This window comes from Ranitomeya imitator, chromosome 4, assembly GCF_032444005.1.
Source record: "Ranitomeya imitator isolate aRanImi1 chromosome 4, aRanImi1.pri, whole genome shotgun sequence".
Classification (NCBI taxonomy): Eukaryota; Metazoa; Chordata; class Amphibia; order Anura; family Dendrobatidae; genus Ranitomeya; species Ranitomeya imitator.
Window position 1 is genome coordinate 199657838 of NC_091285.1, and position 576716 is coordinate 200234553.

At 45.6% G+C, this 576716-nt stretch overlaps 1 protein-coding gene across 1 annotated transcript; it reads left to right on the forward strand.

Annotated features, from left to right (window-relative positions):
- The first annotated feature begins 16810 nt into the window (after positions 1 to 16810).
- Positions 16811 to 280281, forward strand: LOC138674028 (tyrosine 3-monooxygenase-like). Its single transcript, XM_069762003.1, has 13 exons — positions 16811 to 16850; positions 16989 to 17206; positions 73564 to 73735; positions 85670 to 85758; positions 163041 to 163108; positions 182373 to 182423; positions 182643 to 182788; positions 224166 to 224301; positions 239579 to 239648; positions 239780 to 239836; positions 249941 to 250036; positions 254966 to 255099; positions 279935 to 280281. Exons 2-13 carry the CDS (start codon positions 16997 to 16999, stop codon positions 280092 to 280094), a joined length of 1389 nt encoding a protein of 462 aa, XP_069618104.1. The 5' UTR covers positions 16811 to 16850; positions 16989 to 16996; the 3' UTR covers positions 280095 to 280281.
- Positions 280282 to 576716: the final 296435 nt, after the last annotated feature.

Genomic DNA, 576716 nt, shown 5'->3' on the forward strand with positions numbered 1-576716 from the left:
GCATTACCATCAACAACCACCGGAGGGAGCCCAAGAGCCCAGAATTCACAACAGTACCCCCCTTGAGGAGGGTTCACCGAACCCTCACCAGAGCCCCCAGGCCAGTCAGGATGAGCAAGATGAAAGGCACGAACCAAATCAGCGGCATGGACGTCAGAGGCCGAAACCCAAGAATTATCCTTCTGGCCATAACCCTTCCATTTGACAAAGTACTGAAGCTTCCACCTCGAAAAACGAGAATCCAAAATCTTCTCAACCACATACTCCAACTCCCCATCGACCAACACAGGGGCTGGAGGATCAACAGAGGGAACAACGGGCTCCACATATTTTCGTAACAAAGATCTATGGAAGACATTATGGATAGCAAAAGAGGCCAGAAGCGCCAGACGAAAAGACACTGGATTAATAATCTCAGAAATCCTATAAGGACCAATAAACGGAGGCTTAAACTTAGGAGAAGAAACCTTCATAGGAACATGATGGGAAGATAACCAAACCAGATCCCCAACACGAAGCCGGGAACCAACACAGCGACGTAGGTTAGCAAAACTTTGAGCCTCCACCTGAGACAACACCAAATTGTCCACCACCTGAGCCCAAATCTGCTGCAATCTGTCAACCACAGAATCCACACCAGGAAAGTCAGAAGACTCAACCTGCCCAGAAGAAAAACGAGGATGAAAACCAAAATTACAAAAAAAAGGCGAAACCAAAGTAGCCGAACTAGCCCGATTATTAATGGCCAACTCGGCCAATGGCAAAAAAGCCACCCAATCATCCTGATCAGCAGACACAAAGCATCTCAAATAAGTCTCCAAAGTCTGATTAGTACACTCGGTCTGGCCATTTGTCTGAGGATGAAATGCAGAAGAAAAAGACAAATCAATGCCCAGCCTAACACAAAAGGCCCGCCATAACCTAGAAACAAACTGGGAACCTCTGTCGGACACAATATTCTCAGGAATACCATGCAAACGGACCACATGCTGAAAAAACAACGGAACCAAATCAGAAGAAGAAGGCAATTTAGGCAAAGGCACCAAATGAGCCATCTTAGAGAATCGGTCACAAACAACCCAGATAACCGACATCCTCTGGGAAACAGGAAGATCGGAAATAAAATCCATAGAAATATGCGTCCAGGGCCTCTCAGGGACCGGCAATGGCAAAAGCAACCCACTAACACGGGAGCAACAAGGCTTGGCCCGCGCACAAGTCCCACATTACTGCACAAAAGACCGCACGTCACGCGATAAAGAAGGCCACCAAAATGACCTACCAACCAAGTCTCTGGTACCAAAAATGCCAGGATGACCAGCCAACACAGAACAGTGAACCTCAGAAATCACTCTACTAGTCCATTTGTCAGGAACAAACAGCTTCCCCACAGGACAAAGATCAGGTTTGTCAGCCTGAAATTTCTGAAGAACCCGTCGTAAATCAGGAGAAACGGCAGAAAGGACCACCCCTTCCTTCAAAATTCCGACTGGTTCCAAGACCTCAGGAGAATCAGGCAAAAAACTCCTAGAGAGGGCATCAGCCTTAATATTCTTAGAAACCGGAAGGTACGAGACCACGAAATCAAAACGAGAAAAAAACAAGGACCATCGAGCCTGTCTAGGATTCAACCGTTTGGCAGACTCAAGGTAAATCAGATTCTTATGATCGGTCAAGATCACAATACGGTGCTTAGCTCCCTCAAGCCAATGTCGCCACTCCTCAAACGCCCACTTAATAGCCAATAACTCCCGATTGCCGATATCATAATTGCGTTCAGCAGGCGAAAACTTACGGGAAAAGAAGGCACACGGTTTCATTAAGGAACCAACAGGATCCCTCTGAGACAAAACAGCCCCTGCCCCAATCTCAGAAGCGTCAACCTCAACCTGAAACAGAAGAGAAACATCCGGTTGATGCAACACAGGAGCAGAAGTAAACCGATGTTTAAGTTCCTGAAAGGTAGAGACAGCCGCAGGGGACCAATTCGCCACATCAGCGCCCTTCTTCGTCAAATCAGTCAAGGGTTTAACCACGCTGGAAAAATTAGCAATGAAACAGCGATAAAAATTAGCAAAACCCCAAAATTTCTGAAGGCTCTTCATGGATGTGGGCTGAATCCAATCATGAATGGCCTGAACCTTAACCTGATCCATCTCTATAGACGAGGGAGAAAAAATAAAGCCCAAAAAGGAAACCTTCTGCACCCCAAAAAGACACTTAGACCCTTTCACAAACAAGGCATTGTCACGAAGGATCTGAAATACCATCCTGACCTGCACATGAGACTCCCAATTATCGGAAAAAATCAAAATATCGTCCAAATATACAATCAGGACTTTATCAAGATAATCCCGGAATATATCATGCATGAAGAACTGTAAAACAGATGGAGCATTAGAGAGTACGAATGGCATCACAAGGTATTCAAAATGGCCCTCGGGCGTGTTAAACGCAGTTTTCCATTCATCACCCTGCTTAATACGAACAAGATTATAAGCCCCCCGAAGGTCAATCTTAGTAAACCAACTAGTTCCCTTAATCCTAGCAAACAAATCGGAAAGAAAAGGTAAAGGATATTGAAACTTGACCGTGATCTTATTCAAGAGGCGATAATCAATACAGGGTCTTAACCCCTTAGCGACCGCTGATACGCCTTTTAACGGCTAAAGGGTTAATTAACGGCGCTGTGTAAAAAGTGAATAGCGCCCCCCAGAGTCGGATTTTCTCTGGGGTCTCGGCTGCCGGGGGTAGCCGAGACCCCAGAGAACATGATTCGGGGTTTTTTTTAACCCACCCCGCATTTGTGATCGCCGGTAATTAAACGTTTACCGGCGATCGCAAAAAAAAAAAAAAAAAAGCGATCTCTTTTTAATTTCTCTGTCCTCCGATGTGATCGCACATTGGAGGACAGAGAAAAGGGGTCCCAGGTAGCCCCCCAATACTCACCTATCTCCCCCGATGCTCCTCGTGTCTCCCGGTGGGCGCCGCCATCTTCAAAATGGCGGGCGCATGCGCAGTGCGCCCGCCGGCCGGCCCCGTGAGAATCTTTGGGGTCTCGGCCCCAAAGAGCATGATCGGGGTCGGTTTTACCGCCCCCTGTTTTGCGATCGCCGGTAATTAACTGTTTACCGGCGATCGCAAAAAAACAAACAAAAAAAAAAAGTAAAGTGTAATTCTCTGTCCTCTGATGTGATCGCACATCAGAGGACAGAGAAATAGGGGGATTCGGGGACCCTGCAATACTCACCTGTGTCCCTGGATCCTCTTGCTGCTCCTCCTGGCCGCTGGCAGAAGAAAATGGCGGGCGCATGCGCAGTGCGCCCGCCATCTGTCTCCATCTGCCGGCCGGCAGGAGAAGAGCAGTTGGGGCTAAAATTAGGGTTAGGGGTAGGGTTAGGGGTAGGGTTAGGGTTAGGGGTAGGGTTAGGGCTAGGGTTAGGGGTAGGGTTAGGGGTGGGGGTAGGGTTAGGGGTAGGGGTAGGGTTAGGGTTAGGGGTAGGGTTAGGGGTAGGGTTAGGGGTAGGGTTAGGGGTAGGGCTAGGGGTAGGGTTAGGGGTAGGGTTAGGGGTAGGGTTAGGGTTAGGGCTAGGGTTAGGGCTAGGGTTAGGGTTAGGGCTAGGGTTGGGGCTAAATTTAGGGTTAGGGTTGGGGCTAAATTTAAGGTTAGGGTTGGGGCTAAATTTAGGGTTAGGCTTCCTTCACACTTACGTCGGTACGGGGCCGTCGCAATGCGTCCGCCCGACATACTGACGCACGTTGTGAAAATTGTGCACAATGTGGGCAGCAGCTGTAGTTTTCAACGCATCCGCTGCCCAATCTATGTCCTGGGGAGGAGGGGGCGGAGTTACGGCCACGCATGCGCGGTCAGAAATGGCGGATGCGACGTACAAAAAAACGTTTCATTGAACGTTTTTTTGTGCCGACGGTCCGCCAAAACACAACTGATCCAGTGCACGACGGACGCGATGTGTGGCCATCCGTCACGATCCGTCGGCAATACAAGTCTATGGGCAAAAAACGCATCCTGCGGGCACATTTGCAGGATCCGTTTCTTGTCCAAAACGACGGATTGCGACGGATGCCAAACGACGCAAGTGTGAAAGTAGCCTTAGGGCTAGGGTTAGGGTTGGGGCTAAAGTTAGGGCTAGGGTTGGGGCTAAAGTTAGGGTTAGAGCTGGGATTAGGGTTAGGGTTTGGATTAGGGTTGGTATTAGGGTTAGGGTTGGCATTAGGGTTACGCTTGGGATTAGGGTTAAGGTTAGGGTTGTGATTAGGGGTGTATTGGGATTAGGGTTAGGTTTGAGGTTAGGGTTGAGATTAGGATTAGGGGTGTGTTGGATTTAGGGTTTTGATTAGGGTTATGGTTAGAGTTGACATTAGGGTTGTTTTGAGGTAAGGGTTGTGATTATGGTTAGGGTTAGTGATTAGGATTATGGATCAGGTTGGGATTAGGGTTAGGGGTGTGTTGGGGTTAGGGTTGGAGCTAGAATTGGGGGGTTTCCACTGTTTAGGTACATCAGGGGGTCTCCAAACACGACAGCCAATTTTGCGCTCAAAAAGTCAAATGGTGCTCCCTCCCTTCTGAGCTCTGCCGTGCGCTCAAACAGTGGGTTACCCCCACATATGGGGCATCAGCGTACTCGGGATAAATTGGACAACAACTTCTGGGGTCCAATTTCTCTTGTTACCCTTGTGAAAATAAAAACTTGGGGGCTACAATATCTTTTTTGTGAAAAAAAAAATATTTTTTATTTTCACGACTCTGCATTCTAAACTTCTGTGAAGCACTTGGGCATTCAAAGTTCTCACCACACATCTAGATAAGTTCCATGGGGGGTCTAGTTTCCAAAATGGGGTCACTTGTGGGGGTTACTACAGTTTAGGTACATCAGGGGCTCTGCAATCGCAACATAATGCCCACAGACCATTCTATCAAAGTCTGCATTCCAAAAAGGCGCTCCTTCCCTTCCGAGCTCTGCCGTGTGCCCAAACAGTGGTTTACCCCCACATATGGCGCATCAGCGTACTCGGGATAAATTGGACAACAACTATTGCAGTCCAATTTCTCCTGTTACCCTTGTGAAAATAAAAACTTGGGGGCTACAATATCTTTTTTGTGGAAAAAAAAATATTTTTTATTTTCACGACTCTGCATTCTAAACTTCTGTGAAGCACTTGGGCATTCAAAGTTCTCACCACACATCTAGATAAGTTCCTTGGGGGGTCTAGTTTCCAAAATGGGGTCACTTGTGGGGGTTTACTACAGTTTAGGTACATCAGGGGCTCTGCAATCGCAACATAATGCCCACAGACCATTCTATCAAAGTCTGCATTCCAAAAAGGCGCTCCTTCCCTTCCGAGCTCTGCCGTGCGCCCAAACAGTGGTTTACCCCCACATATGGCGCATCAGCGTACTTGAGATAAATTGCACAACAACTATTGCAGTCCAATTTCTCCTGTTACCCTTGTGAAAATAAAAACTTGGGGGCTACAATATCTTTATTGTGGAAAAAAAAATATTTTTTATTTTCACGACTCTGCATTCTAAACTTCTGTGAAGCACTTGGGCATTCAAAGTTCTCACCACACATCTAGATAAGTTCCTTGGGGGGTCTAGTTTCCAAAATGGGGTCACTTGTGGAGGGGTTCTACTGGTTAGGTACATCAGGGGCTCTGCAAACGCAACATAATACCCGCAGACCATTCTATCAAAGTCTGCATTCCAAAACGGCGCTCCTTCCTTCCGAGCTCTGCCGTGCGCCCAAACAGTGGTTTACCCCCACATATGGGGTACCAGCATACTCAGGACAAATTGGACAACAACTTTTGGGGTCCAATTTCTCTTGTTACCTTTGTGAAAATAAAAACTTGGGGGCTAAAAAATCTTTTTTGTGGAAAAAAATATATTTTTTATTTTCACGGCTCTGCATTATAAACTTCTGTGAAGCACTTGGGCATTCAAGGTTCTCACCACACATCTAGATAAGTTCCATGGGGGGGTCTAGTTTCCAAAATGGGGTCACTTGTGGGGGATTTCTACTGTTTAGGCACATCAGGGGCTCTCCAAACGCGACATGGCGTCCGATCTCAATTCCAGCCAATTCTACATTGAAAAAGTAAAACGGCACTCTTTCTCTTCCAAGCTCTGCGGTGCGCCCAAACAGTGGTTTACCCCCACATATTGGGTATCGACGTACTCAGGAGAAATTGCACAACAACTTTTATTGTCTAATTTCTCCTGTTACCCTTGTGAAAATAAAAATTTGTGGGCAAAAAATCATTTTTGTAGAAAAAATGCAATTTTTTTTTTCACGGCTCTACGTTATAAACTTCTGTGAAGCACATGGGGGTTCAAAGTGTTCACCACACATCTAGATAAGTTCCTTAAGGGGTCTAGTTTCCAAAATGGTGTCACTTGTGGGGGGTTTCCACTGTTTAGGCACATCAGGGGCTCTCCAAACATGACATGGCGTCCAAACTCAATTCCAGCCAATTCTACATTGAAAAAGTAAAACGGCACTCCTTCTCTTCCAAGCTCTGCGGTGCGCCCTAACAGTGGTTTACCCCCACATATTGGGTATCAGCATACTCAGGAGAAATTGCACAACAACTTTTGTGGTCTAATTTCTCCTGTTACCTTTGTGAAAATAAGAATTTGTGGGCGAAAAGATCATTTTTGTGTAAACAAAAGCGATTTTTTATTTTCACGGCTCTACGTTATAAACTTCTGTGAAGCACTTGGGGGTTCAAAGTGCTCACCACACATCTAGATAAGTTCCTTAAGGGGTCTAGTTTCCAAAATGGTGTCACTTGTGGGGAGTTTCCACTGTTTAGGCACATCAGGGGCTCTCTAAACGTGACATGGCGTCCGATCTCAATTCCAGCCAATTCTGCATTGAAAAAGTCAAACGGCGCTCCTTCACTTCTAAGTTCTGCGGTGCGCCCAAAAAGTGGTTTACCCCCACATATGGGGTATTGTCGTATTCAGGAGAAATTGCAAAACAAAATTTATGGTTACATTTCTGTTTTTACACTTGTGAAACTAAAAAAAATGGTTCTGAATTAAGATGTTTGCAAAAAAAAGTTAAATGTTCATTTTTTCCTTCCACATTGTTTCAGTTCCTGTGAAGCATGTAAAGGGTTAATAAACTTCTTGAATGTGGTTTTGAGAACCTTGAGGGGTTTAGTTTTTAGAATGGTGTCACACTTCATTATTTTCTATCATATAGACCCCTCAAAATGACTTCAAATGTGATGTGGTCCCTAAAAAAAAATGGTGTTGTAAAAATGAGAAATTGCTGGTCAACTTTTAACCCTTATAACTCCCTAACAAAAAAAAATTTTGTTTCCAAAATTGTGCTGATGTAAAGTAGACATGTGGGAAATGTTATTTATTAACTATTTTTCGTGACATATCTCTCTGATTTAAGGGCATAAAAATACAAATTTTGAAAATTGCAAAATTTTAAACATTTTCGCCATATTTCCGTTTTTTTCATAAATAATCGCAAGTAATATCAAAGAAATGTTACCACTAACATGAAGTACAATATGCCATGAAAAAACGTTCTCAGAATCAGCGGGATCCGTTGAAGCGTTCCAGAGTTATAACCTCATAAAGTGACAGTGGTCAGAATTGCAAAAATTGGCCTGGTCATTAAGTACCAAATTGGCTCTGTCACTAAGGGGTTAAGGAACCATCTTTTTTAGCAACAAAAAAGAACCCCGCTCCCAACGGTGAAGAAGATGGCCAAATATGCCCTTTCTCCAAAGACTCCTTAATATAGCTCCGCATGTCGGTATGTTCAGGTATAGACAGGTTGAAATGTCGGCCCTTAGGAAACTTACAGCCTCGAATCAAGTCAATAGCACAATCGCAGTCCCTGTGTGGTGGAAGGAAACTGGACTTGGGCACATCCTGAAAATCAGACAAAAACTCCGGAATTTCAGAAGAGGGAGAAGGGGCGATAGACATCAGAGGAACATCATTATGAACCCCTTGACAACCCCAACTAGTCACAGACATGGACTTCCAATCCAAAACAGGATTATGTACCTGCAACCATGGAAAACCCAGCACGATAGCATCATGCAAATTATGCAACACCAGAAATCGACAATCTTCCTGATGGGCTGGCGCCATGCGCATGGTCACCTGTGTCCAAAACTGGGGCTTATTTTTAGCCAAGGGTGTAGCATCAATGCCCCTTAAAGGAATAGGGTTCTGGAAAGGCTGCAAGGGAAAATTAAGTTCAAGGCAGTGCCTGAATCCACAAACGCCATGACAGAAAATGATGACAATGAACAGATCAAGGACACAGATAACAGAAATTTAGGTTGTACAGTACTGATGGTAAATGAACTGCCGATCCTCTTTGTCCGCTTAGGGCAGACAGAAATGACATGGGAAGCGTCGCCACAATAATAACACAACCTATTGAGACGTCTGAAACCTTGTCGTTCTGTTTTAGACAGAATCCTATCACACTGCATAGGCTCAGGAATTTGCTCTGAGGATAACGCCATAGCGCGCACAGTTCTGCGCTCCCGCAAGCGCCGGTCAATCTGAATGGCCAGAGACATAGAATCACTCAGATTGGAGGGTGTTGGAAACCCCACCATAACATCTTTAACGGATTCAGAAAGACCCTTTCTGAAAATTGCCGCCAAAGCATCATTATTCCATTTAGTCAATACAGACCATTTTCTGTATTTCTGACAATACAATTCTGCCGCCTCTTGACCCTGAGACAGGGCCAACAAGGTCTTCTCAGCTTGATCCACCGAATTAGGTTCATCATACAGCAATCCTAACGCCTGAAAGAAGGAGTCTACATTAAGCAAAGCAGGATCCCCAGATTCCAGGGAAAATGCCCAATCCTGTGGATCACCACGCAGCAGGGAAATGATGATTTTAACTTGTTGAATGGAATCACCGGAGGATCGAGGTTTCAATGCAAAAAACAGTTTACAGTTGTTTTTAAAACTCAAAAATTTGGACCTGTCACCAAAAAACAAATCAGGAGTAGGTATCTTCAGTTCTAAAGCAGGAGTCTGAACAATGTAATCAGAAATATCCTGTACTCTAGCAGCCAGCTGGTCTATACGAGAAGCTAATTCCTGAACATTCATGCTTAGCACAAGGCTCTTCAGCCACCCAGAGATAAAGAGGGAGGAGAAGACAAAACAGACTGGAGAAAAAAAAATGGCTCAAGATCTTTCCTCCCTTCTTCTGAGATGCAATTAACTCATTGTTGGCCAGTAGCACTGTTATGATCAGGTGGCCTTGGAGCAGCATGAAAAGACCTTCGCTGGAGCAGTGGTAAGGTAACTTTACTGACCGCAAACCCTGATCCTATCACTGCAACTAGAAGTAGCCGTGGGGTGTGCCTAACCAGACCTAGACACCAGACCTAGACCTAGACACCTCGACACAGCCGAAGAACTAAACATCCCTAAAGATGGAAAAAGGAAAACTCTCTTGCCTCAGAGTAGACCCCCAAAGGATAGGTAGCCCCCCACAAATAATGACTGTGAGTAGGAGAGGAAAAGACACACGCAGACAGAAGACAGGGATAAGCAAAGGAGGCCACTTCTACCTAGATAGGAAAGGATAGTACAGGATACTATGCGGTCAGCATAAAACACTACAAAATATCCACAGCAGAAAAATCCAAAAACTTCACCACCTAACTAAAGATGTGGAGAGTATATCTGCGACTCCAGCGAATCCAACTAGACTGAGAAAAACATCAGGCACAGTCTAGCAGGAACAAAATAGAAACAAGATCAGCACAGAAAATAAACACACAGCAGTGTGTCTAAAAAAAAGAGGCAAGCACTTATCTTTGCTGAATTGGCAGCAAGCAGGAGAGGCCAGGCAGGGGACCAACACTACCAAAGGAACAATGACTACTGGCAAGGACTAATGAGTCCTGCAAAGCTAAATACCCCAGTTCGAATTGCAATTAGCAGAAACACCTGTCCAAGACTGCTGCTCAGGAATAACTGCATTACCATCAACAACCACCGGAGGGAGCCCAAGAGCAGAATTCACAACACCCCCGTAGTGTTAGTGCCCAAGAATGATGAGAGTACACGGTTTTGTGTAGACTATCGTAAGCTCAATGAGAAAACAGTGACGGATGCTTATCCCATGCCGCGTGTGGATGACTTGTTAGACCGGCTGGCAGGGGCAAAGTATTTGACCACCATCGATCTATGCAAAGGCTACTGGCAGATTCCCCTTAGTCCTGATGCTATTCCCAAGTCGGCATTTGTCACCCCGTTTGGCTTATTCCAGTTTTGAGTTATTCCATTCGGGATGAAGACTGCCCCGGCGACCTTCCAGAGGCTGCCTGACCGGCTTCTGGATGGTTTCCAGGACTATGCGTGTGCCTACCTGGATGACATCGCCATCTACAGCGCGACATGGGAAGAGCATCTAAGTCACCTAGAGACAGTATTAGACAGGATCCACAAGGCCGGAATCACCCTGAACCCAAACAAGTGTCACTTGGGCAAAGCAGAGGTTCAGTATTTAGGGCATTGGGTGGGAAGTGGGAAACAGAAACCAGAACCAGCCAAGATTGAGGCCATAGCCAAATGGCCCACCCCACGTACTAAAACCCAGGTCATGGCGTTTCTAGGGACAGCGGGGTATTACAGGAAATTCGTTCCCAATTACAGCAGCGTGGCCAAGCCCCTCACTGATCTGACCCGTAAGAACCAACCCCGCCAGGTAACCTGGACCCCAGAGTGTGAGGAAGCCTTCCACCAACTAAAGGACGCCCTCACCAATACCCCTGTATTGGCCGCACCCGATCCAACTAAACGTTTCCTTGTTCACACAGACGCTTCTATGTTTGGATTGGGGGCAGTACTAAGCCAAGTCGGGCCGGATGGCCAAGAGCACCCGGTAGCTTACCTGAGTCGGAAACTACTCCCCCGTGAAGTGAGCTATGCGGCCATCAAGAAGGAGTGCCTGGCAATAGTATGGGCACTCAAAAAGTTACAACCATATTTGTATGGACGACAGTTTTCCCTCCTAACAGACCATAATCCCCTAGTCTGGCTTAATCGGGTCTCCGGAGACAACGCCAGATTACTGCGGTGGAGTTTAGCGCTACAACCTCTGGACTTCACCATCCACTACAGACCCGGCAAACAAAACGGTAATGCCGATGAACTAAGTCGGCAAATGGAACTTGTACCAACCCCATAAACTTCGGTCATCCCCAAACCGATCCGTTAAGGATCAGACTGTGTATGCCGATCGCGTCGCTGAAAAGGGGAGCCGTGTTACAGAACCCCCAGCACCAAGAATATGTTATGCAGTATATATTATGTATAATAGGTTCCATGTGAAATGCATCAGTCCACAGGCTGCGCCCCTGGGCAGAGAGGACAAGATATCCCCCTTCTGTCCTCCCCCACCTTTGTAATTCCCCCAGTAAATATCAGCAGGCTCTGGCCCCCTGCGGCTATTGTAATGTATGTCTGGCCTGCGTTTTCTATTGGCCTGCCCTGTGTATCTGTGTTATATATTCTGTGTGCTGTAAATAAAGTGAGTTCTTTTAGACTGGAAATACGTGGGGTAGCAGTCAGCTTTTTTATGCTCTCACGTAACCAAGGAATTCCAGCCAGCGCCCTTCATTCAGAATCCAGCAAAAGCAGAGTGGACCTCCTGAAACACGAGGTGGTACTGAAAGAGGTACCCCAGCTTGTTAGACCCCGTTACACCACCTGCAAAGGGAACTCTGGATGTGCCTTCGGACCGGCCGGTCTCAGACAGCCCTGTTAACTGTGCTTTGGATTGCGGATCCCGAAGTCTTCAGTAAAGAGGTAAAGAGACTGCAACCCTGTGTCCTCCTTATCGTCTGCACCTCACATCATCACCACCTACACTACTGGGAAGCCCTGGGGACATACTTCACCTGTGGGAAGGTATACCATCTAGCTGCCATCACATCACCCCAGTGGACACCAAGCAGCGTCGGTCACCCTGACCGAACACCACAGGTAGCGTCACAAATAGTGTTGAGCGATACCATCCGATACTTGAAAGTATCGGTATCGGATAGTATCGGCCGATACCCGAAAAGTATCGGATATCGCCGATACCGATACCCGATACCAATACAAATCAATGGGACACCAAGTATCGGAAGGTATCCTGATGGTTCCCACGGTCTGAAGGAGAGGAAACTCTCCTTCAGGCCCTGGGATCCATATTAATGTGTAAAATAAAGAATTAAAATAAAAAATATTGATATAATCACCTCTCCGGAGGCCCCTGGACATCACTGCTGGTAACCGGCAGGCTCCTTTGTTTAAAATGAGCGCGTTTAGGACCTGAGAATGACGTCGCGGCTTCTGATTGGTCGCGCGCCGCTCATGTGACCGCGACGTGACCAATCAGAAGCCGCGACGTCATTCGCAGGTCCTAAATTCCTAGAATGAGGAGTTTAGGGCCTGAGAATGACATCGCGGCTTCTGATTGGTCGCGTGGCGGTCACATGAGCGGCACGCGACCAATCAGAAGCCGTGACGTCATGGAAGTCCCTAAACGCGCTCATTTTAAACAAAGAAGGCTGCCGGTTACCAGCGGTGATGTCCAGGGGCCTCCGGAGTGGTGAGTATATCAATATTTTTTATTTTAATTCTTTATTTTACACATTAATATGGATCCGATACCGATTCCCGATATCGCAAAAATATCGGAACTCGGTATCGGAATTCCGATACCGCAAATATCGGCCGATACCCGATACTTGCGGTATCGGAATGCTCAACACTAGTCACAAACCTTTGACAGACTCGTATCACTTTTCATTGGGCGCCCCTTAGCAGGGTCACGGATTGGGTCCAGCCACCGTGACATCCCCAGAACTGAGCCAGCAGAGGACCAGTACCGAGTAACCCGCGGCCCTGCGTCTGGGGGCGCCCCATATAGAGCATGTTTCATCACATTACTCATATTATTTTTCTGTGTAAGGCTGAAACCTGAAGAAGTGTGTGGAGCATATTAATGCATTAATGTTCCACAATGTCCAAGTGAAAATCCAAAAATCAACATCGGGCTCCCAGATTTATGCTTAGAGAGACCGTTAAAAGGGCAACATAATAAAAAAAGTATAATAATAGAATATATAGCAATATGGAGAACAAGTTTCACCATTGCACAATGTTCAAAGTTTTCCAAAAATTATCCAGAGGGTCTGTATTAAAGAGACCATGATGGGGACCTCACAATACATTTCGCAGTCATTACAAGTGGTAGAGATGGGGATTACAAGTTTCACCATTGCACAATGTGAAAAGTTTTCCAAAAACTACCCAAGGGGTCTGTATCATACCCGCTGAAAGCGACCATGATGGGCCCTCACAATACATTTTGCAGTTATTACAATATGTAAAGATAGTGAGTGCAAGTTTCACCATTGAACAATGTGAAAAGTTTTCCAAAAATTACCCAAAGGGTCTGTATCATTCACTCTGAAGGAGACAGTGATGGGGACATCACAATACATTTTGAAGTTATTACAATAGGTAGAGATCAGGAGTACAAGTTTCACCATTGCACAATGTGCAAATTTTTCCAAAAATATACCCAAGGGGTCTGTATCATACACGCTGAAAGCGACCATGATGGGGACCCCACAATACATTTTGCAGTTATTACAAGAGGTAGAGATGGGGAGTACAAGTTTCACCAATGCACAGTGTGCAAAATTTTCAAAAAATTATAATATAAAAAATAGGTAAAGATAGGGATACAAGTTTCATTATTGCACAATGTGCAAAGTTTTCCAAACATTATCCAAGGGGTCTATATGATACACGCTGAAAGAGACCATGATGGTTATTAGAATAGGTAGAGATAGAGAGTACAAGTTTCACCATTGCATAATGTACAAAGGTTTACAGAAATTACACAAGGAGTCTGTATTATACATGCTGAAAGACACCATGATGGGGACCTCACAATACATTTTGCAGTTATTATAATTGCTAGAGATAGGCAGTACAAGTTTCACCATTGCACAATGTACAAAGGTTTCACAAAATGTAAAACATTACTCACGTGGGGTATATACTGTATATGACCAGTAATTACTTGTTGCAGAAGCAGGTGGAGTAGAACGTGATTTCCAGAACAAAATTGGTTTGGATGGTAAGGCATGGAAGTTAACAAGTCTTCAAGTCTTCCACAACGGCCCTCTGGCATGCATGCACTGAAAATGGCATGTCTGCCTCTGACATAAGAGAAGGAAATTTCTCATTTTACCGTGAGTCAAGAAAACTGCACGGCTAGTATATCATGGTGGAAAAAATGTCTTTTACGCAAGGGTCTTGGGAAAGGCATCTGGACATGAACTCTGTCATGTGTGGCAGACTACAAAGACCCAAACGTAATTTTTTTTATCTCGCCTTTATGACACATGCCAACAGCAGACTCAGGGAAAGTATTGGGCTGTTAAACATGTTAAAGGCTGCTTTCAATCTCTAACAGCAGCATTTAACTTGTAGTTACCAGAAAAGCTTCACAAACCCCTCCCAGTGGTGCCCCGTCACATAATCGCGGGATGCCCATGGGTTAGCATGACAGTCAGGGGTCTGCAGAAGACCCCCATGCTTGTTATTGAAGATCTCCTATGAACCCCGGCCAGTGGATGAGGATGATAGCAGCATCAAGCCTCATAAGGGTACTATTGAAGCAAGTAAAAAGTAGAAAGATGTTTTATCAAATCACCCCCTTTGCCCCATTCAAAATAAATAATAATAAAACAATATAAACAATAATAAAAAAATACGCATATTTGGTATCTCTGTATTCAGAAACGCCCGATTTATCAAAATATAAACTAAATTAATCCGATTTGCAAATGGCGTAACAATAAAACAAATCAAAAAGCCAGAATTACATTTGTTTGGTTACCACAATATTACAATAATATGCACTAACAGGCGATCAAAACATTTTATCTACCCCAAAATGGTGTTAATAAAAACGTCAGCTTGGTGCACAAAAAATATGCCCTCACCCAGCCCCAGCTCCTCAGAAAATGGTGCCGTGTTTTTTTTTTACCCAAACTTTGGATTTTTTTTACCACTTAAATAAAAAGGAACTTATACATGCTTATTATCTCTGTACTCATACTGACCTTGAGTATCATATTGAAAGGTCAGTTTGGGATTTTTGTGAACATGGCTTTAAAAAACTATTGTAGAATTGCACTTTTTTGCAATTTTACCAAACTGGGATTTTTCTTCCTATTTTTCAGTACACTATATGGTAAAATCAATTATGTAATTAAAAAGTACAACTCGTCCCGCAAAAAACAAGCCCTCACATGGCCATATTGATGGGATTTTGTTATGGCTCTAGGAAGAAGGGGAGCAAAAAATGAAACCACAAAAATGGAAAATCCCAAGGTTGTGAATGGTTAACATAAAAACAAGTTGAGCAAATACCCTGTAGTAAGTAAACAAGCAGTAATAGTATAAGTAAATAAAATACAGTACTTAGTTAACAATGCTTTGATTAAAAAAAGTGCAAAGGCCATCTCACCGCTACAAGGTGTACCCTAACTCTTAAGGCTGTGTGCACAGGTAAGGATTTTCTGCAGAATTTTCCTGAACAAAGCCGCACTTTTTCTGCAGGAAATCCGCAATGCGTTTTTTCCACGTTTTGATGCGTTTTTTGCGTGCTTTTGACGCGTTTTTGTGTATTTTTTCTGGCACTTCCCAATGCATTAAATAGCAGGAAAAACGTGAAAAATCCGCAAAATTAATTAACATGCTGCATTTTTTACTGTTTTTACTCTGCACAAGAATTGCAGAATGCATTAAAAATGATGGGATGCTTATGTATGCGTTTTTTAAGTGGTTTTCCCACGGAAAACGGCCGAAAAAAACGCGAAAAAAACGTGAAAAATCCTGAACGTGTGCACATAGCCTAAATGGATCATCTCACTTTGTGTCAGCAGACGTAAAAATAGATAAGGGCAGAGACCGGGGTTCTGACTGTTAAGACGCCTACCTATGGAAAGCTACTGTATATAGACAAAATGAAGAGCCCAAAAAAAGGGGAGCCACTCCCCTATATGTCCAGAGTACAAAAAACTTAACCAAATCAAAAAACTCAGCCAGAACACATGTTGCTATAACTGCACTACATGTATTTGCATTCACACTGTGGCCATCTAACAAACAGAACCTAAGAAAAAAACAAAATGAGCAAATACCCAGTAGTAAGTAAATAAATTGTATTAGTACATGCAAATAACATAGAGGACTTAGCTAACACTGTTTTGATCAAAAAAAGTTGAAGCCATCCCGCCACGTCAAGGTCCACCCCAATCGGGACTGTACCTAGTTCTTGAAGAGCATTTTTCTGTTTTGGTCACATAGAATAAGAGACTTTTCTTCCTGGACCAGATATTCCCTGAAGTCAGGCACAATGTATGGACCAGGACCATGGAGAGCTCTGTAAGTTAACTCATACGTTATATATTATCACTAGATACGACACATAATATATTTTGATATCTGCAGTAGTATTTCTAATAATGCCAAAGAAACAACAACTGAAGATATACCCAACCAGATACATCATTGTGTTGATGAAAAGAAGGACATTCAGTTCATTATTCCTATTATTTCCTACGCGTACAATGCTTCAGAGCATCTGATCACAATGAGACCACATTCAGGATGAATATGAAGTAAGTGAAGGTATATCAATGAATATTCATAAATGCTCCTCTGCTGCTATATAAGTCAGAAGATCATTCTGTAAGGCACCACAGAAGAGTTTGTATGCTGAACCATTGACAATTCAGGTATGTTCAAATTCGACTTACAAGAATGGTTAAGACATGGGAAGTGATTTATCTGCATCCTTGTACACAATGAGAGATAACGCATACTGATAAGGGAATATTTGTATATTGAGCACAATCATTTTGCTTTGACTATAGACTACACTATGAAGTCTGAAGCAGGAACTTCTCTGTCCAGAAAGCAAAGTCTTGTAGAAGATGCTCAGAAGGAGAAAGAAGTACCAGAAGTTAGTACAACTGTTCCTATGACTGTAACATCTGATCATCTTGATGAAGGCAGAAGCATCTTGAATATAATTTTTACGATCAGGAACGCCACAGCTTCTCATTTGTCTAGCCACCTCAAGATTTTAGAGGTAATTTTCATTTTATGTACTATCACAAGTTGTATGATTATATAAGTAAATAAAAAAAGAAGTCAATGTTATGTACTACAACATGAGCCTGTATATATTGATTGATGGATAATTTAACAGTAAAATAATATTAATTATTATTATTTATTTATATAGCACCATTAATTCCATGGTGCTGTACATGAGAAGTGAAATTACTATCTGTAAAAACTGCACCAAGCAGCTAATCTGATATGAAGACATTAACTTCATTCAGTGTAAATTTTAAAATGATAATCACGGTCAAAATAATTTTTGTAAGGTTCTTAAGCTTAATAAAAAATCATGAATGCCCTAACTTTTTTTTTATCGACAGGGCAAAAAGGTCCCCTATTTTTACGGACTGTCCTATAATTTCTGGACAGTTGGCATCCCTGCATAAGAAAGGTTATGAACGCAGTGCTCTAGATTGTAGTTGGATGTGACTGTGATGTTACTTACAGGTGCATCTCACAAAATTAGAATATCATCAAAAAGTTAATTTATTTCAGTTCTTCAATGCAAAAAGTGTAACTCATATATTATATAGAGTCATTACAAACAGAGTGATCTATTTCAAGTGTTTATTTCTGTTAATGTTGATGATTATGGTTTACAGCCAATGAAAACCCAAAAGTCATTATCTCAGTAAATTAGAATACTTTATAACACCAGCTTGAAAAAATGATTTTAAAATCCAAAATGTTGGCCTACGGAAATGTATGTTCAGTAAATGCACTCAATACTTGGTCGGGGCTCCTTTTGCATCAATTACTGCATCAATGCAGCGTGACATTGATCTCTCATCTTCCTCTTGACAATACCCCATGGGGTTAAGGTCAGGTGAGTTTGCTAGCCAAACAAGCACAGTGATACTGTTGCTTTTAAATCAGGTATTGGAACTTTTGGCAGTGTGGAAAGGTGCCAAGTCCTGCTGAAGAATTAAATTTCCATCTCCAAAAAGCTTGTCGGCAGAGGGAAGCATGAAGTGCTCTAAAATTTCCGGGTAGACGGATGCACTAATTTTGCCAAATTTACTTAAATCTGAAAACAACAGCTTGGACCACTGAGCAACAGTCCAAATCTTTTTCTCCTTGGCCCAGGTAAGACGCTTCTGGGGTTATCTGTTGGTCATGAGAAGTTTGACACATGGAATGCGACACTTGTAGCCCATGTCCTGGGTACATCTTTGTGTGGTGGCTCTTGAAGTAATGACTCCAGCAGCAGTTCACTCCCTGTGAATCTTCCCCAACTTTTTGAATTGACTTTTCCTAACAATCCCTTCAAGGCTGCGGTTATCTTGGTTGCTTGTTCATCTTTTTCTACCACACTTTTTCCTTCCACTCAATTCTCCATTAATATGCTTGGATACAGCACTCTGAACAGCCAGCTGCTTTAGTAATGACCTTTTGTTGCTTACCCTCCTTGTGGAGTGTGTCAATTACTGCCTTCTGGACATCTGTCAAATCAGCAGTCTTCCCCATGATTGTGGAACATACTGAAACAAACTAAGGAATGCTTAGGAAGCATTTGCAGGTGTTTTTTGTTAATTATTCTAATTTACTGAGAAACTGACTTTTGGGTTTTTATTGGTTGTGAGCAATCGCGGGCAGGGTCCTCTCTCCTCCTGTACCAGTCGTGACTTGTATTGATTACGGTTATTGTACCTGTTTTTTATTATGTATACCACTCCTCACATGTAAAGCGCCATGGAATAAATGGCACTATAATAATAAATAATAATAATCAACATTAACAGAAATAAACACTTGAAATAGATCACACTGTTTGTAATGACTCTATATAATTTATGAGTTTCACATTTTATATTGAAGAACTGAAATAAATTAAATGTTGATGATCATTCTTAGCATATAGGACAGGAGAAGTGGTACTGTGCATTGTATATATATGCAGAATAATGCAGGCACTGAGAATTATACCCAGTATACAGGACAGGAGAAGTGGTACTGTTCAGGGCATATACAGAATAATACAGATACTGAGAATTGCACTCGGCATACAGGACAGAAGAAGTGGTACTGTGCAGCAGTGGCGTATCTGGGGGGGGGGGGGGCAGCCGGGGCATGTGCCCCGGGTGCTGCCGGCAGTGGGGCACAGTCGGGCCGCCTAATGTGGCGGTCCGCAGCGTCTCCCCCGGCGGATGCATTTTGCCGCCCCCGGTCTGGGAGTCAGCTGTTCTCTGTGCTGACTGTCAAGCTGAGAAGCTGCAGAGCGCCGACTCCCAACAGGTGCGGAGGTGGAGGTGAGCCCCTGCAGGGTGGCTGTGGCAGGCAGGGAGAAATCCCTGCAGCTCCGCTGCCTACAAGAGAAAATAGCAGCGGAGCTGCAGCAATCTGTCTTCCTGCTTCCTGCCCGTGCTTCCTCTCACACAGACATGCCGCTTGATGACGTCATCATTCAGCAGCCGGCTGTGTCAGAGGAAGGCGATGGAGATGCTGCGGCAGAGCGCGAGGAGAGGTGAGAGGGGTGTGTGTGCGTGTGTATGCGTGTGTGTGTTGCGTGCTGCAGGGGAATGTGCAGAGAAGTAAATGGTGTGTGTGTGTGTGTGTGTGTAGGGGAGGAGAGGGCAATGATGGGGATGGTGGTGGAGGAGGAAATGATGGAAGTGGTGGAATGGGCAAGGATGGGGATGGTGGTGGAATGGGCAAGGATGGGGATGGTGGTGGAGGAGGAAAAGAAGGAAGTGGTGGAATGGGCAAGGATGGGGATGGTGGTGCAGGAGGAAATAATGGAAGTGGTGGAATGGGCAAAGATGGGGATGGTGGTGGAATGGGCAAGGATGAGGATGGTGGTGGTGGAGGAAATGATGGAAGTGGTGGAATGGGCAAGGATGGGGATAGTGGTGGAGGAGGAAATGATGGAAGTGGTGGAATGGGCAAGGATGGGGATGGTGGTGGAGGAGGAAATGATGGAAGTGGTGGAATGGGCAAGGATGGGGATGGTGGTGGAATGGGCAAGGATGAGGATGGTGGTGGAGGAGGAAATGATGGAAGTGGTGGAATGGGCAAGGATGGGGATAGTGGTGGAGGAGGAAATGATGGAAGTGGTGGAATGGGCAAGGATGGGGATGATGGTGGAGGAGGAAATGATGGAAGTGGTGGAATGGGCAAGGATGGGGATGGTGGTGGAATGGGCAAGGGTGAGGATGGTGGTGGAGGAGGAAATGAAGGAAGTGGTGGAATGGGCAAGGATGGGGATGGTGGTGGAGGAGGAAATGATGGAAGTGGTGGAATGGGCAAGGATGGGGATGGTGGTGGAGGAGGAAATGATGGAAGTGGTGGAATGGGCAAGGATGGGGATGGTGGGGGAGGAGGAAATGATGGAAGTGGTGGAATGGGCAAGGATGGGGATGGTGGGGGAGGAGAAAATGATGGAAGTGGTGGAATAGGCAAGGATGGGAATGGTGGAGGAGGAGGAAATGATGGATGTGGTGGAAAGGGCAATGATGGGATTGCTGGGGAGGAAATGCTGGAGGTGGTGAAATGGGCAATGATGGGCATGACGGAGAAGGCAATGATGGAGGTGGTGAAGAGAGCAATGATGGGGTGGGGTAGAGGACAATAATATGTGTGTGGACAATTTGAGTGGGGATAGGGGGATTTATTATGTGTGGGCAGAATTTGGGGATGGGGGAATTTATTATGTGTGGGGTGAGATTTGTAGTGGGGATGGGGGATTTAATGTGTGGGAGACTTGAGGACACAAAATGAAGAGCAATGGGGGGCATATATGAGGAAACAGTACAGGGGAATTGGGGGCATGTATGAGGAAACAGTATGGGGGAATGAGGGCATGTATGAGGAAACAGTATGGGGGAATGGGGGGCATGTATGAGGAAAAAGTACGGGGGAATTGGGGGCATGTTTGAGGAAACAGTATGGGGGAATTGGGGGCATGTATGAGGAAACAGTATGAGGGAATGGGGGGCATGTATTAGGAAACAATATGGGAGAATGAGGGCACAGAATGAAGAGCGATGTGAAAAATATATGTGGACAGAGTACGGGAAATGAGGGTGATGGGATGTGTGCAGACACAGTATGGGGAGTTAGGTGAGCAGGCAGTATAGAAAGTGAGGGGGTAAATATATGAGGAGACAGTATGGTGAACAGGAGGGATGAGTATGAGAGGACAATGTGAAGAGGGGACCGGTATAGAAAGGAGAGGTCAGTGTGAAGAGCATGAACCATAAGAGGGACAGTGTGGGGGTCATATTTTGTGCAGACAATATAGTAAGGGGCAATTTTTTATTCAGGAGCATTTAATGACACTTGTATCTTTAAGGACGTCATGTGGAGATTTTCTGCAATAGAACGGAGAAGATGGAAATCTGCAGAGACGGCTGTGGATGAGAAAACTCATCATGGGGTCTGGACAAGATGAAGAAAAGAAGGAGATCGGCTCCAGAGACGACGTCATCTATAGGGTACCTGGATGTAAATGTTATGTGTGATGTTAACTAATTCTCATGTTTTTATTTATGTTAGGAGCTTTAAACGGAATGTCCAGGTTTGTGATGAGTCTGCAGTTATTCTTTGTGGCTGCAGATTTCTGAATTCTCACACTGTCAGGATTCTCTCATGCTGGCGATTTAGATACATGCGGTCACATGCTGACTAGACATGTGTGGCTTCACTCAATGAACTGAGCAAGGCCGGGCACGTCTAGTCGTAATGTGTTCAGAAGTATACAAATCGCATGCTTGTGCTGACATGACTGTCCACCGGCAAGGGAGAATCCTAAAAGTGTGCAGTGCATTTGTTGTGAGAATTCAGAAGCTGCGATGTCAGGATTCAGCTCTGCAGGTTCCAGTAGGCATCACATGGACACGTCACTCATATGCGACTTTCATACTTGTGGTCCTGTGACAGCGAGCTTCTCTTCTGCTTCTCTCAGTTCTTCACTGACCATTGAGAGCATTGGGGAGAGGAGCTTGTCGGTACATGACTAATAGTGAAAATCGCATATGTCCTGGGGGGGGGCGGGGGCGCCAAAATGAATTCTTGCCCCGGGTGCCAGAAACCCTAGATACGCCTCTGCTGTGCAGTGTATATATACAGAATAATACAGATACTGAACATTAGGCCGGGGTCACACTTGTGATTGTGATGCGAGAAACTCGCACGAGTCTCTCGCATCAATACCCGGGACTGCCGCCGACACTCGAACCGGAGTGTGCGGCTGCATGTATTTCTATGCAGCTAAACGCTGCGTTCACGAGAGCTGGTGGCAGTGCCAGGTATTGATACGAGAGACTCGTGCTAGTTTCTTGCATTGCACTTGCAAGTGTGACCCCGGCTCACTGTATACTCTGTTGTGAATTCTGTGGCAGAGCTCCCTCCTGTGGTCACAAGTGGTACTTCGGCTGATTCTCTCTGTGAGCTTCCGTTGGTGGAGGAAAGTGGTACTGCGGCTTCTGAGTTTCCTTCCTCAGGTGATGTGGTGAAGTCGTTAGGTGCTGCTCTATTTAACTCCACCTAGTGCTTTGATCCTGGCCTCCAGTCAAAGTTCTAGTATTGGACCTGTTTCCTCCTGGATCGTTCCTGTGGCCTGCTGCTCTGCATAGCTAAGTTCCGCTTTGCTATTTTGTTTGCTGTTTTTTTCTGTCCAGCTTGTCTATTTGTTTTTTCCTGCTTGCTGGAAGCTCTGGGACGCAGAGGGTGTACCTCCGTGCCGTTAGTTCGGTACGGAGGGTCTTTTTGCCCCCTTTGCGTGGTTTTTGTAGGGTTTTGTGTTGACCACAAAGTTTCCTTTCCTATCCTCGCTCTGTTCAGAAAGTCGGGCCTCACTTTGCTAAATCTATTTCATCTCTACGTTTGTCTTTTCATCTTAACTCACAGTCATTATATGTGGAGGCTGCCTTTTCCTTTGGGGTATTTCTCTGAGGCAAGGTAGGCTTATTTTCTATCTTCAGGCTAGCTAGTTTCTCAGGCTGTGCAGAGTTGCATAGGGAGCGTTAGGCGCAATCCACGGCTGCCTCTAGTGTGGTTGGAGAGGATTAGGGATTGCGGTCAGCAGAGTTCCCACGTCTCAGAGCTCGTTCTATGTTTTTGGGTTATTGTCAGGTCACTGTATGTGCTCTGACCTCTATGTCCATTGTGGTACTGAATTACCTTATCATAACAGTACTGGAGGCCCAAAGTACTAATGATTCTCAATAGAGGGAAAAAAAGTTCTGAGACCATTTTTTTTTCTCTGCACTGTGTTTTGCCTCTTTTTTCCCCTAGACATTTGGGTGGTTCAGGACACAGGTGTAGCGATGGACATTAAAGGTCTGTCTTCATGTGTGGATCAGCTCACGGCAAGAGTACAAAATATTCAAGACTTTGTGGTTCAGAATTCTATGTTAGAACCGAGAATTCCTATTCCTGATTTGTTTTTTGGAGATAGAACTAAATTTCTGAGTTTCAAAAATAATTGTAAACTATTTCTGGCTTTGAAACCTCGCTCCTCTGGTGACCCAGTTCAACAAGTTAGGATCATTATTTCTTTTTTACATGGCGACCCTCAGGACTGGGCATTTTCTCTTGCGTCAGGAGATCCTGCATTAAGTAATATCGATGCATTTTTCCTGGCGCTCGGATTGCTGTACGATGAACCTAATTCAGTGGATCAGGCAGAGAAAAATTTGCTGGCTCTGTGTCAGGGTCAGGATGAGATAGAGGTATATTGTCAGAAATTTAGAAAGTGGTCCGTACTCACTCAATGGAATGAAGGTGCACTCGCAGCTATTTTCAGAAAAGGTCTCTCTGAAGCCCTTAAGGATGTCATGGTGGGATTTCCTATGCCTGCTAGTCTGAATGAGTCTATGTCTTTGGCCATTTAGATCGGTCGACGCTTGCGCGAGCGTAAATCTGTGCACCATTTGGCGGTATTACCTGAGTTTAAACCTGAGCCTATGCAGTGCGATAGGACTTTGACCAGAGTTGAACGGCAAGAACACAGACGTCTGAATGGGCTGTGTTTCTACTGTGGTGATTCCACTCATGCTATCTCTGATTGTCCTAAGCGCACTAAGCGGTTCGCTAGGTCTGCCACCATTGGTACAGTACAGTCAAAATTTCTTCTGTCCGTTACCTTGATCTGCTCTTTGTCATCGTATTCTGTCATGGCATTTGTGGATTCAGGCGCTGCCCTGAATTTGATGGACTTGGAGTATGCTAGGCGTTGTGGGTTTTTCTTGGAGCCCTTGCAGTGTCCTATTCCATTGAGAGGAATTGATGCTACGCCTTTGGCCAAGAATAAGCCTCAGTACTGGACCCAGCTGACCATGTGCATGGCTCCTGCACATCAGGAGGTTATTCGCTTTCTGGTGTTGCATAATCTGCATGATGTGGTCGTGTTGGGGTTGCCATGACTACAAGTCCATAATCCAGTATTAGATTGGAAATCCATGTCTGTGTCCAGCTGGGGTTGTCAGGGGGTACATGGTGATGTTCCATTTCTGTCAGTTTCGTCATCCACCCCTTCTGAGGTTCCAGAGTTCTTGTCTGATTACCGGGATGTATTTGATGAGCCCAAGTCCGATACCCTACCTCCGCATAGGGATTGTGATTGTGCTATCGATTTGATTCCTGGTAGTAAATTCCCAAAAGGTCGACTGTTTAATTTATCTGTGCCTGAGCACGCCGCTATGCGGAGTTATGTGAAGGAGTCCTTGGAGAAGGGGCATATTCGCCCGTCATCGTCGCCATTAGGAGCAGGGTTCTTTTTTGTAGCCAAGAAGGATGGTTCACTGAGACCTTGTATAGATTACCGCCTTCTAAATAAGATCACGGTTAAATTTCAGTACCCCTTGCCGTTGTTATCTGATTTGTTTGCTCGGATTAAGGGGGCTAGTTGGTTCACCAAGATAGATCTTCGTGGTGCGTATAATCTTGTGCGTATTAAGCGAGGCGATGAATGGAAAACTGCATTTAATACGCCCGAGGGCCATTTTGAGTATCTAGTAATGCCATTCGGACTTGCCAATGCTCCATCAGTGTTTCAGTCCTTTATGCATGACATCTTCCGAGAGTACCTGGATAAATTCCTGATTGTGTACTTGGATGACATTTTGATCTTCTCGGATGATTGGGAGTCTCATGTGAAGCAGGTCAGAACGGTGTTTCAGGTCCTGCGTGCTAATTCTTTGTTTGTGAAGGGATCAAAGTGTCTCTTTGGTGTTCAGAAGGTTTCATTTTTGGGGTTCATCTTTTCCCCTTCTACTATCGAGATGGACCCTGATAAGGTCCAAGCCATCCATGATTGGACTCAGCCAACATCTCTGAAAAGTCTGCAAAAGTTCCTGGGCTTTGCTAATTTTTATCGTCGCTTCATCTGCAATTTTTCTAGTATTACTAAACCATTGACCGATTTGACCAAGAAGGGTGCTGATGTGGTCAATTGGTCTTCTGCTGCGGTGGAAGCGTTTCAAGAGTTGAAGCGTCGTTTTTCTTCTGCCCCTGTGTTGTGTCAACCAGATGTTTCGCTTCCGTTCCAGGTCGAGGTTGATGCTTCTGAGATTGGAGCAGGGGCTGTTTTGTCGCAGAGAAGTTCTGATTGCTCGGTGATGAAACCATGCGCCTTCTTTTCCAGGAAGTTTTCGCCTGCTGAGCGAAATTATGATGTGGGCAATCGAGAGTTGCTGGCCATGAAGTGGGCATTCGAGGAGTGGCGTCATTGGCTTGAAGGAGCTAAGCATCGCGTGGTGGTCTTGACTGATCATAAGAACTTGACTTATCTCGAGTCTGCCAAGCGGTTGAATCCTAGACAGGCTCGTTGGTCGCTGTTTTTTGCCCGTTTTGACTTTGTGATTTCGTACCTTCCGGGCTCTAAAAATGTGAAGGCGGATGCTCTGTCTAGGAGTTTTGTGCCCGATTCTCCGGGTTTATCTGAGCCGGCGGGTATCCTCAAAGAGGGAGTAATTGTGTCTGCCATCTCCCCTGATTTGCAGCAGGTGCTGCAAAAATTTCAGGCTAATAAACCTGATCGTTGCCCAGCGGAGAAACTGTTTGTCCCTGATAGGTGGACGAATAAAGTTATCTCTGAGGTTCATTGTTCGGTGTTGGCTGGTCATCCTGGAATCTTTGGTACCAGAGAGTTAGTGGCTAGATCCTTTTGGTGGCCATCTCTGTCGCGGGATGTGCGTATTTTTGTGCAGTCCTGTGGGATTTGTGCTCGGGCTAAGCCCTGCTGTTCTCGTGCCAGTGGGTTGCTTTTGCCCTTGCCGGTCCCGAAGAGGCCTTGGACACATATCTCTATGGATTTTATTTCAGATCTTCCCGTCTCTCAAAAGATGTCCATCATTTGGGTGGTCTGTGATCGCTTCTCTAAGATGGTCCGTTTGGTACCCTTGTCTAAATTACCTTCCTCCTCTGATTTGGTGCCATTGTTCTTCCAGCATGTGGTTCATTTACATGGCATTCCAGAGAATATCGTTTCTGACAGAGGTTCCCAGTTTGTTTCGAGGTTTTGGCGAGCCTTTTGTGGTAGGATGGGCATTGACCATGTGACCGGCACGCGACCAATCAGAAGCCGCGACGTCATTCTCATTCACAAAACTCCTAATTCTAGGAATTAAGGACCTGCGAATGACGTCGCGGCTTCTGATTGGTCGCGTGCCGGTCACATGGGCGGCACGCGACCAATCAGAAGCCGCGACGTCATTCGCAAGTCCTGAAGGCGCTCATTTTAAACAAAGAAGCCGGCCGGTTACCAGCGTGATGTCCAGGGGCCGCCGGAGAGGTGAGCATATCAATATTTTTTATTTTAATTCTTTATTTTACACATCCCTATGGATCCCAGGGCCTGAAGGAGAGTTTCCTCTCCTTCAGACCCTGGGAACCATGAGAATACCTTCCGATACTTGATGTCCCATTGACTTGTATTGGTATCGGATATCGGTATCGGCGATATCCGATATTTTTCGGGTATCGGCCGATACTATCCGATACCGATACTTTCAAGTATCGGACGGTATCGCTCAACACTACTAATAACTAAATACTAGGAGAATACTGTAGATGTAACTGTAAGTGATTAATATACATGTATACAAATAAACGGAAGCTCAGTCTCCCCAGCCTAACAATAAAGGGACCAGAATCCAGTAACCATACATATATATATATATGTATGTGCAGTGTGACCCTGGCAGGCCATAATGGTACAATACAGATAGATGTACAAAAGCTGCAGCCTAAGGTGCTAGGAGTGAAAGTCTAGTATAACAGGCAATTAGCCAAAAAATAACAACAATTAGTGCCAATGGTGTGGCCAAATGTATAAAAGAGTGTACCACAAAAGAATATTGCACCATGAAAATCAATGTGCAAATGCTGCGACCTTAAATGCAAGAAATGACAATATAATAAGGCAAATGCAGTAGTAATAGGCCAATAGGTAACAGGAGTGGTGCCAGTTAGTAGGTAAAAGTATGGGAGAGCTTACCGCAAGAGTATACTGCGTCCGGTGTCCTTCCCTCCCACCCGACGGGCGCCGTTTCACTGCTCGCTTCTTCCGGGGGCGTGTATACAGTTCCTTGCAAAAGTATTCGGCCCCCTGGAACTTTTCAACCCTTTCCCACATATCATGCTTCAAACATAAAGATACCAAATGTTAATTTTTTGTGAAGAATCAACAACAAGTGGAACACAATTGTGAAGTTGAACGGAATGTATTGGTTATTTTAATTTTTTGTGGAAATTCAAAAACTGAAAGGTGGGGTGTGCAATATCATTCGGCCCCTTTACTTTCAGTGCAGCAAACTCACTCCAGAAGTTCATGGTGGATCTCTGAATGACCCAATGTTGTCTTAAATGCCTAACGATGATAAATATAATCCACCTGCATGTAATCAAGTCTCCGTATAAATGCACCTGCTATGTGATAGTTTCAGAGTTCTGTTTGAAGCACAGAGAGCATCATGAAGACCAAGGAACATAACAGGCAGGTCCGTGATACTGTTGTGGAGAAGTTTAAAGCCGGATTTGGATACAAAATGATTTAAACATCACAAGGAGCACTGTGCAAGCGATCATATTGAAATGGAAGGAGTATCATACCACTGCAAATCTACCAACACCCGGCCGTCCCTCTAAACTTTCATCTCAAACAAGGAGAAGACTGAGGTTGGACAGTCTGTCCATAGGACAACAATCAGTCGTACACTGCACAAATCTGGTTTTTATGGAAGAGTGGCAAAAAGAAAGCCATTTCTCAAAGATATACATAAAAAGTGTTGTTTAAAGTTTGCAACAAGCCACCTGGGACACACACCAAACATGTGGAAGAAGGTGCTCTGGTCAGATGAAACAACAAAATCCAACTCTTTGGCAACAATGCCAAATGATATGTTTGGCGTAAAGGCAACACAGCTCATCACCCTGAACACACCATCCCCACTTTCAAACATGGTGGTGGCTGCATCATGGTTTGGGCCTGCTTTTCTACAGCAGTAACAGGGAAGATGGTTAAAATTGATGGGAAGATGGATGAAGCCAAATACAGGACCATTCTTGAAGAAAACCTGTTGCAGTCTGCAAAAGACCTGAGACTGGGACGGAGATTTGTCTTCTAACAAGACAATGATCCCAAACATAAAGCAAAATCTACAGTGGAATGGTTCACAAATAAATGTATCTAGGTGTTAGAATAGCCAAGTCAAAGTCCAGACCTCAATCCAATCGAGAATCTGTGGAAAGAGCTGAAAACTGCTGTTCACAAACGATCTCCATGAAACCTCACTGAGCTCGAGCGGTTTGCCAAGGAAGAATGGGAAAGAATTTCAGTCTCTTGATGTACAAAACTGATAGAGACATACCCCAAGCGACTTGCAGCTGTAATCACAGCAAAAGGTGGCGCAACAAAGTATTAAGTTAAAGAGGCTGAATAATATTGTAAAATAACCAATAAATTTCGTTCAACAATTGTGTTCCACTTGTTGTTGAATCTTCACCAAAAATTTACATTTGGTATCTTTATGTTTGAAGCATGATATGTGGGAAAAGGTTGAAAAGTTCCAGGGGGCCGAAAACTTTCGCATGGCACTGTACAATAATACAGATACTGAGAAATACAGTTAAAAGAAAAAGTCCAGCATACCCAAATTCAACATCATTGTGACTTGGAGCAGATGAAAGCTCTCTTTCTTGACGTAAAGCAGTCCAAAAGAAGTAGAGGGAGTCCAGCTTCATGATTATGGTAAATAATTTATTCTCAGTGTGAAAAAGTATACAGAAATCAGTGCAGCTAAAATATCATGACAGAAAAATTAAAATTCCACCTACGAAGTTTAGGTAAAAATACCCTTAGTCATGATTAGAGATGAGCGAACCTTCCAAGGTTCGGTTCACCGAACGTCCTGATGTTCGCCGAACAGTTTGCCGTAGGTACCCAAACCCCATTAAAGTCAGTGGAAGGCAAAGCCAAACCTTAGCACAGTATCATAAGGGGTGACAAAACGCTTCTTAAACAGCTAAAATTAAAGACAAACAACATGAAAAGTGGCATCTATTGACCCACAGTAGAAATATGATAATGGCACAGCAGCAGTCAGCCATGGGCCATGCATGAGGTATCAGGGTCTGGTCTAGCATTTACAGCTTGGAATTGAAGCTTCAATTAAGACCTGGTGGTTAATGGAGCAGTAAAGCCTTCATTGCTGGTGGAAAGCCCGCCAGGTCCTTGGGTTACTCGGTACTGGGTCTGGTAGTTAAAGGGATGTCACAGCGGCGGTGACCAGGTCCATGGCCCTGGACGCCCATGTAAAAGGGAATGTCATTAAAGGGATTATATGAATAAAGTTTGTGTTTGTGACGTCACCTGTGCCATTCGGTCAGGAGCGACCGACGCTGCTTAAAGGGGTTCTCTGGGGTGGTGTTATGGCAGCTGAGATGGTATGGCTTCCCACAGGTGAAGCTGGGTCCCCAGCACTCCCGGTGTAGTAGGGACAGGTTGTAGGTGGTGTAGCAAGAAACGGAGAACACAGGTTTACAGTTTCTTTACCTGGTTTACTGAAGGTCTCAGGCAGCCACAGTCCAGGGTACCGGATCACCGTTGCAGGTATGGTCCAGCCAGCTTTGAAGCAAATTAGGAGTCCCCCTTACCAGCTGGGGTTGGAAGCCTTCCCTCTAGCCCTGTGGTGTTGTAGTCCATTGCTGCCTTAGGCCTCTCACAAGGTCCTCACATGTTTTCTCTGTCCCTCAGGTTGGTGGGACACTACCTGTACGACAGGTAGCTCGAGCCTTTTTACAGGGTCTCTATCATGACCCAGGCTCTATGCGCTACTGTGTCCTCAGGTGTAAAGGCGGACAGGTGACTTGTAATCCAGCTGTCCTGCCAGTTTCTGCTGTGAGACGTAGAGTCTTCACAACCCCAGTCTTCCGGCTACCGGTATCTGCGCTTCAGCGTGGAGGTAGCCCAGTTGCAGCTAACCCCCAGCTCCTCACTCTCCTGTGTTTCACTTTCCCTTCACGCTCTTTGCAATCTGTTCTGCTTTCCTTGACCTCTTTCAAGGAGCTTCAGCACCTCTCTTGGCTTGCATGGCCCCTTTCACTTCCTCTCTCTTTTGTCCCTCTGACAGACTGACTGCTCTCAGTTCCTGTCTCTGGTAGACTGACGCACTTTTCCAGAATGCTATATATATATATATATATATATATATATATATATATATATAGAAGTTCCCCTTAAACTGGGTTTAGAGCTCCCCTTTCTGGCCTGGAGTGTGAACATGTTGCATGTTTGTGATTACCTGATGGAATAGATATTTCTTTGCTTCCAAGCGTGACATCACTCTCCCAGTGAGGGAAGCAATGCCACTGTAACAACAAGGAGCCTGGGGTGTTACACTTGGAGCCCTGATACATATCAGCTCAAATTTTTTTTTTTACCAGCCACACTCATTTTTGGGGGTAGACAAATGTAAGGAAAGTATCAAAGGTAGTTGACTGCTCAATTTACCCTCAGTAGAGCATTTTATAATGGCACAGCACCAGTCAGCCATGGCCATGAGGTATTAGAGTCTGGGCCAGCATTTAGAGCTTGCGTGCCCATCAATTTTTTTCTCGTCCTCCTCAATTTGTTCCTTGGCTTCTGCATCTTCACTAAAAGTTTGTCTTGTACTATGAGCCCCCCTTGTTCACTATAATCCTCCCTCCCATGGCACCCGCAGTTCAGATCTTAGAAATATTGTTATCCCTTCCGCATTGTCCTCTGCTTCCACCTCTTTCTCTGGCAACACCAACTCCTCCTGTAGACTATTCAAAGTATGCTCCAGCATGTAGATGACGGAATAGTGATGCTGATGATGATATCATCAGCGCTAACCATCTTAATAGCCATTTTGTAACTGTGCAGAAGGGTGCAGAGGTCTTTCATCTGGGTCCACAGATTTGTGATTTATTCCACGTTATTACTGTGTTGGCCCAGGCTTTACAAAAGGACATACTGCACCACAGCTCGTTGCTGCTTCCACAGTCGCTGCAACATGTGCAGAGTGGAATTCCACCGTGTTAGACCATTGCAAATCTCAAACGGTTAATCATAATAACGATTCTACTGTGGGTCAATTTATCAGCCAACTACATAAGTTACTTTCCTTACCTTTTTCTCCCAAAAGTACTGTATGAAACTGATGTTTGTGCCATCTGAATGTGGCTGGAAAAAAACTATTGAAGGTGTTGCATGAGGTATCAGGGCTCCCAGCTAAAAAAGTTTAAACTGCTCCCTTAACTACCAGGTCCTCATTGAAACTTCAATTCAAAGCTGTAAATGCTAGCCCAGACCCTGATACCTGATGCATAGCCCATGGCTGACTGCGCCATTAGCAAATTTCTACTGTGGGTCAATTGATGCCACTTTTCATGGTTTCTGCCCCTAATTTTAGCTCTTTTAGAAGCTTTTTGTCACCCCTTAAGGTGTTTTGTATACATTCGGTTTGACCTCCCATTGATTCTAAAGGGGTTTGGGTACATTCGTCAAACCGTTCGGCAAACATGTTTGGCAAAGGTCTAAACATTCAGCGAAGCAAACTAAACTAAACCTTGAAACATTTGCTCATCTCTACTCCTAAGTCCCTAGAGAATATGAAAGTAGTAGAATGTTTAAATGCTTCTGAATATAACCTGGTAGTTGTGATGGAGGTTACCCCTCATCAACGTCAGATGTAGAGACAGCTTTGTGTGTGCCACCACAGCATATTGTGTACACGTGTGGAGTGCCCCCAGATGCAGGGCTGCGGGTTACTCGGTACCAGTCCTCTCTGTCTCAGTTCTAGGGTTGTCACGGTGGCTGGACCCGGTCCGTGACCCTGCTAAGGGGCGTCCAATAAAAGGGGTGATGAAAGTCGGCTAAAGTTTCGTGACACCACCTGTGGTATTCGGTCAGGTCAACCGACACTGCTTGGGGTCCACTGGGGTGATGTGATGGCAGCTAGATGGTATACCTTCCCACAGGTGAAGTATATCCCCAGGGCTTCCCAGTAATGTAGGTGGCGATGGTGTGAGGCGCAGTCAACAACGAGGACACAGGGTTGCAGTCTCTTTACCTTTTACTGAAGACTTCAGGATCCCCAATCCAGAGCACTGCTAACTGGGCTGTCTGAGACCGGCCGGTCCGAAGGCACATCCAGAGTTCCCTTGGCAGGTGGAAATCAATGCCTACCACTAGTGCCTGTTTGTTGTAGTCCTTCCCTGCGGAGCATTCGGGATAGTCCTCACAACTTCTGTTCTCGTTCTTTCTCTTTCTCTCTCTCTCTCTGTCCCCCAAGTTTATCTGGATAGGACGCACCCATTTGACGGTAAGGCTCGGAGCTATTCTGGGACCCTAGAGACGCTCCTCTCCACGCTTGCCCCCTATTTCTGCTTAGGTGATGTATGGTAGACAGCCAACCTATAATTAACTGTCCTGCGGTATTTGAGCTAAGGCATAAAGTCAGTTACTTCCTCGGTGTTCCGGTCACCGGCTACGCACCTCAGTAGGAAGTTGCCGTTCTCGGGGCACGACTCCTACTGGCTCTCCTTTGTGCTTGATCTCGTTTCTCACTTTCCACAATATCCTTCTCTTCGTGTCCTTCCTTAGGATACCGCCGCAAGGTAGTGCAGGAGCGGTTCCGTTGCTTTCTATTCGTTCTGCCAGGCCCCTGTCAGGAACCCACCCCTGACAGGTCCTCCCTGGACTCTCCCAGGCTGCGTTCTGTCCTAACTTCCTATCCGACCCCTAGTTTTACCAGTGTGAGGAGTGGCCTAATACATAGTGCCTTTTGCTCCCCCTAGTGGCCAGAGTGTGAAGTGTAATGTGTGCTTGTGATACCTGGTCAGGTGGACTCCTTTAGTGCAATCAGACATAACATCACCCTCCTTAGTGGCAGAGCGACATTACTGCAATGACCAGGTCTCTGGGGCGCTGCACTCCCCCTCGGTTAAATCCAGTACTCCCGGACTGGGAAAAGAAGAACAACAATAGTTATTAGAAAAGGACATACAAAATTTTTGGAATGCTTTAAACAATGTAAACATTGAAATGCTTCCCTTTATGGGAGGTGAGGTCACTTGAACATTACAAACAGAAACATGTTTAAAAATTTTAAATAACATTCTATTCTACAGACTATAAACAATTCCTATTACCCAGCCTGTATTCTACTAAGTGCAAATCTTTGAACAATAATTTAACTTCTCCTTTAAGGGTGTATAAGCTGAACCCACTAAAGGCTTACTACAAAACATTACAGTACAAATCTAACTTTTTCTTTACTTCCTCTAACTTCACACAGATGCAGGACCGCCTGGCTATTCATCTGGGCCTACTGCCTCTCTCTTTCTTGGTCCACAGCAACCATCTCTCTATGGTTCTCAGACTCACTAACCCCTACGGGTTCACTTTCTAGCTCTTCTAGCTACATGGCATCTACTATGCAAACATTATCACTATCTTACTACTTAAGGCATCATTATAAAAAAAGGCAAAAAATAACATTCCCTTTAAGAGGGGAAATCAGTCTTCTCTGAGGTAGTTCAAACAATTATCAAGTCACTAAGGAACTGCAAGGCTCAAGAAACTTCCACGTCGTCATCTGGAATCGTGTCTTCGCAAAGTCTTCTTTCCTTGTAAAACCAGTAGAGAGCGCCCTTAAGAGGGTGCGAATTATATACAACACAGTTTGTGAATCATTCACCGTCCATGATTCGGCAGTCTTTTAAACAGTGATTAACTTGTGCAAAATAAAACAATAGGGATCCCGGGTAAACAAAGGGATCTCTTTAAGGATTAACCCTAGACGGGTTCAAGTAGCAAAAGAGCAGGAAACAGTTAGTTAACTATATACATTTGTCGGTGTTTCGAGGTTTATTTCTATAGCAGGTGACAAGACATCAGCCGGTAGTGACCACTTCCCGACCGGGGAAGGTCTGCCTCCGTGCTCTCATCCAATACTGCCTTGATGTCCTTGGATTGTCTCTCAGGCATAGTGGTTCGGGTACAAACGGCAGTGCTAGTGGCAGACCCCACAAGCAGGACGCCACATGCAGGGGTGGTAGTACTAGGTCCCACAAGTTCGGGGGTCGGCGGAGTACCATCACTAGTTTCGGTCGTAACCGTAGATGGCGCAACCACAAGTGTGCACCGTTTGACTCTCTTGGCATACCATCCCCGCTCACTTCAGTAGCGGGTATAAGTCACATGGTCCCCTCTGTACAAGTTTCGGGTAGGAGGTACGCTGTGGGACTGGGGTTCCACATTACAGCTAGTCACAAAGACTTCAGTCGGCAGCCCTGGCTCCAGTATAAAGCCACAACCCCTTCTCAGGTGGAAGGCCAGCACTATCCCCTGTTTCACCAAACTCTCAGGGCAGCAGTTGATGAGGGGCGTCCGTATCTCTGGTCGGGCAGTCCGTTCTGTTCGTTCTCGGTCTTTCCACTGCGAAATTAAGCTTCGTCGATACTGCTCCCAGGTGAGCCCGATGACATAAGAGCCCTCCTGTCTGGACCCGTCTAGTTGGATCCTTAGCGCATCCCATTCAAAGATCACCCCCTCGTGACTCACGTCTAATGGTTCGCCCATAGACGTCGGTAGCGGGGGCAGTATCCCCTTCATGGCGTAAAGGGCCGCCACCACAATCTCAGCAGCGGGAGACCAGTCATAGATGGGACGGGGAGCGGTTACTGGAGCTGGATCGGTTGGTGGGGCAGGGTCGCTTTTGGTACCTGCATCTGATGTGGTTCCCCCGATGTCGATCGGATCCGCTGACGAGGACACTGGAGTCTGCTGCGGCTCTGACCATGGCTCTCCCTGTGCAATCTTCTTGCACAGCTCCGACTTCCATTTCTTCGCCGTCGCCGACCCTACGTCTGGAGTCAGGCAGTCTGATGCCTCCAGTAGCAATAGGCTCTGGTTCGCCTCCGGTGGGCTGAGGGGGTCCTGGGCTACTACGTCGCATTTCAGGTACCCGCTGGTCGCCGTCTCTACTCCTTGATCTGCGGCGGCACATACACGAGGCTCCTCCATGTTCTGGGGTTTGAGCTCTTGCATTCCTGAGCTCGTCATCCTGCAGCCGTAGTCAGAGGGGGCGGTCGCTACTTTTGGAGCCGCTTTCACGATCTCCTCCCATGACACACCCTCCTTTTTCTCCTGCGCTCCTTGTGGTGTGGCAATGGCGGTGGTTTTGGCGGGAATCTTTGCGGCAATTAGCAAGGCACACTCTTTGCAATAAATCACAGTTCAAGCACAATTCCAACACAGTTCCAACGCACACATGACCCAATTCTTCAGGCTTAAGTACGATCCTGTTCGTGACGCCAAGTTGGAGCGCCCCCAGACGCAGGGCCGCGGATTACTCGGTACCGGTCCTCTCTGTCTCAGTTCTAGAGACGCCCCTCTCCACGCTTGCCCCCTATGTCTGCTTAGGTGATGTATGGTAGACAGCCAACCTATAATTAACTGTCCTGCGGTATTTGAAGTAAGGCATAAAGTCAGTTACTTCCTCGGTGTTCCGGTCACCGGCTACGCGCCTCAGTAGGAAGTTGCCGTTCTCGGGGCACGACTCCTACTGGCTCTCCTTTGTGCTTGATCTCGTTTCTCACTTTCCACAATATCCTTCTCTTCGTGTCCTTCCTTAGGATACCGCCGCAAGGTAGTGCAGGCGCAGTTCCGTTGCTTTCTATTCGTTCTGCTAGGCCCCTGTCAGGAACCCACCCCTGACAGGTCCTCCCTGGACTCTCCCAGGCTGCGTTCTGTTCTAACTTCCTATCCGACCCCTAGTTTTACCAGTGTGAGGAGTGGCCTAATACATAGTGCCTTTTGTTCCCCCTAGTGGCCAGAGTGTGAAGTGTAATGTGTGCTTGTGATACCTGGTCAGGTCACCCTTTCTTAGTGGCAGAGCGACATTACTGCAACGACCTGGTCTCTGGGGTGCACACAGTGCCAGCAAGTAGAAATTTTAAATGACCGGTGGCTAGTGTTGAGCGATACCTTCCGATATCGGAAAGTATCGGTATCGGATAGGATCGGCCGATATTCAAAAAATATCGGATATCGCCGATACCGATACCCGATCCCAATGCAAGTCAATGGGACCAAAATATCGGAATTAAAATAAACCCTTTCTTTCCTTGTATGTTCATTCTACATGAAGGAAAACAACAAAGAATAATGCAGGATGTATTTGGGGAGGTGGCGGAGACATTAAAGTCATAGAGGTTTAGCCCAATCAAATAGAATAGCATGTTTTTTTGTTTTTTTTAAGACGTTCGGAGTGACAAAGATATTGACTATGTAAATTTTTTTTTTATTTTGTCAGATATTGATGTTTCACTATTCCACGCCCTTCCCCTTCTTTTTTTTCTTCTTTTTTTTTTTACTTTTCCCACACTTTCATCTTCATCATCATCAGCATCTTTGACATCAACTTCTTCTTCACCTTATTCATCTTCTTCTTCATCCTTTACCTTTTTTTTTTTTTTTTGATTACATTCTTCATATTCATTTTATTCAACTATTATTATTCTTCCTATTCTACATATTCATTTTATTCAACTGTTATTATTCTTCCTATTCTACTTCTTCATCATATTCTCATTTGTGACAGGCATTCCCGTAGTTGTTATCTATAAAAGTTGGAAGATTACACCTTCCGTTCTGCCAGTCACAAAAGTTACATTTGTCCGCGTTCAGTTTGGCCTGCAGCATCAGGCTTTATCCAGGGGCACCACGAGGAGGAACGGACTCACCCCAATACACTGCTTAGTCTTCTTCTGCATATAATTTAGATAATATATTTTGCTCTGATATTAAGTGTTATGCTTAATGTTCTTCTGCTCTTTGTTCTGCAGCCTCTTGTTCTTCTGCTTCTCGGTCTTCCATGTCGTCGTCTCCAGGGTCGTCGTCTCCAGTGTCGTCATCTCCGCCGTCGTCGTCTCCGCCGTCGTCATCGGGGTGGTCTTCCGTGTCGTCGTCTTCGTCATCGGGGTGGTCTTCCGGGTCGTCGACTTTAGGGTCTTCAACTTGGAAATGTAGCAGAAGGTACAAGAAGGCTGAGAAAATGCCAAGAACCAGATGATGGAACTGGAACTCTGATGGCTACCCGAAGGTTCAAGAGCCTATGGAACTACCGAGGACCAGCTGATGTTACTGGAACCCGGTTACTAAGCAGGAGGTACCCGTGCTAAAAAGCACTACCAAGGACCGCCTGACGTTGGCGGAACTCGGATACCCAGAAGGAGGCACCTAAGCCAAAGGCTCTGCCCGGAACCAGCTGACGGTACTGGAAACAGGATGGGGAGCAGAAGGTACAAGAGCAAAAGACACTGCCGAGAACCAGCTGACGGTACTGGAACCCGGATGGGTAGCCGAAGGTCCAAGAGCCAATGGAACTACCGAGGACCAGCTGACGTTACTGGAACCCGGTTACTAAGCAGGAGGTACCCGTGCCTGAAAGCACTACCATGGACCACCTGACGTTGGTGGAACTGGCTAACCCGACCGCACCACGACGGGGCAAGCATAGGCGTCTCAGTGAGCTTGACACAACCCGGAAACAGCTGACGGTGCTGAAACCAGGCTTGGCACGAGGGAGTACCTGTGACAAAAACACTGCCGAGAACCAGCTGGCGGTGCTGGAACCCAGATGCGTTGCCCCAGTGTGCAAGAGCCAATGGCACGACCGAGGACCAGCTGACGGTGCTGGAACACGGTTACTAAGCTGTAGGTGCCCGCGCTTAAAAGTACTACCAAGGACCGCCTGACATTGGCGGAACTCGGATACCCAGGAGGAGGCACCTAAGCCAAAGGCTCGGCCCGGAACCAGCTGACGGTGCTGGAACCAGGTGGTGGACCCGAAGGCCCACAGGAGAGAACAGCTAGGCCGCGAGGCAGCCGCAGTTACCGAACCCCAACAGTCCTACAGGGGGAGCTGGGCCTACTGGCACTACAGAACCAGCCTTGACTACCAGTTCACGCAGCCCACATAGGAAGCTCCTAAACTGGAGGCACCCTGGAGTTGGCTAACTCGACTGCAACACGACGGGGCAACGCATAGGTGTCTCAGTGAGTTTGACAGTACCCGGAAACAGCTGACGGTGCTGAAACCAGGCTGGGCACGAGGGAGTACCCGTGACAAAAACACTGCCGAGAACCAGCTGGCGGTGCTGGAACCCAGATGCGTTGCCCCAGTGTGCAAGAGCCAATGGCACGACCGAGGACCAGCTGACGGTGCTGGAACCCGGTTACTAAGCTGTAGGTGCCCGCGCTTAAAAGTACTACCAAGGACCGCCTGACATTGGCGGAACTCGGATACCCAGGAGGAGGCACCTAAGCCAAAGGCTCGGCCCGGAACCAGCTGACGGTGCTGGAACCAGGTGGTGGACCCGAAGGCCCACAGGAGAGAACAGCTAGGCCGCGAGGCAGCCGCAGTTACCGAACCCCAACAGTCCTACAGGGGGAGCTGGGCCTACTGGCACTACAGAACCAGCCTTGACTACCAGTTCACGCAGCCCACATAGGAAGCTCCTAAACTGGAGGCACCCTGGAGTTGGCTAATTCGACTGCAACACGACGGGGCAACGCATAGGTGTCTCAGTGAGTTTGACAGTACCCGGAAACAGCTGACGGTGCTGAAACCAGGCTGGGCACGAGGGAGTACCCGTGACAAAAACACTGCCGAGAACCAGCTGGCGGTGCTGGAACCCAGATGCGTTGCCCCAGTGTGCAAGAGCCAATGGCACGACCGAGGACCAGCTGGCGGTGCTGGAACCCGGATGCGTTGCCTATCAAAGATTGTCTTCCTACAGCCCCAACTAGCGGTGTTGGAGCAAAGGGTAAGCAGGGGGAGCAGAGTGTAGGCCGAAGCCTGCACTGGAGGCAGCTTTGTGTCTGCGTTGCGTTTGCAGGACACTTTGCCGGCTACCCAGTGGGGGAACAGCAGGCGGTGCTGAACCCCACTAACACATTGGCTGGTGTTTTTCTCTGTGCAGCTAGCACTTCCGGGCAACAACTAGCGTTGTTAGAGCCCAGGGTCAGCAGGAGGAGGAGAGGAGCAGAGTGTAGGCCGAAGCCTAGTTAAACCAATTTCAAAGGTAACCTTTAACCCCCCCTCAGGTGTTACAAAGTTCAAGAGCCACACCTTGTGCAGCATTAATGCTGCACAAGTTAAAGGTTGCTCTATTAATTTGTCTACTTGCACACGCTGAATGCAACACGTACACAATTTAGCCCATTCTACAGTCAAACTGTAGTTGAGGCGTGACTTGTATTTTTAAGGAGACGCAGCACAGGTGTCCCAAATAACGCCTTGGTGCTTGGCGCAGCTTCCTGAGCATTGTTTTTGGCTGTACAGGAGTCTGCGCTCTTGTGTTATCCCTTGGCAATGCCCTGTTAGCGCTGCCCATCTTATGACCTCATTTCATGTTGGCCGCTGCGGTTAACGATGGCCATAAATCCCAGACCCACAGTGCCTTTTCATAAAGTCACACTGCGGTGCTGGGATTCATGGCCTTGAGAAGGAAATATTTTCGACGCTCACACACGTCCTTACACCTGCTTCAGACTGGGCGGCCTCTGCTGATCCCTTTTCGCATGCCGCGGCCATGAGGCCGCACAGTCTGAAGAAGGCGGAAGGAGATGAGTGACGACAGGAGAACATATGCACTGCTCGTGCCCATAAACCACACCCTCGCTGACAAAATAAATAAGACAACGAGGGGCGTTGTTTCACGCAGGGCGGATGCACAGGCGCAGCCAGCTAACCATGATGTCAAAAGACGTGAAGCGCTACCAAGGGGGGTGCTGCGTATCATTAGAAAGGAAAGTCACACCTCAGGGACAGTGGAATGGTCTCAATGAGACACATTTTGTACGTGTTGAGTTCCACGTGGGCAAGGAGAAAAAGTCAGCCACCTTGTACAAATGCAGCAGTACTGCTGAACAAGGAGGCTGTTATACATAGAAACACCTGTGGGTGGGGGGCAGGCTCCCTTCAATTTCAGTTCATGTGCCTGCATGGCGTTTGCAGGGCACATTGCCGGCTACACAGCTGGGGAACAGCTGGCGGTGCTGAACCCCACTGACACATTGGCTGGTGTTTTTCTCTGTGCAGCTAGCACTTCCAGGCTACAACTGGCGGTGTTATGAGCCCAGGGTCAGCAGGAGGAGGAGAGGAGCAGAGTGTAGGCCGAAGCCTGCACTGGTGGCAGCTTTTGTTCGGTTGTGCCTGCGTGGCGTTTGCAGGTGACGTTGCCGGCTACACAGCAGGGGAACAGCTGGCGGTGCTGAACCCCACTAACACATTGGCTGGTGTTTTTCTCTGTGCAGCTAGCACGTCCGGGCAAAAACTGGCGGTGTTAGAGCCCTGGGTCAGCAGGAGGAGGAGAGTAGCAGAGTGTAGGCCGAAGCCTAGTTGAACCAATTTCAAAGGTAACCTTTAACCCCCCCTCAGGTGTTGCAAGGTACAAGAGCCACACCTTGTGCAGCATTAATGCTGCACAAGTAAAAGGTTGCTCTATAAATTTTGCGCCTTGCACACGCTGAATAAAACACGTACACTATTTAGCCCATTATACTGTCAAACAGTAGTGGAGGCGTGACTTGTCTTTTTAAGGAGATGCAGCACAGGTGTCAAAATTTACACCTAGGTGCTGGGCGCAGATTCCTGAGCGTTGTTATTTGCTGTACAGGAGTCTGCGCTCTTGTTATCCCTTGGCCATGCGCTGTGAGCGATGCCTGTCTTCTGACCTCATTTCATGTTGGCCGGTGCGGTTAGCGATGGCCATGAAACCCAGACCCGCAGTGTCTTAATAAAGTCACACTGCAGAGCTGGGATTCGTGACCTTGCGCAGTTAATTTTGTCGCCTGTCCCTCATGTCCTTACACCTGCATCAGACTGGGCGGCCTCATCTGATCCCTTCTCGCATGCCGCGGCCATGAGGCCGCACATTCTGAAGAAGGCGGAAGGAGATGAGTAAAGACAGGCGAAGATATCCACTGCTCGTGCCCATCAATCACACCCTCGCAGTCAAAATACGTAAGACAACGAGGAGCGTGGTTTCAGGCAGGGCGGACGCACAGCCGCAGCCAGCCAACCAAAGATGTCAGAAGACGGGCAGCGCTAACAAGGGGGGTGCTGCGTGTCAGTAAAAAGGAAAGTCACACCTCAGGGACATTGTAATGGTCTGTAATGAGACACATTTTGTACGTGTTTAATTAAACGTGGGCAAGTAGACAAAGTCAGCCACCTTGTACAAATGCAGCAGTACTGCTGTACAAGGTGGCTGTTATACATAGAAACACCTTGGGGTGGGTGGCAGGGTCCCTTTAATTTCAGTTCATGTGCCTGCGTGGCGTTTGCAGGTCACGTTGCCGGCTACACAGCAGGGGAACAGCTGGCGTTGCTGAAACCCACTAACACATTGGCTGGTGTTTTTCTCTGTGCAGCTAGCACTTCCGGGCAAAAACTAGCGGTGTTAGAGCCCAGGGTCAGCAGGAGGAGGAGATGAGCAGAGTGTAGGCCGAGGCCTGCACTGGTGGCAGCTTTTGGTCAGTTGTGCCAGCGTGGCTTGTGCTGGACACGATGCCGGCTACACAGCAGGGGAACAGCTGGCGGTGCTGAACCCCACTAACACATTGGCTGGTGTTTTTCTCTGTGCAGCTTGCATTTCCGGGCAAAAACTAGTGGTGTTAGAGCCCAGGGTCAGCAGGAGGAGGAGAGGAGCAGAGTGTAGGCCGAAGCCTAGTTGAACCAATTTCAAAGGTAACCTTTAACCCCCCTCAGGTGTTGCAAGGTACAAGAGCCACACCTCGTGCAGCTTTAATGCTGCACAAGTAAAAGGCCGAAGCCTCTCTTAATTTTGCTCCTTGCACACGCTGAACAAAACACGTACACTATTTAGCCCATTGTACTGTAAAACAGTAGTGGAGGCGTGACTTTTCTTTTTAAAGAAAAGCAGCACAGGTGTCGAAAATAACACCTTGGTGCATGGGCGCAGATTCCTGAGCCTTGTTATTTGCTGTACAGGAGTCTGCGCTCCCTTGGCCATGCGCTGTGAGCGCTTCCTGTCTTCTGACCTCATTTCATGTTGGCCGTTGCGGTTAGCGGTGGACATGAATCCCAGACCCACAGTGTGTTTTGAAAAAATCACACTGCGTGGCTGGGATTCGTGCCCTTGTGCAGTTAATATGTTTGCCGCTCACACATGTCCTTACACCTGCTTCAGACTGGGCGGCCTCATCTGATCCCTTATCGCATGCCGCGGCCATGAGGCCGCACAGTCTGAAGAAGGCGGAAGGAGATGCGTTAAGACAGGCGAACATATGCACTGCACATGCCCATCAATAACACCCTCGCAGCCAAAATATATGAGACAATGAGGGGCGTTGTGTTGGGCAGGGCGGACGCACAGGCACAGGCAGCCAACCAATGATGTCAGAAGACGGGCAGCGCTACCAAGGGTGGTGCTGCGTATCATTAGAAAGGAAAGTCACACCTCAGGGACAGTGGAATGGTCTCAATGAGACACATTTTGTACGTGTTGAGTTCCACGTGGGCAAGGAGAAAAAGTCAGCCACCTTGTACAAATGCAGCAGTACTGCTGTACAAGGTGGCTATTATACATAGAAACACCTGGGGGTGGGGGGCAGGCTCCCTTCAATTTCAGTTCATGTGCCTGCATGGCGTTTGCAGGTCACGTTGCAAGCTACACAGCAGGGGAACAGCTGGCGGTGCTGAACCCCACTAACACATTGGCTGGTGTTTTTCTCTGTGCAGCTTGCATTTCCGGGCAAAAACTAGCAGTGTTAGAGCCCAGGGTCAGCAGGAGGAGGAGATAAGCAGAGTGTAGGCCGAAGCCTCCACTGGTGGCAGTTTTTGGTCGGTTGTGCCAGCGTGTCTTGTGCTGGACACGATGCCGGCTACACAGCAGGGGAACAGCTGGCGGTGCTGAACCCCACTAACACATTGGCTGGTGTTTTTCTCTGTGCAGCTAGCACTTCAGGTCAAAAACTAGCGGTGTTAGAGCCCAGGGTCAGCAGGAGGAGGAGACGAGCAAAGTGTAGGCCGAAGCCTAGTGGAACCAATTTCAAAGATAACCTTTAACCCCCCCTCAGGTGTTGCAAGGTACAAGAGCCACACCTTGACCAGCATTAATGCTGCACAAGTCAAAGGTTGCTCTCTTCATTTTGCTCCTTGCACACGCTGAATAAAACACGTACACTATTTAGCCCATTATACTGTCAAACAGCAGTGGAGGCGTGACTTTTCTTTTGAAGAAGACGCAGAACAGGTGTCAAAATTTACACCTAGGTGCTGGGCGCAGATTCCTTACCGTTGTTATTTGCAGTACAGGAGACTGCGCTCTTGTGTTATCCCTTGGCAATACCCTGTTAGTGCAGGCCGTCTTATGACCTCATGTCATGTTGGCAGGTGCGGTTAACGATGGCCATAAATCCCAGACCCACAGTGCCTTTTCATAAAGTCACACTGCGGTGCTGGGATTCGTGGCCTTGTGCAGTAAATATGTTCGCCGCTCACACATGTCCTTACACCTACTTCAGACAGGGCGGCCTCAGCTGATCCCTTATCGCCTGCCACGGCCATGAGGCCGCACAGTCTGAAGAAGGCGGAAGGAGGGGAGTGATGACAGGCGAACATATGCACTGCTCGTGCCCATCAATCACACCCTCGCAGTCAAAATATATGAGACAACGAGGGGCGTTGTGTCGGGCAGGGCGGACGCACAGGCACAGCCAGCCAACCAATGATGTCTGAAGACGGGCAGCGATAACAATGGGGGTGCTGCGTGTCATTAAAAAGGAAAGTCACACCTCAGGGACATTGTAATGGTCTCTAATGAGACATATTTTGTACGTGTTGAGTTCCATGTGGGCAAGGAGAAAAGGTCAGCCACCTTGTACAAATGCAGCAGTACTGCTGTACAAGGTGGCTGTTATACAATAAAACACCTGGGGGTGGGGGGCAGGCTCACTTCAATTTCAGTTCATGTGCCTGCGTGGCGTTTGCAGGTCACGCTGCCGGCTACACAGCAGGGGAACAGCTGGCGGTGCTGAACCCCACTAACACATTGGCTGTTCTTTTTCTCTGTGCAGCTAGCAATTCCGGGCAAAAACTAGCGTTGTTAGAGCCCAGGGTCAGCAGGAGGAGGAGATGAGCAGAGTGTAGGCCGAAGCCTGCACTGGTGGCAGCTTTTGGTCAGTTGTGCCAGCGTGGCTTGTGCTGGACACGATGCCGGCTACACAGCAGGGGAACAGCTGGCGGTGCTGAACCCCGCTAACACATTGGCGGGTGTTTTTCTCTGTGCACCTAGCACTTCCAGGCTACAACTGGCGGTGTTATAGCCCAGGGTCAGCAGGAGGAGGAGAGGAGCAGAGTGTAGGTCAAAGCCTAGTTGAACCAATTTAAAAGGTAACCTTTAACCCCCCCTCAGGTGTTGCAAGGTACAAGAGCCACACCTTGTGCAGCATTAATGCTGCACAAGTAAAAGGTTGCTCTATTCAGTTTGCTCCTTGCACACGCTGAACAAAACACGTACACTATTTAGCCCATTATACTGTCAAACAGTAGTGGAGGCGTGACTTGTCTTTTTAAGGAGATGCAGCACAGGTGTCAAAATTTACACCTAGGTGCTGGGCACAGATTCCTGAGCGTTGTTATTTGCTGTACAGGAGTCTGCGCTCTTGTTATCCCTTGGCCATGCGCTGTGAGCGCTTCCTGTCTTCTGACCTCATTTCATGTTGGCCGTTGCGGTTAGCGATGGACATGAATCCCAGACCCACAGTGTGTTTTCAAAAAATCACACTGCGTGGCTGGGATTCGTGGCCTTGTGCAGTAAATATGTTTGCCGCTCACACATGTCCTTACACCTGCTTCAGACTGGGCGGCCTCATCTGATCCCTTATCGCATGCCGCGGCCATGAGGCCACCCAGTCTGAAGAAGGCGGAAGGAGATGAGTGAACACAGGCAAACATATGCACTGCACATGCCCATCAATCACACCCTCGCTGTCCAAAAAAATAAGACACCGAGGGGCGTTGTTTCGAGCAGGGCAGACGCACAGGCGCAGCCAGCTAACCAATGATGTCAAAAGACGGGCAGCGATAACAAGGGTGGTGCTGCGTATCATTAGAAAGGAAAGTCACACCTCAGGGACAGTGGAATGGTCTCAATGAGACACATTTAGTACGTGTTTAATTAAACGTGGGCAAGGAGAAAAAGTCAGCCACCTTGTACAAATGCAGCAGTACTGCTGTACGAGGTGGCTATTATACATAGAAACACCTGGGGGTGGGGGGCAGGCTCCCTTCAATTTCAGTTCATGTGCCTGCATGGCGTTTGCAGGTCACGTTGCAAGCTACACAGCAGGGGAACAGCTGGCGGTGCTGAACCCCACTAACACATTGGCTGGTGTTTTTCTCTGTGCAGCTTGCATTTCCGGGCAAAAACTAGCGGTGTTAGAGCCCAGGGTCAGCAGGAGGAGGAGATGAGCAGAGTGTAGGCCGAAGCCTGCACTGGTGGCAGCTTTTGGTCGGTTGTGCCAGCGTGTCTTGTGCTGGACACGATGCAGGCTACACAGCAGGGGAGCAGCTGGCGGTGCTGAACCCCACTAACACATTGGTTGTTGTTTTTCTCTGTGCAGCTCGCATTTCCGGGCAAAAACTAGCGGTGTTAGAGCCCAGGGTCAGCAGGAGAAGGAGATGAGCAGAGTGTAGGCCGAAGCCTGCTCTGGTGGCAGCTTTTGGTCGGTTGTGCCAGCGTGGCTTGCGCTGGACACGATGCAGGCTACACAGCAGGGGAACAGCTGGCGGTGCTGAACCCCGCTAACACATTGGCTGGTGTTTTAATCTGTGCAGCTCGCATTTCCGGGCAAAAACTAGCGGGGTTAGAGCCCAGGGTCAGCAGGAGGAGGAGAGGAGCAGAGTGTAGGCCGAAGCCTAGTTGAACCAATTTCAAAGGTAACCTTTAACCCCCCCTCAGGTGTTGCAAGGTACAAGAGCCACACCTTGTGCAGCATTAATGCTGCACAAGTAAAAGGTTGCTCTATTTAGTTTGCTCCTTGCACACGCTGAATAAAACACGTACACTATTTAGCCCATTATACTGTCAAACAGTAGTGGAGGCGTGACTTGTCTTTTTAAGGAGACGCAGCACAGGTGTCAAAATTTACACCTAGGTGCTGGGCGCAGATTCCTGAGCGTTGTTATTAGCTGTACAGGAGTCTGCGCTATTGTGATCCCTTGGCCAAGCGCTGTGAGCGCTGCCTGTCTTCTCACCTCATTTCATGTTGGCCGTTGCGGTTAGCAATGGATATGAATCCCAGGCCCGCAGTGTGTTTTCAAAAAATCACACTGCGTGGCTGGGATTCGTGGCCTTGTGCAGTAAATATGTTTGCCGCTCACACATGTCCTTACACCTGCTTCAGACTGGGCGGCCTCAGCTGATCCCTTATCGCATACCACGGCCAGGAGGTCGCACAGTCTGAAGAAGGCGGAAGGAGATGAGTTAAGACAGGCGAACATATGCACTGCACATGCCCATCAATCACACCCTCGCAGCCAAAATATATGAAACGAGGGGGGTTGTGTTGGGCAGGGCGGATGCACAGGCACAGGCAGCCAACCAATGATGTCAGAAGATGGGCAGCGCTACCAAGGGGGGTGGTGCGTGTCATTAAAAAGGAAAGTCACACCTCAGGGACATTGTAATGGTCTGTAATGAGACACATATTTTACGTGTTTAATTCTACGTGGGCAAGGATAAAAAATCAGCCACCTTGTACAAATGCAGCAGTACTGCTGTACTAGGTGGCTGTTATACATAGAAACACCTGGGGGGGTGGGGCCAGGTTCCCTTTAATTTCAGTTCATGTGCCTGCGTGGCGTTTGCAGGTCACGTTGCCGGCTACACAGCAGGGGAACAGCTGGCGTTGCTGAACCCCACTAACACATTGGCTGGTGTTATTCTCTGTGCAGCTAGCACTTCCGGGCAAAAACAAGCGGTGTTTGAGCCCAGGGGCAGCAGGAGGAGGAGAGGAGCAGAGTGTAGGCCGAAGCCTGCACTGGTGGCAGCTTTTGTTCTGTTGTGCCAGCGTGGCTTGTGCTGGACACGTTGCCGACTACACAGCAGGGGAACAGCTGGCGGTGCTGAACCCCACTGACACATCACCTAGCGTTTTTTCTGTGTAGACAACACTTCCAGGTGGCAACTGACAGTGTTGAAACCCAGGGAATCAAAGAGGAGCAGAGTGTAGGCCGAAGCCTGCAGTGGAGCAAGTTGAAAGGGAACCTTTAACCCTCCCCCCCCAGGCATTTGTTGCTGAAAGAGCCATCTTGTACAGCAGTAATACTGCACATGGAAAATGGTGGCTCCGAAAATTATGCTCCTTGCAAACGCTGAAGTACACACTCATATAATGTGTCCCCTCACACCGTCAAACCATCCCGGAAGTGGGACTTTCCTTTGTAATGTGACACAGCACAGCCGTCATTCCAACCCCCTTGGTGCCGTGCGCCACCTCCTCAACGTTGTTTGGTTCTGTCACGGAGCCCGCGCTGTAATGTTATCCCTTGGGCATGCCCTATTTGCGCTGCCTGTCTTCTGACATAATTTGGTGTCAGGCTGTCAGTGCCTGTGCGTCCACGCTGCTCCAGATCCCACCTCGCAGTCTCGTCTAACGTAATCCCACTGCGGGCCTTGGATCCATGGGCATGCACAGTGCATAACCTCGACTCTCACTCCCCTCCTTCCCTCTTCTTCAGACTGTGCGGTGTCACGGCCGTGGCATGCTATTAGGGATCAGCTGACGGCGCACAGTCTAAAGAAGGCGGAGGGAAATGAGCGAGAGCCCGAGGGGAAGATATGCACTGCGCATGCCCATGGATCCCAGGCCCGCAGTGTGACTCAATCAGAAGACACTGCGAGGCGGGATCTCGGGCAGCGCGGCCGCACAGGCGCAGCCAGCCTGACACCAAATTATGTCAGAAGACAGGCAGCGCAAATAGGGCATGCCCAAGGGATAACAGAACAGCGCAGGCTCTGTGACAGCTTAAAACAACACTGAGGAGGCAGCACATGGCACCAAGGGGGTAGGAATGACGGCTGTGCTGCGTCACATTACGAAGGAAAGTCCCAGCTCCGGGACGGTATAACGGTATCAGTGAACACATTTTATAAGTGTTAAGTTCTGCGTGTGCAAGGAGCTAAACTAAAAGAGCTACCTTTTCCTTGTGCAGCATTACTGCTGCACAAGATGGCTCTTTCAGTAACAAACGACGGGGGGGGGGGACAGGTTCCCTTACATTTAGGTTGTTGTGCCAGCGTGGCGGTCGCAGGACACATTGCCGGCTACACAGCTGGGGATCAGCTGACGTTACTGAAACCCAATAACACTGGGTCGTATGTTTTTACTGTGCAGCCTGCACTTCTGAGCCGCAACTGGCGGTGCTGGAGCCCAGGAATAGCAGTTCAGGTGGTAGAAAGATGAACACAGCAGGAGACCTGGATGACACCCAATTACTTAATCAGGCAGAGGAGTGGCAAATTCCTGCGAGATCCAGGCCTGGTTCATTTTCAGGAAAGTAAGCCGGTCAACGTTATCGGAGGATAGTCGCATGCGACGGTCTGTTAGTACACCACCTGCGGCACTAAAGACACGTTCCGATAAGACACTAGCCGCAGGGCAAGCCAGCACCTCCAATGCATACTGGCTTAGCTCTGGCCATGTATCCAGCTTAGAGACCCAAAACTTGAACGGGGAAGAGCCGTCTGGGAGTACAGTAAGAGGGCAAGCCATGTAGTCTGTCACCATCTGATGGAACCGTTGCCTCCTGCTGACTGGAGCCGCGGGTGATGGTGTAGACATTTGGGGCGGGCACACAAAAGTGTGCCAGAGTTGTGCCATACTGGGCTTGCCTTGGGCAGAGGCACTGCTTCTGCTCCCTCTTTGGGCAGAGCTTCCCCCACTGCCTCGACGCACTGAGCTGCTTTGTAAAGCACTAGCAGCACTCCTCTCAGTTGGACAGGAGAAGATGATGGAATTCACCAGTGTGTCGTGGTACTCCCGCAATTTACGCTCCCGGGTCAACGCTGGGATGAGGTTTTGGACGTTGTCCCGGTAGCGAGGATCGAGGAGGGTGAACACCCAATAATCAGGCATGTTGAGAATGTGGTCGATGCGGCGGTCGTTTCTCAGGCACTGCAGCATGAAATCCACCATGTGCTGCAGAGTGCCAACTGGCCCAGAAACGCTGTCCCCTGCTTGAGACATGACCTCTGCCCGCTCGTCATCACCCCACCCTCGCTGTACACACTGACCACAGGACAATTGTGTCGCTCCCTCCTCTGGACGGAGCTCTTCCTCCTCCATTGACTCCTCCTCATCCTCCTCACAAATTGGCCCCTGCGTACCCCTTTGTGAGGAACCACGTGGCGCTGACTCTCCAGAAGCTGATGGAAAAGGTGACTCCTCATCCTCCACCTCTTCCACAACATCATCCCTTAACCCTTGCAAAGTTTGCTGAAGCAGGCAGATAAGGGGGACAGTCATGCTGACTAGTGCATCATCTGCACTTGCCATCCGCTTGGAATAATCAAAAGGACGCAAACCTGGCAGACGTCCTTCATAGTGGCCCACTCTGTGGTTGTGAAGTCTGATCGGCGCTGACTGCGACTTCTTTGCGCCTGATGCAGCTGGTACTCCATAACTGCTTGCTGCTGCTCACACAACCGCTCCAACATATATAACGTGGAATTCCACCGGGTAGGTAGGTCACATATGATGCGGTGTTCCGGAAGGCGGAATCGGCGCTGCAGAGCAGCAATGCGGGATCTGGCCAAGCTGGAACGCCGCAAGTGAGCACACTCTAGGAGGACCTTGTGCAGCAGGGCATCAAGATCCGGATAGTCCCTCAGAAAACTCTGCACAACCAAATTGAGCACATGTGCCAGACATGGGATGTGAGTGAGGTTGCCAAGGGCCAAAGCTGCCACCAGATTTCGGTCATTGTCACACACTACCATGCCTGGCTGGAGATTCGCTGGCAGTAACCACACATCGCTCTCCTGCTTGATGGCATTCCAGAGCTCCTGCGCTGTGTGGCTTCGATTCCCCAATGAAACTAGTTTCAAGACGGCCTGCTGATGTTTGGCCACGGCTGTGCTCATGTCGGTCATAGGTAAACGTTCACGGGTCCATGTGGAGGTGGACTGTGACGGCTCCTGCAGAGTTGATTCTGAGGAACTTGTGTAAGAGGAGGAGTCAATGCGTACAGACTGGATTCCTGCAATCCTTGGAGTGGGCAGGACACGTCCTGCGCCACTCGCACGATCTGTACCTGCCTCAACAACATTAACCCAATGGGCAGTGAGGGAAATGTATCGCCCCTGTCCATGCTGACTGGTCCACGCATCGGTGGTGAGGTGGACCTTGCTACTGACGGCGTTCAGTAGCGCATGTTTTATGTTTCCCTCAACATGCCTGTGCAGGGCAGGGACAGCTTGCCTGCTGAAGTAAAAGCGGCTGGGCACCTTGTACTGTGGGACTGCCAATGCCATCAAGTCACGGAAGCTGTCAGTCTCCACCAGCCTGAACGAGAGCATTTCCAGGGACAACAGTTTGGCAATGCCTGCATTCAGAGCCTGTGCTCGGGGGTGGTTGGCCGAGAATGCCCGCCTTTTCTCCCATGCCTTTACTACCGATGGCTGTAGAGTAGACTGGGAGTGTGAGGATGACTGGGAAGGTGGTGCTGTGGGTGGAATTACACAAGGTCTCTGGACAACAGTGCCAGAGGTTCTTCCATGGCGATCCTGGGAGGAAGCCAAACCAGCTGTGCGTGAGCTGGAGGAAGAGGCAACACGAGCTGAAGAGGTGGTAGCTGCCGCTGTTGGTTGGCCTACATCTTCAGTGTGTTTCTGTAACTCCACCGCGTGCCTGGTCCGCACATGTTTCCACATATTTGTGGTATTGAGGTTGCTGACATTTTTCCCTCTTTTTACTTTCTGATGACACAGCTTGCATTTGACAAAACAAATGTCATCTGCAACTGTGTCAAAAAAGGACCAGGCACTGCAAGTCTTGGGAGCGCCCTTTTTGGCTTTGGAAAGAGACAGGCTCCTAACGGGTGCCAAAGTGGAGGCTACAGGCTCCGCAGTCTTCCCCCTCCCTCTCCCTCTTTGGCCCGTAAGGAGAAGCTCTTCCTCAGAGCTGCTCCCACCACCTTCCTGTTCCTCACGCCACGATGGGTCAACGACCTCATCATCTTCACTACCCTCTGCCACCAACTGCTCCTCCTGGGTAGTCTCGGCAGCACAGTACGCACCAGAAAGCGGCACCTGAGTTTCATCATCAGATGCGTACTGCGCTATGGTCACCGGAGGCACTGGCCCACCCGCCTCTTCAGAGTCAGAGAGACAAAGCTGTTGGGCATCACTGCACACTTCCTCTTCTTCCATTTCTCCAATGCTGCTTGGCTGGCCCCCTGTTTCCAAGCCAAGAGATTCAGAGAACAGAAGTAGAGACGGCTCCTGTCCTGGGCTCTCTGACTGCCTGGCCAATTTGGCAGGTGGTGAAGAGACAGATGGCTGCTCTCCAGTGCTCTGTGCCTGAGAGGATGTGGCACTAACTGAAGTCGATGCCGAGGCGTTAGCTGCCATCCACCCGACAACGGCTTCAATTTGGTCTTCACGCAGCAGCGGTGCACGGCGCTCTCCGACAAAGCTGCGCATGAAGGACTGTTCCCTGCTGAAACTGAGTGACGACGAGTCACCGGCGCCCACAGCAGGCACAGAATCACCACGTCCTCTCCCTGCTCCTCTCCCTGCTCCGCGCCCACGCCCACGTGCCTTACTCCCTGCCCTCTTCATCTTGGTTGACAGATAAAGATAAGCAGAAAAGTACTAAGGCCTTAGTGTGCTTATTCCTGAAATGCTCCTCCTAACAGGTGTAAGAAACACTAATTTTGTAAAGTGTGGACTAAACTTTATTATTTTTCAAATGTGGCCTACACAAGTGTTAAGTTGTGTTTGGTTAACTTTACTTTTTTTTTTTGTGCAGATCGGGCTACAGAGCTAGTTTAAATCACACAGAGACCGTGCAGACAGCCGTAAACGGCGCTGCAAGGCCCAAAAAACCTCCTCTAGGTTATCCTATGTAGTGTTTTTCCACAATTTAGCTGGAGACGGGTGGAAAAACACTAATAGGAAATTTGAGAAAAAATGTGCAGCAGGCTGCACTATGAGCAAAAAAGGACAACTGTGTGAGGCAGTGTGAACCCCCCCTGAGCTGAATACAACCGGTATATGGCTGCACACAGACTACAGAGTGAGCTGCACACACACACACAGACCTTGCAGAACGCTGTTAAAACAGCGCTGCAAGGCAAGAGCAAGGTGAACAGTGAAGAACACACAGTGTTTTGCTAAATTAGCCTTTGGAAAGGAAAATAAAGCAATTAGCCATCTCAACTGGCCCTCAGTTAGAACACAGCGTCCTGTCCCTAACTGAAATCACAGCAGAGTGAGCGCAAAATGGCGGCAGCGTTTTTTATAGTGCAGAGTGACATCATTTCAGCAGCCAATCCCAGCCTTGCCAGTACTTACATGCCCACCATGCTAAACAGGATGTGCCCACACTTCCAATCATTCCTCATTGGCTGCTGCGTTCAGTTTGAATTCTGGGAACTTCCGATTCCGGTATCCGATACGCGGGAAGTATCAGAATTCGGTATCGGAATTCCGATAATGCAAATATCGGCCGATACCCGATACTTGCGGTATCGGAATGCTCAACACTACCGGTGGTCCACTTTGTAGTGTAGTGCTCATGCCCAACAGGCATATCCCGAGCTATAACATATTGCCTTTCTTGGCCTGAGCATGACACATAAAAAAGAAGTGAACGCCCATCCAATTCAACTGTTTTACAGGCAGGTCAGACTGTCTCTTTAAAACACTTTGAACTAAGTTTTTTAAGAGTTTACACAATTTAGAAAGCAGGAAGATTTGTTGTCTTCTTGTGTGCTCCTGTTTAACCCTTTTACCCCCAAGGGTGGTTTGCATGATAATGACCGGGACAATTTTTACAATTCTGACCACTGTCCCTTTATTAGGTTATAACTCTGGAACGCTTCAACGGATCCCGGTGATTCTGACAATGTTATCTCGTGATATATTGTACCTCATGATAGTGGTAAAATTTCCTTGACATTACTTGAGTTTATTTGTGAAAAAATGGGAAATTGGCGAAAATTTTGAAAATTTTGCAAATTTCCAACTTTGAATTTTCAAGACCTTAAATCACAGAAATATGTCACACAAAATACTAAATAAGTAGCGTTTTCCACATGTCTACTTTACATCAGCACAATTTTGGAACTAACATTTTTTTTCTTAGGGATTTATAAGGGTTAAAAGTTGAACAGCAATTTCTCATTTTTACAACACCATTTTTTTTTAGGGACCACATCACATTTGAAGTCACTTTGAGAAGTCTATATGATATAAAATACCCAGGTGTGAAACAATTCTAAAAACTGCACCCCTCAAGGTGCTCAAAACCACATTCAAGAAGTTTATTAACCCTTCAGGTGTTTCACAGGAATTTTTGGAATGTTTAAAAACAAATGAATATTTAACTTTTTTTCACAAAAAATTTACTTCTGATCCAATTTGTTTTATTTTACCAAGAATAACAGAAGAAATTGGACCCCAAAAGCTGTTGTAAGATTTGTCCTTAGTACGCCGATACCCCATATGTGGGGGGTAAACCACTGTTTGGGCGCATGGCAGCGATCGGAAGTGAAGGAGTGCCATTTGACTTTTCAATGCAAAATTGGCTGGAATTGAGATAGGTCGCCATGTCTCGTTTGGAGAGCTCCTGATGTGCCTAAACATTGAAATCCCACACAAGTGACACCATTTTGGAAAGTAGACCCCCTAAGGAACCTATCTAGATGTGTGGTCAACACTTTGAACCCCCAAGTGCTTCACATAAGTTTATAATGTAGAGCTGTAAAAATAAAAAATCTTATTTTTTTCACAAAAATTATGTTTTTGCCCCCAATTTTTTATTTCCCAAGGGTAGCAGGAGAAATTGGACCCCAAAAGTTGTTGTACAATTTGTCCTGAGTACGCTGATGCCCCATACGTGGGGGTAAACCACTGTTTGGGCTCATGACAGAGCTCAGAAGGGAAGGAGTGCCATTTGACTTTTCAATGCAAAATTGGCTGGAATTGAGATGGGACGCCATGTTGCGTTTGGAGAGCCCCTGATGTGCCTGAACCGTGGAAACCCCCCAAAAAGACCCCATTTTGGAAAGTAGACCCCCTAAGGAACTTATCTAGATGTGTGGTGAGCACTTTGAACCCCCAAGTGCTTCACAGATGCTTATAATGTAGAGCTGTGAAAATTAAAAAATCTTTTTTTTCCACAAAAATGAATTTTAGTCCCCAGTTTTGTATTTTCCCAAGGGTAACAGGAGAAATTGGACACCAAAAGTTGTTGTCCAATTTTTCCTGAGTACGCTGATACCCCATTGTTGTGAATTCTGTGGCTGAATTCACTCCTGTAGTCACAAGTGGTACTGCAGCTTCTGAGCTTCCTCCCTCAGGTGTTCTGGTGAGCTCGTTAACTGCTTCATTACTTAACTCCGCCTGATGCTGCTATCCTTGCTCCTTGTCAATGTTTCAGTGTTGGATCTGAGCTTCTCCTGATTGTTCCTGTGACCTGCTGCTCTGTATAGCTAAGTGCCTTTTGCTTTTTTATTGCTTTTTCTTCTGTCCAGCTTGTCTTTTGTTTTGCTGGAAGCTCTGAGACGCAAAGGGTGTACCGCCGTGCCGTTAGTTCGGCACGGTGGTTTTTTTTGCCCCCTTTGCGTGGTTTTGCTTTAGGGTTTTTTGTAGACTGCAAAGTTCGCTTTACTGTCCTCGCTCTGTCCTAGAATAGCGGGCCCCACTTTGCTGAATCTATTTCATCCCTACGTTTTGTCTTTTCATCTTACTCACAGTCATTATATGTGGGGGGCTGCCTTTTCCTTTGGGGAATTTCTCTGGGGCAAGTCAGGCCTATTTTTCTATCTTCAGGCTAGCTAGTTTCTTAGGCTGTGCCGAGTTGCCTAGGTAGTTGTTAGGCGCAATCCACAGCCGCTTTTAGTTGTGTTTAGGATAGGATCAGGTGTGCAGTCTACAGAGTTTCCACGTCTCAGAGCTCGTTCTTGTATTTTTAGGTATTTGTCAGATCACTGTGTGCGCTCTGATCGCTAAGCACACTGTGTTTCTGGATTGCCTTCATAACACCTGTCATTAGCAAACATAACACCCCATATGTGGGAGAAAACTACCGTTTGGGTGCATGGCAGAGCTCGGAAGGGAAGAAGTGGCGTTTTGGAATGCAGACTTTGATGGTATGATCTGCAGGCATCACGTTGCGTTTGCAGAGCCCCTGATGTACCTAAACAGTAAAAAAAATCCACAAGTGACCGCATTTTGGAAACTAGACTCCCTAAGGAACTTATCTCGATGTGTGGTGAGCACTTTGAACCCCTAAGTGTTTCACTAAAGTTTATAAAAGCAGAGCCGTGAAAATAAAAATTCTTTTTTTTCCACAAAAAATATTTTTTAGCCCCCAGTTTTGTATTTTCCCATGGGTAACAGGAGAAATTGGACCCCAAAAGTTATTTTACAATTTGTCCTGAGTACACTGTAACCCATATGTGGGTGTAAACCACTGTTTGGGTGCACGACAGAGCTCGGAAGGGAAAGAGCACCGTTTTACTTTTTCAGTGCAGAATTGTATGTATTGAGATCAGATGTCATGTTGCATTTGCAGAGACCCTTGTGTGCATAAACAATGGAAACCTCCCAATTCTAACTCCAACCCTAACCCCAACACACCCCAAAACCTAATCCCAACCCTAACCACACCCTTAACCCCAACACACCCCTAATCCTAATCCCAACCCTAACCACACCTCTAACCCGAACACACCTCTAACTGTTATGAACTGGTGGTTTAGGAGCAACATGGGACGAGCTCTGAAGGAAGTGGTACCTGTACTGACCACAGTCCCTAATCTTAACACAACACTAGAAGTAGCCGTGGGATGCTCCTGACACTCCCTAGGCACCTCGTCACAGCCTGAGAACTAACTACACCTAAAGATAGAAACAGGAAAACTATCTTGCCTCAGAGAAAATCCCCAAAGGATAGATAGCCCCCCACAAGTAATGACTGTGAGTGGAGAGGGAAAAGACATACACAGAATGAAACCAGGATGTAGCACAGGAGGCCAGTCTAGCTAGATAGATAGGACAGGATGGAATACTGTGCCGTCAGTATAAAACACTACAAAAAATCCACACAGAGTTTCCAAAAATCTCCACAGCTGACTAAAGGTGTGCAGGGTAAATCTGCTTCCCAGAGCTTCCAGCTTCACTGAATTAATTCATACTGACAAGCTGGACAAAACATAGAAAGCACAGAACGGATAAGTCCACAACCTGTGGACAGAAAAGAGCAGGCAAGGACTTAACTTTGCTGAACTGGTCAGGATAACAGGGAAATCCAAAAGAGATGTGAATCCAACCAGGAACCATTGACAAGTGGCACTGGCTGAAGGGAAGAGCCAGGCAAAAATAGCCGAGCAGAAAGACAATCAGTGGAAGCAGCTGCAGACTGCTAAATCCAAGGAGCAGCCATACCACTTAAAACCACCGGAGGGAGCCCAAGAGCGGAATTCACAACAGTACCCCCCCCTTGAGGAGGGGTCACCGAACCCTCACCAGAGCCCCCAGGCCAATCAGGACGAGCCAAGTGAAAAGCACGAACAAAATCGGCGGCATGGACATCGGAGGCAACAACCCAAGAATTATCCTCCTGGCCATAACCCTTCCACTTGACAAGATACTGAAGCCTCCGCCTCGAAAAACGAGAATCCAAAATTTTCTCAACCTCATATTCCAACTCTCCCTCAACCAACACCGGGGCAGGAGGATCAACCGAGGGAACATCGGGCACCACATATCTCCGCAACAGAGATTTATGGAAAACATTATGAATGGCAAAAGAGGCTGGAAGAGCCAAACGAAAAGACACCGGATTGATAATTTCAGAAATCTTATAAGGACCAATAAACCGAGGCTTAAACTTAGGGGAAGAAACCTTCATAGGAACATGACGAGAAGACAACCAAACCAAATCCCCCACACGAAGCCGGGGACCAACACACCGACGGCGGTTAGCAAAACGTTGAGCCCTTTTCTGAGACAACGTCAAATTGTCCACCACATGAGTCCAAATCTGCTGCAGCCTGTCCACCGCAGAATCCACACCAGGACAATCAGAAGGCTCAACCTGCCCAGAAGAAAACAAGGATGAAAACCAAAATTACAAAAGAAAGGTGATACCAAAGTAGCCGAACAAGCCCGATTATTAAGGGAAAACTCGGCCAACGGCAAGAAAGCCACCCAATCATCCTGATCAGCAGACACAAAGCATCTCAAATAGGTCTCCAAGGTCTGATTAGTTCGCTCAGTTTGGCCATTAGTCTGAGGATGAAACACTGAAGAAAAAGACAAATCAATGCCCATCCTAGCACAAAAGGCCCGCCAAAACCTAGAGACAAACTGAGAACCTCTGTCAGACACAATATTCTCCGGAATGCCATGCAAACGAACCACATGCTGAAAAAACAATGGAACCAAATCTGAGGAGGAAGGCAACTTAGGCAAAGGTACCAGATGGACCATTTTAGAGAACCGGTCACAAAAAACCCAGATAACAGACATCTTCTGGGAAACAGGAAGATCCGAAATAAAATCCATGGAAATATGCGTCCAGGGCCTCTCAGGGACCGGCAAAGGCAAAAGCAACCCACTAGCGCGGGAACAGCAAGGCTTGGCCCAGGCGCAAGTCCCACAGGACTGCACAAAAGCACGCGCATCGCGCGACAAGGAAGGCCACCAAAAGGACCTAGCAACCAAATCTCTGGTACCAAAAATCCCAGGATGAACAGCCAACACTGAACAATGAACCTCAAAAATCACCTTACTTGTCCATCCATCAGGAACAAACAGCTTCCCCACTGGACAGCGGTCAGGCCTATCAGCCTGAAATTCAAGAAGCACCCTCCGCAAATCAGGGGAGATGGCAGAAAGAATCACCCCTTCCTTAAGAATGTCCAAACCAAGAAAAGAAAAAAGTAAGCGGCACAGCTCGACTTTCCAGAGATTAATAACTCGATGTGGAGAGTTTCCCAACAATAGGTAGTCCGGTCAGCTGAAAGGCGGTGCTTGCGTGAAACAAAGTATCCATATAGATAAAAAAGTAGAAAAAACGCAATAGCACTCACCAATCAGTGGCAATTCAAATGTCCTTTATTGGAGCATATAGCAAAACATCTTCGCGGTTCATGGGAGGGAGTGAGAGAGGGAGTGCAACAGGCAAGACGACGACGGCCGTTTCACGCTAATACCGAGTGCTTCCATGTGGAAGCGCTCATTATTAGCGTGAAACGGCCGTCGTCGTCTTGCCTGTCGCACTCCCTCTCTCACTCCCTCCCTTGAACTGCGAAGATGTTTTGCTATATGCTCCAATAAAGGACGTTTGAATTGCCACTGATTGGTGAGTGCTATTGCGTTTTTTCTACTTTTTTACCTTCCTTAAGAATGCCAACCGACTCAAGGACTCCAGGAGAATCAGGCGAAAAACTCCTAGAGAGGGCATCAGCCTTAACATTCTTAGATCCCGGAAGATACGAGACCACAAAATCAAAACGGGAGAAAAACAGGGACCATCGAGCCTGTCTAGGATTCAGCCGCTTGGCCGAGTCGAGGTAAATCAGATTCTTATGATCAGTCAAGACCACAACGCGGTGCTTAGCTCCCTCAAGCCAATGTCGCCACTCCTCAAACGCCCACTTCATAGCCAACAACTCCCGATTGCCGACATCATAATTGCGTTCCGCAGGTGAAAACTTTCTGGAAAAAAAAGCACACGGTTTCATCAAAGAACCATCAGAATCCCTCTGAGACAAAACAGCCCCTGCTCCAATCTCAGAAGCGTCAACCTCAACCTGAAAAGGAAGAGAAACATCCGGCTGACGCAACACAGGGGCAGAAGTAAATCGGCGTTTAAGCTCCCGAAAGGCCTCAACAGCCGCAGAGGACCAATTCGTCACATCAGCACCTTTCTTCGTCAAATCAGTAAGGGGCTTAACCACACTGGAAAAGTTGGCAATGAAACGGCGATAGAAATTAGCAAAGCCCAAAAATTTTTATGGCTCTTCACAGATGTGGGTTGAATCCAGTCATGAATAGCTTGGACCTTAACAGGATCCATTTCCATAGACGAGGGAGAAAAAATAAAACCCAAAAAAGAGACCTTCTGAACTCCGAATAGGCACTTAGACCCCTTCACAAATAAAGCATTATCACGAAGGATCTGGAATACCATCCTGACCTGCTTCACATGAGACTCCCAATCATCGGAAAAAATCAAAATATCATCAAATATACAACCATGAATTTATCAAGATAATTGCAGAAAATATCATGCATGAAGGATTGGAACACAGATGGAGCATTAGAGAGCCCGAATGGCATCACAAGGTATTCAAAATGGCCTTCGGGCGTATTAAATGCAGTTTTCCATTCGTCACCTTGTTTAATACGAACAAGATTATATGCCCCTCGGAGGTCAATCTTAGTAAACCAACTAGCCCCCTTAATCTGAGCAAACAAATCAGAAAGCAAAGGCAAGGGGTATTGGAATTTGACCGTGATCTTATTAAGAAGACGATAATCTATACAGGGTCTCAAGGAGCCAGCCTTCTTAGCAACAAAAAAGAAACCCGCTCCCAATGGTGACGAAGACGGCCGAATATGCCCCTTCTCCAAAGATTCCTTAAAATAGCTCCGCATGGCGGCATGCTCTGGCACAGACAGATTGAAAAGTCGGCCCTTAGGGAACTTACAACCTGGAATCAAGTTAATAGTACAATCACAGTCCCTATGTGGAGGAAGGGAACTGGACTTGGGCTCATCAAATACATCCTGGAAATCCGACAAAAACTCAGGGACCTCAGAAGAGGGGGAAGAGGAAATTGACATCAAAGGAACGTCACTATGTACCCCTTGACAACCCCAACTAGTCACAGACATAGTTTTCCAATCCAGCACCGGATTATGTTCCTGTAACCATGGAAAACCCAGTACAACAACATCATGCAGGTTATGCAACACCAGAAAACGGCAATTTTCCTGATGTGCTGGAGCCATGTACATGGTCATCTGCGTCCAGTACTGAGGTTTATCCTTGGCCAATGGTGTAGCATCAATGCCCCTCAAAGGAATAGGGCTCTGCAAAGGCTGCAAGGAAAAACCACAGCGCCTGGCGAATTCTAAGTCCATTAAGTTCAGGGCAGCGCCTAAATCCACAAATGCCATGACAGAAAAGGACGACAATGAGCAAATAAGAGTCACAGATAAAAGAAATTTAGGCTGTACAGTACTGATGGTAACAGACCTAGCGACCCTCCTAGTACGTTTAGGGCAATCAGAAATAACATGAGCAGAATCACCACAGTAAAAACACAGCCTATTCTGTCGTCTGAATTCCTGCCGTTCTGTTCTAGTCAAAATCCTATCACATTGCATAGGCTCAGGACTCTGCTCAGAGGACACTGCCATATGGTGCATAGCTTTGCGCTCGCGCAGACGCCGATCAATCTGAATGGCTAGAGACATAGATTCGCTCAAACCAGTAGGCGTAGGGAAGCCCACCATAACATCTTTAAGGGCTTCAGAAAGACCTTTTCTGAAAATAGCAGCCAGAGCATCCTCATTCCATTTAGTGAGCACAGACCATTTCCTAAATTTCTGGCAGTATAATTCTGTCGCTTCCTGACCTTGACACAGGGCCAACAGGGTTTTTTCTGCAAGATCCACAGAATTAGGTTCGTCATACAATAATCCGAGCGCTTGAAAAAATGCGTCTACATTCAGCAATGCCGGATCCCCTGATTCAAGGGAGAATGCCCAGTCCTGAGGGTCACCACGCAGCAAGAATATGATGATTTTAACTTGCTGAATGGGATCACCAGAAGAACGGGGTTTCAAAGCAAAAAACAATTTGCAGTTATTTTTAAAGTTCAAAAACTTGGATCTGTCCCCAAAAAACAAATCAGGAATAGGAATTCTAGGCTCCAAAGCCGGAGTCTGGACAACATAATCTTGGATACTCTGTACTCTTGCAGCAAGTTGATCCACACGAGAAAACAAACCCTGAAAATCCATGCCAGAGCATAAATCCTGAACCACCCAGAGATCAAGAGGAAAAAAAAGACAAAACAGAGCACAGAAAAAAAAATGGCTCAGAATTTTTTTTTCCTTCTTTTGAGATGCATTTAATTCATTTTTGGCCACTTGTACTGTTATGAACTGGTGGTTTAGGAGCAACATGGGATGAGCTCTGAAGGAAGTGGTACCTGTACTGACCGCAGTCCCTAAGCTCAACACAACACTAGAAGTAGCCGTGGGATGCTCCTGACACTCCCTAGGCACCTCGTCACAGCCTGAGAACTAACTACCCCTAAAGATAGAAACAGGAAAACTATCTTGCCTCAGAGAAAATCCCCAAAGGATAGATAGCCCCCCACAAGTAATGACTGTGAGTGGAGAGGGAAAAGACATACACAGAATGAAACCAGGATGTAGCACAGGAGGCCAGTCTAGCTAGATAGATAGGACTGGATGGAATACTGTGCGGTAAGTATAAAACACTACAAAAAATCCACACAGAGTTTACAAAAATCTCCACACCTGACTAAAGGTGTGGAGGATAAATCTGCTTCCCAGAGCTTCCAGCTTCACTGAATTAATTCATGCTGACAAGCTGGACAAAACATAGAAAGCACAGAACGGATAAGTCCACAACCTGTGGACAGAAAAGAGCAGGCAAGGACTTAACTTTGCTGAACTGGTCAGGATAACAGGGAAATCCAAAAGAGATGTGAATCCAACCAGGAACCATTGACAAGTGGCACTGGCTGAAGGGAAGAGCCAGGCAAAAATAGCCGAGCAGAAAGACAATCAGTGGAAGCAGCTGCAGACTGCTAAATCCAAGGAGCAGCCATACCACTTAAAACCACCGGAGGGAGACCAAGAGCAGAACTCACAAAAGTGCCACTTACAACCACTGGAGGGAGCCCAAGAGCGGAATTCACAACATCTAACCCTAATCCCAACCGCAACACACCCCTAACCCTAACACACCCCAAACCCTAATCCCAACACTAGCCGTACTCCGTCCTAACCCTTATACACCCCTAACCCAACCGTAAACGTAATCTAAACCTTAACCCCAGCTCTAGCCCCAACCCTAACTTTTAGCCCCAAGCCTAAGTTTAGCCCCAACCCTAACTCTAACTCTAGCCCCAACCCGAACCCTAACTTTAGCCCCAACCCTAACTTTAGCAACATTCCTAACCCTAACTTTAGCCCCAACCCTAACTTTAGCCACATTCCTAACCCTAACTTTAGCCCCAACCCTAACTTCAGCCCCAACCCTAATTTTAGCCCCAACCCTAACCCTAATGGGAAAATGGAAATAAAACCTTTTTTATTTTATTATTTTGCCCTAACTAAGGCGGTGATAATGGGGGGTTTGATTTACTATTTATAGCGGGTTTTTATGTTTGGCAGCTGTCACACCCTAAAAGACGCTTTTTATTGCAAAAATATTTTTTGCATTACCACATTCTGAGAGCTACAATTTTTCCATATTTAGGTCCACAGAGTCATGTGAGGTCTTGTTTTTAGCGGGATGAGTTGACGTTTTTAATGGTTTCATTTTTGGGCACATGACATTTTTTGATCGCTTTTTATTCCGATTTTTGTTAGGCAGAATGAACAAAAACCAGCAATTCGTAAATTTCTTTTGGGGGGCGTTTATACCATTCCGCGTTTGGTAAAATTGATAAAGCAGTTTTATTCTTCGGGTCAGTACGATTACAGCGATACCTCATTTATATCTTTTTTATGTTTTGGCACTTTTATACAATAAAAGCTATTTTATAGAAAAAATTATTATTTTTGCATCGCTTTATTCTGAGGCCTATAACTTTTTTATTTTTTTGCTGATGACGCTGTATGGTGGCTTATTTTTTGCAGGACAAGAGAACGTTTTTGGTGGTACAATGTTTATTTATATCCATCTTTTTGATCGCATGTTATTCCACTTTTTGTTTGGCGGTATGATGATAAAGCATTATTTTTTGCCTAGTTTTTTTTTTTAATGGTGTTCACTAAAGGGCTTAACTAGTGTGACAGTTTTATAGGTCGGGTCATTACGGACGCGGCAATACTAAATATGTGTACTTTTATTGTTTTTTTTATTTACATAAACAAATGCATTTATTGGAACAATATTTTTTTATATTTCTTATTTAGGTTTTTTTTTTTTACACGTGTAAATAAAATTTTTTTTACTTTTTTACTTTGTCCCAGTGTGGGACTTCATGGTAAAGTGTCAGATTGCTGATCTGACACTTTGCAATGCACTGTCAGATCAGCGATCTGACAGGCACTGCAGGAAGCTTGCCGGCGCCTGCTCTGAGCAGGCACTTGCAAACCACCTCCCTGCAGGACCCAGAAGGAGCCCTGTGGCCATCTTGGATCCGGGAGGAGGATGGAAGAGATGCTAGGAGCAACGTGATCACATCGCGTTGCTCCGAGGGTCTTAGGGAAGCACACAGGGAGCCCCCTCCCTGCGTGATGCTTCCCTATGCCGCCAGAATGCTGCGATCATGTTTGATCGCAGTGTTCCGGGGGTTAATGTGCCAGGAGCGGTCCGTGATGGCTCCTGGCACATAGTACCGGATGTCAGCTGTTATAGTCAGCTGACACCCGGCTGATCACCCTGTGAGACGTACTATCCCGTCGGTGGTCATATGGGATAATACATCTAATGTCAGAATGGGGTTAATGACCATGTCCACATGAAATGTAATTGGCAAAATTAGGGATTGGGAAATTTTGACTCATCCAACCTACAGTTGCCATTTGAATTTCATCTATTTTTAAGCTTAAGAGATGACTTTGTGACTTCAACTTCCAGCCAGATACTGTAAGAAAAAAGTAGTCTGAAGTGTCTTCTTTGAGCAGGATAAATCTTTTTACCATACGAGACTTGATTTGCTGTGCAGACAAGTACCTCAGCCCCAAATGGGAAAATATATTTTATGAAGTGTGTATTAACAAACCTTGTTCTCTTGTTTCTCCTTTTAAATTCAATAATAAAATAGCATCATCTTAATATATACTTACCTTGTAATGTCTTTACATCCTGTTCGGTCTAGATGTGTCTGGATCCCAGAATTCCCAGCAGCGGAAGTTCACTGACCGCCATATTGAGACACCCAAGTGATGGGTGTCTCAATATGGAAACTGCTGGTAGTACCAGACTCTTGCGTGGTACCACCAGCGGAACACTGTCGCACCACACACACACACAAACACACACAGTATACATCGTACACACCACACACACACACAAACACACAGTGTATACGCTGTACGCACCACACACACACACTGCATATGTCACACCCCAGGTAACCAGTTGTTACAGTGGCATTGCTTTCCTCACGGGGAGAGTGATGTCATGATGTCATGCTTGGAAGCGAGGAAGAATCCCTTTAACAGGTATTTAGCACATACAGCACCGTTCTAACTCCAGGCCAGAAGGGGGAGCTCTACACCCGACTTCAGGGGAGCTGCTCTCTCTGGTCAGGAGGAGGAGTCAGTTGCTAGGCAGTTGGAGAGAGGCAGTTGGTGAGAGGAGAGCGAGGAGTGAGGAAGGAAAGCTGGGGCCATGCAGCCACATGAGGTGCTGCAGCTCCTGGGAAGAGCAAAGAGAGCAGAGCAACTTGTAAAGAGCATGAAGAAGGAGAAGAAATAAAGGAGAGTTAAGAGCTGCAGAGAAAAGCTGCGAGTGGGCTTCCACCACCCTGAGTGCAGATACCGGTAATCAGAAGACCAAGGTTGTGGGGGTAACTTCATGCCCCACAGCAGAAATTGGTGGACAGCGGATTGCAAGTTGCCTGTCCACCATTAACACCCAAAGACACAGTAGCAGATAGAGCCCGGGCCATGATAGAGATCCTGTAAAAAGGCTCGAGTTACCTGTCGTACGGGTAGTGTCCTAAAAACAAGGGGGACAGAGAGAACGTGAGGACCTTGTGTGAGGCCTAAGGCAGCAGGAGACTACACCATAGCACTAGAGGGAAGGCTTCCAACCCCACCTGGTGAGGGGGACTCCAGATTCGCTTCTAAGCCGACCTGACTATACCAGCACCTGTGATCCATTACCCTGAACTGTGGCTGCCTGAACCCTTCAGTAAAGAGGTAAAGAGCCTGCAACCCTGTGTCCTCCGTTTCTTTCTGCACCACCTACCACCTGTCCCCACTACATTGGGAGCCCTAGGAAGTCAGCTTCACCTGTGGGAAGCCATGCCATCCCTGCTGCCATAACATCACCCCAGTGGACCCCTTTAAGCTGCGTCAGTCCTCCCTGACTGAATACCACAGGTGGCGTCACAAACTTTAATTATTTCACACACCCCTTTAAAGACCTTCCCTTCAATATGGGCGCCCAGGGCCAGGGTACCGGAACCAGTACTGAGTACCCCACTAGCCTGGTGAGCGTTCCATATACGCCGTATGCAGCCTCTTGCGTGGTACCACCAACGGAACACTGTCGCAAACACGCCCCTGGCAGGATCAACTGAATGATTCACTGACTGCCGCCATCTTTGTACAGGAGGAGCGCATGCTCAGTTTTAATGTGTTCGCCGCTATCTGTCTGCACAAAGATGGCAGCGGTCTGATTTACTGTACCTGCGTGAATTCCTCGCACTCGCAGTGTATCATTCGGCTGATGGCTGATGTGCGACATGTCTACAGGCAGAGGAAGCCGGTCACATTAAAGGGGTTTTCCCACGAACGAAAGTTCATTTTAAAAATTCTGTTTTACCATGTACGGAGGATATCACATCTCCTTGGCAGGGGAGGAAGCAAAAGACAATGCTGACATTACAGCAGGGGGTCCCAGAGGATTTATTTTGTCAGATAAAATATTTCACTGACTGTTTTTAAACAATATTTTACCTTACAAAATGTATCTTATGCGATCTCCCACTGTAATGTATTGTCTTTTGCTTACATGAGGGAAGAAGACAGCACAGTGGTGGAGAAAAAGAGAGCACACAAGGAAGAGAGCACATGGGGTCCACAGGTCAAAGAAGAGACGACTTGAAAGAAGACAGCAGATGGGGAAAGAGAAAGCGCACAGGGGTGAGAGAGACAGAGCACAGGGGGAGACAGCTCAAATGGGACAGCACTTGAGGGGAGAACACAACACAGGAAGGAGAAAGACAGCAGACAAGGGGGATAGCACATGGGTTAGACAGGTCAAAGAAGAGAGCACAGACAGGAGAAGTCAGCACATGGGGAAAGACAGAGCGGATAGGTGGGTGAGCATATGGGGGGGAAGATTCTCAACGCTGCAAAACCTGCCCCCATCGTGACATTACTGTCCTCCCAATGTGTTAGCATCGGGCCTCCATCTAGTTATTTTATAAGAAGCTTCTCCAATTTTTTTTTAATAGTTGTAACAATGACCTTTTTTAAAGGGGTTTTCAACTACTCAAACAACCCCTTCTCAATCTCTATGTTAACCTCTTGTATAATATTATTATTAATAATAATAATCTTTATTTATATAGCGCCAACATACTCCGCAGCGCTTTACAACTTAACAGTTTCAAACACAACAGACATAAGTAACAACATTATCAATACAATAATTAAAGCAAAATAAGAAATATTAACACTTATACTCAGCTCCGCTGCCAGCGCCATTATAGCAGTGTCAGCACTGGCTCTCCCAAGCAATGTCATGCAATCCATGGGGCCATGATGCAGTAGTTGATGCAAAAGGACTCCTGACCAAGTATTTGAGTGCATTTACTGAACATACATTTCAGTAGGCAAACATTTCAGATTTTAAAATAATTTTTTCTAGTTGTTGTTATAAAGTATTCTAATTTACTGAGATAATGATTTTGGGGTTTTAATTGGCTGTATGTAATAATCATTAACATTAACAAAAATAAACACGTGAAATAGATCACTGTTTGTAATGACTATATAATATATGAGTTTCACTTTTTGTACTGAAGAACTGAAATAAATTAACTTTTTAATGATATTTTCATTTTGTGAGCTGCATCTGTAGATGAGCAGACAGGACTGCAAGCAGCTGAAGAGCTAAGTTTCATCTGAGAAGACAGAAGCGTTATCACCACTATCTGTCTTTTCTGCAGGCACATAGAGTTCATTGCACTCTATATACTGAACAGAGGCATTGCTTTTACCAGTCATGTGGCAGCTTGGTCTGGTAGAAGCGATGCTTCTGATCAATGTTGTAGATAATTTTTTTAACATATCACCTACTTATCAACCTACCTACCTATTTGACTTCGTGGTTAGCGCTGCTGTCTTATATTCAAATCCCACCAAGGACAACATCTGAAAAGAGTTTTGTATGTTCTCTCAGTGTTTGCGTGGGTTTCCGTCTAGTTCTTTGGTTTCCTCCCACACTCCAAAGACATATTGATAGGGAAATTAGATTGAGAACACCAATAGGGACAATGACGATGGTGTATGTAAAGCGCTCTGGAATTAATGGCACTATGTAGGTGAGTAAAATAAATAAATTTCTATTTAATAAAATAAAAAAATAAAGAACCCCCCAAATTAATAATACAATAACATTTTATTACATGCCGTATTTACTCGAGTATAAGCCGACCCGAGTATAAGCCGAGACCCCTAATTTTTCCACAAAAAACTGGGAAGACTTATTGACTCGAGTATAAGCCTAGGGTGGGAAATGCAGCAGCTACTGGTAAATTTCAAAAATAAAAATAGATACCAATAAAAGTAAAATTGATTGAGACATCAGTAAGTTAACCCCTTAGTGACAGAGCCAATTTGGTACTTAATGACCAGGCCAATTTTTGCAATTCTGACCACTGTCACTTTATGAGGTTATAACTCTGGAACGCTTCAACGGATCCCGCTGATTCTGAGATTGTTTTTTCGTGACATATTGTACTTCATGTTAGTGGTAACATTTCTTCGATATTACTTGCGATTATTTATGAAAAAAACGGAAATATGGCGAAAATTTTTAAAATTTTGCAATTTTCAAACTTTGTATTTTTATGCCCTTAAATCAGAGAGATATGTCACGAAAAATAGTTAATAAATAACATTTCCCACATGTCTACTTTACATCAGCACAATTTTGGAAACAAAATTTTTTTTTGTTAGGGAGTTATAAGGGTTAAAAGTTGACCAGCAATTTCTCATTTTTACAACACCATTTTTTTTTAGGGACCACATCACACTTGAAGTCATTTCGAGGGGTCTATATGATAGAAAATAATGAAGTGTGACACCATTCTAAAAACTACACCCCTCAAGGTTCTCAAAACCACATTCAAGAAGTTTATTAACCCTTTACGTGCTTCACAGGAACTGAAACAATGTGGAAGGAAAAAATGAACATTTAACTTTTTTTTGCAAACATCTTAATTCAGAACCATTTTTTTTATTTTCACAAGTGTAAAAACAGAAATGTAACCATAAATTTTGTTATGCAATTTCTCCTGAATACGCCAATACCCCATATGTGGGGGTAAACCACTTTTTGGGTGCACCGCAGAACTTAGAAGTGAAGGCGCGCCGTTTGACTTTTTCAATGCAGAATTGGCTGGAATTGAGATTGGACGCCATGTCACGTTTAGAGAGCCCCTGATGTGCCTAAACAGTGGAAACTCCCCACAAGTGACACAATTTTGGAAACTAGACCCCTTAAGGAACTTATCTAGATGTGTGGTGAGCACTTTGAACCCCCATGTGCTTCACAGAAGTTTATAATGTAGAGCCGTGAAAAAAAAAAAATTGCATTTTTTCTACAAAAATGATATTTTTGCCCACAAATTTTTATTTTCACAAGGGAAACAGGAGAAATTAGACCACTAAAGTTGTTGTGCAATTTCTCCTGAGTACGCTGATACCCAATATGTGGGGGTAAACCACTGTTAGGGCGCAAAGCCGAGCTTGTAAGAGAAGGAGTGCCGTTTTACTTTTTCAATGTAGAATTGGCTGGAATTGAGATTGGACGCCATGTTGCATTTGCAGAGCCCCTGATGTGCCTAAACAGTGGAAACCCCCCACAAGTGACCCCATTTTGGAAACTAGACCCCCCATGGCACTTATCTAGATGTGTGGTGAGAACCTTGAATGCCCAAGTGCTTCACAGAAGTTTATAATGCAGAGCCGTGAAAATAAAAAATATTTTTTTTCCACAAAAAAGCCCCCAAGTTTTTATTTTCACAAGGGTAACAAGAGAAATTGGACCCCAAAAGTTGTTGTCCAATTTGTCCTGAGTATGCTGGTACCCCATATGTGGGGGTAAACTACTGTTTGGGCGCACGGCAGAGCTCGGAAGGAAGGAGCGCCGTTTTGGAATGCAGACTTTGATAGAATGGTCTGCGGGTATTATGTTGCGTTTGCAGAGCCCCTGATGTACCTAACCAGTAGAAACCCTCCACAAGTGACCCCATTTTGGAAACTAGACCTCCCAAGGAACTTATCTAGATGTGTGGTGAGAACTTTGAATGCCCAAGTGCTTCACAGAAGTTTAGAATGCAGAGTCGTGAAAATAAAAAATATTTTGTTTTTCCACAAAAAAGATATTGTAGGCCCCAAGTTTTTATTTTCACCAGGGTAACAAGAGAAATTGGACCCCAGAAGTTGTTGTCCAATTTATCCCGAGTACGCTGATGCCCCATATGTGGGGGTAACCCACTGTTTGGGCGCACGGCAGAGCTCAGAAGGGAGGGAGCACCATTTGACTTTTTGAGCGCAAAATTGGCTGTCGTGTTTGGAGACCCCCTGATGTACCTAAACAGTGGAAACCCTCCAATTTTAGCTCCAACCCTAACCCCAACACACCCCTAACCCTAATCCCAACCTGATCCATAATCCTAATCACTAACCCTAACCATAATCACAACCCCTACCCCAAAACAACCCTAATGTCAACCCTAACCATAACCCTAATCAAAACCCTAAATCCAACACACCCCTAATCCTAATCTCAACCCTAACCTCAAACCTAACCCTAATCCCAATACACCCCTAATCACAACCCTAACCTTAACCCTAATCCCAAACCTAACCCTAATCCCAAGCGTAACCCTAATGCCAACCCTAACCCTAATACCAACCCTAATCCAAACCCTAACCCTAATCCCAGCTCTAACCCTAACTTTAGCCCCAACCCTAGCCCTAACTTTAGCCCCAACCCTAACCCTAGCCCTAAGGCTACTTTCACACTTGCGTCGTTTGGCATTCCGTCGCAATCCGTCGTTTTGGACAAGAAACGATTAATGCAAATGTGCCCGCAGGATGCGTTTTTTGCCCATAGACTTGTATTGCCGACGGATCGTGACGGATGGCCACACGTCGCGTCCGTCGTGCACTGGATCAGTTGTGTTTTGGCGGACCGTCGGCACAAAAAAACGTTCAATGAAACGTTTTTTTGTACGTTGCATCCGCCATTTCTGACCGCGCATGCGTGGCCGTAACTCCGCCCCCTCCTCCCCAGGACATAGATTGGGCAGCGGATGCGTTGAAAAACTACAGCTGCTGCCCACGTTGTGCACAATTTTCACAACGTGCGTCGGTATGTCGGGCCGACACATTGCGACGGCCCCGTACCGACGTAAGTGTGAAAGAAGCCTAACCCTAAATTTAGCCCCAACCCTAACCCTAAATTTAGCCCTAGCCCTAACCCTAACCCTAACCCTAGCCCTAGCCCTAACCCTAGCCCTAACCCTAACCCTACCCCTAACCCTAACCCTACCCCTAACCCTAACCCTAATTTTAGCCCCAACTTCTGCTCTCCTGCCGGCCGGCAGATGGAGACAGATGGCGGGCGCACTGCGCATGCGCCCGCCATTTTCTTCTGCCGGCGGCCAGGAGGAGCAGCAAGAGGATCCAGGGACACAGGTGAGTATTGTAGGGTCCCCGAATCCCCCTACTTCTCTGTCCTCTGATGTGCGATCACATCAGAGGACAGAGAATTACACTTTACTTTTTTTTTTTTTTTTTTGCGGTCGCCGGTAAACAGTTAATTACCGGCGATCGCAAAACAGGGGTCGGTAAAACCGACCCCGATCATGTTCTTTGGGGTCTCGGCTACCCCCGGCGGTCGCTAAGGGGTTAAGTGTTTTTGAATATCCATATTGAATCAGGAGCCCCATGTAATGCTCCATACAGTTCATGATGGGCCCCATATTAAAATATGCCCCATATAATGCTGCATAAAAGGTTAATGATGGCCCCATAAGATGCTCTATAGAATATTATGCCCCATATAATGCTGCACAAAGGTTGATGGCCCCATAAGATGCTCCATAGATTATGCCCCATATAATACTGCACAAAGGTTGATGACCACATAAGATGCTCCATAAATTATACCCCATATAATGCTGCACAAAGGTTGATGGAACCATAAGATGCTCCATAGATTATGCCCCCATATAATTCTGCACACAGGTTGATGGCCCCATAAGATGCTCCATAGCATATTATGCCCCATATGCTGCTGCTATTAAAAAAAAGGCATACCTCTTGTCGCTCAGGCCCCCGACACTTGTGATATTCACATGTCCCCGTTCCACCGCTGCACGTCATCGCGCCCTCTGACCTGAACGTCACAGCCAGAGGACGCGGAAGATGGAGCCCAGCGGTAAACAAGGACAGGTGAATATTGCATGGCTCACCCTCCCCCATCATACTCACCCTCCCAGCGCGGTCCCTGGCAGCTTCTCCGAAGTGATGTTCTCTGGCGCCGACAGCTTGTTCTTCTGTTCAGCAGTCACATGGTACTGCTCATTAAAGTAATGAATATGCGCTCCACCCCTATGGGAGTGGATTCGTGTCCATATTCATTACTTTAAAGAGCGGTACCACGTGACCGCTGAACACAGGAACAAGCTACCAGCATCAGAGACCATCTGAGAAGCAGGGACCACGCTGGGAGCAGGTGAGTATGATGTGACAGCCGCCACTCCCCCGCCGACACCCTGGGACAATGACTCAAGTATAATTCGAGAGGGGCACTTTTAGCCTAAAAAAATGGGCTGAAAATCTCGGCTTATATTCGAGTATATACAGTATGTTAAATGGAATATGTCAGGTAGGATAACGCTATTAACCTCCACATATGGGGTTAATCTGCAGATCAATAACATTAGGAACGTACCCAGCCATTGTACTGAAAGTGCACCAATTGGGATAAAATTAACTTTAGTTCTCCCAAGAGCTGCCAGCTTTCAGTCATAGAGGCATGCGAGTGAATCCCTCTTTCAGTTTTCAAAAGTTTGCTGGGATGGAAAATCTTGCAGTTCCATAAATGCTGAGCTCTGTATAACCCTTCCACACCACTAATTGCCAAGCTGTGATTCAGTGGTTGGGGTGTGGATATGCAGAGCAAGAGGACTACCTGGCACCCAACAACTAGTCTTCTAGTGGTAATCTCCTGCTGATAAAATACTGTTTGCTTGTTTTTAAAAACAGAACATATAGCCCAGTAAATGAATCTTCACTATAATCTATGTCTCAGAGTATTTTGGCGCGATCCTTCTAAATTGATTGAGCATATTTTGTACATAACAAAATGGCATTTATACTATTTGTCTGCAGAACTATGGCACTCTAATTCATCATATGGAAACAAGACCTGCTGGTTGGTGCAAAGAGAAAGAGGAACTGGAGTGCTTTGTGAAATGCCTCATTCCAAACCCTTCCATCTGTTCCTTACTATCGTCCTTGAAGAATATAGCAAGTGATGTGAAAGTAGTCAAGGATCTAACATGTAAGTAAGTTAATCACTCTTTTTAAATTTAGGATATCAAATTAAATAAAGGTGTCAATCTGCGGGAAGTTTTGCAGTGTTATAATGTTCAGTTAATAATCGATATATAGATGGCTCATGACCGTGTCTTAATTATTTTTGAGAGGATTACACATTACCAACACTCAGCTAACAATAATCTTCAAACAACATCAAAACTGTGAAATCATCATTGATTAAGCAGATCTGATCAAGTGAAATGGTGAACCAATGGAGAATTGACTTAATTTCCTGAAATATGCAAGTCCCCACAAATTTGAACACTCTGCAATTCCATTCGATCAGCCAAAAAAAAAAAAAATTAAGTAATCTCTCACACTGCTGTGCACTAATGGCATGCCCAGGCAGGCTTCTATATAATGCAATGCAGATATTACATCACATGGTCTAACACAACTAATCACATAGGCTATCTCAGCCAGTGTAAAAGACAGAGAACAGCAAAGAGAGTGAGTCATTTTACACTTGTATAGAATAGGGATTGGAAGTCTGAGCGCACAGCTCATAGTGAATAAGGATAGTTAAAGGCCAAATTCAATTGTGGTGCATTTTAAGAAGATTGAAAGTTGGAGTTGCAGTCTCATTCTGTGAATACATTCCAGTGATAGGGAAGTGCTGTACCTGTATAGTCACTGAGTGTGACTGAATTGATCTGAGATATACTTTAGGTTCAGCACCTTAAATATACAGTGGGGAAAACTGCTACCAATTGTGCAAGTTCTCCCACTTAAAAAAGATGAGAGAGGCCTGTAATTGGCATCATAGGTAGACCACAACTATGAGAGTCAAAATGAGAAAACAAATCCAGAAAATCACCTTGTCTGATTTGGCAAGATTTATTTTGTAAATTATTTTGGAAAGTTAGTATTTGGTCACTTAAAACATGCAAGATTCCTGGCTCTCGCAGACCTGTAACTTCTTCTTTAAGAGGCTCCTCTGTCCTCCACTCATTACCTGTAGTAATGGCACCTGTTTGAACTTGTTATTAGTATAAATGACACTTGTCCACAATCTCAGTCACACTCCAAACTCCACTATGGTAAAGACCAAAGAGCTGTCGATGAACACCAGAAACAAAATTGTAGCCCTGCACCAGGCTGGGAAGATCGAATCTGTAATAGGCAAGCAGCTTGGTGTTATGAAATCAACTGTGGGAGCAATAAAAAGAAAATGGAAGACATACAAGACCACTTAGTATCTTCATCGATCTGGGGCTCCACACAAGATCTCACCCCGTGGGGTCAAAATGATCACAAGAATGGTGAGAAAAAATCCCAGAACCACACGAGGGGACCTAGTGAATGACCTGCTGGGACCACCATAACAAAGGCTATAATCAGTAACACGCTATGCCGCCAGGGACTCAGATCCTGCAGTGCCAGACATGTCCCTCTGCTTAAGCCAGTACATGTCCGGGCCCATCTGAAGTTTTCTAGAGAGCATTTGGATTATCGAGAAGAATATTATGAGAATGTCATATGGTCTGATGAAACCAAGGTAGAACTGTTTGTTAGAAACAAAACTTATCGTGTTTGGAGGAGACAGAATGCTGAGTTGCATCCAAAGAACATCATTCTTACTGTGAAGCTTAGAGGTGGCAGCATCATGCTTTGGGGCTGATTCTCCACAATGGGACCAGAACATCTGATCCGTGTACACGAAAGAATGAATGGGGCCATGTATCGTGAGATTTTGAGTGCAAACCTCCTTCCACATAATGATCCCAAGCACACTGCCAGGACAATGAAGGAGTGGCTTCTTAAGAAGGAAATGAAGGTCCTTGAGTGGCCTAGTCAGTCTCCAGATCTCATCCCCAGGGCCGGACTGGCCATCGGGCACTTCTGGCAAATGCCAGAAGAGCCGGTGCTAGGATTGGGCCGCTGCTGCTATCAGCGGTGCCAGGGCCGACTCCTCCCGCCAGCGCCCAATCGCCCCAACCCGCATTCAACTATACCGATGTCCGCTGTCGCTCCCATCATTCCCTGCTCTGCCACTGCTGGTGCGTGATGACGTCATATCATCGTGCACCTGCTGTGTGGCCGGGCAGACTGCAGTTGATGAGACCGGAGCCGGGAGCAGCGCGGGGCACGAGGAGAGGTGAGGAGAGTGGTTTTTTTAATATATCAATGAGTGATAACTGGATTGTGGGGCAATTGGGGGGCTGTATTACATTCTATGGGGGCTGTGCTGTATTACATTCTATGGGGGGGCTGCATTACATTATATGGGGGCTGGCTGCATTACATTCTATGGGGGCTGTGCTCTATTACATTCTATGGGGCTGTATTACATTCTATGGGGAGCTGTATTACATTCTATGGGGGGCTGTATTACATTCTATGGGGGGCTGTATTACATTCTATGGGGGCTACATTATATTTTATGGGGGGCTGTATTATATTCTATGAGGGGTGAATGCATAATACTCTATGAGGGGGCTACATGCACTAGCATAGGTGAATTTAGAGAAAGGGGGCAAAAATTAAAATCTCATTAATGCCATGAGGGTGTACAGTGCGGAGCTTCCAAATCCAATAAGACTCCCTTTGTGCCAATAGATGGCCTAAGTTGCCGCCACGAAGATTGGGAACAATACGGTGAATCCCTCTTACTTTAAGCCCTGACGAATCAAAGGAGTGGAAAGTTTTAAAGTGGTGTGGAATAGATTTTAAAACCTCCACATTGTCTTCCTTGGCCACAGCAATTATATCCCAGACATGGTCACGTATTCAAACCTTGAGGGCCCATGTAGTGAGGCCCACATATGCTTTATTGCATGGACATAACGCATAATAAATTACTATTGTGGTAGAGAATGTAATGGTCTGAGTAATGGTAAAGCTGCGACCATCTGAAGAGGAAAAGTCATTAGCATGGACAATGTTGGGGCATGCCACACGGTTACCACAGGGTTTACATACCCAGGCTACAATGCGAGGTGTCAGCCCAGAGGTGAACATAGAGGGAGCACAAGGTACAAAATAACTTTTAACCAAATGATCACCCAAATTGCGTGATCTACTAGCCGTAATAGAGGGTCGCAGAGGTAACTACTGCTTTAAGATAGGATCAGCAAGAAGTATCGGCCAATATTTTGCCAACATATCTTGCATGCTACTCCACTGAGAATAGTATTGGGTCACAAATCTTACCTGTGAGTTTTCCTTAGTCCTTGCCGAAGAATAAAGGAGTTGATATCTCTAGGTATTTCTGGCCTACTTAAGCAGAGCACGAAATAAAGACCCCCCCTCCAGGCCCGCTCCTGGGCACAAGCATATTATTATATAAAAATTCCGGCGAGTTTTGAAAAAACGGATCCTGCGAAAAAACTGAACTGGCGGAAAAAACGGATCCGGCGGAAAAAAACGGATCCTGCGGAAAAAACAGATCCGGAAGAATGAAGTGAATCCGGTGGCAAAAACGGATCCATCGGAAAAAACGGATCCGTTATTTTCAAAACTCGCCGGATTGTGCCTGACAGCAAAAACCTGATGTGTGAAAGCAGCCAGATATATGGATAGATACATCTATGTATCTATAGATATATCTATCTATAAATATATCTATAGATAGATATATAATAGAAAGGCCGATGTTTCTAAGGCTACTTTCACACTTGCGTTTTTAGCAATCCGTCGCAATCCGTCATTTTGGGAAAAAACGGATCCTGCAAATGTGCTCACAGGATGCGCTTTTTACCCATAGACTTGTATTAGCGACGGATCGCGACGGATGGCCACACGTCGCGTCCGCCATTTTCTACCATGCATGCGTGGCCAAAACTCCGCCCCCTCCTCCCCGGACTTCAGCATGGGCAGCGGATGCGTTGAAAAACTGCATCCGCTGCCCACATCGTGCACAAATTTCACAACTTCCGATGGTACGTCGGCCCAACGCATAGCGACGGACCCGTATCAACACAAGTGTGAAAGAGGCCTTAATGAGCGTTGAATTTTTAAAAAAAAAATGGAAAAAATGGCGTGGGCTCCCGCGCAATTTTCCACGCCAGGGGGGGAAAGCCGACGGCCGGGGGACCAATAGCTGTAGCCTGCAATGAATATCAGCCCGCAGCTGTCTGCGTAGCCTTTACTGGCTATTAAAATAGGGGGACCCCTATTGTAATGCCGTTAATGGCGATAAAGGGGCAGGACGGCATACTGGGACTCGCACCTGTCCCTGCCACTATAATGGGGTCCTGGCTTTCTCTTATCTCAGGGGTACCTATGATGGTTAGGAGACCTGAGCCACCAGCGTATCCCTGTCTCCTGTGCAGACCCTATCAGTGGCCCCCTCTCCCCCCAAGGGAGGTGGACTGCACCAGTGTAACAATACAACAAATAACAGGGTGTACAGACAAGGTAACTAAAAGTCTCTAACTCACCAAATGCTCACACAACCACAGAGATAACACAGAGAAGGGAAGAGAAGGAAAAAACTAGGAAGGAAAACAGGTTTAACATGCAACCAAAACAGCAGACACCAATCTCTGTAAATAAACCTTCAACTCCAACACTACCCTCCTTCAACCTCCCAAGCCAGGCAGTAGAACTGTTCACTGACAATAGCTGAACTCAGGACTGGGTCTATATAGAGGACAGATTACAAAATCCACTTCAGCTGAGAGATCCAGCTCTCAGCAACTCAGCAATAAGGTTAACTCCTGCACTGCTGGCAAAAAGCAGCCAGGTCAGAATACAGGAGAAGAGCTTCTGTTCACTGTGTGTGAATGAGGCCCAGAGTGCTGCGGTTCTCTGGAATCTCTCTGTCACGGTAGCCTTGTGACAGTACCCCCCCTTCTACGAGGGACCTCCGGAACCTCAGGACCAGGTTTCTCAGGATGAGCTGTATGAAATGCCCGAACCAACTTAACCACATGGACATCGGCAGCAGGTACCCTTTCCAGTGTACCACATATTGTAGGGTTCGACGAACTAAACGAAAATCCATAACCCTGGAAATCTGGAACTCGAGATTTCCATCAACAAGGACCGGAGATGGAGGTGAAGAGGACTGATTAGATGACGCCACAACCTTTTTGAGTAAGGAGCGATGAAAAACATTATGGATCTTAAGTGACTGAGGCAAGGCCAGCTGAAAAGCAACGGAATTCACGACGGCCACAATCCTATAACGGCCAATAAACCTAGGGCCCAATTTCCACGAGGGAACTCTCAGCTTAATATTTTTCGAGGACAACCAAACCCAATCACCCACAGACAGACCCGGACCTTCCACACGTCTCCGATCAGCCACATTCTTATACCTGGAACCCATCCTCTTTAATTTATCAAGAACCCCTTGCCATACGGACTTGATGGATGAAGAAAACCTCTCCTCTTCAGGAACACCTGAGGAATCCCTCCTATTGAATTAACTAGATTGAGGATGAAAACCATATGCCTTGAAAAATAGGGACTTACCAGTAGACTCATGAGTACGATTGTTTATAGCAAATTCTGCTAACGGTAAGTACTTAACCCAGTCCTCCTGATTCTCTGAGATGAAACACCTGAGATAAGTTTCAAGATTTTGATTTACGCGTTCAGTCTCACCATTGGATTGAGGATGAAAAGCTGAAGAAAATGACAAATGAGTCCCCAGCTGGCTGCAGAAAGCCCTCCAAAACTTGGAAATAAACTGCACCCCCTGGTCTGAGACAATATCTGAAGGAATACCATGCAGTCTCACAACCTCCTTGATAAAGATCTGTGCCAGAGTCTTAGCATTTGGTAATGCGGGGAGCGCAATGAAATGAGACATCTTTCTAAATCTATCAACTATGACTAAAATAACGGTAGTACCCTCCGAAACCGGTAAGTCTGTGATGAAATCTATTGACGAATGAGTCCAAGGTCTATTGGGAATCTCCAAAGGTTGGAGAGACCCAGACAGGTGAGAACGAGAGGACTTGGAACGCGCAAACACACTGCAGGCGGCGACATATTCCTGTACATCATGTCTTACCCCAGACCACCAGAAACGCCGAGTGAGTAGGTCCGCGGTAACCTTACTTCCAGGGTGTCCGGCCAAAACCGAGTCATGATGCTCATTTATGACCCTGAGACGGAGATTAGCTGGAACAAAAAGTTTACCTAATGGATTGGCTGCTGGGGCGTCCCCCTGTGCCTCTACCACCTCTCAAGATCAGAATTAATTGCGGCGACTACTACACCCTTCTGCAGTATAGGACCTGGTTCACAATTATCTCCACCCCCCGGGAAACAACGGGATAACGCATCAGCCTTGACATTCTTACTTCCTGGCCTGTACGTAATGTAGAAATTGAACCTGGCGAAGAACAGAGACCACCTTGCCTGCCTAGGTGTAAGACGCTTTGCAGATTCTAAATACAACAGATTTTTGTGATCTGTGATAACCATGACAGGGTGAAGTGCTCCCTCCAAAAAATGACGCCATTCCTCAAATGCCCATTTAATTGCCAACAGCTCCCTGTTACCAATATCATAATTCTTCTCACTAGGAGATAATTGTTTCGAGAAAAATGCACACAGACGCCACTTACTCGGAGAAATCCCCTGAGACAATACAGCTCCCACCCCTACCTCAGAGGCATCCACCTCTACCACAAATGGCTGAGTGATGTCAGGCTGTATTAATATGGGTGCAGTGGAAAAGCACTTTTTCAAAGTTTCAAAAGCTTTACAGACCGCACTGGATCATACAGAGAAATCCGTGCCTCTCTTGGTCATGTCTGTCAATGGTTTGGCCACCACTGAAAAGTCTTTAATAAATTTGCGATAGAAATTTGCAAAACCTAAAAATCTCTGTAAAGCCTTAAGGTCCTCAGGACGATCCCACTCCAAGACCGCCCTGACCTTAGCCGGATCCATACGAAAACCTATGGAGGATAAGAAATAACCCAAAAACGGAATCTCTTTGACCGCGAACATGCATTTCTCAAGTCTGGCAAACAGTTTATTGTCCCTGAGTACCTGAAGGACCTGCCGTACATGATCCTGATGAGACTCGAGGTCAGAGAAATAAATTAAGATGTCATCGAGATATACCACCACAAACCTACCTATTAAGTGACTAAGTATATCATTGACAAAGTGTCGAAACACAGCAGGAGCATTACTTAACCCAAAAGGCATAACCAAGTTCTCGTAATGTCCCTCTGGAGTATTAAACGCCGTCTTCCATTCATCCCCCTCCTTCATCCGAATGAGATTATATGCCCCCTGAGATCTAATTTGGAGAACCATTTAGCCCCCACAATTTGATTAAAGAGGTCCGGAATAAGAGGGAGCATTAAACCCCCATCCTTCTTAACAAAGAAGAACCCGGCAGCAATAGGTGGTGACGAGGGTCTGATATGACCCTTGGCCAGACTCTCCGTGATATAGTCCTTCTTGGCCTGTCTCTCTGGGGAAGAGATGTTATATAGCCTACTCTTAGGCAGTTTAGCACCAGGAATGAGACGTATGGCGCAATCATAAGGACGGTGTGGAGGTAGCTCTCGACTCCCCTCCTCAGAGAATACATCTTCAAAATCTGAGATGAACTCTGGCAAAGCCTGAGAACTCAATCCGGCCAGCCGAGAACCCAGGCAATGTTCTTGACAAAACTCACTCCATCTAGTAATCTCCCGAGTCTGCCAGTCTAAGGCCAGTTTCACATTTGCATTTAAAAACGCAGCGTTTAAAACGCAAATGCAGGTGGTGAAAAAAACGCATGTAAATGCATGCAAACGCTGCGTTTTTTAGATGCATGCGTTTTCGTATGCGGTAAAAAAACGCCGCGTTTTTACACGTTTACATGCGTTTTTTACCGCGTTTGCATTTTTTAAAAGCATGATGAGAAATTTCACAAGAGAAAAAACAAGATCCAGACACCGCCAATGGGACTACAGAGGGCGTGTGACATGATTCTGTGGACCAAAATATGGAAAAATTGTAGCACTCAAAATGTGGAAACGCAAAAAATATTTTTTGGAATAAAAAGCGTCTTTAGTGTGTGACAGCTGCCAATCATAAAAATCAACTAGAAAACCCACTATAAATAGAAATGGCTAGGGTTAGGGTTAGGGTTTGGATCCCTAGGGTTACGCCTCTAGAAATTACTACATGTTGCATTTCCGCAACAAAATGCAAGCATAGAAACGACGCATGCGTCATCAAACGCGGCAAAATGCATACAGAAAAACGCATGTGTTTTTAAAGTTAAATATAGGAAAAAAAACGCATGCTTTTTTGTGTTAAAACGCAGCGACAAAAAACGCAAATGTGAAACCAGCCTCACACCGGGTTGTGTAACGTGAGCCATGGTAAAACGAGAACTATAGGCGACGGCAAACCCCCAACACATAGCAATCTAATGACTCAGAGTGCAACGCCTTTATTTATAGGCTCACCCCACGGACGATCTGAGTGAAAGTCCCTTGGCTCAAAGGTGCAGAATCAATGGTAATTATTGTAGTTTGACAATAAATGGCTTCACCCAACCACTAACCATGAGTGGAAAAAAAGTACCTGCATTCTGTATAATGAATGACATTGGAAAGGCGCCAAACATTTAACCATGCGGCCCCACCTCTATCCTGAGGTTATAACTAGAAGCGAATGTGATAGATTTTTCCTGGACCAATCGCACTACAAAATTGGTTCCCTGCCAGAGTGAGGTCACAGAGGGCTCATCAGCAACATCCAATAGCAGCATCCTCTTCATACTGGGCTGAACACTGCAGTCTCTAACCAGATGTACATCATGTAATAGATGAGCATCTTCATATAGATCCCGCTATACTGAGTTGTCACCAGCAGCATAAAAGAAGGCGGTAATGTATATAAATACGTGGCAGGAGATGGTAAAGTACTAAAAACCATCTCTATCAACATGATTTGATTATTATAATGCACAGTGACAGTGATAGGGTCATTGAGACCCAGTGCCTTACGCTATTAAAATGGAAATCCACTGGGCTTCCTTACTCAGGACCCTGTTATCAAAGGACAGGCAGAAATCCTCTGCTCCTTGGAACCTAAGACAGTGGGCATCTCCACCATGATGTGACCAGAAGTGTTTGGCCATTGGTTTCTCTTTCTTCCTATTAATGTCCCCTATATGTTCTAATCTATATTCTCAGAAGGGGATCTACCATTGCAGGCACAGTCTTTGTCTATTATTGGGGCCTTGAGGTGGAAGGATTTTGAGAACAGGGTTTTGCGTAAGGCTTGGTTCATATTGCGTTAATGTGACCGCGCTAACGGACAGCGTTGCACGGCGAAATTAACGCCGTGCAACGCGTCCGTTAGCGCGCCCATTAACAGCAATGGGGACGCGCATCACTAGCACGTGCCATTTTCGGCACGCGCTGGCGATGTGCCGGTGTTTTGTGGCGCGCCGCGGACGCTGCTTGCAGCGTCCGCGGCACGCCCGGGGTCCGTTCCCCGCTCTCGCAGATCGGAGATCTGCGAGAGCGGGGACGTTTAACGCGACCCCATAAAACAACATTGCGTTAGCGCAATCTGCTAGCGCTAGGCGCTAAACGGATTGCACAAACGCAATATGAACCTAGCCTAAGGAGGCCCTGTGGATTTTCCGTTTTAATAGGGATAAGTTGCTGGGTCTCAATGATGCCATCTTATATGTCCTATTTATTTGAATTTGGAATGATCCTCTTTACGTACCATTTCAGTGGCTTTATCCTATATAATAATCATCAATTGGGACTTCTGGCCGCTGTCTCCGAATCCCATAAGGCACCGCGGTAGTGTCACTTGTGCAGACGCAGTTTGTGGCCGCAAAGCGAGCAAGCCTTATCAATATCGTGGGTGTAGGCCGCAGGCTGGAATGAGGGGGTGTCCGGGTGTCTCCGGGTACCCGGCAGTTGCTGGCCAGTGCTGCCTGGATGTCCAGAGCTGCCCAGGGCTTTGCTGACATTTTGTGGCAGGCCAGAGCCCTGGCACTTCCACGGTTCCCTGTTCAGTGGTCTCTGGGAATATAGCCACCTCTGGGGGCAGCGCATGCGCAGATGGTGCTGAGACCTCCTCTCTCGAGATCTTGGTCCCGAGATCACCATCTGTGCATGCACTGCCCCCGGTAGCAGCCATATTCCTGGAGACCACCGCACATGGCACTGTGGTAGTGCCGGACCCCCACCCAGCACCACTGGGCATCGGACACCCACGCAGCACCGCTGGGCACCGGAGACACCCGCAGCATTGCTGGGCACCGGAGACACCCACAGCACCGGCAAGCAACTGACGGTCACCCGGAGACACCTTGCAGCAGCACAAGACCCCCTCAGCAGCACACTGCACATCAGAGCCCCCCCTCATCCCTGCCTGCGGCCTGCAGCATCTCCCCACTCCTGCCTCCTCCAGCAGCGACCCTGGGACCCCACTTCACCGCAGCCACCACCCCCGTAAGCAATAAGATGCAAAGATTATAAGAAGCACCACCATTTCATTAAAAAATATTTTTTTCTTATTTTTCTCCTCAAAATTAGGGGTGCGTCTAATAATCCAGAGCATCTTATAATCCGAAAAATACGGTATATTGGAAAGCACAAACGGTGTGAGACATGTCCGCTCTCCTGTCAGCACCACTAATCATACACTCTATATATCAGGGGTGTCAAACTGCATTCCTCGAGGGCTGCAAACAGGTCATGTTTTCAGGATTTCCTTGTACTGCACAGGTGATAATTTAATCACCTACACAAATAATGATTAAATTATCACCTGTGCAGTACAAGGAAATCCTGAAAACATGACCTGTTTGCAGCCCTCGAGGAATGCAGTTTGACACCCCTGCTATATATATATATATAATCACCAGTTGGGGCTTCCGACCGCTATCCCATAAGGCACCGCGGCAGTGTCACTTGTGCCTGCGCAAGTGACATACAAGTCTCCGCTATTCCCACGTAGGCGCAGTAACAGCCGCGTCGTTACTACTCATGCGCGGGAATAGCGGTGACATCTATGTCACTTGCGCAGGCGCAGTCTGTTAAAATTTCACCGCACTCCCAATGCGATAGCATCGGGCCTATTTCTAGTAATCTATAATTGGCAGTGGCTGCTATCCTGCTATTTGATATTGCTCAGTATTGCGAAGCATAATTTTGGTCTGTTGTTACAACATCTAGTCTGTAATCATTCCTGCTAAATTCACTTCATAGTTATTTTATACTGTCATTGTACATTATAATGATCAAACTATGTTGATGGAGATGGTTTTTCGTACTTTACCATCTCCTGTCACGTATGTATAAACATTACCACCCTAGTTTATGCTGCTGGTGACGACATTAACCCTGGGTGTTTGTACATCACCTAGTATAGATGGATCTGTGCAAAGTTGCTCATCTATTAGATGAGTTACGTCTGGTTAGAGACTGCAGCGTTTAGCCCAGTGTAAGGAGGATGATGTTATTGGATGTTGTGAACGAACCCTCCGTGAAGTCATTCAGGCGGGGACCCGATTCAATGGCATGATTGAAACGCAGATTTCAGCATAAGGGGAGTGTTGAGGGGTCACCATCTTCCCCCTTTCCTTATCATCAGGGCTTTCCTTTACCAGCTCCCTCACCGTCTCCCGTTGCGTCGCACAACGAAGATCACATCTAATTTGAATGCGAAGGGAAACCAAGAGCCTGTAAATGCTCAATGCTGCAACATTTTTAATAAAACCTAATTGGCAAAATGGTCTCTTTCTCCAAATAAATGCATTTCAATACCCAAAAATTGTCCCCAAACATGATCAACCCCTTTAACTTAATGCTTAATATATGACCTTCAACTTTATACATGTTCTAGTCTTACAACATCATGTATCATTTGAGAAAAGCGTGTTGAAAGTTGATGAAAATTGTATATTTGAGCTTCTTCTTGTGACTCTAGTGTATGTTTTATTATGTCATTCAAACAGCTCTTTCTTTTCCAAGAAAAGTTCAAGACCTGGATAAGTGCCAGCACCTTTGTATGAAATTTGAGCCAAATTTTAACAAAGATCATCCTGTAAGTATTACTAAATAAAATGTAACTTAAAATGTCTATTGATTGTTATGCAGCCATCCGCTACATATAAGTATACATACAATCCCAATTCCAAAATAAGTCGGGATGCTGTGTAAATTGTTACGATAACAAGAATGCAATGATATGGAAATCTCTTATAGCCATATTTTATTCACAGCAGAACATAGAACACATACCAGAAGTTGAAATACATTATTCTATTTCATTTCAAAAAATTAACTCATTTAGAAACTGATGGCAACAACACATTTCTAAAAAGTTGAGTCATGGTTAACAAAAGGCTGGAAGTGAGCTTTGTGAACCCTTTTGCTCAACTGAAATATTATGTATATTATATATAAATTTGATTCTCCGTGAATCGAAATGATCATCTCTATGACCCTCGATGATCTCAATGTGGAATGTATAGGGAAACCTTTTGCACATATAGCATTGTGAAAAAGTATTCATAACTCATGAGGGGTGAAACCCTGGATGATCGGGTCTGGCGGGTTCGGATGAACAATTAAAAAACAAGTGTTGGTTTGGGTGCCAGAACAGTACCTGAACATGAAGTCGGGCCCATCTCAATGGGGGGCTGGAACATCCATTGTATGCCATGCTGTGATCTACATGGCAGCATGATAAACACTGCCTCTGATTGGCAGTAAGATCATTACCAGTGGTTAGAATGCTGCAGTTCCCATGCTGTAAAATGACGTTGTGAGCCATCAGCTGTGACCAGTGGAAAATGTTTTACCTCTCGTCACAGGTGTTAGCTGATAAGAGAATACTACCCACATCAGCGTATGCCTGTTGTCGCTGATGGGAATATCCATTATCCGGCACCTATGCTATAAATAAATACATTTTTTTTAAAAAGTGACATTGGGTCTGTTCTATTTTTAATAACCAGCATTGCCAAACTGACAGGCTGCAATTCTCAGCTGTCAGCTATATGATTGATGGTTATCAATAGGGTTGAGCGAAACGGGTCGTTCATTTTCAAAAGTCGCCGACTTTTGGCAAAGTCGGGTTTCATGAAACCCGATCCGACTCCTGTGCGGGGTCGGCCATGCGGTACGCGACTTTCGCGCCAAAGTCGCGTTTCAATGACGCGAAAAGCGCCATTTCTCAGCCAATGAAGGTAAACGCAGAGTGTGGGCAGCGTGATGACATAGGTCCTGGTCCCCACCATCTTAGAGAAGGGCATTGCAGTGATTGGCTTGCTGTCTGCGGCGTCACAGGGGCTATAAAGGGGAGTTCCCGCCGACCGCCATGTTACTGCTGCTGATCTGAGCTTAGGGAGAGGTTGCTGCCGCTTCGTCAGAAGCAGGGATACCGTTAGGCAGGGTCCATTAACCACCAAACCGCTTGTGCTGTAGCGATTTCCACTGCCCAACACCACCTTCGGTGTGCAGGGACAGTGGAAGCTACATTTTTTTTTTCCCCCTCAGCGCTGTAGCTCATTGGGCTGCCCTAGAAGGCTCCCTGATAGCTGCATTGCTGTGTGTACGCCGCTGTGCAAACCAACTGCTTTTTTCAAAGCACAAATCCTCTTGTTCCTTCCTTTCTGCACAGCTATCTTTTTGGTTTGTACACACTTTTTATTTAATTTGTGCATCAGTCCACTCCTTATTGCTGCCTGCCATACCTGGCTGAGATTACTGCAGGGAGATAGTAATTGAAGGACACTCCCTGTTTTTTTTTTTTTTTTTGTGGGAGATTAAGATTGACATTTCTGCTAGAGTGCCATCCCTGTCTGTGTCATCTCGCACTCAGTGGGCCATAGAAAGCCTATTTATTTTTTTGCTTGATTTGGGTTATAAAATCTACCTGAAAAAATCACTACATCAATCAGTGGGAGAAAAATATTGGCCTCAGGGCTTGTGTGCCACTCTTGACTCCTTTGTGCATCATCACTCACTCAGTGGGCCATAGAAAGCCCATTTTTTTTTTTTTTTGCTTTATTTGGGTTCTAAATTCTACCTGAAAAAATCAATAAATCAATCAGTGGGAGATTAATATTGGCCTTTGGGCTTGTGTGCCAGTCCTAAGCGTGCCATCTCTCTCTCTCAGATAGTGGGCCATAGAAAGCCTATTTATTTTTTTTTTTTTTATTGGGTTTATAAATTTTCCCTGGAAAAAAAAAAAAAAAGTGGGAGATTAATATTGGCCTCTGGGCTTGTGTGCCAGTCCTGAGCGTGCCATCTCTCTCACAAATAGTGGGCCATAGAAAGCCTATTTTTTTTTTTTTTTTGGTTTTATAAATTCTCCCTTAAAAAAAAAAGGGAGATTAATATTGGCCTTTGGGCTTGTGTGCCAGTCCTAAGCGTGCCATCTCTCTCTGTCTCTCAGATAGTGGGCCATAGAAAGCCTATTTATTATTTTTTTTATTGGGTTTATAAATTTTCCCTGGAACAAAAAAAGAAAGTGGGAGATAAATATTGGCCTCTGGGCTTGTGTGCCACTCCTGACTCCTGTGTGCGTCATCTCTCACTCAGTGGGCCATAGAAAGCCTTTTTTTGTTTTATTTGTTTTCTAAATTCTCCCTGAAAAAATCATTTTATTTTCTTTGGTTTCTAAATTCTTCCTGAAAAAATCATTTTATTCTATTTTTTTTTTTTTCCTAAAGTCTCCCTGAAAAAAACAAAAAAAAAAAAACAAATCAGTGGGAGATTAATATTGCCCTTTCTGCTTGTGTGCCTGTCTTGACTCCTGGGTGTGCCATCTCTCTCTCTCTCTCCAATTGTGGGCCATAGAAAGCCTATTATTTTTTTAGCTTGATTTGGGTTCCAAAATCTACCTGAAAAAATCACTACATCAATCAGTGGGAGATAAATATTGGCCTCTGGGCTTGTGTGCCACTCCTGACTCCTGTGTGCGTCATCTCTCACTCAGTGGGCCATAGAAAGCCTTTTTTTGTTTTATTTGTTTTCTAAATTCTCCCTGAAAAAATCATTTTATTTTATTTGGTTTCTAAATTCTTCCTGAAAAAATCATTTTATTCTATTTTTTTTTTCCTAAAATCTCCCTGAAAAACAAAAAAACAAAAACAAATCAGTGGGAGATTAATATTGCCCTTTCTGCTTGTGTGCCAGTCTTGACTCCTGGGTGTGCCATCTCTCTCTCTCTCCAATTGTGGGCCATAGAAAGCCTATTATTTTTTTTAGCTTGATTTGGGTTCCAAAATCTACCTGAAAAAATCACTACATCAATCAGTGGGAGATAAATATTGGCCTCTGGGCTTGTGTGCCACTCCTGACTCCTGTGTGCGTCATCTCTCACTCAGTGGGCCATAGAAAGCCTTTTTTTGTTTTATTTGTTTTCTAAATTCTCCCTGAAAAAATCATTTTATTTTCTTTGGTTTCTAAATTCTTCCGGAAAAAATCATTTTATTCTATTTTTTTTTTTCCTAAAGTCTCCCTGAAAAAAAAAACAAAAAAAAACAAATCAGTGGGAGATTAATATTGCCCTTTCTGCTTGTGTGCCAGTCTTGACTCCTGGGTGTGCCATCTCTCTCTCTCTCTCCAATTGTGGGCCATAGAAAGCCTATTATTTTTTTAGCTTGATTTGGGTTCCAAAATCTACCTGAAAAAATCACTACATCAATCAGTGGGAGATAAATATTGGCCTCTGGGCTTGTGTGCCACTCCTGACTCCTGTGTGCGTCATCTCTCACTCAGTGGGCCATAGAAAGCCTTTTTTTGTTTTATTTGTTTTCTAAATTCTCCCTGAAAAAATCATTTTATTTTATTTGGTTTCTAAATTCTTCCTGAAAAAATCATTTTATTCTATTATTTTTTTTCCTAAAGTCTCCCTTAAAAAAAAAAAAAAATCAAATCAGTGGGAGATTAATATTTACATTTGTGCTTCAGTGACAGTCCTGCGTGTGTGGCATCTCTCTCATTTGTTGCCACCAACAACAGAGTGTGTAACATTGTGCCTGATTTTCGTTGTGGTCTCACTCACCTGTAAAGGGGTAGCTAAATCATACTGAAGTTATAGCTCACCGTGTAATTTGTGTGACAGCAACAAATACCGTTAGTTTGTTTACGTTTTTAAAACAATGAGGAAGTATGGTGGAAGAGGTCGTGGCCGGGGGCGTTCATTGTCAGCTGGTAATGAGGGTAGTGGTAGTGGTGGAGCATCAGCTGGTCGTGGGAAAAAAAATATTGCACCTAAGTCTGGAGCTGTGGAGCCAGGTTCGTCGTCTGGCTACACAAGGCCTCGAACGCTCCCTTTTCTGGGAGTAGGAAAACCGCTTTTAAAGCCGGAGCAGCAAGAGCAAGTTTTGGCTTATCTTGCTGACTCAGCCTCTAGCTCTTTTGCCTCCTCTCATGAAACTGGTAAATGTCAAAGCAGCGCGTCGTTAGTGGATGTTCACGGTCAGGGACAAGTCGCTTCCTTGTCCTCTTCAGCAAAAACAACAACAGAGAAGAATGCAGCAGGCGACACAACGGGTTACTCCATGGAGCTCTTTACACATACCGTCCCTGGCTTAGAAAGTGAAGCAGTTAACAGTCCATGCCCATTACAAGTTGAATCTGACATGGAGTGCACTGATGCACAGCCACAGCCAGACTACTATGCTGGTCCTTTGACTCAGACCACAACATTGCCCTCGCAGGGTGCTGATCAAGAATCAGACCCTGATGAGACTATGTTGCCCCATCACGAACGCTATACCACCGACCGACATGGTGACACAGACGAAGTTGCACACGAGCTACAAGAAGAGGTAATAGATGACCCAGTTCTTGACCCCGATTGGCAGCCATTGGGGGAACAGGGTGCAGGCGGCAGCAGTTCTGAAGCGGAGGAGGAGGGGCCGCAGCAGGCATCAACATCGCAACAGGTTCCATCTGCCGGGCCCGTATCTTGCCCAAAACGTGTGGCAAAGCCAAAACCTGTTGGAGGACAGCGTGGCCATCCGGTTAAAGCTCAGTCTGCAATGCCTGAAAAGGTATCCGATGCTAGAAAGAGTGCAGTCTGGCATTTTTTTAAACAACATCCAATTGATCAGCGCAAAGTCATCTGTCAAAAATGTTCAACTACCTTAAGCAGAGGACAGAATCTGAAAAGTCTCAATACAAGTTGCATGCATAGACATTTAACCACCATGCATTTGCAAGCCTGGACTAACTACCAAACGTCCCTTAAGGTTGTAGCACCCTCGGCCAATGAAGCTAGTCAGCAACGCAACATCCCTTCCGGCAGTGTAGGGCCACCATTTTCTGCACCACCTGCAGTATCTGTGCAGGTTTCTTTGCCAGGCCAAAGCAGTCAGGGTCAGGGAATCACCAGTTTCGTAGTAGGAAACACTGCATCTAGGGCACCGGTGGCAACAATACCATCTCCCACCGTCTCTCAGTCTGCCATGTCCACCGGCACCCCCGCTAGTTCCACGATCTCCAGCTCTCCAGTCCAGCTCACCCTACATGAGACTATGGTTAGAAAAAGGAAGTACTTAGCCTCGCATCCGCGTACACAGGGTTTGAACGCACACATAGCTAGACTAATCTCGTTAGAGATGATGCCCTACCGGTTAGTTGAAAGCGAAGCTTTCAAAGCCCTGATGGACTACGCTGTACCACGCTACGAGCTACCCAGTCGACACTTTTTTTCCAGAAAAGCCATCCCAGCCCTCCACCAGCATGTTAAAGAGCGCATCGTCCATGCACTCAGGCAATCTGTGAGCACAAAGGTGCACCTGACAACAGATGCATGGACCAGTAGGCATGGCCAGGGACGTTACGTGTCCATCACGGCACACTGGGTAAATGTGGTGGATGCAGGGTCCACAGGGGACAGCAAGTTTGGGACAGTTCTGCCTAGCCCACGGTCTAGGAAACAATTGGCTGTAGCCGTTCGCACCCCCTCCTCCTCCTCTTTGTCCTCCTGCAGAAGCGAGAGCTCGTCCACAGACCGCAGTCGCACAACCACTCCATCCGCAGCTGCCACTGTTGCACACCAGGTCTCCCATTATGGGGCAGCTACTGGCAAACGTCAGCAGGCTGTTTTGGCTATGAAGTGTTTGGGCGACAACAGACACACCGCGGAAGTTCTGTCCGAGTTCTTGCAAAAAGAAACGCTGTCGTGGCTGGGCACTGTAGATCTTGAGGCAGGCAAGGTAGTGAGTGATAACGGAAGGAATTTCATGGCTGCCATCTCCCTTTCCCAACTGAAACACATTCCTTGCCTGGCTCACACCTTAAACCTGGTGGTGCAGTGCTTCCTGAAAAGTTATCCGGGGTTATCCGACCTGCTCCTCAAAGTGCGTGGACTTTGCTCACATATCCGCCGTTCGCCCGTACACTCCAGCCGTATGCAGACCTATCAGCGTTCTTTGAACCTTCCCCAGCATCGCCTAATCATAGACGTTGCAACAAGGTGGAACTCAACACTGCACATGCTTCAGAGACTGTGTGAACAGAGGCGGGCTGTTATGTTTTTGTGGGAGGATACACATACACGGGCAGGCAGTAGGATGGCAGACATGGAGTTGTCAGGTGTGCAGTGGTCGAAGATTCAAGACATGTGTCAAGTCCTTCAGTGTTTTGAGGAATGCACACGGCTGGTTAGTGCAGACAACGCCATAATAAGCATGAGCATCCCCCTAATGCGTCTGCTGATGCAAAGTTTGACGCACATAAAGGATCAGGCGTCTGCAGCTGAGGAAGAGGAAAGCCTTGATGACAGTCAGCCATTGTCTGGCCAGGGCAGTGTACAGGACGAGGTAGCGGGCGAAGAGGAGGAGGAGGACGAGGAGGATGATGGGGATGATTATATTTTTAATGAGGAAGCTTTTCCGGGGCCACTGGAAATTGGTGGCGCGGCAAGGCCGGGTTCTGGTTTTTTGAGGGACACAAGTGACGTGGATTTGCCTGAAACTGCCCCTCAACCAAGCACAACCGCAGATTTGAGAACTGGAACTTTGGCCCACATGGCGGATTATGCCTTACGTATCCTCAAAAGGGACACACGCTTAACTAAAATGATGAATGATGACGATTACTGGTTGGCCTGCCTCCTTGATCCTCGCTATAAAGGCAAATTGCAAAATATAATGCCACATGAGAACTTGGAACTAATATTAGCAACCAAACAATCAACTCTTGTTGACCGTTTGCTTCTGGCATTCCCTGCACACAGCGCCCGTGATCGTTCTCACACGAGCTGCAGGGGCCAGCAGACCAGAGGAGTTAGAGGGGCAGAAATCAGAAGTGGCGTTGGCCAGAGGGGTTTTCTGACCAGGTTGTGGAGTGATTTTGCTATGACCGCAGACAGGACAGGTACTGCAGCATCAATTCAAAGTGACAGGAGACAACATTTGTCCAGTATGGTTACAAACTATTTTTCATCCCTTATCGATGTTCTCCCTCAACCGTCATTCCCATTTGATTACTGGGCATCAAAATTAGACACCTGGCCAGAATTGGCAGAATATGCATTGCAGGAGCTTGCTTGCCCGGCAGCTAGTGTCCTATCAGAAAGAGTATTCAGTGCTGCAGGTTCAATACTAACAGAAAAAAGGACTCGTCTGGCTACCCAAAATGTAGATGATCTAACCTTCATTAAAATGAACCACAACTGGATTTCGAAATCTTTTGCCCCACCTTGCCCGGCTGACACCTAGCTTTCCTATGAAAAGGTCTTGCCTGTGGACTATTCTGAATGCCTTTTCCAATCTCGTAATTTTCTGCACCTGATTGTCCAGCATACGACATGTTTACACCTCACTAAATGGCCAAACTCCCCACACGGGGCCGTGGTATCGACACTTGGCGACAGCACCCGTGAGAGTGCAGTTTGTCTGAAGAGGTGGGTGAGCCCGCTTTTGGTCGACGGCACTGCCACTGGGTCCCTCCTAGTACAATAAAGTGTCTCTGGCGGTGGTGGTGCGCACCCAACGTCAGACACACCGTTGTAATATGAGGGGCCCTGGGCCTGTACCGCCGGCCACAAGACAGTTTCCCCCCACCCCAGCTCAAACAGTGCTCTACCACTTGCAAAATTATCTCACAGCTCCACCAATGTTTAGTCTATGCGCTGACATCCTTCAATGCCTGCCACTGACAATACCATTGTATTGACATTTTTGTTTTGTTAGGCCTTCGATGCCTGTCTGTGGTCACTCCTTCCACTAGGCCTCCACTGACCACACCACTGCTGCCCGTGTACCCCTGAAACCAATTTAAAATTGCCTACAGCCATGTGTTATTATTTTAGGCCTTCGATGCCTGTCTGCGGTCACTCCTTCCACTAGGCCTCCACTGACCACACCACTGCTGCCCGTGTACCCCTGTAACCAATTTAAAATTGCCTACAGCCATGTGTTATTATTTTAGGCCTTCGATGCCTGTCTGCGGTCACTCCTTCCACTAGGCCTCCACTGACCACACCACTGCTGCCCGTGTACCCCTGGAACCAATTTAAAATTGCCTACAGCCATGTGTTATTATTTTAGGCCTTCGATGCCTGTCTGCGGTGACTCCTTCCAGTAGGCCTCCACTGACCACACCACTGCTGCCCGTGTACCCCTGGAACCAATTTAAAATTGCCTACAGCCATGTGTTATTATTTTAGGCCTTCGATGCCTGTCTGCGGTCACTCCTTCCACTAGGCCTCCACTGACCACACCACTGCTGCCCGTGTACCCCTGGAACCAATTTAAAATTGCCTACAGCCATGTGTTATTATTTTAGGCCTTCGATGCCTGTCTGCGGTCACTCCTTCCACTAGGCCTCCACTGACCACACCACTGCTGCCCGTGTACCCCTGGAACCAATTTAAAATTGCCTACAGCCATGTGTTATTATTTTAGGCCTTCGATGCCTGTCTGCGGTCACTCCTTCCAGTAGGCCTCCACTGACCACACCACTGCTGCCCGTGTACCCCTGGAACCAATTTAAAATTGCCTACAGCCATGTGTTATTATTTTAGGCCTTCGATGCCTGTCTGCGGTCACTCCTTCCACTAGGCCTCCACTGACCACACCACTGCTGCCCGTGTACCCCTGAAACCAATTTAAAATTGCCTACAGCCATGTGTTATTATTTTAGGCCTTCGATGCCTGTCTGCGGTCACTCCTTCCACTAGGCCTCCACTGACCACACCACTGCTGCCCGTGTACCCCTGGAACCAATTTAAAATTGCCTACAGCCATGTGTTATTATTTTAGGCCTTCGATGCCTGTCTGCGGTCACTCCTTCCACTAGGCCTCCACTGACCACACCACTGCTGCCCGTGTACCCCTGGAACCAATTTAAAATTGCCTACAGCCATGTGTTATTATTTTAGGCCTTCGATGCCTGTCTGCGGTCACTCCTTCCAGTAGGCCTCCACTGACCACACCACTGCTGCCCGTGTACCCCTGGAACCAATTTAAAATTGCCTACAGCCATGTGTTATTATTTTAGGCCTTCGATGCCTGTCTGCGGTCACTCCTTCCACTAGGCCTCCACTGACCACACCACTGCTGCCCGTGTACCCCTGAAACCAATTTAAAATTGCCTACAGCCATGTGTTATTATTTTAGGCCTTCGATGCCTGTCTGCGGTCACTCCTTCCAATAGGCCTCCACTGACCACACCACTGCTGCCCGTGTACCCCTGTAACCAATTTAAAATTGCCTACAGCCATGTGTTATTATTTTAGGCCTTCGATGCCTGTCTGCGGTCACTCCTTCCACTAGGCCTCCACTGACCACACCACTGCTGCCCGTGTACCCCTGGAACCAATTTAAAATTGCCTACAGCCATGTGTTATTATTTTAGGCCTTCGATGCCTGTCTGCGGTGACTCCTTCCAGTAGGCCTCCACTGACCACACCACTGCTGCCCGTGTACCCCTGGAACCAATTTAAAATTGCCTACAGCCATGTGTTATTATTTTAGGCCTTCAATGCCTGTCTGCGGTCACTCCTTCCACTAGGCCTCCACTGACCACACCACTGCTGCCTGTGTACCCCTGGAACCAATTTAAAATTGCCTACAGCCATGTGTTATTATCTTAGGCCTTCGATGCCTGTCTGCGGTGACTCCTTCCACTAGGCCTCCACTGACCACACCTCTGCTGCCCGTGTACCCCTGGAACCAATTTAAAATTGCCTACAGCCATGTGTTATTATTTTAGGCCTTCGATGCCTGTCTGCGGTCACTCCTTCCACTAGGCCTCCACTGACCACACCACTGCTGCCCGTGTACCCCTGGAACCAATTTAATATTGCCTATAGCCATGTGTTATTATTTTAGGCCTTCGATGCCTGTCTGCGGTCACTCCTTCCACTAGGCCTCCACTGACCACACCACTGCTGCCCGTGTACCCCTGGAACCAATTTAAAATTGCCTACAGCCATGTGTTATTATTTTAGGCCTTCGATGCCTGTCTGCGGTCACTCCTTCCACTAGGCCTCCACTGACCACACCACTGCTGCCCGTGTACCCCTGGAACCAATTTAAAATTGCCTACAGCCATGTGTTATTATTTTAGGCCTTCGATGCCTGTCTGCGGTCACTCCTTCCAGTAGGCCTCCACTGACCACACCACTGCTGCCCGTGTACCCCTGGAACCAATTTAAAATTGCCTACAGCCATGTGTTATTATTTTAGGCCTTCGATGCCTGTCTACGGTCACTCCTTCCACTAGGCCTCCACTGACCACACCACTGCTGCCCGTGTACCCCTGGAACCAATTTAAAATTGCCTACAGCCATGTGTTATTATTTTAGGCCTTCGATGCCTGTCTGCGGTCACTCCTTCCACTAGGCCTCCACTGACCACACCACTGCTGCCCGTGTACCCCTGTAACCAATTTAAAATTGCCTACAGCCATGTGTTATTATTTTAGGCCTTCGATGCCTGTCTGCGGTCACTCCTTCCACTAGGCCTCCACTGACCACACCACTGCTGCTCGTGTACCCCTGTAACCAATTTAAAATTGCCTACAGCCATGTGTTATTATTTTAGGCCTTCGATGCCTGTCTGCGGTGACTCCTTCCACTAGGCCTCCACTGACCACACCACTGCTGCCCGTGTACCCCTGGAACCAATTTAAAATTGCCTACAGCCATGTGTTATTATTTTAGGCCTTCGATGCCTGTCTGCGGTCACTCCTTCCACTAGGCCTCCACTGACCACACCACTGCTGCCCGTGTACCCCTGGAACCAATTTAAAATTGCCTACAGCCATGTGTTATTATTTTAGGCCTTCGATGCCTGTCTGCGGTGACTCCTTCCAGTAGGCCTCCACTGACCACACCACTGCTGCCCGTGTACCCCTGGAACCAATTTAAAATTGCCTACAGCCATGTGTTATTATTTTAGGCCTTCGATGCCTGTCTGTGGTCACTCCTTCCACTAGGCCTCCACTGACCACACCACTGCTGCCTGTGTACCCCTGGAACCAATTTAAAATTGCCTACAGCCATGTGTTATTATCTTAGGCCTTCGATGCCTGTCTGCGGTCACTCCTTCCACTAGGCCTCCACTGACCACACCACTGCTGCCCGTGTACCCCTGGAACCAATTTAAAATTGCCTACAGCCATGTGTTATTATTTTAGGCCTTCGATGCCTGTCTGCGGTCACTCCTTCCACTAGGCCTCCACTGACCACACCACTGCTGCCCGTGTACCCCTGGAACCAATTTAAAATTGCCTACAGCCATGTGTTATTATTTTAGGCCTTCGATGCCTGTCTGCGGTCACTCCTTCCACTAGGCCTCCACTGACCACACCACTGCTGCCCGTGTACCCCTGGAACCAATTTAAAATTGCCTACAGCCATGTGTTATTATTTTAGGCCTTCGATGCCTGTCTGCGGTGACTCCTTCCACTAGGCCTCCACTGACCACACCACTGCTGCCCGTGTACCCCTGGAACCAATTTAAAATTGCCTACAGCCATGTGTTATTATTTTAGGCCTTCGATGCCTGTCTGCGGTCACTCCTTCCACTAGGCCTCCACTGACCACACCACTGCTGCCCGTGTACCCCTGGAACCAATTTAAAATTGCCTACAGCCATGTGTTATTATTTTAGGCCTTCGATGCCTGTCTGCGGTCACTCCTTCCACTAGGCCTCCACTGACCACACCACTGCTGCCCGTGTACCCCTGGAACCAATTTAAAATTGCCTACAGCCATGTGTTATTATTTTAGGCCTTCGATGCCTGTCTGCGGTGACTCCTTCCACTAGGCCTCCACTGACCACACCACTGCTGCCCGTGTACCCCTGGAACCAATTTAAAATTGCCTACAGCCATGTGTTATTATTTTAGGCCTTCGATGCCTGTCTGCGGTCACTCCTTCCACTAGGCCTCCACTGACCACACCACTGCTGCCTGTGTACCCCTGGAACCAATTTAAAATTGCCTACAGCCATGTGTTATTATCTTAGGCCTTCGATGCCTGTCTGCGGTCACTCCTTCCACTAGGCCTCCACTGACCACACCACTGCTGCCCGTGTACCCCTGGAACCAATTTAAAATTGCCTACAGCCATGTGTTATTATTTTAGGCCTTCGATGCCTGTCTGCGGTCACTCCTTCCACTAGGCCTCCACTGACCACACCACTGCTGCCCGTGTACCGCTGGAACCAACATCAGAAAATATAAAAATAAGTATGTTGCTTATAAAAAAGAAAATACTGGAGAGATATCAAATGCAGACATTTTAACATTAAAAACAAACACATACAACAAAAATCTGGTACAGTACTAAAAATGGCCACCAGCTAAAATAACTTTCTCCTGCAAGTAGTTAACTGAAAGGTTTTTTCAATTTTAAACACAGATATGGCATCCACCCAGTGTTGTCCTGTCGCGTCTTCTTTATATTATTGTCAAGAAGATGCAAAACAATGAAAATAATAAAATCATTATTTACCAAAAAAATAGAGTAAGTCAAAACCACATTGCAAATAAACATTCATTACAAATAAAGAAGCAGGGCGCGTCCGAGGGTGAGTATAAACCTAATAAGAATATAATCACCCTCGGACGCGCCCTGCTTCTTTCCGACAGCCTTCCTTCCTAAGAATCAGCCCTTCCGTGGTGTAGAGAGAGGGTTTGTTACACTCCAAGGTGTTCCCCAGGTTGCCTTTCCTGAGCTTCGATCTTCCGGCTCTCGTTTAGTAGTTGTTGGAAACTACGCTGCATTGGGCCTACAAATTGGGTATGGGGTGTAGAGAGATGGTGTGTTCCACTCCAAGGTGTTCTCCAGGTTGCCTTTCCTGAGCTTCGATCTTCCGGCTCTCGTTTAGTAGTTGTTGGAAACTACGCTGCATTAGGCCTACAAATTGGGTATGGGGTGTAGAGAGATGGTGTGTTCCACTGTAGAGAGATGGTGTGTTCCACTCCAAGGTGTTCCCCAGGTTTCCTCGCCAATGCTTCGATCATCATGCTCTCGTTTAGTAGTTGTTGGAAACTACGCTGCATTAGGCCTACAAATTGGGTATGGGGTGTAGAGAGATGGTGTGTTCCACTCCAAGGTGTTCCCCAGGTATCCTCTCCATTGCTTCGATCTTCATGCTCTCGTTTAGTAGTTGTTGGAAACTACGCTGCATTAGGCCTACAAATTGGGTATGGGGTGTAGAGAGATGGTGTGTTACACTCCAAGGTGTTCCCCAGGTTTCCTCTCCATTGCTTCGATCTTCATGCTCTCGTTTAGTAGTTGTTGGAAACTACGCTGCATTAGGCCTACAAATTGGGTATGGGGTGTAGAGAGATGGTGTGTTACACTCCAAGGTGTTCCCCAGGTTTCCTCTCCATTGCTTCGATCTTCCGGCTCTCGTTTAGTAGTTGTTGGAAACTACGCTGCATTAGGCCTACAAATTGGGTATGGGGTGTAGAGAGATGGTGTGTTCCACTGTAGAGAGATGGTGTGCTCCACTCCAAGGTGTTCCCCAGGTTTCCTCGCCAATGCTTCGATCATCATGCTCTCGTTTAGTAGTTGTTGGAAGCTACGCTGCATTAGGCCTACAAATTGGGTATGGGGTGTAGAGAGATGGTGTGTTCCACTCCAAGGTGTTCCCCAGGTTTCCTCGCCAATGCTTCGATCATCATGCTCTCGTTTAGTAGTTGTTGGAAACTACGCTGCATTAGACCTACAAATTGGGTATGGGGTGTAGAGAGATGGTGTGTTCCACTCCAAGGTGTTCTCCAGGTTGCCTTTCCTGAACTTCTATCTTCAGGCTCTCATTAAATTGTGGTTAAACGGAACAACTGCATTTGGCGTACTAGTTGGTTTGGGGCCTACTATCGGTGTCTGCCGCTCCTTGCTGTTCTCCTGGTTTCCTGTCCTGAAATTCCGTTTTCAGGCGCTCGTTAAGTAGTTGTTAATGTTAGACTGCATTTGGCCTACTAGTTGGGTTGGGGCCTACTATCGGTGTCTGCCACTCCTTGCTGTTCTCCTCCACTTAACAAAGCTGTGCCGCCTGTTTACTACTGTTGCCAATTTTGAACTGCATTTCGCCTACTTACTGATTTGGGCCTACTCTCTGTGTCAGCCTCTCATTCCAGTTGTCCTCCACTGCAATGCCCCCTGATTAGTCCTGTGTTACCAATTTTGAACTGCATTTAGCCCACTTTATTCTTTGGGCCTATATCTGTGTTTCCTCCTCATCCTGCCCATTGCCCAGCCAGTGATAGATGAGTCTGCTGGTACATTGACCCATAACGCAACATTTCCCGTGCACGCTACACTGCAAGATTGTGACCCTGCTGAAAGTCAGGTCCCCCTTCCCGCATACCATACCACCTTACACGGGGACAAACAGGAAGGTGCAGATGAAAGTGCAGGTTCCTTCATCAGGTGGGGGGAAGAATACTAGTTGGCGACGTCACTGGCACAGGGCCTCTCATGGTACGCAAAAGTGTTGCTGCCGGAGGGAGGCGCCCCCGCCGTGCAAACACACCGCTGTACTTTGAGGGGCCCTGTGCCAGTGCCAATGCCAACGAGTGGGCCCCCCCGCTTGCTCAGGTTCACAGCACTTGCAAAGTTGAAATACTTACCTCTCCCTGCTCCACTGCCGTGACGTGGTCCAGATTTCCTGGGCCCACTAATTACTTGAACCAGCCCTACCCACCACAACTTTAGCCAAATGACCCCCAATTTCAAATGCCTTCCAATTATTATAAGGTAAATTACGCTTGACAAGCTTCATTAAGAAGAATGGATGGTTTTGACATTAAAATGGGCACTCTAGGTGTTTTCCTGGCCCCCACTCACTGCCGACTATGCTGCCCCATTGACTTGCATTGGGTTTCGTGTTTCGGTCGATCCCGACTTTACGTCATAATCGGCCGATTTCACTCGACCCGACTTTTGAGATAGTCGGGTTTCGCGAAACCCGGCTCGACTCTAAAAAGGTCAAGGTCGCTCAACTCTAGTTATCAAGAATAGAGAGGTCCCAACGCCTTTTTTTAACCCCTATCTGACCTTGGACGGGATAGTACGTCCAAGGTCAGATCCCCTGCTTTGATGCAGGGCTCCGCGGTGAGCCCGCATCAAAGCCGGGACATGTCAGCTGTTTTGAACAGCTGACATGTGCCCGCAATAGGTGCGGGCAGAATCGCGATCTGCCCGCACCTATTAACTAGTTAAATGCCGCTGTCAATCGCAGACAGCGGCATTTAACTACCGCATCCGGCCGGGCGGCCGGAAATGACGTCATCGCCGACCCCCGTCACATGATCGGGGGTCGGCGATGCATCTCCATTGTAACCATAGAGGTCCTTGAGACCTCTATGGTTACTGATGACTGGTGGCTGTAAGCGCCACCCTGTGGTCGGCGCTCACAGCACACCTCCATTTCTGCTACATAGCAGCGATCAGCAGATCGCTGCTATGTAGCAGAGCCGATCGCGTTGTGCCTGCTTCTAGCCTCCCATGGAGGCTATTGAAGCATGGCAACAGTAAAAAAAAAAAGTAAAAAAAAATGTGAAAAAAATGAAAAGAATATAAAAGTTTAAATCACCCCCCTTTCGCCCCAATCAAAATAAATCAATAATAAAAAAATCAAATCTACACATATTTGGTATCGCCGCGCTCAGAATCGCCCGATCTATCAATTAAAAAAAAGCATTAACCTGATCGCTAAACGGCGTAGCGAGAAAAAAAATTCGAAACGCCAGAATTACGTTTTTTAGGTCGCCGCGACATTGCATTAAAATGCAATAACGGGCGATCAAAAGAACGTGTCTGCACCAAAATGCTATCATTAAAAACGTCATCTCGGCACGCAAAAAATAAGCCCTCAACCGACCCCAGATCACGAAAAATGGAGACGCTACGAGTAATGGCGCATTTTTATTTTTTTTTTTTTAGCAAAGTTTGGAATGTTTTTTTCACCACTTAGATAAAAAAAAAAACCTAGTCATGTTAGGTGTCTATGAACTCGTACTGACCTGGAGAATCATAATTTCAAGTCAGTTTTAGCCTTTAGTGAACCTAGCAAAAAAGCCAAACAAAAAACAAGTGTGGGATTGCACTTTTTTTGCAATTTCACCGCACTTGGAATTTTTTTCCCATTTTCTAGTACACGACATGCTAAAACCAATGATGTCGTTCAAAAGTACATCTCGTCCCGCAAAAAATAAGCCCTCACATGGCCAAATTCACGGAAAAATAAAAAAGTTATGGCTCTAGGAAGGAGGGGAGTGAAAAACGAACACGGAAAAATGAAAAATCCCAAGGTCATGAAGGGGTTAATATATTTATGTGATATACCAACACAAAGCAGAAAGTATAAAGTGTAAAGGAAATGATACATTTTTTAATAAGTATAAAAGTATAAAGCTAAAAAATGTGATTTGTATTTGTATTCAGCCCCATGCAGTCTGATACCCTAGATAAAATCCTAAGTGACTGATTGCTCCCAGATGTCATATAATTTGTAAGTTGAGTCCACCTGTGTGTAACGTATTCTCAGTATGTCTACAGCTGTTCTGTGAAGGCCTCAGAGGTTTGTTTGAGAACATTAGGGATAACACAGCATAATGAAAACCATTGAACACACCAGACAGGTCAGGGATAAAGCTGTGGAGCAGTGTAAAGCAGAGATAAGTTATAGAAAATAGTCCAAACTCTCAAATCTCACAGAACACTGTTCAACCTATCTTCCAAAAATGAAAGGAGTATTCCACAACTGCAGACCTACCAAGACATGGTGGTCCACCTAAACTGACATGCCAAGCAAGGGGAGTACTAATTATAGAAGCCAACAAGCGGATCTTAATCCACAGCTCAGGTAGGAGAATGTATCCACAGGACACCTATTAGTTATATTCTTCATAAACCTGGCCTTTATGGAAAAGTGGCGAAGAGAAAAACATTTTTTAAAGAAAACCATTAGAAGTCCCATTTGCAGTTTGCAAAAAAGCCATGTAGGGGACACAGCTGGCATGTGGAAGAAGGTTCTCTTGTCAGATAAGATCAAAGTAGAATTTTTAGACAATGGCGTAGCCAGACTTTGATGGACCCAATGCAAGATTTGGTACTCACCAGGGGCACATATACAAGTCATGGGGCTCCAAAGCAGAAGCATAACGCACTCCCCATAGTCCTCCATATAGTATAATGCATCCCATAGTCCTCCATATAGTATAATGCATCCCATAGTCCTCCATATAGTATAATGTAAAGTCCATAGTTCTCCAGATAATATACTGCACAGCCCATTGTCATCCATGTAGTATAATGCACAACACATAGTCATCCATAAACTATAATGCACAGCTCAGTCATAGATGTAGTATAATGCACCCCATAGTTATCCATAAAGTCTAATGCACAGCACATAGTCATCCAAAAAGTGTAATGCACGCCTATAGTTATACATAGTAGCATAATACACCCCTATTGTCTCACATAGTAGTATGATGAACTCCATAGTCCTTCAAAAAGTACAATGCACCCTCATATTCACACATAGCAGTATAATGCACTCATTAGTCATACATAGGAGTGTAATGCACTCTATAGTCATCCATAAAGTGCAATGCACCCCACTGTCATATAGAGTAGCATAATGCCCTAATGCACCCTATAGTCATATATAGTAGTGTAATGCATCTCCATAGTCACATATATTATTATAATGCACCCTATAGTCATATATAGTAGTATAATGCATCCCCATAGTCACATATAGTAGTATAATACACTAATGTGCCCCATAGTCCCAGTAGAATAGTCCCCACTAATGCGCCCCCATGGAATGTAAGTCCGTAAGGACAGAGTCCTCTCCCTTCTGTACCAGTCTATCACTGTAAATTTGTTTACTGTAAACGATATCTATAAATCTGTATGTAAGCGCTTTGTCATGTACAGCACCATGGAATTAATGGTACTATATAGATAAATAATAATAGCCACATATATTAGTAGTATAATGCACCCCATAGTCTCAATATAGTAGTATAATGCACCCCCATAGTCATATATAGTAGTATTGCCACTTATTTTAAAAAAAAATATAAATACTCTACTCACCTTCCCTTTGCTCTCATCCTGCATATCCTGTTGTGAAGCCGGCAGCTGACTTTGATGAGGGACAGGAACGTATCACATCACGCTGACTTCGGCTACTGGCTTCTGATTGGCAAGCAGCGTGCATTGTCATGGACAGATACAATGGGAGACCACGGACCGTTACGCCCCTGCTTTTTGAGCTATTGCAAAACGCTATGTGTGTCAGAAAACAAACACTGCACACCACCCTGCAAACAGCATTCCCACTGTCAAATATGATAGTGACAGCATCATGCTGTGGAGATAATCTTCTTCAGCAGGGACATGAAAGCTGGTCAAAATTGATGGGAAGATGGATGGAGCTAAATACAGGGCAATCCTGGAAGAAAACTTGTTAGAGGAAGCAAAAGACCTGAAATTGGGGCGCAGGTTCACCTTCCAGCAGGACAACCACCCTAAACATACTGCCAGTGCTACAATGGAATAGCTTAGATCAAAACTAGTGATGAGCGAACCCGAATGGTAAAGATTGGAGTCCATACCAGACTCCTAGCATCTGGTGATGGAGTCTAAACACAGATTTTTTTCCTGGAAGTCCATCATAATGTTAACGTTCACAGTCAGAAAAAGCTTGATGAAAGGCTTCTGCACGGCCAATGAATAAGCTTTTAGGCTGTAGGCATTTTCGGAGCCATCACATCCATGCCAAGTACTGGCATGGCTGTGGTTGGCCAGCTCACCATGTCGAGGGTTGCGCCACCATTCTGTTTGTCAGTGTGGTTCTCACTTCTCTATGCCATATCGGCCTGTTTCCCTGTGCCATAAAAGCCTGTTCCTCTGTGCCAATACAGCATTGTGTAGACTGCCCTAACAGCCTGTTGCTTTGTGCCATAAAAGCCTTGTGGTCTTTGCCATAAAAACCTGTTGCTCTGTGGCAAAAATTCCTATTGCTCTGTGCCATATAAACCTTGTACTCTTTGGAAAAAAAAAACTTGTACTTTGTGCCATAAAAAGCTGTTGCTCTGTGGCATAATAGCCTTGACTTGACTGCCTAAATCCATCCAGCCTCTTGCCTACAAGGTTTTTTAACGGATACAAAAATAAGGAGAGCAGGATGTGGCCGTGGTGCTGCTGGTTGTGATAGTGTAGTTGATACAGGGAGAGGGTTTGGTCAATCTGCGCTTGTTATGTGTGCAAATGCAACTCCTTCTACAGGATGTCTGGCATTATTTAGTAGGCCCCACTACCGCAGAACGATTGATGAGGTCAGAACATGTGGAGGCCATGTTAGATTGGATGGCTAAAAGTGCCTAAAATTCCTTCACAAATATTATCTTGCCTCATCAGGACTCAGGAGCAGATTGTACAGATGGATGTGGGTAGTCACTAAAGACTCATTGGGATAGAGGTAATTATTAAGCCCAAGAAGACAACAGGAACCCAAAAAGGCCTGACAAACCCACATACTATGGCAACAGTGGTGGATAGACAAGTGGCCACCCAGTTTGCCAATGTACATGATTTTCCTGTTGTGCATGTTGAAGAACAGGATCAGTTCACTGTGTCTGTGTCCAAAGCTCTGAGGACAGAGCAGACTCTACAGTGGAATGTCTGGAAGATCCTCCAAATAATACAACTGGACCCCAGTAAGTTCTCCTCCAAACAAATTCAGCAGATAGAAGACCTGTTATGGGAGTTTCAAGCTGCTTTCTTCATAAATTAATGATTTTGGAAGCACAACCCACATTGAACACGAGATTCCAATGGATGACACACCTCCGATCCGTGAGTGAAATCAACAATGTCCTCCTAATTTACCAGGAAGCCAAGCCATGCTATCACAGATGTTGAATAGTGGAGTAGTGCAGGAGAGTCAGAGTCTATGGACAACACCGATAGTGCTCGTCTGAAAGAAGGATGGATGCTTGAGATTCTGTGTCGACTACTGCAAGTTAAATAGTGTCACCATATGAGATGCTTATGTCTAGAGTGGAATAGTCCTTGCGGGGGTTCGACAGGCCCAGTATTTCTCCACGTTAAATCTGGCAAGTGGCTACTGGCAGGATCTGGTTGCTGGAAGAGACAAGCCGAAGACAGCTTTCATTTTTTTCATGGGCTTGTACTAGTTCAATAGAATGCCTTACAAACTCACCAATGCACATGGGACATTTCAGCAGTTAATGGGGCTGTTTGGGTGACCTGAATTTTGAATCCATCTTTATCTATCTGGACAACATCATCATTCATGCACCCATCTTGGAGCAACATCTACAAAGACAAGGACAAGCGCTGACCTGCCTACAGGCCCATAGTCTGAAGTTGAAGCCCTGAAAGTGTCATTTGTTTCAAACAGAAATCGAATATCTAGGGCATGTAATGTCTTTGAGTGGGATACACCCTATGGGAAGCAAAGTGGAAGCTGTAAGGAACTGGCCTTCACCACTGACCTTTCGAGAGCCGTGAGTCTTCCTGGGACTAACAGGATATTGTCGATGTTTCATCTCGAACTTTGCTAAAATATCCGAGCCTCTTCACAGTTTACTAAAGGGGGTCGTAAAAGGCTCAAAGAATTGACCCATTGCCTGAGGACCATAGCAACAATGAGCCCTGGATCAGCTGAAAGAAGCCTTGACCAATGTTGGCACATGCACAATATGATTGACAATTCGCTCTTTGTACGGATGGAAGTCTTCACGGATTGGGAGCATCGCTAACCCAGGACCAGGAGGTCCAGGAATGAGTCATATCATATGGCAGTAGGGCCTTGAGACACTTGGATCGATACCAAGATAACTACAGTTCCTTTAAGATGGAGTTGTTGGCGCTTGTATGGGCCCTGACCAAGAAATTCCCTGAATACCTCACTGGAGTGCAGGTCTTGGGTCGGACTGACAGTATTCCATTGGCTCCTCTGCAAAGTGCTAAGCTGGGGTCTCTGGAACAGAGGTGGGTCACCCAAATGGCAAAGTTTAATTACTCCATCAAGTATTGTTACGGCAAAGAGAATGCTAATGCTGACACTTTGTCTCGATTCATTTATTCCATTTCCTCTGGAGGGGTTGATAAAGAAGAAGAAGAGATGGAGATACCGGACTTGGGTTGAGTGAAACCCATGGTATCTGTAGCCAAGACTAATGGAGTAACAGTAGGCCAGATGGGGTTGCTTAGCAGGACTCCAGCTGAATGGGCCAAGACCCAAGGTGAACAAGGGTGCAGCCTAATGCATGAAAGAAGCAATGAATAATAGTACATGCATAATGCTTGATGGGAAGTCACTTGCGATACCAAAGAAGCATAGACAATAATATAGCATACAGGAGACAATAAGGGTTATCAGAAGCATAAATCAAAGCCCGATATCTCAGGTATGGAGATACATGATATGACACAATAACAAAAAGCATGTAGCAATATAAGATCAAATGAGGGCATCCTCACAGATGATATTGTAACCCAAGCCAGGTAAGCACTTTATAACCCAATGCACCCCAAGAATAAAGTGCATACTGCTAAGCACAAAAATAGTTACCCAGACCACCACAAAGGAACAGTAGGTGGTAATGTAGGGGGCAAGAGTATTCAGGCACCCTGCATGAAAGTCGGATTGAAAGGACCTGTGATAATCCAGACCTTAGTAGCCATGCAGGCAAAGAGGTATTGGGAACCAGGGGTGTTGGAGAGGCCCAAAGATTGAACAGCAACTCTGCCATTTTTTTTATGTCTTTCACTGTGTAGAATAAATGATGTAATATTTAAAAAATATCTGACGTTTACAAATTCTGTGAAACAAATATGTTTATTTCATATTTATATGTTTTCTTTGTGGATTTTTTCTTTTATGTAAAATAAAAAGGGTAAGCAATTAAATACATTTTAATTTAGCAATTAAACTAATTTTTATTTAACAATTAGTTCATTTTTTAGTAGTAGTGTGCCTGTGTTGAATTATAAAGGCACTGTACAAAACCTTAGATGCAACTATCAACTGCACAATCTAAAGGGCTAAACTGCTCTAGTTTCACATAGGCGTCCGCTCTTTACGGCTGGGGTCACACTTGCGAGTTCAATGCGAGAAACTCACACGAGTCTCTAGCATCAAGTCCAGGCACTGCCGCCGGCACTCGGGACCGGAGCGTGCGGCTGCATAGAAATACATGCAGCTGCAAACTCCGGTCCCGAGTGCCAGCAGCAGTGCCGGGTATTGATGTGAGTTTCTCGCATTGAACTCGCAAGTGTGACCCCAGCCTAACACTATTGGCACTAGGTGTGATTAGAGGTCACTCACTTGCTGAACCTGCAGGCACATCCGTCATCCAGTTGATATTAAGATGACTAAAGGCCAAGTTTCAAGCTCATAAAACTACTACTAATATATTTCACAAATACATGTGATAGTATGTATATAACGTCCCTTAGAATTGCAGACATATAAGATAAAGTAGTCATTATAACGGCACACATTTATTGGGCATTCTACTGGCAATCCCTGGAAGGCAGATGTTGTGAGAAAACAGAATTTTGAATGTATATTTCAACATCTTTAAAGGGGTTCTCCAAGAAATATGCTGAAATAAATAAATAACATAAATAATACACATTTAAATATTAAACATTTTTCTAAATCGTAAAAATCGGAGAGGAGGAGGGGTTTGTCTCTATGTAAAGTCTTGTCTAAAGTCCACTTTAAGGGAGGATATTAGCGAAGGAAATGAGGATGTCGAGTCCATATGGGTCGAAATTCATGGAGGGAAAAATGGTAACAAAATTCTCATTGGGGTCTGTTACAAACCCCCAAATATAACAGAAACCATGGAAAGTCTACTTCTAAAGCAGATAGATGAAGCTGCAACCCATAATGAGGTCCTGGTTATGGGGGACTTTAACTACCCGGATATTAACTGGGAAACAGAAACCTGTGAAACCCATAAAGGCAACAGGTTTCTGCTAATAACCAAGAAAAATTATCTTTCACAATTGGTGCAGAATCCAACCAGAGGAGCAGCACTTTTAGACCTAATACTATCTAATAGACCTGACAGAATAACAAATCTGCAGGTGGTCGGGCATCTAGGAAATAGCGACCACAATATTGTACAGTTTCACCTGTCTTTCACTAGGGGGACTTGTCAGGGAGTCACAAAAACACTGAACTTTAGGAAGGCAAAGTTTGACCAGCTTAGAGATGCCCTTAATCTGGTAGACTGGGACAATATCCTCAGAAATAAGAATACAGATAATAAATGGGAAATGTTTAAGAACATCCTAAATAGGCAGTGTAAGCGGTTTATACCTTGTGGGAATAAAAGGACTAGAAATAGGAAAAACCCAATGTGGCTAAACAAAGAAGTAAGACAGGCAATTAACAGTAAAAAGAAAGCATTTGCACTACTAAAGCAGGATGGCACCATTGAAGCTCTAAAAAACTATAGGGAGAAAAATACTTTATCTAAAAAACTAATTAAAGCTGCCAAAAAGGAAACAGAGAAGCACATTGCTAAGGAGAGTAAAACTAATCCCAAACTGTTCAACTATATCAATAGTAAAAGAATAAAAACTGAAAATGTAGGCCCCTTAAAAAATAGTGAGGAAAGAATGATTGTAGATGACGAGGAAAAAGCTAACATATTAAACACCTTCTTCTCCACGGTATTCACGGTGGAAAATGAAATGCTAGGTGAAATCCCAAGAAACAATGAAAACCCTATATTAAGGGTCACCAATCTAACCCAAGAAGAGGTGCGAAACCGGCTAAATAAGATTAAAATAGATAAATCTCCGGGTCCGGATGGCATACACCCACGAGTACTAAGAGAACTAAGTAATGTAATAGATAAACCATTATTTCTTATTTTTAGGGACTCTATAGCGACGGGGTTTGTTCCGCAGGACTGGCGCATAGCAAATGTGGTACCGATATTCAAAAAGGGCTCTAAAAGTGAACCTGGAAATTATAGGCCAGTAAGTCTAACCTCTATTGTTGGTAAAATATTTGAAGGGTTTCTGAGGGATGTTATTCTGGATTATCTCATTATCTTAATGAGAATAACTGTTTAACTCCATATCAGCATGGGTTTATGAGAAATCGCTCCTGTCAAACCAATCTAATCAGTTTTTATGAAGAGGTAAGCTATAGGCTGGACCACGGTGAGTCATTGGACGTGGTATATCTCGATTTTTCCAAAGCGTTTGATACCGAGCCGCACAAGAGGTTGGTACACAAAATGAGAATGCTTGGTCTGGGGGAAAATGTGTGTAAATGGGTTAGTAACTGGCTTAGTGATAGAAAGCAGAGGGTGGTTATAAATGGTATAGTCTCTAACTGGGTCGCTGTGACCAGTGGGGTACCGCAGGGGTCAGTATTGGGACCTGTTCTTTTCAACATATTCATTAATGATCTGGTAGAAGGTTTACACAGTAAAATATCGATATTTGCAGATGATACAAAACTATGTAAAGCAGTTAATACAAGAGAAGATAGTATTCTGCTACAGATGGATCTGGATAGGTTGGAAACTTGGGCTGAAAGGTGGCAGATGAGGTTTAACAATGATAAATGTAAGGTTATACACATGGGAAGAAGGAATCAATATCACCATTACACACTGAATGGGAAACCACTGGGTAAATCTGACAGGGAGAAGGACTTGGGGATCCTAGTTAATGATAAACTTACCTGGAGCAGCCAGTGCCAGGCAGCAGCTGCCAAGGCAAACAGGATCAAGGGGTGCATTAAAAGAGGTCTGGATACACATGATGAGAGCATTATACTGCCTCTGTACAAATCCCTAGTTAGACCGCACATGGAGTACTGTGTCCAGTTTTGGGCACCGGTGCTCAGGAAGGATATAATGGAACTAGAGTACAAAGGAGGGCAACAAAATTAATAAAGGGGATGGGAGAACTACAATACCCAGATAGATTAGCGAAATTAGGATTATTTAGTCTAGAAAAAAGACGACTGAGGGGCGATCTAATAACCATGTATAAGTATATAAGGGGACAATACAAATATCTCGCTGAGGATCTGTTTATACCAAGGAAGGTGACGGGCACAAGGGGGCATTCTTTGCGTCTGGAGGAGAGAAGGTTTTTCCACCAACATAGAAGAGGATTCTTTACTGTTAGGGCAGTGAGAATCTGGAATCATACAATTATTAGGTTCTCTAGAAGGACGTAGATCTGGGGATTTATTATGATGGAATATAGGCTGAACTGGATGGACAAATGTCTTTTTTCGGCCTTACTAACTATGTTACTATGTAAATACGTTTATTTAGCAAAAAGTTTTTCTTTATCTACTGCAGTCTGTCAGGACTCCAAGTTGGAAATGTCCATCAATTATAAGGGGGTTACCTTCTCTGCTCCGTGCATGGAACCACTTAGCTGTGCAGCAGGTTTCCCTGGGGGCAGACTTAGAGATCAGGACAGGAAGGAAGCTGGGCTGAGGGAGAGAAAGGGCGCGTTTTCCAGGGCTAGAGGAGCGTGTACTGGACACAGAGCAGCGCACGCAGCATAGAGAGCAGTGCGTGCAGCAGACAGAGCAGCGAATACAGAACAGCATGCAGCTGCGCTCCTGGGAAGAGAGAGCTCCCGGTCGGAGGACTGATAAAGGGAGATTGTCCAGAAAGACTGCATCCTGTGAGTACGTGAAGGCGGACTCTGCTGTGACTGGAGAGGTGTGCCCTGACGCCCATGCAGAGACAGTAACCCGTGCAGAGACAGTGGGCCGTACAGAGACAGTGGCCCCTAGTACCACGGTATTAGTGCAGAGCCCCTGATTGGTGTTGGGAGACCCCAAAATAGACTGAGCATCGTTCTCCCAGGATAGGCTGCACAGTTGAAGGAAAAGACTCAGAGCACAGGGAACCCCGTTTGCCTAGCATCCCCTCTGCTTACCACAGTAACCCCTTAAACGCCAGGTTGCGGGTTCCTAGGGACTACACAGCCCACGGATAACAGAGGGATGACAAGTGCCGCTGTTTCTCAGCACCTACGTTGGAGAAGACGACCCTACAAGCAAGTCCTCATCAGACTGATAAGTGTTTTCCCCAGAAATTCCGTTTATTACTGTTATACTGTTTGACTGTCTGGGAACTTATACTGCTTCCCATATTTTTGCACAGTTGTTTTATCAGTTTATATTCTACTGTTTTCTCCCTGCAAGGAGAATATTGCTCCTGTTAATAAACCCCCCTCAACAGTTGGTCTGTCTGTTCCGTGGTGACATACTTTACCCTGCACTCTATTACACAATCACACCTCATCCTAGATTTCAGTATGGTCTGCGTGAAGCACTAGACAGGTCACCTCAGATCAGCGTCCTGTCAGGTACAGTGAATGTGCACTCTTCTGTTCAGTAAATGTGACAGGACACGCTGTTCTGATGTGTCCTCTGTCTCATGCTTTATGCAGTCAGTCCTGAAATCTAGGACGAGGCGTCATTGACGGAAGCTGCCATTTTGTAATCCTGACTGCGTGCACTACATAAAGAATATCTTTTTTGCTAAATGAAAGTATTTAGAAAAATGTTTAGTATTTAAATATATATTATTTATTTTAGGACATTTCTTGTAGACTCCTTAAAAATCACAGTTCAAGTGGAGATAAGTAGCTGCCAGGGCTGATTGGCAGTGGTTTATTTTTTAAAGTAAATATGCAGGCTCAACATAGCGTACATGTTTATGGTAACTTCAGGACATAATATGAACCCTTTAATTTTTTTGTTTGTTGGAAAATAGAGAAAAAGTCTTTATAGGGTGGATTGAAAAAAGTGATATCAAATTTAGATACTTTTTTTTTTTTTTTTACATATTTTACTAATTTTGAGAAACATGAAAACTTATTACAGGGGGGGGGGGGGGTAATAGAGTGGTTGTCCACTATCTAACTATTTATGTGATGTTATTGTCAGTGGCATCAAATGGAGGTATACAGTAGTGCTGGATTGCCAGCCAGCAGGACAAGCAGGTGAAGGGAGGCCATTAAAGCCGGGTCAAACAGGAAATCCATAAACGTAGGCCGAATCGTCAGACAAGAGGTTAGTAAGAGATCAAGCTGAGGTTAAGATACAACACAATGAGTAGCAAAGCTATAGCTAGCAGCCATGGACTGATTGCTGAGGGTTTAAATGGCAAGAAAACCTTCATGGCTCCAACAGAGAATTAAGCAAAGTTAGCCACTCAAGTGACAACAAAACAGAAAAAGAACACAATGAGGCAGGCCTGGGTTTTATCTGATCAACGTTTGCACTGCCCAGCTGCCTTATAGCAGCTCCTCCTAGTGGACATGAACGGCATGGCAGGAGCGTGTTCACATATGGATGTTACACAATTCGAGTTGTGATTAGGGTTGAGCGAAACGGGTCGAACATTTTCAAAAGTCGCCGACTTTTGGCTAAGTCGGGGTTTCATGAAACCCGATCCGACCCCTGTGCGGGGTCGGCCATGCGGTACGCGACTTTCGCGCCAAAGTCGCGTTTCAATGACGCGAAAAGCGCCATTTCTCAGCCAATGAAGGTAAACGCAGAGTGTGGGCAGCGTGATGACATAGGTCCTGGTCCCCACCATCTTAGAGAAGGGCATTGCAGTGATTGGCTTGCTGTCTGCGACGTCACAGGGGCTATAAAGAGGCGTTCCCGCCGACCGCCATCTTACTGCTGCTGATCTGAGCTTAGGGAGAGGTTGCTGCCGCTTTGTCAGAAGCAGGGATAGCGTTAGGCAGGGTCCATTAACCACAAAACCGCTTGTGCTGCAGCGATTTGCACTGTCCAACACCACCCTCGGTGTGCAGGGACAGTGGAAGTTTTTTTTTTTTTTTTTTTCCCCTCAGCGCTGTAGCTCATTGGGCTGCCCTAGAAGGCTCCCTGATAGCTGCATTGCTGTGTGTACGCCGCTGTGCAAACCAACTGCTTTTTTCAAAGCACAAATCCTCTTGTTCCTTCCTTTCTGCACAGCTATCTTTTTTGTTTGTCCACACTTTTTATTTCATTTGTGCATCAGTCCACTCCTTATTGCTGCCTGCCATACCTGGCTGAGATTACTGCAGGCAGGGAGATAGTAGCTGCCTGCCATACCTGGCTGAGATTACTGCAGGCAGGGAGATAGTAATTGTAGGACATTCCCTGTTTTTTTTTTTTTTTTGGTGGGAGATTAAGATTGGCAATTTGGCATTTCTGCTAGAGTGCCATCCCTGTGTGTGCCATCTCTCTCACATAGTGGGCCATAGAAAGCCTTTTCATTTTTCTGTATTTTTTTTTGTGGGGTGTATAAATTCTCCCTGATAAAAATACAGTGGGAGATTAATATTGGCCTTTGGGCTTGTGTGCCAGTCCTGAGTGTGCCATCTCTCTCACAAATAGTGGGCCATAGAAAGCCTATTTATTTTTTTTTTTGGTTTTATAAATTCTCCCTGAAAAAAAGGGAGATTAATATTGGCCTCTGGGCTTGTGTGCCAGTCCTGAGCGTGCCATCTGTGCCAGCCCTGAGCGTGCCATCTCTCTCACAAATAGTGGGCCATAGAAAGCCTATTTAATTTTTTTTTTTGTTTTATAAATTTTCCCTGAAAAAAGGGAGATTAATATTGGCCTCTGGGCTTGTGTGCCAGTTGTGAGCGTGCCATCTGTGCCAGTCCTGAGCGTGCCATCTCTCTCACAAATAGTGGGCCATAGAAAGCCTATTTAAATATTTTTTTGGTTTTATAAATTCTCCCAGAAAAAAAGGGAGATTAATATTGGCCTCTGGGCTTGTGTGCCAGTCCTGAGCGTGCCATCTGTGCCAGCCAGCCCTGAGCGTGCCATCTCTCTCACAAATAGTGAGCCATAGAAAGCCTATTTAATTTTTTTTTTTGTTTTATCAATTTTCCCTGAAAAAAGGGAGATTAATATTGGCCTCTGGGCTTGTGTGCCAGTTGTGAGCGTGCCATCTGTGCCAGTCCTGAGCGTGCCATCTCTCTCACAAATAGTGGGCCATAGAAAGCCTATTTAAATATTTTTTTGGTTTTATAAATTCTCCCAGAAAAAAAGGGAGATTAATATTGGCCTCTGGGCTTGTGTGCCAGTCCTGAGCGTGCCATCTGTGCCAGCCAGCCCTGAGCGTGCCATCTCTCTCACAAATAGTGGGCCATAGAAAGCCTATTTAATTTTTTTTTTTGTTTTATCAATTTTCCCTGAAAAAAGGGAGATTAATATTGGCCTCTGGGCTTGTGTGCCAGTTGTGAGCGTGCCATCTGTGCCAGTCCTGAGCGTGCCATCTCTCTCACAAATAGTGGGCCATAGAAAGCCTATTTAAATATTTTTTTGGTTTTATAAATTCTCCCAGAAAAAAAGGGAGATTAATATTGGCCTCTGGGCTTCTGTGCCAGTCCTGAGCGTGCCATCTGTGCCAGTCCTGAGCGTCCCATCTCTCTCACAAATAGTGGGCCATAGAAAGCCTATTTTATTTTTTTTTTGGGTTTTAGAAATTCTCCCTGAAAAAAGGGAGATTAATATTGGCCTCTGGGCTTGTGTGCCAGTTGTGAGCGTGCCATCTGTGCCAGTCCTGAGCGTGCCATCTCTCTCACAAATAGTGGGCCATAGAAAGCCTATTTAAATATTTTTTTGGTTTTATAAATTCTCCCAGAAAAAAAGGGAGATTAATATTGGCCTCTGGGCTTCTGTGCCAGTCCTGAGCGTGCCATCTGTGCCAGTCCTGAGCGTCCCATCTCTCTCACAAATAGTGGGCCATAGAAAGCCTATTTTATTTTTTTTTTGGGTTTCAGAAATTCTCCCTGGAAAAAAAAAGGGAGATTAATATTGCCCTTTGGGCTTGTGTGCCAGTACTAAGCGTTCCATCTCTCTCTCTCTCTCAGTCAGTGGGCCATAGAACGCATATTTTTGGTTTTATTTGTTTTCTAAATTCTCCCTGAAAAAATCATTTTATTTTATTTGGTTTCTAAATTCTTCCTGATAAAATCATATTTTTTTTATTATTTTTATTTCTAAAGTCTCCCTGAAAAAAAAAAAAAAAAAACAACCAAAAAAACAGTGGGAGATTAATATTGGCCTTTCTGCTTGTGTGCCAGTCTTGACTCCTGGGTGTGCCATCTCTCTCTCTCTCTCTCTCTCTCTCTCTCTCTCTCCAATTGTGGTCCATAGAAAGCCTATATTTTTTTTCCTTGATTTGGGTTCTAAAATCTACCAGAGAAAATAACTACATCAATCATTGGTAGAAAAATATTGGCCTCTGGGTTTGTGTGCCACTCCTGACTCCTGTGTGCGTCATCTCTCAGTCAGTGGGCCATAGAACGCCTATTTTTGGTTTTATTTGTTTTCTAAATTCTCCCTGAAAAAATCATTTTATTTTATTTGGTTTCTAAATTCTTCCTGATAAAATCATATTTTTTTTATTATTTTTTTTTCTAAAGTCTCCCTGAAAAAAAAAAAAAAAAACAGTGGGAGATTAATATTGGCCTTTCTGCTTGTGTGCCAGTCTTGACTCCTGGGTGCGTCATCTCTCAGTCAGTGGGCCATAGAACGCCTATTTTTGGTTTTATTTGTTTTATAAATTCTCCCTGAAAAAATCATTTTATTTTATTTGGTTTCTAAATTCTTCCTGATAAAATCATATTTTTTTTATTATTTTTTTTTCTAAAGTCTCCCTGAAAAAAAAAAAAAAAAAACAACCAAAAAAAACAGTGGGAGATTAATATTGGCCTTTCTGCTTGTGTGCCAGTCTTGACTCCTGGGTGCGTCATCTCTCAGTCAGTGGGCCATAGAACGCCTATTTTTGGTTTTATTTGTTTTATAAATTCTCCCTGAAAAAATCATTTTATTTTATTTGGTTTCTAAATTCTTCCTGATAAAATCATATTTTTTTTATTATTTTTTTTTCTAAAGTCTCCCTGAAAAAAAAAAAAAAAAAAACAACCAAAAAAAACAGTGGGAGATTAATATTGGCCTTTCTGCTTGTGTGCCAGTCTTGACTCCTGGGTGTGCCATCTCTCTCTCTCTCTCTCTCTCTCTCTCTCTCTCTCTCTCTCCAATTGTGGTCCATAGAAAGCCTATATTTTTTTTCCTTGATTTGGGTTCTAAAATCTACCAGAGAAAATAACTACATCAATCATTGGTAGAAAAATATTGGCCTCTGGGTTTGTGTGCCACTCCTGACTCCTGTGTGCGTCATCTCTCAGTCAGTGGGCCATAGAACGCCTATTTTTGTTTTTATTTGTTTTATAAATTCTCCCTGAAAAAATCATTTTATTTTATTTGGTTTCTAAATTCTTCCTGATAAAATCATATTTTTTTTATTATTTTTTTTTCTAAAGTCTCCCTGAAAAAAAAAAAAAAAAAAAAAACAGTGGGAGATTAATATTGGCCTTTCTGCTTGTGTGCCAGTCTTGACTCCTGGGTGTGCCATCTCTCTCTCTCTCTCTCTCCAATTGTGGTCCATAGAAAGCCTACATTTTTTTTCCTTGATTTGGGTTCCAAAATCTACCAGAGAAAATAACTCCATCAATCATTGGTAGAAAAATATTGGCCTCTGGGCTTGTGTGCCACTCCTGATTCCTGTGTGCGTCATCTCTCACTCAGTGGCCCATAGAAAGCATATAGTTTGTTACATTTGTTTTCTAAATTCTCCCTGCAAAAATCTATTTTTTTTTTTTTGGGGGGTTTCTAAAGTGTTCCTGAAAAAAATAAAAATAAAAAAAAAATAATAGTGTGACATTAATATTAACATTTGTGCTTCAGTGACAGTCCTGCGTGTGGGGCATCTCTCTAATTTGCAGCCACCAAAAAAAGAGTGTGTAACATTGGGCCTGATTTTCGCTGTGGTCTCACCAACCTGTAAAGGGGTAGCTAAATCATACTGAAGTTATAGCTCACCGTGTAAGTTGTGTGACTGCAACAAATAATGTTAGTTTGGTTACGTTTTTAAAACAATGAGGAAGTCTAGTGGAAGAGGTCGTGGCCGGGGGCGTTCATTGTCAGCTGGTAATGAGGGTAGTGGTAGTGGTGGAGCATCAGGTGGTCGTGGGGGAAAAAATATTGCACCTAAGTCTGGAGCTGTGGAGCCAGGTTCGTCGTCCGGCTACACAAGGCCTCGAACGCTCCCTTTTCTAGGATTAGGAAAACCGCTTTTAAAGCCGGAGCAGCAAGAGCAAGTTTTGGCTTATCTTGCTGACTCAGCCTCTAGCTCTTTTGCCTCATCTCGTGAAACTGGTAAAAGTAAAAGCAGCGCGTCGTTAGTGGATGTTCACGGTCAGGGACAAGTCACTTCCTTGTCCTCTTCAGCAAAAACAACAACAGAGAAGAATGCAGCAGGCGACACAACGGGTTACTCCATGGAGCTCTTTACACATACCGTCCCTGGCTTAGAAAGTGAAGCAGTTAACAGTCCATGCCCATTACAAATTGAATCTGACATGGAGTGCACTGACGCACAGCCACAGCCAGACTACTATGCTGGTCCTTTGACTCAGACCACAACATTGCCCTCGCAGGGTGCTGATCAAGAATCAGACCCTGATGAGACTATGTTGCCCCATCACGAACGCTATACCACCGAACGACACGGTGACACAGACGAAGTTGCGCAGGAGGTACAAGAAGAGTTATTAGATGACCCAGTTCTTGACCCCGATTGGCAGCCATTGGGGGAACAGGGTGCAGGCGGCAGCAGTTCTGAAGCAGAGGAGGAGGAGGGGCCGCAGCAGGCATCAACATCGCCACAGGTTCCATCTGCCGGGCCCGTATCTTGCCCAAAACGCGTGGCAAAGCCAAAACCTGGTGGAGGACAGCGTGGCCATCCGGTTAAAGCTCAGTCTGCAATGCCTGAAAAGGTATCCGATGCTAGAAAGAGTGCAGTCTGGCATTTTTTTAAACAACATCCAATTGATCAGCGCAAAGTCATCTGTCAAAAATGTTCTACTTCCTTAAGCAGAGGTCAGAATCTGAAAAGTCTCAATACTAGTTGCATGCATAGACATTTAACCACCATGCATTTGAAAGCTTGGACTAACTACCAATCGTCCCTTAAGGTTGTTGCACCCTCGGCCAATGAAGCTAGTCATCAACGCAACATCCCTTCCGGCAGTGTAGGACCACCATTTAGCGCACCACCTGCTGTATCTGTGCAGGTATCTTTGCCAGGCCAAAGCAGTCAGGGTCAGGGAATCACCAGTTTCGTAGTAGGAAACACTGCATCTAGGGCACCGGCGGCAACAATACCATCTCCCACCGTCTCTCAGTCTGCCATGTCCACCGGCACCCCCGCTAGTTCCACGATCTCCAGCTCTCCAGTCCAGCTCACCCTACATGAGACTATGGTTAGAAAAAGGAAATACTTAGCCTCGCATCCGCGTACACAGGGTTTGAACGCCCACATAGCTAGACTAATCTCGTTAGAGATGATGCCCTACCGGTTAGTTGAAAGCGAAGCTTTCAAAGACCTGATGGACTACGCTGTACCACGCTACGAGCTACCCAGTCGACACTTTTTTTCCAGAAAAGCCATCCCAGCCCTCCACCAGCATGTTAAAGAGCGCATCGTCCATGCACTCAGGCAATCTGTGAGCACAAAGGTGCACCTGACAACAGATGCATGGACCAGTAGGCATGGCCAGGGACGTTACGTGTCCATCACGGCACACTGGGTAAATGTGGTGGATTCAGGGTCCACAGGGGACAGCAAGTTTGGGACAGTTCTGCCTAGCCCACGGTCTAGTAAACAGTTGTCTGTAGCCGTTCGCACCCCCTCCTCCTCCTCCTCCTCGTCCTCCTGCAGAAGCAAGAGCTCGTCCACAGACCGCAGTCGCACAAACACTCCATCCGCACCTGCCACTGTTGCACACCAGGTCTCCCATTATGGGGCAGCTACTGGCATACGTCAGCAGGCTGTATTGGCTATGAAGTGTTTGGGCGACAATAGACACACCGCGGAAGTTCTGTCCGAGTTCTTGCAGCAAGAAACGCAGTCGTGGCTGGGCACTGTAGATCTTGAGGCAGGCAAGGTAGTGAGTGATAACGGAAGGAATTTCATGGCTGCCATCTCCCTTTCCCAACTGAAACACATTCCTTGCCTGGCTCACACCTTAAACCTGGTGGTGCAGTGCTTCCTGAAAAGTTATCCGGGGTTATCCGACCTGCTCCTCAAAGTGCGTGGACTTTGCGCACATATCCGCCGTTCGCCTGTACACTCCAGCCGTATGCAGACCTATCAGCGTTCTTTGAACCTTCCCCAGCATCGCCTAATCATAGACGTTGCAACAAGGTGGAACTCAACACTGCACATGCTTCAGAGACTGTGCGAACAGAGGCGGGCTGTTATGTTTTTGTGGGAGGATACACATACACGGGCAGGCAGTAGGATGGCAGACATGGAGTTGTCAGGTGTGCAGTGGTCGAAGATTCAAGACATGTGTCAAGTCCTTCAGTGTTTTGAGGAATGCACACGGCTGGTTAGTGCAGACAACGCCATAATAAGCATGAGCATCCCCCTAATGCGTCTGCTGATGCAAAGTTTGACGCACATAAAGGATCAGGCGTCTGCACCAGAGGAAGAGGAAAGCCTTGATGACAGTCAGCGATTGTCTGGTCAGGGCAGTGTACATGACGAGGTACCGGGCGAAGAGGAGGTGGAGGATGAGGAGGATGATGGGGATGAGTATATTTTTAATGAGGAAGCTTTCCCGGGGGCACGGGAAATTGGTGGCGTGGCAAGGCCGGGTTCTGGTTTTTTGAGGGACACAAGTGACGTAGATTTGCCTGCAACTGCCCCTCAACCAAGCACAACCGCAGATTTGACAACGGGAACTTTGGCCCACATGGCGGATTATGCCTTGCGTATCCTCAAAAGGGACACACGCATTACAAAAATGATGAACGATGACGATTACTGGTTGGCCTGCCTCCTTGATCCTCGCTATAAAGGCAAATTGCAAAATATTATGCCACATGAGAACTTGGAACTAATATTAGCAACAAAACAATCAACTCTTGTTGACCGTTTGCTTCTGGCATTCCCTGCACACAGCGCCCGTGATCGTTCTCACACGAGCTCCAGGGGCCAGCAGACCAGAGGTGTTAGAGGGGCAGAAATCAGAAGTGGCGTTGGACAGAGGGGTTTTCTGACCAGGTTGTGGAGTGATTTTTCTATGACCGCAGACAGGACAGGTACTGCAGCATCAATTCAAAGTGACAGGAGACAACATTTGTCCAGTATGGTTACAAACTATTTTTCATCCCTTATCGACGTTCTCCCTCAACCGTCATTCCCATTTGATTACTGGGCATCCAAATTAGACACCTGGCCAGAATTGGCAGAATATGCATTGCAGGAGCTTGCTTGCCCGGCAGCTAGTGTCCTATCAGAAAGAGTATTCAGTGCTGCAGGTTCAATACTAACAGAAAAAAGGACTCGTCTGGCTACCCAAAATGTAGATGATCTAACCTTCATTAAAATGAACCACAACTGGATTTCAAAATCTTTTGCCCCACCCTGCCCGGCTGACACCTAGCTTTCCTATGAAAAGGTCTTGCCTGTGGACTATTCTGAATGACTTTTCCAATCTCGTAATTTTCTTCACCTGATTGTCCAGCATACGACATGTTTCCACCTCACGAAATGGCCAAACTCCCCACACGGGGCCGTGCTATCGCCACTTTGCGCTTGGACCCTTGAGAGTGCTGTTTGTCTGAAGAGGTGGGTGTGGCCGCTTTTGGTCGACGGCACTGCCACTGGGTCCCTCATAGTACAATAAAGTGTCTCTGGCGGTGGTGGTGCGCACCCAACGTCAGACACACCGTTGTAATATGAGGGGCCCTGTGCCTGTACCGCCGGCCACAAGACAGTTCCCCCCCCCAGCTCAAACAGTGCTCTACCACTAGCAAAATTATCTCTCACAGCTTCACCAATGTGTAGTCTAGCCGCTGACATCCTTCAATGCCTGGCACTGACAATACCATTGTTTTGACATTTTTGTTATGTTAGGCCTTCGAAGCCTGTCTGCGGTCCCTTCTTTCTACAACTACTACACTGACCAGGCCACTGCTGGCCGTGTTACCCTGGAACCAATTTAAAAGTGCCTACAGTCAGCCCAATTTTGTTATGTTAGGCCTTCGAAGACTGTCTGCCGTCACTCCTTCCACTAGACTTCCACTGACCATACACTGCTGCCCATGTACCCCTGGAACCAATTTAAAGTGCCTACAGCCAGCCCAATTTTGTTATGTTAGGCCTTCGAAGCCTGTCTGCGGTCACTCCTTCCACTAGACTTCCACTGACCAGACCACTGCTGCCCGTGTACCCCTGGAACCAATTTAAAAGTGCCTACAGCCAGCCCAAGTTTGTTATGTTAGGCCTTGGAAGCCTGTCTGCGGTCACTCCTTCCACTAGACTTCCACTGACCAGACCACTGCTGCCCGTGTACCCCTGGAACCAATTTAAAAGTGCCTACAGCCAGCCCAAGTTTGTTATGTTAGGCCTTGGAAGCCTGTCTGCGGTCACTCCTTCCACTAGACTTCCACTGACCAGACCACTGCTGCCCGTGTACCCCTGGAACCAATTTAAAAGTGCCTACAGCCAGCCCAAGTTTGTTATGTTAGGCCTTGGAAGCCTGTCTGCGGTCACTCCTTCCACTAGACTTCCACTGACCAGACCACTGCTGCCCGTGTACCCCTGGAACCAATTTAAAAGTGCCTACAGCCAGCCCAAGTTTGTTATGTTAGGCCTTGGAAGCCTGTCTGCGGTCACTCCTTCCACTAGACTTCCACTGACCAGACCACTGCTGCCCGTGTACCCCTGGAACCAATTTAAAAGTGCCTACAGCCAGCCCAAGTTTGTTATGTTAGGCCTTCTAAGCCTGTCTGCGGTCCATTCTTTCAACTACTACTACACTGACCAGGTCACTGCTGCCCGTGTACCCCTGGAACCAATTTAAAATTGCCTACAGCCATGTGTTATTATTTTAGGCATTCGATGCCTGTCTGCGGTCCATTTTTTCAACTACTACTACACTGACCAGGTCACTGCTGCCCGTGTACCCCTGGAACCAATTTAAAATTGCCTACAGCCATGTGTTATTATTTTAGGCCTTCGATGCCTGTCTGCGGTCACTCCTTCCACTAGGCCTCCACTGACCACACCACTGCTGTCCGTGTACCCCTGGAACCAATTTAAAATTGCCTACAGCCATGTGTTATTATTTTAGGCCTTCGATGCCTGTCTGCGGTCACTCCTTCCACTAGGCCTCCACTGACCACACCACTGCTGTCCGTGTACCCCTGGAACCAATTTAAAATTGCCTACAGCCAGCCCAATTTTTTTATTTTAGGCCTTCGATGCCTGTCTGCGGTCCATTCTTTCAACTACTACTACACTGACCAGGTCACTGCTGTCCGTGTACCCCTGGAACCAATTTAAAATTGCCTACAGCCATGTGTTATTATTTTAGGCCTTCGATGCCTGTCTGCGGTCACTCCTTCCACTAGGCCTCCACTGACCACACCACTGCTGTCCGTGTACCCCTGGAACCAATTTAAAATTGCCTACAGCCATGTGTTATTATTTTAGGCCTTCGATGCCTGTCTGCGGTCACTCCTTCCACTAGGCCTCCACTGACCACACCACTGCTGCCCGTGTACCCCTGGAACCAATTTAAAATTGCCTACAGCCAGCCCAATTTTTTTATTTTAGGCCTTCGATGCCTGTCTGCGGTCCATTCTTTCAACTACTACTACACTGACCAGGTCACTGCTGTCCGTGTACCCCTGGAACCAATTTAAAATTGCCTACAGCCATGTGTTATTATTTTAGGCCTTCGATGCCTGTCTGCGGTCACTCCTTCCACTAGGCCTCCACTGACCACACCACTGCTGTCCGTGTACCCCTGGAACCAATTTAAAATTGCCTACAGCCATGTGTTATTATTTTAGGCCTTCGATGCCTGTCTGCGGTCACTCCTTCCACTAGGCCTCCACTGACCACACCACTGCTGTCCGTGTACCCCTGGAACCAATTTAAAATTGCCTACAGCCAGCCCAATTTTTTTATTTTAGGCCTTCGATGCCTGTCTGCGGTCCATTCTTTCAACTACTACTACACTGACCAGGTCACTGCTGTCCGTGTACCCCTGTAACCAATTTAAAATTGCCTACAGCCATGTGTTATTATTTTAGGCATTCGATGCCTGTCTGCGGTCCATTTTTTCAACTACTACTACACTGACCAGGTCACTGCTGCCCATGTACCCCTGGAACCAATTTAAAATTGCCTACAGCCATGTGTTATTATTTTAGGCCTTCGATGCCTGTCTGCGGTCACTCCTTCCACTAGGCCTCCACTGACCACACCACTGCTGCCCGTGTACCCCTGGAACCAATTTAAAATTGCCTACAGCCAGCCCAATTTTTTTATTTTAGGCCTTCGATGCCTGTCTGCGGTCCATTCTTTCAACTACTACTACACTGACCAGGTCACTGCTGCCCGTGTACCCCTGGAACCAATTTAAAATTGCCTACAGCCATGTGTTATTATTTTAGGCCTTCGATGCCTGTCTGCGGTCACTCCTTCCACTAGGCCTCCACTGACCACACCACTGCTGTCCGTGTACCCCTGGAACCAATTTAAAATTGCCTACAGCCATGTGTTATTATTTTAGGCCTTCGATGCCTGTCTGCGGTCCATTCTTTCAACTACTACTACACTGACCAGGGCACTGCTGGCCGTGTACCCCTGGAACCAACATCAGAAAATATAAAAATAAGTATTTTGCTTATAAAAAAGAAAATACTGGTGAGATATCAAATGCAGACATTTTAACATTAAAAACAAACACACAACTCTAATCTGGTACAGTACTAAAAATGGCCACCAGCTACAATTACTTTCTCCTGCAAGTAGTTAACTGAAAGTTTTTTTAAATTGAAAACACACATATGGCATCCACCGAGTGTTGTCCTGTCGCGTCTTCTTTATATTATTGCCGAGAAGATGCAAAATAATGAAAATAATAAAATCATTAATTACCAAAATAATAGAGAAAGTCAACACCACATTGCAAATAAACATTCATTCCAAATAAAGAAGCAGGGCGCGTCCGAGGGTGAGTATATACCTAATAAGAATATAATCACCCTCGGACGCGCAATGCTTATTTCCAACAGCCTTCCTTCCTAAGAATCAGCCCTTCCGTCGTGTAGAGAGACGTTGTGTTACACTCCAAGGTGTTCCCCAGGTTGCCTTTCCTGAGCTTCGATCTTCCGGCTCTCGTTTAGTAGTTCTTGGAAACTACTCTGCATTAGGCCTTCAAATTGGGTATGGGGTGTAGAGAGATGGTGTGTTCCACTCCAAGGTGTTCCCCAGGTTGCCTTTCCTGAGCTTCGATCTTCCGGCTCTCGTTTAGTAGTTGTTGGAAACTACGCTGCATTAGGCCTTCAAATTGGGTATGGGGTGTAGCGAGAGGGTGTGTTACACTCCAAGGTGTTCCCCAGGTTGCCTTTCCTGAGCTTCGATCTTCCGGCTCTCGTTTAGTAGTTCTTGGAAACTACACTGCATTAGGCCTTCAAATTGGGTATGGGGTGTAGAGAGAGGGTGTGTTACACTCTAAGGTGTTCCCCAGGTTTCCTTGCCATTGCTTCGGTCTTCCGACTCTCGTTTAGTAGTTGTAGAAAAGTACACTGCATTAGGCCATACAAAATGGGTATGGGGTGGAGAGAGATGGTGTGTTACACTCCAAGGTGTTCCCCAGGTTGCCTTTCCTGAGCTTCTATCTTCAGGCTCTCATTAAATTGTGGTTAAATGGAACAACTGCATTTGGCGTACTAGTTGGTTTGGGGCCTACTATCGGTGTCTGCCACTCCTTGCTGTTCTCCTCCACTGAACAAAGCTGTGCCGCCTGTTTACTACGGTTGCCAATTTTGAACTGCATTTCGACTACTTACTGATTTGGCCCTACTCTCTGTGTCAGCCTCTCATTCCAGTTGTCCTCCACTGCAATGCCCCCTGGTTATTCCTGTGTTACCAATTTTGAACTGCATTTAGCCCACTTTCTTCTTTGGGCCTATATCTGTGTTTCCACTTCATCGTGCCCATTGCCCAGCCAGTGATAGATGAGTCTGCTGGTACATTGACCCATAACGCAACATTCCCCGTGCACGCTACACAACAACATTGTGACCCTGCTGAAAGTCAGGTTGCTCTTCCCGCATACCATACCACCTTACACGGGGACAAAGAGGAAGGTGCAGATGAAAGTGCAGGTTCCTTCATCAGGTGGGGGGAGGAATACTAGTTGGCGACGTCACTGGCACAGGGCCTCTCATAGTACGCAAAAGTGTTGCTGCCGGTGGGAGGCGCCCCCGCCGTGCAAACACACCGCTGTACTTTGAGGGGCCCTGTGCCAGTGCCAATGCCAACGAGTGGGCCCCCCCTGCTTGCTCAGGTTCACAGCACTTGCAAAGTTGAAATACTTACCTCTCCCTGCTCCACTGCCGTGACGTGGTCCAGATTTCCTGGGCCCACTAATTACTTGAACCAGCCCTACCCCCCACAACTTTAGCCAAATGACCCCCAATTTCAAATGCCTTCCAATTATTATAAGGTAAATTACGCTTGACAAGCTTCATTAAGAAGAATGGATGGTTTTGACATTAAAATGGCCACTCTAGGTGTTTTCCTGGCCCCCACTCACTGCCGACTATGCTGCCCCATTGACTTGCATTGGGTTTCGTGTTTCGGTCGATCCCGACTTTACGTCATAATCGGCCGATTTCACTCGACCCGACTTTGGACATAGTCGGGTTTCGCAAAACCCGGCTCGACTCTAAAAAGGTCAAGGTCGCTCAACTCTAGTTGTGATCACAGCAGTTATGATATGGTGTCAGCCTTGAAATACTGCAATCACCTGCTGTTTTCAGCTCCTGAGACTCCTTCTCACCTGAAACTGCTGCTTACAAGGAATATATTGCACTACATACATTTTAGTTTCACCGTCTTACCATACCTATTGTCAACTGCAACATGAAATTGAGCATGTAACTAAGAAACTACAATATATTCAATGTACAACATATTTTATATGCATGCAGGCAAATGATGTTCTGCTTATAAACCATAACATAAAGTATGCCACAATTATCATCAGCCTAGCCACAGGACTATTAACAACTATAGTTTTACATAAACATAAAACTAAGAAGACCTTTTGCTCATCATAACTAGAGATGTTAAGGAGCCACAATGCAAAGACCCTTGGTTCATATATAATTACTATGTGAATCAAGCATTAAATAATTTTCCCAGACAGATCATTTACATAGAAACTAAGATGTTTTACATCCACTGCTGTCAGATCTAAAACCAAGAAAATGTCATCTAGTGAAGCTAGTAGAGGCTATTTCCCTGGGTGGGTATGTGCTGAGTAACTATTACCATATGGCAGGAAACACAGCAAGTTCCCATGTATGCATGGACAGGGCTATGCAGCTGGGAGCTGAGAGGTTTTTTCATTGTAGCAAAGGTTGAGCATGTTTTCACTGCTGTAATGTCAACACTCATGATCGTGTTTCATGCCCTGCATAGTTTATACCTTAAGCAATTATTGCGCAGATTTCTCTATTATTATCTTCAATATATATATATATATATATATATATATATATATATATATATATATATATATATATATATATATATATATATATATATATATATACACAGTTAGGGCCAGAAATATTTGGACAGTGACACAATTTTCGCGAGTTGGGCTCTGCATGCCACCACATTGGATTTGAAATGAAACCTCTACAACAGAATTCAAGTGCAGATTGTAACGTTTAATTTGAAGGGTTGAACAAAAATATCTGATAGAAAATGTAGGAATTGTACACATTTCTTTACAAACACTCCACATTTTAGGAGGTCAAAAGTAATTGGACAAATAAACATAACCCAAACAAAATATTTTTATTTTCAATATTTTGTTGCAAATCCTTTGGAGGCAATCACTGCCTTAAGTCTGGAACCCATGGACATCACCAAACGCTGGGTTTCCTCCTTCTTAATGCTTTGCCAGGCCTTTACAGCCGCAGCCTTCAGGTCTTGCTTGTTTGTGGGTCTTTCCGTCTTAAGTCTGGATTTGAGCAAGTGAAATGCATGCTCAATTGGGTTTAGATCTGGAGATTGACTTGGCCATTGCAGAATGTTCCACTTTTTGGCACTCATGAACTCCTGGGTAGCTTTGGCTGTATGCTTGGGGTCATTGTCCATCTGTACTATGAAGCGCCGTCCAATCAACTTTGCAGCATTTGGCTGAATCTGGGCTGAAAGTATATCCCGGTACACTTCAGAATTCATCCGGCTACTCTTGTCTGCTCTTATGTCATCAATAAACACAAGTGACCCAGTGCCATTGAAAGCCATGCATGCCCATGCCATCACGTTGCCTCCACCATGTTTTACAGAGAATGTGGTGTGCCTTGGATCATGTGCCGTTCCCTTTCTTCTCCAAACTTTTTTCTTCCCATCATTCTGGTACAGGTTGATCTTTGTCTCATCTGTCCATAGAATACTTTTCCAGAACTGAGCTGGCTTCTTGAGGTGTTTTTCTGCAAATTTAACTCTGGCCTGTCTATTTTTGGTATTGATGAATGGTTTGCATCTAGATGTGAACCCTTTGTATTTACTGTCATGGAGTCTTCTCTTTACTGTTGACTTAGAGACAGATACACCTACTTCACTGAGAGTGTTCTGGACTTCAGCTGATGTTGTGAACGGGTTCTTCTTCACCAAATTAAGTATGCGGCGATCATCCACCACTGTTGTCATCCGTGGACGCCAAGGCCTTTTTGAGTTCCCAAGCTCACCAGTAAATTCCTTTTTTCTCAGAATGTACCCAACTGTTGATTTTGCTACTCCAAGCATGTCTACTATCTCTCTGATGGATTTTTTCTTTTTTTTCAGCCTCAGGATGTTCTGCTTCACCTCAATTGAGAGTTCCTTTGACCGCATGTTGTCTGCTCACAGCAACAGCTTCCAAATGCAAAACCACACACCTGGAATCCACCCCTGACCTTTTAACTACTTCATTGATTACAGGTTAACGAGGGAGACGCCTTCAGAGTTAATTGCAGCCCTTAGAGTCCATTGTCCAATTACTTTTGGTCCCTTGAAAAAGAGGACGCTATGCATTACAGAGCTATGATTCCTAAACCCTTTCTCCGATTTGGATGTGGAAACTATCATATTGCAGCTGGGAGTGTGCACTTTCAGCCCATATTATATATATAACTGTATTTCTGAACATGTTTTTGTAAACAGCTAAAATAACAAAACTTGTGTCACTGTCCAAATATTTCTGGCCCTAACTGTATATATATATATATATATATATATATATATAAGGTATATATATTAGAAGGTATTATTATCCTCAATATATATATATATATATATATATATATATATGTACATTTTTATTTGTATAGTTCCAACATATTCCGCAGCACTTTACAATTAAACAGGGACATGTACAAACAATAAATTCGGTACGAGTTAAGACAATTTAAACAGTGACATTAGGAGTGAGGTCCCTGCTCGCAAGCTTACAATCTACAAGGAAATGGGAGGACACAATAGGTGAAAAGTGGCAATTATAATAAATAGGGATTTTCATACAAAGCTGCATGATCCGGTCATCAGCCCGTGTGTTTAAGTGCAATAGTGAAGTATCAAGTGCAGTTATCATGTGTATGGAGGGTGTGGAGACAGATGAATAGTAGCAGATTCAGAGTAATATTTGGAAGGAGGGAACAGGGCAAGGTTAGTTTACTGAGTAGCTGATGTGGTAGGCTTTTTTGAAGAGATGGGTTTTCAAAGCGCGCTTGAATAGGTCGGGGCTAGGTATCAGTCTGATCATCTGGGGAAGTGCATTCCAGAGAGCTGGCGCAGCCCGAGAGAAGTCTTGGAGACGGAGGTGTGAGGTTCGGATTACAGGGGATGTTAGTCTTAGGTCCTTTGTGGAATGGAGGGAACGTGTAGGGCGATAGACAGAGATGAGAGAGGAGATATAAGGTGGTGCAGAACTATGGAGAGCTTTTTGGGTGAGAGAGATGAGTTTATACTGGACCCTGTAGAGAATGGGTAGCCAGTGTAATGACTGGCACAAGATGGAGGCATCGGTGAAGCGGCTGGATAGAAATATGATTCTGGCTACAGCATTCAAGATGGATTGGAAAGGAGAAAGTTTGGTAAGAGGGAGACCGATCAGAAGAGAGTTGCAGTAGTCCAGACGGGAATGAATGAGAGCGACAGTAAGAGTCTTAGCAGTTTCAACGGTGAGAAAAGGTCGGATTCTGGAGATGTTTTTAAGATGCAGGTGACAAGAGCGAGTGAGTGATTGGATATAGGGAGTAAAGGAAAGTTCGGTGTCGAATATGACCCCAAGACAGTGGGCATGCTGCTTGGGAGTTATAATAATAATAATAATCTTTATTTATATAGCGCCAACATATTCCGCAGCGCTTTACAGTTTAACAGTTTCAAACACAAAAGTCATAAGTAACAACGTTAACAATACAATAATTAAAGCAAAATAAGACGACCCTGCTCGTGAGAGCTTACAATCTACAATGAGATGGGGGAGATACAAAGTACAGGTGTGTATTTACAGTGATGTATTTACAATCATGGTCCAGCCATCTTTAGGGGTTGGGGAATAGATGGGTATAGTGAATGGGCTACACACACACACAAACATAAAATGACTTTGATTAGTGAACGTGATAGGCCGCTCTGAACAAATGTGTTTTGAGCGAGCGCCTAAAACTATGCAAATTATGGATGGTCCTAATATCTTGGTGTAGAGCATTCCAGAGGATTGGCGCAGCACGGGAGAAGTCTTGGAGTCGGGAGTGGGAGGTACGGATTAGTGCAGAGGTTAATCGAAAGTCATTTGCAGAGCGCAGTGGTCTGTTAGGCTGATAGACAGAAATGAGGGAGGAGATGTAAGGGGGTGCCGCACTGTGGAGAGCTTTGTGGGTGAGAACAAGTACTTTGAATTGTATCCTGTAATGAATGGGTAGCCAGTGTAACGACTGGCGAAGAGCGGACGCGTCCGAGTAACGATTAGCTAGATGGACGACCCTGGCTGCTGCATTAAGGATGGACTGGAAAGGGGAAAGTCGAGTGAGGGGGAGGCCAATTAATAGAGCGTTACAGTAGTCCAGGCGGGAGTGGATCAGGGCGACAGTGAGGGTTTTAGCTGTCTCCATGGTGAGAAAAGGGCAGATTCTAGAGATGTTCTTTAGGTGTAAGCGGCACGAGCGGGCAAGAGATTGTATATGGGAGGTGAAGGAGAGATCGGAGTCAAACATAACACCCAGACAGCGCGCCTGCTGCCGGGGTGTTATTATGGTGCCACCCACGGAGAGGGAAATGTCAGATTTAGGGAGGTTAGTAGATGGTGGGAGCAGAAGAAGTTCAGTTTTGGAGAGGTTGAGTTTCAGATAGAGAGCGGACGTGATGTTGGAGACTGCGGACAGACAGTCAGTGGCGTTCTGTAGTACAGCGGGGGTAAGGTCAGGGGATGACGTATATAGTTGTGTATCGTCGGCATAAAGATGGTACTGAAAGCCAAATCTGCTGATGGTCTGTCCAATTGGGGCCGTGTAGAGAGAGAACAGAAGGGGGCCAAGGACTGAGCCCTGAGGTACCTAGACAGCGAGAGGAAGAGGAGATGAAGTGGAGCCAGAGAACAGAACACTGAAGGAGCGGTCAGAAAGGTAGGAGGAGAACCAGGAGAGAGCAATGTCCTTAATGCCTAGTGACTGGAGCCTAGAGAGAAGGAGAGGGTGGTCAACAGTGTCAAAAGCTGCAGAAAGGTCGAGAAGAATGAGCAGAGAGTGGTCACCGTTACGTTTTGCTGTCAGAAGGTCATTGGTCACTTTGATGAGTGCAGTTTCTGTTGAATGTAGGGGGCGGAAACCGGACTGTGAAGGGTCTAGGAGGGAGTGAGTGGAGAGGTAACTGGTAAGGCGGGAGTATATCAGGCACTCCAAGAGTTTAGAGATGAAGGGGAGATTGGAGACCGGTCTGTAGTTGTTTGTGCAGGATGGGTCGAGGGTGGGTTTCTTTAGTAATGTAGTAATGATAGAGTGTTTGAAGGAGGAGGGGAAAATGCCAGAAGAGAGGGAGAGATTAAAGATTGTAGTTAGGTGACTTGTGACAACTGGAGAGAGAGACTGGAGGAGATGTGAGGGAATGGGGTCGGTAGTGCATGTAGTCGGACGAGAAGAGGAGAGGAGCTTGGAGACTTCTTCTTCTGTGATGGGATCGAATGTGGAGAGTGAGCCAGGGGCAATGAGGGGAGGGATGGGAGTCACTGAACTTAGTTGTTGGGAGCGGATTTCCTGACGGATATTGTCTATTTTCTCTATAAAGTGGGAGGCCAGGTCACCAGCACAAATATCTGTGATAGGGGCTTGTGCTTTTGGCCTGAGGAGGGAGTGAAAGGTGTCAAAAAGTTTCTTGGGGTTGTTGGATAGTGAGGAGATCAGAGTGGTAAAGTAGGTCTGTTTAGCGAAGTGAAGGGCAAAGTTATAGGTCCTTAACATAAATTTGAAGTGTATGACGTCTTCTGGTGTGCGTGTTTTCCTCCATAAGCGTTCAGCACACCTAGAGCATCGCTGGAGAAATCAAGTTTGCGATGCGAGCCAGGGCTGTTTTATTCTGTGTTTGGAGGTTCTGAGGGTGAGGGGAGCTACTTGGTCAAGGGTGCTTCTAAGAGTGTCATTGAAGTGATGTACAGCCAGATCAGGACAGGAAAAGGAAGAGATTGGGGACAATGATGAGCGTAGGGAGTCTGAAAGTGTAAGAGGGTTAATGGCTTGTAGATTTCTGACTGAATGGTATGTAGGAGGGTGCTGGGGTGAGCGAGGATATGTGAGTGTGAAGGAGAGAATGTTGTGGTCAGAGAGGGGAAGCGGTGAGTTATCTAGGTAGGAGATTGAGCAGAGCCGGGCAAAAACCAGGTCCAGGGTGTTACCGTCTTTGTGTGTTTCAGAGGTTGAGAGCTGTGAGAGGCCGAGAGAAGTGGTTAGTGACAGAAGCTGGGATGCAGATGTGGAAGTGGGGCTGTTAATGGGGATGTTGAAGTCTCCCAGGATAAGGGTTGGTAGTTCTGAGGACATGAAGTGCGGCAGCCAGGCAGAGAAATGGTCCAGGAAGTGGGTGGGTGAGCCTGGGGGCCGGTATATGACCGCTACTCTGAGGGAGAGGGGACGAAAGAGCCCGATTGTGTGGACCTCAAAAGAAGGGAACGAGAGTGATGGAACTGAGGGGATGACCTGGAAAGTGCATTGTGGGGACAGGAGTATGCCAACTCCACCACCAGGTCTGTTTGTTGGTCTCGGGGAATGGGAGAATTGTAAGCCACCATGGGTAATGGCAGCAGGAGAGACAGTGTCAGAATCCTGAATCCAGGTTTCTGTGAGGGCCAGCAGATTCAGAGAGTTTTTCAGAAAGTAATTGTGTAGGAAAGGAAGCTTGTTACATACACACCGTGGATTCCAAAGGGCACAATTAAAAGAAGGAGGAGATGAAGGAGTGCAATTAATATAATGTTATGGTTGAACCCTCCAGGGTAATTTCAATGTTGGGTAGAGTGAGGTTAGTAGAAGGGAGAAACACAAGAAGTTCTGTTTTGGAGATATTTAGTTTTAGGTAGAGGGAGGACATGATGTTAGAGACAGCAGACAGACAATCCTTGGTATTTTGAATTAGGGTAGGGGTGATGTCTGGGGAAGAAATGTATAATTGAGTGTCATCAGCATAGAGATAATACTGGAACCCAAATCTGCTGATTGTTTGTCCATTAGGGGCCGTGTAATGAAAGAGGAGGGGGCCTAGGACTGAGCCTTGTGGAACCCCGATAGTAAGGGGACGAGGAGAGGAAGAGGAGCCGGCAAAAGATACAGTGAATGAGCGGTCAGAGAGGTAGGAGGATAACCAGGAGTGGGCTGTGTCCTTGAGGCTTACAGAGCGGAGCATAGTGAGGAGGAGCTGGTGATCCACAGTGTCAAATGCGGCAGAGAGATCCAGGAGAATCAGCAGAAAGCAATGACCTTTGGATTTAGCTGTTATTAGGTCATTAGAGACTTTAGTGAGGGCAGTTTCAGTGGAGTGTAAAGAGCGGAAACCAGATTGTAAGGAGTCAAGAAGAGAGTTATCCGAGAGATAGCGGATTAGACGGGAGTGGACCAAGCATTCCAGGAGTTTAGAGATGAAGGAAAGGTTAGAGACAGGTCCAGGGCCGGACTGGCCATCTGGCAATTCTGGCAAATGCCAGAAGAGCCTGCCTGGTTGTGGGCTGCCTTGTCTGCTACGTTGTTAATAGAATCGGTGTTCTCAAGACACCCATACTGTTAAGAGTTATAACAGAGCACAAATTCGCAGATTCCGTCACTTACCGCAGCAGGCCACAGTGTTATGATCCGGTGACCTTGGAGCCGCATGAAACTTTCTCTGGAGTAGGTGGAACCTGTACTGACCCCAAATCCTGAACTGACACCGGAACTAGAAGTAGCCGTGGGGTGTGCCTAACAAACCCTAGACACCTCGACACAGCCGGAGGACTAAATACCCCTATAGATGGAAATAGGAATTCTACCTTGCCTCAGAGCAGAACCCCAAAGGATAGGCAGCCCCCCACAAATATTGACTGTGAGAAGGAGAGGAAAGACACACGCAGGCAGAAAACAGGATTTAGCAAAAGAGGCCACTCTAGCTAAATAGGAAAGGATAGGACGGAATACTAAGCGGTCAGTATTAAAACCCTTCCAAAAATATCCACAGCAGATAATACAAAAAATTCCACCATCTAACTAAAGACGTGGAACGTATATCTGCAACTCCTGAGAATCCAACAAGACTGAGAAAATACTGACAATCTAAGCTGGACAAGAAAAAACAAATGAATAGCACTGAATTATCAAGCACACAGGCTGTGTGCCACAGAAACAAAACCAGACACTTATCATTGCTGATTTGGCAGCAAGGCAGGAGGAACCAGACAGAGGTCTAAAACCTCCCAACAACCATGGACAACTGGCAAGGACTAATGAATCCTGCAAACCTAAATACCCCAGTCAGAACTGCAATCAGCAGATACACCTGAACAGGACTGCAATCCAGGGACAACTGCATTACCACCTACAACCTCCGGAGGGAGCCCAAAAGCAGAATTCACAACAGTACCCCCCCCTTGAGGAGGGGTCACCGAACCCTCACCAGAGCCCCCAGGCCGATCAGGACGAGCCAGATTAAAGGCACGAACCAAATCAGCAGCATGGACATCAGAGGCAAAAACCCAAGAATTATCCTCCTGGCTATAACCCTTCCATTTGACAAGGTACTGAAGCCTCCGCCTCGAAAAATGAGAATCCAAAATCTTCTCAACCGCATACTCCAACTCCCCATCAACCAACACAGGGGCCGAAGGATCAACAGAGGGAACAACGGGCACCACATATTTCCGCAACAAAGATCTATGGAAGACATTATGGATAGCAAAAGAGGCCGGAAGCGCCAATCGAAAAGACACCGGATTAATAATCCCAGAAATCCTATAAGGACCAATAAACCGAGGCTTAAACTTAGGGGAAGAAACCTTCATAGGAACATGATGGGAAGACAACCAGACCAGATCCCCAACCCGAAGCCGGGAACCAACACACCAACGACGATAAGCAAAACGTTGAGCCTCCTCCTGAGACAACACCAAATTGTCCACCACATGAGCCCAAATCTGCTGCAACCTGTCAACCACAGAATCCACACCACAACAGTCAGAAGGCTCAACCTGCCCAGAAGAAAAACGAGGATGAAAACCAGAATTACAAAAGAAAGGTGAAACCAAAGTAGCCGAACTAGCCCGATTATTAAGGGCAAACTCAGCCAATGGCAAGAAGGCCACCCAATCATCCTGATCAGCAGTCACAAAGCATCTCAAATAAGTCTCCAAAGTCTGATTAGTTTGCTCGGTCTGGCCATTTGTCTGAGGATGAAATGCAGAAGAAAAAGAAAAATCAATGCCCAGCCTAGCACAAAAGGCCCGCCAAAACCTAGAAACAAACTGGGAACCTCTGTCGGACACAATATTCTCCGGAATACCATGCAAATGAACCACATGCTGAAAAAACAATGGAACCAAATCTGAAGAGGAAGGCAATTTAGGCAAATGCACCAAATGAACCATCTTAGAGAACCGGTCACAAACAACCCAGATAACCGAGATCCTCTGGGAAACCGGAAGATCAGAAATAAAATCCATAGAAATATGCGTCCAGGGCCTCTCAGGGACCGGCAATGGCAAAAGCAACCCACTAGCATGAGAACAACAAGACTTGGCCTGCGCACAAGTCCCACATGACTGCACAAAAGAACGCATATCACGTGACAAAGAAGGCCACCAAAAGGACCTACCCACCAAGTCTCTGGTACCAAAAATACCAGGATGACCAGCCAACACAGAACAGTGAACCTCAGAAATCACTCTACTAGTCCATCTGTCAGGAACAAACAGTTTCCCCACAGGACAGCGGTCAGGTCTGTCAGCCTGAAATTCCTGAAGAACCCGTCGTAAATCAGGGGAAATGGCAGAAAGGACCACCCCTTCTTTCAGAATGCCGACCGGTTCAAGGACCTCAGGAGAATTAGGCAAAAAACTCCTAGAGAGGGCATCAGCCTTAATATTCTTAGAACCCAGAAGATACGAGACCACGAAATCAAAACGGGAAAAAAACAAGGACCATCGAGCCTGTCTAGGATTCAGCCGTTTGGGCGACTCGAGGTAAATCAGATTCTTATGATCGGTCAAGACCACAATACGGTGCTTAGCTCCCTCAAGCCAATGTCCCCACTCCTCAAACGCCCACTTCATAGCCAACAACTCCCGATTGCCAACATCATAATTGCGTTCAGCAGGCGTAAACTTACGGGAAAAGAAGGCACACGGTTTCATCAAGGAACCAACAGGATCCCTCTGAGACAAAACGGCCCCTGCCCCAATCTCAGAAGCGTCAATTTTAACCTGAAACGGAAGAGAAACATCCTGTTGGCGCAACACCGGAGCAGAAGTAAATCGGCGTTTAAGCTCCTGAAAGGCAGAGACAGCCACAGAGGACCAATTCGCCACATCAGTGCCTTTCTTCGTCAAATCGGTCAAGGGTTTAACCACGCTGGAGAAGTTAGCAATGAAACAGCGATAAAAATTTGCAAAACCCAAAAATGTCTGAAGGCTCTTCATGGATGTGGGTTGAATCCAATCATGAATGGCCTGAACCTTAACCGGATCCATCTCCATAGATGAGGGAGAAAAAATGAAGCCCAAAAAAGAAACCTTCTGCACCCCAAAGAGACACTTAGACCCCTTCACAAACAAAGCATTGTCACGAAGGATCTGAAATACCATCTTGACCTGTTCCACATGAGACTCCCAATCATCGGAAAAAATCAAAATATCGTCCAGATATACAACTAAGAATTTATCAATATAAGTCCGGAAGATATCATGCATGAAGGACTGAAAAACAGATGGAGCATTAGTGAGCCCGAATGGCATCACAAGGTATTCAAAATGGCCTTTGGGTGTATTAAACATAGTTTTCCATTTATCACCCTGCTTAATACGAATAAGATTATATGCCCCCCGAAGGTCAATCTTTGTAAACCAACTAGCCCCCTTAATCCTAGCAAACAAATCGGAAAGCAAAGGTAAAGGGTATTGAAACTTGACAGTGATCTTATTCAAGAGGCGATAATCAATAAAGGGTCTCAAGGAGCCATCCTTCTTAGCAACAAAAAAAATCCCGCTCCCAACGGTGAAGAAGATGGCCGAATATGCCCTGTCTCCAAAGACTCTGTAACATAACTCCGCATGGCGGTATGTTCAGGCACAGACAGGTTGAAAAGTCGGCCCTTAGGAAACTTACAGCCTGGAATCAAGTCAATCGCACAATCACAGTCCCTGTGCGGTGGAAGGGAACTGGACTTGGGCTCATCGAATACATCCTGAAAATCAGACAAAAACTCTGGAATTTCAGAAGAGGAAGAAGAGGAGATTGACATCAAAGAAACATCATTATGAACCCCCTGACAACCCCAACTAGTCACAGACATAGACTTCCAATCCAACACAGGATTATGTACCTGTAACCACGGAAAACCCAGCACGATAGCATCATGCAAATTATGCAACACCAGAAATCGACAATCTTCCTGATGGGCTGGCGCCATGCGCATGGTCACCTGTGTCCAAAACTGGGGCTTATTTTTAGCCAAAGTTGTAGCATCAATGTTCCTTAAAGGAATAGGGTTCTGCAAAGGCTGCAAGGGAAAACCACAACCCCTGGCAAACTCAAAGTCCATTAAGTTCAAGGCGGCGCCTGAATCCACAAACGCCATGACAGAAAATGATGACAATGAGCAGATCAAGGACACAGATAACAGAAATTTAGTTTGTACAGTACTGATGGTAAATGAACTAGCAATCCTCTTTGTCCACTTAGGGCAGACTGAAATGACATGGGAAGCGTCGCCACAATAATAACACAACCTATTCTGACATCTGAATCCTTGTCGTTCCGTTCTAGACAGAATCCTATCACACTGCATTGGCTCAGGAATCTGCTCGGAGGACAACGCCACAGCGCGCACAGTTCTGCGCTCCCGTAAGCGCCGGTCAATCTGAATGGCCAGAGACATAGAATCACTCAGACCGAAAGGCGTGGGAAACCCCAAGATAACATCTTTAACGGATTCAGAAAGACCCTTTCTGAAAATTGCCGCCAAAGCATCATCATTCCATTTAGTCAACACAGACCATTTTCTGACTTTGACAATACAATTCTGCCGCCTCTTGACCCTGAGACAGGGCGAACAAGGTCTTCTCCGCTTGATCCACAGAATTCAGTTCATCATATAATAATCCTAAAGCCTGAAAAAAGGAGTCTACATTAAGCAAAGCCGGATTCCCAGATTCCAGGGAAAATGCCCAATCTTGTGGATCGCCACGCAGCAGGAAGATGACGATTTTAACCTGCTGAATGGAATCACCGGAGGATCGAGGTCTCAGAGCAAAAAACAGTTTACAGTTGTTTTTAAAACTCAAAAATTTTGACCTGTCACCAAAAAACAAATCAGGAGTAGGAATCTTCGGCTCCAAAACAGGAGTCTGAACAATATAATCAGAAATACCCTGTACCCTAGCAGCAAGCTGGTCTACACGAGAAGCTGATTCCTGAACATCCATGCTAGCACAAGACTCCTCAGCCACCCAGAGAAAAAGAGGGAAGAGAAGACAAAGCAGACTGCAGAAAAAAAATGGCTCAACACCCTTCTTCCCTTCTTCTGAGATGCATTTAACTCATTATTGGCCAGTTGTACTGTTATGATCCGGTGACCTTGGAGCCGCATGAAACTTTCTCTGAAGTAGGTGGAACCTGTACTGACCGCAAATCCTGAACTGACACAGCAACTAGAAGTAGCCGTGGGGTGTGCCTAACAAACCCTAGACATCTCAACACAGCCGGAGGACTAAATACCCCTATAGATGGAAATAGGAATTCTACCTTGCCTCAGAGCAGAACCCCAAAGGATAGGCAGCCCCCCACAAATATTGACTGTGAGAAGGAGAGGAAAGACACACGCAGGCAGAAAACAGGATTTAGCAAAAGAGGCCACTCTAGCTAAATAGGAAAGGATAGGACGGAATACTAAGCGGTCAGTATTAAAACCCTTCCAAAAATATCCACAGCAGATAATACAAAAAATTCCACCATCAAACTAAAGACGTGGAACGTATATCTGCAACTCCTGAGAATCCAACAAGACTGAGAAAATACTGACACAATCTAAGCTGGACAAGAAAAAACAAATGAATAGCACTTAATTATCAAGCACACAGCCTGTGTGCCACAGAAACAAAACCAAACACTTATCTTTGCTGATTTGGCAGCAAGGGAGGAGGAACCAGACAGAGGTCTAAAACCTCCCAACAACCATGGACAACTGGCAAGGACTAATGAATCCTGCAAACCTAAATACCCCAGTCAGAACTGCAATCAGCAGATACACCTGACCAGGACTGCAATCCAGGGACAACTGCATTACCACCTACAACCACCGGAGGGAGCCCAAAAGCAGAATTCACAACACCACAGGTATTGTTAGAAATATTGTTCTGGTGCTTGGGGACAGAGACAAGATGGGCCTCTGTGATTTCAAATGCCAGGGCTGAATTTCAGCCCCAGTCCGTACCTGGACAGGTCTGTAGTTAGCAGTTCAGTTCTGGTCGTGGGATGGCTTTTTAAGTAAAGGGGTTATGATGGCATGTTTAAAGGAGGAGGGAAAGATACCTGAAGAAAGGAGAGAGGTTAAATATTTTTGTCAGGTGAGTGGTGACCACTGGTGAGAGATACTGCAGGATATCTGAAGGAATAAGGTCACTGTTGCAGGTTGTAGGCTGAGCAGAAGCGAGGAGCTTGGAAACTTCATCTGAAACAGGCTCAAAGATGTCTAGTGAGCTTGAGTTGCGGCAGGGAAGGGGATCCAGGCACTGAGGAGATTGCGCTGAGATATTCTGATGGATGTGGTTAATTTTTTCTGAGAAATAAGTGGCTAGATCCTCACCACTGAGGTTGGTGATGGGGGCCTGTACTTTAGGTTTCAGGAGGGAGTTTAAGGTTTCAAAAAGTCATTTTGGGTTGTTGGATAGTGAGGTGATGAGGGTGGTGAAGTAGGATTGTTTGGCCAGACAAAGGGCAGAGTTATAGGTTTTGAGCATGAACTTATAGTGGATGAAGTCTTCTGCTAAGAGAGATTTTCTCCACTGCCGCTCGGCACACCTTGAGCAACGCTGAAGAAAGCGTGTGTCAGGGCTGCCGTTGTCTGTGTCGGGTCTTTCTGCATGTAGAAGGTGCTGCTTCATCTAGGGCATTCTTCAGTGTATTGAAGTGTGACAATGCTAAGCCTGGACAGGAGAGGGAGGAGATGGGGGCTAGAGATGTGTGGAGATTGTCCGCAAGCTGCTGGGTATTAATGGTACGTGTGGATCGCCCCCACGTAAGGGCAATAGGGTACTTGGTACCGGGGGCTCCTTCAGTTCCCTCAGCGAGGATGTCACGGTGGCCCGACCCGGACCGTGGCCCTATGAGGGGTGCCCAACTTTAAGGCAGAGTTCGTTGATAATGGTAGTGTTCGTGATGCCACCTGTTGCATTCGGTCAGAGTGACTGACGGTGCTCAGGGGTCCGCTGGGGTGATGTTATGGCAGCTAGATGGTATACCTTCCCACAGGTGAAGTATTTCCCCAGGGCTTCCCAAAAGTGTAGATGGTGATGGTGGGTGATGTAAGGCGTGGCAAATAACGAGGACACAATGCGTGCAGTCTCTTTACCTTTACTGGAGGCTTCAGCATCCACAGTCCAGAGTGCCGGATGACAGGGTAGGCAGGATCCGGACGGTCTGATGGCAATTCCAGAGTCCCCTTATCCAGGTGGAAATCAGTGGCCTTCCCCTTGCACACAGTGACGTAGTAGGTCCCTACTTGCATTAGCTACCATAAGGTACTCACTGTTGTTACTTCTCTCTCTGTCCCCCAGATGGATAGGACAAACCCGTATGATGGTGGTGGCCTGAGGCTATTTTATAGGGACCCTAGTGATGCCCCTCCTCCACAATTGCCACCGTGTCTGCTTAGGTGTTTAGGTCAGACAGCCAACTTGAAATTCACTGCCCTGCTGGTCTCTGAAGTAAAGCGTAGAGTCTATTACTCCCTCGGTGTTCCGGCCACCGGGTCTGCGCTTCGGAAGGAGGCAGCCTGCTTCTAGCTGGTCTCCCACCGATGTTTCACTCCTGTTGCTATGACTTCTTTGCTCACTCACTACAGCACAATTCCTTTCTTGTCCTTTCTTAGGATGCTGCCGCATGGGTTGCAGGCGCAGCTCCGTGTCCTTTTTTCCTTCCTCCTCAGACTTCAGTCTGGATCTGACCAGGGATCACCCCAGCCAGCTCGACCTGGAGACCTTTCCTCATCGGTCCCCAGCCAGGAACTCTCTTCTTCTCCAACTGACTAACTTCCTATCCAACCCACCAGTTTTACCCTATGTGAGGAGTGGCCTAGTGGATAGAACCCTTAGCTCCCCCTGGTGGACCGGAGTGTGAAGTGTGTGTGTGACTGTTATACCTGGTAAGGTGAACTCCTTTGGTGCCATCAGATGTAACATCACTCCCCCTGGTGGAAGAATGACGTTATTGCAATGACCAGGACTCTGGGGTGCTGCACGTGTATTCCGATAAGTGTGGTAAGTGGGGGTGTCCCGGGTGAGGAGACAATTCTTGACAGAGAAGGAAAGAAGGTTGTGGTCCATGAGCGGGAGAGTGGAGTTAGTAAAGATATGCAGCGAGTCGGGACGGGAGAAAACCAGGTCCAGAGTATTCCCGTCCTCGTGCGTAGGAGAATTAGTAAACTGTGAGAGGCCGAATGAAGAAGTTAGAGAAAAGAGATGAGAGGCAGATTGGGAGAGGGGATCATTGATGGGGACTGTTAAAGTCTCCCATGATGAGGGCGGGGATGTCACAGGATAGAAAGTGAGTAAGCCATGTGGCAAAGTGGTCTAGAAACTGGCAGGAGGAGCCCAGAGGGCGATAAACAACCACCACTCGCAAGGAGAAGGGCTTATAGCAGGGGTGTCAAACTGCAATCCTCAAGGGCTGCAAACAGGTCATGTTTTAGGGATTTCCTTGTACTGCACAGGTGCACGCACAATTTATTTCCCCTTGACAAAGCTAGAACGCGAAACGCGCGTCGGGCTCTTCTTGAGACTGAGGACAGGCGGACTATATGGGTATGTGTCGGTAACTATTAGTCTTTTATGCACTTGCACTTTGGACCTTGACTCACAATGGTTAATTATTATTATTATTATTATTATACATTTTTATAGCGCCATTGATTCCATGGCGCTTTACATGTGAATACGGGGCAAATATAGACAATTACATTAAACATGAGCAGATAACAAGGCACACGAGTACATAAGGAGGGAGGACCCTGCCCGCGAGGGCTCACAGTCTGCAGGGGGTGGGTGAGGATACACTAGGAGAGGGAAGAGCTGGCTGTGCGGCTGTTCAGTAGGTTGAGGATCACTGCAGGCTGTAGGCTTGTCGGAAGAGATGAGTCTTCAGGTTCTTTTTGAAGGTTTCTATGGTAGGCGCAAGTCTGATGTGTTGGGGTAGAGAGTTCCAGAGTATGGGGGAAGCACGGGAGAAGTCTTGGATGCGGTTATGGGAAGAAGAGATGAGAGGGGAGTAGAGAAGGAGGTCTTGGGAGGATCGGAGGTCGCGTGTAGGTAGGTACCGGGAGACCATGTCACAGATGTATGGAGGAGACAGGTTGTGGATGGCTTTGTATGTCAGTGTGAGGGTTTTGAACTGGAGTCTCTGGGCGATAGGAAGCCAGTGAAGGGCTTGACACAGGGGAGAGGCTGGGGAATAGCGGGGGGACAGGTGGATTAGTCGGGCAGCAGAGTGTAGGATGGATTGGAGCGGTGCCAGAGTGCTAGAGGGGAGTCCAGAGAGTAGGAGGTTGCAGTAGTCGAGGCGGGAGATGATAAGGGCATGCACTAGCGTTTTTGCAGTGTTGCGGTCAAGGAAAGCACGGATCCGGGAAATATTTTTGAGTTTGAGACGACAGGAGGAGGCAAGGGCTTGGATATGTGGCTTGAAAGAGAGGGCAGAGTCGAGGATCACCCCGAGGCACCGGGCGTGTGGGACTGGGGATAGTGAGCAGCCATTGACATTGATGGATAGATGTGGTGGAGGGGTAGAGTGAGATGGGGGAAAGATGATGAATTCTGTTTTGTCCATGTTCAGTTGTAGAAAGCGAGCAGAAAAGAAGGCTGAAATGGCAGACAGACAGTGCGGGATTTTGGTAAGCAAGGAGGAGAGGTCAGGTCCGGAGAGGTAGATCTGCGTGTCGTCGGCGTAGAGATGGTACTGCATACCGTGGGATTCTATGAGCTGTCCCAGGCCGAAAGTGTAGATGGAGAAGAGTAGGGGTCCTAGAACAGAGCCTTGAGGAACACCGACTGACAAGGGGCGAAGTGAGGAGGTGGTGTGGGGGAGGGAGACACTGAATGTTCGGTCTGTCAGATATGACGAGATCCAGGAAAGGGCCAAGTCTGTGATGCCAAGGGATGAGAGGATTTGTAGCAAAAGGGAGTGGTCAACAGTGTCAAAGGCAGAAGACAAGTCCAGGAGAAGGAGGACAGAGTAGTGTCGCTTGCTCCTGGCAGTTAGTAGGTCATTGGTGACTTTAGTTAGGGCAGTTTCAGTTGAGTGATGGGAACGGAAGCCTGATTGTAACCGATCAAAGAGGGAGCAGGAGGAGAAGTGGAAGGACAGTTCAAGATGGACGTGTTGCTCCAGCAATTTGGAGGCATAAGGGAGAAGAGATATAAGGCGATAGCTAGACACAGAGGATGGGTCGAGGGAGGGCATGCTTTATGAAACTAGTAGACTATGGATATCTACTCTTAACCCATAGCCTGTGCTACCCTTTACCTCGATCTCTGATTGTTGTGCACTTTACTCGGGTTATTGTTGTTATTATATGTGCATCTTTAATAAAATTTGTTACTCTTTTATATTGCCTCTTGAGCGGTGTGTTCTGATACTTTGTATCTTTTGGGTTAGATCAATGCATAATGTAGTATGACTGACCAAAAAGCATGAATGTTTGAAAAACTTATGCACCTTACCTGTCTCCTGCCCTGTCCAACTGCCATTTTATAACTGCCAAGCACTTTAACCCCTTTACCCCCAAGGGTGGTTTGCACGTCAATGACCAGGCCAATTTTTACAATTCTGACCACTGTCCCTTTATGAGGTTATAACTCCGAAACGCTTCAACGGATCCTGGTGATTCTGACATTGTTTTCTCGTGACATATTGTACTTCATGATAGTGGTAAAATTTCTTTGATAGTACCTGCATTTATTTGTGAAAAAAACGGAAATCTGGCGAAAATTTTGAAAATTTCGCAATTTTCAAACTTTGAATTTTTATGCAATTAAATCACAGAGATATGTCACACAAAATACTTAATAAGTAACATTTCCCACATGTCTCCTTTACATCAGCATAATTTTGGAACCAATTTTTTTTTTGTTAGGGAGTTATAAGGGTTAAAAGTTGACCAGCAATTTCTCATTTTTACAACACCATTTTTTTTTAGGGACCACGTCTCATTTGAAGTCATTTTGGGGGGTCTATATGATAGAAAATGCCCAAGTGTGACACCATTCTAAAAACTGCACCCCTCAAGGTGCTCAAAACCACATTCAAGAAGTTTATTAACCCTTCAGGTGTTTAATAGGAATTTTTGGAATGTTTAAATAAAAATGAACATTTAACTTTTTTACACAAAAAATTTACTTCAGCTCCAATTTGTTTTATTTTACCAAGGGTAACAGGAGAAATTGGACCCAAAAAGTTGTTGTCCAATTTGTCCTGAGTACGCTGATACCCCATATGTGGCAGTAAACCACTGTTTGGGCGCATGGGAGAGCTCGGAAGGGAAGGAGCGCTATTTGACTTTTCAATGCAAAATTGACAGGAATTGAGATGGGACGCCATGTTGCGTTTGGAGAGCCACTGATGTGCCTAAACATTGAAACCCCCCACAAGTGACACCATTTTGGAAAGTAGACCCCCTAAGGAACTTATCTGGATGTGTGGTGAGCACTTTGACCCACCAAGTGCTTCACAGAAGTTTATAATGCAGAACCGTAAAAATAAAAAATCATATTTTTTCACAAAAATTATATTTTTGCCCCCAATTTTTTATTTTTCCAAGGGTAAGAGAAGAAATTGGACCTCAAAAGTTGTTGTCCAATTTGTCCTGAGTACGCTGATACCCCATATGTGGCAGTAAACCACTGTTTGGGCGCATGGGAGAGCTCGGAAGGGAAGGAGCGCAGTTAGACTTTTCAATGCAAAATTGACAGAAATTGAGATGGAACGCCATGTTGCGTTTGGAGAGCCACTGATGTGCCTAAACATTGAAACCCCCCACAAGTGACACCATTTTGGAAAGTAGACCCCCTAAGGAACTTATCTAGAGGTGTGGTGAGCACTTTGACCCACCAAGTGCTTCACAGAAGTTTATAATGCAGAACCGTAAAAATAAAAAATCATATTTTTTCACAAAAATTATATTTTTGCCCCCAATTTTTTATTTTTCCAAGGGTAAGAGAAGAAATTAGACCTCAAAAGTTGTTGTCCAATTTGTCCCGAGTACGCTGATACCCCATATGTGGCAGTAAACCACTGTTTGGGCGCATGGGAGAGCTCGGAAGGGAAGGAGCGCCGTTTGACTTTTCAATGCAAAATTGACAGGAATTGAGATGGGACGCCATGTTGCGTTTGGAGAGCCACTGATGTGCCTAAACATTGAAACCCCCCACAAGTGACACCATTTTGGAAAGTAGACCCCCTAAGGAACTTATCTGGATGTGTGGTGAGCACTTTGACCCACCAAGGGCTTCACAGAAGTTTATAATGCAGAGCCATAAAAATAAAACAAAATTTTTTTCCCACAAAAATTATTTTTTAGCCCCCAGTTTTGTATTTTCCCTAGGGTAACAGGAGAAATTGGACCCCAAAAGTTGTTGTCCAATTTGTCCTGAGTACGCTGATACCCCATATGTGGGGGGGAACCACCGTTTGGGCGCATGGGAGGGTTCGGAAGGGAAGGAGCGCCATTTGGAATGCAGACTTAGATGGAATGGTCTGCAGGCGTCACATTGCGTTTGCAGAGCCCCTAATGTACCTAAACAGTAGAAACCCCCCACAAGTGACACCATTTTGGAAAGTAGACCCCCTAAGGAACTCATCTTGATGTGTTGAGAGCTTTGAACCCCCAAGTATTTCACTACAGTTTATAACACAGAGCCATGCAAATAAAAAATATTTTTTTTTCCACAAAAATTATATTTTAGCCCCCAGTTTTGTATTTTTCCAAGGTTAGCAGGAGAAATTGGACCCTAAATGTTGTTGTCCAATTTGTCCTGAGTACGCTGATACCCGATATGTGGGGGGGAACCACCGTTTGGGCGCATGGGAGGGCTCGGAAGGGAAGGAGCATCATTTGGAATGCAGACTTAGATGGATTGGTCTGCAGGCGTCACATTGCGTTTGCAGAGCCCCTAATGTACCTAAACAGTAGAAACCCCCCACAAGTGACCCCATATTGGAAAGTAGACCCCTCAATGAACTTATCTAGATGTGTTGTGAGAACTTTGAACCCCCAAGTGTTTCACTACAGTTTATAACGCAGAGCCGTGAAAATAAAAAATCTTTTTGTTTTCCCACAAAAATTATTTTTTAGCCCCCAGTTTTGTATTTTCCCAAGGGTAACAGGAGAAATTGGTCCACAAAAGTTGTTGTCCAATTTGTCCTGAGTACGCTGATACCCCATATGTTGGGGTAAACCCCTGTTTGGGCACACAGGAGAGCTCGGAAGGGAAGGAGCACTGTTTTACTTTTTCAACGCAGAATTGGCTGGAATTGAGATCGGACGCCATGTCGTGTTTGGAGAGCCCCTGATGTGCCGAAACAGTGGAAACCCCCCAATTATAACTGAAACCCTAATCTAAACACACCCCTAACCCTAATTCCAACGGTAACCCTAACCACACCTCTAACCCTGACACACCCCTAACCCTAATCCCAACCCTATTCCCAACTGTAAATGTAATCTAAACCCTAACCCTAACTTTAGCCCCAACCCTAACTGTAGCCCCAACCCTAACCCTAGCCCTAACCCTAGCCCTAACCCTAGCCCTAACCCTAACCCTAGCCCTAACCCTAGCCCTAACCCTAGCCCTAACCCTAGCCCTAACCCTAACCCTAGCCCTAACCCTAGCCCTAACCCTAGCCCTAGCCCTAACCCTAGCCCTAACCCTAGCCCTAACCCTAACCCTAGCCCTAGCCCTAACCCTAACCCTAGCCCTATCCCTAACCCTAGCCCTAACCCTAGCCCTAACCCTAGCCCTAGCCCTAACCCTAGCCCTAACCCTAATGGGAAAATGGAAATAAATACATTTTTTTTTATTTTTCCCTAACTAAGGGGGTGATGAAGGGGGGTTTGATTTACTTTTATAGCGAGTTTTTTAGCGGATTTTTATGATTGGCAGCCGTCACACACTGAAAGACCCTTTTTATTGCAAAAAATATTTTTTGCAATACCACATTTTGAGAGCTATAATTTTTCCATATTTTGGTCCACAGAGTCATGTGAGGTCTTGTTTTTTGCGGGACGAGTTGACGTTTTTATTGAAAACATGTTTGGGCACGTGACATTTTTTGATCGCTTTTTATTCCGATTTTTGTGAGGAAGAATGACCAAAAGCCAGCTATTCATGAATTTCTATTGGGGGAGGCATTTATACCGTTCCGCGTTTGGTAAAATTGATAAATCAGTTTTATTCTTCGGGTCAGTACGATTACAGCAATACCTCATTTATATCATTTTTTTATGGTTTGGCGCTTTTATACGATAAAAACTATTTTACAGAAAAAATTATTGTTTTTGCATCGCTTTATTCTCAGGACTATAACTTTTTTATTTTTTTGCTGATGATGCTGTATGGCGGCTCTTTTTTTGCGGGACAATATGACGCTTTCAGCGGTACCATGGTTATTTATATCTGTCTTTTTGATCGCGGGTTATTCCACTTTTTGTTCGGCGGTATGATAATAAAGCGTTGTTTTTTGCCTCGTTTTTTTTTTTTTTTTCTTACGGTGTTTACTGAAGGGGTTAACTAGTGGGACAGTTTTATAGGTCGGGTCGTTACGGACGCGGCGATACTAAATATGTGTACTTTTATTGTTTTTTTTTTTTATTTAGATGAAATGTATTTATGGGAATAATATTTTTTTTTTTTTTCATTATTTTGGAATATTTTTTTTTATTTTTTTTTACACATTTGGAAAATTTTTTTTTTACTTTTTTACTTTGTCCCAGGGGGGGACATCACAGATCAGTGATCTGACAGTTTGCACAGCACTCTGTCAGATCACTGATCTGACATGCAGCGCTGCAGGCTTCACAGTGCCTGCTCTGAGCAGGCTCTGTGAAGCCACCTCCCTCCCTGCAGGACCCGGATCCGCGGCCATCTTGGATCCGGGGCTGGAGGGAGCAGGGAGGGAGGTGAGACCCTCGCAGCAACGCGATCACATCGCGTTGCTCCGGGGGTCTCAGGGAAGCCCGCAGGGAGCCCCCTCCCTGCGCGGTGCTTCCCTGCACCGCCGGCACATCGCGATCATCTTTGATCGCGGTGTGCCAGGGGTTAATGTGCCGGGGGCGGTCCGTGACCGCTCCTGGCACATAGTGCCGGATGTCAGCTGCGATAAGCAGCTGACACCCGGCCGCGATCGGCCGCGCTCCCCCCGTGAGCGCGGCCGATCGGCTATGACGTACTATCCCGTCCAGGGTCAGATAAGCCCAGGGCACCTCGACGGGATAGTACGTCTAAGGTCACAGAGGGGTTAAACTGTTGCACATGCGAACCCGCATGCATTCTATCCCAGCCAGACTAAAGATATATGAAATGAAGTGACTGCTAGCATCAGGAACCAAATGGTCCCAATCAGCAATCAACCAATTAGCATAAGGCCAGAGCAGGCATTACAAGGAGGGTAAACAAACAATGCTGAACAAGGCCATAAAACAGTGGGACAAAAGGAAAAAAAAAATATAGCTTTGGAAACTTTAAATCAGAAACCAAAAACAGGGGAAAAAAAAGAAAAACACAGGAGTGATGGATAAATTACCATGTGCTAAGCTTGCGAAATATGGTTCAGTTCACACTTGCAGTCAGCACACAAATGGATGGATGGATAAATTACCTGTGTGAAGAAGAGAAGAGAGGAACATCAGCTTCATTGCCATTTTCTAACTGCCAAGCACTTTAAACTGTTGCACTTAAAATCTGCTGCGCATGCGAACCCGCACGCGTCCTATTCCAGCCAGACTCATATATATATGTATATATATATATATATATATATATATATATATATATATATATATATATATATACATACATACATACATACATATACAGTGGGGCAAAAAAGTATTTAGTCAGTCAGCAATAGTGCAAGCTCCACCACTTAAAAAGATGAGAGGCGTCTGTAATTTACATCATAGGTAGACCTCAACTATGGGAGACAAACTGAGAAAAAAAAATCCAGAAAATCACATTGTCTGTTTTTTTTATCATTTTTTTGCTTATTATGGTGGAAAATAAGTATTTGGTCAGAAACAAACAATCAAGATTTCTGGCTCTCACAGACCTGTAACTTCTTTAAGAGTCTCCTCTTTCCTCCACTCATTACCTGTAGTAATGGCACCTGTTTAAACTTGTTATCAGTATAAAAAGACACCTGTGCACACCCTCAAACAGTCTGACTCCAAACTCCACTATGGTGAAGACCAAAGAGCTGTCAAAGGACACCAGAAACAAAATTGTAGCCCTGCACCAGGCTGGGAAGACTGAATCTGCAATAGCCAACCAGCTTGGAGTGAAGAAATCAACAGTGGGAGCAATAATTAGAAAATGGAAGACATACAAGACCACTGATAATCTCCCTCGATCTGGGGCTCCACGCAAAATCCCACCCCGTGGGGTCAGAATGATCACAAGAACGGTGAGCAAAAATCCCAGAACCACGCGGGGGGACCTAGTGAATGAACTGCAGAGAGCTGGGACCAATGTAACAAGGCCTACCATAAGTAACACGCTACGCCACCATGGACTCAGATCTTGCAGTGCCAGACGTGTCCCACTGCTTAAGCCAGTACATGTCCGGGCCCGTCTGAAGTTTGCTAGAGAGCATTTGGATGATCCAGAGGAGTTTTGGGAGAATGTCCTATGGTCTGATGAAACTGGAACTGTTTGGTAGAAACACAACTTGTCGTGTTTGGAGGAAAAAGAATACTGAGTTGCATCCATCAAACACCATACCTACTGTAAAGCATGGTGGTGGAAACATCATGCTTTGGGGCTGTTTCTCTGCAAAGGGGCCAGGACGACTGATCCGGGTACATGAAAGAATGAATGGGGCCATGTATCGTGAGATTTTGAGTGCAAACCTCCTTCCATCAGCAAGGGCATTGAAGATGAGACGTGGCTGGGTCTTTCAACATGACAATGATCCAAAGCACACTGCCAGGGCAACGAAGGAGTGGCTTCGTAAGAAGCATTTCAAGGTCCTGGAGTGGCCTAGCCAGTCTCCAGATCTCAACCCTATAGAAAACCTTTGGAGGGAGTTGAAAGTCCGTGTTGCCAAGCGAAAAGCCAAAAACATCACTGCTCTATAGGAGATCTGCATGGTGGAATGGGCCAACATACCAACAACAGTGTGTGGCAACCTTGTGAAGACTTACAGAAAACGTTTGACCTCTGTCATTGCCAACAAAGGATATATTACAAAGTATTGAGATGAAATTTTGTTTCTGACCAAATACTTATTTTCCACCATAATATGCAAATAAAATGTTAAAAAAACAGACAATGTGATTTTCTGGATTTTTTTTTCTCAGTTTGTCTCCCATAGTTGAGGTCTACCTATGATGTAAATTACAGACGCCTCTCATCTTTTTAAGTGGTGGAACTTGCACTATTGCTGACTGACTAAATACTTTTTTGCCCCACTGTATATATATATATATATACTAGCTATTGAACCCGTTCTACGCCCGGGTGGCGAGCATTTATATTGGTATATTGTCTCCATCATGGTATGTGCTGCTCCATCCTGCGTCCACATCCTGTCATGCGCTGCTCCCATCCTGCGTCCCCATCCTGTCATGCGCTGCTCCATCCTGCGTCCCCATCCTGTCATGCGCTGCTCCATCATGCGTCCCCATCCTGTCATGCGCTGCTCCATCCTGCGTCCCCATCCTTATGTGCTGCTGCATCCTGCGTCCCCATCCTTATGTGCTGCATCCTGCGTCCCCATCCTTATGTGCTGCTGCATCCTGCGTCCCCATCCTTATGTGCTGCTCCATCCTGCGTCCCCATCCTTATGTGCTGCTCCCATCCTGCGTCCCCATCCTTATGTGCTGCTCCATCCTGCGTCCCCATCCTTATGTGCTGCTGCATCCTGCGTCCCCATCCTTATGTGCTGCTGCATCCTGCGTCCCCATCCTTACGTGCTGCTGCATCCTGCGTCCCCATCCTTATGTGCTGCTGCATCCGGCATCCCCATCCTTATGTGCTGCTGCATCCTGCGTCCCCATCCTTATGTGCTGCTCCATCCTGCGTCCCCATCCTTATGTACTGCTGCATCCTGCGTCCCCATCCTTATGTGCTGCTGCATCCTGCGTCCCCATCCTTATGTTCATGCTGCATCCTGCGTCCCCATCCTTATGTGCTGCTGCATCCTGCGTCCCCATCCTTATGTGCTGCTGCATCCTGCGTCCCCATCCTTATGTGCTGCTCCCATCCTGCGTCCCCATCCTTATGTTCATGCTGCATCCTGCGTCCCCATCCTTATGTGCTGCTGCATCCTGCGTCCCCATCCTTATGTGCTGCTCCCATCCTGCGTCCCCATCCTTATGTTCATGCTGCATCCTGCGTCCCCATCCTTATGTGCTGCTGCATCCTGCGTCCCCATCCTTATGTTCATGCTGCATCCTGCGTCCCCATCCTTATGTTCATGCTGCATCCTGCGTCCCCATCCTTATGTTCATGCTGCATCCTGCGTCCCCATCCTTATGTTCATGCTGCATCCTGCGTCCCCATCCTTATGTGCTGCTCCATCCTGCGTCCCCATCCTTATGTGCTGCTCCATCCTGCGTCCCCATCCTTATGTGCTGCTCCCATCCTGCGTCCCCATCCTTATGTGCTGCTCCATCCTGCGTCCCCATCCTGTTATGTGCTGCTCCATCCTGCGTCCCCATCCTTATGTGCTGCTCCCATCCTGCGTCTCCATCCTTATGTGCTGCTCCATCCTGCGTCCCCATCCTGTTATGTGCTGCTCCCCATCCTTATGTGCTGCTCCATCCTGCGTCCCCATCCTTATGTGCTGCTCCATCCTGCGTCCCCATCCTTATGTGCTGCTCCCATCCTGCGTCCCCATCATTATGTGCTGCTCCATCCTGCGTCCCCATCCTGTTATGTGCTGCTCCATCCTGCGTCCCCATCCTTATGTGCTGCTCCCATCCTGCGTCCCCATCCTTATGTTCATGCTGCATCCTGCGTCCCCATCCTGTTATGTGCTGCTCCATCCTGCGTCACCATCCTTATGTGCTGCTCCATCCTGCGTCCCCATCCTTATGTGCTGCTCCATCCTGCGTCCCCATCCTTATGTGCTGCTGCATCCTGCGTCCCCATCCTTATGTGCTGCTCCATCCTGCGTCCCCATCCTTATGTGCTGTGTCATGATTCCAATGGCAGGGAATCACAAAAGGACAAGCACCAACGAGCTCTAGGGTGATGGAACCCGAGCTGACCGCGACACTAAACCTGAACACACAAATAACAATAGCCGGGGAACGTGCCTACGTTGATCCCAGACGTCTCGCACCAGCCGAAGATCCAACCTCCCCCACTAGAAGAAACACAGACCTCCCTTGCCTCCAGAGAAATACCCCACAGAAATAGCAGCCCCCCACATATAATGACGGTGAAATGAGAGGAAGGCACATACACAGTATGAAAACAGACTCAGCAAAACGAGGCCCGCCAAAACCAGACAGCAGAGGATACAACAGTAAACTGCGCGGTCAGCAAAAAACCCTTCAAAAAACCATCCTGTAATTACTTGAACTCATGTTCCAACTCATGGAACATGAGGAGCAATTACAGCCCACTAAAGCAACCAGCAGCAAAGAGACAATTATATGCAAGCTGGACAAGACAAAAATAAAGCAAAACGTGGAACAAGAAAATCAAAACTTAGCTTGTCCTGAAGATTACTGAAGCCAGAAGCTGAGGTAACAAAACAGTCTGATAACCTTGATAGCCGGCGGGGAAATGACAAGAAAGCCCGGTTAAATAGGAAACTCCCAAATCCTAATAGAACAGGTGGACACCAGAGACAGCAGAACACAAATCACCCAGTACCATCAGTAACCACCAGAGGGAGCCCAAAAACAGAACTCACAACAGTACCCCCCCCCCTTGAGGAGGGGTCACCGAACCCTCACGAGAACCACCAGAGCGACCAGGATGAGCCCTATGAAAAGCGCGGACCAAATCATCAGCATGAACATCAGAGGCAACCACCCAAGAATTATCCTCCTGACCATAACCCTTCCACTTGACCAAATATTGGAGTTTCCGTCTGGAAACACGAGAATCCAAGATCTTCTCCACAACATACTCCAATTCTCCCTCCACCAGCACCGGAGCAGGAGGCTCAAGCGAAGGAACAACAGGTACCTCATACCTCCGCAATAACGTCCGATGGAACACATTATGAATAGCAAACGATGCCGGGAGATCCAAACGAAACGACACAGGGTTAAGAATTTCCAAGATCCTATAAGGACCGATGAACCGAGGCTTGAACTTAGGAGAAGAGACCTTCATAGGAACAAAACGAGAAGACAACCACACCAAGTCCCCAACACGAAGTCGAGGACCCACGCGGCGACGGCGATTAGCAAACTGCTGAGCCTTCTCCTGGGACAACTTCAAATTGTCCACCACTTGACTCCAAATCCGATGCAACCCATCCACCACCATGTCCACTCCAGGGTAATCAGAAGGCTCCACCTGACCAGAGGAAAAACGAGGATGAAACCCCGAATTACAAAAGAAAGAAGAAACCAAGGTAGCAGAACTAGCCCGATTATTAAGGGCAAACTCGGCCAGCGGCAAAAAGGTAACCCAGTCATCCTGATCAGCAGAAACAAAACACCTCAAATAACTTTCCAAGGTCTGATTAGTTCGCTCCGTCTGGCCATTCGTCTGAGGATGGAATGCAGAGGAAAAGGACAAATCAATGCCCATCTTAGCACAGAACGTCCGCCAAAATCTAGACACAAACTGGGATCCCCTGTCAGAAACGATGTTCTCCGGAATCCCATGCAAACGAACCACGTTCTGGAAAAACAGAGGGACCAACTCAGAGGAGGAAGGCAACTTAGGCAAGGGTACAAGATGAGCCATTTTAGAAAAGCGGTCACACACAACCCTGATGACAGACATTTTTTGAGAGACAGGGAGATCCGAAATAAAGTCCATGGAAATGTGCGTCCAAGGCCTCTTCGGGATAGGCAAAGGTGACAACAATCCACTGGCTCGAGAACAGCAAGGCTTAGCCCGAGCACAAACCTCACAAGACTGCACAAAAGAACGCACATCCCTCGACAAGGAAGGCCACCAAAAAGACCTGGCCACCAAGTCTCTAGTACCAAATATTCCAGGATGACCTGCCAACGCAGAAGAATGGACCTCGGAGATGACTCTACTGGTCCAACTATCCGGAACAAACAGTCTCTCAGGCGGACAACGATCAGGTTTACCCGCCTGAAACTCCTGCAAAGCACGTCGCAAGTCTGGGAAGACGGCCGACAAAATCACCCCATCCCTAAGGATACCAGTGGGCTCAGAATTTCCAGGGGAGTCAGGCACAAAACTCCTAGAAAGAGCATCCGCCTTCACATTCTTTGAACCTGGCAGGTATGAAACCACAAAATTGAAACGAGAGAAAAACAGTGACCAACGAGCCTGTCTAGGATTCAGACGCCTGGCAGACTCAAGGTAAATCAGATTTTTGTGATCAGTCAAGACCACCACACGATGTCTAGCACCCTCCAGCCAATGACGCCACTCCTCAAATGCCCACTTCATGGCCAAAAGTTCCCGATTACCCACATCATAATTCCGCTCAGAGGGCGAAAATTTTCTAGAAAAGAACGCACATGGCTTCATCACCGAGCAATCGGAGCTTCTCTGTGACAAAACCGCCCCCGCTCCAATCTCGGAAGCATCACCCTCAACTTGGAAAGGAAGCGAAACATCAGGCTGACGCAACACAGGAGCAGAAGAAAACCGGCGTTTAAGTTCCCGAAAGGCCTCCACAGCCGCAGGAGACCAATCAGCAACATCAGCACCCTTTTTAGTCAAATCCGTCAAAGGCTTAACAACACTAGAAAAATTAGTTATAAAACGACGATAGAAATTAGCAAAGCCTAAAAACTTCTGCAGACTGTTAAGAGATGCAGGCTGCGTCCAGTCACAAATAGCCCGAACCTTGACGGGATCCATCTCAATAGTAGAAGGGGAAAAAATATACCCCAAGAAAGAAATCTTCTGGACTCCAAAGAGACACTTTGAGCCCTTTACAAACAAGGAATTAGCCCGCAGGACCTGAAACACCTTCCTGACCTGCTGAACATGAGACTCCCAGTCATCAGAAAAAACCAAAATATCATCCAAATACACAATCATAAATTTATCCAGATATTCACGGAAAATATCGTGCATAAAGGACTGGAAGACTGAAGGAGCATTAGAAAGTCCGAAAGGCATTACCAAATACTCAAAATGGCCCTCAGGCGTATTAAATGCGGTTTTCCACTCATCACCTTGCTTTATTCGTATAAGATTATACGCACCCCAAAGATCAATCTTAGTGAACCATTTAGCCCCCTTAATGCGAGCAAACAAATCAGTCAACAAAGGCAAAGGATACTGATATTTTACGGTAATCTTATTCAAAAGACGATAATCTATACAAGGCCTCAAGGACCCATCTTTTTTGGCCACGAAAAAAAAACCTGCTCCCTAAGGGGACGAAGATGGACGGATATGTCCCTTTTCCAAGGACTCCTTAACATAATCCCGCATAGCAGTATGTTCTGGCACTGACAGATTGAACAAACGACCTTTAGGAAATTTACTACCAGGAATTAAATCTATAGCACAATCGCAATCCCTGTGAGGAGGAAGCGAACTGAGCTTAGGCTCCTCAAAAACATCCCGATAATCAGACAAAAATACAGGAACCTCAGAAGGAGTAGATGAAGCGATAGAAATCGGAGGTGCATCATCATGAACCCCCTGACATCCCCAGCTTAACACAGACATTGTTTTCCAGTCAAGGACTGGATTATGAGTTTGTAACCATGGCAGACCAAGTACTAGAACATCATGTAAATTATACAATACCAGGAAGCGAATCACCTCCTGATGAACGGGAGTCATACGCATGGTCACTTGTGTCCAGTACTGAGGTTTATTCATAGCTAAAGGTGTAGAGTCAATTCCCTTCAAAGGAATAGGGACTTCCAGAGGCTCAAGACTAAACCCACATCGCTTGGCAAATGACCAATCCATAAGACTCAGGGCAGCGCCTGAATCTACATAGGCATCGACGGAAATGGATGATAATGAGCAAATCAGAGTCACAGACAGAATGAACTTAGACTGTAACGTACTAATGGCAACAGACTTATCAACCTTTTTTGTGCGTTTAGAGCATGCTGATATAACATGAGCTGAATCACCACAATAAAAGCACAACCCATTTTTCCGCCTATAGTTTTGCCGTTCACTTCTAGACTGAACTCTATCACATTGCATTGTCTCAAGTGCCTGTTCAGAAGACACCGCCAAATGGTGCACAGGTTTGCGCTCCCGTAAACGCCGATCAATCTGAATAGCCATAGTCATAGACTCATTCAGACCCGTAGGCGCAGGGAACCCCACCATAACATCTTTAATGGCCTCAGAAAGGCCATCTCTGAACTTTGCAGCCAGGGCGCACTCATTCCACTGAGTAAGCACTGACCATTTCCGAAATTTTTGACAATATATTTCTGCTTCATCTTGCCCCTGAGAGAGAGCTAATAAAGCTTTTTCAGCCTGAATCTCCTGGTTAGGTTCCTCATAGAGCAAACCCAATGCCAGAAAAAACGCATCCACATTAAGCAACACAGGATCCCCTGGTGCCAATGCAAATGCCCAATTTTGAGGGTCACCCCGCAGGAAAGATATAATAATCTTAACCTGCTGAGCAGGGTCTCCAGAAGAGCGAGATTTCAAAGAAAGGAACAGCTTGCAATTGTTCCTAAAATTCAGAAAACTAGATCTATCTCCAGCAAAGAACTCTGGAATAGGAATTCTAGGTTCAGACATAGGAGCATGTACAACAAAATCTTGTATATTTTGAACCTTAGCAGCAAGATTATTCAAGCTGGAAGCTAAACTCTGGATGTCCATGATAAACAGCTAAGGTCAGAGCCATTCAAGGATTAAGAGGAGGAAAAAAAAAAAAATCAGCCTGGCTGCAATTAAGGCTAGGCAGCAACCTCAGAGGAGAGAAAAAAAAAAAAACTTCCTCAGACTACTTTTCCTCCTACTTTATACTGTCATGATTCCAATGGCAGGGAATCACAAAAGGACAAGCACCAACGAGCTCTAGGGTGATGGAACCCGAGCTGACCGCGACCCTAAACCTGAACACACAAATAACAATAGCCGGGGAACGTGCCTACGTTGATCCCAGATGTCTCGCACCAGCCGAAGATCCAACCTCCCCCACTAGAAGAAACACAGACCTCCCTTGCCTCCAGAGAAATACCCCACAGAAATAGCAGCCCCCCACATATAATGACGGTGAAATGAGAGGAAGGCACATACACAGTATGAAAACAGACTCAGCAAAACGAGGCCCGCCAAAACCAGACAGCAGAGGATACAAAAGTAAACTGCGCGGTCAGCAAAAAACCCTTCAAAAAACCATCCTGTAATTACTTGAACTCATGTTCCAACTCATGGAACATGAGGAGCAATTACAGCCCACTAAAGCAACCAGCAGCAAAGAGACAATTATATGCAAGCTGGACAAGACAAAAATAAAGCAAAACGTGGAACAAGAAAATCAAAAGTTAGCTTGTCCTGAAGATTACTGAAGCCAGAAGCTGAGGTAACAAAACACTCTGATAACCTTGATAGCCGGCGGGGAAATGACAAGAAAGCCCGGTTAAATAGGAAACTCCCAAATCCTAATAGAACAGGTGGACACCAGAGACAGCAGAACACAAATCACCCAGTACCATCAGTAACCACCAGAGGGAGCCCAAAAACAGAACTCACAACAGTCCTGCTCCATCCTGCGTCCCCATCCTTATGTGCTGCTCCATCCTGCGTCCCCATCCTTATGTGCTGCTCCATCCTGCGTCCCCATCCTTATGTGCTCCTCCATCCTGCGTCCCCATTCTTATGTGCTGCTGCATCCTGCGTCCCCATCCTTATGTGCTGCTCCATCCTGCGTCCCCATCCTTATGTGCTGCTCCATCCTGCGTCCCCATACTGCCTCTGACCCGCTCGGCGCCGAGTGCTGGGGGGCCTGAGCAGGCGGGGACACCGGCGCGCTGTGGGGGTCAGGTGCCGGTATCGCCGCCAGCTCAGGCCCCCCCAGCACTCACTATACTCACCTGTCTGTCCCCGTTCCATCGCTGAGCGCCGCCATCTTCCCGGTCTCCTGGCCGTGACTATTCAGTCAGAGGGTGGCGCCGGCGCGCATTAAGCGCGTCATCGCGCCCTCTGAACTGAAGGCCACAGACCGAAGACCGGGAAGATGGCGCCGCTCAGCGATGGAACGGGGACAGGTGAATATAGGCCGATACTCACCCTGCTGGCGGTCCCTGCTTCTGCGGTGGAGATCGCGGTGTGTGTTCAGTGTGAACGCACACCGCGATCTCCCGGGAGCGTCGCTCTGTGAGGCCCAGACTGCGCCGGCGCTTGCGCTTGCGCAGTCTATAGAGGCTTCGGACAGAGTGACGCTCCCAGCGTTGTATTATAGAGATCATATATATATATATATTATATATATATATATATATATATATATATATATATATATATATATATATATATATATATATAGCAGCACTCCAATACATACTTATCAAAGTACAAAAATGATTTTAATTGCCCTTGTGGCGTGGCCCTGCACCCGAAGTGGTTACATTTTTTGTGTTGTGCCACTATTTTTTATATATACAGTTCTGTGAAAAAATGGTTTGTGCCATTCCTGATTTCTTAATCTTTTGCATGTTTGTCACACTTAAATGTTTCAGATCACCAAACAAATTTAAATATTAGACAAAGATAACACAAGTAAACGCAAAATGCAGTTTTTGTATTAAGATCTGTATTATTAAGGGAAAAAGAAATCCAAACCTAAAGGGCCCTGTGTGAAAAAGTGATTGTCCCCTAAATCTAATAACTGGTTGGGCTACCCTTAGCAGCAACAACTGTAAACAAGCATTTGCGATAACTGGCAATGAGTCTTTTACAATGCTCTGGAGGAATTTTGGCCCACTCATCTTTGCAGAATTGTTGAGTTTCTGAGCATGAACAAAGTTTTTAAGATCATGCCACATCTTTTCAATCGGATTATGGTCAGGACTTCGACTAGGCCACTCTAAAGTATTTTTTTTTATTTTTTTATTTTTTAAGCCATTCAGAGGTGGACTTGCTAGTGTGTTTTGAATTACTATCCTGCTGCATAACCCAAGTGCACTTCAACTTGAGGTCATGAACAGATGGCCAGAAATTCTCCTTCAGAATACTTTAGTAGACAACAGAATTCAAGGTTCCATTTACTACAGCAAGTCTACCAGGATCTGAAGCAGCAAATTAGCCCCACACATCACACTACCACCACCATATTTTACTGTTGGCATGATGTTCCTTTTCTGAAATGCTGTGCTATTTCTACACTACATGTAATAGGACATACACTTTCCAAAAAGTTCAACTTTAGTCTTGTCATTCCACAGAGTATTCTCCCAAATGCCTTATGGATCATCAAGATGTTTTCTGGCAAAACTGAGACAATCCTTTATATTCATATTGCTTAGGAGTGGTTTTCGGCTTGGAACTCTGCCATGCAGGCCATTTTTTGCTAAGTCTCTTTTTTATGGTGAAGTTATGAACACTGATCTCAACTGAGGCAAATGAGGCCTGCAGTTCTTTTGAGGTTGTTGTGGGGTCTTTTGTTACCTCCTGGATGAGTCATCACTTTGAACTTGGGCTAATATTGGTCGGCTGGCCACTCCTGGGAAGGTTCACCACTGTTCCATAGGTTTACTATTTGTGAATAATGGCTTTCACTGTGGTTCGGTGGAGTCCCAAAGCTTTATAAATACTTGATAGATCTCAATTACTTTGTTTCTCATTTTTTTCCAGAATTTCTTTGGATTGCATCATTATGTCTAGCTTTTGAGGATTTGTTGGGATGCTTAACTTTGTCAGGCAGGTCCTATTTAAGTGATTTCTTGATTGAGAACATGTGTGGCAGTAATTTGAACTCAGGTTCCCCAAAATGTGTTAAAGCACGGCTAACTTATGTTTTAGAGGGGGGGGGGAGCAATTACTTTTTCAAACAGGTCCCTGTAGGTTTGGGTTTCTTTTTCCCTTAATGATAAACTGTCATGATTCCAATGGCAGGGAATCACAAAAGGACAAGCACCAACGAGCTCTAGGGTGATGGAACCTGAGCTGACCGCGACCCTAAACCTGAACACACAAATAACAATAGCCGGGGAACGTGCCTACGTTGATCCTAGACGTCTCGCACCAGCCGAAGATCTAACTTCCCCTATTAGAAGAAACACAGACCTCTCTTGCCTCCAGAGAAATACCCCACAGAAATAGCAGCCCCCCACATATAATGACGGTGAAATGAGAGGAAGGCACATACACAGTATGAAAACAGATTCAGCAAAATGAGGCCCGCTAAAACTAGATAGCAGAGGATACAAAAGTAAACTGCGCGGTCAGCAAAAAACCCTTCAAAAAACCATCCTGTAATTACTTGAACTCATGTTCCAACTCATGGAACATGAGGAGTAATTACAGCCCGCTAGAGCAACCAGCAGCAAAGAAACAATTATATGCAAGCTGGACAAGACAAAAATAAAGCAAAACGTGGAACAAGAAAATCAAAAACTTAGCTTGTCCTGAAGATTACTGAAGCCAGAAGCTGAGGAAACAAAACACTCTGATAACCTTGATAGCCGGCGGGGAAATGACAAGAAAGCCCGGTTAAATAGGAAACTCCCAAATCCTAATAGAACAGGTGGACACCAGAGACAGCAGAACACAAATCACCCAGTACCATCAGTAACCACCAGAGGGAGCCCAAAAACAGAACTCACAACAATAAACACCTTCATTTAAAAACTGCATTTTGTGGTTACTTGTGTTATCTTAGTCTAATATTTCAATTTGTTTGGTGATCTTAAATATCTAAGTGTGACAAATATGCAAAAGAGTAGGAAATCAGGAAGGGGGTACACACTGTTTCACACAACTATATACGGTATATGTATATTATACAGCTGAAATTTTTCTAATTTATCAAATGTTATAGAAATTGACTATTATACAATGTTATAACATTGGTATGAGATTACAATTACATATGCATATACAAGTGCTTCTCACTAAGTTAGAATATCATCAAAAAGTTAATTTATTTCAGTTCTTCAATACAAAAAGTGAAACTCATATATTGTATAGAGTCATTACAGAGTGATCTATTTCAAGTGTTTATTTCTGATAATGTTGATGATTACAGCTCTAATTTAGTCAGCAGCACTTGTATATATTTAAGAATATTATATGTGTTTTTATGTGTATTATATATATTATAGTGTTCAGTTCATCATAAATATATAGCATTCCAAACACCTAGCTAAATAAATTGGTACAGTAGTGTAAATGTCTAATCTCTTGTCTCATTGTAATAGGGATTTGGTGACCAGGAATACAAGAAGAGAAGAGGATATTTTGCAGAACTGGCTTTGAAATATAAAGAGTAAGTTATCTTAAAAAAGAAGCATAGAAAATTTAGGAAAGCTGTTAAACGTGTTGTCTGGGACTAGAGTTGAGCGACTTTTAGTTTTTTAGGGTCGAGTCGGGTTTCGCGAAACCCGACTATCTCAACATTCGAGTCGAGTGGAATCGGCCGATTATCGCAAAAAGTCGGGGATCGACCGAAACACGAAACCCAATGCAAGTCAATGGGGGAGCAGAGTCGGCAGTGAGTGGAGGCCAGGAAAACATGTACAGTGCCCATTTTAATGGCAAAAACATCCATTCTTGTTACTGAAGCTTGTCAATCTTAATTTACCTTATAATAATAGTAAGGCATTGGAAATTGGGGGTCATTTGGCTAAAGTTGTGGGGGGGTAGGGCTGGTTCAAGTATTTAGTGGGCCCAGGAAATCTGGACCACGTCACGGCAGTGGAGCAGGGAGAGGTAATTATTTCAACTTTGGAAGTGCTGTGATCCGGAGCAAGCAGGGGGGGCCCACTCGTTGGCATTGGCACTGGCACAGGGCCCCTCAAAGTACGGCGGTGTGTTTGCACGGCGGGGGCGCCTCCCACCGGCAGCGACACTTTTGCGTACTATGAGGGGCCCTGTGCCAGTGACGTCGCCAACGAGTATTCCTCCCCCACCTGATGAAGGAACCTGCACTTTCATCTGCACCTTCCTCTTTGTCCCCGTGTAAGGTGGTATGGTATGCGGGAAGAGGAACCTGACTTTCAGCAGGGTCACAATCTTGCTGTGTAGTGTGCACAGGGAATGTTGCGTTATGGGTCAGTGTACCAGCAGACTCATCTATCACTGGCTGGGCAATGGCCAGGATGAGGAGGAAACACAGATATAGGCCCAAAGAATAAAGTGGGCTAAATGCAGTTCAAAATTGGTAACAGGACTAACCAGGGGGCATTGCTTTGTTCAGTGGAGGACAACTGTAATGAGAGGCTGACACAGAGAGTAGGCCCAAATCAGTAAGTAGTCTAAATGCAGTTCAAAATTGGCAATAGTAGTAAACAGGCGGCACAGCTTTGTTCAGTGGAGGAGAACAGCAAGGAGCGGCAGACACCGATAGTAGGCCCCAACCCAACTAGTAGGCCAAATGCAGTCTAACATTAACAACTACTTAACGAGAGCCTGAAAATGGAATTTCAGGACAGGAAACCAGGAGAACAGCAAGGAGCGGCAGACACTATTAGTAGGCCCCAACACAACTAGTAAGAAACCAAGCACACAAAAAAGATATGCATAGCAATAAATGAAATTTATCAATCGAATAATCCAAATAAAAATGCCATGCCAGAAGGACTAATGCATAGATAAGGGTAAGTCGCTATCAAAAATAGAACAAGAGAAATATGGGTCAATACAGACCCAGAAAAACGACCAAGAGACCCAAATAAAGACATATAAAAATCAACTTTATTATTGCACAAAAATGTATATATATATATAAAACATACCATTCAAGGGAACAGGTGAGGCTCAATACCGCAGGGTGTGCAAGGACACCACTGAAAGAGCATATAAGGGACGCACGGAGCCGGGATCATAGTTTAACCCATAAATGTGCATAGTGGGCTGTAAAGCCCATACTGCTATGCTGAAAAATACTAGTACCATCATACATCCACATAGCCAGACCAAAGGCCCAAGTAAATCAGTATCGTGAATACATACACATTACCTCAAATAGGGCAAGCAGGTAAACCAGATTCAGGGTCCGTGCGCCCTCCCCAACGCACGTTTCGGTTATAAACCTTCCTCAGGGGGAATATACAGAAAGGTCGGATGTGCATCTTTATAACTGCTAAAACCGGAAGTAGAAAGCCCCTGCAACCGGAAGTAAAATGTGGTTACTAAGAAACCAATAACCTAAATCACTAAGTGATAACAAAATCAAGCGGTAATGTCACCGCCGTACCAGATACCGGCGGGTGCGCCGCACGATGCCGTACACCGGGTCGGCACAGGGCCCTGTGTCTCCCAGCGACGAGCGCGTAGCGGCGCAACCACAGTGCCAAGGCACAACAGGAGAAAAACCGCGCATGCGCAAAGGCATGCTGCAAATGAAAACTCCATATTGAAATAGGGAAAAAACCAAGATCCCGGCTAAAGCGACAGTGATGTAAGAAATATAACACAAATAGACATAGACAGATAAGGACATGTGGCAAATAAGGCTAAATATCTAAATATCAAGTGACAAGAAATTTCTCACTAGGAAAAACCGCAAATCAAATTACACACAAACAAATAAATACATAAAGAAATAATAAATACATAAATACTAAGTGACAGGAAATTTCTCACTAAGAAAAACCTCAGAAAGAGTTACACACATAAGGTCATATACAATCGACACTATATTGATCCATATGTAGCGCAAAGAACAGCTGCAATAATATCCACAACCAGATAATGGTTCATATATATAGGCAAAAAGCAACTTGTAGTCATATCATGTATTGTGGCATTCAGTCCATGATGTCCTTCACGCTAAACCGGGGCTATTCATGATAAAGTCCATGCATCTTCAGTAGAGACGACCAACGGTGTAGTAAACAAAATCCAAGGACTAAACTCATCCACATGTCTATATCGGCATATCACACCACCAGTAGGAAAGAAAAGCACAACAAGACCTAAATATAAATATGCAAATGTTAATAAAATAAAACAAAAGAACAATTACTAAAAACAACAAAAACTAAATACAAGCAATGTCCCACACAAATGTGCAGCAGGAGGAAATCACAGGAAGGATGAGAAATTGAAGTGCTCATTAAGACCACGGGGATGGACTGTACCAAGTGTCCAGATCCATCGGGATTCTAATTGGGAGAGGCGCTGAGAGATATTGCCCCCCCGAATACCCAGGTCAATAGAGTCAACCCAACCCAACTAGTAGGCCAAATGCAGTTGTTCCATTTAACAACTATTTAACAAGAGCCTGAAGATAGAAGCTCAGGAAAGGCAACCTGGAGAACACCTTGGAGCGGAAGACACCGTCTCTACAACCCAGACCCAACTTGTAGGCCTAATGCAGTGTTGTTTCAACAACTACTTAACACGAGCATGAAGATTGAAGCTATGGAGAGGCAACCTGGAGAGCACCTTGGAGCGGCAGACACCGTCTCTACAACCCAGACACAACTTGTAGGCCTAATGCAGTGTTGTTTCAACAACTACTTAACACGAGCATGAAGATTGAAGCTATGGAGAGGCAACCTGGAGAACACGTTGGAGCGGCAGACACCGTCTCTACAACCCAGATCCAACTTGTAGGCCTAATGCAGTATTGTTTCAACAACTACTGAACGAGAGCTAGAAGATCGAAGCTATGGAGAGGCAACCTGGAGAACACCTTGGAGCGGCAGACACCGTTAGTAGGCCCTACCGAAGTAGTAGCCCCAATGCAGTTTTCAAATTCCTATAGGCTGAAAACCAGACTATTGACGCTCAGCTTTTTTCAGAGGAGGACAGCTGTATTGAGTGGCGCAGACAGACACAGGTAGTAGGCCTTAAACAAAAAATTTGGCTCAATGCAGTTTAAAAAAGTTTACAGGGGTACACAGGCAGCATTGCTCTGGTCAGTGGAGGACAATTTCAATTATGGACCGCAGACAGACTTAGTACGCATACAAATAAAGAATGGATGCTCTATGCAATTTAAAATAGGTTCCAGGGGTACACGGGCAGCAGTGGTGTGGTCAGTGGAGGACTATTGGAAGGAGGGACCGCAGACAGGCTTAGTAGGCCTAACATAACAAAAGTAGGCTGTAGACACTTTAAAATAGCTTCCAGGGGTACACGGGCAGCAGTGGTGTGGTCAGTGGAGGACTATTGGAAGGAGGAACCGCAGACAGGCTTAGTAGGCCTAACATAACAAAAGTAGACTGTAGGCACTTTAAAATAGCTTCCAGGGGTACACAGGCAGCATTGGTCTGGTCAGTGGAGGACTATTGGAAGGAGGGACCGCAGACAGGCTTAGTAGGCCTAACATAACAAAAGTAGGCTCTATGCACTTGGAATTATCTTGCAGGGGTACACAGGCAACATTGGTGTTGTCAGCAGAGGCCGATTGTAATGAGTGTCTGACAGTTAGTACTCCCAAAAAATAAATAGATGTTAATGTCTCGCAATACAACAAAACCAAAAAACAAAAGGGTGGCATACTTAGGTACAGGGGTGGGCTCCTCTGCTGTGTTTCTGACCTAGTAATTTGGCGCAAAGTATTTACTGGTGTAAATATAGAACACTGCCCCAGACTATTTTAAGTAGCATCATACATGTCAACACATTGGTATTCTCAGTGCCAGGCATTGAAGGATGTCAGCGCATAGACTAAACATTGCTGGAGCTGTGAGAGATAATTTTGCAAATCGTAGAGCACTGTTTGAGCTGGTGGGGGGGAAACTGTCTTGTGGCCGGCGGTACAGGCCCAGGGCCCCTCATGTTACAACGGTGTGTCTGATGTTGGTTGCGTGCCACCACCGCCAGAGACACTTTATTGTACTATGAGGGACCCAGTGGCAGTGCCGTCGACCAAAAGCGTGCACACCCACCTCTTCAAACAAACGGCACTCTCACGGGTGCTTGCGCCAAGTGGCGAGACCACGGCCCCGTGGGGGGAGTTTGGCCATTTAGGGTGGTGTAAACATGTCGTATGCTGGACAAACAGCTGCTGCAAATTACGAGATTGGAAAACTCAGTCAGAGCAGTCCAGAAGCAAGACCTTTTCATTGGAAATCTAGGTGTCAGCCGTGAAAGGTGGGGCAAAATAATTTGAAATCCAGTTGTGGTTCATTTTAATGAAGGTTAGATCATCAACATTTTGGGTAGCCAGACGAGTCCTTTTTTTCGGTTAATATTGAACCAGCAGCACTGAATACTCTTTCTGATAGCACACTAGCTGCTGGGCAAGCAAGCTCCTGCAATGCATATTCTGCCAATTCTGGCCAGGTGTCTAATTTGGATGCCCAGTAATCAAATGGGTATGACGGTTGAGGGAGAACATCGATAAGGGATGAAAAATAGTTAGTAACCATACTGGACAAATGTTGTCTTCTGTCACTTTCAATTGATGCTACAGTACCTGTCCTGTCTGCGGTCATAGCAAAATCACTACACAACCTGGTCAGAAAACCCCTCTGTCCAACGCCACTTCTGATTTGTGCACCTCTAACACCTCTGGTCTGCTGCCCCCTGCAGCTCGTGTGAGAACGATCACCGGCGCTGTGTGCTGGGAATGCCTGAATCAAACGGACAACAAGAGTTGATTGTTTGGTTGCTAATATTTGTTCCAAGTTCTCATGTGGCATAATATTTTGCAATTTGCCTTTATAGCGAGGATCAAGGAGGCAGGCCAACCAGTAATCGTCATCGGTCATCATTTTAATAATGCGTGTGTCCCTTTTGAGGATACGTAAGGCATAATCCGCCATGTGGGCCAAAGTTCCAGTTGTCAAATCTGCGGTTGTGCTGGGTTGAGGGGCAGTTTCAGGCAAATCTACGTCACTTATGTCCCTCAAAAAAACAGAACCCGGCCTTGCCACGCCACCAATTTCCAGTGGCCCCGGAGAAGCTTCCTCATTAAAAAAATACTCATCCCCATCATTCTCCTCGTCCTTCTCCTCCTGTTCGCCCGCTACCTCGTCCTGTACACTGCCCTGACCAGACAATGGCTGACTGCCATCAAGGCTTTCATCTTCCTCTGCTGCAGACGCCTGCTCCTTTATGTGCATCAAACTTTGCATCAGCAGATGCATTAGGGGGATGCTCATGCTTATTATGGCGTTGTCTGCACTTACCAGCCGTATGCATTCCTCAAAACACTGAAGGACTTGACACATGTCTTGTACCTTCTACCACTGCACACCTGACAACTCCATGTCTGTCATCCTACTGCCTGCCCGTGTATGTGTATCCTCCCACAAATACATAACAGCCTGCCTCTGTTCGCACAGTCTCTGAAGCATGTGCAGTGTTGAGTTCCACCTTGTTGCAATGTCTATGATTAGGCGATGCTGGGGAAGGTTCAAAGACCGCTGATAGGTCTGCTTACGGCTGGAGTGTACGGGCGAACGGCGGATATGCGAGCAAAGTCCGCGCACTTTGAGGAGCAGGTCGGATAACCCCGGATAACTTTACAGGAAGCACTGCACCACCAGGTTTAAGGTGTGAGCCAGGCAAGGAATGTGTTTCAGTTGGAAAAGGGAGATGGCAGCCATGAAATTCCTTCCGTTATCACTCATTACCTTGCCTGCCTCAAGATCTACAGTGCCCAGCCACGACTGCGTTTCTTTCTGCAAGAACTCGGACAGAACTTCCGTGGTGTGTCTGTTGTCGCCCAAACACTTCATGGCCAATACAGCCTGCTGACGCTTGCCAGTAGCTGCCCCATAATGGGACACCTGGTGTGCAACAGTGGCAGCTGCGGATGGAGTGGTTGTGCGACTGCGGTCTGTGGACGAGCTCTCGCTTCTGCAGGAGGACGAGGAGGAGGGGGGTGAACGGCTACAGCCAACTGTTTCCTAGACTGTGGGCTAGGCAGAACTGTCCCAATATTGCTGTCCCCTGTAGACCCTGCATCCACCACATTCACCCAGTGTGCCGTGATGGACACGTAACGTCCCTGGCCATGCCTACTGATCCATGCATCTGTTGTCAGGTGCACCTTTGTACTCACAGATTGCCTGAATGCATGGACGATGCGCTCTTTAACATGCTGGTGGAGGGCTGGGATGGCTTTTCTCGAAAAAAAGTGTCGACTGGGTAGCTCGTAGCGTGGTTCAGTGTAGTCCATCAGGGCTTTGAAAGCTTCGCTTTCAACTAACCGGTAGGGCATCATCTCTAACGAGATTAGTCTAGCTATGTGGGCGTTAAAACCCTGTGTACGCGGATGCGAGGAAGAGTACTTCCTTTTTCTAACAAGAGTCTCTTGTAGGATGAGCTGGACTGGAGAGCTGGAGATCGTGGAACTAGCGGGGGTGCCGGTGGACATGGCAGACTGAGAGACGGTTGGAGACGGTATTCTTGCCGGTGCCCTAGATGCAGTGTTTCCTTCTACGAAACTGGTGATTCCCTGACCCTGACTGCTTTGGCCTGGCAACGAAACCTGCACAGATACTGCAGGTGGTGCGGAAAATGGTGGCCTTACAGTGACGGAAGGGATGTAGCGTTGCTGACTAGCTTCATTGGCCGAGGGTGCTACAACCTTAAGGGACGTTTGGTAGTTAGTCCAGGCTTGCAAATGTATGGTGGTTAAATGTCTATGCAAGCAACTTGTATTTAGACTTTTCAGATTTTGACCTCTGCTTAAGGTAGTTGAACATTTTTGACAGATGACTTTGCGCTGATAAATTGGATGTTGTTTAAAAAAATGCCAGACTGCACTCTTTCTAGCATCGGATACCTTTTCAGGCATTGCAGACTGAGCTTCTTTAACCGGATGGCCACGCTGTCCTCCAACTGGTTTTGGCTTTGCCACGCGTTTTGGGCCAGATACGGGCCCGGCAGATGGAACCTGTTGCGATGTTGATGCCTGCTGCGGCCCCTCCTCCTCCGCTTCAGAACTACTGCCGCCTGCACCCTGTTCCCCCAATGGCTGCCAATCGGGGTCAACAACTGGGTCATCTATGACCTCCTCTTCTATCTCATGTGCAACTTCGTCTGTGTTACCGTGTAAGGCAGTGGTATAGCGTTTGTGACGGGGCACCATCGTCTCATCAGGGTCTGATTCTGGATCAGTACACTGCGAGGGCAATGTGGTGGTCTGAGTCAAAGGAGCAGCATAGTAATCTGGCTGTGGCTGTGCATCTGTGCACTCCATGTCGGATTCAACTTGTAATGGGCATGGCCTGTTAACTGTTTCACTTTCTAACCCAGGAATGGTATGTGTAAAGAGCTCCATGGAGTAACCCGTTGTGTCGCCTGACGCTTCCTTCTCTGTTGTTGTTTTTGCTGAACAGGACAATGGAGCGACTTGTCCCTGAGCATGAACATCCACTAACGACACACTGCTTTTACATTTACCAGTTTCAGAAAAGGAGGCAAAAGAGCTAGAGGCTGAGTCAGCAAGGAAAGCCAAAACTTGCTCTTGCTGCTCCGGCTTTAAAAGCGGTTTTCCTACTCCCAGAAAAGGGAGCGTTCGAGGCCTTGTGTAGCCAGACGACGAACCTGGCTCCACAGCTCGAGACTTAGGTGCTATATTGTTTTTCCCTCGACCACCTGATGCTCCACCACCACTACCATCATTACCAGCTGGCAATGAACGCCCACGGCCACGACCTCTTCCACCAGACTTCTTCATTGTTTTAAAAACGTAACCAAAGTAACGGTATTTGTTACTGTAAAACAACTTACAAGGTGAACTCAAACTTCTGTAGGATTTAGATATCCCTTTATAGGTGGGTGAGACTGCAAGGAAAATCAGGCACAATGTTACACACTCGGTTTTCTGTGGCACAAAATGAGACAGATGCCACACACGCAGGACTGGCACTGAAGCACAAATGCCAATATTAATCTCCCACTATTTTCAGGGAGAATTTAAAAAAAAAAAAAAAAAACAGACACTAGGCTTTCTGTGGCCAACAATTTGAGAGAGATGGCACACACGACTTGCACTGAAGCACAAATGCCAATATTAATCTCCCACTATATTTTTTGCTTTCAGGGAGAACTTAAAAACCAAAATAAAAAAAAACAGACACTAGGCTTTTTGTGGCCCACAATTTGAGAGAGATGCCACACACGCAGGACTGTCACTCAAGCACAAATGCCAATCTTAATCTCCCCCTTTTTTTTGTTTCTGGGAGAATTGTCAAGAAATCAGGCCCAGTATTACACACTAGGCTTTCTGTGCCCCAAAATTGGAGAGAGATGGCACACACAGGACTGGCACTCTAGCAGAAATGCCAATCTTAATCTCCCACTACTTTTTTTTGTTAGGGAGAATTGCCAAGAAATCAGGCCTAGTATTACACACTAGGCCTTCTGTGTCCCAAAATTGGAGAGAGATGGCACACACAGGACTGGCACTCTAGCAGAAATGCCAATCTTAATCTCCCACTACTTTTTTTTGTTAGGGAGAATTGCCAAGAAATCAGGCCCAGTATTACACACTAGGCCTTCTGTGCCCCAAAATTGGAGAGAGATGGCACACACAGGACTGGCACTCTAGCAGAAATGCCAATCTTAATCTCCCACTACTTTTTTTTGTTAGGGAGAATTGCCAAGAAATCAGGGCCAGTATTACACACTAGGCTTTCTGTGCCCCAAAATTGGAGAGAGATGGCACACACAGGACTGGCACTCTAGCAGAAATGCCAATCTTATTCTCCCACTACTTTTTTTTTAGGGAGAATTAAAAAAAAAATAAAAGGATTATAGACACTAGGCTTTCTGTGCCCCACAATTGGAGAGAGATGGCACACACGACTGGCACTCAAGCACAAATGCCAAGATTAATCTCCCACTGTTTATTTTTTTTCAGGGAGAATTTAAAAACCAAAATAAAAAAAAAATAAAAAAAAACAGGGACTGTCCTACAATTACTATCTCCCTGCAGTAATCTCAGCAAGCTATGGCAGGCAGCAATAACAAGGAGTGGACTGCTGCACAAATTAAATCAAAAGTGTGGACAAACAAACAAGATAGCTGTGCAGAAAGGAAGGAACAACAGGATTTGTGCTTTGAAAAAAGCAGTTGGTTTGCACAGTGGCGTACACACAGCAATGCAGCTATCAGGGAGCCTTCTAGGGCAGCCCAATGAGCTACAGCGTTGAGGAAAAAAATGTAGCTTCCACTGTCCCTGCAAACAAAAGGTGGTGCTGGACAGTGGAAATCGCTACAGCACAAGCGGTTTGGGGGTTAATGGACCCTGCCTAACGCTATCCCTGCTTCTGACGAAGCGGCAGCAACCTCTCCCTATGCTCAGATCAGCAGCAGTAACATGGCGGTCGGTGGGAACGCCCTTTTATAGCCCCTGTGACGCCGCAGACAGCAAGCCAATCACTGCAATGCCCTTCTGTAAGGTGGTGGGGATCAGGACCTATGTCATCACGCTGCCCACACTCTGCGTCCACCTTCATTGGCTGAGAAATGGCGCTTTTCGCGTCATTGAAATGCGACTTTGGCGCGAAAGTCGCGTACCGCATGGCCGACCCCACACATGGAACCCGACTGTGCCAAAAGTCAGCGACTTTTGAAAATGAACGATCCGTTTCACTCAACCCTATCTGGGACTAAAAATGACCTCTCTGTGAAAGATGGCACCAGAGAGATCACACAGAATCCCACCACTGCCACCGCTTGTGGCAGATGGCACCATAGCGATAACATAGAATCACACTGCTGCGACCACATGTGATGAACCCGCACCTTGCCACCCCGCCTAATGTCACTATTACATCAGAAGGAGAGCATAATATGGTTTCCCTACTTTCACTAACGTGATGAGGATACATCAGATCAGCTTGGTATAGTTTTACACAGACACCTCCTGTCCATACGGGTCGAGGGAGGCAGGGGAGTGAAAGTATGTGGCTCATGCAGTCACTGATGTGGCACCACACTCGCTCACAATCCTTACAGGCTGAGAGGCCCCTTTCACTAGCACCAGTGAAACAGAGCTCTGCCAGCCCAGTAGGACGCCCGTTGACAGGATTTTATCGGGCCAGAAATCAGCCCTGGTAGTATGGAAAGTTAAGCCGAGAAACAGAAGTGTAGATTCCTGGATCGAGATGAAATAGCAGCGCAAGTTTAAATTTTAGATTGTATCGTCTTAAGGGCAAACTAGACAATACACAATATACATAATGGTTTTGCATATACAGTGGTGAGATATGAAAATACAGATAATGTAGCACAAAAGATATAAGCAGACGGTTCATGTCAACTACTGGGTTGATATTCGACCATGTGTGCACTGGGTTGCAGGAGGCATGGGCTGCCAGCTGGTTCCTAGGTTTTTCACAGAATATTGCTCGACATTACCCCCCTTTCGAAGTGGACCACATGCATAATAGAGAGAGAGAGCACATGGCCTTACACTAGCTTTTATCTTCTTTGGGTCACTCCCCTGAACCTAAATCCCCTTCCCTTGCCTCTAGCAACTAAAAACTCCAAAACCAAAGATGGTTCATAACTACTTAATGGACAGTCCTTGCGTGGCAGTTTTGACACCGTCAGATCCGTCCGGGTCCATACTGCACTTTGAGACTAAAGACATCTTTGCTATCTGGTTCCTAATAGCCATTTCTCCACCCTGTGGTTCTAGAATGGATTGAGACCCTGGAAGACATTTGGCCAGTTCAAGAGATCTCGAAAATGTAACGTGTGTGGCCAAAACATATGAGAAGTCCATATTCTCCTTATGAAAACATAGCTGTTGAACAAAGAAGTTAAACCACATGAAACCCACATGGCAAGCAAGACTTTTGTTCTCAGCTTAGCTGGCTCATGGTGTGAGATCTGTCACTCATAGCATTTTGAAGCTTGACCCCTCTGCTGAGCAAGGTGTTCTTATACGGTTGAATGCTAGAGGGGGGGTTATAATCCCATCCTAGATAGGATACAAATGATTGACATGAAATTATATCTCCCATATTCTTCTCACCATCTTTAGCAGCTATTCTCAGGTGCTGCAACTCAGTTACTACTGAAATGGGTGACAGTAAAAGGGAAGCTGTCACCCCCAAAATCGAAGATGAGCTAAGCCCACCAGCATCAGGGGCTTATCTACAGCATTCTGGAATGCTGTAGATAAGCCCCCGACAGGCGCGGACTGGCCCAGGTGGCAGGAATGCATATGCCCCCCGGGCCGGTGCCTAAGCAGCTGCACAGGGCCGCCGGAGGACTAGCAGTAGCAGTGATTGCAAGACATAGCGCCACCTGTAGTGCGCGGTGGCGTCATCCCGCCAGCAGCCGACATGTAGGCTGCAGGGGTATGTGAGGAGCAGGCTCCTGTGCGGCGCTGCCACTCTGAAGGAGAGAGCCAGCAGCAATCAAGATGAAAGGTCAGACTCCGCATACCGGCCTGTGTGTGCACGGAGCTCCAGCTTCTCCTGCTCTTATCTGTTATCCCGGCAGAGAAGGAGAGACGGGGGAGGTGCCGGACAGTGCAGAGCTGTGAGCAGGAGAAACTGAAGAGCTGCACATGGACATCAGCCGCCCCTGCACCACAGAGGAGAGTGTGTGATGTGTGTATGAGCCTGGTATCTGGTGTGTTGTGTATGTGATGGCTGCATGCATGTGTGTGATGGCTGCATGCATGTGTGTGATGGTTGCATGCATGTGTGTGATGGCTGCATGTGTGTGATGGCTGCATGTGTGTGATGGCTGCATGCATGTGTGTCTGATGGTTGCATGCATGCATGTGTGTGTGATGGTTGCATGCATGCATGTGTGTGTGATGGCTGCATGCATGTGTGTGATGGCTGCATGCATGTGTGTGATGGCTGCATGCATGCGTGTGATGTCTGCGTGAACAGGGGCGGATTATAAGAGGGTCAATATAGGCGGTAGCCCAGGGCCAAGTGGTGTGGGGGGGGGGCCTGGACTACCACACAGATTGCCCGCCACCATCAGGGCATTACTGCCTGTGCCCTGACTGGCGTATCATATATGGGCCCGGTTGGCAGAGAGAGGGGGCCCGCATCGGGCCCCGTCTCATCTGCTCACCGGGCCCCTACCGGCGCTGTGGCGGTTTCCTATTGACGTGCGGGCGCGTGCCCGCACGTCAATAGTTAACAACAACAGCCGCCAGCCAATTGGAGGCTGGCAGCTGAAGTCGGCCGCAGGCGCACGCGCAGCGCACACGTCGCTGGCGTCTGACGTCATTGTGAGTCGCCGGCGAATGCGCGCTGCTGGAGGGAGCTCGCCGCCTGGAGCGCTGGTAAGGTGAGAACTCAGTTTGTTGATTGCTGGACACACTGGGGCAATGCTGGACACACTGGAGCAGATTGCTGGACACACTGGGGGTAATATGCTGGACACACTGGGGCAGATTGCTAGACATACTGGGGCAGATTGCTGGACACACTGGGGGCAATGCTGGACACTGGGGCAGATTGCTGGACACTGGGGCAGATTGCTGGACACTGGGGCAATATGATGGACATACTGGGGCAGATTGCTGGACACACTGGGGGTAATATGCTGGACACACTGGAGCAGATTGCTGGACACACTGGGGCAGATTGCTGGACACACTGGGGCAATATGCTGGACACACTGGAGCAGATTGCTGGACACACTGGGGGTAATATGCTGGACACACTGGGGCAGATTGCTGGACACACTGGGGGCAATGCTGGACACTGGGGCAGATTGCTGGACACTGGGGCAGATTGCTGGACACTGGGGCAGATTGCTGGACATACTGGGGCAGATTGCTGGACACACTGGGGGTAATATGCTGGACACACTGGGGCAGATTGCTGGACATACTGGGGCAGATTGCTGGACACACTGGGGCAGATTGCTGGACACTGGGGCAGATTGCTGGACACTGGGGCAGATTGCTGGACACTGGGGCAATATGATGGACATACTGGGGCAGATTGCTGGACACACTGGGGGTAATATGCTGGACACGCTGGGGCAGATTGCTGGACACACTGGGGGTAATATGCTGGACACACTGGGGCAGATTGCTGGACACACTGGGGCAGATTGCTGGACACTGGGGCAGATTGCTGGACACTGGGGCAGATTGCTGGACACTGGGGCAATATGATGGACATACTGGGGCAGATTGCTGGACACACTGGGGGTAATATGCTGGACACGCTGGGGCAGATTGCTGGACACACTGGGGGTAATATGCTGGACACGCTGGGGCAGATTGCTGGACACACTGGGGCAGATTGCTGGACACACTGGGGCAGATTGCTGGACACACTGGGGCAGATTGCTGGACACACTGGGGCAGATTGCTGGACACTGGGGCAGATTGCTGGACACTGGGGCAATATGATGGACATACTGGGGCAGATTGCTGGACACACTGGGGGTAATATGCTGGACACGCTGGGGCAGATTGCTGGACACACTGGGGGTAATATGCTGGACACGCTGGGGCAGATTGCTGGACACACTGGGGGTAATATGCTGGACACGCTGGGGCAGATTGCTGGACACACTGGGGCAGATTGCTGGACACACTGGGGCAGATTGCTGGACACACTGGGGCAGATTGCTGGACACACTGGGGCAGATTGCTGGACACACTGGGGCAGATTGCTGGACACACTGGGACTGATTGCTGGACACACTGGGGGTAATATGCTGGACACACTGGGGCTGATTGCTGGACACACTGGGGCAGATTGCTGGACACACTGGGGCAATATGCTGGACATACTGGGGCAGATTGCTGGACACAGTGGGGGCAATGCTGGACACACTGGGGGTAATATGCTGGACACACTGGGGGTAATATGCTGGACACACTGGGGGTAATATGCTGGACACACTGGGGGTAATATGCTGGACACACTGGGGGTAATATGCTGGACACACTGGGGCAGATTGCTGGACACACTGGGGCATATTGCTGGACACTGGGGCAATATGCTGGACACACTGGGGTTAATATGCTGGACACACTGGGGGTAATATGCTGGACACACTGGGGGTAATATGCTGGACACACTGGGGCAGATTGCTGGACACACTGGGGGCAGGACTGGAGGCATGGGCAGAATGTAGATACGGGGCATGATTGGAGACACGGGGCAGAATGAAAGACATGGGGCAGGATTGGATTATGGGGCAGGATGGGGAGATCATATGGAGTAGAATGGATACTCATGAGGGCAGGATGCGAGAACATATGGCTGGAGCCAGGAATTAGATATACGGGGCCAGGATGGGGATTATTACCATAGGGGCTAATTAAGGGATATTATTACTGCAGTGATGTATTTATTTTATTTTTTTTAGTATACTGTTTTAAATGGGGGGGGAGGCAGGCCTGTTACTGTGCAGAGTGACACTATGTCGCCTTTTTTTCTTCATGTGGTGTTGTGTAGAAGTTGTGAAAAATTAAGTAATGTGTTCTGCAAGCGGAGCTCGAGATAACTGTGTTATTTCTTGCAGAAACGAGTCCTGGCTGGAAGAAATGATGGCAGTCTGTGCTGGATGAAAGATGAAGGAGTTCACCTAGAGACATCACTGGTGAGTCAGTGTTACCTATACACTGACACTATACACTGTATACTATATACAGAGGTCCTGTGTACAATGTCACCAGTGATCACTGTATAACCTACACATTATATACAGAGCTCCTGTGTATAATGTCACCAGTGATCACTGTATTACCTATACATTATATACAGAGCTCCTGTGTATAATGTCACCAGTGATCACTGTATTACCTATACATTATATACAGAGCTCCTGTGTATAATACCACCAGTGATCACTGTATTACCTATAAATTATATACAGAGGTCCTGTGTACAATGTCACCAATGATCTCTGTATTACCTCTACACAGACACTGCATACTAAGTACAGATCTCCTGTGAATACTGGCACTTATGGTGATAGTATTATGTTTTTTTGTTTTTTTTATTACTGATCAGTATTGTACTATTCAGTCACTATGTGGTGGTAATATGTGGTCTGGAAATGGTGTTGTGGTATTTGTCCCTTGTGTGTGCTATTTGGTCACCAAGTGGTGGTAATATGTGGTCTTGACATGGTGCGGTGGTATTTGTTCCTTGTATGTGATATTATTCGATCACTGTGGTTGTAATTTGTGGTCTGGTCATGGTGCAGTGGTATTTGTTCCTTGTATGTGATATTGGTCAAAATATTCCTAAATTGTATTGCATATTTTAACAAAAATTTAATAGGTTACAGTAGAGTAGGGCCCGGCCCTTTTTCTGGAATAATCTGGTTCAGGTATATCGTGACCCCCGTCACATGACCCCCGTCACATGACCGAGGGGGCCCACAGTGTCTGAACAGCCCGGGGCCCTGGCTACCCTTAATCCACCCCTGGCTGCCTGTGTGTGTGATGGCTGCATGTGTGTGATGCATTTGTGTCAGAGTTGCGTGTGTGTGTGATGGCTGCATGTGTGTGATGCATTTGTGTCAGAGCTGCGTGTGTGTGAGCTGCATGCGTGTGTGTGAGCTGCGTGCGTGTATGTCATTATATAGTGGGGCTGTGTGTGTGTGTGTGTGTGTGTGTGTCATTTTACAGTGGTGCCGTGCGTGTCATACATTATGGCTGTGCGTATGTGTCATTATACAGTGGGGCTGTGTGTGTATGTGTCATTGGTGCATTCACTCTGTGTCATTCTATGTGACTGTAGACTTGTGCATCTCACATTGCTCGCAGAGCTGTGGTTATTTGGCATGTGTCTGGCTGCAAGTTTGTGATTGGCATACATGCGGTCACATGCCGACAAGACTTGCATGGCGAATGCAACTGTATTGAACAAGGCCCAAAACCGTCTAGTCGAAATGTGGCTGGGAATATATATATTGCATGATTGTGGTCACAAGACCACCTGTTGCCGGCACCAGAGAATCCTCATAACGCACAGTGTGCACGATATGAGGATTCACACATAGTGACTGTAGACATGTAGCATTATATCCGACAACCCCTTTAAGGATGAGCCGCTCCTCATGGGCCACTGCTGTGTGCTTGCCCCCCAGGCCAAAATTTGCCAGTCAGCCCCTGGCCCCCGATGTATCCTGAAAGATGAGAAAAAGAGGTTAGATTATAATCACCCAGGGGCGGTCCCACTGCGCTCCGGTCCAATGGGCGTCGCAGTCCGGTCCGGGGCCTCCCATCTTCTTACGATGACGTCCTCTTCTTGTATTCACACTGCGGCTCCAGCACAGGCATACTGCAGTGCAGGCACCGGGAAAGGTCAGAGAGGCCCGCCACCTGCGCACTGCAGTAATTTGCTCTGCCCTCAACAGGGCAGACAAAGTACGCCTGCGCCGGAGCCGCAGCGTGAAGACAAGAAGAGGACGTAATCGTAAGAAGATGGGAGGCCCGGACCAGACCACGACGCCCATCGGATCGGACTGCCTCCCATGTGAGTATAATCTAATCTCTTTTTCTCATCTTTCAGGATACAACGGGGGCTTATCTACAGCATCCCAGAATGCTGTAGATAAGCCCCTGATGCTGGTGGGCTTAGCTCATCTTCGATTTTGGGGGTACCACTCATTAAAGCAATGAATATGCGCTCCACTCCTATGGGAGTGGAGTCGCGTCCATATTCATTACTTTAATGAGCGGTACCACGTGACCTCTGAACACAGGAACAAGCTGCCGGCACCAGAGACCATCGCATCAGAGAAGCAGGGACCATGCCGGGAGCAGGTGAGTATGATGCACAAGTTTGATTAGCTCATTTCTAACAGCTTGTATTGAGTTGAATAAGTCATTTCAGCGTATTGCATACAATGCAAGAGCATCGGATGTGATATGCTAATGACCTTTGGCTCCTGCTCTGCTGCGAGCGGGATCCGAGTGTCATGCTACTGCGCTCCAATGCTCTTGCATGACAGGATCGGAACACAGCCACGGACAAGACTGTGAAAGTAATTTCTCCATCTTCCCCATTGCCTGTCTCGGTGTATATCGCACCGCACTTGGGTGCAGTGCGATGTTTTACTCGCACCCATAAACTTGTATGAGTGCAAGTGAGCTGAGTCTACCTGCCAATCGCAGCATGCTTCCATTATCCTCTCATGCATGAGAAAATAATTGCAGATCTGAGCTGCCCCAAAAAGTAACACTGGGCAGAGTGCTATACAATGTTTTATCGCATAGTACTCAGCCGTGTTATATAGTAGTGTGACTCCGGCTAAACAGAATTAATTTGGATGTGGTGCAATTTTTTTAGTGAAGGCTACCTCATAAAAGTGCATTCAATATTGAGAAAAGGAAACAGCACTCACCATTGCTTCTTAAAAAGTTTAACGTCCCTTTTTTAAGAAGCAATGTTGAGTGGTGTTTCCTTTTCTCAATATTGAAAGCACCTGGTCTTCAACGCATTCTTCATGCACCACCTAGCTCATTATCAGGTGGTACGCATTAGGCCGGCGTCACACTGGCGTATCGCATCCGATGCGAGATCATCGGATGCGATATGCTAATGACACTCGGCTCCTGCTCGTAGCAGAGCAGGAGCCGAGTGTCATGCGTCTGTGCTCCGATTCTCTCGCACAGGGAGGATCAGAGCACAGCTGCGGATGAAGCAGAGAAATTAATTTCTCCATCTCCTCCATTGCTGGGGTCCGCTTATAGCGCACATCACTCGGATGATATCCGAGTGGTGTGCGCTGTCTCACTCGCACCCATAGGCTTATATAGGTGCGAGTGAGCCGAGAGTTTTCCTCGGTCCGAGACAATCGCAGCATGCTGCGATTGTCTCGGACCGAGGAAAACGGCCGACAAAAAGTCGGCTGCTGGGAGCTGCCCCATATGTTAACATTGGTCCGAGTGCAATGCGATTTTTTATCGCATTGCACTCAGCCGTTTATAACGCCAGTGTGACGCCGGCCTTATACTAGGAACTGATTCAGACTGCAGTCAACAGTTTAGTGCATTTTTTTTTCTTTTTTTTTTTCACTTTTTACTTCATAAAAGTGGTTTACTCTGCTATTGTGGTACCCTCTCTTAAATAAATTAATGGTTCCTCTACCATAGATTAAGCATAAATATTATTCTGTTTTCTTAGTCTGTAATTAAAGACTCTTTTCTGCTCAGTTTTTGTTCCCTTCAAAGCAACCAACATCAAGTATCCATGTTTTCTGAGCACTGTGTTGTCAATGATGCAAAAATTAAGACTGCAGTAGCAAAATTTAAAATAGACCTTTTTTTGGTGGTAGTTCAAGCTTCTACAACGTTAGTCTTGTTCTCATTTGAATCCTTATACATTCAATGATTTTTGAGCCTCCTCATCAATACCTTGCATTCTACAGTAGTCGAGCCACTAATAATATAGAATTCTAGAGTTGTTCACATAATACACTGGAAATTGGGACTGCAGAGCAGCCACATAAATTTAACATATGATATTTAAACCCTCGCATATTGTTATACGTCCAGAGCACATGGGAAGTTTTAAGCGATTCCTCAATTTCAGTTTTCCCATACTTGCTTATCATTGTCATCCACATGATTGTACTTTACAAATCTTAAGAATAATATGATTTTATAATGGAACAATTGAATTCAGTACCTCTTGTGAATGTCATTTGTTGTATTGTAGTGGAAGTATTATCCCAAGAGTTGAATATTCAGCTGAAGAAATTGCTACTTGGTAAGTACAGTGATTGCATAACTGCTTACAAATATGCCATATTGCCAGGATTTTATTAGTGAATGTTCGCTTGCAGTAGATTCAAGTACAGCAGGCGGTGAGAGTAGAATAAGTGACTCATAAGTGGAGGAAGAAGCATGACTGACCATGTGTATGCGTAAACTATAGTATGTTCAGCTCTTTTTGCCCATATTTAATGCAATGTCAATACAATTTTAGGAGACAAGTGTACAAATCCCTTAGCAGACTATATCCAAACTATGCCTGCAAGCAATATTTAGATTCGTTTCACCAGTTGGAAAAAAATTGCGGATATTCAGAAAATTCCATACCTCAACTCCAGGATGTATCTAATTTCTTAAAAGGTAACATTCTATAAATTTAATTTAAATAGTACATTTTATTTAATTGGTCAATAAAGTTTAGATGAAAAGATGTACTCATCATTTAGGTTAGGTTCACATTGCGTTAGTGCAGTCCGTTTAGCGCATACGCTAATGGACTGCGTTAACGCAATGTCCAAAAAGGAATCGTGTTTAGCGATCGCGCTAGCGCAGATGACCGATCTGCGCTAGCAAGAACGGACCCAAAAATGCTGCAGACAGCGTTCGAGGTCCGTCCCAAAATAACGGAACATCGCTAAAGCATGCCAAAAATGGCATGCTTTAGGGATGCGTAACATACATTGCGGTCAATGGGTGCGCTAACTGATCCGTTACATTGCGTTAGTGGCACTATGTAACGGATTCCGTTAGCGGATACCCACTAACGCAATGTGAACCTAGCCTTAATCTCTCTAGTTTTCTGGAGTATTTGAGCCTTGTGTTCTGTACATTTTGTGACACATTTTAAGTTATCTTTCTTATGAAGTGTTTTCTTTTATCTTTGCTAGTGATGGGTGAACCCAAACAGTAACGTTCGGAGTCCATACCAAGTGCCTACTGTTCAGGCGCGGACCCCGAACTCAGACTTCTCCAGGAAGTCTGTGTTCCTGTTCGGGTTCAGCACTCCAGATATCGGTTGTTTCTCACACTGTGATCTATATGACGGCACGAGAAACACCGGTAGCTTTGATCGGCGGTAAGATCATTATCACTGGTCAGAGAGCTGCCGCTAAAAATGAGCGAATATTTCAGTGTTCGGTTCGGATTACGATCACTGAATTTGCAAAATTCACAGATTTATTCATTGAATATTCGCCAAACATAGCTGAATGCCATTCAAGTCAATAGGAGACAAAAACAAACGTATGGAAAACACCTTCAAACGGCCTCAAAAGCTGACAAAACACAGCAAATTAGGGGGAGACATCAGGAAAATGGCCTCAATTCACCCACAGTACAAATTGTAGAATGGCACGGCAGTAATAACCCATGCATGAGGTTTGGGGTCTTGACCAGCATTTACAGCTTTCAATTGAATGTGAAAGTAAAACAAGGTGGTTGAGGGATCGGTGTAGGCCTACTGTGCTGGGAGCCCTGATACCACATGCAACAGCTCATCCTGCTTTCATGCCCAGCTACACTCAGGTGGCACAAATATCAGTTTTGTAGACTACTATTGTCAGAAAACTCGGGTAGTTGACTAAAAGGAAATAGAGTCCTGTTGGTCTCGGAGGCCTACTGCTACAGGCAACATGCATGAAGGACACACAATCAGAAGTAGTCACATTTCTAAAAATTAGCGGCACACACAAACAAAGTATCATCAATTTCACAAGAGTAGAAATAGTATAATAGGGATTGATATCTCTTCCACTACAGCCATCACATGGACACCCAAAAATTATAACCTGACACCACTGAAGTGGCATCAATTACATAGAGTACAAATAGTATAATGGAGAAGGATATCTCTTTCACTACAATCAACCAAGCAGATGGAAAGACAAAATCAGGGCTCTTCACATTTTCAAAAATTATTGGCAGATACCACCAAAGTGGCATCAATTTCACCACAGTATAAAAGGGACCGTGAGGTCTTCCACTACATCCAACACAGCAGATGAATATCCAACCAGGAGTGTTCACATTTCCAAATATTAGTGGCACACACCACCAAAGTGGCATCAATTTCACCACAGTAGAAATAATATAATAGGGACCGACCTGTCTTCCACTACACCAAACCCATCACATGGACACCCAACCAGGAGTGTTCAAATTTCAAAAAATGAGGGCCTGACACCAATGAAGTGGCATTAATTTCACCAGAGTAGAAACAGTGTTATAGGGACCGACACATCTTCCATTACAGCCAACCCAGCAACAGTAGATTAATAATGACTGTTCACATTTCCACAAATTTGTGTTAACATCAGCAGAAGCAGCAGCAGCAATAGGCACAGAAGCCACACTAAAGATATCATAGAGTGCAGGTATGTGAGATTAATGCAGCACACCAAAAACTGCAACATCACCTAGTCTGTACAGTCTGCAATTGAGGTGTAAGAATCTTTGGAGATCCATGACTTGTTCATCTTGATGAAAGTTAGGCGGTCTACGCTTTCAGGGGACAGTCGGCTTTGCTTATCCATCACGATACCATCAGCAGTGCTGAAGACACATTCTAAGTGAACGCTGGCTGCCAGGCATGATAAAACCTCCAAGGCACGTGAGGCGAGCTCAGGCCACTCATCCTTTTTTGAAGACCAAAATGCGAAAGTGTCCAAACCCTCCTTGATGGTATTTATATTGAGTTCTAGATACTCCTGTACCATCCTCTCCATTCGTTCAAGACTTGGACTCTGTTCTGCTGATGCATGAGTTGGTCTAAAAAAAAATGTCAAAGGACTCACAGAAATTGCTTCTTACACTTACACTACTACAGCTTCTGCTTCTGCTAATGTTTTGACGTTGATGAATTGACCTGCCGGAGGTTGGAAGTCTAGAGCTGCGAAGTGTACTGTGTGCCTCATTGCTGTATTGGGGAAAACCTCTTTTAAAGTTGTGTAAAAGCGTGTTTCTATCCTACAGCATTTGCAGGTCCCTTTCCAGGGTGGGAAGTATCTGGCAATATTTTGTCTTATAACGTGCATCTAACAGAGTGGCAACCCAGTAGTATTTTAAATCATAACTATACAGGGATCATGCTGCAGATAGTGCAGCATGAACGCACTAATATGTCGAGCTCTTCCATGAGGTCCAAGCCTATGCTGTGTTGGTGGCTGGGTAACACTGATGCTTGTTTCCGCAGTCCCCTCCCACCAACCACAAGCAACAGAGATGGGATAATTATATTCTTTATCTCCTGACAGTTGCTCTTTCATCACCTCTTCCTTCTTCATTTGTTCCTCTGCTCTTGCACCTTCACTAACAGTTTGTTTGTTATCACCAGCCCCCCTCAATCGCAGTAATCCACCCTCCCTTGGCACCTGCCTGTGTGACGACAGTCTGGAACTTTGAGACAATCCGCATCCTCCTCTGCTTCCTCCTCTTCCTCTGGGACCACCACATCGGCCCACAAACTATTCAAAATCCACCTCCAGCATATAGATGACCGGAATAGTAATGCTGATGATGGTGTCGTTAACTCTAAACATCTTAGCAGCCATTTTTAAACTGTGCAGAAGTTTGCAAAGGTCCTTAATCTGTGCCCATGCCGTAAACGTGATATGCGCCAGGTCCGTACTATATTGGCCCAGGCTATACGACATGACATACTGCGTCAGGGCTCATTGCTGCTGCCACAGTCACTGCAACATGTGCAGAGTGGAATTCCACCTTGTCGGCACATCACATTTCAACCGGTTAACTGGCATAGTCAAAGATCAATGCAAGTTGATGACCTGAGGGGTGCGAATGGCGGAAGTGAGCACACAGCTTTCGTGCTTTTTGTAGCAGCTCACCCAGGCCAGGATAGTGGTGGAGAAAATGCTGTACCACCAGGTTTAGGACATGAGTCATGCAAGGCACCTGTGTGAACTTGCCTCGGTGTAGGTCTGCCACCAAGTTTGCACTGTTATCGGACACGGCATTACCTAGATGCATGTTCAGCTGAGACAGCCATTGATCAAACTCAGCATGGAGAGCTGTCCACAATTCTTCAGCTGTATAACTGGATCTCCAAGGCATATCAATTTAAAACTGCCTGTTTGCGATGAGCCCTGACTGTGCAGAACAGAGGTGGTGGAGATGCGCTCTGCACTGTTGGAATACGTGTCTCATTAAAGCAGATGTTGAGAGCACAGGTAGAGGCAGTAGAGGAGGTAGAGTAGGAGGCAGAAGCAGTGGAGGAATTGTGAAATATAGAAGCTTGTCCTGCAAACCTTTGGGATTCCAAGACTTTTGAAGAGACACCTGCCTCTACAGCCACCAGAGTCACCCAGTGGGCAGTCAGTGAGATATGTCGCCCTTGGCCATGCATACTCAAGAAGTGTCTGTGGTAAAATGCACCCTGGCAGACATAGATTTAGTCAAGAAATGGGTGATTTAGTCTGCGACATGCTGGTGTAGCGCAGGCAAAGCTTTCTTAGAAAAGCAATGGCGACTCGGCAACTAGTAATGTGCCACTGCGATGCCATCAGATTTAGAAAACCATCTGTCTCTACCAAGCAGAAAGGCAGTATTTCCGGGGTCAACGGGTTGGAGATGGTGGAGTTCAACCTCTTTGTTTCCTCCTACGCATGACAAAGCTATCTTTTACGTTACCATAACTGCGGAACCGTGGGCTGGCTGCAGTGTTGAGAGAGGGTAGAGTATGGTGAACTGGACAATCTACTGGAACGTGAGAGAGGTGCAGGCAGAGATGTTACAGTTGAGTGAGAAAAATGTTGTGTGCTTGTTCTCCGAGATCGGTCAAAAACAGAAGGCATATCTTCTTCTGTTATAATGTAGCTGATTGCGGGCTCTCAGTCAGCGTGACTGGAGCGGGTAAAGAACCCGAGGTTCTGCTGTCGGAGACCTGCATCACAATATTTGGCATGGTAACAGAGGAGGAGGAAGAAGCAGCAGATGCGATTGATGGGGCGGCTGATGGTTGCAGAGGTCCGCTGGTCTGCATTTTTGCACAGTAGGATTCCCAGAGTAACACATGTTGATTGCGCAGATGAAGGTTCATGTATGAAGTAGTCAAATTATTTAACTTTCAAGGAGAGGAAGAAATGTCAGCACTCACCCAGTCTGCAGGTGAATCAGTCCATTTTTATTTTCTTAACATCCTGTACAATATCATAAAGTGCGGTAGTGCTACTGTTGTGAATTCTGTGGCAGAGCTCCCTCCTGTGGTCACAAGTGGTACTTCGGCTGATTCTCTCTGGGAGCTTCCGTTTGTGGAGGAAAGTTGTACTGCGGCTTCTGAGTTTCCTCCCTCAGGTGATCTGGTGAGGTCGTTAGGTGCTTCTCTACTTAACTCCACCTAATGCTTTGATCCATGCTTCCTGTCAATGTTCCAGTGTTGGACTTGTTTTTCCCTGGATCATTCCTGTGGCCTGCTGCTCTGCATAGCTAAGTTCTTCTTTGCTATTTGTTTGCTACTTTTTCTGTCCAGCTTGTCTAATTGTTTTGCTGGAAGCTCTGGGACGCAAAGGGTGTACCTCCGTGCCGTTAGTTCGGTACGGAGGGTCTTTTTGCCCCCTTTGCGTGGTTTTCTTTAGGGTTTTGTGTAGACCGCAAAGTTATCTTTCCTATCCTCGCTCTGTTAAGAAAGTCGGGCCTCACTTTGCTGAATCTGTTTCATCCCTACGTTTGTCTTTTCATCTTAACTCACAGTCATTATATGTGGGGGGCTGCCTTTTCCTTTGGGGTATTTCTCTGAGGCAAGGTAGGCTTATTTTCTATCTTCAGGCTAGTTGGTTTCTCAGGCTGTGCCGAGTTGCATAGGTAGAGTTAGGCGCAATCCACGGCTGCCTCTAGTGTTGTTTGGAGAGGATTAGGGATTGCGGTCTGCAGAGTTCCCACGTCTCAGAGCTCGTTCTATTATTTTGGGTTATTGTCAGATCACTGTATGTGCTCTGACCGCTATGTCCATTGTGATACTGAATTGCCTATCACAACATGCTACTATTGCATGAGACATGGGGGACAATGACCATTTTGCTCTTCACTAGCGCTTCTTCAGGTCTATAATTATGATAATGGACTAGAAGAATTATAATTAACCTGCAGAATGGGTGAGGGCTGACATTTCTTCTTCTCCTTGAAAGCTTAATATATGTTTTGGATATTGCACAACCCAGAAAAGTTCTGTTCATGAGGTTGTAAAATAGCTATATGGGTCATTCAAACACTTAAAAAAAGCTTCAGAAATTGGTGCCTCGACATTCTTCTCTACATGTTCTGAAATTATTGCACCTTTTCCCTTTATTCAGTTATTTTTTGCAAAGTTGGCAGATTGTGTGAGTTGGCTCACCCTCTGCAATGTCAAAAAAGGTGCATGCTACCTCTGCGAACTGCAGATCCCCAAATGCTGCTGGTCACAGCCACAGTTCTGACTGAAGATGCATTGCTCATTGTTGATGCATCACTACATGTCTGCGACGCGAGGCACAACGTAACCTCCTCGTTTTCCTCCTTAGATGACCTACTCAGCTTTTTGCCTCTGTGTTCACGACAACTGGGATCTAACACATCATCATCATCATACTCTGTGTTATCACATTCCTTGTCCTCAGAGTCGCCCTCCTCCTCTTCCTGGCCTGACAACACAGTACAGTCTGCATGAGCCTCAGATATCTGAGTCTCATTAGGATCACCTCCTTCAGGGGTTAATGTCTGGTCACGAGGATCAGGATGCTGCTCGGACCCTAATTTGTACTGACTCGGATCCGACTTAAAAAATTTTGGGCATCGGTGCAGATTTCCTCTTCTTGACTTAAGATTTTGAGTACACTTCTGATGTCCATTGCATAGAATGTTTGAACAGCTCTTCAGACTCAACCATATGTGCTTCCCTACAGTCAGTTGTACGTTTGAAGAGTTGTGACATGGGGAAAGCAATGGTAATTTAGGTGCCACCTCTGTGGACTGTACTGGGTGTGATGATGAAGTAGAGAAAGAGGAAGAGAGGCCACTTGAAGCTATGCTTGCCATCCACTCGAGCACATGCTCTCTCTGTGTGACTGTACTGCTGTGCGACTGCCAAAAAAAGGTAGTGGAGCAGCCAGTCCAGTAACATAAGTTGTCAGTTGTCTTTATATAGAACGTGATGCTGTTGGTTCGATAGGGCTTTCAGAAACATTACCACCTACCCCACGTACACCTTGAATACCAAGCCTAATCCCCCTTCCACACCGGCCTCACTTTTTCCCAGTCATGTTGCTCAGATAGTGTGGTAAGAGCACAGTATTAGCAACAAAATAAATTACATTTATAACTCTGAACCAGGTGTGCAAACAGCTGAATTTCAGCTGCAGTAAATTACAAGGTGAAATATGGCGTGCTGAATCACGTTACTCACCGAAGAAATCATTTTTTGAGTGAGGATGAGGCCTGTATTAGAAGCAAAATAATAATAATAAAAAAAATGATACCTCTCCTTTAGCATATGTTCACATGGAGTGTTTTGGTTTTAGTTTTTCCTTTAACATTTATGAGGGCTCTTACTCCTACATTTGGGAGGTCCCTCCCTCATTCTAAATTGTTAGCTAGATAGTAGAATACATATTCCCCATCCCATAACAATTCCAGTTAAAATATGCCCATTTGAATTTTGGGCTTCACCCGCCACTACCACCATGTCTACCGCCATGTCATTATGCGGCCCTCGCTTCACATTTTCAGAGGGCTGGCAGGTGCCGTGATACATGAGTTTGGGAAGGGCTCTCAGGTGGCCCTGTATCATACATTTGGGAGAGCCTTCACGCCTACATTTGTGAGGTCCCTCATTCAAAATAGTTAGCAAGATAGTGGAATACATATTCCGTGAAACCTGAACTTTCCGAGCTCCACAGTTCATTTTGGCCACCGGATCCCAATGGAGCCACTGTATTGTGGTCAGTCTGTCAGGCCTGAAACCCATGTCAAACCCATGTCAAAAACATGTACAAGCCTCATTTTACTTGAAAGCAATCTTCTCAAAGAAAAGAGACATGAGTTGCATTGACCAATCTGCACAAGCCTACACAGTTCCTTTGGAAACTATCCAACCAGGCAGGTATCTTTTGCATGGTTTGGAGCAACAATGGAGTAATTACAGGATATGTCCCAGAAAGTGTCAAGGTCTGTGGCGTGTATTATTCAGGTGACAGGCAGTGCTACGGGGCTCAGGTAAAGGCCTTAGCATGGCAATAACCATGTTCCAATATGTGTAAGGCTGCGTCCTGACTAGGTCTATGGAAAGTATTAACCAAGTCTCTTAGACCTGCTTAAAATGTACAGAAACTGGCCAACACATCACCACCATTTTTTGTATGGACTCAAATATAGAAAATGTAAGGGAAACAACAGTTTAATAAAAAGACACAAGTCTCATTTAGGAGCCTGGAAAAGCTAGCAATGGTCTATGTCCAGCACCGGACAATGTAAAGTGCTAACGAATATGTATGCCGTATCTAACTAACAATTTGTGCACACACATATATGCTAACAATGGACAACTGAACGCTGCACTGGGACAATGAACTGGGTGTGGTTGCTGACTGCTGTGTCTCTGCAACTTTAGGTTGTGGATAGGCGGCATTAGCGCCTCCTTCCTGAACAGCAGATTGGGAAGGACTCCACACAGGGGAAGGGCAACTGGTTTCACCATCAGACAAAGATTTTGTACCCAGGCGTTACGCCCACCTACTGGGGTGTTGCATATGTTAGCAGTATATGGCTTATGCTAACTGAGGTATTAAGTTGAATTTCCCTTTATAAAGGCATGTGTGGGTAAGATTTTCAAACTAGCAGCATATATAGAGCATGTTTCATTACTCATATTATTATTCTGTGTAAGGCTGAAATCTGTATAAGTGTGTGAAGCATATTAATGCATTAATGCATTGATGTTCCAAAATGTTCAAGTGTAGACCCAAAAATCAACATCAGGCTATCAGATACACGTTTAATGGAACCGTGTGAATGGCAGCAGAATAAAAAAAGTATAATAGAATATATAGAGATTGAGAGTAGAAATTTGACCATTGCACAATGTACAAAGGTTTCAAAAAATTACCATAAGGTAAGGTATCTCATACACGCCGAAAGAGGCCGTGATGGGGATCTCACAAACCGTTTTGCAGTTATTAGAATAAGTTAGAGACAGGGAGTACAAGTTTCACCATTGCACAATGTGCAAAAATTTCAAAAATTACCCAAGGCGTCTGTATCATACAAGCTGAAAGACACTGTGATGGGGACCTCACAATATATTTTGAAGTTATTATAAGAGGTAAAGATAGGTAGTACAAGTTTCACCATTGCACAATGTGCAGAGTTTAACAAAAGTTACATAAGAGGTCTGTATCAGATAAGCTGAAAAAGGCCATGATAGGGACCTCACAATACATTTTGCAGTTATTACAAAAGGTAGAGATGGGGAGTACAAGTTTCACCAATGCACAGTGTGCAAAATTTTCAAAAAATTACCCCAAGGGGTCAGTATCATGCGAGCTGAAAGAGACCATGAAGGGGACCTCACAATACATTTTGTATTTTTTCGAATAGGTAGAGATAGGAAGTACAAGTTTCACCATTGCACAATGTGCAAAGTTTTCCAATAATTACCCAAGTGGTCTGTATCAGACCAGCTGAAAAAATGCAGTGATGGGGACATCACAATACATTTTGTGATTATTACAAGAGATAGAGATAGGAAGTACAAGTTTAACAAAAAATACCCAAGGGGTCTGAATCAGACAAGCAGAAAGAGCCCATGATGGAGACATCACAAAACATTTTGCAGTAATTACAATAGGTAGAGATATAGAGTACAAGTTTCACCATTGCACAATGTGCAAAGTTTTCAAAAAGTAAAAAACATTACCCACGTGGGGTATACAGTACATAGATGACAAGTACTTGCTGCAGAAGGAGGAGGAGAAGGTGATTTCTTGAACAAAATGAGTTTGGATGGTAAGGGATGGACATTAAGACAACATCCCAAAAAAAACATTTGGGCTGCATTTACATTACGTTGCTGTCATCCATAAGACTTACAAAGTCGGAGGAAATCCAGCCTTTGTTCAATTTTAGAAGAGTTAGCCTAATTGCAGTTTCTGTTGACAACCGTGTATGTCTATCCGTTAGGACTGCACCAGCCGAACTAAAAATCCACTCAGATGACACACTTGCGGTAGGGCATAACAGCACCTCCAAGGCATTCAAGGAGAGGTCATATGCCTTGCCAATTACGATCATGTCACCCACATGTTCACCCACCCTTCTCCTGAACTCCCTTTTGGTCTTTCCTATGTAGTCCAGGGAGCAGGAGTATGGGGCCATATAGACAGGCCCTTAGTCTTACAATTAGAAAAGTCCGTTTGATAGAACCTTTTGCCTGTGGATGAACTCGAAAATGGTTTGCATGGTCTCAACCATTTCCTTGTGCAGCAATCACCACACTTAAAGAGACCACAGCTTTTTCTGTCCAACCAAGTTCCCCCAGATGTTGGTCTTTTTGTGTTCCCCAAAACTCCCTCCAGGTCAGGGACAGCCTTGAGGATGTCCCAGTGTTTTCTTAACACATCAAAAACAGTGTCATGTTGATTATCATATGTTCCAATGATCCGTGTAATCCCCTCTGGTTCTGTTTTTTTAAGCTTGGTTGGTTCAGGATCAACTATTGTAATTTGATTTGTTTTGCACAACTATGGGCCGAGTCCAGGATGTATTGAGGTTATCCCTTCTACCTGAATCTGCTGTTCATATCTCTCACCTGTATCTGAAATTCAACACTGCTAGAGCAATCACTTCTCAATCTATGGAATTGGCCTTTTGGTATTCCTCTTTTTAATGTAGTAGGATGGTGGCTATCCCATCTAAGGAGGCTGTTGGTATTGTATAGGCTATGTGGAAATTTCCGCAGCAATTCTGCAACTCCCTGCCGTGGGTATAACGCATGCAGAATTGGCATGCATATGTGACGCCCAGGAGACCGGGATACCCAGCACCGGACCAATGGAGTCTGTCTCTTGAGGGGGATGTCACGGGTGGCTTGACCCGGTGCTGTGGCCTCAGGCAATGCACAGTGTAAGGGGTATCATGAGGGGACAGGCACTTACTTGATCAGCAGCAGGTTCTCCCAGCGGTGACGATCTCGATCCTGGATAGATGGCTATTGTCCAAATGAAAGACTGAGGCACTGAAACGTTTAACCAGTTTACTTTAACATAAAAGGATTTACAACCAGTCCTGTCACCGGAGTCTGTATGGGAACTCTGAGTTACTTTGACCCTGCCGGGGTCTTCGCCTCTTATTGTGCGCAATTTCTGTGTGGCCCTGCTGCTGTATGTGAACTGGCTGCCGGCCCAATCTGTCCCCTCCGGGTCCTGGTTCGACGGGCAACCCGAGTCCTTTTATCGGTTTACCCCCTCTGGGAGTACCGCTGAACTCTGTGTCTGTTGCTGCATCCGACCCTAGTGAAGCTGATATCACCTCACGTTTTTCCGGTTGCTGTATTATATATAATGAATACAGCCACGGATCCGGTATCCGTCTTTGCGCCTGTTCTGGGTAGTGATTAATGCTACCCGGTTCTCACAATGTCCTTTTTCTCTATCCCTCTTCTCCTCAGGCCGGTGATTTAGGCCTGGTAACAGTCACAGGGCTGTTAGAGATTCAACTGTATGACCTCTCACTATCAGCTCCTTGGCCCAACTGCCATTTCTTCTCTCAGACCAGAATGGATCAAGGGGAGTCTCTGGAGCTCCCCCTTCTGGCCGGAGGTGGTAGTGCAGTCTTGCTATTTTAGTATTTGTACTTACTGTCAGTAACTATTTTTGTGGCAAATACCCCTATGGGTGCCACATTCCCCCTTAGTTAAGAACAGTACTCCGGGACTGTGGGACAATAACATTTTGAAATAACAATTAATATGTACAGAGTCTTAAAAATGAAAAGTTACAAAAACCACTCAAGGAAACAAAAATAGAGTTCTGTAAAAAGTCACTTCAAATAGCGTCCATTAATACAGTTCTATCCTTGAAGGTATTAGGAACGGCACTGTACTTAGTGTCCAGGAATTTAGTTCCATTTTTCCAACGGAGTTATCAATATAAAGTCTAAAGAAAGTTCAAAAAGAGCAAAAAGCAAAGTTCAAAAAGCAGTCTTTCCGGAGCTTTGATTTAGTGCCTCCGGGCTGATAAAAAGTTCAAGAATATGCAATAAGTTCATACAGACAAGTCTCTGTAGGCACTGGGCTTAAACGTTGCAGACTGATAGCAATGACTATACTACATTTTCTGTTTAACTATATACGGCATAACATATACAGTGGGGCAAAAAAGTATTTAGTCAGTCAGCAATAGTGCAAGTTCCACCACTTAAAAAGATGAGAGGCGTCTGTAATTTACATCATAGGTAGACCTCAACTATGGGAGACAAACTGAGAAAAAAAAATCCAGAAAAATCACATTGTCTGTTTTTTTGTCATTTTTTTGCATATTTTGGTGGAAAATAAGTATTTGGTCAGAAACAAACAATCAAGATTTCTGGCTCTCACAGACCTGTAACTTCTTCTTTAAGAGTTTCCTCTTTCCTCCACTCATTACCTGTAGTAATGGCACCTGTTTAAACTTGTTATCAGTATAAAAAGACACCTGTGCACACCCTCAAACAGTCTGACTCCAAACTCCACTATGGTGAAGACCAAAGAGCTGTCAAAGGACACCAGAAACAAAATTGTAGCCCTGCACCAGGCTGGGAAGACTGAATCTGCAATAGCCAACCAGCTTGGAGTGAAGAAATCAACAGTGGGAGCATTAATTAGAAAATGGAAGACATACAAGACCACTGATAATCTCCCTCGATCTGGGGCTCCACGCAAAATCCCACCCCGTGGGGTCAGAATGATCACAAGAACGGTGAGCAAAAATCCCAGAACCACGCGGGGGGACAGTGCATGAACTGCAGAGAGCTGGGACCAATGTAACAAGGCCTACCATAAGTAACACACTACGCCACCATGGACTCAGATCCTGCAGTGCCAGACGTGTCCCACTGCTTAAGCCAGTACATGTCCGGGCCCGTCTGAAGTTTGCTAGAGAGCATTTGGATGATCCAGAGGAGTTTTGGGAGAATGTCCTATGGTCTGATGAAACCAAACTGGAACTGTTTGGTAGAAACACAACTTGTCGTGTTTGGAGGAAAAAGAATACTGAGTTGCATCCATCAAACACCATACCTACTGTAATGCATGGTGGTGGAAACATCATGCTTTTGGGCTGTTTCTCTGCAAAGGGGCCAGGACGACTGATCCGGGTACATGAAAGAATGAATGGGGCCATGTATCGTGAGATTTTGAGTGCAAACCTCCTTCCATCAGCAAGGGCATTGAAGATGAAACGTGGCTGGGTCTTTCAACATGACAATGATCCAAAGCACACCGCCAGGGCAACGAAGGAATGGCTTCGTAAGAAGCATTTCAAGGTCCTGGAGTGGCCTAGCCAGTCTCCAGATCTCAACCCTATAGAAAACCTTTGGAGGGAGTTGAAAGTCTGTGTTGCCAAGCGAAAAGCCAAAAGTATCACTGCTCTAGAGGAGATCTGCATGGAGGAATGGGCCAACATACCAACAACAGTGTATGGCAACCTTGTGAAGACTTACAGAAAACGTTTGAACTCTGTCATTGCCAACAAAGGATATATTACAAAGTGTTGAGATGAAATTTTGTTTCTGATCAAATACTTATTTTCCACCATAATATGCAAATAAAATGTTAAAAAAACAGACAATGTGATTTTCTGGATTTTTTTTTCTCAGTTTGTCTCCCATAGTTGAGGTCTACCTATGATGTAAATTACAGACGCCTCTCATCTTTTTAAGTGGTGGAACTTGCACTATTGCTGACTGACTAAATACTTTTTTGCCCCACTGTATACAATTCACATTATGAGCTTTATAGTTGGTAATCTGCATACCTGGCCGGTAATTGACCCTGGGTACTACGCTGTGATCTACGTAATGGCGGTGTCTCTTCATGTGGTGTACTACTGTCTACTGCGGATGTAGTATCTGCCCGCTCTGCTAAAGATAATTCCACGACTATGGAGTTGGCAAGTCCACCGTGAATGGGATTACTCTGACCAGGAATCTGTTCTTCCTGGCCTGGAACCTCCTGTAGTACGGGGTCAGCCTCTTCCTGTCTTGTGACTTCTGGTATTGGGTTCGGTGTTGGGTAAAAGGCCACCATGGGAACCACTACTGCACCATGGTATGTTAGTAGGGTTTTGGGAAAGTCTCCTATACAGGTGTGATACACTTCCTCTTCTTTTTCCTTTACTGGTTGAACCTGTATGGGTTGAATAACTTCTGGTTCTGGCTGGACAACGTCTGGCTCTTTCAATGCTTCCGGACATAATTTAAGATTGTCTCTTGACACTAGTACAGATGTTAAGCCTCCGTTTTTGCTAATGAGACACATTTTAGGATTATCCACTCTTGTTGGTAAAACTGTGTAGGGTACGGCTTCCCACTGATTGTCCAGTTTATTGGTTCGACGATTTCTCTTGAGCACTTGGTCACCCGGTCTTAATGGGGTCGCTAGAGCATTCTGGTTGAAAGTTCGCTCTTGTCTTTCTCTAGTTTGCTGAAGACTTCTTTCCACACTCTCTTGCACTTGGCGATACTGCTTTTGCCGTATGATATCCCAATTGGAGTCTTGAACTTCTGCGTCTGGTTTCAGAATTCCCATTTCTAGATCGATTGGTAATTGGCCGGGTCTTGCACGCATAAGGTAAGCTGGGGTGCAGTTGATGGAGCTCACCGGGACATGATTATACAGATCCACCAAGTCAGGCAATTTCTCTGGCCATTGATTCCTTTCTGTCTCAGGTAAAGTCTTTAGTAGGTCTATTACAATATGGTTCATCTTCTCGCATAAGCCGTTTGTTTGTGGATGATAGGCCGTCGTCCGGATCTTTTTGCAACCATACATATTACAGAATTCTCTGAAGATCTCTGATTCAAAGGCTGTACCTTGGTCGGTGAGAACCTGTTCCGGATATCCATGGGGTCTACAAAAGTACGTTTGGAACGCTTTGGCTGCTGTTTTTGCTGTCAGATCTTTTACGGGTACTACTACCAAGAAACGTGAATAATGGTCCACGATGGTCAAGGCATAGACATAGCCGGACCGGCTTGGTGTCAACTTCACGTGGTCCATGGCTACAAGTTCAAGTGGTTGTTTGGTGATTATGGGCTGCAGTGGTGCTCTTTGGTTCTTTTGATCGTTTCTTCTGAGGTTACACGGGCCACAATTTCTGCACCACTGTTCGATTGATTTTCTCATCCCGACCCAATAAAATCTTTCTCTTAGAAGTACTTCTAACTTTTTCCAACCGAAGTGACCAGCACCATTATGGTAAGCTTCGAGGACCATCTTCACATCTTGTTTAGGCACAATAATCTGCCAAACCAATTCATGTGTTTTCGGATTGGTGTATCTTCTACAGAGCTTCCCTTAATACAGGAACATTTTGCCTCTCTCTTTCCAGAGTTGATGCGTCTCTTCTGGGGCATCCTCATAGGGATATGCACTTTGCTCAGTCAACAGTTCCTTCACCAACTTCACAGCCGGATTGCTGTCTTGGGTGTCAGCCCATCTATGGTGTGCTAACGGATTAAAATTCACCTCTTGTTGTTTCTGATAGGTACTTGACTGATGATGTTTTGCCTTGGGACGATGGAAGGCTGGTAGTTCAATTTCTTCAAGCTCCCCCGTTTCCTCTTCTACATCTCTCAAGTGTGGCATCCGGGATAGGGCATCGGCATTTCCATTCTTGCGACCTGCTCGATACTTGATTATGAAGTTGTAATTAGATAACCGGGCTATCCATCGCTGTTCTAACGCACCTAATTTGGCTGTGTCCAGGTGGGTCAACGGATTGTTGTCAGTATAGACAATAAATTCTGCAGCGGCCAGATAGTGTTTGAAACGCTCCGTCACAGCCCAAACTACTGCCAGTAGTTCCAATTTGAAGGAGCTGTAATTTTCTGAATTTCTTTCAGTAGGCCGGAGCTTTCTACTTGCAAAGGCGATGACTTTCTCCCGACCTTCTTGCTTTTGTGACAGCACCGCTCCTAGTCCCACATTACTGGCATCGGTGTAGAGGATGAAAGGTTTATGGTAATCTGGGTATGCCAGAACCTCTTCTCCGGTTAGTGCCTTCTTTAGTTGTTCAAAGGAGTCTTCCCTTTCGTCGTTCCACTGAAAAGGAGGGTTTCGGTTTGAAGGTTTCTTCGTCTGCCCTACCAAGGTGTCTTGCAAGGGTGCTGCCAACTTGGTAAATCCTTTTATAAATCTGCGATAGTAACCCACCAATCCCAGGAATTGTCTCACTTCTTTTGCGCTGGTAGGTCTTGGCCAATCCCTTATGGCGCTTATTTTCTCGGGATCTGGTGCTACTCCCTCCGAACTCACGATGTGTCCCAGGTACTGTACCTTTGGCTTGAGAAGGTGACATTTGGATGGCTTGACTTTCATGCCATACCTGGATAAGGCTTCGAACACTTCTGCCAGGTCTATTAAGTGTTGTTCGTAAGTCTTTGAGTAGACGATCACATCATCTAGGTACAGGAGGACGGTCTCGAAGTTCTTGTGTCCGAGGCAGCATTCCATCAGCCGCTGGAAGGTACCGGATGCGTTGCAGAGTCCGAACGGCATGCGATTAAATTCACATAGACCCATTGGTGTGGTGAATGCCGTCTTTTCCTTATCTCTCTCAGCCACAGGGACTTGCCAATACCCGCTTGTTAAGTCTAAGGTGGAAAAATAATTAGCAGATTTCAAAGCAGTTAAGGACTCTTCTATCCTAGGCAAGGGGTAGGCGTCTTTATGGGTGATGTTATTAATCTTCCGGTAGTCTACGCACATTCTCATGGTTCCGTCCTTTTTTTTGACAATCACTAGAGGGGCCGCCCAGGGGCTACAGCTGTCTCTTATTACCCCGGCCTGTTTCATTTCCCTCAGCATATCTTTTGCACATTGATAGTGATCGGGCGGTATGGGTCTATATCTTTCTTTTATTGGGGGATGGTCACCTGTGGGGATTGTGTGTTCTACCCCTTCTATCCGTCCGAAGTCCAATGGGTGTTTACTGAAGACTTGTTCATATTCCGTCACTAGCCTATACACCCCTTGTTTTTGATGGGTAGGTGTTGAATTTATGCCCACGTGTAGCTGTTGGCACCAATCCTCCATTTCTCCATCTGAGCCATTGCCTTCCACCTGACAGGTTGGTTCTAAGGGCTCAATGGTTGTGATGGCATTGTTGTCAACAGTATATAGCTTTGCCATTGTAGCATACCTTGGCAAAGTGACCTCTTCCTCTCCACAGTTCAAAAGTCGTACCGGCACTCGTCCCCGGTGTACCTCGACTATCCCTCGTGCTGTGAGTATAGTGGGCCTGCTGTCGGTGTACACTGGTTCTATTAAGGCTTGATAATCTCGTCCCTTAGTACCAATGGCTGCTCTACACCATACCAGCATTTCTGTTTTTGGTGGGATTACAATAGACGTTGGATCACTTACCCTCACACTGCCGATTTCTCCACCTGCAACTTCTACCTGTTGCCTTAACATCAATACTTTTATTTCCCTCCGGAGAACTCTCTGCTGGCAGGATTGGGCAGTTTCAGCAATTTGCTGTAAGACAGAAATGACTTCGGAAAAGCAGTTCTCTAACACATTCATTCCTATCAATACAGTTGGTTCACAGTTCCGCCGGTCAACATCAACAACAATTATACCCTGTTTCTTCAGTTCTACTTTACCAATCTTTATGGTCATCTCCCTGAATCCTAGTTTCGGTACCAACTTACCATTACTGGCCCATATATCTAGTTCAACATCAGAGGGCCCTTTATCAATATCTGCATCAGCCCAGTACCTCTTATAAAGGATATACGGTATAGATGAAATCTGGGAACCTGTGTCCAGCAAAGCGTTGAGGGGAATTCCGTCCAGCACGATAGGGATAATGGGTCGTCCTCCGATGTACCTGTCGTGCCAGGGTGTTGGGCCTTGAAAGTTCATTCCTGCGAAGCGGCCCGCATTCCCAGGGGATTCCCGTTTAAATCACAATCTCGTGCAAAGTGGCCCGGCTGCTGGCAACGGCGGCAAATGGGCTGTCCATCCGGTTGGTAGCGGTCGCGGGGTCGTCCTCTCCATGTCGGGTATCTCCGGGGTCTCATCCATGGAACATCCTCTCTACAGTTTGCCAACTCCATCTTGTGTCCTCTCATCTCCTGCATGGTTTTAGCCATTGAAGCAACAACATCAGCTAAAGAGTCAAGCTTTTGTTGAAGAGCCTCATTAGTACTGGGCCCCAGGGGCTTAGCAATGGCCCCAGACATAGCTGATGTCACTGGCACTCCCTGTTGTTGAGGTGCCTCTGCCATGGGTTGCGCAGGATCCTGATCCCGAGGTGCCTCTGCCAGCTGGAGACGTATAGCGCTCTCCTTTAATTGGGCAAATGTCAATTCAGGGTTCTTAAAAACAAGCATGCTCACATGCCCCCGGTGAGAAGGGGTGTAGAGTCCCTCAATAAATTGATCTCTTAGCAGTTTATCCGCTCCGGTGTTAAAAATGGGTTCAGCCAGTGTAAGTGATTTAAGGGCTTCCTGCAGGTTTAAGGCAAAGTCTCTCACGCCCTCATTAGCTTTTTGTTTGCAACTAAAGAATCGTATTTTAGCTTTGCTGCTGGCCGTGGTTTCAAATGTAGCTTTTAATCCAGCAAATATGCGTTCAACAGTGCCTTTTAGATCAGCTGCCCATGCTGTGACTTCTCGCTTAGCATGGCCACTTAACTGCATCATCAGGAGACTAACACGCTGAACTTCACCCACAGGGAACATGTCAAAATGGGCCAGCATCTTTTCTCTGAAATCGTCAAGGGTATTAGGCTCACCTTCATACATTGGAAGCCATGGGCCACCCGGGGTATATGGCATCAGCACCGGCATGATGGGCGCCACTCCTTGCACGGCTGCGCTGCCGGACTCTCTATTGACACTCTGTCTTTCAGCTGCATTAGCGTTGCCGAGTGCTGCGGTGTCTCCGTGCTGCGACATACTGTGCCCCCTTAGTTAATCCGGACCCTTCCGGTCCTCCGCTTCCGTCGGGATAGTGTAGATTCGTTCCGCTGTGCAGCAGGATCGATTTTCCCCTTGCTCTGATGTCAGAGCGCTCAGCTTGGTGCCGCCCACAATGACACGCCCCCTGCTGCTCCCACCCACCGCGCTCTGTAATGGCGGATTCTGAAGTTTTTCAGTTAGACTGGGGCTCAGGTGATGGCGTAGCTCAATTAACAGTCTCGTGCCTAACGGTTATGAAGTGATTACCTCATGGGATGGCGGCCATCTTTACTCCATTATAACCAATGGGGAAAAGTCACTTTCAATAGTTTTCAATGGGGAATGGATTTTTCTTTAATAAAGTCAATTTTCAAGATTTTTCATCCCAGTTTTCACAGTTTTGGGCTCCAATCACGGCACACAATACCCGGTATACGGGCTGGCTAGATCCTGTTCGTGACGCCAATCGTGACGCCCAGGAGACCGGGATACCCAGCACCGGACCAATGGAGTCTGTCTCTTGAGGGGGATGTCACGGGTGGCTTGACCCGGTGCTGTGGCCTCAGGCAATGCACAGTGTAAGGGGTATCATGAGGGGACAGGCACTTACTTGATCAGCAGCAGGTTCTCCCAGCGGTGACGATCTCGATCCTGGATAGATGGCTATTGTCCAAATGAAAGACTGAGGCACTGAAACGTTTAACCAGTTTACTTTAACATAAAAGGATTTACAACCAGTCCTGTCACCGGAGTCTGTATGGGAACTCTGAGTTACTTTGACCCTGCCGGGGTCTTCGCCTCTTATTGTGCGCAATTTCTGTGTGGCCCTGCTGCTGTATGTGAACTGGCTGCCGGCCCAATCTGTCCCCTCCGGGTCCTGGTTCGACGGGCAACCCGAGTCCTTTTATCGGTTTACCCCCTCTGGGAGTACCGCTGAACTCTGTGTCTGTTGCTGCATCCGACCCTAGTGAAGCTGATATCACCTCACGTTTTTCCGGTTGCTGTATTATATATAATGAATACAGCCACGGATCCGGTATCCGTCTTTGCGCCTGTTCTGGGTAGTGATTAATGCTACCCGGTTCTCACAATGTCCTTTTTCTCTGTCCCTCTTCTCCTCAGGCCGGTGATTTAGGCCTGGTAACAGTCACAGGGCTGTTAGAGATTCAACTGTATGACCTCTCACTATCAGCTCCTTGGCCCAACTGCCATTTCTTCTCTCAGACCAGAATGGATCAAGGGGAGTCTCTGGAGCTCCCCCTTCTGGCCGGAGGTGGTAGTGCAGTCTTGCTATTTTAGTTTTTGTACTTACTGTCAGTAACTATTTTTGTGGCAAATACCCCTATGGGTGCCACACATATTCCCGCTAAACACTAGTATTTTGCAAGCATAATTAGCTTGCAGAATGCTAGTGTTTTCCAAGCGATCTGTAGCATCGCTTGGAAAACTGATTGACAGGTTGATCACACTTGTCAAACAGTGTTTGACAAGTGTGACAAACTTTTTACTATTGATGCTGCCTATGCAGCATCAATAGTAAAAAGATATAATGATAAAAATAATAATTAAAAAAAATCGTGATATTCTCACCTTCCGGCGGCCCCCATAGCCTTCCCACTCCTCGCGATGCTCCCGTTCCCACTGATGCCTCACGACAATGACCCCAGATGACGTAGTATCACTCGAGACCGCTACGTCATCACAGGTCATTGTCACAAAGCATTACTGGGAATGGGAGCATCGCGAGGAAGGTGAGAATATCACAATTTTGTATTTTAATTCTTTTTTTTTACAGGTATATGGTTCTCAGGGCGTGGAGGAGATAGCTCCATGCAGGAAGTAAGCGAATCAATGCATTCCTACGTGTGCAGAATCCCCGTGATTTCATGGCGAAAGAACGCGGCAAAAACGCATGCAATCCGCAATGTGTGAACAAAGCCTTAGAAAGTATTTTAACATTTCAGTTTCTTCAAAGAAGTTCTTGTAAACTTGAAGAAAAAAAAAATGTTTCCAAGGTTACTTAACATTTTACAGAATCTTTATGCTTATAACAACTATGAAGATATCTTTTAGAATGTTGAAAATTACATTGGACTATCTGTTCTGAACTTGTCTGTTAGCATCCTCAAAAGATCTTTGCCATAAAGAACACAAGAGATTTACCTATGTGGTGGGAAATTATCTTTTCTTTTGGCAGGCATTCGAAAGTGATATGCACAAAATATTATTTACTGCACATGCACATTTTCTGAATTCTTGGGGTTTATTTTACCTAAGCAGCTCCTGCGTCAGTGGACATATTTACATTCTATCAACGTGTTCTGACGACATTGGCAGCAATACTTTATAATTACAAAATATATGTTTATTTCTCTTATTTATATAACTAAAATGATAAGAAAATTTCATTTCAGCTGTTTGACCATTGAAATATCCAGAAATTCCCTGGCTGGATTCATATGCAGCATAAGGCTTCTCTTTCATGGGAACTTTTTTCAACTTGAAGCATTTTAACAAGAAATATATAGATAAATTTAGACATTTCTGCCTGAATAGCACATTGGTTTTTCTGCGTTCATAACATTTTGGTTCGTGTCATTTTTTATATGGTTTTAAACACACAATAAAAACCTGTGCGAACTGTGACACAATAAGGCCACCCTTGTGTAGAGTTTTTTCTGCATTTTATATACAATTAACAGTCATCTTGATAACAACCTTATTATTATGGTTTTATTTAATGTAAATACTACTTTTAATTCTATAAGATGCTGCTTTGGTGTGAAAAAGGACAAAAGTCATGATCATGTCTCAAAAATCTGAGAATCCTCTTCTCATAGGTCAATAAAACACACATAATCTATTATGAAACTCACCCTATTAATGTCTGTGGAGACACTGGTGTCGGCGGGCTCCCAGGTCGGCTAGCCGAAACTGCATGGACCAGGGATCATCCCACAGAGCACCTGCACTCCTTTTAATGTGAGCATTAAAGACAACATAGGGTGAGGGTAAAAGTGTGGCAATGGAACCACAAAACAGGCAGATAACACGTAATACAGTCCCAGCAAAATAACCCAAGATGGTGCACATTACAGAGTCTTACCCTTCCACTGACACGCTGGGATAATAGCAGCTGTTACTTCAGCACTTCCAGGGTCGACTACCCCACCTGTGGTACACACACACAGACAGGAGGTATCAACAAGGGTAGGAAGATGACAGTCCATTCAGATACAAGGCTAGTTGATCGGAAGGTTACATCCGGGCTTCATCTTCTAGGCTTGACTACCCCACTTGTGGTACACACATATAGAGGAAGTAACAACAAGCTTAGGAAAAAGACAGACCATTAAGGTACAAGGCCAGTTGACTGGAGGGTTACAACCTGGCTTTATCTTCCAGAGATGACTACCCCAACTGTGCCACACATACAGAGAGGAAGTAATGAGGAGCTTAGGAAGATGACAGTCCATTGAGGTACCAGGCCAGTTGACCAGAGGGTCACAACCTGCTGACTTCTCCAAACATCTCCATGGAGCCAGGTGAATGGAGAGTTGCAATCATGGCTTTCTCCAAACCTATCCAAGGTTGAGTGATGGTCAATGGAGCAGATCTGTGTTCTTCAAACCAGGGCCAAGGTCCCCTAGGTTGTTTACTGTAGAATGATAAATCTGTGTCCCTCATGATGGAGCCATGATATATTGGTTTCTGTCCTTTCTCTGGTCCTTTGGATGTTTTGATGCTTTGGCTGAATCTCTGTCTGTCTCACAGTCTCTCTGTCCATCTCTCTATAGAGGCATGTAACCTCTTTTTATACTTAACAAGTGTCCTTCATTCAGTATTGACATAAATTGTAAGAATAGAGATAAGATCAAGTAGCACTACTTGATTATTTAATCTATTTGCATAGTTTTTCCTCCTCTGTTTTTGAAGTCCCTAAACTATCTGGCCTATACAATGCATAAATAGTATATCAGTAAACATCACTAGTCACCAAGGATAAAAGCACAATATTTTATATGAAATGTCAATATTACAGGCTTATACAAGCAAAAGTCTGTTGTATTGACGAACACATAAATTCAAAAGTCAACATACAGATAACAGTCTATTCTTCTTGGTTGGTGAAAAATAGTCGTCTGGTTAATTTAGATACAATGCTGTGTCTCCACAATGCCCTTCCCTGCTCCCTTTACTCATGCTAACCTTCCTTACTTAGCCTCTAAGCAATACAAAGATCCCTTGGGAATATGGCACTCAAGTAAAGTCCCAATAATAATAATAATAATCTTTATTTGTATATAGTGCTAACATATTCCGCAGCGCTTTACAGGTTGCACACATTATCATTGTTGTCCCTGTTGGGGCTCACAATCTAAATTCTGCTTCAAGATCACTCTAAACCCCTTATTAGAGACTCTGCCAGAGCCGGACATATCTTTGCTGTAACCTGTGCAGTTGCACAGGGGCTAAAAAGATAAAGGGGGCCAGTTTCACCTGCAAAGCAGTTCGAATTGTGCATTATGATATGCTGTTGGACTGCAAAAGGTCTTCGTATTGTTCTTGTACAGAGGCACATATATTTAACATTCATACTTGGTACTCTCTACAACACAGCCATTTTCATAAAATGTGTGATTACTGTCTTAAAAATCATAAATCACAATGTGACTTTGCATGGAATGCAACTATCTTCTGCCTTCCTTCTACCCAAACTTCTGTAAAACAGATCACCAACTAAATCTTAGTATATCTCCTCCTCGGAAAAGGACTAAGATCTCAAACTCTCTCCTGATGAAGTTATTATAACCATAAACGAGAACTTATGGTTTATATAAGGGGATGGGAACCTTTTTCTCTGACAAGAGCCATTTCTAACATTATTTGTGGGCCATTGAAAATGAGCAGCTTAAACATTATCATGCTTTATTTTGTCAAACATTTCAATCTCTAATTTCTAATGTGGCTGGAACTGCTTCTTTTTTGTGAAGTGTGTGATGGTAGGTGGTATTGATGATGTTGCTACTCATGGATATTTCCATTGGACTCATTGAGACTATGACCTGATGCATAGATCACATAGCATACATTGAGATTGCTAAATACATCACATACAGTTGTGTGAAAAAGTGTTTGCCCCTTCCTGATTTCCTGTTCTTTTCCATGTTTGTCACACTGAAATGTTTCAGATCACCAAACAAATTTAAATATTAGATAAAGATAACACAAGTAAACACAAAATGCAGTTTTTAAATGAAGGTGTTTATTATTAAGTGGAAAGTAAATCCAAACCTATAGGGCCCTGTGTGAAAAAATTATTGCTCCCCCAAAAAACCTAAATTAAGAGTGGTTTATCACAGCTTTGGGAAGCTGTGTTCAAATGCCCTAGCCACACCCAAGACTGATACTCAATTAAGACATCACTTAAAAAGGACTTGCGTTGCAAAGTGAAGTAGATCAAAAGGTCCTCAAAAGCTAGACCTCATGCCAAAATCCAAAGAAATTCTGGAACAAATGAAAAATAAAGTATTTGAGACTTATCAGTCTGGAAAAAGGTTATAAGGCCATTTCTAAAGCTTTGGACTCCAGCAAACCAGCAGTGAGAGCCATTATCCACAAATGGTGAAAACAGTGGTGAACCTTCCCTGTGGTGGCTGGCCGACCAAAATTACCCCAACAGAGCAGCAATGACTCATCTAAAAGGTCACAAAAGACTCCACAGCAACATCCAAAGAACTGCAGGCCTCACTTGTCTCAGTAAAAGTCAGTGTTCATGACTCTACCATAAGAAAGAAACTGGGCAAAAATGGCATGCATGGCAGAATTCCAAGATGAAAAACCACTGCTCAACAATAAGAGCATAAAGCCTCGTCTTTGTTTTGCCAGAAACATCTTGATGATCCCCAAGACTTTGGGGAGAATAGACTGTGGCCTGATGAGACACAATTTTAAGTTTTTGAAAGGTATGTGACCCACTACATCTGGCATAGAAGTAACACAGCATTTCAGAAAAGGAATTATACCAACAGTAAAATATGGTGGTGGAATTGTGATGGTCTGGGTCTGTTTTTCTGCTTCAGGACCTGGAAAACTTGCTGTGGTAAATGAAACCATGAATTCTGCTCTCTACCAAAAAGTCCTGAAAGAGAATGTCTGCCCATCTGTTCGTGACATTTCAGCTGAAGCACACTTGGGTTATGCAGCAGGACAATGATCCAAAACACAACAGCACCTGTGAATTGCTTAAGAAAGACAAAATTAAGACTTTGGAGTGGCTTAGTCAAAGTCCTGACATACAGTTGATTTATGTAGCAATATGTTATATGTTCATGTGGCCTCTAGGGGTCTCACTACTTTTATGTGTATTCTATATTCTTTGTTTGGAACTTGTTGGATGTTGTTGTACTCGGAATTCATGTAATGGAGGTTGAGACATGATGTGAATAAAGAGCCTGGAGATACTCACAGAGTGTGATATATGACAGGATTCATCAAACAGAACATGGTGGCAGCCGGGCACAGAACCTGCAAATTCTTAGAGCTTATATGAGGCTGGAACTGCACAGATCACTGCAACTGTAAGTACAGATTCCATGACAGTACAGAAAAATGGAGACTGGTCTGAAGCCCCCTCAGAGACTGGATGTCACTTCATGTAATCTGTCCCAGACTTGGAGACATTGGAAGGAAGAGTTTACACTGTATGTGGATCTGACTGTGGGCCCCACTGATGACAAACGGAAAGTAAAGCTGTTTTATTACCTAATTGGGGAAAATGGCAGAGAATTAGCCCACACCTTGCTCCCAGACACAGACAACCTCCTCCTAGCAGACATTGTGCAGGCATTTGATAAACACTGTGACCCAAAGAAGAATGAGACAGTGGAAAGATATAAGTTTTTCACAAGACATCAGGAGGGTGGTGAAAATGTGGACAGATATCTGACAGAGCTGAGGAGACTTGCAGAAACATGTGGCTTTGGAGAGATCAGGGACAGTCTAATCAAGGACAGAATGGTGTGTGGCATAAAGGACAGTCATCTCAAAGAAAGATTACTGAGAGAGGAAGGCATGACTTTAGAGAAATGTATGCAAATCTGCAGGGCTGCTGAGCTCACAAAGCACAGCCTGAAGATGATGGCAGGCACCAGTGAGAATGATGATGACAAGGTACATGCAGTATCTATGAAAGGAAAGACAGGACCAGACTACCCTATAAACACTGTCCACTGCAAGTATTGTGGGAAAAGACATGAGAGAGACAAAACCAAGTGTCCAGCATATGGGGAAACCTGCAGGTCATGTGGCAAGAAGAATCATTCCTCTGCTGTCTGCAGGCAAGGAAGAGGCAAACAGTACAGACAGCTCCACACTGTGACACCAGACACTGACAGTGCAGAGGACATTACATGGCTACAAATGCAGTCTACAACAGAGAAAGTCAATGTAGTCGGGCAATCAGTAGTGAAGGATGCCAAGCAGCTTTATGCAACATTCTTGTTGGATGAGAAGCCCATTAGATTTCAGCTGGATTGTGGAGCAAGCTGCAATGTAATTTCATTTGATCTGCTAAACAAACAGGTTTCTATTGACCCAACTGACAAGGTACTGGTGATGTACAACAAAAGTGTTCTGAAACCAATGGGGACACGTAAGCTAAAAATATGACACCCATGTAACAGAAAGAGTTATAGAGTTGAATTTACCGTGTTACGGGGTGGTAACCATGTACCATTACTGGGAGTAAAAGCAGTTCAGGCAATGGACTTAATAAAAGTACAGTCTCAGAACATTATGTCTGTTGAAGTTGCCCAGGATATACAAAATCCAAAACTAAATGCAGAGCACAACTTGGACATGCAGAAAATAAAAGCAGAGTATGCTGATGTATTTGAAGGTGATGGATGCTTTGAAGGTAAATATAGGCTAGAAATTGACAACACAGTGCAGCCCACCAGATTACCTACAAGAAGAGTGCCTGTAGCTTTAATGCAACCGCTGAAAGTAGAACTGCAAGATCTACAGAGAAGAGGCATGATAGCACCAGTCCATAAGAGCACAGATTGGATCAGCAGTTTGGTCATAGTGCAGAAACCATCGGGCAAGTTAAGAATATGTATTGATCCTAAGCCACTCAACAAGGCGCTGAAACGAAATCATTACCCAATGCCAACATTAGATGATGTTCTACCAGATTTATCAAAGGCTAAAATATTTTCTGTATGTGATGTAAAAAATGGATTCTGGCATGTGGCCCTGACTGAAGATTCAAGTTTATTGACAACATTTTCTTCACCATTTGGACGCTTTAAATGGCTGAAAATGCCCATGGGACTAAAACCTGCTCCAGAGATATTCCAGCAAAAAATTGATTCAGGCTTTGGAAGGACTTACTGGAGTGAAGACAATAGCGGATGATATCCTAGTAGTGGGAGAAGGTGAAAATATGGAATCTGCAATCAAGGATCACGATCAGAAGATGATACAATTTTTGGACAGATGCAGAGAAAAAAACATAAAGCTGAATTTGGACAAATTCAAATTGAAAATGACAGAAGTGGCCTATATTGGTCATCGACTGACTTCAACTGGGGTCAAAGTGGATCCTGAAAAGGTGAGAGCAATACAAGATTTGCCTACCCCTACTGATGTTTCTGGAGTACAACGATTTTTGGGCATGGTGAATTATCTCTCAAAATTTTGCAGACATCTGTCAGACATGTGTGAGCCACTGAGACAGCTAACCCACAAAGATGTGCGTTGGGAATGGACAGAAAGCCAGGAGACTGCTTTCCGAGCAGTAAAGAATGCCATTGCAGATACAGCAACCCTAAAGTATTTCGATCCAGATCGAGAAGTGGTAGTACAATGTGATGCTTCGGAAAAAGGCCTTGGAGCCACATTAATGCAGAACAAACAGCCAATTACATTTGCAAGCAGAGCCCTTACAACAACAGAGCAGGGATATGCGCAGATTGAGAAGGAACTACTGGCTGTGGTATTTGGGATGGAGAAGTTTCACCAGTACACCTATGGTCGACGGGTAACAGTGCAGTTGGATCACAAACCATTGGAGAGCATTACAAAGAAACCATTACTAAATGCCCCAAAGAGACTACAGCGCATGCTGTTGCGACTTCAGAAATATGATGTTGACATCGGGTACTGTCCAGGAAGAGACTTACTGATTGCAGATACGCTAAGCAGAGCTTACCTTCCTATCACAAATGATGAGGAGGAAGACTGTTGTGAATTCTGTGGTCAAGCTCCCTCCTGTGGTCATGAGTGGTACTTCGGCTGGTTCTGTCTATGAGCTTCCTCTGGTGGATGTGAGTGGGGCTGCGGCTTCTGAGTTTCCTTCCTCAGGTGACGAGGTTAAGTCATTAGGTGCTGCTCTATTTAACTCCACCTAGTTCTTTGTTCCTGGCCTCCAGTCAATGTTCCAGTATTGGTCTTGCTCTCTCCTGGATCGTCCTTGTGGCCTGCCTTCACTGCATAAGCTAAGTTCTGCTTGTGTTTTTTGGTTTGCTATTTTTTCTGTCCAGCTTGCTATTTTGGTTTGTCTTGCTTGCTGGAAGCTCTGGGATGCAGAGGAAGCACCTCCGTACTGTTAGTCGGTGCGGAGGGTCTTTTTGCGCCCTCTGCGTGGTTGTTTGTAGGTTTTTGTGCTGACCGCAAAGCTATCTTTCCTATCCTCGATCTATTCAGTAAGTCGGGCCTCACTTTGCTAAAATCTATTTCATCTCTGTGTTTGTATTTTCATCTTTACTCACAGTCATATGTGGGGGGCTGCCTTTTCCTTTGGGGAATTTCTCTGAGGCAAGGTAGGCTTATTTTTCTATCTTCAGGGCTAGCTAGTTTCTCAGGCTGTGCCCGAGGCGCCTAGGTCTGGTCAGGAGCGCTCCACGGCTACTTCTAGTCTGGTGTGATAGGATTAGGGATTGCGGTCAGCAGAGTTCCCACGTCTCAGAGCTCGTCCTATGTTATTAGTAACTATCAGGTCACTTTGTGTGCTCTTAACCACCAGGTCCATTGTGTTTCTGAACCACCAGTTCATAACAGAAGACATTGAAACCATCAATATGTGTAACTACCTTGCAGTGTCAAAAGAAAAGGTCAAGCAAATCCAGACTTTTACAGAGAAGGATAAAAGTCTCCAGAGTTTAAAGACTGTCATCTTGCAGGGCTGGCCAAAATACAAGCAGCATGCTCCGAAGGAAGTCTCACCATTCTTCCACATAAGAGATGAATTGTCAGTGCAGCAAGGAATCATCTTTAAAAGGAGACAGGGCTGTTATACCTGAAGTTCTCAGAAGAGGCATATTGAAGACATTGCACTCTTCTCACTTAGGCATGGAAGGATGCCTACGTCGTGCACGAGAATCAGTTTATTGGCCAGGAATGAATGACTACATAAAAAAATTACATAGCACAATGTGAAATATGTGCATCCTGCAATGATAAGCAACCAAAGGAGACATTGCAACCTCATGAAATTCCACATAGGCCTTGGTCAAAAATAGGAACAGACTTGTTCACATGGAATGACAAAGAATAATTGATTACAGTGGACTATTTCTCTAACTTCTGGGAGGTTGATTTGGTGCAGGACACAAGGGCGAGAACAGTGATTAAAAAACTCAAGGCCCATTTTGCCAGGTATGGCATTCCAGATATAGTTTTTTCTGACAATGCGGCACAGTTTACGTCGGAAGAATTCAAAACTTTCAGTAAGAAATGGGAATTTGAACACCAGACGTCTTCTCCAAGATATCCCCAGAGTAATGGGAAAGCAGAGTCAGCAGTAAAAACGGCCAAAAGACTCATGCAGAAAGCAAACCAGGCGGGTGCTGATGTATATCTGTCTATACTGGATCATAGAAACACACCCACCCAAGGCCTAGACAGCAGTCCGGCACAGAGGCTCATGAGTAGGCGTACAAAGACACTAGTACCAACTGCGTGTCATCTGTTAGAGCCAAAGCTGCTGGGAAACATCGAAGCTAAATTACAGAAGAATCAAGCTAGACAAGCTTTCTATTACAATAAATCTGCAAAGGATCTGCCTGAGCTCCAGAGAAATGACAACATTCGGCTGCAGCCAAGCACCACATTTGACAAACACTGGCAAAAGGCAAAGGTTGTCCAGAAACTGGGACCTCGGTCTTATGAAATTCTAACAGACGACGGAAGAAGACTAAGGAGGAATCGAATATATTTGAGGAAAACGCAAGAAAGAGATGATTCATGGCCTTTTGAACAGTATCCAGACACCCAAGACAACGAGGCAGCAAGTACAAGTCAGGCACCAACAGTGACAGCTGACCATCAGGGTGAGGACTCTGGCCAGAGACAGACAATATCAGAAGAACTACCAGATGTACCAGATGTAGAAAGTGACACATCTTATATTACCAGAGCTGGCAGAATTAGCAAAAAGCCGGTGCACCTCAAAGATTATATCTAACTGGACGTACTAGGTTAATTTCTAACTTTGTCATAGTATAGATTAGTTTGGTATCTTTTATTGTTACTCTAGTTAAAAGAGAAAGGATGTAGCAATATGTTATATGTTCATGTGGCCTCTAGGGGTCTCACTATTTTTATGTGTGTTCTATATTCTTTGTTTGGAACTTGTTGGATGTTGTTGTACTCGAAATTCATGTAATGGAGGTTGAGACATGATGTGAATAAAGAGCCTGGAGATACTCACAGAGTGTGATTTATGACAGGATTCAGCAAACAGAACAATTTAGATGCTGTGGCATGTCCTTAAAAAGGTGGTTCATGCCCTCCAATGTGGCTGAATTACAACAATTCTGCAAAGATTGGGCCAAAATTACTCCAGAGCATTGTTAAAAGATTTATTGCCAGTTATTGCAAAAGCTTGATTGAAGGTGTTGCTGCTAAGGGTGGCCCAATCAGTTATTCGGTTTAGGGGGTAATCACTTTTTATACTCAATTGTAGGACACACTGTGACTCTGCTGTATTTATTACATTAACATGCACTGAGACTGCTGTATATATATCACATATGATTCACTGAGACTCCTTGCATATTCACCACATAGGATACAATGGGACTGCTGAGTATACATCACATAAGATACACTGAGACACTACAGCATGTTTCAAATAGGATACACAGAGATTGCGATACAGTGCCTTGCAAAAGTATTCGGCCCCCTGGAACTTTTCAATCTTTTCCCACACATCATGCTTCAAACATAAAGATACCAAATGTAAATTTTTGGTGAGGAATCAACAAGTGGAACACAATTGTGAAGTTGAATGAAATTTATTGGTTATTTAACATTTTTGTAGAAATTCAAAAACTGAAAAGTGGGGCGTGAAATATTATTTGGCCCCTTTAACTTAATACTTTGTTGCGCCACCTTTTGTTGTGATTACAGATGCAAGTGGCTTGGGGTATGTCTCTATCAGTTTTGTACATCGAGAGACTGAAATTCTTGCCCATTCTTCATTAGCAAACAGCCCGAGCTCAGTGAGGTTTGATAGAGATCGTTTGTGAACAGCAGTTTTCAGCTCTTTCCACAGATTCTCGATTGGATTGAGGTCTGGACTTTCACTTGGCCATTCTAACACCTGGATATGTTTATTTGTGAACCATTCCGTTAGAGATTTTGCTTTATGCTTGGGATCATTGTCTTGTTAGAAGACAAATCTCCGTCCCAGTCTCAGGTCTTTTGCAGACTCCAACAGGTTTTCTTCAAGAATGGTCCTGTATTTGGCTCCATCCATCTTCCCATCAATTTTAACCATCTTCTTTGTCCCTGTGGAAGAAAGGCAGGCCCAATCCATGATGCTGCCACAGCCATGTTTGACAGTGGGAATGGTGTGTTCAGGGTGATGAGCTGTGTTGCCTTTACGCCAAACATATCATTTGGCATTGTTGACAAAAAGTTCAATTTTGGTTTCATTTGACCAGAGCACCTTCTTCCACATGTTTGGTGTATCTCCCAGGTTGGCTGCTGCAAACTTTAAACACTTTTTATGTATATCCTTGAGAAATGGCGTTCTTCTTGCCACTCTTCCATAAAGTCCAAATTTGTGCAGTGTACGACTGAATGTTGTCCTATGGACAGACTGTCCCACCTCAGCTGTAGATCTCTGCAGTTCATCCAGAGTAATCATGGGCCTCTTGGCTGCATCTCTGATCAGTCTTCCCCTTGTTTGAGATGAAAGTTTAGAGGGACAGCCGGGTCTTGGTAGATATGCAGTGGTATGATTCTCCTTCCATTTCAATATGATCACTTGCACAGTGCTCCTTGGGATGTTTAAAGTTTTGGAAATCATTTTGTATCCAAATCTGGCTTTAAACTTCTCCACAACAGTATCACGGACCTGCCTGTTGTGTTCCTTGGTCTTCATGCTACTTTCTGTGCTTCAAATAGAACCCTGAGTCTATCACAGAGCAGGTGCATTTATACGGACACTTGATTACACACCGGTGGATTATATTATCATCATTAGGAATTTAGGACAACATTAGATCATTCAGAGATCCACAATGAACTTCTGGAGTGAGTTTGCTGCACTGAAAGTAAAGGGGCCGAATAATATTTCACGCCCCACCTTTCAGTTTTTGAATTTCCACAAAAATTTAAAATAAGGAATACATTTCCTTCAACTTCACAATTGTGTTCCACTTCTTGTTGAATCTTCACCAAAAATTTACATTTGGTATCTTTATGCTTGAAGCATGATACGTGGGAAAAAGTTGAAAAGTTCCAGGGGGCCGAATACTTTTGCAAGGCACTGTATATACATCAGGGGTGTCAAACTGCATTCCTCGAGGGCCTCAAACCATGCGTGTTTTCAAGATTTCCTTAGCATTGCACAAGGTGCTGGAATCATTCTCTGTAGGTGATTAAATTATCACCTGTGCAATGCAAGGAAATCCTGAATACATGACCTGTTTGCAGCCCTCGAGGAATGCAGTTTGACACCCCTGATATACATCACATAGTATACATGCTGTATATCACACATAGGATACACTGAGACTGTTGTAAATACATCACATATCATACAATGAGACTGCTGGATTCATCAGATGCAATGTACTGAGACTGCAGTACACATCGCATACTATACATTTAGACCAGGGGTGGGCAATTAATTATTCCGAGGGGCCACATGAGAGACCGTGACATTTGTGGAGGGCCGAACCAATAGACTGAAATTAATGAAGCTCAATATTAATATCAACGTATAATTATTAATATAATAATTATAATTAATATTAATTATCACTCAATATTCAGCAGACTTAAGTATGCCGGCATTACCCTATATACTGTTTGAACCCAAATACAGCCTCTTCTATATATCGTATGAGGCCCACCCAGCCTCCCCATGTCCAACATATGAGGTCCACACAGCCTCAGCAAGTCCAGCATATGAGGCCCACACAGCCTCCTCATGTCTAGCATATGAGGCCCACACAGCCTCCCCATGTCCTGCATATGAGGCTCACACAGTCTCCCCATGTTCATAGTAAGACCCCCATAGCTTCCCCATGTCCACAGTAAGATCCCCATAGCCTCTTTATGTCCATAGTAAGACACCCATCGCCTCTCCATGTCCACAGTAAGACACCCATAGCCTCATGTCCACAATAAGACACCCATAGCCTCCTCATGTCCACAGTAAGACCCCCATAGCTTCCCCATGTCCGCAGTAAGACCCCCATAGCTTCCCGATGTCTACTGTAAGACCCCCATAGCTTCCCGATGTGCAGCCAAACATCCCATATACATAAATACTTTAAAAAAAAACACACACTCACCTCAGTCCCATTCCCCGGCACTCTCCTTCATCTCCTGCCTCAATGTGAACTAACTCATCACATCAGTTGTTTCACACACTGATTGGTGGAGGAAGTGGCCTGAGACCCCTCCTCTACCAATGCAGTCAGAGTGGATATACTGTATTTTTCGGACTACAAGACGCACCTAGGTTTTAGAGGAGGAAATTTTGAAAAAAAAGTGAAGTAAAAAGTGTGGTCAATTCTTTACTTAATATCCCCTATCCTGGTATATATGGTCCCCTCATCATCATCCTGATACACATGCCCCCCTCATCCCTACCCTGTATGCATGGCTCCCTATCCCTATCTTGGTATGCATGGATCTCTCATCCCTATTTTGGTATGCATGGCCCCCTCATCCCTATCCTGGCAGGAATGATCACCTTTATACCTATCCTAGTATGCATGGCCCCATCCCTATGCTGGTATGAAGGGCCCCCAACTCGTCCTAGTATGCATGGCCCCCAGCTTTATCCTGGTATGCAGGGCCCCCATCTTGTCCTAGTATGCATGGCCCCATCTCTACTCTGGTATGATTGGTCCTCAATCAGGTCCTGGTATGCATGCCTCCATCCTTATAATTGGCCCCTACTCCCATCCTCATATGCATGGATCCATCAGAAAACATTGAAAAAAAAATTACACTTACTTTTCCGGCTTTCCCTCGCAACATCTTGTTCTGATGACAGCAGCTGCTTTAGGCTTGTAAGCAGAGCATGACAGGGACATCATGCGCTGTTCACAAGCAGAGCACAGCTGCCAGAATACTCACTGCTCTGCATGCCGGGACAGTGCGCGCAGAGAGCAGTGAGTATTCAATGCTCTTCAGAAATGTGCACAGTGTCAGCCGGAGCCTTCCTGCTGCTGCCGGCATTCACTTATGCCGCTACTTAAGAGAAATGAATATTCACCTCTCTCTGGGCATGTCAAAAATTGTTTCTTGCCCAGTCATGGATTACGGCATGGGGCAGAACAATGGATAAGTGAGGCATATTGTTGTTTTTTTATTTTTGGTTTATTACAGGAGAACAAGATCTTCAGTGGAATTAGGCATTAGGTGAGTATAGCTGTGTTTGCTATTTTTAACCCCTTAGTGACAGAGCCAATTTGGTACTTAATGACCAGGCCAATTTTTGCAATTCTGACCACTGTCACTTTATGAGGTTATAACTCTGGAACGCTTCAACGGATCCCGCTGATTCGGAGATTGTTTTTTCGTGACATATTGTACTTCATGTTAGTGGTAACATTTCTTCGATATTACTTGCGATTATTTATGAAAAAAACGGAAATATGGCGAAAATTTTTAAAATTTTGCAATTTTCAAACTTTGTATTTTTATGCCCTTAAATCAGAGAGATATGTCATAAAAAATAGTTAATAAATAACATTTCCCACATGTCTACTTTACATCAGCACAATTTTGGAAACAAAATTTTTTTTTGTTAGGGAGTTATAAGGGTTAAAAGTTGACCAGCAATTTCTCATTTTTACAACACCATTTTTTTTTAGGGACCACATCACATTTGAAGTCATTTTGAGGGGTCTATATGATAGAAAATAATGAAGTGTGACACCATTCTAAAAACTACACCCCTCAAGGTTCTCAAAACCACATTCAAGAAGTTTATTAACCCTTTACGTGCTTCACAGGAACTGAAACTATGTGGAAGGAAAAAATGAACATTTAACTTTTTTTTGCAAACATCTTAATTCAGAACCATTTTTTTTATTTTCACAAGTGTAAAAACAGAAATGTAACCATAAATTTTGTTATGCAATTTCTCCTGAATACGCCAATACCCCATATGTGGGGGTAAACCACTGTTAGGGCGCACCGCAGAACTTAGAAGTGAAGGAGCGCCGTTTGACTTTTTCAATGCAGAATTGGCTGGAATTGAGATCGGACACCATGTCACATTTAGAAAGCCCCTGATGTACCTAAACAGTGGAAACTCCCCACAAGTGACACCATTTTGGAAACTAGACCCCTTAAGGAACTTATCTAGATGTGTGGTGAGCACTTTGAACCCCCAAGTGCTTCACAGAAGTTTATAATGTAGAGCCGTGAAAATAAAAAAATCGCTTTTGTTTACACAAAAATGATCTTTTTGCCCACAAATTCTTATTTTCACAAGGGTAACAGGAGAAATTAGACCACAAAAGTTGTTGAGCAATTTCTCCTGAGTACGTCGATACCCAACATGTGGGGGTAAACCACTGTTTGGGCGCACCGCAGAGCTTGGAAGAGAAAGAGTGCCGTTTTACTTTTTCAATGTAGAATTGGCTGGAATTGAGATTGGACGCCATGTCGCGTTTGGAGAGCCCCTGATGTGCCTAAACAGTGGAAACCCCCCACAAGTGACACCATTTTGGAAACTAGACCCCTTAAGGAACTTATCTAGATGTGTGGCAAGCACTTTGAACCCCCATGTGCTTCACAGAAGTTTATAACGTAGAGCCGTGAAAAAAAAAAATTGCATTTTTTCTACAAAAATGATTTTTTTGCCCACAAATTTTTATTTTCACAAGGGTAACAGGAGAAATTAGACCACAAAAGTTGTTGTGCAATTTCTCCTGAGTACGTCGATACCCAATATGTGGGGGTAAACCACTGTTTGGGCGCACCGCAGAGCTTGGAAGAGAAAGAGTGCCGTTTTACTTTTTCAATGTAGAATTGGCTGGAATTGAGATCGGACGCCATGTCGCGTTTGGAGAGCCCCTGATGTGCCTAAACAGTAGAAATCCCCCACAAGTGACCCCATTTTGGAAACTAGACCCCCCATGGAACTTATCTAGATGTGTGGTGAGAACCTTGAATGCCCAAGTGCTTCACAGAAGTTTATAATGCAGAGCCGTGAAAATAAAATTTTTTTTTTTTTTCCACAAAAAAGATTTTTTAGCCACCAAATTTTTATTTTCACAAGGGTAACAAGAGAAACTGGACCCCAAAAGTTGTTGTCCAATTTGTCCTGAGTATGCTGGTACCCCATATGTGGGGGTAAACCACTGTTTGGGCGCACGGCAGAGCTCGGAAGGAAGGAGCGCTGTTTTGGAATGCAGACTTTGATAGAATGGTCTGCGGGTATTATGTTGCGTTTGCAGAGCCCCTGATGTACCTAACCAGTAGAAACCCTCCACAAGTGACCCCATTTTGGAAACTAGACCCCCCAAGGAACTTATCTAGATGTGTGGTGAGAACTTTGAATGCCCAAGTGCTTCACAGAAGTTTAGAATGCAGAGTCGTGAAAATAAAAAATATTTTTTTTTCCACAAAAAAGATATTGTAGCCCCCAAGTTTTTATTTTCACAAGGGTAGCAAGAGAAATTGGACCCCAGAAGTTGTTGTCCAATTTATCCCGAGTACGCTGATGCCCCATATGTGGGGGTAACTCACTGTTTGGGCGCACGGCAGAGCTCAGAAGGGAGGGAGCACCATTTGACTTTTTGAGCGCAAAATTGGCTGTCGTGTTTGGAGACCCCCTGATGTACCTAAACAGTGGAAACCCCCCAATTCTAGCTCCAACCCTAACCCCAACACACCCCTAACCCTAATCCCAACCTCATCCATAATCCTAATCACTAACCCTAACCATAATCACAACCCTTACCCCAAAACAACCCTAATGTCAACCCTAACCATAACCCTAATCAAAACCCTAAATCCAACACACCCCTAATCCTAATCTCAACCCTAACCTCAAACCTAACCCTAATCCCAATACACCCCTAATCACAACCCTAACCTTAACCCTAATCCCAAACCTAACCCTAATCCCAAGCGTAACCCTAATGCCAACCCTAACCCTAATACGAACCCTAATCCAAACCCTAACCCTAATCCCAGCTCTAACCCTAACTTTAGCCCCAACCCTAGCCCTAACTTTAGCCCCAACCCTAACCCTAGGGCTACTTTCACACTTGCGTCGTTTGGCATTCCGTCGCAATCCGTCGTTTTGGACAAGAAACGGATCCTGCAAATGTGCCCGCAGGATGCGTTTTTTGCCCATAGACTTGTATTGCCGACGGATCGTGACGGATGGCCACACGTCGCGTCCGTCGTGCACTGGATCAGTTGTGTTTTGGCGGAGCGTCGGCACAAAAAAAACGTTCAATGAAACGTTTTTTTGTACGTCGCATCCGCCATTTCTGACCGCGCATGCGTGGCCGTAACTCCGCCCCCTCCTCCCCAGGACATAGATTGGGCAGCGGATGTGTTGAAAAACTACAGCTGCTGCCCACGTTGTGCACAATTTTCACAACGTGCGTCGGTATGTCGGGCCGACGCATTGCGACGGCCCCGTACCGACGCAAGTGTGAAAGAAGCCTAACCCTAAGTTTAGCCCCAACCCTAACCCTAAATTTAGCCCCAACCCTAACCCTAAATTTAGCCCCAACCCTAGCCCTACCCCTAACCTAACCCTACCCCTAACCTAACCCTAACCAAACCCTAACCCTACCCCTAACCCTACCCCTAACCCTACCCCTAACCCTACCCCTAACCCTACCCCTAACCCTAACCTAACCCTACCCCTAACCCTAACCCTACCCCTAACCCTACCCCTAACCCTACCCCTAACCCTACCCCTAACCCTACCCCTAACCCTACCCCTAACCTAACCCTAACCCTACCCCTAACCCTAACCCTAATTTTAGCCCCAACTGCTGTTCTCCTGCCGGCCGGCAGATGGAGACAGATGGCGGGCGCACTGGGCATGCGTCCGCCATGTTCTGCTGCCGGCGGCCAGGAGGAGCAGCAAGAGGATCCAGGGACCTAGGTGAGTATGCTAGGGTCCCCGAATCCCCCTATTTCTCTGTCCTCTGATGTGCGATCACGTCAGAGGACAGAGAATTACACTTTACTTTTTTTTTTTTTTTTTTTGCGGTCGCCGGTAAACAGTTAATTACCGGCGATCGCAAAACAGGGGTCGGTAATACCGACCCTGATCGTGCTCTTTGGGGTCTCAGCTACCCCCGGCAGCCGAGACCCCAAAGATTCTCCCGGTGCCGGCCGGCGGGCGCACTGCGCATGCGCCCGCCATTTTGAAGATGGCGGCGCCCACCGGGAGACACGAAGAGCATCGGGGGAGCTAGGTGAGTATTGGGGGGCCACGTGGGACCCCTTTTCTCTGTCCTCCGATGTGCGATCACATCGGAGGACAGAGAAATTAAAAAGAGATCGCTTTTTTTTTTTTTTTTTTTGCGATCGCCGGTAAACGGTTAATTACCGGCGATCGCAAATGCGGGGTGGGTTAAAAACCCCCCGAATCATGTTCTCTGGGGTCTCGGCTACCCTCGGCAGCCGAGACCCCGGAGAAAAATCGGCCTCTTGGGGGCGCTATGGACTTTTTCCACAACGCCGTTAATTAACGGCGCTGTGGTTTAAGTACCCTTAGCGGCCGCCGTTAAAAGGCGTATCGGCGGTCGCTAAGGGGTTAAATAAAAAAGTAAAAGTGTGTTTTGTTTTATTTCTAGTAAAGGACTTTATTCTGGCTGTGTCTTTATTTACCATATAACTATAGGATTAGTAATGGAGAGGTGTCTTATATATATTGATCCTTAATGTTCTCAAAGAAATCACTGAGGCCCTCACAGAACATCTGTAGTTATACTGAGATTAAATTACACACACGTGGACTCATTTTACTGATACTGCTGCATACATCACATAGAATAGCATCGGCATCCCTGTTCGGAGGTGCCTGAGCAACATATGTAATCAGTTGTTTGATTGCTTGCTTGTTCTCGGGTTCCCAGTGCACGGATCTCAATATACCTGTATTTCAGGTGTATCTTCTAGTATACCCGTCCTGTCTTCCTGTACCTGCCTGCATCTGCCGCACCAGTCTGTATAACAGCTGTAACTGCCTGCACCTGCCATGGCAGTCTGTATACCAGCTGTATCTGCCTGCACCTGCTTTGTCTTCCTGCCGTGCCTGCCTGTACTAGCCAAGTCAATCCTTTCCTGGCCATTCCATATCCCTGCCCCTTTGGGGGCCAGCTGCTTTGTGACCAAGGTGTGTCCTGAAGTAGCACCTTGCATCCATTTGGAGCCAAGTCTAACCACACCTTCAGAGGCTTTAGCGAAGGGTCAGGTGTTCACCTAGTTACGCCCTCTAGGCTGTCCTCAGTCCGCGACACAGTGATTCTACCACTATACTCATTACACAAATGATAGACTGAGACTTCTATATATACTGTGCATCACAGAAACATTATATATATATATATATATATATATAGTGATGCAGTGACCCCTGTAACAGGTAGGGGGCGCTGCATGGTCTCCCCAGTATACGCACAGAGGTGTATTGAGGCAATCGCAGGCATGACTGTGATAATGTGACAAAGTCCGGCATTGTGGTGAATGGCCGATATATGTGTCACAGAGGAGAAGACTCTGCGCTGCCAGCCTGAAGCGATGTGATGCTCTGGGACTTGTAGTCCTATAAGTATAGTGTTGTATGTTTATCATGGGAGGCTGGCAGGGCTAGTTATGTGAGATGGGCGGGACAAACTAGCCACACACCCACTGCCACCCAGGGGAGTGGTTAAAAGGTATATAATGTGACCAGGGTGTGGGTCACATGTTCCTGTGAGGTTCGCTGTGAGTTTCCTGTTTGAAGCCTGTGTTGGAAGACCTGGGAGGAGGCTTCCTGAAGAGCACATGGTGGGGCTTCAGACCTGGAGGCCTGGGGTGTTGGACTGATGTCCTGAATAGCACCTGGACAGGCCACATGCTGGTGTGTTGGGAGGTCCTGGGAGTAGGACCGGATCCCTAAAAAGTGCACAGTGAAAACTGTTGGGGAAGCTACTGTCCTTCGGTGGGTCTGGACTGACTAAGATATGCTGCACAGGCAAGTTGGTGATTCCCGTGAGGCAGCTTTCCTGGAAGACCGGACTGACAAGGAGTCAGCGGGTGGAGCAGGAGCTCCCGTCAGGTAGCTATACAGACTGTGGTACTTGTGATATGAACTGTGTGGTAACCCACGGCAACTGGTCAAAGGTGGACCAGCATGTTTAGTTGCTGCAGACTAAGGATCTGAGACTTGATGTGATGTCCTGGTCTAGTGTGTAAATGGACTGCTCATGATGTGGTTTATGATACCTTAATAAACCGAATAGACTGTATTGTTTGAAAAAACCGTGCCCTTGTACGTTAATCCTGTGCCAAGCGAGTGTCCCCAATACACTCAGTAAGAGCAATATATATATATATATATATATATATGCGCTGCCTATGTACTTTGTGGGAAATTTGACTCAAACTCGATCCTTTGCAGATTGATCGACCTCTCTCTACCAGGTATGGTACTGGTATGATACGTTTAAAAGCCAGAGAGACCATTAATGTAAGAAGAGCAAGGAGGGGAGGAGGTGACAGGGATCAGCTTCTTGGATCCAAAAAACATGGTCCCCAGCTTTTAAATTAATATTTTCTCTTAAATGCAGCAGCTTTTCAGGGTAAAACATATCTGACTGATATGATAGAGCCACTGTCTGATTCATGGTGTTCCATTTAATATCACCTTTTTTTTGGCTAACACAATGCCAGATTACGTTTTACTTTATATAACAATAAAAGCTTAAAATGAAAAATACTGTACTTAAACAAAGCTACATTTTGATAAAATGGGAACTGACCCGAAAAATAATTGTGCTATCCTCTGATAGCAGTGGAAATCACATGTAAATGTTAAAAATCATGTTTTACCTTTAAAATTAAAATCTTGTGCGTGTTGTGTTCTGTTTAGAAAGAACAGGGTTTAAATTGAGACCAGCTGCTGGTTTACTTTCTGCCCGAGATTTCCTGGCGTGTCTAGCTTTCCGTGTGTTTCCATGTACACAGTACCTAAGACATCCTTCATCTGCAATGCATTCACCTGAACCGTAAGTAAAATTTAATAAATGAAAAAGAAAGCTTTTTTGCGTGTTATATTTGCTCAATTTCACAACTGTATATGCCATAACAATGCACCTGGCTGTTGCCACATATTTAAGTGCTTGTTTGTACCCACCAAACAAGGTAGCATTCTTGGTTATGCTTTTTGCTAGGTAAGGAAGAATAGTGTTTAATTTGCGCCAAAGCCTGTTTTTGCCTTCGTGACCGGGCCAATTTTTTCAATCCTGACCAGTGTCAATTTATGAGGTCATAACTCTAGAAAGCTTCAAGGGATGCCGGTGATTCTGAGACTGTTTTCTTGAAACATATCGCACTTTATGATAGTGGTAAAATTTCTTTGATATGACTTGCGTTTAGTTAGCAAAATTTTTAACAGTTTTGAAATTTTCAGAGAGTCATATCACACAAAATAGTTAATAAATAACATTTCACATATGTCTACTTTACATTAGCACAATTTTTGAAACATAATTTGTTTGCTAGGAAGTTATAAGGGTTTAAAGTTGACCAACGATTTCTCATTTTTCCAACAAAATTTACAAAACCATTTTTTTAAGAACCACCTCACATTTGAAGTAAGTTTGCGGGGTCAATATGACAGAAAATACCCAAAAGTGACACCAGTCACGGTGCTCAAAACCATGTTCAAGAAGTTAATTAACCCTTTATGTGCTTCATAGGATTTCAGGCACATGGAAGGAAAAAACTTTTTTTCACAAACATTTTCATTCAGAACCAAATTTTTTTAATTTCCCAAGTGTAAAAGGAGAAAATGAACCACAAAAATTGTTGTGCAATTTCACCTGAATATATGGGGGTAAACCACTGTTTGGGCACACGGCAGAGCTCGGAAGGGAAGGAGCGCTGTTTGACTATTTCAATGCAGAATTGGCTGGAATTGAGATCGTACACCATGTCGCGTTTGGAGAGCCCCTGAAGTGCCAAAACAGTGGAAACTAGACCCCCCGAAGAACTTATCTAGATGTGTTGTGAGCACTTTGAGCCCCTAAGTGCTTCACTAAAGTTTTTAATGTAGAGCTGTGAAAATAAAAAATATTTTTTTCCAAAAATTATCTTTTAGCCCCCAATTTTTTATTTCTCAAGAAGAACAGGAGAAATTGGACCGCAAAAGTTGTTGTCCAATTTGTCCTGAGTACACTGGAACCCCATATGAGGGAGAAAACTACTGTTTGGGCACACGTCGGGGCTCGGAAAGGAAGTAGTGATGTTTTGGAATTTGTTGGGATAGTCTGCGGGTGTCATGATGCATTTGCAGAGCCCCTGATGTGCGTAAAGAGTAGAAACCCCCCACAAGTCACACCATTTTGGAAATTAGACCCCCCCCCCAAGGAACCTGTCTAGATCTGTGGTGAGCACTTTGAACCCCCAAGTAACATAGTAACATAGTTAGTAAGGCCGAAAAAAGACATTTGTCCATCCAGTTCAGCCTATAGTCCATCATAATAAATCCCCAGATCTACGTCCTTCTACAGAACCTAATAATTGTATGATACAATATTGTTCTGCTCCAGGAAGACATCCAGGCCTCTCTTGAACCCCTCGACTGAGTTCACCATCACCACCTCCTCAGGCAAGCAATTCCAGATTCTCACTGCCCTAACAGTAAAGAATCCTCTTCTATGTTGGTGGAAAAACCTTCTCTCCTCCAGACGCAAAGAATGCCCCCTTGTGCCCGTCACCTTCCTTGGTATAAACAGATCCTCAGCAAGATATTTGTATTGTCCCCTTATATACTTATACATGGTTATTAGATCGCCCCTCAGTCGTCTTTTTTCTAGACTAAATAATCCTAATTTCGCTAATCTATCTGGGTATTGTAGTTCTCCCATCCCCTTTATTAATTTTGTTGCCCTCCTTTGTACTCTCTCTAGTTCCATTATATCCTTCCTGAGCACCGGTGCCCAAAACTGGACACAGTACTCCATGTGCGGTCTAACTAGGGATTTGTACAGAGGCAGTATAATGCTCTCATCATGTGTATCCAGACCTCTTTTAATGCACCCCATGATCCTGTTTGCCTTGGCAGCTGCTGCCTGGCACTGGCTGCTCCAGGTAAGTTTATCATTAACTAGGATCCCCAAGTCCTTCTCCCTGTCAGATTTACCCAGTGGTTTCCCATTCAGTGTGTAATGGTGATATTGATTCCTTCTTCCCATGTGTATAACCTTACATTTATCATTGTTAAACCTCATCTGCCACCTTTCAGCCCAAGTTTCCAACCTATCCAGATCCATCTGTAGCAGAATACTATCTTCTCTTGTATTAACTGCTTTACATAGCTTTGTATCATCTGCAAATATCGATATTTTACCGTGTAAACCTTCTACCAGATCATTAATGAATATGTTGAAGAGAACAGGTCCCAATACTGACCCCTGCGGTACCCCACTGGTCACAGCGACCCAGTTAGAGACTATACCATTTATAACCACCCTCTGCTTTCTATCACTAAGCCAGTTACTAACCCATTTACACACATTTTCCCCCAGACCAAGCATTCTCATTTTGTGTACCAACCTCTTGTGCGGCACGGTATCAAACGCTTTGGAAAAATCGAGATATACCACGTCCAATGACTCACCGTGGTCCAGCCTATAGCTTACCTCTTCATAAAAACTGATTAGATTGGTTTGACAGGAGCGATTTCTCATAAACCCATGCTGATATGGAGTTAAACAGTTATTCTCATTGAGATAATCCAGAATAACATCCCTCAGAAACCCTTCAAATATTTTACCAACAATAGAGGTTAGACTTACTGGCCTATAATTTCCAGGTTCACTTTTAGAGCCCTTTTTGAATATTGGCACCACATTTGCTATGCGCCAGTCCTGTGGAACAGACCCTGTCGCTATAGAGTCTCTAAAAATAAGAAATAATGGTTTATCTATTACATTACTTAGTTCTCTTAGCACTCGTGGGTGTATGCCATCCGGACCCGGAGATTTATCTATTTTAATCTTATTTAGCCGGTTTCGCACCTCTTCTTGGGTTAGATTGGTGACCCTTAATATAGGGTTTTCATTGTTTCTTGGGATTTCACCTAGCATTTCATTTTCCACCATGAATACCGTGGAGAAGAAGGTGTTTAATATGTTAGCCTTTTCCTCGTCATCTACAACCATTCTTTCCTCACTATTTTTTAAGGGGCCTACATTTTCAGTTTTTATTCTTTTACTATTGATATAGTTGAAGAACAGTTTGGGATTAGTTTTACTCTCCTTAGCAATGTGCTTCTCTGTTTCCTTTTTGGCAGCTTTAATTAGTTTTTTAGATAAAGTATTTTTCTCCCTATAGTTTTTTAGAGCTTCAATGGTGCCATCCTGCTTTAGTAGTGCAAATGCTTTCTTTTTACTGTTAATTGCCTGTCTTACTTCTTTGTTTAGCCACATTGGGTTTTTCCTATTTCTAGTCCTTTTATTCCCACAAGGTATAAACCGCTTACACTGCCTATTTAGGATGTTCTTAAACATTTCCCATTTATTATCTGTATTCTTATTTCTGAGGATATTGTCCCAGTCTACCAGATTAAGGGCATCTCTAAGCTGGTCAAACTTTGCCTTCCTAAAGTTCAGTGTTTTTGTGACTCCCTGACAAGTCCCCCTAGTGAAAGAAAGGTGAAACTGCACAATATTGTGGTCGCTATTTCCTAGATGCCCAACCACCTGCAGATTTGTTATTCTGTCAGGTCTATTAGATAGTATTAGGTCTAAAAGTGCTGCTCCTCTGGTTGGATTCTGCACCAATTGTGAAAGATAATTTTTCTTGGTTATTAGCAGAAACCTGTTGCCTTTATGGGTTTCACAGGTTTCTGTTTCCCAGTTAATATCCGGGTAGTTAAAGTCCCCCATAACCAGGACCTCATTATGGGTTGCAGCTTCATCTATCTGCTTTAGAAGTAGACTTTCCATGGTTTCTGTTATATTTGGGGGTTTGTAACAGACCCCAATGAGAATTTTGTTACCATTTTTCCCTCCATGAATTTCGACCCATATGGACTCGACATCCTCATTTCCTTCGCTAATATCCTCCCTTAAAGTGGACTTTAGACAAGACTTTACATAGAGACAAACCCCTCCTCCTCTCCGATTTTTACGATCCTTTCTAAACAGACTGTAACCCTGTAAGTTAACTGCCCAGTCATAGCTTTCATCTAACCATATCTCGGTTATTCCCACTATGTCAAGGTTACCTCTAGATATTTCTGCTTCTAGTTCTTCCATCTTGTTTGTCAGGCTTCTGGCGTTTGCGAGCATGCAGTTTAGAGGATTTTGTTCCAATCTCCTCGCTGTGGATTGTTATAGAAATGTTCTTACCTCCCATCTGAGTATGTTTTCCTGGGTCTTCTTTGTTCAAGTCTAATGTTTTTCTTCCCGTCCCCTCTTCTTCTAGTTTAACGCCCTCCTGATGAGTGTAGCGAGTCTTCTGGCGAATGTGTGTTTCCCAGGTTTGTTGAGGTGTAGTCCGTCTCTGGCGAGGAGTCCATCGTACCAGTAATTCCCACCGTGGTCCAGGAATCCGAATCCTTGTTGTCTGCACCATCGTCTTAGCCAGTTGTTTGCATCAAGGATCCTGTTCCATCTCCTGGCGCCATGCCCATCTACTGGAAGGATAGAAGAAAAAACTACCTGTGCATCCAGTTCCTTTACTTTCTTCCCCAACTCTTCAAAGTCTTTGCAGATTGTCGGTAGATCCTTCCTTGCCGTGTCATTGGTGCCAACATGTATCAGAAGAAATGGGTGGACGTCCTTGGAGCTGAAGAGCTTTGGTATCCTATCGGTCACATCCTTGATCATCGCACCTGGAAGGCAGCATACTTCTCTTGCAGTTATGTCCGGTCTGCAGATGGCTGCTTCTGTGCCTCTCAGTAGTGAGTCTTCCACCACCACCACTCTTCATTGCTTCTTGGCTGTACTTTTTGCTGTCACTTGTTGCTGTGTGCCCTTTTCTTTTTTGCTTGCTGGTATTGCTTCATCCTTAGGTGTGCCATCTACATCCTCTACAAAGATTTGATATCGTTCTTCAGTTGTGTGGTTGGTGATTTCTCCATGGTCTTCTTGCTTCTTTTGGCCACATGCTTCCACTCATCTGCTTTTGGAGGTTCTCTGACATTTTTTTCACCTTCTGTGGCCAGTAGAGATGCTTCTGTTCTGTCTAGAAAGTCTTCATTCTCTTTGATGAGTTTCAAAGTTGCTATTCTTTCTTCCAGACCCCGCACCTTTTCTTCTAAAAGGGCCACTAGTCTACACTTCTGACAGGTGAAATTGGATTCTTCTTCTGGTCGATCTGTGAACATGTAGCACATGCTGCAGCTCACCATGTAGGTTGTCACATCTGCCATGTTGCTCCTAGATCCTGATGACTTGCTGTGTGTTTTCCTTCTTGTGTAATCTACTCAGCCAAGCTCTCTTGCAATAATATCCTACAGGCAAAACGATCTTCTAGCTTAGGGAGACTTCGCTTTTCCCAGAAGGCACCTGGAATATGCAAATTAGTCTCCTCAAGCTTGAATCCCTGGTTTGGTGATGCTTTCCAAGCAGCTGGTCCCGGCTGTACCCAACGATCTTCTAGCTTAGGGAGACTTCGCTTTTCCCAGAAGGCACCTGGAATATGCAAATTAGCCTCCTCAAGCTTGAATCCCTGGTTTGGTGATGCTTTCCTAGCAGCTGGTCCCGGCTGTACCCAACGATCTTCTAGCTTAGGGAGACTTTGCTTTTCCCAGAAGGCACCTGGAATATGCAAATTAGCCTCCTCAAGCTTGAATCCCTGGTGTTTTACTAAAGATTATAATGTAGAGCTGTGAAAATAAAATTCATTTTTCTTTCCAGAAAAATGATCTTTTAGCCCCTATTTTTTTATTTTCCCAAGGGTAACAGGAGAAATTGGAGCCCAAAAGATGTTGTCCAATTTGTCCGGAGTATGCTGGTACCCTATATGTGGGAGAAAGCTACTGTTTGGGCACACGTCGGGGCTTGGAAGGGAAATAGTGATGTTTTGGAAAGCAGACTTTGTTGGGATAGTCTGCGGGCACCATGTTGCATTTGCAGAGCCCCTGATGTGCCAAAAGAGTAGGACCCCCCCACAAGTCACACCATTTTGGAAACTAGACCACCCAAGGAACTTATCTAGATGTGGGGTGAGCACTTTGAACCCTCAAGTGTTTAAATAAAGTTTATAATGCAGAGCCGTGAAAAAAAAAATCTTTTTTTTTCACAAAAATGATCTTTTAGTCTCCAAATTTTTTTATTTTCACCAGGGTAACAGAAGAAATTGGACCCCAAAAGTTGTGCAATTTGTCCTGGGTACGCCGATACCCCGTGTTTGAGGAAAAAACACTGTTTTGGACACAGCAGAGCTCGAAAGAGAAGGAGCGCCATTTGACTTTTTCAACGTAAAATTGGCTGTCGCGTTTGGAGAGCTCCTGATGTGCCTTAACAGTGCAAGTTCTTCAAAAGTTCATAATTTAGAGCTATGAAAATAAAAATTATATTTTTTCCACAAAAATAATCTTTTTACCCCAACATATTTATTTTCCCAAGGGTAACAGGAGAAATTATACTCCCAAAGTTGTTGTGCAATTTGTCCTGAGTATGCTTATACCCCATATGTGGGGGGAACCACCTCTTGGGCGCATGGCAGAGCTTGGAAGGGAAGGAGCAACGTTTGGCATGCAGACTTAGATGGAATGGTCTGCAGGCGTCATATTGCATTTGCAGAGCCCCTAATGTACTTAAACAGTAGAAACCCCCCACAAGTGACCCCATATTGGAAACTAAACCCCCCAAGGAACTTATCTAGATGTGTTGTGAGAACTTTGAACCCCCAAGTGTTTCACTACAGTTTATAACGCAGAGCCATGAAAATAAAAAATCATTTTTTCCACAAAAATTATTTTTTAGCCCTCAGTTTTGTATTTTCCCAAGGGTAACAGGAGAAATTGGACTCAAAAATTGTTGTCCAATTTGTCCTGAGTACGCTGATACCCCATATGTGGGGGTAAACCACTGTTTGGGCGCACGGCAGAGCTCGGAAGGGAAGGAGCACTGTTTCACTTTTTCAATGCAGAATTGGCTGGAATTGAGATCAGATGCCATGTTGCATTTGGAGAGCCCCTGATGTGCCTAAACAGTGGAAACTCCCAATTCTAATTCCAAGCTTAACCCCACAACACCTATAACCCTAATACGAACCCTAACTGTAACCCTAACCACAACCCTAACACCAACATACCCCTAACCCTAATCCCAACCATAACCCCAACCACAACCCTAACCTCAACACACCCCTAACCCTAATCCCAACCCTAGCCCCAACTCTAACCCTAACTTTAGTCCCAACCCTAACTTTAGCCTAAAACTAACCCTAACTTTAGCCCAACTCTAATCTTAACTTTAGCCTAACACTAACCCCAACATTAGCCTAACCCTAACCCTATATTTAGCCTAACACTAACCCTAACTATAGCACGAACCCTAACCTGACTTATCTATTTTTTTCCTTTATAACAAGATCGCTGACTGGCACAGCTGTTGCCAGCAGCACTTGTTGTTAGGGGTAGCGTAACGCACTGAGTATAGGAAGGAAATAACAAGATGCATTCGCAGCCAGAGGGGTCCACCGTGCAGAGATATCTGCTGCAAAGTAATTGGCGGCACTATATGGCTTTATAAGCTAACTCTGTTAACTTCACAGAATCGCAAAGATATGAAAATGCTGTGCCCTGTTAACCTCACAGAGCATCACAGCTACCTAACTGAGCAAAGAGTGGTCATGCAGACAGCATAGCACACAAACAATTCCTCACCCGAGGTGTCATATTCTAGGGGCTTATTTCAGCCAGGCCCTGAATCCAAGCATACAATACTCTTCACTGGAGGTGACAGTATTCTATGGGCTTATTTCAGCCAACCCTGACCACATGCAGACATGACCAGCAAGTAGCAAAGCTCATAACATAGGTTGATACTAGCGCATGGCCATGCAAACCTTATATAGTTGCTGCAAACAAGGACCTTCCTAGTGTCCAGTTGGAGCTGCTACAGGACCTGAGCGTGTGACCCCCGACCTCCAATGAGAGGTTCTCCCGTGGGCATGCTCATTGTGTACAAAGCAGGACTTAGTCCCAGAAAAGCCTGCTCGCCGCTGACCAGTGCTGGCTACAAAAGCAGAGACTGGAAAGGCAGCAGTAACCCTTTGCACAGTATCAAGCTGAGCGAGACGCTGGGACCGACGTCTCAGGCTCCACTGCGGCTGATGCAGAATGGGAGACAGCAGCAGACATGGCTCGAGATTCCCCCTGTGCAGCGGCGGGAACTCGACCCCTAACACTTGTCACATTGTTTCTCCTCTAATCTCTCACTGACAGGAGATCAGAGGAGAAACAGCGTTATTATGAGGCAGATTGCCCAGGAAAGTTTGTTGCTACAACAAACTTTCCCAGTGATTTGTCTCATTGGCTGAGGTGAAGCTGACGTCATCGGGACCTGAACCAATCAGGTCTCGATGAGGACGGGGGTCGCAGGAAGCATTGTGCACCAGAATCCCCTCGTTATAAGGTATGTGGATTCCCATTGAGCACAAAACCGCCGACCGTAGACAAATGAAAGCCCTGCTAGTGCCAACGTTTATCTACGGTCGGTGGTTACAAAGAGGTTAAAAAAAAAAGAAAGACAATAAAATTGTTACCCATTTTTTACTTTATGAATATCTATCTACTTTGGCAACCATACACCCCAAAACTATGATTTGGGCTTGTGACAAATTTTGAAGCAGTGTCCCAACCACCTGGTATTTGATGCTATCATGTACTTTTTGGGCAAAAATTGTTTTACTAAATAGAGACGTTTTACACATTTGTTTCAGTTTTCAAACTGGTAACACGTAGTCATCACCCCAAAACTAATGGCAGGCTGTTGTTGCAATAGCCTTTTTATCATCAATTTTACCCTACCTAGCATTTATGAATTATTCTATATTTTTCTATGGTTGGATGTGGGGTAAAACATTTTTTGAAAATGTTATGCTTGTGTTCAAAATGCAAGTGGCACTAGGAACGGACATGGTAGTGTCATACAAGAAAACCCCAATACCGCAGCTAAAAATGTAGGAGCGGATGGCCACCACAGCAATACCACCAGTTCTACTGGCACCATTCATCCGACTGAAATAGTATCAAATGCAGGTCACACTTGCCCACTTTGGCCTCTGGCAAGCATACTATTGGGAAGGAAGCAGATGGCATAATGGAATATACTTTTTTTCACATTATGTCTCAACTGAGTTCTGCTCAGTCCACCTCCCCCGCTGCCAAAGCACATAATGTTGTATATAGTGGAATTTTAACTCTTTCAATTGCAACTGTTTCTATGTTGCCCTTTTGTCTCCTAATCCTCAGCACTCTGGGGCTAAGGAAGATACTTTACCAAAACAACTTCTTTTTGATTTATTTAAAATAGTGGAAAGTCAACTCCTTCACTCAGAAGACATGGGTAAGATATGTAGGACACTATTTGAATGTCTAGCATTATTGCTGGCATAGTAAGAGGAGATCAGTCAAGGGGGGTAGAGGGAAGGACAAGCAGCTCAGGCCAATTTCTACACAGAGGCAACTTTCAGTGGAGTCATGGATGACGAAGCTGAAAAATCTATTGGCAGGCTCTGGCAACCAGAAAGGTATGCCCAGAGGTAATATAATCGGAGGAGGTGGGTGGTGGGTGCTGGCTTCGATGATAAACAATGTAGGCAATGTGGAGCTAAAAGATCCTCTGGGCCGAAACCAGTTTCTTCTGAGGTCAGCTCTGAAGCAGGTGATCAGGTAATGAACCACATGCCGTTGGTAAAGGAGGATCAAAAGCAACTGAAAGCTTTGGTCATGTTGGAGCTGAATAATATATGTAAGCTAGGCATCTCGTGTGTTGGACATATTTTGCTTATTGCCATGAGATGACAATTTGGCATTCTGTGTGCTCTGAAAGGATTATTGCTTTATAAATTATAATCCTTGATGCTGCTTTTTTCCATACACTCATTGACAGATTCATGCTTTTTACGGTGATCTGTACTAGAGATGAGCTAACCTTTAAGGCTTGGTGTGATTCGCAGAATGTTTAGACGTTAGACGAACATGTTCCCCGAACTGCTAGACGAATGTACCCAAATCGCATTAGATTCAATAGGAGTCCAAAAAACGCACACACAACACCTTAGGGGGTGACAAAAAGCTTCCCAAACAGCTAAAATTAGGGGCAGACACCATAAAAAGTTGCAACAATTGACCCACAGTAGAAATTTGCAAATGGCACAGCAGAAGTCAGCCATGGGCCATGCATGAAGTTTCAGGCCAGCATTTACAGCTTGGAATTGAAGTTTCAATAAGGACCTGTTGGTTAAGGGAGCAGTGTAAGCCTCATTAGCTGGGAGACCTCACGCCTCATGCAAAGCTGCCATTTTTTGTTATTCGAGTCACACTCAGATGGCACAAACATCAGTTTCATACAGTACTATTGGTAGAAAAATGTAAGGAAAGTAGCACAGGTACTGTAGTTGACTGAAAGTAAGTGCAGGTCTGCTTGTCTGGGAGCCCTACTTAAACAGGCAACCCTCCAGATGGAGACCGAACTTGAAGTTTCCACATTTCAAAAAATTATTGTCACACACCACTAAAGTGGCATCGATTTCCACAGAGTAGAAACAGTATAATAGGCCTCTGACACACCTATTGCTTCAGGCAACCCATCAAATGGAGACCCAATTTGGAGTCTTCACATATCAAAAAATAATTGTCACACACCACTACAGTGGCATAGATTTCCACAGAGTAGAAACAGTATACCAGTAATAGGCCTCTGACACACCTGCTGCTACATGCAACCCACCAGATGGAGGCCCAATTTCGATTCTCCACATTTAAAAAAATTGTTTGCAACATCAGAAGCAGTAGCAACAGCAGCCACAAAAGACACAACAAAGGTGGCACAGACTGCAATAATGCTAGATCAAGGGATGTCAGTAAAAATGACACCTTCTCCTAGCCTGCCCAGTCTGCGACTAGGGCGCAAAAGTCATTAGAGATCTATGACTTGTTCATTTTGATGAACATTAGGTGGTCTATACTTTCAGGCGACATCCAGATGTACTTTTCTGTCAGGACACCACCAGCAGTGCTGAAGACACTTCCTGAGGGAACGCTGGCTGCCGACAAAACCTCCAAGGCGAGACTGGCAACCTAAGGTCACTCTTCCATTTTTGTAGACCAAAATGAAAAATGGTCAAACCCTCCCTGATGACATTGAGCTCCAGATACTCCTGCACCATCCTCTCCAGTCGTTCACAACGTGTCAGACTTGCACTCTGTTCTGCTGGTGCATGGGCAGTTCTAAAAAAATGAGTGAAATGACTCACTTGCACTGCTGCTATTGATTTTGCGATGACGCCTTGACGTTCTCAGGGTTGTATGTCTAGAACTTCAATGCACACTGTGTGCTTCACTGCTGTCTTGGAGAAAACCACTCTTAAGATTGTCTACAAGCAAGTTTCGATACTTAAGCATGCGTGCGTCCGTTTCTGGGAGGGAAGCATCTGACTAAATTTACTCTTGTATCGTGGTTCTAACAAAATGCCAACTCAGTAGTCAGCACTATTTCTAACCCTAAGAATATGAGCATTATGTTGAAGGTAATGTAGCAAGAAGGCGCTCATGTGTTGGGCTCTTAGATGAGGTCCAAGTCCATGGTGTGTTGGTGGTGAGGTAACATTCAAGATTGCTTCCTCTGTCCCCTCCCGTCAACAATGAACAGCAGAAAGGGGATCATTATCCTATTTAACTCCTGTTGCTCATCCATCACCTCGATCTCCTCCATTTGTTCCTAGGCTCCTGCACCTTTATTAACAGTTTATCTGGTACCATGAGCCCCCCTAGATTGCTCGAACCCAACGATCCCAAACATCTACCCATTCACTACTGCTTTATTCTCATGTTTATAGACCATGTAATGTGATGCCTGCAAGGCATCATGGGGAACTTGCACGATCGGTCCTGACATCATATGCATCCACTCTGACAGATGCAATCTTCAGCAATGGTGAAATAGTGCCATGCTTCCATATATTGGAAGCGATTCACATGAATCGAATAGCAAATTGTTCACTGGGACCTGCAAATTTCATACATTTTGAATCAAAGTCAATTTGCAGCAAATTGATTCTATCATCTCTAGTAAGAAAACATGTGAACACAGTTTATTTTTTACAGTTTCTACACAAAATACATTGAAACATTTGAATATTTCGACACACTTCATTTTGATCTTTCTGCACACATAGTCTTTTGGTTTTTCTGCATATGTAGACTCTTGGTCTTTTCTGCATGCAAAGCCTTTTGTTCTTTCTGCACAAATAGCATTTTTGTTTGTGTAATTTTTATGATTAAAAACTTAGGTGAACTCTGACAGGCCACCTTAATGTACATACATAAAAAAAAGTCATGTATTTTGAGCATTTTATCGTGTTTTTATTTTGTGTCATTTTGAACACACATTTTCCTAGTGTTTTTTCCTGACCAAACACATATGGTATTTGTTTTTTTCGTACAATCGCCTTTAATTATTCTAAAAAAAATTCTCATGTACCGTAAGTAATTTTTGTCTCTTTTTTGTGATACAGCTTAATTTGTATGTCATTTTTATACTCTTTTTTTGTTTGTTTCAGCGGATAGCGGGAGAAAATATAAGCAATTGAAACTAAATATGTGTTTGTTTTCAGTGTATATATATATTTTTTTATATATAACCACAAAGAACAGTTAACAATATTTTAAAATGTGTTCCCCTTTCTATAGAAATTCTTTTGATATATTGGACATATTTTTTCAATGTGGCAAGCTAGAAACAGCAATTAACGATTTCACAATTTTTTTTTCATTTATTTTGCACACTTTGACCTTCATAAGGTGTTATAAGACTTTTGGGGGGCATTTGAACATAGTCATACCTTTGTTTACTTCCTGTTTTTTTTCTCTGTAATTGGTACTGGTATATTAGCTCATTACAAGAGAATATCAGTCTACTATGCACAGCAAAACTGACTTTACCAAGAATTATTTAGCATAAAAGCTCAATTTTTATGGTATATGCTATATGTCACATGTAGGTAAAAGAGATTGAAAATGTATCTTTCCTACATCTCTAATATTGGAAACCTAAACAAAATTCAAGTCTACGGCCGGGATCACACATGCCAGAAATACGGCCGAGTCTCGCATGTTAATACCCAGCATTACCGCCATCACTCAGGAGCGGAGCAATACATGCAGCCGTACGCTCTGCTCCCGAGTCCCGGGTGCAGTGCTGGGTATTAACATGCGAGACTCGGCCGTGTTTCTCGCATATGTGATCCCGGCCTAAGGCCAGTCTCACACGTCCAGATAATTCCGGTACCGGAGAAATCGGTACCGGAGTTATCCATGTCCGTGTGTCCATGTGCTCACGTGGCACATCAGTGTGGCACACGTGCGGCAGTCGTGTGCTGCCTGAGGACGACAAGGACCGTGCAGGAGAGACAGCGCTGTCCCCTGCGTGTGGTGCTGAAGCTCGGCTGAAAGCAGCGCTTACAGGAGAGAAGGCATGAAAAATCAAGTTTTTTTGTGTTAAAAATAAAGTTTGGGGTCATCTCCCGCCTCCAACCCCTCCCCACCCCCCATGCGCCCACCCCCTAGCAGAGAAATACTCACCCAGCTCCCGCGATGCCTCCTCTCAGCACCAGCAGCTTGTCCTGTGTGAGCGGTCACGTGGTACCGCTCATTACAGTGATGAATATGCGGCTCCACCTCCCATAGGGGTGGAGCCGCATACTCATCTGTTATGAATAGGTAATTCAGAACCACAATGGACCTTGAAGTTCAGAGCACACAAGTGACCTGACAAAAACCACAAAACATAGGACGAGCTCTGAGACGTGGAAACTCTGCTGACCGCAATCCCTAAACCTATCAAACCACACTAGAGGTAGCCGTGGATTGCGCCTAACGCTCCCTATGCAACTCGGCACAGCCTGAGAAACTAGCTAGACCTGAAGATAGAAAAATAAGCCTACCTTGCCTCAGAGAAATTCCCCAAAGGAAAAGGCAGCCCCCCACATATAATAACTGTGAGTTAAGATGAAAATACAAACACAGAGATGAAATAGATGTAGCCAAGTGAGGCCCGACTTACTGAATAGACCGAGGATAGGAAAGATAGCTTTGCGGTCAACACAAAAACCTACAAACAACCACGCAGAGGGGCAAAAAGACCCTCCGCACCGACTAACGGTACGGAGGTGCTCCCTCTGCGTCTCAGAGCTTCCAGCAAGCAAGCAAAACCAAAAAAGCAAGCTGGACAGAAAATATAGCAACAAAAGTAACACAAGCAGAACTTAGCTTATGCTGAGCAGACAGGCCACAGGAACGATCCAGGAGGAAGCAAGACCAATACTAGAACATTGACTGGAGGCCAGGATCAAAGCACTAGGTGGAGTTAAATAGAGCAGCACCTAACGACTTAACCTCATCACCTGAGGAAGGAAACTCAGAAGCCGCAGTACCACTCGTGACCACAGGAGGGAGCTTGATCACAGAATTCACAACACTCATCACTGTAATGAGCGGTACCACTAGACCGCTCACACAGGACAGGCTGCCGGTGCTGAGAGGAGGCATCGCGGGAGCTGGGTGAGTATTTCTCTGCAAGCGGGCGGGCGCACGGGGGGTGGGAGGTGACCCCAAACTTTATTTTTAACAAAAAAAACCTTGATTTTTCGTTCCTTCTCTCCAGCGAACGCTGCTGGGGAGAAGGAATGAATGCTGGCTTCAGCACCAAAAGCAGGGGACAGCGCTTAACTGTAGCGCTGTTTCTCCTGCGGCGGTATGTGCACACAGAGGAGAGTGCACGCTGTTCTCTGTGTGCATGTGTGTGGGACGCTTTGCGGACCGTGCTGCCGGAGAAACGAGGACATGTCTCCGTGTTTTGCACACGGACACACGGTCTGTGAAAACACGCTGACATGTGCAGAGACACATTTATTTTGATGCGTCTACGTGAGTCAGTGTCTCCGGTACATGAGGAAACTGTCACCACATGTACCGGAGCCACTGATGTGTGAAACAGGCCTTATAATGCTTTGAAAACCATTAGATCTCCTGAATCAATATGTCCTGTGAATGCAGTTTACTAAGGAGCACTTGATCTACTAAATGACCTTTTTTTTAAGCGACTGCTGCCATGAATTGCTGGGCCACATTCCTATGCTAGCGGAAAATGAGTTTGCACAGTTTTCACAGGTAAGATTTGAGCTTACAGTAAATCTTTGGCTTTTCACTACTCACTTGTGTAACCAAAAGAATTAAAAACATAGATTAAAAGAAATATTAATATAACATGCCTAAAACTTCATTTTATTTTCTATCCATAGGAAATTGGGCTTGCATCACTTGCTGCATCTGATGAAGACATTGAAAAACTGTCTACTGTAAGTATGAATGGAATTGGTCATATAACAGTTCTCCTAATACAGTTTTGAATAATTTAGTTGATAAATGGCAAAAAAAATTGTTAAAAAGAATCTGTCAGGAGATTTTTGTTTTGTAGTCTGAAGACAACATGGTGTAGGGGTTAAAACACAGATTTCAGCAATGCCTCTCTTATCAAGCTCTTTTGTTTTGTTGGCTTGCAGGGATTGTTTTAGCACCATGAGCTTATTATTGCTGGGATCCAGTAGAGCATGCACACTAGTATGATAGGACCCCTCCTGTAATAGGTACCTCACTGTCCATGGACTTTGTACACAGAGAACCTGTGTTAGGTCAGAGACAGACTGCAGTATTTATCCTGCAAGAATCTCATTGCACTGCACAGACCGGCCTGGCACCTCTCCTGACCTAAGCAAGACTGTATAATGTATTTCTATACAGCTGTCAAGCTCAGGTCAGGAGATCCGACAGCCAGTACGAGGTTTACGATGCGATTCTTGCACGAGAAATACGGCAGTCTGTTTCTGCCCTTAGGATGAGTTAGGTTGGCACATCAGAACTTGACCCAAAAACTTGACCCCGAAGCAAACCCCCTAGAAGACAATTGGGACCCGAACTTTGGTGCTGTAAAATGGCTGTCAAATGGTGGCAGCAAGGGTCAGGGGGCTTCAAAAGGATGCAAAATTGGGGTAAGAGCAGGACAATTGCCCCGCAAACAAATGTGGATAGGAAAATGACATAAGAATAGCACATAATAAATATAACAATAATAATATTTTTGAACCAGGAGGCAGAGGTCCAAGTGGAGGAGGAGGTAAAGGTGGATGAGGCAGTGTAGGTGGAAGAGGCGAAGGAGGGGGTAGTAAACACTATTTTTAATTTTTTTTTTTAAATTTTTGGGGGGTTACTCTGAAAACAGGCTTTGTGGCGGCACTCTGCAAACAGGCAATGTAATAATCTGCTGGCCACTCTCTCTCTCTCTGTAGGCAGGCCATGTAATACTCAGCGCTTTTCTTGAATATAGAAAAAATTAGAGTCCAGCTCAACAGGACTGTGTTTTCCTTTTCTTTTTATTTTTCAAAAGAAAATATAGTGTATACAAAAGAAAAATTTACATGATCGACATTACCCAGTCATCGCATTTCGACTGCACTAGGCATGGCTTTTATTGAATGCATAGATTGATGAGAGCATCAAATAGGGGACATGGATGTGTTGCTGATGGTGGTGTACCTGCTGCAGGGAGAGAGAGGACATGGTCGATCTGTGCCTGCTACATGCCCAAATGAAACACCTTCCTCTTGGGTGCACAGATGACATCCCTTTCTGCATAATTTCTTAGGCTCAAGTACCGCTGGACAAACGGTGAGGCCAGAACAGGTAAAGTTTTAGATTGGACATTTGAGAGTGCTTCTAGTTCCGTTGCTTTCTCTTTCACCAGGTCCCTGTTCAGAGTGCAATTTTTGCATCTGCAGCCTATGGGTATCCGTCTTCCACTGCATCACCTTGCAAATCAGCAAGCAGTCTGATCCCCAAGTCATGCAGAAGTCACTTCTGCTTTTCGATAACTCCGCTGGCTATGGTTCCATGGGCCATCTACCTGGCCTTGCCCTGCAAATGGAAGAGGCTGAGAGCACTGATGCCCAACCGCTTGTTCTGTTGGCGGAAGAATTTTGATTTCATTGTGCTGTACATGAGGCGGGGTTATATACAAAACACAAATAGAAATTACAATGAACAAACTAATTGTGACAGACAGGTACAGAGGGAAGAAGACCCAACCCTTGCAGCCTTACATTCTACATGATAATGGGGAAGCACACAGTATATTGAAGCAACTCCATGCATCTCTGTTAATGGTAAGGTGGCAGCAGGGTCATTGGAGGGTGTAAGCTGTTCTGAAAAGATGGGTTTCCAAGTTCTGCTTGAACGTTTTGAATGTAGGGGATAATCGGACATGTTGAGGCAGAGAATTTCACAGGCTGGGGGATACTCGGGAGAAATCTTGCATGCAATTGGATGACCAATGTACTGTTGTGGAGGAGAAAAGAAGTCTTGGGAGGTCTGGAGATTATGTGGTGTTAGATATCAGGAGATTAGTTCAGCGATACATGGGGGAGACAGATTGTGGATGACTTTGTAGGTCAGTGTTAGTAGCTTGAAGTGGATATGTTGCGGAATTGGGAATTAATGAAGGCATTTGCAAAGGAGTAGAGAGAAGAGAGGTGGATTAGTTGTGCAGTAGAGTTAAGGACAGACTGGAGAGACGTGATGATGCGATGGTGCGATGATGAGGTCCTAGACCACACATGGAGCCAAGTCCATCCAAGTGATGTGGGAAGTGACGGTGGTCATGCTGCCCAAGCTGCACAGCAAAAGGTGGAGAATGGTGCAAAAGCATAACAGCCGGCCCCTAGCCTGTACGTTGGCTTCCATTGCCCACTGCACCGATGAACTGAGCACATCAAAGCCAGATAAGACGAATTCCCGACAAGACAAGGATGGTTTGCACACTGTGCCATGAGAGATGGAAATGATTCATAAATGTTCTTAGCCTGAGCACCACCTGCATGACGAGGTATCTGAATGCAAAGCACGGGTTGTAGTGGAGTACACACCAGAAAAAACAGTGAGGATCTGAGCCTTCTCCTGTTCCCTCTTCTGCTGCAGTTTCAGCCTCTTCCTCCCACTTAAAAGTGACTTATAAAGGGGTAACAATATATTGAGATCACGGGAACCACAGTACGTTGTTCCCAGTGGCCACTACTATTCCATGCGGGGCATCCCTGCTCTTCAGGAATATGCTGCGGACAAAGTCAGGTGCGCACTGCACACTGCCAGCAGTGTCAAAGTCCACATAACCACAGATATGTGGACCAGTAAGCATGACCAGAGACATTATACAGTATCTCCATAGCTGCACACTGGGTAAATGTAGTGGCAGCTGGGCCAGAGAAATTTGAAGCCTGTCCTACCACCACCACCAAGGATTACTGGACTTTTTTGGATGTTTCTCTGTCTATGTTGCCTCTTCCTCCTACTCCGCTTCCTCACTTGTGTGCCTTTCAGTGTCACGTTCTGCCTTTCCACTCACTGCCTCATATGCTACATACCAACAAGGTGGAACTACGTCTTGATGATTCCACTAAGTGAAAACATTGCGCTTAGTGTAAACATGACTCTCAAGGCATGTATTGCAAAATGTTGCATGCCTTCAATTTGGAATGAATCACCAACAGCAACACCAGCAACACACTCCTACACAATCACACCACACCCTTCATGTTTTACACATGTAAAAAATATCCGCTCACCAAACCATCTGCTCACATATTCTCCCAAAAAATGGCATTTTATACTAAAAATCTCTAACTTTAACTCATCAAACATAAGTGTAGATTTCCAGTGATCTTGTGAGGGAGGGACAGGGCTGTAGTTGTGGATGAGATTAGCAGATCTTGCACGCCCTGTTCACATGCAGATAACGTCCCATGGTCAATGTACTTGCCTTTTTATCCTTTACACCGCCAGGGCCTTCTCTCCATTGCCCAGGGTCCCCTTCGGTCGTTTGCATACAGAGACACAGTCTTTTGGATACCTAGAGGAGGCAGACCTGTTAAGACTCAGACGTCAAGGTTAGATTTCAGAAAGGCAGATTTTAAGGGACTCAGAAAGAGAATTGGAGGGATCCAATGGCTGGATATCCTTAAGGACAAAAATGTCCAGGAAGGATTGGAAATCTTGAAAAATGAGATTCTCAAAGCACAATCGTTAACAATTCCAAAAAGAGGGAAGGATATGAAGCATTTAAGGAAGCCAGGATGGATGAACACAGAATGTAAACACATGCTAAAAAGGAAGAAAGAAATGTTTATCAAATGGAAAGAGGGAGGCATATCTAAAGAAGAATATAATGCTGTCTGTAGAACCTGCAGGACACAAATCAGATTAGCTAAGGCTGACAATGAATTAAGGCTTGCAAGAGATGCCAAAAGCAATAAAAAAGGATTTTGGGGATATGTAAAAACTAAAAGAAAAGTCAAAGATGCTATAGGATCTTTACAGGATGATAATGATGAAATGGTCAGAAAGGATGCTGAAGAAGCCGAACTTTTACATTTCTATTTTGCATCTGTTTTCTCTCAGAAAGGAAATGTAACATCAACTGATTTTCACTGTCCTATTAAGGGGATAGAAGAATCCAGGATATCTATAAACAGAAAGATAGTGAGGAAACACTTAGATAACATAAATTAATTCAAGTCTCCATGTACAGATGAATCACACCCCACAGTACTGAAAGAGATAGCAGAAGAAATTTTTGAATCACTCTCCATAATCTTTGAAAATTCTTGGAGAACAGAAGTCCCAGAATACTGGATAAGAGCAAATGTTGTTCCTATCTTCAAAAAGGGGAAGAAGGTTGACCCAGGGAACTATAGACTGGTGAGTCTGACATCTGTACCAGGAAAGATCTTTGAACAAATTATTAAACAACATGTATCTAAGTACCTGGATAAGAATGAAGTGATTAAACAGTCAGCATGGATTTGTAACTAATAAGTCATGTCAGACTAACTTAATTTCCTTCTATGACAGAATCACTGACTGGGTGGATCAGGGAAATGCTGTAGATATAGTATATCTTGACTTCAGCAAAGCATTTGACAAAGTATCTCACACAATCCTTATTGAAAAGATGACTAAGTATGGAATAGACAAGGCAACTGTTAGGTGGATTCATAACTGGCTTAGTGACAGGACCCAAAGAGTGATCGTAAATGGCTGCACTTCTAGTTGGAAGAATGTCTCAAGTGGGGTACCACAGGGCTCTGTCCTGGGCCCTGTATTATTCAACATCTTTATCAATGATTTAGATGAACGAATTGAGAGTCAACTGATTTAATTTGCTGATGACAGAAAGCTAGGAGGGATAGCTAATATTAGAGAAGAGAGAGAGAGATGATTCAAAAAGATATAAATAAACTGGAACAATGGGCAGAAACAAACAGGATGATTTTTAACAGGGAAAATGCAAAGTACTACATCTGGGCAATAAAAATGAAAAAAACATATACAGAATGGGAGGAATAGGGCTAAGCAATAGCACATGTGAAAAAGACTTGGGAATACTAATAGATCACAGACTGAACATTAGTCAGCAGTGTGATGTAGCAGCAAAAAGGGCAAATACAATTCTGGGATGTAATAATAGACGCATACAGTCTAGATCACATGAAGTCATTACTGCCCTCTACTCCTCTATGGTCAGACCTCATCTGGAATACTGTGTCTAGTTTTGGGCACCACATTTTTAAAAAGACATCAACAAACTGAAGCAAGTTCAGAAAAGAGCGACCAGAATGGTGACTGGTCTGCAAACCATGTCCTATGAGGAACGTTTACAGAATTTGGGAATGTTTAGCTTGCAAAAAAGAAGACTGAGAGGGGACTTAATAGCTGTCTACAAATATCTCAAGGGCTGTCACATTGTAGAAGGATCATCTTTATTCTCATTTGCATAAGGAAAAACTAGAAGCAATGGGATGAAACTGAATGGGAGGAGACACAGATTAGATATTAGAAAAAACTTTTCGACAATTAGAGGGATCTATAAGTGGAACAGGCTGCCATGAGAGATGGTGGGTTCTCCTTCAATGGAAGTCTTCAAACAGAGGCTGGCCAGACAAGTGTCTGGGATGATTTAGTGAATCCTGCTTTGAGCAGGGGGTTGGACCAGATGACCAAGGAGGTCCCTTCCAACTCTAACATTCTATGATTCTATGAGTCCAGTTGCAACTTGAAATGTAAAACTTTACTTCCTTCTTTGCACAGCACATCCTTAACAGACAGCATTTGCATAGTGTTCTTTATGGCTTACACTTTCCACTTTCCCTGCACTCTTCCCTTGGTCCTTCAGTTCATGCCCGGGTTGTACTGCCTCTTGCCGTAATGCAGCGTCCTCCCTGTCCAGACTCACTGCACTTGAGCATTCCCTCATCTGTTTCACCCCGGATCTAATGGCGTCAGCCCATGCGATGATCTGCCATATGTTGAGTGACCTTCGTCTCCGTACTGCTGTGTATCCACTGTTACTTCTGATTCACCACTGCTGTACCCTGTGCTGGTTCAGCTGCACTTCTATCCACTGAGCCGTGGACGGCTGGGTCCTATGCTTACATGTTACGGGGCTGCTGGATAGCTTGGGCTCAAAGCCGACCCGAGCTCTACGGGCTCCCTAGCTCCTCTGCTCTAACTAGGGAACTTTTCCTGCCCTATCCCCAGTAAATCTCTCCTACAGTTTACTTTCTACACTATTTATTATAATAAGGCTTAATAGGCCCCATCTAGTGGGCCAAACAGGGTACAACACTTTCCCTATGTTTATCATTATTTGTTAGCAGAATTGAGATTCATAAACAATTACTTAAAGGTAACATTTACATAGAGGGAGAGGGTACAGTATCACACGGTCCCGGTATACCCCTTACATTCAAATGTCCAACCCCATGTTGCTTGGCCCAAACAAGCCTCTTCTTGTTGATAGTCCTACATTCGTGGCTTCTTTGAAGCAATTCACTATAACTAAAGATCTGCTTCCCACAATATCTTTTGGACAATTGATGTTGCGGTGTGTCTGCTACTTGATGTCGGTGTATCATTTAGGCCAGGGTTGTCAACTGCATTCCTCGAGGGCCGCAAGCAATGCGTGGTTTCAAGATTTCCTTAGCATTGCACAAGGTGTTGTAATCATTATGTGTGTAGGTGATTAAATTTTCACCTGTGCAGTACAAGGAAATCCTGAAAACATGACCTGTTTGCAGCCCTTGAGGAATGCAGTTTGAGACCTCTGATTTAGGCTACTACCACACTATCAGTATTTGGTCAATATTTTATCTCAGTATTTGTTCAGCTCCTGGTTTTGACTTTCAATCAGAGGAAAAATATAGTGCACCACTTCTGCATTTTTGACCCACTCCTGGTTGTGGCTTACAAATACTGACCAAATACTGAAAGTGTGATCATAGCCATAAAAGTGCTGTTATCTGAGTTGCTGTCTATTTGCGGTTTATGAGGCTGGTAATTTTAAAGAACTAATCCTCTGCATTAGAGATCATTTTTGTTATTTTGGGGTTTTCCTTACCTGTCGTGGTCCTCATGAGAATCAGTTTCATCATAGAAATTGATTGTTTTCATGACTACTGTTGAGAATACCTTTAAGATTATAGCAAGTTTACAGATTGACTGACCATCATATCTTAAATTAATAATAGACCATCATTTCTCTTTAAATAGTTGAGTGCTTCTTATTATATCCTTGTTTACAACAGTTGTCAAATAGGGCTCAACACTGTGTTCAACTGTGTAAAAACAATACCTCTGCAAAACACAACCGATAGTCACAGACGCTTTCTGAAGTCAGGTAATTCCACAGCTTATTTCTTTCTGATGCATACCGGTTCATTGGAAGTCATTCCAGGATGTACAGTGGAGTGGCAAAGTATTGAACCCTCTTGGCATTTTTCGTGTTCTGTTACCTCACAACCTGGAATTTCACTTTTTATTTTTATTTTGAGGATTTGCATCAGTTCACATAAATAACATGCCTACAACTGTGAACAGTTGGTTTTCTTTTACTGTGAAGTAAAGAACAAATAGGACAAAATAACTGTAAATTTCAGTGTGCATAACTATTCACTCCCTAAAGTCAGTGCTTTGTAGAGCCTTCTTTTGTGACAATTACAGCTGCAAGTCGCTTTGGATAAGTCTCTATGAGCTTTCCACATCTTGCCACTGGGATTTCTGGCCAATCCTCAAGGCAAAACTGCTCCAGCTCCTTCAAGTAAAGGCCCCTTCACATTAAGCGACGCTGCAGCGATACCGACAACGATCCGGATCGCTGCAGTGTCGCTGTTTGGTCGCTGGAGAGCTGTCACACAGTCAGCTCTCCAGCGACCAACGATGCCGGTAACCAGGGTAAACATCGGGTAACTAAGCGCAGGGCCGCGCTTAGCAACCCGATGTTTACCCTGGTTACCATCCTAAAAGTAAAAAAAAACAAACGCTACATACTTACCTACAGCCGTCTGTCCTCCAGCACTGTGCTCTGCTCTCCTCCTGTACTGTCTGTGTGAGCACAGCGGCCGGAAAGCAGAGCGGTGACGTCACCGCTCTGCTTTCCGGCTGACCGACGCTCACAGCCAGTACAGAGAAGCAGAGCGCCGGGGACAGATAGCGGTAGGTAAGTATGTAGTGTTTGTTTTTTTTTTACTTTTAGGATGGTAACCAGGGTAAACATCGGGTTACTAAGCGCGGCCCTGCGCTTAGTTACCCGATGTTTACCCTGGTTACCAGTGAAGACATCGCTGGATCGGTGTCACACACGCCGATCCAGCGATGTCAGGAGGAGATCCAGCGACGAAATAAAGTTCTGGACTTTATTCAGCGACCAACGATCTCCCAGCAGGGGCCTGATCGTTGGTCGCTGTCACACAACGATTTCATTAACGATATCGTTGCTACGTCACAAAAAGCAACGATATCGTTAACAATATCGTTATGTGTGAAGGTACCTTTAGATGGTTTCCTCTGGTGAACAGCAATCTTCAAGTCTGACCACAGATTCTTAATTGGATTAAGGTCTGGTCTTTGACTAGGACACTCCAAAACATTTACACGTTTCCCCTTAAACCACTTGTGTGCTGCTTGTTGTTATTGTCTTCTTGGAAGGTGAACCTCCTTCCCAGTCTCAAATCACTGACAGACTGAAACAGGTTTAGCTCAAGAATATCCCTGTATTTTTTGCTATCCATCTTCCCCTCATTCAGACCATATTTCCTGTCCCTGCAAAATGTTACAGCAGTCTACAATATACTTGTGGCATGTTTGTCAAATTGAACTGATAAAACAGGTGTGCAAAAACAGACATGCACATTTGAATGCTTAATTTTTTTTCAATTTTATTTTAACAAAACTCTCTTCTCAAAAAGTAGTAGGAGAAAATGTTGGGTAAATATATGACCAATGAGTGCAACAGGGCACTGAATTAGTGTGATGTGTACAAATATAACATTTGACTAATTAAACAGACTTGCAAAAGCAAAAAATGTTTGCTACTCGCACACTTCGACAGTTGCAGTTAATTGTTTGGACTTCAGGAAATTTGCTTTGTATTTTTATATAGCAAACAGTCTATCCTTCAGAAAAATAATGAAGGGGAGAAATCTATCTGACACTGATTTCTGATTTGTTTTCTGTAAAAGCTATTGTGCTGTCTTGCTTCTACTTTCTAGTGCTTTAAGAATGAAGATTATTATGTGCAACTGTGCATGAAATGCAGCAGGACATATCTTAGCTTTTCACATTGGGTTTGGCACTGCTGCTCCTAGCACCTCTTTTATCTCTCTCCCCCTAAAATTGAATCTAATTATTTACATACTTTTACATTCATCTTTCTCAGTGCAACAATTAGACAAAACATTACTGTCTAGAGTATGATGTTTTTGAGCTTTCTCTTCCTATCTCCAGTGCTGAGCTTTGGATTCTGATATTCCCTAACATTCCTGAAGTTAGCTTTAAAAGGTTGTTCCCTACCATGCCTTAGCTAAGTTTTTTTTATACATGCTGTGATAGTCCCTCCTTATTGACTGCAATATACCCTTATGTGATAGCTGCAGGGCATTATGGGTAAGCCTGCGTGCTCACTCCTCATGTCATGTCAGCTTTCTGTGACTGATGCAATTTTCTGCAATGTGTAAAAAAGGAGACGGGCATATATTTATTATTGTGATTTGCTTGAATCAAATAGCAAATTGTACAAATTCTTCAGGAATTTTGAAATTCATAAAGTTCATATCAATTTGATCATCTCAATTAGCTGCCAATAACATTGGAGCTATGTGAATTGCTCATAGTAAGATTCAATAAAGTAAGACCACCCATTTACACAAAATAAGCGTGCTGGCACACAGCCTATGTAGCAATCATGTATTCAAAATGTTGCATCCGTCATAGGCTGTTATAGGCAATGATATAGTATTTCAAGTGAGAAAATGATATGGCTTAAATAGACATTTAAAATTGATAAAAATATTATTTTCCAGCTGTATTGGTTCACCATTGAGTTTGGTCTCTGCAAGCAGAATGGATCTATTAAAGCCTATGGAGCTGGTCTACTATCATCTTACGGGGAACTCTTGGTAAGCATGTTTGAAGCATATTTTCAAAAAATAGATGCAAGTACTTTTGGAATATTGTTATTTCTAGCCCAGAGATAAAAAGAGATTATATATATATATATATATATATATATATATATATATATATATATTATTTTTTTCAATGTTACAAACCTTTCATGGATCTGACTACACAAATGCTTGACCAAAACATTTTTATTGCTTGTATAGTTTGTCAGAAAAGAGGAAGGAGGGAATGAACAAATGTTGGTTGGATGAATGAGGCAATGAAGGTTACAAAATGATGAATCCTGAGAACACAACCGTAAGGCTAGGGTCACATTGCGTTAGTGCAATCCGTTTAGCGCTAGCGGATTGCGCTAACGCAATGTTTTCTATGGGGCTGCGGTCGGGGTCGCGGTAACGTCCCCGCTCTCGCAGATCCCCGATCTGCGAGAGTGGGGAACGGACCGCGGGCGCGCCTCGGACGCTGCAAGCAGCGTCCGCGGCGCGCCAGGAATCACCGGCGCGTCGCTAGCGCGTGCCGAACATGGCACGCGCTAGTGAAGCGCGTTCCCATTGCCTTCAATGGGCGCATTAACGGCCGCGTTGCACGGCGTTAATTTCGCCGTGCAACGCTGTCCGTTTAACGCGGTCCCATAACGCAATGGGAACCCAGCCTTACATCCTGCATACGAGAAGCTGCAAGCTGCACAGTAATGTTAACATTAGTCAGTTAATTTACTGAATGTAGTAATAATGATAATCTATTTATATCAAAAAGCACAAAATATGAACGGCACTAGGTGTTATCGCAGCAGGCGGTGTAGCCACAGCCTGAGGATTCCACTGCAAGACTCCTATAGCACGTATATAGTCTGCAATGTTCGGGTGGTGCTCATCATAAAAAGCAGTGAACAAATATCCAAGGAGAAAAAGGAAAATGCGGCACTCACCCAGGTAGATTGCGAATCAAAGTCCTTTATTCATCGTAACGTAACAACGGACATAGTAAGGAGAGGCGGCTGGGAGAGATCAGCGGTGCGGGGAGAAAAAACAGGACTACGATCGTTTCGCGCTTGTGCGCTTCCACGGGTCCAGGTGCACAATTAAAATCGTCATTTCCTTTATAGGGAACTAGACAGCTTAATGTGAACAGGTGTGAGATTAAAAAAAAAAAAAAAAAAAACACATTGGTTTGTGTGCAAGAAACAAGATTAACAAGCACAAATACAAATCAGCATTATGAGCCACATCACATGAGGGAGCCAGCACAATGATAATTACAACAATATTGCTACAAAAATATATAACAAAAATGTTACAAAAATATTACAAAAATATTGTCATGTCCAGTTTATCATTGAGACCAATGGGCCCTTGCGCATTGGTCTCCATGATCCAACGTGCCTCGCGCTGTAATAGAATTTTCTTGCGGTCACCACCTTTTACTGGATTTTTAACCACCTCAAGACCTGCGAATTGTAACACATTTGGATTCGCATTGTTGTGATTCCGCATATGTTTAATAAAGCGCGGGCGACCCTTCCCGGACGTTATAGAATTGCAGTGCTCACTAAATCTCGTGACCATGGGGCATATTGTTTTACCAATATAATAAAACTGGCATGGGCAGAGGATTAAATAAACCACATATGGAGTTTTGCACGTAATTAAGTCTCTAACTGTATGACAAACTGAGCCTATGCGAATCGGATTTTTCAGAAGTCTTAAATGGCAGAATTTACAGTTGCCACATTTGTGATTACCCGTAGGTTGATGTTTCGTGAGCCAATTATTTTCTATTGTGGGGAGATGATTTTTAATCAGTAAATCCCCTAAATTTCTCGTACGCCTATACCCAAACCTTGGGCGATTCATGGTCAGAGAAGATAATTCTCTATCAGATTGCAAAATGTGCCAATTTCTATTGATGGCTGCGTAGATCTCTTTGTCAATCGGACTGTGGGTAAACGTAAATGTGAACCTGTGCTGCTCATTAGGGGAGACGTTTGGTGTTGTTTTGCATCTTTTTAATAAATCGTTTTGAGTTAATTGCACCACCCTACGTTCCGCTTTTGCTAAAATATCTGGTGGGTAGTTTCTGTTTAGGAGATTAGTCTTTAACTCTGCAATTTGAGAGTAAAAGGTGGTGACCGCAAGAAAATTCTATTACAGCGCGAGGCACGTTGGATCATGGAGACCAATGCGCAAGGGCCCATTGGTCTCAATGATAAACTGGACATGACAATATTTTTGTAATATTTTTGTAACATTTTTGTTATATATTTTTGTAGCAATATTGTTGTAATTATCATTGTGCTGGCTCCCTCATGTTATGTGGCTCATAATGCTGATTTGTATTTGTGCTTGTTAATCTTGTTTCTTGCACACAAACCAATGTGTTTTTTTTTTTTTTTTTAATCTCACACCTGTTCACATTAAGCTGTCTAGTTCCCTATAAAGGAAATTACGATTTTAATTGTGCACCTGGACCCGTGGAAGCGCACAAGCGCGAAACGATCGTAGTCCTGTTTTTTCTCCCCGCTGATCTCTCCCAGCCGCCTCTCCTTACTATGTCCGTTGTTATGTTACGATGAATAAAGAACTTTGATTCGCAATCCACCTGGGTGAGTGCCGCATTTTCCTTTTTCTCCTTGGATATTTAATCTATTTATATAGCGCTAACGTACTCCGCAGCACTTTACAGTTAAGCGGTACATTTATAGACAATATGGACATAACAGAGTAGCAATAGTTGCAGGATTGAGGACCCTGCTCGCAAGCTTACAATCTGACAATCTGACATTAGCTATAATTATGAGAAAATCTTGCAGCAAGGGTTCACTTTACCTGTAGCGCTATAAGGAAAATGGCACATTACAGAGTTCCTATTGAAATGGATAGGCTCTCTGTGTACTGTATGGACAAGATGGGTCTTTAAGAGTAAGCTGCTTAACCATAATGCGGGCCATGAACAGCAGCTTTCTGACTTCTATATGTCAAACACTTATTCAATTTTTTTTAACTAAAAGGTAAATTATTTTCACTATTTTACTTATGAATTAAAAACAAGTTAGAAAAGAAATTGAGGCACAGAAATAACAGCGTTTCGAACCATAAAATCATGTGGACGCAATTTGTGGATTTGAAGCACATTTATGAATTTAAAAACAGACTTAGTTGGTCTAGTTATAGGGCAAATCTACAGGGGGTACAAAAGTATTCAAACCCCTTTCAATTTTACACTTTTTGTTTCAATGCAGCCATTTGGTAAATTCAAAAAAGTTCATTTTTGTTCTTATTAATGCACACTCTGCACCCCATCTTGACTGAAAAAAACAGAAATGTAGTAATTTTTGCAAATTTATTAAAAAAGAGAAACTGAAATATCACATGGTGAAAAGTATTCAGACCCTTTGCTCTGTATTGAGTAGAAGCACCCTTTTGAGCTAGTACAGCCATGAGTTTTCTTGGAAATGATGCAACAATTTTTCACACCTGGATTTGGGGATCCTCTGCCATTCTTCTTTGCAGATCCTCTCCAGTTCCGTCATTTTGGATGGTGAATGTTGGTGGACAGCCATTTTCAGGTCTCTCCAGAAATTCTCAATTGGGTTTAGGTCAGGGCTCTGGCTGGGCCAGTCAAGAATGATCATAGAGTTGTTCTGAAGCCACTCCTTTGTTATTTTAGCTCTGTGCTTAGGGTCATTGTCTTGTTGGAAGGCGAACCTTCAGTGAAGTCTGAGCTCCAGAGCCTTCTGGAAGAGGTTTTCATCCAGGATATATCTGTACTTGGCCACATTCATGTTTCCTTCAATGACAACCAGTCCTGACCCTGCAGCTGAAAAACACCCCCTTAGCATGATGCTGCCACCACCATGTTTCACTGTTGGGATTGTATTGGGCAGGTGATGAGCAGTGCCTGGTTTTCTCCACACATACCACTTAGAAGTAGCACCAAAAAGGCCTATATTCGTCTCATCAGACCAGAGAATCTTATTTCTCATAGTCTAGGAGTCCATCATGTGTTTTTTAGCAAACCCTATGCAGGCTTTCATATGTCTTGCACTGAGGAGAGGCTTCCATCCGGCCACTCTGCTATAAAGGCCTGACTGGTGGAGGGCTGTAGTGGTAGTTGACTTTGTGGAACTTTCTCCTATCTCCCTACTGCATCTCTGGAGCTCAGCCACAGTAATCTTGGGGTTCTTTTTTTTATCTCTCTCAAGAAAGGCTCTTCTCCCACGATTGCTCAGTTTAGCTGGATGGCCAGGTCTAGGAAGACTTCTGGTGGTCCCAAACTTCTTCCATTTAAGGATTATGGGGGCTACTGTGCTCTTAGGAACCTTGAGTACTGCAGAAATTCTTTTGTAACCTTGGCCAGATCTGTGCCTTGCCACAATTCTGTCTCTGAGCTCCTTGGCCAGTTCCTTTGACCTCATGATTCTTATTTGGTCTGACATGCACTGTGAGCTGTGAGGTCTTATATAGACAGGTGTGTGCCTTTCCAAATAGAGTCCTATTAGCTTAATTAAACACAACTGGACTCCAATGAAGGAGTAGAACCATCTCAAGGAGAATCACAAGGAAATGGACAGCATGAGACCTAAATATGTGTGTCTGAGCAAAGATTCTGAATACTTATGACCATGTGATATTTCAGTTTTTCTTTTTTAATAAATATGCAAAAATTTCTACATTTCTGTTTTTTTCACGTCAAGATGGGGTGCAGAGTGTACATTAATGAGAAAACAATTAACTTTTTTGAATTTGCCATATGGTTGAATGAAACAAAGAGTGAAAAATTTAAAGGGGTCTGAATACTTTCCGCACCCTCTGTATTTTAGTTATTTTCTCTCAGCAATAAATTTACTAGCCTGCTAATGTATTTATTATTTTTTAGGATATAATCTGATAATGCAATGGCTGTTTATTGTTATATATTTTCAGTATGCTTTATCCAATAAACCGGAACTTAAACCTTTTGATCCAGAAGTCACCGCAATCCAGTCCTATCAAGACAATTCTTTTCAGCCTGTGTACTTTGTATCAGAGAGCTTTCAAGACTCCAAAGTCAAACTCAGGTAAGGATAAGTCTCCAATTGCGTGAATTTGACTGGTGCTACACGGCAGGGTATGTTGCTTAAATATATAAAGTACCTACCCTCTGGGAGCTTGTGACATTTATGCCATTTGAGTAATTTTGTAATTTTTCATTAATAAAAATATTTTTTATGGAAACCTTTGAGCTGGATACTTCCTCATGATTGAATGGTAAATGTATAGCACAAGTTTAAATCTTCTGTTCATGCAATCTAGGTCTTTTCATAAAATGGAAGCAGTATTTTAACACTTCTGTCTGCACTTTTACAGCATATACATCACTTTATTATCACTGTGTACTTAAAAGAGGCCTTAGACTTGGCTATTCAAAAATGTTAACTTTAATCTTCTTTAAACATTTTTTTGTAGAACGACTTATGTGCTTGGGGCATTGTCTTGCTGCATAACCACATTCTTTTGAGAATCAGCTAATGGACAGGTGTCCTGGCTAGTGTTGAGCATTCCGATACCGCAAGTATCAGGTATCGGCCGATATTTGCGGTATCGGAATTCCGATCCCGAGTTCCGATATTGTTGCGATATCAGGAATCGGGATCGGGATGAATATTTATGTGTAAAATAAAGAATAAAAATAAAAAATATGAATATACTCACCCTCGGACGTGCCCTGGTCGTAAGCGCTGCAACCAGCAGTCTCCGTTCCTAAGAATGAGCGAGTGAAGGACCTGCGATGACGTCGCGGCTTGTGATTGGTCGCGTGAGCGGTCACATGAGCGGTCACGCTACCAATCACAAGCCGCGACGTCATCGAAGGTCCTTCACTCGCTCATTCTTAGGAACGGAGGCTGCCGGTTACACCGCTAAGGTCCAGGGTCCGCCGGAGGGGTGAGTATATCCATATTTTTTATTTTTATTCTTTATTTTTTACATGAATATGGATCCCAGGGCCTGAAGGAGAGTTTCCTCTCCTTCAGACCCTGGGAACCATTCCAGGATACATTCCGATATTTGTGTCCCATTGACTTGTAATGGTATCGGGTATCGGTATCGGCGATATCCGATATTTTTCGTATATCGGCCGATACAATCCAATACCGATACTTTCAAATATCGGAAGGTATCGCTCAACACTAGTCCTGGCATTTCCCATTAGAATCTGCTGATAAAACTCGCAAATTACCTCTTCTGAGAAAAAAAGGACTTAAACTCTATAGCGCCACCTATTGGAAGTAGTGATCCTACAAGTCACAATCAACCCTTTAAATTCAGAATTTATTGTTACATCAATGATGGGAAGCCATTCTGGTCCAGATATAGCAAAACAGGCCCAAACTGTGATACATCACCACTGTGTCTCACAGATAGTATGTGATTTTTTATGCTGTAATGCAGTGTTTTATCTCCAAACATTATGCTTCTTGTTTAAATCAAAAAGCTCTGTTTTAATATCATGCATGTTAGGTGTCGAGTTCCCGCCGCTGCATCTCGAACCATGTCTACTGCTGTCTCCCATTCTCCTCCAGCCGCAGTGGAACCTGCTCAGCAGAGACATAGATCCCAGCGTCTGGCTCAAGCTGATACTGTGCGCTTGGTTACTGCTGCCTTTCCAGGCTCTGCCTTTGTATCCAGCACTGATCAGCAGCGAGCAGGCATTTCTGGGACTAAGTCCATCTTTTCCCATACTGAGCATGCCCATGGGATGACCTCTCATTGGAATTCAGGGGTCACATGCTCAGGTCCTGTTGTGGCTCCTATTGGACCATCTGGAAGGTCCTGGAGCGCTACTTCTATAAAAGGTTTCCATGGCCGTTCGGCCATGCGCTAGTATAAACTTAATAACGTGTGTGTAGATGGATGTATGTCGATGGATGAAAGCTCCTTAATCATTCCCATTCCTTGTGTTGATGACTGCTTGCAAATGGAGGAAGCTACCTAGCGCCCGACAGTGCAACCTGCACCCTTAGCACACATTGCAGCGTCTAATCACAGTGCCCGCTTATACAGCACAATGCGCAATCAGTGCGCTTTCCTGACAGCTGGTCAGTGTAGGGTGGGAACTCCCGCTTGGAGTCAGCATCTGACTCAGGGCGTCCTCATGCGCGGGCTCAAAAGCCACAGAGGGTCAGAGTGAGTACAATCACCAGTTTAGTGGAGGTGATTCATAGGGATCCCACTAGTGTCCTTCAGCTGCACCCTGTGACTGCTAACAGGGCACATCATATTTATGGTGGTTCTGTGAAGCAACAGAGTTCACTTCTATTCACACTGGGTGAGGTCTAACCCACATTTTAGCAAGCGTCCATCCGCCATTACTCAGCAGCAGGTGTCATCTCTGCACGGTGGACCCCGGACTGCGAACGCACCTCATATTCTATAATATTATTATTTGGTGCATTCTGCCAGTCCTAACATTATACTAGCGCCAGGGTCTGGCCAGTAATGGTGGATGAACAGCGACTGCAGCTGTACATCCAGCAGCTGGAGGGCAGGTTGGCAGCTCTTGAGCATACAACCTCAGCTGTGGATGTTACCACAGTAGCTGTTCAGGCTGATAGCGTGTCTGCAGCCAGCTTGTCCACTGCCACCCCTGCTCTGACATTTTCCCGTTTCCTGTTGTCGGATAAGTTTGCTGGCGACAGTAAGCTGTGTGGGGGATTTGTGAGCCAGTGTGCCATACACCTTGAGCTCCTGGCTGCACGTTTTCCGATGGAACAGGCTAGATTGGGATTTATTATATCTGTCGGGCAGGGCATTGGAGTGGGCGATGCCGCTGTGGGAGCGTGACGATCATGTGGTGCAGAGTGCTCCAAGGTTCCTGGACACTCTGAAACAGGTCTTTATGGGATCTCATTTCACCCATGATTCGGCTCTCCAACTGCTGGCATTGATACAGTGTTCGTCCATAGTCAGCTATTTTGCTATCCACTTCCGGACATTGGCATCTGAGCAGGACTGGTCAGATAAAGTCCTTATCCCAGTGTTCTGGAGGGGGCTGGCTGACCATGTGAAGGACGCCTTGGCCACTAGGGAGATTCCCGCCACACTTGAAGAGCTAATAGCTATATCTACCCACATCAACCTTCGTTTTAATGAGCAAAGATTGGAGCGAGCCCAGGGTAGGCAGAGGTTTCGCCTGGCTCCCACCTTCACCAAACCTCTGGAATCTCTGGTCCTGGCATCCGAGCCACCTGAGGCAATGGAGATGTCACGGGTGGGGCCTAAGTCCTGGACCGCTCGTGCACCCAAGGTTTGTCCTGTATGCCATCAGTCTGGACATTATGCTAGGAAATGTCCCCAGCGGTCGGGAAAATGTCAGCATCTAGTTGTAGGAGGAGGTACACTAGACACGGTGACATTTTTCTCCAAATTGTACTTCAAGGGGACAATTATTATAGGCCCATCCACTCATACGGTAGAGCTTTGCATGGATTCTGGGGCAGAGGGCAACTTCATGTCTTCTGCCTTCGCCCAACGACACTTATTACCCTTGGTGATGTTTGCCAAACCAGTGACCGTAATAGTGGTGAATGGGTTGACACTGCCCTCACAGATAACACACCAGACCATCCCATTTACTCTTTGTTGCCATACCATCAGGAGATTATTTCTTTACTGGTCATACCCGAGGGGATAGATGAGATCCTGCTTGGGATACCCTGGTTACGTTACCACTCCCCACACATAGAGTGGTCCACAGTGAGAATTTTGGGATGGAGTGAATCTTGTGAGGGTAGATGTCTGAGGGAGTGCGTTCAGGTTGCTACAACTGAAGTACCCGAAGATCTTTCCTCTCTCTCCAAGCACTATTGGCCCTATGCGGATGTATTCTCCAAGAGGGCTGTGGAGACCCTTCCGCCCAACCTCCCCTATGACTGTCCTATTGACCTCTTGCCTGGTGCAAAGCTTCCCCGGGGTCGAGTCTATCCCCTGTCTCTCCCGCAAACGGAGGCGATGTCCCAGTACATCCAGGAGAATCTGGCAAGAGGATTTATTAGGAAGTTAGTGTCACCTGCAGGGGCTGGTTTCTTCTTCGTGCAGAAGAAGAATGGAGAACTATGTCCGTGCATTGATTACAGGGGTCCTAACGCCATCACCGTTAAGAACAAATACTTTCTGCCTCTGATATCACAGCTATTTGATAATTTGCGGGGAGCCAGGATATTTACTAAACTTGATCTGTGGGGTGCTTACAACCTGATTCGCATCCGTGAGGGGGACGAATGGAAGACGGCATTTAACACCAGGGATGGGCACTATGAATACCTGGTGACGCCCTTCGGGCTCTGTAATGCCCCTACCATTTTCCAAGACTTTGCGAATGATATCTTCCGGGATATGCTCTCCACCTCGGTCATAGTCTATCTGGATGATATTCTCATCGACTCTCCAGATAAAGACTCCCACCGGAGAGATGTATGCAAAGTCTTCGACTTCGACTTCCTACGGGCAAACTCCCTTTATGCCATGTTGGAGAAGTGTGTGTTTGAGCAGGAATCCTTGCCTTTCCTGGGCTATATCATCTCTTCGCGGGGATTGACCATGGATCCTGCCAAGCTACAGGCTGTGATGCACTGGCAGGAACCCCATTCACTTAAAGCAATGCAGCGCTTTATGGGGTTCATTAATTATTATCACCAGTTCATTCCCCACTTCTCAACTTTGGTAGCTCCATTGGTTGCCCTCACCAAGAAGGGAGCAAATCCCAAATTGTGGTCGGAGGAGGTTTCCAAGGCCTTTCTCTCTATTAAGTCACACTTTGCTAGCGCTCCCATTTTACATCGCCCCGATGTGGATAAACCATTTATCATGGAGGTGGATGACTCTTCCGTCGGTGCTGGAGCAGTCCTCTTCCAGAAGGATGCTCAAGGTCGGAAGCATCCTTGCTTTTTCTTCTCCAAGACCTTCACACCAGTGGAGAGGAATTATTCCATCGGGGACAGGGAGTTGCTAGCCATGAAGTTGGCTTTCTCGGAGTGGAGACACCTCCTGGAGGGGGCTCGCTTTTCCTTCCAAGTTTACACCGACCATAAAAATTTGGTGTATATACAGACTGCCCAGCGGCTAAATTCTCGCCAGGCTAGATGATCCCTGTTTTTCTCCTGGTTCCATTTCACCCTCCATATTCCCTCCGGGGAGAAGAACATTCGTGTCGACACTCTCTCCCGCTCCATAGAGTCATCAGCGGAGGAGGAGGAACCTTGGCTTATTGTCCCTTCTGAGAGCCTGAGGACCGGGGCCCCGGTTTCACTAGAGTCTGTGCCTCTGGGCAAGACTATTGTACCTATTAATTTGCAACTGGAGGTTCTCTCTTGGGCTCACTCGCCCAGGGTGGGTGGACACTTTGGGACCAAAAGGACACCTGAGCTTCTGGCGAGGATGTACTGGTGGCCGCATATGGCCTGGGACATCGGAGACTATATTGCGGCGTGTGTCTCCTGCGCCAAGAATAAGTCTCCTTGACAATGGCCTGCTGGGCTACTTTATACCCTGCCAGTGGCGGAGAGACCCTGGAAAATTGGTCGGGATTGACTTTGTGGTGGGCTTACCCAAGTCTCCTAGCTGCACCATTATTTGGGTAGTTTGTTGCACAAGAAAAAAGGAAAGGAAGGCACTCACCGAACTGGAACTTGACTTGTCTTTATTAAATATCCATTAAAACATCATGGCCCGGAGAATGAACAAGAAGCTCTTGTGAGCAGTGTACGGACGACGGCCGTTTTGCGCTCTCTCTGCGCTTCCACGGGTCTGTACGGAAACTGCTTTGCTTGGATCCAGGGGACAACGGAGGGTGAGTATATAACTATTTTTTATTTTAATTCTTTTTTTTTAACAGGGATATGATGCCTACATTGCTATATACTACGTGGACTGTGCAATATATTACATGGGCTGTGCAATATACTACATGCGTTGGGCAATATACTACGTAGGCTGGGCAATATACTACGTGGGCTGTGCAATGTACTACGCGGCTGTGCAATGTACTACGCGGGCTGTGCAATGTACTACGCGGGCTGTGCAATGTACTGCACGAGCTGAGCAATATACTACGCGGGCTGGGCAATATACTACGCGGGCTGGGCAACATACTACGCGGGTTGTGCAATATACTACGCGGGCTGTGCAATATACTACACGAGCCGTGCAATATACTACGCGGGCTGGGCAATATACTACGCGGGCTATGCAAGGTCCTACGCGGGCTGTGCAATATACTGCATGGGCTGTGCAATATACTGCGCGGGCTGTGCAATGTACTACGTGGACTGCAATGTACTACGTGGGCTGTGCAATGTACTACATGGGCTGTGCAATGTCCTACGCGGGCTGTGCAATGTCCTACGCGGGCTGTGCAATGTCCTACGCGGGCTGTGCAATATACTGCGTGGGCTGTGCAATATACTGCGTGGGCTGGGCTATGTACTATGTGGGCTGTGCAATATACTGCGCCAGCTGTGCAATGTACTATGTGGACTGTGCAATGTACTACGTGGGCTGTGCAATGTACTACATGGGCTGTGCAATGTACTACGCGGGCTGTGCAATGTACTACGCGGGCTGTGCAATGTACTACGCGGGCTGTGCAATGTCCTACGCGGGCTGTGCAATATACTGCGTGGGCTGTGCTATGTACTATGTGGGCTGTGCAATATACTACGTGGCTGTGCAATATACTACGTGGGCTGTGCTATATACTACGTGGCCTGTGCTATACACTACGTGGCCTGTGTTATACACTACGAGGCCTGTGTTATACACTACGTGGCCTGTGTTATACACTACGTGGCCTGTGTCATACACTACGTGGCCTGTGTTATACACTACATCACCTGTGTTATATACTGTGTGCGTGGTACTGCGCGGGCTGTGCAATATAATATGCGGGCTGTGCAATATACTATGTGGCCTGTGCAATATACTACGTGATCTGTGCAATATACTCCATGGGCTGTGCTATATTCTCCGTGGGCTGAGCTATATTCTCCATGGGCTGTGCTATATACTCCGTGGGATGTGCTATATACTACGTGGATGTGCTATATACTACGTGGCTGTGCAATATACTACGTGGCTGTGCTATTTACTACATGGGCTGTTATATACTACGTGGCTGTGCTATATACTATGTGGCTTCGCCGCGAACAATCAGCGACAGGCGCAGTCGTGGGATTTGAACCATGCTTCGCTAATTGTTCGCGGCCGGCCGAATCCTGCGGATTGAATGTATTATTCTAAAATCTTCATAAATAAACTACATACATATACTAGAATACCCGATGCGTTAGAATCGGGCTACCATCTAGTATATATATATCTATATAAATCTATATCTATATCGAGGGCCATATAAGATTATGAACTTGGGTTTCAAGAAGGAAAAAAGCGCAATAGGGTCTTATGCCACAGATTTAGGGTAATATATTTAGAAAAACTTCTCACCTGCTGATGAGAAACATACGCTCAAATTGTCGGCTGCTGCAGATCCATGGAACGCTAAGCGGCCATATAATGGAATGTTTAAGAGGTGTGTGGATATTTTCTAGCGAAGGACGACATTTGCGTGACATTTTCTGAAGGAGTCACTGAGACCCTGAAACGCGTTGAATAGACCACCATTACTACCTCATCAAGTCTTAAAATTATACTGTTGTGGCAGCGCAGAAAATATCCACACACCTCTTACACATTTCAAGATTATGAACTTGAAATTTGTACTGCTATGTTTGGTCAAGCATTTTATTAATTCACCCCTAATGTGATGGCTGGAGCTGCTTCTCTTTGGTGCGACTATGTTGAGTTGTAATGATGACGTTGCTACTTGCAGCACAGTTAACGCTTCATGTTTAATTTTGAAAAGAACTCACAGCAGTAAATTCTGAACACATATGCATGTTACACTGCAGGTCTCCTCACAGGATGAATCAATCACTGCTCACGTTACATTTATAGAACTCAAGCAGTGGAAGGGCTGCAGTATAAATTACATAGGAGGCACCGAGACTGTTCTATACACATCACATAGGAGACACTGGAGCTGCAGCATATACAACACATAGGAAATATGGGGGCATATACATAACAGGAGACGCTGTGGCATTTATATCACTGGAGACACTGGGGCTAGGGTAAATACATTATTGGAGATGCTGGGGTGTATACAACACAGGAGCTGCTATCATAAAGGCATATATATCACAGGAGACACCAGGTTATATACATCACAAGAGATGCTTGGTCATATAAATCACAAAAGAGACTGGGGCATATGCATCATAGTAGATTCTATGGATGGGGCTGGGGAACACGTACATCATAGGAAGCACTAGGGACACATACACCAGAGATTAGGCTGGGGCACATACATCACATGAGACTCTGGGAAGATACATCACATGAGACACTGGGGCAAAAAAGCAGAGGAAGGGCTGGGGTAATGTACATCACAAAAAACACCGCAGAACATACATTACGGGAGATGCTGGGGGTACATACAGTGAAGAGGAAAAGGGTAGCAATGTTTTGAACCTTTGACTTTCAGGCTCAATATCTCACCATCCACTACTGTTTGGATCATGAGACTACCATCATTTTATAGACAATCATCTTGGCTATCTCATACATAAATGTGACTTGCAACTATTTAGCATGCGATTAGTTATGCAGATGCTTGTCATTTCACTGCATTGTTACTGTTTTGATCCTGGTGGTGGAAAAATATTTTTCCTCCTGACCACTACTAAATACAACCTGTTCTCACATTCCCCAAGACCTCAGTGTATTAGGTTGATTCCCAAGTGAAAGGTCATTGGTTCGAATTGAGGAGCAGCCATGAAGACGATTCCCAAGAACAGAGAAACAGCATCATCCAGCTCATCGATAGCGGCCTCTTCGCCAAGAAATTGCCAAACTGCATCATACGAGTTCCATGGCAGTTGAAGGAATACAAAATGAAGTCCGTCCATCCATTCAGATGCCAAAAGGTGGACATCTAGGCAAAATATCAGAGTCAACAAGTCGGCTGATCCCAAAGTCTATCAGTTCTGGCACGACAAAGACGGCAGTGGAGGTGACTCGTATGCTTCATAATATTGAGATCATAGACAGTGATGCAAGCACCATGAGACGCACATTACACACATCTAGAATGGTGGCCTGAAAAAAGGTGAAGAAGCCTCAACTTCAATATTGCCATAATAAGTGTCAGTTCGAGTTTGCAAATAAGAATAAAAAGTGTACATTTAAAGATTTGAAACGGGTATTTTGATGTGATGACATGAAAATCAATAGGCTAGGCTCTGAAAGGTAGACATGGGTGTGAAAAAAACAAGGGAAAAAGGGGATAATGGATTGAGAAATTTAAGGAAATGTCAAGTTCGGTGGAGGAAGCCTGATGAAATGGGGTTGTTTCACAGCCAAAGGCATTAGATACCTGACCAGGATCGATGGTGGTCTCAATGCTGAACTATATGTGAATATCCTACAAGATGAGTCACTTAGTACACTCAAGAACTATGGGTATGAAAAGGACAACATAGTGTTCCAACAGGACAACAACAGGAAGCATACGTCAAGATTGGCAAAGAAATGGTTCAATGACAATTAAATAGAGGTGCTGCAATGGTCCCCACAGTCCCTAGACATTAAGCCAATCAAACACTTGTGGGTAGAATTTAAGAAAAAACTGTGTACATACCCAAGTGAGTTGACCAGTATGCACCAACTTTGGGAATGTGAACAAGGGACCTGAGTTCAAATTTCAACCCAAACATGTTAGAATCTGACCGAGAGCATGTCTAGAAGGATTCAGGCAGTAATGAAAGCCAGACGTGGATTTTCAAAATACTATCAAAATAATAAAAATTTAAATTTAGATCTTTAGCAGCAAAGCAGTAACATTGCAGTGACATGACAAGAATCTGCATAACTAATCGTATGCTAAATAGTTGCAAGTCAAATTTAAGTATGAGATATCCAAGATGATTATCTGTAAAATGATGGTAGACTCAAGTTCAGAGCCTGAAAGTCAAAAGTTAAAAACATTTTTACCCCTTTGCTCTTCATTGCACATCACTAGAGACATTGGGGCATATACATCACAGGATATGCTGGGGCACATAGAGTGGCATGTAAAAATTTGGACACCACTAGTCAAAATTACTTTTATTGTGAACAGTTAAGCAAGTTGAAGATATAATGATTGGTAAAAGGGCAAAAATTTAAAGATGACACATTTCAGTTATATTTTATGCAAAACAAAATATATATTGTCATTTTTTACATTTTAACATTTTTGGGACCCTAGGAGATTTGTGTGCTCAGATAAGTTTGACCAAGATTTCAGAACTTAACCCCTTCACCCCTAAGTCTGTTTTTACCTTCCTGACAAGGCTAATTTTTATAATTCTGAACAGTGTCAAGTTATGAGGTAATAACTTTGAAATGCTTCAATGAATACCAGCGATTCTGAGATAGTTTTCTCATGACCTACTGTACTTCATGATAGTGGTAAAATTTGCTCGATATGACTTGCGATTATTTGTGAAAATATTGTAAATTTGGCAAAAATTTTGAAAATGTTGCAATTTTCAAACTTTTCATTTTTTTGCTCTTAAACTGGAGAGTTGTGTAAAAAAATTGTTTATTAATAACATTTCCCACACGTCCACAGAAATTTATAGTGTTAAACAGTGAAAATAAAAAAGCACATTATTTGTACAAAAATATTTTTGTAGCGGAAAACTACTTTTTGGGCTCATGGTTATGCTCGGAAAGGAAGTAGTGATGATTTGGAGCTCTAATTTTGATGGAATGATCTGTTTGTGCCCTGTTGTGTTTCGTGAGCCCCTGATATGCCTAAACAGTGGAAATTCACCACAAGTGACACAAATTTGGGAAACTATACCACTCAAGGAATTATCTAGAGGCATAGTTATATTGATGATTAGTGATGGGCTTACCCGTGGATGATTGGGTGTGGTGGGTTCGGCCGAATATTTTAAAAAAGTTCAGTTTGGGTACCAAAACATTACCAGAACTTGTACCGGGACCCAATTCAAATAAATGGGAGCCCAAACATACGGTGTTTCGTATGTTGTCATTTATGTGACAGCCCGAGAAACACCTGATCTGATTTTAAGCAAATTAGAGCACTACTCTCATCAGCGTATGCCTGGTCTCACTGATAAATAATTTAAAAAATGGTGTAGGGTCCCCCCATTTTTGACAACCAGCCAAGCTAAAATAGACAGCTTGAGGCTGGTATTCTCAGACTAGGAAGGAGCCATGGATATTGACCCTCTCCAACAAAAAAAAATTGCAGCCCACAGCCGCCCAGAAAAGACGCATCTACTAGTGAGGCCACTGGAGTTTCAATTTGGCTTTAAAAAGCATCTGCATGCTGTTATAGTTGCAAAAGTGAGGGCTACGACGTACTAATCATGCAGGGTGCTCAAATTTTTGCATTGTCCCATTTTCCTTTTTGTAATTTTTAAGATGTAAAAAATTACCATTTTTTTGCCTAAAATACAAAGGAAATGTGTCATCTTTAACTTCAGCCCTTTTACAGATCATTTCATCTTCAACTTGCTTAACTTTTCACAATAACAGTAATTTTGACCAGGGGTGCCCAAACATTTACTGCTGTCCCTTGGAATCTGTCTGAAGGCCATAAAAAACAATGTCATGGGCCGAAGGTTCCCCTCCCCAGGCTTAGAAGATGCTCTGTGTTCATTTGTGCCCTTGCTGACTGGTGTTCGCCTTGTTATAAGAGAAAAATTTGTTGGTTGACCACTCCTTGGGTCTCAAATTCACCCAATTTGTATACAGTCTATCTGTGATTGGTCATGTAGAAATTCTTTTAAGATAGTTTTGTAACATTTTCACACCGGAGGAGCACAAACAGCTCTTTTTCTGAGGTCCTCAGAAATCTCCTTTGTTCATGCCCTGATACTCCTTCACAAACATTTATTCATGTTGTTTAAATAAAAGAGGTCACCCACTCACACCTCATCCAACTGATTGAGAACACCAGACTCTAATTTCACCTGCAAATGATCTGCTAATCCTAAAGGTTTGCCTGCTTTTGCCTCTTACATACATGTGATATTAGATCATTTAACTCAATGAAAAATTGCAAAGTTTAATATTTTTCACTCATTTGTTTGATTTGCTTCTCTTTTTCTACTTTTAGGCCTTGTGTGAAAATCTGATGTAGTTTTAGGTCAAATTTATGTAGAAATATGGAAATTCTGAAGGGTTTACAAACTTTCAACCACCACATACTATATGGATAAAAGTATTTCTGCACCTAATCATAACAATCACTGGACTATTTTTAAAATTTCATTCAAAATCCTTGGTATTATTTTATGGGCTCACCTGGTGAGGTGGATGTTCTAAACCATAGTACAGGTTGAGCTACACAGACTGAAAGAGATGGCACTGCAGTCACAGACATGCACAGTAGTTCAGTGAGGACCAAGACAGCAGGATATGCAGTGTTACAGGCAGACAAGCGTAAAAGGAAATACCAATAGACGCAGAGTCAGGAGTGTGGTTATGCAAACTAGATGTATAGTCAGTAGTGTTGAGCGATACCTTCCGATATCCATAAGTATCGGTATAGGATTGTATTGTCCGATATTCGAAAAATATCGGATATCGCCGATACCGATACCCGATACCAATGCAAGTCAATGGGACCAAAATATCGGAATTAAAATAAACCCTTTCTTTCCTTGTAGGTTAATTCTACATGAAGGACAACAACTAAGAATAATGTAGGATGTAGTGGTGGAGGTGGAGGAGACATTAAAGGCATAGAAGTTTAGCCCAAGCTCCTCTATGCAATCCTATAGTGTTTTCCCACAATCTGGCTGTATACGGATGGGAAGCCACTAATAGGATAAATTTGAACAAATGTGCAGCTGGCTGCACTAATTGAAAAATGGATAATGGAACGGTATGAGGCAGTGATGCACCCTAAGCTGACTACAACCAGCGGTGGCTGCAGACCAGACTACAGAGTGAGCTGCACTCACACAGAGACCTTTCAGACACTTGTGAACAGCGCTGCAAGGCAAAAACAAGGTTCTCACACAGCGGTTGCTAAATTAGCCTGGGTAAAGCACAATGAAGCAAATCGCTATCTCTAAACTGGCCCTCAGTCAGAACACAGTGTCCTGTCCCTAACTGAATTCACAGCAGAGTGAACCCAAAATGGCGGCAGCGACTTTTATAGTGCATCATGACATCATTTCAGCAGCCAATCACAGTAGTTACATGGCCACCATGCAGAACAGGATGTGCCCACACTTCTAATCATTCCTCATTGGCTGAATTCTGGCTGTTTGAATTATAGGAACTTCCGATTCCAGTATCCGATATACTGAAAGTATCGGAACGCGGTATCGGAATTCCAATACCGCAAATATCGGCCGATACCCGATACTTGTGGTATCGGAATGCTCAACACTAATAGTCAGTCTAGGATTTGCAGCAAGCAAATGGTTAATAACAGAGTTTTATTCTATCAGAAGATAGATGGTCAATGGCAGAGACACAGTGAAACGGCAAACAAATGGTTAACCACTTTTGCAGCAGTTTGTAGTATGAGCACCTGTATTAGCAGGGAAGAGTGTTTGCAGAAGACAAATGGTTAACTGCAAGTTTGACCCAGGAAGTAAATGCATATAAAGTTTTGGGGTCTGTACTGTACACCTGATGTATAGAAAAATATGTCATCACATGTGAAATGCATTAATAAAACAAAAAATAAAGAACTGAAAATATGGTTCTACATCACACAAATGAAAATCATATAGAACAAGGTGTGAATTACCAAAATTACAAGTAATTAGATAATAAAAAGTAATCTTTTATTGGTAACTAGATGGCAGCCCGATTCTAAAGAATCGGGAGTCTAGAATCCATATATACTTTATTTATTCAAATGTAAGAATAATACAATTAATAAATAATAGTAAGAAAGAACAAAAATAATAGGCAGTATATGGAGAAAACACCAAACAAAAGTTCAAAATTGGTGTGAAAATGTCACTGAACCACTTCACAACTAAATATATAAAGTTTTGGTAAATGGTATTATCATTTTTTTGACGACATTCGGCAGGAGCTTGAAGAGCAACGTCACTGGGCCCGCCTCCACGCAGTAGAAACTTGCTGTGAGGTAAAAATTCAAAAATCACACCAAAATGGCGGGCGGAGTGTGTCACAGTACGGCACGTTTCTGATTGGTCGCTCGCAGCAGGCGGCAACCAATCAGACACTGGACACTGTTGACGTCACTTATCTCCGGACATTAGCTCCGGACATTAGCTCCGGACATTAGCTCCGGACATTAGCTCCGGACATTATCTCCGCACATTAGCTCCGGACATTAGCTCCGGACATTAGCTCCGGACAGGAAGTTGGCACAAATTGCAGGAAGTAGTATTCTAGGCAATTATATATTAGATGATTAAAAACAGTAGAACTACCAGTTAGCCTTAAGATGGCGCCACGCGGTAATTGACAAATGAATACAAGTGTAAACAGGGTTAAAACAAAAGGTCAAAGGAAGTAAATCTGTAACTAATGACTACAGGTAAAATTTGACAAAGGGATGGCAAGTGATTTAAACAATAGTATAAAGTATAAATAGGGTATGGTATAAGCCATACATAATGTCACAAATTAGAAGTAGACATAGGAGAACAAGTATATCAAGTATTTATGAGGAGTGCAGTGTGGCGTCAGAAGTCCCTACATATATTTCGGTGTACAAGCCTTCTTCCAAGGGTTCCGAGCCTTCTTCCGTGTGGTGCCATCTTATGGCTAACTTTGGTATTTCTACTCTTTTTAATCATTACCAATAAAAGATTATTTTTTGTTATCTAATTACTTGTAATTTTGGTCATTCACACCTTTTTCTACATGATTTTCAAACACCAAGTGTTCAGGCGTGGACTCCAAACACGGACTTCTGCAGGTAGTCCGTGTTACTGTTTTTTCTGCTTTTCACACGTGACAAGGGCTTCAATGGATTAGGTGTAAGGTGATTATAACTGCTTTTTTTTTTTTTTATTTGAAATAAAGGAGTCTGTGTCTTTCTTTCAAATAAAGGATTGTATTCTGGCTGTGTCTTTTTTGCAACCTAACTATGGGGTTAGTAATGGGGTGTCTAATAGAAGCTTCTCCATTACCAACCTGTGGGCTTGATGACAGTGGCCATAAAACAGCTGATGTCAACTCCAACACCATTGGCCCACTTGCAACTGCATCAGGGCAAATTGAAAGAGCCTGGCAAACCACTAGAATTGGTGCATTTAATATATGCACCTTTTCTGAGGTGACTTTGGGCTGCCTCAGTTTAAGACCTTTTTTCCTTTCTGGTCATCGGGGGTTAATGCAGTTTTTTCCCCCGGTGGCCGCTGATGTTGTTGCATTGCTGCTGGGTCGTCTGATGTTTGTGGTGACAACTCCCTCCATCCTTTAAGAGGTCACCTGGTTCATCAGCTGACTGTCGGTGTTAGTTCATTCTTCAGCGACCAAGCTGGGAATAGGAGCTAGCTGGGAATTGTTGTTCTACAGCTGTGTCCGTTGTATCTGGTGCTTCTTCCTGCTGTGCTGTGCCATGCAGCATTAAGCTAAGTGTGGTTTTCCTTTACCTTGTCTGTATACCCTGTTTATTGTGATATTTATTTACTGGTGCAGCAGCTGCAGCAGTTGGTGGGGTTTTGGGCTTCGGCCCAGGTACATGCTCAACCAGAGCCCAAGATATCTCTTCCTGACAGGCTCTCTGGTGGGAGAGATACATTTTTGTTTTTTAAGGAGGCCTGTAAGTTATACTTTAGGCTCCGCCCTCGTTCATCAGGGAGTGGGGAACAACGGGTGGGAATCATCATTTCCTTTCTTAAAGGTGATCCCCAAACCTGGGCCTTCTCCCTGCCGACCGGTTCTCCAACTCTACTGTCAGTGGATGAGTTTTTTGCAGCTCTGGCGCTGGTGTATGGTGACCCAGACGGCGTCTCCTTGGCGGAATCCCGACTCCGTAAGATCAAGCAAGGGGGCCGGCCGGCGGAGGACTACTGTTCAGAGTTCAGGAGGTGGGCCACTGACACACAGTGGAATGACCCGGCCCTTAGGAGCCATTTTGTGCAGGGTCTGTCCCCTAGATTACAAGATACTCTGGTGCAGTACGCCGCTCCCAAGTCGTTGGAGGCCGCCATGTCCCTTGCCATCTGGGTGGATAGACGCTTGAGGTAGAGGCACACACCAAATGTGCCCCCTATAATCCTTGCTAGGGAGGAGGACACACCTAGGCAGGCAGACGAACCCATGCAGCTGGGAGGAGTTGGTTCCCAAACGGGGTTGTCAGGGGTTCGCCGTGGTGTGGGGGCATGTTTCTACTGTGGGCAGACTGGTCATTTTATCAATGTCTGCCCAGCTCGCACCAAAATACCTGTTCCATCTAAAAAGCCGCGTCCCCCTGGTTGTGTGGAAGGAAGCGACCAGGGAGTGTATATTTCCTCCGTTTTCTCGTCTCAGTGTACTTTACCTGCTGAGGTGGTTGTTGGTGGTGTAACTGAGAATATTCCGGTGCTGGTGGACAGTGGAGCAGGAGTCAATTTGATGAATGCTCATTTTGTCCAGACCCAAGGCCTGATGAGTAGGTCGCTAGCTAGACCCCTAAGCGTCGAGGCCATTGACTCTGTACCGCTCAGCCAGGGGACCATTACCCAAGTCGTTGACAATATACTTCTGCGTATAGGGGTTTGTCGTGAAGAGTACCTGTCATGTTATGTCTTGGAGGGCATACCAACTCCCATTGTCTTAGGTTTCCCATGGTTGAAAAGACACAACCCTGTCATAGACTGGCGGTCCAGAGAAGTAGTCTGCTGGGGTCAGTCGTGTGAGGACTGCTGCCCTGGAGCTACGATAACTGCTGTCCTTCTCTACAACCTACCGCTTCTTCTCCAGTGGGGGCAGTAGAGGTGCTTAAATGAAGTAGGGGCAAGACTCTTCCCTCTCTACATTCTAACCCGGTATGTCAGAGACCTCTAAGGAGGAGGGGTCAGAGGAGGGTGGTGGTTCCCTCGGTGCATAGTGGGGGTGTGAGTTTGGTGACACAGGGGGACGCCTCTGTTGTTGGTTCTGTAAAGAGTTCACCATCTTGTGGCAGATGCATGCGTGAAAATAAACATTCAGGTCCAGACCTGTGTGTGAATGACTACGTATGGGTGTCCACCAAAAATATCAGGTGGAAGGGTGGAACTGGAATCTGGAGTTCGAGGGTAATCGGGCCATATCGGGTGTCAGCCATTGTCAGTCCGAAGACTTACCAGTTGGTGTTACCCTCAGTAATGCCCATACACAACTCATTCCACAGGTCGGCGCTCTGGAGATTTGTGCCGCCTATGTTGTCTTCTCCACCGTACTGTGTCCACCGTAAACCTGAGGGTCAGGTGTCTGGGGAGGTGAACTCTGGTGAATCGAGTCGTTCTCACTGTAGGTTGTTTACTGGTGAGGTCCAGTGTTGAGGGTCCAGAGACCCCTCATTGAAAGGGGGGTACTGTCACGATCCAATTTTGGATTCCTTTCTGGTCATCGGGGGGTTAATGCAGTTTTTTCCCCTGGTGGCCGCTGATGTTATTGCATTGCTGCTGGGTCGGCTGATGTTTGTTGTGACCACTCCCTCCATCCTTTAAGAAGTCACCTAGTTCATCAGCTGACTGTCGGTGTTAGTTCATTCTTCAGCGACCAAGCCGGGAGTAGGAGCTAGCTGGGAACTGTTGTTCTACAGCTGTGTCCGTTGTATTTGGTGTTTCTTCCTGCTGTGCTGTGCCTTGCAGAATTAAGCTAAGTGTGGTTTTCCTTTACCTTGCCTGTATACCCTGTTTATTGTGATATTTATTTACTGGTGCAGTCCACCTCCCTTGGGGGGAGAGGGGGTCACTGATAGGGCCTGCACAGGAGACAGGGATACGCTGGTGGCTCAGGCCTCCTAACCTTCATAGGTACCCCTGAGATAAGGGAAAGCCAGGGCCCCTTATAGTGGCAGAGACAGATGCGGGTCCCAGTATGCCGTCCTGCCCCTTTATCACCTTAAAACGGCGTGACACCAGCCATGGTAAAGTTGACAGCTGATGGTTGCAGCCCACATCTATCAGTTTTGCATGGCTGATCATGTAAAATAGAAGAGACACCACTTCATTTTTTTTTATTTATCTATTTATTTATAGCACAGGTGCCAACTGATGAATACTCTTATCAGTAGTGCCTGCTCACTCTGTGTTAATTTTCCTACTGCTTTTCATTTAAGACTGCGCCTGCATATTGCTCCATATCAGAGTCGAATCAAATTCATCATCACTCTGTAGAAATTGCTGTTCCTATATCCAGGGTACTGCACATGCGTCCGGCTAGATATGGGCAAAGACGCCTTCCCATACTAGCACAGCGCATCATTAGGCTTCCACTTCCGCCCATGTGTAGCAGTGCCACGATCTCCACCGATACTTAATTTTGGTCTAATTTTTTATGTAGATAAGATCAGATTGGCAGTATTGACCACACTTCCCCTGATGGAGCTGTGCTTGACATGCCAATACGTGTGGGGTTCTCTCTCCCTGTCCTGATTGCACATTATTGGTTCATGTGCTTATTTACTATCTGAGGGATCCCTACATTCCAGGTACCAGTAGGTATATCCACCCGTTTGCCCAGCTTGCCTATATCATGTTTCTTATACCCCACTGAGAGCTGAGAGTTCCCAGCTTGACTTCTATGATCTTCTATCTACTTTACCTATGGTCTGTGTACATCTCACGATTGCACATTTGATACTCAACATACCTGCCTTGGATACATTTTTGCAGTAGTTTCATTCTTCCTGTAGGATATACGGCAATGGGCTCTACTAGATGAATCTGTTTAAATCTTATATGCATCTATTATACACACTTTCTGCACATTGTATAGCATTGTATTGCTTATTCATAAAGGGTAATATTTGAAAGAGAGGGAGACACAAAGCGCAAAATAGGGTCTTATCCCACAAATGAGCCAGAGAGCTTTCAATCAAAAACTGCTCACCTGATATTACAGAGTCAGAGTGTGTGTCGATTTAGGCTGCTGCAGATCCACGAGTCAATCACTCCTCCGGAATTGCATTACTTTGGCAGCGTGGATGTAGTCCACATTTCCTATGCGGTATACTGTATTATTCATAAAATCCCACATCCTAGATATCACTGAATGAAATATTCCAGTTATAAATCTTTCTTCATTACATAGTGGAATGTGGTGAGAACAATAAAACCTAAAAATGATCAAGGTAAATCACAACTAATATCCTACGGATGTCTGGAGTTAGAATGATGCACAAAATCAAAGTGGAAAATGAAGTTACAGGCTGATCCAACTTCAGTGGAAATGCCTTAACACAAGGAAATGATGCTCAGTAGAGTGTGTGTGACCTCCACGTTACTGTATGATCTCCCTACAATTCCTGGGCATGCTCCTGATAAGGCGGTGAATGGTCTCCTAAGGGATCTCCTCCCAGACCTGGACTACAGCATCTGCCAACTATTGGGACAGTCTATGGTGCAACGTGATGTTGGTGGATGGTGCGAGACATGATGTCCCAGATGTATTCAATCGGATTCAAGTCTGGGGAATGGGCGGGTCAGTCCATAGCTTCAATGCCTTCATCTTGCAGGAACTGCTGACACACTCCAGCCACATGAGGTCTGGCATTGTCCTGCATTAGGAGGATCCCAGGGCCAACATCACCAGTAGGGTTGAGCGACCTTCACTTTTATAGGATCGGGTCGGGTTTCACGAAACCCGACTTTTGGAAAAGTCGGGTCGAGTGAAATCGGCCGATCCTATAAAAAAGTCGGGGTCGGGGTCGGCCGAAACTCGAAACCCAATGCAGTGCATTGGGTTTCCATGGTTCCCAGGGTCTGAAGGAGCGGAAACTCTCCTTCAGGCCCTGGGATCCATATTTAAGTGTAAAATATAGAATTAAAATAAAAAATATCCTTATACTTACCCTCTGACGCGCCCTGGTACTAACCGGGAACCTTCCTTCCTTAGAATCAGCCTTCCAGGACCTTCGGTGACGTCGCGGGTGACGTCGCGGCTTGTGATTGGCCGCGCGGCCGCCCATGTGACCGCTCGCGCGGCCAATCACAAGCCGCGACGTCACCCGCGACGTCACCGAAGGTCCTGGAAGGGCTGATTCTTAGGAAGGAAGGCTGTCGGAAGGAAGCAGGGCGCTTCCGAGGGTGAGTATATTCCTATTAGGTATATACTCACCCTCGGAAGCGCCCTGCTTCCTTCCGACAGCCTTCCTTCCTAAGAATCAGCCCTTCCAGGACCTTCGGTGACGTCGCGGCTTGTGATTGGCCGCGCGAGCGGTCACATGGGCGGCCGCGCGGCCAATCACAAGCCGCGACGTCACGGCAAGGTCCTAGAAGCGCGGATTCGAAGGAGGAAGGCTGCCGGTTAGTACCAGGGCGCGTCAGAGGGTAAGTATTGCAATATTTTTTATTTTAATTCTATATTTTACACTTTAATCTGAATTCCGATACCAATTCCCGATATCTTAAACATATCGGGAATCGGGATCGGAATTCCGATTCCAGATTCAAAAGATGGCCGACTTCATGGCCGACCCCCCACTGGGGTCGGGTCGGGTTTCATGAAACCCGACCTTGCCAAAAGTCGGCGACTTTTGAACAATTTCAACCCGTTTCGCTCAACCCTAATCACCAGCATATGGTCTCACAAGGGATCTGAGGATTTCATCTCAGTACCTAATGACAGTCAGGCTACCTCTGACGAGCACAAGGAGGGCTGTGCGGCCCTCCAGAGAAATGCCGCCCCACACCATTACTGACCCACTGCCAAACCGGTCATGCTGGAGGATTTTGAATTTATCAAAAGTCCTAAAGTATTTGGCACATCTCAAAATCATATTAATCCACCAATATTCCCCAAACTGTCAACGGGGAACAAAAAGAGGGCATATGCTATATATTAAAAACAAATTTTAATCAGTAAATCACAATTAAAACATACAGCAATAGAAAGAAGCAGAGTAAGGCTCACAATACATATATTTGGGAACAATAAATACCAGATAAATACCAGATAATATAGTAGCAGTAACCATGTGCAACCACTGAGGAATATTCTGTCAATATTGGTGCACTTTGGCACTTTATTGTTAGTAAAGCCATTTGAGGATTATAGGAGTAATGTTATATTATGAACTACTAATTGAGAAATATAGTGACCAATATTGACAGAATATTCCTCAGTGGTTGCACATGGTTACTGCTACGATATTATCTGGTATTTATTGTTCTCAAATATATGTATTGTGAGCCTTACTGTGCTTTTTTTCTATTGTTGCATGTTTTAATTGTGATTTACTGATTAAAATTTGTTTTTTATGCCCTCTTTTTGTTCCCCGTTGACAGTTTGGGGAATATTGGTGGATTAATGCTGGAGGATTTTGCAGGCAGCATATCGCTCTCCACAGCATCTCCAGACTCTGTCACGTCTGTCACATGTGCTCAGTGTGAACCTGATTTCATCTGTGAAGAGCACAGGGCGCGAGTGGTAAATTTGCCAATCCTGGTGTTCTGTGGCAAAGGCCCCCTCCATGACTCCTGGAATACTGGCCTGTCTCCTGGTAGTGCCTCAAGCATCTGGACACTACGCTGACAGACACAGCAAACCTTCCTGCCACAGCTCCCATTGATGTGCCATCCTAGATGAGCTGCACTGTTACGATCTGGTGGTTTAGGAACAACATGAGACAAGCTCTGAAGGAGGTGGTATCTGTACTGACCGCAGACCCTGAACCTAGCAGCGCAACTAGAAATAGCCGTGGGGGGTACCTGACGCTCCCTAGACCCCTCGGCACAGCCTAAGATCTAACTTCCCCTAAAGATGGATACAGGAAACCTATCTTGCCTCAGAGAAAATCCCCAAAGGAAAAATAGCCCCCTACAAATATTGACGGTGAGAGGAGGGGAAAATAACATACGCAGAGATGAAATCAGATTTTAGCATAGGAGGCCAGTCTAGCTTGATAGATAGGACAGGAAAGGATACTGTGCGGTCAGTATAAAAACTACAAAACAATCCACACAGAGTTTGCAAAATCTCCACACCTGACTAAAGGTGTGGAGGGTAAATCTGCTTCCCAGAGCTTCCAGCTAACAGAAAAAATCCATAATGACAAGCTGGACAAAAATAGAATGCACAGAACAATAAGTCCACAACAGGTGGACTGAAATGAGCAAAGCCAGAACTTATCTTTGCAGAACTGGTCAGGAAACCAGGAGTATCCAAGCAGAGATGTGAATCCAGCCAGAGAACATTGACAAGTGGCATAGGCTGAAGACTAGAGCCAGGTTAAATAGCAGAGCCAGGAAAGACGATTAGTGAAAGCAGCTGCTAAAGCTAAACCCAAGGAGCGGCAGTTCCACTCAAAACCACCAGAGGGAGCCCAAGGGCAGAATTCACAAAAGTGCCATTTACAACCACCGGAGGGAGCCCAAGAACGGAATTCACAACACTGCACTACCTGAGCCACTTGTGTGGGATGAAGAATCAGTCTCATGCTACCACGAGTGTGAAAGCACAACCAACATTCAAAAGTGACCAAAACATTCAATACGTTAAGTGTGACGCTGGCCTTACCTGCCAGACCTGAACATCCATGAGTTCACCCACACCCATCGCTAATGAGAAACAAGAAGGAATTTGATCTGATGATTAGTCATTGCTGTGGTCATTTCGGGGGCATTTTTCCCTGTAAGTGCAGACAAATTGTTCATTTTGACACTCTTACCGGCTGGCCTATAGGAACCACAGCTCTTGTTATAGGTAATGGGCCTCAAATATTCTAAATATTAGCATATAGTTTGCTTTTGGCGTACCATTCTCCATTTTTATCTCTGCATATTAGTGCATATCTGTTTTGTATTATCCTGGTTCCAGGATTTCTTCTTATCATCAGGGGTATTTAGGGATCATCACAATCTAGGTGTTTGGTTACTGTTATTTCGTTGATATGCATTGCCAGAATTGTTTGGTATATTTATATGTAACACATCTCCATATACCTGTGTATTTGCGGGGCATATGTATGTGGGAGGGGTTTGATTGTTATTGTTTTTAATTGTTTTTAGGCGGTTTGTCAATAAAAGTTTACCTTTTTATATATCATTCAGCAGTGGTGTGCATTCCCCATGGTGGTTTTCTTGTTCTTTTTGTTCTTATTTGAACTTATGACCCCTAGTTTGCACCCCTGAAATATTATATACTGGTAGTGCGACAGTTTTTCTTCTTATATCCATCCAATCAAGTAAAGTCACACTAAAGTCACCTGCCTTTGCCTTTAGGGATCTTGCTCTGTACACTTGGGTACAGTCATGGGTCTCACCAAACTGTTCCCACATGCTGGAAGCTTATAATTGTTTAACATGTCTTGATATATTGATGGATTAAATTTCCCTTAATGGGAATGAAGTGGCCAAGGCCAATGCAGCTGCTTGGCAATGGAAACCGATTCCAAGAAGCTCACATGCATAGCTGTTGTGCTGATGCTAATGCAAGAGGAAGTTTGCAACTTTGCAGTTTTTAAGTCAACAGAGCAAGGGCGACTACTGTAACTCTTTGTGGTCTACAACATCAAGGCTGAGGTGCTAGGGTTCCTAAACACCTACACTATTCAGTAATGACTCACAGTTTCGCAAACTGACTTTTTGCAAGAGCTAAATAAGGTACAATGGTGTGCACTCAGTCGATTAAAGTCGAGGTGCAGGTGTCATGGACTAGACAAGTCCCAAGTGCTACACATCACGCCAACATCAGCAGGGCGCGGGAGCGCCGCTAAACAAGACGTTCACTCCAGGTCCAACACACAGGGCAGCAAACCATGGTTGGCCATATATCGTCTTACCATCTACTAGCACCACATATACTGTAAAGCGAAGGATTCGCTATGCTTATTTATCATTGCTATACCAAGCGATGTTATGATTAAGACTCGGGAGAGCCGAAACGTCATGTTACTACAGTGGTCGCTTATCCTGAAATTGTAGATTGCTCCCATGTGTTTCTAATGTTTAGCTGTGTTCAATAAATTTGCACTTTTTTGCAAGAGCTGTCAGCAGGTTTTTGCTATGTAATATGAAAACACCAAATTCAGCAGCTATCTCTATCACTTATCAGGCTGTGTGCTATTGTTTACTTACAATAAAAGTTTTTTTACTAGGACATTATCACTTCCCAGACTAGCTGACTTATGCCAAGTTGTCAGACCACACCCCCTCCTCTGATAAGTAGCTCACTGTCAATAGGCAATGTATATAGAGAGCCTGGTGTGGGCAGTTATTTTCTCAGTTTTGCTACATGCTACATCCAAGAACTCTCATTGTGTCATAACTGTTGCACCCAGCATACTAAGTTACACATTGTTGGAATCAGGGTCTCTTTTCCTCCATCATGCTGCTCTCAGAGGAGGTAGCCAAAACCTGGTGAAAGATTCTCTTTAAAGTACTACACTCAAATCAGTGAGCTCTTCATTTATTCCTATTATAAATGTTTATAAAGGCATACCAAATGAATAGGTGTTTGATTTTATACTCCTCTGATGAGACTGAATGAAAAAGAACAGAATAAAATGATTAAGAGATGAACAAAAGGATTTGGATTCACATTGTCTAAACCTTGAATATTCAAATAATTATTGATTGTATTAGTGCCAGGATCACTAAACTTAAAATTGGAAGTTTTTAGGCTGATAAATATTCTTAACTTGTTTTGCAGACAATATGCTGTGAAGATGGTCAAGCCATTCTATCTGCGGTATGATCCTTTTACTTGCAGCGTGGAAATCTTAGACTCCTTTCAGAAGGTTAGGCTTGCCCTATGTCAAATAAAGGATGATCTTAAGAGTCTATGCTCTGCACTTGACAAGATATGCTAGAATCAAATAATGAAGCCCACATATATTGTTCTTTTGACTGTACTGTAGAAAAAAGATCCTAAAGTGTGGTATAATTAATGTGTAGAACTATATTGTGAAACTATTTACATTTTGTTCAATATGTTATGCTTGTGTTATTCTTCATATATTGGCAAAATAATATTAAAAATACATTAACAACATCAAACTCATTATTTCTCGACTTTTTTGTCATAAATTAAAATGCAATTGTTCTCTGGTTATACTGATTAAATAATTACTAGATCAACTTAGAAAAATATTTAGAATTGAGCGTCCTCAGTGGCTGATAGCTTTTAATGTCTAACTGAAAAGATGGTAACAAATTGCAAGCTTTCGAGACTACACAGGTCTCTTCATCAGGCAAAGACTAAAAGAAATTCTGAAGAATCACATATTTATGCACAACATAACACAGAAAAAAAAACATGGATAAGACATGTGACATGAAGCAAAATTACCATGAGTGATAAAGAGTGATGCCCATAAATATTGGACCAGTTCTTAGATAAGGATTGTTTTATTGTCCTCTGATTGGGGTCTGGTTCTGTTGTGATGACCCCTCATAGTCTGAAGGGCAAGTTCCTTAGTTGATGTAAAAAGACATAAATCCGTGTGACACATTCATTCCTGCAGTGAGACTGTCAAAGGTCATCATCATTTTATATTCCCATACTCTTCTGTCTCTCTTAGATTTGAAGCTACCTTTTAACACAAGTAATTTCATCAAAAAACAAACAGATAGATGCCGCGCTAGCAAATGTGGAAAACAATATCACTTAAGGGTTATAGCACACGATAACCGACTAAAAGCAATAAACAAAGACAGAAAGCAAACAGACAAAACTCCCCGTGGATTCACGTCAGTGGAACCCCCTGACCCAGAAACAGATACTCCCCCCACCACTATAGTACCGCACAGGCAGCACAGTCTATCCTGCAATGAGTTAAGTGCCAATATCTCTAACTTACCAATGGTATGACTGACACAGCTAAGTGCGGGTCCGCGTTGCGTGAGGGTAGATGTGCCTCTGTCCAATGTAAACCACCGGATACCGCACACAAAAACAACAATGGTTTGTGTGCGGTATCCGGGGAATGCTACCGGCCGGGGCATCCCTGAGGTACGCTGCATAGCGTCATCTGACGCGCACCACGCCGGAACCCTTGGTGGTTTACATTGGACAGAGGCACATCTACCCTCACGCAACGCGGACCCGCACTTAGCTGTGTCAGTCATACCATTGGTAAGTTAGAGATATTGGCACTTAACTCATTGCAGGATAGACTGTGCTGCCTGTGCGGTACTATAGTGGTGGGGGGAGTATCTGTTTCTGGGTCAGGGGGTTCCACTGACGTGAATCCACGGGGAGTATTGTCTGTTTGCTTTCTGTCTTTGTTTATTGCTTTTAGTCGGTTATCGTGTGCTATAACCCATAAGTGATATTGTTTTCCACATTTGCTAGCGCGGCATCTATCTGTTTGTTTTTTGGTTTATATTGTTACACAGGGGGGCACTACCCTGACTGATGCCAGCAGCTGCAATATCACTAGGCAGTATCTCTGGGTGAGCGCCAGTGTTTATAATATAGTAACAAGTAATTTCATGTTAATAATGTTATGATTTGGGAGACAAAAATGTATTGCCACAGGTAGATCCATTCTTTTTTCTCTTATTGTGTGGTGGTGAGAATTCATTCTTGTTCTAAGCTTTTGCCCTGTCTCCCCCACATACAGACCCCCAGTTGGACATTTAGTACAAATAATTAGGTATACCACATTAGAAGTGACGCAGCTGAAAATACCTGGGATCTTGTAGTCCTGATGTGAGTTGGGAATCGTTATCTTGTCCATGGTCGTTATAAATGGACAGGTTTTACATTTTTTCTGGTTGCAAGGAAAGGTACCTGCAGCTGTTGGAGAGGACAGGGAGCTCTTGACAATGATGCTTCTTAGATTTGGGGGCTGCCTAAAACACAGTAGTGGGGGGTCTGGAAAAATGGATTGTAATTGGGCATCTTTTTGTTGTAAAGGTTGTAATTTCCGTGCAGCTGCCCTTAGCACCTCCAAATTTGGATTGTAGGTAACTACTAGAGGTACCCGGTTATTTTCTTCTTTAGCTTTGTAATGTAGCAGGTGATTCCTTGATATTCTGGTGGCTCTTGTATTCTGGTTTTCAATTATTCTTGGATGGTAGCCCTGATTCAAAAAGGTCTTTCTGAGGCGACCAAGGTGTTCATCCCTATCCATGGGGTTGGAATATATACGACTGTATCTGATGGCTTGGCTGTAGACAATGGAGCTTTTTATGTGTTTTGGATGGAAACTGTCCCATTTAAGGTATGTTTGACGGTCGATTGGCTTCTGATACAGTGATGTCTCTATTTTTTTGTTCTGCAGCTTAATGATGGTGTCCAAAAAGTTAATTTCACTACAGGAGTAGTGGAGTGTTAAGTTGATGGTAGGATGAAATTGATTAAACTGTTCATGAAATGTCTTTAGCTGTGGCTCAAACTCCTTCCAGATGATTAAAATGTCATCAATGTAGTGGTAGTACGCCAGAGGCCTGATGGGACATGAGGACAAAAAGTCGCTTTCAAGCTTGTCCATGAAAAGATTTGCATACTGTGGAGACATTTTACTTCCCATTGCTGTGCCAGTCTCCTGTAGATAGATTTTCTTGTCAAATTCAAAGTAATTATGGGTGAGGATGAATTTTATAAGTTTCATCACAGAATTTGCATCAGTCCCTGTGTTTTCCAAGAAGAATTTGCAGGCATTTAATCCATCCTGGTATGAGATATTGGAGTACAAAGATTCCACAACCATGGTGGCCAGGATGGTTCCTGTTATGACCTGGTGGTTAGGAGCACCCGACCTGATAGTTAAACTCATACAGGACGAGCTCTGGGATGTGGGAGCTCTGCTGACCGCAAGCCCTAAACCTATCGCACACACTAGAAATAGCCGTGGAGCACTCCTGACGCTCCCTAGGTGCCTCGTCACAGCCTAAGAGCTAGCTAGCCCTAGAGAAGAAAATAAAGCCTACCTTGCCTCAGAGAAATTCCCCAAAGGAATAGGCAGCCCCCCACATGTAATGACTGTGAGTAAAGATGAAAGTCACAAACGCAGAAATGAGATAGGTTTCAGCAAAGGGAGGCACGACTTACTAAATAGACAGAGGATAGGAAAGGAATCTTTGCGGTCAGCACAAAAACCTACAAAAGACCGCACAGAGTGTGCAAAAGGGTCCTCCGCACCAACTCACGGTGCGGGGGTGCCACCCTGCATCCCAGAGCTTCCAGCTAGCAAGACAAAATCAAGATAACCAGCTGGACAAAGAAACAAGAACAATAATAACAATCAGGAACTTAGCTTCTGCAGGAGAAGACAAGACACCAGACAGATCCAGGAGCGAACTGAACCAATGCTAAAACATTGACAGCTGGCATGGAGAAACGATCTGAGTGAAGTTAAATAGAGAAGCTAACCAAAGGATAAACCACGTCAACTGTGTAAGGAACCTCAGAAGCAGCAGCTCCACTCACAGCCACCAGAGGGAGCCCACGGACCGAACTCACCGAAGTACCATTCATGACCACAGGAGGGAGCTCGACAACAGAATTCACAACAGTACCCCCCTCTTGAGGAGGGGTCACCGAACCCTCACCGGAACCCCCAGGCCGATCAGGATGAGCCAAATGAAAGGCACGAACTAGATCGTCAGCATGAACATCAGAGGCAAAAACCCAGGAATTATCCTCCTGACCATAACCCTTCCACTTGATCAGGTACTGGAGTTTCCGTCTCGAAACACGAGAATCCAAGATCTTTTCCACCACATACTCCAACTCCCCCTCGACCAACACCAGGGCAGGAGGATCAATGGAGGGAACCATAGGCGCCACGTATTTCCGCAACAACGACCTATGGAACACATTATGGATGGCAAAAGAAGCTGGAAGGTCCAAACGAAATGACACAGGATTAAGAATTTCAGAAATCTTATATGGCCCAATGAAACGAGGCTTAAACTTAGGAGAGGAAACCTTCATAGGAACATGACGACATGACAACCAAACCAAATCCCCAACCCGAAGTCGGGGACCAACACAGCATCTGCGATTAGCGAAACGTTGAGCCTTCTCCTGGGACAATGTCAAATTGTCCACCAAATGAGTCCAAATCTGCTGCAACCTGTCCACCACAGTATCCACACCAGGACAGTCCGAAGGCTCAACCTGCCCTGAAGAGAAACGAGGATGGAAACCAGAATTGCAGAAAAAAGGAGAAACCAAAGTAGCCGAGCTGGCCCGATTATTAAGGGCGAACTCAGCCAAAGGCAAAAATGACACCCAATCATCCTGATCAGCAGAAACAAAGCATCTCAGATATGTCTCCAAAGTCTGATTAGTTCGTTCGGTTTGGCCATTAGTCTGAGGATGGAAAGCCGAAGAAAAAGACAAATCAATGCCCATGTTAGCACAAAAGGACTGCCAAAACCTTGAAACAAACTGGGAACCCCTGTCCAAGACGATGTTCTCAGGAATGCCATGCAAACGAACCACATGCTGGAAAAACAATGGCACCAAATCAGAGGAGGAAGGCAATTTAGACAAGGGTACCAAATGGACCATCTTAGAGAAGCGATCACAAACCACCCAAATGACTGACATCCTTTGAGAAACAGGGAGATCAGAAATAAAATCCATGGAAATATGCGTCCAGGGCCTCTTCGGGACCGGCAAGGGCAAAAGCAACCCACTGGCACGAGAACAGCAGGGCTTAGCCCGAGCACAAGTCCCACAGGACTGCACAAAAGAACGCACATCCCGTGACAAAGAAGGCCACCAAAAGGATCTAGCCACCAAATCTCTGGTACCAAAGATTCCAGGATGACCAGCCAACACCGAACAATGAACCTCAGAGATAACTCTACTAGTCCATCTATCAGGGACAAACAGTTTCTACGTAGGACAACGGTCAGGTCTATCAGCCTGAAACTTCTGCAGCACGCGCCGCAAATCAGGGGAGATGGCAAACAAAATTACCCCCTCTTTAAGAATACCCGCCGGCTCCGGAACACCCGGAGAGTCAGGCACAAAACTCCTTGACAGGGCATCAGCCTTCACATTCTTAGATCCCGGAAGGTATGAAACCACAAAATCAAAACGGGAGAAAAAGAGCGACCATCGAGCCTGTCTAGGATTCAACCGTTTGGCAGACTCGAGATAAGTCAAATTCTTGTGATCCGTCAGGACCACCACGCGATGTTTAGCTCCTTCAAGCCAATGTTGCCACTCCTCGAATGCCCATTTCATGGCCAACAACTCTCGATTGCCAACATCATAATTGCGCTCAGCAGGCGAGAATTTTCTAGAAAAGAAGGCACATGGTTTCATCACCGAGCCATCAGAACTTCTTTGCGACAAAACAGCCCCTGCTCCAATCTCAGAAGCATCAACCTCGACCTGAAATGGAAGCGAAACATCTGGCTGGCACAGCACAGGGGCAGAAGAAAAATGACGCTTCAACTCCTGAAAAGCCTCTACAGCCGCAGAGGACCAATTGACCACATCAGCACCTTTCTTGGTCAAATCAGTCAACGGTTTAGCAACACTAGAAAAATTAGCGATGAAGCAACGGTAAAAATTAGCAAAGCCCAGGAACTTCTGTAGGCTCTTCACAGATGTCGGCTGAGTCCAATCATAAATGGCCTGGACCTTAACAGGGTCCATCTCGATAGTAGAAGGGGAAAAAATGAAACCCAAAAATGAAACCTTCTGAACTCCAAAGAGACACTTAGACCCCTTCACAAACAAGGAATTAGCACGAAGAACCTGGAACACCATTCTGACCTGCTTCACATGAGACTCCCAATCATCCGAAAAGACCAAAATGTCATCCAAATATACAATCATGAATCTATCCAGGTACTCTCGGAAGATGTCATGCATAAAGGACTGAAACACAGATGGAGCATTAGAAAGCCCGAATGGCATAACCAGGTACTCAAAATGGCCCTCGGGCGTATTAAATGCTGTTTTCCATTCATCGCCCTGTTTAATTCGCACCAGATTATACGCCCCTCGAAGATCTATCTTGGTGAACCAACTAGCCCCCTTAATTCGAGCAAACAGATCAGACATCAGCGGCAAAGGATACTGAAATTTGACTGTGATCTTATTAAGAAGGCGGTAATCAATACAAGGTCTTAAAGAGCCATCCTTCTTGGCCACAAAAAAGAACCCTGCTCCCAATGGTGACGACGACGGGCGAATATGACCCTTCTCCAAGGATTCCTTTATATAACTCCGCATAGCAGCGTGCTCTGGCACAGATAGATTAAACAGTCGGCCCTTAGGAAACTTACTACCGGGAATCAAATTAATAGCACAATCGCAGTCAATATGAGGAGGTAGGGCACCGGATTTGGGCTCCTCAAATGCAACCCGGTAATCTGATAAAAACTCAGGGACTTCAGAAGGAGTGGAAGGCGAAATTGACAACAATGGAACATCACCATGTACCCCTTGACAACCCCAGCTGGACACAGACATAGATTTCCAATCCAACACTGGATTATGGACCTGTAGCCATGGCAACCCCAAAACGACCACATCATGCAGATTATGCAACACCAAAAAGCAAATATCCTCCTGATGTGCAGGAGTCATGCACATGGTCAATTGCGTCCAATATTGAGGTTTATTCTTGGCCAACCGTGTAGCATCAATTCCTCTCAATGGAATAGGATGCTGCAAGGGCTCCAAGGAAAAACCACAGCGCCTGGCAAACTCCAAGTCCATCAAATTCAGGGCAGCGCCTGAATCCACAAATGCCATAACAGAATATGACGACAGAGAGCAAATCAGAGTAACGGACAAAATAAATTTTGACTGTACCGTACCAATGGTGGCAGACCTAGCGAACCGCTTAGTGCGCTTAGGACAATCGGAGTTAGCATGAGTGGAGTCACCAAAGTAAAAACACAGTCCATTCCAACGTCTGTTTTCTTGCCGTTCAGCTCTGGTCAAAGTTCTATCACACTGCATAGGCTCAGGCCTATTCTCAGAGAACACCGCCAAATGGTGCACAGCTTTGCGCTCACGCAAGCGCCGATCGATCTGAATGGCCAATGACATAGACTCATTCAGACCAGCAGGCGTGGGAAATCCCACCATGACATCCTTAAGGGCTTCAGAAAGACCCTTTCTGAAAATTGCCGCCAGGGCACATTCATTCCACTGACTAAGCACAGACCACTTTCTAAACTTCTGACAGTACACCTCCGACTCATCCTGACCCTGACACAAAGCCAGTAAGATTTTCTCTGCCTGATCCACGGAATTTGGTTCATCATAAAGCAATCCTAGCGCCAGAAAAAATGCATCAACATCACGCAATGCAGGATCTCCTGGCGCAAGGGAAAATGCCCAGTCTTGAGGGTCACCACGCAATAAAGAAATAATGATTTTTACTTGTTGAGCGGGGTCACCAGGGGAGCGTGGTTTCAAAGCTAGAAACAGTTTACAATTATTTTTGAAATTCAGAAACTTAGATCTATTTCCAGAGAATATATCAGGAATTGGAATTCTAGGCTCTAACATCGGATTCTGAACCACAAAATCTTGAATGTTTTGTACCCTTGCAGTGAGATGATCCACACAAGAGGACAGACCTTGAATGTCCATCTCTACACCTGTGTCCTGAACCACCCAAAGGTCTAGGGGAAAAGAAAGACAAAACACAGTGCAAAGAAAAAAAAATGGTCTCCGAACTTCTCTTATCCCTCTATTGAGATGCATTAATACTTTGGGCCAGCTGTACTGTTATGACCTGGTGGTTAGGAGCACCCGACCTGATAGTTAAACTCATACAGGATGAGCTCTGGGATGTGGGAGCTCTGCTGACCGCAAGCCCTAAACCTATCGCACACACTAGAAATAGCCGTGGAGCGCTCCTGACGCTCCCTAGGCGCCTCGTCACAGCCTAAGAGTTAGCTAGCCCTAGAGAAGAAAATAAAGCCTACCTTGCCTCAGAGAAATTCCCCAAAGGAATAGGCAGCCCCCCACATGTAATGACTGTGAGTAAAGATGAAAGTCATAAACGCAGAAATGAGATAGGTTTCAGCAAAGGGAGGCACGACTTACTAAATAGACAGAGGATAGGAAAGGAATCTTTGCGGTCAGCACAAAAACCTACAAAAGACCACGCAGAGTGTGAAAAAGGGTCCTCCGCACCGACTCAAGGTGCAGGGGTGCCACCCTGCATCCCAGAGCTTCCAGCTAGCAAGACAAAATCAAGATAACCAGCTGGACAAAGAAACAAGAACAATAATAACAATCAGGAACTTAGCTTCTGCAGGAGAAGACAGGACACCAGACAGATCCAGGAGCGAACTGAACCAATGCTAAAACATTGACAGCTGGCATGGAGAAACGATCTGAGTGGAGTTAAATAGAGAAGCCAACCAAACGATAAACCACGTCACCTGTGTAAGGAACCTCAGAAGCAGCAGCTCCACTCACAGCCACCAGAGGGAGCCCACGGACCGAACTCACCGAAGTACCATTCATGACCACAGGAGGGAGCTCGACAACAGAATTCACAACAGGTTCCTTCTGGTAGAGGAACTATTGCTGATAGTTTATTAAATAGGTCAGTTGTGTCCTGAATGAAGCTTGGTGTATCCTTTACCAGGGGTTTAAGAATACCCTCTACCCATCCAGGTACCTGCTCAGTAAGGGTGCCCACACATAAAATAATTGGTCTTCCTGGATTTCCAGATTTGTGGGTTTTGGGAAGCATGTAGAATATCCCAGTTCTTGGACTTTCTGGTATCAGGTCATTGGCTCTTATGGATTCGTCGGGCAGACAAGATACTAATTTGTTTAGTTCCTTGTAATAGTTTTTGTAGTAGCGTATGTCCATAAGTTGTCTGTTTGCTTCCTTCATATAGTCTGATGTGTTTATCATGACTATTGCACCTCCCTTGTTAGCAGGTTTGATGATGATTTCTTTGTTGGTTTTCAGAGACTGTATGGCCTTTTTCTCCTGGGCACTGATGTTGGATGCTTGTCTCCTGTTAGTATCTATGATGGTGGATTTTATCAAATGTCTGAAGGAGTGTATATAGTTATCCAAATGAGGGTTGCGTCCAGGTGTTTTTTATTCCAGCCACACTCAGATGGCACAAACCTCAGTTTCATACAGTAATATTGATAGAAAAATGTAAGGAATGTAACACAGGTAGTTGACTGAAAGTAAGTGCAGGCCTGCCTGTCTGGGAGACCTACTTACATGAGCAACCCACCAGATGGAGAGCGAACTTGGAGTCTCCACATTTAAAAAAATAATTGTCACACACCCCTAAAGTGGCATCAATTTCCACAGAGTAGAAATATTATAAAAGACCTCTGACACACCTTCCATCAGAGGCAACCCATCAGATGGAGACCCAACTTGCAGTCTCCAGGTTTCAAAAAATAATTGTCACACACCACTACTAAAGTGGCATCAATTTCCAAAGAGTAGAAATATTATAATAGGCCTCTGACCTGACACACTTTCCACCACAGGCAACCAAACAGATAGATGACCCTACTTGGAGTCTCCGTATTTCGAAAAATTGTTTGTAACATCAGCAGTGTAATGCACGTGCCCACAATGGATGGCACAAGTGAGGATTCTGGCCCTACTGTGCCACAAAACAGGCTACCCTGGAGAGGCATGACTAAGCAGCAACCTTGGTGTTCACTGGAGCTTCTAGTGGTAAGGTCAGACTTGTGCGGCAGGTAGCTGCCAGGTACCACTCCAGGGCTGTGTCTGGCAGTAGCAGCTGATCCCACAGGGGAACAGAAAGCTAATAACAACAAGTGCTGATGGCCACAACTGGTACTCTGGTGGGCACGGCTAGCACTTTGGCAGGCAGGCTGGCACTCTGGCAGGCAGGCACAGCTGGCACTCTGGCAGGCAGGCGGGCATGGCTCGTACTCTGGTAGGCAGGTGAGCACGGCTGGCACTCTGGCAAGCAGGCGGGCACTCTGGCAGGCACGGCTCAGACTGGAGGAACAAGAACTGTTTCGGGTTGGACAGGAACAAAGGCAGGCACAAATAGGTTATGGGAATAGGTAGGAACCAGTTCAGAGTAGAGGGATAAGTGAACAGGTAGAAACCAGTTCAGACAAGAGGGACTAAGAAACACAGGGTCTGGAGTGGAAGCAGGGCAGAGAAGCAGGATACAGAATGTCAGCAGAGAAGAGCTGCAGGGTGCAGAATGGGAGCAGAGCAGAGCCGCAGGGTGTGGGATGGCAGCAGAGCAGAAGGAGTGGACAGAAGGATACACACAGCTGAGTAGGGAAGGTAACAGATAAATTTACAAACAGGGACAGGTATAGGGTGAAGTTCAGACAAGAACAGAAACAGGAACAAGTTCAGGACTAAGGATTCAGTCTTGGATATGCAGCTCCGCAGATACGAGCCTGGGCATACAGCCCCTGGGTGGCAGAAACAGGACAGGACCTGGCAACTCAGTAGCAGAAAGCAGACTGAGAGAGTTTGCTACTCAGGCACCTCCCTAGTGGTGGAGATGCCTTAAGTACATGTTACCTCTTGGCAATAGGCTGGGGCCAAATTAGGAATGTGCACACTGTCTCTATAAGACTCAGGAAGAGCAGGCGTCGCTGCCCTAAGCACACAGCCAGGAAGTACGCACATAGCAGTTAGAGGACATGAGGTTTACAGCATGGAGCAGGCAGAGAGCAGAACTCACAGCATGGCCCGGAGTTGAGAGTAAGTCGATGTATTAGATAGATGGGAAATGGGAAGCCATGCAGTGATGATGGCAGGGACGATAAAAGCAGCAGTAGCAAAAACAGGCACAGACTGCAATAAAGCAAGATCAATACATGACACTAAAAATGACACCCTCGCCTAGTCTGTCCAATCTGCACCTGGGTTGCAAAAGTCATCAGAGATTCATGGTTTGTTTACTTTAATGAAAGTTTAATAAAAGTTAGGCTGTCTACACTTTGAAAGGACAGACAGATGCGCTTATCCACCAGGACACCAGCAGCAGCGTTGAAGACACGTTCTGAGAAAATTTTTGTTGCTGGGCTTGACAAAACCTCAAAGGCATGACAGGCGAGCTTAGGCCACTTTTCCATTTTTGAAGAACATTTTTTAGAAGCGTCCAACCCCCCCCTGGTGGCATTGATATTGAGCTCAAGATACTCCTGCATCATCCTCTCCAGTTGTTCACAACGTGACAGACTTGCGCTCTGTTCTGCTGGTGCATGGGCTGGTCTAAAAGCTGTGTTAAATGACTCAGAAATTGCTAATGTCACTTACACTGCTGCAGCTGCTAATGTTTTGGCGATGATGCCTTGACATTCCCGGGGTTGGACATCTACAACTGGGATTCACACTGTGTGCCTCACTGCTGTCTTGGGGAAAACCTCTCTTAGTATTGTCTACAAGCATATTTCAACTTTACAGGGGGAAAGCAACTGGCTAACTTTTCTCTTGCACCGTTGATTTTACAAAGTGGCAACCTAGTAGTCAGCACTATTTGTAAAACTAAAAATATGGGCACCATATTGAAGCTAGTGCAACAAGAAAGTGCTAACGTGTCACGTGCTTCCATGAGGTCCAAGTCCATGCTGGGTTGGTGGCAGGGTAACACTCAAGGTTGCTTCCTTCATCCCTTCCCGCCAAACATGGACAATAGACTGTTGCTTGTTCATCACTTTACCCTACTTAATTTGTTCCTCAGCTTCTACAACTTCACTAAGAGTTTATCTGGTACCTTGATCGCTGTAAGCCACCCTCCCATGACACCTGCTTCTGCGAAAACAGTTCAAAAATTTTAGATATTGTTATTTCTTCCACATCCTCCTCTGCTTCTAACTCTTGCTCTGGGCCATTCACTTCCTCATGCAGACAATTTACAGTGTGCTCCAGCATGTAGATGACCGGAAAAGTGGTGCTGATGATGGCATCATCAGTGATAGCTATCCTAGTAGTCATTTCAAAACTGTGCAGAAGGGTACAGAGGTCCTTCACCTGTGCCCACTCCACAAGCGTGATTTGCACTATGTCCGGACTGCGTTGGCCTAGGTTATGCAAAAGGACATACTGCACCAGGGCTTGTTCCTGCTGCCACAGCCACTGCAATGTGTGCAGTGAGGAATTCCACCATGTCGAAACATTACTAAGCAAACGGTTAACCGGTAGGCCGAAAGACCTCTGTAGCAATGCAAGTCAATGACCTGAGGGGTGCAATAGTCAAATGTGAGCACACATCGATTGTCCTTTCTTCAGCAGCGTGATCCAGACAGGGATAGCGGCGAAGAAATTGCTGTACCCTAGTTTGAGGATGTGAGCCAAGCAAGGCATGTGTGTCAGGTTGCCATGGCATAGGGTCACCACCAGGTTTGCACAGTTATCGCACACGGTCTTCCCTGGCTTCAGGTTTAGTGGAGACAGCCATTGCGCTAACTCGGCCTGGATTCCTGTCCACAACTCTTGAGCTGTGTGACTACGATCTCCAAAGCATGTTAATTTAAACACTGTCTAATTGCAGTGAGCCATGGCTGCACAGTAAGGTGGTGGGGGAAGATTCTATCTTTTGGAATGCGTGTCTGATTAAGGGAGAGGTTGAGGGCACGGGTGGAGATCCTAGAGGAGGTGGAGGAGGCAGAAGCAATGGAGGAACTGTTAGATACAGAGGTTTGTCACGCAATCATTTGGGATTCAAAGTCTCATGTAGAATCCACTTAACTGCCTTCCCCTACAACCACCAGAGTCACCCAATGCCCAGTCGGTGAGATGTAACTCCCCTACCCATGATTGCTAGTTTAGGTGTCCGTGGTGAAATGCACCCTGACAGATTTTTTTCAGTGAATGGGTAATGTTGTCTGTGACATGATGGTGTAGCGCAGTTACAGTTTTCTTAGAGAAGTAATGGTGACTGGGCAACTGGTACTGGGTGACTGCGAAGGCCATCAACTTTTGGAAACCGTCTGTATCCACCAGGTGTAAAGGCAGCATTTCTATGGCAAACAGATTGGAGATGTTGGAGTTCAAGCTCTTAGCTTTGCCATGTGTTGGAGGAAACATTCTTTTACATGACCACAACTGCGGGACCAAGAGCTGGCTGCTGTGCTGAGAGAGGGTGGAGTACGTATAACAGGACAAAATGCTGAACTGTGAGTGAGGTGCAGGTGGAGATGTTATGATGGATTGAGAAAGATGTGTTGTGCTAGGTGACACAAAAGCAGTAGTCATGTCTACTTCTGTAACAGCTGACAGGCTCTCACTCATCCCGACTGTGTTGGGTAAATAACTAGTTTTTGTGGCCGGCAACCTGTATGTGAACACTTGGAATGGTGACGAAGGATGAAGAAGCAGAAGATGTGGTTGATGGGATGGCCGGTGGTTGTCGAGGCCTGCTAGTTTGCATTTTAGCGCTGTGAGATTACCAAACTATAGCATGTTGATCACACATTTGCCAGTTCATGCATGTAGTTGTCATATTACTGCAGTTTTTGTCTCTGCTTAGTTTTTTTGTAAATTTGACAGATAACATGTGTTGGCTCATCCTTTGCACTCTCAAAAAACACCCAAGCTAGGCAACCCTTGCTGCCCCTGTGAACTGCACAAACGCTACCGATGCAGGCCACGGCCAGAGTTGGAGTGGAGGATGAAGTGCTTGTCATGGTTGCATCACTTTGTGTCTGTGTTTAAAGCAACGTAACCTGCTCATCTTCTGCCTCCTCCATCTCCTCTGTTGAGCTACTCAGCTTCATACTTTTGGGTTCACAAGTGAAATCTACAATCTCATAGTCATCCTCTCTTTCTCACACTCCTCCCACTGAGAGTCACCCTCCTCCTCTTCCTGCCCTGATGCCACAGTACAGACACTGCGTACACCTCTGGAATCTGATTCTCTGGCCACTCATTTTATCATTGGAGACCAAAATATGAAAGGGTCCAAACCCTCCCTGATGGTAGTGCTACTGAGTTCAAGATAGTCCTGCACCATCCTCTCCAGTCGTTCACTACATGGCAGACTTGGACTCTGTTGTGCTGGTGAACAAGCTGGTCTAAAAAATGTGTCAAAGGACTCAAAGAAATTGCTTCTTCCACTTACATTGCTGCTGCTAATGTTTTGACATTGACGAATTGACGTGCCAGAGGTTGGAAGTCTAGAGCTGCGCTGTGCCTCACTGCTGTCTTAGGGAAAACCTCCCCTAAGGTTGTGTAAAAGCGTGTTTCGATACTCCAGCATTCGCTGGTCCCTTTCCAGGAAGGGAAGCATCGTACAAAATTTGGTCTTATAACGTGGACCTAACAGAGTGGTAACCAAGTAGTCAGCACTATTTCGAATCATAACTATAGGGGGATCATGTTGAAGATAGTTCAGCAAGAAGGCACTCATATGTCGAGCTCTACCATCAGGTCGAAGCCCATGCTGTTTTATTGGCTGGGCATCACTGATACTTGTTTCCTCTGTCCCCTGCCACCTAACACTGCCAGCATCAGGAGCAGCCTCTCTACATTGTTTCAGTGTCAAAATGGCACTAAAACATGATGTCTGCCCATCATGTGGAGAGGAACATGTGATTTCAGCAGCCAATGACTCAAGGCGTTGTATCAGGACATTGTGGATGTTTCCTGTACCCCGACTGGCTAGCCACAATGTGCACACGAAGTTAGGAAAAAAAAAAGAATGCCATGCCTCTGAGCTCTGCAAACCCACTCCCCTCATCAAACACGTGCCAAACGCAAATGATACACCACCAATATTGTTGCAAAAATGCCTGAAAATACTTTTGTGGCTACGCAAATATTTTCCTGCACTTTTTACCGAATGTTTTTCCCAATTTTATAAAATATTGCTTTTATTTCCTACGCTTCTCCTGCACTTGCAATGCCCAGTGGTGTTGTGAATTCTGTTTTCGAACTCCCTCCTGTGGTCATGAATGGTACTTCGGCGAGTTCTGTCCATGGACTCCCTCTGGTGGCTGTGAGTGGAGCTGCTGCTTCTGAGGTTCCTTCCACAGGTGACGTAGTTTATTCTTTGGCTGGCTGTTCTATTTAACTCCACTCAGATCGTTACTCCATGCCAGCTGTCAATGTTCTTGTACTGGTTCAGTTCGCTCTTGGATCTTTCTGGTGACCTGTCTACTCCAGCAGAAGCTAAGTCCCTGCTAGTTATTATTTGTTCATTGTTTCCTTGTCCAGTTGGCTATCATGATTTTACTTTGCTAGCTGGAAGCTCTGGGATGCAGAGTGGCACCTCCGCACCATGAGTCGGTGCGGAGGTCTTTTTGCACACTCTGCGTGGTCTTTTGTAGTTTTTTTGTGCTGACCGCAAAGTTACCTTTTCTATCCTCAGTCTGTTTAGTAAGTCTGGCCTCCCTTTGCTGAAACCTGTTTCATTTCTGTGTTTGTGACATCATCTTAACTCACAGTCAATATATGTGGGGGGCTGCCTTTTTCTTTGGGGAATTTCTCTGAGGCAAGGTAGGCTTTATTTTCTATCTTTACGGCTAGTTAGCTCTTAGGCTGTGAAGAGGCATCTAGGTCTTGCTAGGTACGCTCCACGGCTATTTCTAGTTGTGTGATAGGATTAGGGGTTGCGGTCAGCAGAGCTCCCACTTCCCAGAGCTTGTCCTGTGTGAGTTTAACCATCAGGTCGTTCCGGGTGCTCCTAACCACCAGGTCCATAACATTACAGCTGGCCCAAAGTATTAATGCATCTCAATAGAGGGATAAGAGAAGTTCTGAGACCATTTTTTTTTCTCTGCAGTGTTTTTTGTCTTTCTTTTCCCCTTAACCTCTGGGTGGTTCAGGACACAGGTGTAGATATGGACATTCAAGGTCTGTCCTCTTGTGTGGATCATCTCACTGCAAGGGTACAAAACATTCAAGATTTTGTGGTTCAGAATCCGATGTTAGAGCCTAGAATTCCAATTCCTGATTTGTTTTCTGGGGATAGATCTAAATTCCTGAATTTCAAAAATAATTGTAAACTGTTTCTAGCTTTGAAACCCCGCTCCTCTGGTGACCCCGTTCAACAAGTTAAAATCATTATTTCTTTGTTACGTGGTGACCCTCAAGACTGGGCATTTTCCCTTGCGCCAGGAGATCCTGCATTGCGTGATGTAGATGCGTTTTTTCTGGCGCTTGGATTGCTTTATAAATTCAGTGGATCAGGCAGAGAAAATCTTGCTGGCTTTGTGTCAGGGTCAGGATGAAGCGGAGGTGTACTGTCAGAAGTTTAGAAAGTGGTCTGTGCTTACTCAGTGGAATGAGTGTGCCCTGGTGGCAATTTTCAGAAAGGGTCTTTCTGAAGCCCTTAAGGATGTCATGGTGGGATTTCCCACGCCTGCTGGTCTGAATGAGTCTATGTCCTTGGCCATTCAGATCGATCGGCGCTTGCGTGAGCGCAAAGCTGTGCACCATTTGGCGGTATTCTCTGAGCGTAGGCCTGAGCCTATGCAATGTGATAGGACTTTGACCAGAGCTGAATGGCAAGAACACGGACGTCGGAATGGGCTGTGTTTTTACTGTGGTGATTCCACTCATGCTATCTCCGATTGTCCTAAGCGCACTAAGCGGTTCGCTAGGTCTGCCACCATTGGTACGGTACAGTCTAAATTTCTTTTATCCGTTACTCTGATTTGCTCTCTGTCGTCCTATTCTGTTATGGCATTTGTGGATTCAGGCGCTGCCCTGAATTTGATGGACTTGGAGTTTGCCAGGCGCTGTGGTTTTTTCTTGGTGCCCTTGCAGTATCCTATTCCATTGAGAGGAATTGATGCTACGCCTTTGGCCAAGAATAAGCCTCAGTACTGGACTCAATTGACCATGTGCATGGCTCCTGCACATCAGGAGGATACTCGCTTTTTGGTGTTGCATAATCTGCATGATGTGGGCGTTTTGGGGTTGCCATGGCTACAGGTCCATAATCCAGTATTGGATTGGAAATCTATGTCTGTGTCTGGCTGGGGTTGTCAGGGGGTACATGGTGATGTTCCATTGCTGTCAATTTCGCCTTCCACTCCTTCTGAAGTCCCTGAGTTTTTGTCAGATTACCGGGATGTATTTGAAGAGCCCAAATCCGGTGCCTTACCTCCTCATAGGGATTGCAATTGTGCTATTAATTTGATTCCTGGTAGTAAGTTTCCTAAGGGCCGACTGTTTAATTTATCTGTGCCAGAGCACGCCGCTATGCGGAGTTATATAAAGGAATCCTTGGAGAAAGGTCATATTCGCCCATCGTCATCACCGTTGGGAGCAGGGTTCTTTTTTGTGGCCAAGAAGGATGGTTCTTTGAGACCTTGTATTGATTACCGCCTTCTTAATAAGATCACAGGCAAATTTCAGTACCCTTTGCCGCTGCTGTCTGATTTGTTTGCTCGGATTAAGGGGGCTAGTTGGTTCACCAAGATAGATCTTCGAGGGGCGTATAATCTTGTGCGAATTAAACAGGGCGATGAATGGAAAACAGCATTTAATACGCCCGAGGGCCATTTTGAGTACCTGGTTATGCCATTCGAGCTTTCTAATGCTCCATCTGTGTTTCAGTCCTTTATGCATGACATCTTCTGAGAGTACCTGGATAGATTCATGATTGTATATTTGGATGATATTTTGATCTTTTCGGATGATTGGGAGTCTCATGTGAAGCAGGTCAGAATGGTGTCCCAGGTCCTTCGTGCGAATTCCTCGTTTGTGAAGGGGTCGAAATGTCTCTTTGGGTTTCAGAAGGTTTCATTTTTAGGTTTCATTTTTTCCCCTTCTACTATCGAGATGGACCCTGTTAAAGTTCAGGCCATTTATGATTGGACTCAGCCGACATCTGTGAAGAGCCTGCAGAAGTTCCTGGGCTTTGCTAATTTTTACCGTCGCTTCATTGCTAATTTTTCTAGTGTTGCTAAACAGTTGACTGATTTGACTAAGAAAGGTGCTGATGTGGTCAATTGGTCCTCGGCGGCTGTAGAGGCTTTTCAGGAGTTGAAGCGTCGTTTTTCTTCTGCCCCTGTGTTGTGCCAGCCTGATGTTTCGCTCCCGTTTCAGGTTGAGGTTGATGCTTCTGAGATTGGAGCAGGGGCTGTTTTGTCGCAAAGAAGTTCTGATGGCTCGGTGATGAAACCATGTGCCTTCTTTTCTAGAAAATTCTCGCCAGCTGAGCGCAATTATGATGTTGGCAATCGAGAGTTGTTGGCCATGAAGTGGGCATTCGAGGAGTGGCGACGTTGGCTTGAAGGAGCCAAGCATCGCGTGGTGGTCTTGACGGATCACAAGAATTTGACTTATCTCGAGTCTGCCAAATGGTTGAATCCTAGACATGCTCGATGGTCGTTGTTTTTCTCCCGTTTTGATTTTGTGGTTTCGTACCTTCCGGGCTCTAAGAATGTGAAGGCTGATGCCCTGTCAAGGAGTTTTGTGCCTGACTCTCCGGGTGTTCCTGAGCCGGCGGGTACTCTCAAAGAGGGGGTAATTTTGTCTGCCATCTCCCCTGATTTGCGGCGCTTGCTGCAGAAGTTTCAGGCTGATAGACCTTACCGTTGTCCAGCGGAGAAACTGTTTGTCCCTGATAGATGGACTAGTAGAGTTATCTCTGAGGTTCATTGTTCGGTGTTGGCTGGTCATCCTGGAATCTTTGGTACCAGAGATTTGGTGGCTAGATCTTTTTGGTGGCCTTCTTTGTCACGGGATGTGCGTTCTTTTGTGCAGTCCTGTGGGACTTGTGCTCGGGCTAAGCCCTGCTGTTCTCATGCCAGTGGGTTGCTTTTGCCCTTGCCGGTCCCGAAGAGGCCCTGGACGCATATTTCCATGTTTATTTCTGATCTCCCTGTCTCTCAAAGGATGTTGGTCATTTGGGTGGTTTGTGATCGCTTCTCTAAGATGGTCCATTTGGTACCCTTGTCTAAATTGCCTTCCTCCTCTGATTTGGTGCCATTGTTTTTCCAGCATGTGGTTCGTTTGCATGGCATCCCGGAGAACATCGTCTCGGACAGAGGTTCCCAGTTTGTTTTGAGGTTTTGGCGGTCCTTTTGTGCTAAGATGGGCATTGATTTGTCTTTTTCTTCGGCTTTCCATCCTCAGACAAATGGCCAAACCGAACGAACTAATCAGACTTTGGAGACATATCTGAGATGCTTTGTTTCTGCTGATCAGGATGATTGGGTGTCATTTTTGCCTTTGGCTGAGTTTGCCCTTAATAATCGGGCCAGCTCGGCTACTTTGGTTTCGCCTTTTTTCTGTAATTCTGGTCTCCATCCTCGTTTCCCTTCAGGGCAGGTTGAGCCTTCGGACTGTCCTGGTTTGGATACGGTGATGGACAGGTTGCAACAGATTTGGACTCATGTGGTGGACAATTTGACATTGTCCCAGGAGAAGGCTCAACGTTTCGCTAACCGCCGGCCCTGTGTTGGTCCCCGACTTCGTGTTGGGGATTTGGTTTGGTTGTCATCTTGTCATGTTCCTATGAAGGTTTCCTCTCCTAAGTTTAAGCCTCGTTTCATTGGTCCATATAAGATTTCTGAGGTTCTCAATCCTGTGTCATTTCGTTTGGCCCTTCCAGCTTCTTTTGCCATCCATAATGTGTTCCATAGGTCGTTATTGCGGAGATACGTGGCGCCTATGGTTCCCTCCGTTGATCCTCCTGCCCCGGTGTTGGTCGAGGGGGAGTTGGAGTATGTGGTGGAAAAGATTTTGGATTCTCGTATTTGAAGACGGAAACTCCAGTACCTGGTCAAGTGGAAGGGTTATGGTCAGGAAGATAATTCCTGGGTTTTTGCCTGTGATGTTCATGCTGCCGATCTGGTTCGTGCCTTTCATTTGGCTCATCCTGATCGGCCTGGGGGCTCTGTTGAGGGTTCGGTGACCCCTCCTCAAGGGGGGGTACTGTTGTGAATTCTGTTTTCGAACTCCCTCCTGTGGTCATGAATGGTACTTCGGCGAGTTCTGTCCATGGACTCCCTCTGGTGGCTGTGAGTGGAGCTGCTGCTTCTGAGGTTCCTTCCACAGGTGACGTAGTTTATTCTTTGGCTGGCTGTTCTATTTAACTCCACTCAGATCGTTACTCCATGCCAGCTGTCAATGTTCTTGTACTGGTTCAGTTCGCTCTTGGATCTTTCTGGTGACCTGTCTACTCCAGCAGAAGCTAAGTCCCTGCTAGTTATTATTTGTTCATTGTTTCCTTGTCCAGTTGGCTATCATGATTTTACTTTGCTAGCTGGAAGCTCTGGGATGCAGAGTGGCACCTCCGCACTGTGAGTCGGTGCGGAGGTCGTTTTGCACACTCTGCGTGGTCTTTTGTAGTTTTTTTGTGCTGACCGCAAAGTTACCTTTTCTATCCTCAGTCTGTTTAGTAAGTCTACATTTCAAAAACCTGACCTGCACATCCAAACATAGACTGAGTGTGAACAGGTGCTGAACCCAGAGTCGCCAACTCGTATATAGTTAAGTAAAAAGGGCAGCACACTGCAGCGCCAAAACATGCAAACTTGAAAACACGAAATTTGAACTGCATTACTGCACTAGAAATATGAAAAATGAGAGCTTTTAGCGCATAAAAATGGCCATATTTATGTGTACCTCGTAGCCACTTTACGGCATCTCTCTTATACGAGGTCCTACGCTAGACCTACCTCACCGAGAATAAACGTCTCCATCTGAATGGGTACATGTGAAACCTCTTCTTGGACTCAAATTCTCTCTTTCTGTGGAGGGGTATTGGACCTACTATAATTAAAACACCTGCGGCTAGGAGGCGGGGAGTGCACGATCAAAAGGCTAAAGAATACATTTCAAAAACCTGACCTGCACATCCAAACATAGACTGAGTGTGAACAGGTGCTGAACCCAGAGTCGCCAACTCGTATATAGTTAAGTAAAAAGGGCAGCACACTGCAGCGCCAAAACATGCAAACTTGAAAACACGAAATTTCAACTGCATTACTGCACTAGAAATATGAAAAATGAGAGCTTTTAGCGCATAAAAATGGCCATATTTATGTGTACCTCGTAGCCACTTTACGGCATCTCTCTTATACGAGGTCCTACGCTAGACCTACCTCACCGAGAATAAACGTCTCCATCTGAATGGGTACATGTGAAACCTCATCTGGGACACAAATTCTCTCTTTCTGTGGAGGGGTATTGGACTTACTATAATTAAAACACCTGTGGCTAGGAGGCGGGGAGTGCACGATCAGAAGGCTAAAGAATACATTTCAAAAACCTGACCTGCACATCCAAACATAGACTGAGTGTGAACAGGTGCTGAACCCAGAGTCGCCAACTCGTATATAGTTAAGTAAAAAGGGCAGCACACTGCAGCGCCAAAACATGCAAACTTGAAAACACGAAATTTGAACTGCATTACTGCACTAGAAATATGAAAAATGAGAGCTTTTAGCGCATAAAAATGGCCATATTTATGTGTACCTCGTAGCCACTTTACGGCATCTCTCTTATACGAGGTCCTACGCTAGACCTACCTCACCGAGAATAAACGTCTCCATCTGAATGGGTACATGTGAAACCTCTTCTTGGACTCAAATTCTCTCTTTCTGTGGAGGGGTATTGGACCTACTATAATTAAAACACCTGTGGCTAGGAGGCGGGGAGTGCACGATCAGAAGGCTAAAGAATACATTTCAAAAACCTGACCTGCACATCCAAACATAGACTGAGTGTGAACAGGTGCTGAACCCAGAGTCGCAACTCGTATATAGTTAAGTAAAAAGGGCAGCACACTGCAGCGCCAAAACATGCAAACTTGAAAACACGAAATTTGAACTGCATTACTGCACTAGAAATATGAAAAATGAGAGCTTTTAGCGCATAAAAATGGCCATATTTATGTGTACCTCGTAGCCACTTTACGGCATCTCTCTTATACGAGGTCCTTCGCTAGACCTACCTCACCGAGAATAAACGTCTCCATCTGAATGGGTACATGTGAAACCTCTTCTTGGACTCAAATTCTCTCTTTCTGTGGAGGGGTATTGGACCTACTATAATTAAAACACCTGTGGCTAGGAGGCGGGGAGTGCACGATCAGAAGGCTAAAGAATACATTTCAAAAACCTGACCTGCACATCCAAACATAGACTGAGTGTGAACAGGTGCTGAACCCAGAGTCGCCAACTCGTATATAGTTAAGTAAAAAGGGCAGCACACTGCAGCGCCAAAACATGCAAACTTGAAAACACGAAATTTGAACTGCATTACTGCACTAGAAATATGAAAAATGAGAGCTTTTAGCGCATAAAAATGGCCATATTTATGTGTACCTCGTAGCCACTTTACGGCATCTCTCTTATACGAGGTCCTACGCTAGACCTACCTCACCGAGAATAAACGTCTCCATCTGAATGGGTACATGTGAAACCTCTTCTTGGACTCAAATTCTCTCTTTCTGTGGAGGGGTATTGGACCTACTATAATTAAAACACCTGTGGCTAGGAGGCGGGGAGTGCACGATCAGAAGGCTAAAGAATACATTTCAAAAACCTGACCTGCACATCCAAACATAGACTGAGTGTGAACAGGTGCTGAACCCAGAGTCGCCAACTCGTATATAGTTAAGTAAAAAGGGCAGCACACTGCAGCGCCAAAACATGCAAACTTGAAAACACGAAATTTGAACTGCATTACTGCACTAGAAATATGAAAAATGAGAGCTTTTAGCGCATAAAAATGGCCATATTTATGTGTACCTCGTAGCCACTTTACGGCATCTCTCTTATACGAGGTCCTACGCTAGACCTACCTCACCGAGAATAAACGTCTCCATCTGAATGGGTACATGTGAAACCTCTTCTTGGACTCAAATTCTCTCTTTCTGTGGAGGGGTATTGGACCTACTGTAATTAAAACACCTGTGGCTAGGAGGCGGGGAGTGCACGATCAGAAGGCTAAAGAATACATTTCAAAAACCTGACCTGCACATCCAAACATAGACTGAGTGTGAACAGGTGCTGAACCCAGAGTCGCCAACTCGTATATAGTTAAGTAAAAAGGGCAGCACACTGCAGCGCCAAAACATGCAAACTTGAAAACACGAAATTTGAACTGCATTACTGCACTAGAAATATGAAAAATGAGAGCTTTTAGCGCATAAAAATGGCCATATTTATGTGTACCTCGTAGCCACTTTACGGCATCTCTCTTATACGAGGTCCTACGCTAGACCTACCTCACCGAGAATAAACGTCTCCATCTGAATGGGTACATGTGAAACCTCTTCTTGGACTCAAATTCTCTCTTTCTGTGGAGGGGTATTGGACCTACTATAATTAAAACACCTGCGGCTAGGAGGCGGGGAGTGCACGATCAAAAGGCTAAAGAATACATTTCAAAAACCTGACCTGCACATCCAAACATAGACTGAGTGTGAACAGGTGCTGAACCCAGAGTCGCCAACTCGTATATAGTTAAGTAAAAAGGGCAGCACACTGCAGCGCCAAAACATGCAAACTTGAAAACACGAAATTTGAACTGCATTACTGCACTAGAAATATGAAAAATGAGAGCTTTTAGCGCATAAAAATGGCCATATTTATGTGTACCTCGTAGCCACTTTACGGCATCTCTCTTATACGAGGTCCTACGCTAGACCTACCTCACCGAGAATAAACGTCTCCATCTGAATGGGTACATGTGAAACCTCTTCTTGGACTCAAATTCTCTCTTTCTGTGGAGGGGTATTGGACCTACTATAATTAAAACACCTGTGGCTAGGAGGCGGGGAGTGCACGATCAGAAGGCTAAAGAATACATTTCAAAAACCTGACCTGCACATCCAAACATAGACTGAGTGTGAACAGGTGCTGAACCCAGAGTCGCCAACTCGTATATAGTTAAGTAAAAAGGGCAGCACACTGCAGCGCCAAAACATGCAAACTTGAAAACACGAAATTTGAACTGCATTACTGCACTAGAAATATGAAAAATGAGAGCTTTTAGCGCATAAAAATGGCCATATTTATGTGTACCTCGTAGCCACTTTACGGCATCTCTCTTATACGAGGTCCTACGCTAGACCTACCTCACCGAGAATAAACGTCTCCATCTGAATGGGTACATGTGAAACCTCTTCTTGGACTCAAATTCTCTCTTTCTGTGGAGGGGTATTGGACCTACTATAATTAAAACACCTGTGGCTAGGAGGCGGGGAGTGCACGATCAGAAGGCTAAAGAATACATTTCAAAAACCTGACCTGCACATCCAAACATAGACTGAGTGTGAACAGGTGCTGAACCCAGAGTCGCCAACTCGTATATAGTTAAGTGAAAAGGGCAGCACACTGCAGCGCCAAAACATGCAAACTTGAAAACACGAAATTTGAACTGCATTACTGCACTAGAAATATGAAAAATGAGAGCTTTTAGCGCATAAAAATGGCCATATTTATGTGTACCTCGTAGCCACTTTACGGCATCTCTCTTATACGAGGTCCTACGCTAGACCTACCTCACCGAGAATAAACGTCTCCATCTGAATGGGTACATGTGAAACCTCTTCTTGGACTCAAATTCTCTCTTTCTGTGGAGGGGAAAGAGAGAATTTGAGTCCAAGAAGAGGTTTCACATGTACCCATTCAGATGGAGACGTTATGCGCTAAAAGCTCTCATTTTTCATATTTCTAGTGCAGTAATGCAGTTCAAATTTCGTGTTTTCAAGTTTGCATGTTTTGGCGCTGCAGTGTGCTGCCCTTTTTACTTAACTATATACGAGTTGGCGACTCTGGGTTCAGCACCTGTTCACACTCAGTCTATGTTTGGATGTGCAGGTCAGGTTTTTGAAATGTATTCTTTAGCCTTCTGATCGTGCACTCCCCGCCTCCTAGCCACAGGTGTTTTAATTATAGTAGGTCCAATACCCCTCCACAGAAAGAGAGAATTTGAGTCCAAGAAGAGGTTTCACATGTACCCATTCAGATGGAGACGTTTATTTTCGGTGAGGTAGGTCTAGCGTAGGACCTCTTAGAACAAATCCACAGGGCACAATGGTATTATGTATATATACACATGCCACGTAGGCAATAATAGAAATAGATAATATTAGGAAAATAACCAGTGCGCTGTGGAACACTTTGTGGAGAGCCCACTCACCAAGGGATAGGTATAACCATAGCCAGTATATGGATAGAAGCAAGATCTGACACCACACAGGATATATATTAAAGAAACGCCTTTATTGAATATAATTGGCACAATATATGTATATTTTTAAAATAAAAAAATTCGCATAAGGACAAAAATTAATATTCACCAAACATCTAATACAAAAATATAGATAAAAGAATTTTTTTAAAAATACTTGTTTGAAATAGAAACACTAGCTGACCCCAACAGTATCCACATATAGGACCGAGGGTTTGGCTCCCCTGTAATGTATACAGCAAAAAAAGACAAAGAAAAAGGGAAATATATGATAAAAAAATGAATACTAATGCAAGTGCTGAGTAAAATGAAAGGCACAAAAAAACTCCTGTATGGATGTGCCAGACTGCACAGACCAAGGTGTAAAGTGCCAAAAGATATATAACACACAACAAGGGTAATTAATAATATATTAGTAGTGAATATTACTAAGGTGCAATATTGTGCAGAAACTGTAAAAAAGACAGGTAATAATAATCATATAACAAATGGTCTATCCAGTCTGACTTTCTACCATAATATCATTACATAGAGAAGAAAAGTGCCAAAGTGCAATGCAGCCAATAGAGCAGAGAAGGTGCCCAAAAAAATATAAGTTTTCTACCAACAGAAATGCTGCTGGCACCCTCATGCGAATGAGGGCAATAGAAGCATACGGCCCACAGATCGCTAAATGTACCGCCTCAGCCAGAGGAAACTAGCATAAGAAGTGGCAAACAGGGGAGCTCACTATACCTCGATAAATAGACTGGGTCAGCGGGGTCAGCCGGGTCCTCATACAAACGCGCCCCGACGCGCGTTTCGGATGGTACTCCTTCGTCAGGGGGGTGGCTATTAAGGCGCAAAAGCGCTGATTAAATACTGTCCCTCTAACTAGCGCCACGGCCCGGGTGTAGGCGGCGCATGCGCAGTCTGACCGCTCCAGGCACTTCCGCCGACCGCGTCATGCCGCTGGACGTACGGGAGCGGAGTACCCGACGTCTCCATAGCAGCAAGGACGCGGAACGGCTGAGTCCCTTCACGCCGACTGGGCATGCGCACCACCAGAGGCCGGGTCTAGATAGATTTGGAGAAGTATAGAAATAATAATTAGGGAGAAAAATACGCAACAATATGCCATCGCTCTAATATAAGAGGGAAATGTGGGGCAGTATACGGAAGAGGGACATATAAAAAAATATATATCATCCATTTAGTAAAATATATACAACAAAATATGAATTAGCCCCAGGTGTAATAGAGGAAAAAAGATACACAAGAAACCTAATTGATCCCAGATGTGCCACGCCGGCAAATCCAGGGGATATATCAAAGAAAAAACTATACAATGATCCCAAACTCTACATAACAATGCCTGGTAATATGCAACAAATAGGGCATAACAGTCAAACTGGCCATATGTCAAAAGAAAGATTTTTTTCATATATATATGTGCAGCTGAGTAGGATATGATAACATCAATATAGCTCTGTAATCAATATGGGTCACAGCTTTGTATCATCATATATGATATATCTGTATATCATTTATAGCAGAGTCATATTGCAAAACCAGAGACGAACAAGCTTCTCCAGAGCAACAGGCATCGCAACGGACGACAGGCAACACATCCTACATCAGCGGAGATCAAAATGAATCAAATCGTCAGGTAAGTAGATCACTGGAGGAGAGAAAAAGAGAATGAATAAAACAAGGAAAAACTATGTGAAAAAACATATAATAAACACACACCAAAAACGGGGGACATAAATAAATAAAAAAGATGATAATATATAAAATAGTAAAAACACAATAGCCAATAAATAAGATAAAATAGAATATACATAAAACTGATGGTATTACTTAAAGGAACGGGACGAAGCTCAAATTTTCATTTAACCCCTTGGGCGCCACCGTATTCAGCTGCCAAATCCACTTGGTCTCAAGTTTAGCAAGTGGTACACCAATTTCCCCACCACGTTCATTTACTGTGATGGTGTCAATTCCTAGAAATTTGAGGCCAGAGGGGTCACTGTTATGGTGGATTTTAAAGTGCTTCGGTAGAGTCTTCAATTCCGATATATCCTCAATCGTTTTGGCAGCCACTATCCCACGTACGTGTTCACGAACGCGTATTTTAAATTGCCTTGTAGTCATTCCCACATAAATCAATGAACATGGGCACACCGCATAGTAAATTACCGCCTTCGAGGCACATGTAATGGCATGTTTAATTTTAAAAGTCCGGGTCCCACTAGAGTCCGTGAATGTTTCAGCCCGTACCACATTTGGACAGGCCACACATTTACCGCATTCTTTGCATCCATTTTTTGATGTGCCATGGTCCAGAAAAGTGGGAATTGTTAGTTTAAAATCATAATGGCTTTTCACCAAATAATCACCCAAGTTCTTGGATCTACGGTACGTGATATTAGGACCCTCACCTACGTATTTTGACAGAATGGGATCAGATTGTAATATACCCCAGGACTTACAGAGTAACGATCTCAACATATCTGTTTGGCCATTATACTGGGTGATAAATCTCACCTTCTGATTAGATTTTTGGGGGCGACTCCCGTAAAGGGCCTGATGACGTGTTGTATGCTTGGCTCTATTGTAGCCTCTTTTGATGGAACGCCGACTATAGCCCCGCTCGATGAATCTCTCTTTCAATAGCACCGATTGTTCCTCAAAATCGACATCATTTGAGCATATTCTCCGTAGTCGTAGGAATTGACCAATTGGAATGGCATTGACCATTGGAGGGGGGTGGGATGAGGTTGCATGTAGCAGAGAATTAACCGCTGTGCTTTTGCGGAAAATATTTGTGGAGAGACAGTTGTCAGCGTCCCTATTCACACGCACGTCTAAAAATTCCATCTCATCAGTGTGGACCTTGTATGTCAAATGTAGATTACGTGAGTTGTGGTTCAACTGCCCCATGAATTCTCGTAGTGTGTCTTCAGGACCCTGCCAAATAAAAAATATGTCATCGATGAACCGCACCCACAACGGGATGCGGTCCACCGAGGGCACAAGTCCAGACATAAAAATGTCCCTCTCCCACAGCCCCAGGAACAAATTTGCATAAGAGGGTGCAAATGAAGCACCCATAGCAGTGCCCTGGAGCTGTAGGTAGAGGGACCCCTTAAATAAAAAGAAATTATGAGATAACGAGAACTCAAGCAGCCGAACCACAAATTCCCTCAAGGCTTCAGGTAAGACCGAAGACTCCAAATAATACCTGACCGCCTGAACCCCATCAATATGTCTGATATTAGTATAGAGGCTCTCCACGTCACAAGATACCAGGAGAGTCCCTACACCAATATGTAGCCCATCAATCTTTTTGAGAAAATCCTTTGTATCTTTTATATGTGAAGGGAGCTCAGTGACCATTGGCTGCAGCTTGGAGTCTATGAATCTATTGATCTTCTCCAAATAATTTCCACACCCAGAAATTATAGGCCTGCCCGGGGGTTTAGACTGATTCTTGTGAACCTTTGGTAGTAAATATAGGGTGGGTATGGTTGGTTCAGGTACACACAATGCTCCAAATAGCTCCTTAGTAATAGTGTTAAATTCAAGAGCTGTTTTAAGGATTGTTCCAAGTTCACCCTGAAATTTGGTCAGTGGGTTGAAAGTCATTTTTTTGTAACACACACTGTCTCCCAATTGACGGAACGCCTCACCTTCATATAGAGCTTTAGGCCAAATCACGATATTCCCCCCCTTGTCGGCGGGTTTAAACACTACGCCCTTCCAATTCTGTAAACCACGGAGTGCCTGGATCTCCTTACTACTTAAATTTGCACCATTCGGAAAATGTGGTATATGATCAAATTCTTTGCTCACAGTTTTCACAAATACATCAATAGTTGGACATGCCGACAAGGGGGGGAATTTACGCGACTTAGGTCGAATTGAGAGCGGAACCTTACCTCCAATAGGTTCGTTGTGCTCAATGGCCAATTCCTCAAGTATGGTCAGTGCCTCCTGCTCCGCCTCTGTGGGAAACAATCGTGATGCACCCTCATTATGAAATAATTTTTTGAATAAGAGTTTTCTAGCAAATAAATGCAGATCTTTTATTGCAGTAAACTTATTGAATTGAGCTACAGGACAGAACATAAGGCCTTTCTGAAGGATACCAATCTCTATATCAGTTAAAACATGATTACTCAGATTAATCACCTTGAGATTTGAGTTGCCTGGAGAATATACAAAATTGCGCTTGGCGGGTGCATATCGCGGTTCGCGTTTCCTTTTTGGTGTTGATGCCACTGATGTCACCACAGAGGCGGAACACGAGGCACCAGAGACATCACTGGGAGCTAGATTGGAGGAAACTGAGGCACTCCGCTCATGGCCCCCACCATTAGCGTTGGGTCTACGCCATTTATAAACCTTTCCGATGGCAAAATCCTTTTGATCCCTCAATAGTTTACTGGTCTGATTTATACGGATATCCTTAATCCATTGGTCCATGAGCTTCTCCAACTGACCATCCAGTGTGCCAATCTGTTCAGTAGACAGGCATGTTTTGGCCTTAATATATATATCATCCAATTGTTTGTCAGTCTCCGTCAAATTTTTAGAATTATATTGAACCAGGAGCTCCATCAATTGTCTGGAAGTCTGATTGCACACTGCTTCCCAATTCCTGATAAACTCTTCGTCACTTACAGGGAAGGAGGGAGTAAGATGTATCCGTAGACCCCTCGGAATCAAATTATGCTGGATATAGTTTTCTAGGAATGCTCTACTCCACCAGCAACGCGTTCTTTTGTGGGTGAGATTTTTAATATTTTTAAAAATTTCATCATAATTCAAACCATCAGTATTATTAGGTGCCACATCTTTGTTAGAAAATACCGCGTTTTTTTGTCCCTGCCAAGATGCCTCTCTTGACTTAAAATGCATATCCAGCTACGGAAAAAAGGCCTGTGCGAAACACAGTAATACAAGTTAGAACAAATCCACAGGGCACAATGGAATTATGTATATATACACATGCCACGTAGGCAATAATAGAAATAGATAATATTATGAAAATAACCAGTGCGCTGTGGAACACTTTGTGGAGAGCCCACTCACCAAGGGATAGGTATAACCATAGCCAGTATATGGATAGAAGCAAGATCTGACACCACACAGGATATATATTAAAGAAACGCCTTTATTGAATATAATTGGCACAATATATGTATATTTTTAAAATAAAAAAATTCGCATAAGGACAAAAATTAATATTCACCAAACATCTAATACAAAAATATAGATAAAAGAATTTTTTTAAAAATACTTGTTTGAAATAGAAACACTAGCTGACCCCAACAGTATCCACATATAGGACCGAGGGTTTGGCTCCCCTGTAATGTATACAGCAAAAAAAGACAAAGAAAAAGGGAAATATATGATAAAAAAATGAATACTAATGCAAGTGCTGAGTAAAATGAAAGGCACAAAAAAACTCCTGTATGGATGTGCCAGACTGCACAGACCAAGGTGTAAAGTGCCAAAAGATATATAACACACAACAAGGGTAATTAATAATATATTAGTAGTGAATATTACTAAGGTGCAATATTGTGCAGAAACTGTAAAAAAGACAGGTAATAATAATCATATAACAAATGGTCTATCCAGTCTGACTTTCTACCATAATATCATTACATAGAGAAGAAAAGTGCCAAAGTGCAATGCAGCCAATAGAGCAGAGAAGGTGCCCAAAAAAATATAAGTTTTCTACCAACAGAAATGCTGCTGGCACCCTCATGCGAATGAGGGCAATAGAAGCATACAGCCCACAGATCGCTAAATGTACCGCCTCAGCCAGAGGAAACTAGCATAAGAAGTGGCAAACAGGGGAGCTCACTATACCCCGATAAATAGACTGGGTCAGCGGGGTCAGCCGGGTCCTCATACAAACGCGCCCCGACGCGCGTTTTGGATGGTACTCCTTCGTCAGGGGGGTGGCTATTAAGGCGCAAAAGCGCTGATTAAATACTGTCCCTCTAACTAGCGCCACGGCCCGGGTGTAGGCGGCGCATGCGCAGTCTGACCGCTCCAGGCACTTCCGCCGACCGCGTCATGCCGCTGGACGTACGGGAGCGGAGTACCCGACGTCTCCATAGCAGCAAGGACGCGGAACGGCTGAGTCCCTTCACGCCGACTGGGCATGCGCACCACCAGAGGCCGGGTCGAGATAGATTTGGAGAAGTATAGAAATAATAATTAGGGAGAAAAATACGCAACAATATGCCATCGCTCTAATATAAGAGGGAAATGTGGGGCAGTATACGGAAGAGGGACATATAAAAAAATATATATCATCCATTTAGTAAAATATATACAACAAAATATGGATTAGCCCCAGGTGTAATAGAGGAAAAAAGATACACAAGAAACCTAATTGATCCCAGATGTGCCACGCCGGCAAATCCAGGGGATATATCAAAGAAAAAACTATACAATGATCCCAAACTCTACATAACAATGCCTGGTAATATGCAACAAATAGGGCATAACAGTCAAACTGGCCATATGTCAAAAGAAAGATTTTTTTCATATATATATGTGCAGCTGAGTAGGATATGATAACATCAATATAGCTCTGTAATCAATATGGGTCACAGCTTTGTATCATCATATATGATATATCTGTATATCTTTAATAGCAGAGTCATATTGCAAAACCAGAGACGAACAAGCTTCTCCAGAGCAACAGGCATCGCAACGGACGACAGGCAACACATCCTACAGCAGCGGAGATCAAAATGAATCAAATCGTCAGGTAAGTAGATCACTGGAGGAGAGAAAAAGAGAATGAATAAAACAAGGAAAAACTATGTGAAAAAACATATAATAAACACACACCAAAAACGGGGGACATAAATAAATAAAAAAGATGATAATATATAAAATAGTAAAAACACAATAGCCAATAAATAAGATAAAATAGAATATACATAAAACTGATGGTATTACTTAAAGGAACGGGACGAAGCTCAAATTTTCATTTAACCCCTTGGGCGTCACCGTATTCAGCTGCCAAATCCACTTGGTCTCAAGTTTAGCAAGTGGTACACCAATTTCCCCACCACGTTCATTTACTGTGATGGTGTCAATTCCTAGAAATTTGAGGCCAGAGGGGTCACTGTTATGGTGGATTTTAAAGTGCTTCGGTAGAGTCTTCAATTCCGATATATCCTCAATCGTTTTGGCAGCCACTATCCCACGTACGTGTTCACGAACGCGTATTTTAAATTGCCTTGTAGTCATTCCCACATAAATCAATGAACATGGGCACACCGCATAGTAAATTACCGCCTTCGAGGCACATGTAATGGCATGTTTAATTTTAAAAGTCCGGGTCCCACTAGAGTCCGTGAATGTTTCAGCCCGTACCACATTTGGACAGGCCACACATTTACCGCATTCTTTGCATCCATTTTTTGATGTGCCATGGTCCAGAAAAGTGGGAATTGTTGGTTTAAAATCATAATGGCTTTTCACCAAATAATCACCCAAGTTCTTGGATCTACGGTACGTGATATTAGGACCCTCACCTACGTATTTTGACAGAATGGGATCAGATTGTAATATACCCCAGGACTTACAGAGTAACGATCTCAACATATCTGTTTGGCCATTATACTGGGTGATAAATCTCACCTTCTGATTAGATTTTTGGAGGCGACTCCCGTAAAGGGCCTGATGACGTGTTGTATGCTTGGCTCTATTGTAGCCTCTTTTGATGGAACGCCGACTATAGCCCCGCTCAATGAATCTCTCTTTCAATAGCACCGATTGTTCCTCAAAATCGACATCATTTGAGCATATTCTCCGTAGTCGTAGGAATTGACCAATTGGAATGGCATTGACCATTGGAGGGGGGTGGGATGAGGTTGCATGTAGCAGAGAATTAACCGCTGTGCTTTTGCGGAAAATATTTGTGGAGAGACAGTTGTCAGCGTCCCTATTCACACGCACGTCTAAAAATTCCATCTCATCAGTGTGGACCTTGTATGTCAAATGTAGATTACGTGAGTTGTGGTTCAACTGCCCCATGAATTCTCGTAGTGTGTCTTCAGGACCCTGCCAAATAAAAAATATGTCATCGATGAACCGCACCCACAACGGGATGCGGTCCACCGAGGGCACAAGTCCAGACATAAAAATGTCCCTCTCCCACAGCCCCAGGAACAAATTTGCATAAGAGGGTGCAAATGAAGCACCCATAGCAGTGCCCTGGAGCTGTAGGTAGAGGGACCCCTTAAATAAAAAGAAATTATGAGATAACGAGAACTCAAGCAGCCGAACCACAAATTCCCTCAAGGCTTCAGGTAAGACCGAAGACTCCAAATAATACCTGACCGCCTGAACCCCATCAATATGTCTGATATTAGTATAGAGGCTCTCCACGTCACAAGATACCAGGAGAGTCCCTACACCAATATGTAGCCCATCAATCTTTTTGAGAAAATCGTTTGTATCTTTTATATGTGAAGGGAGCTCAGTGACCATTGGCTGCAGCTTGGAGTCTATGAATCTATTGATCTTCTCCAAATAATTTCCACACCCAGAAATTATAGGCCTGCCCGGGGGTTTAGACTGATTCTTGTGAACCTTTGGTAGTAAATATAGGGTGGGTATGGTTGGTTCAGGTACACACAATGCTCCAAATAGCTCCTTAGTAATAGTGTTAAATTCAAGAGCTGTTTTAAGGATTGTTCCAAGTTCACCCTGAAATTTGGTCAGTGGGTTGAAAGTCATTTTTTTGTAACACACACTGTCTCCCAATTGACGGAACACCTCACCTTCATATAGAGCTTTAGGCCAAATCACGATATTCCCCCCCTTGTCGGCGGGTTTAAACACTACGTCCTTCCAATTCTGTAAACCACGGAGTGCCTGGATCTCCTTACTACTTAAATTTGCACCATTCGGAAAACGTGGTATATGATCAAATTCTTTGCTCACAGTTTTCACAAATACATCAATAGTTGGACATGCCGACAAGGGGGGGAATTTACGCGACTTAGGTCGAATTGAGAGCGGAACCTTACCTCCAATAGGTTCGTTGTGCTCAATGGCCAATTCCTCAAGTATGGTCAGTGCCTCCTGCTCCGCCTCTGTGGGAAACAATCGTGATGCACCCTCATTATGAAATAATTTTTTGAATAAGAGTTTTCTAGCAAATAAATGCAGATCTTTTATTGCAGTAAACTTATTGAATTGAGCTACAGGACAGAACATAAGGCCTTTCTGAAGGATATCAATCTCTATATCAGTTAAAACATGATTACTCAGATTAATCACCTTGAGATTTGAGTTGCCTGGAGAATATCCAAAATTGCGCTTGGCGGGTGCATATCGCGGTTCGCGTTTCCTTTTTGGTGTTGATGCCACTGATGTCACCACAGAGGCGGAACACGAGGCACCAGAGACATCACTGGGAGCTAGATTGGAGGAAACTGAGGCACTCCGCTCATGGCCCCCACCATTAGCGTTGGGTCTACGCCATTTATAAACCTTTCCGATGGCAAAATCCTTTTGATCCCTCAATAGTTTACTGGTCTGATTTATACGGATATCCTTAATCCATTGGTCCATGAGCTTCTCCAACTGACCATCCAGTGTGCCAATCTGTTCAGTAGACAGGCATGTTTTGGCCTTAATATATATATCATCCAATTGTTTGTCAGTCTCCGTCAAATTTTTAGAATTATATTGAACCAGGAGCTCCATCAATTGTCTGGAAGTCTGATTGCACACTGCTTCCCAATTCCTGATAAACTCTTCGTCACTTACAGGGAAGGAGGGAGTAAGATGTATCCGTAGACCACTCGGAATCAAATTATGCTGGATATAGTTTTCTAGGAATGCTCTACTCCACCAGCAACGCTTTCTTTTGTGGGTGAGATTTTTAATATTTTTAAAAATTTCATCATAATTCAAACCATCAGTATTATTAGGTGCCACATCTTTGTTAGAAAATACCGCGTTTATTTGTCCCTGCCAAGATGCCTCTCTTGACTTAAAATCCATATCCAGCTACGGAAAAAAGGCCTGTTCATATTTCTAGTGCAGTAATGCAGTTCAAATTTCGTGTTTTCAAGTTTGCATGTTTTGGCGCTGCAGTGTGCTGCCCTTTTTACTTAACTATATACGAGTTGGCGACTCTGGGTTCAGCACCTGTTCACACTCAGTCTATGTTTGGATGTGCAGGTCAGGTTTTTGAAATGTATTCTTTAGCCTTCTGATCGTGCACTCCCCGCCTCCTAGCCACAGGTGTTTTAATTATAGTAGGTCCAATACCCCTCCACAGAAAGAGAGAATTTGAGTCCAAGAAGAGGTTTCACATGTACCCATTCAGATGGAGACGTTTATTCTTGGTGAGGTAGGTCTAGCGTAGGACCTCGTATAAGAGAGATGCCGTAAAGTGGCTACGAGGTACACATAAATATGGCCATTTTTATGCGCTAAAAGCTCTCATTTTTCATATTTCTAGTGCAGTAATGCAGTTCAAATTTCGTGTTTTCAAGTTTGCATGTTTTGGCGCTGCAGTGTGCTGCCCTTTTTACTTAACTATATACGAGTTGGCGACTCTGGGTTCAGCACCTGTTCACACTCAGTCTATGTTTGGATGTGCATGTCAGGTTTTTGAAATGTATTCTTTAGCCTTCTGATCGTGCACTCCCCGCCTCCTAGCCACAGGTGTTTTAATTATAGTAGGTCCAATACCCCTCCACAGAAAGAGAGAATTTGAGTCCAAGAAGAGGTTTCACATGTACCCATTCAGATGGAGACGTTTATTCTCGGTGAGGTAGGTCTAGCGTTGGACCTCGTATAAGAGAGATGCCGTAAAGTGGCTACGAGGTACACATAAATATGGCCATTTTTATGCGCTAAAAGCTCTCATTTTTCATATTTCTAGTGCAGTAATGCAGTTCAAATTTCGTGTTTTCAAGTTTGCATGTTTTGGCGCTGCAGTGTGCTGCCCTTTTTACTTAACTATATACGAGTTGGCGACTCTGGGTTCAGCACCTGTTCACACTCAGTCTATGTTTGGATGTGCAGGTCAGGTTTTTGAAATGTATTCTTTAGCCTTCTGATCGTGCACTCCCCGCCTCCTAGCCACAGGTGTTTTAATTATAGTAGGTCCAATACCCCTCCACAGAAAGAGAGAATTTGAGTCCAAGAAGAGGTTTCACATGTACCCATTCAGATGGAGACGTTTATTCTCGGTGAGGTAGGTCTAGCGTAGGACCTCGTATAAGAGAGATGCCGTAAAGTGGCTACGAGGTACACATAAATATGGCCATTTTTATGCGCTAAAAGCTCTCATTTTTCATATTTCTAGTGCAGTAATGCAGTTCAAATTTCGTGTTTTCAAGTTTGCATGTTTTGGCGCTGCAGTGTGCTGCCCTTTTTACTTAACTATATACGAGTTGGCGACTCTGGGTTCAGCACCTGTTCACACTCAGTCTATGTTTGGATGTGCAGGTCAGGTTTTTGAAATGTATTCTTTAGCCTTCTGATCATGCACTCCCCGCCTCCTAGCCACAGGTGTTTTAATTATAGTAGGTCCAATACCCCTCCACAGAAAGAGAGAATTTGAGTCCAAGAAGAGGTTTCACATGTACCCATTCAGATGGAGACGTTTATTCTCGGTGAGGTAGGTCTAGCGTAGGACCTCGTATAAGAGAGATGCCGTAAAGTGGCTACGAGGTACACATAAATATGGCCATTTTTATGCGCTAAAAGCTCTCATTTTTCATATTTCTAGTGCAGTAATGCAGTTCAAATTTCGTGTTTTCAAGTTTGCATGTTTTGGCGCTGCAGTGTGCTGCCCTTTTTACTTAACTATATACGAGTTGGCGACTCTGGGTTCAGCACCTGTTCACACTCAGTCTATGTTTGGATGTGCAGGTCAGGTTTTTGAAATGTATTCTTTAGCCTTCTGATCGTGCACTCCCCACCTCCTAGCCACAGGTGTTTTAATTATAGTAGGTCCAATACCCCTCCACAGAAAGAGAGAATTTGAGTCCAAGAAGAGGTTTCACATGTACCCATTCAGATGGAGACGTTTATTCTCGGTGAGGTAGGTCTAGCGTAGGACCTCGTATAAGAGAGATGCCGTAAAGTGGCTACGAGGTACACATAAATATGGCCATTTTTATGCGCTAAAAGCTCTCATTTTTCATATTTCTAGTGCAGTAATGCAGTTCAAATTTCGTGTTTTCAAGTTTGCATGTTTTGGCGCTGCAGTGTGCTGCCCTTTTTACTTAACTATATACGAGTTGGCGACTCTGGGTTCAGCACCTGTTCACACTCAGTCTATGTTTGGATGTGCAGGTCAGGTTTTTGAAATGTATTCTTTAGCCTTCTGATCGTGCACTCCCCGCCTCCTAGCCACAGGTGTTTTAATTATAGTAGGTCCAATACCCCTCCACAGAAAGAGAGAATTTGAGTCCAAGAAGAGGTTTCACATGTACCCATTCAGATGGAGACGTTTATTCTCGGTGAGGTAGGTCTAGCGTAGGACCTCGTATAAGAGAGATGCCGTAAAGTGGCTACGAGGTACACATAAATATGGCCATTTTTATGCGCTAAAAGCTCTCATTTTTCATATTTCTAGTGCAGTAATGCAGTTCAAATTTCGTGTTTTCAAGTTTGCATGTTTTGGCGCTGCAGAGTGCTGCCCTTTTTACTTAACTATATACGAGTTGGCGACTCTGGGTTCAGCACCTGTTCACACTCAGTCTATGTTTGGATGTGCAGGTCAGGTTTTTGAAATGTATTCTTTAGCCTTCTGATCGTGCACTCCCCGCCTCCTAGCCACAGGTGTTTTAATTATAGTAGGTCCAATACCCCTCCACAGAAAGAGAGAATTTGAGTCCAAGAAGAGGTTTCACATGTACCCATTCAGATGGAGACGTTTATTCTCAGTGAGGTAGGTCTAGCGTAGGACCTCGTATAAGAGAGATGCCGTAAAGTGGCTACGAGGTACACATAAATATGGCCATTTTTATGCGCTAAAAGCTCTCATTTTTCATATTTCTAGTGCAGTAATGCAGTTCAAATTTCGTGTTTTCAAGTTTGCATGTTTTGGCGCTGCAGTGTGCTGCCCTTTTTACTTAACTGTTTAGTAAGTCTGGCCTCCCTTTGCTGAAACCTGTTTCATTTCTGTGTTTGTGACTTCATCTTAACTCACAGTCAATATATGTGGGGGGCTGCCTTTTTCTTTGGGGAATTTCTCTGAGGCAAGGTAGGCTTTATTTTCTATCTTTAGGGCTAGTTAGCTCTTAGGCTGTGAAGAGGCGTCTAGGTCGTGTTAGGTACGCTCCACGGCTATTTCTAGTTGTGTGATAGGATTAGGGGTTGCGGTCAGCAGAGTTCCCACTTCCCAGAGCTTGTCCTGTGTGAGTTTAACCATCAGGTCGTTTCGGGTGCTCCTAACCACCAGGTCCATAACACAGTGGCAAGACCACTATAGTAAAGAAGTATGGAAAAAAATGAAATGTTTTAACAACACACAATTTGTTTCTGTTGAGTTTACAATCTTCTGGATTGTGAAGATTTGTGATTTGTATTTTAAAAATATACATATACCTTCTCCACCTCTGACACACAAGCCTAGCTATTGAACTCCTGGTTTGCAATTACAGTATGTGAAGAAAAAAATGCTGTTATTACAGTGTTATTACTGCAATATTTGGACGGAGGGGTATTAAATTGTCATTGTATGTAAGGTAATGGGGAACTGCGAATGTCAGGAAATTTTTCTCAAAGTCTTTTTTTCGTGCATTGATTTGATTATCTCTAGCTAAAAAGTGCCTTAGCAACCACCTCAGCTTTTTATGGAAAATCTGTCTAATATTGAATAACAGCTTATTTGTAAAACTTTTATTAGACCTAATTTCTTATACAAGGTGTATATAATAATCCTATGAATACTGACTGCTGAGCGTTATGGGAGATGTAGATTAGAGACTTCTGTAATGTAGACAGCTGCCCTTTCATGTTATCATTCTAGACCTTCCCAATGATTTGTATACAAAGCAGCATATATGTTTTCACATTTAGTAATCTTTATATATGCAGTGTTATGATTTTATCACTCATTTTTTGCTTGCATATGACGGCTTATTTTATATATTCACTGAAGTAGGGAGGGTGGATGTGATTATACAATCTTGGCTCTAGCACTTGGCAGTCAAACATCTCAGTGACTTTATCCCACAGCCAGATGTTCATGTTGTTAATATTTCATGTTTACTTTACCGAATAAAATGAGAATTATTATGACATTAAAAAAAAAAAGCCTTCATGTCTAGAGGGTTTAAACATGCTGGTTGAAGTATATTAGGGAAACAATATATGATTTTTCCACATGGTGGCACTAAAAATACAAGGTTGACATCAAGGCTGCTAATGAGGCTGCCTGAATCCATCCACCCATCCACAGAGTAGCTACTTTGGATTTTTAACTAATGGGTCATTTAATCAATAATTTTAGGCAGAACCATATTAGGCTACGTTCACATTTGCGTTGTGCGATGTTGCGTCGGAGACGCAACGCACAATGCAAACAAAAACGCAACAAAACGCACGCCGCTAAAACGCAGCGTTTTGCGACGCATGCGTCCTTTTTTGCTGAATTTTGGACGCAAAAAAAATGCAACTTGCTGCATTTTCTGCGCCCAACGCTTGCGGCAAAATAAAACGTATGCTTCGCAAAACGCAGCACAACACATGTCCATGCGCCCCCATGTTAAATATAGGGGCGCATGACGCATGCGTCGCCGCGGCTGCGCCCGACGCAGCCCGGCAGAACGCAAATGTGAACGTAGCCTTATAGAGGTAGCAAAACTGCACCACCTCAGCAGCCGCAGTTTCCAGTTTCACTATAGTTTTCCAAGCATTACTTGTTTCAAAGGTTTTTATAATCTTAAGGACTAGGCGATTTTTCACTCTTTTGCTTCTGTTTTTTTTCCTTGCCCTTCTTCCAAGAACTATGTTTTTCTTTTTCATTTTTCCATCAAATACCTGTGGGCTTCTTTCCATTCTGGATGAGATGTATTTTTGAATATTATTATTAATTTTACCTTTTAATGTGTAAAAATAGGAAATATTTTTCAAGTGCAATGAAATGGTAAAAAAAAAGAAATTCTACCATTCTTTTTTAAGGTTTTGCTTTTACAGCATTCATTGTGCAACAAAAACGTACCAGTGACATGATTCTGTAGGTCAGTATGATTATAAAGATGCCAAACTTATAAAGTTCTTTTTTTACCTTTTCATGTTAAAAAGAGTTTCAGAACTTTTTTTTTTTTTAAAGTGGGTTTATGTTGCCATTTTCTGAAACCTGTAACTTTTTTATTTTACTATTGACCTGTGTGAGGGCTGATATTTTCATCGATACCATTTTGGACTATTTACAACATTTTGCTTGGTTTTTCATTACATTTTTAAGGGGAATTGAGGCGACCAATAGCATTTCTATTTTTTTCTGTTTTGTCATTTACTGAATAGACTAAATATCTTTATATTTTGCTAGGTCAGGTTAGGGATGAGCGGACCAGTGGAAGTTCGGGTTCTGGTACCAGACCTAAACTTTATTCCAATTTTCGGTTCAGGTACCAGAACTGTACCCAAACTTGAACCAGAACCCAAACCCCGTTATAAACAATGGGGAGCTGAACTCTCTCTCCTCCCGGACTTTCCCGGAACTCTGAACTTTGTAATGGTCTTCCGGGAGAAGTCCGTGTTCGGCATTTAGCACTGGACACTTATGAACCCGGTGCTGTCCGTGTAACTGAGCCGACACCTACGCTGTATGGATCAGGCACAGCGTCTATGCCTGCTCAATAAAGTGATAGCAATAGTGCACGGTGAGGTATATGTATGGCGGTAGTCACGAAAGGGTTAAACATATCTCAAAGTTGTAGAATGTTACAATAGAAGTGATTATACAAATTAACTGTTACAATACATTATCTCCCTGGAAAAACCTGGTTGCAGAGCAAGTAATAGCCTCCCTTCACAAAAGAAGCCATTGATAATTTGCTATGTTTAGCTGTTGCTGATAAGATGTGGAAACTTATTGGTTTAATTTAAACTTTTTTGGCTGGTGAATGGAAAAAAATACTTGTAATTCCTCTGGCAAAGTATAATAGACATACTGCCATCGCAAGCATGGGTGGCTTTGTTAGGTGGCAAGGGTGTTGCTGGGGTCATAAAAAATCAGGGGCCCAAGCCCCAAAGTACATGTAATTTACAGTGGTGAGAAAAAGTGTTTGCCCCCTTTCTGATTTCCTATTGTTTTGCATGTTGGTTACACTTAAATGTTTCAGATCACCAAGCAAATTTAAAGAGGATATGAAGGACTTTAGGATAAAAGGCATGTAGCTGCTAACAGAGGAGACTACCTGTCTGCTGTGGCTGGCACCGTTCATTGAAAGCTCCTGCCAGAGATTGAGCTACTCCCTGTCAACAGAACAGCAGTTTCTCTTCTTGTTGACAGGGCGGGACTACTGGTGTCATGCTGATTGACAGCCGGCTTCTGCTGCCTAAATGGGGGAAACTGGCTGTCAATCAGTATGACACTAGTAGTCACGCACTGACTCCCACTGAGATTTACTGGAGTCCCAAATCTTTAGAAATGGCTTGCTTTATAACCTTTTCCAGACTGATAGATCTGAATGACTTTGTTTCCTATTTGTTCCATGATTTCTTTGGATTGAGTCATTATGTCTAGCATTTAACCCCTTTCTGCCACTGGACGTGCTATTCCATCCATGTGGGGTGGGCCCTACTTCCCAAGGACGGAATAGTACATCCAGAGCGATCGGCCGCGCTCACGGGGGGAGCGCGGCCGATTGCGGCCGGGTATCAGCTGCCTATCGCAGCTGACATCCGGCGCTATGTGCCAGGAGCGGTCACGGACCGCCCCCGGCACATTAACCCCCAGCACACCGTGATCAAACGTGATCGCGGTGTGCCAGCGGTATAGGGAAGCATCGCACAGGGAGGGGGCTCCCTGCGGGCTTCCCTGAGACTCCCGCAGCAACGCGATCGTGTTGCTCCGAGGGTCTCCTTACCTCCCTCCCTGCTCCAGGCCCAGGTCCAAGATGGCCGCAGCATCCGGGTCCTGCAGGGAGGGAGGTGGCTTACCAAGTGCCTGCTCAGAGCAGACGCTTGGTAAGCCTGCAGCACCTTAAAGGTACCTTCACACATAATGATATTGTTAACGATATTGTTGCAACGTCACGCTTTTTGTGATGTAGCAACGATCCCGCTAACGATATCTTTGTGTGTGACAGCGACCAACGATCAGACCCCTGCTGGGAGATCGTTGGTCGTGGGGAATGATCAGGACCTTTTTTTGGTCGTTGATCACCCCGCTGTCATCACTAGATCGTGTGTGAAGCTGATCTAGCGATGTGCTCTGCTTTACGGCCGGCACTGACAGTCAGTGCAGGGAAGCTGACGGCGGGGGATGTGACAGACATCGGAATGTAAGTATGTAGTGTTTTTTTTTTTACTTTTACAATGGTAACCAGGGTAAATATCGGGTTACTAAGCGCGACCCTGCGCTTAGTAACCCGATGTTTACCCTGGTTACCCGGAGACTTCGGCATCGTTGAAGGCAGTTTCAACGATGCCAAAGTCGTTCCCCTGATCGTTGGTCGCTGGAGAGAGCTGTCTGTGTGACAGCTCCCCAGCAACCACACAACGACTTACCAACGATCACAGCCAGGTCATATCGCTGGTCGTGATCGTTGGTAAGTCGTTTAGTGTAACGGTACCTTAACCAATGTTGCAGCATTATCTAACCTACATGTAAGGAAAAGCGAAATACAAAAATGTATGAGATAGGGAAGTTCCTAGCACATAGGCATTGAGAGGAAAGTTCAAAGAACACCTCACTGCGACTGTGTTTCAAGTCAACAGAGACAATAATTCAATGACATGTTTGTGTAAGATAAGAACGCTGGATGCCACAGGTCATCAATGGTTGTCGCCTATGATTGCCACCTGTAGTACATTGCAGGGACAAGTAAATCATTATATTCATATATTCCAGACAGCTGCCTATCTGCTAAATAGAAATAGATACATGTTTCAAATCAGTCTGTTAGAATCACACGTCGAGGTGTTGACTGTAAAGTACAGAATCATGTTTAGCTCTAGAAGGGCTATTGATCCCTAGAGACCTGCAACCTGTAACCATTCCCTTGGCCTATGCAAAGTTCACTGCCCCTGTAATGATTCTATTCAGCAAATATTTGAAGTCTGTAATGATTATACTTTGTAAATATGTAACATTCAACCCTTTGTTTCATCTCACTTTTTTCAATTTAAAACAGTGCCTTGGTTCTCTGTTAAATGAATAAATGCATGTTACATATTCATTGAGTCTGAAAACATATAAAGTCCACTAAGTTCAACTGTTGATCTGCTGTTAATCCTCCATCCTGTTAAGCTAAAATTAGACAAAAGGTAGTTTACAGTGCGTTTATTAATCTCATGGCTCCTGAAGGGCAAGTAAAATATCAATGGTAAAAGAAAACATGTATTTTGAATTACTAACATGTCTACAGCCTACAGAAAAGATAATAAGAATAAATGTGAGTGTACATTTATATAGTAAAAAGCTACATTTTAAGATGTCTCTTCTTGGCATTATTTTCTCTTTGTTTGGAGCTGTTGACTCAACAAGAAGCACCAGGATGCCACTTTTCATCATATACCCTACAGCTGGTGAAATTTAGCAGGTGGTTATTTGCCCTTTTCAATAGGATGTTCTAACTCATTCCAGAGATGCTCAACTAAGAGCTGATGACGATGAAGGCCACTGCTCCAAGATATATTTACAGTCATATTCCTGGAACCATTTCAACACTTTCTAGGAATCGTGGAATAAAGGATTTCCTGCTTTAAAAAAAGTCCTTCACATGTAGCAGATCAAAAATAAGCATTACAATTCCAAAGGTTTTACAAGTTGTGTAGGAAAAGTCACCTACTGGCAGCACAATTGCATAGACTCCTTTACTATTGCTTTCTTCACAGTATACTTTTAAAGCAAGAAATGAAAGGCATTGGTATTTAAAAGGTAGTTTGCTAATTTACACATCAATCGTATCAAAGGCCAATGCCAGAGTATGATCCGATGACCTTTTACTATCCAGATTCATTACAAAATGGCTGCTTAATGTCCTGCTTCTGATTTTTTACAGGCTATAGTAGTTTCTCCTAGTTGGTAGTGCCATACAATGTGTTATGATGCAGGGCATTATCTGGAAAGCCTACCATGTCATACTTGTGGTCATATGAGCCTTCTTTGGCTGATGCAATTTACTGCATTGTGTAAAATGGTAGTGACTGCTTTAGTCTATTCACATGGACAAATTGTTTGAATTAGCAAGGTTCAGCAAATTCCTAAAAGTACAAAGCGATGCACTCATCTCTAACCTGTAGTGTTATCTGCTTGTTTATGCTTTACTGCTTGACTTATATTTCCATGATTTATTGAGGTCATTAAATAAATTTGTTGGGGCTATAATTGGTTTAGGAACATACATAGAAATAATGAGGCCACAAAGTCTTAATTAGGATCTCATTTCTCCTCCCCCCAAAAAATATTTGATGGAGCAGGCAAAGCCATGGCAAAAAGGTGCAGCTAAAGAAGATCATACCTAGCAAATAAAGACAGGTACAGGAACACGTATTGCAGCACTTACACAATAATTTCTAAAAGTTAAGCAGGCACAGAAAATTTGGCTCAGTTCATGTCATTCACAGCCACATATACAACTATACAGTGGAGAAAATAAGTACTGTATATACTCATATATAAGTCGACCTGAGTATAAGCCAATGCATCTAATTTTGCCACAAAAAACTGGGAAAACTTATTGACTGGAGTATAAGCTGGGTATGCATTGTCCCCTCATCCCTGTCCTGGTATGCAAGGCTCCCCATCATTGTCCTTGTATGCAGGTCTCTCCATGCCTGTCCGTGTATGCATGGCTCCCCATCCCTATCCTTGTATGCATGGCTTCCCGTCCCTGTCCTTGTATGCATGGCTCCTCATCCCTGTCCTTGTATACATGGCTCCCCGTACCTTTCCTTGTATGCATGGCTCCCTGTCCCTGTCCTTATATGCATGGCTCCTCTTCCCTATATGCATAGCTCCCCATCTTGTATGCATGGTTCCTATAAAAACAACACATCCTACTTACCTTCCCTGCGCGCCCTCACTGCATCTCTTTCCGGCCAGCAGCTCTTCCGGCTGAGCGATCACGTGTCCTCGCTCATTAAGGTAATGAATATTCACTCCACACCTATGGGAGTGTAGAGAGGTGAATATGCAAAACCTTAAAGAGCGGGCAATCGTTAGAGCCCGGCCACTGCTGGAAGCCTGCGGCTGTATCTGTGCGCGCTATAAGAGAAATGAATATTCACTGCCAGTGCAGTGAATACTAATTTCTCCTTCACAGTGGGTACAGGCTTTAGCCACAGCCTCCGGCTCCTGCCTCTGTGACCTGCTGCTATGCTGCTCCCCCTCACCCACTGGCTTTCTGGGACAATGACTTGTGTATAGGCTGAGGAGGGCTTTTCAGCACAAAAAAAGTGCTGAAAAACTCAGCTTATACACGAGTATATACGGTATTTGATATACTGATGATTTTGTGGTTTTTCCACCTACAAAGAATGTGACCAAAAGAAGCAAGAAGACCATGGAGAAATCACCAACCACACAACTGAAGAACCGATATCAAATCTTTGTAGAGGATGAAGATGGCACACCTAAGGATGAAGCAATACCAGCAAGCAAAAAAGAAAAGGGCACACAGCAACAAGTGACAGCAAAAAGTACAGCCAAGAAGCAACGAAGAGTGGTGGTGGTGGGAGACTCACTACTGAGAGGCACAGAAGCAGCCATCTGCAGACCGGACATAACTGCAAGAGAAGTATGCTGCCTTCCAGGTGCGATGATCAAGGATGTGACCGATAGGATACCAAAGCTCTTCAACTCCAAGGACGTCCACCCATTTCTTCTGATACATGTTGGCACCAATGACACGGCAAGGAAGGACCTACCGACAATCTGCAAAGACTTTGACGAGTTGGGGAAGAAAGTAAAGGAACTGGATGCACAGGTAGTTTTTTCTTCTATCCTTCCAGTAGACGGGCATGGCACCAGGAGATGGAACAGGATCCTTGATGCAAACAACTGGCTAAGACGATGGTGCAGACAACAAGGATTCGGATTCCTGGACCACAGTGTGAATTACTTGTACGATGGACTCCTCGCCAGAGACGGACTACACCTCAACAAACCTGGGAAACACACATTCGCCAGAAGACTCGCTACACTCATCAGGAGGGCGTTAAACTAGAAGAAGAGGGGACGGGAAGAAAAACATTAGACTTGAACAAAGAAGATCCAGGAAAACATACTCAGAAGGGAGGTAAGAACATTCCTAAAACAATCCACAGCGAGGAGATTGGAACAAAACAAAATCCTCTAAACTGCATGCTCGCAAACGCCAGAAGCCTGACAAACAAGATGGAAGAACTAGAAGCAGAAATATCTACAGGTAACTTTGACATAGTGGGAATAACCGAGACATGGTTAGATGAAAGCTATGACTGGGCAGTTAACTTACAGGGTTACAGTCTGTTTAGAAAGGATCGTAAAAATCGGAGAGGAGGAGGGGTTTGTCTCTATGTAAAGTCTTGTCTGAAGTCCACTTTAAGGGAGGATATTAGCGAAGGAAATGAGGATGTCGAGTCCATATGGGTCGAAATTCATGGAGGGAAAAATGGTAACAAAATTCTCATTGGGGTCTGTTACAAACCCCCAAATATAACAGAAACCATGGAAAGTCTACTTCTAAAGCAGATAGATGAAGCTGCAACCCATAATGAGGTCCTGGTTATGGGGGACTTTAACTACCCGGATATTAACTGGGAAACAGAAACCTGTGAAACCCATAAAGGCAACAGGTTTCTGCTAATAACCAAGAAAAATTATCTTTCACAATTGGTGCAGAATCCAACCAGAGGAGCAGCACTTTTAGACCTAATACTATCTAATAGACCTGACAGAATAACAAATCTGCAGGTGGTCGGGCATCTAGGAAATAGCGACCACAATATTGTACAGTTTCACCTGTCTTTCACTAGGGGGACTTGTCAGGGAGTCACAAAAACACTGAACTTTAGGAAGGCAAAGTTTGACCAGCTTAGAGATGCCCTTAATCTGGTAGACTGGGACAATATCCTCAGAAATAAGAATACAGATAATAAATGGGAAATGTTTAAGAACATCCTAAATAGGCAGTGTAAGCGGTTTATACCTTGTGGGAATAAAAGGACAAGAAATAGGAAAAACCCAATGTGGCTAAACAAAGAAGTAAGACAGGCAATTAACAGTAAAAAGAAAGCATTTGCACTACTAAAGCAGGATGGCACCATTGAAGCTCTAAAAAACTATAGGGAGAAAAATACTTTATCGAAAAAACTAATTAAAGCTGCCAAAAAGGAAACAGAGAAGCACATTGCTGAGGAGAGTAAAACTAATCCCAAACTGTTCTTCAACTATATCAATAGTAAAAGAATAAAAACTGAAAATGTAGGCCCCTTAAAAAATAGTGAGGAAAGAATGGTTGTAGATGACGAGGAAAAAGCTAACATATTAAACACCTTCTTCTCCACGGTATTCACGGTGGAAAATGAAATGCTAGGTGAAATCCCAAGAAACAATGAAAACCCTATATTAAGGGTCACAAATCTAACCCAAGAAGAGGTGCGAAACCGGCTAAATAAGATTAAAATAGATAAATCTCCGGGTCCGGATGGCATACACCCACGAGTACTAAGAGAACTAAGTAATCTAATAGATAAACCATTATTTCTTATTTTTAGGGACTCTATAGCGACGGGGTCTGTTCCGCAGGATTGGCGCATAGCAAATGTGGTGCCAATATTCAAAAAGGGCTCTAAAAGTGAACCTGGAAATTATAGGCCAGTAAGTCTAACCTCTATTGTTGGTAAAATATTTGAAGGGTTTCTGAGGGATGTTATTCTGGATTATCTCAATGAGAATAACGGTTTAACTCCATATCAGCATGGGTTTATGAGAAATCGCTCCTGTCAAACCAATCTAATCAGTTTTTATGAAGAGGTAAGCTATAGGCTGGACCACGGTGAGTCATTGGACGTGGTATATCTCGATTTTTCCAAAGCGTTTGATACCGTGCCGCACAAGAGGTTGGTACACAAAATGAGAATGCTTGGTCTGGGGGAAATTGTGTGTAAATGGGTTAGTAACTGGCTTAGTGATAGAAAGCAGAGGGTGGTTATAAATGGTATAGTCTCTAACTGGGTCGCTGTGACCAGTGGGGTACCGCAGGGGTCAGTATTGGGACCTGTTCTCTTCAACATATTCATTAATGATCTGGTAGAAGGTTTACATAGTAAAATATCGATATTTGCAGATGATACAAAACTATGTAAAGCAGTTAATACAAGAGAAGATAGTATTCTGCTACAGATGGATCTGGATAAGTTGGAAACTTGGGCTGAAAGGTGGCAGATGAGGTTTAACAATGATAAATGTAAGGTTATACACATGGGAAGAAGGAATCAATGTCACCATTACACACTGAATGGGAAACCACTGGGTAAATCTGACAGGGAGAAGGACTTGGGGATCCTAGTTAATGATAAACTTACCTGGAGCAGCCAGTGCCAGGCAGCAGCTGCCAAGGCAAACAGGATCATGGGGTGCATTAAAAGAGGTCTGGATACACATGATGAGAGCATTATACTGCCTCTGTACAAATCCCTAGTTAGACCGCACATGGAGTACTGTGTCCAGTTTTGGGCACCGGTGCTCAGGAAGGATATAATGGAACTAGAGAGAGTACAAAGGAGGGCAACAAAATTAATAAAGGGGATGGGAGAACTACAATACCCAGATAGATTAGCGAAATTAGGATTATTTAGTCTAGAAAAAAGACGACTGAGGGGCGATCTAATAACCATGTATAAGTATATAAGGGGACAATACAAATATCTCGCTGAGGATCTGTTTATACCAAGGAAGGTGACGGGCACAAGGGGGCATTCTTTGCGTCTGGAGGAGAGAAGGTTTTTCCACCAACATAGAAGAGGATTCTTTACTGTTAGGGCAGTGAGAATCTGGAATTGCTTGCCTGAGGAGGTGGTGATGGCGAACTCAGTCGAGGGGTTCAAGAGAGGCCTGGATGTCTTCCTGGAGCAGAACAATATTGTATCATACAATTAGGTTCTGTAGAAGGACGTAGATCTGGGGATTTATTATGATGGAATATAGGCTGAACTGGATGGACAAATGTCTTTTTTCGGCCTTACTAACTATGTTACTATGTTACTATGTTACTAATGGAGAGGTCTGTAATTTTTATCGTAGGTTCACTTCAACTGTGAGAACAGAACAGAATTTTAAAAAAAATCCCGAAAATCCATTGTATGATTTTTACATTATTAATTTGCATTTTATTGCATGAAATAAGTATTTGATAAAAGAGGAAAATAGAAACTTAATATTTGGTATAGAAACCTTTGTTTGCAATTTTAGATGTCAGACGTTTCCTGTAGTTCTTGACCAAGTTTGCACACACTAGAGCAGGGATTTTGGCCCACTCCTCCCTGCAGATCTTCTCCAGATCTTTCAGGTTTTGGGCCTGTCGCTGGGCAACAGTGAAATTCAGCTCCCTCCAAAGATTTTCTAATGGGTTCAGGTCTGGAGACTGGCTAGGTCACTCCAGGACATTAGAATGCTTGTTACGGAGCCTGTGTGTTACAGGTCATTGTCATGTTGGAAGACCCAGCCACCACTTCAATGCTCTTACTGCGGGAAAGAGGTTGATGGCCCAAATCACGCAATACATGACCCCAGCATTCCATTGCACCAACATGCTTCACAATTGGGATGGTGTTCTTGGGATTGTACTCATCCTTCTTCTTCCTCCAAACATGTCGAGTAGAGTTGATATCAAAAAGTTCTATTTTGGTATCATATGACAACATCACCTTCTCCCATGCCTCCTCTGGATCATCCAGATGGTAATTGGTGAATGTAAAAGAGGCCTGCACATGTTCTAGCCTGAGCTGGGGTCTTTGTGTGCCCAGAAGGATTTTATTCCATGACAGCATAGTGTGTAACTAACGGTAATGTTTGAGACTTTGTTCCCAGCATTCTTCCGGTCACTGACAATGTCCTCCTGTGTAGTTCTGGGCTGAATCCTGACCTTTCTTAGAATCTTCCTTACCCCACAAGGCCAGATCTTGCATGAAGCCTCAGGTCGAGGAAGATAGACTGTCATCTTGTGTTTCTTCCATTTTCTAATAATTGTGCCAACCAGGGGTGGACACACTGCATGTGCAACCACTGCGGCTGCGCCATGGCCAGGAGGTGGAGGGGGGCCATGCAAGGCAGCAAACACTGAGGGCAATCTAGCCCAAGGCACCCCTGGCCAGACTGCCCTCATGTGCAATGGGCATGGAGCGATCCCTGCAGCTCCTTTGCCTACAGGAGAAAATTACAGCAGAGGGGTGCTGCTTCCTGCCCGCACTTCCTGTCAGGCACAGCAGCGTGGCTGGATGACATTGGCATTCAGAGCATGGCAGTGCCAGAGAGAAAGCTGCCCTTGATGAAGATGTTGCGGCTGCGAGGAACATGCGAAGAGGTGCTGTGTGTGTGGAGAGGGCAGGGAACATGGGGAGGGTGAGTGGTGGTGTATGTCTGTGTGTATGTGTGTGTGTGGAGAGGGCAATGATGGGGTGATGGAGAGGGCAATGAAGTGTATTTGCAGAGCCCCAGGGTCCTGGTCATTGTAGTAATATCATTCTCCTGTAGGGGGAGTGATGTTTGAAGGCAATAAAGGAGATCTCTTTACCAGGTATCACAAACCATGCAACACACTTCATACTCCAGTCCACCAGGGGGAGCTATGCTCCTATTTATTAGAGCACTTTTCACAATTAGGTAAAACTGGTGGGCTGGACAGGAAGTTAGGCAGAAGCTGGCTGGGCTTCACCCAGTTAGCTGCTATCTGAGCTCCGCTCAGGTAGTGGGTCCCTGACAGGGGTGGGATCCTGTCAGAGGCCTAGACAGAAGGCCACGGAGCTGCGCCTGCCCGACGTGCGGCAGCATCCTAAGAAGAAGTCACGAACAGAAAATTGTATTGTAGAGGGTGAGAAACGAAGTCATAGCAAAAGGAGAGGAAACCAGAAGGAATTCTGCCCTGCAAAGGCTGCCTCCTTCTGAGGCGCAGGATCCGGTAGCCAGAACACCGAGGGAGCAACAGTCTCTATGCCTTGCTCCAAAGACCGGCAGGACAGCTAATTCCAAGTTACTGATCCGCCCTATATCCAGGAGGCATGGTGGCGACTTGTGGGGGCTGGGGTGTGCTACAGTCCCTGTAAAAAGCTTCAGGCCATCAGTCATACCGGTTTGTTCCTATCCATCTGGGGGACAGAGAGAAAGATGTAACATCTAGAACACCAACAACAGTTGTGAGGACCTTATGAGAAGCTCAGCAGTAAGGTACTACAACATCCAAGCGCTAAAGGAAGGCTACTGATTTCCACCTGGATAAGGGGACTCTGGATTTGCCTTCAGACCGGCCGGACTCTGCCTGCCCCGTGACCTGGTGCTCTGGACTGTGGATGCTGAAACTTCAGTAAAAAGGTAAAGAGACTGCAACCTTGTGTCCTTGTTCTTCACTGCGCCTCTCACCATCCACCACCTACTCACTGGGAAGCCCTGGGGACATACTTCACCTGTGGGAAGGTACACCATCTAGCTGCCATAACTTCACCCCAGCGGACCCCTTAAAGCAGCGTCATTCACCCTGACCGAATACCACAGGTGGCATCACGAACATTTCCCCTTTAAAGACCTTTCCCCCATTTTCAATGGACGTCCCTGGAGCCACGGACTGGGTCAGCCACCTTGACATCCCCTTGAGAACCGAAGGACCCGGTACCGAGTTCCCCACTGCCCACGGGGAGCTCCATATTAAGGCAATGAAAATGCAATAAATGAGGTCTGGATACATATGTTGAGAACATTATACTGCCACTGTACAAATTGCTGGTTAGACCGTACATGGAGTAATGTGTATAGTTTTGGGCACCAGTGCTCAGGAAGGATATAATGGAATTAGAGCGAGTACAAAGGAGGGCAGCAAAATTAATAAAGGGGATGGGGAACTACAATACCCAGAGAGATTAGCAAAATTAGGATTATTTAGTCTAGAAAAAAGACAATTAAGGGGCGATCTAATAATCATGTATAAGTATATGAGGGGACAATACAAATATCTCTCCAAGGATCTGTTTATACCTAGGAATGTGACGGTCGCAAGGGGACATTCTCTGCATCTGGAGGAGAGAAGGTTTTTCCACCAACATAGAAGGGGATTCTTTACTGTTAGGTTAGTAAGAATCTGGAATTCCTTGCCTGAGGAGGTGGTGATGGCGAACTCAGTCGAGGGGTTCAAGAGAGGCCTGGATGCAGCGTCGGACTCGAGTACCTTGGGCCCACCAGAGAAAAATCATTCTCGGGGCCCACTATGCCGTTTAAAAATACCACACAGGATAGATCCTATATACCACCCAACACACGAGAGCTGACAGATCCTCTATATACTACACCACACAGGACAGATCCTCTATATACTACACCACACAGGAGAGCTGACAGATCCACTATATACTACACCACACGGGAGAGCTGACAGATCCTCTATATACCACACCACACAGGAGAGCTGTCAGATCCTCTATATACTACACCACACAGGAGAGCTGACAGATCCTCTATATACAACACCACACAGGACAGATCCTCTATATACTACACCACACAGGAGAGCTGACAGATCCTCTATATACTACACCACACACGAGAGCTGACAGATCCTCTATATACCATACCACACAGGAGACACAGGAGAGCTGACAGATCCTCTATATACTACACCACACACGAGAGCTGACAGATCCTCTATATACCACCCCACACACGAGAGCTGACAGATCCTCTATATACTACACCACACAGGAGAGCTGACAGATCCTCTATATACTACACCACACAGGAGAGCTGACAGATCCTCTATATACTACACCACACGGGAGAGCTGACAGATCCTCTATATACTACACCACACGGGAGAGCTGACAGATCCTCTATATTCTACACCACACAGGAGAGCTGACAGATCCTCTATATACTACACCACACAGGAGAGCTGACAGATCCTCTATATACTACACCACACAGGAGAGCTGACAGATCCTCTATATACTACACCACACAGGAGAGCTGACAGATCCTCTATATTCTACACCACACAGGAGAGCTGACAGATCCTCTATATACTACACCACACAGGAGAGCTGACTGATCCTCTATATAATTCACCACACAGGAGAGCTGACAGATCCTCTATAAACTACACCACACAGGAGAGCTGACAGATCCTCTATATACTACACCACACAGGAGAGCTGACAGATCCTCTATATACTACACCACACAGGATAGATCCTCTATATACTACACCACACAGGAGAGCTGACAGATCCTCTATATACTACACCACACATGAGAGCTCACAGATCCTCTATATACTACACCACACAGGAGAGCTGACAGATCCTCTATATACTACACCACATAGGAGAGCTGACAGATCCTCTGTATACTACACCACACAGGAGAGCTGACAGATCCTTTATATACTACACCACACAGGAGAGCTGACAGATCCTCTATATACTACACCACATAGGAGTGCTGACAGATCCTCTATATACTACACCACACGGGAGAGCTGACAGATCCTCTATATTCTACACCACACAGGAGAGCTGACAGATCCTCTATATACTACACCACACAGGAGAGCTGACAGATCCTCTATATACTACACCACACAGGAGAGCTGACAGATCCTCTATATACTACACCACACAGGAGAGCTGACAGATCCTCTATATACTACACCACAGAGGAGTGCTGACAGATCCTCTATATACTACACCACACGGGAGAGCTGACAGATCCTCTATATTCTACACCACACAGGAGAGCTGACAGATCCTCTATATACTACACCACACAGGAGAGCTGACAGATCCTCTATATACTACACCACACAGGAGAGCTGACAGATCCTCTATATACTACACCACACAGGAGAGCTGACAGATCCTCTATATACTACACCACATAGGAGTGCTGACAGATCCTCTATATACTACACCACACGGGAGAGCTGACAGATATATATACATACATCTCTATATACCACACCACACAGGAAAGCTGACAGATCCTCTATATACTACACCACATGGGAGAGCTGACAGATCCTCTATATACCACACCACACAGGAGAGCTGACAGATCCTCTATATACCACACCACACAGGAGAGCTGGCAGATCCTCTATATACTACACCACACAGGAGAGCTGACAGATCCTCTATATACTACACCACACGGGAGAGCTTACAGATCCTCTATATACTACACCACACAGGAGAGCTGATAGATCCTCTATATACTACACCACATGGGAGAGCTGACAGATCCTCTATATACTACACCACACGGGAGAGCTGACAGATCCTCTATATTCTACACCACACAGGAGAGCTGACAGATCCTCTATATACTACACCACATAGGAGAGCTGACAGATCCTCTATATACTACACCACACGGGAGAGCTGACAGATCCTCTATATTCTACACCACACAGGAGAGCTGACAGATCCTCTATATACTACACCACACAGGAGAGCTGACTGATCCTCTATATACTTCACCACACAGGAGAGCTGACAGATCCTCTATATACTACACCACACAGGAGAGCTGACAGATCCTCTATATACTACACCACACGGGAGAGCTGACAGATCCTCTATATACTACACCACACGGGAGAGCTGACAGATATATATATATATATACATACATCTCTATATACCACACCACACAGGAGAGCTGACAGATCCTCTATATACTACACCACACGTGAGAGCTGACAGATCCTCTATATACCAGACCACACAGGAGAGCTGACAGATCCTCTATATACCACACCACACAGGAGAGCTGGCAGATCCTCTATATACTACACCACACAGGAGAGCTGACAGATCCTCTATATACTACACCACACAGGAGAGCTGACAGATCCTCTATATTCTACACCACACAGGAGAGCTGACAGATTCTCCATATACTACACCACACAGGAGAGCTGATAGATCCTCTATATACTACACCACACAGGAGAGCTGACAGATCCTCTATATTCTACACCAAACAGGAGAGCTGACAGATCCTATATATTCTACACCACACAGGAGAGCTGACAGATCCTCTATATACTACACCACACAGGAGAGCTGACAGATCCTCTATATACTACACCACACAGGAGAGCTGACAGATCCTCTATATACTACACCACATAGGAGAGCTGACAGATCCTCTATATACTACACCACACGGGAGAGCTGACAGATCCTCTATATTCTACACCACACAGGAGAGCTGACAGATCCTCTATATACTACACCACACAGGAGAGCTGACAGATCCTCTATATACTACACCACACAGGAGAGCTGACAGATCCTCTATATACTACACCACACAGGAGAGCTGACAGATCCTCTATATTCTACACCACACAGGAAAGCTGACAGATCCTCTATATACTACACCACACAGGAGAGCTGACTGATCCTCTATATACTACACCACACAGGAGAGCTGACAGATCCTCTATATACTACACCACACAGGATAGATCCTCTATATACTACACCACACAGGAGAGCTGACAGATCCTCTATATACTACACCACACATGAGAGCTCACAGATCCTCTATATACTACACCACACAGGAGAGCTGACAGATTCTCTATATACTACACCACATAGGAGAGCTGACAGATCCTCTATATACTACACCACACAGGAGAGCTGACAGATCCTCTATATACTACACCACACAGGAGAGCTGACAGATCCTCTATATACTACACCACATAGGAGTGCTGACAGATCCCCTACATACTACACCACACAGGAGAGCTGACAGATCCTCTATATTCTACACCACACAGGAGAGCTGACAGATCCTCTATATACTACACCACACAGGAGAGCTGACAGATCCTCTATATACTACACCACACAGGAGAGCTGACAGATCCTCTATATACTACACCACACAGGAGAGCTGACAGATCCTCTATATACTACACCACATAGGAGTGCTGACAGATCCTCTATATACTACAACACACGGGAGAGCTGACAGATCCTCTATATTCTACACCACACAGGAGAGCTGACTGATCCTCTATATACTACACCACACAGGAGAGCTGACTGATCCTCTATATACTTCACCACACAGGAGAGCTGACAGATCCTCTATATACTACACCACACAGGAGAGCTGACAGATCCTCTATATACTACACCACACGGGAGAGCTGACAGATCCTCTATATACTACACCACACGGGAGAGCTGACAGATATATATATACATACATCTCTATATACCACACCACACAGGAAAGCTGACAGATCCTCTATATACTACACCACATGGGAGAGCTGACAGATCCTCTATATACCACACCACACAGGAGAGCTGACAGATCCTCTATATACCACACCACACAGGAGAGCTGGCAGATCCTCTATATACTACACCACACAGGAGAGCTGACAGATCCTCTATATACTACACCACACGGGAGAGCTTACAGATCCTCTATATACTACACCACATAGGAGAGCTGACAGATCCTCTATATACTACACCACACGGGAGAGCTGACAGATCCTCTATATTCTACACCACACAGGAGAGCTGACAGATCCTCTATATACTACACCACACAGGAGAGCTGACTGATCCTCTATATACTTCACCACACAGGAGAGCTGACAGATCCTCTATATACTACACCACACAGGAGAGCTGACAGATCCTCTATATACTACACCACATAGGAGAGCTGACAGATCCTCTATATACTACACCACACGGGAGGGCTGACAGATCCTCTATATTCTACACCACACAGGAGAGCTGACAGATCCTCTATATACTACACCACACAGGAGAGCTGACAGATCCTCTTTATACTACACCACACAGGAGAGCTGACAGATCCTCTATATACTACACCACACAGGAGAGCTGACAGATCTTCTATATACTACACCACACGGGAGAGCTGACAGATATATATATATAGATATACATACATCTCTATATACCACACCACACAGGAGAGCTGACAGATCCTCTATATACTACACCACATGGGAGAGCTGACAGATCCTCTATATACCAGACCACACAGGAGAGCTGACAGATCCTCTATATACCACACCACACAGGAGAGCTGGCAGATCCTCTATATACTACACCACACAGGAGAGCTGACAGATCCTCTATATACTACACCACACAGGGGAGCTGACAGATCCTCTATATTCTACACCACACAGGAGAGCTGACAGATCCTCTATATACTACACCACACAGGAGAGCTGACAGATCCTCTATATACTACACCACACAGGAGAGCTGGCAGATCCTCTATATTCTACACCACACAGGAGAGCTGAGAGATCCTCTATATTCTACACCACACAGGAGAGCTGACAGATCCTCTATATAGTACACCACACAGGAGAGCTGACAGATCCTCTATATACTACACCACACAGGAGAGCTGACAGATCCTCTATATACTACACCACATAGGAGTGCTGACAGATCCTCTATATACTACACCACACGGGAGAGCTGACAGATCCTCTATGTTCTACACCACACAGGAGAGCTGACTGATCTTCTATATACTACACCACACAGGAGAGCTGACTGATCCTCTATATACTTCACCACACAGGAGAGCTGACAGATCCTCTATATACTACACCACACAAGAGAGCTGACAGATCCTCTATATACTACACCACACAGGAGAGCTGACAGATCCTCTATATACTACACCACATAGGAGTGCTGACAGATCCTCTATATACTACACCACACGGGAGAGCTGACAGATCCTCTATATTCTACACCACACAGGAGAGCTGACAGATCCTCTATATACTACACCACACAGGAGAGCTGACTGATCCTCTAAATACTTCACCACACAGGAGAGCTGACAGATCCTCTATATACTACACCACACAGGAGAGCTGACAGATCCTCTATATTCTACACCACACAGGAGAGCTGACAGATCCTCTATATACTACACCACACAGGAGAGCTGACAGATCCTCTATATACTACACCACACGTGAGAGCTGACAGATCCTCTATATACTACACCACACGGGAGAGCTGACAGATATATATATACATACATCTCTATATACCACACCACACAGGAGAGCTGACAGATCCTCTATATACTACACCACACGGGAGAGCTGACAGATCCTCTATATACCACACCACACAGGAGAGCTGACAGATCCTCTATATACCACACCACACAGGAGAGCTGACAGATCCTCTAAATACTTCACCACACAGGAGAGCTGACAGATCCTCTATATACTACACCACACGGGAGAGCTGACAGATATATATATAGATATACATACATCTCTATATACCACACCACACAGGAGAGCTGACAGATCCTCTATATACTACACCACACGGGAGAGCTGACAGATCCTCTATATACCAGACCACACAGGAGAGCTGACAGATCCTCTATATACCACACCACACAGGAGAGCTGGCAGATCCTCTATATACTACACCACACAGGAGAGCTGACAGATCCTCTATATACTACACCACACAGGAGAGCTGACAGATCCTCTATATTCTACACCACACAGGAGAGCTGACAGATCCTCTATATACTACACCACACAGGAGAGCTGACAGATCCTCTATATACTACACCACACAGGAGAGCTGACAGATCCTCTATATTCTACACCACACAGGAGAGCTGAGAGATCCTTTATATTCTACACCACACAGGAGAGCTGACAGATCCACTATATAGTACACCACACAGGAGAGCTGACAGATCCTCTATATACTACACCACACAGGAGAGCTGACAGATCCTCTATATACTACACCACATAGGAGTGCTGACAGATCCTCTATATACTACACCACACGGGAGAGCTGACAGATCCTCTATGTTCTACACCACACAGGAGAGCTGACTGATCCTCTATATACTACACCACACAGGAGAGCTGACTGATCCTCTATATACTTCACCACACAGGAGAGCTGACAGATCCTCTATATACTACACCACACAGGAGAGCTGACAGATCCTCTATATACTACACCACACAGGAGAGCTGACAGATCCTCTATATACTAGACCACATAGGAGTGCTGACAGATCCTCTATATACTACACCACACGGGAGAGCTGACAGATCCTCTATATTCTACACCACACAGGAGAGCTGACAGATCCTCTACATACTACACCACACAGGAGAGCTGACTGATCCTCTAAATACTTCACCACACAGGAGAGCTGACAGATCCTCTATATACTACACCACACAGGAGAGCTGACAGATCCTCTATATTCTACACCACACAGGAGAGCTGACAGATCCTCTATATGCTACACCACACGGGAGAGCTGACAGATCCTCTATATACTACACCACACGGGAGAGCTGACAGATATATATATACATACATCTCTATATACCACACCACACAGGAGAGCTGACAGATCCTCTATATACTACACCACACGGGAGAGCTGACAGATCCTCTATATACCACACCACACAGGAGAGCTGACAGATCCTCTATATACCACACCACACAGGAGAGCTGACAGATCCTCTAGATACCACACCACACAGGAGAGCTGACAGATAATCTATATACTACACCACACAGGAGAGCTGACAGATCCTCTATATTCTACACCACACAGGAGAGCTGACAGATCCTCTATATACTACACCACACAGGAGAGCTGACAGATCCTCTATATACTACACCACACAGGAGAGCTGACAGATCCTCTATATACTACACCACACAGGAGAGCTGACAGATCCTCTATATACTACACCACACAGGAGAGCTGACAGATCCTCTATATTCTACACCACACAGGATAGCTGACAGATCCTCTATATTCTACACCACACAGGAGAGCTGACAGATCCTCTATATACTACATCACACAGGAGAGCTGCAGATCCTCTATATACTACACCACACAGGAGAGCTGACAGATCCTCTATATTCTACACCACACAGGAGAGCTGACAGATCCTCTATATACTACACCACACAGGAGAGCTGACAGATCCTCTATATACTACACCACACAGGAGAGCTGACTGATCCTCTATATACTACATCACACAGGAGAGCTGACAGATCCTCTATATACTACACCACACGGTAGAGCTGACAGATCCTCTATATACTACACCACACGGGAAAGCTGACAGATCCTCTATATACTACACCACACGGGAGAGCTGACAGATCCTCTATATACTACACCACACGGGAGAGCTGACAGATCCTCTATATACTACACCACACGGGAGAGCTGACAGATCCTCTATATACTACACCACACAGGAGAGCTGACAGATCCTCTATATACTACACCACACGGGAGAGCTGACAGATCCTCTATATACTACACCACACAGGAGAGCTGACAGATCCTCTATATACTTCACTACACAGGAGAGCTGAGAGATCCTCTATATACTACACCACATGGGAGAGCTGAGAGATCCTCTATATACTACACCACATGGGAGAGCTGACAGATCCTCTATATACTACACCACACAGGAGAGCTGACAGATCCTCTATATACTACACCACACGGTAGAGCTGACAGATCCTCTATATACTACACCACACAGGAGAGCTGACAGATCCTCTATATACTACACCACACAGGAGAGCTGACAGATCCTCTATATACTACACCACACAGGAGAGCTGACAGATCCTCTATATACTACACCACATAGGAGAGCTGACAGATCCTCTATATACTACACCACACAGGAGAGCTGACAGATCCTCTATATATTACACCACACAGGAGATCTGACAGATCCTCTATATACTACACCACACGGGAGAGCTGACAGATCCTTTATATACTACACCACACAGGAGAGCTGACAGATCCCCTATATACTACACCACACAGGAGACATGACAGATCCTCTATATACTACACCACACAGGAGAGCTGACAGATCCTCTATATACTACACCACAGAGGAGAGCTGACAGATCCTCTATATACTACACCACACAGGAGAGCTGACAGATCCTCTATATACTACACCACACAGGAGAGCTGACAGATCCTCTATATACTACACCACACGGTAGAGCTGACAGATCCTCTATATACTACACCACACGGGAGAGCTGACAGATCCTCTATATACTACACCACACAGGAGAGCTGACAGATCCTCTATATACTACACCACACAGGAGAGCTGACAGATCCTCTATATACTACACCACACGGTAGAGCTGACAGATCCTCTATATACTACACCACACAGGAGAGCTGACAGATCCTCTATATACTACACCACACAGGAGAGCTGACAGATCCTCTATATACTACACCACACAGGAGAGCTGACAGATCCTCTATATACTACACCACACAGGAGAGCTGACAGATCCTCTATATACTACACCACATAGGAGAGCTGACAGATCCTCTATATACTACACCACACAGGAGAGCTGACAGATCCTCTATATACTACACCACACAGGAGAGCTGACAGATCCTCTATATACTACACCACACGGGAGAGCTGACAGATCCTCTATATACTACACCACACAGGAGAGCTGACAGATCCTCTATATACTACACCACACAGGAGAGCTGACAGATCCTCTATATACTACACCACACAGGAGAGCTGACAGATCCTCTATATACTACACCACACAGGAGAGCTGACAGATCCTCTATATACTACACCACACGGTAGAGCTGACAGATCCTCTATATACTACACCACACAGGAGAGCTGACAGATCCTCTATATACTACACCACACAGGAGAGCTGACAGATCCTCTATATACTACACCACATAGGAGAGCTGACAGATCCTCTATATACTACACCACACAGGAGAGCTGACAGATCCTCTATATACTACACCACACAGGAGAGCTGACAGATCCTCTATATACTACACCACACGGGAGAGCTGACAGATCCTCTATATACTACACCACACAGGAGAGCTGACAGATCCTCTATATACTACACCACATGGGAGAGCTGACAGATCCTCTATATACCACACCACACAGGAGAGCTGACAGATCCTCTATATACTACACCACACAGGAGAGCTGACAGATCCTCTATATACTACACCACACAGAGGAGAGCTGACAGATCCTCTATATACTACACCACACAGGAGAGCTGACAGATCCTCTATATACTACACCACATGGGAGAGCTGACAGATCCTCTATATACCACACCACACAGGAGAGCTGACAGATCCTCTATATACTACACCACATGGGAGAGCTGACAGATATATATATACATACATCTCTATATACTACACCACACAGGAGAGCAGTAATGTAGGTCCAGTGTGTGTAGTAAAATACTTACCGGTGGCCATATTCCACTGCAATGAAGAAGACAGAAGCAACGACACAGCGGCAGAAGACGGCGACTGCTGCGTATTTTATTACGCACAGGGAAGGTTTCTGTTGGGGGCGAGACATTGTTTTTATTAGTATGATTTTGGTATAGATGTGATTTTTTTCATCACTTGTTATAGCTTTTTTTGTGGAATTGTGGCGACCCGAAAAAAGGACATTTGGAATTCTTGAGTTGTTTCTGTTTACGGTGTTTACTGATCGATTTAATTGTTTTTATATTTTGATAGATCGGACGTTTCTGAACCCAGCAATGCCAAATATGTGTTGTTTTTTTATTTTTTAAATATATTTATTTTCAATTGACTAAAAAGGGGTGATTTGAACTTTTAGGAATTTTTTAAATTTTGTTTTTACCTTTCACTGGTACAGATAGCCCCCTTAGAGGACATGAGGATGCGATCATCCGATCGCATGTGCTATTATATACAGTGCTGCCACAACATCACTGCAGATAGCAGAAATCACAGTCTCCTTTAAAGCCTGGCCACAGGAAGAAGACCCCTGGCTGTCATTACAACCCATCGGTGACCCACGATCCCATCATGGGCGCCAATGGGTGAGAGAATGATGCACACGCATGTTGGCATGTGTTATATGCTGCTGTCAGAGATTGACACTGGCATTTAACACGCGCCATACATGTAAGGCTGATGTCGTAAAGGTGTTACCTGAGGACCCCCTTCACCACTGTGTCACCTCAATTTTCCTGTGGGCTCCCTTTACCACTGTGTCACCCAATATCCTGTGGGCCCCCTCCCCCACTGTGCTACCTCTATTTTCCTGTGGGCCCCCTCCCCCACTGTCACCTCTATTTTCCCGCGGGCTCCCTCCCCCACTGTCACCTCTATTTTCCTGTGGGCCCCCTCCCCCACTGTCACCTCTATTTTCCTGTGGGCCCCCTCCCCCACTGTCACCTCTATTTTCCCGCGGGCTCCCTCCCCCACTGTCACCTCTATTTTCCTGTGGGCCCCCTCCCCCACTGTCACCTCTATTTTCCTGTGGGCCCCCTCCCCCACTGTCACCTCTATTTTCCTGTGGGCTCCCTCCCCCACTGTCACCTCTATTTTCCTGTGGGCCCCCTCCCCCACTGTCACCTCTATTTTCCTGTGGGCCCCCTCCCCCACTGTCACCTCTATTTTCCTGTGGGCCCCCTCCCCCACTGTCACCTCTATTTTCCTGTGGGCCCCCTCCCCCACTGTCACCTCTATTTTCCTTTGGGCCCCCTCCCCCACTGTCACCTCTATTTTCCTGTGGGCCCCCTCCCCCACTGTCACCTCTATTTTCCTGTGGGCCCCCTCCCCCACTGTCACCTCTATTTTCCTGTGGGCTCCCTCCCCCACTGTCACCTCTATTTTCCTGTGGGCCCCCTCCCCCACTGTCACCTCTATTTTCCTGTGGGCCCCCTCCCCCACTGTCACCTCTATTTTCCTGTCGGCCCCCTCCCCCACTGTCACCTCTATTTTCCTGTGGGCCCCCTCCCCCACTGTGTCACCTCTATTTTCCTGTGGGCCCCCTCCCCCACTGTCACCTCTATTTTCCTGTGGGCCCCCTCCCCCACTGTCACCTCTATTTTCCTGTGGGCCCCTTCCCCCACTGTCACCTCTATTTTCCTGCGGGCCCCCTCCCCCACTGTCACCTCTATTTTCCTGTGGGCCCCCTCCCCCACTGTCACCTCTATTTTCCTGTGGGCCCCCTCCCCCACTGTCACCTCTATTTTCCTGTGGGCCCCCTCCCCCACTGTCATCTCTATTTTCCTGTGGGCCCCCTCCCCCACTGTCACCTCTATTTTCCTGTGGGCCCCCTCCCCCACTGTCACCTCTATTTTCCTGTGGGCCCCCTCCCCCACTGTCACCTCTATTTTCCTGTGGGCCCCCTCCCCCACTGTCATCTCTATTTTCCTGTGGGCCCCCTCCCCCACTGTGCTACCTCTATTTTCCTGTGGGCCCCCTCCCCCACTGTGTCACCTCTATTTTCCTGTGGGCCCCCTCCCCCACTGTCACCTCTATTTATCTGTGGGCCCCCTCCCCCACTGTCACCTCTATTTTCCTGTGGGCCCCCTCCCCCACTGTCACCTCTATTTTCCTGTGGGCCCCCTCCCCCACTGTGTCACCTATTTTTTCCTGTGGGCCCCCTACCCCACTGTCACCTCTATTTTCCTGTGGGCCCCCTCCCCCACTGTCACCTCTATTTTCCTGTGGGCCCCCTCCCCCACTGTCACCTCTATTTTCCCGCGGGCCCCCTCCCCCACTGTCACCTCTATTTTCCTGTGGGCTCCCTCCCCCACTGTCACCTCTATTTTCCTGTGGGCCCCCTCCCCCACTGTCACCTCTATTTTCCTGTGGGCCCCCTCCCCCACTGTGTCACCTCTATTTTCCTGTGGGCTCCCTCCCCCACTGTCACCTCTATTTTCCTGTGGGCCCCCTCCCCCACTGTCACCTCTATTTATCTGTGGGCCCCCTCCCCCACTGTCACCTATATTTTCCTGTGGGCCCCCTCCCCCACTGTCACCTCTATTTTCCTGTGGGCCCCCTCCCCCACTGTGTCACCTCTATTTTCCTGTGGGCCCCCTCCCCCACTGTCACCTCTATTTTCCTGTGGGCCCCCTCCCCCACTGTCACCTCTATTTTCCTGTGGGCCCCCTCCCCCACTGTCACCTCTATTTTCCTGTGGGCCCCCTCCCCCACTGTCACCTCTATTTTCCTGTGGGCCCCCTCCCCCACTGTCACCTCTATTTTCCTGTGGGCCCCCTCCCCCACTGTCACCTCTATTTTCCTGTGGGCCCCCTCCCCCAGTCACCTCTATTTATCTGTGGGCCCCCTCCCCCGCTGTCACCTCTATTTATCTGTGGGCCCCCTCCCCCGCTGTCACCTCTATGTTCCTGTGGGCCCCCTCCCCCACTGTCACCTCTATTTATCTGTGGGCTCCCTCCCCCACTGTCACCTCTATTTTCCTGTGGGCCCCCTCCCCCGCTATCACCTCTATTTATCTGTGGGCCCCCTCCCCCGCTGTCACCTCTATTTTCCTGTGGGCCCCCTACCCCACTGTGTCACCTCTATTTTCCTGTGGGCCCCCTCCCCCACTGTGTCACCTCTATTTTCCTGTGGGCCCCCTCCCCCACTGTGCTACCTCTATTTTCCTGTGGGCCCCCTCCCCCACTGTCACCTCTATTTTCCTGTGGGCCCCCTCCCCCACTGTCACCTCTATTTTCCTGTGGGCCCCCTCCCCCACTGTCACCTCTATTTTCCTGTGGGCCCCCTCCCCCACTGTGTCACCTCTATTTTCCTGTGGGCCCCCTCCCCCAGTGTGCTACCTCTATTTTCCTGTGGGCCCCCTCCCCCACTGTCACCTCTATTTTCCTGTGGGCCCCCTCCCCCACTGTCACCTCTATTTTCCTGTGGGCCCCCTCCCCCACTGTGTCACCTCTATTTTCCTGTGGGCCCCCTCCCCCACTGTGCTACCTCTATTTTCCTGTGGGCCCCCTCCCCCACTGTGCTACCTCTATTTTCCTGTGGGCCCCCTCCCCCACTGTGCTACCTCTATTTTCCTGTGGGCCCCCTCCCCCACTGTCACCTCTATTTTCCTGTGGGCCCCCTCCCCCACTGTCACCTCTATTTTCCTGCGGGCCCCCTCCCCCACTGTGTCACCTCTATTTTCCTGCGGGCCCCCTCCCCCACTGTGCTACCTCTATTTTCCTGTGGGCCCCCTCCCCCACTGTGCTACCTCTATTTTCCTGTGGGCCCCCTCCCCCACTGTCACCTCTATTTTCCTGTGGGCCCCCTCCCCCACTGTCACCTCTATTTTCCTGCGGGCCCCCTCCCCCACTGTGTCACCTCTATTTTCCTGCGGGCCCCCTCCCCCACTGTGCTACCTCTATTTTCCTGTGGGCCCCCTCCCCCACTGTGCTACCTCTATTTTCCTGTGGGCCCCCTCCCCCACTGTGTCACCTCTATTTTCCTGTGGGCCCCCTCCCCCACTGTCACCTCTATTTTCCTGTGGCCCTCTCCCCCACTGTGTCACCTCTATTTTCCTGTGGGCCCCCTCCCCCACTGTGCTACCTCTATTTTCCTGTGGGCCCCCTCCCCCACTGTGCTACCTCTATTTTCCTGTGGGCGCCCTCCCCTACTGTCACCTCTGTTTTCCTGTGGGCCCCCTCCCCCACTATGTCACCTCTGATTTCCTATGGGCCTAGTCAGAGAGGGAAAGGGGAGCCACAGTAAAATAGAGGTGGATGACACAATAGGGGAGGGGGTCCACAAGAAAATTAGAATATCACTGAGGGCCCCCTCCCCTAACTGCCTCTGTGCAGGCATCATAGAGTTATTTACTTACAGTCACACTGACTGCAGCCATCAGACTCCCTCTGCTCCACTGCTGCTTGGGTAGGACTGCTGACCAATCACAGCATAGCTCCTTGCCTGAGCTGTGCTGTGAGCTCACACAAAGAAAACTAACGCTGATTGGCTGAATTGCAGCCAATCAGCGTTACACTGCTGCCCAGGGCTTTGTGGATTGTGGAAGAGGAGCAGAGATCATACCCAGCCCGCTGTGTGTGGTGTCTGCTCTCAGCCTCACAGTCAGCTGTTCCTTTGACTGTGCTGCTGGCTGAAGAGAGGGTCGGCACACACACACACAGCTCTCCTGGCAGAGGAATGGCAGCGTCAGCAGGTGATGTGAAGGGGCTGCTCCTGCACTTCCCATCACCTGTGCAGTCTGCCAGCTGCGCCGACTATACAATAAAGTGCGCACTGCTGTGCGCAAGCTATGAGCATGCAGGGCAGGCACAAATGAAGGAGGCAGGAGATGGGGGGCGGGGCCCACCGGAGGATCCTCCGATGTCCCGGTGCCCCAGTCCGACCCTGCCTGGATGTCTTCCTGGAGCAGAACAATATTGTATCTTACAGTTTTTAGGTTCTTTAGAAGGACATAGATCTGGGGATTTATTCTGACAGAATATAGGCTGAAATGGATTGACAAATGTCTTTTTTCATCCTTGCTAACTATGTTACTATATGTTACCATGAAGGAGGTGGTGAGGGAGGAGGAAATGATGGTAGTGGTGGAAAAGGCAATGATGGGGTGGTTATTATTATTATTTATTATTATAGCGCCATTTATTCCATGGCGCTTTACATGTGAGGCGGGGTATACATAATAAAAACAGGTACAATAATCTTGAACAATACAAGTCAGAACTGGTACAGGAGGAGAGAGGACCCTGCCCGCAAGGGCTCACAATCTACATGGGATGGGTGAGGATACAGTAGGTGAGGATAGAGCTGGTCATGCAGTGGTTTGGTCGATTGGTGATTACTGCAGGTTGTAGGCTTGCCAGAAGAGGTGGGTCTTCAGGTTCTTTTTATAGGTTTCGATGGTAGGTGAGAATCTGATATGTTGTGGTAGAGAGTTCCAGAGATGGGGTGATGCGCGAGAGAAATCTTGTATGTGATTGTGGGAAGAGGAGATAAGAGGGGAGTAGAGAAGGAGATCTTATGAGGATCGGAGGTTGTGTGCAGGAAAGTACCGGGAGGCGAGGTCACAGATGTATGGAGGAAACAGGTTGTGGATGGCTTTGTATGTCATGGTTAGGCTTTTGTACTGGAGTGTCTGGGTAATGGAGAGCCAGTGAAGGGATTGACAGAGGAGAAAGGCCGGGGAATAGCAGGGGGACAGGTGGATTAGTCGGGCAGCTGAGTTTAGAATAGATTGGAGGGGTGCAAGAGTGTTTGAGGGAAGGCCACAGAGAAGGAGGTTACAGTAGTCGAAGCGGGAGATGCTGTGGGCATGGACTAGGATTTTTGCAGATTCTTGGTTTAGGAATGTACGGATCTGTGAAATATTTTTGAGTTGAAGGTGGCAGGAAGTGGAAAGGGCTTGGATATGCGGTTTGAAGGAGAGATCAGATTCAAGGATTACCCCGAGACAGCGAGATTTTGGGACTCTGGAGAGTGGGCAGCCTTTTACTGTAATGGATAGGTTCATTGGGGGGGTCGCGTGAGACGGGGGAAAGACAATGAATTCTGTTTTGTCCATGTTAAGTTTTAGAAATCTAGCGGAGAAGAAGGATGAAATAGCGGATAGACATTGAGGGATTCTGGTTAGTAGAGTGGTGATAGATATCTGGTCCAGAGATGTAGATCTGTGTGTCATCAGCATATAGATGATACTTAAAATCCTTGAGAAAAAGGCAATAATGGTTTTGGTGGTGGTGGTATTACAATGATGTGTTGGTGGAAAGGGCAATGATGGTGGTGTTGGGCGAGAAGGTAATGATGGAGGTGGTAGAAAGGGTAATAATGGGGTGGTGGGGAATAAGGCAATGATGGAGATGGTGGAAAGGGCAATGTTGGGGGTGGTAAGGGAGAAGTCAATGACGGTGGTGGTGGAAAAGCCAATGATGGGGGTGATGGGGGAGAAGGCAATGATGGAGGTGATGGAAAGGGCAATGATGGGGATGGTAAGGGAGAAGGCAATGACGGTGGTGGTGGAAAGGCCAATGATGGGGGTGATGGGGAGAAGGCAATGATGGAGGTGGTGGAAAGGGCAATGATGGGGGTTGTGGAGGAGAAGGCAATGATGGGGTGGTGGAGAGAACAATGATGGAGGTAGTGGAGAAGGTAAAGATGGAGGTGATGGAAAAGGCAATGATGGAGGTGATTAGAGCAATGATTGGGGTGGTGGAGAAGTCAATGCTTGGGGTGGTGCAGAGGGCAATGATGGAGGTGGTGGAGAGGGCAAAGATGGGAATGGTGCAGAAGGCAATGATGGAGGTGATGAAGAGGACAATGATGGAGGTGGGGGAGAGGATAATGATGGGATGCGGGGAGGGAAGAGGACAAAGGGGTGTGTGGGGGATTGGGATGGGAGGAAGGGGACTTATAATGGACTTACGAACAGGGACAGGGGGAGGAAGATGTTAGGAGGAGGAAGGTGTTAAGTCCCGGATAGCATGCTCCCCCATCTCACAATTCATTGTGATGCAATCGGGGATTTAAAATATATTGGGGAGTGGGAGAGGATACGATAAGGAGCATAGGTCACTTTATAATGAACTGAAAGGTGGGAGAAGATGCTGTAAGGGACTTGTAAGGAATTGGGAGGTGGTGGAGGATGCTCAGTACTTGACAGCTTCATAATGAATTTGGAAGTGGGAGAAGAATCTTTCAAGTACTTATAATGAATAATGGGGACGCAAGACAGGGTCTAAGGCTGTGCGCACATGTTCAGGAGTTGCAGGAGAAAATTCTGCTGCATGTCCTAATATGTTGGCAGGAGAAAATTCATTAATTTTCTTCCACATTTTTGCCATGCTTTTGTTCCATATTTTTTCCCTATTAGTACTGGTGAAATGCACTGCAAGAATTGACATTATGCAGATTTTAATATGCAAGGAAAAAATAAGCAGCATGTGCGCGAGACTTCAGGGACCTCATTCCCATTGCTTGTACTGTAGAACAAGGGCAGCACAGTGGCTCAGTGATTAGCACTGCAGTGCTGGGGTCCTGGGTTCAAATCCCACCAAGGACAAAATCTGCAAGGAGTTTGTATGTTCTCCCCGTGTTTCTACATTGAGGCTGGCTGTCAGTCAATGCCAAAGGCTGGTTACAGAGGCTGCTCTTTATTTTCAGAGTGGTGATTGAACCAGCGGCGCCCCCACCTCTATGACTGAAAACTGAATGCTTGCAGGGAGAATAAAGTTAATTTTCCCCCTGCTGCATTCGGCTGCATGCATGTGCCAGACAACATAATAACACTATTAACCTGCAGATTAACTGCATATCTGCAGGTTAATAGTGTTATTTCTTGTGTCAGGTTCCCTTTAATGATGTCTGAAATAAAATCATGTGAATGCACTCTAAATGTTTCTGCTTGATGGAATATTAATTTAGCATTTGGGGCCTTACTTTAGTTTTTGACCAATGCGACACAGTTAAAAATCAAGTTCTACTCAGGGGTGGGTATGGCTAACTTACTGCGACATAGATGCACAGCTCAATATTTTTTAGAGATTTTAAAATTTTCTTTAACTTAACACATGTAACAGAACTACCAAAACCATGCACCACTAATGGTGGTTTAGCATTTTGAATCCTCTCTCTTGGACATCCCATCTCTCCCAACAGATACAAAATTCTATAGAGTTTCACATGAAATCAGAGGTATACTGTATGAAGGCAGATCTTATCCCATCTCTGCCAACAGATACAAATTTCTATATAGTTTCACATGAAATCAAAGGTATACTGTATGAAGGCAGAGCTATACTCCATAAACTGCTACACCATCTGTAGAATGGCTTCCAACAAATAAAGAGGATGAAGCATGCTGTCCAAGCCTACCTATGACCATGGGAACCCAGACAAGTATATAAACAAAGATAATCTTTTAAACAAATAGCCAGGTACATGATTTCCAAAGAATTTAGATTTTCAAGAAAAGATCATGTGTCATACCACAAAAAGGTCCCTTTCTTTCTCTATAAGCCAATAGAAACATATTAGTGCACTTTATAAAAATAATACATTCTAGTGTCGTGGGAATAAAAAAAGGAACCACAGAGTACATACAATTTCATTATGTGTCTACTGGTGACAAATGTTATATGAAAGGAAAAGATAGAGCAGGTAAAATGTGATGATAGATTAGTGAAAAAATAGAATAACGATAGGGCAGGGATTATGAAAATGTGACTTAGGATGTAGCTCTCTTTTATTAGAAAAAATATATATATATATTTTTAAAGCAATTCTGGGATTATTTTGGTTGCATTTTTGGGTACCCTAAGGCTATGTGCAAACGTTGCAGATTGTATGCGTTTTTGCCGCCATTTTTCTCAGTGAAATCGCGGCGAAAATGCTGCGAAAATGCATACACAACACAGCCCATTGAATTCAATGGGATTCCGCAATTCTGTGCTAATGATGCGTATTTTTCTGCGGCGGAATCGCATTGTGGAAAAATACACAGCATGCTCATTCTTTGTGCGGAATCGTGGCGATTCCGCACACTTAGGAATGCATTGATCTGCTTACTTCCCGTATGGGGCTATGCCCACCATGCGGGAAGTAAGCGGATCATCTGAGGATGGTACCCAGGGTGGAGGAGAGGAGACTCTCCTCCAGCCTCTGGGAATCATATACCTGTAAAAAAGAAGAATTAAAATAAAAAATCGTGATATTCTCACCTTCCGGGGTCCCCCGCAGCCTTCCCGCTTCTCGCGATGCTCCAGTTCCCAGTGATGCTTTGCGACAATGACCTGTGATGACGTAGCAGTCTCGCGTGATGATATGTCATCTGGGGTCATTGTCGCAAGGCATCACTGGGAACGGGAGCATCGCAAAGATTGGGAAGGCTGCTAGGGCCGCTGGAAGATGAGACTATCAAGAGTTTTTTATTTTTTTCATTATTATATCCCCTTCCTGACCTGTGACGCCACGTAGGTGTCATGAAAGTCGGTGCCAATCAGACCTTTGACTCCTATGTTACGTCATGGCAGGATCGCGCTCCTGCAGATCGGGTGAAAGGGTTAATTAAAATTTCACCAGATCTGCAGGGACAGGGGGAGTGGTACTTCAGCCCGGGGGGTGGCTTTGCCCCCACGTGGCTACGATCGCTCTGATTGGCTGTTGAAAGTGAAACAGCCAATCAGAGCAATTTGTAATATTTCACCAGTCAAACTGCTGAAATATTACAATCCAGCCATGGCCGATGCTGCAATAACATCGGCCATAGCTGGAGACCCCGATCCACCCCCGCCACCGACTGACAGCGGCAATCTGCCGCTGCCGTTAGCCCTCCTCTCCCCTCTGTCCTGTCCTCCGCCCCCCATCCTGTCCTCCGTCCCCCCACCTGTCCTCCGTCCCCCACGCTGTCCGATCTCACCCCTTCTGTGCCTCCCGAGTCCTGGCATCCCTCCCGATGCCGGTGGTCTTCAGCGATGGGCGCCGCCATCTTCCAAAATGGCGGGCGCATGCGCAGTGCGCCCGCCGAATCTGCCGGCCGGCAGGTTCATTCATTCAATGCCGGTACATTTTGATTACTGTGATACAACCAATCACAGTGATCAAAATCAAAAAAATAGTAAATAAGCCCCCACTTTATCACCCCCACAAGTAGAGAAAATAATAAAATAAAGAAAATATATTTATTTTTTTCCACTAGGGTTAGGGTTAGAACTAGTATTAGGGTTAGGGTTAGGGCTAGGGTTAGGGTTAGGGCTAGGTTTAGGGTTAGAACTAGGATTAGGGTTGCAATTAGGTTTAGGGTTAGAATTAGGTTTAGAATTAGGGTTAGGGTTGGAATTAGGATATGTGCACACGGTGCGGACTTGGCTGCGGATCAGCAGCTGATTGGCCGCTGCGGATTTGCAGCAGGTTTCCTTGCATTGTACAGTACCATCTAAACCTATGGAACACCAAATCCGCTGTGCCCAAGGTGCAGAAAATACCGTGCGGAAACGCTGAGTTGTATTTTCCGCAGCATGTCAATTCTTTTGCAGATTCTGCAGCGTTTTACACCTGTTCCTCAATAGGAGTCCGCAGGTGTAAAACCGCAGGAAATCCGAAGGTAAAATGCAGTGTGTTTTACCTGCCGATTTTGCAAAAACGGTGTGGAAAAATCCACACACAAATCCGCAATGTGGGCACATAGCCTTTGGGTTAGGGTTGGAATTAGAGTTAGGGTTGGGATTAGAGTTAAGATTAGGGTTAGGGGTGTGTTCGGGTTAGGGTTAGGTTTGTGGTTAGGGTTAGGGTTGGGATTAGGGTTATGCTTAGGGTTGGGATTGGGGTAAGGGGTGTGTTGGGGTTAGGGTTGTGGTTAGGGTTATGCTTAGGATTGGGATTGGTGTAAGGGGTGTGTTGGGGTTAGGGTTGTGATTAGGGTTATGGTTAGGGTTGGCATTAGGGTTAGGGGTGTGTTGTGGTTAGTGTTGGAGTTAGAATTGAGGGGTTTCCATTGTTTAGGCACATCAGGGGGTCCAAAATGCGACATGGTGCCACCATTGATTCCAGCCAATCTTGCGTTCAAAAAGTCAAATGGTGCTCCCTCCCTTCCGAGCCCCGACGTGTGCCCAAACAGTGGTTTACCCAAACATATGGGGCATAAGGGTACTCAGGAAAAATTGCACAACAACTTTGGTGGTCTAATTTCTCCTATTACCCTTGGGAAAATAAAAAATTGGGGGCTAAAAATTTATTTTTGTGGGGAAAAAAGTGATTTTTTATTTTCACGGCCCTACGTTATAAAATTCTGTGAAGCACTTGGGAGTTCAAACTGCTCACCACACATCTAGATAAGTTCCTTGGGGGGTCTATTTTCCAAAATAGGGTCACTTGTGGGGGGTTTCTACTGTTTAGGCACATCAGGGGCTCTGCAAACGCAACGTGACACCCGCAGACCATTCAATCAAAGTCTGCATTTCAAAACGTCACTACTTCCCTTCTGAGCCCCGACGTGTGCCCAAATAGTGGTTTACCCCCACATATGAGGTACCAGCGTACTCAGGACAAACTGGACAACAACTTTTCTGGTCCAATTTCTCCTGTTACCCTTGAGAAAATAAACAATTGCGGACTAAAAATCAATTTTGAGGAAAAGAAAAAGATTTTTTATTTTCACGGCTCTATGTTATAAACTTCTGTGAAGCATGCGGGGGATCAAAGTGCACACCACACATCTAGATAAGTTCCTTGGGGGGTCTAGTTTCCAAAATGGGGTCAATTGGTGGGGGTTTCTACTGTTTAGGTACATCAGGAGCTCTGCAAACGTAACATGACGCCCGCAGACCATTCCACCAAAGTCTGCATTCCAAAACGTCACTACTTCCCTTCCAAGCCCTGACGTGCCCCCAAAGAGTGGTTCCCCCCACATATGGGGTATCAGCGTACTCAGGACAAACTGGACAACAACTTTTGGGGTCCAATTTCTCCTGTTACCCTTGTGAAAATAAAAAATTGGTTGCTAAAAAATCATTTTTGAGGAAAGAAAAATTATTTTTTATTTTCACGGCTCTGCATTATAAACTTCTGTGAAGCACTTGGGGGTTCAGAGTGCTCGCCACTAGGGTTGAGCGACCTTGACCTTTTTAGAGTCGAGCCGTGTTTCGCGAAACCCGACTATCTTAAAAGTCGAGTCGAGTGGAATCGGCCGATTATCGCGAAAAGTCGGGGATCGACCGAAACACGAAACCCAATGCAAGTCAATGGGGGAGCATAGTCGGCAGTGAGTGGAGGCCAGGAAAACACCTACACTGCCCATTTTAATGGCAAAAACATCCATTCTAGTTACAGAAGCTTGTCAATCGTAATTTAGCTTATAATAATTGGAAGGCATTTGAAATTGGGGGTCATTTGGCTAAAGTTGTGGGGGGTAGGGCTGGTTCAAGTAATTAGTGGGCCCAGTAAATCTGGACCACGTCACGGCAGTGGAGCAGGGAGAGGTAAGTATTTCAACTTTGCAAGTGCTGTGATCCTGAGCAAGCAGGGGGGGCCCACTCGTTGGCATTGGCACTGGCACAGGGCCCCTCAAAGTACAGCGGTGTGTTTGCACGGCGGGGGCGCCTCCCACCGGCAGCAACACTTTTGCGTACTATGAGGGGCCCTGTGCCAGTGACGTCGCCAGCAACGAGTATTCCTCCCCCCACCTGATGAAGGAACCTGCACCTTCATCTGCACCTTCCTCTTTGTCCCCGTGTAAGGTGGTATGGTATGCGGGAAGGGGGACCTGACTTTCAGCAGGGTCACAATCTTGCAGTGTAGCGTGCACGGGGAATGTTGCGTTATGGGTCAATGTACCAGCAGACTCATCTATCACTGGCTGGGCAATGGGCAGGATGAGGAGGAAACACAGATATAGGCCCAAAGAATAAAGTGGGCTAAATGCAGTTCAAAATTGGTAACAGGACTAACCAGGGGGCATTGTTTTGTTCAGTGGAGGACAACTGGAATGAGAGGCTGACACAGAGAGTAGGCCCAAATCTGTAAGTAGTCTAAATGCAGTTCAAAATTGGCAAGAGTAGTAAACAGGCGGCACAGCTTTGTTCACTGTAGGAGAACAGCAAGGAGCGGCAGACACAGAGGCCCCAACCCAACTAGTAGGCCCACTGCAGTTTTAAAATTCCGATAGGCTGAAAACCAGATAATTGTAGGTCATTTTTTGTAAAGAGGACAGCTGTATTGAGTGGCGCAGCCAGACACCACAAGTAGGCCTTAAACCACAAAGTTGGCTCAGCGCTGGTTTAAAAAAGGTTACATGGGTACACGTTCTGCATTGTTGTGCTCAGTGGAGGACAATTGGAAGGAGGGACCGCAGAAAGACTTTGTAGGCGTAAAATTACAAAATAGGCTCTATGCAGCTTCGATTATGTGGCAACCTGGAGAACACCTTGGAGCGGCAGACACCGTCTCTACGACCCAGACCCAACTTGTAGGCCTAATGTAGTGTTGTTTCAACAACTACTTAAGACGAGCATGAAGATTGAAGCAATGGAGAGGAAACCTGGAGAACACCTTGGAGTGGAAGACACCGTCTCTACAACCCAGACCCAACTTGTAGGCCGAATGCAGTGTTGTTTTTAACAACTACTAAACAAGAGCTTTAAGATTGAAGCAATGGAGAGGAAACCTGGGGAACACCTTGGAGTGGAACACACCGTCTCTACACCCCATACCCAATTTGTAGGCCTAATGCAGTGTACTTTTCAACAACTACTAAACGAGAGTCGGAAGACCCAAGCAATGGAGAGGAAACCTGGGGAACATCTTGGAGTGGAACACACCGTCTCTCTACACCCCATACCCAATTTGTAGGCCTAATGCAGTGTAGTTTTCAACAACTACTAAACGAGAGTCGGAAAATCGAAGCAATGGAGAGGAAACCTGGGGAACACCTTGGAGTGGAACACACCATCTCTACACCCCATACCCAATTTGTAGGCCTAATGCAGTGTAGTTTTCAACAACTACTAAACGAGAGTCGGAAGACCGAAGCAATGGAGAGGAAACCTGGGGAACACCTTGGAGTGGAACACACCGTCTCTACACCCCATACCCAATTTGTAGGCCTAATGCAGCGTACTTTTCAACAACTACTAAACGAGAGTCGGAAGACCCAAGCAATGGAGAGGAAACCTGGGGAACACCTTGGAGTGGAACACACTGTCTCTCTACACCCCATACCCAATTTGTAGGCCTAATGCAGTGTAGTTTTCAACAACTACTAATCGAGAGTCGGAAGATCGAAGCAATGGAGAGGAAACCTGGGGAACACCTTGGAGTGGAACACACCGTCTCTACACCCCATACCCAATTTGTAGGCCTAATGCAGTGTAGTTTTCAACAACTACTAAACGAGAGTCGGAAGACCCAAGCAATGGAGAGGAAACCTGGGGAACACCTTGGAGTGGAACACACCGTCTCTACACCCCATACCCAATTTGTAGGCCTAATGCAGTGTAGTTTTCAACAACTACTAAACGAGAGTCGGAAGACCGAAGCAATGGAGAGGAAACCTGGGGCACACCTTGGAGCGGCAGACACCGTTAGTAGGCCCTACCAAAGTAGTAGCCCCAATGCAGTTTTCAAATTCCTAGAGGCTGAAAACAAAACTATTGACGCTCTGCTTTTTTCAAAGGAGTACAGCTGTATTGAGTGGCGCAGACAGACACAGGTAGTAGGCCTTAAACCAAAAATGTGGCTCACTGCAGTTTAAAAAAGGTTACAGGGGTACACAGGCAGCATTGCTCTGGTCAGTGGAGGACAATTTCAATAGTGGACCGCAGACAGACTTTGTACGCCTACTATTAAAAAAAGGATGCTCTATGCAATTAAAAATAGGTTCCAGGGGTCCACGGGCAGCAGTGGTGTGGTCAGTGGACGAGTATTGGAAGGATGGACCGCAGACAGGCGTAGTAGGCCTAACATAACAAAATTAGGTTGTAGGCACTTTAAAATTGGTTCCAGGGGTACACGTGCAGCAGTGGTGTGGTCAGCGGAGGACAATTTGAATTAGGGACTGCAGACAGACTTTGTAGGCTGTCCCCTGTGGACCATGCATCCAACACATTAACCCAGTGCACCGTAATGGACACATAACTTTTTGTGGACATGCCTACTGGTCCATGCGTCTCTTGTCAGGTGCACCTTTCTACTGTTTGATTGCCTGAGTGCTATGACAATGCAGACTTTTTCATGGCGGTGGAGGGCTGGGATGGCTTTTCTCGCAAAAGAAATGTCGACTGGGTAGCTTGAACCGTGGTACAGCGTAGTTCATCTGGGCTTTCTAAATATAAAACAAAGAAAAAAAGGAGGCTCCATGCACTTTCAGCTGGGTTCCAGGGGTACACGGCCAGCATTGGTCAGGTCAGTGGAGAACTATTGGAAGGAGGGACCGCAGACAGGCTTCGAAGGCCTAACATAATAAAATATGGCTGTAGGCACTTTAAAATTGGTTCCAGGGGAACACGGGCAGCAGTAGACAGGTCAGTGGAGGCCTAGTGGAAGGAGGGACCGCAGACAGGCTTCGAAGGCCAAACATAATAAATTAGGGCTGTAGGCACTTTAAAATTGGTTCCAGGGGAACACGGGCAGCAGTAGACAGGTCATTGGAGGCCTAGTGGAAGGAGGGACCGCAGACAGGCTTCGAAGGCCTAACAAAATAAAATATGGCTGTAGGCTCTTTAGAATTGGTTCCAGGGGAACACGGGCAGCAGTAGACAGGTCAGTGGAAACCTAGTGGAAGGAGGGACCGCAGAGCAGACAGGCTTCGAAGGCCTAACATAATAAATTAGGGCTGTAGGCACTTTAAAATTGGTTCCAGGGGAACACGGGCAGCAGTAGACAGGTCAGTGGAGGCCTAGTGGAAGGAGGGACCGCAGACAGGCTTCGAAGGCCTAACATAATAAAATATGGCTGTAGGCACTTTAGAATTGGTTCCAGGGGTACACGGGCAGCAGTAGACAGGTCAGTGGAGGCCTAGTGGAAGGAGGGACTGCATACAGGCTTCGAAGGCCTAACATAATAAAATATGGCTGTAGGCACTTTAGAATTGGTTCCAGGGGAACACGGACAGCAGTAGACAGGTCAGTGGAGGCCTATTGGAAGGCGGGACCGCAGAGCAGACAGGCTTTGAAGGCCTAACATAATAAATTAAGGCTGTAGGCACTTTAAAATTGGTTCCAGGGGAACACAGGCAGCAGTAGACAGGTCAGTGGAGGCCTAGTGGAAGGAGGGACCGCAGAGCAGACAGGCTTCGAAGGCCTAACATAATAAATTAGGGCTGTAGGCACTTTAAAATTGGTTCCAGGGGAACACGGGCAGCAGTAGACAGGTCAGTGGAGGCCTTGTGGAAGGAGGGACCGCAGACAGGCTTCGAAGGCCTAACATAATAAAATATGGCTGTAGGCACTTTAGAATTGGTTCCAGGGGAACACGGGCAGCAGTAGACAGGTCAGTGGAAACCTAGTGGAAGGAGGGACCGCAGAGCAGACAGGCTTCGAAGGCCTAACATAATAAATTAGGGCTGTAGGCACTTTAGAATTGGTTCCAGGGGAACATGGGCAGCAGTAGACAGGTCAGTGGAGGCCTAGTGGAAGGAGGGACCGCAGACAGGCTTCGAAGGCCTAACATAATAAAATATGGCTGTAGGCACTTTAGAATTGGTTCCAGGGGAACACGGGCAGCAGTAGACAGGTCAGTGGAGGCCTAGTGGAAGGAGGGACCGCAGACAGGCTTCGAAGGCCTAACATAATAAAATATGGCTGTAGGCACTTTAGAATTGGTTCCAGGGGAACACGGGCAGCAGTAGACAGGTCAGTGGAGGCCTAGTGGAAGGAGGGACCGCAGAACAGACAGGCTTCGAAGGCCTAACATAATAAATTAGGGCTGTAGGCACTTTAGAATTGGTTCCAGGGGTACACGGGCAGCAGTAGACAGGTCAATGGAGGCCTAGTGGAAGGAGGGACCGCAGACAGGCTTCGAAGGCCTAACATAATAAAATATGGCTGTAGGCACATTAGGATTGGTTCCAGGGGAACACAGGCAGCAGTAGACAGGTCAGTGGAGGCCTAGTGGAAGGAGGGACCGCAGAACAGACAGGCTTCGAAGGCCTAACATAATAAAATTGGGCTGTAGACACTTTTAATTCTCTTGCAGGGGTACACAGGCAGTGGGCACCATTGTTGTTGTCAGCGGCGGCCGATTGTAATGAGTGTCTGCCAGTTAGTAGTCCCAAAAAATAAATACATGTTAATGTCTCGCATTACAACAAAAAGAAAAACCAAAAGGGTGCAATCATTAGGTTCAGGGGTGGGCTCCTCTGCGTAGTTTCAGACCTAGTAATTTGGCACAAAGTATTTACTTGGGTAAATATAGGACACTGCCCCTGACTATGTTAAGTACCATCATACATGTCAACACAATGGTATTGTCAGTGGCAGGAATTTACGGATGTCAGCGCATAGAGTAAACATAGTTGGAACTGTGAGAGATAATTGTGCAAGTGGTAGAGCAATGTTTGAGCTGGGGGTGGGGGAACTCTCTTGTGGCCGGCGGTACATGCCCAGGGCCCCTCATGTTACAACAGTGTGTCTGACGTTGGGTGCGCACCACCACCGCCAGAGACACTTTATTGTACTATGAGGGACCCAGTGGCAGTGCCGTAGACCAAAAGCGGGCACACCCACCTCTTCAGACAAACAGCACTCTCACGGGTGCTTGCGCCAAGTGGCAATACCACGGCCCCGTGTGGGGAGTTTGGCCATTTAGGGAGGTGTAAACATGTCGTATGCTGGACAATCAGCTGCTGCAAATTACGAGATTGGTAAAGTCATTCAGAGTAGTCCACAGGCAATACCTTTTCATAGGAAAGCTAGGTGTCGGCCGGGCAAGGTGGGGCAAAAGAATTCGAAATCCAGTTGTGGTTCATTTTAATGAATGTTAGATCATCAACATTTTGGGTGGCCAGACGAGTCCTTTATTCGGTTAATATTGAACCTGCAGCACTGAATACTCTTTCTGATAGGACACTAGCTGCCGGGCAAGCAAGCTCCTGCAATGCATATTCTGCCACTTCTGGCCAGGTGTCTAATTTGGATGCCCAGTAATCAAATGGGAATGACGGTTGAGGTAGAACATCGATAAGGGATGAAAAATAGTTAGTAACCATACTGGACAAATGTTGTCTCCTGTCACTATGAATTGATGCAGCAGTACCTGTCCTGTCTGCGGTCATAGCAAAATCACTCCACAACCTGGTTAGAAAACCCCTCTTTCCAACGCCACTTCGGATTTCTGCACCTCTAACACTTCTGGTCTGCTGCCCCCTGCTGCTCGTGTGAGAACGATCACAGGCGCTGGGTGCTGGGAATGCCTGAAGCAAACGGTCAACAAGAGTTGATTGTTTGGTTGCTATTATTAGTTCCAAGTTGTCATGTGGCATAATATTTTGCAATTTGCCTTTATAGCGAGGATCAAGGAGGCAGGCCAACCAGTAATCGTCATCGTTCATCATTTTCATAATGCGTGTGTCCCTTTTGAGGATACGTAAGGCATAATCCGCCATGTGTGCCAAAGTTCCAGTTGTCAAATCTGCGGTTGTGCTTGGTTGAGGGGCAGTTTCAGGCAAATCTACGTCACTTGTGTCCCTCAGAAACCCAGAACCCGGCCTTGCCACGCCACCAATTTCCAGTGGCCCCGGAGAAGCGTCCTCATTAAAAAAATACTCATCCCCATCATCCTCCTCGTCCTCCTCCTCCTGTTCGCCCGCTACCTCGTCCTGTACACTGCCCTGACCAGACAATGGCTGACTGTCGTCAAGGCTTTCCTCTTCCTCGGCTGCAGATGCCTGCTCCTTTATGTGCGTCAAACTTTGCATCAGCAGACGCATTAGGGGGATGCTCATGCTTATTATGGCGTTGTCTGCACTAATCAGCCGTGTGCATTCCTCAAAACACTGAAGGACTTAACACATGTCTTGTATCTTCGACCACTGCACACCTGACAACTCCATGTCTGCCATCCTACTGCCTGCCCGTGTATGCGTATCCTCCCACAAAAACATAACAGCCCGCCACTGTTCGCACAGTCTCTGAAGCATGTGCAGTGTTGAGTTCCACCTTGTTGCAACGTCTATGATTAGGCGATGCTGGGGAAGGTTCAAAGACCGCTGATAGGTCTGCATACGGCTGGAGTGTATAGGCGAACGGCGAATATGTGAGCAAAGTCCGCGCGCTTTGAGGAGCAGGCCGGATAACCCCGGATAACTTTTCAGGAAGCACTGCACCACCAGGTTTAAGGTGTGAGCCAGGCAAGGAATGTGTTTCAGTTGGGAAAGGGAGATGGCAGCAATGAAATTCCTTCCGTTATCACTCACTACCTTGCCTGCCTCAAGATCTACTGTGCCCAGCCACGACTGCGTTTGTCTGCAAGAACTCGGACAGAACTTCCGTGGTGTGTCTGTTGTCGCCCAAACATTTCATAGCCAATACAGCCTGCTGATGGGACAACTGGTGTTCAACAGTGCCAGCTGCGGATGGAGTGGTTTGGCGACTGCGGTCTGTGGACGAGCTGTCACTTCTGCAGAAGGACGAAGAGGAGGAGGAGGAGGAGGGGGTGCGAACACCTACAGCCAACTGTTTCCTAGACCGTGGGCTAGGCAGAACTGTCCCGAAATTGCTGTCCCCTGTGGACCCTGCATCCACCACATTCACCCAGTGTGCCGTGATGGACACGTAACGTCCCTGGCCATGCCTACTGGTCCATGCATCTGTTGTCAGGTGCACCTTTGTACTCACAGATTGCCTGAGTGCATGGACGATGCGCTCTTTAACATGCTGGTGGAGGGCTGGGATGGCTTTTCTTGAAAAGAAGTGTCGACTGGGTAGCTCGTAGCGTGGTACAGCGTAGTCCATCAGGGCTTTGAAAGCTTCACTTTCAACTAACCGGTAGGGCATCATCTCTAATGAGATTAGTCTAGCTATGTGGGCGTTCAAACCCCGTGTACGCGGATGCGAGGATAAGTACTTCCTTTTTCTAACCAGAGTCTCATGTAGGGTGAGCTGGACTGGAGAGCTGTAGATCGTGGAACTAGCGGGTGTGCCGGTGGACATGGCAGACTGAGAGACGGTTGGAGACGGTATTGTTTCCGCCTGTGCCCTAGATGCAGTGTTTCCTACTACGAAACTGGTGATTCCCTGACCCTGACTGCTTTGGCCTGGCAAAGAAACCTGCACAGATACTGCAGGTGGTGCGGAAAATGGTGGCCTTACAGTGACGGCAGGGATGTAGCGTTGGTGACTAGCTTCATTGGCCGAGGGTGCTACAACCTTAAGGGACGTTTGGTAGTTAGTCCAGGCTTGCAAATGCATGGTGGTTAAATGTCTATGCATGCAACTTGTATTGAGACTTTTCAGATTCTGACCTCTGCTTAAGGTAGTTGAACATTTTTGACAGATGACTTTGTGCGGATCAATTGGATGTTGTTTAAAAAAATGCCAGACTGCACTCTTTCGAGCCTCGGATCCCTTTTCAGGCATTGCAGACTGAGCTTTAACCGGATGGCCACGCTGTCCTCCAACAGTTTTTGGCTTTGCCACGCGTTTTGGGCAAGATACGGGCCCGGCAGATGGAACCTGTTGCGATGTTGATGCCTGCTGCGGCCCCTCCTCCTCCGCTTCAGAACTACTGCCGCCTGCACCCTGTTCCCCCAATGGCTGCCAATCGGGGTCAACAACTGGGTCATCTATAACCTCCTCTTCTAGCTCGTGCGCAACTTCGTCTGTGTCACCGTGTAAGTCGGTGGTAGAGCGTTCGTGACGGGGCAACATAGTCTCATCAGGGTCTGATTCTGGATCAGTACCCTGCGAGGGCAATGTTGTGGTCTGAGTCAAAAGACCAGCATAGTAGTCTGGCTGTGGCTGTGCATCAGTGCACTCCATGTCAGATTCAACTTGTAATGGGCATGGCCTGTTAACTGCTTCACTTTCTAAGCCAGGGACGGTATGTGTAAAGAGCTCCATGGAGTAACCCGTTGTGTCGCCTGCTGCATCCTTCTCTGTTGTTGTTTTTGCTGAAGAGGACAAGGAAGCGACTTGTCCCTGACCGTGAACATCCACTAACGACGCGCTGCTTTTACATTTACCAGTTTCAAAAGAGGAGGCAAAAGAGCTAGAGGCTGAGTCAGCAAGGTAAGCCAAAACTTGCTCTTGCTGCTCCAGCTTTAAAAGCGGTTTTCCTACTCCCAGAAAAGGGAGCGTTCGAGGCCTTCTGTAGCCAGACGACGAACCTGGCTCCACAGCTCCAGACTTACGTGCAATATTTTTTTCACACGACCACCTGATGCTCCACTACCACTACCATCATTACCAGCTGACAATGAACGCCCACGGCCACGACCTCTTCCACCAGACTTCCTCATTGTTTTAAAAACGTAACCAAAGTAACGGTATTTGTTGCTGTCAAACAACTTACACGGTGAGCTATAACTTCAGTATGATTTAGATATCCCTTTACAGGTGGGTGAGACCGCAAGGAAAATCAGGCACAATGTTACACACTCTGTTTTCAGTGGCACCAAATGAGAGAGATGCCACACACGCAGGACTGTCACTCAAGCAGAAATGTCAATATTGATCTCCCACTTTTTTTTTTTTTTTTTTAGGGAGAATTTAGAAACCCAAATAAAAAAAAATGATTTTTTCAGGGAGAATTTAGAAACCAAATAAAAAAAAATTGGCTTTCTATGGCCCACTATTTGAGAGAGAGAGATGGCACACCCTGGAGTCAAGACTGGCACACAAGCAGAAAGGGCAATATTAATCTCCCACTGATTTTTTTTGATTTTTTTTCAGGGAGAATTTAGAAACCCAAATAAAAAAAAAAATAGGCTTTCTATGGCCCACTATTTGAGAGAGAGAGGGCACACCCAGGAGTCAGGAGGAGTGGCACACAAGCAGAAAGGGCAATATTAATCTCCCACTGATTTTTTCTTTATTTTTTCAGGGAGAATTTAGAAACCAATATAAAAAAAAAATAGGCTTTCTATGGCCCACTATTTGAGAGAGAGAGATGGCACACCCAGGAGTCAGGAGTGGCACACAAACAGAAAGGGCAATATTAATCTCCCACTGATTTTTTTTTATTTTTTCAGGGAGACTTTAGAAACAAAATAAAAAAAATGTTTTTTTCAGGAAGAATTTAGAAACCAATATAAAAAAAAAATAGGCTTTCTATGGCCCACTATTTGAGAGAGAGAGATGGCACACCCAGGAGTCAAGACTGGCACACAAGCAGAAAGGGCAATATTAATCTCCCACTGATTTTTTTTTATTTTTTCAGGGAGAATTTAGAAATCCAAAAAAAAAAAAAAAAGGCTTTCTATGGCCCACTATTTGAGAGAGAGAGATGGCACACCCAGGAGTCAGGAGTGGCACACAAGCAGAAAGGGCAATATTAATCTCCCACTGATTTTTATTTTATTTTTTCAGGGAGAATTTAGAAACCCAATAAATAAAAAAATAGGCTTTCTATGGCCCACTATTTAAGAGAGAGAGAGATATGGCACACCCAGGAGTCAGGAGTGGCACACAAACAGAAAGGGCAATATTAATCTCCCACTGATTTTTTTTTATTTTTTCAGGGAGACTTTAGAAACAAAATGTTAGGACTGGCGGAACGCACCAAGTGTAAGGTGTAATGGTATTAGGTGCGTTCGCCGTCCGAGGTCCACCGTGCAGGTGAAAACCCTGCTGCTACTAGAGACGGACTATGTGGCGGTACTATAAGAATACACACATGGGTTAACCTCACCCTGCGTGAAGGAAGCGACCCTGTTGCGTCACAGGACTGCGGTACCGCACATAGAGCGCAAGCAAGAAGTCAGCAAACACAACCCCAAGACTCAGGATTGAAGTCCGATTAGACCACTTGCTGGCACAACACCACAACTGGGTGTATGAGGCAACTATAATAAATAATATAAAGGCACAAGAGTGCATGCGGTGCCGCACTGACGGACGCCACTAACCACCCAGACTTGGGTCAGGAAAGCGCAGAGCAAGCGCACGGCGGCGTACTGGCAGACACAGCAACTGGTAGCTGTAATGTGTGTTACGTGCTGTTGGATAAGTCGGGCGCTAGATAGCAAACATACACCTTCCGCGAACAGTCATCCAGTAAGGAGGGTTATTTAAAGAGCGACTTTCACTCACAACACACACACATATTTACAAGACAATACTAGCGCATGGCCGTGCGGCCATGCGAAGCTTAAATAGTTGCAGCACGTTTAGGACCTTCCAAAGAAGGACCAATGGAGTGCTGCAGCACCTGAGCATGTGACCCTGGATCTCCACTGAGAGATCTCGCCCTGGGCATGCTCAGAGTGCAAAGCAGGATTTAGTCCTAGCAGCTACAAGGACCTTAGCTACAGTATCTGATCATGTGACCCTCGATCTCCACTGAGAGATCTTACTCTGGGCATGCTCAGAATGTAAAAAGCAGGACTTAGCCCCAGAAACGTCCGCTCACCGCTGCCCAGCACTGACTTCAATGGGAGAAGCAGGAAACGCAGCAGTAACTCTAAGCACAGAGTCAGACTGAGCGAGACACTGGGATCGACGTCTCTGCTGAGCAAGCTCCACTGCGGCAGGAGAAGAATGGGAGACCGCAGCGGAGATGGCCCGAGATTCCCCCTGTGCAGAGGCAGGAACTCGACCCCTAACATTACCCCCCCCTCCTTGGGCCTCGCTACGTTCGAAGGCAGCAATGAGCTGCGGAGCCCTAATGTGCTCAGCAGGCTCCCAGGACCTGTCCTCAGGGCCATAACCCTTCCAATCCACCAAATAGAATTTTTTACCACGTACCACCTTGTACCCCAAAATAGCGTTCACCTCGTAATCATCCGTAGACGAACCCGATGTCCCGGCAGATGACTCAGAAAACCGGGACATGTATACGGGCTTAAGGAGGGACACATGAAAGGTGTCGGTGATACCAAGGCGTGGAGGAAGGGCCAGACGGTAGACCACAGGATTAACCTGTTCGAGGACCTTGAAGGGACCCAAGTAGCGAGGTGCAAACTTAGTGGACTCTACATGCAGCCTGGTGTTATGGGCGGAGAGCCACACTAAATCGCCAGGAGCAAAGGTCGGGGCAGGGCGCCGATGTGCATCGGCCGAGGACCTCATTCTCTCCTTTGAGGCCCGAATGGCATCCTGAGTGCGGTCCCAAATGTCCCGTGCCTCCACTGCCCAGTCTGCCACCCTGGAGTCAGCAGAGGACACGGGCATAGGCACAGGAACCTGCGGATGCTGGCCGTAATTAAGGAGGAAAGGTGTCTGACCAGTGGATTCGGCTACAGCGTTATTAAGGGCGAACTCTGCCCATGGTAATAAAGATGCCCAGTCATCCTGCCTGGCAGAAACAAAATGTCGTAGATATGTGACCAGAGTCTGATTGGCCCTCTCTACCAACCCATTCGTCTCGGGATGATATGCGGAAGAGAGATTTAACTCAATGCTGAGAAGACGACAAAGCTCTCTCCAGAACCGAGACGCAAACTGGGGACCCCGGTCACTGACAATTTTGTCTGGCATGCCGTGTAGGCGGAAGATGTGTCTTATGAACAACGCTGCCAAGGCCCGTGCAGAAGGTAACCGTGGGAGCGGCACCAAATGCACCATTTTCGAGAAATGATCGGTAATAACCTAAATGAAGGTACAGCCGCGAGACTTGGGCAAACCCACTACAAAGTCCATCCCGTCCATCTCCCAGGGCCTGTCTGCCACCGGCAAGGGATAGAGTAACCCAGACGGCCATTGTCGAGGAGACTTATTTTTGGCGCATGAGACACACACCAGAACGTAATCTCTGACATCTCGGAGCATATGCGGCCACCAGTACGTCCTCGCCAGCAGCTCAGATGTCCTTTTTGTCCCAAAGTGTCCACCCACCCTGGAGGAATGAGCCCAAGAGAGAACCTCCGGTCGCAAATTTATGGGCACAAAAGTCTTGCCCGGAGGCACAGACTCAAGCGACACCGGAGCCACGGTTCTCAAGCTCTCAGAAGGAACAATAAGCCGAGGCTCTCCTTCCTCCTCCGCCTCAGATGACACAACAGAGCGAGAAAGGGCATCAGCTCGAATGTTCTTCTCCCCAGCGAGATAATGGAGGATGAAGTGGAATCGGGAGAAGAATAAGGACCATCTGGCCTGGCGAGAATTTAGCTGCTGGGCTGTTTGCAAATATAGCAAATTTTTGTGGTCTGTGAAAACTTGAAAGGGAAAACGAGCCCCCTCCAAGAGATGTCTCCACTCTGAGAAAGCCAATTTCATTGCTAGCAACTCCCTGTCCCCGATGGAATAATTCCTCTCCGCTGGTGTGAAGGTCTTGGAGAAGAAGAAGCACGGATGCTTCCGACCTTGAGCATCCTTTTGGAAGAGGACTGCTCCAGCACCAACGGAAGAGGCATCCACCTCCATTATAAACGGCTTATCGACATCGGGACGATGTAGGATGGGGGCGCTAGCAAAATGAGACTTAGTAGAAGAAAAGGCCCTGGAGACCTCTTCAGACCACACTTTGGGATTTTCTCCCTTCTTGGTGAGGGCTACCAAGGGAGCTACCAGAGTTGAGAAGTGGGGAATGAACTGGCGGTAATAATTAATGAACCCCATAAAGCGCTGCACCGCCTTAAGAGAATGGGGCTCTTGCCAGTCCATCACAGCCTGTAGTTTGGCAGGATCCATAGCCAATCCCTGGGCGGAGATGATATAGCCCAGGAACGGTAAAGACTCCTGCTCAAACATACACTTCTCCAACTTTGCATAAAGAGAGTTTGCCCGTAGGAGGTCGAAGACTCTGCCAACATCTCTCCGGTGGGAGTCAATATCTGGAGAAAAGATGAAAATATCATCCAGATAGACTACAACCGAGGTGGAAAGCATATCCCGGAAGATGTCGTTGACAAAGTCTTGGAAAACGGCTGGGGCATTACAGAGCCCGAAGGGCATCACCAGATACTCATAGTGCCCATCTCTGGTGTTAAACGCCGTTTTCCATTCGTCCCCCTCACGGATGCGAATTAGGTTGTAAGCACCCCGCAGATCTAGTTTGGTAAACACCCTTGCTCCCCAAAGCCTATCGAAAAGCTCAGATATCAAGGGCAAAGGATACTTGTTCTTAACGGTGATAGAGTTAAGACCCCTGTAGTCTATGCATGGACGTAGTTCCCCATTCTTCTTCTGCACGAAAAAGAACCCTGCCCCAGCAGGTGACACTGACTTCCTGATGAACACTCTTGCCAGATTCTCTTGAATGTACTGAGACATTGCCTCCGTCTCCGGGAGAGATAATGGATAGACTCGACCCCGGGGAGGCTCAGCACCAGGCAAGAGATCAATAGGACAGTCATAGGGGCGATGGGGCGGAAGGGTCTCCGCCGCCTTTTTGGAGAACACGTCTGCATACGATCAATATTGCTTGGGGAGAGAGGATAGATCTGCGGGTACCTCTGTAGTGGCAACCTGAACGCACTCTCGGTGACACCTACCCCCACATGATTCACCCCATCCCAGAATTCTGCCTGAGGACCACTCGATGTGAGGAGAGTGGTACCGTAACCAAGGTATCCCCAACAGGACCTCATCAATCCCCTCAGGAATGATGAGCAGAGATATAATCTCCTGATGGGATGGTGACATGGACAGAGTAAAAGGGATGGTCTGATGTGTTATCTGTGCGGGCAGTGTCGACCCATTCACCACTCGTACCGTTACTGGTTGAGGTAGCATAACCAGGGGTATTGCGTGACGTTGGGCGAAGGCAGAAGACATAAAATTGCCCTCCGCCCCAGAATCCACGCAGAGGTCTACCGAGTGGGAGGATGAGCCTAATGTTATTGTCCTCTTAAAGGATAATTTGGAGGCAAACGTCGCCGTGTCTAGTGCACCTCCACCTACTACCACTAGATGCTGACGTTTCCTCGACCGCTGGAGACATCTGGTGGCAAGATGTCCTGACTGTTGGCAAACATGACAAACCTGGAGTGCACGAGCGGTCCGGGACTTAGATCCCGCTCGTGACACTACCATAGGCTCATGGGACTCAGGAGCCTGGACTGGAGATTCCAAAGGTTTGGCGAAGGTAGGAGCCAGCCGAAACCTCTGCCTACACTGGGCTCACTCTAACTTCCGCTCGTGAAAACGAAGGTCAATACGAGTGGATACTGTTATTAAATCCTCCAGTGTGGCAGGAATCTCCCTAGTGGCCAGGGCGTCCTTAACGTGGTCAGCCAGCCCCCTCCAAAATATAGGAATAAGGGCCTTATCCGACCACTCCAGCTCAGATGCTAGAGTGCGGAAGTGGACGGCAAACTGGCTGACCAAGGACGAGCCCTGAGTCATTGCCAACAGTTGGAGCGCCGTATCATGGGTGACACGAGGTCCTAAAAAGACCTGTTTCAGAGTGCTCAGGAATAACGGAGCACTCTGCACCACATGATCGCCACGCTCCCACAGCGGCGTAGCCCACTGCAACGCCCTGTCCGACAATAAAGATACGATAAAGCCCACCTTAGCCCGCTCTGTAGGGAAACAAGAGGCCAGAAGCTCGAGATGTATTGAGCACTTACTCACGAAACCCCTACAGGACTTACTGTCACCAGAAAATTTCTCTGGTAGCGGGAGGCGAGATAGCGTCGGTACAGGGGCGGCAGTGGACAAGGTAGCTGCAGCCACACTTGCAGCCTGAACAGCGACAGCAGTAACATCCACAGCTGAGGTTGAACACTCAAGAGCCGCCAACCTTCCCTCCAGCTGCTGGATGTACCGCTGTGAACGCTGATCGTCCGTCATTACTAATAATCTTTATTTTTATATAGCGCTAACATATTACGCAGCGCATTACAGTTTGCACACATTTTCATCGCTGTCCCCATTGGGGCTCACAGTCTAAATTCCCTATCAGTATGTCTTTGGAATGTGGGAGGAAACCGGAGAACCCGGAGGAAACCCACGCAAACACGGAGAGAACATACAAACTCTTTGCAGATGTTGTCCTTAGTGGGGCTTGAACCCAGGACTCCAGCGCTGCAAGGCTGCTGTGCTAACCACTGCGCCACCGTGCTGCCCAGATTCCAAAGGTTTGGAATTACTAGCCAGACCTTGGCGCTAGTATTATGTTAGGACTGGCGGAACGCACCAAGTATAAGGTGTAATGGTATTAGGTGCGTTCGCCGTCCAAGGTCCACCGTGCAGGTGAAAACCCTGCTGCTAGTAGAGACGGAATATGTGGCGGTACTATAAGAATACACACATGGGTTAACCTCACCCTGCATGAAGGAAGCGACCCTGTTGCGTCACAGGACCGCGGTACCGCACATAGAGCGCAAGCAAGAAGTCAGCGAACACAACCCCAAGACTCAGGATTGAAGTCCGATTAGACCACTTGCTGGCACAACACCACAACTGGGTGTATAAGGTAACTATAATAAATAATATAAAGGCACAAGAGTGCGTGCGGTGCCGCACTGACGGACGCCACTAACCACCCAGACTTGGGTCAGGAAAGCGCAGAGCAAGCGCACGGCGCCGTACTGGCAGACACAGCAACTGGTAGCTGTAATGTGTGTTACGTGCTGTTGGATAAGTCGGGCGCTAGATAGCAAACATACACCTTCCGCGAACAGTCATCCAGTAGGGAGGGTTATTTAAAGAGCGACTTTCACTCACAACACACACACATATTTACAAGACAATACTAGAGCATGGCCGTGCGGCCATGCGAGGCTTAAATAGCTGCAGCATGTTTAGGACCTTCCAAAGAAGGACCAATGGAGTGCTGCAGCACCTGAGCATGTGACCCTGGATCTCGCCCTGGGCATGCTCAGAGTGCAAAGCAGGATTTAGTCCTAGCAGCTACAAGGACCTTAGCTGCAGTATCTGATCATGTGACCCTCGATCTCCACTGAGAGATCTTACTCTGGGCATGTTCAGAATGTAAAAAGCAGGACTTAGCCCCAGAAACGTCCGCTCGCCGCTGCCCAGCACTGACTTCAATGGGAGAAGCAGGAAACGCAGCAGTAACTCTAAGCACAGAGTCAGACTGAGCGAGACGCTGGGATCGACGTCTCTGCTGAGCAAGCTCCACTGCGGCAGGAGAAGAATGGGAGACCGCAGCGGAGATGGCCCGAGATTCCCCCTGTGCAGAGGCAGGAACTTGACCCCTAACACAAAATTTAAAAAAATGATTTTTTCAGGAAGAATTTAGAAACCAAATAAAAAAAAATGTATTTTTCAGGGAGAATTTCGAAACCAAATAAAAAAAAAATAGGCTTTCTATGGCCCACTATTTGAGAGAGAGAGATGGCACACCCTGGAGTCAAGACTGGCACACAAGCAGAAAGGGCAATATTAATCTCCCACTGATTTTTTTTTTATTTTTTCAGGGAGCATTTAGAAACCCAATAAAAAAAAATAGGCTTTCTATGGCCCACTATTTGAGAGAGAGAGATGGCACACCCAGGAGTCAGGAGTGGCACACAAACAGAAAGGGCAATATTAATCTCCCACTGATTTTTTTTATTTTTTCAGGGAGACTTTAGAAACAAAATTAAAAAAAATGATTTTTTCAGGAAGAATTTAGAAACCAAATTAAAAAAATGATTTTCTCAGGGAGAATTTCGAAACCAAATAAAAAAAAAATAGGCTTTCTATGGCCCACTATTTGAGAGAGAGAGATGGCACACACAGGAGTCAAGACTGGCACACAAGCAGAAAGGGCAATATTAATCTGCCACTGATTTTTTTTAAATTTTTTTAGGGAGAATTTAGAAACCCAATAAAAAAAAATAGGCTTTCTATGGCCCACTATTTGAGAGAGAGAGATGGCACACCCAGGAGTCAAGACTGGCACACAAGCAGAAAGGGCAATATTAATCTCCCACTGATTTTTTTTTTTTCAGGGAGAATTTGAAACAAAATAAAAAAAAATCATTTTTTCAGGGAGAATTTAGAAACCAAATAAAAAAAAAATAGGCTTTCTATGACCCACTATTTGAGAGAGAGAGATGGCACACCCTGGAGTGAGTCAAGACTGGCACACAAGCAGAAAGGGCAATATTAATCTCCCACTGATTTTTTTTTTATTTTTTCAGGGAGAATTTAGAAACCCAATAAAAAAAATAGGCTTTCTATGGCCCACTATTTGAGAGAGAGAGATGGCACACCCAGGAGTCAGGACTGGCACACAAGCAGAAAGGGCAATATTAATCTCCCACTGATTTTTTTTTATTTTTTCAGGGAGAATTTAGAAACCCAATAAAAAAAATAAATAGGCTTTCTATGGCCCACTATTTGAGAGAGAGATGGCACACCCAGGAGTCAGGAGTGGCACACAAGCAGAAAGGCCAATATTAATCTCCCACTGATTTTTTTTTATTTTTTCAGGGAGAATTTAGAAACCCAAAAAAAAAAATTAATAGGCTTTCTATGGCCCACTATTTGAGAGAGAGATGGCACACTCAGGACTGGCACACAAGCCCAAAGGCCAATATTAGTCTCCCACTGTTTTTTTTTTCAGGGAGAATTTATAAACCCCACAAAAAAAAACAGAAAAATAAAAAGGCTTTCTATGGCCCACTATGTGAGAGAGATGGCACACACAGGGATGGCACTCTAGCAGAAATGCCAATCTTAATCTCCCACAACTTATTTTTTTAGGGAGAAAAAAAAAAAAAACAGGGACTGTCCTACAATTACTATCTCCCTGCAGTAATCTCAGCCAGGTATGGCAGGCAGCAATAAGGAGTGGACTGATGCACAAATTAAATAAAAAGTGTGGACAAACAAACAAGATAGCTGTGCAGAAAGGAAGGAACAACAGGATTTGTGCTTTGAAAAAAGCAGTTGGTTTGCACAGCGGCGTACACACAGCAATGCAGCTATCAGGGAGCCTTCTAGGGCAGCCCAATGAGCTACAGCGCTGAGGAAAAAAAAATGTAGCTTCCACTGTCCCTGCAAACAAAAGGTGTTGTTGGACAGTGGAAATCGCTACAGCACAAGCGGTTTGGTGGTTAATGGACCCTGCCTAACGCTATCCCTGCTTCTGACGAAGCGGCAGCAACCTCTCCCTAGGCTCAGATCAGCAGCAGTAAGATGGCGGTCGGCGGGAACACCTCTTTATAGCCCCTGTGACGCCGCAGACAGCAAGCCAATCACTGCAATGCCATTCTCTAAGATGGTGGGGACCAGGACCTATGTCATCACGCTGCCCACACTCTGCGTCCACCTTCATTGGCTGAGAAATGGCGCTTTTTGCATCATTGAAACGCGACTTTGGCGCGAAAGTTGTGTACCGCATGGCCGACCCCACACAGGGGTCGGGTCGGGTTTCATGAAACCCGACTTTGCCAAAAGTCGGTGACTTTTAAAAATGAACGATCCGTTTCGCTCAACCCTACTCGCCACACATCTAGATAGGTTTCTTGGTGGGTCTAGTTTCCATAATGGGGTCACTTGTGGGGGGTTTCTACTGTTTAGGCACATCAGAGCCTCTGCAAACGTGACATGGTGTCCGCTAACAATTGGAGCTAATTTTTCATTCAAAAAGTCAAATGGCGTTCTTTCCCTTCCGAGCCCTGCCATGCACCCAAACAGTGGTTTACCCCCACATATGAGGTAACGGTGTACTCAGGAGAAATTGCCCAATACATTTTAGGATCCATTTATCCTGTTGCCAATGTGAAAATGAACAAATTGAGGCTAAAAGAAATTTTTTGTGAAAAAAAGTACTTTTTCATTTTTACAGATCAATTTGTGAAGCACCTGGGGGCTCAAAGTGCTCACTATGCATCTAGATAAGTTCATTGGGGGGTCTAGTTTCCAAAATGGGGTCACTTGTGGAGGAGCTCCAATGTTTAGGCACACAGGGTGTTAGGGTTGGCGGAACGCACCGAATATATTTATTAAGTGAGATGGGTGCGTTCGCAACCCGGGATCCACCGTGCAGGAGAGAACCTGCTGCTAAGTAAACGGCGGCACTATATGGTGGTATGAACCAGCTCTCTTTGCGTCACAGAGCAACCGAGAAGGCAAGGCTCTGTGCCCTGTTAGACTTTCACAGAGGCACAGGCTAACTACCCAAATGAGAGCAGTCAGTGGTCATGCATGCACACAAAATCTCCTCGCCGAAGGTGCAAGCATTCTAGGGGCTTATTTCAGCCGGGTCCCTGAACACACATAATACAATCTCCTCGCTGGAGGTGCCAGCATTCTAGGGGCTTATTTCAGCCGGGTCCCTGAACACATGACCACACTGGCGCAAAGCACATAACATATGAAGATACAAGTGCATGGCCGTGCGGCCATGCGAGTCTTAAATAGCTGCAGCACGTTCAGGACTTTTCAAAGAAGGACCAATGGAGTTGCTGCAGTACCTGAGCACGTGACCCTAGATCTCCACTGATAGATCTTGCCCTGGGCATGCTCAGTGTGTGCAAAGCAGAACTTAGTCCTAGTGTGAAGTAACAAATTATGAAAAATTCTCCATTTTGTGCTAGATTCTCCATTTTGTGCTTTGACTCCATTTTCTTGTTGATTAAAGATAAATTCTGTTATTTAATTAGGTAAAAGGTTACAGCTGCCATGAAGTAACTCTGTCCTGTTTCTCACGAAGTTAACATTTTGTTATTCAACCAACTAGGCTATGGTTCATAATTGGTATAAAGACTTTGAGTGTTCTAACTTGAGCCGAGCCAGATAAGAGACTCGGGGGTGTATCGCTATACAAGACTGAGGCATCTGTTAATATGTTTTTTATGCCAAAAAGACATGACCATATCTGTAGATTCCATTTTTCCTGTATCCTCATGGGTTAAGTTTTTCCTGCATTCTTATAGGTTAAGAACTGTGAGCGTGTTCTTATGCTGATTGGTTGAAGTGTAATTTCTATGATTATAGAAGTTGATGCACAATAAACGGGGGGGCAGAGATCTGCTCGATCCCCCATACAGAGGCATGCGTCTCTGTCTGGTCATTTTCAGTTGCCGGCAATGCCCTGTAGATTAATTTGAAAATCACTGAGTCAACCATGAAGGATCAACTTAGATCCTCCCTCAACAGCTTGGCGCCCATAACGTGGGGCCTCAAACAGGAACGCCTCTGCCCCCCGGAAGACAACAAGACAAAGGACCCTCGGAGTGGACACAGGCACTGGAAAATTGGGACTGATCATCCCCCACAACAACCACGGTAAGTTGGCAGTTATACTGTTCAAACTGACCGTTTGGTGTGGTTTTCCTGCGTTTGTGCTGCAAGGAGGATCTGAGGTTTTTCCCCGATGGTGGGGTGATTCTTGGGTGGAATCATATAGAGGTGTAGTTCCGTTGGGAGCCCAGTGCTCGAACCGTACCTCATAAGGGACGGACACCCCGGATTGACCAGTGATGTAATTCTCTTTATAGTCAAAATATCCTGAATTCCTGATCATTGTTAGAATCAGGCGCAGTGAGGTGATCGAAGATTGGGTAGGTATACGTAACTCAGGAATATATATAAGTATACAGTATATATATACAGAGGTGTCCGGAGGGAAGTCTGAGATGCCCTCCTCCTTTCACTGAGTACCGCATTTTTGGGTTGTCCCAGCGGGGGACAGAGATACCCAGTGGAACAGACCGTAAAGGCCTCTCGGTATTGTGCACAACTAAGTAAGGATATTTAGCTCTAAAGGAGAATCAGTTTCCGTGGAACAAAAAGAAGACTTTGAATTTGTGTGATGACTCTGATATTTTTAGCCCAAAGATGGGGAAAATATTCTCAATCATTGGTTTTTCTAAGGTGGTCTGGTTTTTCATATGAATTGTGTGATGAAGGTTTTGTAGAAATTAATTAAGTCTGAGAACTGCTGTATTCCGTTTCTGTGTGAAATTTCCAAGATACCCGATGGGAGGGGTCAAACATCTGCGCTATTGCTTTCTTTTGTGTTGAGGAATGCTGTGATGTTCTTATCTGTTCTGTGTCTCTGGTATGGAGGGGGCACGAAGCTGCGTCCTCTCTGAATTTTATGTCCTTGGTGTAGAACGCGCTGGGAGATCTGTGTTTTGTTTAAAACAACAATATTGTATTGAATTAGAAAGAAATATTGTAAGTTTAAGGTAAAATATGATTCCTTGTTTTAGAAGGAAACTTGTAAGAGATTGTTTGGTTATCAGTGTAATTGAAAGATTGGTAAAAGATTCACCTGCTTCAAGTTGAGTGGTTGATATATAGCAAATTAAGGATTAACAGAGGAAGTGAATTCTGATTTGTTTTTGTTATGTTGAAAAAGGAAAGTTGTCTATTACTATGACAAAAAACTGGATGTTTTGTGGTGCAAGAAGGAACTGGGAAAGTGACTGAGATTAATGTGTTGGGAAAGCAAACAATCAAAAATTTGGGAGAGGGGGTCTCCCTGCTAGATAATATGGTCCCTACCCAGGAAATTAAGCCTCTTCTCCTGACTGTAAGCCCTATGCCCCTTAACCCCAAGGCACCAATATATCCTGGGACTGCCGAGAAGTTCTATGGGCGTCTTATGGTAGTATTTAAAGATCTGGGATTCTTATTGTAAAATAAAGCCCATACACACCTTTTTGAAGTAGCTTTGATGTCTGGCCTTAAATCTGAATTGAAAGAGGCAATAATGTCAGTCAGATCCGATATTGAGACTTCCACACCGGATGACGCATTAAAAGTAGTAAAAAAAAAAAAAAAGGTTTTCAGAACTTAACCCACTTTGCATCAACAGGGAAATCAAGGGTTAAATCAGTAGCCGCAGCGATTTCTGCTCCAATCTCAGCCCCCCCACAACAGTTACAAGGATGCAGCTGGTTCCTTATCAGTGGCCCAGACTCCAGCTCCAGCCCTCCTCCCTTACACAAATCCAGTGCCATACTCCAATATCCCTTTTTAACCCTATGTCTGGGAATCTCCCTCGCCATGTTTAATTGTCAGATCAAGAGCTTGTTTTAATTAGAGTAGATGGCAGACCCAATAAATATACTCTCACAAAACCCATCCCTGTGGGACCTTTCCCTGAAGTTACTGCTCAGTTCGTAATCTCTCCCTCATGTCCGTTAAATTAACTGGGGGCAGATTTATTATCACAGTTCCGTTTCAGAATACAATTCCAAGATGATGGTGAGATGGTACTTACGTTATATAACTCCTATGCAGATGAACATAATGAGATGTGTATCTTACATGCCCTTTCCACGGCTATGATGGCCCTGATAGGTCCAGATTCACCCCCAATAAGGCCTGTAGAACGAGAAAAAGTGTTTCTCAAACCTGGTGCCCCTTTTCCCAAAGTCCATCAGTACCCTTTGAAATATGATCAGGAGTGGGGTCCCAAGGGGCAAATACAAACGTTACTCGATAATGGTGCCCTGGTACCCTGAGTTTCCCCATGTAACAAACCCTTGTTTCCCATTAATAAAAGACCCCACCCGGCCAACCCCCTATGTACCGGCTGGTACAAGATCTACGGGCAGTTAATGCAGCTACTGTTCTAGAAACTCCGGTGCCTAATCCACATACTCTCTTGTCCCAGATACCTCAGGATGCTGCTTGGTTCACAGTCATTGACCTTACCAATGCCTTCTTCAGCATTCCATTACACCCAGATTGCCAGTTTCTGTTTGCATTCACTTATCAGGGACGACAATTGATGTGGACAGTTATGCCACAAGGGGCCCAAAACAGTCCCAATCAGTTTGCAAAAAAATATGGGCGAGTGTCTTTTACCCTGGCAGTTAAATCACCCATATGTGACGCTGCTTCAGTATGTGGCTGATCTTTTGTTGTGTGCACGAACAGAGCAGGAAGCCATTGTTGCCACTGTTAGCCTCCTCAAGTATCTGGCAGATCTGAACTGTTGGGTTTCGGCCTCCAAACTTTAGTTCTGCCTTGGTCAAGTGATATTTTTGAGTCACTGTCTCCTTCAGGGTGCCAGACACCTCACAGAAGAAAGAAAAATAGCCGTCAGCTCCCTTCCTTTCCCAAAAGATGAGACTGAACTCCAGCGTTTTCTTGGACTATGTACTTTATTTAGTCTAGAAAAAAGATGACTGAGGGGCGATCTAATAACCATGTATAAGTATATAAGGGGACAATACAAATATCTCGCTGAGGATCTGTTTATACCAAGGAAGGTGACGGGCACAAGGGGGCATTCTTTGCGTCTGGAGGAGAGAAGGTTTTTCCACCAACATAGAAGAGGATTCTTTACTGTTAGGGCAGTGAGAATCTGGAATTGCTTGCCTGAGGAGGTGGTGATGGCGAACTCAGTCGAGGGGTTCAAGAGAGGCCTGCATGGCTTCCTGGAGCAGAACAATATTGTATCATACAATTATTAGGTTCTGTAGAAGGACGTAGATCTGGGGATTTATTATGATGGAATATAGGCTGAACTGGATGGACAAATGTCTTTTTTCGGCCTTACTAACTATGTTACTATGTTACTATGTTACTTATTGTCGTCAATGGATACCGGACGCATCCCGCATAATGCAACCTCTCTACAATGCCCTGAAAGACGGTTCAAGATATGCTGATGATTTTGGCAGATTCCACACCAGATACGCTGTTACTACGGAAGACACTGTAGTGCACAGAGCCGCACTCCCTCCCTCTCTCTCTCACAGTCAGCACAAGAAGCAGAACTTCAGGCTCTGTCTACTGCATGTACTTTGGCCAAAGACAGGCGGGCTAATATATACATGGACTCACAGTATGCATTTGGTATTGCTTAAGATTTCGGAGCCCTATGGGTCAATCGAGGGTTTATTACTACCGCCGGGACTCCAGTGGAGAATGCTGAAGCTGTTAAACCCCTCATGGACTCAATCAAATTACCTACTCAGGTGGCCATTATCAAAGTTAAGGATCACGGTACTATGGAACAGTCCACAGACTGTTGGTAACACCTTTGCAGATATGCAAGCAAAAGCTGCTGCTCTTCTGCCTGTCGAACCAACCATACCAACTATGGTGACCACGCGCTCTCAGCGTAAACAGTTACAAGAAACACTGACTCTTCAGGAACCTGATGATCCACGACAGACTGAAGTTTTCTGTCGGACCCCGCGAGACCGCTTAATGACGGTGCAGAGAATGTCTCCAAAGGAAGAAGTAAAGCAGTGGAAGGTTGATGGAGCATGTATGGACAATGGTCTCTGGAAAAAGGACCAACTTGTGTGTCTCCCTAAGCGGATGTACCCTGCTATTGCCACATGGGCAGATGGGCCCACACATCGAGGAAAAAAACCACGCCCTAGCCCTGGTACAAAAATTCTACTGGGCTCCAGATATTTCTACAGTCCTGACAGCACTCAACCATGCATGTAATATCTGTCAGACCTGCAATCCCAGCCAACTTCAACGTGTACCCCCGAAGCATCTTGCTAAGCCTATGCCTTGCTAAATATCCTTTCCAAAGGCTCCAGGTGGACCATATCACGTTGCCTAAGTCTGGAAGGTATGAATATTGTCTGGCGGTTGTCGACATTTTCTCCAGTTGGCCAGAAGCATTCCCCGTTACCAACATGACTGCAAAGACCACAGCAAAGAAGCTGGTGATGGAAGTTATATGCAGATATGGTGTTCCAGAAGTTGTTGAAAGTGACCAAGGCCCAGCCTTTTCTTCTCATATGTATCAGGAGGTTCTGACAATGCTTAGATCCACTGCTGCCCTCCATACTCTCCACAATCCAGTGGGAAAGTTGAGAGGTTGAATGGCACACTGAAGGGACAATTGACCGAAATGATGCAGGAGACTACAGCTCCATGGCCAGAGTTCCTACCCATTGTACTGTACCACATTTGTACTACCCCTAAAGCAAAACATGGCCTGTCCCAATATGAGATATTGTTTGGCGCTAGGTCCTGAGTTGCAAATTTCAAGCCTCAGTAGTTATCAGAAGAAACTGACCGTGCTGTTCAATGTGTTATTCAGCTTAGTAAAAATGTTGCTAACACCCATGTTTTAGTTTATTCTTCCCTTCCAGATTCAGCAGAAACCGACACTTGTCACAATTTGAAGCCTGGTGGTTTTATGGTCGTGAAAAGCTATGTCAGAAAACACGGACTAGAACCCTTGTATGACGGTCCCTACCAAGTCCTCCTCATCACTCCTATGTCAGTAAAGCTGGAAGGAAGGCCGACGTGGATCAACGCATCGCACTGCAAGCTGGTCAAACAGACTAGTAGCAAATAAGGGGACATAATGTTTTGGTTTTTCGTATTTCCATATAATAATATTGGTAACCGCATGGGACAGTCTAAATTCTCCAACATCCTTGAATAATTTGTACAATATCATGAAAGATTAGTAGTATAGATGGGTATAGCCAATAAAATTGTCAGTTCTATTTTCATTTACCCTATGATTACACAAATATGGGATAAATTGCTTAGGGCCACAGATAATTTGGGATATATTGGATATACTTAATACTACTGTTGCTGTTCAAAACCAACTTATCATAGTCACTAATCAACACACTGTAGTACTGGACTACTTAACAGCAGCACAGGGTGGTATGTGTCAGATTATTGGACCCGCTTTCTGTTATTATACAGATCCCAATAGTACTCTAACGTTAAAGTTAGAAGACATTCAAAGACTCAGAGATTAATATGATAAAGACAATGACTGTAATAAGGACAGTTGGTGGGCAGAAACCTTCTCCTTTCTTAATCCAGCCAATTGGTCTGAGGGACTTGGGGGGCTGGATAGCTGGAATCTTACAAAGTTTGTTACACATCGCTGCCTTTATACTTGTCATGTACAGTTAGGTCCATATATATTTGGACAGAGACAACATTTTTCTAATTTTGGTTACAGACATTACCACAATGAATTTTAACCCCTTCACCCCAAAGCCTGTTTTCACCTAAGTGACAGGGCCAATTTTTACAATTCTGACCACTGTCACTTTATGAGGTCATAACTCTGAAACGCTTCAACAGATCCTGGTGATTCTGACACTCTTTTCTCGTGACATATTGTACTTCATGATAGTGGTAAAACTTCTTCGATATGACTTGCATTTATTTGTGAAAAAAACAAAAATTTGTCGGAAATTATGAAAATTTAGCAATTTTCAAACTCTTAGTTTTTATGCCCTTAAATTAGAGAGTTATATCACATAATATAGTTAATAAACAACATTTCCCACATGTCTGCTTTACATCAGCACAATTTTGGAAACATAATTTTTTTTTGTTAGGACGTTATAAGAGTTAAAAGTTGACCAGCGATTTCTCATTTTTGCAACAAAATTTGCAAAACCATTTTTTTACGGACCACCTCACACTTGAAGTGACTTTGAGGGGTCTATATGACAGAAAATGCCCAAAAATGACACCATTCCAAAAACTGCACCCCTCAAGGTACTCAAAACCACATTCAAAAAGTTTATTAACCCTTCAGGTGCTTCACAGGAATTTTTTGAATGTTTAAAAAAATTGAACATTTAACTTTTTTTTCACAAAATTTTTACTTCAGGTCCAATTTGTTTCATTTTACCAAGGGTAACAGGAGAAATTGGACCACAAAAGTCGTTGTACAATTTGTCCTGAGTACGCCGATACCCCATATGTGGGGGTAAACCACTGTTTGGGCACATGGCAGAGCTCGGAAGGGAAGGAGCGCCATTTGACTTTTCAATGCAAGATTTTCTGGAATTGAGATCGGAGCCCATGTCACGATTGGAGAGCCCCTGGTGTGCCTAAACAGTGGAAACCCCCACAAGTGACACCATTTTGGAAAGTAAACCCCCTAAGGAACTAATCTAGATGTGTGGTGAGCACTTTGAACCTCCAAGTGCTTCACAGAAGTTTATAATGTAGAGTCGTAAAAAAAAATTTATATTAATTTTCACAAAAAATGATCTTTTTGCCCCAAATTTTTTATTTTCCCAAGGGTAACAGGATAAATTGGACCCCAAAAGTTGTTGTGCAATTTGTCCTGAGTACGTCGATACTTCATATATGGGGATAAACCACTGTTTGAGCGCATGGCAGAGCTCGGAAGGGAAGGAGTGCCATTTGACTTTTCAATGCAAAATTGGCTGGAATTGAGATCGGACGCCATGTCGCATTTGGAGAGCCCCTGACGTGCCTTAACAGTGGAAACCCCCCACAAGTGACCCCATTTTGGAAAGAAGACCCCCTAAGGAACTTATCTAGATGTGTGGGGAGCACTTTTAACCCCCAATTGTTTCACTAAAGTTTAGAATGTAGCATTGTGAAAATTAAAAAATCATTTTTTCTTTCCACAAAATGATGTTTTAGCCCGCAATTTTTTTTTTCCCAAGGGTAACAGGAGAAATTGGACCACAAATGCTATTGTCCAATTTGTCCTGAGTACGCTGATACCCCATATGTGGGGGGGAACCACCGTTTGAGTGCATGGCAGAGCTCGGAAGGGAAGGAGCACCGTTTGAAATGCAGACTTAGATGGATTGGTCTGCAGGCGTCACGTTGCATTTGCAGAGCCCCTGATGTACCTAAACAGTAGAAACCCACCACAAGTGACCCCATATTGGAAACTAGACTCCCCAAGGAACTTATCTAGATGTGTTGTGAGAGCTTTGAACCAACAAGTGTTTCACTACAGTTTATAACGCAGAGCCGTGAAAATAAAAAATATTTTTTTTTCCACGAAAATGATATTTTATCCCCTATGTTTTTATTTTCCCAAGGGTAACAGGACAAATTGGACCCCAAAAGTTGTTGTCCAACTTGTCCTGAGAACGCTGATACCCCATATGTTGGGGGGAACCACTGTTTGGGTGCACGGCAGAGCTCGGAAGGGAAGGAGCCCTGTTTTACTTTTTCAAAGCAGAATTGGCTGGAATTGAGATCGGACGCCATGTCGCGTTTGGAGAGCCCCTGATGTGCCTAAACAGTGGAAACCCCCAATTATAACTGAAACCCTAACCCCAACCCTAGCCCTAACCCTAGCCCTAGCCCTAACCCTAGCCCTAACCCTAGCCCTAATGGGAAAATGGAAATAAATACAGTTTTTTACATTTTATTATTTTTCCCTAACTAAGGGGGTGATGAAGGGGGGTTTGATTTACTTTTATAACGTTTTTTTGGCGGATTTTTAGGGTTGGCAGCTGTCACACACTAAAAGACGCTTTTTATTGCAAAAAATTGTTTTTGCATCACCACATTTTGAGAGCTATAATTTATCCATATTTTGGCCCACAGAGTCATATGAGGTCTTGTTTTTTGTGGGACGAGTTGACGTTATTATTGGTAACATTTTCGGGCAGATGACATTTTTTGATCGCTTTTTATTCCGATTTTTGTGAGGCGGAATGAACAAAAACCAGCAATTCCTGAATTTCTTTTAGGGGGGGCGTATATACCGTTCCACGTGTGGTAAAATGGATAAAGCAGTTTTATTCTTCAGGTCAGTACGATTACAGCGATACCTCATTTATGTAATTTTTTTTATGTTTTGGCGCTTTTACACAATAAAAACTATTTTATATAAATAAATAATTGTTTTTGCATCGCATTATTCTGAGAGCTATAACTTTTTTATTTTTCTGCTGATGATGCTGTATGGCGGCTTTTTTTTTGCGGGACAAGATGACGTTTTCAGCGGTACCATGGTTATTTATATCCGTCGTTTTGATCGCGTGTTATTCCACTTTTTGTTCGCCTGTATGATAATAAAGCAATGTTTTTTGCCTTGTTTTTTTTTTTTTTTTTTTGCGGTGTTCACTGAAGGGGTTAACTAGTGGGATAGTTTTATAGAGCGGGTCGTTACGGACGCGGCGATACCAAATATGTGTACATTTATTGTTTTTTTTTTTACATAAATAAATGGATTTATTGGGAAATGTTTTTTTTTTTTTATTTGGGGATTTTTTTTTTTTTTTTTACACATTCTATTTTTTTTTTTGAACTTTCTAACATTGTCCCAGGGTGGGACATCTCTGTATTAGATCAGATCATTGATCTGACACTGCATAGCACACTGTCAGATCAACGATCTGACAGGCAGTTTAGGTGGCTTTCTGGTGGCTAGCCAGGTCACTTCATGACCCGGAAGGAGTCCGGCGGCCATCTTGGATCCGGGGACTCCTTCCGGGTCACCGGAGCAACGCGATCTCATTGCGTTGCTCCTGTGGGAGAGCGCAGGGAGCCCCCGTCCCTGCGCGATCCCCCTCTATGCCGCTGTCACTACTGACAGCGGCATCAGAGGGGTTAAATGCCCGCGATCGGCGATAGCGCCGATCGTGGGAATTGCTGCGGGGTGTCAGCTGTCATATATAGCTGACACCCGCACCCGATCACCGCGGCGCTCAGCGCGAGACCGCGGTGATCGGTGCGCCGTACTAGTACTGCTGCTGGCACAAATGCAGTGCCGGCAGCACAGTACTAGTACGGCGCATGGCGCGAAGGGGTTAAACAAAACAATTCCGGTGCAGTTGAAGTTCAGACTTTCAGCTTTCATTTGAGGGTATCCACTTTAAAATTGGATGAAGGGTTTAGGAGTTTCAGCTCCTTAACATGTGCCACCCTGTTTTTAAAGGGACCAAAAGTAATTGGACAGATTCAATAATTTAAAAAAAAATGTTCATTTTTAGTACTTGGTTGAAAACCCTTTGTTGGCAATGACTGCCTGAAGTCTTGAACTCATGGACATCACCAGACACTGTGTTTCCTCCTTTTTGATACTCTGTCAGGCCTTCACTGCGGTGGTTTTCAGTTGCTGTTTGTTTGTGGGCCTTTTCTGTCTGAAGTTTAGTCTTTAACAAGTGAAATGCTGCTCAATTGGGCTGAGATCAGGTGACTGACTTGGACATTCAAGAATATTCCACTTCTTTGCTTTAATAAACTCCTGGGTTGGTTTGGCTTTATGTTTTGGGTCATTGTCCATCTGTAGTATGAAACGACGACCAGTCAGTTTTGCTTCATTTGGCTGGATCTGAGCACACAGTATGGCTCTGAATACATCAGAATTCATTCGGCTGCTTCTGTCCTGTGTCACGTCATCAATAAACACTAGTGACCCAGCGCCACTGGCAGCCATGCATGCCCAAGCCATCACACTGCCTCCGCCGTGTTTTACAGATGATGTGGTATGCTTTGGATCATGAGCTGTACCACACCTTCGCCACACTTTTCTCTTTCCATCATTCTGGTAGAAGTTGATCTTGGTTTCATCTGTCCAAAGAATGTTCTTCCAGAACTGTGCTGGCTTTTTTTTATGTTTTTTAGCAAAGTCCAGTCTAGCCTTTTTCCTCTTGATGCTTATGAGTGGCTTGCACCGTGCAGTGAACCCTCTGTATTTACTTTCATGCAGTCTTCTCTTTATGGTAGATTTGGATATTGATATACCGACCTCCTGGAGAGTGTTGGTCACTTGGTTGGCTGTTGTGAAGGGGTTTCTCTTCACCATGGAGATTATTCTGCGATCATCCACCACTGTTGTCTTCCGTGGACGCCCAGGACTTTTTGCATTGATGAGTTCACCAGTGCTTTCTTTCTTTCTCAGGATGAACCAAACTGTAGATTTTGCCACTCCTAATGTAGCAATTTCTCGGATGGGTTTTTTCTGTTTTTGCAGCTTAAGGATGGCTTGTTTCACCTGCATGGAGAGCTCCTATGACCACATATTTACTTCACAGCAAAACCTTCCAAATGCAAGCACCACACCTCAAATCAACTCCAGGCCTTTTATCTGCTTAATTGAGAATGACATAATGAAGGAATTGCCCACACATGTCCATGAAATAGCCTTGGAGTAAATTGTCCAATTACTTTTGGTCCCTTTAAAAACAGGGTGGCACATGTTAAGGAGCTGAAACTCCTAAACCCTTCATCCAATTTTAATGTGGATACCCTCAAATGAAAGCTGAAAGTCAGAACTTCAACTGCATCTGAATTGTTTTGTTTAAAATTCATTGTGGTAATGTCTATAACTAAAATAAGAAAAATGTTGTCTCTGTCCAAATATATATGGACCTAACTGTATGTAATACTAAAACTTGTTCTTTGGTGTATTTCTGTATGTATTAGGAAATTCTACACTAAGACAACTAATGATGATACCAAAAGCGTTGCCACCCCTGCTCTTCTCTACACCGATTTTACAAAGTTACCTGATGAAGATGTTGAAGCCAAGCGCATGGCTATCTTCAAAAGATCCCCACCACTGTTATCAATAATTGTTATTCGTAAATTCTAGTATACAGGGGGGACGGGTATCGCGGCGGCCATTTTCCCAAAGCCGAGTTTGCATCTCGGCTTTGGGAAAATGGCCGCCGCGATCTCTTCTGCGCACGCGCGGCATCCCGCGGCCATTTTCCTGAAGCCCCGTGCAGCAGAGCACTCCATCTGCGCACGCGCGGCCCCAGGAAGATGGCCGCCCCCACCGATGACAGGGGGTAATAGCGCAGATCGCGCGCTGCTTCTTCACGTGCGCGCAGTGGATTCGTCACTGCGACATGCGCACACCACTACGCCACCAACGGAAAGCTGGGGAAGAAAAGAGCGATGTCACCACGCCCACCCGACCTGACCAGCCTGATTGACAGGCGAAAACGGCGACTTTGGTAATGTATTTCTCAGCATAGGTGGGGAATCAGGTTACACTACATACACTATAGTAACGCACAGCGCAGGCCCTATTTAACAGTATTTATATCTCAATCTGAAAAAATGGGGTGACAGGTTCCCTTTAAGGAGAAAAAGAGTCTGACCAGTGGAATCGGCTACGGCGTTGTTCAATGCAAATTCCGCCCAAGATAGCAAAAATGCCCAGTCATCCTGCCTAGCAGAGACAAAATGTCGCAAGTATGTCACCAGAGTCTGGTTGGTTCTCTCTACCAACCCATTCGTCTCGGGATGATATGCAGAAGAAAGATTCAGCTCTATGCTGAGTAAACGGCAGAGCTCTCTCCAAAACCGAGACGCAAACTGGGGACCCCGGTCGCTGACAATTTTATCAGGCATTCTATGAAAGCGGAAAATATGTTTTATGAACAACGCCGCCAAGGCCCGTGCAGAAGGTAACCGTGGAAGCGGCACCAAATGCACCATCTTAGAAAAATGATCGGTGACTACCCAGATAATAGTGCAGCTACGAGACTTGGGTAAGCCCACCACGAAGCCCATCCCGACCATCTCCCAGGGCCTGTCTGCCACCGGCATGGTGTAAAGTAACCCAGCAGACCGTTGTCGAGGAGACCGATTCTGGGCGTAGGAGACACACGCCCGAATATAGTCCCGGACGTCACGGGCCATATGCGGCCACCAGTACGTCCTCGCCAAAAGCTCAGATGTCCTCTTGGTCCCAAAATGTCCACCCACTCTGGACGAGTGAGCCCAAGAGAGAACCTCCAATCGCAAATTCGCTGGTACGAAAGTCTTGCCCGGGAGCACGGACTCTAGCGAAACTGGAGCCACAGTTCTCAGGCTCTCAGAAGGAACAATAAGCCGAGGCTCCTCCTTCTCCTCCTCAGATGACACGACGGAGTGGGAGAGAGCGTCGGCACGAATGTTCTCCCCAGAGAGAAAATGGAGAGTAAAATGGAACCGGGAGAAGAACAGGGACCATCTAGCCTGGCGAGAATTCAGCCGCTGGGCCGTCTGTATATATACCAAGTTCTTGTGGTCAATGAACACTTGGAAGGGAAAGCGAGCTCCCTCCAAGAGCTATCTCCACTCTGAAAAAGCCAACTTCATGGCTAGCAACTCCCTGTCCCCGATGGAATAATTCCTCTCCGCTGGTGTGAAGGTCTTGGAGAAGAAGAAGCAAGGATGCTTCATACCTTGAGCATCCTTTTGTAAAAGGACTGCTCCAGCACCAACGGATGAGGCATCCACCTCCATGACAAATGGCTTATCTACTTCGGGGCGATGTAGGATGGGAGCGCTAGCGAAGTGTGACTTAATCTAGAGAAAGGCCTTGGAGACCTCCTCTGACCACAACTTGGGATTTGCTCCACTCTTGGTGAGGGCAACCAAGGGAGCTACCAAAGTTGAGAAGTGTGGAATGAACTGGCGATAATAATTAATGAACCCCGTAAAGCGCCGCACCGCTTTAAGAGAATGGGGTTCCTGCCAGTCCATCACAGCCTGTAGCTTGGCAGGATCCATAGCCAAACCCTGGGCAGAGATGATATAACCTAGGAAAGGCAAGGACTCCTGCTCAAACACACACTTCTCCAACTTGGCGTAGAGGGAGTTTGCCCGTAAGAGGTCGAAGACTTTGCGAACATCTCTCCGATGGGAGTCAATATCTGGAGAGTAGATGAGAATATCATCCAGATAGACTACGACCGAGGGGGTGAGCATATCCTGAAAAATGTCGTTCACAAAGTCTTGGAAAACGGCTGTAGCATTACAGAGCCCGAAGGGCATCACCAGATATTCATAATGCCCATCCCTGGTGTTAAAAGCCGTCTTCCATTCGTCCCCCTCACGGATGCGACTCAGGTTGTAGGCACCCCGCAGATCTAATTTTGTAAAAACCCTTGCTCCCCGTAGCCTATCAAAAAGCTCAGATATCAGGGGTAATGGGTACTTGTTCTTAACGGTGATGGCGTTAAGACCCCTGTAGTCTATGCATGGACGTAAGTCTCCAGTCTTCTTCTGTGCGAAGAAGAATCCAGCCCCTGCAGGTGACACTGACTTCCTAATGAATCCTCTTGCCAGATTCTCTTGGATGTACTGAGACATTGCCTCCGTCTCCGGGAGAGATAACGGATATACTAAACCCCGGGGAGGCTCAGCACCAGGCAAGAGGTCAATAGGACAGTGATAGGGGCGGTGAGGCAGAAGGGTCTCCGCAGCCCTTTTGGAGAACACATCCGCATAGGGCAAATAGTGTTTGGGGAGAGAGGATAGATCTGCGGGTACCTGTGTTGTAGCAACCTGAACACACTCCCTCTGACATCTACCCTCGCAGGATTTACTCCATCCCAAAATTCTCCCTGAGGACCACTCTATATGAGGAGAATGATAGCGTAGCCATGGTATCCCCAACAGGACCTCATCAATTCCCTCAGGAATGACTAATAGGGAGATAATCTCCTGATGTGATGGAGATACAGAAAGCGTGATAGGAATGGTTTGGTGGGTAATCTGTGAGGGTAGTGTCGACCCATTTACCACTCGAACGGTTACAGTTTGGTGAGCATAACCAGGGGTATTGCGTGACGCTGGGCGAAAGCGGATGACATAAAATTTCCCTCCGCCCCAGAGTCCACGCATAGCTCTACCATAAGAGTGGATGGGCCTAAGGTATTTGTCCCCTTGAAGGACAACTTTGAGGCAAACATCGCCGTATCTAGTGTACCTCCTCCAACTGCCACTAGACGCTGACGTTTCCCCGACCGCTGAGGACACTTGGAGACAAGATGTCCTGACTGCCGGCAAATATGACACACCTTATGTGCACGAGAGAACTGGGACTTGGATCCCACTCTCTATGGCCTCATGTGACTCGGACGCCTGGACTGCAGATTCCAGAGGTCTGGCGAAGGTGGGAGCCAGCCGAAACCTCTGCCTACACTGGGCTTGCTCCAACCTTCGCTTGTAAAAACGAAGGTCTATGCGAGTTGATACAGCTATGAGCTCCTCCAGTGTGGCGGGAATCTCCCTAGTAGCCAAAGCGTCCTTCACATGGTCAGCCAGCCCCCTCCAAAATATGGGAATGAGGGTTTTATCTGACCATTCCAACTCAGACGCAAATGTCCGGAAGTGAACAGCAAAATGGCTGACCATGGTTGAACCCTGAGTCAAAGCCAGCAGTTGGAGCGCTGTATCATGGGTGACTTGAGGTCCTACAAAGACCTGTTTTAGAGTGTCCAGAAACCAAGGAACACTCTGCACCACATGATCATTGCGCTCCCACAGCGGCGTAGCCCACTCCAACGCCCTGTCCGACAAGAGAGATATTATGAATCCCACCTTTGCCCGCTCTGTGGGAAAACATGCAGCCAGGAGCTCGAGGTGTATACCACACTGGCTCACGAAACCCCTACAGGACTTACTGTCCCCAGAGTATTTCTCAGGCAAAGGGAGGTGAGATAGAGTCGGAACAGAGGTGGCAGTGGGTAAAGCTGCTGCAGCCACGCTAGCAGCCTGAACAGCAATTGCGGTAACATCCACCGCCGAGGTTGCACGCTCAAGAGACGCCAACCGGCCCTCCAGCAGCTGGATGTACCCCTGCAATCGCTGTTCATCCACCATTACTTAGCCAGATCCTGGCGCTAGTATACTGTTAGGGTTGGTGGAATGCACCGAATATATTTATTAAGTGAGATTGGTGCGTTCGCAACCTGGGATCCACCGTGCAGGAAAGAACCTGCTGCTAAGTAAACAGCGGCACTATATGGCGGTATGAACCAGCTCTGTTTCCTTCACAGAACAACCGAGAAGGCAAGGCTCTGTGCCCTGTTAGACTTTCACATAGGCACAGGCTAACTACCCAAATGAGAGCAGTCAGTGGTCATGCATGCACACAAAAACTCCTCACCGGAGGTGCCAGCATTCTAGGGGCTTATTTCAGCCGGGCCCCTGAACACATACGAACACATGACCACACTGGCGCAAAGTACATAACATATGAAGATACTAGTGCATGGCCGTGCGGCCATACGAGTCTTAAATAGCTGCAGCACGTTCATGACCTTTCAAAGAAGGACCAATGGAGTTGCTGCAGTACCTGAGCACGTGACCCTAGATCTCCACTGAGAGATCTTGCCCTGGGCATGCTCAGTGTGTGCAAAGCAGAACTTAGTCCTAGCACCTACAGGGCCTTCGAAGAAGGACCAATGGAAGTTGCTGCAGTACCTGAGCATGTGACCCTAGATCTCCACTGAGAGATCTTGCCCTGGGCATGCTCAGTGTGTGCAAAGCAGGACTTAGTCCCAGAAAAGCCTGCTCGCCGCAGATAAGTGCAGGGTACAATAGCAGAGCCTGGAGAGACAGTAGTAACCCTTTGCACAGTATCAGTCTCAGTGAGACACTTGGAGCAATGTCTCCGCTGAGCAGGCTGCACTGCGGCCGATGCAGAATTGGAGACCGCAGCAGACACGGATCGAGATTCCCCCTGTGCAGCAGAGGAAACTCGACTCCTAACACAGGGGCTCTCCAAACGTGACATGGTGTCCGCTAACGATTGGAGCTAATTTTTCATTCAAAAGTCATATGGCGTTCCTTCCCTTCCGAGCCTTGTCGTGTGCACAAACAGTGGTTTACCCCCACATGAAAGGTATCGCTATACTCAGGAGAAATTGCTCGACACATTTTGGGAACCATTTTATCCTATTGCCAATGTTAACATGAAAAAATTGAAGCTAAAAGAAATTTTCTGTGAAAAAAAGTACTTTTTCCTTTTTACGGATCAATTTGTGAAGCACCTGGGGGTTCAAAGTGCTCACTATGCATCTAGATAAGCTCCTTGGGGGGGTCTAGTTTCCAAAATGTGGTCACTTGTGGGGGAACTCCAATCTCAGGGGCTCTGCAACCGTGACATGGTGTCCGCTAAAGTTTGGAGCCAATTCTTCATTGAAAAAGTCAAATGGCGCTCCTTCCCTTCCGAGCCCTGTCGCGCGCCCAAACAGTGGTTTTTCCCCCATATATGGGGTATCGGCGTACTCAGGACAAATTGTACAATAACTTTTAGCATCCAGTTTCTCCTTTTACCCTTGGGAATATGAAAAAATTGTTGCTAAAATATCATTTTTGTGACTAAAAAAGTTAAATGTTCATTTTTTCCTTCCATGTTGCTTCAGCTGCTGTGAAGCACCTGAAGGTTTAATAAACTTCTTAAATGTGATTCTGAGCACCTTGAGGGGTGCCGTTTTTAGAATGTTGTCACTTTTGGGTATTTTCAGCCATTTAGACCCCTCAAACTGACTTCAAATGTGAGGTGGTCCCTAAAAAAAATGGTTTTGTAAATTTTGTTGTAAAAATGAGAAATCGCTGGTCAAATTTTAACCCTTATAACTTCCTAGCATAAAAAAAATTTTGCTTCCAAAAGTGTGCTGATGTAAATTAGACATGTGGGAAATGTTATTTGTTAACTATTTTGTGTCACATAACTCTCTGGTTTAACAGAATAAAAATTAAAAATTTGAAAATTGCGAAATTTTCCAAATTTTTGCCAAATTTCCATTTTTTTCACAAATAAACGCAAAAATTATTGACCTAAATTTACCACCAACATGAAACCCAATATGTCACGAAAAAACATTCTCAGAACCGCTAGGATTCGTTGAAGCGTTCCTGAGTTATTACCTCATAAATGGACACTGGTCAGAATTGCAAAAAATGGCCAGGTCATTAAGGTCAAAATAGGCTGGGTCATGAAGGGGATATTATAGGCAGCATCAATAGTAAAAAGTTGGTCACACTTGTCAAACACTATGTTTGACAAGTGTGACCAACCTGTCAATCAGTTTTCCAAGCAAAGCTACAGATTGCTTGGAAAATGCTAGCATTCTGCAAGCTAATTACGCTTGCAAAAGCAAAATGCTAGTATTTAGCGGGAATACGCATGCCAATTTTGAATGTGTTATACCCGCGACAGGGAGTTGCAGAATTGCCGCGGAAATTTCAGCGGCAATTCTGCAACGTGTGCACATAGCTTTAAAGCTAGGTTCTCCTATAGTGGGGTTTTTAAATGAAATTCATGTTTTTTCACCTAAAAATTTGCACCTTCATTTCACCTTAATGTTGCGCAGCTTAGCACTTGCAGCTTCTACAGTTTGAATCCCAGTAAATTGCAAACTGTAGAATTCGTCAGAGAACTTGTCTACCGATTTGTTCTCTAGCAGCTCCTATTTGTTCCTGAGCAATTATCTAACCAAAATTCTGATCAAATCAAAGTTGACCAATGTTTACTCTGTGTGGGCAGAGAAGGGCAGTGGAAAGCACCAAAATTTTGAATGAGTCCTGTCAGAATTTAAACATTAAAGGCTGTTCAGTGTTCACATTAAATTACTGATAATAATAAACTTGAATAGGACATAGGGTACTGTACCCGGGAGTGTACCGAACTGAAACAATGTAGAGAGCTTCTCTGTTCCTGCTCCATACATTGTTCACATGTGGCAAAAAAAACAGCTGTTTGGTAAGAGTGACGGGTTTGGATCTCAACCATTGTGATATTGATGAACTCTTCCATGGATACGTCATCGATATGTACAGTTAGGGCCAGAAATATTTGGACAGTGACACAATTTTCGCGAGTTGGGCTCTGCATGCCACCACATTGAATTTGAAATGATACCTCTACCACAGAATTCAAGTGCAGATTGTAACGTTTAATTTGAAGGGTTGAACAAAAATATCTGATAGAAAATGTAGGAATTGTACACATTTCTTTACAAACACTCCACATTTTAGGAGGTCAAAAGTAATTGGACAAATAAACATAACCCAAACAAAATATTTTTATTTTCAATATTTTGTTGCAAATCCTTTGGAGACAATCACTGCCTTAAGTCTGGAACCCATGGACATCACCAAACGCTGGGTTTCCTCCTTCTTAATGCTTTGCCAGGCCTTTACAGCCGCAGCCTTCAGGTCTTGCTTGTTTGTGGGTCTTTCCGTCTTAAGTCTGGATTTGAGCAAGTGAAATGCATGCTCAATTGGGTTTAGATCTGGAGATTGACTTGGCCATTGCAGAATGTTCCACTTTTTGGCACTCATGAACTCCTGGGTAGCTTTGGATGTATGCTTGGGGTCATTGTCCATCTGTACTATGAAGCGCCGTCCAATCAACTTTGCAGCATTTGGCTGGATCTGGGCTGAAAGTATATCCCGGTACACTTCAGAATTCATCCGGCTACTCTTGTCTGCTCTTATGTCATCAATAAACACAAGCGACCCAGTGCCATTGAAAGCCATGCATGCCCATGCCATCACGTTGCCTCCACCATGTTTTACAGAGGATATGGTGTGCCTTGGATCATGTGCCGTTCCCTTTCTTCTCCAAACTTTTTTCTTCCCATCATTCTGGTACAGGTTGATCTTTGTCTCATCTGTCCATAGAATACTTTTCCAGAACTGAGCTGGCTTCTTGAGGTGTTTTTCTGCAAATTTAACTCTGGCCTGTCTATTTTTGGTATTGATGAATGGTTTGCATCTAGATGTGAACCCTTTGTATTTACTGTCATGGAGTCTTCTCTTTACTGTTGACTTAGAGACAGATACACCTACTTCACTGAGAGTGTTCTGGACTTCAGTTGATGTTGTGAACGGATTCTTCTTCACCAAATTAAGTATGCGGCGATCATCCACCACTGTTGACATCCGTGGACGCCCAGGCCTTTTTGAGTTCCCAAGCTCACCTGTCAATTCCTTTTTTCTCAGAATGTACCCAACTGTTGATTTTGCTACTCCAAGCATGTCTGCTATCTCTCTGATGGATTTTTTCTTTTTTTTCAGCCTCAGGATGTTCTGCTTCACCTCAATTGAGAGTTCCTTTGACCGCATGTTGTCTGCTCACAGCAACAGCTTCCAAATGCAAAACCACACACCTGGAATCCACCCCTGACCTTTTAACTACTTCATTGATTACAGGTTAACGAGGGAGACGCCTTCAGAGTTAATTGCAGCCCTTAGAGTCCATTGTCCAATTACTTTTGGTCCCTTGAAAAAGAGGAAACTAAGCTTTACAGAGCTATGATTCCTAAACCCTTTCTCCGATTTGGATGTGGAAACTATCATATTGCAGCTGGGAGTGTGCACTTTCAGCCCATATTATATATATAATTGTATTTCTGAACATGTTTTTGTAAACAGCTAAAATAACAAAACTTGTGTCACTGTCCAAATATTTCTGGCCCTAACTGTATATGTTTGTCCCAGACAACCCCTTTAATGCTCCAGTTGCCACAGCTCTTTCAATTTCAGGATAACTTCAAAAGCATAATCATCCTCATTCCCATTCTCATTTGAGTATTTCTTCAAATTATTGGTATAACATGCTTACAGTCTGACATACTCTTGCCACATCCTCACTAGTCTTTTCATGATTCCCACAAATAAGTTCCTGCAATACGCCTATCATATATTGGTTCCCTTTCAGAAAAAAATTACACCTGAAATAATGCTCATTTTTCCTTTTAACTAGGGTAATACATTGGTTTCTATTTATCTCATTTTCTCCTACCTCCTCTGCCCCCTCAAGTCCTATCTTGTACTTTTTCCTTTCCTTTGCATGATGAACTGTTGTTCAATTGCTACTGTTCCCTTAACATGAGGCATTCATGTCTGCAAAAGAGAGAAGTGTAATATCAGGTACAAATCAATGCATACTGCCAGGCCCAGCTCCAGGTTTTTGAGGGCCCCGGGCGAAAGAGTCTCAGTGGGCCCCCCCTTTAACACATACCACGATTCCTGATCGCATATAACACAGCCATGTAGTATATAGCACAGCCCACGCAGCATATAGCAGCACATATAGTATATAGCACAGCCACATAGTATATAACACGGCCCACGTAGTATATAGAACAGCCATGTAGTATATAACACAGCCCACGCAGCATATAATAGCCCATATAGTATATAGCACAGCCACATAGTATATAACATGGCCCACGCAGTATATAAAACAGCCATGTAGTATAAAGCACAGCCCACACAGCATTTAACAGCCCATATAGTATATAGCACGGCCCATGTAGTATTTAGAACAGCCATGTAGTATAGAGCACAGCCCACATAGCATATAACAGCCCATATAGTATATAGCACAGCCATGTAGTATATAGCACAGACATGTAGTATACAGCACAGCCTCCCTCCCCCCAAGAACTATACTCACTGTTATAGTTACATAAAAAAAAACACTCATCACCTCTCAACGTGCCCACACTGCTCCCTGCTCTGGTCTCGGCGGCTGCCGCCGCCGCCCTGCCTGTCACACAGCGAGTGTGCGATGATGTCATCGCGCACCCACAGTGTCAGAGGCAGAGTGGGGAATGATGGGAGAGGGAGCATCAGGTGACGCTTTCTCCTCCATCATTTGCTTTGAACTTTACTGGCAGACGCTGGTATAGTTCAATGCGGCGGTGGGGAAGTTGGCGCTGGCGACAGGCGGGTCCCCCTGCCTCACAGAGGCCCCATAGTGGCTGCTTGATGTGCCGCTAGTTGAGGGCCCCCATGGGAGCGGGGGCCCTAGGCAGCTGCCTGCCCCTAACGCCGACCCTGAATGGGCCCCCCTGTCTCGCCAGGGCCCCGGCAATTGCCCAGGTACACCGGGTGCTGACGTCGGCCCTGCATACTGCCACACATAGTCCTCTCCTCCACAGCTTTCTTTTTCTCCACTGATGCTGGCTGGGTTGATTGGAGATTCCATTCTAGAATTTTTAACATGTTAACCTGGATAGGCAACCTCTAATCTATCGGCACCATTAGCATTAATTGATGTTACTTTAGCATCTAAAACAGAACACTTCATAAAATACACAATAATCTATAAACTAGAAAATAACCATTCAAAAATCATAACCCCTTCCCTTACAACTACCTTGTCTTCTTTCTTTAGACTTTGCTGGTCCTCACTGATTTTAAATGACTCGTGTGCATTTATCTTCTCATTCCTCCATACTCATTTTTTCCTCTTCGTTAAAATCCTTAATATCTGATCTTGACCACTGAACACAAGGAGCATTTTACTGGTTTGGTCACTGATCAATAATGAAAATGTACATACTGTAGTTCTCAGAGGTATTTAACTCTTTTAGGCCTTGCCACTTTATATTCCAATATTGTTCTTTTATATGCTCTTCTCTCCTTTAACTAGATTTACAATCCAGCTAAAATTGTCAAATTATTTCTTTTTTTTAGAATCTTTTTTTTTTTTATCTGCACCAAAATGATATCTTTAAAAACGTCAGCTCGGCAAGGAAAAAATAAGCTCTCACCCAACCCAAGATCAGGAAAACTGGAGACACTATGGGTATTGGAAAATAGCACAATTTTTTTTTTAACAAACTTTGGAATTTTTTTCACCACTTAGATAAAAAAGAACCTAGACATGTTACATGTCTATGAATACTGCACTTTGAATTTTTTTCCCGTTTTCCAGTGTACGATATGTTAAAACCAATGTAGGTATTCAAAAGCATAACTCACCCTGCAAAAAAACAAGCCTTCACATGGCCATATTGACAGAAACATGAAAAGGTTATGGCTCTGGGAAGAAGAGGAGCAAAAAACGAAAACGCAAAAACAAAAATACCTCCGGGCATGAAGGGGGAAGTCCAAAAAGTGGACAGAGTTGGACAACTCCAATTAGTATGAAGTATTGTTCTTGCCTCCCACAGTCTGTCCAACAAAGGTGTGTTACAGAAGGAAAAAAAGTGATTAAGCTTGACCAGGAGAAAGTACCATCTATGGTCATCTTGTATGTGTTTCCTGCAAAGAAACACAAGACCAGCATAAGTACGCCCAAAGATTTGCTGCTCTCTGTGTATGTTTTGGCCAAGTCTGTCTCCCAATTTAAAATATTTGCAGATATATGACAATAGTAATTAGAGATCACTGTCCAGTAAATTTTTAAGGTTGCCCAACTATCTGTAAAGTTTGGAGTAGTGACAATCATAGAGATGTTGTTGTTTTTTTTTAAGCCTAGCAAGTAGGGTTGCCAAACTGATTTTTTTTCACGACAATGTATCAAAAATCACAGACAGCCAACATTGTTTGGGGACACATTGAAAAAACATAATAAATCATTACGATTCTAAGTGATACTGCATATTGTTAGTTACTACCCTTAATTCTGAATTCACTATGAAATGTAAAATTTTGATAATTATAATTGTAATCAGCCTAACCGACCGCTGCGCTCTTCAAATGACTTTTGACTAACCTCTGCACTAATCTGCACCTCCCACTCCCGACTCCAAGACTTCTCCCGTGCTGCGCCAATCCTCTGGAATGCTCTACCCCAAGATATTAGGACCATCCACAATTTGCATAGTTTTAGGAGCTCGCTCAAAACACATTTGTTCAGAGCGGCCTATCACATTCAGTAATCAAAGTCATTTCATGTTTGTGTGTGTGTAGCCCATTCACTATCCCCATCTGCCCCCCACCCCCTGAAAATGGCTGAACCATCATTGTAAATACATCATTGTAAATACACTCCTGTACTTTGTATCTCTCTTACCTCATTGTAGATTGTAAGCTCTCACGAGCAGGGTTGTCTTATTTCGCTTTAATTATTGTATTGCTAACGTTGTTACTAGGGTTGAGCGACCTTGAACTTTTTAGAGTCGAGTCGTGTTTCGCGAAACCCGACTATCTTAGAAGTCGAGTCGAGTGGAATCGGCCGAATATCGCGAAAAGTCGGGTATCGCCCGAAACACGAAACCCAATGCAAGTCAATGGGGGAGCATAGTCGGCAGTGAGTGGAGGCCAGGAAAACACCTACACTGCCCATTTTAATGGCAAAAACATCCATTCTTTTTACTGAAGCTTGTCAATCGTAATTTAGCTTATAATAATTGGAAGGCATTTGAAATTGGGGGTCATTTGGCTAAAGTTGTGGGGGGTAGGGCTGGTTCAAGTAATTAGTGGGCCCAGGAAATCTGGAACGCGTCATGGCAGTGAAGCAGGGAGAGGAAAGTATTTCAACTTTGCAAGTGCTGTGATCCTGAGCAAGCAGGGGGGGCCCACTCGTTGGCACTGGCACAGGGCCCCTCAAAGTACAGCGGTGTGTTTGCACGGCGGGGGCGCCTCCCACCGGCAGCAACACTTTTGCGTACTATGAGAGGCCCTGTGCCAGTGACGTCGCCAACTAGTATTCCTCCCCCCACCTGATCAAGGAACCTGCACTTTCATCTGCACCTTCCTCTTTGTCCCCGTGTAAGGTGGTATGGTATGCGGGAAGAAGAACCTGACTTTCAGCAGGGTCACAATCTTGCTGTGTAGCGTGCACGGGGAATTTTGCGTTATGGGTCAATGTACCAGCAGACTCATCTATCACTGGCTGGGCAATGGGCAGGATGAGGAGGAAACACAGATATAGGCCCAAAGAATAAAGTGGGCTAAATGCAGTTCAAAATTGGTAACACAGGACTAACCAGGGGGCATTGCAGTGGAGGACAACTGAAATGAGAGGCTGACACAGAGAGTAGGCCCAAATCAGTAAGTAGTCGAAATGCAGTTCAAAATTGGCAACCGTAGTAAACAGGCGGCACAGCTTTGTTCAGTGGAGGAGAACAGCAAGGAGTGGCAGACACCGATAGTAGGCCCCAACCCAACTAGTAGGCCAAATGCAGTCTAACATTAACAACTACTTAACGAGAGCCTGAAAATGGAATTTCAGGACAGGAAACCAGGAGAACAGCAAGGAGTGGCAAACACCGATAGTAGGCCCCAACCCAACTAGTACGCCAAATGCAGTTGTTCCATTTAACCACAATTTAATGAGAGCCTGAACATAGAAGCTCAGGAAAGGCAACCTGGAGAACACCTTGTAGTGTAACACACCATCTCTCTACACCACATACCCAATTTGTAGGCCTAATGCAGTGTAGTTTCCAACAACTACTAAACGAGAGCAGGAAGATCGAAGCAATGGCGAGGAAACCTGGGGAACACCCTGGAGTGGAACACACCATCTCTCTACACCCCATACCCAATTTGTAGGCCTAATGCACTGTAGTTTCCAACAACTACTAAACGAGAGCATTAAGATCGCAGCAATGGCGAGGAAACCTGGGGAACACCTTGGAGTGGAACACACCATCTCTACACCCCAGACCCAACTTGTAGGCCGAATGCAGTGTTGTTTTCAACAACTACTTAAGAAGAGCCTGAAGATCAAAGCTCAGAAAAGGCAACCCGGGGAACACCTTGGAGCGGCAGACACTGGTAGTAGGCTGTAAACCCCAAATTTAGGTCAATGGAGTTTATGAAATGTTCCAGGGGTACACAGGCAGCATTGGTGTGGTAAGCGAACGACAATTTATATTTGGGACTGCAGACAGACTTTGTAGGCTGTCCCCTGTGGACCATGCATCCACAACATTAACCCAGTGCACCGTAATGGACATCTAACCTTTTGTGGACATGCCTACTGGTCCATGCATCTGTTGTCAGGTGCACCTTTCTACTATTAGATAGCCAGAGAGCATGGACAATGCAGATTTTTACATGATGCTGTAGTGCTGGGATGGCTTTTCTCGCAAAAGAAGTGACGACTGGGTAGCTCTTACCGTGGTACAGCGTAGTCCATCTGGGCTTTATAATTGTAAAATAGAGAATAAAAATTGGCTGTATGCACTTTAAAATAGGTTACAGGGGTACACGGGCGGCAGTGGTCTGGTCAGTGTAGTTGTAGTAGAAAGAAGGGACCGCAGACAGGCTTCGAAGGCCTAACATAACAAATTGGACAGGCTGTAGGCACTTTTACATTGGTTCCAGGGGTACACGGGCAGCAGTACAATGGTCAGAGGAGGCCAAGTGGAAGGAGGGACCGCAGACAGGCTTCGAAGGCCTAACATAAAAAAATAGGGCTGTTGGCAATTTACAATTGGTTCCAGGGGTACACGGGCAGCAGTACAATGGTCAGTGGAGGCCTAGTGGAAGGAGGGACCGCAGACAGGCTTCGAAGGCCTAACATAACAAAAATAGGGGTGCATGCAATTTAACATTGGTTCCAGGGGTACACGGGCAGCAGTGGTCTGGTCAGTGTAGTAGTAGTAGAAAGAAGGGACTGCAGACAGACTTCGAAGGCCTAACATAACAAAATTGGGCTGTTGGCAATTTAAAATTGGTTCCAGGGGTACACGGGCAGCAGTACAATGGTCAGTGGAGGCCTAGTGGAAGGAGGGACCGCAGACAGGCTTTGAAGGCCTAACATAACAAAAATAGGGGTGCAGGCAATTTAACATTGGTTCCAGGTGTACACGGGCAGCAGTGGTCTGGTCAGTGTAGTAGTAGTAGAAAGAAGGGACTGCAGACAGACTTCGAAGGCCTAACATAACAAAATTGGGCTGTTGGCAATTTAAAATTGGTTCCAGGGGTACACGGGCAGCAGTACAATGGTCAGTGGAGGACTAGTGGAAGGAGGGACCGCAGACAGGCTTCGAAGGCCTAACATAACAAAAATAGGGGTGCAGGCAATTTAACATTGGTTCCAGGGGTACACGGGCAGCAGTGGTCTGGTCAGTGTAGTAGTAGTAGAAAGAAGGGACTGCAGACAGGCTTCGAAGGCCTAACATAACAAAATTGGGCTGTTGGTAATTTAAAATTGGTTCCATGGGTACACGGGCAGCAGTACAATGGTCAGTGGAGGCCTAGTGGAAGGAGGGACCGCAGACAGGCTTCGAAGGCCTAACATAACAAAAATGTCAATACAATGGTATTGTCAGTGCCAGGCATTGAAGGATGTCACCGCATAGACTAAACATTGGTGGAGCTGTGAGAGATAATTTTGCAAGTGGTAGAGCACTGTTTGAGCTGGGGGGGGGAACTGTCTTGTGGCCGGCGGTACAGGCCCAGGGCCCCTCATATTACAACGGTGTGTCTGACGTTGGGTGTGCACCACCACCGCCAGAGACACTTTATTGTACTATGAGGGACCCAGTGGCAGTGCCGTCGACCAAAAGCGGGCACACCCACCTCTTCAGAAAAAAAACAGCACTCTCACGGGTGCTGGCGCCAAGTGGCGATACCACGGCCCCGTGTGGGGAGTTTGGCCATTTAGGGAGGTGTAAACATGTCGTATGCTGGACAATCAGGTACAGCAACTTACGATATTGGAAAAGTTATTCATAATAGTCAACAGGCAAGACCTTTTCATAGGAAAGCTAGGTGTCAGCCGGGCAAGGTGGGGCAAAAGATTTCGAAATCCAGTTGTGGTTCATTTTAATGAAGGTTAGATCATCTACATTTTGGGTAGCCAGACGAGTCCTTTTTTCTGTTAGTATTGAACCTGCAGCACTGAATACTCTTTCTGATAGGACACTAGCTGCCGGGCAAGCAAGCTCCTGCAATGCATATTCTGCCAATTCTGGCCAGGTGTCTAATTTGGATGCCCAGTAATCAAATGGGAATGACGGTTGAGGGAGAACGTCGATAAGGGATGAAAAATCTATAATATAACGCTGGGAGCGTCACTCTGTCCGAAGCCTCTATAGACTGCGCAAGCGCAAGCGCCGGCGCAGTCTGGGCCTCACAGAGCGACGCTCCCGGGAGATCGCGGTATGCGTAAGCACTGAACGCATACCGCGATCTCCACCGGAGAGTCAGGGACCGCCAGGAGGGAGGGTAAGTATACTCACCTTTCCCGGTTCCAGCGCTGCTTGCGGCTCCATCTCCCGGCTCCTCTGCTCCCGGCTCCGGAGGGCGCGGACTGCGCAGGCACCGATTCCTGCTGCCGGAATCGGCGCCTGCGCAGTCCGCGCTTTCCGGCGCCATTTTCTTGAAGACACACTCGGGCTCCACTTGCAGGTGTGTCTTCAAGAAAATGGCGCCGGAAAGCGCGGACTGCGCAGGCGCCGATTCCGGCAGCCGGAATCGGCGCCTGCGCAGTCCCCGCTTTTTGGCGCCATTTTCTTGAAGACATACCTGCAGTGGAGCCGGACGATAGGTGAGTATGGTATTTTTTTTTTTTTTATATGGCAGCAGCATTCGGGGGCATACACACTGGAGCGGGGGGGCATATAATAAAATGGTGGCGCAGGATGGGAGCAGCACATGACAGAACGGGCGCAGGATGGCAGCAGCACATGACAGAACGGGCGCAGGATGGCCGCAGCACATGACAGAACGGGCGCAGGATGGCAGCAGCACATGACAGAACGGGCGCAGGATGGCCGCAGCACATGACAGAACGGGCGCAGGATGGCAGCAGCACATGACAGAACGGGCGCAGGATGGGAGCAGCACATGACAGAACGGGCGCAGGATGGCAGCAGCACATGACAGAACGGGCGCAGGATGGCAGCAGCACATGACAGAACGGGCTCAGGATGGCCGCAGCACATGACAGAACGGCCGCAGGATGGCCGCAGCACATGACAGAACGGGCGCAGGATGGCCGCAGCACATGACAGAACGGGCGCAGGATGGCCGCAGCACAAGACAGAACGGGCGCAGGATGGCCGCAGCACATGACAGAACGGGCGCAGGATGGCAGCAGCACATGACAGAACGGGCGCAGGATGGCAGCAGCACATGACAGAACGGGCTCAGGATGGCCGCAGCACATGACAGAACGGCCACAGGATGGCCGCAGCACATGACAGAACGGGCGCAGGATGGCCGCAGCACATGACAGAACGGGCGCAGGATGGCCGCAGCACATGACAGAACGGGCGCAGGATGGCAGCAGCACATGACAGAACGGGCGCAGGATGGCAGCAGCACATGACAGAACGGGCGCAGGATGGCCGCAGCACATGACAGAACGGGCGCAGGATGGCAGCAGCACATGACAGAACGGGTGCAGGATGGCAGCAGCACATGTCAGAACGGGCGCAGGATGGCCGCAGCACATGACAGAACGGGCGCAGGATGGCAGCAGCACATGACAGAACGGGCGCAGGATGGCAGCAGCACATGTCAGAACGGGCGCAGGATGGCCGCAGCACATGACAGAACGGGCGCAGGATGGCAGCAGCACATGACAGAACGGGCGCAGGATGGCCGCAACACATGACAGAACGGGCGCAGGATGGCAGCAGCACATGTCAGAACGGGCGCAGGATGGCCGCAGCACATGACAGAACGGGCGCAGGATGGCAGCAGCACATGACAGAACGGGCGCAGGATGGCCGCAGCACATGACAGAACGGGCGCAGGATGGCAGCAGCACATGACAGAACGGGCGCAGGATGGCAGCAGCACATGACAGAACGGGCGAAGGATGGCAGCAGCACATGACAGAACGGGCGCAGGATGGCAGCAGCACATGACAGAACGGGCGCAGGATGGCAGCAGCACATGACAGAACGGGCGCAGGATGGGAGCAGCACATGACAGAACGGGCGCAGGATGGCAGCAGCACATGACAGAACGGGCGCAGGATGGCAGCAGCACATGACAGAACGGGCGCAGGATGGCAGCAGCACATGACAGAACGGGCGCAGGATGGCAGCAGCACATGACAGAACGGGCGCAGGATGGCAGCAGCACATGACAGAACGGGCGCAGGATGGCAGCAGCACATGACAGAACGGGGACGCAGGATGGCAGCAGCACATGACAGAACGGGGACGCAGGATGGGAGCAGCAAATGACAGGATGGGAGCAGCAAATGACAGAATGGAGGCGCAGGATGGGAGCAGCACATGACAGAACGGGGGCGCAGGATGGGAGCAGCACATGACAGAACGGGGGCGCAGGATGGGAGCAGCACATGACAGAACGGGGGCGCAGGATGGGAGCAGCACATGACAGGATGGGGGCGCAGGATGGAGCAGCACATACCAGGATGGAGACCATATACCAATATAAATGCTCGCCACCCGGGCGTAGAACGGGTTCAATAGCTAGTAGTTTGTAACCATACTGGACAAATGTTGTCTCCTGTCACTTTGAATTGATGCTGCAGTACCTGTCCTGTCTGCGGTCATAGCAAAATCACTCCACAACCTGGTCAGAAAACCCCTCTGGCCAACGCCACTTCTGATTTCTGCCCCTCTAACACCTCTGGTCTGCTGGCCCCTGCAGCTCGTGTGAGAACGATCACGGGCGCTGTGTGCAGGGAATGCCAGAAGCAAACGGTCAACAAGAGTTGATTGTTTGGTTGCTAATATTAGTTCCAAGTTCTCATGTGGCATTATATTTTGCAATTTGCCTTTATAGCGAGGATCAAGGAGGCAGGCCAACCAGTAATCGTCATCGTTCATCATTTTAGTAATGCGTGTGTCCCTTTTGAGGATACGTAAGGCATAATCCGCCATGTGGGCCAAAGTTCCAGTTCTCAAATCTGCGGTTGTGCTTGGTTGAGTGGCAGTTTCAGGCAAATCCACGTCACTTGTGTCCCTCAAAAAACCAGAACTCGGCCTTGCCGTGCCAACAATTTCCAGTGGCCCCGGAAAAGCTTCCTCATTAAAAATATAATCATCCCCATCATCCTCCTCGTCCTCCTCCTCCTCTTCGCCTGCTACCTCGTCCTGTACACTGCCCTGGCCAGACAATGGCTGACTGTCATCAAGGCTTTCCTCTTCCTCAGCTGCAGATGCCTGATCCTTTATGTGCGTCAAACTTTGCATCAGCAGACGCATTAGGGGGATGCTCATGCTTATTATGGCGTTGTCTGCACTAACCAGCCGTGTGCATTCCTCAAAACACTGAAGGACTTGACACATGTCTTGAATCTTCGACCACTGCACAACTGACAACTCCATGTCTGCCATCCTACTGCCTGCCCGTGTATGTGTATCCTCCCACAAAAACATAACAGCCCGCCTCTGTTCGCACAGTCTCTGAAGCATGTGCAGTGTTGAGTTCCACCTTGTTGCAACGTCTATGATTAGGCGATGCTGGGGAAGGTTCAAAGAACGCTGATAGGTCTGCATACGGCTGGAGTGTACGGGCGAACGGCGGATATGTGAGCAAAGTCCACGCACTTTGAGGAGCAGGTCGGATAACCCCGGATAACTTTTCAGGAAGCACTGCACCACCAGGTTTAAGGTGTGAGCCAGGCAAGGAATGTGTTTCAGTTGGGAAAGGGAGATGGCAGCCATGAAATTCCTTCCGTTATCACTCACTACCTTGCCTGCCTCAAGATCTACAGTGCCCAGCCACGACTGCGTTTCTTTCTGCAAGAACTCGGACAGAACTTCCGCGGTGTGTCTGTTGTCGCCCAAACACTTCATAGCCAATACAGCCTGCTGACGTTTGCCAGTAGCTGCCCCATAATGGGACAACTGGTGTGCAACAGTGGCAGCTGCGGATGGAGTGGTTGTGCGACTGCAGTCTGTGGACGAGCTCTCGCTTCTGCAGGAGGACGAGGAGGAGGAGGAGGGGGTGCGAACGGCTACAGCCAACTGTTTCCTAGACCGTGGGCTAGGCAGAACTGTCCTAAAATTGCTGTCCCCTGTGGACCCTGCATCCACAACATTCACCCAGTGTGCCGTGATGGACACGTAACGTCCCTGGCCATGCCTACTGGTCCATGCATCTGTTGTCAGGTGCACCTTTGTGCTCACAGATTGCTTGAGTGCATGGACGATGCGCTCTTTAACATGCTGGTGGAGGGCTGGGATGGCTTTTCTGGAAAAAAAGTGTCGACTGGGTAGCTCGTAGCGTGGTACAGCGTAGTCCATCAGGGCATTGAAAGCTTCGCTTTCAACTAACCGGTAGGACATCATCTCTAACGAGATTAGTCTAGCTATGTGGGCGTTCAAACCCTGTGTACGCGGATGCGAGGCTAAGTACTTCCTTTTTCTAACCATAGTCTCATGTAGGGTGAGCTGGACTGGAGAGCTGGAGATCGTGGAACTAGCGGGGGTGCCGGTGGACATGGCAGACTGAGAGACAGTGGGAGATGGTATTGTTGCCGCCGGTGCCCTAGATGCAGTGTTTCCTACTACGAAACTGGTGATTCCCTGACCCTGACTGCTTTGGCATGGCAAAGAAACCTGCACAGATACTGCAGGTGGTGCGGAAAATGGTGGCCCTACACTGCCGGAAGGGATGTTGCGTTGATGACTAGCTTCATTGGCCGAGGGTGCTACAACCTTAAGGGACGTTTGGTAGTTAGTCCAAGCTTGCAAATGCATGGTGGTTAAATGTCTATGCATGCAACTTGTATTGAGACTTTTCAGATTCTGCCCTCTGCTTAAGGTAGTTGAACATTTTTGACAGATGACTTTGCGCTGATCAATTGGATGTTGTTTAAAAAAAATGCCAGACTGCACTCTTTCTAGCATCGGATATCTTTTCAGGCATTGCAGACTGAGCTTTAACCGGATGGCCACGCTGTCCTCCAACAGGTTTTGGCTTTGCCACGCGTTTTGGGCAAGATACGGGCCCGGCAGATGGAACCTGTTGCGATGTTGATGCCTGCTGCGGCCCCTCCTTCTCCGCTTCAGAACTGCTGCCGCCTGCACCCTGTTCCCCCAATGGCTGCCAATCGGGGTCAAGAACTGGGTCATCTATTACCTCTTCTTGTAGCTCGTGTGCAACTTCGTCTGTGTCACCGTGTCAGTCGGTGGTATAGCGTTCGTGATGGGGCAACATAGTCTCATCAGGGTCTGATTCTTGATCATTACCCTGCGAGGGCATGTTGTGGTTTGAGTCAAAGGACCAGCATAGTAGTCTGGCTGTGGCTGTGCATCAGTGCACTCCATGTCAGATTCAACTTGTAATGGGCATGGACTGTTAACTGCTTCACTTTCTAAGCCAGGGACGGTATGTGTAAAGAGCTCCATGGAGTAACCCGTTGTGTCGCCTGCTGCATTCTTCTCTGTTGTTGTTTTTGCTGAAGAGGACAAGGAAGCGACTTGTCCCTGACCGTGAACATCCACTAACGACGCGCTGCTTTTACATTTACCAGTTTCATGAGAGGAGGCAAAAGAGCTAGAGGCTGAGTCAGCAAGATAAGCCAAAACTTGCTCTTGCTGCTCCGGCTTTAAAAGCGGTTTTCCTACTCCCAGAAAAGGGAGCGTTCGAGGCCTTGTGTAGCCAGACGACGAACCTGGCTCCAAAGCTCCAGACTTAGGTGCAATATTTTTTTTCCCACGACCACCTGATGCTCCACCACTACCACTACCCTCATTACCAGCTGACAATGAACGCCCCCGGCCACGACCTCTTCCACCAGACTTCCTCATTGTTTTAAAAACGTAACCAAACTAACGGTATTTGTTGCTGTCACACAACTTACACGGTGAGCTATAACTTCAGTATGATTTAGCTACCCCTTTACAGGTGGGTGAGACCACAACGAAAATCAGGCACAATGTTACACACTCTGTTTTTGGTGGCACCAAATGAGAGATGCACACACGCAGGACTGTCACTGAAGCACAAATGTAAATATTAATCTCCCACTATTTTTTTTTTTTTTTTTTTTTTTTTTCAGGGAGACTTTAGAAACAAAATAAAATAAGATGATTTTTTCAGGAAGAATTTAGAAACCAAATAAAATAAAATGATTTCTTCAGGGAGAATTTAGAAAACAAATAAAACAAAAAATAGGCTTTCTATGGCCCACTGAGTGAGAGATGACGCGCACAGGAGTCAGGAGTGGCACACAAGCCCAGAGGCAAATATTTTTCTCCCAATGATTGATGTAGTGATTTTTTCAGGTTGATTTTGGAACCCAAATCAAGCAAAAAAAATAATAGGCTTTCTATGGCCCACAATTGGAGAGAGAGAGAGAGAGATGGCACACCCAGGAGTCAAGACTGGCACACAAGCAGAAAGGGCAATATTAATCTCCCACTGATTTTTTTTTTTTTTCAGGGAGACTTTAGAAAAAAAAAATTATAAAAAAAAATGATTTTTTCAGGAAGAATTTAGAAACCAAATAAAATAAAATGATTTTTTCAGGGAGAATTTAGAAAACAAATAAAACAAAAAATAGGCTTTCTATGGCCCACTGAGTGAGAGATGACGCACACAGGAGTCAGGAGTGGCACACAAGCCCAGAGGCCAATATTTTTCTCCCAATGATTGATGTAGTGATTTTTTCAGGTAGATTTTGGAACCCAAATCAAGCAAAAAAAATAATAGGCTTTCTATGGCCCACAATTGGAGAGAGAGAGAGAGATGGCACACCCAGGAGTCAAGACTGGCACACAAGCAGAAAGGGCAATATTAATCTCCCACTGATTTTTTTTTTTTTTTTTCAGGGAGACTTTAGAAAAAAAAAAATAATAGAATAAAATGATTTTTTCAGTAAGAATTTAGAAACCAAATAAAATAAAATGATTTTTTCAGGGAGAATTTAGAAAACAAATAAAACAAAAAATAGGCTTTCTATGGCCCACTGAGTGAGAGATGACGCACACAGGAGTCAGGAGTGGCACACAAGCCCAGAGGCCAATATTTTTCTCCCAATGATTGATGTAGTGATTTTTCAGGTAGATTTTGGAACCCAAATCAAGCAAAAAAAATAATAGGCTTTCTATGGCCCACAATTGGAGAGAGAGAGATGGCACACCCAGGAGTCAAGACTGGCACACAAGCAGAAAGGGCAATATTAATCTCCCACTGATTTTTTTTTTTTTTCAGGGAGACTTTAGAAAAAAAAAATAATAGAATAAAATGATTTTTTCAGGAAGAATTTAGAAACCAAATAAAATAAAATGATATTTTCAGGGAGAATTTAGAAAACAAATAAAACAAAAAATAGGCTTTCTATGGCCCACTGAGTGAGAGATGACGCACACAGGAGTCAGGAGTGGCACACAAGCCCAGAGGCCAATATTTATCTCCCACTGATTGATTTATTGATTTTTTCAGGTAAAATTTAGAACCCAAATCAACCAAAAAAATAAATAGGCTTTCTATGGCTCACTATCTGAGAGAGAGAGATGGCACGCTTAGGACTGGCACACAAGCCCAAAGGCCAATATTAATCTCCCTTTTTTTTTTCAGGGAAAATTTATAAACCCAATAAAAAAAATAATAAATAGGCTTTCTATGGCCCACTATCTGAGAGAGAGAGATGGCACGCTTAGGACTGGCACACAAGCCCAAAGGCCAATATTATTCTCCCACTTTTTTTTTTTTTTTCAGGGAAAATTTATAAATCCAATAAAAAAAATAATAAATAGGCCTTCTATGGCCCACTATCTGAGAGAGAGAGATGGCACGCTTAGGACTGGCACACAAGCCCAAAGGCCAATATTAATCTCCCTTTTTTTTTTCAGGGAGAATTTATAAAACCAAAAAAAAAAAAAGAAAAGGCTTTCTATGGCCCACTATTTGTGAGAGAGATGGCACGCTCAGGACTGGCACACAAGCCCAGAGGCCAATATTAATCTCCCACTTTTTTTTTTTTTTTTTCAGGGAAAATTTATAAACCCAATAAAAAAAATAATAAATAGGCTTTCTATGGCCCACTATCTGAGAGAGAGAGATGGCACGCTTAGGACTGGCACACAAGCCCAAAGCCAATATTAATCTCCCTTTTTTTTTTCAGGGAGAATTTATAAAACAAAAAAAAATAAATAAATAGGCTTTCTATGGCCAACTATTTGTGAGAGAGATGGCACTCTTAGGACTGGCACACAAGCCCAAAGGCCAATATTAATCTCCCACTGATTGATTTATTGATTTTTTCAGGTAGAATTTAGAACCCAAATAAAGCAAAAAAAAAAAAATAGGCTTTCTATGGCCCACTGAGTGAGTGATGATGCACACAGGAGTCAGGAGTGGCACACAAGCCCTGAGGCCAATATTTTTCTTCCACTGATTGATGTAGTGATTTTTTCAGGTAGATTTTGGAACCCAAATCAAGCAAAAAAATAAATAGGCTTTCTATGGCCCACTGACTGAGAGATGGCACACACAGGAGTCAGGAGTGGCACACAAGCCCTGAGGCCAATATTTTTCTCCCACTGATTGATGTAGTGATTTTTTCAGGTAGATTTTAGAACCCAAATCAAGCAAAAAAATAAATAGGCTTTCTATGGCCCACTGAGTGAGAGATGGCACAGAAAGGGATGGCACTCTAGCAGAAATGCCAATCTTAATCTCCCACAAAAAAAAAAAAAAAAAGGAAATGTTCTTCAATTACTATCTCCCTGCAGTAATCTCAGCCAGGTATGGCAGGCAGCAATAAGGAGTGGACTGATGCACAAATTAAATAAAAAGTGTGGACAAACAAACAAGATAGCTGTGCAGAAAGGAAGGAACAAGAGGATTTGTGCTTTGAAAAAAGCAGTTGGTTTGCACAGCGGCGTACACACAGCAATGCAGCTATCAGGGAGCCTTCTAGGGCAGCCCAATGAGCTACAGCGCTGAGAAAAAAAAAAAATGTAGCTTCCACTATCCCTGCACACCGAAGGTGGTGTTGGACAGTGCAAATCGCTACAGCACAAGCGGTTTGGTGGTTAATGGACCCTGCCTAACGCTATCCCTGCTTCTGACGAAGCGGCAGCAACCTCTCCCTAAGCTCAGATCAGCAGCAGTAAGATGGCGGTCGGCGGGAACGCCCCTTTATAGCCCCTGTGACGCCGCAGACAGCAAGCCAATCACTGCAATGCCCTTCTCTAAGATGGTGGGGACCAGGACCTATGTCATCACGCTGCCCACACTCTGCGTTTACCTTCATTGGCTGAGAAATGGCGCTTTTCGCGTCATTGAAACGCGACTTTGGCGCGAAAGTCGCGTACCGCATGGCCGACCCCGCACAGGGGTCGGATCGGGTTTCATGAAACCCGACTTTGCTAAAAGTCGGCGACTTTTGAAAATGAACGACCCGTTTCGCTCAACCCTAGTTGTTACTTATGACTGTTGTGTTTGAAACTGTTAAACTGTAAAGCGCTGCGGAATATGTTGGTGCTATATAAATAAAGATTATTATTATTATTAATCATAATAATTGGTCAAAGTGCCCCATTTTTACGGACTTTTTAGGAATTTCTGGATAGCAACATTGACAGGAATTAATAATCTATACAAGTTTTTCCAGCTTCATTTCAAAACACAGATGCATCCAGTTTTATTTTTTATGGATAGGGAAAAAAAGTGCACTATTTTAAGGACTGTTCAGGAAGTTATAGATGACAACTTTGACAGCAAGTAATACAAAAAAGTGACTCTGCATTATGCTATACTTAATCTTGATGACCTCAGAGGCCTGACAAGCACATTACTCTGTTCTCTAGATGTAAAAGTAGACTGACAATCTGAAAGAGGTTCTATATTCAGCATCGGTTCAGGTGAAGCAATGCAGTTCTAATAACCTGGGTTAATTTTTCTCAGAAATTGACCATGACAACTCAACTCAGGTTGAGGAATTTTTATCTGTGTCCTATGTTCTGCAATTGCTTCTGTGTTCATGACCTTGGCCCAAATTGTTTGCACTATATCAGGGCCATGACCTTTGGCTGACAAGTGTTCTAAAGAATTAAATATTAAAATTGGTCACATGGAAGCTAACCTTACTATTTTGGCTAGTATTAATGTGATATCATGGTTCTTCTATTAAACATAATCAGAAAGCCTATAGCCTTAAATACAATAGGATAATTAATGACAGCTAATGCCATTGAATAATGTTTGTATTGATCATTCAACCTTGTTGAAACACAAACGTTTATGATTCCGTTGATTTTATTAGCTCCAAGAAACATAGGTACTGTATTTGTTTCAATAAAAAATTAAATATTGGTGTTAAATGCCAGAAGGTACATGAATAAAATAAAAACAGGTTTTTTAAAGCAGTTTCAAGATGAAAACCTATTAAAAATTATGTTCATTATGTTCAACAGAGCAGGTGATGGCGTTGGTCTGCTCCTATCACTTGTCTTCCCTTCTTTTGAGGTCCATGCGGTCAGATTCTACATCCCCTTCTCCATGCGAGTGGCGGTGGTGTATTGTCCTCTGGGCCCCTCCCATCAGCTAATGGATTACTTTGCCACCTGGCTTCCACACTTTCTCTCCTGTGACATCCCCACCCTCATCATGGGTGATTTCAACATCCCCATTGCTTATCCCCTCTCCCCATCTGCTCACCTTTTATCTCTAACCTCCTCTTTTGGCCTCTTGCAGCATACTAACTCTTCAACTTATGAAGACAGAAACTCTCTCAACTTGGTCTTCCCCTGGCGTTGCTCAGTGGATGATTTCACAAACTCCGTCTCCCGCTCTCTGACCACAACCTTCTTTCATTCTCTATCAAGAACTGCCATCCAGCTCAGGTCACTCCCACTTTCCACACTTATAGAAACATACAGGCCATCAACACCAGGAAACTTATGAAGAACTTGCAGTCCTCATTCGCTCTTATCTCCTCCCTCTCATGTATTGATTCTGCACTGAAGCATTACAATGAAACCCTGCAAAGTGCCCTGGATGAAATTGCACCTCCTATATATAGAACAACTCGGCACAGACGGTGACAACCGTGGCACATGCTGCAAACATGTTTCCTACAGCAGTGCTCCAGGTGCACCGAACGCCTGTAGAGAAAATCTAATCTACCTGAAGATTTCATCCATTATAAGTTTATGCTTAAAACATACAACTCTGCCATTCACCTCTCCAAACAAACCTATTTCAACACCCTCATCACCTCACTGTCCAATAACCCTAAACATCTCTCTGACACTTTTCATTCCCTACTCAACCCAAGAGTGCAGGCCCCATCCACAGATCTCCATGCTGACGATCTGGCCAATTATTTCAAAGAAAAAATGTACCATATCTGACAGGAAATTATCTCACAATCTCCTCATATCATGCACTGCTCTCCCTCTCCCAGTGCATCTAGATCACTCTCTGAATTTGAACCAGTCACAGAAGAAGAAGTAATCAGGCTCCTTGCATCTTCTCGCTCGACCACTTGCACCAGTGATCCCATTCCATCACATTTTCTCCCGTCCCTTTCCCCTGCGGTCACCTCTCACCAAACAAAAATATTCAACTTCTCTCTCTCTCTTCCAGTATCTTTCCCTCCTCACTTAAGCATGCCACCATCCATCCATTACTTAAAAAACCATCCCTCGACCAAAACTGTGCCGCTAACTATAGGCATGTCTCTAATCTTCCCTTCATATCTAAACTCCTCGAACGCCTGGTCTACTCCCGTCTTATCCGCTATCTCTCAGATAACTCTCTTCTCGGCCCTCTTCAATATGGTTTCCGCTCTTTACACTCTACTGAAACTGCCCTCACTAAAGTCTCTAATGATTTACTAACAGCTAAATATAATGGTCACTCTATGCTAATTCTCTTAGATCTCTCCACAGCCTTCGACACTGTGGATCATCAGCTCCTCCTCAATATGCTCTGCTCCATTGGCCTTAAGGACACCGTTCTCTCCTGGTTCTCCTATCTCTCCGACCGCTCTATCACTGTATCTTTTGCTGGTTCCTCCTCCTCTCATCTTCCCCTTACTGTTGGGGTTCCTCAAGGATCAGTCCTAGGCCCCCTCCTCTTCTCTTTGTGTACCGCCCCTATTGGACAATCAGTAGATTTGGGTTCCAGTAAAATTTCTATGCTGATGACACCCAATTATACACTTCTGCTCCTGATATCATGCCTGACTTTTTAGAAAACACCAGTGGTTGTCTTACCACTGTCTCTAACATCATGTCCTCCCTCTATCTGAAACTGAACCTGTCAAAAACTGAACACCTCATGTTTTCTCCCTCTACTAACCTACCTTTGCCTGACATTGTCATATCCGTGTATGGTTCCACCATTACTGCTAAGCAACATGCCCGCTGCCTTGCGGTCATACTTGATTCTGAGCTTTCATTCACCCCCTCACATCCAATCACTGACTTGCTCTTGTTATCTGCACCTCAAAAACATTTCTAGAATTCGGCCTTTTCTTACTTTCAACTCTGCAAAAACTCTTACTGTTTCTCTCATTCATCCTTGTCTGGACTATTGTAACTCTCTACTAATCGGCCTCCCTCTTACCAAACTCACCCCACTCCAATCTGTCCTGAATGCTGCAGCCAGGATCTTATTCCTCACCAACTGTGATTAGGATGCCTTTACCTTGTGGCAGTCATTACATTGGTTACCCATCCACTCCAAAATACAGTACAAACTTATTACCCTTATCCACAAAGTGCTCCATGTCTCAGCATCACCCTATATATCCTCCCTGGTCTCAGCCAACCACCCTACCTGTGCTTTCCATTCTGTTAATGACCTGAGGTTACCATCCTCAATAATCAGAACCTCCCACCCCCGTCTCCAAGACTTTTCATGTGCTGTGCCAATTCTTTGGAATGCACTACTCAGGTTAATATGATTTATCCCCAATCCCCACAGTTTTAAGTGTGCCCTAAAAACACATTTGCTCAGACTGGCCTACCATCTCAATGCATTAACCTACAAAATTCTGAATTAAAAAAAAAAAAATTGTTTTGGCATTTTTGAGACCCAAAACTTTTTTATATTATCATCAATGGAACTCTATTGGGGCAATATTTCCTACCTAGCAGTACCCTCCCATGGCTGATTAACAGGTTGTTTGCTCTTGTATGGCCACTAATCTGTCAGTCAGAAGAGTGTGAGACACTAGAAGTGCATCATTGCATCCAAGAGCACTTCAAACACTTAAAGACACAGTTTCAAAATGTGAATTCTTGCCACTGTAGCAGCTCCTTGCAGTCATAAAGGATCGACTGGCATATCTTTTAAAGGGCTCCACAATCATATAGTTTGGAGATAAAAGTTTCTGACAGGTTCCCTAACGTCATATGTCGTGTTTTTAACCAGCTCACATCTTTTCCCACCCATGATGACTGACTTAATTGATCACCACCACCATGTGCCTCTTACATCCACGGATGGAGTGGAGCTCCAACCTTGTCTGTTAACCTGTTAAATGCTGCTGTTAACTCTGACAGCAACAATTAACATGTACCGGCAGGGGGAGCGTTGTTGCATTCTCACATTGGCCTGCCTGTGACGTGATCGCGGGGCACCGATGGGTTATCATGACAGCCGGGGGTCTACTGATGACACCCATGCCTGTTATTATGATTCTCCTGTCAAAGACAGTCTGTGTGGGGCAATCATAGGAGATTGTGTTTTTATCAATATCCACACATGGTCTAAATTGTTGGTACCCTCTTTAATGACAGAAAAACCTTGGTCACAGAAATATCTTGAATCTGACAAAAGTAATAATAAATAAAAAATGTATGAAAATGAATAAATGAAAGTCAGACATTGCTTTTCAACCATGCTTCCACAGAATATATAAAAAAATATAACTCATGCAATAGACCTGGACAGAAATGATGGTACTCTTAACTTAATATTTTGTTGCACAACCTTTTGAGGCAATCGCTGCAATCAAATGATTCCTGTAACTGTCAATGAGTCTCCTGCACCTCTCGACAGGTATTTTGGCCCACTCCTCAAGAGCAAACTGCTCCAGTTGTCTCGTGTTTGAAGATTGCCTTTTCTAGACAGCATGTTTCAGCTCTTTCCAAAGATGCCCAATAGGATTTAGGTCAGGGCTCATGGAAGGCCACTTCAGAATAGTCCAATGTTTTCCTCTTAGCCATTCTTGGGTGTTTTTTTTAGCTGTGTGTTTTGGGTAATTATCCTGTTGCAAGACCCAAGACCTACAACTGAGACAAAGCTTTCTGACATTGGGTAGCACATTTCTCTCTAGAATCCCTTGATAGTTTTGAGATTTCATTGTACCTTGCACAGATTCTAGACACCCTGTGCTAGATACAGCAAAGCAGCCCCAGAACATAATAGAGACTCCTCCGTGTTTCACAGTAGGGACAGTGTTCTTTTCTTGATATGCTTCATTTTTCCATCTGTGAACATAGAGGTAATATGCCTTGCTAAAAAGTTCCATTTTTGACTAGGACATTCTCCCAGAAGCTTTGTGGCGTGTCAACATGTAGTTTGGCAAATTCCAGTCTGGCTTTTTTATGATTTTTTTCAACAATGGTGTTCTTCTTGGTTGTCTCCCTTTGGCGTAAACAACGACGGATGGTGTGATCTGACACTGTTGTTCCTTGAACTTGAAATTCACCTTCAATCTGTTTAGAAGTTTTTCTGGGCTCTTTTGTTACTATTGGTATTATCCGTCTCTTTGATTTGTCATCAATTTTCCTCCTGCGGCCACTTCCAGGGAGGTTGGCTACAGTCCCATGGATCTTAAATGTCTGAATTATATGTGCAACTGTAGTCACAGGAACATCAAGCTGTTTGGAGATGGTCTTATAACTTTTACCTTTAACATGTTTGTCTATAATTTTATTTCTAATCTCCTGAGACAACTCTTTCCTTTGCTTACTCTGGTCCATGTTGAGTGTGATACACACTGTAAAAGGACAGGGTTATCATCCACAAAATATTAAACTTATAGTTACCAAAAGGGGAAACCTCCCTACACCTCTATTGAGGTCCGATATTAACTATTATCGCCAAACTTGACTATTAATAATTAATATCCACTTAATACGCCTCAACGTTATCTTTTCCCTATGCGATATACTAACTGAGACAAAACAGTTTAACAATAAAGGGTATTTATTACACACACCCAAGTCTACAGTCTATAACATACATATATATTTATACCCAAGCTGGTGACTATAAATATATATATACAATTATACAGATATACATCTCTAATACAGTAATATCACTACAGTATACAGTGATATCCCAACTGTTGTGAATTCTGCTCTTGGGTTCCCTCCAGTGGTTGTAGGTGGGAATGCAGTTGTCTCTGAGTCACAGTCCTGGCCAGGTGTATCTGCTGATTGCTGTTCTGACTGGGATATTTAAGTGTGCAGGATTCATTAGCCCTTGCCAGTTGTCAATGTTTCTTCTGAAGTGTTGGATCACTTTCTGGCTTCTCCTGCTCAGCTGTCAATTCAGCAAAGATAAGTGTCTGGTTTTTGTTCCTGTGGCACACATGCAGTGTGCTTATATTCTGTGCTATTCATTTGTTTTTCTCTTGTCCAGCTTAGACTGTGTCAGTGTTTTCTCAGTCTTGTTGGATTCTCTGGAGATGCAGATATACGCTCCACATCATTAGTTAGATGGTGGAGTTTTTGTATTTTCTGCTGTGGATATTTTTGGAAGGATTTTTAATACTGACCGCTTAGTATCCTGTCCTATCCTTTCCTATTTAGCTAGTGTGTGCCTCATTTGCTAAATCCTGTTTTCTGCCTACGTGTGTCTTTTCCTCTACTACTCACAGTCAATATTTGTGGGGGGCTGCCTATCCTTTGGGGTTCTGCTCTGAGGCAAGGTAGAAATTCCTATTTCCATCTATAGGGGTATTTAGTCCTCCGGCTGTGTCGAGGTGTCTAGGTTTTGTTAGGTACACTCCACGGCTACTTCTAGTTGCGGTTATAAGATCAGGGTTTGCGGTCAGTATAGTTACCACCTACTCCAGTGAAAGTTTTCATGCTGCTCCAAGGTCACCTGATCATAACAGTACAACTGGCCAGGACTGTGACTCAGAGACAACTGCATTCCCACCTACAACCACTGGAGGGAACCCAAGAGCAGAATTCACAACAGTAACTGTTATGATCAGGTGACCTTGGAGCAGCATGAAAACTTTCACTGGAGTAGGTGGTAACTATACTGACCGCAAACCCTGATCTTATAACCGCAACTAGAAGTAGCCGTGGGGTGTACCTAACAAAACCTAGACACCTCGACACAGCCGGAGGACTAAATACCCCTATAGATGGAAATAGGAATTTCTACCTTGCCTCAGAGCAGAACCCCAAAGGATAGGCAGCCCCCCACAAATATTGACTGTGAGTAGTAGAGGAAAAGACACACGTAGGCAGAAAACAGGATTTAGCAAATGAGGCACACACTAGCTAATTAGGAAAGGATAGGACAGGATACTAAGCGGTCAGTATTAAAAATCCTTCCAAAAATATCCACAGCAGAAAAAACAAAAACTCCACCATCTAACTAAAGATGTAGAGCGTATATCTGCATCTCCAGAGAATCCAACAAGACCGAGAAAATACTGACACAGTCTAAGCTGGACAAGAGAAAAACAAATGAATAGCACAGAATATAAGCACACTGCATGTGTGCCACAGGAACAAAAACCAGACACTTATCTTTGCTGAATTGACAGCTGAGCAAGAGAAGCCAGAAAGTGATCCAACACTTCAGAAGAAACATTGACAACTGGCAAGGGCTAATGAATCCTGCACACTTAAATATCCCAGTCAGAACAGCAATCAGCAGGTACAACTGGCCAGGACTGTGACTCAGAGACAACTGCATTCCCACCTACAACCACTGGAGGGAACCCAAGAGCAGAATTCACAACACCCAACAATATCACACAGTAATAACCCACAATAACCAGTAATATCACAACAACCAATTAACTGCCCGATTACCCAAATCACACATACAATATCAGCCCTCCCACCTATGGCTAGCTCACCCTAATGATACAGAGTATACTTAAGCCATGTGGGTCCATCATCATTCCAGGCAATGCAGGCACAGCAAAAGAGCCAGAGCAAATGTGTCTTGTGCCTCTTACGTCCAGCTAGAAGAGATGTGTCCAGCCCTAGGTGTATGGGGATGAGGTCAAAAATCTATTGTCCACTGGCCTAAGTCCTAAATGAAACCTGATATACAGGCTTGAGGAGGGGGCTACTGAGCACATGTGGGGGAATTATATATCACTAAACACATCTCTCCGTAAAGATATACATTTTGTAGCACTTCCCTTCTACATTCCCCCTGTTGACGAGAACACGACAATGAAATTTGAAGGACATTTTGTGCTGGGATTTATTTGCCTACTCAACCTCATTTATAACTAGTGACAGTTCAGGATGGAATGAAGCATAATACTGCACTTAGGTACCGAGACATCATCCACACGGCCTTCAGCTCTTCCCTGCCATTCACCGTAACCCACATCTCTATCCACAGAGTACACCTTCTTATGAGGTTCCCTCATGGACAGATACGCAGATCTTTACTAGGCAGGTCAGAATTTATGGAGTAGGAGTGATGTCACAATACCTAAGTAGACTGTGGGAAGAACACCGTCTAATTCTAACCGACATTCAATCCATCCCTTACAAACTTCACCATTGCTAGGGTTAAAGTGGCAAATAACTTAGAAGCTGTGGGGACCTTTCCCTAGAGAACCTCACTCTTTTTCCCCATTCACACAAAACACATATATTACAATTCCATAATGCATATAGGGACTTAAGCTAAAATAGCATGGCTGCTACTGATCCATAATGCACATGAAGATCATTGATCCACGTACAGTTGGATTTATCTACTGGCTGTAAATGCATGAACACCTTCACATGAACACACTTACTGAGTATGTCGATGTACAAGTAGTCCTGGACTTACACCTAAAGTGTCTATATGCACACATATGGAATTGCTACACAGTAACAAGATAATGAATATAACATCATTATTATATACGATATATATATATATATATATATATATATAAGAGGCCTCCAGTATTTAGTGCAGCTCCACCCTGTGGACTGGGCCTGTGCAATGTGTTAGCTCAGTTTGTGTTTAGCTTCTGAGTTTGCCAGGCCTTGCTCTGTGTTACTCCCTCTCTGGAGGCTTTTCTCCTTGCCTTGCCTTGATCCTGTTGTCCGCCCTCCAGGAGGCAGAATATCTTGGTCCCTGTGTCTTTGTCCTTGTGTCTTGTTCCATTGCCTTGTCTGTACTTAGTCTTATCTCGGTCTCCTTGTCGGTGGCTTCCTTCCCTGCTGTGTCTTTCCTTGTGTTCTTAAGGTACCGTCACACTTAGCGACGCTGCAGCGATACCGACAACGATCCGGATCGCTGCAGCGTCGCTGTTTGGTCGCTGGAGAGCTGTCACACAGACCGCTCTCCAGCGACCAACGATCCCGAGGTCCCCGGTAACCAGGGTAAACATCGGGTAACTAAGCGCAGGGCCGCGCTTAGTAACCCGATGTTTACCCTGGTTACCAGCGTAAAAAAACAAACAGTACATACTTACATTCAGCTGTCTGTCCCTTGCCGTCTGGTTCCTGCACTGACTGCTGGCCGTAAAGTGAAAGTGAAAGCACAGCACAGCAGTGAGTCACACAGCGGTGACTCACCGCTGTGGCTGTGCTCTGCTTTCACTTTACGGCCAGCAGTCAGTGCAGGAACCAGACGGCAAGGGACAGACAGCTAAATGTAAGTATGTACTGTTTGTTTTTTTACGCTGGTAACCAGGGTAAACATCGGGTACTAAGCGCGGCCCTGCGCTTAGTTACCCGATGTTTACCCTGGTTACCAGTGAAGACATCGCTGAATCGGTGTCACACACGCCGATTCAGCGATGTCTGCGGGGAGTCCAGCGACCAAATAAAGTTCTGGACTTTCTTCCCCGACCAGCGACAGCACAGCAGGGGCCTGATCGTTGCTGCCTGTCACACTGGACGATATCGCTAGCGAGGACGCTGCAACGTCACGGATCGCTAGCGATATCGTCTAGTGTGACGGTACCTTTAGTCTGCTTTTGCTGCGCACTCTTGCGGCTCTGCCTGCTCTGTAGCCTTGTGGCTTTACCTCTGCTCCGCACTCCTGTGGTTCTGCTCCGTTCTGCTCTGCTGCCACAGTAATCTCTAGCTGCAGCTCCTCTCCGCATTCCTTGCGGTTCTACTCTGCTTTAGCTTCTGCAGTAATCTCTTGCTGCAGCTCCTCTGCTCATTTCTTGTGGCTCTGCTCTGCTTAGCTCCCGCAGCTGTAGTAATCTCTTGCTGCAACTCCTCTCCGCATTCCTTGCGGTTCTACTCTGCTTTAGCTTCTGCAGTAATCCCTTGCTGCAGCTCCTCCACATTCCTTGTGGCTCTGCTAGCTTCTGCGGCTGCAGTAATCTCTTGCTGCCGCTCCTCTCCACATTCCTTGTGGCTCGGCTCTGCTTAGCTTCTGCGGCTGCAGTAATCCCTTGCTGCAGCTCCTCTCCATATTTCTTGTGGTTCTGCTCTGCTTAGCTTTTATTTCATCACTATCGAAGCTACCGCCTCACCAACACCGGAGCTACCGCCTCACCAACACCGGAGCTACCGCCTCACCAACACCGGAGCTCCTGCAACCCTCAACCTACTGTCTCCTTCCCTATAATCCTGTAGAATGTAAGCCCGCAAGGGCAGGGTCCTCACCCCTCTGTATCAGTCCGTCATTGTTAGTTTGTTTACTGTATGTGATATTTGTAACTTGTATGTAACCCCTTCTCATGTACAGCACCATGGAATCAATGGTGCTATATAAATAAATAATAATAAATAAATATATATATATATATATATATATATACATATATATTGGATTCCGGGTAAAGGACTGGATTTTTCTTATGTCCTTAACCCCCTTCACCGGCTGAGTTAATGGTGCTCAGCCTGACTTCCGTGCAGTTTGGTGTCCAGTCTTTTGGTCCTCCTGCAGATCATAAACCGTCCAATATATATAAAATAATGACCAGGAGGAAAATGACAGGACAAAGTAGCATTGGGTTTTATTACAGTCTCCTCGTCATGGCTGAAATCTGAGAGGAGATGTTTCAGCTCGGCACCAAACGTACGACGGGTGTTCAGGAGTCTCTAAGGGGCATCTGGGCAAAGATCAAGACTTCTTCTCTGGAGGGATAGGTGCTCTTCTACATCAATACCTAAAATTGGGCAAAGGGAACAATACGCTCTAGGACATCTCCCAGTGCAGTTAATAAACATCCTTATTTGATGCTTCACTGTCCCACCAAACTCACTCATTCTATAATTCAAGGTGACCTCCCCCTGTTGACATTTCTTGAGCTGCCCAGTAATTAACTAATGCCTCAACTCTCCTGAACCCCACAAAATTAATGCCATTTTCCTTTAGTACGAACCTAGTCAATTGCTTCTGTTTTCTATACAGACACTCCTTCCAGTTCTCCACAATTCAAAAAAATAACATACAACCCTGCATGCTACTTAAAACCATTAGGAAAACTAAACGTAAAACTAAGGTACACTGACTTTAGTTGTATCCTGCATCATGTTTTAAACAAAACCATGTTATCCGTACAAACTTCAAGGTCGGCACACAGTATATCACGACACTCCCTTGTGTATTTTCCGTTATCTGTCCATGCTTCTTCGCCTATCTTAGTTCACATAACAACAACCCTTATCCAATCTAAGATGCACAGGAAAACGAACAAAGTCAATTTTACTGCTGAACTTCAAGGCCTAAGTGAACACACGCCTCCCTACCTATTTTAGCTCAAGCAACATATCAGAGCATCCATGGATGTCACTCTATTATTAAAGGAACCATAAAAACATTAACACCCTTAGGAAAACTAAAAGTAAAACTAAGGTACACTGACTTTAGTTGTATCCTGCATCAGGTCATAAGGTACCGTCACACTAAGCGACGCTGCAGCGATACCGACAACGATCCGGATCGCTGCAGCATCGCTGTTTGGTCGCTGGAGAGCTGTCACACAGACAGCTCTCCAGCGACCAACTATGCCGGTAACCAGGGTAAACATCAGGTTACTAAGCGCAGGGCCGCGCTTAGTAACCCGATGTTTACCCTGGTTACCAGCGTAAAAGTAAAAAACAAACAAACACTACATACTTATCTTCCGCTGTCTGTCCCTCGGCGCTCTGCTTCTCTGCCCTGTGTAAGCACAGCGGCCGGAGAGCACAGCGGTGATGTCACCGCTGTATTTGCAAAATGGCGGCGCCCAGGGAGAAGACGGCCGGACGGACACCGGGACGCCGGGTAAGTTTAAGGGGGGGAGATTAGGGCACGAGGGGGGCATCGGAGCACTGGGGGGGGGCATCGGAGCATGGGGCGGTGGGATTGGAGCACGGGGGGCGGGATCGGAGCACGGGGGGCAGCCACACTCCGCCCACGCACTTCCGCCCGCTTCCCCGCACTTCCTGCTGCAGCGGTTCTACACCACAAACCGCAGTAAAACCCGCAGATATTTTTTTCATCTGCGGGTTTTACTGCGGGTTTGACCTCACAATGGAGGTCAATGAGTGCAGAACCGCTGCGGCTCCGAAAAAAGAAGTGACATGGTACTTCTTTTTTCCCGCAGCTATTCAGCGCGGCATTTTTTTTTTATTTTCCGCATTGTGGGCACAGCAGTTCCTGTTTTCCATAGGGTACAATGTAATGTACCCTGCATGGAAAACAGCTGCGGACCCGCAGCGGGAAAATCGCGGCAATTCCGCATGAAAAAAAGGATCGTGTGAACATGGCCTTATCCAATCTAATATATAGAAAAGGAGGACATGGAGTAAATACAAAATACAAACTTTATTGAAATCAAAAAGATATACAAGAGTAAAAATGGATATCAAAAAGTCAAAAATTGTAACATGTGTACCATACCCAGGTGAAGTTACTTGACCAGTGATTCCCACTCTAAACCAGGAAGATAGATAGAAGTTCTATCTGGGTGGTTACATAGAGTGTGGGTATAATACTAAATACCTTCCCCAGGAACTTTGTTCCCAAATTGCCAGGCACCCACTACTCTTATAAGTAAACCCACATGGGACAAATATAGCGGGTGAATCAATAAAGTATCAAGATCAATAATTACCCATGTCCAGTTTAGGTGAGAGTCCCGGTCACCCCAACGCGCTTTTCGCGTGCTAATTGTAGCCTCGCTTCCTCAGGAAAGAGCTTTGTCGTTTACTCAGCATTGAGTTAAATCTCTCTTCAGCATATTATCCCGAGACGAATGGATTGGTAGAGAGGACCAATCAGAACTTGGTCACATATTTGCGACATTTCGTTTCTGCCAGGCAGGATGACTGGACATCCTTGCTTCCGTGGGAGGAATTTGCGCTTAATAACGCCATAGCCGACTCCACTGGCCAGACTCCATTTCTCCTTAATTATGATCAGCACAGTTCCTGGTCTTATACCCGTGTCTTCCGCCGACTCCAGGGTGGCAGACTGGGCTGTGGAGGCACGGGACATTTGGGACTGTATTCAGGATGCCATCCGGACCTCCAAGGAGAGAATAAGGTCCTCCGCCAATGCACATCGGCTCCTGGCTCCGACCTTTGCTCCTGGCGACTTAGTGTGGCTCTCTGCCCGTAACATTAGGCTGAGTGTTGAGTCCACAAAGTTTTCTCCTCGCTACTTGGGACCTTTCAAGGTTCTCGAGAAGGTTAAACCTGTGGTCTACCGTCTGGCCCTGCCTCCATGCCTAGGTATCACTGACACCTTTCATGTGTCCCTCTTAAAATCCATACACATGTACTGGTTTTCCGAGTCATCTGCGGGACATCGGGTTTGTCTTCGGATGATTACGAGGTGAAGGCTATCTTGGCGTGTAAGGTGGTACGTGGGAAAAAGTTTTATTTGGTGGACTGGAAGGGTTATGGCCCAGAGGACAGGTCCTGGGAGCCTGTTGAGAATATTCGAGCACCACTGCTCATTGCTGCCTTCGAGCGTAGCGAGGCCTAAGGAGGGAGGTCCTAGGAGGGGGGTAATTTTAGGGGTCAAGTTCCCACCTCTGCACAGGGGGAATCTCGAGCGATCTCCTCTGTGGTCTCCCATTCCTCTCCAGCCACAGTGGAGCCTGCTCAGCGGAGACGTCGGTCTCAGCCTGATACTGTGCAGATGGTTTCTGCTGCTTTCCCAGGCTCAGCCATTGTAGCCAATACTGGTCGGTGGCAAGCAGACGTCTCTGGGTCTAAGTCCTGCTTTTTCCCTTCTGAGTATACCCAGGGTAAGACCTCTCATTGGGAGTCAGGGGTCACATGCTCAGGTACTGCTGCAGCTCCCACTGGTCCTCTAGGAAGGTCCTGAAGTTGCTCTGGTATTGTAGCAGCTTCCATTGGTCCTCTAGGAAGGTCCTGAAGCAGCTGCAGCTATAAAAGGTTTGCATGGCCGGACGGCCATACGCTAGTATCACTTCATGTTATGAGCTTTCTAATTGTGGTGGCACCTGCATAATTATATTCTGGGACCTGTCTGAAATAAGCCCCTAGAATACTGGCACCTCCGGTGAGGAGTTGTTGTGTGCTTCTCTGTGTGCGTGACCACTGACTGCCATCAGCTCAGCAGTTAGCTGTGTTCCCCTGTAACGCTAACAGGGCACAGCGTGTTCTTTTCTGTGTGACTCAGTGAAGTAACTGAGTTCACTTATACCGCCATATAGTGCCGTGATTTTCTAGCAGCAGGTTGTCTCTTGCACGGTGGACCCCAGGCTGCGAACGCACCAATTATAACATCCATATTAACTCGGTGTGTTCCAACAGTCCTCATATACCCCATATGTGTCTGGACAGTACTGTACAGTGTTCAAGAGGAAATTAATACTATTTAACTTTAGGAGGGCAGAGTTTCTTATAATTGTTTGTAGAAAACTCCATATGCAGAACCTATAAGTGCCGAAACAGCAGAAATCAGGTTTCATTTAGGACTTAGGCCAATGGACAATAGATTTGTGACCTCATCCCCACACACCTGGGGCTGGACACACCTCTTCTAGCTGGACATAAAAGGCACAAGACACATGTGCTCTGACTCTTTTGCTGTGCCTGCATTGCCTGGAATGATGATGGACCCACATGGCTTAAGTATACACTGTATCATTAGAGTTAGCTAGCCATAGGTGGGATGACTGATATTGTATGTGTGATTTGGGTAATCGGGCATTTAATTGATTGTTGTGATATTACTGGTTATTGTGGGTTATTACTGTGTGATATTGTTGGGATATCACTGTATACTGTAGTGATATTACTGTATTAGAGATGTATATCTGTATAATTGTATATACATATATCTATAGACGCCAGCTTGGTTATAAATATATATATGTATGTTATAGACTGCAGACTTGTGTGTGTGTAATAAATACCCTTTATTGTTACACTGTTTTGTCTCAGTTAGTATATAGCATAAGGAAAAGATAATGTTGAGGCGTATTAAGTGGATATTAATTATTAATAGTCAAGTTTGGCGATAATAGTTAATATCGGATCTCAATAGAGGTGTAGGGAGGTTTCCCCCTTTTGGTAACTATAAGTTTAATATTTTGTGGAGGATAACCCTGTCCTTTTACAATGGCGAGCTACAGGCCCACTGTTTAGATTTTGTTTAACATGTTTTGCTGTTTGAATTTCTGGTCATCATCTGTGAACTGATCAGGCCGGAGGGACGTGGACAGATTACATTGATACAGGGTGAACTGTTGTGTAATTCTGTGCGTTCAGATCGCTGATAGTGTAGACGGGTGACGCAGATTTTCAATACAAGCTATACATGGAACAAAATCAATAACAGAGAACCCAGTCTTCTGATTTTTTTTCTTTTTCCTTTGCTTGGTAATCTTTGAGAGTTTGGGGTAATCTTTACCAGTACAATTTTCCAAAGAGTCATAGTCGTTCTCAAGGTAAAGTCCAGCTGGTCAGGAAAAGGTGTTCCAGAGGTAAAAGGACCTTTTTCAAGCAGCAGAGAAGGGACAAGGAGGACAACCAAGATGGCTTCAGGAAGAGTGAGTATGGACTTTTCAACCCTTAAAAGATTAGCAAAGCACAGTAAATTTAATCCAGTAACCCCCATTGTACCCAAATCTGCAGAAATGCTGTGGTCTGCTCTATTGGAACAAGCATGTAGGCATGACTGCATGTGCATAGAGAGACTGTCGGTCTTAAATAAATCAAGTAAGCGACTACAAATGTTAGCTAAACTGATCTGTGTCTATGAGGAATCCCTGTGTAATGCAGATTCCCCAAATTTCCACTGCCAGTGTTGTGTGAATAATGTGCAGAGAGTCTGTGTCTTACAGACACAACTGGCAGAGAACGATCAGTATAACGTGGACAGAGAAAAGCAGATTGCTAGCCTTGAATCACAACTGCTGAAAATGAAAAATCATTGTGTTGATATGGAAGCACAGTTGATTCAGTCGGGGGCTGAGATCAAAGCTGTGAAGAAAATGGCAGCAGCTAGTGATGCCGTTATTATTCAATGCAGTGTGGAGCTGGATATTAGTTCCCAACTGATTCATAGTCTGAAAAATATCATCAATGATTTTTCAAATCATTGATTTTTCAAATATGGTACCGGCCTTCTCTTTGTTCTGAACACAAGGTCAGATCCCCAACCAATTGTGCCCCGTGCAGGGCAAAAAGGGGTGAGTGATGGGACAGGTGAGGGATCAAATATTTTATCAAACTTTGATCCAATAACGAAAAGTAATGACAGATATGTGCTGTCTAAATTACAAAGAAAGTTCAAAGGTGACATTGTTAAGAGTGCATCCTTAGTAATGGAAGAGTTTAAAAGTTCCAGACAGAAAGAAGTATGTTCTGTCCAAGCCCCTAAATCAGTCATGGCATGTGTTAGATGTTATGCCTGTGCTGGCTCCGGCCATATTGCCAGGTACTGCAATTGGCCGGGTACAATGAAGGAGAGGAAATATTATTCTGTGAAATGTTCTAAATATGGTCACTTTGGACATATTGCAAGGAACTGTTACTGCACAAGTAATTGTGAGGGGCCTAGCAATATTGTCAAGGAGCACAGGCATTTTCACAGACATAATGGCATTTTCTCTCAGTCTGTGCCCAGCCATGGGCAGACTCCTCAAAATGGCTGATTACAACCAGGGAGGCCAGTGAGGCCTTGATGTAAACTAAGTTTTCAGAGTTTCAGTCTGGCCTCTGGTCTTTCTGATTGTCTGGGTTTTTTTTTAGTTTATTTTACTCTTTTTCTATTTGCTAAGTTGCCTCTTTTGTTGGTGAAATGTATTGTTACTAGACCAGTGAGGACCAGACAAGAGGCAGAAGGGTCTTATCTGAGGTTCATTGTTATTGCAATAATGACAGGATTTGTTGGTTGTTTGCTGTTTTCTGTAAGACCCCCTGTTAAGTAAGTGAGGATTATTTACTGGTACTTGGTTTTTTAGATCCAGGTTTCCGTAGAATTCATAATGATAAGAGTAACACAGATCGCATGATAATAGAGTCACATCCATGGATGCTCTGATTTGTTGCTTGAACTAAGATAGGTAGGGAGGTGTGTGTTCACCTAAGCTTTGAAATTCAGCTGTAAAATTGCCTTTGTTTTCCTGTGCATCTTAGATTGGATAAAGAATTAGAGAGATACCAGTAAAGTACAAATATCCATAGTTTTGGCAATACTCAATAGGCAATTATATAGAAAAGGAGGACATGGAGTAAATACAAAATACAAACTTTATTGAAATCAAAAAGATATACAAGAGTAAAAATGGATATCAAAAAGTCAAAAATTGTAACATGTGTACCATACCCAGGTGAAGTTACTTGACCAGTGATTCCCACTCTAAACCAGGAAGATAGATAGAAGTTCTATCTGGGTAGTTACATAGAGTGTGGGTATAATACTAAATACCTTCCCCAGGAACTTTGTTCCCAAATTGCCAGGCACCCACTACTCTTATAAGTAAACCCACATGGGACAAATATAGCCGGTGAATCAATAAAGTATCAAGATCAATAATTACCCATGTCCAGTTAAGGTGAGAGTCCCGGTCACCCCAACGCGCGTTTCGCGTGCTAATTGTAGCATCGCTTCTGAGTCACACAGAAAAGAACACGCTGTGCCCTGTTAGCGTTACAGGGGAACACAGCTAACTGCTCAGCTGATGGCAGTCAGTGGTCACGCACACAGAGAAGCACACAACAACTCCTCACTGGAGGTGCCAGTATTCTAGGGGCTTATTTCAGACAGGTCCCAGAATATAATTATGCAGGTGCCACCACAATTAGAAAGCTCATAACATGAAGTGATACTAGCGTATGGCCGTCCGGCCATGCAAACCTTTTATAGCTGCAGCTGCTTCAGGACCTATGGAAGCTGCTACAATACCAGAGCAACTTCAGGACCTTCCTAGAGGACCAGTGGGAGCTGCAGCAGTACCTGAGCATGTGACCCCTGACTCCCAATGAGAGGTCTTACCCTGGGTATACTCAGAAGGGAAAAAGCAGGACTTAGACCCAGAGACGTCTGCTTGCCACCGACCAGTATTGGCTACAATGGCTGAGCCTGGGAAAGCAGCAGAAACCATCTGCACAGTATCAGGCTGAGACCGACGTCTCCGCTGAGCAGGCTCCACTGTGGCTGGAGAGGAATGGGAGACCACAGAGGAGATGGCTCGAGATTCCCCCTGTGCAGAGGTGGGAACTTGACCCCTAAAATTACCCCCCTCCTAGGACCTCCCTTCTTAGGCCTCGCTACGCTCGAAGGCAGCAATGAGCAGTGGTGCTCGAATATTCTCAACAGGCTCCCAGGACCTGTTCTTTGGGCCATAACCCTTCCAGTCCACCAAATAAAACTTTTTCCCACGTACCACCTTACACGCCAAGATAGCCTTCACCTCGTAATCATCCGAAGACAAACCCGATGTCCCGCAGATGACTCGGAAAACCAGTACATGTGTATGGATTTTAAGAGGGACACATGAAAGGTGTCAGTGATACCTAGGCGTGGAGGAAGGGCCAGATGGTAGACCACAGGTTTAACCTTCTCGAGAACCTTGAAAGGTCCCAAGTAGCGAGGAGAAAACTTTGTGGACTCAACACTCAGCCTAATGTTACGGGCGGAGAGCCACACTAAGTCGCCAGGAGCAAAGGTCGGAGCCAGGAGCCGATGTGCATTGGCGGAGGACCTTATTCTCTCCTTGGAGGTCCGGATGGCATCCTGAATGCAGTCCCAAATGTCCCGTGCCTCTACAGCCCAGTCTGCCACCCTGGAGTCGGCGGAAGACACGGGTATAAGACCAGGAACTGTGCTGATCATAATTAAGGAGAAATGGGGTCTGACCAGTGGAGTCGGCTATGGCGTTATTAAGCGCAAATTCCTCCCACGGAAGCAAGGATGCCCAGTCATCCTGCCTGGCAGAAACGAAATGTCGCAAATATGTGACCAAGTTCTGATTGGTCCTCTCTACCAATCCATTCGTCTCAGGATAATATGCTGAAGAGAGATTTAACTCAATACTGAGTAAACGACAAAGCTCTTTCCAGAACTGAGACACAAACTGGGGACCCCGGTCACTGACAACTTTGTCCGGCATACCGAGTAGGCAGAAAATGTGTCTTATAAACAACGCTGCGAAGGCCCATGCAGAAGGTAACCGTGGAAGCTGCACCAGGGTACCATTTTAGAAAAATGGTCAGTGATTACCCAAATAATGGTGCAACCACAAGACTTGGGTAAGCCCACCACAAAGTCCATCCCGCCATCTCCCAGGGCCTGTCAGCCACCGGCAGGGTATAGAGTAACACAGATGGCCGTTGTCGAGGAGGCTTATTTTTGACGCAGGAGACACACATAGTCTCTGACGTCATGGGCAGTATGCGGCCAACAGTACGTCCTCGCCAACAGCTGAGATGTCCTCTTGGTCCCAAAATGTTCACCCACCCTGGATGAATGAGCCCAAGAGAGAACCTCCGATCGCAAATTAGTAGGAACAAACGTCTTGCCCGGAGGCACCAATTCTAGAGAAACCTGAGCCACGGTTCTCTGGCTTTCAGAAGGGACTATAAGCCGAGGCTCCTCTTCCTCCTCCATAGACGACACAATGGAGTGAGAGAGAGCATCAGCACGAATGTTCTTCTCCCCAGAGAGATAATGGAGGGTAAAATGGAACTGGGAGAAGAATAAGGACCATCTGGCTTAGCGAGAATTTAGCCGTTGAGCTGTTTGTAGGTTCACCAAATTTTTGTGGTCGGTGAAGACTTGGAAGGGAAAGCGAGCCATTTTCAGGTGTCTCCTCTCAGAGAAAGCCACATCATAGCTAGCAGCTCCCTGTCCCTGATGGAATAATTCCTCTCTGCTGGTGTGAAGGACTTGGAAAAGAAGAAGCAGGGATGCTTCCGACCTTGAGCATCCTTTTGGAAGAGGACTGCACCAGCAACAACAGATGAGGCATCCACCTCCATTATGAACGGCTTATCTACATTGGGGCGATGTAGGATGGGAGCACTAGGAAAATGAGATTTTATAGAGAGGAAGGCCTTAGAGACTTCCTCCGACCACAACTTGGGATTTTCTCCCTTCTTGGTGAGGGCTACCAAGGGAGCTACCAAAGTCGAGAAATGCGGAATGAACTGTCAGTAATAATTAATGAACGCCATAAAACACTGCACCGCTTTGAGAGAATGAGGTTCCTGCCAGTCCTTCACAGCCTGTAATTTGGCAGAATCCATAGCCAATCCCTGAGCAGAGATGATATAACCAAGGAAAGGCAAGGACTCCTTTCTCAAACACACATTTCTCCAACTTGGCATAAAGAGAATTTGCCTGTAAGAGTTCGAAGACCTTGCAAACCTCTCTCCGGTGGGAGCCAATATCTGGAGAGTAGATGGGTATATCATGTGATAGACTATGAACGAGGTGGAGATGATATCCCAAAAGATGTCATTCACAAAGTCTTGGAAAACGGCTGGGGCATTATAGAGCCCAAAGGGCATCACCAGGTATTCATAATGCCCATCTTGGTCTTAAAAGCAGTCTTCCATTCGTCCCCCTCATGGATTCGAATCAGGTTATAAGCACCCCGCAGGTCTAATTTGGCAAATACCCTTGCTCCCCATAGCCTATAGAAGAGCTCAGATATCAGGGGCAACGGGTACTTATTCTTAACGGTGATGGCATTAAGACCCCTGTAATCTATGCATGGACGTAGTTCTCCGTTCTTCTTCTGCACGAAGAAGTACCTGGCCCCTGCAGGTGACACTGACTACCTAATGAACCCCCTTGCCAAATTCTCCTGGATGTATTGGGACATAGCCTTCGTCAATGGGAGAGAGAGGCAATAGACCCATCCCCGAGGAGGTTCAGCCCCAGGTATGAGGTCAATAGGACAGTCATATGGGCGGTGAGGTGGAAGGGACTCTGCAGCCTTCTTGGAGAACATGTCTGCAAAGGACCAATAGCACTTGGGTAGGGAAGTCAGATCTGCGGGTATCTCTGTAGTGGAAACCTGAATGGAATCCCTCACACATCTGCCCTTCCAAGATTCGCTCCAACCCAAAATCCTCCCTGAGGACCACTGTATAAGAGGAGAGTTAAACCGTAACCAGGGCATCCCAAGTAGAATCTCATCCATCCCCTCGGGAAGGACAAGCAGGGAGATAATCTCCTGATGGGGAGAAGACATAGATAATGTGAAAGGGATGGACTGATGTGTAATTTGTGTGGGCAGTGTTGACCCATTTACCACTCAGTCACTGGCCTGGCGAAGGCAGAAGACATAAAATTCCCCTTCGCCCCAGAGTCCACACAAAGCTCGACTTTGAGAGTGGAAGAGCCTAAAGTGATTGTCCCTTTAAAGGACAACTTGGAGGAAAATGCCGCTGTGTCTAGTGAACCTCCTCCAATGGTTACTAGATGTGATTGTTTTCCCGACCGCTGAGGACATTTATTGGCATAATGTCCTAACTGTTGGCAAATATTACATTATATGTGCAGAGGAGCGAACTCGACCCCTAACAGGTTATTTCCACATTCAGCAGAAACTTTTTGCCATTTTTACCCATTTCACCTTGTAAAAATGTAAAATCTTGGGCAAAAATGAAATTTTTGTTGTAAAAATGTAATTTTTTTTTTACCGCTAAAAGTCCTGTGACACACCTGTGGTGTCAATATGAATTCACTAAGGGGTGTAGTTTGTATAATGGGGTCACTTGTGGGAGGTTCTGCTGTTCTGTTACCTCAGGAGCTCTCCCAGTGGGTCATGACACCACAAACCAGAGCAGTAAAATCTGCACGCCAATATATTCCTTCTCTTCTGAGCTTTGCACTGTGCTGGAAAAGTAGTTTCCAACCAGATGTGGGTTATCAGTGAACTCAGCAGACATTGTGTGACAAATAACATGGTATATGTTTCATTACCCCTTTTGAAAACAAAAAATTTGGGGCTAAATCAACATTTAATAGAAATATTTACTTATTTTCTTTTCATTGCCTAATGCAGGGGTGACTTTTCATGCGGCCCACGGGCAGGTCCCCTCACTCCACAATGCTCGGGCAGCAGCCGTATCCTGCCCTTTAATCCCCAAGTGCACGGCACGCAGCTTTCATTACAGAATGCTTCCTGCCTGCACTTGAATGATGACATCATCTGGGTGGGCAAGGTTAGCGCCATGGTGGGCGGGATTAGCACTCAATGCGCTCCTGTCCTGGAAGAGGAGCTGCTGCGCTGCCAGAGACTCCAGAGCGATCTCTGTGCTGGCAGCTCTGTGCCGGTCTGCTGGTGATCTGTGTCCCCGTGATCTCTGTCCCCCCCAGCTATGTGCCTCGATGTCATCTCTGTGACCCCCAACTATATGACCCCTGTGATCTCTGTGCCTCCCAGGTATGTGCCACACTGTGATCTCTGTGCTCTCCTGTGATCTCTGTAGCCCCACCTATGTGCCCCCTGTGATCTCTGTGCCCCCAGCTATTTTTCCCCATGTGATCTCTATGCCCCCTGTGATCTGTGCCCCAGCTATGTGCCTCCTGTGATCTCTGTGCCCCCGCAACTATATGCCCCCTGTGATCTTGGTACCTCCCAGGTATGTGCCTCTGTGTTCTCTGTGCCTCCCCGTGATCTCTGTGCCTCATAGCTATATGTCCCCCTATGATCTCTGTACCCCTAGCTATGTGCCCCCCTGTCATCTCTCTTCTCCCCCCAGCTATATGCCCCCTTGTGATTTCTGTGACCTCCAGCTATATGCCCCTCTGTAATCTAGGTGCCCTCCAGCTTTGTACTCACCTGTGATCTCTATGCCCCCAGATATGTTTCCCCTGTGATCTCTGAGCTCCCCAGCTATGTTTCTCAATGTGATCTTTATGCCCCCTGTGATCTGTGCCTCAGCTTTGTGCCCTCTACGATCTCTGTGCCCCCTAGTTATATATGCCCCTGTGATCTCTGTCTCCCCAGCTATATGCCCCCTGTGATCTTTGTGCCCCAGCTATATGCATCTATGTGATCTCTGTGCCTCCCAGCTATGTGCCCCCTGTGATCTCTGAGCTCCCCAGCTATGTTTCTCCATGTGAACTTTATGCCCCCTGTTATCTGTGCCTCAGCTTTGTGCCCTCTACGATCTCTGTGTAATGTATATGTAATGTATTACTGTGTAATGTATATGACCCAAGAGTCTCCTGTGATGCATATACAGCAGTTTCAATGTTTCCCTAGTTATATATGCCCCTGTGATCTCTGTCTCCCCAGCTATGTGCCTCCTGTGATCTTTGTGCCCCCCCAACTATTTGCACCCCTGTAACCTCTGTGGCTCCCAGCTTTGTGCCCCCTTGTGATCTATATGGCCCCCTGTGATCCCTGTGCCCCCTGCTATGTACCCTCTGTGATATTTGTGCTCCCATGTGATCTCTGTCCCCTCCAGCTATGTGCCCCTCCCTGATCTCTGTGCCTCCCAGCTATGAGCCGCCTGTGATCTTTGTGCCCCCCTGTGATCTTCGTGCCACCCTCTGTTATCTTTAAGTCACCCTCCAGAGATCTCTGTGCCTCCCCGGCAATGCCCATCTCCCCCAGTGCTGTATATCACCCCTCCCCCAGTACTGTATATCCCCAGGGCTGTATGTGCCACCAAGTGATGTGTATATTCCCCAGTGCTTTATTTACTCCAAAAATGCTGTATATCCCACCGAGTACTGTATATCTCCCCAGTTCTTTATATCCCCCACCTGTGCTGTATATAGCCCCCAGTGTTGTACATAGCCCCCAGTGGTGTATGTGACCTCACTGGTGATGTAAATTCCCCCCAGGGGCATATATACACCCAGTGCTGTCTGTGCTTACTAGTGATGTATATAGCCCCTTAGTGATGGCTATTACCCCAGTCTCCCTGGTGATAAATATGTCCCAGCATCTCCTGTGATGTCTATGTGCCCCCAGCCCCTCCTGTAATGTATATGACCCAAGAGTCTCCTGTGATGCATATACAGCAGTTTCAATGTTTCCCATGTTATATATGTACATCAGTCCCAGTGTTTCCTATATGATGTATATCCAGCAGTCCCAGCGTCTCCTGTGTGATGTATATACAACATTCCATGTGTCTCCTTTGTGATGTATATTAAGTTGTTTCAATGTTTCCTATGTTATATATGTACAGCAGTCCCAGTGTCTCCTATGTGATGTATAAACAGCTGTCTCAGCATCCTCTATGTGATATAAATACAGCAGTCTCAGCATCTCCTATTTGATGTATATACAGCAGTCCCAGTGTCTCCTATGTGACGTATAGGCAGCAGTACCATCGTCTCCTATGTGGTGTATATACAGCTGTCTCAGCATCTCCTATGTGATGTATATGATTTACAAAACTTATCATGACAAAAAGTTGTCTGCTCTCCTGGCTGACATAAACCTGGAAAAGCAGCTGTGAGAAGCGACATGATTAGTATCACCTAACATCACAGCTGCACCAAAGAGAAGCAGCTCCAGCCGTCATATTAAGGGTGAGTTACCGTAATTAATTGTTTGACTAAATATACCGGGGCAATTTTCAAGGTGATCATTTTTGTGTGGCCCCCGAATGATGGTAGAAATTTCCAAATGGCCCCCGGATGGGAAAAGGTTCCCCACCCTTGGCCTAATGGAATAAAATTATGTGAAACATCTATGATGTTAATATTCTCTCTGCACCCTTAAATAATTTCATTAAGGCCGGCGTCACACTACCGTAGAGTATGGGTGAGTGCTATGCAAGAAAACATTGCATAGCACTGTGTTAATCTATGGGGCAATTCACATCACCGTTAATTTTCTCGTGTGTATTCAGCGTGCATGTAAAATTGCAGCATGTTGCGTTTGTCACCGAGACTCGGCCGAGACTCTCCAATGCATGCCTATGGGTGCTAGAAAAAAAAATCGCACAGCACTCAGACCATGAGAGTAATGTCCAATTTTTACGCTCTGTGTCCTTTCGAAAGCCAGCAATTCATGTGCTGCATATGGTAAAATCACACTGACAGGTTGGAACAGAATAGATAGAATAGATATATACACACTAGATGGTGGCCCGATTCTAACGCATCGGGTTTTCTAGAATATGTATGTATGTATGTAAGTATATAGCAGCCACATAGAATATAGCACAGGCCACGTAGTATATAGGGGCCATATAGTATATAGCAGACAAATACTACGTGGCCTGTGCTATATACTATGTGGCTGCTATATACATACATACATACATATTGTAGAATACCCGATGCGCTAATACAGGCCATGCAGTATATAGCAGTGGCCACGCAGTATATAACACAGCCCAAACAGTATATAACACAGCCCACGCAGTATATAACACAGCCCACATACTATATAACACAGCCCACGCAGTATATAGCAGTCAAGCAGTATATAACACAGGTGACATAGTATATAACACAGCCCAAACAGTATATAACACTGGCCACGTAATACTGTATATAGCACAGCACACGCACTATATAACACAGCCCACATACTATATAATACAGCCCACGCAGTATATAACACAGCTCACGTACTATATTACACAGCCCACGCAGCATATAGCAGCCACGTAGTATATAACACAGGCGACCCAGTATAGAACACAGGCCATGCAGTATATAACACTGGCCACATAATATATAGCACAGCCCACGCAGTATATAACACAGCCCACATAGTATATAACACTGGCCAGGTAGTATATAGCAGCCACACAGTATATAACACAGCCCACGTAGTATATAGCAGTGTGGGCACCATATCCGGTTAAAAAAAATGATAAAAATAAAGAAATAGTTATATATTCACCTTCCGGCATCCAGCGAAGCTCTGTCGATGCGCGCGCGGCTGCCGCCATCTTCCATTCCCAGGATGCATTGCAAAATTACCCAGATGAGTTAGCGGTCTCGCGAGACCGCTAAGTCTTCTGGGTAATTTCACAATGCATCTCTGGGAACGGAAGCTGGTGGAAGGCGCACGCGGCTCGGCGGACTACGCAAGGTGAGAATAGTAGGTTTTTTGTTTTTTTATTATTTTTAACATTACATCTTTTTACTATTGATGCTGCATAGGCAGCATCAATAGTAAAAAGTTGGGGACACACAGGGTTAATAGCAGCATTAACGGAGTGCGTTACCGGCATCATAGCGCGGTCCATTAAAGCTGGCATTAACCCTGTGTGAGCGCTGAGTGGAGGGGAGTATGGAGCGGGCGCCGGGCACTGACTGGATGGAAGAAGGGAGGGACTAATTCTCGGCCAGGCTGTGGAGAAGCCATCATGACAGCTTGCCATCTTCAAAACAGACTGCCAGGTAAAGCCACAAACAAAACTCCATATGAGCTATGGAACTGCGAGAAGCCTAACCTGAAGCATCTCAGGATATTTGGAAGCAAAACGTTTGTGTATGTTCCCAAAGAAAAACGTTCCAAGTGGGAATTGCATGCAAAGCAATGAGTCCTGGTGGGCTATAGTGAAACTCAAAAGGGATACAGAATCCTGCACCCGGAGACTATCACAGTAACAATAAGCAGAGATGTAGTGATTCATGAAAACTCTGTGTGGCTCAAATTCCATGAAGCTACACCAGTTATTCAACCTAAGAAGCAAGAACAAGAATCTCAATCATCAAACCCAGACACCGAAAAGGAAAACACTGAAGTATGGATAAGCTCTAAAGCCACTAAGGAAGACACAGAAGAACAAAGTCAACCTCCAGTCAGGAGATCAGAAAGGCCAAACAAAGGTATCCCAGCTAGACACCTTTCTTATATGGTCAGAACACTTCCTGAACCAGAGCCACAGTCACGGCAAGAGATGCAAAAACAGCCTGTCCGTGAGAAACAGAAGTGGATAAATGCCTCTAATGAAGAGATGGAGTCCCTTCACCAACTCCAGGCATGGGAGCTTACTGAGCTACCACAAGAAAAAAGAGCTATCGGATGTAAGTGGGTCTTCAAAAACAAATATAACTCAGAAGGTAAAGATCACCGGTTTAAGGCAAAATTGGTTGCAAAAGGGTACTAGCAAAAGTATGATGAAGATTATGATGCTACATTTTCTCCAGTTGGGAAGCAAACCACATTCAAAACTTTAATGTCTGTAGCTGCAGTTCAACAGATGACTGCAAGATATCAAAACAGCCTTCCTACATGGTGACATTGAAAAAGAGTTGTAAATGAGCCAATCCGAGGGATACATTAAAAAGGGTGAAGAACCTTGCTTGTAAAATGCAAAAATCTCTCTATGGACTTAAGCAGTCGTCAAGAGCATGGAACTCGAAAATGAACAAAGTTTTGATAGATGAAGGATTTAAAAGATCTCAAGCTGATCCATGTTTGTATACGAAGAATGTAGCGAACTGGATGGACAAATGCCTTTTTTCGGCCTTGCTAATTATGTCACTATCCTAGACAAAGTAAAAACGAAAGCTTTAGTGGAAATGCGATCAATTACCAAACCGTGACTGAATTTTGAAAACTTTGAGGACAAATGGTCAGGAAACCGAACACGAATTGGAATGTGCTACGTTCATGCCAAATTTGAGATTGGTGAATGTTTTCCAAGCAAGTTTGCCATTCTGTATCCTTAATCACCTTCTCTTCCTCCTCTTTTTCTTCTGCCTTCACATTCTGCAGCATGTAAAATGGACTTTGACGGTCCCCAACAGACACAGGTCAGTGAGTGATGAACATGTTGCTGCCTTTCTTCCATCAAGTCTTACATTCAATGAGTGTTTTTCTGCAGGATAAATATAAGGGGAATAACTTGTCAATTCAACTGTCGCCCCTACTGCAAAATTTTGTCACATACTTTGATGACTTTATTTGCCAATAGCACATCTCAAAGTAACCCACACTCTAGGTTTGAGGGTGCATTATTTAGTCTGACAGCCTCCTCCCTCAAGCTGGTATGTTTATAGAAAAATGTTGCACAATTAAATTCAGGATGTGTGCCATGCAGAGAGTGGGAGTTACTTAACTCAAACATAAGGCAGCCAGAATATTCCAGGAATGTTGCTCAGATCAATTCCCAGCTGCAATTGACAGAGAGCCAGCTAGAATATACTTTGTCAACTGAAACAAAGCAGCAACTAGGCCGTTGTATGACTTTTGCCCCAATGCTTTCAAGCTGTTTTACCTTGCATGAACAAAAAGAATTATGTCAGTGCTTGCAATCAGTGCAGTGCCATGTGGCTGTTGAGTAAAGGTCCTTGGCTGTTCAGAAGGATCAAGAGGATGTGACTGAAGTGACAGATAACTATGGCCAGGTGGTGGAAACAAACATACTGCAGCTGTCCTAGTTGTAGTGGTATATATCGGTCGCTCATAACATGCACTCAAGAAACTCATGTGTTGGCCCTGTCCAGTTAGTTGTTGTTCCAGATGTCTGCATTGCTGTATGTGTTGGAGTTCTAAGAAAAGTTGATATAGCAGGGTATGTTCCACTGCACTTGAAAATACATAACAATGGAAAACCCTCAGCAAGGCTGAGTTCACATCATCAATTCTCGAAAGGCAGATGTCTCGAAAAGGTAATACAGCAGCAACTGCACCACCAGCAACTTGACCAAGTGAATGTCTAGTTGACACACAAGTGGATGACTGTGAACATAAGACTATTTCTTGCCACACAATAAGGAATAATATTTGCAATGAAGAATTAGGAGGAGGCATACTTGGAGTACAGCAGGCTGCAGTGGTGAATGACAACGATGATGATTATGACACCAACCAGATGCTACTTAAGGCTGAAGCCTAGGTGACAACTTGTGCATTGATATGATTGCTAGTTGCACAGCTTTTCCTAAATGGGCAAATTGAGCAAGTGTTGTCGACTTTAGGTGCTTATTGATATTTGTAATTCCTAGTCTATATGAGCCTGGCCACCTATGTCTTTGAGAACCTGCAGACTGACAAAGAATCTTCTAGCGGCTACCTGTAAAATAACTCCTACATACGAGATGCCCACATGTATAACTTTCCACCTTCGCGACTAAATGATTCATGTGCTGTTGGCCTTCTCACAAACAGCATGTATGACATCAACTACTCTGCAACTGCATAAAAAATAAGCAGATTTCTCCTAAGAGGATCTTATACCCACTAGTCACATGTGCTGTGTATTGCCGAGGTCAACAATCTCTTCATCTCGTCATCCTTGTCTGGTTCCCAGGTCTCATCTACTTTAGAAACATCATCATCCCTCATTCGGCTGCTAGTTGCCGATGTACAGGAAATAGTTTGAGCTCCTTGTTGCCACCCTACCTCTCCACCTGATTTCCAGTTTGATAGGTTCCCTGGCTGAGAATGCTCTTACTATTGTCATTGCCACTTGCTATATGGCTCACAGAGCTAGCAACAGAATTTGAAATTTGAATTGGGTCCTTGATGTGTTAAATGGCAATCCGCAATGGCAGTGAGGCGATACTCGTTTTCTGGAATTGGCCAGACATAATAATCATTTGTGTCGCGGGAACAATGTGAGGGGCTAGGTAAAACAGCGCCTCCTCAAGGCCCAAGAGGCAAAATCCAGGGGGTATAATCAGACGATTTAAATCCGGGGACTGGGTTATAGTGCTAGTGCCCACCGTAGAGAGAGCAAGATCCTTAATAAGTGAGAGGGAACCTCTAAGGTGGTGTAAAAGGTGGTAGAGGTCAACTGTAAAGTGCACCTATCAGGGTTAAGGAAACCCTTCTCCATATATTATGGCAGCCTACTAAAACTGTTTAAAGATAGGGACCTGCTTGAAATCCCTTGCTTGTTGGCTCAGTCAGAAGCCAACATTGCGCATGTCAAAGTGGCAGATACTTTGTCACCTTCCAAAAATCAGCACTGTCAAAAAAGAAGGTTTAGGGACAGAGGGTACCCTGAGCATGTGATAGAGAAAGGGTATGAGATTGCACGGAACTCCAATCGTATGCAATTACTTACTCCTAGACAGAAAAACGAAGGGGGGGGGGGGGGGGGGATGTAACCAGATTAATTGGGACATATGATGATCAAAATTTCAAAATGATGGGTATCCTTAGAAGGTACTGGAATCTCTTGACTGCAGATCCCGATATAGCGGATCACATCACAAAGACCCCTTCGGTAACTTATAGGAGGGGTAAGTCGATACGTGATCATGTTGTCCATAGTCTTCTTTGTCCCCAAAAAATGGGAGGAACATGGCTGGAACAGAGGGGTGTAGGTACCTTTAAGTGTAGAGGATGTAATGTGTGCAAATTGGTTAAGCAGTCAACCACCTTCAGTAGTGCGGCCACTGGACGAATTTTTAAAAACAGAGATTTTGCTAGCTGTGGGACTGCTGGGGTAGTCTACTTATGTACATGTAGCTGTCCCTTAAATTATGTCGGAAAGACTAAGAGGCAGTTGAAAAGAAGGATAAGCAAACATGTAGGGGACATTAAACACAAGAGAGACAGCCCTCTGGCACGTCATATGGAGGAGAATCACAAAGGTGACCTTGCATCTTTTTTCTTTCAAGTGATAGAGACCGTCCCCCAATCTGTTAGGCTGGGCGACTGGGACCGCAAAATATTGCAGCGCGAGACAAGGTGGATTTACCTCCTTGAGTCTATGTCCCCTTTGGGACTAAATGAGCAGCTTAGTTTTACTAGCTTTATCTAAAATGGTGTTCACTATTGTCTATATGACATTAACTGTTTTTTGTATAGGTTTTTCAGATGACCACATATTTGTTTATCACTAAACAGTGTAAACAATATTAATGGGTTTTTCTAAATGCAATTCCACTAACCCTGTGTGATTTTTCTGGCATCCTCTCTTATGATGTTGGGTCATTTTTCTAAAATCCCCTCATAGTCTAAGCCTTTGGTGCTCATTATTTATTATTATCATTTTCATTTTTTATATACGTTTTCATCTTATATTGCCTTTTATTAAGCTTTTGGCATGTATCATACAAATTTGTGCACCCAAACGAGCATTATTTATTTTTCAGCAAGCTTGTGTGTTACCGCTAGCTGGCACCGCCTCCAAACAGTTTGGTTGCCTTACGTGGAGCGCTCTGCGTTCCATTAACCGGAAACACTATGGCGCCATGCATCATGCGTCATTTCCGGTTTTCCGGCGTTCCATTATGGCGGCGGGAGGGATAAGAAGCTGAGTCTGGTAAGACATGTGCAGCCCTTCATTGAGAGCGGTCATTCTGAGACGCAGCTTATTATAGCTGCCTTGGACTTTGTGAGCGGTCATTCCGAGACGCAGCTTATTATAGCTTCCTCGGACCGTGAGAAGCCCCACTCCTTCCCCTGATGAACCCTGGTGTATTATCCTGGGGGGAAACGTGTCGGGATGGACGGCAGCATACAGATGAGTACATCCTTTTTTTCTTGACCATCTTTTGCCATTTATATCTGTATATGATTTTTGAAGTGCTGGTGTAAGGCAGTGGGTCGTCATCATATTGATATATTGACACAGTACTGTCTTTCTTAAAATTATATCATTCTGCCTACACAGTGTATATATTTTTTCCTAAATACCACATTGTGCATATAATTTAGGTATTTGGTTATATTATAGGTGTCATGCGTGTCTTGAGACTGTAGGCAGGACTATCATTGCTCTACATCGCAACTGTTAAAATTTACTTTGTCTCTAACATTAGACACCTATTGCACCTCCCTTATATCATATTAATAGAAGGGTAACTATCTATAAAACTCTTTTCTTGTGGAAATTGTTCCACATCAGATTTCTAAGGTTTTTTATTGCACCTTATTAGCACTATTGCACTTTAGAAAAGGTTGTGGTGTGGTGGTTGTTTCAATTTGTTAAGATCCTGTAGGGTCACAAGGGAGAGCCGTCGACGAGTGGGGGTGCCATGTCGAATTTAGGGTGCCAACCTCCGCTGTGAGGTAGGGTGAGTAAGGGAAAGATCACGCCCCGCCACCGTTTAGTCTCTTTCCTTTCAATTTATTGTTAAGATAGATTAAGGTGTTAATGTCTCCTGACCCACATATATGGATAATTTTTACTCTGAATTTATTAAAAGTTACATTTTAAGGTTTTTTTTTTCAGTTCTTTTTGGTTTTACCCCAAACAGCGCCTCCTCAAGGCCCAAGAGGCAAAATCTAGGGGGTATAATCAGACAATTTAAATCCGGGGACTGGGTTGTAGTGCTAGTGCCCACCGTAGAGAGAGCAAGATCCTTAACAAGTGAGAGGGAACCTCTAAGGTGGTGTAAAAGGTGGGAGAGGTCAACTGTAAAGTGCACCTATCCGGGTTAAGGAAACCCTTCTCCATATATTATGACAGCCTACTAAAACTGTTTAAAGATAGGGACCTGCTTGAAATCCCTTGTTTGTTGGCTCAGTCAGAAGCCAACATTGTGCATGTCAAAGTGGCAGATAATTTGTCACCTTCCAAAAATCAGCACTGTCAAAAATTGGTTAAACAAAATAGGGGCAGGTTCTTGGAGTTACTCAGTCACCCTTGTGTCATCAACATGAGCCTCCCGCTAAGGTCATTTTAAAGCCATGTAGGCACTGTGTGCTGGCACATGGTGCCCAGCCCCCAACATTGGGGAGAATGGGAGGGTATACATGAAATCAAGCTAGGGCAGAGTTAAATCCTAGCACTAGAGATACTGATAAGGTGCACCTGGATAGCTAGAACTAGAACCAGCGCGCGTTCCAAAGCATCCCAGTATGCCACCAGCACTGGAGCTACACACCGTATACAGTGTGAGCAAACCTAAGTCCCTAGAGACATAACACGCTTATAGCCACGGGCCCTATACACCGCATATAAAGTTGGTGACTACTTAATGCAACAGAAGGGCAATTTGTCAGGCTATACACAGTGACCTAACACTCCAGATAAGTTAATTTGCTCTGAGGAAGGTCCAGTCTGGACCGAAAACGTTTAGCAATTGCCTGGTTTGTCTGGATGTGAAATAAATGATCCGTTTTTTCTTCATAAAACTATTGAGTGCCAAGTTTTTCTACGTATTTGTCATTGTGGGTTGGATACCCTACTTGAGCACCTACGCCTGCATCCCATAGAGTGCCATGTATTTTCATATACTAGGACTAGAACCAGGCCATGTGTTCAATGGAGGTCGTCAGCCAGAGGAAGCTGAGCATATTTGGTTGTGTTGGAGCTGGAGAGAGACAAGCTAGAATTTCTCTTAGAGGAGACTGCCAGGTCATGTGCAACAAACTACAAGTATCACTGGTTGCTTTGGACAATAGCCATTTTGTGTGACCGAACTGTGACTAGCTCAGTCGTGTCTGAATCACCAGTGAATGTGAGCTCAGTGAGCCTAATGCAGGACTTGACTTGCCGTTTGGGTTAGAACCTGGTATTGCTTTGCCTTCATTGCGAATAGTCTGTGACTTTTGTTATTGTATATGTGGAGGGAAAAGGCTGTTGTCATTTCAAGAGGTTTGCAAGTTTATGGAGATCAATAAACGTCATGCTGCTTTGGCACAAGAATGTGGTGCCTGTGAGAACTCGAGTGTCTACCTGAGAGAATTGCAGGAGTCAAAGAACCTCCCTAAATCAGTAGAATCTTTGGATTATTATTAGTGTTGAGCGATACCTTCCGAAATCGGAAAGTATCGGTATCGGATTGGATCGGCCGATATTCAAAAAATATCGGATATCGCCGATACCGATACCCGATCCCAATGCAAGTCAATGGGACCAAAATATCGGAATTAAAATAAACCCTTTCTTTCCTTGTAGGTTCATTCTACATGAAGGAAAACAACAAATAATAAAGCAGGATGTATTTGGGGAGGTGGCGGAGACATTAAAGTCATAGAGGTTTAGCCCAATCAAATAGAATAGCCTTATTTATTTTTTTTTAAAGACGTTCGGAGTGACAAAGATATTGACTATGTAATTTTTTTTTTTTGTCAGATATTGATGTTTCACTATTCCACGCCCTTCCCCTTCTTTTTTTTTAACTTTTCCCACACTTTCATCTTCATCATCATCAGCATCTTTGACATCAACTTCTTCTTCACCTTATTCATCTTCTTCTTCATCTTCTACCTTTTTTTTATTACATTATTCATATTCATTTTCTTCAACTATTATTATTCTTCCTATTCTACTTCTTCATCATATTCTCATTTGTGACAGGCATTCCCGTAGTTGTTATCTATAAAAGTTTGAAGATTACACCTTCCGTTCTGCCAGTCACAAAAGTTACATTTGTCCGCGTTCAGTTTGGCCTGCAGCATCAGGCTTTATCCAGGGGCACCACGAGGAGGAACGGACTCACCCCCATACACTGCTTAGTCTTCTTCTGCATATAATTTAGATAATATCTTTTGCTCTGATATTAAGTGTTATGCTTAATGTTCTTCTGCTTTTTGTTCTGCAGCCTCTTGTTCTTCTGCTTCTCGGTCTTCCATGTCGTCGTCTCCAGGGTCGTCGTCTCCAGGGTCGTCGTCTATGCCGTCGTCGTCTACGCCGTCGTCGTTGTCATCGGGGTGGTCTTCCGGGTCGTCGACTTTAGGGTCTTCAACTTGGAAATGTAGCAGAAGGTACAAGAAGGCTGAGAAAATGCCAAGAACCAGCTGATGGAACTGGAACTCGGATGGCTACCCGAAGGTTCAAGAGCCTATGGAACTACCGAGGACCAGCTGACGTTACTGGAACCCGGTTACTAAGCAGGAGGTACCCGTGCCTGAAAGCACTACCATGGACCACCTGACGTTGGTGGAACTTGGATACCCAGAAGGAGGCACCTTAGCCGAAGGCTCTGACCGGAACCAGCTGACGTTACTGGAACCAGGATGGGGAGCAGAAGGTACAAGAGCAAAAGACACTGCCGAGAACCAGCTGACGGTACTGGAACCCGGATGGGTAGCTGAAGGTCCAAGAGCAAATGGAACTACCGAGGACCAGCTGACGTTACTGGAACCCGGTTACTAAGCAGGAGGTACCCATGCCTGAAAGCACTACCATGGACCACCTGACGTTGGTGGAACTTGGATACCCAGAAGGAGGCACCTAAGCCAAAGGCTCTGCCCGGAACCAGCTGACGGTACTGGAACCAGGATGGGGAGCAGAAGGTACAAGAGCAAAAGACACTGCCGAGAACCAGCTGACGGTGCTGGAACCAGGATGTGGACCAGAAGGTCCACAGGAGAGGAGAGAACAGCTAGGCCGCGAGGCAGCCGCAGTTACCGAACCCCAACAGTCTTACAGGGGGAGCTTGGCCTACTGGCACTACAGAACCAGCCTTGACTACCAATTCATGCAGCCCACATAGGAAGCTCCTAAACTGGAGGCACCCTGGAGTTGGCTAACCCGACCGCAACACGACGGGACAACGCATAGGTGTCTCAGTGAGTTTGACAGTACCCGGAAACAGCTGACGGTGCTGGAACCAGGCTGGGCACGAGGGAGTACCTGTGACAAAAACACTGCCGAGAACCAGCTGGCGGTGCTGGAACCCGGATGCGTTGCCCCAGTGTGCAAGAGCCAATGGCACCGAGGACCAGCTGACGGTGCTGGAACCCGGTTACTAAGCTGTAGGTGCCCGCGCTTTAAAGCACTACCAAGGACCGCCTGGCGTTGGCGGAACTCGGATACCCAGGAAGAGGCACCTAAGCCAAAGGCTCGGCCCGGAACCAGCTGACGGTGCTGGAACCAGGTGGTGGACCAGAAGGTCCACAGGAGAGGAGAGAACAGCTAGGCCGCGAGGCAGCCGCAGTTACCGAACCCCAACAGTCCTACAGGGGGAGCTTGGCCTACTGGCACTACAGAACCAGCCTTGACTACCAATTCACGCAGCCCACATAGGAAGCTCCTAAACTGGAGGCACCCTGGAGTTGGCTAACCCGACCACAACACGACGGGGCAAGCATAGGCGTCTCAGTGAGCTTGACACTACCCGGAAACAGCTGATGGTGCTGGAACCAGGATGCGTTGCCTATTAAAGATTGTCTTCCTACAGCCCCAACTAGCGGTGTTGGAGCAAAGGGTAAGTAGGGGGAGCAAAGTGTAGGCCGAAGCCTGCAATGGAGGCAGCTTTGTGTCTGCGTTGCATTTGCAGGACACTTTGCCGGCTACACAGTGGGGGAACAGCTGGCGTTGCTGAACCCCACTGACACAATGGCGGGTGTTTTTCTCTGTGCAGCTAGCACTTCCGGGCAAAAACTAGTGGTGTTAGAGCCCAGGGGCAGCAGGAGGAGGAGAGGAGCAGAGTGTAGGCCGAAGCCTAGTTGAACCAATTTCAAAGGTAACCTTTAACCCCCCCTCAGGTGTTACAAAGTACAAGAGCCACACCTTGTGCATCATTAATGCTGCACAAGTGAAAGGTTGCTCTATTAATTTGTCTACTTGCACACGCTGAATGAAAGACGTACACAATTTAGCCCATTCTACAGTCAAACTGTAGTGGAGGCGTGACTTGTATTTTTAAGGAGACGCAGCACAGGTGTCCCAAATAACGCCTTGGTGCTTGGCGCAGCTTCCTGAGCATTGTTATTTGCTGTACAGGAGTCTGCGCTCTTGTGTTATCCCTTGGCAATGCCCTGTCAGCGCTGCCCATCTTATGACCTCATTTCATGGTGGCTGGTGCGGTTAACGATGGCCATAAATCCCAGACCCACAGTGCCTTTTCATAAAGTCACACTGCGGTGCTGGGATTCGTGGCCTTGAGCAGTAAATATTTTCGCCGCTCACACACGTCCTTACACCTGCTTCAGACTGGGCGGCCTCTGCTGATCCCTTCTCGCATGCCGCGGCCATGAGGCCGCACAGTCTGAAGAAGGCGGAAGGAGATGAGTTAAGACAGGCGAACATATGCACTGCACATGCCCATCAATAACACACTCGCAGCCAAAATATATGAGACAACGAGGGGCGTTGTGTTGGGCAGGGCGGACGCACAGGCGCAGTCAGCTAACCAATGATGTCAAAAGACGGGAAGCGCTACCAAGGGGGGTGCTGCGTATCATTAGAAAGGAAAGTCACACCTCAGGGACAGTGGAATAGTCTCAATGAGACACATTTTGTACGTGTTGAGTTCCACGTGGGCAAGGAGAAAAAGTCAGCCACCTTGTACAAATGCAGCAGTACTGCTGTACAAGGTGGCTGTTATACATAGAAACACCTGGGGGTGGAGGGCAGGCTCCCTTCAATTTCAGTTCATGTGCCTGCGTGGCGTTTGCAGGTCACGTTGCCGGCTACACAGCAGGGGAACAGCTGGCGGTGCTGAACCCCACTAACACATTGGCTGGTGTTCTTCTCTGTGCAGCTAGCATGTCCGGGCAAAAACTGGCGGTGTTTGAGCCCAGGGTCAGCAGGAGGAGGAGAGGAGCAGAGTGTAGGCCGAAGCCTGCACTGGTGGCAGCTTTTGATCAGTTGTGCCAGCGTGGCTTGTGCTGGACACGATGCCGGCTACACAGCAGGGGAACAGCTGGCGGTGCTGAACCCCACTAACACATTGGCTGGTGTTTTTCTCTGTGCAGCTAGCACTTCCAGGCTACAACTGGCGGTGTTATAGCCCAGGGGCAGCAGGAGGAGGAGAGGAGCAGAGTGTAGGCCGAAGCCTAGTAGAACCAATTTCAAAGGTAACCTTTAACCCCCCCTCAGGTGTTGCAAGGTACAAGAGCCACACCTTGTGCAGCATTAATGCTGCACAAGTAGAAGGTTGCTCTATTAATTTTGCTCCTTGCACACGCTGAATAAAACACGTACACTATTTAGCCCATTATACTGTCAAACAGTAGTGGAGGCGTGACTTGTCTTTTTAAGAAGACGCAGCACAGGTGTTAAAATTTACACCTAGGTGCTGGGCGCAGATTCCTGAGCGTTGTTATTTGCAGTACAGGAGTCTGCGCTCTTGTGTTATCCCTTGGCAATGCCCTGTTAGCGCAGCCCGTCTTATGACCTCATTTCATGTTGGCTGGTGCGGTTAACGATGGCTATGAATCCCAGACCCACAGTGCCTTTTCATAAAGTCACACTGCGGTGCTGGGATTCGTGGCCTTGAGCAGTAAATATTTTCACCGCTCACACACATCCTTACACCTGCTTCAGACTGGGTGGCCTCTGCTGATCCCTTCTAGCATGCCGCGGCCATGAGGCCGCACAGTCTGAAGAAGGCGGAAGGAGATGAGTAAAGACAGGCGAAGATATGCACTGCTCGTGCCCATCAATCACACCCTCGCTGACAAAATAAATAAGACACCGAGGGGCATTGTTTCTAACAGGGCGGACGCACAGGCGCAGCCAGCTAACCAATGATGTCAAAAGACGGGAAGCGCTACCAAGGGGGGTGCTGCGTATCATTAGAAAGGAAAGTCACACCTCAGGGACAGTGGAATGGTCTCAATGAGACACATTTTGTACGTGTTGAGTTCCACGTGGGCAAGGAGAAAAAGTCAGCCACCTTGTACAAATGCAGCAGTACTGCTGTACAAGGTGGCTGTTATACATAGAAACACCTGGGGGTGGGGGGCAGGCTCCCTTCAATTTCAGTTCATGTGCCTGCGTGGTGTTTGCAGGTCACGTTGCCGGCTACACAGCAGGGGAACAGCTGGCGGTGCTGAACCCCACTAACACATTGGCTGGTGTTCTTCTCTGTGCAGCTAGCATGTCCGGGCAAAAACTGGCGGTGTTAGAGCCCAGGGTCAGCAGGAGGAGGAGAGGAGCAGAGTGTAGGCCGAAGCCTGCACTGGTGGCAGCTTTTGGTCTGTTGTGCCAGCGTGGCTTGTGCTGGACACGATGCCGGCTACACAGCAGGGGAACAGCTGGCGGTGCTGAACCCCACTGACACAATGGTGGGTATTTTTCTCTGTGCAGCCAGCACTTCCGGGCCCCAACTGGCGTAGTTAGAGCCCAGGGTCTGCAGGAGGAGCAGAGTTTAGGCCGAAGCCTAATTGAACCAATTTCAAAGGTAACTTTTAACCCACCCTCATTTGTTACAATGTTGAAGAGCCACACCTTGTGCAGCAGTAAAGCTCCACAAGTTAAAGGTTGCTCTTTAAGTTTTGCTCATTGCACACGCAGAATGAAAGACGTACACAATTTAGCCCATTGAACAGTAGAACTGTATTGGAGGCGTGACTTGTCTTTTTAAAGAGACGCAGCACAGGTGCACATACATAACGCCTTGGAGCTGGGCGCAGCCTCCTGAGCGTTGTTATTTGCTGTACAGGAGTCTGCGCTATTGTGATCCCTTGGCCATGCGCTGTGAGCGCTGCCTGTCTTCTCACCTCATTTCATGTTGGCCGGTGCGGTTAGCAATGGCCATGAATCCCAGACCCTCAGTGTGTTTTCAAAAATTCACACTGCGTGGCTGGGATTCGTGGCCTTGTGCAGTAAATATGTTTGCCGCTCACACATGTCCTTACACCTGCTTCAGACTGGGCGGCCTCAGCTGATCCCTTATCGCCTACCACGGCCATGAGGCCGCACAGTCTGAAGAAGGCGGAAGGAGATGAGTTAAGGCAGGCGAACATATGCACTGCACATGCCCATCAATCACACCCTCGCAGCGAAAATATATGAGACAACGAGGGGGGTTGTGTCGGGCAGGGCGGACGCACAGGCACAGGCAGCCAACCAATGATGTCAGAAGACGGGCAGCGCTACCATGGGTGGTGCTGCGTATCATTAGAAAGGAAAGTCACACCTCAGGGACAGTGGAATGGTCTCAATGAGACACATTTAGTACGTGTTTAATTCACCGTCGGCAAGGAGAAAAAGTCAGCCACCTTGTACAAATGCAGCAGTACTGCTGTACAAGGTGGCTGTTATACATAGAAACACCTGGGGGGGTGGTGGCTGGTTCCCTTTAATTTCAGTTCAGGTGCCTGCATGGCGTTTGCAGGACACGTTGCCAGCTACACAGCAGGGGAACAGCTGGCGGTGCTGAACCCCACTGACACATTGACTGGTGTTTTTCTCTGTGCAGCTAGCAGTTGCGGGCAAAAACTGGCGGTGTTAGAGCCCAGGGTCAGCAGGAGGAGGAGAGGAGCAGAGTGTAGGCCGAAGCCTGCACTGGTGGAAGCTTTTGGTCTGTTGTGCCAGCGTGGCTTGTGCTGGACACGATGCCGGCTACACAGCAGGGGAACAGCTGGCGGTGCTGAACCCAACTAACACATTGGCTGGTGTTTTTCTCCGTGCAGCTAGCAGTTCCGGGCAAAAACTGGCAGTGTTAGAGCCCAGGGTCAGCAGGAGGAGGAGAGGAGCAGAGTGTAGGCCGAAGCCTGCACTGGTGGCAGCTTTTGGTCTGTTGTGCCAGCGTGGCTTGCGCTGGACACGATGCCGGCTACACAGCAGGGGAACAGCTGGCGGTGCTGGACCCCCCTGACACAATGGTGGGTGTTTTTCTCTGTGCAGCCAGCACTTCCGGGCCCCAACTGGCGTAGTTAGAGCCCAGGGTCTGCAGGAGGAGCAAAGTTTAGGCCGAAGCCTAATTGAACCAATTTCAGAGGTAACCTTTAACCCACCCTCAGTTGTTACAATGTTGAAGAGCCACACCTTGTGCAGCAGTAAAGCTCCACAAGTTAAAGGTTGCTCTTTAAGTTTTGCTCATTGCACACGCAGAATGAAAGACGTACACAATTTAGCCCATTGAACAGTAGAACTGTATTGGAGGCGTGACTTGTCTTTTTAAGGAGACGCAGCACAGGTGCACATACATAACGCCTTGGTGCTGGGCGCAGCCTCCTGAGCGTTGTTATTTGCTGTACAGGAGTCTGCGCTATTGTGATCCCTTGGCCATGCGCTGTGAGCGCTGCCTGTCTTCTCACCTCATTTCATGTTGGCCGGTGCGGTTAGCAATGGCCATGAATCCCAGACCCGCAGTGTGTTTTCAAAAATTCACACTGCATGGCTGGGATTCGTGGCCTTGTGCAGTAAATATGTTTGCCACTCACACATGTCCTTACACCTGCTTCAGACTGGGCGGCCTCAGCTGATCCCTTATCGCCTACCACGGCCATGAGGCCGCACAGTCTGAAGAAGGCGGAAGGAGATGAGTTAAGACAGGCGAACATATGCACTGCACATGCCCATCAATCACACCCTCGCAGCAAAAATATATGAGACAACGAGGGGGGTTGTGTCGGGCAGGGCGAACGCACAGGCACAGGCAGCCAACCAATGATGTCAGAAGACGGGCAGCGCTACCAAGGGTGGTGCTGCGTACCATTAGAAAGGAATGTCACACCTCAGGGACAGTGGAATGGTCTCAATGAGACACATTTTGTACGTGTTGAGTTCCACGTTGGCAAGGAGAAAAAGTCAGCCACCTTGTACAAATGCAGCATTACTGCTGTACAAGGTGGCTGTTATACATAGAAACACCTTGGGGTGGGTGGCAGGGTCCCTTTAATTTCAGTTCATGTGCCTGCGTGGCGTTTGCAGGTCACATTGCCGGCTACACAGCAGGGGAACAGCTGGCGGTGCTGAACCCCACTAACACATTGGCTGGTGTTTTTCTCTGTGCAGCTAGCAGTTGCGGGCAAAAACTGGCGGTGTTAGAGCCCAGGGTCAGCAGGAGGAGGAGAGGAGCAGAGTGTAGGCCGAAGCCTGCACTGGTGGCAGCTTTTGTTCTGTTGTGCCAGCGTGGCTTGTGCTGGACACGTTGCCGACTACACAGCAGGGGACCAGCTGGTGGTGCTGAACCCCACTGACACATCAGCTAGTGTTTTTTCTGTGTAGACAACACTTCCAGGTGGCAACTGACAGTGTTGAAACCCAGGGAATCAAAGAGGAGCAGAGTGTAGGCCGAAGCCTGCAGTGGAGCAAGTTGAAAGGGAACCTTTAACCCCCCCCCAGGCATTTGTTGCTGAAAGAGCCATCTTGTACAGCAGTAATACTGCACATGGAAAATGGTGGCTCCTAAAATTATGCTCCTTGCAAACGTTGAAGTACACACTCATATAATGTGTCCCCTCACACCGTCAAACCGTCACGGAAGTGGGACTTTCCTTTGTAATGTGACACAGCACAGCCGTCATTCCAACCCCCTTGGTGCCGTGCGCCACCTCCTCAAAGTTGTTTAGTTCTGTCACGGAGCCCGTGCTGTAATTTTATCCCTTGGCCATGCACAGTTAGCGGTGCCCGTCTTCTGACATCATTTAGGTGTCAGGCTGGCAGTGCCTGTGCGTCAAAGCTGCCCGAGATACAACCTCGCAGTGTCATCTAATGTAATCCCACTGCGGGCCAGGGATCCATGGGCATGCGCAGTGCATATCATCGCCTCTCACTCACCTCTTTCCTGCTTCTTCAGACTGTGCGGCGTCACGGCCGTGGCATGCTATTAGGGATCAGCTGATGCCGCCTAGTCTGAAGAAGCGTGAAGAAGGGGAGTGAGAGGCTATTATATGCACTGCGCATGGCCATGGATACCAGGCCCACTGTGGGATCACATTAGACGACACTGCGAGGTGGCATTTCGGGCAGCGTGGACGCACAGGTGCAGCCAGGACGACAACAAATGATGTCAGAGGACGGGCAGCGCAAACTGTGCATGGCCAAGGGATAACATAACAGCGCAGGGTCCATGACAGAATCAAACAACGCTAAGGAGGCAGCGCACGGTGCCAAGGGGGTAGCAATGACGGCTGTGCTGCGTCACATTACAAAGGAAAGTCCCACCTCTGGGACGGTTGGACGGTGTGAGGGGACACATTACATGAGTGTGTAGTTCAGCGTTTCCAAGGAGCATAATTTCAAGAGCGACCTTTTCCTTGTGCAGTATTAGTGCTGCACAAGGTGGCTCTTTCAGTAACAAACGCCTAGGGGGGGGGGGGACAGGTCCCCTTACATTTTAGTTGTGCCAGCGTGGTGGTCGCATGACACGTTGCCGGATACACAGCTGGGGATCAGCTGACGTTACTGAACCCCAATAACAGAGGAGCGACTGTTGACTGTGCAGACAGCACTTCCAGGCACCAACTGGCGGTGTTAGAGCCCAGGGACAGAAGGAGGAGCAGATTGGAGGTATTGCCGCACACACAGCTGGGGATCAGCTGACGTTACTGAACCCCAATAACAGAGGAGCGACTGTTGACTGTGCAGACAGCACTTCCAGGCACCAACTGGCGGTGTTAGAGCCCAAGGACAGCAGGAGGAGCAGATTGGAGGAATTGCCGCACACACAGCTGGGGATCAGCTGACGTTACTGAACCCCAATAACAGAGGAGCGACTGTTGACTGTGCAGACAGCACTTCCAGGCACCAACTGGCGGTGTTAGAGCCCAGGGACAGCAGGAGGAGCAGAGGAACAGAGTGTAGGCCGAAGCCTGATTGGAGCAAGTTGAAAGGGAACCTTTAACCCCCCCCCCCAAGACGTTTGTAGCTGAAAGAGCCATCTTGTGCAGCACTAAGGATGCAAAAGGAAAAGGTTGCTCTTTTAATTATGCTCCTTGCAAACACAGAAGTAAACACTAAAAATGTGTCACCTTATACCGTAAAACCGTCCCAGAGGTGGGAATTTCCTTCGTAATGGGACGCAGCACAGCTGTCATTCCTATCCCCTTGGTGCCGTGCGCTGCCTCCTCAGCGTTGTTTTAAGCTGTCACGGAGCCTGCGCTGTTCTGTTATCCCTTGGCCATGCCCAATTAGCGCTGCCTGTCTTCTGACATAATTTGGTGTCAGGCTGTCAGTGCCTGTGCGTCCTGGCGTTGTTGGAGCCCAGGAATAGCAGTTCAGGTGGTAGAAAGATGAACACATCAGGAGACCTGGATGACACCCAATTACTTAATCAGGCAGAGGAGTGGCAAATTCCTGTGAGATCCAGGCCTGGTTCATTTTCAGGAAAGTAAGCCGGTCAACGTTATCAGAGGATAGTCGCATGCGACGGTCTGTTAGTACACCACCTGCGGCACTAAAGACATGTTCCGATAAGACACTAGCCGCGGGGCAAGCCAGCACCTCCAATGCATACTGGCTTAGCTCTGGCCATGTATCCAGCTTAGGAACCCAAAACTTGAACGGGGAAGAGCCGTCTGGGAGTACACTAAGAGGGCAAGCCATGTAGTCTGTCACCATCTGACGGAACCGTTGCCTCCTGCTGACTGGAGCCGCCGGTGATGGTGTAGACATTTGGGGCGGGCACACAAAAGTTTTCCACAGTTGTGCCATACTGGGCTTGCCTTGGGCAGAGGCACTGCTTCTGCTCCCTCTTTGTGCAGAGTCTCCTCCTCCACTGCCTCGACGCACTGAGCTGCTTTGTAAAGCACTAGCACCACTCCTCTCAGTTGGACTGGAGAAGATGATGGAATTCACCAGTGTGTCGTGGTACTCCCGCATTTTACGCTCCCGTGTCAACGCCGGGATGAGGTTTTGGACATTGTCACGGTAGCGAGGATCGAGGAGGGCGTACAACCAATAATCAGGCACGTTGAGAATGTGGTCGATGCGGAGGTCGTCTCTCAGGCACTGCAACATGAAATCAACCATGTGCTGCAGACTGCCAACTGGCCCAGAAACGCTGTCCCCTGCTTGAGACATGATCTCTGCCCGCTCTTCATCACCCCACCCTCGCTGTACACACTGACCACTGGACAATGGTGTAACTCCCTCCTCTGGACGTAGCTCTTCCTCGTCCATTGACTCCTCCTCATCCTCCTCACAAAGGGTCCCCTGCCGACCCCTTTGTGAGGAACCACGTGGCGCTGACTGCCCAGAAGCTGATGGAAAAGGTGACTCCTCATCCTCCACCTCTTCCACATCATCCCTTATCCCTTGCAGGGTTTCTTGAAGCAAGCAGATAAGGGGGACAGTCATGCTGACTAGTGCATCATCTGCACTTGCCATCCGCGTGGAATAATCGAAAGGACGCAAAACCTGGCAGACGTCCTTCATAGTGGCCCACTCTGTGGTTGTGAAGTCTGAGCGGCGCTGACTGCGACTTTTTTGCGCCTGATGCAGCTGGTACTCCATTACTGCTTGCTGCTGCTCACACAACCGCTCCAACATATGTAACGTGGAATTCCACCTGGTAGGTAGGTCACATATGATGCGATGTTCAGGAAGGCGAAACCGACGCTGCAGAGCAGCAATGCGGGATCTTGCCAAGCTGGAACGCCGCAAGTGAGCACACTCTAGGCGGGCCTTGTGCAGAAGTGCATCAAGATCCAGATAGTCCCTCAGAAAACTCTGCACAACCAAATTGAGCACATGTGCCAGACATGGGATGTGAGTGAGGTTGCCAAGGCCTAAAGCTGCCACCAGATTTCGGCCATTGTCACACACTACCATGCCTGGCTGGAGATTCGCTGTCACAAACCACACATCGCTCTCCTGCTTTAGGGCATTCCAGAGCTCCTGCGCTGTGTGGCTTCGATTCCCCAAAGAAACTAATTTCAAGACGGCCTGCTGACGTTTGGCCACGGCTGTGCTCATGTCAGTTGTAACAGGTAAACGTTCACGGGTCCATGTGGAGGTGGACTGTGACGGATCCTGCAGCGATGAATCTGAGGAACTGGTGTAAGAGGAGAAGTCAATGCGTACAGACTGGATTCCTGCAATCCTTGGAGTGGGCAGGACACGTCCTGCGCCACTCGCACGGTCTGTACCCTGCTCAACAACATTAACCCAATGGGCAGTGACGGAAAGGTATCGCCCCTGTCCATGTTGACTGGTCCATGCATCGGTGGTGAGGTGGACCTTGCTACTGACGGCGTTCAGGAGCGCGTGTTTTATTTGTCCTTCCACATGCTTGTGCAGGGCAGGGACAGCTTGCCTGCTGAAGTAAAAGCGGCTGGGCACCTTGTACTGTGGGACTGCCAATGCCATCAAGTCACGGAAGCTGTCAGTCTCCACCAGCCTGAATGAGAGCATTTCCAGCGACAGAAGTTTGGCAATGCCTGCATTCAGAGCCTGTGCTCGGGGGTGGTTTGCCGAGAATGCCCGCCTTTTCTCCCATGCCTGTACTACCGATGGCTGTAGACTAGGCTGGGAGTGTGAGGATGACTGGGAACGTGGTACTGTGGGTGGAATTACACTAGGTCTCTGGACAACAGTGCCACAGGTTCTTCCATGGCGATCCAAGGAGGAAGCCGAACCAGCTGTGCGTGAGCTGGAGGAAGAAGCAACACGAGCTGAAGAGGTGGTAGCGTCCGCTGTTGGTTGGCCTAGGTCTTCAGTGTGTTTTTGTAACTCCAGTGTGTTTTGCCTGGTCCGCACATGTTTCCACATATTTGTGGTATTGAGGTTGCTGACACTTTTACCTCTTTTTACTTTCTGATGACACAGCTTGCATTTGACAAAACAAATGTCATCTGCAACTGTGTCAAAAAAGGACCAGGCACTGCAAGTCTTGGGAACGCCCTTTTTGGCTTTTGAAAGAGACAGGCTCCTAACTGGTGCCAAAGTGAGGCTACAGGCTCCGCAGTCTTCCCCCTCCCTCTCCCTCTTTGGCCCGTTAGGGGAATCTCTTCCTCTGAGCTGCTCCCACCACCTTCCTGTTCCTCACGCCACGATGGGTCAAGGACCTCATCATCTCCACTACCCTCTGCCACCAACTGCTCCTCCTGGGTAGTCTCGGCAGCTCAGTACGCACCAGAAAGCGGCACCTGAGTTTCATCATCAGATTCGTACTGCGCTGTGGTCACCGCAGGCACTGACCCACCCGCCTCTTCAGAGTCAGAGAGACAAAGCTGTTGGGCATCACTGCACACTGCCTCTTCTTCCATTTCTCCAATACTGCTTGGCTGGCCCCCTGTTTCCAATCCAAGAGATTCAGAGAACAGAAGTAGAGACGGCTCCTGTCCTGGGCTCTCTGACTGCCTGGCCAATTTGGCAGGTGGTGAAGAGACAGATGGCTGCTCTCCAGTGGTCTGTGCCTGAGAGGATGTGGCACTAATTGAAGTCGATGCGTTAGCTGCCATCCATCCGACAATGGCTTCAATTTGATCTTCACGCATCAGCGGTGCACGGCGCTCTCCGACAAAGCTGCGCATGAAGGACTGTTCCCTGCTGAAACTGGGTGATGGTGAGTCACCGGTGCCCGCAGCAGGCACAGAATCACCACGTCCTCTCCCTGCTCCACGCCCACGCCCACGACCCTTACTCCCTGCCCTCTTCATCTTGGTTGACAGATAAAGATAAGCAGAAAAGTACTAAGGCCTTAGTGTGCTTATTCCTGAAATGCTCCTCCTAACAGGTGTAAGAAACACTAATGTTGTAAAGTGTGGACTAGACTTTATTATTGATAAAATGTGGCCTACACAAGTGTTAAGTGGTGTTTGGTGAACTTTACTTTTTTTTTTGTGCAGATCGGGCTACAGAGCGAGTTTAACTCACACGGAGACCGTGCAGGCAGCCGTAAACTGCGCTGCAAGGCCCAAAAACCCTCCTCTAGGTTATCCTATCTAGTGTTTTTCCACTATTTAGCTGGAGACGGGTGGAAAGACACTAATAGGAATTTTTTAAATAATTTTTAAACAGGCTGCACTAGTTGAAAAAAAGGACAAGTTATTTAACGGTATGAGGCAGTGACAAACCCTGAGCTGAATACAACGGGCTGTGACTGCACACAGACTACAGGGCGAGCTGCGCTCACACGGAGACCATGCAGACAGCCGTAAACGGCGCTGCAAGGCCCAAAAACCCTCCTCTAGGTTATCCTATCTAGTGTTTTTCCACTATTTAGCTGGAGACGGGTGGAAAGACACTAATAGGAATTTTTTTAATAATTTTTAAACAGGCTGCACTAGTTGAAAAAAAGGACAAGTTATTTAACGGTATGAGGCAGTGACAAACCCTGAGCTGAATACAACGGGCTGTGGCTGCACACAGACTACAGGGCGAGCTGCGCTCACACGCAGACCGTGCAGACAGCCGTAAACGGCGCTGCAAGGCCCAAAAACCCTCCTCTAGGTTATCCTATCTAGTGTTTTTCCACTATTTAGCTGGAGACGGGTGGAAAGACACTAATAGGAATTTTTTAAATAATTTTTAAACAGGCTGCACTAGTTGAAAAAAAGGACAAGTTATTTAACGGTATGAGGCAGTGACAAACCCTGAGCTGAATACAACGGGCTGTGGCTGCACACAGACTACAGGGCAAGCTGCGCTCACACGGAGACCACGCAGACAGCCGTAAACGTCGCTGCAAGGCCCAAAAACCCTCCTCTAGGTTATCCTATCTAGTGTTTTTCCACTATTTTGCTGGAGACGGGTGGAAAGACACTAATAGGAAATTTAAAAAAAAAATTTCAACAGGCTGCACTATTTGAAAAAAGGACAAGTTATTTTACAGTATGAGGCAGTGACAAACCCTGAGCTGAATACAACCGGCTGTGGCTGCACACAGACTACAGGGCGAGTTGCGCTCACACGGAGACCGTGCAGACAGCCGTAAATGGCGCTGCAAGGCCCAAAAACCCCCCTCTAGGTTATCCTATCTAGTGTTTTTCCACTATTTGGCTGGAGACAGGTGGAAAGACACTAATAGGAAATTTTAGAAAAAATGTGAAGCAGGCTGCACTATGAGCAAAAAAGGACAATGGATAGAACTGTGTGAGGCAGTGTGAACCCCCCCTGAGCTGAATACAACCTAGTATATGGCTGCACACAGACTACAGAGTGAGCTGCACACACACACACACACACAGAGACCTTGCAGAATGCTGTTAAAACAGCGCTGCAAGGCAAGAGCAAGGTGAACTGAACAGTGAACACAGCGTTTGCTAAATTAGCCTTGGAAAAGCAAAATAAAGCAATTAGCTATCTCAACTGGCCCTCAGTTAGAACACAGCGTCCTGTCCCTAACTGAAATCACAGCAGAGTGAGCGCAAAATGGCGGCAGCGTTTTTTATAGTGCAGAGTGACATCATTTCAGCAGCCAATCACAGCCTTGCCAGTACTTACATGCCCACCATGCTAAGCAGGATGTGCCCACACTTCCATTCATTCCTCATTGGCTGCTGCGTTCAGTTTGAATTCTGGGAACTTCCGATTCCGGTATCCGATACGCGGGAAGTATCGGAATTCGGTATCGGAATTCCGATACCGCAAATATCGGCCGATACCCGATACTTGCGGTATCGGAATGCTCAACACTAATTATTATTCAACACTAAGATTTCCACTCCCATTTTCAATGTGCTTCAGCGCAGTACTAGTACACCATAAGAACCCTCTATGTGCAATGAACAGTGTGCTCTAGCCTTCTGTAAAATTGTAAAATGACTTGCTTAGCTGGCCCATTTTTTTTTATAGTGACTGTGATAGTCCCCATTGATTGGCTGCACTAGACATCATGATGTGATAGCTGCAAGGCATTATGGGGGAACCCGCTTGGTTGCGCCTGATGTCATGAGCCTGCTTTCTGGCAACAGGGTGAGAAATTGCACCAGACATTTTTTTTGTGATAATGGGGAACGGAATCACAAATTGTTCATGGGTTATGGGAATTTTAGGGAATTCTATTCAGTCTACCTATGGCAGCTCATCTCTAATGTATTGTCATCATCAGTTGAAGCAGCTTTCGAAATGTATTTATTTCATTCTTATACAAGTTGTACCGAGAACTATCAAGTTTCTGAATTTTTCATGTGTCGTTGAAAGAGTAAAACAACAACTGTGGTAATAAAATGTTGAAAATAAATATAATTTGCTCTATTGGTGAGGTTTATTCAACATTGCTATCTATTACATCTAGTATCCCACACTGCTGTTCTAGGCAGGGTGATATGAATAACTGCCAGTTGAAACTGCTGAAGCCTATTATAAGCTTGTTTTCATTGTATCTCTGATAACCTAACTTGGGTGCATGAGTCCATGACTAGGACAATTAGGGAAAGGTCATAGTGGTATTAGCTAGAATTGTATGTTATGTTGTAGGGTAAGAGATTTGGTTCTACAAGGCAGAGCTATGCAAAGCAGCTACAGTACCTTTATATTAAAAAAAAAAAAAAACATTTTAATCTTAAAATATTGTTTGTGATTTTAAAAGTTAGTTTTCCTTGACAATGAAAAGTTTATTTTCACATGATTTCAACATTTTAAAGGTTCTCTGGTACTTTTCCACTAGTCCGTAATAACTGAAGAAAGCTGATATATTAGGCTATGCTAATATACCACAGATTTACTGCATTCATTTCTGCAACTGCACCATTCATCTGAACGAGGGTTCACTCAGATGTCGCAAAGAAGTTCCACCCATGTGTTTTTTGGATAGAACAAATACTCACTATAGTCCCTGGGGCTGTTCATAGGTCTGTGTATTTTTGCAGAACTAGTGGCATGCACCAAAACAAGTTGACATGTTTAATGTCATAGATCAAATTCAACAATACAAGTCTATGGAAACTTGAAAATATTGAACAGCATTCAAGCGACATTCTTGCGATGTCCAATTTTCATGTTTTTTTTTTATTTTTGAAGGCTTACTTCTCATACTCAGATTCATTTGATGAAACTCTGAAAATTTACATATTGACCAAACATTGGAAATCTATTCCAAATTAGTCAGTTTTTTTGAAGATGAGAAAAATCACTGGAGTCTGAATGAACCCCCAAACTTGTGAATATCCATGCATGTGCTACTGAAAAAACTCAAATTGTCCCTTCAGAGAGGAAGATTACAAGAACTCTAGTGCCACCTATTGGAAGTAGCAATCCTAACAGTAAATTTCAACCCTTTAACAAGCCTTGACACATGACTTAGTATAATAACCAAACCAGAATCTCAATTTGCGGCCACTGTGTTTCGGGGTACTGCCCCTCGTCAGCGCAAAGTGTGAGATATGGTTTGGCTGTGTGAGAGACGTCCGACCGATATCCAAGAAGTATCGTTTCTACATGCAGAGATTGACGTGATAAGCATGATGAGATTAGGAGACTTATAGCTGCAATACTACTCTGGGAAATAGGCAAATTTTCTCTTAAGAGAGGAAGAGAACTAGAATTCTATTGCCACCTATTGGATGTAGCAATCCTAATCCTTTAACGAGCCTTCACATGACTTAGGATAATAGCCAAACCAGAATCTCAGTTTGCAGACACTATGTTTTGGGGTACTGCCCCTCGTCAGTGCAAAGTGAGGAGCATTGCGGCTCCTCATCTCGGCATGCTTAGCATGTCAATCTCCACAAGGAGAAACAATACTTCTTGGGCATTGGCCGGACGCCTCTCACACAGCCAAACCATATCTCATGCTAGAGTTCTAGTTCTCTTCATCTCTGAAGAGACAATTTGCAGATTACCCAGAGGAGCATTGCGGCTTTAAGTCTCCTCATCTTGGCATCTATAATATAACGCTGGGAGCGTCACTCTGTCCGAAGCCTCTATAGACTGCGCAAGCGCAAGCGCCGGCGCAGTCTGGGCCTCACAGAGCGACGCTCCCGGGAGATCGCGGTATGCGTAAGCACTGAACGCATACCGCGATCTCCACCGGAGAGTCAGGGACCGCCAGGAGGGAGGGTAAGTATACTCACCTTTCCCGGTTCCAGCGCTGCTTGCGGCTCCGTCTCCCGGCTCCTCTGCTCCCGGCTCCGGAGGGCGCGGACTGCGCAGGCGCCGATTCCTGCTGCCGGAATCGGCGCCTGCGCAGTCCGCGCTTTCCGGCGCCATTTTCTTGAAGACACACTCCGGCTCCACTGCAGGTGTGTCTTCAAGAAAATGGCGCCGGAAAGCGCGGACTGCACAGGCGCCGATTCCAGCTGCCGGAATCGGCGCCTGCGCAGTCCCCGCTTTCCGGCACCATTTTCTTGAAGACATACCTGCAGTGGAGCCGAACGATAGGTGAGTATGGTATTTTTTTTTTTTTATATGGCAGCAGCATTCGGGGGCATACACACTGGAGCGGGGGGCATATAATACAATGGTGGCGCAGGATGGGAGCAGCACATGACAGAACGGGCGCAGGATGGCAGCAGCACATGACAGAACGGGCGCAGGATGGCCGCAGCACATGACAGAACGGGCACAGGATGGCCGCAGCACATGACAGAACGGGCGCAGGATGGCCGCAGCACATGACAGAACGGGCGCAGGATGGCCGCAGCACATGACAGAACGGGCGCAGGATGGCAACAGCACATGACAGAACGGGCGCAGGATGGCAGCAGCACATGACAGAATGGGCGCAGGATGGCAGCAGCACATGACAGAACGGGCGCAGGATGGCAGCAGCACATGACAGAACGGGCGCAGGATGGCAGCAGCACATGACAGAATGGGCGCAGGATGGCAGCAGCACATGACAGAACGGGCGCAGGATGGCAGCAGCACATGACAGAACGGGCGCAGGATGGCAGCAGCACATGACAGAACGGGCGCAGGATGGCAGCAGCACATGACAGAACGGGCGCAGGATGGCAGCAGCACATGTCAGAACGGGCGCAGGATGGCAGCAGCACATGACAGAACGGGCGCAGGATGGCAGCAGCACATGACAGAACGGGCGCAGGATGGCAGCAGCACATGACAGAACGGGCGCAGGATGGCAGCAGCACATGACAGAACAGGCGCAGGATGGCAGCAGCACATGACAGAACGGGCGCAGGATGGCAGCAGCACATGACAGAACGGGCGCAGGATGGCAGCAGCACATGACAGAACGGGCGCAGGATGGCAGCAGCACATGTCAGAACGGGCGCAGGATGGCAGCAGCACATGACAGAACGGGCGCAGGATGGCAGCAGCACATGACAGAACGGGCGCAGGATGGCCGCAACACATGACAGAACGGGCGCAGGATGGCAGCAGCACATGACAGAACGGGCGAAGGATGGCAGCAGCACATGACAGAACGGGCGAAGGATGGCAGCAGCACATGACAGAACGGGCGCAGGATGGCAGCAGCACATGACAGAACGGGCGCAGGATGGCAGCAGCACATGACAGAACGGGCGCAGGATGGGAGCAGCACATGACAGGACGGGCGCAGGATGGGAGCAGCACATGACAGAACGGGCGCAGGATGGCAGCAGCACATGACAGAACGGGCGCAGGATGGCAGCAGCACAAGACAGAACGGGCGCAGGATGGCAGCAGCACATGACAGAACGGGCGCAGGATGGCAGCAGCACATGACAGAACGGGCGCAGGATGGCAGCAGCACATGACAGAACGGGCGCAGGATGGCAGCAGCACATGACAGAACGGGCGCAGGATGGCAGCAGCACATGACAGAATGGGCGCAGGATGGCAGCAGCAAATGACAGAACGGGGACACAGGATGGGAGCAGCACATGACAGAACGGGCGCAGGATGGCAGCAGCACATGACAGAACGGGCGCAGGATGGCAGCAGCACATGACAGAACGGGCGCAGGATGGCAGCAGCACATGACAGAACGGGCGCAGGATGGCAGCAGCACATGTCAGAACGGGCGCAGGATGGCCGCAGCACATGACAGAACAGGCGCAGGATGGCAGCAGCACATGACAGAACGGGCGCAGGATGGCCGCAACACATGACAGAACGGGCGCAGGATGGCAGCAGCACATGACAGAACGGGCGCAGGATGGCCGCAGCACATGACAGAACGGGCGCAGGATGGCAGCAGCACATGACAGAACGGGCGAAGGATGGCAGCAGCACATGACAGAACGGGCGAAGGATGGCAGCAGCACATGACAGAACGGGCGCAGGATGGCAGCAGCACATGACAGAACGGGCGCAGGATGGCAGCAGCACATGACAGAACGGGCGCAGGATGGGAGCAGCACATGACAGAACGGGCGCAGGATGGCAGCAGCACATGACAGAACCGGCGCAGGATGGCAGCAGCACATGACAGAACGGGCGCAGGATGGCCGCAACACATGACAGAACGGGCGCAGGATGGCAGCAGCACATGACAGAACGGGCGAAGGATGGCAGCAGCACATGACAGAACGGGCGAAGGATGGCAGCAGCACATGACAGAACGGGCGCAGGATGGCAGCAGCACATGACAGAACGGGCGCAGGATGGCAGCAGCACATGATAGAACGGGCGCAGGATGGGAGCAGCACATGACAGGACAGGCGCAGGATGGGAGCAGCACATGACAGAACGGGCGCAGGATGGCAGCAGCACATGACAGAACGGGCGCAGGATGGCAGCAGCACATGACAAAACGGGCGCAGGATGGCAGCAGCACATGACAGAACGGGCGCAGGATGGCCGCAACACATGACAGAACGGGCGCAGGATGGCAGCAGCACATGTCAGAACGGGCGCAGGATGGCCGCAGCACATGACAGAACGGGCGCAGGATGGCAGCAGCACATGACAGAACGGGCGCAGGATGGCCGCAACACATGACAGAACGGGCGCAGGATGGCAGCAGCACATGACAGAACGGGCGCAGGATGGCCGCAGCACATGACAGAACGGGCGCAGGATGGCAGCAGCACATGACAGAACGGGCGAAGGATGGCAGCAGCACATGACAGAACGGGCGAAGGATGGCAGCAGCACATGACAGAACGGGCGCAGGATGGCAGCAGCACATGACAGAACGGGCGCAGGATGGCAGCAGCACATGACAGAACGGGCGCAGGATGGGAGCAGCACATGACAGAACGGGCGCAGGATGGCAGCAGCACATGACAGAACGGGCGCAGGATGGCAGCAGCACATGACAGAACGGGTGCAGGATGGCAGCAGCACATTACAGAACGGGCGCAGGATGGCAGCAGCACATGACAGAACGGGCGCAGGATGGCAGCAGCACATGACAGAACGGGCGCAGGATGGCAGCAGCACATGACAGAACGGGCGCAGGATGGCAGCAGCACATGACAGAACGGGCGCAGGATGGCAGCAGCACATGACAGAACGGGCGCAGGATGGCAGCAGCACATGACAGAACGGGGACGCAGGATGGGAGCAGCAAATGACAGAACGGGCGCAGGATGGGAGCAGCAAATGACAGGATGGGAGCAGCAAATGACAGAATGGAGGCGCAGGATGGGAGCAGCACATGACAGAACGGGGGCGCAGGATGGGAGCAGCACATGACAGGATGGGGGCGCAGGATGGAGCAGCACATACCAGGATGGAGACCATATACCAATATAAATGCTCGCCACCCGGGTGTAGAACGGGTTCAATAGCTAGTGTTTAGCATGTCAATCTCTGCAAGGAGAAAAGATACTTCTAGAAACAACTCACACACACACATATATATTAACAACAGTTTGTCAAAACCTTTAGGGCAAGTTTCATACGTGGTGGATTTGTCAGAGAGTTGAGCTGCAGATTCCACTTTCATGTTAAGAGGAAAATATCTGCACCAAAATTTAAACATGATGGAGATTTTAAATCTGTAACATGTTTAACAATTTTGAACTGCATTTAGCCTACTTTAGTATTTGGGCCTACTAACTGTGTCTGCCACTCATTACAGTTGTCCTCCACTGAACAAAGCAATGCCGCCTGTTTAGTCCTGTTACCAATTTTGAACTGCATTTAGCCTACTTTAACCCCTTTATGACCTTGGGATTTTCCATTTTTCCGTGTTCGTTTTTCGCTCCCCTCCTTCCCAGCGCCATAACTTTTTTTTTTCCGTCAATTTGGCCATGTAAGGGCTTATTTTTTGCGGGACGAGTTGTACTTTTGAACGACATCATTGGTTTTACCATGTCGTGTACTAGAAAACGAGGAAAAAAATCCAATTGCAGTGAAATTGCAAAAAAAGTGCAGTCCCACACTTGTTTTTTGTTTGGCTTTTTTGCTAGGTTCTTCATTTTCCGATATTCGTAGCGTCTCCATTTTTCATGATCTGGGGTCGGTTGAGGGCTTATTTTTTGCGTGCCGAGCTGGTGATTCCAATTCGGTGCAGATACGTTCATTTGATCGCCCATTATTGCATTTTAATGCAATGTCGCGGCGACCAAAAAAACATAATTCTGGCGTTTCGATTTTTTTTTCTCGTTACGCCGTTTAGCGATCAGGTTAATCTTTTTTTTTTATTGATAGATTGGGTGATTCTGAACGCGGTGATACCAAATATGTGTAGGTTTGATTTTTTTTTTATTGATTTATTTTGATTGGGGAGAAAGGGGGGTGATTTAAACTTTTATATTTTTTTTATTTTTTTCAAATTTTATTTAAATTTTTTTTTAAACTTTTGCCATGCTTCAATAGCCTCCATGGGAGGCTAGAAGCAGGCACAGCACGATTGTCTCTGCTACATAGCAGCGATCTGCTGTTCGCTGCTATGTACCAGAAAATCAGGTGTGCTGTGAGCGCCGACCACAGGGTGGCGCTCACAGCTACCGGCGATCAGTAACCATAGAGGTCTCAAGGACCTCTATGGTTACAATGGAGAAGCATCGCCGACCTCCGATCATGTGACGGGGGTTGGCGATGCGCTCTTATCCGGCCGCCCGGCCGGATGCGGTAGTTAAATGCCGATGTCTGCATTTGACAGTGGCATTTAACTAGTTAATAGCGTCGGGTGAATCGCGATTTCACCCGCCGCTATTGCGGGCACATGTCAGCTGTTCAAAACAGCTGACATGTCCCGACTTTGATGCGGGCTCACCGCGGAGCCCTGCATCAAAGCAGGGGAGCTGACCTCGGACGTACTATCCCATCCGAGGTCAGTAAGGGGTTAATATTTGGGCCTACTAACTGTGTCTGCCACTCATTACAGTTGTCCTCCACTGAACAAAGCAATGTCGCCCGTTTAGTCCTGATAACAATTTTGAACTGCATTTAGCCTACTTTACTATCTGTGCCTACTTTACTGTGTCTGCCACTCATTACAGTTGTCCTCCACTGAACAAAGCAATGCCGCCTGTTTAGTCCTGTTACCAATTTTGAACTGCATTTAGCCTACGTTAATATTTGGGCCTAATAACTGTGTCTGCCACTCATTATAGTTGTCCTCCACTGAACAAAGCAATGCCGCCTGTTTAGTCCTGTTACCAATTTTGAACTGCATTTAGCCTACTTTAATATTTGGGCCTACTAACTGTGTCTGCCACTCATTACAGTTATCCTCCACTGAACAAAGCAATGCCACCTGTTTAGTCCTGTTAACAATTTTGAACTGCATTTAGCCTAATTTATTATTTGGGCCTACTAACTGTGTCTGCCACTCATTACAGTTGTCCTCCACTGAACAAAGCAATGCCGCTCGTTTAGTCTTGTTAACAATTTTGAACTGCATTTAACCTACTTTAGTATTTGAGCCTACTAACTGTGTCTGCCCCTCATTACAGTTTTCCTCCACTGAACAAAGCAATGTCGCCTGTTTAGTCCTGTTACCAATTTTGAACTGCATTTAGCTTACTTTATTATTTGGGCCTTTATCTGTGTGTCCTCCTCATCCTGCCCACTGCCCAGCCACTGCTAGATGAGTCTACTGGTACATTGGCCCAGACCACTACATTCTCCTTGCACTCTACACAGCCAGAATCTGACCCTGCTGAAAGTTAGGTTCCCCTTCCCACATACTATACCACCCCTCATAGTACACAAAAGTGTCTCTGACAGTGGGAGGCGCCACCTGCCGTCAAACAAACTGCCATACTATGAGGGGCCCTGTGCCAGTGCCATCGAGTGGGCCCCCCTGCTTGCTCTGGATCACAGCACTTGCAAAGTTGAAATACTTACCTCTCTCTGCTCCACCACCGTGACGTATTCCGCGTTTCCTGGGCCCACGAAAATCTTGAGCCAGCCCTACCCCCCCACAACTTTAGCCAAATGACCCCCAGTTTTCAATGCCTAACTATTATTATAAAGTAGAAGAAGTAAAACACACTGGCGCTCACCTCAATGTGGGCACGTGCCCGATGCAAGGGAGAATAAGTTACGCAAAATATACCCTTAGCTGCTGGGATCACTAACAGGATCTGTGCCTATCCTAGAGATAAATAATGCTATACCACAAGAAAGTGTGATGCCGCTCTTAGGGGTTAAATACTAAGTGGTGCTGGAAGACGTATAGCCGGCAACTGAGCACCGCAAGTATAGAAGTAATGACAGGAAGTAGATGTTGATAATAGTAATAAGTACCCCTTAATAAAGTGGCTAAAATGTACGCATAAAACTGCACTGCGGGACGGTGTTTACCCCGCTGGTGGTGCACGTGTAGTCTTGGTTTCACGACTCACGATGCCTCTGGGAGGTGTGTCCAGTCGGCGTGGGTATGCGAAGGGGGAAAGAAAAGATCCAGAGTCCGCTACTTGCTGCTGCAGAGTATGCGGGGGAGAAAGCGGGGAGGAGTATGGCAGCTGACGCGACACCTAGGGAGCCCCGGCCGAAGGCGTCCCTGGTTACTGCTGAGAGGAGATGGCTGCCGGTGCCTGCTCACGCGTGCCTGAACTGTGACATCACAAAGGTACAGAGCGGCGTTGGAGCCAAGAAGGAATGACCTAACCAAAGTGTTTCGAAGGCAGACGGCCTTTTTCATCAGGGTTAATGCTTGTCATACCATCTCCTCCCTTTATATGTTTTGACAGTGCCACTAGCCTGCACATATCCCGCCTCTACACCTGAATGGTTCGGGTATGCCACAAGGACTCTACATTACCGCAGCTACCCTTACACTACGGACTCAGCCCATGTATTTATCTTTTCAGGAGCAGCACTAGATTGCACATATCCTATTAAGCCTCTGCTGTCCCATAGTGTATATGAAAGTGTATTTAAAATAAAATTCTTTATTAAAAATCATAAATTAAAACCTGTGTATTTGTCACTATATAAAAATTCTATTTGGTGGATTGGAAGGGTTATGGCCCAGAGGACAGGTCCTGGGAGCCTGCTGAACACATTCGAGCTCCACAGCTCATTGCTACCTTCGAGCGTAGCAGGGTCTAGGGAGGGGGGGGGGAATGTTAGGTGTCGAGTTCCTGCCTCTGCACAGGGGGAATCTCAAACCATCTCTGCTGCGGTCTCCTATTCTTCTCCAGCCGCAGTGGAGTCTGCTCAGCAGAGACGTCGGTCCCAGCGTCTTGCTCAGTGTCACTCTGTGCATAGGGTTGCTGCTGCTTTTCCAGCTTCTGCCATTGAAGCCGGTGCTGGGCAGCAGCGAGCAGATACTTCTGAGACTAAGTCCCACTTTGCACACACTGAGCATGCCCAGGGCAAGATCTCTCAGTGGAGATCTAGGGTCACATGCTCAGGTACTGCAGCGTCTTCCATTGGTCCTTCTCACGGAAGGTCCTGTAGGTACTAGGACTAAGTTCTGCTTTGCACACTGAGTATGCCCAGGGCAAGATCTCTCAGTGGAGATCTAGGGTCACATGCTCAGGTACTGCAGCAATTCCATTGGTCCTTCTTTTGAAAGGTCCTATACATGCTGCAGCTATTTAAGGCTCGCATGGCCGCACGGCCATGCGCTAGTGTACATTTGTAAATGTGTGTGTGTGTTGTGAGTGAAAGTCGCTCTTTAACCCCTTAGCGACCGCCAATACGCCTTTTAACGGCGGCCGCTAAGGGTACTTAAACCACAGCGCCGTTAATTAACGGCGCTGTGGAAAAAGTCAATAGCGCCCCCCAGAGGCCGATTTTCTCCGGGGTCTCGGCTGCCGAGGGTAGCCGAGACCCCAGAGAACATGATTCGGGGGTTTTTTAACCCACCCCGCATTTGCGATCGCCGGTAATTAACCGTTTACCGCCGATCGCAAAAAAAAAAAAAAAAAAGCGATCTCTTTTTAATTTCTCTGTCCTCCGATGTGATCGCACATCGGAGGACAGAGAAAAGGGGTCCCAGGTGGCCCCCCAATACTCACCTAGCTCCCCCGATGCACCTCGTGTCTCCCGGTGGGCGCCGCCATCTTCAAAATGGCGGGCGCATGCGCAGTGCGCCCGCCGGCCGGCACCGGGAGAATCTTTGGGGTCTCGGCTGCCGGGGGTAGCCGAGACCCCAAAGAGCATGATCGGGGTCGGTATTACCGACCCCTGTTTTGCGATCGCCGGTAATTTTACTGTTTACCGGCGACCGCAAAAAAAAAAAGGTAAAGTATAATTCTCTGTCCTCTGATGTGATCGCACATCAGAGGACAGAGAAATAGGGGGATTCGGGGACCCTAGCATACTCACCTAGGTCCCTGGATCCTCTTGCTGCTCCTCCTGGCCGCCGGCAGAAGAACATGGCGGACGCATGCCCAGTGCGCCCGCCATCTGTCTCCATCTGCCGGCCGGCAGGAGAACAGCAGTTGGGGCTAAAATTAGGGGTAGGGTTAGGGGTAGGGTTAGGGGTAGGGGTAGGGTTAGGGGTAGGGTTAGGGGTAGGGCTAGGGTTAAGGGTAGGGTTAGGGCTAGGGTTAGGGCTAGGGTTAGGGCTAGGGTTGGGGCTAGGGTTGGGGCTAAATTTAGGGTTAGGGTTGGGGCTAAATTTAGGGTTAGGGTTGGGGCTAAATTTAGGGTTAGGCTTCTTTCACACTTACGTCGGTACGGGGCCGTCGCAATGCGTCGGCCCGACATACCGACGCACGTTGTGAAAATTGTGCACAACGTGGGCAGCAGCTGTAGTTTTTCAACGCATCCGCTGCCCAATCTATGTCCTGGGGAGGAGGGGGCGGAGTTACGGCCACGCATGCGCGGTCAGAAATGGCGGATGCGACGTACAAAAAAACATTACATTGAACGTTTTTTTGTGCTGACGGTCCGCCAAAACACTGATCCAGTGCACGACGGACGCGATGTGTGGCCATCTGTCACGATCCGTCGGCAATACAAGTCTATGGGCAAAAAACGCATCCTGCGGGCACATTTGCAGGATCCGTTTCTTGTCCAAAATGACGGATTGCGACGGAATGCCAAACGACGCAAGTGTGAAAGTAGCCTTAGGGCTAGGGTTAGGGTTGGGGCTAAAGTTAGGGCTAGGGTTGGGGCTAAAGTTAGGGTTAGAGCTGGGATTAGGGTTAGGGTTTGGATTAGGGTTGGTATTAGGGTTAGGGTTGGCATTAGGGTTACGCTTGGGATTAGTGTTAGGTTTGGGATTAGGGTTAAGGTTAGGGTTGTGATTAGGGGTGTATTGGGATTGGGATTAGGGTTAGGTTTGAGGTTAGGGTTGAGATTAGGATTAGGGGTGTGTTGGATTTAGGGTTTTGATTAGGGTTATGGTTAGGGTTGACATTAAGGTTGTTTTGGGGTAAGGGTTGTGATTATGGTTAGGGTTAGTGATTAGGATTATGGATCAGGTTGGGATTAGGGTTAGGGGTGTGTTGGGGATAGGGTTGGAGCTAGAATTGGGGGGTTTCCACTGTTTAGGTACATCAGGGGGTCTCCAAACACGACAGCCAATTTTGCGCTCAAAAAGTCAAATGGTGCTCCCTCCCTTCTGAGCTCTGCCGTGCGCCCAAACAGTGGGTTACCCCCACATATGGGGCATCAGCGTACTCGGGATGAATTGGACAACAACTTCTGGGGTCCAATTTCTCTTCTTACCCTTGTGAAAATAAAAACTTGGGGGCTACAAAATCTTTTTTGTGAAAAAAAAAATATTTTTTATTTTCACGACTCTGCATTCTAAACTTCTGTGAAGCACTTGGGCATTCAAAGTTCTCACCACACATCTATATAAGTTCCTTGGGGGGTCTAGTTTCCAAAATGGGGTCACTTGTGGGGGGTTACTACAGTTTAGGTATATCAGGGGCTCTGCAATCGCAACATAATGCCCACAGACCATTCTATCAAAGTCTGCATTCCAAAAAGGCGCTCCTTCCCTTCCGAGCTCTGCCGTACGCCCAAACAGTGGTTTACCCCCACATATGGCACATCAGCGTACTCGGGATAAATTGGACAACAACTATTGCAGTCCAATTTCTCCTGTTACCCTTGTGAAAATAAAAACTTGGGGGCTACAATATCTTTTCTGTGGAAAAAAAAATATTTTTTATTTTCACGACTCTGCATTCTAAACTTCTGTGAAGCACTTGGGCATTCAAAGTTTTCACCACACATCTAGATAAGTTCCTTTGGGGGTCTAGTTTCCAAAATGGGGTCACTTGTGGGGGGTTACTACAGTTTAGGTATATCAGGGGCTCTGCAATCGCAACATAATGCCCACAGACCATTCTATCAAAGTCTGCATTCCAAAAAGGCGCTCCTTCCCTTCCGAGCTCTGCCATGCGCCCAAACAGTGGTTTACCCCCACATATGGCGCATCAGCGTTCTCGGGATAAATTGACAACAACTATTGCAGTCCAATTTCTCCTGTTACCCTTGTGAAAATAAAAACTTGGCTAAAAATCTTTTTTGTGGAAAAAAAAAATATTTTTTATTTTCACGGCTCTGCATTATAAACTTCTGTGAAGCACTTGGGCATTCAAGGTTCTCACCACACATCTAGATAAGTTCCATGGGGGGTCTAGTTTCCAAAATGGGGTCACTTGTGGGGGATTTCTACTGTTTAGGCACATCAGGGGCTCTCCAAACGCGACATGGCGTCCGATCTCAATTCCAGCCAATTCTACATTGAAAAAGTAAAACGGCACTCTTTCTCTTACAAGCTCTGCGGTGCGCCCAAACAGTGGTTTACCCCCACATATTGGGTATCGACGTACTCAGGAGAAATTGCACAACAACTTTAGTGGTCTAATTTCTCCTGTTACCCTTGTGAAAATAAAAATTTGTGGGCAAAAAGATCATTTTTGTAGAAAAAATGCAAATTTTTTTTTTCACGGCTCTACGTTATAAACTTCTGTGAAGCACATGGGGGTTCAAAGTGCTCTCCACACATCTAGATAAGTTCCTTAAGGGGTCTAGTTTCCAAAATGGTGTCACTTGTGGGGGGTTTCCACTGTTTAGGCACATCAGGGGCTCTCCAAACGCGACATGGCGTCCAATCTCAATTCCAGCCAATTCTACATTGAAAAAGTAAAACGGCACTCCTTCTCTTCCAAGCTCTGCGGTGCGCCCTAACAGTGGTTTACCCTCACATATTGGGTATCAGCGTACTCAGGAGAAATTGCACAACAACTTTAGTGGTCTAATTTCTCCTGTTACCCTTGTGAAAATAAAAATTTGTGGGCAAAAAGATCATTTTTGTAGAAAAAATGCGATTTTTTTTTTTCACGGCTCTACGTTATAAACTTCTGTGAAGCACATGGGGGTTCAAAGTGCTCGCCACACATCTAGATAAGTTCCTTAAGGGGTCTAGTTTCCAAAATGGTGTCACTTGTGGGGGGTTTCCACTGTTTAGGCACATCAGGGGCTCTCCAAAAGCGACATGGCGTCCAATCTCAATTCCAGCCAATTCTACATTGAAAAAGTAAAACGGCGCTCCTTCACTTCCAAGCTCTGCCATGCGCCCAAACAGTGGTTTACCCCCACATATGGCGCATCAGCGTACTCGGGATAAATTGGACAACAACTATTGCAGTCCAATTTCTCCTGTTACCCTTGTGAAAATAAAAACTTGGGGGCTACAATATCTTTTTTGTGGAAAAAAAAATATTTTTTATTTTCACAACTCTGCATTCTAAACTTCTGTGAAGCACTTGGGCATTTAAAGTTCTCACCACACATCTAGATAAGTTCCTTGGGGGGTCTAGTTTCCAAAATGGGGTCACTTGTGGGGGGTTACTACAGTTTAGGTACATCAGGGGCTCTGCAATCGCAACATAATGCCCACAGACCATTCTATCAAAGTCTGCATTCCAAATAGGCGCTCCTTCCCTTCCGAGCTCTGCCGTGCTCCCAAACAGTGGTTTACCCCCACATATGGGGTACCAGCATACTCAGGACAAATTGGACAACAACTTTTGGGGTCCAATTTCTCTTGTTACCCTTGTGAAAATAAAAACTTGGCTAAAAATCTTTTTTGTGGAAAAAAAATATATTTTTTATTTTCACGGCTCTGCATTATAAACTTCTGTGAAGCACATGGGCATTCAAGGTTCTCACCACACATCTAGATAAGTTCCATGGGGGGTCTAGTTTCCAAAATGGGGTCACTTGTGGGGGATTTCTACTGTTTAGGCACATCAGGGGCTCTCCAAACGCGACATGGCGTCCGATCTCAATTCCAGCCAATTCTACATTGAAAAAGTAAAACGGCACTCTTTCTCTTCCAAGCTCTGCGGTGCGCCCAAACAGTGGTTTACCCCCACATATTGGGTATTGACGTACTCAGGAGAAATTGCACAACAACTGTAGTGGTCTAATTTCTCCTGTTACCCTTGTGAAAATAAAAATTTGTGGGCAAAAAGATCATTTTTGTAGAAAAAATGCAAATTTTTTTTTTCACGGCTCTACGTTATAAACTTCTGTGAAGCACATGGGGGTTCAAAGTGCTCTCCACACATCTAGATAAGTTCCTTAAGGGGTCTAGTTTCCAAAATGGTGTCACTTGTGGGGGGTTTCCACTGTTTAGGCACATCAGGGGCTCTCCAAACGCGACATGGCGTCCAATCTCAATTCCAGCCAATTCTACATTGAAAAAGTAAAACGGCACTCCTTCTCTTCCAAGCTCTGCGGTGCGCCCTAACAGTGGTTTACCCTCACATATTGGGTATCAGCGTACTCAGGAGAAATTGCACAACAACTTTAGTGGTCTAATTTCTCCTGTTACCCTTGTGAAAATAAAAATTTGTGGGCAAAAAGATCATTTTTGTAGAAAAAATGCGATTTTTTTTTTCACGGCTCTACGTTATAAACTTCTGTGAAGCACATGGGGGTTCAAAGTGCTCGCCATACATCTAGATAAGTTCCTTAAGGGGTCTAGTTTCCAAAATGGTGTCACTTGTGGGGGGTTTCCACTGTTTAGGCACATCAGGGGCTCTCCAAACGCAACATGGCGTCCAATCTCAATTCCAGCCAATTCTACATTGAAAAAGTAAAACGGCGCTCCTTCACTTCCAAGCTCTGCGGTGCGCCCAAACAGTGGTTTACCCTCACGTATGGGGTATCGATGTATTCAGGAGAAATCGCACAACAACTTTTGTGGTCTAATTTCTCCTGTTACACTTGTGAAAATAAGAATTTGTGGGCAAAAATATCATTTTTGTGTAAACAAAAGCGATTTTTTATTTTCACGGCTCTACGTTATAAACTTCTGTGAAGCACTTGGGGGTTCAAAGTGCTCACCACACATCTAGATAAGTTCCTTAAGGGGTCTAGTTTCCAAAATGGTGTCATTTGTGGGGGTTTCCACTGTTTAGGCACATCAGGGGCTCTCCAAACGCAACATGGCGTCCGATCTCAATTCCAGCCAATTCTGCATTGAAAAAGTCAAACGGCGCTCCTTCACTTCTAAGTTCTGCGGTGCGCCCTAACAGTGGTTTACCCCCACATATGGGGTATTGGCGTATTCAGGAGAAATTGCATAACAAAATTTATGGTTACATTTCTGTTTTTACACTTGTGAAAATGAAAAAAATGGTTCTGAATTAAGATGTTTGCAAAAAAAAGTTAAATGTTCATTTTTTCCTTCCACATTGTTTCAGTTCCTGTGAAGCACGTAAAGGGTTAATAAACTTCTTGAATGTGGTTTTGAGAACCTTGAGGGGTGTAGTTTTTAGAATGGTTCACACTTCATTATTTTCTATCATATAGACTCCTCAAAATGACTTCAAATGTGATGTGGTCCCTAAAAAAAAATGGTGTTGTAAAAATGAGAAATTGCTGGTCAACTTTTAACCCTTATAACTCCCTAACAAAAAAAAATTTTGTTTCCAAAATTGTGCTGATGTAAAGTAGACATGTGGGAAATGTTATTTATTAACTATTTTTCGTGACATATCTCTCTGATTTAAGGGCATAAAAATACAAAGTTTGAAAATTGCAAAATTTTAAAAATTTTCGCCATATTTCCGTTTTTTTCATAAATAATCGCAAGTAATATCAAAGAAATGTTACCACTAACATGAAGTACAATATGTCACGAAAAAACAATCTCAGAATCAGCGGGATCCGTTGAAGCGTTCCAGAGTTATAACCTCAAAGTGACAGTGGTCAGAATTGCAAAAATTGGCCTGGTCATTAAGTACCAAATTGGCTCTGTCACTAAGGGGTTAAATAACGCTCCCTATTGGATGACTGTTCGCGGAAGGTGTATGATTGCTATCTAGCGCCCGACTTATCCAACAGCACGTTACACACTAATACAGCGTCTAGTTGCTGTGTCCGCCAGTGCGGTGCCGTGTGCTTTCACAGCGCTTTCCTGACCCAAGCCTGGGTGGTTAGCGGCGTCCGCCAGTGTGGCACCGCATGCACTCTCGTGCATTCCTTTATTATTTTGGTTACGCTGACACCCCAGTTGCAGTGTCGACCGCAAGTAGTCTACACAGACTCAGATCCCAAGTCTTAGGACTGAGCTCGGAGACTCCTTGCTTGTGCTCTTGTGTGCGGTACCGCGGCCCTGTGACTTAACATGGTTCGCTTCCTTCACACAGGGTGAAGCTAACCCGTGTGTATTCACATTGTACCACCATATAGTCTGTCATTACTTGGCAGCAGGTTCCATCTCTGCACGGTGGACCCCGGGCTGCGAATGCACCATATTCTACCTATCTTATTATTTGGTGTGTTCCGCTAACCCTAACAAACAGGACTGAAGTATATCCACTTTGTGAGAATTTGAATCTCCCTTTTTTTGGGGGGGAGACTGAACCAAAACTCAGGCCCAGTGTATATAACAACGCAATCTACGTGGCAGAAAGTGGCTGGCTGACATACGACAAACTAACAGGACTGAATTATATCCACTTTGTGAGAATTTGAATCTCACTTTTTTGGGGGGAGACTGAACCAAAACTCAGGCCCAGTGTATAAAACAACACAATGTAAGTGTCAGAAAGTGGCTGGAAGATATATGAAAATATACAAGGACTGTAGTACAATTTCAATCTCCCTACAATGATCTCAGGACAAGTATGGCAGCAATAAAAAGGACTGCTGCACACAAAAGTGTGGACAAATAAGCAAGATAACTGTGCAGAAAGGAGCAACAGGATTTTTGCTTTTAAAAAAGCAGTTGGTTTACACAGCGGTGTTCAAACAGCGATACAGCTATCAGGGAGCCTTATAAGGCAGCCTAATAAGATACAGAGCTGATGCACAAAAATATAGCCTCCACTGTTTTTGCAAAAAAATGGTGGTGTTGGACAGTGGAAAACGCTACAGCACAAGCAGTTTCGGGGTTAATCTTCCCTCCCTAACTATATTCCTTCTTCTGATGAAGCTGCAGCAACCTCTCCCTATGCTAAGATCGGCAGAAGTAAGATGGCGGCCGGCATGCATGCCCCTTTATAGCCCCTGTGACGCCGCAGAAAGCAAGCCAATCACTGTAATGTTCTTCTCTAAGATGGTGGGGACCGAGACCTATGTCATCACACTGCCCACACTCTGCGTCCTCCTTCATTGGCTGAAAAATGGTGCTGAAAGCATCATGCAAAACGCGACTTTTGCGCACAGATTGCCGACCTCATCGCCAATCCCACACTAGGGTCGGGTTTCATGAAACCCGACTTTGCCTAAAGTCGGCGATTTTTGAATCTGTTTGATCCGTTTCACTCAACCCTATTCTCTACCTCTCTAAAACTGCAGGTTGCTTTAATCCTGTGGCATACGAGAGGTCAGGATCATGCAGGGCAAGACATGCAGCGCAATGACATTACTTCATTGCACCACCTGTGCAGTGATGTAGAATGTAGGGAAAAAGATGAGGCCACAACACCTCATAATGGAAAAGAGGTGAGATAAGTTTCAGTTTATTTTGTTCTTATTGCCAAGACATATGAGGATTTAAAGAGGGCCGTGCAGAACAGTGAGCATGAACTTTAACCACTCATTACACTCTTCCGATAACTAAAAAAGAGTGGCTGCAGGGAAGATAAAATTTTGTTTTCTCCCTGTAGTTGCTGCTCCAGTAAACCAGCTACACATTATTTAAATGGGTTAAAATGCAATTTACCTGCAGATTACACCAATATCTGCAGGTAAATACAATTTGTATGACTGGTTCCCTTTAAACTCTTCATTTTTTATAAAATCTTAAAACAGATGCTGCCTGATGGTAATAAAGAGCCTAGACTCAGGAACAGTATTTCTTCTGTATTATTAAGTTCACCTTAAATAACCCCATATACATTTGTTCTATACGCCTGAGCTTTTCTTTAACAAATGTCCAATGCACAGTGCTATAAATATGAGAAAATAAAACACATACTTTTTCTATTAACAGTCATGTTTTATGCAGTCACTAAAAATCCTCTACATTTTCATCTGCTGTTTTATGTTACCAAAAGTTGCATATCTTGTTGCCCAAGAAATTGCAACTGTGGCGTGAATGACATAATTTCATCCTAAGGGCTTCTGGGAAATAGAACAGCAGCTATTCTACTTATGTGTCCAAAGCATATCATGTATCTCTTCATTATTCCTAACAGTTAGCTTTTGTATTCTTTACATGTATGCCAGGTTCACACTAAATTGTGGTCTTCATTTCGTCTTTATAACAACTGTCAGGGGTTTACGTTTTACGAAGAAAATGAGAACTGGATGTTCTTAAGTTGCTTAGTCCCCAGACCACCTTGTTACAGCTGAAAGCGCAAGCTTACTGGAAGCTAGCACAACAATCTAACATAATGTATATGTTCTGTGAAAAAAAAGGAAGTATTTCCAAATATGTTCACGGTTCATTCAAACATGGCAAGGCCGGAAATAATCTTACCACATAATTTATCAACATTGAGATTTTAACACCGATGGTAACATCAGCTGTACTTGGTTTACGACTCCTCTGCATAACCGCAATCATGATTTTTGTGGGATTTCAGTCTTAGGAAGCACAACACTATGAATCTTAATTCTCCAATGTAATTAATTTATTTCTATTGCTGAGTTTGAAGAGGAAACAGTCAGTCAGGGAGGTGCTTGGTGCCTATGAAAAGAAGGTTATGATTATGCTATTCGATTGAAACATTATGGTATGTAAACAGGCCTCTATAATTATAGTGAAAAATATGAGATGATAGAATGTATTTGTCAGATTTAAAGCACCACTCCAGCATTTTTTTATTTTACCACTGGATTAATATTACTAATGTAAGTTAACTGCCCCTAGTATTATACTCACCAGTCTCCGTCTTCTTCTGTTATCGGCACCGCTCCAGTCGTCTTCTGCAGTTTGATGCTTAGCAGATGGCTGCAGTGTTTGCTGGGTATACTAAAGGTCACTACTCAATTTAAATATATGAGAATCAGAATGAAGCTCTAGTAGATTTTCATTGAAAACTTGTGGCTGTTAACTCTGACTTCTGGTCACTCAGAAGTTGCAGTCACCAGATGGCAATTTGGGACCGAAGCAGTGCTGGGAAGACCTGAAGACGGCAGCTTACACCAAGCATAGTAATTTTAGAATATAAAATTAAATTTATACTTACTCTACCACTCACTTGTCTTGCTCATGCAGCTCGTTGACCAGAACTCATGTCTTTATTTCACCTTCCCCATTGCACACATCCTTTTCCGCCTGCTTTGCGATATGCCAGGACTTGGAACAATTGGGTTCAGGCCTATTCCAGCTCCACCAACAGGTGAGATGCATTCAGTGATGACGTCTGCACGAAAGAGTAGAGCTGAAATCACCACCAGTATCAGAGATGCAGCTGGAGGGCCCTCCATCAAGTCAACAGTGGCACCACATGCCGTCTAGAGACTCGCCATCTCCTGCTCATGCAGTCGTTGGCCAGGCGGACTGTTGTGAATTCTGTTATCGGGCTCCCTCCTGTGGTCGTGAATGGTACTTCGGCGAGTTCTGTCCGTGGACTCCCTCTGGTGGCTGTGAGTGGAGTTGCTGGATCTGAGGTTCCTTCCACAGGTGACCTAGGTTATTCTTAGGCTGGATTCTCTATTTAACTCCACTCAGATCGTTACTCCATGCCAGCTGTCAATGTTCCTGTGCTGGTTCAGTTCGCTCTTGGATCTTTCTGGAGACCTGTCTCTTCCTGCAAGAAGCTAAGTCCCCGATTGTTATTTTCTGTTCTTGGTTTTCTAGTCCAGCTTGCTTTCATGATTTTGTCTTGCTAGATGGAAGCTCTGGGATGCAGGGTGGCGCCTCCGCACCGTGAGTCGGTGCGGGGGTCTTTTTGCACACTCCGCATGGTCTTTTGTAGTTTTTTGTGCTGACCGCAAAGATACCTTTCCTATCCTCTGTCTATTTAGTTAGTCTGGCCTCCCTTTGCTAAAACCTGTTTCATTTCTGTGTTTGTGACTTTCATCTTAACTCACAGTTAATATTTGTGGGGGGCTGCCTTTTCCTTTGGGGAAATTTCTCTGAGGCAAGGTAGGCTTTATCTTCTATCTTTAGGGCTAGCTAGTTCTTAGGCTGTGCCCAGGCGTCTAGGCCATGTCAGGTACGCTCCACGGCTATTTCTAGTGTGTGATAGGATTAGGGGTTGCGGTCAGCAGAGTTCCCACTTCCCAGAGCTTGTCCTGTATCGGTTTAACCATCAGGTCTTTCCAGGTGCTCCTAACCACCAGGTCATAACAGTACAGCTGGCCTTCCATCCTCAGACAAATGGCCAAACCGAACGAACCAATCAGACTTTGGAAACATATCTGAGATGTTTTGTTTCTGCTGATCAGGATGATTGGGTGTCCTTCTTGCCTTTGGCTGAGTTCGCCCTTAATAATCGGGCCAGCTCGGCTACTTTGGTTTCGCCTTTTTTCTGTAATTCTGGTTTCCATCCTCGTTTTTCTTCAGGGCAGGTTGAGCCTTCGGACTGTCCTGGTGTAGATTCTGTGGTGGACAGGTTGCAGCAAATTTGGACTCACGTAGTGGACAATTTGACATTGTCCCAGGAGAAGGCTCAACGTTTCGCTAACCGCCGTCGCTGTGTTGGTCCCCGACTTTGTGCTGGGGATTTGGTTTGGTTGTCGTCTCGTTATGTTCCTATGAAGGTTTCCTCTCCTAAATTTAAGCCTCGTTTCATTGGCCCTTATAAGATTTCTGAAGTTCTCAATCCTGTGTCATTTCGTTTGGCCCTTCCAGCTTCTTTTGCCATCCATAATGTGTTCCATAGGTCGTTGTTGCGGAGATATGTGGCGCCTATGGTTCCCTCCGTTGACCCTCCTGCCCCGGTGTTGGTCGAGGGGGAGTTTGAGTATGTGGTGGAGAAGATTTTGGATTCTCGTATTTCGAGATGGAAACTCCAGTACCTGGTCAAGTGGAAGGGTTATGGTCAGGAAGATAATTTCTGGGTTGTTGCCGCTGATGTTCATGCTGCCGATCTGGTTCGTGCCTTTCATTTGGCTCCCCCTGATCGGCCTGGGGGTTCTGGTGAGGGTTCGGTGACCGCTCCTCAAGGGGGGGGGTACTGTTGTGAATTCTGTTATCGGGCTCCCTCCTGTGGTCGTGAATGGTACTTCGGCGAGTTCTGTCCGTGGACTCCCTCTAGTGGCTGTAAGTGGAGTTGCTGGATCTGAGGTTCCTTCCACAGGTGACCTAGGTTATTCTTAGGCTGGCTTCTCTATTTAACTCCACTCAGATCGTTACTCCATGCCAGCTGTCAATGTTCCTGTGCTGGTTCTGTTCACTCTTGGATCTTTCTGGAGACCTGTCTCTTCCTGCAAGAAGCTAAGTCCCCGATTGTTATTTTCTGTTCTTGGTTTTCTAGTCCAGCTTGCTTTCATGATTTTGTCTTGCTAGCTGGAAGCTCTGGGATGCAGGGTGGCGCCTCCGCACCGTGAGTCAGTGCGGGGGTCTTTTTGCACACTCTGCGTGGTCTTTTGTAGTTTTTTGTGCTGACCGCAAATATACCTTTCCTATCCTCTGTCTATTTAGTTAGTCTGGCCTCCTTTTGCTAAAACCTGTTTCATTTCTGTGTTTGTGACTTTCATCTTAACTCACAGTTAATATTTGCGGGGGGCTGCCTTTTCTTTTGGGGAAATTTCTCTGAGGCAAGGTAGGCTTTATTTTCTATCTCTAGGGCTAGCTAGTTCTTAGGCTGTGCCGAGGCGTCTAGGCCATGTCAGGTACGCTCCACGGCTATTTCTAGTGTGTGTGATAGGATTAGGGGTTGTGGTCAGCAGAGTTCCCACTTCCCAGAGCTTGTCCTGTATCGGTTTAACCATCAGGTCTTTCCAGGTGCTCCTAACCACCAGGTCATAACAGCGGACGCAACTAGGCAGCGTTACAGTGATCAGACCCAGGTCGGTAAGTCCTGAGCACTACGTGCATGCATACAGTTAGTTTGGTGCCAAACTTAGGCAGATGCAGGCACTTGATAGCATCAGTGGCAGTGCCCAACAGACCCAGTTTCCTAGGCAGAGTTACACCTATCAGACCCAGGTTGGTATGTCCTGATCATTACATGGATGCACACAGTTAGGCTAGTTTCACACTAACATTCAGCAGGGCTGTGGAGGGCTGCGGACTTCCTCAGTGAAGCCCTGTCCACTTCCGCACCTCTACATTCAGCTCCTTCTATGGCTGCATGCGTCCTGCGTACCCTATCTTTAACATTGGGTATGCAGGCCACCAAAACTCGTTGCGTTCGACGCAGATCGCCGCACCGTCAAAAGGTTGCATGCGGAGGAATCCACATACATCGGCATGGCCTGCGTACCTAATGGTAAAGATAGGGTATGCACACCGCATGTCAACGTAGGCCGAGCTGCCCGTAAGAGGTACGGTGGTGGGCGGAGCTTCACGGAGGACGTATGGAGCCCTCCATCTGCAAATGTGAAACCAGCCTTAGTTTGGTGCCAAAATTAGGCAGATGCAGGCACTTGATAGCATCAGTGCCCAACAGACTCAGCTTTCTGAGTCACTAGTGCCTTATAGAGACTTCAGCAGTAAAGCAGAATCTACCGGAGTGTACAGATGTGTTCTAGGGAGAAGCTCCAACATGCTCGCAGGCTTCTTAAAGTGAACAGCATGGTTTATAAGTCGTTCTTGATGTGATCTTACCCTGACTAAAGATATCCTTCATTAAGATACTTGGTTCAATGTGGAACAAATTGATAACTGGATTCTACCTAGGAGGGTTCCCCCTCCAGCATGTGTGTCTGCTCAAGCTGAGCAATACTTGTCTACCCCCCAATGGATAAACCAAGTGGGTTTAGAGTCTTTTTAATAAGTTTGTAAGCTGCTTTGCTGGGCCACCAAAATGCCACCTCTGACATTCTTTTGATTGTTCCAGAGTCACAGGTAAGTGCTAGGAGTGTTGTGAATTCTGTTATCGAACTCCCTCCTGTGGTCATGAATGGTACTTCGGCGAGTTCTGTCCATGGACTCCCTGTGGTGGCTGTGAGTGGAGCTGCTGCTTCTGAGGTTCCTTCCACAGGTGACGTAGTTTATTCTTTGGCTGGCTGCTCTATTTAACTCCACTCTGATCGTTACTCCATGCCAGCTGTCAATGTTCTTGTACTGGTTCAGTTCGCTCTTGGATCTTTCTAGTGACCTGTCTACTCCAGCAGAAGCTAAGTCCCTGCTAGTTAATTATTTGTTCATTGTTTCCTTGTCCAGCTTGCTATCATGATTTTGCCTTGCTAGCTGGAAGCTCTGGGATGCAGAGTGGCACCTCCGCACCGTGAGTCGGTGCGGAGGTCTTTTTGCACACTCTGCATGGTCTTTTTGTAGTTTTTGTGCTGACCGCAAAGATACCTTTCCTATCCTCAGTCCGTTTAGTAAGTATGGCCTCCCTTTGCTGAAACCTGTGTCATTTCTGTGTTTGTGACTTTCATCTTAACTCACAGTCAATATATGTGGGGGGCTGCCTTTTCCTTTGGGGAATTTCTCTGAGGCAAGGTAGGCTTTATTTTCTATCTTTAGGGCTAGTTAGCTCTTAGGCTGTGAAGAGGCGTCTAGGCAGAGTTAGGTACGCTCCACGGCTATTTCTAGTTGTGTGATAGGATTAGGGGTTGCAGTCAGCAGAGCTCTCACTTCCCAGAGCATGTCCTGTGTGAGTTTAACCATCAGGTCGTTCCGGGTGTTCCTAACCATCAGGTCCATAACAGTACAGCTGACCCAAAGTATTAATGCATCTCAATAGAGGGATAAGAGAAGTTCTGAGACCATTTTTTTTTCTCTGCAGTGTGTTTTGTCTTTTTTTTCCCCTTAACCTCTGGGTGGTTCAGGACACAGGTGTAGATATGGACATTCAAGGTCTGTCCTCTTGTGTGGATCATCTCACTGCAAGGGTACAAAACATTCAAGATTTTCTGGTTCAGAATCCGATGTTAGAGCCTAGAATTCCAATTCCTGATTTGTTTTCTGGGGATAGATCTAAGTTCCTGAATTTCAAAAATAATTGTAATCTGTTTCTAGCTTTGAAACCCCGCTCCTCTTGTGACCCCTTTCAACAAGTAAAAATCATTATTTCTTTGTTGCGTGGTGACCCTCAAGACTGGGCATTTTCCCTTGCGCCAGGAGATCCTGCATTGCGTGATGTAGATGCGTTTTTTTCTGGCGCTTGGATTGCTTTATGATGAACCAAATTCAGTGGATCAGGCAGAGAAAATCTTGCTGGCTTTGTGTCAGGGTCAGGATGAAGCGGAGGTGTACTGTCAGAAGTTTAGAAAGTGGTCTGTGCTTACTCAGTGGAATGAGTGTGCCCTGGTGGCAATTTTCAGAAAGGGTCTTTCCGAAGCCCCTAAGGATGTCATGGTGGGATTTCCCACGCCTGCTGGTCTGAATGAGTCTATGTCCTTGGCCATTCAGATCGATCGGCGCTTGCGTGAGCGCAAAGCTGTGCACCATTTGGCGGTATTCTCTGAGCATAGGCCTGAGCCTATGCAATGTGATAGGACTTTGACCAGAGCTGAACGGCAAGAACACAGACGTCGTAATGGGCTGTGTTTTTACTGTGGTGATTCCACTCATGCTATCTCCGATTGTCCTAAGCGCACTAAGCGGTTCGCTAGGTCTGCCACCATTGGTACGGTACAGTCTAAATTTCTTTTGTCCGTTACTCTGATTTGCTCTCTGTCGTCCTATTCTGTTATGGCATTTGTGGATTCAGGCACTGCCCTGAATTTGATGGACTTGGAGTTTGCCAGGCGCTGTGGTTTTTTCTTGGAGCCCTTGCGGTATCCTATTCCATTGAGAGGAATTGATGCTACGCCTTTGGCCAAGAATAAGCCTCAGTACTGGACTCAATTGACCATGTGCATGGCTCCTGCACATCAGGAGGATATTCGCTTTTTGGTGTTGCATAATCTGCATGATGTGGTCGTTTTGGGGTTGCCATGGCTACAGGTCCATAATCCAGTATTGGATTGGAAATCTATGTCTGTGTCCGGCTGGGGTTGTCAGGGGGTACATGGTGATGTTCCATTGCTGTCAATTTTGCCTTCCACTCCTTCTGAAGTCCCTGAGTTTTTGTCAGATTACCGGGATGTATTTGAAGAGCCCAAATCCGGTGCCCTACCTCCTCATAGGGATTGCGATTGTGCTATTGATTTGATTCCTGGTAGTAAGTTTCCTAAGGGCCGACTGTTTAATTTATCTGTGCCAGAGCACGCCGCTATGCGGAGTTAAATAAAGGAATCCTTGGAGAAAGGTCATATTCGCCCGTCGTCATCACCGTTGGGAGCAGGGTTCTTTTTTGTGGCCAAGAAGGATGGCTCTTTGAGACCTTGTATTGATTACCGCCTTCTTAATAAGATCACAGTCAAATTTCAGTACCCTTTGCCGCTGCTGTCTTATTTGTTTGCTCGGATTAAGGGGGCTAGTTGGTTCACCAAGATTGATCTTCGAGGGGCGTATAATCCTGTGCGAATTAAACAGGGCGATGAATGGAAAACAGCATTTAATACGCCCGAGGGCCATTTTGAGTACCTGGTTATGCCATTCGGGCTTTCTAATGCTCCATCTGTGTTTCAGTCCTTTATGCATGACATCTTCCGAAAGTACCTGGATAGATTCATGATTGTATATTTGGATGATATTTTGGTCTTTTCGGATGATTGGGAGTCTCATGTGAAGCGGGTCAGAATGGTGTTCCAGGTCCTTCGTGCAAATTTCTTGTTTGTGAAGGGGTCGAAATGTCTCTTTGGAGTTCAGAAGGTTTCATTTTTGGGTTTCATTTTTTCCCCTTCTACTATCGAGATGGACCCTGTTAAAGTTCAGGCCATTTATGATTGGACTCAGCCGACATCTGTGAAGAGCCTGCAGAAGTTCCTGGGCTTTGCTAATTTTTACCGTCGCTTCATCGCTAATTTTTCTAGTGTTGCTAAACCGTTGACTGATTTGACCAAGAAAGGTGCTGATGTGGTCAATTGGTCCTCTGCGGCTGTAGAGGCTTTTCAGGAGTTGAAGCGTCATTTTTCTTCTGCCCCTGTGTTGTGCCAGCCAGATGTTTCGCTCCCGTTTCAGGTCGAGGTTGATGCTTCTGAGATTGGAGCAGGGGCTGTTTTGTCGCAAAGAAGTTCTGATGGCTCGGTGATGAAACCATGTGCCTTCTTTTCTAGAAAATTCTCGCCTGCTGAGCGCAATTATGATGTTGGCAATCGAGAGTTGTTGGCCATGAAGTGGGCATTCGAGGAGTGGCGACATTGGCTTGAAGGAGCCAAGCATCGCGTGGTGGTCTTGACGGATCACAAGAATTTGACTTATCTCGAGTCTGCCAAAGGGTTGAATCCTAGACAGGCTCGATGGTCGCTGTTTTTCTCCCGTTTTGATTTTGTGGTTTCGTACCTTCCGGGTTCTAAGGATGTGAAGGCTGATGCCCTGTCAAGGAGTTTTGTGCCTGACTCTCCGGGTGTTCCTGAGCCGGCGGGTATTCTCAAAGAGGGGGTGATTTTGTCTGCCATCTCCCCTGATTTGCGGCGCGTGCTGCAGAAGTTTCAGGCTGATAGACCTGACCGTTGTCCAGCGGAGAAACTGTTTGTCCCTGATAGATGGACTAGTAGAGTTATCTCTGAGGTTCATTGCTCGGTGTTGGCGGGTCATCCTGGAATCTTTGGTACCAGAGATTTGGTGGCTAGATCCTTTTGGTGGCCTTCTTTGTCACGGGATGTGCGTTCTTTTGTGCAGTCCTGTGGGACTTGTGCTCGGGCTAAGCCCTGCTGTTCTCGTGCCAGTGGGTTGCTTTTGCCCTTGCCGGTCCCGAAGAGGCCCTGGACGCATATTTCCTTGGATTTTATTTCAGATCTCCCTGTCTCTCAAAGGATGTCGGTCATTTGGGTGGTTTGTGATCGGTTCTCTAAGATGGTCCATTTGGTACCCTTGTCTAAATTGCCTTCCTCCTCTGATTTGGTGCCATTGTTTTTCCAGCATGTGGTTCGTTTGCATGGCATTCCGGAGAACATCGTCTCGGACAGAGGTTCCCAGTTTGTTTCGAGGTTTTGGCGGTCCTTTTGTGCTAAGATGGGCATTGATTTGTCTTTTTCTTCGGCTTTCCATCCTCAGACAAATGGCCAAACCCAACGAACTAATCAGACTTTGGAAACATATCTGAGATGCTTTGTTTCTGCTGATCAGGATGATTGGGTGTCCTTCTTGCCTTTGGCTGAGTTCGCCCTTAATAATCGGGCCAGCTCGACAGGTTGACAGCAGGTTGAGCCTTCGGACTGTCCTGGTGTGGATACTGTGGTGGACAGGTTGCAGCAGATTTGGACTCATGTGGTGGACAATTTGACATTGTCCCAGGAGAAGGCTCAACGTTTGGCTAACCGCCGGCGCTGTGTTGGTCCCCGACTTCGTGTTGGGGATTTGGTTTGGTTGTCGTCTCGTTATGTTCCTATGAAGGTTTCCTCTCCTAAGTTTAAGCCTCGTTTCATTGGTCCGTATAAGATTTCTGAAGTTCTCAATCCTGTGTCATTTCGTTTGGCCCTTCCAGCTTCTTTTGCCATTCATAATGTGTTCCATAGGTCGTTATTGCGGAGATACGTGGCGCCTATGGTTCCCTCCGTTGATCCTCCTGCCCCGGTGTTGGTCGAGGGGGAGTTGGAGTATGTGGTGGAGAAGATTTTGGATTCTCGTATTTCGAGACGGAAACTCCAGTACCTGGTCAAGTGGAAGGGTTATGGTCAGGAAGATAACTCCTGGGTTTTTGCCTCTGATGTTCATGCTGCCGATCTAGTTCGTGCCTTTCATTTGGCTCGTCCTGATCGGCCTGGGGGCTCTGGTGAGGGTTCGTGACCCCTCCTCAAGGGGGGGGTACTGTTGTGAATTCTGTTATCGAACTCCCTCCTGTGGTCATGAATGGTACTTCGGCGAGTTTTGTCCATGGACTCCCTCTGGTGGCTGTGAGTGGAGCTGCTGCTTCTGAGGTTCCTTCCACAGGTGACGTAGTTTATTCTTTGGCTGGCTTCTCTATTTAACTCCACTCTGATCGTTACTCCATGCCAGCTGTCAATGTTCTTGTACTGGTTCAGTTCGCTCTTGGATCTTTCTGGTGACCTGTCTACTCCAGCAGAAGCTAAGTCCCTGCTAGTTAATTATTTGTTCATTGTTTCCTTGTCCAGCTTGCTATCATGATTTTGCCTTGCTAGCTGGAAGCTCTGGGATGCAGAGTGGCACCTCCGCACCGTGAGTCGGTGCGGAGGTCTTTTTGCACACTCTTCGTGGTCTTTTTGTAGTTTTTGTGCTGACCGCAAAGATACCTTTCCTATCCTCAGTCTGTTTAGTAAGTCTGGCCTCCCTTTGCTGAAACCTGTTTCATTTCTGTGTTTGTGACTTTCATCTTAACTCACAGTCAATATATGTGGGGGGCTGCCTTTTCCTTTGGGGAATTTCTCTGAGGCAAGGTAGGCTTTATTTTCTATCTTTAGGGCTAGTTAGCTCTTAGGCTGTGAAGGGGCGTCTAGGCAGAGTTAGGTACGCTCCACGGCTATTTCTAGTTGTGTGATAGGATTAGGGGTTGCGGTCAGCAGAGCTCCCACTTCCCAGAGCTTGTCCTGTGTGAGTTTAACCATCAGGTCGTTCCGGGTGCTCCTAACCATCAGGTCCATAACATAGGAGGCCGCACTATTATAGCATCATAGTCACTACTTTCGGGCCTACTGAGCAGTGCAGCACAGTGGTCCTGGTCGGTCTTTATTGAGTGTGTGAGTTAACTTGTTTTGTTTATTTTTGGTTGTTGGAAAAGCCCTCTTTCTAAATTAATCAGTAAAAGTTCTTGTGAGAAGATTGGTGTGAGCTGCTTTCCTTGTTCACCGCTTTGCTGTTTCCTGGGAAGCCCACCAATGGTCTGCAATATTTCCTTATTGAAAAGATGGATGGCTATATTGGTCAGCATATTTTTTTAAAATATCAGAAATGTGATTTTGTATATTTAGAGTTTTTTGGTTATTATTCTCACTTTCACTGAAGAAAACATAGAAATTAGATGGGACAATTTACATTCTTCATCTAGTTGCAAAATAATTCTGTACACTAATAGTTGCTCAAAAATTCTGCACACATCAGGTTTCCAGTTTATTACAAACATACTCTCATTAAAGTTTGTATCACCTTAATATATTGCAATCGTCATATTACATAGCACTGTGTACTTACAATTGCTCATTTTGTCTTTCCACCCAGCTAATTCTTCTCTTTTATATAGAAAAAAGAAGTCCCTTTTCCCTGCATAAATCATTCCCCTCTTCAACTCCTTACATATTTACTGTCAATAGGGTAAATCTGCAGTTTAACAGCATTATGAAGGTGCCAAGCCACATTACAGTAAGTGTAGCACCTGGGAGAAAATTAACTTTATTTCTCCCAGAGCCATTATTGGATGTGACTGGTTCCTTTTAATTATAGTGTTGTACAAAATGTATGGCGAGTCAAAGCAGGATGACATTACTTTTGACAGAAATACCAACAGTCTGAGTAAGTATTCTGCACAGAACAGTCTGCATGACTATTGAAGGACTAATGCTAGTTTCACATTTGCATCTATGTGTGCAGCGTATCATCCGCAAATGCAAACGCATGATAAAACGCATGCAAACGCATGCTAACACAGCATTTTTGATCCTCATCAGCTTACGCAAAACAGCAAAAAACGCGGTGTTTGCATGCGATTGCATGCGTTCGCGCTTTTTATGCGCATGCATTCGAAAGGAAGATGCTTTTCCAGTAGAATTTCTTTGACACAATGGGTGTGTCTCATGGAAATTCTGTATATAGACCCTTGTACAGATGAAATCCACTTCTTTTGCTGCTGTATCCAGCATCAAGATGGATCTTAGCATGGAGAGTTTCTATCGGAATCTGGATTTGGATGTCAACTTGTTTCTTGCCTTTGCATTAGCTTGTGAACAAGAAAGGAAAAGACAAAGATGGAGAAGACGTCCTCATCGATTTTGGCAACACCCCTTTCTTGAAGTTAGAGAGAGCCGTGGAGCCTGCCATTCCTTATTCAGTGAGTTCCGTGAAAACCCGGTACACAAGAATGTCTCAAGAGTAGTGTTGTGCTTTCCGATACCGCAAGTATCAGGTATCGACCGATATTCGCGGTATCAGAATTCCGATACCGAGTTTCGATACTTTCAGTATATCGGATACCGGAATCGGAAGTTCCCATAATTCAAAGAGCCAGAATTCAGCCAATGAGGAATCATTAGAAGTGTGGGCACATCCTGTTCTGCATGGTAGGCATGTAACTACTGGCATGGCTGTGATTGGCTGCGGAAATGATGTCATGATGCACTATGAAAGTCGCCGCCGCAATTTTGGGTTAACTCTGCTGTGAATTCAGTTAGGGACAGGGCGCTGTGTTCTGACTGAGGGCCAGTTTTGAGATAGTGATTTGCTTCATTGTGCATTACCCAGGCTAATTTAGCAACCGCTGTGTGAGAACCTTGTTTTTGCCTTGCAGCGCTGTTCACAGCTGTCTGCAAGGTCTCTGTGTGGGTGCAGCTCATGCTGTTGTCTGTTCTACAGCCACCGCTGGTTGTAGTCGGCTCAGCGTGCGTCACTGCCTCATATTGTTCAATTGTCCTTTTTTGCATTAGTGCTGCCTGCAGCACATTTTTCCTGTTTTTCTCCTATTAGTGGGTTTCCATCCATATCCTGCTAGATTGTGGAAAAAAAACTATATAGAATTACATAGAGGAGCTTTTTTGGCCTTGCAGCGCTGTTCACAGCTGTCTACACAGTCTGTGTGAGTGCAGCTCACTCTGTAGTCTGTTCTGCAAAATAAACTCCACCTTACAGTTGTGTAGGCCACATGAGCTAATATTAAAGTCTAGTCCACACTTTAGAAAATTAGTGTTTCTTATACCTGTTAGGAGCTGTTAAGGAATAAGCACACTAAACCCTTAATACTTTTCTGCCTATCTTTATCAGTCTACGAAGATGAAGAAGGCAGGGAGTAAGGCACGTGGTCGTGGGCGTGGAGCAGGGACAGGACATGGGGATTCTGTGCCTGCTGCGGGCACCAGTGACTCATCATCCCCCAGTTTCAGCAGGGAACAGTCCTTCATGCACAGGTTTGTAGGAGATCGCTGTACCCCACTGCTGCGGAAAGAACAAATTGAAGCTGTTGTCGGATGGATGGCAGCTAACGCATCGACTTCAATTTGTGCCACATCCTCTCAGGCACAGAGCACTGAAGAGCACCCATCTGTCTCTTTACCACCTGCCAAATTGCCCAGGCAGTCAGAGAGCCCAGGGCAGGAGCCATCTCTACTTCTGTTCTCTGAATCTCTTGGCTTGGTAATAGGGGGCCAGCCAAGCAGCATTCGAGAAATTGAAGAAGAGGCAGTATGCAGTGAAGCCCAACAGCTTTGTCTCTCTGACTCTGAAGAGGCGGGTGGGCCAGTGCCTCCGGTCAGCACACCTCAGTACGCATCTGATGATGAGACTCAGGTGCCACTTTCTGGTGTGCACTGTGCTGCCGAGACTACCCAGGAGAAGCAGTTGGTGGCAGAGGGTAGTGTAGATGATGAGGTCCTTGACCCCTCATGGCGTGAGGTACAGGAAGGTGGTGGGAGCAGCTCTGAGGAAGAGATTCCACGAACGGCCCAAAGAGGGAGAGGGAGGGGGAAGACTGCATTGCTTGTAGCCTCCACTTCGGCACCCATTAGGAGCATGCCTCTTCCAAAAGCCAAAATGGGTGCTCCCAAGACTTGCAGTGCCTGGTCCTTTTTTGACACTGTTGCAGATGACATTTGCTTTGCCAAATGCAAGCTGTGTCATCAGAAAGTCAAAAGAGGGAAAAGTGTCAGCAACCTCAATACCACAAACATGTGGAAACACCAAGCATGTGGTGGAGTTGCAAATACACACTGAAGACCTAGGCCGACAAACAGCGGCACCTACCACCTCTTCAGCTTGTGTTGTAGCCTCTTCCTCCAGCTCAAACACAGCGGGTTCGGCTTCCTCACTGGATCACCATGGAAGAACCTCTGGCACTGTTGTCCAGAGACCCAGTCTAATTCCACCCACAGCACCACGTTCCCAGTCATCCTCACACTCCCAGCCCAGTCTACAGCCATCGGTATCACAGGCATGGGAGAAAAGGCAGCCATTCTCGGCAAACCACCCCCGAGCACAGGCTCTGAATGCTGGCATTGCAAAACTACTGTCCCTTGAAATGCTGTCATTCAGGCTGGTGGAGACTGACACCTTCCGTAACTTGATGGCATTGGCAGTCCCACAAGACAACGTGCCCAGCCGCTTTTATTTCAGCAAGCAAGCTGTCCCTGCCCTGCAAAAGCATGTGGAGGGAAACATATAACATGCGCTACTAAATGCCGTCAGTAGCAACTTAACACTTATGAATAGTGTTGAGCGATACCTTCCGATACTCAAAGGTATCAGTATCGGATGGGATCGGCCGATATCCCAAAAATATCGGATATTGCTGATACCGATACCAATGCAAGTCAATGGGACACAAGTATCGGAAGCTATCCTGGATGGTTCCCAGGGTCTGAAGGAGAGGAAACTCTCCTTCAGGCCCTGTGATCCATGTTCATGTAAAAAATAAAGAATAAAAATAAAAAATATGGATATACTCACCCCTCCGACGAACCCTGGCTGTCACCGCTGCAAGCGTCTGCCTCCGTTCCTAAGAATGCAGAGAGGGAAGGACCTTCGATGACGTCGTGGTCACGTGAGCGGTCAGGTGAGTGGTCACCTGACCGCGACATCATCAAAGGTCCTTCACTCTCTGCACTCTTAGGAACGGAGGCAGATCCTTGCAGCGGTGACAGCCAGGGTTCGTCGGAGGGGTGAGTATGTCCATATTTTTTATTTTTATTCTTTATTTTTTACATGAATATGGATTCCAGGGCCTGAAGGAGAGTCTCCTCTCCTTCGGACCCTGGGAACCATACGCACCGCACACGCCGAAGATGACTGGGAACACTTCCGATTCCGATTTCCGATATCGCAAAAATATCGGAACTCGGTATCGGAATTCCGATACAGCAAATATCGGCCAATACCCGATATTTGCAGTATCGGAATGTTCAAAACTACTTATGAAATATGTGTCCCCTCATACCGTGAAACCATCCCAGAGGTGGGACTTTCCTTCATAATGAGACACAGCATAGCCGGCATTCATACCCCCTTGGCGCTGGGCACCGCCCCCTCAGCGTTGTTTGAATCTGTCCCGGAGCCTGCACTGTCATGTTAAACCTTGGGCATGCGCAGTTAGCGCTGCCCGTCTTCTGACATCATTTGATGTCAGGCTGACTGCGCCTGTGCAGTCGCGCTGCCCGAGATCCCGCCCTGCAGGGTCTTCTGATTTATTCATACTGCGGGGCTCGGATTCATGGGCATGCGCAATGCATATCTTCACCTAAGGCTCTCATCTCCCTCCGCCTTCTTCAGACTGTGTGCCGTCAGCTGATACCTAATCACATGCCACGGCCATGACGCCGCACAGTCTGAAGAAGGCGGAAGGAGATAAGTGAGAGGTGAAGATATGAACTGCGCATGCCCATGAATTCCAGCCCCGCAGTCTGAATTGATCAGAAGACACTGTGGGTCATGATCTTGGGCAGCGCGGCCGCACAGGCGCAGTCAGCCTGACACCAAATGATGTCAGAAGACAGGCAGCGCTACCTGCGCATGCCCAAGGTTTAACATAATAGCGCAGGCTCTGGGACAGATTCAAACAACGCTAAGGAGGCGACGCCCGGTGCCAAGGGGGTATGAATGCCGGCTGTGCTGCGTCTCATTACGAAGGAAAGTCCCACCTCTGGGATGGTTTCATGGTATGAGGGGACAAATTTAATAAGTGTTTAGTTCAGTGTGTGCAAGGAGCATAACTAAAAGAGCCATCTTTTCCTTGTGCATCATTAGGGCTGCACAAGGTGGCTCTTTCAGTTACTAATGCCTGGGGGGGTTAAAGGTTCCCTTTCAACTTGCTCCAATTAGGCCTCAGCCTACACTCTGTTTCTCCTATAATCCCTGGGCTCAAACACTGCCTGTTGCTGCTCGGAAGTGCTGTGTGCACAGAGAAAAATACCCACTCCTGTGTTAGTGGGGTTCAGTAACAGCAGCTGCTCCCCTGCTGTGTATCCTGCAATTGCTCCTGCTACCTCCACGCTGACACATCAGATATTAAACTGCCTATAGTGCAGGCCTCAGCCTACACTCTGCTACTCCTGGATTCCATGGGCTCCAATACCACCAATTGCTGCACGTAAGTGCCATCTGCACAGTCAACACTTGCTGCCATGTTAGTGGTGTTCAAAAACGTCAGCTGCTCCCCTGCTGTGTATCCGGCAATTGCTCCTGCTATCCTGCCAGTTTCTTGCATTGACCCTGGGCTCCAACACCGCCAGTTGGTGCTCGGAAGTGCTGTCTGCACAGAGAAAAACACTCGCTCCTGTGCTAGTGGGTTTCAGTAACATCAGTTGCTCCCCTGCTGTGTATCTGGCAATTGCTCCTGCTATCTCCACACTCACACGACTTCAGATATTAAACTTGCACCAATTAGGCTTCGGCCTACACCCTGATTGACCCTGGGCTCCAATACCGCCAGTTGGTGCTCGGAAGTGCTGTCTGCACAGAGAAAAACACTTGCTCCTGTGCTAGTGGGGTTCAGTAACATCAGTTGCTCCCCTGCTGTGTATCCGGCAATTGCTCCTGCTATCCCCACACTCACACGACTTCAGATATTAAACTTGCACCAATTAGGCCTCGGCCTACACCCTGATTGACCCTGGGCTCCAACACCTACAGTTGCTGCCCGGAAGTGCTGTCCGCACAGACAACAGTTGCTCCTCTGTAATTGGGGTTCAGTAACACCAGCTGCTCCCTTGCTGTGTGTGCGGTAAGTTCTCCTGCTCCCTCCACACCAAGACTACAACAGATATTAAATTTGCTCCAATTAGGCCTCGACCATAACTCTGCTTCTAGCATTGACCCTGGGCTGCCACACCGCCGGTTGCTGCCCGGAAGTGCTGTTCGCACAGTCAAAAGTTGCTCCTCTGTTATTGGGTTTCAGTAACACCAGCTGCTTCCCTGCTGTGTGTGCAGCAAGTTCTCCTGCCAGTTTCTTGCATTGACTCTGGGCTCCAACACCGCCAGTTGCTGCCCGGAAGTGCTGTCCTCACAGTCAACAGCTGCTCCTCTGTTATTGGGGTTCAGTAACTCCAGCTGCTACCCTGCTGTGTGTGCGGCAAGTTCTCCTGCCAGTTTCTTGCATTGACCCTGGGCTCCAACACCGCCAGTTGCTGCCCGGAAGTGCTGTCCGCACAGTCAACAGTTGCTCCTCTGTTATTGGGGTTTAGTAACGCCAGCTGCTCCCGTGCTGTGTGTGTGGCAAGTTCTCCTGCCAGTTTCTTGCATTGACCCTGGGCTCCAACACCGCCAGTTGCTGCCCGGAAGTGCTGTCCGCACAGTCAACAGCTGCTCCTCTGTCATTGGGGTTCAGTAACTCCAGCTGCTACCCTGCTGTGTGTGCGGCAAGTTCTCCTGCCAGTTTCTTGCATTGACCCTGGGCTCCAACACCGCCAGTTGCTGCCCGGAAGTGCTGTCCGCACAGTCAACAGTTGCTCCTCTGTTATTGGGGTTCAGTAACGCCAGCTGCTCCCCTGCTGTGTGTGTGGCAAGTTCTCCTGCCAGTTTCTTGCATTGACCCTGGGCTCCAACACCGCCAGTTGCTGCCCGGAAGTGCTGTCCGCACAGTCAACAATTGCTCCTCTGTTATTGGGGTTCAGTAACTCCAGCTGCTACCCTGCTGTGCGTGCGGCAAGTTCTCCTGCCAGTTTCTTGCATTGACCCTGGGCTCCAACACCGCTAGTTGCTGACCAGAAGTGCTGTCCGCATAGTCAACAGTTGCTCCTCTGTTATTGGGGTTCAGTAATGCCAGCTGCTCCCTTGCTGTGTGTGCGGCAAATTCTCCTGCCAGTTTCTTGCATTGAAACTGGGCTCGAACACTGCCAGTTGCTGCCCGGAAATGCTGTCCGCACAGTCAACAGTTGCTCCTCTGTTATTGAGGTTCAGTAACACCAGCTGCTCCCCTGCTATGTGTGCAGCAAGTTCTCTTGCCAGTTTCTTGCACTGACCCTGGGCTCTAACACCGCCAGTTGCTGCCCGGAAGTGCTGTCCGCACAGTCAACAGTTGCTCTTCTGTTATTGGGGTTCAGTAACTCCAGCTGCTACCCTGCTGTGTGTGCGGCAAGTTCTCCTGCCAGTTTCTTGCATTGACCCTGGGCTCCAACACCGCCAGTTGCTGCCCGGAAGTGCTGTCCGCACAGTCAACAGTTGCTCCTCTGTTATTGGGGTTCAGTTACGCCAGCTGTTCCCCTGCTGTGTGTGTGGCAAGTTCTCCTGCCAGTTTCTTGCATTGACCCTGGGCTCCAACACTGCCAGTTGCTGCCCGGAAGTGCTGTCCGCACAGTCAACAGTTGCTCCTCTGTTATTGGATTTCAGTAACGCCAGCTGCACCCTTGCTGTGTGCGGCAAATTCTCCTGCCAGTTTCCTGCATTGAAACTGGGCTCCAACACTGCCAGTTGCTGCCCGGCAATGCTGTCCGCACAGTCAACAGTTGCTCCTCTGTTATTGAGGTTCAGTAACACCAGCTGCTCGCCTGCTTTGTGTGCAGCAAGTTCTCCTGCCAGTTTCTTGCATTGACCCTGGGCTCTAACACCACCAGTTGCTGCCCGGAAGTGCTGTCCACATAGTCAACAGTTGCTCCTCTGTTACTGGGGTTCAGTAACGCCAGCTGCTCCCCTGCTATGTGTGCGGCAAGTTCTCCTGCCAGTTTCTTGCATTGACCCTGGGCTCCAACACCGCCAGTTGTTGCCCGGAAGTGCTGTCCGCACAGTCAACAGTTGCTCCTCTGCTATTGGGGTTCAGCAACGCCAGCTGCTCCCCTGCTGTGTGTGCGGCAAGTTCTCCTGCCAGTTTCTTGCATTGACCCTGGGCTCCAACACCGCCAGTTGCTGCCCGGAAGTGCTGTCCGCACAGTCAACAGTTGCTCCTCTGTTATTGGGGATCAGTAACGCCAGCTGCTCCCCTGCTGTGTGTGCGGCAAGTTCTCCTGCCAGTTTCTTGCAATGACCCTGGGCTCCAACACCGCCAGTTGCTGCCTGGAAGTGCCTGCAGTCAACACTTGCTGCCGTGTTATTGGGGTTCAGTAACGTCAGCTGACCCCAGCTGTGCATCCGGCAATTGCTCCTGCTCCCTCCACACTCACACTACTGCAGAAATTAAAGGGAACCTGTCCCCCCCAGGCTTTTGTAACTGAAAGAGCCATCTTGTGCAGTAATAATGCTGCATTTGGACAAGGTGGCTCTTTTAGTTATTCTCCTTGCACATGCTGAACTAATCACTTATAAAATGGGCCCCCTCATACCGTGAAAGTCCCGGAGGTGGGACTTTCCTTCCTAATCAGACGTAGCACAGCTGTGATTCATACCCCTTGCTACCGTGCACCGCTTCCTGACCGTGGTTTGTTTCTGTCCCGGAGCCTGCGCTGTTATGTTATCCCTTGGCCATGTGCAGTTAGCGCTGCCCGTCTTCTGACATCTTTTCATGTCAGGCTGACTGCGCCTCTGCGGTTGCACTGCCCGAGAACCTGTCCTGCAGTGTCTTCTGATTTATGCACACTACGGGGCTGGGATTCATGCCCTTGCCCAGTGGATATCTTCGCCTCTCACTCATCTCCTTCCGCCTTCTTCAGACTGTGCGGCGTCATGGCCGTGGCATGTGATTAGGTATCAGCTGACGACACACAGTCTGAAGAAGGCGGAGGGAGATGAGAGCCTGAGGTGAAGATATGCATTGCACATGCCCATGAATCCGAGCCCCGCAGTATGAATAAATCAGAAGACCCTGCAGGGCGGGATCTCGTGCAGCGCGACTGCACAGGCGCAGTCAGCCTGACATCAAATGATGTCAGAAGACGGGCAGCGCTAACTGCGCATGCCCAAGGTTTAACATAGCAGTGCATGCTCCGGGACAGATTCAAACAAACTGTGTGGCGTCACGGCCGTGGCATGTGATTAGTGATCAGCAGATGCCGCACAGTCTGAAGAAGGCAGAAGGAGATAAGTGAGAGGCAAAGATATGCACTGCGCAAGAGCATGAATCCCAGCCCCGCAGTGTGAATAAATCATATGACACTGCGGGGCTGGGATTCATGGGCACGCGCAGTGCATATCTTCGCCTCTCACTCATCTCCTTCCGCCTTCTTCAGACTGTGCGGCATCACGGCCATGGCATGTGATTAGGGATCAGCTGACGGCACACAGTCTGAAGAAGGCAGAGGGAGATGAGAGTCTGAGACGAAGATATGCACTGCACATACCCATGAATCCCAGCCCCACAGTATGAATAAATCAGTTGACACTGCGGGGTGGGATATCGAGCAGCGCGACCGCACAGGCGCAGTCAGCCTGACATCAAATGATGTCAGAAGATGGGCAGTGCTAACTGCACATGGCCAAAGGATAACATAACAGCGCAGGTTCCGGGACAGAAACAAACAACGCACAGGAGGCTGTGCCCGCTTTGCTGCATCTCATTAAGAAGGAAAGTACCGCCTCCATGATAGTTTCACGGTATGAGGGGCCACATTTTATAACTGTTAACTTCAGCATGTGCAAGGAGCATAATTAAAAGAGCCACCTTTTCCTTGTGCAGCATTAGTGCTGCACAAGGTGGCTCTTTCAGTTGCAAATGCCATGGGGATTAAAGGTTCCCTTTCAACTTGCTCCAATTAGGCCTCAGCCTACACTCTGTTTGTCATGTAATCCCTGGGCTCCAACACCGCCAGTTGCTGCTCAGAAGTGTCTTTGGCACGGGTACTCCCTCCTGCCCAGCCTGGTTCCAGCACGCCCGCTGTTTCTGGGGAGTGTTAAGGTCACTTTGCCTTCAATATGTTGTCCTGTCGTGTTGCGGTCGGGTTAGCCGACTCGATGGTGCCTGCAGTTTAGGTGCTTCCTATGTGGGCTGCAGGAACTGGCAATCAAGGCTGGTTCCATAGTGCTAATAGGACAAGCTCCCCCTGTAGGACTGTGGGTTTTCGGTAACTACGGCCGGCTTGTGGCCTAGCAATTTTGTTTTTTCCTGTGGACCTTCTGCTGCCTATCTGAGTTCCAGCACCATTAGCTTGTTCTTATGAAGACAATCTTGAATAGGTCCCCCTGGTTCCATTACCGTCAGCTGGTTCCGGGCTGAGCCTTAGGCTTAAGTGACTCCTTCTGGGTATCCGAGTTCCACCAACGTCAGGTGGTCCTTGGTAGTGCTTTCTGGCACGGGTACCTCCTGCTTAGTAACCGGGTTCCAGTAACGTCAGCTGGTCCTCGGTAGTTCCATTGGCTCTTGGACCTTCGGGTAGCCATCCGGGTTTCAGTACCATCAGCTGGTTCTAGGCAGTTCCTCAGCCTTCTTGTACCTTCTGCTACATTTCCAAGTTCAAGACCCTAAAGACGACGACCCTGAAGACCACCCTGAAGAAGACGACGACCCCGGAGATGACGACCCCGGAGACGACGACCCTGGAGATGACGACCCTGAAGACCACCCTGAAGAAGACGATGAACCCAGAGACGACGACCGTGGAGACGACGACCCAGGAGACCAAGAAGCACAAGAACAAGAAGATGCAGAACAAAAAAGAAGAACATTAAGCATAAGACTAAAAATCAGAGCAAAAAATATTATCTAAATTATAAGCAGAAGAATACTAAGCAGTGTGTGGGGGTGAGTCCGCTCCTCCTCGTGGTGCCCCTGGAAAAAGCCTGCTGCTGCAGGCCAAACTGAACGTGGACAAATCCTGTTGTAACTCTTTTGTGACAGGCAGAACGGAAGGTGTAATCTTCAAACTTTTATAGATAACAACTACAGGAATGCCTGTCACAAATAAGAATACGATGAAGAAGAAGAAGATTATGAAGAAGATTAAGAAGTAGAATATGAAGAAGAAGAATAGTTGAATAAAAAGAATATGAAGAATGTAAAAAAAAAGAATTATAGGAAGAAGGTGAAGAAGAAGAAGATGAATAAGGTGAAGAAGAAGTTGATGAACAAGATGCTGCTGCTGAGGATGACGAAGAAGAAAGTGTGGGAGAAGTAAAAAAGAAGGTGAAGAGCATGGAATTAGTGAAACATAAATATCTGACAAAATATAAAAAATCATAGTCAATATCTTTGTAACTCCGAACGTCCTAAATTTTTTTTTAATTCCTGCTATTCCATTTGATAGGGCTAAACCTCTATGCATTTAATGTCTCCTCCACCTCCCCCAATACATCCTACATTATTCTTAGTTGTTTTCCTTCATGTAGAATTAACAGACAAGGAAAGATAGGGTTTATTTTAATTCCAATATTTTTGTCCCTTTGACTTGCATTGTTATCGGGTATCGGTATCGGCGATATCCGATATTTTTTGAATATCGGCCAATCCAATCCATTACCGATATTTCCGAATATCGGAAGGTATCGCTCAACACTACTCAAGAGAGCTTCAGGGATTCTCTGCTTCTTGTACAAGGAGCCATCAGCAGGCAGGATACACAGCTACGTAGAGCAATTCCTGCTGAGGAACGTCTGCTTGTGACACTAAGGTACTTAATATTTCAAAAGAAACGCTTGTCATAAATTACTATTGTTCTGCCATGTACTTAATGTTTTTTTCCTTTCACTTTTCGGCAGATTCCTGGCTACAGTAGCGAGCTTATCGTCGCTCCATTTCCAATTCCGGATTGGAATTTCAACACTTTCTGGGATTGTTGCAGACACCTGCCAGGCTTTGTGGGACATTCTTTGTGAGGAAATTATCCCCCTACCCACCCCTGAAATATGGCAAGAAAATGCCGAAAAATACTTGCAAATTTGTAATTTCCCAAACTCTTTGGGAGCTGTGGATGGAAAACATATTTGAATTATCAAACCGGCTGGAACTGGATCAGAATAATTTAATTATAAAAAATATTTTTCTATAGTTATCATGGCGATTGCAGCTGCGGACTGTAGATTTGTCGCCGTGGACATTGGATCTTTTGGAGAAGGTAATGACTCACAGACATTTAAAACTCGGACATAGGCAAACGCTTGTATGGCAACAATTTTAATTTCCCCCTGCCACAACTGTTATGAACAGGTAATTCAGAACCACAATGGACCTTGAAGTTCATAGCACACAAGGTGACCTGACATTTACCAAAAACTTAGGACGAGCTCTGAGACGTGGAAACTCTGCTGACCGCAATCCCTAATCCTAACACACACAATAGAGGTAGCCGTGGATTGCGCCTAACGCTCCCTATGCAACTCGGCACAGCCTGAGAAACTAACTAGCCCTTAAGATAGAAAAATAAGCCTACCTTGCCTCAGAGAAAATTCCCCAAAGGAAAAGGCAGCCCCCCACATATAATGACTGTGAGTAAAGATGAAATACAAACACAGAGATGAAATAGATTTAGCAAAGTGAGGCCCGACTTACTGAATAGACCGAGGATAGGAAAGATAGCTTTGCGGTCAACACAAAAACCTACAAACAACCACGCAGAGGGGCAAAAAGACCCTCCGCACCGACTAACGGTACGGAGGTGCTCCCTCTGCGTCTCAGAGCTTCCAGCAAGCAAGAAAAACCAATATAGCAAGCTGGACAGAAAATATAGCAAACAAAAATAACACAAGCAGAACTTAGCTTATGCAGGATAGAGAGGCCACAGGAACGATCCAGGAGGAAGCAAGACCAATACTAGAACATTGATTGGAGGCCAGGATCAAAGCACCAGGTGGAGTTAAATAGAGCAGCACCTAACGACTTAACCTCATCACCTGAGGAAGGAAACTCAGAAGCCGCAGTACCACTCTCATCCACCAAAGGAAGCTTATAGACAGAACCAGCCGCAGTACCATTCACGACCACAGGAGGGAGCTTGGCCACAGAATTCACAACAGTACCCGCCCTTGAGGAGGGGTCACCGAACCCTCACCAGAGCCCCCAGGCCGACCAGGATGAGCCACACGAAAGGCACGAACCAGATCGGCAGCATGGACATCAGAGGCAAAGACCCAGGAATTATCTCCCTGACCATAACCTTTCCACTTAACCAGATACTGGAGTTTCCGTCTCGAAACACGAGAATCCAAAATCTTCTCCACAATATACTCCAATTCCCCTTCAACCAAAACCAGAGCAGGAGGATCAATAGATGGAACCACAGGTGCCACCTATCTCCGCAACAATGACCTATGGAACACGTTATGGATGGAAAAAGAAGCAGGAAAAGTCAAACGAAAAGACACAGGATTAAGAACCTCAGAAATCCTATATGGACCAATGAAACGAGGCTTAAATTTAGGAGAGGAAACCTTCATAGGAATATAACGAGATGACAACCAAACCAAATCCCCAACACGAAGTCGGGGACCCACACAGCGCCTGCGGTTAGCGAAACGTTGAGCCTTCTCCTGGGACAAAGTCAAATTGTCCACTACATGAGTCCAAATCTGCTGCAACCTATCCACCACAGTATCCACACCAGGACAGTCCGAAGACTCAACCTGCCCTGAAGAGAAGTGAGGGTGGAACCCAGAATTGCAGAAAAACGGCGAAACCAAAGTAGCCGAGCTGGCCCGATTATTAAGGGCGAACTCAGCCAAAGGCAAAAAGGACACCCAATCATCCTGATCAGCAGAAACAAAACATCTCAGATATGTTTCCAAGGTCTGATTGGTTCGTTTAGTCTGGCCATTTGTCTGAGGATGGAAAGCCGAGGAAAAAGACAAATCAATGCCCATCCTAGCACAAAAGGCTCGCCAAAACCTCGAAACAAACTGGGAACCTCTGTCAGAAACGATGTTCTCTGGAATGCCATGTAAACGAACCACATGCTGAAAAAACAATGGCACTAAATCAGAGGAGGAAGGCAATTTAGACAAGGGCACCAAATGGACCATCTTAGAGAAGCGATCACAAACCATCCAAATGACCGACATTCTTTGAGAGACGGGGAGATCCGAAATAAAATCCATAGAGATATGTGTCCAAGGCCTCTTCGGGACCGGCAAGGGCAAAAGCAACCCACTGGCACGAGAACAGCAGGGCTTAGCCCGAGCACAAATCCCACAGGACTGCACATAAGAACGCACATCCCGCGACAGAGACGGCCACCAAAAGGATCTAGCCACCAAATCTCTGGTACCAAAGACTCCAGGATGACCAGCCAACACCGAACAATGAACCTCAGAGATAACTTTATTCGTCCACCTATCAGGGACAAACAGTTTCTCCGCTGGGCAACGGTCAGGTCTATTAGCCTGAAATTTTTGCAGCACCCGCCGCAAATCAGGGGAGATGGCAGACAAAATTACCCCCTCTTTGAGAATACCCACCGGCTCAGACAAACCCGGAGAATCGGGCACAAAACTCCTAGACAGGGCATCTGCCTTCACATTTTTAGAGCCCGGAAGATACGAAACCACAAAGTCAAAACGGGAGAAAAACAGCGAACAACGAGCCTGTCTAGGATTCAACCGTTTGGCAGACTCGAGATAAGTCAAGTTTTTGTGATCAGTCAAGACCACCACGCGATGCTTAGCTCCTTCAAGCCAATGACGCCACTCCTCGAATGCCCACTTCATGGCTAGCAACTCTCAATTGCCAACATCATAATTTCGCTCAGCAGGCAAAAATTTCCTGGAAAAGAAGGCGCATGGTTTCATCACCGAGCAATCAGAACTTCTCTGCGACAAAACAGCCCCTGCTCCAATTTCGGAAGCATCAGCCTCAACCTGGAACGGAAGCGAAACATCTGGTTGGCACAACACAGAGGCAGAAGAAAAACGACGCTTCAACTCCTGAAAAGCTTCCACAGCAGCAGAAGACCAATTGACCACATCAGCACCCTTCTTGGTCAAATCAGTCAACGGTTTAGCAATGCTAGAAAAATTAGCGATGAAGCGACGATAAAAATTAGCAAAGCCCAGGAACTTCTGCAGACTCTTCAGAGATGTTGGCTGAGTCCAATCATAAATGGCCTGAACTTTAACAGGGTCCATCTCGATAGTAGAAGGAGAAAAAATGAACCCCAAAAATGAAATCTTCTGAACACCAAAGAGACACTTTGACCCCTTCACAAACAAAGAATTAGCACGCAGGACCTGGAACACCATTCTGACCTGCTTCACATGAGACTCCCAATCATCCGAGAAGACCAAAATATCATCCAAGAATACAATCAGGAATTTATCCAGGTACTCTCGGAAGATGTCATGCATAAAGGACTGAAACACTGATGGAGCATTAGAAAGTCCGAATGGCATAACCAGGTACTCAAAATGGCCTTCGGGCATATTAAATGCTGTTTTCCATTCATCGCCCCGTTTGATACGCACAAGATTATACGCACCACGAAGATCTATCTTGGTGAACCAACTAGCCCCCTTAATCCGAGCAAACAAATCAGACAGCAGCGGCAAGGGGTACTGAAATTTGACCGTAATTTTATTTAGAAGGCGGTAATCAATACAAGGTCTCAGCGAACCATCCTTCTTGGCCACAAAAAAGAAACCCGCTCCCAATGGCGACGATGACGGGCGAATATGACCCTTCTCCAAAGACTCCTTCACGTAACTCCGCATAGCGGCGTGCTCAGGTACAGATAAATTAACCCTTAGGAAACTTACTACCAGGAATCAAATCGATAGCACAATCACAATCCCTATGCGGAGGTAGGGCATTGGACTTGGGCTCATCGAATACATCCCAGTAATCAGACAAGAACTCTGGGACCTCAGAAGGGGTGGATGATGAGATAGACAGAAATGGAACATCACCATGTACCTCCTGACAACCCCAGCTGGAAACAGACATTGATTTCCAATCTAATACTAGGTTATGGACTTGTAGCCATGGCAACCCCAACACGACCACATCATGCAGATTATGCAACACCAGAAAGCGAATATCCTCCTGGTGCGCAGGAGCCATGCACATGGTCAGCTGGGTCCAATACTGAGGCTTATTCTTGGCCAAAGGCGTAGCATCAATTCCTCTCAATGGAATAGGACACTGCAAGGGCTCAAAACAAACCCACAGCGCCTAGCATACTCCAAGTCCATCAAATTCAGGGCAGCGCCTGAATCCACAAATGCCATGACAGAATAGGAAGACAAAGAGCAGCTCAAAGTAACGGACAAAAGAAATTTCGACTGTACCGTACCAATGGTGGCAGACCTAGCGAACCGCTTAGTGCGCTTAGGACAATCGGAGATAGCATGAGTGGAATCACCACAGTAGAAACAGCCCATTCTGACGTCTGTGTTCTTGCCGTTCAGCTCTGGTCAAAGTCCTATCGCACTGCATAGGCTCAGGTTCATGCTTAGATAATACCGCCAAATGGTGCACAGATTTACGCTCGCGCAAGCGTCGACCGATCTGAATGGCCAAAGACATAGACTCATTCAGACCAGCAGGCATAGGAAATCCCACCATGGCATCCTTAAGGGCTTCAGAGAGACCCTTTCTGAAAATAGCTGCCAGTGCACCTTCATTCCATTGAGTGAGCACGGACCACTTTCTAAACTTCTGACAATAAATCTCTATCTCATCCTGACCCTGACACAGAGCCAGCAAATTTTTCTCTGCCTGATCAACTGAATTGGGTTACAGCAATCCGAGCGCCAGAAAAAACGCATCAATATTACATAATGCAGGATCTCCTGGCGCAAGGGAAAATGCCCAGTCTTGAGGGTCGCCACGTAATAAAGAAATAATGATCTTAACTTGTTGAACTGGGTCACCAGAGGAGCGGGGTTTCAGAGCCAGAAATAGTTTACAATTATTTTTAAAATTCAAAAACTTTGCTCTATCGCCAGAAAATAACTCAGGAATAGGAATTTTAGGTTCTAACATAGGATTCTGAACCACTAAATCTTGAATATTCTGTACATTTATAGCGAGATTATCCATCAAAGAGAACAGACCTTGAATGTCCATGTCCACACCTGTGTTCTGAACCACCCTGATGTAAAGGGGAAAAGAAAGACAGAACACAGTGCAAAGAAAAAAAAATGGTCTCAGAACTTCTCTTTTCCCTCTATTGAGAAGCATTAGTACTTTGGGCCTCCAGTACTGTTATGAATAGGTAATTCAGAACCACAATGGACCTTGAAGTTCATAGCACACAAGGTGACCTGACATTTACCAAAAACATAGGACGAGCTCTGAGACGTGGAAACTCTGCTGACCGCAATCCCTAATCCTAACACACCCACTAGAGGTATCCGTGGATTGCGCCTAACGCTCCCTATGCAACTCGGCACAGCCTGAGAAACTAACTAGCCCTGAAGATAGAAAAATAAGCCTACCTTGCCTCAGAGAAAATTCCCCAAAGGAAAAGGCAGCCCCCCACATATAATGACTGTGAGTAAAGATGAAATACAAACACAGAGATGAAATAGATTTAGCAAAGTGAGGCCCGACTTACTGAATAGACCGAGGATAGCAAAGATAGCTTTGCGGTCAACACAAAAACCTACAAACAACCACGCAGAGGGGCAAAAAGACCCTCCGCACCGACTAACGGTACGGAGGTGCTCCCTCTGCGTCTCAGAGCTTCCAGCAAGCAAGAAAAACCAATATAGCAAGCTGGACAGAAAATATAGCAAACAAAAATAACACAAGCAGAACTTATATTATGCAGGATAGAGAGGCCACAGGAACGATCCAGGAGGAATCAAGACCAATACTAGAACATTGACTGGAGGCCAGGATCAAAGCACCAGGTGGAGTTAAATAGAGCAGCACCTAACGACTTAACCTCATCACCTGAGGAAGGAAACTCAGAAGCCGCAGTACCACTCTCATCCACCAAAGGAAGCTTATAGACAGAACCAGCCGCAGTACCACTCACGACCACAGGAGGGAGCTTGGCCACAGAATTCACAACACACAACCTCCTCCCAACAGTGAAGGCCCGCCAATGCCATTTGTTGTTGTTGGGGATGAGGCTTTTCAGATGCGTGAAAACCTCTTTAAACTATACTCCAGTCGAGACTTGAACCGCACAAAAGCAATTTTTAACTACTGACTGACAAGGGCACACAGAACGATTGAGTGTGCCTTTGGTTTGCTGGTATCGAAATGGCACATTTTGGACACAGCCATTACTCTCAAAATTGATACAATTGATTAGATTGTGAAAGCTAGTGTGGTTCTGCACAACTACATCATGGCTAAAGAGAGACCCAACGTAGGACTTGATGAACCTGTTTCTACCCCATTGCCAGATTACCATCACCCTCTGAGGACAACAAGGGAAGTTGCCAAAATGAGGGATACATTTGCTGTCTACTTTATTTCTGATATCGGACGTGTGGCATGGGAAGATGAAATGTTTTAGTAAAATGTTACTGTAATGTTATCTAATGTTATGCATCTGGAATGTTAAAATGTACCTTTAATATTTGCTGTCAATAAAACACCTCTAGTGAAACGCCTGTTCCAAGTGCCCTCTACATTACAATACTTAGTTATATATGGTGATCAACGGGTCACAACTACATATTCCACTCCCTGTCTCATGCAGATTGGGTTATGTCATCCATGCTTTACACTACACCTCTTCTCTCTGTCAGTGCTATGGTAGGTGAAATCAGATTAGCTCCATCGTCTCTTCAGTCGCCATTAATCTACAGTCCAATAGATTAATGCAGACTGAAGAGACGTTGGAGCTAATCCACCTCATATCTTTACTCACCTGCCCGTGTGTCAGAACTAGTGCACTCAAGATGCAGAAAACCCATGTAGTAAACAGGGCATCAACACAGGTGCAAAAGACAGATGACATGACCGCTCATAGTCATGGAGGTGTGATTGCTCAGTGTTGTTCTAAGCAGTGGTCTCATCAGTGTTTTTCAACCATGTTTACTTCATGGGTTTGCTGCATCCTGAGTGCACTCGTGTTGACACCTAGGCAGGTCAGCATTGCTGACCCCTGACCCATTCTGCTGTATTAATTTTGTGTTTTTGCCACCTCATAGCTCCATGACAGACGCAAGAAGCAAAGCTGCAGTGTAAAGCAAAGAAAGAAAAGGAGAAGCAGATTGAGCCTGTCATGGAGCTATCAGTTGGCAAAAACACAAAGCTGTACATTGCAGCTTTGCTTTTTGAGTGAATACTTCTATAGCGGCGATGGTGCAGTGTGTGTTGATGACGACGTGTGTTGACGGCGCACAGTGTGTGTTGATGGCAAAGATCAAGCAGTGATAGGGGAAAAAAAACAAATTTATTAACTTTTACAAGACAATGAGGGCGAAATGTTATGGACCTGGGGGGTGTGGAGCTGGGATTATAGGTTAGGGGAGGATAATGAAGGGGTTCCAGGGGAAGGGCTAGCTAAATGTGTGGGGTCAGGGAGGTCAGTGATAGAAGTAGACACATTAGGAGTGGAAGCATGGGACGGGAGAGATACATTGGGAGGGAGAGAAAAACTGGACAACAGACACATTGGGAGGTGACGGTGGAGGTAGTTGGACAATTCGGGTGCCACAACTCTTTTTTGAATTCAGTCCCATCTTAGGCGGTTGCCTTTTTATTGTGTCTCCTTGGGAGGGTGGGAGTGGTGGGTTCAGCAGGTCAAGCAGTGTTACGGAGAAGAAACTGGGTCAGTGGGTGCTCTTGTCCGCTGGCCCGGCTGCCTTTAGCAAGACTGCATGGACCACGGCTCATATCACTGAACGCCCGCTCTATCTCCCAGTGGGCAATACACTACACAGACAACACAGGGTTCAAGTAAAACAGGGCGGCGATACTTTATTAAACCACAGCACACAATAGCAAACAGAGCATTCCCAAAATGCCTGGAATTGTATGCGTACATGGGCGCATATAAAAGATCACTGCGTCTCCACGTGTTTCCAGTTGACATGATGTCAGAGCTCCCAGGGTCGCTACTCCATCTGTGGATGAATGCACAGAGAAGGGGCAACGACAAGCATAGGGAGATGACCAAGAACTATCCATAGAGTCCATACAAGAATCAGAGCCAGTTGACATGATGTCAGAGTTCCCAGGGTCGCTACTCCATCTGTGGATGAACGCACAGAGAAGGGGTAATGACAAGCATAGGGAGATGACCAAGAACTGTCCATAGAGTCCATACAAGGTCCAAAGCCAGTTGACACGAGAGTCACCACCTGGCTTATCTGACCATCTCCATGGAAGCAGGCGACCAGCGGGTCCCAAACCTGGCTTTCTCCAAACATATCCATGGTGCAGAGATGGTCACTGGATCAGATCTGTGTCCTTCCAACCGGAGCCGAAAACCCCTAGGTTGTATCCTATAGAATCCTAGACCAGTGTCCCTCGTGATGGTGCCATGATGAATTGGCTGCAGTCCGTTCTTCTGTCTGTAGTGAGGTTTGCATAATGTCTTGCTGGTAGCTCTGTGTACTTCAGTCTCCCCGGATGTGAACCCTGAGTCAATTTATACCCAAGGCATGTAAGCTATTTTTAGAATTACCCAGTGTCCTTTAGTTCAACATCAAGATATGGCAAACAATGGTGATGGGATTAAGTAGCACTATTAGCATATAAGCACACATCAATAAACAAAGCCTAACCCACTCAATGTACAGTCACTATTACAGACTTACACAGCATGTTAGATAGTATATCAGTGGGCAGTCTGTCTTTTTGACCCACCAGACATAAACACTTAAATTCACAAGCCAATATACAGATAAAAAAAACAGTTATTTTGTTTATGCAACAACGTAGCTGTCTGGGTAATTAAGATACAATCTGGTTTCTTCACAAGCAGGATCTGGACCCGGCCTGGTGGTGACTGTGGACAGCCATGCAGGATCTGGATTTGTCATGGTGGTGGTGGACGGCCATGCAGGAGCAGGACTCGGCATGGTGGTGGCAGTGGACTGGCACTCAGCAGGACCTGGCATAGTGGTGGTATAGTGGTGTTCAGCAGGACTGGGTATGGTGTTGGCCATACAGTGGTATGCAGCAGAACTCAGTAACGAACTGAAGCGGGATAGTGGTGGCACAGGTGGAAATGCCATGTGTGGCTGCTGGAAGTACTGAGTCTGCTGCATAGCCTGAACGTAAGCAGCATTGCAGGCCTGCATCATATTAAGCTGGAATTCAGGCGTAAGGTGTTCCGACATGCCCCGCTCTATCGCATAAAAAAATGGCCTTCTGCTGCTGGTGGGGAAGACCCCCAAAAAACAGTGGCAGAGGACTGGGACAGGGGAAGACCTGAAGGACCAGCTGCCTGTTCTCCAGCCTGTGAAGCCTGCCCACTTGCTGCATTGCTGGTGGATGACTGGGACTGTTCCGTGGCTGTCCGATGAGGGGCCGCTCCAGAGGACAATCCAGGTTTAGTGGTGCTGCTCCAGGTTCTGTGTGGAAAAGAAATGAAAAACATTAATACAAAAAAATTACAATTGTAAAAGTGCCAACATATCCTGTGAAATAGAAAAATTCAGATTAGGGAATACAACACAATGGAATCTAACACAAAAAAAACTTACGTTCGCTGAGCAAGGACAGGCTTTAGGAAAGAGAGCCTTTTATGATACTTGTATTTCCTGATCCTTGCAGCAGCACCACTGCAAACTTGGTTCTCCTGTCTCAGGTCCTTATTGAAGCGATCCTTCATTAACGCCAACGGGTTCTGACTTTCTTCACTGTGAAGGGGGAAAAAATAAAATTGTTAAACACTGCACATTAGGCCGGGATCACACATCCGTGTGTGATGCGAGAAACTCGCAGGAGTTTCTCACATCACGCACGGTTGTGTGATCACAGCCTACAGGTTCACTGCCATGTCATACCACATTGCAATACTTCCAATATCAACCAAACCAAAAACAAAAGGTTGAAGACACACTGTAGTGTCATTGTATTGAACAAAAAAACGGACACGCTATAGAAACATACAACCTATACTAGACATAGAGTACAAAGTCCAAATATGTAAAAAAAATATATCAATTTTTATTACAAAATTACAAGTAATGACTCACATATAGTAAGAAAAAGGTGATGGAAAAAAGTGGCTCACAGTGTCAACAAATCTCCACTGCGCAAATCCATACATAGCATATCAGGCATAGGGTAAGAGCCAGAAAAAGAAAATACATAATCGGTAATAGTATATAACAGTACACATGATGCATATTAATCCACTACCACTGATCAGAGAAACAAAGTTAAACACAATACACTGGGAAGTATCCACATCATAACAGATTTATATTATTGCATGTTATAACTAAGAAAAGGGACAACAAACCCAGAAAAATCCATAGTATCCAATTAGATCATGGTAATGATAATTAGCCAAATAGGGGCATCTCACCCATTGTAACCTGTGTATGGGCGTGCCAATGGAACCAGCCCCGACGCGCGTTTTGCGTGGGCTTCCTCGGTCTTGTGGCGTGGCATTGTCCCAGTCATCCATCAGCGATTGGACCACTTAATTTCACAGCCGTCCAGGTGTCCCACAATGAAACTCACTAATACACCGCTATGATGAGGAGATCATTGTCGATGAATTATTCTTCATCCCGTTATGGAACCTAGAAATGAAAGAAAGACATTAATGTTGTAAAGATAAAACACTTAAAACAAAAACAGTCAACAAGAACAAAAAACAGCCAAGAGTACTAAAAACATTCAAGAATAACTAAAAACAGTCAAGAATACATACACGCCGTCTTGCCACCGGAACTTGGGCCTGAGACTGCTGCTCCTGCTCGTCTGCACTGGAATGGTTCTGTAAAGAAAAAATATAATTTTGCCACATGAGTAAATAGTGACAGTGAATACTTACTAATCAGTAGAAAATGTACTCACTTCAGTCTCCTGTCCACTCTGTGAGGTCTGCTCTGCACTGGAGGACATGATGAGGAATGCTGCAAGAGAGACAGAAATGATTACAGACTGCAGAGAGAAAAACAGAAAGGCAGACATATAGCTTGTATATTCACATTTTGATCAGAGTCCTCCAAAAAAGATGCTGCAATGCCTTGTATCGCTTGAAGAGTCTGAAGAGAAATGGACTCCAAGTGCCCACACCCTCTAATATAAGGTTTGTTTGGGGTGGTGGCTTAAAACCAGTTCCTGGACATGTTTCCTCATAAAAACGCATGCGTAGCAAATGCAATCATACGCATGTCCTTGCGTACCTATGCATTCCAATGGAAGGTAATGCGATTTTTTTTTACGCATTCCGTCCGCATAGGTATGGCGGCGGAAATTTGCCACCTCGAAAAATGCAACATGTTGCATTAGCCATGCAGACTAAATGCAGATGAATGTATGCAAATGCATGTCCCTGCATACACAATGTTAAAGGTATGTACACTGGACGCATGTGGATGTATGCGGATGAAACGCTGCGTTCACAGACACAAATGTGAAACCAGCTTAAGAAGTATAATTTTGGACCACAGTTTAATTAAAAAGAAATGAACAATTTGTCAGTGTACTGTGTGATTAAATCGTTGCTATCTATTACAGTCCTAGACCTCAGAGTATTGCACAACTTTTTCTCATAGCAATTGGAGTCTTTGCAGTATTGCTGTTGATTGAACTTTTTGGTAAAATTTTTAGATCCTGGTGAATTCCAATATTAAAAAATACCATCAGCTCTAATTACGTTAGCCATACTTGCAGAACTGAAGTTTGGAGCTTTTTCACAAACAAGATTTATGGAGCATAAGCTTCAATTAATGCTTAAGATGTCCTTAATTAACTATTAAGCTTTCTTCTGCTGAAAATCGTGGATTAAAGCATTCAATTTCTGAAGCAGCTACATGTTTTCACGAGGACAATAATAATGAGAACAATAGACAGCAGGGGATTTGTGTCACAGTCAATTATGGGCAGTAGCCCTCCTACAGGTCCGGGAATTAGAATATTATTCATGTTGTTAATATGTTTTACGTTGTTTATTTAAAGATGAATATCTTCCCCGTGGTCCTATTCAGCACACATCACCTTTAAACTTGCATTTGCTTGAGATTTATGACATTTTCATTTTTCTTCCTTTGTAAGACTTCTCAATAGCATTGAAAACTAACACTGAAGGACACAGAGATAAGCTGTAGAAATGCAATCAGTATGACAAGGTATTTATATTTATTACTATCATATTTATTTCTTTGATGATACCTGTTCCTTTAATCTATATTTGACATTTTGCTATATTGATCATGGTGTAAAATACATTTACACAGCATCATAGAAACAGCTTTTCAGAGACCCTGGAGTTCACTAATAACCAATTCTGTCTCCATACAAAGACTGTCCATGAGAAAACGAGAGTATATCCAATTCAAATACTTTGTCTGGGATCTATTAAAGCCTGAATTTATGTCATTGCTTCTGAATTTTCATCATCAACTTCATTGAGCATAAAAGTCTCCAAAAAGCAGACTGGGAACAAAAGAGTTGGATGAGAAAATCTACAACAGAAAGTAGGGGGGATAAGGAACAAAGCCCAGAAATATTTTGACTGTCTTACAAGAGAACATTTAGCTGTTTGTACTACTCTCCAAAAATACCACCTCTGTTCTACTTGAATTTAATAAATGTGTTTAACATTATATTTTAGAACATTTGTATTCTGCGTAAAAATGCAAAAAGGGAAATTTACAAGTGAGTATCCCCCATTAGCTATACATTTTGCCATTTCTTTAATTAATGTTAAATAGCCTTCACTCACATTACTGGGATGACTATGCCACATATTGTAAGCGCGAGTTTAATGATGGCTGTCAATCACTACAGTTGTGTCCCCAGTAATGTGTATGAAAGCAATTTAACATAAAGTGTTTAAAGAAATGGCAAAATATATTGCTGGTGGGTGAGAATTGTAAATTTAACTTTTTGTAGTTCTATATAGAATAAAAATTACCGTATATACTCGAGAATAAGCCGACCCGAGTATAAGCCGACCCCCCTAATTTTGCCACAAAAAACTGGGAAAGCTTATTGACTCGAGTATAAGCCTAGGGTAGGAAATGCAGCAGCTACCGGGGAATTTCAAAAATAAAAATAGATGCTCATAACCGTTCATTATTGCCCCATAGATGCTCCATATAAAGCTGTGCCATATAGAATGTTCTGCACCGTTCATTATTGCCCCATAGATGCTCCACATAAAGCTGTGTCATATATAATGCTCTGCACCGTTCATTATGGCCCCATAGATGCTCCATAGAAATCTGTGCCATATAGAATGCTCTGCACAGTTCATTATGGCCCCATAGATGCTCCATATAAAGCTGTGCCATATAGAAAGCTCTGCACCGTTCATTATGGTCCCATAGATGCTCCGTATAAAGATGTGCCATATAGAATGCTCTGCATCGTTCATTATTGCCCCATAGATGCTCCATAGAAAGCTGTGCCACATGTAATGCTCTGCACCGTTCATTATTGCCCCATAGATGCTCCATAGAAAGCTGTGCCCCATATATATTGCTCTGCACCGTTGATTATGGCCCCATAGATGCTCCTTATAAAGCTGTGCCATATAGAATGCTCTGCACCGTTCATTATGGCCCCATAGATGCTCCGTATAAAGATGTGCCATATAGAATGCTCTGCACCGTTCATTATGGCCCCATAGATGCTCCATAGAAATCTGTGCCATATAGAATGCTCTGCACCGTTCATTATGGCCCCATAGATGCTCCACATAAAGATGTGCCATATATAATGCTCTGCACCGTTCATTATGGCCCCATAGATGCTCCATAGAAATCTGTGCCACATATAATGCTCTGCACCGTTCATTATTGCCCCATAGATGCTCCATATAAAGCTGTGCCATATATAATGCTCTGCACCGTTCATTATGGCCCCATAGATGCTCCTTCTAAAGCTGTGCCCCATATATATTGCTCTGCACCGTTGATTATGGCCCCATAGATGCTCCATATATAATGCTGGTGCTGCAATAAAAAAAAAAATCACATACTCACCTCTCTTCGCTCAGGACGCCGGCGCTTTCAATATTTACCTGCTCGTCGTGCGGCTCCGTCTCCAGCACTGACGCTCAGCAGAGGGCGCGCACTGACTACGTCACCGCGCCCTCTAACCTGAGTGTCACAGCTAGAGGACGCTAGACACGGAGCAGCACCGGAGCGAGGAGCAGGTAAATATCGCGCAGCACTGCCCTCCCCTCCCCGTATACCTGCCTGCTCCCGGCGCGGTCCCTGCTTTTCCCGGCGCTGCATCTTCTTCCTGTATTGAGCGGTCACAGTTACTGCACATTTACAGCAATGAATATGCGGCTCCACCCCTATGGGAGGTGGAGCCGCATATTCATTGCTGTAATGAGCGGTACCATGTGACCACTCAGTACAGGAAGAAGATGCAGCGCCGGGAAAAGCAGGGACTGCAGGGACCATGCCTGAGCAGGTAAGTATAACTAGATAGCCCCCGCTGGCCCTCACCTGCCGACCCCCGGGTATGACTTGAGTATAAGCTGAGAGGGGGACTTTCAGCCCAAACAAATGGGCTGAAAATCTCGGCTTATACTCGAGTATATACGGTATGCATATTCTGAAAAATAAACAGATTTATCCAATTGATGTAATGCAGAGGCATATATATATATATATATATATATATATATGCCATTCAGGCATTAAAAGCCCACTTTTTCTATTTTTTGTGTGCTGTTTTCCTTTTTTTCTTCTATGATTGGAGCCATTGGAATATTGGTTTGGAGAGCTTTGCACTACAATTGTGGTAATATGATGCTGTTCTAATTTTTTCTATATATAGTTGGATCGCCCCCAGACACAGGGCCATGCGTTTCGGTACCGGGCCTCTCTGGTTCAGTTCTGAGGCTGTCACGGTGGCTGGACCCGGTCCGCGACCCTGCTAAGGGGCGTCCAATAAAGGTGGTACAGTTTGTCAGGAGTTCGTGACGCCACCTGTGGTGTTCGGTCAGGGTGACCAACGCTGCTGTGGGGTCCATTGGGGTGATGGAACGGCAGCTAGATGGTATACCTTCCCACAGGTGAAGTGTGTCCCCAGGGCTTCCCAATAAAGTAGATGGTGATGGTGTGAGGTGCAGGCAATAACGAGGACACAAGGTTGCAGTCTCTTTACCTCTTTACTGAAGACTTCAGGATCCTCAATCCAGAGCACGTTTAACAGGGCTATCAGAGACCGGCCGGTCTGATGGGCACTTCCAGAGTTTCCCTCGCATATGGAAATCATTGCCCACCACTAGCGCCTGTGTGTTGTAGTCCTACCCTGCTGAGCATTCGGAATAGTCCTCACAACTGCTGTTCTCGTTTCGTTCGTTCTCTACAGCTCTCTCTCTCTTGTTAGTTCCAGATGTTGCTAGTTTCTCGTCCCCCAGTATGTTTTGGCTAGGACGCACCCGTATGACGGGAAGGCTTGGAGGTCTTCCGGGACCCTAGAGACACCCCTCTCCAAATGTTGCCCCCCATGTCTTCTTAGGAAATTTAAGGTAGACAGCCAACCTATAATTAACTGTCCTGCGGAGTTTGAAGTAAGGCCTGAAGTCAGTTACTCCCGCGGTGTTCCGGCCACCGGCTACACACCTCATTAGGATGTTGCCTCGGTCTCACGGCACGACTCCTACTGGTACTCCTTTTTGCTTGATCTCGTTTACACTGTTCCACAATATCCTTCCCTTCTTATCTCTTTGTTAGGATACCGCCGCAAGGTAGTGCAGGCACGGTTCCGTAACGTTCTGTTCTGTTCGCTAGGCACCTGCCAGGTTCCCACGCCTGACAGGGACCCGCCTGTGTCTTCTCCCTGCAACACCCCCTGCCACGGGATGTTGCCTGAATCCAACCCAGTCAGCTTCTGACTAACTTCCTCCCCAACCCCTAGTTTTACCAGTGTGAGGAGTGGCCCAATAAATAAAGCCTTTTTCTCCCCCTAGTGGACGGAGTGTGAAGTGTAATGTGTGCTGGTGATACCTGGTCAGGAGAATTCCTTCAGTGCCATCAGACGTACCATCACTCCCCTTAGTGGCAGAGTGTCATACTGCAACGACCAGATCTCTGGGGCGCTGCATATATATAGGGCTTCTAAGCCTCCTCACAATGGCAAGCCAGGCTAAGCAGGTCACTCTCCACAACAAGTAACTTTACACCTTAGATCCTACTAAGAAGCCTTTCATGCAGCCAAATCAGATTTGATACTTTACACTCTCAAGGGGCAATATGCCAAAACACTATGTTACCCTTTAGATCCCAGTATTAAGCCTCTCATATCGACAGATCAGATCAGATACTTTGTACCAATGTGGGGCAACACCTCAATACATTGTGTCTATAAATTGAGATTCTTATTTGGTTTTTATCCTAAGTCATATGGCAAGTTTCATTAAAAGATCAATACTGACTTTTAGGATTGCTGCTTCAAATAGGTGGCACTAGAGTTAAAGTTTGCATATTTAATTTCCCAGAGTAGCATTGCAAGACTTATAAGCCTCCACACATTGGTATGCCATTCTAGGCATGTACTTCTCAAGGAAAAACGCTACCTCTTAGATCCCACTAAGAACTCGAAAGAGTCGATAGTGACTTTTAGGATTGCTACTTCCAATAGGTAGCACTAAAGTTCAAATCCTCTTCCTCTCTGAAGAGGCAATTTGCCTCTTACCAATTACCAAATTCAAAATTATAAATTAATTAGCAAAACACAAACCTAAATTAAATGTGTGGTCAATTCTTCTAGATGCACTTGCAAACAGATTACGAACCACCTAGTCAGGAAGGTTGTTCCAGTCATTGATGATAATTAATTACAGATCTTCAGTAAATGTAGAGTGTTAGGAGTCAAGTTCCCGTCGCTGCACAGGGGGAATCTCAAACCATGTCTGCTGTGGTCTCCCATTCTGCATCAGCCGCAGTGGAACCTGCTCAGCGGAGATGTTGGTCCCAGTGTCTTGCTCAGTCTCACTCTGTGCAAACGGTTACTGCTGCTTTTCCAGCTTCTGCCATTGAAGCCAGTGCTGGGCAGCGGCGAGCGGACGCTTTTGGGACTAAGTCCTGTTTTTCCCCTTCTGAGCATGCCCAGTGCAAGATCTCCCGTTGGAGATTGAGGGTCACATGCTCAGATACTACAGCAGATCCCATTGGTCCTCCAGGAAGGTCCTGAAGGTGCTCAACTTCTGTGGCAGCCTCCCATTGGTCCTTCTGGGAAGGTCCTGTACATGCTGCAGCTATAAAAGGTTCGCATGACTGCACGGCCATGCGCTGGTGTAAATTATGTATGTGCTCAGCGCCAGTGTGGTCCTGTGTGTGCAGTCACGAACCTGGCTGAAATAAGCCCCTAGAATGCTGGCACCTCCGGCGAGGAGCTTCTTGTGTGTGCATTTAGGGACCCGGCTGAAATAAACCCCTAGAATGCTGGCACCTCCGGTGAGGAGTTTCATGTGTGTGGATTCAGGGCTGGCTAATAGCTATTAGAATTCCGGCTCCACTGGAGAGGAGCTGCATTTTTGCATTTGACTGCATGAGCACTGTCGGCTCTACTAAGTAGCTGTGTTCCCCTGTGAGCTAAACAGCGCACAGCGTTCTCTTTGCTAATGGACTCTGTGAAGTAACAGAGTTCGTTTATACCAATATACTTAACCGCCTTACTTGGCAGCGGGTTCTTTCCTGCACGGTGGATCCCGGTTTGCGAACGAACCTATTCTTCTAATAAATATATTCGGTGCGTTCCGTCAACCCTAACATAGAGTTTAGCAAATCCCTCTGTCTCTTCATGTAATGCTACACAGACATGAAGATGTTGAGATCAAAGGTTCTCTGGGGACCATATCATCACTTCCAAAACTCATTGCTTTCCTTTAAACCGAAGATAGTTCTAATTGATAGTGGCTGTATGTGATTGTTGTCCTGCTGTAGAATAATTGGAGCCAATCAGATAACTCAGTGGTGCATGATGGTTAAATATCTACCTGTAGTATTTGTCAATATTTGTCAAGCATTCCAGAGTTATTACCTCAGTGACACTGGTCAGATTTCTCAAATTTAGCCTGGTTAATAAGGTCAAAATTAGCTCGGTCACTAAGGAATTAACCCCTTCCTTACCTGTGACACCACATAAGCGTCAGGAAAGTCAATCCGACCTGTGACACCTATGTGGCGTCATGGTGCGATCGCATTCCTGCAGGTCGGGTGAACGGGTTAACCGAAATATCACCCGACCTGCAGGTACAGGTGAACTTGTATTGCGACCAGGGGGGATGGCTTTGCCCTGTGGCTACGATGGCTTCTGGTGACCTTTTTGTCACACCCCCCAGATCTGATTGGAACTAGAGACTTTGTGACGCTATCTCTCCCTTCAGATATGAAGGGGTGGAGTAACCGATGGCAGCCTCATTCTCCTGTCTCTTCCCGTCCGTGGGAGCTGGAGACCGAGGTGCCTGCTTGCTGCCCTACCACATATTCACCACACTCGCCGCTGCCATCCATGCGCCAGGTACTCCCCTCTGCTGCCCTCCGCTCCCCCGCCATCTGATTCCACACCCCTGACCTCCGCTCCCACCCCCTGCCTTGGTGATTACCCCCTGATCACCCCCTTGCTGCTGCTGCCGGCTACATCTCCTCCATCTGATGCTGCATCTTCTCAGCCCCCCCGCCTGACAGCCTCCGGTGATCACCCCCCACCCCGGTGATTACCCTGATCATCCCCTGGTCTCCTCACTGCCCCCCTGATCCGCTATTCTCACCCCTGCCTCGCTGACTTTACCCCTGCCCCACTGATCTTACCCCTGCCCCGCTGATCTCCCCCTGTCCTGTTGATCCCCCTGGCCTGCGGATCGCTCCCTGCCCAGCTGATCTCCCCCTGCCCCGCTGATCTACCCCCTGCCCCACTGATCTCCCCTGCCCTGATGATCGCCCCCTGCCCCGTGGATCAACTCCTGCCCCACGAATCACCCCCTGCCCCGGTGATCTCCCCCTGCTCCGCTGATCTCCCCCCTGCTCTGCTGATCTCCCCCTGACCCGGTGATTGCCCCCTGCCCCGTGGATCACCCCCTACCCCGTGGATCACCCCCTGCCCCGGTGATCGCCCCCTGCCCCGCTGATCACCCTCTGCCTGGTGGATCACCTCCCTGCCCTGCTGATCTCCCCCTGCCCTGCTGATCTCCCCCCTGCCCTGCTGATCTCCTGCCTGCCCCGTTGATCTCTCCCCTGCCCCGCTGATCTGCCCCTGTCCCAGTGATCGCCTCCTGCCCAGTGGATCACCCCATGCCCTGCGGATCTCCCCCACCCTGCTGATCTCCCCCCTGCCTCAGTGATCACACCCTCCAGCCCCAGTTTTCCCATTAGGATTAGAGTTGGGCTGAAGTGAGTTGGGCTAAAGTTAGGGATAGGGTTGGGGCTAAAATTAGGGTTAGGGTTGGGGCTAATGTTAGGGTTGGGATTAGGGTTAGGGGTAGGGTTAGGGGTATTGGGTTGGGATTAGGGTTAGGGGTGTGATAGGGTTAGGGTTAGGATTAGGGTTAGGGGTGTGTTGGGGTTAGGGTTGGAGTAAGAATTGGGGGGTTTCCACTGTTTAGGCACATCAGGGGCTCTCCAAATGTGACATGACACTCGCAGATCATTCCATCAAAGTCTGTACTCCAAAACATCAGTACTTCCCTTCTGAGTCCTGACATGTGCCCAAACAGTGGTTCCCCCACATTTGGGGTTCCAGCGTACTTAGTACAAACTGGACAACAACTTTTAGGGTCCATTTTCTCCTTTTATCCTTGTAAAAATAAAAAATTGCGGGCTAAAAAATCATTTTTGAGGAAAAAAAAAGATTTTTTATTTTCACGGCTCTGTGTTATAAACTTCTGTGAAGCACTTGGGGGTAAAAAGTGCTCACCACACATCTAGATAAGTTCCTTGGGGGTCTAGGTTCCAAAATGGGGCCACTTGTGGGGGAGCTCCAATGTTTAGGCACACAGGGGATATCCAAACGTGACCTGGTGTCCGCTAACGATTGGAGTAAATTTTTCATTCAAAAAGTCAAATGGCGCTCCTTCCCTTCCGAGCCCTGCCGTGCGCCCAAACAGTGGTTCCCCCACATATTGGGTTTCAGCGTATTCAGGAAAAATTGGATTACAACTTTTGGGGTCCACTTTCCCCTTTTACCCTTGAGAAAAAAAAAATTGTTGCTAAAATATCATTTTTGTGACTAAAAAGTTAAATGTTAATTTTTTCCTTCCATGTTGTCTGCTGCTGTGAAACACCTGAAGGGTTAATAAACTTCTTGAATGCGGTTTTGAGTACCTTGAGGTGTGCAGCTTTTAGAATGGTGTCACTTTTGGGTAATAGGTTTTAGGTTCTGTAGAAGGACGTAGATCTGGGGATTTATTATGATGGAATATAGGCTGAACTGGATGGACAAATGTCTTTTTTCGGCCTTACTAACTATGTTACTATGTTACTATCTAATCTATAATTGCCTAGAATACTACTTCCTGCAATTTGTGCCAACTTCCGTGGCTTTGTCCGGAGCTAATGTCCGGAGCTATTGTCCGGAGCTAATGTCCGGAGATAAGTGACGTCAACAGTGTCCAGTGTCTGATTGGTTGCCGCCTGCTGCGAGCGACCAATCAGAAACGTGCCGTACTGTGACACACTCTGCCCGCCATTTTGGTGTGATTTTTGAATTTTTACCTCACAGCAAGTTTCTACTGCGTGGAGGCGGGCCCAGTGACGTTGCTCTTCAAGCTCCTGCCGAATTTCGTCAAAAAAATGATAATACCATTTACCAAAACTATATATATTTAGTTGTGAAGTGGTTCAGTGACATTTTCACACCAATTTTGAACTTTTGTTTGGTGTTTTCTCCATATACTGCCTATTATTTTTGTTCTTTCTTACTATTATTTATTAATTGTATTATTCTTACATTTGAATAAATAAAGTATATATGGATTCTAGACTCCCGATTCTTTAGAATCGGGCTGCCATCTAGTGTAATATATAAACCTCTCTAACAGACTTCAAATGTGAGGTGGTCCCTAAAAAAATGGTTTTGTAAATTTTGTTTTAAAAATGAGAAATCGCTGGTCAACTTTTTACCCTTTTACCCTTATAACTTCCTAACAAAAAAAATGTTGTTTCCAAAGTTGTGCTGAAATAAAGTAGATATGTGGGAGATGTTATTTATTAACTATTTTGTGTCACATAACTCTCTGGCCAAATTTCCAATTTTTTCTACAAATAAGCGTAAAAATTATTTATTTAAATTTAACACTAGCATGAAGCCCAATATGTCACAAAAAACAATCTCAGAATCAATAAGAGCTGCTTTATAACACAAAAACCATAAATAATAACAGTCTCTTGTGCGGAGGGCAAATAGTGTCCTTTTCCCTTTTGAGTTGGCACAACTCTGGTCACACTGGGTTGGAAACCCAGAGGAAAGCATCCACATTCTTTTACACAATGCTTCAACCTGGTTGGAACATCAGGTCTCCATCCCATCTCCCCCCAACAATAGTCTTCAAGCAAGAAAACAGTCCATGGGGGGCAAAGTTCGGGATAGTTGGAGCAAAGTCCATAGATGGATTCAGGCAAAGTCAATGGCTGATTGGGCAAAGTCAATGGCAAAGGTTATAGAACCCTCTTGCAGCTCAAAAGTCCCTAAATCCAGCAGGGGAATAATAAACAAGGGTAAGGTGTAAACCAAACCTTTGGCCATGTGTGGCCATCAATAAGGAGTCCCGGATTCAAGGCCTCTCAGTTTACAACTGGCACAACAAGGAGCTTCAGGCATCCAACACAAAAGATGCACATGGGCTTTTCATCCATTTGATAAGTGCAATTTTATTTTGATTGTCGACAGAGTTGAGCCAAATCTGAAGTTTGCAAGCTGCAGCCACTGCTCCCTTCTTAAGTTGATTCTCTTAAAGATGCCTCTCCATTACTAACTGCTGGGCTTGATGTCACCTGAAAATACAAAGGTGACATGAACCCCACAAATATGAACCCCATTTGCCACCCCCATAGGGCAAGTGGGAAGAGCCAAGCAAATTGCCTTTTTGGGGGCAGCTGTGGGCTGCTATTTTTAGGCTGGTGGCAATATCAATGGCTCCTAACCAGCCTGAGAATACCAGCCCCAAGCTGTCTGCTTTAGCTGGGGCTGGTTGTAAAAATGTATTTAATTATTTCTTTAAATTATTTTAAAAATGGTGTGGGGACCTCTCTGCTCTTGATAACCAGCCATTCCGCCGAATCCACCTGACCCAAACATCCAAAGGTTGGCCTATCACTACTGACAAGCATACTTACCATGAGAAGGCAATAAGTATTTATATCACATTACTTAGACAGAATAATATCATCATACTGTTTTCTGGCATAAACTTTGATGAATCACAGACTCTGTCACAAAACTTCCACTTCCAAGTATCTTTCACTATAATGACCTCAAAAATAGTCCCTGGCATTTCTCCTTAAATACTGCCAACCATGTGGCCCGATATATGGTGACAACCTGCTGCCCAAATAAACAATGCTTGGCATACTACCCTAAAAGAATGAGGTAAAAAATGAGGTAAAAAATGAGGTAAAAAATGAGGTAAAAAATGAGGTATCATCCTGGCCGTAATGTGTGAGTATGTCATAGCGACTCTGTAAAAAGAATTTGCCTGCTGTCCACATTTGCAAAGTGTAACAAATGGAAGTGGAGGCACAGATGGTGAAGCGAAAATTAATTTAATTAAATTTTTGTGGAACCACAAGACCACTATCCGGGGGCTTCGAAGGGGTTGTAACTATGCGAACCCCAGACACCAATAGCAAGACCCCTCAAACAGGACTAGGTTGGAATGCCCAAGGGGCGCAATGTGCTACCTCCACTTAGACCCCGAACACATGGAAACTGACCCAGTGGGACAGGCGGACTGGCAGGATCTGCAAGAAGCGGAGAACTTGACAGGTGGAGAACAGCTGGAGCAGGGAATGGACTGTAAGTGGCAGGCAATGGCGCAGAAGGAACTGAAGTAGTCCGGAGAGATGTGGAGAGATTTGGTGGGCACACTGTGGAGACAAACCGGAATTTGCAAGATGCTAGCGGAGTACTGACACACAGGTACAGAGAACCTGGAATAGCAACAGGAAACACTTGTTGCTCATGCACCTCCCTAGGGGCAGAGGTGCCTGAAATAATACCGGACACTCAGCCATTGGCTGAGACCTAATTTTGAAAAAGGCACGCTGACTCTTTAAGAGACTGGGAGTGCACGCACACGGGCCCTCAGAGCCACTCCAGGAGACCTACAGGCCGAGCGCAAGAAGCAGAGGCGGGAGCTAGCAGCGTGGGACAAGGGACAAGAACCCCAGAAGACCAGGGTCCCCACTGGGCACTGTGCTGCAGCGAAAGACACGAGTCACCAGGTGAGTACTGGGAGGTGGACCGGACATGGGGCAGGGGCGCTACACCAAATAAGGTAATGGCCCTTAATATTTTCAATCTGTTTCATATTTCCATAAAGTTGTGTGTAAATTGTTACATAGTCAAAGGATCTAGAGTAAATTTGTGGCTGTAGTGATCTGTGAGATCCCAAGAGTTTCCCAAAGTATAGGGGACTGTGATTGACACCTCAACACTAAGGCACTAGAATGGGAAATCAGAGAACCATTAACACACTAGTTGATGCCACTCCTTTGCCAGCTATAACTCCAAGAAGTTTTTGCCACCATATTGTCTACATTCATTGTGCCAGACTTCAGTAATTTTAAAAATTGCAAAATCTTTTCATACTTTGCTGAAATTTAAAAATCCATCTGTTGAGGTAAATACTGCATGTCTATCTCAACATATTTTGTAATTTGTGCCATGTCTTTCATAATGTGCAATTTCTGATGATGCTGCCACAGACATTTGGGGCATTACCCTTGAAGTTTACTTACCCATTACAAATTTATCAATTTCCACGAAAAGAAAAAAATAAATAGAAATAAACAAATTTGCCAATGCAAAGTTTACTGTCTCCTTGCTGATATGCCTATGAGAGATGGAATTTGTACACAGGTTTAACACCTTTTAAAAAATGCACGATCTATTCTTAGTATTATAGATGCTTAAATTAAATAGACTACAGTTTATAGTTTTCTGAATTCAATGAATGTAGTAATTTATTTTAGCTATTCAGTGTAGTAAATAGAAATAAAATTAAAATGATGCCTTATTTTACTGTTATGTTTAAAAAAAAGGGAAATACAATGTATTTTATAGCAATACTTTATGTACTGTAGTACTTAGCAACTTATTCTTAGATATTAGTTATCTGCAATTACAATTTATACAGCAGTGAGTATATCTTATGAAAAGTACAAAATAAGACACTGAATAAACTAAATTGCAATATACCATATCATTTAGTTCAAATACAATTTAACGTCTGTTTTTTATTATATTATGTTTAATTATATTTTGCTTATTTTTTGATTTATTGTATGATTATTCATTTATTTGAATACCAATTCAATTACCTTATAATTCACACTAATTTTTCTGCTCTAATATGTAGTGGTGCTTGAACATTTGTGAACCCTTCATAAGTTTCCATATTTCTGCATGAATTTCCACATCAGATTTTCACAAGTCTTAAATGTAGATAAAATCAAATATATGAGTAAAAAATGTAGGCTTTATAATTTTTTAAATGAGGTAATAGATCCACTATGATGTCTGTGAGTGGAAATTGCTTTCAATATCTGCATTGACCTATTGGGCAGAAATACCTGGATCTAAATTTTTACAGTAGTTTTCGATTATTACAGCTCATTGACCTGGAGTTGTACTTTATTTCTCCCTACAAAACAGTTGAAACTCTATAATGTTGGGTTTTTTCAAATGAACTGATTAGTTTCAGTCCTTCCACAACATTTCTACATGACCAAGGTCAGTACCTTGACTTTGCCATTCCAAAGCTTTAACTTTATTTTTCTTTACGGGGGTTTTCTAAGGATGTAATAAAATGGCCACCATCAAGTAATTCAAATGGCAGTCCATCTTAGTCACAAGTCAGGACAGGCTAGAGTAAGAAGAAACACAGCTCCTGAAAAGTGTGTCTTAACTTACAGAGGAGCTGCATCATAAGAGCACATACCTGTGAGCTCCCGGTGAGGGGCTGTAAAAACAAATTAATCCTTTCCTTGGCTGACTAAACACTAAGGATTTTTTTCTCCAGCCTAAGTTCACCTTGCATAGTCACGCATAGAGAGTTATTTCTTATATCACAGCCCTTTTTCCTTTTCATGGATGTACATGTGCTTATGATATAGCTTCTCTTTCAGTTAATACTGGTCTAGGGAGATGTGTTTCTTCAGACTGTCCATCCTGACAAGTGACTAAGATGAGCTGCCATTTAAAGAGCAATGTTCCTTTTGGACAGCAGTGACCTTCTCCGTGCAATCGTGTCATGCACATCATTGTTGTTCAGTATCCTCCTGGTAGACTCATGAACATTAACATCATCCAATATGAGAGAAGCCTTTAGTTTTTTTGACCTCACAAACTATTACACACCTTGCTCTTGGAGTGATCTTTGTTGGTCGACCATTTCTATTGAGGATAGTAATGGTATTAAATTTCCTCCATTTGATCTCCATTTGACTGTGGATTGATGGAGTTCAAACTCCAAATGGTTTTAGAACTTTTGCTAGCCTGATGACCTTCAAAAACACTGCTTCTGAGGTCCTAAGAAATCTTAATTGTACATGCCAAAATACAGCTCCTCAAATCTTTTGTGAAAGTCAAACTTTGATAGATCTCTACTTTTGAAATAAAACTGGTTGCCTAATGACATCTGATTGTCAACCCATTGATTGCAAATACCTGACACCAATTTCACCTTCATATTTGCTAAGCCTCAAAGTTTACATACTTTTGCCTCTCACAGACGTAATATTGAATAATTTTCATTTCAGAAATGACAATGTCTAATACTTTTGACTCATTTATTTTATTTGGTTTGTCAAAATGTTTAACTCTGCCCTTCATCTTGCTAAACAAGCCTATGTCATCACCCCTATCACTTCCTTATCCAATAATCCAAAATTACTTCTTGACAGTCACCTTTCACTCATTCATTAGTTCTAAAGTGCAGACCACTATAAGCAATCTCAGTGATGACAATATGGCCACTAATTTGAAAGAAATAATTGACAATATAGGACAGAAAATTTCAATTGTTCACTGTCTCTTTTTGAACCAGTCACAAAAGAAGTTACCAGACTCCTGACTTCTTCTTGCTCTACTATTTGCACCAGTGACCCTATTCCCTCAAACCTCCTCCAATCGTTCTTCCTGACTGTTATTACCCACTTATACCCAAATAAAATATTTAACCTCTCTGTTTCTTCTGGTAAGCTTTCTCTATTCCTTCACATTTCTACCTCTCTGACGATTAGTTCAGTGAATCATTTGCTGGCTCTTCTTCCTCTTCTCCTTAATGTTGGGATTCCTCGGTGTTTCGTCCTAGGTTTGATCATTTTTTTCTGTATACACTGCCGCTATTGGATAAGCCACCAGTACATTTGGTTTTTAGCGCCATCTCCAATTATACACACCTTCTCCTAACATCACCCTTGCATTACTAAATACCAGTGACTGTTCGCTTTCTCTAATATCATGTCATTCCTTCATCTAAAACTGAATGCTTACAAAACTGAACTTATTGTTTTTCTTCACTCTACTTACTGTAGCATGATACTATCATTTCCGTTGAGCTTCTACCCTTATTCCCAAGCAGTACCCTTGCTTTCTTGGGTTTAGATTATAAATTGCCTCAATATTTCACTTCTTTTATCAAATAACTCACTTTATTACCAGCACCTCAAAAACATTTCTAGAATATGACCTTTTCTAACTTTTGACTCTGCAAAATTTTTTACTGTTATTCTGTTTCATTCTTATCTGGCTTACTGCAACGCATCAGCTAGGATCATATTTCCATCCAACCACTACATCGATACCTCCACCTTCTGCCAGTCATTGCATTGATCGCCCATATGCTACAGACTAGAGTACAATATAAACTTATCACTCTTTCCCACAAAGCTCTCAACAGTTCCACATAATGTGGAAAATGTTAGCACTATAGAAATAAAATTATTATTATTTTATTACATATTATTTTATTCTATCAACTTTTAGGACTTATGTAAAACATATTTAAAAATCTGATGAAGTGTTAGGTCAAATTTATGCAGAAATGTGGAAAATTCTGAAGGGTACCCAAGCTTTTAAGAACCTATGTATATATTTCAATCTCAATTATCTCAAGCTTATACATGTAATTTAGAAACCTGTGTAAGTGGTTTAGAAGATAATATAACTTTAATGAAATGATGCATTTTACTTTGTTGAGTGATTCTCAAAAGACATGAGATGAGACAACAGAAAAGTGTAATCTCAGAAATACTTAAACAGAACTGTTTTAAACAATACAGACTTTATATTGGACAAAAAGTAAAACATTTAACAATAAAGATGAAAGTTCACCTTTTATCATTCTTGCTAATTGTTGGAGGGAAGTGCCCCAAAATGTTCATTTTGTGTGGTGCAGTAATTAAAGTAAGAGGTTATGCTACAGAATACTAAGTTTTGGCATTGTAAACAATGAATTATTCTCTTGTGATCAATAAATAGTACATGCAAAACTTTTTGGCAGTCAGTTTTCTTTAACCCTGCTGTTGTCTTCGGTCTGGGGAGACCGATTTTGAACTTTGGTATCTTTTGGGGTGTTCAAGATGCGGTTCTGAAACTTGTGGTTGATTGACTTAAATGAGGATGGGTCGGTCGGCCACGGGTTTCAGAGCCGCATCTTGAATATTTTAAAGAATATGGAAGTTCAAGGTCGGTCGTTTTTGACCGAAGACAACAGCAGGGTTAATTAAATGACCATACCTCTATTCTAAAGCATTTTGGTTGAGATAAAGGTCTTGTATGATGACAACTTCATGCACTTTCAATATATCACCAGGAAAATGGCATCACAACAACCAGACAGAAGTAATCACACTTTAAAAAAAATGCAAAAATGCAAAACTTTTGGTTGCTACTGTAGTGTATAATGGTCCCATATATTGCTCCATATAATTTAATAGCTCCTTATAATGCTCCATACAGTTTAATACTCCAATAAATTGTTCCATACAAAATAATGGCCCCATATAGTTCCCTATACAGTATAATGAGCCCCATATATTGTTCCATACATAAAAAAATAATCAAATGCCTCTTTTCATTCCCGGATTTCTGGTCTCAGCGTTTTCTAGCACTCTGCACTGCTTGGCAGATGTCGCGCTGTAGTGACGTCATCGCGTGCTCTGGCCTGAGACGGCACAAAGAAGAAGATGCTGAAGGTACCGAAGCTGCAGGGAAAGGGGAGAGGTGACCCCAGAGAAAAAAAAACTACTTCCTGTAGAACCATACCTCTAGATCCTTTGAAAAGCCAGCAATTCTGTAGCCTTGTACAATAAAATCACAGAACGACTGGTTAGAATAGAATAGATGGAATAGATATATACTTATAGAATAGATAGATAATGAGACATCAGTGACACACACTAACACACACATATATGCATGTATACATATTACATAGCTACGGTAGATAGTTAGAAAAGTTGGCAGTTCATCAGCCACGTACTGTAAAATCACAGCAGGAGCCGACAGCATACAATAAATGGATTACATACAGTATATTCGCATAAAATAGATAAATTACACCAAATTATTTTACAAATTTTCTCGGATTTTCCTAAATGGTCGGTGCAAATGACAGGTCAGTCTAATAAAAGTCATCACCCGTTAGAGTATACATCGAATTTTATTGAAGAAACCTCCCAATGATAACAGTATAATCTCCAAAGTGAATAAAAACTCAAAATCCGCTGTTACAAATTATTAGGCACAGTAGAATTTCTAAACATTTGATATGTTTTAAAGATCTGAAAATGCTCATTTGTTGAATTTGCAGCATTAGGAGGTCACATTCACTGAACAAAAAAGCTATTTAACTACAAAACATCCTAACAGGCCAAGTTACATGTTAACATTGGACCCCTTTTTTGATATCACCTTCACAATTCTTGCATCCATTGAATTTGTGAGTTTTTGGAGAGTTTCTGCTTGTATTTCTTTGCATGAAGTCAGTATAGCCTCTTATAGCAGCTGTTTTGATGTGAACTGCCTCCCACCCTCACAGATCTTTTGCTTGAGGATACTCCAAAGGTTCTCTATAGGGTTGAGGTCAAGGGAAGATGGTGGCCACACCATGAGTTTATCTCCTTTTATGCCCATAGCAGCCAATGACTCAGAGGTATTCTTTGCCGCATTGTCATGCATGAGGATGATTTTGCTTGTGAAGGCACATTTCTGCTTTTTATACCATGGAAGAAAGTTGTCAGTCAGAAATTCTATATACTTTGCAGAGGTCATTTTCACATCTTCAGGAGCCTTAAAGGGCCCTATCAGCTCTTTCCCCATGAGTCTGGCCCAAAACATGACACCTCCACCTCCTTGCTAACGTCGCAGCCTTGCTGGGACATGGTGACCATCCACCAACTGTTAGGAATTCACCAAGTAAATATGGAGATAGTATAGGTGCATTCGCAACCTGGGGTCCACCAAGCAGGAGTGAAACCTCCTGCTAGTAGATGGCGGCACTATATCACTGTACTACGCCTGAATAGACACGGGTTCAGTCACCCGGTCTGTATAGGAGCGAACCCTGTTGCTTCACTGAGTCGCCGGGATTAAAGGTAACGCTATGCTCTGTTAACCTCACAGAGGATCACAGCTCACTAATGGAGCAGGTAGCATACAGTGGTCGTTCAGTCAGCAACAGCACACAAACAACTCCTCTCCGGAGGTACTGTAATTCTAGTGGCTATATGCCAGCCCTAAATTCACACACACAAAATCCTCTCCGGAGGTGCCGAAATTCTAGTGGCTATACAGCCGACCCTGAGCACACGCTGACACAGACCACAAAGTAGCTAAGCTCATAAACATAAGTTAATACTAGTGCATGGCCGTGCTCTTTTATAGGGAAAGCTCTCCAGGACCTTCCTAGTGGTCCAATAGGAACTGCTTCAAGACCTGAGCATGCAACCCCCGACCTCCAATGAGAGGTTGTCCCTTGGGCATGTTCAGTAGTGGAAAAGCAGGAATTAGTGCCAGGAGCGTTTGCTCGCCGCTAAACAGTGCTGGTTACAATGGCTGAGCCTGGAAGATCAGCAGTAACCAAGCGCACAGTATCTGACTGAGCCAGACGCTGGGACCGACGTCTCCACTGAGCAGGTTCCACTGTGGCTGGAGAAGAATGGGAGACCGCAGCTGAGGTGGCTCGAGATTCCCCCTGTGCAGTGGCGGGAACTCTATGCCTACCACCAACCATCCACTTCTCCATCCATCTGGACCATCCAGGGTTGCTCGACACTCATCAGTAAACAACACTGTTTCAAAATTAGCCTTCATGTATGTGTGGGCCCACTGCAACCGTTTCTGCTTGTGAAAGCTGTTTAGGGGTGGACGAATAGTAGGTTTATGAACCAAAGCATCAATAGTAAAAAGATATACTGTTAAAAATGATAAAAAAATAAAAAATTGTGCTTTTCTCACCTTCCGGCGACACATATCCCTGTTAAAAATAGAATTAAAATAAAAAATAGTTATATACTCAACTTCCAGCGTCCACCAAAGCTGTCCCGGTCTTCGCGATGCGGCCGGCAGCTTCCATTCCCAGTGATGCATTGCGAAATTACTCAGATGACATCTGGGTAATTTTGCAATGCGTCACTGGGAACGGAATCTGCCGGCCGCATCGCGAGGGTTAGGGACAGCTTTGGTGGACGCTGGGAGTTGAGTATATAACTATTTTTTATTTTAATTCTTTTTTTAACAGGGATATGTGTTATGATACGGTGGTCTAGGAGCAACATGGAACGAGCTCTGAAGGAAGTGGTAACTGTACTGACCGCAGTCCCTAAGCTCAACACAACACTAGAATTAGCCGTGGAATGCTCCTAACTCTCCTTAGGCATCTTGTCACAGCCTAAGAGCTAACTACCCCTAAAGATATATAAATAAACCTACAAAAAGGGCACCGGAGGTAAAAGCTCTGCCATAATATATAATTAGAAACCCAAAAGAGAAATGGACACTAAAAGCTAAAATATAACAATTTTATTGAAAAACCATATAGACAAAATACAGATAATATAAGTAGAAACCAAGTAACGAGATGCAATGAAAAAAGATAAAAAAGGCGACACTAGTGCCACACACGGAACAAGTAATATATTTATAGAGCAAAAAATAGGTCAGTTATACTGATACCATAAGTACAAATACCATACAACACTCAATTAGATCAATACATATTGCGTAGTGCATATTATAAAAGTCATGCTGTTGTTTTATATGTAAAAGTATATCTCTCCCACACACGGCCGCAGGTTGGTACTCTCTGTATGTACCGTCTTATTAACATTTTGCAGGCAGACTTTAGGCTCCATTTACTCTATTATATGGGACTTTCCCTCGATGATTCATCCATGCCTTTGGTCTTGGCAAATCTGTGCCATATAGTATACTCTGCCACATTTAGCCTATACTAAGCCCTTCATTGACATTATTTGATATTACTTAGTATATATTACTCTTCACTAGGCACTTTACTTAATATTTTCCTGCATACTGTGTATCTCCCTGCATCTGCACTTTATTTGAGAGCATTTATCATACGTTTATTACCTCTGGTTGCCATATGCTCATATACTTTTACATATAAAACAACAGCATGACTTTTATAATATGCACTACGCAATATGTATTGATCTAATTGAGTGTTGTATGTTATTTGTACTTATGGTATCAGTATAACTGACCTATTTTTTGCTCTATAAATATATTACTTGTTCCGTGTGTGGCACTAGTGTCGCCTTTTTTATCTTTTTTCATTGCATCTCGTTACTTGGTTTCTACTTATATTATCTGTATTTTGTCTATATGGTTTTTCAATAAAATTGTTATATTTTAGCTTTTAGTGTCCATTTCTCTTTTGGGTTTCTACCCCTAAAGATAGAAGCAGGAAAGCTATCTTGCCTCAGAGAAAATCCTCAAAGGATAGATTAGCCCCCCACAAATAATGACTGTGAGTGGAGAGGGAAAAGACATACACAGAATGAAACCAGGATGAGCAGAGGAGGCCAGTCTAACTAAATAGATAGGACAGGATGGAATACTGTGCGGTCAGTATAAAACAATACAAAAATCCACGCAGAGTTTACAAAAAATCTCCACACCTGACTAAAGGTGTGGAGGGCAAATCTGCCTCCCAGAGCTTCCAGCAAGACAGAATTAATTCACACTGATAAGCTGGACAAACATAGAAAGCACAGAATGGATAAGTTCACAATCTATGGACAGAAAAGGGCAAGCAAAAACTTAGCTTAGCTGAACTGGTCAGGATAACAGGGAACTCCAAAGAGATGTGAATCCAACCAGGAACCATTTACAAGTGGCACTGGCTGAAGATAGAGCCAGACTTAAATAGCCGAGCAGAAGAGACGATAAGTGGAGGCAGCTGGTGACAGCTAACTTCAAGGAGCAGCCATACCACTAGAAACCACAAGAGGGAGCCCAAGAGCAGAACTCACAAAAGTGCCACTTACAACCACCGGAGGGAGCACAAGAGCGGAATTCACAACAGTACCCCCCCTTGAGGAGGGGTCACCGAACCCTCACCAGAACCCCCAGGCCGATCAGGACGAGCCAAGTGAAAAGCACGAACCAAATCGGTGGCATGGACATCGGAGGCAACAACCCAAGAATTATCCTCCTGGCCATAACCCTTCCACTTGACAAGATACTGAAGCCTCCGCCTCGAAAACGAGAATCCAAAATCTTCTCAACCTCATATTCCAACTCTCCCTCAACCAACACCGGGGCAGGAGGGTCAACCGAGGGAACAACGGGCACCACATATCTCTGCCACAAAGATCTATGGAAAACATTATGAATGGCAAAAGAGGCAGGAAGAGCCAAACGAAAAGACACCGGATTAATAATTTCAGAAATTTTATAAGGACCAATAAACCGAGGCTTAAACTTAGGAGAAGAAACCTTCATACGAACATGATGAGAAGACAACCAAACCAAATCCCCCACACGAAGCCGGGGACCAACACACCGATGGCGGTTGGCAAAACGTTGAGCCCTTTCCTGAGACAACGTCAAATTGTCCACCACATGAGTCCAAATCTGCTGCAGCCTGTCCACCACAGAATCAACACCAGGACAATCAGAAGGCTCAACCTGCCCAGAAGAAAAAAAGAGGATGAAAACCAAAATTACAAAAGAAAGGTGAAACCAAAGTAGCCGAACTAGCCCGATTATTAAGGGCAAACTCGGCCAACGGCAAGAAAGACACCCAATCATCCTGATCAGCAGACACAAAGCATCTCAAATAGGTCTCCAAGGTCTGATTAGTTCGCTCAGTTTGGCCATTAGTCTGAGGATGAAACGCCGAAGAAAAAGACAAATCAATGCCCGCCAAAATCTAGAGACAAACTGAGAACCTCTGTCAGACACAATATTCTCCGGAATGCCATGCAAACGAACCACATGCTGAAAAAATAATGGAACCAGATCTGAGGAGGAAGGCAACTTAGGCAAAGGTACCAGATGGACCATTTTAGAGAACCGGTCACAAACAACCCAGATAACAGACATCTTCTGGGAAACAGGAAGATCCTAAATAAAATCCATGGAAATATGCGTCCAGGGCCTCTCAGGGACCGGCAAAGGCAAAAGCAACCCACTAGCGCGGGAACAGCAAAGCTTGGCCCGGGCGCAAGTCCCACAGGACTGCACAAAAGCACGCACATCGCGCGACAAGGAAGGCCACCAAAAGGACCTAGCAACCAAATCTCTGGTACCAAAAATCCCAGGATGCCCAGCCAACACTGAACAATGAACGTCAGAAATTACCTTACTTGTCCATCTATCAGGAACAAACAGCTTCCCCACTGGACAGCGGTCAGGCCTATCAGCCTGAAATTCCTGAAGCACCCGCCGCAAATCAGGGGAGATAGCAGAAAGAATCACCCCCTCCTTAAGAATGCCAACCGGCTCAAGGACTCCAGGAGAATCAGGTGAAAAACTCCTAGAGAGGGCATCAGCCTTAACATTCTTAGATCCCGGAAGATACGAGACCACAAAATCAAAACGGGAGAAAAACAGGGACCATCGAGCCTGTCTAGGATTCAGCCGCTTGGCCGACTCGAGGTAAATCAGATTCTTATGATCGGTCAGGACCACAACACGGTGTTTAGCTCCCTCAAGCCAATGTCGCCATTCCTCAAACGCCCACTTCATAGCCAACAACTCCCGATTGCCGACATCATAATTGCGTTCCGCAGGCGAAAACTTTCTGGAAAAAAAAGCACACGGTTTCATCAAAGAACCATCAGACTCCCTCTGAGACAAAACGGCCCCTGCCCCAATCTCAGAAGCGTCGACCTCAACCTGAAAAGGAAGAGAAACATCCGGTTGACGCAACACAGGGGCAAAAGTAAATCGGCGTTTAAGCTCCTGAAAGGCCTCAACAGCCTCAGAGGACCAATTCGTCACATCAGCGCCTTTCTTCGTCAAATCAGTAAGGGGCTTAACCACACTGGAAAAGTTGGCAATGAAACGGCGATAGAAATTAGCAAAACCCAAAAATTTTTGAAGACCCCTCACAGATGTGGGTTGGATCCAGTCATGAAAAGCTTGGACCTTAACAGGATCCATTTCTATAGACGAGGGGGAAAAAATAAAACCCAAAAAAGAGACCTTCTGAACTCCGAATAGGCACTTAGACCCCTTCACAAACAAAGCATTATCACGAAGGATCTGGAACACCATCCTGACCTGCTTCACATGAGACTCCCAATCATCGGAAAAAATCAAAATATCATCCAAATATACAACCATGAATTTATCAAGATAATTGCAGAAAATATCATGCATGAAAGACTGAAACACAGATGGAGCATTAGAGAGCCCAAATGGCATCACAAGGTATTCAAAATGGCCTTCGGGCGTATTAAATGCAGTTTTCCATTCGTCACCCTGTTTAATACGAACAAGATTATTTGCCCCTCGGAGGTCAATATTAGTAAACCAACTAGCCCCCTTAATCTGAGCAAACAAATCAGTAAGCAAAGGCAAGGGGTATTGGAATTTGACCGTGATCTTATTAAGAAGACGATAATCAATACAGGGTCTCAAGGAGCCATCCTTCTTAGCAACAAAAAAGAAACCCGCTCCGAATGGTGACGAAGAGGGCCGAATATGCCCTTTCTCCAAAGATTCCTTCACATAGCTCCGCATGGTGGCATGCTCTGGCACAGACAGATTGAAAAGTCGGCCCTTAGGGAACTTACAACCAGGAATCAAGTTAATAGCACAATCACAGTCCCTGTGCGGAGGAAGGAAACTGGACTTTGGCTCATCAAATACATCCTGGAAATCCAACAAAAACTCAGGGACCTCAGAAGAGGGGGAAGAGGAAACTGACATCAAAGGAACGTCACTATGTACTCCTCGACAACCCCAACTAGTCACCGACATAGTTTTCCAATCCAGCACCATATTATGTTCCTGTATCCATGGAAATCCCAGTACAACAACCTCATGCAGGTTATGCAACACCAGAAAACGGCAATCTTCCTGATGTGCAGGAGCCATGTACATAGTCATCTGTGCCCAGTACTGAGGTTTATCCCTGGCCAAGGGTGTAGCATCAATGCCCCTAAAAGGAATAGGGCTCTGCAAAGGCTGCAAGGAAAAACCACAGCGCCTGGCGAATTCTAAGTCCATTAAGTTCAGGGCAGCGCCTGAATCCACAAATGCCATGACAGAAAAGGACGACAATGAGCAAATCAGGGTCACAGATAAGAGAAATTTAGGCTGTATAGTACTAATGGTAACAGACCAAGCGACTCTCTTAGTACGCTTAGGGCAATCAGAGATAACATGAGCCGAATCACCACAGTAAAAACACAGCCTATTCTGACGTCTGAATTCCTGCCGTTCTATTCTAGTCAAAATCCTATCACATTGCATAGGTTCAGGACTTTGCTCAGAGGATACTGCCATATGGTGCACAGCTTTGCGCTCGCGCAGACGCCGATCAATCTGAATGGCTAGAGACTAGGGTTGAGCGAAACGGGTCGAACATTTTCAAAAGTCGCCGACTGTTGGCGAAGTCGAGTTTCATGAAACCCGATCCGACCCCTGTGCGTGGTCGGCCATGCGGTACGCGACTTTCGCGCCAAAGTCGCGTTTCAATGACGCGAAAAGCGCCATTTCTCAGCCAATGAAGGTAAACGCAGAGTGTGGGCAGCGTGATGACATAGGTCCTGGTCCCCACCATCTTAGAGAAGGGCATTGCAGTGATTGGCTTGCTGTCTGCGGCGTCACAGGGGCTATAAAGGGGAGTTCCCGCCGACCGCCATGTTACTGCTGCTGATCTGAGCTTAGGGAGAGGTTGCTGCCGCTTCGTCAGAAGCAGGGATAGCGTTAGGCAGGGTCCATTAACCACAAAACCGCTTGTGCTGTAGCGATTTCCACTGCCCAACACCACCTTCGGTGTGCAGGGACAGTGGAAGCTCCTTTTTTTTTTTTTTTCCTCAGCGCTGTAGCTCATTGGGCTGCCCTAGAAGGCTCCCTGATAGCTGCATTGCTGTGTGTACGCCGCTGTGCAAACCAACTGCTTTTTTCAAAGCACAAATCCTCTTGTTCCTTCCTTTCTGCAAAGCTATCTTGTTTGTTTGTCCACACTTATTATTTAATTTGTGCATCAGTCCACTCCTTATTGCTGCCTGCCATACCTGGCTGAGATTACTGCAGGGAGATAGTAATTGAAGGACAGTTCCTTTTTTTTTTTTTGTGGGAGATTAAGATTGACATTTCTGCTAGAGTGCCATCTCTGTCTGTGTCATCTCTCACTCAGTGGGCCATAGAAAGCCTATTTATTTTTTTGCTTGATTTGGGTTCCAAAATCTACCAGAAAAAATCACAACATCAATCAGTGGGAGAAAAATATTGGCCTCAGGGCTTGTGTGCCACTCCTTACTCCTGTGTGTGCCATCTCTCACTCAGTGGGCCATAGAAAGCCTATTAATTTTTTTGCTTGATTTGGGTTCTAAATTCTACCTGAAAAAATCAATAAATCAATCAGTGGGAGATTAATATTGGCCTTTGGGCTTGTGTGCCAGTCCTAAGCGTGCCATCTCTCTCTCTCTCAGATAGTGGGCCATAGAAAGCCTATTTTTTTATTATTTTATTGGGTTTATAAATTTTCCCTGGAAAAAAAAAAAAGTGGGAGATTAATATTGGCCTCTGGGCTTGTGTGCCAGTCCTGAGCGTGCCATCTCTCTCACAAATAGTGGGCCATAGAAAGCCTATTTATTTTTTTGGTTGATTTGGGTTCATAATTCTACCTGAAAAAATCAATCAATCAATCAGTGGGAGATTAATATTGGCCTTTGGGCTTGTGTGCCAGTCCTAAGCGTGCCATCTCTCTCTCTCTCAGATAGTGGGCCATAGAAAGCCTATTTTTTTATTATTTTATTGGGTTTATAAATTTTCCCTGGAAAAAAAAAAAAAGTGGGAGATTAATATTGGCCTCTGGGCTTGTGTGCCAGTCCTGAGCGTGCCATCTCTCTCACAAATAGTGGGCCATAGAAAGCCTATTTATTTTTTTGGTTGATTTGGGTTCATAATTCTACCTGAAAAAATCAATCAATCAATCAGTGGGAGATTAATATTGGCCTTTGGGCTTGTGTGCCAGTCCTAAGCGTGCCATCTCTCTCTCTCAGATAGTGGGCCATAGAAAGCCTATTTATTATTATTTTTTTTATTGGGTTTATAAATTTTCCCTGGAAAAAAAAAAATGGGAGATTAATATTGGCCTCTGGGCTTGTGTGCCAGTCCTGAGCGTGCGATCTCTCTCACAAATAGTGGGCCATAGAAAGCCTATTTATTTTTTTGGTTGATTTGGGTTCATAATTCTACCTGAAAAAATCAATCAATCAATCAGTGGGAGAAAAATATTGGCCTCAGGGCTTGTGTGCCACTCTTTACTCCTGTGTGTGCCATCTCTCACTCAGTGGGCCATAGAAAGCCTATTAATTTTTTTGCTTGATTTGGGTTCTAAATTCTACCTGAAAAAATCATTAAATCAATCAGTGGGAGATTAATATTGGCCTTTGGGCTTGTGTGCCAGTCCTAAGCGTGCCATCTCTCTCTCTCTCAGATAGTGGGCCATAGAAAGCCTATTTTTTTATTATTTTATTGGGTTTATAAATTTTTCCTGGAAAAAAAAAAGTGGGAGATTAATATTGGCCTCTGGGCTTGTGTGCCAGTCCTGAGCGTGCCATCTCTCTCACAAATAGTGGGCCATAGAAAGCCTATTTATTTTTTTGGTTGATTTGGGTTCATAATTCTACCTGAAAAAATCAATCAATCAATCAGTGGGAGATTAATATTGGCCTTTGGGCTTGTGTGCCAGTCCTAAGCGTGCCATCTCTCTCTCTCAGATAGTGGGCCATAGAAAGCCTATTTATTATTATTTTTTTTATTGGGTTTATAAATTTTCCCTGGAAAAAAAAAAAAATGGGAGATTAATATTGGCCTCTGGGCTTGTGTGCCAGTCCTGAGCGTGCCATCTCTCTCACAAATAGTGGGCCATAGAAAGCCTATTAATTTTTTTGCTTGATTTGGGTTCCAAAATCTACCAAAAAAAATCACTAAATCAATCAGTGGGAGATTAATATTGGCCTCTGGGCTTGTGTGCCACTCCTGACTCCTGTGAGCGTCATCTGTCACTCAGTGGGCCCTAGAAAGCCTATTTTTTGTTTTATTTGTTTTCTAAATTCTCCCTGAAAAAATCATTTTATTTTCTTTGGTTTCTAAATTATTCCTGAAAAAAATCATTTTTTTTGTATTTTTTTTTCTCTAAAGTCTCCCTGAAAAAAAAAAAAAAATCTGTGGGAGATTCATATTGCCCCTTCTTCTTGTGTGCCAGTCTTGACTCCTGGGTGTGCCATCTCTCTCTCTCTCCCCAATTGGGGGCCATAGAAAGCCTATTAATTTTTTTGCTTGATTTGGGTTCCAAAATCTACCAAAAATAATCACTAAATCAATCAGTGGGAGATTAATATTGGCCTCTGGGCTTGTCTGCCACTCCTGACTCCTGTGTGCGTCATCTGTCACTCAGTGGGCCCTAGAAAGCCTATTTTTTGTTTCATTTGTTTTCTAAATTCTCCCTGAAAAAATCATTTTATTTTCTTTGGTTTCTAAATTATTCCTGAAAAAAATCATTTTTTTTGTATTTTTTTTTCTCTAAAGTCTCCCTGAAAAAAAAAAAAAAAAAAAATCTGTGGGAGATTCATATTGCCCCTTCTGCTTGTGTGCCAGTCTTGACTCCTGGGTGTGCCATCTCTCTCTCCCCAATTGTGGGCCATAGAAAGCCTATTAATTTTTTTGCTTGATTTGGGTTCCAAAATCTACCAAAAAAAATCACTAAATCAATCAGTGGGAGATTAATATTGGCCTCTGGGCTTGTGTGCCACTCCTGACTCCTGTGTGCGTCATCTGTCACTCAGTGGGCCCTAGAAAGCCTATTTTTTGTTTTATTTGTTTTCTAAATTCTCCCTGAAACAATCATTTTATTTTCTTTGGTTTCTAAATTATTCCTGAAAAAAATCATTTTTTTTGTATTTTTTTTTCTCTCAAGTCTCCCTGAAAAAAAAAAAAAAAATCTGTGGGAGATTCATATTGCCCCTTCTGCTTGTGTGCCAGTCTTGACTCCTGGGTGTGCCATCTCTCTCTCTCTCCCCAATTGTGGGCCATAGAAAGCCTATTAATTTTTTTGCTTGATTTGGGTTCCAAAATCTACCAAAAAAAAATCACTAAATCAATCAGTGGGAGATTAATATTGGCCTCTGGGCTTGTGTGCCACTCCTGACTCCTGTGTGCGTCATCTGTCACTCAGTGGGCCCTAGAAAGCCTATTTTTTGTTTTATTTGTTTTCTAAATTCTCCCTGAAACAATCATTTTATTTTCTTTGGTTTCTAAATTATTCCTGAAAAAAATCATTTTTTTTGTATTTTTTTTTCTCTCAAGTCTCCCTGAAAAAAAAAAAAAAAAAATCTGTGGGAGATTCATATTGCCCCTTCTGCTTGTGTGCCAGTCTTGACTCCTGGGTGTGCCATCTCTCTCTCTCTCCCCAATTGTGGGCCATAGAAAGCCTATACATTTTTTTGCTTGATTTGGGTTCCAAAATCTACCAAAAAAAATAACTAAATCAATCGGTGGGAGATTAATATTGGCCTCTGGGCTTGTGTGCCACTCCTGACTCCTGTGTGCGTCCTCTCTCACTCAGTGGGCCCTACAAAGCCTTTTTTTTTTTTTTTTTCCTAAATTCTCCCTGAAACAATCATTTCATTTTATTTGTTTTATAAATTCTTCTGTAAAAAATAATTTTTTTTAAATTTTTTTTTTTTCTGAAGTCTCCCTTTTTAAAAAAACAAACACAAATCAGTGGGAGATAAATATTTACATTTGCGCTTCAGTGACAGTCCTGCGTGTGTGCCATCTCATTTGTTGCCAACAACAACAGAGTGTGTAACATTATGGCTGATTTTCGTTGTGGTCTCACCCACCTGTAAAGGGGTAGCTAAATCATACTGAAGTTATAGCTCACCGTGTAAGTTGTGTGACAGCAACAAATACCGTTCGTTTGGTAACGTTTTTAAAACAATGAGGAAGTCTGGTGGAAGAGGTCGTGGCCGGGGGCGTTCATTGTCAGCTGGTAATGAGGGTAGTGGTAGTGGTGGAGCATCAGGTGGTCGTGGGAAAAAAAATATTGCACCTAAGTCTGGAGCTGTGGAGCCAGGTTCGTCGTCTGGCTACACAAGGCCTCGAACCCTCCCTTTTCTGGGAGTAGGAAAACTGCTTTTAAAGCCGGAGCATCAAGAGCAAGTTTTGGCTTATCTTGCTGACTCAGCCTCTAGCTCTTTTGCCTCCTCTCGTGAAACTGGTAAAAGTAAAAGCAGCGCGTCGTTAGTGGATGTTCACGGTCAGGGACAAGTCGCTTCCTTGTCCTCTTCAGCAAAAACAACAACAGAGAAGAATGCAGCAGGCGACACAACGGGTTACTCCATGGAGCTCTTTACACATACCGTCCCTGGCTTAGAAAGTGAAGCAGTTAACAGTCCATGCCCATTACAAGTTGAATCTGACATGGAGTGCACTGATGCACAGCCACAGCCAGACTACTATGCTGGTCCTTTGACTCAGACCACAACATTGCCCTCGCAGGGTGCTGATCAAGAATCAGACCCTGATGAGACTATGTTGCCCCATCACGAACGCTATACCACCGAACGACACGGTGACACAGACTAAGTTGCACACGAGCTACAAGAAGAGGTAATAGATGACCCAGTTCTTGACCCCGATTGGCAGCCATTGGGGGAACAGGGTGCAGGCGGCAGCAGTTCTGAAGCGGAGGAGGAGGGGCCGCAGCAGGCATCAACATCGCAACAGGTTCCATCTGCCGGGCCCGTATCTTGGCCAAAACGCGTGGCAAAGTCAAAACCTGTTGGAGGACAGCGTGGCCATCCGGTTAAAGCTCAGTCTGCAATGCCTGAAAAGGTATCCGATGCTAGAAAGAGTGCAGTCTGGCATTTTTTTAAACAACATCCAATTGATCAGCACAAAGTAATCTGTCAAAAATGTTCAACTACCTTAAGCAGAGGGCAGAATCTGAAAAGTCTCAATACAAGTTGCATGCATAAACATTTAACCACCATGCATTTGCAAGCTTGGACTAACTACCAAACGTCCCTTAAGGTTGTAGCACCCTCGGCCAATGAAGCTACTCATCAATGCAACATCCCTTCCGGCAGTGTAGGGCCACCATTTTCTGCACCACCTGCAGTATCTGTGCAGGTTTCTTTGCCAGGCCAAAGCAGTCAGGGTCAGGGAATCTCCAGTTTCGTAGTAGGAAACACTGCATCTAGGGCACCGGCGGCAACAATACCATCTCCCACCGTCTCTCAGTCTGCCATGTCCACCGGCACCCCCGCTAGTTCCACGATCTCCAGCTCTCCAGTCCAGCTCACCCTACATGAGACTATGGTTAGAAAAAGGAAGTACTTAGCCTCGCATCCGCGTACACAGGGTTTGAACGCCCACATAGCTAGACTAATCTCGTTAGAGATGATGCCCTACCGGTTAGTTGAAAGCGAAGCTTTCAAAGACCTGATGGACTACGCTGTACCACGCTACGAGCTACCCAGTCGACACTTTTTTTCCAGAAAAGCCATCCCAGCCCTCCACCAGCATGTTAAAGAGCGCATCGTCCATGCACTCAGGCAATCTGTGAGCACAAAGATGCACCTGACAACAGATGCATGGACCAGTAGGCATGGCCAGGGACGTTACGTGTCCATCACGGCACACTGGGTAAATGTGGTGGATTCAGGGTCCACAGGGGACAGCAAGTTTGGGACAGTTCTGCCTAGCCCATGGTCTAGGAAACAGTTGGCTGTAGCCGTTCGCACCCCCTCCTCCTCCTCCTCCTCCTCGTCCTCCTGCAGAAGCGAGAGCTCGTCCACAGACCGCAGTCGCACAACCACTCCATCCGCAGCTGCCACTGTTGCACACCAGGTCTCCCATTATGGGGCAGCTACTGGCAAACGTCAGCAGGCTGTATTGGCTATGAAGTGTTTGGGCGACAACAGACACACCGCGGAAGTTCTGTCCGAGTTCTTGCAGCAAGAAACGCAGTCGTGGCTGGGCACTGTAGATCTTGAGGCAGGCAAGGTAGTGAGTGATAATGGAAGGAATTTCATGGCTGCCATCTCCCTTTCCCAACTGAAACACATTCCTTGCCTGGTTCACACCTTAAACCTGGTGGTGCAGTGCTTCCTGAAAAGTTATCCGGGGTTATCCGACCTGCTCCTCAAAGTGCGTGGACTTTGCGCACATATCCGCCGTTCGCCTGTACACTCCAGCCGTATGCAGACCTATCAGCGTTCTTTGAACCTTCCCCAGCATCGCCTAATCATAGACGTTGTTACAAGGTGGAACTCAACACTGCACATGCTTCAGAGACTGTGCGAACAGAGGCGGGCTGTTATGTTTTTGTGGGAGGATACACATACACGGGCAGGCAGTAGGATGGCAGACATGGAGTTGTCAGGTGTGCAGTGGTCGAAGATTCAAGACATGTGTCAAGTCCTTCAGTGTTTTGAGGAATGCACACGGCTGGTTAGTGCAGACAACGCCATAATAAGCATGAGCATCCCCCTAATGTGTCTGCTGATGCAAAGTTTGACGCACATAAAGGATCAGGCGTCTGCACCAGAGGAAGAGGAAAGCCTTGATGACAGTCAGCCATTGTCTGGTCAGGGCAGTGTACAGGATGAGGTAGCGGGCGAAGAGGAGGTGGAGGATGAGGAGGATGATGGGGATGAGTATATTTTTAATGAGGAAGCTTTCCCGGGGTCATTGGAAATTGGTGGCGTGGCAAGGGCGGGTTCTGGTTTTTTGAGGGACACAAGGGACGTAGATTTGCCTGCAACTGCCCCTCAACCAAGCACAACCGCAGATTTGACAACGGGAACTTTGGCCCACATGGCGGATTATGCCTTGCGTATCCTCAAAAGGGACACACGCATTACAAAAATGATGAACGATGACGATTACTGGTTGGCCTGCCTCCTTGATCCTCGCTATAAAGGCAAATTGCAAAATATTATGCCACATGAGAACTTGGAACTAATATTAGCAACAAAACAATCAACTCTTGTTGACCGTTTGCTTCTGGCATTCCCTGCACACAGCGCCCGTGATCGTTCTCATACGAGCTCCAGGGACCAGCAGACCAGAGGTGTTAGAGGGGCAGAAATCAGAAGTGGCTTTGGCCAGAGGGGTTTTCTGACCAGGTTGTGGAGTGATTTTGCTATGACCGCAGACAGGACAGGTACTGCAGCATCAATTCAAAGTGACAGGAGACAACATTTGTCCAGTATGGTTACAAACTATTTTTCATCCCTTATCGACGTTCTCCCTCAACCGTCATTCCCATTTGATTACTGGGCATCCAAATTAGACACCTGGCCAGAATTGGCAGAATATGCATTGCAGGAGCTTGCTTGCCCGGCAGCTAGTGTCCTATCAGAAAGAGTATTCAGTGCTGCAGGTTCAATACTAACTGAAAAAAGGAATCGTCTGGCTACCCAAAATGTAGATGATCTAACCTTCATTAAAATGAACCACAACTGGATTTCGAAATCTTTTGCCCCACCTTGCCCGGCTGACACCTAACTTTCCTATGAAAAGGTCTTGCCTGTGGACTCTTCTGAATGACTTTTCCAATCTCGTAATTTTCTGCACCTGATTGTCCAGCATACGACATGTTTACTCCTAACAAAATGGCCAAACTCCCACACGGGGCCGTGGTATCGCCACTTTGCGCCAGCACCCGTGAGAGTGCTGTTTGTCTGAAGAGGTGGGTGTGCCCGCTTTTGGTCGACGGCACTGCCACTGGGTCCCTCATAGTACAATAAAGTGTCTCTGGCGGTGGTGGTGCGCACCCAACGTCAGACACACCATTGTAATATGAGGGGCCCTGGGCCTGTACCGCCGGCCACAAGACAGTTCCCCCCCCCCAGCTCAAACAGTGCTCTACCACTAGCAAAATTATCTCTCACAGCTTCACCAATGTTTAGTCTATGCGCTGACATCCTTCAATGCCTGGCACTGACAATACCATTGTTTTGACATTTTTGTTATGTTAGGCCTTCGAAGCCTGTCTGCGGTTCGTTCTTTCTACAACTACTACACTGACCAGGCCACTGCTGGCCGTGTTCCCCTGGAACCAATTTAAACTTGCCTACAGCCAGCCCAATTTTGTTATGTTAGGCCTTCTTAGCCTGTCTGCCGTCACTCCTTCCACTAGACTTCCACTGACCAGACCACTGTTTCCCGTGTACCCCTGGAACCAATTTTAAATTGCCAACTGCCAAATGTTATTATGTTAGGCCTTTGATGCCAGTCTGCCGTCACTCCTTCCACTAGACTTCCACTGACCAGACCACTGTTGCCCGTGTACCCCTGGAACCAATTTTAAATTGCCAACAGCCCAATGTTATGATGTTAGGCCTTTGATGCCTGTCTGCCGTCACTCCTTCCACTAGGCCTCCACTGACCTGTCTACTGCTGCCCGTGTTCCCATGGAACCAATTGTAAATTGCCTACAGCCAGCCCATTTTATTACGTTAGGCCTTCGAAGCCTGTCTGCGGTCCCTCCTTCCACTAGGCCTCCACTTACCTGTCTACTGCTGCCCGTGTTCCCCTGGAACCAATTTTAAATTGCCTACAGGCAGCCCAATTTATTATGTTAGGCCTTCGAAGCCTGTCTGCGGTCCCTCCTTCCACTAGGCCTCCACTTACCTGTCTACTGCTGCCCGTGTTCCCCTGGAACCAATTTTAAATTGCCTACAGCCAGCCCATTTTATTATGTTAGGCCTTCGAAGCCTGTCTGCGGTCCCTCCTTCCACTAGGCCTCCACTGACCTGTCTACTGCTGCCCGTGTTCCCCTGGAACCAATTTTAAGTTGCCTACAGCCAGCCCATTTTATTATGTTAGGCCTTCGAAGCCTGTCTGCGGTCCCTCCTTCCACTAGGCCTCCACTTACCTGTCTACTGCTGCCCGTGTTCCCCTGGAACCAATTTTAAATTGCCTACAGGCAGCCCAATTTATTATGTTAGGGCTTCGAAGCCTGTCTGCGGTCCCTCCTTCCACTAGGCCTCCACTGACCTGTCTACTGCTGCCCGTGTTCCCCTGGAACCAATTTTAAACTGCCTACAGGCAGCCCAATTTATTATGTTAGGGCTTCGAAGCCTGTCTGCGGTCCCTCCTTCCACTAGGCCTCCACTGACCTGTCTACTGCTGCCCGTGTACCCCTTGAACCAACATCATAAAATAAAAAAAAAAGTATTTTGCTTATAAAAAAGAAAATACTGGTGAGATATCAAATGCAGACATTTTAACATTAAAAACAAACACACAACTAAAATCTGGTACAGTACTAAAAATGGCCACCAGCTACAATTACTTTATCCTGCAAGTATTTAACTGAAAGGTTTTTTAAATTGAAAACACAGATATGGCATCCACCGAGTGTTGTCCTGTCGCGTCTTCTTTATATTATTGCCAAGAAGATGCAAAACAATGAAAATAATAAAATCATTATTTACCAAAATAATAGAGAAAGTCAACACCACATTGCAAATAAATATTCATTCCAAATAAAGAAGCAGGGCGCGTCTGAGGGTGAGTATATACCTAATAAGAATATAATCACCCTCGGACGCGCAATGCTTATTTCCAACAGCCTTCCTTCCTAAGAATCAGCCCTTCCGTGGTGTAGAGAGACGTTGTGTTACACTTCAAGGTGTTCCCCAGGTTGTCTTTCCTGAGCTTCGATCTTCCGGCTCTCGTTTAGTAGTTCTTGGAAACTACACTGCATTAGGCCTTCAAATTGGGTATGGGGTGTAGAGAGAGGGTGTGTTACACTCCAAGGTGTTCCCCAGGTTGCCTTTCCTGAGCTTCGATCTTCCGGCTCTCGTTTAGTAGTTGTTGGAAACTACGCTGCATTAGGCCTTCAAATTGGGTATGGGGTGTAGAGAGAGGGTGTGTTACACTCCAAGGTGTTCCCCAGGTTGCCTTTCCTGAGCTTCGATCTTCCGGCTCTCGTTTAGTAGTTGTTGGAAACTACGCTGCATTAGGCCTTCAAATTGGGTATGGGGTGTAGAGAGAGGGTGTGTTACACTCCAAGGTGTTCCCCAGGTTGCCTTTCCTGAGCTTCGATCTTCCGGCTCTCGTTTAGTAGTTCTTGGAAACTACACTGCATTAGGCCTACAAATTGGGTATGGGGTGGAGAGAGATGGTGTGTTACACTCCAAGGTGTTCCCCAGGTTTCCTTGCCATTGCTTCGGTCTTCCGACTCTCGTTTAGTAGTTGTAGAAAAGTACACTGCATTAGGCCTACAAAATGGGTATGGGGTGGAGAGAGATGGTGTGTTACACTCCAAGGTGTTCCCCAGGTTGCCTTTCCTGAGCTTCTATCTTCAGGCTCTCATTAAATTGTGGTTAAATGGAACAACTGCATTTGGCGTACTAGTTGGTTTGGGGCCTACTATCGGTGTCTGCCACTCCTTGCTGTTCTCCTGGTTTCCTGTCCTGAAATTCCATTTTCAGGCTCTCGTTAAGTAGTTGTTAATGTTAGACTGCATTTGGCCTCCTAGTTGGGTTGGGGCCTACTATCGGTGTCTGCCACTCCTTGCTGTTCTCCTCCACTGAACAAAGCTGTGCCGCCTGTTTACTACGGTTGCCAATTTTGAACTGCATTTCGACTACTTACTGATTTGGCCCTACTCTCTGTGTCAGCCTCTCATTCCAGTTGTCCTCCACTGCAATGCCCCCTGGTTATTCCTGTGTTACCAATTTTGAACTGCATTTAGCCCACTTTATTCTTTGGGCCTATATCTGTGTTTCCACTTCATCGTGCCCATTGCCCAGCCAGTGATAGATGAGTCTGCTGGTACATTGACCCATAACGCAACATTCCCCGTGCATGCTACACAACAACATTGTGACCCTGCTGAAAGTCAGGTTGCTCTTCCCGCATACCATACCACCTTACACGGGGACAAAGAGGAAGGTGCAGATGAAAGTGCAGGTTCCTTCATCAGGTGGGGGGAGGAATACTAGTTGGCGACGTCACTGGCACAGGGCCTCTCATAGTACGCAAAAGTGTTGCTGCCGGTGGGAGGCGCCCCCGCCGTGCAAACACACCGCTGTACTTTGAGGGGCCCTGTGCCAGTGCCAATGCCAACAAGTGGGCCCCCCCTGCTTGCTCAGGATCACAGCACTTGCAAAGTTGAAATACTTACCTCTCCCTGCTCCACTGCCATGACGTGGTCCAGATTTCCTGGGCCCACTAATTACTTGAACCAGCCCTACCTCACACAACTTTAGCCAAATGACCCCCAATTTCAAATGCCTTCCAATTATTATAAGGTAAATTACGCTTGACAAGCTTCATTAAGAAGAATGGATGGTTTTGACATTAAAATGGGCACTCTAGGTGTTTTCCTGGCCCCCACTCACTGCCGACTATGCTGCCCCATTGACTTGCATTGGGTTTCGTGTTTCGGTCGATCCCGACTTTTCGCCATAATCGGCCGATTTCACTCGACCCGACTTTTGAGATAGTCGGGTTTCGCGAAACCCGGCTCGACTCTAAAAAGGTCAAGGTCGCTCAACTCTACTAGAGACATAGATTCGCTCAAACCGGCAGGCGTAGGAAAGCCCACCATAACATTTTTAAGGGTTTCAGAAAGACCTTTTCTGAAAATAGCAGCCAGAGCCTCTTCATTCCATTTAGTGAGCACAGACCATTTTCTAAATTTCTGGCAGTATAACTCTGCCGCTTCCTGACCTTGACACAAGGCCAACAGGGTTTTTTCCGCATGATCCACAGAATTAGGTTCATCATACTATAATCCGAGCGCTTGAAAAAATGCATCTATATTCAATAATGCCGGATCCCCTGTTACAAGAGAAAAAGCCCAGTCTTGAGGGTCACCACGCAGCAAGGATATGATGATTTTTACTTGCTGACTGGGATCACCAGAAGAACGGGGTTTCAAAGCAAAAAACAATTTGCAGTTATTTTTAAAGTTCAAAAACTTGGATCTGTCCCCAAAAAATAAATCAGGAGTAGGAATTCTGGGCTCTAAAGCCGGAGTCTGGATAACATAGTCCTGGATACACTGTACTCTTGCAGCAAGTTGATCCACACGAGAAAACAAACCCTGAACATCCATGCCAAAGCATATATCCTGAACCACCCAGATATCAAGAGGAAAAAAAAAAAAAGACAAACTAGATCACAGAAAAAAAAATGGTTCAGAACCTTCTTTTCCTTCTTTTGAGATGCATTTAATTCATTTTTGGCCACTTGTACTGTTATGATACGGTGGTCTAGGAGCAACATGGAACGAGCTCTGAAGGAAGTGGTAACTGTACTGACCGCAGTCCCTAAGCTCAACACAACACTAGAAGTAGCCGTGGAATGCTCCTAACTCTCCCTAGGCATCTCGTCACAGCCTAAGAGCTAACTACCGCTAAAGATAGAAGCAGGAAAGCTATCTTGCCTCAGAGAAAATCCCCAAAGGATAGATTAGCCCCCCACAAATAATGACTGTGAGTGGAGAGGGAAAAGACATACACAGAATGAAACCAGGATGAGCAGAGGAGGCCAGTCTAACTAAATAGATAGGACAGGATGGAATACTGTGCGGTCAGTATAAAACACTACAAAAATCCACGCAGAGTTTACAAAAAATCTCCACACCTGACTAAAGGTGTGGAGGGCAAATCTGCCTCCCAGAGCTTCCAGCAAGACAGAATTAATTCACACTGATAAGCTGGACAAACATAGAAAGCACAGAATGGATAAGTTCACAATCTATGGACAGAAAAGGGCAAGCAAAAACTTAGCTTAGCTGAACTGGTCAGGATAACAGGGAACTCCAAAGAGATGTGAATCCAACCAGGAACCATTTACAAGTGGCACTGGCTGAAGATAGAGCCAGACTTAAATAGCCGAGCAGAAGAGACGATAAGTGGAGGCAGCTGATGACAGCTAACTCCAAGGAGCAGCCATACCACTAGAAACCAGAAGAGGGAGCCCAAGAGCAGAACTCACAAAAGTGCCACTTACAACCACCGGAGGGAGCCCAAGAGCGGAATTCACAACAGATATGGTGCCCACACTGCTATATTCTACGTGGCTGCTATATACTACGTGGCTGCTATATACTACGTGGCTGTGCTACATACTACATGGCTTTCTATGTTATATACTATGTGGCTGTGCTATATACTACGTGGCTGTGCTATATACTACGTGGCTCTGCTATATACTACGTGGCTGTGCTATATACTACGTGGCTGCAATATACTAAGTGGCTGTTCTATATACTACATGGCTGTCTGTGTTATATACTATGTGGCTGTGCTACATACTACGTGGCTGCTATATACTACGTGGTTGTGCTATATACTACGTCGCTGCTATATATTATGTGGCTGTGCTATATACTATGTGGCTGTGCTATATACTACGTGGGCTGTGTTATATGCTATGTGGGCTGTGCTATATACTATGTGGGCTGTGCTATATACTATGTGGCTGTGTTATACACTATGTGGGCTGTGCTATATACTATGTGGGCTGTGCTACATACTACATGGGCTGTGCTATATACTACGTGGCATTGCTATATACTACGTGGGCCATGCTATATACTACGTGGGCTGTGTTATATACTACGTGGCTGCTACATACTACATGGCTGTGGTATATACTACGTGGCTGCTATATACTACGTGGCTGTGTTATATACTATGTGGTTGTACTATATCCTGCGCCCCGAACCCCCGACATCCTGCGCCCCGAACCCCTGACATCCAGCGCCCCCAACATCCAGCGCCCCCAAACTCTGACATCCTGTGACCAATCAGTGACAGGCACAGTCCGGCCGTGAATTGGCGCGAGATTTGAACCACGCTTTGCTGACTGGTCGCGCCAGGCCGCGAACAATCAGTGGCAGACACAGTCCAGCCGCGAATTGAAGCAGGATTTGAACCACGCTTCCCTGATTGGTCACGGCCGGCCGGCCGTGACCAATCAGCGATATTGGAGCGGGATTTAAACACCGCTTCGGTGATTGGTCGTGCCCGGCCATGACCATTCAGCAACAGACACAGTCTGGCCGTGAATTGGCGTGGAATTTGAACCACGCTGCGCTGATCGGCCAGCCGGGCGCGACCAATCAGCGATATTGGCGTGGAATTTAACCCCTCACAGCACGAAGTACATACATACATACATATTCTAGAATACCCAATGCGTTAGAATCGGGCCACCATCTAGTATAATATAAAAGTCTATGAATAATTTTCTATTGTAGAGTTATACACTACCCCATTAGAGGACTGTAAAGAGCTAATAAAAATTGAAAATATAAGAATAAATGGGAAGAAGATACGTACATCTCTTTATTATGAAATTTCCCCCTAGGGAGTAACATTTCTTTTGATTTCAAATTGGTAACAGGCATCATATAGACACTTTTGACCAGAACTGCACTGGTGCATCAGCACAGAACACGGTAACCTTGGTGATCTAGTGGTGGAGAATGAGGAAACATTGATGAAGGCCCTATTAAAAACTAGGCCCAAGGTAAAGAAGCGGGTCTCCTAGAATTGTAATGCCCATACACAAAGTGCGTGGGCTGATAAACATTTCCCCATGGGGGTTACAATTTTAAAAATGTATTTATGGGTATCATAGACACCCTTGCCCAAAAATTGAATGGTTGCAGCAGCATACAACATGTTCACCATGGTGTTCTAGTGGCGACAAATGATATGTGGAGGAAAGCATTATTAAAAACTAGGGCCATTGTTAAGGAGCGGGTCTCTTAGACTTTCAATGCCCATACACGAATTGCATGGGCTGCAAAACATTTCCCCATTGGGGTTCAATTTTTTAAAAATATTTTATGGGCATCATAGACACCCTTGCCAAAAATAGCACTGGTGTAGCAGCACAGAACACGTTAAACCTGTTGATCTAGTTGCATAAAATGAGGAGACATAAGATAAATCATACTGCAATCAAAGAAATAAATAAAACATGTGACTCCACCTATGAAAGAAAATAGCAAAAGGGAGGGGCGAACACAGGCTCATAAATATGAAGCCAGAATATGTCCAACAAGATATGGTTGTCCCTAGCAACAGCTCAGAGACAGGGATCTAAAGAAAAATATAATCTAAAAGTATTTGAATAATTTTCTATTGTAGAGATATACACTAGCTCATTAGAGGACTATCCAGAGATGGGAAAACTGGAAAACAAAAGAATAAATGGGAAGAATAGACATACATCTCATTTGACAATTCCCCCTGGGGGAGTAACATTTGTGTTGGTTTCCAATTAGTAACGGGCATCATAAAAACACTCTTGCACAAAAAAATGAGTGATTTTTGCATCACAGAATCCATTCACCCTGGTGTTCTACTGGTTGTGGATGATGAGGATGAGGATTAGGAGGAGGAACACCAAAAAAACCAAATCAGGAAGGGTAAACCCATGTGTGGTTGTGAAGAGGTGCATGAAAATACACCTTCCAAAAATGACAATGTATTTGAGGTTATGTTTCACTGTTTTCATTTGATGGTGTACAGAAGTCGTGTCCAATCCTGCCCTTGTTCATTTTTATAAGGGTCAGCTTGTCAGCATATCCAATTGACAGGCGGATGCACTTATCTGTTATGATTCCACCAGCGGCATTAAAACCCACTCTGACAGAATGCTAGCAGGGCAGGCCACGACCTCTAAGGCGAAAAGAGAACTAGTTCATGCCATATGTCCAGCTTGGATAGCCAAAAATTAAAAGGCACAGAGGAATCCCGGAGGACGTTTGTACAATCTGCAAGGTACTCCCTCATCATCTTCCCAAACATTGAACTTCTTGTGAAATCACCCCTTGCCTCTGTGATGGCACGATGGGAGGGTCTGGGAAAACTGTCCCAGAACTTTGCCATTGTTCCCCTGCCTGAGCTGGATTGTACTTCTGTCTCGCTTGGACTCCTTTGTTGTTCAACAATGTCTGACGTCTGCTGCCAGCGTTCTCACATGGGAATTTTTTAAGTAATTCTGCTACAGGTTAACTGACACTGCTGTCCTCCTCCTCCTCATCCTCATCCTTCTCCTCCCTGTCCTCAGGTCATCCCCGCTGAACAGACAGTATGACAGCTGTGCTTTTAGTACCGTCTATAGTGCATGAAAGTAGCTCCTGTTCTTCCTCCTCATTGTCTACCAATCCACGTTTGGAAGACAAGAGGCTGGGCTCAGTGTCATCCCCCTGTATGGCTCATTGCTTCATGTCCTCGTGCCCTGACTGCAATGCATCCTCTTTAACTGTGAGCCGAGAGGTTTTCAGAATGCTGAGAAGTGAAATGGTGATGCTAATTATGGCATCATTGCCGCTCACCATCTTGGTGCAGTTTTGGAGGATGGTATATATGTCTGACATCTATGTCCACTCCTGAGGTCTTATGTGTGTAGTCTGAACTGAATATGGACGGCCTTGTTGATGTTGGTTGTCAACAACTGCCCTCTTCTGCTCAAAAATCCTTTCCAACATATGCAGTGTAGAGTTCCAATGCGTGGGAACATCACACACCAGTCGGTGAGCCAGAAGCTGCAAACGCTGCAGAAGCACGGCAAGGGTGGCTGAAGCTGTAGTTGACTTTCTAAAATGGGCAGACAGATACTTTCACTAGCCAATCCGGCAGCTTCGGGTAGCTTTTCAGAAAACGTTGAACCGCGAGGTTAAGCACATGGGCCAAGCAAGGTACGTGTGTGAGCTCACCTTGCCTCAGAGCCGCCACCAGGTTACAGCCATTGTCACACACGCCCATGCCTGGCTGTAGGTTCAGCAGTGTCATCCAAATATCTGACTGATCTTTTAGCGCTGTCCCCAACTCTTCAGCCTTGTGCAGTTTGTCACCTATGCAGATTAGCTTCAGCACAGCCTGTTGCCGCTTTGCTGAGGCAGTGCTTCCAGCTCCTGACTGATGTGTTCATTTAACAGGCAGAGGCTGAAAAGGAAGAGGAGAGGGTACAGGAGCTGTAGGCTGTGGGGGCAACCCTGATTGATGTAGGGCAACAATCCTCGGCGTGGGGAGGATGTGTTCTAACCCAAGGCCCGACTGGGTCCTGGCTTCCACTATGTTAACCCAGTGTCCTGTCAGTGAGATGTACCATCCCTGGCCACAATCACTTGTCCACGTGTCCGTGGTTAGATGGACTTTCCCAGTAACAGCATTGTTGAGGGCACGGGTAATGTTGTGGGACCCATGCTGGTGTAGTGCCAGTACGGCACACCGGGAGAAATAGTGGCGACTGGGAACCGAGTACCTTGGAACGGCCGCCGCCATCAGGTTGTGGAAAGATTCCTTCTCAACTAGCCTAAAAGGTAACATTTTGAGCACAAGCAGATGAGAAATGTTAGAATTTAGTACTGTGGCTTGTGGGGTGCTGGCTGGGTATTTCCGCTTGCATTCCAATGACTGGGGTATAGACAACTGAAGGCTGTGCTGGGACAAGGACGTGGACGGGCTTTATGATGGTGCTGCTTGACTGTGGGCAAAAACAGGTGCAGGGCACGAGGCATCTTCACATGCCTAGTGGACTGGGGATTGGCTTCTACATAAAACCATGGAAGAAGCAGTGGTGCCACCTGCAAACAGTGTTCCTGGAGCCTGGGGTTCGGCCCACAAAGTCGGGTGCTTTGCTGCCATGTGCCTGATCATGCTTTGTTAGTTAGCCTGGTTGTTTTGCTACCCCTGCTGATGCGGGCATGGCAGGTGCTGCAAATGGCCTGTTTGGGGTTATCGGCAGAGTCTTTAAAAAATAACCAGACTCGGGAAGATCTAACAGTTGGAATGACAACTTCCCTCATGTTGGTATTACGGGGAACAGATGCACGCCTTCTGTCTGTGGCCACCACACTGCTTCTTCCTACCTGTTGGGGTGATATGCCTCCTTCCTCATTTGTGCTGCTGTCCTCACTCTGCATGTCCTCCTGCCAGTTTGGGTCAGTCACTATGTCATCCACCACCTTGTCTTCCACATCTGCACCCTGCTCCTCCTGACTTTCTGGCAATTGTGTCTCATCATCGTTCACCTCTTGTGATACTTTCCCACCATCGCCTTTATGTGACTGTGGCTTTTCAAAGCTTTGGGCATCGCTACATACAATCTCATCTGGCCCCACTTCAAGTTGACCAGCCGATAGTCCAGAATCTTGAAAGGTAAAACTGAACAGCTCTTCAGAGTGTCCAAGTGTGGGATCAGTTGTCTCAGGGCACTCGGCATGGTGGAAGGAAGGAGGATCAGGGTGAGGAATATCTCACTCACGGCTTCTCAGACTTGTCCGTGTGGAAAACATGGTGGTGGTGGTGGCTAAGTGACTGGAAGCATTATATGCTGTCCAACCAACAACCGTTTAACACTGCTCTGGCTTCAATAGAGGTGTACTGCGGTCCCCTAGAAACTGGGACAGGAAGGTCGAACGAGAGGATGTGGGTCTTTGCTGTGGCTCACTTTCGGCTTGGCCACGGCCTCGTTCTCTGCATGCACCATCAGCATCACATCCACTTCCTCATCCCTTGCCTTGCCCATTTTAAACGGACTACTGAACTATTTCAAAAGCTCAAGACAAATGTATTTATTTGGAAAAAAATTATATGTGATCAGTATGACTGCAAAGCTACAATTTTTCCACCACAGATACACCAGACCTCAGCCTGACATAACAGACTGTATAAAAATGTTTTGGGTTTTTGCTGATTACAAAAAAAAAAATGAGTTGAACAAGGATTGCAGACAGAACTATGCAACTTATACCTGCGAAGCTACGATTCTTCCACCACAGATACACCAGGCCTCAGCCTGACATAACAGACTGTATAAATTTTTTTTTGCTATTTTTTTGAAAAAAAAAATGAGTTGAACAAGGCTAGCAGACAGAACTATGCAATTTATGCCTACGAAGCTACGAATTTTCCATGACAGATACACCAGCTGTCAGCCTGAGATAACAGACTGATCTAAAAGTGTACTTGATGTTTTTGGGCACAGCTAAATTGTGTCAACAAGTTGGCTATGACACACACAAAAAAGTAACATTTTGGCGCACTCCCATCTAAAGCCTGAGACAAAAAAAAATATTAGATTTGCATGCTCTTTTACTAGAATGACCTGTCTGTAGTCTACAGCGTGAGCAAGCAAATAAATGTAGAAATAAGGGGGCTATGGATTGCTTTAGAATAAAAGGAGCAGGTATAAGGTAAAGAAAAAAAACTAAAATTACCACAGATAACTGCAGCTAGGTATATGTTAAATAAGCAGCAGCAGGCAGTAATGGAGCTTTTGGAGGTATGCAGTGAGAGCTATGTACTCACATACATTGCCTGCAGGCCTTGCACTGATGTGTATATGTGCACATAGACTCCCCTGCCTACCTAGCGCTGCAATCTCTGGACCCCCGAATTAGCCCTAAAAAGGACTGTTGGTTTCTCAGGAGTTGTGGACTGAACAGTTGCAGACCTACACTAACTATTAAAAGGAAAATTCTGACCCTATCTCAGCAGCAGCTCTCCCTACACTCGATAAGTCTGGAGCAGAATGCGGCGAGCAGGACGTCGCCAGGTCTCTTATAGACCTGATGATGCTGTGTGGCCAGCCTATCACTGCTGCGGCATTGCAGTGCATGGCAGACAATCCATGCATTGTCATTGGCGCTCTAAAGAGTGCCAGAATTGTAGGGCGGAGACTGAATAATCCGGGAAATACTCGGTGCTTGCCGAGTACACCAAGCATAGTGATACTCGGGCGAATACCAAGTAGTGGCGAGCACGTTCGCTCATCACTAATGAACAGTTTATAATTTTAAGGTTAGGTTAATTTTAACATTGAGAGACAGAATATCAAAAATAAAATCCAGAAAATCACATTGTACAAATTATATAAAATGTGTTTGCATTTTGCAATGAGAAATATGTATTTAATCCCCTACCAACCATTAAGTGTTCTGGCACCTACAGCCCAGATAGATGTTTCTAATCAACTTTTTACCTGCATTAATGACAGCTGTCTTACATAGTCACCTTTATAAAAGTCTCCTGTCCACAGACTCAATTAGTCAGTCAGACTCTAAACTCTACAACAGTTTGCAAGACCAAAGAGCTTTATAAGGATGTCAGGAACATGATCATAGACCTGCACAAAGCTGGAATGGGCTACAAAACCATAAGTAAGATGCTGGGTGAGAAGGAGACTACTGTTGGTGCCATAGTAAGAAAATGGAAGAAATACAAAATGACTGTCAATCGACATCAATCTGGGGCACCATGCAAAATCTCACCTCGTGGGTTAACCTTGAACAAGAAGAAGGTGAGAGATCAGCCTAAAACTACACGGGGGGAACTTGTTAATGATTTCAAGGCAGCAGGGATCACAGTCACCAAGAAAACTATTGGTAACACATTACACCATAAAGGTTTAACTCTGCAGTGCCCGCAAGGTCCCTCTGCTCAAGAAGGCACATGTGCAGGCCTGTCTGAAGTTTGTCAATGAACACCTGGATGATTCTGTGAGTGATTGGGAGAAGGTGCTGTGGTCAGATGAAACACTAAATTGAGTTCTTTGGCATTAACTCAACTCACCGTCTGTGGTGAAACGGTGCCTATGCCTATGCCTGTGCCTATGACCCAAAGAAAACCGCCCCCACTGTCAAGCATGGAGGTGGAAACATTATGTTTTTTGGGTGTTTCTCTGCTACGGGCACAGGACTACTTTGCTACATGAATGGGAGAATAGATGGAGGTATGTACTGTAAAATCCTGAGTGACAACCTCCTTCCCCCCACCAGAACATAAAAAATGGGTCATGGTTGGGTCTTCCAGCAAGACAATGACCCAAAATATACAGCCAAGGCAACAATCGAGTGGCTTAAAAAGAAGCACATTAAGGTCATGGAGTAGCCTAGCCAGTCTCCAGACCTTAATCCCATAGAAAACATATGGAAGGAGTTGAAGCTCCGAGTTGCCAAGCGACAGCCTCAAATTCTTAATGATTCAGAGATGATCTGCAAAAAGGAGTGGACCAAAATTCCTCCTGACATGTGCGCAAACCTCCTCATCAACTACAAAAAAAGTCTGACTGCTGTGCTTGCCAACAAGAGTTTTGCCACCAAGTATTAATTCTTGTTTGCCAGAGGGATCTAATACTTATTTCTCACTGCAAAATGCAAATAAATTTATATAATTTATACAATGTGATTTTCTATATTTTATTTTTGATATTCTATCAATGTTAAAATTAACCTACCCTTAAAATTATAGACTGTTCATGTCTTTGTCTGTGGGCAAACTTACAAAATCAGCAAGGCATCAAATACTTATTTCCCCCACTGTAGGACCCTCAAAGTCACTTCAAAATGTAATGGATCCCTAAAAAAATAAGGTTTGCAAATTTTCTTGAAAAAAATGAAAAATTACTGTTACATTTTTAAACATTCTAAAATTCTAACAAATTAAAATAATATTTTACAAACGGTGCTGATGTAAAGCAGACATGAGAGAAATATTATTTATTAATGTTTTGTGTGGTATGAATATCTGGATTAAAGGAATAATCATTCAAAGTTTGAAAATTGCAATTTTTTTTAATTTTTTGTATAATTTCTGATATTTTTAGAAATAAATGCACAAACTTTCAACATAAATTTAGCATTATCATAATGTACAATGTGTCACTTAAAAACAATCTCAAATCAGTGAGATATGTTGAGGCGTTCCAAAGTTATTACCACATAAAGTGACACTGGTCAGATTTCAAACATTTGACCCGGTCACAAAGGGGTTAAATGTACTTACCTCTGTTGATCATGGGATGACTTAGTTCATTCAGACCTAGAATGTACAGTAAAGGTATTTTAAATAGTTTGCTATTCCTTCGAAAGAAAAAGAGTGAGAAAAATACAACATTTAAAACCCCTTCATGACATGAGCAGTACTATTACTGCGCATATCGTGTCTCCCCCTTTGATGTGGGCTCCGGCGTTGAGCCCACATCAAAGTCGCGACATGTCAGCTGTTTTGTACAGCTGACATGTGCGCGCAATAGCGGTGGGTGAAATCGTGATTCACCCGCCGCTATTAACCTGTTAAATGGCGCTGTCAAACGCTGACAGCGGCATTTAACGGCCGCGCGGCCGGAAATGAGCGCATCGCCGACCCCCGTCACATGATCGGGGGTCGGCAATGCATCAGGATGGTAACCATAGAGGTCCTTGAGACCTCTATGGTTACTGATGCCGGCCCGCTGTGAGCGCCCCCCTGTGGTCGGCGCTCATAGCACACCTGCAATTCAGCTACATAGCAGCGATCTGATGTTCGCTGCTATGTAGCTGAGCCGATCGAGTGGTGCCAGCTTCTAGCCTCCCATGGAGGCTATTGAGGCATGGCAAAAGTAAAAAAAAAAAATGTTTTTAAAAATATGAAAAAAAATAAAAAAATATGAAAGTTTAAATAACCCCCCTTTCGCCCCATCCAAAATATAATAAAAAAAACCTACACATATTTGGTATTGCCGCGTTCAGAATCGCCCGATCTATCAGTAAAAAAAAGCATTAGCCTGATCGCTAAACAGCGTAGCGAGAAAAAAATTGAAACGCCAGAATTATGATTTTTTTGGTCGCCGCGACATTGCATTCAAATTCAATAACGGGCGATCAAAAGAACATATCTGCACAAATTTGGTATCGTTAAAAATGTCAGCTCGGCACGCAAAAAACAAGCCCTCACATGGCCATATTGACGGAAAAATAAAAAAGTTACGGCTCTGGGAAGGAGGGGAGCGAAAAACGAAAGCACAAAAATGAAAAAGGGCTGCGGCATGAAGGGGTTTAGGAAACAGGGATGGATGAACACAGAACTTAAACACATGCTAAAAAAGAAGAAAGAAATGTTTGTTAAATGGAAAGATGGAGGCATACATAACAAGAATATAATACTGCCTGCAGAACCTAGAAACCAAAAAGAAAACACCGAACATGTGGTCAGAAAATCAATTTTGTACATTGAGAGACTGAAATTCTTGCGCATTCTTCCATGGCAAACAGCTCGAGCTCAGTGAGGTTTGATGGAGATCATTTGTAAACAGCAGTTTTCAGCTCTTTCCACAGATTTGTATCCAAACACAGCTTTAAACTTCTCCCCAACAGTATCACGGACCTGCCTGTTGTGTTCCTTGGTCTTCATGATGCTCTCTGTGCTTCAAACAGAACCCTGAGACTATCACAGAGCAGGTGCATTTATACGGAGACTTGATTACACACAGGTGGATTATATTTATCATCATTATGCATTTGGGACAACATTGGATCATTCAGAGATCCACAATGAACTTCTGGAGTGAGTTTGCTGCACTGAAAGTAAAGGGGCAGAATAATATTGCATGCCCTACTTTTCAGTTTTTGAATTTCCACAAAAAATTAAAATAACCAATAAATTTCATTCAACTTCACAATTGTGCTCCACTTGTTGTTGATTCTTCACCAAAAATTTATATTTGGTATCTTTGACGCATGATATGTGGAAAAAGGTTGAAAAGTTCCAGGGGGCCGAATACTTTCGCAAGGCATTGTATATAGATATGATAACCTGATTGGCATTAGAGTGTGGGCACTCTGTTGTGTGTAGTGCCATCAATTACCACCACCCATTGTTGAATAAAGATATTTTATCTTTCGATCATAAGGTCAGAAAAAAAAGTGTGGGACATTAGATAGGTGTTCTCTTTTTGGCTTCAAGTATAATTTTGCATGGTCTGCCATTCATTCCTTCAGCAAATATATGTAATCTCTTCCACATAGTAGTGTATGTAATATTTCTAAATTGATGGATATGATTTGCTATGTTCAGTCTGTGTTTGTTCTGTCTGCAGAACCTGCAGAGAACGCATCAGATTACCTAAAGCTGCAAATGAATTAAGGCTTGCAAGATGTTAAAAGCAACAAGAAAGGATCTTGGGGGTATGTCAAAAATAAAAATCAAATATGCTATAGGATTTTTACAGGATGAAAAAATATGATGTTTGAGAAGACCAAATTTTTAAATTTATATTTTGTATTTGTTTTCTCTCAGAAAGTAAATGTAACCTCAACTGATCTTTACTGTACTATTGAAGGAATTGAAGAATCCACACTATCTATATACTGTACAGAGAGATGGTGAGTAGTGATAAGCGAACGTGCTCGCCACTACTCGGTACTCGCCCGAGTATCACTGTGCTCGGTGTAATCGGCGAACACCGAGTATTTCCGTGATTAATTGGCAGGAGCTCGGTCTCCTCCATTTAATTTTGGCTTTTTAGAGCGCCAATCAGCATGCAGGGATTGTCTGCCATGCACTTTAATACCGCAGCCATCTTTGTTGTAGTATTACAGTGATTGGCTGGCCGTACAGCGTCATCAGGTCTATAAGAGACCTGGCGCTGCCATGCTCACCGCATTCTGCTCTGGACTCAGCTAGTGTAGGGAGAGCTGCTGCTGAGATAAGGTCAGATTCTTACATTTATTAGTGTGGGTCTACCATCACAGAATCCACAAATCCTGATAAACCAACAGACCTTTTTAGGGCTAATTCGGGGGTAATTAGATTGCAGCGCTAGGTAGCCAGAGGAGTCTATTTGCACATATACACATCAGTGCAAGTCCTGCAGGCACTGTGTGTGAGTATATAGATCTCACTGCATGCCTGAAAGTGGGCCACAACAAAGACCCATATCTTCTCACTTGACCTTCCTGTCCCAGTTTCTAGGGGACTGCAGCACATGACTATTGAAGCCAGAGCAATGTGAAACTGTTGCTGGTTGGATAGCGGATAATGCTTCCAGCCACTTAGCCACACCACCACCACATCTTCCACATTGTCAAGTCTGAGTAGCCAGGAGTGTGGACCGCATATTACTCACCCTGATCCTCCTTCCTCCCACCATGCCGAGTGCCCAGAGACAACTGATCCCACACTTGGACACTCCGAAGAGATGTTCAGTTTTCCTTTTAAAGATTCCGGACTCTTGGCCAGTTAACTTGAAGTGGGGCCAGATGAGATCGCATGTAACGATGCACAAAGATTTAAACAGCCATGGTCATACGAAGTCAATGGTGGGAAAGTGTAACAAGAGGTGGGTGATGATGAGACACAATTGCCAGAAAGTCAGGAGGAGGAGCAGGGTGCTGATGTGGAAGACGAGGTGGTAGATGACATAGTGACTAACCCAACCTGGCAGGAGGACATGCAGAGTGATGACAGCAGCACACATGGGGAAAGAGGCATATCACCCCAACAGGCAGGAAGAAGCAGTGTGGTGGCCGCAGACAGAAGGCATGCATCCGTTCCCCGTAGCACCAACATGAGGGAAGTTGCCATTCCAACTGTTAGATCTTCCCGAGTCTGGTTATTTTTTAAAAGACTCTGCCGATAACCTCAAGCAGGCCATTTGCAGCACCTGCCATGCCCACATCTGCAGGGGTAGCAAAACTACCAGCGTGACCACAACCAGCATGATCAGGCACATGGCAGCAAAGCACCCGACTTTGTAGGATGAACTCCAGGCTCCAGGAACACTGTCTGCAGGTGACACCACTGCTTCTTCCACTGTTTTGCGTAGAAGCCAATCCCCAGATCACCGTGCATGTGAAGATGCCTCTAGCTCTGCACCTGTTGTTGCCCACAGTCAACCAGCACCATCATCAAGCCTGTCCACGTCCTTGTGCCAGCGCACCCTTCAGTTGTCTATACCCCAGTCATTGGAATGCAAGCGAAAATACCCAGCCAACACCCCACAAGCAACAGTACTAAATTCTTACATTTCTCATTTGCTTGAGCTCGAAATGTTGCCTTTTAGGCTTGTTAAGATGGAAGCTTTCCGCAATCTGATGGCAGCGGCCGTCCCAAGGTACTCAGTCCCCAGTTGCCACTATTTCTCCCGGTGTGCCGTACTGGCATTACACCAGCATGTGTCCCAAAACATTACCGTGCCCTCAACAATGCTGTTACTGGGAAAGTCCACCTAAACACGGACAAGTGCTTGTGGACAGGGATGGTACATCTCACTGACGGTTCACTGGGTTAATATAGTATAAGTTGAGACCCAGTCGGACTTTGCAATGATACACATCCTCCCCACGCCGAGGATTGCGGGCCCTACATCAATCATGGTGCCCCCACAGTCTACAGCTCCTGCACCTCCTCCTCCTCTTCAGCCTCCATCTCTGAAATGAGCACATCAGTCAGAAGCTGGAAGCACTGCAGCACTGCCTCAGCCAAGCAGCAACAGGCTGTACTGAAGCTAATCTGCTTAGATGACAAACCACACAATGCTGAAGAGTTGTGGACAGCGTTGAAAGAGCAGTAAGATTTATGGATGACACCACTGAACCTACAGCCAGGCATGGTCATGTGTGGCAATGGCTGGAACCTGGCGGCAGCTCTGAGGCAAGGTGAGCTCACATACATGCCTTGCCTGGCCCATGTGCTTAACCTCATCGTTCAATGTTTTCTCAAAAGCTACCCGGAGCTGCCGGATCTGCTAGTGAAGGTACGCTGTCTGTCTGCCCATTTTAGAAAGTCAGCTACAGCGTCAGCCGCCCTTGCCATGCTTCAGCAGCGTTTGCAGCTTTCAGCTGACCGACTGGTGTGTGATGTCCCGTGTTGGAACTCTACACTGCAAATGTTGGAAAGGATTTGTGAGCAGAAGAGGGTAGTTGTTGACTACCAGCATCAACAAGGCAGTCGTTATTCAGTTCAGACTCCACACATAAGACCTCAGGAGTGGACATGGATGTCAGACATATGTACCATCCTCCAAAACATTGAGGACCACCATGATGGTAAGCAGCGATAATGCCATAATTAGAATCACCATCCCGCTACACTGCATTCTGAAAACCACTCTGCTCCCAATTAAATAGGATGCATTGCAGGCAGAGCACGAGGACATGGAGCAAGGAACCATACAGGGTGAATACACTCAGCCCAGCCTCATGTCATCTCAATGTGGATTAGTAGACAATGAGGAAGAGGAGGAGGAGTAAGAACAGGAGCTACTTTCATGCCCATTAGATGGTACTATAAGCACAGCTGTTATACCATCTGTTCAGCGTGGATGGCCTTTGGACAAGAAGGAGGAGAATGAGGAGGACAGCATGGTAAGTCATCCTGTTGGTGAGGACACAGAAGTCTTGCCTGTTAGCAGTCTGGCATGCACGGCTGACTTTATGTTGTGCTGCATTTCCCATGATCCCTGCATTATTAAAATTTTAGGTGACACTCATTACTGGTTGGTGACACTTCTAGACCCACTCTACAAGGAGAACTTTCAATCTCTTTTTTCAGAGGCAGGCAGGTGTACTAAAATTTTGCAGTTCCAAAGGGCCCTTGCAAAGTTCTGGGACAGTTTTCTCATACCCTCCCATCAAGCCGCTACAGAGGCACGAAGTGCTGTCACAAGAAGTGCATTGTTTGGGAAGATGCTGAGGGAGTACCTTGCTGATCGTACAAACATCCTCTGGGATTCCTCTGTGCCTTTTAATTATTGGGTATCCAAGCTGAACACGTGGCATGAACTGGTTCTCTATGCCTTGGAGGTCCTGGCCTGCCCTGTTGCTAGCTTTCTGTCAGAGCAAGTTTTTAGTGCTGCTGGTGGAATTATAACAGATAAGCGCATCCGCCTGAAAATGCTGGCAGGCTGACTATTATAAAAATGAACAAAAGCTGGATGGGGCAAAACTTCTGTACACCACCGAGTGAAAACAGCGAAACATAACCTCAAATACATTGTCCTTTTTGTGGAGGTGTATTCTCTTGCACATCTTCACAGCCACACATGGGTATACGCTTCCTGATTTGGTCTGTTTGGTGTTATCCTCCTCCTTGTCCTCATCATCCACAACCATATGAACACAAGGGTGAATGTATTTCGTGATGCAAAAGTCTCTCATTTTTTGTGCAAGGAGGTTTTTATGATGCCAAGTTAATAACTTTAAACCCAAAAATTTTTTTACTTCCCCAGGGGGAAATGTTTGTCAGCCCCTACACTTAGTGTATGGGCAATACAAGTGTAGGAGACCTCCTTAACATTGGGCCTAGTTTTTTAATAAGGCCTCCCTCCACGTATCATCATTCTCCGCCACTAGAACACCATGGTGAACTTGTTGTATGCTGCTACAGCCATTCAATTTTTGGTCAAGGATGTCTATGATCCCAATAAATAATTTAAAAAAAATGTACGAAATGTTTTTCAGCCCATGCAGTTAGTGTTTGTGCATTACGAGTCTAGAAGGCTCGTTCCTTTACATTGGGCCTAGTTTTTAATGAGGCCTTCCTCCACGTCTCATCATCCAGAGCAGGTGATCACTGATGAGTGAACGTGGTCGCCACTACTCGGTACTTGCTCGAGTATTACTGTGCTCGGTGTGCTCGGCGAGCACCGAGCATTTCCAAAATTATTAGGCAGGAGCTTGTGTCTCCGCCCTGCAATTTTGGCACTCTTTACAGCGCCAATGAACATGCAGGGATTGTCTACCATGCACTGTAATACCGCAGCCATCTTTGTTGTGGTATTACAGAGGTTGGCTGGCCGCACAGCGTCATCAGGTGTATAAGAGACCTGACGCCGCCCTGCTCGGCGCATTCTGCTCCGGACTCAGCTAGTGTAGGGAGAGCTACCGCTGAGATAGGGTCAGATTAGTTCTTTTATTAGTTAGTGTGGGTCTACTAGTGTTCAATCCACAAATCCTGATTAACCAACAGTACTTTTTAGGGCAATTTCGGGGGTATATAGATGATTGTGCTAGGTAGGCAGGGGCCTCTATGTGCACATATCCACATCACTGCAAGGCATGCAGGCACTGTATGTGAGTCTACTATATAGATCTCCCTGCATACATCAAAAGGCTCCATTACTGTCTGCTGCTGCGTATTTTATATATACCTAGCTGCAGATATCCGTGGCCAGGATTTTTTTTTGGAGGGGGAGCATCTAATACCTGTTGATTTTAGTACAAAGCAATACAGAGCCCCATTTTTTTTCAACATTTATTTGCTTGGTCACACTGCAGACTACAGCCAGATAATTGTAATACAAGAGTGTTAAAACAATTTAAAACAGTTGTTTTTGTCCCAGGCATCAGATGTGAGTGTGCATAAAATTCTTGCCTATTTTTGTGTACGATAGGTTTTATTTGGAGTGTCTTACAACATTTTTGGACAACATTTTGTTGACCAAAAAATCTTTAGCTGGCAAAAAAATATTTAGCTACAGTTCTTATATTTAGCACTGTAATTTGTACGCCACACGCATCGCATATCATTGCGCTAAATATTGTACAATGTTAGTACTCCAAATTTTTATTTTAGTGTCATAGCCTACTTATTGACACAATTTTGGTGGTCCCAAAAAAATCAAGGCCACATTTTGATCAGTCTGTTATTTCTGTCAGACGCACGGTGTATCTGTGGTGTCCAAATCCTCGCTTTGCAGGGATGCATTACATTTTTTGGTCTGTTACCCTTGCTGTAAACAGAATTTTGTGGTTTAAACATTTTTACAAAATACAGGCCACATATTGAAACAGTCTGTTATCTCAGTCAGATGCCTGGCCTATCTGGTCTCCAAATCTTTGATTATCAGGCATACATTCCAGTTTTCGGTCTGCTATCCTTGGTGTATACAGTATTTTGTGGGTTTAACAATTAAAAAAAATACAGGCCACATATTGAAACAGTCTGTTATCTCTGTCCGAGGCTCGTTCTGTGTGTTGTCTAAAAAGATTTTTTTCTTTTTTTTAAGGCCTTCCTCCACGTCTCATCATCCACCGCCACTAGAACACCAAGATGAACGTGCACTATGCTGCTACAGCCAGTTAATTTTTTGGCAAGGGTGTCTATGATCCCTATAAAAAAATGTTTAAAAAATGTACCCCCCATGGGGAAATGTTTGTCAGCCCATACACTTAGTGTATGGGCATTACGAGTCTATGAGACCCGCTCCTTTCTAATAGGACAGTTTTTTCAAGAGGCCCTCCTCCATGTTTCTTCCAAGGGGGGATTGGGGTGCGTGCAAATTTGGGCCAAAGCCGGCCCTTGCATTCAAAGCATGAGGAAACTGTATGGCAGGACCAACTGAAGACTGTGAAGTGGGTTTTCCTGTGGCCATCCAGTACCTGGGCTCAAAGGCTTATTGGGATGCATATGACTTGATAGCAGGGCAGGCCTTGCATTCAATGCAACATTTTTTCAGGAAGCCCTCCTGTTAGTGTTGAGCATTCCGATACCGCAAGTATCTGGTATCGGCGGATATTTGCGGCATCGGAATTCCAATACCGAGTTCCGATATTTACCGCATATCGGATACCGGAATCGGAAGTTCCCAGAATTCAAACTGCACGAATTCAGTCAATGAGGAATGATTACAAGTGTGGGCACATCCTGTTCAGCATGGTGGGCATGTAACTACTGGCAAGGCTGTGATTGGCTGCTGAAATGATGTCATGATGCACTATAAAAAACGCTGCCGCCATATTGCGCTCACTCTGCTGTGAATTCAGTTAGGGACAGGATGCTGTGTTCTGACTGAGGGACAGTTGAGATAGCGATTTGCTTCATTGCGCTTTTCCCAGGCTAATTTAGCAACCGCTGCGTGTTCACCTTGCTTTTGCCTTGCAGCGCTGTTTTAACAGCGTTCTGCAAGGTCTCTGTGTGTGCAGCCCACTCTGTAGTCTGTGTGCAGCCATAGCCGGTTGTATTCAGCTCAGGGTGGTTCACACTGCCTCATACTGTTCTATCCATTGTCCTTTTTTGCTAATAGTGCAGCCTGCTGCACATTTTTAAAAAAAATTCCTATTAGTGGCTTTCCCCCCATATCCAGCTAAATTGTGGAAAACACTACATAGGATAACATAGAGGAGGTTTTTTGGGCCTTGCAGCGCCGTTTACGGCTGTCTGCACGGTCTCCGTGTGAGTGCAGCTCGCCCTGTAGTCTGTGTGCAGCCACAGCCGGTTGTATGCAGCTCAGGGTGCGTCACTGCCTCATACCGTAAAATACATTGTCCTTTTTTGCTAATAGTGCAGCCTGCTGCACATATTTTCAAAAATTTCCTATTAGTGGCTTTCCACCCGTATCCAGCTAAATTGTGGAAAAACACTACATAGGATAACATAGAGGAGGTTTTTTGGGTCTTGCAGCGCCGTTTACGGCTGTCTGCACGGTCTCGGTGTGAGTGAACCTCGCCCTGTAGTCTGTGTGCAGCCACAGCCGGTTGTATTCAGCTCAGGGTGCATTACTGACTCATACCGTAAAATACATTGTCCTTTTTTGCTAATAGTGCAGCCTGGTGCACATTTATTCAAAAATTTCCTATTAGTGGCTTTCCACCTGTATCCAGCTAAATTGTGGACACTACATAGGATAACATAGAGGAGGTTTTTTGTGCCTTGCAGCGCCGTTTACGGCTGCCTGCACGGTCTCCGTGTGAGTGCAACTCGCTCTGTAGTCAGATCTGCCCCCCCCAAAAAAAAGTAAAGTTCACCAAACACACCACTTTACAGTTGTGCAGGCCACATTAGCTCATAATAAAGTCTAGTCCACACTTTAGAAAATTAGTGTTTCTTATACCTGTTAGGAGGAGCTGATCAGGAATAAGCACACTAACCCCTTAGTACTTTTCTGCTTATCTTTATCTGTCAACCAAGATGAAGAGGGCAGGGAGTAAGGCACGTGGGCGTGGGCGCGGAGCAGGGAGAGGATGTGGTGATTCTGTGCCTGCTGCGGGCACCGGTGACTCATCATCACCCAGTTTCAGCAGGGAACAGTCCTTCATGCGCAGCTTTGTAGGAGAGCGCCGTACACCGCTGCTGCGTGAAGATCAAATTGAAGCCGTTGTCGGATGGATGGCAGCTAACGCATCGACTTCAATTAGTGCCACATCCTCTCAGGCACAGAGCACTGGAGAGCAGCCATCTGTCTCTTCACCACCTGCCAAATTGCCCAGGCAGTCAGAGAGCCCAGGACAGGAGCCGTCTCTACCTCTGTTCTCTGAATCTCTAGGCTTGGAAACAGGGGGCCAGCCAAGCAGCATTGGAGAAATGGAAGAAGAGGCAGTGAGCAGTAATGCCCAACAGCTTTGTCTCTCTGACTCTGAAGAGGCGGGTGGGCCAGTGCATCCGGTCACCACACCGCAGTACGCATCTGATGATGAGACTCAGGTGCCGCTTTCTGGTGCATACTGTGCTGCCGAGACTACCCAGGAGGAGCAGTTGGTGGCAGAGGGTAGTGTAGATGATGAGGTCCTTGACCCATCATGGCATGAGGTACAGGAAGGTGGTGGGAGCAGCTCTGAGGAAGAGATTCCCCGAAAGGGCCAAAGAGGGAGAGGGAAGGGGAAGACTGCGGAGCCTGTAGCCTCCACTTTGGCTCCCGTTAGGAGCTTGTCTCTTCCAAAAGGCAAAAAGGGCGCTCCCAAGACTTGCAGTGCCTGGTCCTTTTTTGACACAGTTGCAGATGACATTTGCTTTGTCAAATGCAAGCTGTGTAATCAGAAAGTCAAAAGAGGGAAAAGTGTCAGCAACCTCAATACCACAAATATGTGGAAACGTGCGGAACAGGCACGCGGTGGAGTTACAAAAACACACTGAAGACCTAGGCCAACCAACAGCGGCAGCTACCACCTCTTCAGCTCGTGTTGCCTCTTCCTCCAGCTCACACACAGCCGGTTTGGCTTCCTTCCAGGATCGCCATGGAATAACCTCTGGCACTGTTGTCCAGAGACCCACTGTAATTCCACCCACAGCACAACATTCCCAGTCATCATCACACTCCCAGCCCAGTCAACAGCCATTGGTAGTACAGGCATGGGAGAAAAGGCGGCCATTCTCGGCAAACCACCCCCGAGCCCAGGCTCTGAATGCAGGCATTGCCAAACTTCTGTCACTGGAAATGCTCTCATTCAGACTGGTGGAAACTGACAGCTTCCGTGACTTGATGGCATTGGCAGTCCCACAGTACAATGTGCCTAGCCGCTTTTATTTCAGCAGGCAAGCCGTCCCTGCCCTGCACAAGCATGTGGAGGGACACATAAAACACGCGCTACTGAACGCCGTCAGTAGCAAGGTCCACCTCACCACCGATGCGTGGACCAGTCAACATGGACAGGGGCGATACCTTTCCCTCACTGCCCATTGGGATAATGTTGTTGAGCCGGGTACAGATCGTGCGAGTGGCGCAGGACGTGTCCTGCCCACTCCAAGGATTGCAGGAATCCAGTCTGTACACATTGACTCCTCCTCATACACAAGTTCCTCAGAATCATCGCTGCAGGAGCCGTCACAGTCCACCTCCACATGGACCCGTGAACGTTTACCTGTTACGACCGACATGAGCACAGCCGTCGCCAAACGTCAACAGGCCGTACTGAAATTAGTTTCTTTGGGGAATCGAAGCCACACAGCGCAGGAGCTCTGGAATGCCATCAAGCAGGAGAGCGATGTGTGGTTTGTGCCAGCGAATCTCCAGCCAGCCATGGTAGTGTGTGACAATGGCCAAAATCTGGTGGCAGCTTTGGCCCTTGGCAACCTCACTCACATCCCATGTCTGGCACATGTGCTCAATTTGTTTGTGCAGAGTATTCTGAGGGACTATCCGGATCTTGATGCACTGCTGCACAAGGTCCGCCTAGACTGTGCTCACGTGCGGCGTTCCAGAACGGCAAGATCGCGCATTGCAGCTCTGCAGCGCCGATTCCGCCTTCCGGAACATCGCATCATATGTGACCTACCTACCAGGTGGAATTCCACGTTACATATGTTGCAGCGGTTGTGTGAGCAGCAGCAAGCAGTAATGGAGTACCAGCTGCATCAGGCGCAAAGAAGTCGCAATCCGCGCCGTTCAGACTTCCCAACCACAGAGTGGGCCACTATGAAGGACGTCTGCCAGGTTTTGCGTCCCTTCGATTATTCCACGCGGATGGCGAGTGCAGATGATGCACTAGTCAGCATGACTGTCCCCCTTATCTGCCTGCTTCATCAAACACTGCAAGCGCTAAGGGATGATGTTGTGGAAGAGGTGGAGGATGAGGAGTCAGCATTTCCATCAGCTTCTGGACAGTCAGCGCCATGTGGTTCCTCACAAAGGCGTAGGCAGGGGACACTTTGTGAGGAGGATGAGGAGGAGTCAATGGAGGAAGAAGACCTCCGTCCAGAGGAGGGAGTTACACAATTGTCCAGTAATCAGTGTGTACAGCAAGGGTGGGGTGATGAAGAGCTGGCAGAGATCACGCCTCAAGCAGGGGACAGCTTTTTTTGGCCAGTTGGCAGTCTGAAGCACATGGTTGATTTCATGCTGCAGGGCCTGAGAAACGACCACCACATCGACCACATTCTCAACATGGCTGATTATTGGGTGTACACCCTCCTCGATCCTCGCTACCGGGACAACGTACAAAACCTCATCACACTGTTGACCCAGGAGCGTAAAATGCGGGAGTACCAAGACACACTGGTGAATTCCATCATCTTCTCCAGAACAACTGAGACCAGTGCTGCAAGTGCTTTACAAAGCAGCTCAGTGCGTCGAGGCAGAGGAGGAGGCTCTGCACAAAGAGGGAGCAGAAGCAGTGCCTCTGCTCAAGGCAAGACCAGTATGGCCCAACTGTGGCACAGTTTTGTGTGCCCGCCCCAAATGTCTACACCATCACCGGTGGCTCCAGTCAGCAGGAGACCGTCAGACCGTCGCATGTGACTATCCTCCGATAACGTTGACCGGCTTACTTTTCTGAAAATGAACCAGGCCTGGATCTCGCAGGAATTTGCCACTCCTCTGCCTGATTAAAAAATTGGGTGTCATCCAGGTCTCCTGATGTGTTCATCTTTCTACCACCTGAACTGTAATTCCTGGGCTCCAACACTGCCAGTTGAGGCTCAGAAGTGCAGGCTGCACAGAGCAAAACTGGCGGGTTAGAGCCCAGGGACAGCAGGAAGAGCAGATTGGAGGTATTGCCGCACACACAGCTGGGGAACAGCTGACGTTACTGAACCCCAATAACAGAGCAGCGACTGTTGACTGTGCGGACAGCACTTCCAGGCACCAACTAGCGGTGTTAGAGCCCAGGGACAGCAGGAGGAGCAGAGGAACAGAGTGTAGGCCGAAGCCTGATTGGAGCAAGTTGAAAGGGAACCTTTAACCCCCCCAAGGCGTTTGTAGCTGAAAGAGCCATCTTGTGCAGCACTAAGCATGCAAAAGGAAAAGGTTGCTCTTTTAATTATGCTCCTTGCAAACACAGAACTAAACACTTATGAAATGTGTCTCCTCACACCGTTTAACCATCCTGGAGGTGGGACTTTCCTTTGTTATGTGACGCAGCACAGCCGTCATTCCTACCCCCTTGGCTCCGTGCGCCGCCTCCTCAGCGTTGTTTGATTCTGTCACGGACCCAGCGCTGTTATGTTATCCCTTGGCCATGCACAGTTAGCGTTGCCCGTCTTCTGACATCATTTGGTGTCAGGCTGGCTGCGCCTGTGCGGCCACGCTGCCCGAGGTCCCACCTCGCAGTGTCGTCTAATGTAATCCTACTGCGGGCTTGGGATCCATGGGCATGCACAGTGCATATCCTCGCCTCTCACTCCCCTCCTTCCGGCCTCTTCAGACTGTGCGGTGTCAGCTGATCCCTAATAGCATTGCCATGGCCGTGACGCCGCACAGTCTGAAGAAGCCGGAAGGAGGGGAGAGAGAGGCGAGGATATGCACTGCACATGCCCATGGATCCCAGGCCCGCAGTGAGATTACATTAGACGACACTGCGAGGTGGGATCTTGGGCAGCGTGGACGCACAGGCGCAGCCAGCCTGACACCAAATGATGTCAGATGACGGGCAGCGT

Coding starts and splice junctions, on each gene's coding strand:
- LOC138674028 (XM_069762003.1), top strand. CDS start 16,997: ATGAAGTCTGAAGCAGGAACTTCTCTGTCCAGAAAGCAAAGTCTTGTA. Junction 163,109..182,372: donor CTGGCTTTGAAATATAAAGA/GTAAGTTATCTT, acceptor GTTGTATTGTAG/TGGAAGTATTATCCCAAGAG. Junction 239,649..239,779: donor AGTTTGCACAGTTTTCACAG/GTAAGATTTGAG, acceptor TTCTATCCATAG/GAAATTGGGCTTGCATCACT.